Source organism: Schistocerca piceifrons, chromosome 1 (genome assembly GCF_021461385.2).
Source record: "Schistocerca piceifrons isolate TAMUIC-IGC-003096 chromosome 1, iqSchPice1.1, whole genome shotgun sequence".
Taxonomy (NCBI): domain Eukaryota; kingdom Metazoa; phylum Arthropoda; class Insecta; order Orthoptera; family Acrididae; genus Schistocerca; species Schistocerca piceifrons.
The window spans coordinates 1,232,700,262-1,233,209,437 of record NC_060138.1 but is presented as its reverse complement, the minus strand read 5'-3'; the positions used below and the strand labels follow the sequence as shown (position 1 = coordinate 1,233,209,437).

The window sequence follows — 509,176 nt, the reverse complement described above, 5'->3', positions numbered from 1 at the left end:
TATCTAATAGCTTATACAATTAAGAGTATTTTAAAACAAATTTGAACTTTCTATCAGGTCTGAGACTCTAGATATTGCAGTTTTTGTAAAACTAAACATCCTTTAGCTATATATATATATATATATATATATATATATATATATATATATATATAAAAAAAACAAAAAAACAAAAAAAAAAAAACACCCTTGTAAATTTTTTTCATTTGGAAGATTTTAATATATCTTTATGGTAATTTTTTTAACTTTTAGATATAATACACAAATTTATTCCAAAATTTCATACTGATATCTTGAGTATTCTTTAATATACAAATTTTTTTAGTTGTGAGGACACGTTTAAGTTACGATTTCCGACTGCTGAAACAACGCCAAATCTAAAAACTTTAAAAATTTATTTAAAAAAAAACTATAAGAGATAGAGCAAAAAAATTTACAAGTGCTTTCAGTATGATAACAGAAGTAATTGTACCAAGTTTCATCAAAATCTGACATGGTTGGTGTCAAGGCCTGGGTGACTTGACATGGAATGACCCTGAGTTAATTCGACTACATTCCATTATCCTCGTTTTGCTTTTGTTGGTGTTCATCTTATATCCTCCATTCAACACACTGCCCATTTCATTCAATTGCTCTTGCAAGTCCTCTGCTGTCTCTGACAGAATTACAATGTCGTTAGCAAACAGTAAAGTTCTTATTTCTTTTCCCTGAACTTAAGTTCCTACTCCAAATTTTTCTTTGGTTTCCTTTACTGCTTGCCCAATGTACAGTTTGAATAAGTTTAGGGATACACCACTACCCTGTCTCAATCTCTTGTGATACCATTCGACTCTTGTAACTGCCACCTGGTTTCTGTACAAGTTTTAAATAGCATTTCGGTCTCTGTATTTTACCCCTGCTACTTTCAGAATTTCAAAGAGAATATTTCAGTCAGCATTGTCCAAGTCTTCCTGTAAGACTGCAAATGCTATAAATGTAAGTTTGCCGTTCCTAAACCTATCTTCTAAGATATGTCATAGTGTCATTGTCGCCTCATGAGTTCCTGTAGTGCTCTGGAATGCAAACTGATCTTCCCTGAGGTTAGACCATGCGACCGAACCGCCGAATCTTTCCATCAGTAAATGGGGTATGTTCTCAACTGACTCGGTTGTTTTAACCCCTCCACTGACAGAATGACCCGCTTCCTACTTCCGTATGTATAAAGCCAATACGGACTTGTAGCTGTCACGCCTTTGCCCTTACTGCTACGTATTTTAACCGTAAATAGCTCAGCCCTAATGGTAAGAGGTAGTAGTGAATTCACGTTATTAATCTTTGAAGACAGCACAGCTGCCACAAGCTCAGCTCACTTTTACTCCACTCCTACCCTCGCCATTGCACCACATTAATTAGGTGCTACATGGACCTTGCTAAATTCACTTGCATATACATTTTTGACCGTTACTCGCCAGTATTTACCTAATGATTAGTACACTCCTAACCGGACTATTTCCCAAAGAGCTGTGATGATTGAACGGGTTCGATCCACGGCCTACAGTGCCCTACAGTTCACACGGTAACACTGCCTACCTGACCCACTTAACTTGGTAGTGAGCTTATGTATCCAATCACCACTGCTAGCAGCAGTGGGTAATCCTATCAGCACGACAAGAGCAGCAGACTTACCGTCGAATCCTCCTGAAAATACTTATAACTACGGTCGCCAGCTCTGAAGGAGCAAAAGAATAAATCAGTTTTTTGGCTTGTTTCAAAGTGAAACGGCTTAAGTTGAATTTAAACTTAATTCTGAATATTACTATTTCTGATCATTCTAGGTGATTCTACAAAGCAAATACTCTCTCAATTTCTGTGAGTTGGCTTGGTAATTACCACCAAGACAACTTACGCAACTTAGGTTAACAAAATTCTATCCTTCAACTTATTTAATGATTTTGGATATTACTCTTTGGACAATTGATATAGAATTAGTTAAGTGACTTTACTTGAAAGGTTACTCAGAAAATTTAAGTAACTATAAATAGGCGACTCATTCTGGTGTGACCATTGCTCTTTTCAACATTCTTATACGCTAAAGTATTCTACACCCAAAAGAATTGTAAATGAAAGAGGCGATGGTGGCCTCAGTCTGATTTCACTACACTATGTTTCAGGTTACTACACTTTACAATGAACAACATGCATCGTAATTTTACTCATTACTATATTCTGTCTTCTGCACTTGCACAAAAGAAAACTGGTATTCTCCTTTTACATGTATACAAAGTTTGACTTAACAATTGCAAGCAGTCTTGCCTTGGGTAGACGTGTTGGTGCTGGTGGTGACATGCATGTGGCTAACGCAGCTCTTCACGCCTCATGCCCTCAATGGCGGCTGGAACTACGAGCTGTAGCACTCGTATAAGCTACTGCACGTCCGCCATAAAATCTGGGCGCAGGAACTCTTACAATCAGCCCCAGTGGCATAGAGACGGCTTCGACTACCATTCGTCGCGTTCTACTCCACAAACGGCGACGATATTCGCCTCTTCGCTGTTGCACAATCACTTTTGCATGAGCACAGTTACGCACGTCCGGTCACGTCAACCCTCCCCAGGCCATTCCATTGTTCAGTCCCTGTGTCTCCAGCTACCTCTAGCTACGCTCGTATCACCAAGAGTGGGGGCGTTCCCCTACCACCTTTTCACCGAAATCATTTAGTATTTAAGAATATTTATATTTATTACCCTGGAGTTCATACCAGTCATAATAATTTACTACTAGCACTTTATAACATTAAATCATACAGTAATAGCTTATAATTACCAAGAAAAAGAATACATTTGACTCCGAGAGCTTAGTGCATTGTCTGACAGGCAGCGCTAATTCCCAGTTTCGCCAATAGATGGCATCAGGGTGCACTCCCTGGCAGTCTCACACCAGCGCGCCCGTTTCCGACGCGCGGGCTCCAAATTACTGTCAGCCCACCATCATTTCAGTTCCGTTACAACCAGTTTTTCCATTCTTCTGTAAAGAATTTGTGTTAACATTTTGCAACCATGACTTATTAAACTAATTGTTCTGTAATATCCATACCTGTTGGTACCTGCTTTCTTTGGAAGTGGAATTATTAAATTCTTCTTGAAGTCTGAGGGTATTTCTCCTGCCTCATATCTTGTGCACCAGATGGAAGGGTTTGTCATGGCTGGCTCTCCGAAGGCTATCAGTAGATCTGATGGAAAGTGATCTACGCCTGCAGCCTTGTTTTGACTAAGTTATTTTAGTACTCTGTCAAATTCTTCTCACTGCATCATATCCCCCATCTCGTCTTCATCCACATCCTCTGCTGTTTCCATAATAATACCTTTAAGTATATCTCCCTTGCATAGATCCTCTATATATTCCTTCCACCTTTCAGCTTTTGCTTAGGGCTCATTTTCCATGTGAGCTCTTGATATTCATACAGCTGCTTCTGTTTTGTCCAAAGGCCTCTTTAATTGACCTGTAGGTGATATCTTTCTTCCAGAATGAGATTTTCACTCTGCAGCGGAGTGTACACTGATATGAAACTTCCTGGCAGATTAAAATTGTGTGCCGGACCGAGACTCGAACTCGGGACTTTTGCCTTTCGCGGGCAAATGCTCTACCAACTGAGCTACCCAAGCATGACTCACACCCCGTCCTCACAGCTTTACTTCTGCCAGTACCTCGTCTCCTACCTTCCAAACTTTACAGAAGCTCTCCTGCTAACCTTTCTTTCAGGAGTGTTAGTTCTGCAAGGTCCGCAGGAGAGCTTCTGTAAAGTTTGGAAGGTAGGAGACAAGAAGTAAAGCTGTGAGGACGGGGCATGAGTCGTGCTTGGGTAGCTCAGTTGGTAGAGCATTTGCCCACGAAAGGCAAAGGTCCCAAGTTTGAGTCTCGATCCGGCACACAGTTTTAATCTGCCAGGAAGTTTGATATCTTTCTTTCTCATAGTGTTAGGAGAATGTTTTCTAGAAGTCTCTGTGTGTACTGTAATTAGTAGGTATATGCCCAAACTTATCTTTGTGTCAAGATGCTGTGTAATGTTCCTAGATTTATCGCTTTATCATTTAATACTAGTTCTTGAAACTTGGTAAGGAGGCATTTGTGGGATTGTTAGTATCTGCCTTCAAGCATCTGCCATTCCAGTTTTTTCAAATGAATTGCAATTGTGTGGCTCCTCCACCTACAGACTCTATCAGAGTGATCCCATCCCAGAAGTCCAACATAATCTCTAATCTGTGCTTAAGCCTTAGGCCCCTCCTCCTCCCTGAATCCATTTCCCTCCTCATCCCTATGACGCCCTATACACCCACCTTCTACGTGCTCCTCAAAATCCACAAACCCAATAATCCTGGACTCCCCATTGTAACTGGTTATTGTGCCCCCATTGAAAGAATTTTGGCCCTCATTGAACAACACCTCCACACAATTGACCAAAATTTAGCCTCCCACATCAGAGATACTAACTATATCTCCATTATCCCCACCCCTTTACCTGTTGGATCCTCACTCATCACTGTTGATGTCACTTCCCTATACTCACACTGACTGCTATTGAACACTAACTCTCCCAACATCCTTCAGATTCCAAACCTGATACCTTATTCCTCATACATGTTACTAAATTTACCCTAATACACAACTACTTCTCCTTTGACAGGAAGGTATAAAAGTAAACCTGCAGCACAGCTGTAGGCCGACCAGTATATGAGCCATCTAGAGGAAACCTTCTTAGCCTCCCAAAACACCAAAGCCCTGGTCTAGTTCAAGTTCGTTGATGATATCTTCATGATTTGGACTTGACGCAAAGACAACCTATGTTCATTCCTTCACAATCTCAACATCTCTCCCATCTGCTCCACCTGTTCCTCCTCAGTTCAGCATGCTATCTTCCTGGATGTTGACCTCTTCCTCTCTGATGGCTGCATCCACAACTCTGCCCACATTAAACCCACCAACAGCACTTGCATTTCAACAACTACCATTCTTCCCACACTAAAAAAATTCTTCCCCTACAGACTGGCCTCCTGGAGACAGAGTATCTTCAGTGATAAGTAATCCCTTGCCTAGTATACTGAGGGTCTCACAAAAGCCTTTACAGGCAGGCACTATCCCACAGACTGAGTCCGCAAGCAGATTAGCCATGCCTTATCACCACACACCCAAGTTCCTCCCTCCTCTCCCAAGAACCAGCTACAAAGGAGTGCCCCTTTCATCACTCTATATTGCCTCGGATGGGGACAACTGAACTACACCCTGTGTCAGGGCTTTGATTATCTATTATCATTTCCTGAAATGAGAGACGTCCTACTCAAGACTCTTCTCATGTCTCTTAAAGTTGTGTTCCATCACCCACCCAACCTCCACTACATCCTAGCCACCCCTGTGCCACTCCCAATCTCAGCCCTTTGCCACAGGGATAACATTCCTGTGAAAGATCCAAGTGCAAAACCTGCCCAGTCCATCCACCGAGCACTTCCTTTTCCAGTCCTGTCACAGGCTTGACTGAGGCCAGGCCACCTGTGAAAGCAGCCATGTTATGTAGCATTTTCCATAGGTATGACTACCAACCGGCAGTCCCCCCCCCCCCCCCCCCCCCACACCCTCCCCAGCTCCCCGGGAGCTCTCCATTCTTTCGTGGGTACATGTGTGTGGACAGGGCCCTGAGCTATTGCTCTATTGCTGCCTTACTTCTCTCCTGGGCTGTGTTCCCTTCCCAGTATCCACTCCTTCCCATCCTAGCTCCTCCCCCTCTTGCTCCCCCTTTCTCCCTTGTTGTTTCCATTTGTGAAGACCCCACTATTCCCTTGGTTCTGCTATTCCTTTTCAGTCTCATCTTTCCCCTTCCCCCTTCTCTCTCCCTCTCTCCCCCTCTCCCCCCTCTCCCCCCTCCTCCCCCTCTCGATCCCTCTGTCCCTCCCTCTCCCTGTCTCTCTCTCTCTCCCTCCTCCTCCTCCTCCCCCCCCCCTCTCTCTCTCTCTCTCTCTCTCTCTCTCTCTCTCTCTCTCCCTGTCTCTCTCTCTCCCTGTCTCTCTCTCTCCTCCCCTCCCCCTTGACATTTGATCTCCCTTTCTAAATTCTATTTCTGTAGTGTGAGGCATTTGGGAAATCTCCCTCCGTATCTATAGTGTGCATTCCTCTCGCTTTCCTCTGTCCTCACTTCCTTCCTTCCTTCCCCCTTGCTTCCTTCCTTTCCTGATGTAGACATTCCTCCTCCCCCCCCCCCCCCTCCCTGCCTCCAGACTATGTCACCAATACCAGATTCAGAAATTCAAAACTCTCGACCCTCAGTCCTACTTTGAGGCCCGTCTCTTTAACTTCTAACTTTGCTTCTGTTGCGCCATTTCCTCATCTTCCTTCCTCCTGACCTCATCCTATCCCCTTTCCTTTCTTCCTCCCTGCCAGTTCCCATTCCCTCCCCTCGCAGAACCAGTCCGTCTGGTCGGCAGGAGAATAAACCTTCCTCTCTGGTACCTACTGGGGAAGGAGATCCCTCTAGGACTCCCACCCCTTCCCCCTCCCATGTGTCTCTAGGACAAGAATCCTGTTACTTAGAGTTGGACACTCTATAGGCCTGAAGGCCACTCGTTCTCTTTCAGATCGTGATATTGCTGCAACTTGCTTTCTTCCCGAGATCACCCACTCTCGCCCTCTGGAGGAGAAGAAGATGCTTAAGTCTCGGGATGCCCATCCCAACATCCCAGGTGGTGTCGCCCCCTCCCTCTCAATCAGGGGGCTCACAGTTCTTTTGTGAGTTCGTGTGTAGCACACAAGGGGCCTTGAGCTATTGCAACCTATTCTTCCTTCCCAGGCTGCATATGCTTCCCTGTGCTTCTCCCTCTGTGGCCTCACTCCTCCCCCTCTGACCCCTTCTTCCCCTCTCTCGGTCGCTATCCACCTGGTTTCCTGTATTCCTTGTGGTTTTGGTCCCATAGCCTTTTCTCTGTTATCCTTCCATTTTGGTGTTTTAGGTGCCCCTTTGGGCTTTGACCTCCACTTCTAAATTTTCTGACTGTAGTGTGAGCCATTTGGGAAAGCCCTGCTTAGCATCTATTTTGTGGTTTCCTCTCCCCCCTTCCTTCCCCTCTTCCTTCCCTGCTGTACCCCATCCTCCCCACTTGGTCACCAGCATGTGTAGCCAGACTGTGTGGTGAGGCTGTTATGTACTCATGGCAGAGTCCCATTACAACACAGGGATTGCACTTTTGATAGCTGAGCTGTTGCTTCCCTGTGCTTGTCATTCCAGAGCATCGGAACTCCCAGAAATGACCTCTGTGCTAGAAGAAGACCCTTGCTGTGGCTGGATGGCGCCCATGGGGAAAGCCCCCTGATTGGATTGGGTGGGATGAGGATGGATGCTTTGTGTGTAAAGCATATCAATCTCCAAAAATCTGGCTATTCTTCTACAGCTGTATCTTCGAGTGGTAACAGATCATTGAATGTGCTTCTTATGACCCAGCGGCCTTCCCTTCCCTCCCCTGCGTACGCCCTGGGAGGAGGCCAGGCTTGCCGGCTTGGGGTGAAACGCTTTTCCCACTACATGGTCTGTACTAGGACATACAGAGACATATTCACAGCCACAAAGCCATTATTTTTTGTGGAAAACATTGAAGATAAGTTTGGCAAAGTGGAGTCTCTCAGTAAGATGCAGTCAATTTCTCTGTTGATCAAACCTCCTTCTGCCACCCAGTCTCCAGTTCTTCGCACTTGTGATCATCTTGGCAACATTTTGGCGTCCATTACACCTCACCAGTCCTTGAATATGGTCCAAGGAGTCATTTTTCATAGGGACATTGTGGCTGAGCAGTGCATTGCAAAGTTCAACTCACCTGGTGATGAATCTCTTCTCACACACACGCCTCCTTGAAGTTACTGAAATGCAGTCTCGGCCAGAAATAGCTATAGAAAAAACAGCCGTACACCTCGTAACTATAAGTTGCACCAAAAATTGTTTTGTCAGTGGATGGAATAGTTAAATGAAAGTATTTATGTGCATAAACTTTCACTGTATTACAGTAAGCTTACATATACTACTCATTACCAAGCCTTACTCTAAACTGTACAAATTCTGAAAATTCCACATGCACACATCATTCATAACAGTAGCCAGTTTATGGTAATTATTAACTATCTTTCATCGAAAGTCTGCAAATGGATAGTTTCTTGCAGAGTAGCTCACTCAAACATTGTTATAATCCATCTTACATGGCAAAATGCTCACGCGTTCACGAGTAAGCAACACACCACACAGATTTTAGTTATTTAAATGTCTCCAGAAGTTCTGAACTTTACTACATGCATTGAATCAAACCCTCTTCCACAGTTTATGGAACTTCTCAAACATTTTGGTACTGAAATATCACAATATTAATAATTTTCATCGGAGTACATAACAGTAGAACTGATTACTATGAGATCCGAGCCCTCACTCTCCTCACTTCCCTACACATAAGAAGCTTCCAGTTCCCAAAATACATGTGAATATGCTGATTTCTGATTGGCAGAAAAACATCACAGCCAGTTGGAAAGCAGCATCAAACCCCCTTAATCCCATATATATATCCCAAGATTGCTTCATCAGGTTGTGTGTTTTTTATTGTCTCTATCAACATACCAACACTTTCTCATTTGGTAAGTTACAGCATCTTTGTTTTTATATACATTTTTTCCCATGTGGAATGTTTCCCTCTATTTTATATATATAAACATTCCATGTGGGAAAAATATATATAAAAAACAAAGATGCTGTAACTTACCAAACGAAAAAGTGCTGGTATGTTGATAGACATAATAAAAAAACATGCAAACACACACACACAAATATTCAAGCTTTCGCAACCCAAGGTTGCTTCATCAGGAAAGAGGGAAACAAAGGGAAAGACTAAAGGATGTGGGTTTTAAGGGAGAGGGTAAGGAGTCATTCCAATCCCGGGAGCGGAAAGGCTTACCTTAGGGGGGAAAAGGACAGTTATACACTCGCGCGCGCACACACACACATATCCACCCGCCCACATACAGACACAGGCAGACGACCAGCACGCCCAGTATAACGCCCGGCTCCCTTCGACGACTTCCAGGTTCGGTGGCCGAACCTTCCTTCATGACATCTACCCACACAGCTCCCTGGCGACACTGTCGAGCTGACCATGGTCCGGCTCCCACGGACCACTCCTGCCAACGCCATAGTCCCCCCCCCCCCCCCCCCCCCAGCCTCTCAAGAGTACTGCGGGGGAGGGGAGGGGGAGGCTATGTGGCACTGATGAAGTCGACACCAACATCGATGCATCCATCTTTGAACTAAGCTAAGATTATCTTTGACCTTCCACCATGTGAGTTCTTTGTGAGCCTTTGATGTGTTTAGGTGAATAAACGAACTACTGTTAAATTGGTGTTGTTTGGTGTAACCAACCCGAACCTCCACCTCACAGGTTTGATTTCAATACTAACATGAATCTTTTTCGTCGGGTTACCTTCCATTCAGAAGGCTGTTGCACGCAGCAATTGTTGTATTGACTTGTAAGTAATAGATTTCAGCTATCAGTAATCCTTTTTTAAATTTTATTGACAGATCTAGATTTCAGCTAGAAACTAGCCATTCTCAATGCACTATCATTTTTGATCAATGCATGTAATACCTGTTGGTTGGGCTTCATCCACAGTCCATCCACATTCAATGGACTGTGGATGAAGCCCAACCAACAGGCATTACATGCATTGATCAAAAATTATAGTGTATTGAGAATGGCTAGTTTCTAGCTGAAATCTAGATCTGCCAATAAAATTTAAAAAGGACGACTGATAAGCTGAAATCTATTATTTACAATTAAAAATTAATCTTTTTAATATTTGTTACAAACATTTTCAGATAGAAACTACATTTCATCATAATATTATGATATTACATTATTATATAGCTCCAGCCATCTCAGTTTCATTAGTTCAGTCAACTAATATTGTTACAATGTGTTCTGATTGAGTTACATAAGTTCACATATACATTGGGAGTATCAGATACTACAATATGGTGTGTACCATACTCTTTTGATATGTGTTACCTCATTCTGTTACTTTACAAGGGACAAATAGAATGTCTGTCTTATTCGCTCAGGTTTGTAAACTGTTGAAAATTAAGAAATAGAGGAAACACCTACTCACCCAAAAGCAAATGAAAGGCAAAATCACACACACAAAACCATAGCTAAGAAAATTTCTTAATACGTCAATAAAGCCAAAATGACTGGTACAAGTATTGCAGTGGTGAGACCCTTGTGGTATTGGATAGTAATGTAATGACAGTGCACTATTGTGCGTTATATTGGTATTGTCGTATTACGATCAGAATTACTACTGCTTTTAGGATTGCACTTCACTGACTTTCGACAAGTACAGGGTTATTACAAATGATTGAAGCGATTTCACAGCTCTACAATAACTTTATTATTTGAGATATTTTCACAATGCTTTGCACACACATGCAAAAACTCAAAAAGTTTTTTTAGGCATTCACAAATGTTCGATATGTGCCCCTTTAGTGATTTGGCAGACATCAAGCCGATAATCAAGTTCCTCCCACACTCAGCGCAGCATGTCCCCATCAATGAGTTCGAAAGCATCGTTGATGTGAGCTCGCAGTTCTGGCACGTTTATTGGTAGAGGAAGTTTAAACACTGAATCTTTCACATAACCCCACAGAAAGAAATCGCATGGGGTTAAGTCGGGAGAGCGTGGAGGCCATGACATGAATTGCTGATCATGATCTCCACCACGACCGATCCATCAGTTTTCCAATCTCCTGTTTAAGAAATGCCGAACATCATGATGGAAGTGCGGTGGAGCACCATCCTGTTGAAAGATGAAGTCGGCGCTGTCGGTCTCCAGTTGTGGCATGAGCCAATTTTCCAGCATGTCCAGATACACGTGTCCTGTAACGTTTTTTTCGCAGAGGAAAAAGGGGCCGTAAACTTCAAACCGTGAGATTGCACAAAACACGTTAACTTTTGGTGAATTGCGAATTTTCTGCACGAATACGTGAGGATTCTCTACCGCCCAGATTCGCACATTGTGTCTGTTCACTTCACATTTAAGAAAAAATGTTGCTTCTTCACTGAAAACAACGCATCCTCTTCCATGAGCTGTTGCAACCGCGTCGAAAATTCAAAGCGTTTGACTTTGTCATTGGGTGTCAGGGCTTGTAGCAATTGTAAACGGTAAGGCTTCTGCTTTAGCCTTTTCCGTAAGATTTTCCAAACCGTCGGCTGTGGTACGTTTAGCTCCCTGCTTGCTTTATTCATCGACTTCTGTGGGCTACGCGTGAAACTGGCCCGCACGCGTTCAACCGTTTCTTCGCTCACTGCAGGCCGACCCATTGATTTCCCCTTACAGAGGCATCCAGAAGCTTTAAACTGCGCATACCGTCGCCGAATGGAGTTAGCAGTTAGTGGATCTTTGTTGAACTTCGTCCTGAAGTGTCGTTGCACTGTTATGACTGACTGATGTGAGTGCTTTTCAAGCACGACATACGCTTTCTCGGTTCCTGTCGCCATTTTGTCTCACTGCACTCTCGAGCGCTCTGGCGGCAGAATCCTGAAGTGCGGCTTCAGCCGAACAAAACTTTATGAGTTTTTCTACGTATCTGTAGTGTGTCGTGACCATATGTCAATGAATGGAGCTACAGTGAATTTATGAAATCGCTTCAATCATTTGTAATAGCCCTGTATAAACATATCCATGCAGATTCTTTATCACATCTTTTTTTTAACTGTGGGCACAAAATCTTTTTCATTTTACAATAATAAGCTTCATAGAATCAGTTAGAAAGCTGTGTATTATTAGTGCAGTTGACAATGTTTACTGTAGCAACCAGAGATTCTACAACAAAACTTTGCTGTAATGTAGTGCTAATTCTGTAGTCAGACTGTCTGATTACAAATATGTTAATTCTGATATTTGAAAGTCTTGTTTCCACTTTAGTCATTGTCATTAATTAATAGAGCCTGCATCTTCTTAATCCTTAGTGTTTTTGCCCCTTTCAATAAATTTCAACTAATCTCTCATAATGTTCAAACTGTGGATATTATTAGCTTTGTACTATCCATGATGTCCATTGTTTCAGTACCTTTTGTCTTTAAAATAAGCAATCTTCATTTAAATAATCATGATAACACAACTGAAAATAATGATTCTGTACGCTGACTACTTTCAAAAGGTCAAAAGATCAGAAATATATTTCTTCACACTGAATTCACATTGGCTTATTAATAGCAGATTACAATATCTGCCACAAATTGCAAATGAAATTAACATGAGCGTGGTACATACAACATATCAGTACCAACTCTCTGTACATGATCTATCAACTGAACTTGTTTCATCATATATAATATATTTTTTAAAATTTTTATATTGTTGAAACATTTATCATAGCAGTTTCAGGCATCTTCTTCCACTACATACTCCATGAAGATAACATCTGGTGATGCGAACTCTTTGTGCTCCCATTTATTTGTTGTTAATATAAGTGGGTAGATACAAAAACCTACTCATCAAGTGGGTGCAGGGTAAAGGACTGGAGAGGTTTAGGGAAAGGGATACAGTTCAGAGAAGTCACCCCGAACACTGGGTCAGGGGAGACTTACCAGACGGGATGAGAAGGAAAAATTATATTATCAATAATTGATTATTTTTATAACAAGGAAATCAAAAACATAGTAATGTCATTAAAAAATACAAAATCAGCAGGCTATGATGGATTGTCTATCAGTACACTGAAAATATGCATAGACAACATATCTGATGCCATGGCCACAGCAGTAAATGATGTAATTGCATCAGGTTGTTTCCCAGATAGTCTAAAGATAGCACAAGTAACCCCGATTTACAAGAAAGGTGATAAATCTAAAATTGAAAACTACCAATCTTATCTGCATATTCTAAGGTAGTTGAGAAAGTTGTTTATACTAGACTAATGACATTCCTGAATCAACACAATTTAATATTTGAAAATTAGAATGTCTTTATGAAAAACAAGTCGAGATCAGTAGCAGCAGCACAATTAATAGACAAAATAATAACGGCCATAGAGAACAAGGAGTATGTAACTAGAGTGTTACTTGATCTAGAACAAGCTTTTGATTGTGTCAACATCACCATATTACTTGACAAGCTGTGGAACCTGGGTATCAGAGGAACTGGCTATGAGCTAATAAAATCGTATATGAGCAATAGAAAACAATTTGTCTTGCTTAAAACAAACAGTGGGTCTTACAAATCTAAAATTACTGATATCAAATATGGAATGCCTCAAGGTTCTGTCTTGGGACCCCTTCTTTTCTTGATTTATGTTAATGATATACTGTATTGTTCTCCTAACTGTACAAAAATACTGTATGCAGATGACACATCAATAGTGTGTAAACACAAAGACTATGAGAGTCTGGAGGTACTGTGCAACAGTGTAACTAATGAAATAGTCAAGTATTTTAATGAAAGCCATCTAAATGTAAGTGCTTTAAAGACTGAAATGATGGAATTTAACACAAGGAAACAAATAGAATTTGACATGAAATTATCCATAGGAAATGACATTGTAAAAAAGGAAAAACGGACAAAGTTCTTGGGAATTACAATCCAGGACAGCCTCAAATGGGACATGCATATTGATACCTTAGCATGTAAGCTGTCAAAGAATGTGTTTGCTATAAATATGATTAGCAAATATTGTAAGGACATGTGTGTACTAAAAACTGCTTATCATGCCCTATTCTCATCAAACTTAAACTATGCTGTAGAAATATGGGGTGCAACAACTCAAGCCATCCTAAATACATTATTAATGCTACAGAAAAAAGTTATCAGAATTATTTGTGGTGCCAAACCTCGAGAATCATGTCGGAATCTGTTCCCAAAATTAGGTGTGATTACCATTATAGGTGTATACATATTGAAAGTTATATTGCTTGTGAAAACAATAAATCCAAATTTCAATTGTGACATGCACCAGTACGATACAAGGCAGAAGTTCTGATACCATGTAAATAGCCACAGAACAGCTTTATATGAAAAAAATGCACTTCATGCTGGGCTGAAGCTAGCCAATGCTCTACCAAAAAGTCTCACAATCCTTCCTACTAACAAATTAAAAGATCAGCTAAAAATAATTCTAATTTAAAACCCTTTTTATTCCCTAGACGAGTATTATATCTGTATGAAAAGTGCTTCATAAGTATGTCAAGCTCATAGTTTTAAGTAACCTACAACTAATATAATGTTGATAAAAACAATATTTGTAATATTGTGATTGTATACTAGCAAATGTAAAATCCATCAAAATGTAAAATTTATTAATACAAACAAATCTTTAGTTTGTAATTTATAAACTGACGTATTCAGAAGAATAATCTGTATGATGTCCTGAAACTGTATTATTTCTAGGGATTGTATTTGATTATTCAATGTTGAATAAATATTATTATTATTCTTATTATTATTATTATTGTTACATTTATTTGTTGTGGGACTCGTGTAACAAAAGAAGCAAACACATACAAACATTTTGTAGTCTTTTTTCCATTTACATTACTAACAGTATATGTAATCATTACCCAACACTAAAATAAAAAGATGTGACACACAATGTATTGTTGAGGTCTCAACTACAGAATGATACACTGAGGTGTAATTGAAAACTCCTTCTGATCCATATTTAAAACTGTTTTTGTCTGTTTTCCAAACAGTGAGTTATTCAGTAATCTTGTCTCATTATGATAATATATGAGGGTTGTCCAGGAAAGTAAGTTCTGATTGATCGCAAAATGGAAACCACTGGGAAAATCTGGTAAAGCTTTGCACAGGTGTGTGGGCAGTGTCTCTAGTATGCCCATGGAACGTGTCGCATCACTCTTGTCAGTTTTGAGTGAACAGTGAGCACATAAAGATGCATAGGGAATAGCGTCTCCCACCAAGTATGAGGGCCTGGTTAGAGATTTCACCTGTGTCGTGCATCCCACATAACACAACTGTCAAGCAATTCCTTCTTCATGCCCATTCTCAGCCGCACACTTCAGGGGCAATGAAGACCGTACTACAGCGTTTCCAATGAGAAACGTTTGATCACCCACAATATAGTTCATAATTGGATCCCGCTGAGTCTCATCTCTGCTCACAAGAATTGCTGGCTATGAAGACCAAATTTTTCCACAAACAATGGACTGCAGACAAGTGCAGATAACTGGTCGAAAGCACAGGCAGCTGCTTTCAATGATGAGGATATTGGAAAGTTGATACAACACCATGACGAAACTCGAAGTTAGAGTGGTGACTATGTAGAGAAGTAGGTGGAAGGTGTACCTAACTGTTGCAAATAAAATGTTTATGGTTTTGGCTATGGTTTCCATTTCACAACCAATTGGAGCTTACTTCCTGGACAACCCTTGTATTAACAAGAAATGCAAGTATTTATTATTTTACAGTACAAATGCTCTGGCAGGTAGAGATTTTCCTTTTTATGTTTCCCTTAAAGTGGTCACTAGTCAACTTCTTTTGATAAAATGTGTGAAGATCAACTTTTCCTTCATAATCTCAAGAAATTTGTCTTGTTAAATTTGAGTATTTAATACTACATACATAACGAGACAAACACTGTAGCTCTTTTATGCTCACATAAAATTTATATAACCATTTCATTTATATATATGTATAAGGGTATATGCTTTCTCTTCATCAACTTACATTGGACATCCAGTTGACGTATTTTTGTTGTACAATTGCAAAAGAACAATCCTTTACATTTATTTCATATGTAACTCACCAGTTATGTTTATTTTACATGTAGAACACTTATCCTTATTGCCTTTTTCATAAAGTTTTACTGGTTATTATAACAAGGCTACAAAAATTCTAAGTATAAAGCCTTATTAATGGTCTTGGGTATTGATTCATACTGTACTTGTAAGCTCCATCAGTTTGGTACATTGGCTCATAGGTATTTACTGTCTTTCGGTGTGACATATGTCTGCAAGAATTTCACTTAATTACTTTGATTAGTTATTCATTTACTTAAATGGTACATGCCTAACCCATGTCAATCAAGAGTTCATGAATATTTTTACAAATAAACTTAGTATCCCACTCAACAATTAATGGGTTTAGAATTCCATAAACAATGCCTTCTATTATTCTTCACTGTATTCCAATAACATATCAGAATACTGTGAAGAATTTGCTCTACTTGCCTCTATGTCGTGAAGAAGTTTCTTAAGATATGTCTGCCAGGCAAGTTATGAAACTACCGTAAACTGTATCTACTTCATCAGTTCCTCAGCATACATACACCTCACTATCTTACATTACAGATTAAGTACCCATCATGTCATTACACCCTCAGCCTTTAAGATGAATGTAACAACTGCAATTCTGAAGAAGATAAGGGTTGCTAGGTGTGCATATTGTTGAACTATGTTTAATAAGTCATGCTTTTGAAATACTTACACAAATTATTTAAAAAAGAATACTAACACTTCTGGAAGCCAACCTTGAGGGAGATCAGTATGGTTTCTGGAGAAGTGTAAGAACATGTGAGGCAATACTGACCCTATGCTTTATCTTAGAATTTACGTTAAAGAAGAGCAAATCTACATTTGTAGAATTGGTTGATTTAGATAGAGTTTTTGACAGTGTTGACTAGTATACACTCTATGAAACTCTCAAGGTATCAGACTAGTGTCTTGAAAAAATGTTCTATGATGAACATAAACAAATGTAAAGCAAGGGTAATGGAATGTAGTCAAATTAAAACAGACAATGTGGAGTATATTAGAATAGGAAATGAGATACTATAAGTAATAGGTGAATTTTCTGTTTGGACAGGAAAATAACTGTTGATGGGAAAAGTACAAAGGATATAAAACTCAGATTAGCAGTAGCAAGGGAACCATTTCTAAAAAAGAAGAATTTGCTAACATCTATAGAAATTTAAGTGTTAATAAGTCCTTTCTGAAAGTATTTGTCTGGAGTATAGGCTTGTAAGGAAGTGAAATGTGTATGATAAGCATTTCAGACAAGAGAAGAGAAGTTTTAAAAATGTGGTGCTGTAGTAGAATGTGGAACATTAAATGCAGAGATCAAATAACTAGTGAGGTCCTGGGTCAAATTGAGGAAAGAGTTTTTTTTTTGTATGTAATTTGATTAAAAGATGGGATTGGTTGATAGGACACGGGCTTCAAAGAATTGTCTATTTGGTAATGGGAGAAAATGTGGAGGAAGATCGAGGCATGAATACAGAGAGAGAGAGAGAGAGAGAGAGAGAGAGAGAGAGAGTGTGTGTGTGTGTGTGTGTGTGTGTGTGTGTGCAAGGGGGGAGTACACTAGCAGGAGAGCTGCAAAAAACTAGTTCTCAGACTGAAGACTGCAGAAGCAGCAACAACAATAACAACAACATGTGATCATAATCAAACCACAAGGACTTACTTGTGTAGTATCACAGCTGTGGCCATCCATAAAACAAAAACATTCACAAACTACTACTCTGTTGCTATGCTCCACCACTCTAACAACCTACCCTGCACATAGCTCACAGTACAATGGACTATTGCTTTTAAGAAGCTGAACACTTCCTTCTATCACCACTGTAACATTTCCCCAAAAAGTAACATAAATAGCCAGTTTCCCTCTGTCAAATACCAAAAGTAAATGCTCCAAATATTTGCCAGTTAACTCTTCTTTCCTTTTCATTTCTGCATCAGTTACATCACTTTCTTTTCCCATATCTTCATTACTTGTGCTTTATCATGTCTCCCCGCCCCCCTCCCCACCTCTCATGTCCAGTGCTGCTAGTTATCATAGTTTAAAGTTACCTGTGTAAGCTGACACATGCTAGCAAGCTGTCAGCAGGGCAGAGTATGCAAAATTGCAAGAGCCAGCATGGTTGGACTGGCCCACAGCCAGTGGAATGCAGCTGCTGGTAATGTGGGCTAGGGGATCTGTAACTAGATTTCCATTGCCACAGGGAGGGGGGGAGTGTCAGTTAGGTTTGGCGGCTAGAGTTGGGGTGCATGGGATGGAGGTGACCATAAATGTAATGACTTTCACGATATGGAAAATAATGATGACTAAAGAATACTTTGAAATTGTGTAGTAATTTATTGAATTGTTGTACTGAAAATCTAGGCATATCAGTGTAATCATGGCAATAAGCTGCTTGTCTTGCTGTTTTAGTAACGGTTTTATTGTAAAAACTGTAGAAGTTAATGTCAGTATTGTAAATGAAAAATATTACACAAACGTTAAAAATTAACAATTTGGAGACCAAGCCTGAGAATAGCTTGGGTCACAACTTTGTGTTGAAAAGACTATGTCCGAGTATAAGCCAGATTGCGATTTTCTCAATGTACGGGTCACCTCTTGCTCGAAAACTGGACTCATTTTGTAGAAGAACAATGTGTGGGTGTCTTGCAGCCTGCCCCTTGATGTGCTGCCTTCTGTTGTCAGTTTCTAGAATTATTTTGAATGAAACAGTAGCAAAATTAACAGCTGCTGTCATGAATCGCTGAGTCTATATAACCAAACTGACATAATTTTGTATGTGTACATCTTAGATTTTACAGTTTGTTGTAGTTCTGCAACAAAAATGTCATATTTGTGGGTGAGCAAGAAATTCTGGAAGCTCAAGAGGAAGAATTTGCTCAATAACTCATCTCAAACTTTTTTCGTGGGATTGATACGTATATTTTCTGTCATCACCATTTTAAAATTTTGTAATCCAAAAAACTGAAGTCGATATGAAAAATAAATCATGAAGCTTGGCCCTTTTTTTAGTATTTATTACCCTTGAAGATACTTTGATTACATATATGCCAGTAATGCTTTAAATAATGGCAAAAATAGCTGGTATCCGAGGCCCAATATTCTTCCAATTGGCTGATTTCCGAAGTGTTTATAACTCTTGAACACATAACAAGATCTTTACAATCAAGGTGTTGGGCACTAACAGAGATCATTAAGTACTATCACTGAAGGTCACACTTCAATATCTATTTTATATAATGAATTATACCATGCTTTATGTAGTTTTAAAGAAGCAAATGAGTCAAAATATCAGTTCCTCCACATTACACACAAGATGAATGCAGTATGACATTCCTAGTACCTTTCCCTTTTTATCCATGTGTTACATGTTTAATTTATAAACCAGTTTCTTGTCCAATTAATTAAATATCAATGTGTTCTCTGATAAGGACACAAATCACTTTAAAGTGGTACTTTATATGTAAAGTCTGATATCACAACTGAACAGGGTGCAAAGAGATGCTTATATTGATCAAGCCATCTTTATTGTTGCTCATGTATTAATGGTGTTTATGTATTATTAATGTTGAGCACATGTATGAAAAAGTCATATTTAAATTATTTGTGGCTAATTTGTTAGATTTAACATAGTGTGTAGGCTGAGGAGGCTCAACAGAGTAAGATGTTTCATTATGTCTGCGAATTGTTTATATTTTAAATGGTGGCCCATTTTGTTTATAGCTGTCAATTTTGGCTGGCTCAGAGAAGGCATAAAGGGCAAGTGAAGGGTCACTTCCGTTTATTCTGTTCAGATCTGTCACTGCAGTAACTTGCATGTTGGAGGTCTGTTCATATGGTTGCGAACTTGTTAAGTGATGGGTTCCAGGCAGCAAGTGCCTGAGCAATACTTTAACTTTTGGTTGAACTCAGTAAAATTCCAGGTTGAGTTGGACTTATTATCTGGGAGCCAGCAGGTACTCTTAACATTCCATGAGTGTCTGTCATTGCTGCATTAAAGTGTAATTATGAGTTAGCCTGTCAGAAAATTATCCATTATTACAGGAGTTTAGATATTATTTATTTATTTTATTTATCCATTCGTTGACAATAAATATTGTATGGATGTTGTCAAGCCATTTCAAAGAAATGGACACAAACAATATATACGTAAAAAAGTACAAAACAAAATAATACAATGAGGTTAATAATAATACAATGAAAGTAATATAGCCTATATACATCCCTGCTTGTTATTTTAAATGCATAGTCTGTTTTTCATAAGGCTTTAGTTTTGTCCTCCCTAAACGGCAAGTCCTTATATACATCACACTGCTTAAGTATATATTTACAACACACAACAGCTGTCCTTTAAGTATGTAAATGTAATGAATGATTAGGTAATGAATGATTAGGTACATATTGAGTATTTTCCATTTTGCCTTTATAAATATCATCAGAAAAAATTTATTGACCTACATAGTCATTTACACAATAAAAACATTGTTCTACTAGAAATTTTTTTAATTCTGTTTTAAATTTGTTATCATCTTCTAACTGCCTGATGTTGACTGGCAGTGTGTTGTACAGTTTTTCACCAATATGGCTCACATGCCTTTGTGTATTCGTTCTTTTTGTTCACTGAGTATGGAGTGCTGCGCAATTACGGGTATTGTAGTTATGGAAGTCGGCATTTGTCTGAAAATCTGCAATGTCGGTCCTGACATACAATACACATTTGTATATGTATAATGATGGTATAGTAAGTATTCTAAGCTTTTTGAATATGGGTTTGCAGTGTGGATGACTGTGAGTTATTATTCGGATGGCCCTCTTCTGCAACAAAAAAATTTGTTTTAGGCGCCCTGTTGTGGAAGGCCAAAATATTATTCCGTATGTGGCAAGAGACTGAAAATAGCCAAAATATGCCGTTCTGGCACCCTCTGAGGTACAAACATTTGCAATAATTCTGACAGCAAAACAGGCTGAATTAAGTTTCTGTGCAAGTTTTATTACGTGGTCATTAAAATTTAAGTTTTCATCCACATGAATCCCCAGCAATTTTGTGGGTGTCACTCTGTCTAAGGCTTTGTCACCCCACACCAGATCGAGATTTACATTTTGACATCTTTTCCCAAACTGCATACAATTTGTTTTATTTACATTCAATGTCAACCTGTTTGCATTGGGCCATATGTTAGTTGCTATTGCAAACTTTCAATATTTGTGAACTGGTAATTAATTTGTGAACAGTTTAGCAAAATGGGATTTTGTATTCCCACACCACACCAGTGACTCAGTTAATTTTGGGGTATCTGCTACCACATTGTTTCACACATAAGCAGTATTTACTGCATTTGTTTATTATTATTATTATTGTTATTATTATTTTACTTTTTGCTTGTGTGCATATCTTGTAGAACTACCATTTCAAATATTTGTGTATTTAACTAGATGAATAAACTATCAGTTCAAAAAATCTAAATCCTTTGGTGTAGCCTATCATCATCATTTATCCAAAAGAGTACAACCTTTTATCACATTTATTTATTTTATTAATTATTAAACTTGCCAAACTTGACAATTTAAACTGCATGATCACTTATTATAGCAATATTTGCAGCAAGTTTAGCTGTTGGGCATAAAGCAGATGATGTACAATTTGATCTTATGATGATAGCAAGCATCTAAAAAAAGTTCATGCATTTTCCCCACAGTGTGTGGCATTATTGAGACATACAGTCACACCTACCTTTGCGATTTATAATTGTACTTCTCATGAATGAATGTATTTTTTTCTGGACTGTAGTAATTTCTAAATGTTGTATTCTATATCAGATGTAACTTATAACATGCTTATTGTAATGTGTGTAATGCAAAGGAGGGCATGATGGTCATAATCATGCCATCTTAAATAAATAATAAATAAACAAAGAAGTATGAAAAGTAGGCTGAGTCCCATCAAAAAGAATGATGAGTACAGAAGGCATCAAACCATGAACTCTAAAAACATGTGGAGAATATAAGTGACACAGACTGGAAAGGAGGGATTGCCTTTTGTGGTCACATGAAATGTACGAGACCAGGAAGGACATCTATACGCATGTTAGCCTACTTTCAAGACAAGAAAACCCAAAGGGGCATGGTTTGCAGAAGACAAAAAAGGTCTAAAAGAACTGGAAATTTCTCCTAAAGATATACAGAAGAGTGATAATCTTAAGCAAAAATTACATACACACAAACCTTTCCTGGAAAAGCCAAACCTGAACACAGGGAACGTATGGACCCAAGAGAGAACAGAACAATAGTGGAAATGGATGCAAGAGCATTGGGTGGCAGTTAAAGCTCAGAAAAAGAGATAGCTCGGTTGACATGATCCCTAGGTGGCCAAAACAAAGAAAGAACAAGAAATAAACAAGGAAAATCAAGTAGTGTACACTATGCTGACTAAAAATACAGAAACTTTTAAAATATCATTTATTAAATTTTTATTCATTTAAAAATACATAAAATTGAACATGTAAATTTTTAAATCTGTACATAATTTCAGTCTCCAAAAGTATATGACATGATCCCATAAAATACGGATTTTTGTCAGTAGTTTCTCATAAAATATTTCCTAGCACAGTGGCTTTAAAATTTGTAATGTTGTCATGCTGATCAACACGTTTCCCCCAAAATAATTTTCTGAATAGTTACACTGTAAATGTCATTAGGAAATTTTTTTATGCACATGAGTGACTTCTCTTGCTTCACAGAATGATACACTTTATTTATTTATTTTCCTTTCTGGGAATACGCATCACTGTAAATGATCGATTTCAGTTTTCATGCCTGAGGGTAAAAGAAGAAAAGTGTTGTTTGTGAATGACACAGCTGTGTATCACTCCATGCAGATGTTAGCATTCTGAAACATGGAGTCTCCTTGATAGTTGGCAAACTCAGACATGAATTATGTGTTGCAGCCTCTCTTGTCTTTTCTGTTGATGAAATCTGAAAATGTGAAAGAAACAAATTGACAGTTTATTAAAATATATGCAAATACAGAACTGATGTCAAAAGTGTGAATTAAAACAAACTAGTGTAAATTAAACCACTTTGTTTTTGAACAAAAATCATTATCAGAGTAACATATACAAAAATTATCTCAAACTGGTAGCACAATTTTGTTCTTTCTGCATTGAATGTCTTGATTAGTTTGTCTATGTGCTGAATTTAGCTTGTTATCAAGCTGTATACACCCAAGGACATTATTCAATGTTTCATTTAATGACTGATCAGAAAAAGCATTTCTAAATGTTTTTTACACTGTAAATATAAGACTAAATGAGCATAAGATTTAAACTGTTTGATGTGAGCATTATGCTGCAGTGCAAATATTAGCCGTGAATGACAGAGACCTGGGAAACATTATCAGTGGTTTAAAAAATTACAAAGTAGTGTGGAAAGTACAAGTAATATGGTGAAGTCTGATACAGTTACTAGTAAATCACAGAATGTATAGTCTCAAGATGAGATTGCAATCCTTGCTTAAGGTGTCAAATATGCTATAAACACATGAAAATACTAACTTAGGGGCCCAGGCATATCGCAAATTTAGAAGCAGATACAAGGATGATCCACAAACAAACTGCAAATGAAATTTGAACTGAAACACCGTAGTGTTGTCCCACAGGAAATCTTTGACAAAAGGTGAGAGGAAGGCTCTTAAAGATTTATGTGTAGTAGCTGACATAGGAAACACCAATATTTCATGAGTACAGAGTGTTACTGAAGCAAAATTTTGAATATTTTTAATGGCAGGACAGAACAAAAAGTTTAAGAAAGACCCAACTGCCAGTGCACCAAAGAAAACAAATACTCAAAGTTCTGTATGTCACTTCGAAAAGAAGGTAACGAAACCTAAATTAAGATTAAGGCTGTGTGTCCCAGGCTTTATGGTCTACCCAAAATTCAAAAAATTAATATTCCTCTGGGGCCAATTGTTAGTACAATCAAGGCCAATTGTTAGTGCCCTCAAGTGACAACTTGTTTGTGTTACGCAGTAGCGAAGATGAAAAAGTGCTCGCAGCTTTTAAGGTATGTGTAGGTAGTGGGGAGCGGGTGTGGTAATGACAGTGATAAATTATCACTCACACTCCTGTCATTTACTATGAATACTTTTATTCCAGTAGCATATATACAATGCAGGTAGCTTAGGACGGGTACTGCAGGGAACTGATCTGGCAAAGATGCAGTTTTTCATGCTGTGTTCAGGCAGCGATATTATTGGGGGGTTGAGCCATTGGGTCCAGTTCCCCACAGAGTGCCCCCTCCGCCCCCCCCCCCCCCCCCCCTACGTCTTGATGCATTGTCCTGCTGGCAATGGCAAAGGCCGACATATTGTAGTCCACCAGGTGCCTCGGTGGTCGTAAAAGGGCGGCCGGCCTGTGACGTCAGGGGTGTTACTGATGCTGTGGTGTCAGTGTTTGTTGAGGTGTTGGTGGCTGGTAGTGTGTTTTCCGGTGTGTCAGTTGTCATTATGAAGTGCTCCGGGATCAACTTGAGCAGTTAGCCACCTGAAGAATGAGTGGATTTCAAACCAGCTGTGTCGATTGAAGGCGGAAGGCATATGGAGTGCTCTAATGACCTTGATATCATGCTGTAGGCTGACTGTATAGTGTCAAATTTGGCTATAACCACGAATGATGAGTCCTGCAGTGTTACGGAAATGTCTCCTGAGAGGTAGTGTTGCAGGTCTAGGCTGACTATAAAGTGGCTTGAGGGGCCTGGAGCTGGGGCCAGTGGAGGGGAAACACCAGGTGTGTCCACTAAAGTCCACGATGGTTTTAGGCGGTTCAGTGACTCTGTTGGCGTTTTTCCAGCTGGCAAAACGTTAAAAGTGTTTGGCCCTCTTTTCAACACCTTGTACGGGCCACTGTATGAAGGTTGGAGGGCGGGTTTTATGGCGTCAGTCCCGAGCATGACATGTGTACACGATTGGAGGTCCTTGTGCACAAAGATGGTCAATCTGATGTGGAGGGATGGTGGTGGGATGAGGACGTGGTGGATGTGGTCCCTGTCACATTTTACTAGGTCTGGCAGGTTGACGCTAATGGGGTCAGTGGTTTGTGATATGAACTCTGCTGGGAGGGTGGTTGGTTCCCCATAGAGCACCTCTGCCAGCAAGGTGTCCAGATCTTCTTTGTAGGCAGCTTGTGTGCCTAGCAGCACACAGAGGAGGGCCTCCATTCACTCCTGGTTGTGGCATATGAGTGCTGTCTGAGGGTGCGGTGCCACCGTTCCACAAGTCCATTGGATTGAGGATAGTAGGCCATTGCATGGAACCGCTGCCGACTCAAACTGCCGGCTCTAGTCAGTTGCCAGGGAGTCTGGACAACCAACGGGTGTAATCCGTAGTGTGATAAAAGCTCGTGACAGTGTTGGCCGAGATATCAGAGTAGCACCAAATAGATGCACAAAGAAATTGTTTGTAGTGATTCCAGGCGATGAAGCACCATCGTGGGGCATATTCTGCGTGGCGTGACATTTGTATGCCATGGTGATCGGTAGTGTGCTGACACAAGTATAACTCAGTATTTCACGGTGCAGTTGAAAGGAAAATAATGGGGTCACCACAATTACAATAATAAATAATCATTCACACTCCAGTCACTTGCTATGAATACTTTTATTCTTGCAGTGTATAAACAATGCGTGTAGCATAGAGCGCGTACTACAGAGGACTGATCTGGCAAAGATATAGTTGTTCTTGCTGCGATAAGCCAGTGATATTATTGAGGGTTAGAGCCAATGGTTCTATTTTTAGAGCTCACATTTAGTTTTCTACAAATGATCACTCTGGACATATCTCTGAATATTTGGTCCTTCCTCCTGAGACACGCCATATGTAAGACCCATGTCATTTTATAGAAAAAGTTGAAGGGTTGACTTTGGCTCCTGAAGATGTTTTTGTAAATTTTGACATAATGTCTCTATTTATTATGATTACAGTTAATGAAGTGGTAGTCTATAAAGCAGATGTTTTTGCATAGGATTTGGCTGCTCTTTTTAGATATTGCCTCATTTTGAGCCAGTTCCAATAGGATGATGAATTCTATGAGCAAGTCAGTGGTGTTGCAATGGGCAATACATTAGGTCCTGCAGTTGTCAATTTTTATATGGAAAAATTTGAACAGTCAACTCTAGAAAAATCGAATACATTCTCAATGGTACTTTTTGGGAATGGTACATGGCACATGGCAAAAAGCTTTAGAGGAATTCTTTCATTATCTAAATAATATAAATCCAAACATGCAGTTTACTATGAACATGGAAAATTACAACAAAATATCTTTTTTGGATGGTTTGCTTGTGAGATAGGCTAATGTAACATAACATTTTTACAAAGCCACACATACAAACAGATATTTGCATAAGGAGTCCAACCATCATCCTTGGCAAAAGAGACCTGTTAGCAAACATCTTATTGACAAAGCCAAGGTATTTGAACACCAAAATATTTACAAGCCAAATTAAAACATCTGAATTAGGCTTTCCAGGAACATATCAACATATCTACTCAGGGAAAGAGGTAAATAGGGTTCTACATCACAAAAATAGTACTCTGAAAGAAAAGAGTGAAAAACAAGAAAGAAGGGTTTCCCTCTCTTTTATTTTAAAAGAAAAACTGATCAGACTGGTAAGTTTTTATAGAAACATAACATGAGATCAGTTTCTGACTAACAAAGAAATTGTGGCAACACTTTGACATTCTTTACCATGTGAGTTTAGTGCGATCGTATCACTGAAATATTAGAGCATAATCTTTCAAGTGTGAAAGTAATAAAAGTTATTCTGAACAACTGTGTATTATCCTATAGTTTGGGCATACTAGAAAGTCACTACAGTGGAGACCGCGCAATGAAGACGTAACAGCACAGACACCAAGTAAGGAATAATGACTGCACTGACAACAGTAGCAGAAAACAGTTTCGAGCAGGAACAAAGTACATCGCCTGCTGCAAGCTCCTCCTCAGGAGAACATAGAAGTATGCCTATAGGCCAAGGAAATGTCAAATTCCCTGCTTTCTGGACAACAGGGCCGCAGCTGTGGTTCATACAGGTGGAATGTATATTTCAACAACGCAAGGTAGCCTGTGATACTGATAAGTTCAACATTCAGGTTTCAAGTCTAGCCTTGGAAGTGATAGAAGAAGATAGCTTGTCACAATGAAGTTAAGCAGTGTTAAAAAAGGCCCTAATACAATGCTACACTTTACCGACAGAACTATACGTCTTCAAAAAATCTTCACTGAAAAATGTGTGTAACACAAGCTTTTGTCGCAAATCCTTAGGTCATTACGCGCATTGGTGGGCCCAGATTTGCTGCCAGAACAATCTTTACAGGTACTGTGGCTACATAAACTGCCAGCCAACATCCACGCTATCATTGCCGTACAAACAGATGTACCGTTAATGACATCAACGAAGAAGGCAGACACCATTGCAAATAATTTAAGAGAATCCTCTGCTTGGGCAACAGTCAATACAAACCACAATAGAAGCATGTGAGTATACAGCAATAAAGAGTCAGACACTGTGGATTTTGGTTCAGGCATTACTTCCTCTCATCACCAGCACACATTACAAGAATCCACCATGGAACAGTTGGTAGCACAAGTGGAAAAACTTAATGTCTAAGTCGCCAAGCACCAACAACATTTACAAAGCCAACACCGGAAAATACGCAGGAATAACATTCCTCAAAGCAAATCAGAACCTTGGTGCTGGTATCACAAATGCTTCCACGATTCTGCTCATCAATGTACCCAACCCTGCAGCTTCCCAAACTTTGGAGACGGACATTAATGGGTGCGAATGTTTATCATCAATTTCTTAAGTGCCCGGAGACAGGAGAAAAACAAAATGGTGCTAAGAAAATGATATCTATGGTTAGAAAATGGGACAGACTATTCATCCAATGCCTTACATCTGGAGAGAAGTTTCTGATTGATAAAGGTTCAGAGGCTAGCGTGTATCCTAGAAGAAATAGTGACATCCAAAGAACTATGTCACATCACGTGCTCACTGCAGTGAGAAACGATTGGCATTACATCTCGAACCTGATTTCAAACTGGTATGGACTTTCATAATAGCAGATGTACCAGACCCTATTATTGGTGCAGACTTCTTGTGCAAATATTGCCTTATGCCATACCTTGTCAATCGACGATTGGTTCAAATACGCAAGGAAAAAACATTGCCTCCCCTCACTTCTGCATCAGGGCAAATTCAGTGCAAAGTGCTCGGTCATTCTAACACTTCCTCCGTGCCAGAACGCATCGATACAAATTCGTGCTTACAACAATGCGGGATGCACATGTGTGGGCCATGCAAGAAGAAGTTTCTCAAATGAAACGATTCATTTGTTGTAGGCAAAATGACAACATCAAAGGAGGACGCATATTTTCACAGCATACTTCAACACTTTTCAGCAATCACTCCCCCGGCGAACACCACCAGGAAGTACTTTCACGAGACACAGCATCACATCCACATGAAGCCCGGCCAACCAGTTGCATTCCATCCAAGACGTCTGTCTCCAGAGAAACTACTTGTGGCACAAGCAGAGTTTGATCGACTTTGGTGACAGGTATAGTAACTACGTCAGACAGTGCGTGGGCTTCAACCTCCCACATGGTTCGCAAAAAAGACAATTCTTGGAGTATATTTGGTGATTATAGGGCATTCAATTCTCGAACAATTCCGGATCGGTATCCTGTTCCCAATGTGATGGATTTCAATTATAATATCGGCAATGCTACCATCTTCAGTGTGATAGACTGTGAAAAAGCATACTTACAAATTCCAATGGCACGCAGATGTTCAAAAAACTGCAGTAATCACACCGTTTTAACTGTTTGAATACAACTTTGTGCCATTTGGTCTTAGGAACCTTGGCCCAAACTTGGTAGCGGTTTATGCATGAAGTGCTACGAGAGCTGCCATTTGTTTTTTGCTACATGGATGATGTTTTAGTTTTCTCCTGATCAATGGAAGAACACAAAGAACACCTGCAACTGCTTTTACAGTGTTTTGAATGCTATGGCATCTTAGTCAACAAGGCAAAGTGTGCATTGCGCAAACAGGCAGTCAAATTTCTCGGGTATGTGGTCTCGGCAGCAGGTCTGTCACTGCTGCCTGAATGTGTGGAGGCAGTTTAACGGATGCCCCTCCCAATAACATATAAAGGACTTTGTCGATTCCTCGGCATGCTCAACTACTACCACTGCCATTTATCTCACCTAGCGACAGTACGAGACCACTCACGGCTCCACTCATAGGAAAAAATACTACAGGAAACCATGTAATATCATGGACATCAGAGGCTGAACCAGCGTTCCATAGATTAAAGGAACATTTGTCACAAGCGACTTTGCTGGCTCACCTAAGAGTACATTCATCCTTGGCGATTATTGTCGATGCAAGCCAGACGGCTGTAGGAAGAGTACTGCAACAGGAACTTAGTGGTAAATGGCAGCCACTCGCCGTTTTTTCAAGACCCTTGGACCAAAGGCAGCAAAAGTGGAGTGCTCTCGACTGCGAACTGTTAGCCATGTACCTTGCAGTCAAGCACTTCCGTTCATTGATAGAGGGACAAAATTTCACCATTATCACAGACCATAAACTGCTAGTGGCCATCTTCCAGCGTGACACAGACCCAGCTTCACCATGGCAATGTAGACAGATAGAATACATCGTGTAGTTCACATTGGATATACGTCACATAGCAGGGAAGAAGAACCTGGTCTCAGACTGCTTATCATGCAACTGTGCTAGTTTCAATGCCTTACAATGGTCAGAGATAGCAACAACACAAAACAATATGATCCTTTCCTGTGCAGTCTCCTACAGTGCCAGTCAATGGCATTACAGCTTAAATGCATTTTGACTCTGAATGCGCCAGAAGGAATTTGGTGTGATGTGAAGAAAGGAAGAATACCACAAAGAGATCTTCAAGGCCTTACATGATCTTTCTCACCCTGGAATCCGAGTAACAGCAAGACTAGTATCTGCCATAGTAGTGAGGCCAGGGATACAGAAAGACTGCCACGACTGGACACACGATTGCTTAATGTATCAGCACAATAAAATCAGTGGGCATGTTATTGCATCAATTTCCAGCACCGTCAGCAAGGTTTATGCACATTCATGTCGACGTTGTGGGACCATTTCCACATGCTGGAGGCCACCAGTACTTACTTACGGTCATCGATCGCTTCACTAGATGGCCAGAGGCCGCCATCTTAACAGACATCTCAGCCGAGTCAGTAGCAAAAGCATTGATATGTTCCTGGTTCTCTCGGTTCGGTGTACCACATGACATTACCACTGATCAGGACAGACAGTTTGAGAGACAGCTTTTTAAGGAACTATTGCAGTAATGTGGCTGCAACAATTTTTGTACAACTAGTTATCATCCAGCTAGTGACGGGATGGTGGATCATTTTCACCGCACTCTCAAAACTGCTCTATTGTGTAGTATGTCTGACTGGCTCAAAGCACTGCCTCTGGTCCTCCTTGGATTACGAACAATCGTGAAAGAAGATTTACAGTGCTTGCCCATGCAATTAGTTTATGGCGAAGAGTTGAGAGTCACAGGGGAATTAACCATGCCGCAATCCTCTTTATTGGCCACTTCAGAGCTTTACACACAGTTTGCACAACAACTTAGCAGCAGAATGCGAAAACTCCAGCCTACCAACCGTGTCACGCATGGGGAACAAAAGGTGTTTGTGCATAAAGACTTGACACAAACGTCTCATGTGTGGCTCAGAGACGATGCAGTATGCCCACCGCTTGTTTCGCCATACTGTGCTCCCTCCCAAGTGATAGAGAGAGGTGAACACTGGTTCATAATCGAGAAGAATGGCAATCAAGAAACAGTGTCCATTGAGTGCCTCAAACCCACGTACATCGATGTGGACACTCCCAGCACTCAACCCATGGTGTCAAGTTCACCCAACGAGGAACCCACCATGGTGATGCCAGAGAACATGGAAAAAAAAAAAAAAAAAAAAAAAAAAAACAGAAACACACACAGAGGAACAGGAAGAACAGGATCGGGTTCCAACAGTGGTTACAAGAGCAGGTAGGCAAGTGAAGTGCAAATTCCCTGACATACCAGGAGCACCCGGTTTAAAAAAAAAGGGCGGGGCTGATGTGGCAACACTTTGACATTCTTTGCCACGTGAGTTTAGCATGATTGTATTGCTGACATATTAGAGCATAATCTTTGCCGCTCTGCTGTTGGCATAGTGACTTAGAGTTGTTTATGTTTATCATTGTGTTTTCGAGTGTGAAAGTAATAAATGTTATTCCGAACAACTGTGTATTATTCTATAGTTCGGGCATACTAGAAAGTCACCACAAAATTATGTCTAGCCCTCAGATATGTGAAAGAAGATTGCCCTCCTCTGTTGGCATGTAAGGTATATGAAATTCCATTTACACAGGGTAAGGTCTACATTGTAACCACAAAGGAATGAGTGAATACACATTTGAAGGAACACAAAATTCTTTACTGACTAAGGAAAGTAAGAAAATGAGTTGTAGCAGGGCATTTTCTTCAGTCAGGAAAGAATGAAATGAAGTTTTTGAAAACCAAGTATAAACTATTACCCACAAGTGTACAGAGAAGTCATTAAAATATATAAACATGGGGACAATTTTAACAGAAAAGAAGAAGCCATCAATCTCAGTGATATATGAACAGTAACTCTACAGAACATATAGTTCTTTCCTTGAAAGATGACAATTTGATATTTAAGTTTTTTCTTTGATAAGGATTATCTTTGATAATTATGTGACACCTTAGGTCATATGTAACCAAATGATTCCAAAAAGTTGTACTTCATAATTCAACCAATGTAATCTGGGGATGTAATTCAGACTGGGGAGAAATCATATATGGGGCTCCCCAAGACTCCCTATTGTTCCTCATATATGTAAATGATCTTCTGTCTAATATACAACCAGCAGAATATTTATTATTATTTATTTATAATAGAGGGAAACATTCCACGTAGGAAAAATATATCTAAAAACAAAGATGATGTGACTTACCAAATGAAAGTGCTGGCAGGTCGACAGACAAACAAACAAACACAAACATACACACAAAATTCAAGCTTTTGCAACAAACTGTTGCCTCATCAGGAAAGAGGGAAGGAGAGGGAAAGACGAAAGGATGTGGGTTTTAAGGGAGAGGGTAAGGAGTCATTCCAATCCCGGGAGTGGAAAGACTTACCTTAGGTGGAAAAAAGGACAGGTATACACTCGCACACACACACACACACACACACACACACACGCACACACACACACACACACACACACACACACACACACACACACACACACACACACACATCCATCCGCACATACACAGACACAAGCAGACATTTGTAAAGGCCTGCTTGTGTCTGTGTATGTGCAGATGGATATGTGTGTGTGTGCGAGTGTATACCTGTCCTTTTTTCCCCCTAAGGTAAGTCTTTCTGTTCCCGGGATTGGAATGACTCCTTACCCTCTCTCTTAAAACCCACATCCTTTCGTCTTTCCCTCTCCTTCCCTCTTTCCTGATGAAGCAACCGTTTGTTGCGAAAGCTTGAATTTTGTGTGTATGTTTGTGTTTGTTTGTTTTTCTGTCGACCTGCCAGCACTTTCATTTGGTAAGTCACATCATCTTTGTTTTTAGATTTATTATTTATTTACTTATTGCAGGTAACACTAGTATTGTTATCAGTCCAAGCATGCATACAGAAACAGAAGAATGGTGAGCAATCTTCTTAAAAGTATCGTTGGTTTTCTGCAAATGGTATTAACTTGTGCACATCTAGGGGTACTACCAATGATCAGCATAACACATGGTGATAAAATAATAAATAGCATGCAGATTTCAAAATTCTTAGGTGTCCATATTGATGAGAATTTAAACTGGAAAAAGCACATTTTACAACTCCTAAAACAACTTATTTCAGATACATTTGCACTTAGGATCATTCCAAATTTTGAGGAGAGACAAATCAGTAAGTTGACATTTTTGCATATTTTCATTCAATAATGTCATATGGAATAATATTCTGGGGTAAGTCGTCTTTAAGAAAGAAAGTCTTTGTTGCTCGAAAACAGGCTGTAAGAATAATATGTGGTGCTACCCATGATCATTTTGTAAACATCTGTTTAAGGAGTTGGGCATTCTGATTACTGCTTTGTAGTATATTATTCCCTCCTGAAGTTTGTTGTAAATAATCCACTACAGTTCAAAGTGAACAATGACATACATAACTACAATACCAGAAGGAAAAGTGACATTCATTGCTGCACATTATAGTTTTCTTTAGCACAGAAAGAGATACACAATGCTGCGATAAAAATATTGATCACTTACCCTATGATACAAAATGTCTGACAGACAGCAAAATAAAATTTCTGTTATTGTAGTGCTTAAAAGGTAGGAATTATTAACTTACAAATGTCTTCTTTCCTTCTTTGTTTAAAAGATTAATAAATAAAATGAAAGCTTAGAAATGTTTAGCATATGACCATATTTGCTAATTAATTTGCAATGTGAATGTAAAGTGACTCATTCCATAATTAACTATCAAGCTCCATTTTTATGATATTTGTACTGTTCTTGACATTTGACCTGTTAATTGGAGAGACACAGCAGGGTCTGCAACCCTGGACAAAATTTCAGGAACAAAAAGTTCCTTAGGCCACAACTACACAACCTGGAAGATCCAGTATCAATTAAGACAACTGGATGTGAAAGCCCTCAGTGTGTCATAAATTCACAGTGTGATCGTTTGGGGAATCACTGTATACAACGTGAAATTTATCCTCCTGCACATTAAGAGCTATCTGATCATTTATTTTATTTTATTTATTTCATTCATCTCCTTTAGACCCATTAGTGATAAATCGCTTGGGTGTAGAACGTGTCATTTACATAGATTTGAGACATTTGTTTATAATAATAGGTTGTACAATGAATAATATATTACACAGAAAAAATGTTTACAAGAATTGTTTTTTGTAAAAAGTTACAAATTACATTGAACAGACTTACAATAGATCAAAATTAATTCACTTATTCTTATACATAAATTCGTCCAGTGAGTAAATGGTTTTACTTAGAAGATACCGTTTAAGTTGATCTTTAAAAGTAGGTGCATCAGTAATTGACATTTTTATTGCCTGAGGGAGAGCATTAAATATTTTTATGCAAGAGTGGTGTACTCCTTTTTGCGCCATACTTAGATTCTTTTGCTCAAGATGAAGATCATTTTTTACCCTAGTGTCATAGTTATGATACATGCTGTTCATTTAAAAAAAGGGAATGGTTTTTACACAAGAAACACACGAGAGAGAAAAATGTACTGAGATACTGTTGTGAGTATTCTCAGCTCTTGGAAGAGTTTCCTGCAGGAATGTCTGTAATTGACACCACACAGAATCCTAATGACTGTTTACTGGGCTATGAGGATTTTGTTTGCCTTTGGCTGGTTTCCCCAGAATATAATTCCCTAGGCCATCAGGGCATGAAAATAACCAAAATAGGCGGCTTTCAAAGTATTTAAGTCACTGAAGGAAGCACTCGCACAAATAGCGTAATTGCTGAGCTTAGTTTTTTTTATATAGGTAAGGGATGTGTAAGGACCAGTTTAGATTGTTATTAACAAGTAGACCCAGGAACTTTGTTGACTCCACTCTTGCTAAATTCCCATCATTGTATTTAACATTAATCTCACCTTCGATATTTTTGCTTGTATGGAATTGAATCAATTGAGTTTTTCAAAATTTAGTGATAATCCGTTAGAGGTAAACCAATTAAAGGTTTCCTGAAAAATTTCATTTACAGTGATTTCAAGATTAGTATTTGTTGAATTGTCTACCAGAATCATCGTGTCATCGGCAAACAAAGTAAATTTTATCTTAGCCCTTGTACACACTGGAAGGTCATTTATGAAAATAAGGAAAAGTAGAGGACCCAGAATAGAGCCCTGTGGGACTCCACAGTTTATTGTGCCCCAAGAAGAGGACATTGGTTCTCCATTAGTGTCATTTACCATGACTTTCTGTTTCCGGTTCTTTAAATAGGAGGCAAACCACATCCCTGCTTCTCCAGTTAACCCATAAAATTCTGCCTTTCTCAGAAAAATCTCATGGTTCATGCAATCGAACGCCTTAGAAAGGTTACAATAAATTCCAGTTGAAGACATTTTATTATTAATTGATTCAAAAATTGCATTGGTGAAAGAATATATTGCATCTGCTGTTGAGATATTTTTCTGGAAACCGAATTGACTTTTATCGAAAATATTGTATTTACTAAGATGTTCAAGAAACCTTCTGTGTACAAGTTTCTCGAGAATCTTGGAGAAACAAGTTAAGACTGAAATAGGACAATAATTGGTTACTTCATTTCTGTCACCCTTCTTGTACAATGGTTTCACCACTGCATAATTAAGTCTATCAGGGACAATTCCTAGTCTCAGTGATACATTAAAGTTGTGGCACAGGACTTCACAAATGAAAATGTTTGTGTGTTTCAACACTTTGCTGGAAATACCATCAATACCAGTTGAGTTTTTGTTTTTCATGGTCCTTATTATCTTCTTAATTTCCTCAACAGTGACAGGAGGCATGCTAATCTGGGGTGTTGCACTAAGTGCACTTCTTTGTAAAAGATTCAGAGCCTCATTTATATAGAAACATTACACCCTATTTTATCCGCTCCAGTCAAAAAATGCTTGTTGAAAATTTTTGCAACATTTTCACCTTTATCAATGATATTCCCATTATCTCTGACTTCAATATTTTCTGCATCATTTGAGTAACTACCAGTTTCTCTTTTAATAATACCCCAGATGGTTTTTATTTTGTTCCCAGAATTATCTATTTCTGATTTGATGAACATACTTTTTGCCTTTATCAGAACTTTATTTAAGATCTTGCAGTACCTTTTATAATGAGCTGTTATTTCAGGATCATTAGTATTTCTGAGAGAAACATAAAGCTGTCTTTTAGTCCTATATGATGTTTTTATTCCTTTTGTGAGCCACTTTTTGCTGGTATGGCTCTGGTACCTGTTCTTTGCAGTTCTTAGAGGGAAGACAGCTTCAAAGTGGCACATAAATTCATTTGTAAACAGGTTAAATTTGTCATTGACTTTCAGTGCTCTATAAATTGGACTCCAATGAGTTGAAGATAACTGTTGAAGATCATGAGATTTTCATTATTAATTACCCTAAATGACCTTTTACAGACTTTGTCCTTCTTGTGTGGGCATATATCATTGATAGTTAGCAATTGGCCATCATGGTCTGAAAGACCATTTAGCACTTGTTTTACTGTTACATTGGTGTTTCTATTCTCACCAATGAAAATATTATCTATAAGACTTGAACAGTAGTTCGTAACCCTTGTGGGGAAGTCTACCATGGGTGTGAGGTTGTATGTGTTCATTATATGTAGCAGCTCAGCTCTACTACTATCATAATCTAGCAAGTTAATGTTAAAGTCTCCTAAGACTACAGTATTTTTATTTTTTGAATATATATGGAATAGAAGAGATTTGAGTTGCTTAAAGAACATACATTGCTTCCCTGATGGGGCACTATACACTGTTACTACAATGAGTGACAGGATCTTGGTGCTAATTCCTATGCCACAAGCTTCAAAATGCTGATCAAAACAGTATTTTGTAAGCTCTAGAGATCAATACATTATATTCTTTTTTACATATATAATTACACCACCCTCCTGCACACTGTTTCTACAAAAGTGATAGGCAATATGATAGCCATCTAGATTCAGCGTATTGATACCCTACTTTACACGGTGTTCGGTAAAACAAAGGATATTGGCATTATCAATAGTATTACTGTCACTAATATACATTGTCAACAGTTCTAGTTTACTTCTTAGCCTCCTTATATTTTGATAGAAAATACACAGTTTGTCACATTTAGTATTGACTTTTTGCGGAAGTGGGTTGCTAGGTTTCAAGATTGGTGAGTTTTTGCACACACTCGTTAGATAATTGATCTTTTGCTGAGTGTCATTTCTGACTGACTTACCTAAGTCATGGTTTTCCCCTTTTTGTTGCGAAACCAGCTGCTACATCAGGGAGATTTTAAAGCCCAAGTTACTCCAGCTCCCAGAAAACTCCACATGTCATGTTTCTGCAGGACGATGCCTGGCAATATGAAGTGAGGAGTATACAACTCTTCTCTGGAGAATGTGGGCACCACTACTTTCCTAGCTTATATATTCCTCTCACATGATACCCATTAAATAATTTGTCATGGTTGTCTAGCAACTCCTGCTGGTGATTGGTGACTTGCATACAAACTGAACTCAGGGAACTCCTTCGGAACATATCTAGGCATTTTTTTGTTCCATGCCATGCCATTTAGATTGTGGTTGCTGCATACTGAATTCTCAGGAGTGATGTACAGTTCTATAATCCTAGACATCTTACTTGTCGCCATAAACCTGATGCATGGCATGTGTCTTTTGTACTGCAGTGTGCAGTCTTCACTGTAGTTGTTTTGTGTGCTTCAATGGTGTAATCTTATCTCCCCCCCCCCCCCCTTTCCTTCATAGTGCATAGTGTTGTATTGATGTTTCCTTTTGGAGGGGGCTAATTGCATAAAAGCAAACATAAAACTCAAAAGATTAATGTACTCATTCCTGAATGCGTTTCAGTTATTCAGCCAGGTCCAATCACGGAGTTTTCACATTACATTGACGGCATAAATAGACTATATATCTGTGTGTGAATAATATGTTATTGTGACTAACATACTAAAACCAATGATACAAATTTTTATGGCTGTTACTGTTGCAACATTCACCAGTCATTTATTTAGATATCATACCACAAAAATATTAGATGCTTACTTGTTAATTCCGATGTCATATCACCTGAGCTTTTTGCAGATAACTACTTCGACATACCTGGCAAGAAGTTTATCTAGTTCACTGGCATCTCTATCACATTCAGCTTCACTTAATTCACGACTGTCTGAAAATCCGCAGGGGGGCTGCAGTTGATAGCTCGAGAAGCTGCTCTCGTCCTCGGCAGAACTGGAGCCTCTCCTAGAAAGAATATTATTTTTTTATAATCTTCTGGACAAATTAAGAAAATAGGAAATTAGGTGAAAGGATGTCTGGTAAATTACAAAGCTTGAATTTTCCTTGTGGAGCAGAAATTGCAGTAAAACTATTTTATATTTATTGTCTCTTAGCATGTATACTGTAGTGTTTAACAGAGGGAAAGCTATTAGGAATAATTAAATAATGAAGAATACAGCTTTTAGTTTTGCATGCTAGAAATCAAACATAGTTCCAGTTATTTTGTTATTACTTCCGTCTCTTTTTGATACAGAAAAAGCAATCTTCAGTAGTATTGTGACTGAGATATGACAGAATATTGAGAGTGACTGAAGGACGTGATGAGAGTAGATCAACCAGTCTGATCCACTAAGCAGCAAATCACTGGAAGTGAACAATCAAGACACAACATATTTAAATATGTCTGCTTGTGTCTGTATGTGTGGATGGATATGTGCATGTGCGCGAGTGTATACCTGTCCTTTTTTCCCCCTAAGGTAAGTCTTTCCGCTCCCGGGATTGGAATGACTCCTTACCCTCTCCCTTAAAACCCACTTCCTTTCGTCTTCCCCTCTCCTTCCCTCTTTCCTGATGAGGCAACAGTCTGTTGCGAAAGCTTGAATTTTGTGTGTATGTTTGTGTTTGTTTGTGTGTCTATCGACCTGCCAGCACTTTCGTTCGGTAAGTCACCTCATCTTTGTTTTTATATATAATTTTTCCCACGTGGAATGTTTCCTTCTATTATATTGATATCATTATGTTATATTACTTTTGTAGTGTCCAGGGAAGTTGTTCTTTATGTACTGTTTGTTTTATTAGTTGAAATATGGAGTGGTTGCTAATATTTGCTTGGTAATTTATTATGTGTTTCTTCTCTATTATTGCCATTTGGATTTAGAAGTTCTTTTGTAGGGTTATAGAATCTTACTATTTTCTTGTTTGTTCCTATTAGGGTGGTGGTTTTCGGTCAGGAGTGTGGTTTATTACACTAGTTTTATTTGTTGTAGGTTAAGGATGTTCCAAATTCTATGTGCAGTTCATTTCCATATTTGATTGTGTACCAGTTTGTCTGTCAAGTTTTGGTATTGCGTCCTTGGTGTGTAGTGTTAGTGTCGTTGTTGTTTGTTTGTGTGTGTGTGTGTGTGTGTGTGTGTGTGTGTGTGTGTGTGTGTGTTTGGGGGGGGTTCCTGGATTTGTGTGATATTTTCATTTCTTAGTTATATGTTTTTCTGGACTTTCTCAACTCAGTTTTGTACTTAGGGATTCTTGGTATGCATTATGTTTTGCTATTTGAATAATTATGTCTAGCTTCTTATTGTAATTGTGTTTCTCAACTAGTACTGTGTTTAATCCAAGTTTAGAGAAAGAAAAAGCAAGGAAAATAAAGTTCCTTGATATTTTTGGTGTAATCTGTTGTTTTTATTGTTTCCTTTTGCATTATTATTATTTTCAGTATAATCACCAAGAGCCTAAATACTCTGTATGATAAACACACTCTGCTAAAAACAATAAGAGTAGAAAGAAAACCTGCATCATGGCTTACAGACCACCTCAAGCATCTTATGACGGTCAGAGATGCAGCACACAGAACATACAAATGGCACCTGATTTCTGATAACCATCTCAGCTACAAGCAACTATGCAAGTGAGTTATTCAATTTGTGGGAAAGGCAAAACTCAGGTATGCCCACTCGTGAACTGAGGACTTTCACAGATCTACTGTCCTGTGGAAAAATCTACAATGTCTAGGAAGAGGCAAACCTAAATTTGCAGCTGAACCACTAGTCCATATTGAAGATCTAAGTGACTATTTCGCCATGCAGACATCTTTACTCGATGAACACATAAGGCCACAAACCAATGACTCCCTTAAAATATCAGTGGATGATACAAACAAATAATATTGCCTGTAGCTGGTAAGCCATAATACAGTCAGGGAGACCATTGCATGTATTTGTTTGGCAGCTGTAGGACAGGATAATATAGCAGTGCAAATGATCAGTTTCCTCTTCGATCCTCTGCTACTCAAAATAACAGACATTTTCAACCATTCTCTGACTCTCAGCATCTTCCCAACTTCCTGGAAACAGGAAGAATCCAAGAAAGAATATGCTGAACAACCTTCCAACTATAGAGTCATTTGCATTCTGCAGGCATTATTCAAGGCCAGAATGAGATTTTCACTCTGCAGTGGAGTGTGTGCTGATATGAAACTTCCTGGCAGATTAAAACTGTGTGCCAAACTGAGACTTGAACTCAGGACCTTTGCCTTTCACGGGCAAGTGCCCTATCAACTGAGCTACCCAAGCACGAGTCACGACTCATCCCCACAGCTTCAATTCTGCCAGTACCTAGTCTCCTACCTTCCAAGCTTCTGTGAACCTTGCAGAACTAGCATTCCTGGATGAAAGGATATTGCCGAGACATGGCACATCAGCACACACTACACTGCAGAGTGAAAATCTCATTCTGGAAACATCCCATAGGCTGTGGCTAAGCCTAGTATATGGAACTTGGATAATTTAGAGTCGAGCTGGATTATGGTGACGTGAATGTTGTTTGCTGTGGCTCCAAAGTCTGTCTGGATATCTCCATTTCCATGTCTGTGCCTATTAGTACTCCCACTAGTTGTATTGGATGTGGATGTATCTTTGCAGTTACACAGTTCTGACGTTGGAGAGTGTTCTGGTTGCGGGTGTGCTTCTGGTAGTGATGATGGTGTGGTTGGCAGGAATGAACAGAGATGGTTTGTATGGCAGCAGTCCAAACCCTTCGATGAACTGACAAAGGCGATATGCTGTCCTTGGGTGTCTAACTTTGCTGCTGGTGTCCACAGTTCTTCTGCTACATAGGAGTGTGTCAAGACTGCTGTTCTTAGTAGTAGCACACAGTGTGCTTTGGTTTCCAGGGGCTCTGTGACCAGAAGAATAAGGAACATTCATGGTTTTCTGCTATGGAGGAGCTGCAGGGCTGGATGGCTGTGGTCCTGTACATGCCCTGGAAACGTGTGAGCACTGTTGTTGTGGTGGAGGTTCCCAGTGCTTTAAACATTTGCCACTTAAATGTCCACATCTTGTACTCCATTTTGTCACTGGAGCATGGTTGAAATGGAGGGTTAAAAAGATACTTTATGTTGTTTGATGTGTAGTACCCACTGAAAACAGTTGCTATGAATTGGACCCATTGTCAGATGCTGTAGTTGTAGAATCTGCACTAGAATAGGAGCTCTGTGGCTTCTGTTGTGATGAATGCCACGCGTACCACATATCTCAACAAGTGAAGTGTCCAGACATCTCCGAGTGAACCAAAGTGATGTTGTTTGGACATGGAGAAGATACAGAGAGACAGGAACTGTCGATGACATGCCTTGCTCAGGCCACCCAAGGTCTACTACTGCAGTGGATGACTGCTACCTACGGATTATGGCTCGGAGGAATGCTGACAGCAATGCCACCATGTTGAGTGCAGGCACAGGACATGGTGTTACAACCAAAACTGTGTGCAAAAGGCTTCATGATGCGCAACTTCACTCCCAATGTCCATGGCGAGGTCCATCTTTGCAACCATGACACCATGCAGCACGATACAGATGGGCCCAGCAACATGCCGAATGGACCACTCAGGATTGGCATCACATTCTCTTCATCGATGAGTGTCGCATATGCCTTCAACCAGACAATCGTCGGAGACGTGTTTGGAGGCAACCCCGTCGGGCTGAACACCTTAGACACACTGTCCAGCGAGTGCAGCAAGGTGGAGGTTCCCTGCTGTTTTGGGGTGGCATTATGTGGGGCCGACGTATGCTGCTGGTTGTCATGGAAGGTGCCGTAATGGCTGTACGATATGTGAATGCCATCCTCCGACCGATAGTGCAACCATGTCGGCAGCATATTGGTGAGGTATTCGTTTTCATGGATGACAATTTGCACCCCCATCATGCACATTTGGTGAATGACTTCCTTCAGAATAACGATATCCCTTGACTAGAGTGGCCAGCATGTTCTCCAGACATGAATGCTATTGCACATGCCTGGGATAGACTGAAAAGGGCTGTTTATGGACGATGTGACCCACCAACGACTCTGAGAAATCTACGCCGAATCGCCATTAAGGAGTAGGACAATCTGGACCAACAGTGCCTTGATGAACTTGTGGATAGTATGTCATGATGAATACAGGCATGCATCAATGCAAGAGAATGTGCTACTGGGTATCAGAGGTAACGGTGTATACAGCAGTCTGGACCACCAACTCTGAAGGTCTCACTGTATGGTGGTACAACATGCAATGTGTGGTTTGCATGAGCAATAAAAGGGGCAGAAATGATGTTTACGTTGATCTCTATTCAAATTTTCTGTACAGATCCGGAACTCTTGGAACCCAGGTGATGCAAAACTTTTTTTGATGTGTGTAGCTTACAAAGGTTCTCCAGGTATTCCTGGCACTTAGTTCTCATGACAGTTATGTGTACATTATCTAAAAAATGATGACTTCATGATTATCCTCACAGCAGACAAGGGATCTACCACTGTGGAACTTGAGCGACAAGAGTATGTAAACGAGGGTCTACGTCAGCTGTCTGACACTTCTACATTCAGCATCTTCATCAAGAGCCTGTCCCTGTGATACAAACTGACCTACAGTCTCTCCTTAAAACATTAGGCCCCTCACAAGGACTAACACCTCAATCCATAGAACTTCTTACCCCACACTTCTTCTTAAGACCCACAAACCAAATCGTCCTGGGCATCCCACAACTGCTGACTAAAAGCACCCAAAGAATGTACACTATGTGATCAAAAGTATCCGGACATCTGGCTGAAAATGACTTACAAGTTCATGGTGCCCTCCATCAGTAATGCTGGAATTCACCCTTAGCCTTGATGACAGCTTCCAGGCATACGTTCAGTCAGGTGCTGGAAGGTATCTTGGGGAATGACAACCCATTCTTCATGGAGTGGTGCATTGAGGAGAGGTATCAATGTTGGTCGATGAGGCCTGGCATGAAGTCGGTGTTCCAAAACATCCCAAAAGTGTTGCACAGGATTCAGGTCAGGACCCTGTGCAGGCCAGTCCATTACAGAGATGTTATTGTCATGTAACCACTCTGTCATAGGCCGTGCATTATGAACAGGTGCTCGATCATGTTGAAAGAAGCAATCGCTATCCCCGAATTGCTCTTCAACAGTGGGAAGCAAGAAGGTGCTTAAAACATCAATGTAGGCCTGTGCTGTGATAATGCCATGCAAAACAACAAGGGGTGCAAGCCCCCTCCATGAAAAACATGACCACACCATAACAGCACTGCCCCCAAAATTTACTGTTGGCACTACACAAGCTGGCAGATGACGTTCACTGGGCATTCACCAAACTCGAACCCTGTCATCAGATTGCCACAGTGTGTACTGTGATTCGCCACTACATGCAGCGTTTTTCCACAGTTCAATCTTCCAATGTTTACACTCTTTACACAAAGTGAGGTGCCATTTGGCATTTACTGGCATGACATGTGCCTTATGAGCAGGTGCTTGACCATGAAATCCCAGTTTTCTCACCTCCTGCCTAACTGTCATAGTACTTGTATTGGATCTGAATGCAATTTGGGATTCCTGTGTTATGTTCTGGATAGATATCTGCCTATTACGCATTATGACCCTCTTTAACTGTCGGTGATCTCTACCAGTCAACAGTCTAAATCTTTCCTGCCTCTGATTATTGAAAATTGTGACTGTAAATCTAATATATGATCAACAAGAAACTGACAACAATACTCACCAACTCTACATTATTTTCATTCCTTTAGACACCAATAAACATTCTACACGCAGAGCACTGAAATAAAGACATCAATATATGAATTAATTAAAATGATAATGATTTGTCATTAATTCAGTCGCACAGCTAACAACCTCATAAAGGTACTGAAAAACAATAGCAATCATGTCTTAGCTGTTTTCTTACCCCCCCCGCCCCCCCCCCCCCCCACACACACACACACTGAATACGATGTCCTTTATGTAGACTGAATTATAACGTTTCCATGAACCCATCTGTAGGGTATGCTAAAAAACTGAAATTCAAATTATATTGAAAATTTTCAATATTTACACTGGGCAGTTTATCATTTGTGATTTATAAATTGAAATTGTACTGTCTGTGTTCTTTCTCTTTCTCAAAATTGAATTCTCTTACCTAATGGATCAAAATGGACTACGAAATGAGAATGATAACCTAATCATTAGCACAAACAACCTTAATAGTAATTACAAAACAAAGACTGTAAGACTGTGAGGCCACTGCTGGGTGTGCCTTACTAAGGACACCAGCATGTGTGGAGCTTTAGTCATAGGATGTGCCCTACTAAGAAAATCAGCAATAGCCAATTCTACACTTCACACTGAGAAGTGAATTCTCAACCTACGAGGATACAAAATTCAGCTGAATTAAATACAAGATTTTTTTTGTAAATATTAGAGATTTTAAATTTTCTGTAGGCTTGTCATTTACAAATGAGCAAGTGCATGTACAACTAATTTTACTATAGTTTTAGTAATAAGTAAATGGCAGAAAAATAGCCCAAAGAAAAAAAAAACTGCTATTTATACATAGACAATATCCTATATATGTTCAAATATTTATTTTATATTATTATTATTTGCTTCGGGTACTCCCAGGGTGGCATGCGGTGGATGGTGTTTTGTAGCAGAAATATCTACATCACAGCAGGTACTGCATGAAGCTACCAATGCCATGCAGAGTGCCAAGGAGGACTTCATCATACTACATCCCTAAGTACTTCAACAGACATTCTAGATAACAACGTAAATGGAAAGAAAGGAAAGTTATGTAAAACTTTTAGTTAGTACAAGCTCAGCCGCCACTCAAAATAAATGCTTGTAATAAAAGTTCACTGGCATACAGGAATGAAAGAAATATTTTAATCAATGAACAACGGAAGGATAAGGAATCGCTGAATCACTATTCATGTGGATTTTAATGTCGAAAATACAGAACATTAAAGCTGCAGCAAGCAGACAAAATTAAATAAAAGAAGAAGACATTCATCTTTAATATATATTACACAGCTGTTAGTTTTGAAAAGCCAGAAAGGAGAAGAGACTTATTGAAAAGCAAGTGCTCATCATTCTAATTTTGACTATGAAGCTCAGAATTTTGTCTTTCAGACCGCATTATCCATATCCCTACCTTGAAAGGGAGAGTAGTCAGGATGTAATCACAAAAGAGTTCACAAAGACTTACAGCCATTTCCAGAGGAGTGCCATCCAGCATCAAAACTGAGACCCTGCTGGGGGAGTTCAGTTTTGGTTGGTTGGTTGGTTACAGCTATTGTGGGGTATCAGTTGTAGTTGCAAATATGCCTACTCTCTATATATTGGATCTTTTTTTGCTTACAAGGGAACCTCCCCATCGCACCCCCCTCAGATTTAGTTATAAGTTGGCACAGTGGATAGGCCTTGAAAAACTGAACACAGGTCAATCGAGAAAACAGGAAGAAGTTGTGTGGAACTATGAAAACAATAAGTAAAATATACAAACTGAGTAGTCCATGCGCATGATACGCAACATCAAGGATAGTCTGAGCTCAGGAGCGCCGTAGTCCAGTGGTTAGTGTGAGCAGCTGCGGAACGAGAGGTCCTTGCTTCAAGTCTTTCCTCGAGTGAAAAGTTTAATTTTTTATTTTCAGACAATTATTATCTGTCTGTCCGTCCGATGCGAGGTACACGACGTCAGTTGACTACAGCGCACGGAAGAGAGAGTATTCCTGCTAACGAGGCTCCCTGGCTGGTAGTTGACTGTTCGCTACTTTGGACGAGTGTGCTTTAAATATGTGAGGTGTATTCCGTGGGCAATATGAATCCAGCAAATATAGCTCGCGACTTCAATAACAAGATCAATGAATATTTCCCTGTGGAGGAATCGGTTGACCTATGACCTTGCGATCAAATGGTTTCGGTTCCCATTGGAGAGCCGGCCGCGGTAGCCGTGCGGTTCTAGGCGCTGCAGTCCGGAACCGCGGGACTGCTATGGTCGCAGGCTCGAATCCTGCCTCGGGCATGGATGTGTGTGCTGTCCTTAGGTTAGTTAGGTTTAAGTAGTTCTAAGTTCTAGGGGACTGATGACCTAAGATGTTAAGTCCCATAGTGCTCAGAGCCATTTGAACCATCCCATTGGAGAGGCACGTCCTTTCGTCTACTAATCGCACAGTTTTGCCGTGCGGTTGCAAAACACAGACACTAAACTTATTACAGTGAACAGAGACATCAATGAATGAATGAACGAACGGACAGATCATAACATTGCCAAAATAAAGAAAATTATCTTTTGACTCGAGGGAAGACTTGAACCAAGGACCTCTCCTTCCTCAGCTGCTCGGGCTAACCACGGGACCACGGCGCTCCTGACTTTACACTGTCCATGATGTTGCCTATCTTACACATGGACTACTCAATTTGTATATTTTGCTTATTTTTTCGTAGTTCCACACAACTTCTTCCTGTTTTCTCGATTGATCTGCGTTCAGTTTTTCAAGGTCTATCCACTGTGCCAACTGATAACTAAATCTGAGGGGGGTGCGATGGGGAGGTTCCCTTGTTAGTAAATAGTATATCCAAAATTACTCAGTGATGATCTGAAATGAATCACTACAGAGCTCTCTTGATGAATATTAACCCGCTTCCCAGTTGCAATAGCTGAGATACCATGATCTTCCACCCAACATCAAGAGTGTCGCATCCCCTCACACCATGATACACCTTTGAGATTTTTGCAACACTCAAGGCACTAATGCAGATTGTGGTGATAAGGAACGGTGCGGTGTCATCTCTTCTCCACATATTAGCCAAATATTGGTGATGAAAATTTCTTGTACCAGCAGAATTTGAACCAGTAATCTCTGAGTCAAGCATGCTTAACAACATGGTTTATTTACATGATGATAAAACTTACAAAAATTTCTTCTATATTTCAAATCAAACAATGTTTATAACCTTACAATACTTTTTTAAAAGGAAAATATGATAACTCCAACTTTTCAACAGTATAAAGCCTGATAACATACACATGGCAGAAAAACCTGATGACCTTGTATTTCATTTTTCTATTGACATGTTGTGTGAATGTAACTAGTCTGTAGGAACAAACCTTGACTACCTGGTGTGCATCTGCAGTGCTGTCTTGCTAGAGCACATAGGCTGGAGGGGCATCTGCCTTCTTTGGGGAAGAGGTGAAGTCTCATTTGACTCAGTACTAGAGTCAAGTTGATAAATTTCTATAACACATGTTTAAAGCAAATGAGAGTTTGTTAATACTGTTTATTACACAGTTTTATATCTAATAATCCAAGCATATTTTATTGTGACATCAGAATAATTATTAGAATCTACAAATAAAATGTGTACATCTAAACCATGACAATAATAACATTTTAATTTAATTCATTTTATAATTAAGTGTAGTAACCATATTACTCTACATAGATATTTGGAAATGGTCTAGCAGCCCATAATTATATGCCATAATTTTTCATTAAAATTTTTCATTAAAATTCTTCTCATTTCACCTCAAATTACATGTAATACACATACTGTGCAGCATTACACAGAGATAATAACACCAGAGAAGGAGAGTTGCTACTCGCCACATAGCAAAGATACTGAGTCGTGATATGCACAACAAAAAGTTTCACACAATTATAGCTTTAGGCCATTGCCTTTGTCAGCAATGAGTGGAAACACCTTAGGGGGAAAAAAGGACAGGTATACACTCGCACACACACACATATCCATCCACACATACGGACACAAGCAGACATATTTAAAGACAAAGAGTTTGAGCAGAGATGTCAGTTGAGGCAGAAGTGTAGAGGCAAAGAAGTTGTTGAAAGACAGGTGAGGTATGAGTGGCAGCAACTTGAAATTAGCGGAGATTGAGGCCTGCCACCACTCATACCTCACCTGTCTTTCAACAACGTCTTTGCCTCTACACTTCTGCCTCGACTGACATCTCTGCCCAAACTCTTTGTCTTTAAATATGTCTGCTTGTGTCTGTATGTGTGGATGGATATGTGTGTGTGTGCGAGTGTATACCTGTCCTTTTTTCCCCCTAAGGTAAGTCTTTCCACTCCCGGGATTGGAATGACTCCTTACCCTCACCCTTAAAACCCACTTCCTTTCGTCTTTCCCTCTCCTTCCCTCTTTCCTGATGAGGCAACAGTTTGTTGCATATATATATATATATATATATATATATATATATATATATATATATATATATATATATATATATATATATAAAAAAAATAGAGGGAAACATTCCACGTGGGAAAAATATATCTAAAAAGAAAGATGATGAAACTTACCAAACAAAAGCGCTGGCAGGTCGATAGACACACAAACAAACACAAACATACACACAAAATTCTAGCTTTCGCAACCAATGGTTGCCTCATCAGGAAAGAGGGAAGGAGAAGGAAAGACAAAAGGATATGGGTTTTAAGGGAGAGGGTAAGGAGTCATTCCAATCCCGGGAGCGGAAAGACTTACCTTAGGGGGAAAAAGGACAGGTATACACTCGCACACACACACATATCCATCCACAGGTGCCCTATAACAAACATTTAAGATTTGACAAGTGCATTAGCTGATGCACAACTATTCAGCATCACAGACTATCACAAAGCCTACAAGCAAATACCTGACACCTTATGATGTCTACATCTACATCTACATCTATACTCCGCAAGCCACCCAACAGTGTGTGGTGGAGGGCACTTTACGTGCCACTGTCATTACCTCCCTTTTCTGTTCCAGTTGCATATGGTTCGCAGGAAGAACGACTGCCGGAAAGCCTCCGTGTGTGCTTGAATCTCTCTAATTTTACATTCATGATCTCCTCGGGAGGTATAAGTAGGGGGAAGCAATATCTTCGATACCTCATCCAGAAACGCACCCTCTCGAAACCTGGACAGCAAGCTACACCACGATGCAGAGCGCCTCTCTTGCAGAGTCTGCCACTTGAGTTTGCTTAACATCTCCGTAACGCTATCACGCTTATCAAATAACCCTGTGACGAAACGCGACGCTCTTCTCTGATCTCCTCTATCTCCTCTGTCAACCCGACCTGATTCGGATCCCACACTTATGAGCAATACTCAAGTACACGTCGAACGAGTGTTTTGTAAGCCACCTCCTTTGTTGATGGACTACATTTTCTAAGGACTCTCCCAATGGATCTCAACCTGGCATCCGCCTTACCAAAAATTAATTTTATATGATTGTTCCACTTCAAATTGTTCCATACGCATACTCCCAGATATTTTACAGACGTAATTGCAACCAGTGTTTGTCCCAAAGATTGCACTAATTACACCCTTCAACCTATCTGAATTTTCATTTACGTCATTTGGTCTCAAGGAAACCATACGGACATGACAACATTTTGTGGATGGAGTATTGAAGGGGCTTCCATTTTGCTTTGCGTGCCTTGATGACATTCTTATGTTGTCACCAACACCCTGCTACATGAACAACACACGATAAATGAGTCAGCAGCTGTACAGCCTCGACAAAATACTGGATGAAGGAAAGTGCTTCATTGGCAAAGCAGTATGTTTATCACAGAACATTTGACTTCAGCAGATGGCAGCTGTTAGCTGTTCGTTACCAGAGAAGATAGCAGCTCTACAAGCTCTTTCAAAGCTGACACAATACCAACAGGTATGACATTTTCTAGGTATAGTTTATGTTTATCACCACCACCTCCTGGCAGTGGCAGATAGACAAAGTCCACTTACACACTTGCAGGACATGGCACCATGGGCTCGCGAGCTCTCAAGTGGTCCCTGGAGATAAGAAAAAGCTTTCTGCGATCTTCAGGTGAGCTTACTAGTGCTGTTCTCCTCGCTCACCCGGTGCCATCTGCACCCCCTTCCATAGTCTAGACACTACCCAAACATCAATAAGTGTAGCCCTGTACAAACATATTGACCACCATTGGCAACCATTAATTAATTTTTTTTACTGTTGCAACCAGCGCAGCAGTACTAGAGGATATATGATAGATTTATGAAGTTGTTAGACATTTTCACCCGCAAATTGATGCTCACCCTTTGACAATTTTCACTGACCACAAACTGATTGCCTTCTCTTTACAGATTCCAGAAGTTCAGACATACAGAGCTTGTCAGATAGTTTATGGTGGATGAGAACCACATAAAAGGATCAGAAAACATCATTGACAATTAATTTTTGTGTACCAGTGTCTGGCAAATACTATGGACCAGAATAAACTCATCACTGCCCTAACTGCAGATTCACAACTCAAAAATTATTGGTTGACCGTTCTGACCGTTCTACATAACTGTGACTCACCCAAATCCCACTGCCAGTTACCATGTTGACACCATGATGAAACATCTCCCAGCAGAAGCCAAGACCCTACATCTTGCCAAAACTCCATCAAGCTGCTTTCAACAATGTTCACAATCTGTCACATGCAGGAATAAATATGACCACCTAATTACTGATTGATTATTCTGTGAGGCAATTGATTAAAAAGATGTACAGGCATATGATCACGTCTATTCAATGCCAACAGTGTAAACTGGGACAAAATGTACATGTCGATGTCGGGCACTTTCAATGCTCTCCAGTGACATTTGCCCATGTCCAAATTGGTCTTGTAGATCCCCTTCCATCTTTGGACAGCTGCAGATACCTGTTCACTGTAGCGGACACACAGTCAATGAGCAGAAGCAACAACCATTGAGCACATTTCTGCCGAGACAAAAGCAAAGCCTTCCCTTCATCGCTACTTGGGTAGCACAATTCCGTTGCCCCCTCCACATCACTACAAATCACGACTGAATCTATTCTGTTCCAAGAGTTGCCCAATTTATGTGGTTCTTAGAATCATTATATAGAAGCTACTATCCTGCCAGCATTGGGATGGTAGGAAGGTGGCTTCAGATGCTAAAGACAGCTCTCATTTGCCATTGTGAGAAATAGGTGGAGGCCTTTCCCTTGGTCCTTTCAGGCCTCTGCACAGTGCACAAGCCAGACATTGGAGCATCACTGGCATCACAGCCATCCCCAGTGGAACTGCCACATTTGGTGCAAGAGCTCTGAGATTAAGTGGCAAGGTCCAACAATGAAATGCTTCACTTCATGGTGAACATCCCATTTTCACTGACAGACATTTGGATTATTGCACTCACATTGCACTCTGCACAGATCTCATAAGATCACCACTCCAACTACCATACACTTGCTTCTTTCTGGTGTTCTGATGAGGAGACCACACCATGGAGACCTTGCAAAATGGTAAAACCACAACAGTCTCAACCAAGTGAGTCAAATCAGAGTAAGTCCTACCTTCATCCTTGCCAGACACCACACGTATGCTGCAGTCCTTACTGTGTCTGGAGACACCTGTGCCGAGCTCACTTGTGGTTATCACCCCTCTCCATCACCCAGCAGCCACATGTCACCACAGCCAGCAGCTGCACCAAACACCACAGCCAGCAGTTCACACAGGAGCCAGCCATCAAATAAACTTTAAACTTCCTTACATTCCATGTGCTCCGAATTATAAGGGGGCTGGGCTGTATGGGAATATTTGACCCAGCAATCAACCATAGTATGTGTTACTGCTGGTACAAAGTTGCTCTCAGTGCCTTGTTATTTTATGTTGTTTACAAAGAGCCTATTTTGCACAGTGAGTAATAAAAAGTAAGTCCATGTGTTTAAATGCTTGTACATAATTTTATGTGGTGTACAAATCTTACCCCAACTGATACTATGACAGTGCACATGTTGTTTCCTACTTTTCTGATATAACACATTTTTTTTAATTTTGGTATGAAATTGCAAACGTCCACTTAAGATAGCAATCATTTTCATGTTCAAAATAGGATACATCCTATGTTCTAAATACCATAATTACTCCAAAAATGGTAACTGGATTTTGAAGAGCAAAGCATCATTCAATTCACCTCTTTTAGGACTACAATGCAAGCAACAGAAATTACTATACCTATGTTTGAAAAAGTGAAGTTGTAATCTCCATAACTAATATAGCTGAAAACATGCTGTAGGTCATTCATGAGGACTTTCTCACAACTCATCAGGGTGAAAATTATAATATCATCCTTAATGGTTCTGAAAATATTAGTGTTGAACAGCTGTATGTAGTCTGATGTCACAAAGAATATATTTAGAGTAGTGACTGAAAATGTTTGTGTAGGTACTGCACATTATTCCCTCTTTACAGCAGCTCCTAAACCTAATTTCAACTGACAAATAGTGTTTCCTCACATTCCAGCATGAACCATTTAATTATATTTTAGATCTCAGTATACTATCTTTAGGTACAAGGTAATTGTTTTTACTGTGCTGGAGGGTAATACTGGCTAGCATTTAACACAGAAGCTCTGGGGTAACCACTGTAACAACTATCTTATAAACTTGTTGATCACACCATAAAAGTTACATTTCCTTGCTGTAACTGGTGGTACAGTCTGAGAATGTAGTGGGTTAATATGGCATGCTCATATTTTAATTATATGATGTAAAGATGGTTACTTCAGGATACATAACTTTCATTGCAAGTGAATCTACTACAAAAAAAAAAAAAAAAGACCCGTTACAGAAGGAAGAATACATAAATCTTATGGAGTGAATGTTTAACATACATACCGAGACTCCTAGAAGCAGCCGGTTTCGTAGGTACCCTATAGCTGCTTACTGCTGATGGGCTACCACTTGTGTCAGATTCTGAGTTATGACATGTGCTGGGCTTTCTGTGATGCTGCTTCATGTTGATATGCCTGCGCAGACTGGATGACAGTACTGATTCATGGCCGCTCCCTGCTGCAGAGAAATTTATTCTATCAGTGGAAGTCCGCCTCCATTAACTCTAACACAGTCTAACAATACGAGACAGTTATTACAATGCAGTGGCAACTTACATGATATGAACTGCTACAAAACGAAGTTTTAACAATAAATAACAATAAAAAAACTGTGGAAAGAATCTACAAAAAAATAGCAATAATAAAGAGAAGCCTACAAGACATGATAGATGACAGATCAAAAGAAAGGTTAGGATCTAACATCCTGTCAATGATGAGGACCTTAGGGACAGAGAAAAAGCTTGGATGGGAAAGGATATTGGCCATGTCCTCCAGAGAGGCACTAAATGAGTGCAGACGTTTTGAGATTTACATTACTGAAATATGCATATATGTATCATGCTAAAATTACTGCTCCCCTCGTGATGTATGTTAATGAGTAAACATGTAGAGTCACAGCATTATTCATGGTACTGATTCATGTTATATGGTGTTATTATGCAAACTCATGTTTCATTTACATATTGTAGGTATTTGTCTCTATTTGATTTTGTGCACTATGTTGAAGTTATTCGTTGGTATATGGGTGGCATTGGGAGCAGTAGCTGATGTTGTGACATCAGAGCAAGTGCAGAATACCTCATTGCCAACCACAGCTCCAAGGAGTACAGCAGACAGAAGATTCCTTGAAAATATTGTACATCATTTCTTTTTGAAGGGAGGTGCTATCACTTCAAAGTACTACCTTCTGGTTTATATGCATCTGTGTTTGCTTTTATACAAGTACTAAAAAAAGGTATAAGACAAGGTCAAAATCTCAGTTTGGCTAGGAGGAACTAAAATTCCTAGGATATATTATAAGACACAAAGTATAAGCCTGATCCAAGTTGGTTGGATACCAAATGAAAAAAAGAACACAAAAAAATTAAACAGAAAATATAATCATACTTAGGAATGATAGGATTTTTACCGTAAGTTCATGGCAAATTCAGTTTTGAACAGGTCAAATTTATTAGCATTAGTGAAAGAAAACACACACTGGAAATGGATGCAACAATGTGAAACAGAATTCAAAATAACTAAAGACAGATTCTTGCATGTGCAATTACTTACACAAACCACATTTTACGTAACCATTTCACTTAGCAGCAGATGCATCAAATTATGGTTTGGATTGTCAGATTTTCCAGCAAATTAATAATGAACATAGGTCAACAGCTTATGTGAGTAAAATGTTACTATAGCAAGAAAAGAATCATTCTATAAGGAGAAGGAAACATTAGCAATAGTATGGTGTTTTAAGAAATTTAAATATTTATTAGCTGGGAATGAGACAACAATACTTAGTAACCACAGTGCAATATCCTTTTTATTAGGAAGCAGATTATTACATAGCAGACTAAGATTATGGGTTTTATTTTTACAGCAATTTAAGTTTACTATAGAGTATATTGTAAAAGGTCACAACAACATTCAGTACCAGTACTAAATATGTTTTCATGATTACCAATGTATGGAACAGCCAGAAATATAAAAGTGTCTGCTTCCTATAAAATAATACAGTGAAACTTCAATTTTATAGTCTCTGATTTTACAGTTTTTGTGATTCCACACCATAAATTCATAGCCCCTGTGGAAAACCCATAAGATCAACGCTAAAAATTCCCTGATTTTATGTTTCTTCTTAGTATGGTTTACCTCAGTTCTACACTCTTGTTCAATGTCTTGCTTGACTTCCTCTGCTTTTTTCCTACTGACATTTGACTGTGACTGAAGGAGTTATAAAGCTGCACAGAAGACAGATGGTTCACACTGCAGGTGGTGGCAGAGTTAAGGGAATATTTTAGGCCATTGCAGAGACATGAGAGAGGAAATACTTACACAATCCATGAATGGCATTGCCAGCACAACTTGCAACATATAGTGTCACTGCACAGTTACAACACAACTACTGCTTGGTTGCAGCAACAATGGAAAAACAAGCCAGTTGATGCGAAGTGTTCCAAACCAAGCCAATACATGATGAAGGGGACCAGCTGCCACATTTTCTTGTGCCACTTATAACTTGGTCTCATCTTTTTGAGTGTACTGATGTCTGATGTACTGTAGTCAGCAATGAGATTGACCATCAACTATTAAATTCAAACACCGAGTCTCGAAGAATAAGCTTGGCCAGAATGTAGGAAACAATCATTACCAGTTAGTGAACTCTTATTTGTTGGCAACTTGTTACATCACCCAACAGCCGGCACAGCCACCATACCACACTACATAAGTTTACAGGCCTTAGCCTATAAAACATTTGAAATTCCTTAACACTGGATTGTTAACAGGCACAAAAGCTATAAATCAAAGTCAGTGTGAGGATCTCATTCTTCTCCTTCTACGTAAAAGTTTCAACAACAAGAAAGAAATTTCAAAATTTAACGTTATATAGTAGGCCTTCCAGGAAAAAAGTGAGTTTTTCCACTAATAATACTGCAGGGTATGTAAATGAAAAGACTATTGCTTTTCCTAATGATGTACAAGGTTAATGAGCCATTTCCCTCCACACCACTGCCATAAATTATACCTCAAAACAAGCAGTTTGAAGGTTTTTTCATTTTATGTTCTCCTCAAAAACAGCACAAATTTGCAGCCTAAACTGAAAACTGTGCAGTATGGTGAAAACTGCTGGATTACAACATCTTGGATGTTTATAATATCTCGGGTGTTTGTTTTCCATCTGCAGCCAGTAGCGGGTGATGTCACACTAATGCAGTGGGTTCTAACATACTGAGTGAAAAACAGCAAGGTTACTAGGCAGCTACTTCCAAAATATGGCTGATGTGATTGGTGTATAGTAAATGGAGTGACCTCAGCTTCCACTGAGGTTCCGTTTATATAGTAATACCCTGTACACCCTTCACTACCACGTATTAATTTTACTTACAGTAGTTGTGCTTGAAGCCTATCGACAGAATGCAGAATGTATTGTTCCTCTACCAACTACAGCCAACATTGGCTACTTCATCTGCTATGTGTGGCTCCACGATTAACAGGAGGTGTTCAGTGAACAGTTGTGCAACGGCTTGTTCGTCTTTGCTGGAGTCCTCAATTGTGTTTAATGTATTGTGATGGCAGATGTAATACCACAACATCTTGCGACCCTATATCCTATTTCAATCTCATCTCCACTCTCCTGAAGAGGGCGTATATATAATATTAGTAATTTACAATAATTTAAACTTTTGTTTTTGACAATTTTTACATTGGGCCTCAGCAGAAAATGGAATGAAGGAAACATGTTGAATTGAAAACTAATGTACCAGCATAATTTACACACAATACAAATTTTAGGAACATGGGAGGAACGATTTTGCTATTGTAATTATGGAGTAATTAATGATTAAAGTTACAATATTTCCAAGACATAGAGAGACAGCTATTTTTATGTTTTGAAACCAGAAAATGTTTGTATCCCTAAAAAAAATAAGACACAATGATTTTTCTGTCAGAATCAAGCATATCCTGTTTTAATTGGTGTTAATAAGTAGAACTGTAATTATCACCATATAGAAATGTAAAATTTTACTTGTACAAGAATTAATTAGCTGCATCTAGGTCTTTCATTCAGTAAAACTAATCACTCTGTTCACCTGAAAATGATAGCACGATTTTCAAAGAAGTCAGAAAAACACTATATGCAAATTAACAAAATATATTGTTGCAATGATAAAACATGTAATTTATAGTCTTAATAGAAACAGATTCTTTCTTGTATTTGTATGAAATTATTCACTTTTATGCTATGCAAATTTCTATGTAATTTGGGAAGATGTATGTAAAACCTTTATTTGTATACATGCAAAATTCAATATGTAACATCTACATCTACATCCATACTCCGCAAGCCACCTGACGGTGTGTGGCGGAGGGTACCCTGAGTACCTCTATCGGTTCTCCCTTCTATTCCAGTCTCGTATTGTTCGTGGAAAGAAGGATTGTCGGTATGCTTCTGTGTGGGCTCTAATCTCTCTGATTTTATCCTCATGGTCTCTTCGCGAGATATACGTAGGAGGGAGAAATATACTGCTTGACTCTTCGGTGAAGGTATGTTCTCGAAACTTTAACAAAAGCCCGTACCGAGCTACTGAGTGTCTCTCCTGCAGAGTCTTCCACTGGAGTTTATCTATCATCTCCGTAACGCTTTTGCGATTACCAAATGATCCTGTAACGAAGCGCGCTGCTCTCCGTTGGATCTTCTATATCTCTTCTATCAACCTATCTGGTACGGATCCCACACTGCTGAGCAGTATTCAAGCAGTGGGCGAACAAGTGTACTGTAACCTACTTCCTTTGTTTTTGGATTGCATTTCCTTAGGATTCTTCCAATGAATCTCAGTCTGGCATCTGCTTTACCAACGATCAACTTTATATGATCATTCCATTTTAAATCACTCCTAATGCGTACTCCCAGATAATTTATGGAATTAACTGCTTCCAGTTGCTGACCTTCTATTTTGTAGCTAAATGATAAGGGATCTATCTTTCTATGTATTCGCAGCACATTACACTTGTCTACATTGAGATTGAATTGCCAATCCCTGCACCATGCGTCAATTCGCTGCAGATCCTCCTGCATTTCAGTACAATTTTCGATTGTTACAACCTCTCAATACACCACTGCATCATCTGCAAAAAGCCTCAGTGAACTTCCGATGTCATCCACAAGGTCATTTATGTATATTGTGAATAGCAACGGTCCTATGACACTCCCCTGCGGCACACCTGAAATCACTCTTACTTCGGATGACTTCTCTCCGTTGAGAATGACATGCTGTGTTGTGTTATCTAGGAACTCTTCAATCCAATCACACAATTAGTCTGATAGTCCATATGCTCTTACTTTGTTCATTAAACGACTGTGGGGAACTGTATCGAACGCCTTGCGGAAGTCAAGAAACATGGCATCTACCTGTGAACCCGTATCTATGGCCCTCTGTGTCTCGTGGACGAATGACAATAATGGTATAAAACCATATAAATAGAGGTGATTTGTACGCTGCCATATTTCAATCTTAGACCAAATTTTGTATCAACAGTATGTAATCAGACTTTGTGAGTTTTACAATGTACGTTCGCCAATGAACACCTAGTGTGTGAAATAAAATCTATTGTAAACAGATAGCACTGAAACTTATTTCAACTATTACATGATTTCCATGTGACAATGCAGTAATATCAAAATGAAACTACAGCAGCATCAAGAAACAGTACCTCAGATTACACGAGTTATGTATAAAAATGGAGGAGAATATTTTTTATGCTGTATTGTGGTAAAACATGGTATACTGAACATTGTTTTTCTTGTGTTAAACGATACACATTGCAAACTTCACAAAAACATTTTCGTCTTGTTTTATTACACAGTCGGAGAGTTATAAATGTAATGGATTGCTGGGACAGAGAAACACTGGAATCACAGCAGGCTTAACTTTATTTCATATTCATTCGGATATGAAGGAAAACTTTTCCGTATACAGGTGCTTTCACAAAATTTGCTGTGTTTACACCAGAATAAGCAATGTGTTCAAAGCACAAACAGCGCACATTGGTAATACTGCAGAATGCTCCAGTTCAGCTACCCAACGCAACAAACACAGAAAAGTTTACAAGCAGTACACTAGAGGTTACAGCTCATGTATCACCAGAATATGCTGCGCCGCCATTGACTAGAGAAGAAAAACACCCTCCCCCATATTTTAAGCCACATCCACATTGCCAGTGGAAACACTTTTCAGTTGGAAACGTTGTTTCCTGCAGTGTTTTGCATCTGTTCCCAACTTTTTTCTTGTCTCTGTTTCTGTACACACTAGTAGGAAGCATTTCTCAGTGTATTTGCATCACCTGCAAAGCTATTTGTTGTATTGATTTTGTATTGTCTGCCACATCATGTCCAGAGGTGAGGAAGCAGAAATGCATGCTGCTGCATTATTAATACTTGAAGATTAACAAAAACAAAATGAAAGGCATCATCATCATTCTTTGTTCATTTATTTGTTTATCATTACTTTTGACCTGAAGACCATACAGCCTTTTCTCAGTATTTCAGAATTTCACAGAAGAAGGTTGCAGTTATCAAAAAATTCCATAATTGGTTTTAAAACTATGATATTATTTTGATGAGGGATAGTTTGTGTAGTACTTGGTAATGGTTGATAACATCAGATTAGTTACTGTACGAAATCAATTTGCTGCTTTGCACACAGTCATCATTGTCTGTGAGTGAAAACACACTATAGATGGACTGGTGGGAAAAACTTGCCACATATGGGAACTGAATAAGGAAGACAGCTCTAGATTCCATAATTTCATTTTGGTATCAACTAATCATTTTGAATTTCTGGCAAATATGGTATCAATATTTTTTTAAACAAAGACAAAAATTTCAGGAAAGGAATTGGTACCAGACATGCTGTTAGTCCCAGTTTTTTGGTAACGTGAGATTCATTCCAGAGCCTCAAGTATTCAGTTTGCATTTCGAAGCAAGCTAAGATAAATGACCTTATTTTCTTTTCTATGCAGTCTTTGTCAGTATTCTATCAGATGTAGCAGCAGTGTTGTGCAGTGGGTCTTGTGTTTCATTGCTATTCCTGAACTGCTTGCTTCATACATTCCACAAGCAACCCTCAGCCTTGTAGACAGATAACAACTCAACTGTCTGCTACCTCTTTCACTACACTTTTTTCAGAAAATCTTAATATAGCAAGGAAAGACAAAAAAATCTAACAACTCTACACAACAAATGATGCAATGCGACATATAAACATACACTAGTGCTGTATGGTGGTGACAGATTAGCTGCCCTGAATCATTGTTTCCTTTGGTCTGTACCAACATGGATACAGACAGATGTTTCTGTGCATTAAGAAAACGTGCTTCCAAACAGTGTCCCAGTCAAATATCTGGAAACATGTTTTGAAAGTATGTTTCAAGCTCAGTGTGTATGTGTCTTTAGATTCTGATGCCTTTCACCGTAATCCATAGTTTTCAGTTTAATTCGTCATGTTCATCAATTGTTGCTTTTTTCTGGGTGAGGAGAAGGAAAGAGTTCCCAAAAACTCATGTTTAAATCTGTGGTTGTAGCATGTTGGAAAATATCTTGATTACCTTGTACCCAGATATCAATTTCAATATTTTAATGAGTTTTTACTTGCTGTTACTTATCTGTGATTTTTTCAGAACCAATGAAATTCATTACCACAAATTATTGTACAAATACTGCACTGTACATTTAATTTTTCATTTATACAGATTGTAATTTACTGATGAGGATTACAATTTTTAACCACATATGCCAATTACATATTTTTTTTGCTCATATTTTGGGAGTTTTAAAGTTTTCCTCGATTCCGCATTTTCTTCAGTTTTGCATTTTTTAAAGTATCGGCCACATGAAAATGTAAAATAGGGGTATCACTGTAAAAACCACTGGGAGATAGGACAATTAGCAAACAATATAGCAACTAAGGTGAGAGAAGGATATTCTTGGGGGCTCATACTGAGAAAATTGAAAATACAAGATCACAAGAAGATGATAAGTGGAAAATACAAAAGTGTGTGTTATTCTATAAGAATAATAGAATGAACAACTGGGTGCTGTGCATGCCACAATCTTCAGTACATCTATTAGAATGGTACACACAACTGTGATGTGCACATTTCAGAACAAAGAAGTGTACATTGCACACACAAAATATTATTACTTTAAGAATATGTAGAGACAAGAAAAAAAATTACTTACAAGGGAAGCTCCCCATCGCACCCCCCTCAGATTTAGTTATAAGTTGGCACAGTGGGTGGGCCCTGAAAAACTGAACACAGATCAATTGAGAAAACAGGAAGAAGTTGTGTGGAACTATGAAAAAATAAGCAAAATATACAAACTGAGTAGTCCATGCGCAAGATAGGCAACATCAAGGAGAGTGTGAGCTCAGGAGCGCCGTGGTCCCGTGGTTGGCGTGAGCAGCTGCGGAATGAGAGGTCCTTCATTCAAGTCTTCCCTCGGGTGAAAAGTTTACTTTCTTTATTTTCGCAAAGTTATGATGTGTCCGTTCGTTGATTGACATCTCTGTTCACTGTAATAAGTTTAGTGTCTGTGTTTTGCGACCACACCGCAAAACAGTGCGATTAGTAGACGAAAGGATGTGCCTCTCCAATGGGAACCAAAAACATTTGATCGTAAGGTCATAGGTCAACTGATTCCTCCACAGGAAAACACGTCTCATATATTCTATACGACACTGGTGACGGCATGTGCGTCACATGACAGGAATATGTTGTCGACCCACCTAACTTGTACACTTGGCGAATGGGTAAAAAGATTCTTCTACCTTGCCCGATTTAGGTTTTCTTGTGGATGTGATAATCACTCCCAAAAAATTGATGAAAATATAAGCGTTTGTTACATAAACTGAAAATAAAAAGTTAAACTTTTCACTCGAGGGAAGGCTTGAACCAACGACCTTTCGTCCTGCAGCTGCTCACGCTAACCACGGGACCACGGCGCTCCTGGGCTCACACTCTCTTTGATGTTGCCTATCTGGTGCATGGACTACTCAGTTTGTATATTTTGCTTATTTTTTTCATAGTTCCACACAACTTCTTCCTGTTTTCTCGATTGATCTGTGTTCAGTTTTTCAAGGCCTATCCACTGTGCCAACTTATAACTAAATCTGAGGGGGGTGCGATGGGGAGGTTCCCTTGTTAGACACTATATTGTATGTCAGATGGTAGAATCAGCAACAAGTGGAACACATTCACTGTTATGCCCAATAATACCTAATGCCCCTGGGAGTTAGTGGCTGTGGACCACTAGCTAGAGGGTGGAGAGGGATGGCAGGCATTCTTGTGGTTGAATGATGGTCTAAGCTAGTAACATTATATCTGATGATGGAAGTTACAACCTGTGTGGTGATTCTAAATTAAGGGACCACTATTTTAAAAATATAGGGAAGCCCAGTAAACTTCTGTCTGATAATGGAGCACAACTGAGTGCCGGAAAATTCAGAGAACTGCTAGCATGCGAAAATGATACTCATATTTTAATATCCTGTTACCATACACAAGCTCATCCCACAAAAAGAATTAAGAGGGAACTAGGTAGATAATGCAGAATGTTATGGTATAATAGATATCCAATGTGGGTTGAGATGAACAAGGATCTTGAAGCAGTTTTAAACGAGTACCACATTCAGTTACAAAAATGTCACCTATCAAGGTAACAGGCAGTAAATTAGAAGGAGAACCATTACTGACATGGATTGATTGGCCAAAGGAGAACATATTAAAACAGGAAGTAGAAACTACTATTAAGGAATTGTTAACCAAAGAATGAGATAAAAAGGAGGTGGAGAATAGGAACACCAGTACAATTCAACAAACAGGCATTTTTGCAGCTGTAAGAGAAAGGAAAAATGCATATCTGATATTTTTGGAGACTATGGGACAGGCACTAATATACACTTATGCATAGTGGGTGAATACTGTACCCAATTTCTACCAGCTTTTCATTTTGTTGGTACAATAACGCTGTGTATCTGCCTTGGCTAAGAGACGGCAATAATATTGATATTGCATGATGTATGTGGGTGTTGACTTTAGGGTTAACCTTAACACACTATTTTAGGATGACCAGAGAACTAATCCATTTTGGTACCCTTAAAAGGGTTTACATCTGATGGAAGTGTTTTATGGTTTGTCTATAAGAGATGTGTAGAGTGACAGCCCTGGGAGGAAAACTGTTCAGATCTGGGGACCAATGTGTCCTTTAGTGCTTCCATAAGGGACCAGTTGTCAGTAATAAGATGCAAAGAAGCATAACTCCTTACCAAGTCTCTCTCCTACATTAAGCCATGTTCTAAGGCATCACTGTCCTTCCCTAAAATGATGTCCAGAATTCATATGGCCTTTCTGAATTAAAAATTTGTGTACTCTTGTATGATAAGATTTCTAGGGGAACATTTGCTTGATTATTGACATCTGTGAGAGTTTGTATTTGTCTACAGGGTGCATATAGTGAGTCTAGTTTATGTAAGTTTTATAGTGTCACATGTCCCCAGATGATTCCTATTCTGTTTAGTGAATATCAGATGTACTGACATATGTTACTATTCTTTGTGTCTAAGAGGAAAAGGACACAAGTACCAGCCAGTTTACTCATGCTCATTAACCAAGGTGACATATATCTAAGGATTATTAGTGCATAACATCCTCACAAACTCTTGAAGTTTCTTGCAGACAAATTGCCAGTCTACGATAATAAGTCTCTATCAGATTCTTGCAAGTCTCTGGATATCTAAATCAGTAACTACTCCTTCCACTACCCTCCTTAGTGGCTAACTGTAATAGCTGACCTGGACATTTTGATGAAGATATCATTATCATTTTATGCAATAAACTCGGTTAACTCAATCAGTAAAAGTTACGGGGATTCACTTATGACAAACATAAAGTTACACATTAGTTATAATTATGAAAAAAAGGAGAACTTTTTTGCTAAGATCACAATGAAAGAGGATTCTATGATTTACTTCTTTTTAAGGTTGTAGATCTAGGAATTAAGATGTTACATATATAAAAAAGAAACCTATAATGAATGTGGTAGTTTATGTAGTTTTACAAACACAAAAATTAGTTATGTTCACTTATTAATAAGGGCGGCAGATGAAAGGGTGCAGAAATTTTGAGTCTTAAAATCCTGAAATATGCACAAATGTACGAGTATCACACTAAAATTACTGCTCCCTTGATGACATATATGACTGAGTAAATGTGTACAGTTAAAGCATTATTTCTGGTACTGATTCATGTCATATGACATTATTCTGCAAATACATATTGCAAGTAATTGTCTCTGTTTGGTATTGTGCACATTCTGTTTGAGGTATTATTGGAAGGTGACACTGGAGCACAGCACCTGATGATGTGACATCAGAGCAAGTGCAGAGAGACCTCATCACCAACCGCAGCCGCAAGGTATACACCAGACAGAAGATTGCTTGAAGCTTAATGGAATATACTGAAGTAAAGACAATCAAGCTTGGATGTACAGTTTTAAGCAGTCTCTTGTCTGAAGTCTCTAGATGGACCTGTTTTATGGTAACATCACAAGAGACATTGTATGTTCTGTAACTGACACTAAAAAGAAGGTAATTTGTTAACAAGAACTCCAGTCTACTGATTTAAGTAGAATGAGTAAATAACTGTTTTCTGTGGTGTACTATGGTTCAAGAGCTTGTAATGGTTACCTAGTGGTAGATATTGTTAATTGCCATAATCGCACTATTTCACTCCCATTTACGGAGCTTGTTAGCACTTGATGTTAGGTTGGCGCCATTAAAATGCATTGTAGTAATCCCTACTGCTTGTTGGATCGCTGCTGTGTCTCGATGCTGATGCTGGCTCTAAATCTGGTTGTCTAGGGTTAAAAACATGAGGTCCCGTGTTTTTTATGTGCTTTTGATGATAAAGAATGAGCGAAACCAACAAATATGAAAACTTCAAATATTTATTACTCTGGTGGCCATCTTAATTCCACTGTCCACCAAAGACCATGACACAACACAAAGTAGTACTTCCTTTACATGTTCTTTGCATTGTTTATCCACCTCAAACAATAACACACAAACACACTTTACCAAAGTGACATTCCGACTGCGCCCCCGACCCTTCTTGCTGCTTGTATTTATAACATTGTCAAAGAACTACTAAAAAGAGATATAGTTTATAAGTCACATGTACATCTGTTATCATAATTTGTGCAGAAAAGTTATTAATTTGCATCGAGTGGCATAATTTAACATGTTATTAAAATGACAGACAGATTTGTTGACTTGACAGAATAATTCTTTGTTACAAAAAGGCCATTTTTTAGAAGTTTGTCAATTGACTTCTCTAATTTGCATAAATAAGTAAATAACATGAATTATTAAGAATTACATTGGTTTTCGTCTAAAATAGGAGTGATTGCGTGAATACTGAGTGAAAACGCTCCTAGTGAACAAATAGGTTTCACTGGGTGATTTTTATTCAAGGAGATCCAAAATACCTAAGTTGGCCACTATTTTTCGTACTTCATATTAATTATTTAAGATGAACTTAGCGTTTTTACATGACGACATTTGCTGTATCAGTGATCAAGTGATATTAACTTTTGTGTGGGTCAGTTATTCAGTATAATTTAATGGGTTGACTGTGTATGGAGACATGTTATGCAATCATTGTTAACATACACAATAACTTTTCTGTAATCATAAATACTCGTTAAACTGGTTGAATTTGGAGGGTATCACATACTTCGGTAAAGTAAAGTCTTTAATATGCTCCGTTACAAGCTCTAGGGGAGTACTGCATGATCATCACAGTCACAGTTGAATGCAGTATCATTAACACAAATTGATGAGGCATCTCCTAGCATTTACTTTAAATCATTTAGGAAAATCTGGGAACATGTAGGTCTTTACGAGGATTTACACTGCCATGCCAAATGCAAGTACAATGTCTTATCATGGTGCTCCCTAGCTTGGTGTCGGCAGAACAATACATGCGGCAAGAAGAGGGAAACACTGTATTTCTAAAGATTCAAAGTATTCTACCATTAAGAACAAATGAAATGAGTTTCCCAATATCAAACTTTCACTTGAATACCCTAGTTTTGAAGTTATACCTTGCCTTTTCCTTATTCTGAGCTGAAGTGGTTTTTACTCATTTTATATCTACCTATTACATTTTTCTTCCAATTTCTATCATCTCCCACCTTTTAATAAAAGAACAATGAGAAAAAGTTCTTAAAATCTGAGGTTCAGCCACTTTATTCTTTTAAAATGCATCTGTCATCATCAGGTCTTCATATTCTGACAATGGTAATTTACACTCCTCATATGTCTCAAATATTCCTGACATTAACTGGTCTTCAAAGTAGGAATTAGATAACATGGTGAAAGAAACACATGGCTGCAACATGATATACAATGAATTATTGATTTTGCATATTATGACTTGGTCAATGATCCGGTGTGATCATACGTCTGATTGCTACACATACATAAGCACAAATCATAAGTTCATAGGATGGGTGCCCAAGAGGGAGACAGCTAACAATCGAATGCCACATCACATCACTTAGTGTCTGGTTTTGGTATAATGATGCCAACGGCTTTGCCACAGTGGTAATACCACTTCCCATCAGATGACCTAAGTGCTGCTGGGACTGGCTAACAATTGGACGGATGCTCATCCAGATGTGCCAAGTGCTGTTGGCAAGCAGGGTGCTTTTAGTCCTTGTGACGCCTATCATGGTGTTCAGTTACTTTTTTTTTAATATGGGGTCTCTGTTTAGACCCTCTTATGATCTATACGTTATCTATAGAGGAGCCCTTCTCTCCACTATCACCAATAATTTATGCTGTTAATGCCCATGCTGCCATTTGTGAGTTGTCATATTTGATGATATGTCCACTGGTACCAACCATAAGTTAATTCACATCAAATGAATTAGAATATATAGCCAGATACCAAATACTCTAGGCAATTACATGCAATTTACAAGTTATTGGTACCAGAGATAAGTACAAAATCGTGCAGATGAGGCAAATAGCATTTTTTGCCTATTGAGAGGATCTCCACCTACACCACATCTGGAAGTAAAGTCATCTAAGATATCATACAGAACTTTGAAAATAAAATGATCTTTTATACATATGAGGGGAAGTCAAACAGTAATGTGACTTTTGAGAAAAGGAATATTTATTCTAATAATAGAAAACTGAAACATACATTATTTTTCTACATAACCTCCCTGCACTTCAAAGCGCTTTGTACAATGTTTCGTAAGTATTTTAATTCTGTCGGAAAAAGGTATTTGGTTGCACCTGTAACCAAAATTCACTATGGAGGCATACAGTGTGCTAACCAAATATTATGGTGAACTTTTATACTTTTCTAACCAGCTACCCTTAACTTAAAGCAAATCATTGATGGGACCTATGTATCATCTACACTATTAACTCTGCATCCAGCAGTTTTATAATCAAATATGTAATTTTCAAAATCACAAAATGTCAGCATGCTATTCTATAAATACTACTTTCCACCCAAAACTCCAGTGTCTGTTGACAGCATTCATATGATCTAACATCACTGTGTTAAAAAGCCTGTGTACAGCAGTCACTTCACAAATGTCTTCATGTCTCTCATTTATTAGTCACTGATCTTTGTGAGTATCTTCCATTTCTGTTGTTTTTTATGTTGACAACACTGACATCTCCTTATTTCTATAAGTGATCAGAAAGTTTATATATGTTTGAGTACTGAAACTGCAATAGAAAATTGTCTGTTACATGTGTACTGCACAGCAAACTGCGTCTTGTTGCCCATTAATCCGGAAACTACTAATCATAACTGTTTCCTCCATATACATTTATGAAATTATAATCTTCCTACACACGCAGAGAAAACTTATTTGAGGATAATCAGTTTAACTATACATATAACACAAGAGGTAAAAATGATTTTATGCTACCCATGCACCAGTTGAAATTATATGCACTGAGTCCACAGTAATGGGTATGACAATATACAAGAAGTTAATGGGCAAAAACATATTTAATATGAAGCCAGAAATTTTAAAAATGAGGCTACAGCAGGTTCTGTGGGAGAAATGCTACTATTCAATGGAAGAGTTTATAGGGGATGAAATGATAATTTGAGCAAGAAGTAATTAAGTGTTAGATTTTATTATATGTATGTATAACAAAATTGTACTATTATTATGATTCTGTTAGTTAACACTAGCTGTTCCTTGTTAACGGTGAAATTTTACTGCAGTCTGACATGTCTCCTGTAGCTGAATCAAATGATTTAGATTATGTATATTATGAGACAAATAAACCACAATTCACATTTCAAAGACTGTAGGCTCAAAACCCAGACTTGCGATATTTGACCGTTAGAATTCATATGCAATAGTGCACTGCATTTTGTCACTATCAGACTGATTTATATGTTACAGAAAGTGACTGCCAGTGATTATCACTCTCTGTGAGATCTGAGACTGGTCATCATGATGATATAAGTGATAATGAATGCAGAAACAAGACAAAGTACCACATACTGTGTTGAGTACACTAACCAAAAAAGTAGTATTGTAATCAAAGTATATCAGTATGATGGACCTCGTCAGATAACACTAAGAAAACTTAATACATTGTGCAATAAATTACACCCTGTATGCAACAGAAGTAGTCTGAGTTACCGTCTGGTCCTTTTCGCTGCCGTTTCTTGTTGATTTGATGAACACATTCATGTTGTATGCCACTGTCATTTTCAGAATGACCAAATGTTTTGAACTGCATGGTGTAGTCTAGTATCATTGCATTCATTGTTTTAGGTGAATCTGATGATACTGCAAATGTGGCATATGGACTCATCTCATAGTGCTCTGAAAGAGACATCCTATGTTAATCATAAAGATTTTAAACATGATAATAACAATGAAGATTCAAGACAGTATATACACACAGAAAAATGGAACATAATCTCATTGTCAGTAGTGAAATGGCAAGTAATAAATACACAACACTCTGTTTTTATCTGTTTTCATTTGTTTGTGAAACTTCAGTATCATCTTACATAAAGTATGTCATTAAAACCACCACAACTGATAAATGAATAGAATGAAGGCTTTCACGGCAGGTGTTGTCATCACTTAACACTTCCGGGCTGAGATGCCATGGTCCATACACTGATCGTTATCTGCAGAAAGATTCTAACCACCACCCAAGACATAAAAGAGGGGTGATTAAAACATTAATAGACAGGGCGCACAAAATATGTGAACCAGCTCACTTAGATGATGAGATTGAACACCTTAGAGCGACCTTCAAGAAGAATGGGTATTCCAACAGAGAGCTAGATCGTGCACTGCACCCTAGACTGACACCCAGGATGGACGAGGATCAACACAAACCCAAGGGGGAAGTGTTCTTACCATTTATCAGTAAGGTCGCTGATCACATTGGAAAAATTTTAAGCAAGTACGATGTGGAAACTGTTTTCGGACCCATTACGAAAATAAAAGAATGTTTAAGATCCACTAAAGATAAATGACATCCTCTAGCTGCACCAGGTGTCTGTAAAATTCCATGCAGTTGTGGAGAGGTCTACATAGGCACAACAAAAAGAAGCGTCAACACCCGTCTTGGTGAACATAAAAGGAACTGCCACCTCGGACATATTGATAAATCAGCTGTAACGGAACGTGTGTTTCAGGAAGGTGATCATGAAATAAAGTTTAGTGAGATGACCATTACAGCAAAGATGTCGCATTGTTATGAGCAAATGTACAGAGAGGCCATTGAGATTGCCAAACACTGCAATAATTTTAACAGAAAAGATGAAGGCATTAACCTGGATAAGATATGGATCTCAACATTGCAGCAACAGCATGACAATCGATTAATTCCAACTGAGAAAGTTGGCTATATCAGAGATCATAGCACAGCCGACATCACATGATTGACAGCAGCGCCCTCTGGATGGCTTATATATATGGCGCTCACTCACGCTCTCGTTGCAGTTCACTGATTGTCCTTGGAGGATGCCTTCCGCAGTCAAAGGTGAAACATCAGGGGAGAGTCTTATGTATGGACCACAGCATCTCAGCCCGGAAGTGTTAAGTGATGATGAATGATTGTCATTTCTATTAGATCCCAAACATGAATAACTATTGAAATGCAGAAAACCCGATCCATCACCATATTCATTATACTCTTTTGGAAAGACAAATGGTATTCATACTGTACACAGGAACTTGTTTTTCCTTGATATTATAAATTGAAAATTTTTAATAATTTGAAATTCTCTAAGTTCAGCTTGACACACAAGTTGCCGAAGTGGCATCAACTAAAAAGACTTATACCAGACAAAAGATCTAACTGACAGGAGGCCTAGCCACATGCTCATTTACATTTCTAATTTCAGTTATGTTTTCTGGTTATCATAAAATAACTGGTCACAGAAGATGTGAAATTTCTACATTATTAATATACATAATGTGAGAGAATTAAAGCTGAGGTCTTAGTAAAATCATTGCTCAGGAAATTGATTTACCTTTGTTCTGTGGCTGCACTTAGCCTCATTTTCAACAATAATTTCATAAAACATCTCCAGCTGAAAAACTAAGCCTCATTTCCAATACTTGTCATACCATAGTAAGTGAATAACAAACCATTTTAATGTTTTTAAACAAATATTGATCCCTCCCACAAAAAGAGCTATTTCAAAACAAGCATATGCACTGGAAGAGAGCTGCTCATTTATGAAATCAATTAGTGGCATGATCTATGTAAAATATAAGGACATGAATGTGTGTATTAAGAAAAAATTCAAACTATACATACTCATTACTAAAAGTATCACACTATGATGGATGTACATGACTTACAGAGAATTTAAATAATTCTGATAAACTACATAACTTCTACCAGATAAATGAATGTATTAAATGAAATAATTTTTACTGCACAGCTGCATTTTATTGAACAAAAAAAATATTCATCATCATTGGCCAATTTTAACATCAGTATCATTTATAATAAAACAACCATTCACATAAAAGTATGATCAAGTTGACGTAGTTTTTACAATGAGACAAGATGACTGGACATTCACTGGCTCACTCATACATCATGTTCTGTACATCCCATCATGAATGAGAGCCTTTGGAGGGGGGGGGGGGGGGAGGGGGGGGAGTGAGTCAAACTACACAACAGGAACATGAAACCATTGTAGGGTGATTCTGTAAAGTATACTGATAACAAATTATGTCTAGTACTAACCCACACTGATAATTAAGAGAATTACTCCTAGATTATTTTATATGTGTTTATGTATACTAGCAGAAAAAGTACTTTGCGAAAAGCTGCTGCTTCTCCCATTATACCACTCATCTGTTGCTGTTATCTACAAATTAACAAAAAAGTTTTTTTCACAGATAGATAAATTTAAAGGATGCAAATATGGATATTGCTAAGGTGGTGAAAATTACATTTGATAATACTATGAAAAGCATAGATCACTACTCACCATGTAGTGGAGATGTTGAGTTACAAACAGGCACCACATAAATACTGCTAAACAAGTATTTGGCCACAAGGCTTTCTTCTGTATTAGACAACATACACACATTCATGCAAATGCAACTCATACGCACATGACCAGTGTCTCTGGCTGCTGTGGCCATCTGGGTGGTGAGGGTAATGAGAATTCTGGGATGGATGGATAGTAGGGTAGGGGTGATGGGTGGTAAAGTGCTACTTGTGGGAGCATACAGAGATGATGTGGGAAGAGGGTAAGGCAGGTAGGTGCATTCTGGAGCTTAGATGGAGGGCCGAGGGGGGAGGGATCAGGGGGTGGGGAGAGGTCTGGAAAAGGAGAGAAGTAAAAAGACTGTAGATGCACTGGTGGAATAGAAAGCTGTGTAGTGCTGGAGTGGGAACAGAGAAGGGTATATGTAGGTAAGGACAGTGACTAATGAAGGTTGAGGACAGGAGGGCTACAGGAAAGTAGGCTATATGGTTGGTAGCATACCCGCCTGCACTATTCAGAAGAGCTGTTGTTGATAGGAAGGATCCAGATGGCACAGGCTGTGAAGCAGTCACTGAAACGAAGAATTCTGTATAGGGTGCATGCTTAGTAACTGGGTGGTCCAGCTGCTTCTTGGCACAGTTTGTCGGTGGCCACTCATGCGGACAGACAGCTTGTTGGTTGTCATGCCCATGTAGAGTACAGCACAGTGGTTGCAGTTTAGCTATAGATCACATGACTGGGTTCACAGGTAGCCCTGCCTTTGATGGGATAGGTGATGCTCGTGTCCGGACTCGAGTAGGTGGTGGTGCGAGGATGTATGGGACAGGTCTTGCGTCTACATCTGTTACCGGCATATGAGTCATGAGAAAAGGGGTTGGGAGGCAGGGCTGAGTAGGAATGGATGAGGATATTGTATAGCTTCAGCGGGCAGCGGAATACAACTGTGGAAGGGATGGGAAAGAATAGTGAGTAGGACATTCCTCAGTTTAGGGGGTGATGAGAGGTAGTTAAAGCCCTGGCAGACAATTTAATTCAGTTGTTCCAGTCCTGGGTGGTACTGTGTCAAAAGAGGAAGGAGGTGGAAGGAGGTACTAATGTAACCATATTTGAGCTGGAGGTCAACATCATGGAAGGTGGTTTGAGGAGGAACAGGTGAAGCAAATGTGGGAGAAGGTGTTGAGGTTCTGAAGGAATGTGGACAGGGTGTCCTCACCCTCAATCCCGATCATGAACATGTCCCCCAATGAATCTGAACTAGGCAAGGTGTTTGGGATTGTGGGTGGTCAGGAGGGATTCCTCTAGATGGCCAATGACCTCCAGCCTCAAAGCACAGTGAAGGTCAGCAGCAGCAACTTATTGATTGTACACAGTTTGTTTACATTGTTTAGCAATAATTTGCAATTTCTTGATCTTTTGCCTTGAGTGAGTTTACTTTCTAATGTAGATTTCTGCCGCAGAAGTTGCTAGTGTTGCTTTATTTACTTTATTCAACAACCTTTGCAAATAGTAAATATTCAGTAGACCTTCAGCCTCAGATTCTCAGAGTTTAATCTCGTGTTTTGTAAGTGTATATTCAATTAGTGCATAGCACAGTAGTTACTCAGCTGTTTGCTTAAAGACTAGTGACCATGATAGTAAGCATAGTTAGGCACTCAGTTTGGTGCCAGCTATCACCTGTGACACATCTCCAGGGCATCAAGTTACGTATTATTTATTCCTGTGTTGCCTTAACAGTATATCTATGTTTAATTGCTTGCATGATTTGCTATTTAAGAAGTTTAGTTTCATGCTTTTTTTTGTTAATGTGAGTGTATTTTCAGGCAGTCTGTAGCTCAGCTGTCATTTTTCTGAACAGCCAGTTACATAGTTCATTGAGGTATCAGTGTTACAGGTCAGGAGGGTAACACATTGCTTATCTAGTTTCTGCCAGCTTTTACCGTTGACTCTTCAGTTAGTCCTGCTAGGATGTGTGCAGGTGCAGGAGGAGCTGGGAGCAGTTTACGAACAGCTGAATATGGTATTGACTGCAATAACTGGCCTTCAGGCTACCTCCTTGCAGCATAGTGGTGGCAGAAATTCTGGAGCATCGCATGGGACACTGCAGGTATTGCTTGTTTCACCCTGGGCTCTATTGCTGAGGCACCTTCTAGTGTACCCAACACAGTGGGCCCACAGGATGAGTGGCGGGAGGTAAGGCATTCGCATCACTCCAGATGGAGACCTAATGTGGACACTGGTTATATGGCCTCGCCTATTCAACCTACCCTCAGCAGGGTTCGAGCAGGAACATGTGGGCAGGGGTTTGCTAGTTATTGGGAGCTCCAATGTTAGGCACATTATGGAGCTGCTGTGGAAGATAGCATTCAGCACTGAAATAAAGACAATGTGCACTTGGTATTTGTGCGAAGTTGCCTCATTTGAGGTGTGGAGGTGGTCTCACCCGTAGCTGTCGAGCGTACAGGGTGAAGTCATCTGTGAGTTATGACTCATGTTGGCCACAATAATACCTGTCACATTGGTTCTGTGACCATCCTCAATTCTTACAGGTGGCTGATGAGGTGGTGAAGACTGCTGGCCTCACTTGCAGAGTGTAAGCAGAGCTCACAATTTGCGGCATTGTACCCGGAGTTGTGATCGGGGCCCTTTGGTTTGGAGCTGAGGGGAGGGACCCAATCAAAGGCTTCATTGTCTCTGTGATGGTCTTGGCTGCAGATTTCTGGACCTGCATTATTGGGTAGGGATTTGTAGGACTCCCCTCAATAGGTCAGGGGTGCACTACACAAAGGAAGCAGCTACTCGGGTAGCAGAGTACTTTTGGAGTGTAAATGTCTTTTTTTTTTATTTTTTTTTAAATTTTTTTTTTTTTAGGCTAGGCAGCAGGTTTGAGGTACTCTCATGAACACTCACCAATCAATACGCATATACAGAAATTAGACTGTCTTCAGAGTAAAGACACTTTGACTGTAAAAATTTATCAGTAAACTGTCACGGTATTTTGTAATGAAGTCCCCGAATTTACTGCCTTCCAGGAAAATTCTCAACCTCAGTTTATTCTTGGGACTGAGATACAGCTAAAACTCGAAGTAAAATACTCTGAGATATTTAGTAAGACTTGGACTGTTTATCGGGAAGACAGATTAGACACCTTAGGAGGTGGAGTGTTCATTGCAGTTGACAAAAATATTGTCTACACTTAGGTTGAAATTGAGTGTGGTGGTGAAGGATCTGGTAGCACATAACAGGTCTAGGTGAAAGCACGATAACTGTCAGATGTTTTTATTGAGTGCCTGACTTTGCTGTTATGGCTCTAGAGTCATTCGAAGAAAGTCTTCGGTTATTTGTGCATAAATACCCAGATCTTGCAATACTAATTGGCGGCAACTTTAACCTAGACTGGGACATGTTTGGCTTCATTGCACAGAATACAGACATACAGTCTTGAGAAGTAGTTTTGAACAAGTCTTCTGAAAACTGTCTTGAGCAGCTAGTTCGGCAGCCCACATGCAATGGAAGTATCCTGCACCTTGTAGCTTCAAACAGACTGGATCTTATTGATGGTGTCAGATAGCGACGGGGATTAGTGATCATGATGTCGAAAGTTAATAAATCAGTCAAGAGGCCTAAGACAGTCCTTCTGCTAGAAAGAGCAGATCAGCAGTTGTTAGCATCTCGCTTGGACAATGAACTGCAATCATTTAGTTCCAGAGTGGTGGATATGGAGGAATTATGGGGAATCTTTAAACATATTGTAAATCATTTTCTGGACAATAATGTGCCTAGTAAGTGGATTAAGGATGGAAAAATCCATTGTGGCTTAATAATGAAATGAGTAAAATGCTGAGGAAGCAACGACCATTGCACTCTCAGTTCTAAAGAGGACACACAAATGAAAACAGGCAAAGATTAGTAGAGATTTGAGAAAAGAGCCATGCACGTATCATAACTCATACCTTGGCTAAAGATCTGATAGAGAATCCAGAAAAATTCTAGTCCTATGTAAAATTGCTAAGCGAATCTAAGGCTTCCCTCCAGTCACTCATTAACGAGTCTAGTTTGGCACTGGAAGATAATGAAGGAAGTTCGCAGTTCTAAGTTCCACATTTCAAAAATCATTCACATAGGAGAATCATACAAACGTAATGTCATTTGGCCATCACACAGAGTCCCATATGGATGACATAGTAATAAGCATCTCTGACATAGAGAAACAACTGAAAGAGTTGAAAACAAATAAGTTGCCAGTCTGGATGGAATCCTAATTCACTTTTACAAGGAGTACTCTACATCACTGGCCCCTTACTTAGTTTGCATTTATCATGACTCTCTCAACCAGCATAAAACGCCAAGCATCTGGAAAAAAGCTGAGGTGACTCCTGTATATAAGAAGTATGAAAGAAAGGACCTGCAAAATTACAGACAAATATTCTTAATATCAGTTTGCTGTGTAATTCTAGAGGATATTCTGAGTTTGAATACAATAAATTTCTTAGAGACAAAAAAGCTCATGTCCACGAATCAGTATGTCTATACAAAGCATCACTCATGCAGAATTCAGCTTGCTCTTTTCTCACACGATATTTTGCAAACTATGGATAAAGAACAACAGTGAGATTCCATACTTCTAGACTTCTGAAAAGCATTTGTACTGCAGACTGTTAACAAAGGTACATACATACAGAATAGGCTTCCAGATATGTGACTGGCTCAGAGACTTCTTAAGTTATAGAACCCAGTATTTTGTGGAGGAGGAGATTAGTGTTTAATGTTCCGTCGACAATGAGGTCATTAGGGATGGAGCACAAGCTCAGATTAGGGAAGGACAGGGAAGGAAATTGACTGTGCCCTTTCACAGTGACCATACCAGCATTTGCCTGAAGCGATTTAGGGAAATCACGGAAAACCTAAATCAGGATGGCTGCACATGGGTTTGAACAGTCATCCTCCTGAATGCGATTCCAGTGTGATAACCACTCCACCACCTCACTCGGTACAGTGTTTTGTCCTCAATGGCGAGTGTTCATTGGAGACAGGGATAACATCAGGAGTGCCCAGGGAAATGCGATAGGATCATTGCTACTTTCTATGTACATAAATGATCTGGCAGAGAGGGTGAGCAGCAATTTGTGGTTGTTCAGTGATGATGCTGTAGTGTACAGGAAGGTGTTGAAGATAGCGACTTTAGCTTGATACAAGATGACCTAGACAAAATTTCTAGTTGGTGTGATGAATGGCAGCTGGCTCTTAATGTAGAAAAATGTAAGTTAAGGGGATACGGAATCGGATTTTGGGTTAAAAAATCGAATTTTTTTTTATTGGCGTATTATATTCTGCCATGTTTCCTCTTTAAAATGACGTATCATACATAGCTCTACTACAATTATAACTATTTTATTTTTATATCTTTGTGAGATCGGGTATTGCGCTTTAGTTATACACGTCTCTCGTGGCTGACCATGAACTTTTTGGCAGTACCTTTAAAGTGACATGAATTCAAATATCCCGGTTTCCAGCAACTATTTATACACTAGTTGCCCGAAAATGTTTCTCTCTGGTTTCCTCAAGTTACTCTTTGACTTCGTGGCGGGACTGTTTTGTAAACAGTGTGATATAAGAAAGTAGTTGTTGTTGAGTTATTTCGTATTTAGTGCTTCATTTTTCGCAGTGAAAATGCCTAGAGCTAAAGCAAAAGTATTTAAAAAGCGTGTGAACTGGCAAAAGAAAAGAAATAATGATTCATTAGCAAAGCAAAGCAGTTCATCATCATCACTGTTGGAAAATGTGAATCCACTTATTACTGATTTGCCGAACGAACTTACACCAAATGAAAACAGTGCTTCTCATAAAAAACTAAGAGATTTGGAAGAGAAATATAATTTACTTGATAGAGGGAATGAAGTTTTTGAACTCATTGATATGAATATATTGTGTGAAGCTCTTGAAAACAGTTTGTGCTGCAAAAAATGTCATGGAAACGTTTCTCTGAAAGTAGAATCCCATGTTGGCCTGGCTGCCCAGTTTAATTTAATATGCAGTGTTTGTAAATACAGCTGTAAGTTTCCAAGTTCGGTTTCAGTAACTGTAAATAATGGATACAAGAAAACTGAACTTTATAGTGTAAATATTAGGTTAGTTTATGGATTGCGAGCAATTGGTAAGGGCAAAGCAGCTGGTGATATGCTATGTGGTGTTCTAAATCTTCCAAGTGCACCTTCAAAGTTTGAAGCTTACAATTATGTACTAGGATCTGCAGTTGAAGATGTAGCACAGAAGTCAATGCAGGTTGCTGTGGAAGAAGCAGTGGAAGAAAATGACGGCAGTCGTGACCTCACAGTGGCGTTTGATGGCACGTGGCAGAAAAGGGGCCACACCTCCAACAACGGTGTTGTAACAGCAACTAGTGTTGATACTGGCAAGGTTATTGATGTTGCAATAATGTCTAAATACTGTAGGTGCACAGGCAGGCTGAAAAATGAACACAGTGATGACTGTATTGCTAATTATTATGGTAGTAGTGGTGGCATGGAGGTTGCTGGGGTGAAGAAAATTTTTCATCGCTCTTCACAGTGGTATAATGTTCGCTATGTCAAATATCTGGGAGATGGTGACTCTAAAGCATTCAAAGAAGTTTTGGAAAGCAAACCATATGGGAACAGTGTAAATATAAGCAAACTTGAATGTATAGGACATGTGCAGAAGAGAATGGCTGCCAGGCTGAGAAGGTTAAAATCAGTTATGAAAGGGAAAAAACTAGATGATGGGAAAACCTTGGATGGCAGAGGAAGATTGACTGATTCCATAATAGACCACATTCAGAACTGCTATGGCCTTGCAATCAGGCAAAATACAGGCAATCTTGAAGAAATGAGGAGAGCTATATGGGCTTTATATTTCCACACCGCATCCACGGATGAGCATCCACAACATGGTTTGTGCCCCAAAGGTGAAAACAGCTGGTGTAAATACAATAGGGGACTAACAACAGGAGAGAAATACATTCACCACCACAGTCTACCATCAGCCATCATGGCAGAAATAAAGCCCATTTTCAGAGATCTGGCTGACAGAAGTCTTCTGATGAAATGTCTTCACGGAAAAACGCAGAACCCCAACGAGTGCTTGAATAGTGTGATATGGCATCGTCTCCCAAAAACAGTGTTTGTCGGAATTAATACACTACATTTTGGTGTGTATGATGCTGTGGCAACCTTCAATCTTGGAAATATAACTAAATGCCAGGTCCTTCAAAAGTTGGGTATGTGTCTTGGTTCCCGTACGGTACGTGCTATGTTCTTTTTAGATCAGCACAGACTAAGGCATGCTGATAATATAATCAAGACATTAGTGAAAAAAGCAAGACAGGTGCAGAGGGGTGCCAAAAGAAGACTTGAAGATGATTATGAAGACTGTGAAGGGGGTATTAGCTACGGATCAGGAATGTTTTAATCTTCTTTCTCCGTTTCCCGTAAGTTTACTTTTTACTTCATCTAGGAACATTATCTCAGGTACTGGTCAACCTAGAAGTCTGAAATTTTTATGACGTAGTGACATAGGTCCCTATTACATACGGAAACAACGATTTTTTAATTACTTGATTTACAAAAGACTTAGGGGTGATAGTCTAGTAAAAAGCGATGGAAAAAATTTACTTAAAAATAAATGTACAATATCTCTGTAAGAAAATACTTTGACAATAAACTGTTGTTTCAGTATTGTTGTAACATATGAATGCACATACAGTAAAATTTTTACCTCTCTGTCTCCAGTAGTTTGTGAGAAAATGTTCCCTATAGTAGGCATATATTAACATTGCGGGGATAGGTGATTCCGTATCCCCTTAATGCAGATGAGTAGTAAAAATAAACCCATAATGTTCAGATATAGCATTAGTAGGTTTGACACAGTCACATTGTTTAAATATCTGGGCATAACATTGTGAAGTGATATGAAATCGAAAGAGCATGTGAGGATTCTGGTAGGGCACGTGAATGGTTAACTTCAGTTTATTAGGAGAATTTTTGGAAAGTGAAGTTCACCTGTAAAACAGACCACATATAGGAAGCTAATGCGACCTATTCCTGAGTACTGGTCAAGTGTTTGGAATCTACACCAGGTCAAATTGAAAAAACACATTGAAGTAATTTAGAGGCAAGCTGCTAGATTTGTTAGCAGTAGGTTAAATCAGCATGCAAGTGTTATGGATATGCTTCAGGACCTCAAGTGCAAATTCCTTGAGGGAAGAAGACATTCATTTCAAAGAACACTACTGAGAAAGTTCAGAGAATCAGCATTTGAGTCTGACTGCAGAACGATCCTACTGCTGCCAACATACATTTCACTTAGGGACCATGAAGATAAGATCTGGGAAATTAGAGCTCATATAGAGGCATACAGACGGTCGTTTTTCCCTCGCTCTATTAGTGATGTAGATGTAGAGGTAATTGTAGAACATGTTGGAATTGGATGGTGCCATACAGATGCCCATGCCATACTCCAGACCTGTTTGTAGGTGATGCCTTCAAAGGAGAAGTACAGTAATAATCGGTGGCGTCATGGTGACCAGGAAGGAGGTTGTAGATTTTTAAAATGTGAGGCATTATGAAAGGTAGTGTTCAATAGCAGCAAGGGAGTGGGCATTAGGGATGTTAATGTAAAGGGAGGAAGCATCAATAGCGACGAGCAGGGCATCGTATGGTAAAGGAACAGAAACTGTGGAGAGTCAGTGGAAGAAATGGTTGGTATCTTTTATATATGTGAGTAGATTGTGGAGAGTAGCCTCATGGTGCTGGTCTATGAGAGTACAGATTCTCTCAATGGAGGCACAGTAAGTGGTCCCAACAGGGCATCCTGGGGGTTGACTTTATGAACTTTAGGAAGCATGTAGAAGTTAGGAGTGGGTGAGGAAAGACATAGACTCTCGGGAGGGATTCTGGGATGGCCCTTAGGATTTGAAAAGAGACTGGAGATCCTGCTGAATTTCTGAAATGGGGTCACTGTGGCATGGCTTGTAGGTAGATGTATCTGACAACTGGAGGAGCCCTTCAGCCAGGTAATCCTTGTTGTTTGAAGGTTACGTTCACTGAGGTTTGCACAGGTGAAATGAGAAACATTTATCATTGAGTGGGTATAACTAGTCTCTTAGACAATGACCAATTTATACAATTCTTTATTGCTACACTAAGACACAGTTTAAGACAGGAATCATGAGAATCAGTTATGACTACCATTGGCGTTAACAATAAATGGAGCATGTTCACATAAATTATGACTGAGCACTTAAATAGAGCCATGCCATTAAAAAAAGTGAGTATCCAGAAAAATCAGCCTTCAAAATCAAAACCTGTGCCATCAGATTTTAAAACAAAAGATCTGAAAAAAATGGAAAACATGTATGCATTACACAGACTGTCTAACTCAGAGTTACATAAAGAACTCTACAAGCAGTACAAATATAACTACCGCAAAGAAGTCACGAGATTAGAATCAGAAAAAATCAGCCAACAGTTATGAGGTTCAGATAATGTTACAAAGACTTGCTGCTCAATTGTAAATAAAATCAGAAACAATGAAACAGATTGTAAATTCTTGGGTTTATTCATAGATGATCGACTTTCATGGAAGCAGCAAGCTGATTATGTCTGTGAAAAAATAGCACCCAGTCTATATGCATTAAGAAGATTGTCACCATATCTTAATTCTGAAACCCTAAAGACTGTACTATTTCTTGTCTTGTGGAATAGTTCTGAGGGGTGGGACATGCCAAACTAATATGAAAAGAGTTTTCATACTGCAGGAGCGAGTCTTGAGGATCATAGCAAAAGTAAAATCAGGAACTTCTTGCAAACCCCTATTCATTAGACAAAATATTCTCGCAGTTTTTGCCATATGTATACTAGAAACTATAACGCTAGTGAAAGAAGACACTAAAATCACAAAAAGAAATGTGGATATTCACAACTATGTAACAAGGCATAGAAAAGATTTTCATATGGTTAACAGAAGGTTAACTTTAACAGCGAAAAGCCCCTATGTCAAAGGAGCTGTTTTTAGTAACTTGTTGCCAAATGAAGTTAAGATATTGACAGGGGATACTTTTAAAGAGTGGGCCAAGCAGTGGCTTATCCAAAAATGCCCTTATAATTCGAATTTATCATGAATTAAAATGTAATAAGAAATAATGTAACCTAAAAAAATTGTAATTGTAAAAACTTCATACTTGGTTCACACATGATGTAAAATTACATGTTATGAGCAATAAATTGACTTGAATTGAACTGTATTATAATAAGCAGTATTCACTACTGTGAACAGATGGAAAAAATAGTGTAAATAATATTTCTTCTTACCAGAAGAAGTGTCTGGATGACTCACAGCTTGACAGTCATCCATTTTTGTGGGTGATGATGAATATATCTGCTGAAAATTTCTTTTGTTGTCCATTTCAGCAGCTGCTTTGCAAGAATTTGGACTTTCTGGTGCACCTTGGCCCATTTTAAATTCTGGATTTTCTTGACAGTGCCTTCAAAGTAAAATCACATTTTAATAATGAGTTGAAAGTTATATGAATTTTATATAAGTGCTATATTCTGCCTACCTTTTATGGGCTGTGATGTATGCAAGAGAGGCAGCACAGAGCAACAAGATTGCTGAGCACACTGATGGCACTATTATATACACATCTTCATAGAAGTGAACTGTGTGTGTTTGACTTTCTTGAATTGGAGATACAGTCGCTGGTAAAGAGAGAATAAGTCACTGCCTTTTTGTATTCATCCTTTTTAAAAGAAAATTGCTGATTTAATATATGGAAGATCTAAAGTGCTCAGTGAAAAGATAGCAACTGCAACTGTAATTTTCTGAATTTAGGTCATATAGAGGATCTTATGTTTGCCTCAATCTTGTGTTTTCCTTACCTCCTGTTATAGTTGTTGTGGCAATCTTGAAATTCACTCTCACTGATCCAGCATTATTGTGAGCTGTGATTCTCAGTTGGTACCAGGTTCCAGGCTGTAGATCCCCAATTAGGATATTTTTACTAGCTGCATTGTTATCTACCAAAATCCACTCACTGGCGCTACCCAAAACACGATACTCAATAACAAAATACAGCATAGGACAACCTCCATCTGGCCAGGAAGGCAGATGCAGGTATAAAGAAGTAGCATTTCTTGACAAAATTTCATTTGAATTTGGGATCTGTGGCTCTGAAAAAAAGAAATAATTTCTGATACTTACAAAACATAAACATATTAACTCCACAGATGTTGATGAGCCAAAACATTATGACCACTTGCTTAATAGCATGTTGGTTCACCTTTGAAACATAATACAGCAGCAGTTCTGTGTGGCTTGGATTCAATAAGTCCTCAATAGTTTTCTGGTGGTATGTTACACCAGATGCCCATGCACAGGTCACACAGTTCCCATACATTATAGGCCAGTGTTATGTGGTGGCAGGTTGCTACCCAAAAGTATCCCAGATGTGTACAGTTGCATTCAGATCAGATGAATTACGTGGCCAGACAAGACATCAATGTAAGTTCTGTATCGTGCTCCTCAAACCAGTGCAGCACATTTCCAGCCTGGTGACATGGAAAGTTTTCCTTGCTGGAAGATGCCATTGCTGTTGTGAAAGACGTTAAGTGTGAAGGGAGTAGATTTCCCCACCATGTTATAGTTCTGGGTGGAGATTTTAATTTGCCGGATATAGACTGGGAGACTCAAACATTCATAATGGGTGACAGGGACAAAGAATCCAGTGAAATTTTTTAAAGTGCTTTATCTGAAAACTACCTTGAGCAGTTAAACAGAGAACCGACTCGTGACGATAACATATTAGACCTTCTGGTGACAAACAGACCCGAACTATTTGAAACAATTAACACAGAACAGAGAATCAACGATCATAAAGTGGTTACTGCATAGATGATTTCAGCCGTAAATAGAAATATTAAAAAAGGTAAGAAGATTTTTCTGTTTAGCAAAAGTGACAAAAAGCAGATTTCAGAGTACTTGATGGCTCAACACAAAAGTTTTGTATCAAATACAGATAATGTTGAGGATCAGTGAACAAAGTTCAATACCATTGTACAATATGCATTAGATGAGTATGTGCCAAGCAAGATCGTAAGAGATGGAAAAGAGCCACAGTGGTACAACAACCGAGTTAGAAAACTGCTGCAGAAGCAAAGGGAACTTCACAGCAAACATAAACATAGCCAAAGCCTTGCAGACAAACAAAAATTACGCGAAGCAAAATGTAGAGTGAGGAGGGCTATGTGAGAGGCGTTCAATGAATTCGAAAGTAAAGTTCTATGTACTGACTTGGCAGAAAATCCTAAGAAATTTTGGTCTTATGTCAAAGCGGTAGGTTGATCAAAACAAAATGTTCAGACACTCTGTGACCAAAACGGCACTGAAACATAGGATTATAGACTAAAGGCCGAAATACTAAATGTCTTTTTCCAAAGCTGTTTCACAGAGGAAGACTGCACTGTAGTTCCTTCTCTAGATTGTCGCACAGATGACAAAATGGTAGATATCGAAATAGACGACAGAGGGATAGAGAAACAATTAAAATCACTCGAAAGAGGTAAGGCCGCTGGACCTGATAGGATACCAGTTCGATTTTACACAGAGTACGCAAAGGATCTTGCCCCCCTTCTTGCAGCGGTGTACCATAGGTCTCTAGAAGAGCATAGCGTTCCAAAGGATTAGAAAGGGCACAGATCATCCCCATTTTCAAGAAGGTATGTCGAACAGATGTGCAGAACTATAGACTTATATCTCTAACGTCGATCAGTTGTAGAATTTTGGAACACGTATTATATTTGAGTATAATGACTTTTCTGGAGATTGGAAATCTACTCTGTAGGAATCAGCATGGGTTTCGAAAAAGATGATTGTGTGAAACCCAGTTCTCGCTATTCGTCCACGAGACTCAGAGGGCCATAGACACGGGTTCTCAGGTAGATGCCGTGTTTCTTGACTTCCACAAGGCGTTCGATACAGTTCCCCACAGTTGTTTAATGAACAAAGTAAGAGCATATGGACTATCAGACTAATTGTGTGATTGGATTGAAGAGTTCCTAGATAACAGAACGCAGAATGTCATTCTCAATGGAGAGAAGTCTTCCGAAGTAAGAGTGATTTCAGGTGTGCCGCAGGGGAGTGTCGTAGGACCGTTGCTATTCACAATATACATAAATGACCTTGTGGATGACATTGGAAGTTCACTGAGGCTTTTTGCGGATGATACTGTGGTATATCGAGAGGTTGTAACAATGGAGAATTGTACTGAAATGCAGGAGGATCTGCAGCGAATTGACGCATGGTGCAGGGAATGGCAATTGAATCTCAATATAGACAAGTGTAATGTGCTGCGAAAACACAGAAAGAAAGATCCCTTACATTTAGCTACAATGTAGCAGGTCAGCAACTGGAAGCACTTAATTCCATAAATTATCTAGGAGTACGCATTAGGAGTGATTTAAAATGGAATGATCATATAAAGTTGATCGTCGGTAAAGCAAATGCCAGACTTCATTGGAAGAATCCTAAGGAAATGCAATCCGAAAACAAAGGAAGTAGGTTACAGTATGCTTGTTCGCCCACTGCATGATTACTGCTCAGCAGTGTGGGATCCGTACCAGATAGGGTTGATAGAAGAGATATAGAAGATCCAACGGAGAGCAGCGCGCTACGTTACAAGATCATTTAGTAATCGCGAAAGTGTTACAGAGATGATAGATAAACTCCAGTGGAAAACTCTGCAGGAGAGATGCTCAGTAGCTCGGTACGGGCTTTTGTTGAAGTTTCGAGAACATACCTTCACCGAGGAGTCAAGCAGTATATTGCTCCCTCCTATGTATATCTCACGAAGAGACCATGAGGATAAAAACAGAGAGATTAGAGCCCACACAGAGGCATACCGACAATCCTTCTTTCCACGAACAATACGAGACTGGAATAGAAGGGAGAACCGATAGAGGTACTCAAGGTACCCTCCACCACACACCGTCAGGTGGCTTGCGGAGTATGGATGTAGATGTAGATGTAGATGTAGATGTAGATGCAGGTAATCAGCAATAATGTTCACACAGTCCACAGATATTATGACACCAGAAATTACAACCGCATGTCCCATGGAAGCCCAGGTGAATGTCCCCCTCCAGCCTGTGTCTATGGCATGTCGCATGTTCAAGTAACTGTTCATCTGAATGAAAGTGTATCCAGATAAGACCATTTACCTGGTGTAACAAGAAAAGTGATTCATCTGATCAGACAAGAAGTTTCTTTTAATCCATGGTCACTCTTGATGATCTCACACCCTCTGCAATCATACCTGATCGTGTCGATAAGTCAACATGGAAACATGTAAGTGTTATCTGCTGTGGAGCCCCATGTTTAACTATGAATGGTGAAGGGTGTTCCCTACAACACTTGTGCCTGTATCAGAACTGTTCTCTGTTGTCAGCTCTGCCTCAAAATACTGCCTACCATGTTTTAAAAAGTATGAAAGCCTCTATCCACACTGGTCAACAAAGATGTAGTGCAAAGATCCATAGTAGACATTGGATCAAGTGCACCTATCTCAAGAGAGGCCAGAAAATCACCGACAAGCAACATGTCACCAATGCCCTCTCGACAGCACATATTTAGGCTGCCGCCACTGACCAAAGGGTCTCACTGACTCACTCATTGCAGTTGGCATCTGTCAGCATATTGCTGTGTGGGCTCAGTTCAAGTCACGGGCTCCAACAGTACATAGCGACCAGATTAGTGACTATAACAGGATTACCGATATTGTCTGCAAGAGGACTATTACCGATGAGCTTGTACCACAGAACATGGACTCTATTCCAGTTAAGTAAATGTTCATGTAAATAAAGAATCATATTAATACACGTGTGAATTTGTGTTGTAGAAAGAGGATACCAGTCACCCATAACAACAGCCTCGTGGTACAAGATTCTACAAAACCCTTAAGAAGATGCATTTTTAGATGTCCTATCATTTTGATCATTCCTCTTTGCTTCACAGTAGATCAGTGACTCACTCAGTGACATCTATTACATGCTATCCGACACACCATCTGATAAAGATGACAACTCAGTCCTCAAAATATTGTGCAGAAAATGGGATCTTCAATGCAGCTGGACACTATAAATCCATATTGTATAAATAATGCGATGTTAAGTGCAGCCATGAAGGAAACAGAAACAGGTCACAACAATATCTTTCTGTGACTCTGTGAGAGGATATGGAACAAAGAAGTTCTAATGAATTTATGTCTCAAAATGCATTTTTTTCCATGCTAGAGACCATTTATTCAATCATACATTGTTACAGAGTTTGTGGTCTAATACACATTGTACCATGCAGCCACAGTTACAGTATGTGTTGAAAATGGGTTCCATGTGCCACAACACATGTGTGTACGTGCAGCAGCATGTTCTGTCTCACAGGTTCACACTTGTCAGGCTGCATCTGAACAGTGTCAAAGACAGTATGAATATCCTGCCCCAGTGTCTACACATCTGGAATGGGCTCTGCATACATGATACTTTTGAGATGGCCCCATAACCAGAAATCACACGGGTGAGATTCAGTGAATGAGCAGGCCATGCAACTGGACCAACTCATCTGACCCATTGACTCGAATCATCAATGGCACTTCCAGAAGGAGGGGGCCAAAATCACCTTGTAACGCCGGAAATGCATATCCTCCTATTTCCTTCTATTGTACTATAATTTTTTTTCTTATTTTGTTACCTGAAGATATGACATTTCTGTGTCTTTATATATTGTAATTGTTTTACAAATTGTATATACATTTATGCATTTATGTCAAAGTATAATTGGTTTGTTTTCTAAATATTATTTGTATTTTTATGCTGGGTCTTGCCTAGGGAAAACTACGCTATCGAATGATTACATCGATAGGTTGTGTGGAGAACCAAAGTGTTTAGGATCTTGGGTAGTGCTAACTCGGCCGTGTGGAGTGTGGGCAGGCCAGAGTCTGGCTGGGGTAAGGCGGTGGAGCAGGTGCGTTGTGTGACGCTCCCGCGAGTTGCCGCGCTTTCGGGGTTTGGCAGCATGTAATTACGCTTGACTGGCTATGATAGTTTCAGACATGGTGTCGCGGACGGGAAGCATTAGCTGGCACACATCAAGAGCCCGTTTCACCTGGTGACCATGTCGAGAAGAAGACACACCAACATCCAGCTTCTGCAACAGCAACGGCTGACAATAAGTGATTGTCGCCACCTCCTCGATCGACGACTTCAAAACTTCAATCAACCAACAAGGAAGACTGAAAGCACACAAGGGTTTAGAACCGTATGGCAGACCTCAGCGTTTCAAACTGTTCCATTTGCATCACTAAAATACAGCAACTTAGCATGAACATTTGTTGCTCGTTGTCCCAATTGCATTACCAAGCAGGGTCCCTTCTTTTTCCGAAATGAACCTGAGTGTCGTTGCAATTCAAACGCCAGCATTAAAGTAATATCATTCCATTTCACTGCTTTAATTTCAAAGTTCAGTTTAAGTATTCATAGCTGGCTACAATATTTAGATTACACAAGCTCAGCTTGGTACGTACTAAATTTTATTATTGTTAATTGGTCAAAATCAATTTAATTCAAGTTCAAAGTTAAATCTCTTATTTCTAAATTGCGTAGATTCAAGTAGCTTTTGAGATGATTGTTGAGGTAGCCCAAGACTAACCTTATTTTATTTTATTTCGTAGTGCTTCAGGAACAAATTTCACTATTAATTTCAGTCACTAAATTAACTTTCAATTTTCTGGTTTTATTAATTATTTTGCTAAATTAAGTCACAGTGTAGCGAATTTTATTACTTCTGACAAACATTCAGTTGTCACACAACATGTGTCATCCTTCAGTTGCCATGCTTCTAGTGCTAATTATATGTGCATTAACCTTCCTTTTTCAGTTATTATAGTACGTGTCCATAGGACTGGCGACTGTAATTTTCCCCAAACCTCAAATATCTAATTAACACCAGTTAATTGTTAATGTAACAACCGCACATTTACTTTCTTTATTAACGTTACCCTTTTTCAAAATTAATTTCCACCAATTTTGTTTGCCACAGGGGAGTGTTATGGGACCATTGCTTTTCACAATATATATAAATGACCTAGTAGATAGTGTCAGAAGTTCCATGCGGCTTTTCGTGGATGATGTTGTAGTATGCAGAGAAATTGCAGCATTAGAAAATTGTAGCAAAATGCAGGAAGATCTGCAGCAGATAGGCACTTGGTGCAGGGAGTGGCAACTGACCCTTAACATAGACAAATGTAATGTATTGCGAATACATAGAAAGAAAGATCCTTTATTGTATGATCATATGATAGCGGAACAAACACTGGTAGCAGTTACTTCTGTAAAATATCTGGGAGTATGCGTGCGGAATGACTTGAAGTGGAATGATCATATAAAATTAACTGTTGGTAAGGCGGGTACCAGGTTCAGATTCATTGGGAGAGTCCTTAGAAAATGTAGTCCATCAACAAAGGAGGTGGCTTACAAAACACTCGTTCGACCTATACTTGAGTATTGCTCATCAGTGTGGGATCCGTACCAGATCGGGTTGACAGAGGAGATAGAGAAGATCCAAAGAAGAGTGGCGCGTTTTGTCACAGGGTTATTTGGTAACCGTGATAGCGTTATGGAGATGTTTAGGAAACTCAAGTGGCAAACTCTGCAAGAGAAGCACTCTGCATCACGGTGTAGTTTGCTCGCCAGGTTTCGAGAGGGTGCGTTTCTGGATGAGGTATCGAATATATTGATTCCCCCTATTCATACCTCCCGAGGAGATCATGAATGTAAAATTAGAGAGATTCGAGTGCGCACGGAGGCTTTCAGACAGTCGTTCTTCCCGCAAACCATACACGACTGGAACAGAAAAGGGAGGTAATGACAGTGGCACGTAAAGTGCCCTCCGCCACACAATGTTGGGTGGATTGCAGAGTATAAATGTAGATGTAGATGTAGATGTAAAACAATTCCCATATTTGTTTAGGCCCTCCAGTATCTCTCTTTCCCCATTTGGCTTGTAGTTCACCAAAAAATGTAGTATCGTATGACTGTAATATCAATGAGTCACTGTTGGAATGGACCAACTCGTACAAATATCTGGGTGTAACACTTTGTAGGGATATGAAATGGAATGATCTCATAGGTTCAGTTGTAGGTAAAGTAGGTGGTAGATTGGTTTTGTTGGTAGAATACTGGAGAAGTGCAATCAGTCTACTAAAGAGATTGCTTATGGGATCTATCCTAGAATACTGCTCAAGTGTGTGGGACCCGTACCGGATAGGATTAACAGGGTACATTGAACATATACAGAGAAGGGAAGCAAGAATGGACACAGGTTTGTTTAATCCAGGGGAGAGTGCCACATAGATATTGAAGGAACTGAAATGGCAGACTCTTGAACAGAGACTTAAACTAGCCTGAGAAAGTCTATTAACACAGTTTCAAGAAACGGATTTAAATGATTACTCTAGGGACATACTACAACCCCATACGTATTGCTTACACAGGGATCATGAAGATAAGATAAGAATAATTACTGCATGCACAGAGGCTTTCAAATAATCATTCTTCCCATGCTCCATATGTAAATGGAACAGGAAGAAACCCTAATAACCGGTATAACGGAACGTACCCTCTACCATGCACTTCACGGTGGTTTGCGTAGTATATATAGATGTAGATCTTATGGGACGCTCAGTGACCTGGAATTCTCATTAGGTGTTGTTTCCAGTCTTGGCAAAAGATGGGTGGGTGCAATTGCAGAGGGTGGCACATAAAGAAGGTGAGTGGATGAGAATAGGGAGGAAGTGACAAGACAGATGGGGTGGAGACTGTCGGGTCGAGGGTGTTGCGACAGTAGGTTACCACAGGTTGAGACCGGGATCATTTCTGGAGTGGAGAATATATTTTAATGATAACTCCCATCTACGCAGTTTAGGAAAAGCTGGTGGTGCTGGGTAGGATCCAGATGGCTTCCATAGTGTAGCAGCCATTGAAATCAAGCATGTTACGTTCAGATGCATCTTTCACCACAGAGTGGTCTGCTATGCTCTTGGCCACAGTTTTGTGGTGGCTGTTCATCCTTGTGGACAGCTGAATGGTAATCATACCAATATAAGAATCTGCGCAATGATTGCAGCAGAGCTGATATACGACATTGATACTTTCACAGGTGGTCTGGCTGCTGATGGGGTAGGTTAAGCCTGTGACAGGACTGGAACAGGAAGTTCTGGGTGGGTGGATATGAGAGGTTGGGATTTTGAGTGACATAGGGATGGACTAGGCTTTTGTGGAGGTTGAGTGGGTGACAAATTAAAAGCTCTATATGTTATGAATTTTTGTTTACATACAAGTATGCAGTGTTGCGATTTTTGTTTTGTGTGGGATTGCATTTGTCAGATCTGAAATTCCCATGATCTTTTGTTCACTGTGTCAAGGCTAGTCAGAATACTCTCCTCTTCCTACAAAAGTAAAGTGGAGTTGGTGGAATCCACAATCTGGCTACCTCAAGTATAATTTCAGTCTCAATAATGTTATTACATAATTTTGTTTCACCAACACATGTCATACTTTGGCTTTGTCTGATTAATTGTCAGCCCCATCTCCACTCCATATCTTTCTAATTTTTCAACCTTTTCTTCCGGGCCCTGTTTCCTCCTGAATAACAAATCAATAACATCTGCATATGCAAGATCTTGCGTCACTATATTAAACAGTGTTCCCCCCCAGGGTTGCTGCTTTGTGTCTTTCACATTTCATATTTGAAGCAAGAAGCCTTAGTAGGAATCTGAAGCTGACAATGTACTGTACAGTAGCGAGACCTGTGGTGATGTACAGTTCAGAGACTTGGTCAATGATGCAATATGACGAGGAGTTGTTGCAAAGATGTGAAAGGAAGAAACTTAAGAAAATCTTCGGGCCAGTCAATGATAGGAGGTTTTGGCAAATCAGAAATAATAAGCAGATCAGAGAGTTATACAACAAGCCAGATATAATGACAGAAATAAAGAATAACAGACTACATTGGTTGGGACATGTAGAAAGAATGGTGGAGAGCAGCACAATCAAGAAAGTTTTTGACGGAAAACCAGGTGGGTGCCATATAAGGGGCAGACCAAGGAGCAGATGGCTTGACAATGTGGAGGAGGACTTGAGAATAATGGGAGTTAGAAGATGGAGAGCTAAGGCAGCCAGCAGAGAAGAGTGGGCGGAGATTGTCCAGAAGGCCAAGGCCTTACACTTGGTGTAGTGCCAAGGAATAAATAAGTATGTAACATGTGCCATAGCAATGTAATACTGCTTCTTAATCCTTTTGGTGGGCCAGTTTTCCACACCTTAGTCATTATTTACTTGTAATGGGGAGTTATTGGCCAACTGGAAAAAATACTTGAAATCATCAGTACTTATCGGCCCATTCTGCTACATAACTGAGAAGTTAATTGCTTAGTTTTTTGCAGTTTTACTTTAGTGTTAATGAACATGTTCATATTACACAGCTACTGTTTAGTGCTTATTTCTTAGCTCTGAATACAGATTTAACATTAAAACTAAGCAATTTTGTTTCATTTGTATGTGGCTGTCCATTGCTTAGCATTATTTGGTGATTTGTGATCTGCTTTAAAATGCATATTAATTTACTTTTTTTTTAATGTAATTAAAATTGTAGTATTGTCATTGATCTGACTTCTAGTAATTTAGATATGTATTTTTAATGTTTAATGACATCTGTCTGAAAGATTTTTTGCAAAGTTACTGACAGCCATGATGTTGATTGTACTAAGATCATCTTCATATACTTCATGAAATACAATAAGCTTACTTACCAGTCCCCTTAGTTCTGGCAGTGACTGTAGCACTAGGATGACTATTACCAATTCTGTTCCATGCTGTGATATATGCATGGTATGTCGCACCACAGTCTATGTCGTTTAATTTATGGGAATTCTTTTCGACATCCATCTGGACCTCCTGCCATGTTCCATGGTCCTTCTTATAATTCAGTGTGTAACCTGCACATTTTTGCAATAAGTTCACCTTATACTTTTGTTGCAAATAAAAACAGTAAAATGATTTTTTTTTTATTATCTCCTGATCAACACTGACTGAAAAAGTATGTTTGCTAAATTTACGCAAACTAAGACAAGCAACATGGAATTCAGATTCACCATGACTTTGAACAATCTCAGTAAAGTGGGCATCATTTCATAGCACTAAACAATCTCAGTAAAGTGGGCATCATTTCATAGCACTACTATAAAAACCTGTCAGCAGGTTCTTTAGGCAATACCCACAGCATATAGGTCATCATTTTCACAACATGCTGATAATTTTTATCTTTTGACAACCGTAAATTATCAATATCAGCACTATTAGCATCAAGTGTTCCACTATAACTGCTGGTTATTGCTTTAAAAGACTTTTTAATTAATGGTGCACTCAAAAAATTTTAAGCAAGGAAGAGCAGGTAAACAGCAACTAATTTATACCAATCTGAACAAAAAGTTTTTCTGCTCCTTATATCCTATTGTGTACATACACTATGTGATCAAAAGTATCCAGAAACCTCCAAAAACATACATTTTTCACATTAGGTGCATTGTGGGCCACCTACTGCCAGGTACTCAATATCAGCGACCTCAGTAGTCATTAGACATCGTGAGAGAGCAGAATGAGGCCCTCCGTAGAACTCTGGGACTTTGAACATGGTCAGGTGATTGGGTGTCACTTGTGTCACAAGTCTGTATGTGAGATTTCCACACTCCTAAACACTGCTAGGTCCACTGTTTCCAATGTGATATTGAAGTAGAAACGTCAAGGGGCACGTGCAGCACAAAAGTGTACAGGCCGATCTCATCTGTTGACTGACAGAGACTGCCGACAGTTGAAGAGGGTCATAATGTGTAATAGGCCGACATCTATCCAGACCATCACACTAGAATTCCAAACTACATCAGGATCCAGTGCAAGTACTATGACTGTTAGGTGGGAGGTGAGAAAACTTGGATTTCATGGTCAAACAGCTGCTCATAACCCACACATCACACCAGTAAATGCCAAACCAAGCCTCGCTTGGTGTAAAGAGCATAAACATTGGATGACTGAACTTGGAAAAATGTTGTGTGGAGTGACAAATCACGGTACACAATATTGTGATCTGATCGTATGGTGTAGGTATGGCGAATGCCCAGTGAACGTCATCTGCCAGCACATGTAGTGCCAACAGTAAAATTCAGAGGCAGTGGTGTTGTGGTGTAGTCATGTTTTTCATAGAGGGGGCTTGCACCCCTTGTTGTTTTGCATGGCACTATCACAGCACAGGCCTATGTTGATGTTTTAAGCACTTTCTTGCTTACCACTGTTGAAGAGCAATTCTGGGATGAAGACTGCATCTTTCAACATGATCGAGCACCTGTTCATAATGCACGGCCTGTGAGGGAGTGGTTAAATGACAATAAAATCCCTGTAATGGACTGGCCTGCACAGAGCCCTGACCTGAATCCTACAGAACACCTTTGGGATGTCTTGGAATGCTGACTTCGTGCCAGGCCTCACCAACCAACATCGATACCTCTCCTCAGTGCAGAACTTCATGAAGAATGGGCTGCCATTCCCCAATTCCCCAAGAAACCTTCCAGCACCTGATTGAATGTATGCCTGTGAGAGTGGAAGCAGTCATCAGGACTAAGGGTGGACCAACACCATATTGAATTCCAGCATTACTGAGGGAGGGCACAACAAAATTGTAAGTCATTTTTAGCTAGGTGTCCGGATACTTTTGATCACATAGTGTAGCTTTTTGGAGTATAATATAACATATTAATTAGAGTATATTGTTCATGTGTAGTAGAGGTATACAGTTTTCTGGCAGTTTTGGCAGCTAATGCACTCTCTGTTAATCTATACTTTAGCTTACTCCATATAGCTGAAAGTTGTTCTTCATTATGAGATCTACAGAATGTGATGTATTCATTTATTTAACCTCATCTGATTGGGCCATCACGCCCTCTCTTACAGCAGACCAAGTTTCACACATGCAATACCTTTTCCACATCATAATTGCCTAAGAAATAACAATTTTAATATGAAAAATAGTATTAAAATGATCTGAATGTTTATAGAGACAATGTGAATAAATAATACTATGAACGGAGTATCCCAGATGCAAAAGCCGCCAACTGCATGATAAGCGAAACTGAGATAAGCATGAAAAACTCGTTCCATCCAAATTATTAAAGTTGAAGACCTCACTTCTTTTTTAAAAATTAGTAAAAAAATAATTAATTGTTTGGTGTTGATAGCTGAAATATGTGGTTAAGTTTTATATGTTAAAATCTTAAGTGAAATACTTACTTAGTGGTTTTTGCACCTGATTTAGGTAGTTATCAGGTTTTGCAAATGTATTGATCCAATTGTGAAACAAACATTCAGATATAAAACCCACTATCTGCTGGTATGTCATGAATGACAGACGGATGGAATTTAATTATTGTAAATATAAACAGAATACATTTTATTTCAAAGAGAAGTCTGAAAATTCATGAAAGTGACATTATTTTACCAGGAAAAACTGATTTATTTAACATCAAAAAGAGAACATAAATGAATGTTCAACATTATGTTTTTTAAAAAATACACCACCATGCTTTCGACATCACAAAATGTTATAGAAAATAAAATAAGTTCCAAATTGCATCTTAGTAAAACATCAACAAAATATTAGAAAATGGTAAAATTGCTGGAAAGTTTCATCTTAGTTAAAACGGTGACAAAATATTATAGAAAATGAAATTGGTTGAATGTTGCTTTTAAGTGATGTTGACCTCAACACTGTCCATCAACTCAAAATCACTTCCGGGTTGTTCCTCATTCTGAGAGTTGGCAGCAGCAGGAGCGACTCTAGGAGTGCCTTCCTGCTTGTCTAACATCTCGGTGTAGAATTTGAATTTGTTGTTAGTCACCCAATCTTCACCAAAGTGGAGCTCTAAAAGCTTTTTGACATCTCCGAGTTTGGTTTCTGAAAAATCTACACCTGCTGTGATTGGTGTTGCACCGTTTCCTTTGCTGAAATTTTTTCCGCTCTTCAGGATGCTCTTCCCCTCTCCAGCTTCAAAATTGTAGAAGGGCTCTCCATGAACTAGACAAATCTTCTTGTTTCTGCTTTTCGTGAAAACGATTTTTTGGGGTTCTTGAATCTGGAAATGCCAGTTACCAGTCACTTTTACTAAGCCTTTTGTGTATGTCATAATAATTAGTGTCAATGCAGTTTCCATTGCATAACATTGCTTTAATAATACTTTTCATGTTTGTACCTTTCTGTTTTGGAAACATTTATTTTCCAATGATCAGGATGCCTCTTCCTTTTCCAGGATGGATCGTTACCTTTGGTCTTGTTCTTGTATTTTCAACTTCTAATACAGGTTCGATTTCTTGCAGACTTTCTACTATTTAAATTACTCCCACTTCATTTGTACCATCTTCTGCATTTAAACTGTTCATGAAATCAAACACTTTCTTCAAAAAACTCATGCACATACATCAATAAACACTCTGCTGATCAGCTGAACTGTGATTACTGGCATACATTTTGACAATGCATTGCCAACAAGAGCTTCAATTTTGCGTATGCGTTTGCTACAACACAGCCAACCTAACTATGAAGAAGAAAAATATCCCTTCTAATTCTAACAAACTGAAATTTAGGTTTGAATGTCTAGATTGGTAAGTCAGATGTCAGTTGGTGTGCTTTGCATCTGGACATGGCATGGTGACCACCATGCCTGATGAACTTGGTGGGTTTTGTTGTGACTCGCCGATCATTCAAAGCGCTGCTGCGCAATTACGCGCATCCTCTATGTGCGGTGCTGTCTGCCAGCCATGCAGCAGCTGCGCCACCTAAGCGGCCAGCCGAGCAGCAGCCCCTAGACTGGGACTCAGTGCTCATTCGAATGCTAATGTGTACACATGTCTTGCTTGTCAACTTACTCTGTGACTTCTATGTGTTGTGTCATTCTGAAATATATTTGTTAAACTTGACATTATAACAATTGGCGACAAGGTAGTGGATTTTTCCTTTTCACCGATGACCCACAGGGTTCCATGGCTACTGTCGAGCAACTATTGCAAAATCTCCTTGAACAGCAAACGCTTCTAACAGCGGCGATTCGCGATTTCGTTCGCGGCGTCAAATGCGGGGCGTTTCTCGTCATTGTACCTCCCTTTCCTCCTTACGACGAGACGGCGGAAGACTAGTCTGATTATGAAAAATGTCTTCGACAGCACTTCCTGGCATTTCATGTCATGGACGAACAACCATGTAAGTCTCTGTTCCTTTCCTGGATTTCACCTCAAATGTATCGGTTGTTGTCGCAATTGGCACCTTTGAAGGATCCTGCATCTTTGTCCTTTGCTGAAATGTGCTCACTTCTGTCTGTCTATTTTCAAAAGCAAACGCATGTGGTAGCCTCTCGTGTTGCCTTTTATTGTTGTCAAAAACAGCCACATCAATCCTATCGCGCTTGGGCTGCTGAACTTCACGGCCTCAGTCGAAAGTGTCAATTTGTTACTGACGTTCACAAGGAATCCTATGCTGATTCCATGGTACAGGATGCTATTATCCGGTCAGCACCCGACAAAGAAGTTTGGCAACGTGCCCTTCAGTTGGCGAATCCGACTCTAGATGAAGTTTTCTCCATTGCGCAGTCTTTTGAAATTTCTCGTGCCACTGGGGTGCAAATAGAGGCGTGGGGTGATGTCAGTGAAATACAACCTCTGTGCGCTGTTGACGACGCATGCGGTGCGTCCCTGCCGGCCGACGTGGCCGCAGTACGCTCCCACACGCAGCCCTGGCCTAGCCATAAACAACCCGCTAAGAAACTGCAGCAAAACCCCCGGCAGCTTCCTTCATGTCCGCAGTGTTTTACGAAACATTCACACGAGGATTGTCCCCAACGTTGGGCTGTGTGTCACAATTGCAAAAAGAAAGGTCATGTGTCTTCCGTTTGCAAATCCGACCGCATACATGATGTTCATGAACATGACGCTGATTCTGAATCTGTGTTGTCTGTCAATTGTAGTTCTTCCCTTTCAGGGAAGTTATTCCTCACTGTCCAAATCCTTGGTCGAGATGTTCGCATGCAAGTGGATACCGGTTCTGCTGCCACTATAATTAACTCTCAGTCGTATCTTCAGTTGGGTTCTCCACTCCTGTCACCTGTCACTCGGCAATTACGGACGTACAATAAACAGAAGATTTCTCTCTTGGGACAGTTTAATGCTGAGGTATCTTACAAATCCGTCGTTCGCACTGTTCCCATATTTGTGGTCAACCGGAGCAACGCAGAAAATCTTTTTGGTTTCGATGCCTTTCGCGTTTTTGGGTTCTCCATAGATGTCTCTGTCAATATTGTCTCTGACGCTATTCCTTATGCTCAACTGGATTCCTTGTCGACGACATTTTCGTCCCTTTTTTCTCCTGGGTTAGGTCGTGCAAACGACTTTGAAGCTCATATCACGCTCAAACCCACTGCTCAGCCTAAGTTTTTTCGGGCTTGGCCCATTCCTGTGGCCCTTCGTGATCGGGTAAAACGGGAGTTGGATCGTCTCACTACTTCAGGGGTCTTGCTTCCTGTCACTTCCAGTGAGTGGTCCTCTCCTGTCGTTGTCGTTGCTAAGCCAAATGGTGATATCCGTCTCCGTGATGATTTCAAAGCCACTGTAAATGCTCAATGCCTCATCGACACTTACCCTATGCCCCGTCCTGAATAACTGTTCACTAAACCTGCTGGAGGCCAGTATTTTTCTAAAATTGACCTGTCAGAAGCTTATCATCGACTTCCTCTCGACGCTGCTTCCCGGCAGTTTCTGGTCCTTAAAACGCCTTTCGGCCTCTATCAATACCAATGATTGCCATTCGGGGCTGCCAGTGCCCCTGCTCTCTTTCAGCGATTCTTGGAACAATTATTGCTCCCTGTCCCTGGGTGTATAAATTACATGGACGACATTGTTGTCACTGGCTCCACCACTGAAGAACATCTTCAGAATCGCCGCATACTTTTTCATATCTTACAGACTGCTGGTCTTAAGTGTAATCTTCAGAAATCAAAATTTTTTCAGGTATCTATCACGTACTTGGGATTTCAACTCTCTCGGGATGGTATTCGTCCGCTTCAGCAAACTGTCACTGCGATCGATGCCCTTCCTCGCCCTACCTCTGTTAAGGAACTGCAGGCCTTCTTGGGGAAAATAGCATACTATCACAACTTTTTACCATCTGCGGCTTCGGTGGCTCAGCCGTTGCATCACCTGTTGCATAAAAATGTGCCTTTTCACTGGTCCGCGTCATGCAAAGCGGCTTTCCAGAAATTGAAGACTATGCTGAAACAGGCCCCGTGCCTGGCTACTTATCAACCTGGCCAACATCTTGTTTTTGCCACAGACGCCTCTCAATACGGGGTCAGTGCAGTCCTTGCGCACCGTTTTTCTGACGGTTCGGAACAACCCATTACTTATGCCTCCAAAACGCTCACAGATGCCCAACAAAAGTATTCTCAAATTGAAAAAGAAGCTTTGGCCATTATTTATGCTCTTCATAAGTTTGGTGTTTTTCTCTATGGCTCAAAATTTCATCTTGTTACGGATCACAAACCACTTGTTTCCTTGTTTCATCCTTCAACGTCACTTCCTGACAAGGCTGCACACTGCCTCCAGTGTTGGGCTCTTTACTTGTCTCGTTTCAATTATGAGATTCATTTCTGGCCAACGACTCAACATGCAAATGCTGATGCTCTGTCTCGCCTTCCCATGGGTCCTGATCAGGCATTCGATAGGGACGAACTTTTGTGTTTCCACCTGGATGTTGCCGAGCAGCGGGTTGTGGACGGGTTCCCCATCACTGGGGACAGGCTGGCGGCTGCTACGGGTTCTGACCCTACCCTCTCCCGGGTTTTACGCTGTATTCAGAAGGGTTGGCCAGATCGCCTGTCCGCTAAGACTTGTGATCCGTTGTGGAACTACTACGCTTTGCGCTACTGCCTCACGGCTAGGGATGGTGTTATCCTCCTCTCCACTGACAATGCTTCGCCGCGTGTTGTGGTACCTGCGTCTTTGCATGCTTCGGTCTTGCGCCTCCTTCACCAAGGGCACTGGGGTGTGTCTCGCACAAAATCTCTGGCACGCCGTCATGTGTACTGGCCTGGCATCGACTCTGAAATAGCACACATGGTCGCTACCTGCGGGCCTCATGCGTCACGGGCCGCTGCCCCGAAGTCATCTTTGTCACCGTGGCCTTCGCCTGAGAAGCCCTGGGAGCGCATTCATGCTGACTTTGCGGGGCATTTTTTAGGTACTTATTGGCTCCTCGTAATTGACGCCTACTCTAACTTTCCTTTCATTGTCCGTTGCACGTCGCCTACCACCGCGGCAACCACCAGTGCTCTCGCCCGCAATTTTTCTTTGGAAGGCCTCCCCTCTACTCTAGTTACTGATAATGGATATCACGGCCCCACCGTTCCATCCACAATCCAACGGTGAGGCTGAACAACTGGTCCGTACATTTAAGGCTCAGATGCGGAAACTTCTGACTTCTTCTGCTGCTGATGATGCGCTTCTCCAGTTTCTGGCATCTTACCGTTTCAGCCCCATGGGCGACCACAGCCCGGCTGAGCTCTTACATGGCTGACAGCCCCGCACGCTACTTCATCTTCTGCAGCCTTCCGCCTCATGGCCGCGGGTGCCTTCACTTGGCCGGTTCACCGCCGACGACCTTGTCTGGGTACAGGGATATGGCAGGTTGCCAAAATGGAGCCCGGGCCACATCTTAAGACACCATGGCAGACGCCTGTATGAAATCCAGATGGACACGGGTGTTGCAGTGCGTCATTCGGACCAGCTTCGGCCTCGTGTGCCAGCAACACCTGTTCCGAATGCCGCTACACCACTTTTGGCCCTACCTGACGCTCGGGATCTTGGCATCTCTCAATACTCACAACGCAGCTCTCTCACCGTCATCGCGATGCCAGCGCAAGAACGGACGCCACCAGAAGACGTGCCCATGCAGGAACCAGATGACCATCCTCTGTCAGAGCAAATCTACTCACCTCCTCCTCCAACGGATGCCGACACATCGCCCATGTCTCCTGTTATATCAACTGGACTTGCCGCAACGGGCAGATTGGTGCAGGGGGCCCCAGCAGATTCGACCCCAACGTCTCCTGTCATCTCGACCCATTATCATCGGGGACACTTCCGTCCGTACGGGAAGCCTCCTCCTCGAGACTTTATGGTGAGTCAAACAACGCCTATGGACGTTAGCCATCTCCAGGACACCTCCATCATGACCAGTGCAACAATTTCAGAGGGGGGAAAAGTGTTGTGACTCACCAATCATTCAAAGCGCCGCCGCGCAATTACGCGCGTCCTCTATGAGCGGCGCTGTCTGCCAGCCGTGCAGCAGCTGCGCCACCTAAGCGGCCAGCCGAGCAGCGGCCGCTAGACTGGGACTCAGTGCTCATTCGATTGCTAACGTGTACACATGTCTTGCTTGTCAACTTACTCTGTGACTTATATGTGTTGTGCCATTCTGAAATATATTTGTTAAACTTGACATTATAACAGGTTTTGCAAACATTGGACATTTAGCGGGCTTTGCTCCTGAAGACAATGTGCAGTTAGTACTTTTGGAACTGCAAATGTTCTACAGCCATTTTCAATGCTTTATAGTGGGTTTAGCATCCTGAAACTGAATCCATCGTGTAGGCACTGAAAAAATCTATAAGGCAGTGTGCTCAAGTCAAAATCGTCAAAAGATGCGTTTAGCAGCTTTTGTACCTGGGCTACTCAAATAATAAAGTTAATACTGGCAGTACTTCTACTACTGCTGCTGCTGCCAGAAGTAATGATGATAGTAATACTAACAATAATAATAATAATAATAATAATAATAATAATGACAATACTAATTATATCAATAGCAATAATGACAGTGGCAGATAGAAAAAGAAATTATATGTGTACAAAATTGATGTCTTCTGATATAGCAAGTTCTGGGGAAAGGTAATTTAAGGAGACTGCACTAGCTAAGAATACTGGGAAATGAGGAAGATCTGGATGGAAAGAAGGATGTACAGGAGTAATGAGTGCATACAGGGACAAAAAGCATTTTGCTCTAATGGAAACAAGTTTGAGAGATATGAGGGACAGTGTACATTGACAAGACAGGAGAGGACACAGAGGGAACAGAAATCTTTGCACTTGCTGAACACAGCCAGGATATCTATGCATATGATGGTGAAATATGATCAGAGAGTCAAACATAACAGATATAGTGAACACAGGCATACATAATCAGTTTCAGATGCCATGAGTTTTCCTGAGAAAGACCTTACAGGTCAATATTGCTGCATTCAACAGCTGGAAGGTTTGTACAAGTTTCCTTTTCAGATCAAAAGGGAAGAACTCTTTATGTTTTTGTAGGACATAGAGAGATTCTAAGTCAAATTTAGATTTTCATTTGTTACTACTCTTTGCTGAGAGAGAGAAGTTCACATTTGCCCCTTTTAGGATTAAATATGGTGGGGATTCCTGATATTTTGGGATAATGAGCCTAGAATGACCAACCAGTTCTGCTTGCATTTTGGAAGGGTTGAGCTTTGACCCTATATTCTCTGTCCATTTTGATGGTGCACACAGGTTTGTATTGTGATTCTCGATAGCTGTCTTCAGGTTTATTAGTTTTGCACTTAGATACAATTGGAGATCATGGGTGTACATGTGATATTTGCAGTAGGGCAAAACTGATGAAATATCATTGACATACAGTGAAAAGAGTATAGGACCTAATACAAAATTCTTGAGCACCTCATACTGTTTGCCTACATTGTGACTTTATGATGCTGGACATAATGCACTGCTGGAAAGCTGGAGAGATCTGAGGTATCAGCAAAACCATTGCACTTCACTTGACAAGAAATTTAGGCTGTGAGATGGTACACTGCCTATTTGACTTGAGGCATTGTGAGATATGTCCATTAGTATTTCAAGGATGAGTTATGGTAGTTGTTGAGCGCTTTCACTGTGGTAACCTAAATGTTGCATCAGCCTAAAGGGAAAATGGGATATGTTTTTTAACAGAGTTGTTTTACCTTGCATCCAGTGATTATGGTCTATGACTGAAACCGGTAGAAGATATACAGCTTAAATAAAACAGCTGATGGCTAAAATGTATTTTCAAATGCACTTAACAGTAGCTGGTTCTCACCTGATGAAAATATTAAATGATTGGTATTTGGCTAGTAGGTTGTTTGTAGATAGGTGGTTTGTTAGCTTGTCATGCGCTACATATTCTAAGACTTTGGACAGTGCAGGAGGAATGCAAATAGGTCAGTAATCAGATGAAGCTGTGGCAACGTACTTTGAAAGTATTGGCTTAACTAGTCTCTGTCTTCATTCTAAATGAATGAAAAAAATTAAATCAAATGAAATGATCACTCTGAGCACACTGTTCTGTGTGTTTCTACTTCACATTCTTTCAACAAGTTAATTTATGTGATATACCTACATGTACATCTATACTTCACAAGCCACTTGCAGATGCAGTCGATGGTGGAATTAGTTTGTGTACCACTGTGACTTCCACCTCATTTCTGTTCCAGATACAAATAGTTTCTGGGAGAATGACTGCAAGCAAGACTCTGTGTGGAGTTGAATCTCTCTCATTTTATCTTCATTGTCCTTTTAAGAGATGTGCATTGGAGGAAGAAATACATTTTTGACTCTTCCAGGAACATACCGTACACTCTCAGAACTTAAACAGTAAACCCCACTGTGATGTTGGTCAATCATCTCCATCCCTACTAAATGGACCTGTAACAAAACATGCTGCTCTTCTTTGGATCATTTATATTTACTTTACCAAACCTATCTGGTATGGATCTCATACTGACAAGCAATATTCAAGTATTGGTCAAATGAGGATTTGGTAAGCTACCTCCTTTGTTGATGGATTACTTTTCCTGAAGATTCTTCCAACGAATCACAGTTTGACAGCTGCCTTTCCTGTGATTAGTTTTATGTGGTCAGTCTACTTTAAACTACCCCATACACATAATCCTAGATATTTTATGGAAGTAACAGTTTCCAATGATAGTTCTGTGGCTGTGTAATCATAAGTATGTTACATTTTTTATTTTGAGGGCCAATTGACACTCTTTGCATCAAGTGTCAATTCTCTGCAGGTCTTCCCACATTTTGCTACAATTTTCTAACATTATGACTCCTCTGTATACAACAGCATCATCCATGAAAGCCGCGTGGAACTTTTGATGTTGCCTATTATATCATCTATATACATCGTGAAAAGTAATGGACCTATAACACTCCCTTGGAGTATCACTGAAGTCACTTTACGTCTGACGACTTCTCTCCACTGAGAGTGACATGTCGTGTCCACTGAGAACGAAGTGCTCTGTTCAGTTTGCTAGAAACTCTTCAGTCCAATTACACAGTTGATTTGATATTCCATACACTGACATTTTATTCATTAGGCAGCAATGTATAATTGTATCAAAAGTCTTACAGAAGCCAAGGAATATGGCATCTATCTGGGTGCCTGTATCTACCACCTTCTGGGTCTCATGGATGAACTAAGTGAGCTGGGTTTCAGATGATCATTGTTTTCAGAGCCCATGCTGATTCCTACAATGAACATTTTCATTCTCCAAAAATGTCATAGTACATGACATATTCCTAAATTCTACATCCTACCAATGTCAGAGATATAGGTCCGCAGTTTTGGACATCTGTTCAATGACGGTTCCTAAAAAACTGGAATAACCTGTGCTTTTCTCCACAGACTGATCGTACACTGCTGTTAGAAGAGCAGCAAGTTCTTTCATATACTCTGTAAAATCATACTGGTATCCTGTCAGATCCAGTTGTCTTCCCTAATCCATAATCAATGGAAAATGCAGGATTGAATATAAACAATTATAGCTGTATAATGATAGATTACAACACAGTGAACAGAAGAGCGTGTGTGTGTGTGTGTGTGTGTGTGTGTGTGTGTGTGTGTGTGTGTGTGTTCTTGTATTTTTCACATTTAGATTGATTTTCAGCAGTGATGAGTGACTTTTATAAACATATAGTTTTACAAACCTAACACTGGAGTGCCTCCATCTCTGGGGGACGTCCACCGCAGTTCCAAGCTATCATAATCTGAATGTAGAACTTCGAGATATGGAGGCTCAGGGGCTGTGAGCACAATAATGTGATAAGTAATTCTATCTTCACCAAATAAGTTCTTTGCTGTGCATGAGTAATTTCCTCCATTTCTCTTTTCCAGCTCTGAAAAACAAATAGAAGCTTATAGTGCTTTCATAAAACAACAAATTAAAGAAGAAGAAAGAAGAAGAAGAAACTATGCAAAAACCACATGAAGTAAATTGCACACCACAATTACTACATCAAAAGAATGTGATGAATGATTAAGTACCGTAGGAGTTCATATTAAAGGAAGTGTACATAAGATTTGCAATTAAACAAGTTTGTCAACTTGTAGAAGCACTGAAGGATACTTTCTGGAAAAAAGAAAAAAATATAAGTGCAACATAAGATGTAGTTCATCCAACTGAAAGTGAGGAAAACTAAAAATAAATGTTAAATGGAGCGAGTACAGTGTATCTACTACTGCTGAGTGAATTGGTGCAAAGGTAAGTCACTGAGCTTGTATTCATGAGACTCAGGATTCAAGTCTCTGTCCAGCCATTTAGGTTCAAGTTTACTGTATTTCCCTAAATCATGTAAGACTAGTGTTGGGATGGCTCCTTTGAAAAAAATGTAAGTGATGTCCAACCCTGTCATTCCCAGTCCGAACTTGTTCTCCACTTCCAGTCACCTCGTTGTCAATGGGCCCTTAACAGTAATATTCCTTCCAGCCTTCTACTTAGTTCTGAACTGGGTAAAGGAAAAGAGAAACTATGTCAAAGCTGATGATGAGGGTCAGAAAGGGGATTAGCAATTTGCTTACTACAGATTCTGGGGAAGACATATCACAAAAAGTGAAATAATACTACCATTTAGAATGCTGGATTATGTAAGATGGCTGAAACAAAGTGACAACAACAAAAGAAGATTGGCATTAACAAAAATTTCTTCAACAAATAAGTTCCAATGGCATCAAATATTGACACAGAACTTAGGAAAAATCTTTCTGAAACTGTACACTAGTATAACAATATTGTAAGGTAAAGAAACAAGAATCAAGGAAAAAGTAGGAAAGAAGAAACTGGATAGATTCAACGTGTAATGCAAAAAAAGAAATTAAAACTCAGAATGAAATGAGGAACATTGTCCATCGGACAGACTCACCAGAAGAAGGAAGAATTTAGTAGGATATGTGCAAGTCAATCAGGACTTGTTAAAATTACACTGGAAGTAGTAGCAGAGAGGGAAAAGTTGTGATAACAGACAAAGATAATATGTGAAACAGAATATCAAGAGTGTTGGGTATAATAGATGTGCGATTTTAAGAGCTTAGGAAAGAATCAGAAGTAGCAGAGGATGACATTAAACCAGTGGCAGACTCATGAATAAAAGAGAAAATAAGAGAAAATAAAATTATTAACAATAAAAATATCTAAAATAATTTGTCTGGAGGTTATTACTAGCACAAACATACACTGATAGGCATGAAAAGATAGTACACCTACAAACACATCTGTCATCAATCAGATCAAATACTCAAGAACACATTCTAGTAGAAATGTAAAGCATGAAAAAAATTTAGCAAACTTCACCATCATTCTAGATACAGACTAGACCCATTGTTCATCCTCATTATTGTACAATAAACTGAGGGTAGAGAGCTATGTGTGATTTTGGACTTGCCACTTAGCAATATCTCAGTTACCATATTTGGACACATTATCAGCATGATAAGTTTTCATACAGTGACATTGTCAGCACATATGAAGCACAGTGATTTGATAGTCACATGACACCTCACCCACAGGTCTCCCACAACTCTTTTCTACCAGTTATTAAGGCCTTTTTCCTGCTCCACTCATGTATAGAGCGCAGGAAGAATTATTGCTTAAATGCCTCTACGTAATTAGTCTAACTTTGTCTTCACAATCCCTGTTGTTGTTGTGGTCTTCAGTCCTGAGACTGGTTTGATGCAGCTCTCCATGCTACTCTATCCTGTGCAAGCTTCTTCATCTCCCAGTACCTACTGCAACCTACATCCTTCTGAATCTGCTTAGTGTATTGATCTCTTGGTCTCCCTCTACGATTTTTACCCTCCACGCTGCCCTCCAATGCTAAATTTGTGATCCCTTGATGCCTCAAAACATGTCCTACCAACCGATCCCTTCTTCTGGTCAAGTTGTGCCACAAACTTCTCTTCTCCCCAATCCTATTCAATACCTCCTCATTAGTTACGTGATCTACCCACCTTATCTTCAGCATTCTTCTGTAGCACCACATTTCGAAAGCTTCTATTCTCTTCTTGTCCAAACTGGTTATCGTCCATGTTTCACTTCCATACATGGCTACACTCCATACAAATACTTTCAGAAACGACTTCCTGACACTTAAATCTATACTAGATGTTAACAAATTTCTCTTCTTCAGAAACGATTTCCTTGCCATTGCCAGTCTACATTTTATATCCTCTCTACTTCGACCATCATCAGTTATTTTACTCCCTAAATAGCAAAACTCCTTTACTACTTTAAGTGTCTCATTTCCTAATCTAATCCCCTCAGCATCACCCGATTTAATTTGACTACATTCCATTATCCTCGTTTTGCTTTTGTTGATGTTCATCTTATATCCTCCTTTCAAGACATTGTCCATTCCGTTCAACTGCTCTTCCAAGTCCTTTGCTGTCTCTGACAGAATTACAATGTCATCGGCGAACCTCAAAGTTTTTACTTCTTCTCCATGAATTTTAATACCTATGGGAGTGATATTTGGAGGATTGTTATATATTTCAATATTTATCACTTTAAGTTGGTTCTAGAAACTTTCTAAGTAGTTGATCATAGGATAGTTCATGTCTATCTTCAAGTGGCTGTCAGTTTAGTTCTTTCAGCAGCTTGTGCCAATCTCCCATGGCTCGAACAAAACTGTGACCGTTTGTGCTGTATTTCTTCATATCCATTCAATATCCCCTGTGAGTCCCATTTGGTATGGGTCCCATACACTTCACCATTACTCTAGGGTGGGTCACACAAGTCTTTTATATGCAGTTTCATTTGCAGATTGTTTGCATTTCTCCAATAAGCCACAGTCTTCCACCAGCTTTACCTATTGCTAAGACTGTGTGATTATTATATTATGAAAAAGATAGATTGCTACCCACCACATAGAGCAGATGTTGAGTTGCAGACAGGCACAACACAAAGATTGCTACACGTTTAGCATTTGATCAGATGGCCTTCTTCTAAAGAAGAAAACACACACACACACACACACACACACACACACACACACACAGACACAGACACACACACACACACTCACAGACACATGACCACTGTCTCAGGCAACTGCAGCCAATCTTCCCAGTCTGCCCAAAGCAATCTTCCCTCTGCCTACATAGTTGCAGGCTTGTGTCTTCAGAGTTGGCAAATTTCTCCATTTTGCTGCCTTGATTGTCAATGCTGTGGTGCCAGTATTCACCAGCAACCATGGGTTGGGAAACATAGAAACGGTGTGAACTTGACAGCTGAACAGTTGTAGCGTACTTCTGCCCTTATGTTTGCAAATTTGCATCTTCAGAGTCAGCACATTTCTCATTTCAGCTGCCTTGGTTGCGGTTGCTGTGCTATTAGTATTTACTTACAGCCAAAGAGAGGCGCACCATGGAAATGGTGAGCACCTTTTGTTATGTGTAGCTAAAGAGCTGGTTTCCATTCACGAAATTCCTTGTTTGCTGCATGAAATTGAATTTGGATTCTCCTGCATAACTTTGACTAGCTCTGATCAGTGACAGTTACATTTGCCTTAGAGCACTATGTGGATCAGCATTCCATGTAACAGTACAAGATCATGTTATTTTAAGCTGTTTGTTAAAGAAAAACAGAGTTTAGATTATAGAATGCACTGTCTTATGAAAGTTTTATTTTCCTTTTTTTAAATTTTTTGAATTATGGACTCTCTTTTTAAAGGATCTAATCTTAAAATTGAAAGAAGTTAACTCCCTGATGAATTTATCTTTTATTTGTGTCTCAAATTACTATCATTGTTATTGACACATAGTTAAACTTGAAAGGGCCTTATGAGATTTCCTGTTGTGTGAATCAAAATTTATTTTTCTGGTTATCTTGTGTCTGTGTGGTTTTAAATTTTGCCCTGTGTGTGTGTGTGTGTGTGTGTGTGTGTGTGTGTGTGTGTGTGTGTGTGTGTTCTAATATTCCGATTCCAAACTTAATGAAGAGACAGAACAATGTCTGGGCTAAGTTCAAGCTAATCACAGAGTATTAACCTCTGCTTAATGACCAGAAGTGTTTGTTTCAGGTTTTTCTATTGTAATTCATGTTGTCAGTTATTTTTCTGTTACAAAATTTGTTCTCTTATTTAAAAAATGTTTATGTATGGTTAAAGTTAAAAATTTGTTGAGGTATTGGACACTTGAATGATCATTTTCATCCTGGCATATTTTATATTTCACTTTGTTTATGTTAAAAATCCACTGAAACAAATAAATATTTTTAAAATTTTTGTTTTCCATATCCTCAGCACCTTACTGCTCCCAACTCCATGCTCCCTGCCTTTTCAGAACTGTTACAACTAAGTCCAATAATGGTGATGTGTTGGGTTTTCTGACAACTTGCACTTCAGTCAGATGATTGCTGTGACAAGATTTAGAGCTATGACAGACATACATGAAATGTAATCACAGTTGCAAATGGCAACAACCATCAGCTGTATAAGACAGTGACAATGTGACAATTTGTGCCAGACTGTGACATCTACATCTACATCATACTCTGCAAGCCACCTAATTGTGTGCGGTGGAGAGTATTTTCTGTACTACTAACTGAGCCTTTTAATTCTGTTCCACTCGCAAACAGGGTGTAGGGAGAACAATTGTTGGTAAGTCCCTGTATTGGCTCTGATTTCTAGAATTTTCTCTTTATGATCATTAAATGAGACATATGTGTGTGTGTGTGGGGGGGGGGGGGGGGGGGTGGAGTGGAATAATTTGTTGTCCAACACTTCCCAGAAAGTGCTCTCTCAAAAATTTTAATAATAAATCTGTCTGTGATGCACACCTCTCTTGTAATGTCTACCAGTGGATTTGTTGGGCAACTCAGTAATGCTATTGTGCCAACTAAATGATCCTGTGAGGAAACATGCCACTTTTTGTTGGATCTTCTATCTCTTTTATAAGTCCTATCTGGTAGGGATTCCAGATAGATGAACAGTACTCAAGAATTGGCTGAACAAGCACCTTACAAGCCATTCTCTTCATGGATGAGTTATATTTCATTAAGATTCTTCCTGTGAATCTGAGTCCAGCATCTGCGTTTCCCACTGTTTGTTTTATGTGGTCATTCCACATAAGGTCATCTGGATAGTTACTCCTAGATATTTTATGGCAGATGCTGTTTCCAGCAGTTTCTCATCAATAGTGTAGCTATGCAGTAGTGGATTTCTTTTCCTACATATGCACAATATGTTACATTTATTTATGTTCATTGTCAACTGCCAGAGCCTACACCATTCATCAATTCTTTGGTGGTCATTCTGCAATTTGTTACTATCTTCTGGCATTGTTACTTTGTTATAGACAACTGCACCATCTGCGAACAGCCTTAGAGAGGAATCAACACTTTCTACTATATGATTTATATATATATTGTAAACAGTAATGGTCCTAACACACTTCCTTGGGGTACTCTGGAAATTACTTTTAAGTCTGTCAATTTTGTTCCATGAAGAGTGACTTGTTGAGTTCTTTCTGGAAAGAAGTCTTGAATGCAATTTCAAATCTGCTCTGATACTTGATAAGCTCATATTTTTTCACTAAGCAGCAGTATGGGACAGTGTCAAAAGCCTTTCTGAAGTCAAGGAACGTGGCATCAACCTGACTGCCATTGTCTACAATGTTGTGGATCTGATGGAGGAACAGACTGAGCTGAGTTCTGCAGGATCTCTGTTTGTGAAATCCATGCTGATTTTAATAGAGGAGCTTTTCCTTCTCCAAGAACATCATAATTCTTGAACCTAAAATATGTTGTATAAATCTGCAACAGATTGATGTCAACAGTATTGGTATGTAATTGTGTGCATCTGTACTACACAGCCATTCTTAAAAATCGCTATGACCTGCTCTTTCTTCCAGTTGATAGGTAGCCTTCGTTGCTTAAGCGATGTACAATAAATTACTGCTAGAAGGGGGGGCAGGTTCTTTCACATAATCTTTGTAGAATCTTATAGGTATCTCATCTGGTCCTTATGTCTTTCCACCACAAAGAAATTGTAGCTGTCTTTCTATTCTGCCATCAATTATCTCAATACCTACCATTTCAACATTTGTACGATGACTGAAATGAGGGACCACATTGCAATCATCCATGGTGAAACAATTTCAGAAGAGCAAATTCAGTATTTTGGCCTTCTCTCTATTATCTTCCATATCAGTGCCAGTATGGTCACCAAGTGAATAAATAGATGATTTTGACACACTCACTGAATTCACATGTGACCAAAACCTCTTAGTGTTTTTACGCAGATTGATTGACAAAATTTTACTTTCAAAGTCATTGGAAGCTTCTTTCGTTGCTCTCCTTATGCTCATTTTCATTTCTTCCAACTTTTGTTTGTCAGCTAGGTTTTTACATCTGAATCTGTGATGAAGTTCTCTTTCTTTATGTAGCAGTTTTCTAACACGGCTATTAAATCATGGTGGGTCTTCTCTATGCCTTAAGACTTTACTCGGAACATACTTGTCTAGGGCACATTATATGATTCCTTTGATTTTTTTCCACGTGCTTTCCACATCTTTGTCCTCATCACCTAATATTTGACACTGACTGCTCAGGTACTGTGAAATTTGTATCCTGTCACTCTTGTTAACCCTTTTAGTGCCAAATACGATCTGATCGTGATCCAGATTTTCGGCGAAAAATGCCAGTAACGATCTGATCGTGATGCCTTTCTCATTCGCTAGGAAATACTAACAACTTTGCCTTCAAGCGCGGAAAAAATGAATGAGAAAGGCATCACGATCAGATCGTTACTGGCATTTTTCACCTAAAATCTGGATCACGATCAGATCGTATTTGGCACTAAAAGGGTTAAGCAAAAACACCTGCCTACATTTCTTACCATTGTATGTCAGACATGTTGTCATAAATGCTATCACAGCCTTAAAACCACCGATACCTTCCTATACATTAACTGAGTCGATAATTTCAGGTCTGTTTGGTGCCAGGAGTTCTAAGATGTCACCTTCACGAGTTAGTTCTCTAACTATCAGTTCTAGGTAATTTTTGGGCAAGCCATCCAGATCAATGTCCAACAAAACTCTGTCTCTGGCACCAGTTTTGACAGCACGACACTCTCAATCTATAATTGGCAAGTTGAAGTCACTCCCTATTACAACAGCATGATCAGGAAAATTATTAACAATATTCTGCAAGTTCTGTCTGAAGCACTCTACCAATAGGGCTCCTGACCCAGGCAGTCTACAAAAGCATCCAATTACCATTTTTGACCAATCTTTGATAGTTAACTTCACCCTGATTAACTGACAGTTGGAATCTGTGATAACCTTGCTAGATTTTTATCTATTTCTTTACTGCAATAAGCATGCCACCATCATTGGTGACTAGCCTAACCTTATGATAAATATTCCAATCTGAACTTAGGATTTCATTGTCATTAACATCTAGTTTCAACCAACACACAGTCTGTGCATTATAACCTTCAGTAAGCTATACTAATTCTGGGGTCTTTCCTTGAATGCTCCTGCAGTTTACTGAAATCATATTAACCTTTTCTGTCCCTGATCTGCCACAACGAACATTCTCTGAGAATATTGTGGCAAATTTAACAGGCAAATCATCGTTAATCTCAAGGGAGCATTTCTCTAACCTAAAAAAGCCCCTTGTGCACACCACACACACTCTGCTACCCTAGTAGCTGGTTCCTGCATGTAGAGCACGTCTGACCTATTAAGGGGATCCCACAATTCTGTACTTGATAGCGGAGGTCAAGAAATTTGAATCCAATACCATCACAGAATCATCTGAGCCTCTGTTTTAGACCTCCCACTCTGCTCCAAACCAAATGATCACAATCAACCATGGGTAAGACGCTACAAATAGACAGCTTAGCCTGCATCCTGCATACGATGCTAGTTTCCTTCACCAAATCAGCCATCTGCTGAGGGTGTCCTCGGAACCCAAGCAGCAGGTGTCATTTGTGCTGACATGTGCCACTATGTGCAGCTGGTTTCACCTAGTGTATTCAATAGCCACTGGCAGAATCTCTTCCACATTATGGACAAGACCCCCTAGGAAACATACCAAGTGCACAGTGGCATTCTTTCCCACCTTCCCTGCAGTTTCCCTGAGGGGCTCCATCAACCGTCTAACATTGGAGCTCCCAATGACAAGCATACTCACCCTCTGCACTTGTCCACATTCAGTAGGAAAATCAGGCACTGGCTCAACAGGAGAGGCATCTCCTGCTGTCTCAGAGTTATCATCAACATTGGGTAGCACGTCATACCTGTTGTTACGGTGTAGGGAGCCAGCCATGAGACCTGCTCCCTCTTTCACATTCCACTCAGTACATGTGAACCCACCACTGTCTGCCACCACTCTTGAGTGAGGATGGACCGGCTACATGAATATCAGAAGATGCAGGGGATTCCAATGGCATCAGAAGTGTCACAGGTCTCGGTCCCAGCACCCCGCTGCCACCGCAACTTTGGGCATTATCCAGAAGCATGTTGATGGTAGCCAACACTGCTTCCAGTGGTCTATGGACTGCAGCCATTAACTCCTTGTGTCCGCTCACAACAAGCACAGACCCTAGCCATATCATAGTGTGTAAAATCAGATATAAGATCTTATATGGCACTACTGAGTTTGGAATGTATGCAAAATATAATGAAGAGAATAACGAAACACTAAAAACTGCTCTACAGATTTCTCACTCTACCAGAAATAAATTTTTCTACTAAAGTGGATCTATCTATAGTTACCTGTTACTAGAAACTCTGCTTACCCTACAGCTACTGCATGAGATAAGTCTGCAAACTAGAATGCACTGATCTAAACTATATGCCGTGTACCAGCATGAGATTAAAATATAGTAGTGTGACATGGCAATCTGACAGCAGGAAAATTATACTAGGAAGCTGCATTACACAATGATGGGCGATAAGATCTGCTGCTGCTGCTGCTGCTGCTGCTGCTGCTGGTGTGTCTGCTCAGCTCGGCATCTGCCGGCACACTGACTTTAACCCAGATTTCCCTCTTACACAAGCAATCACCTTGACCACTCTGGCTATCCATCCCAGGCACAAACTTCTGTATGTGGTCATTCCTGCATCACAACCTGCATTAATACACACATTATGTAATTCACGTACAGGAGAGGACATTTTAACTGAAAGTCACTGCCTGGTATCAATGGATAAATGTGGTATTGCGGTGCCTGTATTGTTAGAAGAACAATTCAGTGTTCCTTCAAACAGGCATGCATGTCCAAAGGAAGATTCCATCATTCTTCCTAACACAGGCATCGAAATCTAGTATCCTATAGCAGGCAGTTCACCAAATGGGCACTAGACATCCTTGAGCACAGAGTCATTTTTATCTTTCTCCTGTTCATCCTCCAACCAACACTACCCCCATCTCTGTTCTAAACCCAAGCCTGACCCCTCCCCCTTGCCTCCTTCGTTGTTTGTCTCCTCCACATTTTTGCTCCATACACCATTATGCATCTCCCCTCTCCACCTTCTCTTGCGCTCTCTTACCACTTTACATAAGCAGTACATGATGGGCCTTCCTGTATTTTTTGTTTTTACACCATTCCCATTTTCTTTCCTTATTTTATTTTACAGTAGCAGATCTGCAGTGCTAAAAAACGCAACAAAAAACAATATTTTGGTATAAGTATTGTTTTCAATTAATTTTTTGCTGCATTTTTAGCACTACAGATCTGCTACTGGTCCAGTGCTTGCTAACCTGTCCTTTATTGTAACCCATCCCATCCTCTGGGTATCTCATTAGCCCCTCTTCCCTTAGATTCTAGATGACTTGCCCTTCCTCCTTTTCTTTCCTATCTACTTCAATTCCACTCTCTGCTCATGCCCTATGAAAGGAACCAGCAGATCTGAATGTTACACCTTTCACATATTTTTTTTTTCAACTGTATTCTGAAGTTAGGTACTGGGTATCCAACCTTCTTTATTTAAGCTTTTTACAGCTTATTTTACTTAATTCATAGGTTTAACATTCACATATTTGTGTAATGTGTGTATTGCTTACATATGTTACATTTTTCAAAGAATGTTTTCTGAAAGGTATGATCTACTTGCAATGCAGGAAACCTTTGAAATATTACAAAACTATTAAAAAATGTACTGCAGTAGCTATTAATAACATTCAAACTGCACATACTTGCAATATGTAATAAATCTTGTGATATACTGTATACTGAATTAGATCTGACAGGATTATTTCCATAAAACCAGTGGACACTAGGTGTAGGGTTCCCAACAGCCATGCATGGTAAAGTTACTCTTGATTTTAGTGCTTGATGTAAAACTTGAGAAAATGATGCAATACGGGCTGGAGCTGAAACAGAATAAATTGATTATTAGACCATTGGTATTATAATATGTAATTCATGTAAGTGACATGACAAACATTTAAGTGTTGAAAACAGTTGTAGAGGAAGGAAGCTATGATGACTTTAGAACTGACTTTTTTTCTCATCCAAACATTTCTGGACAAATAAGATGGAGAAAAGTTTACAATCTGTTTCTATTGTACTATTTCTACTCTTTATCAGTCAAAGATCAATTGCAAGCTCTTGACGTACATTTAGTTGACTACTTCAGAAAAAAACCTCCATTGCATAATGTAACATTTAGTACGAGGGTCACTCCAAAACAAATGCAAACCATTTTTTAAAAAAATCCTTTTTTTATTCTACATGTTTGAAAGTTTTACGGTGTGTAGACACATCCTTTTCGAACAATATTTTCATTTCTCCACATAATTCCCATCCCTCTCAACTGCCTTACGCCATCTTGGATCCAGCGCCTGTATACCTGCACGGTAAAATTCTGGACCATTTTGTAGGAGCCACTGTTTGGCAGTGTGCACAAGGGAGTCATCATCTTCAAACATTGTTCCATGAAAAGAGTCTTTCAGTTTCCCAAAGAGTTGATAGTCACATGGAGCCAGGTCAGGACTGTAAGGCAGATGTTTCAGTGTTGTCCATCTGAGTTTTGTGATCGCTTCCATGGTTTTTTGACTGACATGTGGCCGTGCATTGTCATGCAACAGCAAAACATCCTGCTTTTGACGATATGATCAAACACGACTCAATCGAACTTGAAGTTTCTTTACTGTCGTCACATATGTATCAGAATTTATGGTGGTACCACTTGGAATGATGTCCACAAGCAAGAGTCCTTCAGACTCGAAAAACACCATAGCCATAACTTTTACAGCAGAAGGTGTGGTTTTGAATTTTTTTTTCTTGGGTGAATTTGCCTCTCCATTGATTACCTCTTCGTCTCTGGTGAAAAATGATGGAGCTATGTTTCATCACCTGTCACAATTCTTCCAAGAAATTCATTTCCACCATTCTTGTACTGTTCCAAAAGTTCGCTGCATACCATTTTTCTTGTTTCTTTGTGAGCCATTGCCAACATCCTGGGAACCCACCTGGCACAAACTTTTTTTAACGCCAACACTTTCAGTATTCTGCAAACACTTCCTTCCCCTATCCCAATGTAGCGTGACAATTCATTTAGTGTGATGCGTCTGTCAGCAGTCACCAATTCATTAACTCTCTGCACACTGACTGGAGTGTGTGCAGTATGAGGTCTGCCGCTGCGAGGACAATCCTCAATATTGCCATGCCCACTTTTATCACGTAACCTGCTTGCCCCCTGACTAACTGTACTGCGATCGACAGCAGTATCTCCATACACCTTTTTCAACCTCTTGTGTATGTTTCCCACTGTCTCGTTTTCACAGCACAGAAATTCTATGACAGCACGTTGCTTCTGATGAACATCAAGTGTAGCATCCATCTTGAAGATATGCTGTGACGGCACCACTCACGGGAACAGGTTGAACAAAGTTTGATAACAATTGGGAAGGATGTATCTACACACTGTAACACTTTCACACATTCAAAATGAAAACTGAATTTTTACAAAAATAGTGTGCATTTCTTTTGGAGTGACCCTCGTAAAAGCTAATTCTCATGTAGCAGATACGGTTGGCTGCTTCAAATTCTATATCTCTGCTCATACTACTAATTTTATTTAAATATCAGCACTTATTGTGTAACTAACATTTTCACTGTTGGTTTCCTTTTTAGAAATTATGCCTACACTGCAAATATTAATTGAGGCCAGAACCACCAGAATAACATTGACACAACAGCTTCTGTGGGGGATATCTTCCATGAAAGAAACCCACCAAGCCTGATACGAGAGAAATGCTCAAATTAATTTTGACGCTTTTTTTTAGAAAAGCCTTTTTAAGTGATCAAGGTATCTTAATTGAGGCACGACATGAAAATACTTCAATTCTGGTAAATTGTTTTACTTAAAAGATGATGTTTTAGTTGTTATAATTAAGTCAAACTTCAATAAAGATACATTGGCAACTATTATGATACAGAAACTCCCTTAATACTCCGAACAGTGGAAACTCAAGGTTGGAATATCAACATTATTATGAAAAGGATAGATTGCTACTCACTGTAGAGATTGCAGAGAGGTGCAATGAAAAGACTGTTACACATTATAGCTTTCAGACAAAGCCCTCTTCAGGAAAGGAAACACACATTCATTCACACAAGCAAACATTCCTCATGCTGCAGGTTAGAACTGCCGGTGGTAGTGGTCATGTGTATATGAGGTGTGCTTGCTTGTGTGAAAGTGTATGTGGTTTCTTTGCTGAAAAAGGATTTTGCTGAAAGCTATAATGTGGAACAGCCTTTGCATTGTGCCTGTCTGCAACTCAATGGGTCATCTTTATGGTGAGCAGCAGTTTATCCTTTTCCGTGGATACTCTGCCTAGCAGTATCTAATTTCAGTTTCATAGTCCTCTGATCAAACAGAATTGTGTGATAAACATCACAATAACATTCTGTTTGATTTTAACATTTCTCCATAGATTTTAGATTTTGCATGATTTTAGCTCTTCTGTCCCCCTTTTTAATCCAGTGTAATCAATATACTATAAACACAATTTGCATACAAACAGAAACAGAAATTTGTGAGGGACTCTGAATGTCATTTTGGGGCACTGAATTATCCATATAATTGGCCTTCAGCATAACTTATAATTATATGAGACTTAAACTGAGTCAGAAGACACACTGTAATTCTGATGTATGACTCAGACGATAGCATAACAGTGAAGTCACAAGCCACCAAGTTAAAAGGAGATCCTTCAGCTGACGGTGACAGTCTTGGCACAATAACAATGGGTGCTGCAAGCAGATGCTTTGAGTGTTACAGACATACAAGCTTACAAGATGGTGCTGTTTTGTTTTTGCTTAGTGTGAAGTTAGCGACACTGATGGAGTGATGAATTTCATTGTAACACACTTGTGTTCTTGTTTAAGCATGGACACCAAATAAAAAAACATTCTACAAAATTGCTGTTTATTACACCCAACCCCAACCATCATTTCAAACATTGAATGAAGATGTGAATCTGTAACCAAGGAGGAAAACATAACTAGTCAAGATAAGTTTATTCACAGGAGTTATGGATCCAACTGGAATCCTCCCATGTCTCCAGACCTTTACCAAGTATAGTTCCCCCTCTTGTGAGTATTGAGTAATATTTTGCTGTTTATTGTGGGGGCTTGTATTAATGCAGTCTCAATTGAACATAGTCCTACCTGTTATGGAATAAGCCTTGGTAGCTGCACAGTTTTGCTGAAAGTACTGTTGTAGGACTTATCCTTAAAATGAATTGCAAGAAGTTTCTTTTTTAGTTCAAAATTAAGAATTTACCAATCTTTAATAACATATTTAAGACCTTACCAGTGATGACCAGGTCTCTTACAGTCTCTATAATGTTTACAAATGGGCAGTTGGTATGGACATATGTGGAGCTTAATTGTACTTATCTAACCAGACAGTAAAATTTCACATAGTACAGATGAAGTGATCATACATTACTTCACACACAATTAAGCAGAAAAAGTCTCAGAACAGTTACTATAGTCACAAATACTTACAAAATTTTAATGTCTATTGTTCATAACTATATTACATGTTTTCTCAGCCTGAATTAAATAAACATAGGAGCAAAACAAATGGTTCCCAAGGCTGGGCTAAAAAGCAGACTAGCTATACCAGCTGAAGACTAAGAGCAAAATGAACAGAATGACAGAATCCTAAGAACAGACTGCCTGAAAATGGTGTGTGTGTTAGCCTTATAAAGACTCACTCTAGGATTTTATTGAACTTTGTTAACTTGCAGTAGTTTACAAATCCTATACACCACAAAGTTCATCTTTTATTAGCTATTGATTTTGTTATCATAGTTTGCTTGTATATTATTTATCATGTATATTATTTACCTTACTTGCACAGTTGGGAATCCTGGGTTTATTACCATATGATCCAACTTGGTCAGTAAAACTTAGTTATTCAAAGGTTATTAATTTTTAATTAAGGATTCTTGCTTATAATACGAAAGTCAATTCAGAAAAATCAGGTGATATCAAAAGATCCCAGAATTTACATTAGGTTGGCTATAACTGGCACTGGAAATTTGGACTGGGTGAAATGTTTGTTTAACAATATGTTTTTAACTAATTACTTTTGAGTTAAAGTAAATACTTTACTGAAAAGAGGGCAAATAGCTCTTTAATGTGGAAGTGGTCTTTCCTTCTGAATTTACCTATTAGTTCATAAGGTTTCCCCTATAGCTAGATGTCCAAAATTTTATAATTGCAATAACTTTTGGTTGCCATCATTTCTGGTTCATCTAATTAGTTTACAACCACCAGGAGAACAAACTGAATAATCTGAATAATAAATTTTGGTTGGGAGAAATTTGTCTATACCATTTTGATAATGTGCATACTATGTGCTTAATGTAGGAACTTTAACATCAGAATTTCGAAAAGAAAGTTAGCAAAAATTTTATATAGACCTTATTACTTGAAATAAGGCTGTTTACAAAGTAGGATGGTGGGTGTCACCCTCCTGTGTCACAATAAGTATTTCTCAATAAGTCATCATGGCCTCTGGGTAGTAATCAAAATATCGCAGATTCAAATCCAGTAGCTGCTTAAATTTTGAATACAAATCATCAGGAGTCGTGGCTGAAGGATTCCAGCACAATGAGTCACCATTGTTCTGCTTACGGCTTTGTCAAAGAGGGTGGAAGAGCAGACAGAGGTTCAGGGCAACCTCTTGCCCCTCAGATGAAAAACTGCCCCTAGAAGCTGGAAGAATCAATAACGATCTATGACACGAGGGTACAAAAGGCAATTAGTTTTCCATTCAGATCTTCAGGAAGGAACTATCTAGGGAGATTCAACCATGAGAAAAATATTGAATAACCAATAAAAGTGCAATGTTCTAAGAGTTGGAGCATGGAATGCCAGAAGTTTGAATGTGGTGAGGGAGCTAGAAAAATCTGAAAAGGGAAATGCATATGAATTGATTACTTTTGTTCTAGACACTGCGCCACGCAAACAGTTACGAACTGCAACATGTAAGAGAAAAAGTCATTAGAACTGCAGTGCAGTGTTACCAATACAGATACAGTGAAAGTCAGTGTAATGAAAGGTAAAGAAGGTAAGGAGTTTTGGTTACATGAATATGGGGTAATATCAATAGCAGCATAAAATGGAGAGTTACTTTGAACAGTTTAGTGACTGGATTATTCTCATTAGAATTGACAGCAAGCCAGCACCAACAACAATAATTCAGTTACACATGTTGATATCACATGCTGAATATAAAAAGATAAAATATGTGATGATACTAAATGGATAATTTAGTACATGAAGATGGTTCGAGCACTGTAGTGGAGGAAGGAATAGAAGGCAGTTTTACAGTAGAATATGGGCTCAATGGTAGGAATGAGAGAGGAGAAAGACTAACTTAGTTTTGCAATAAACAGCAAAAATATTACTCAATACTCACAAGAGGGGGAACTATACTTGGTAAAGGCCTGGAGACATGGGAGGATTCCAGCTGGATTATATCACAGTCAGACAGAGATTCCAAAATGGGACATGGGATTGTATGGTGTACCTGGGAGTAGATATGGACTCATATCACAATTAAGTAGTGATGATGGGTAGACTGATGTTTAACAGAATCATCTTTGAGAACCAATGTGGGAAGAAGTGGGGTACAGAAGAGCTGAGGAATGATGTGAAGCATATTTGAAGTTCACTGTTACTGTAAGTACAGCAATAGTGAATACCACAACAGACAGTTCAGTTTAAGAGGAATGGACATCTCTGAGAAAGACAATCACAGAAGTTGGACAGGCAAATGCCAGGATGTTAACTGCAAAGACATCTCAGGTACCATTAGGAATAATTCAACTGATCGAAGAGAGAAGGAAGCACAAAAATGTTTAGGAAAAGACAGAAATACAAGTCACGTAGGAATTAAATAAATAGGAAATGCAGGATAGCCATGACAAAATGGCTGCAGGAAAAGTACAAAGAAATCAGAAGGAAATGGTCATTTGAAGGTATAGCTCAGCATACAGTAAAATCAAAACATCTTCTGGCAAAATCAAAAGCAAAAAAGTCAGAATTAAAAGTGAAATAGGAATTCTACAGCAAAACACAAAGGATAGAGTGGATAGATGGGAAGAGTGCACTTATTGATGCTACAAGGGAGAGAAATGGTATAATGGAATGACAAAAGAAAAATGGGAAATAAAATAAAAAACATAGGGCGGAGTTTAATTGAGGAAGTATTTAATAGAGATTTATAAGACTTGCATTTAGATAAGACAGAAGACAGAGATTAAAGTCTTTCAGTATTTCTAACACCATTAGGGAAATTAGCAAATTAAGGACAATTCAAGTTAGTTTGTAGAATCTACAAGACAGGAGACATACTAACTTTCAGAACAATGTCATCCACACAATCTCCAAAACATAAAGGAGAGATAACTGCAACAACTATCACACAATCACCTTAACAGCTCACGCATCCATGTTGGTGACAGAAATAATATACAGAAGAAAACTGACAGTCTGCTAGGAGACAATATGTTTGGGTTTAGCAAAGGTAAAGGCACCAGAGAGGCAGTTCCAACATTACATTTGATTATGGAGGCAAGACTTAAGAAAAATCAAGACAAGTTCATATGATTTATCAACTTAGAAAATGTGTTTGACAATGTAAAATTGTGTAAGGTGTTTGAAATTCATAAGAAAATAGGTGTAAGCTGCAGAGATAGATGGATAACATACAAGACTATTATAAATGATTCCTTCATTTTCAAAGCTCTATTTTCTGAAGTATTATGTGTACAAATACGATTGATGCATGAATAGAACTGCAAACTGAGCATGTTTGCACTTTGTGCACTACAAATGTTCTATGGGTACTGCTCTCATCATACAGAATATGTCCAACCAGTGGTCAAGTTCGTTTCATATCCTATGTAGCAAAATTCTGTCAATGGTCATCACAGCAGTACTGAAGTGTCCTCCAAGCTGTTCCAGTGTTCTTGGCAGTGGGTGTATGTAAACATGATTCTTAATCAATACCCACAGGAAAAATATCACAAGGTGTTATGTCAGGCAACTTGGGTGGCAAAGGGAACATACACACATCACCTTCATCACTACACCCAATCCAGCAATGCAGAGGTAGCAATGAACATCAGTGCACCAATGAGGAGGGTAATCCATCTCATTGAGTGCCAAAATTCTGAGAATCAGAAATTAGTTGTGGAAACAATCACAACTGTGTCATACTACAAGCTAAGAGATACCCATCATAGTCTTCTCACAGAAGAAAAAAAAATGGTGCTTGCAGCTTTGTCTGTGACATTGCACTTACAACGTTAACCTATGGTGACTCTCATTCACACACCACAATTTCATGAGGATATTCAGTGTCCCTCACTGTCACATTGTGGTGATTAACTTCTTCAGATCCCAGGGGTATGCACTGGATACACACCACAGTGGTTAGACCTAGGATTTCCTACAGGGCCGTAGTGTGGTGGAAGAAGATAGAACAGCGGGTTGGAGCTAAGGAGAGTGCTAAGGTGCAGAGATTGGCCTGCTTAGCCATAACAGATGGAATTAGCAGCACACCAACCACTGGAATGGAAGTCATGTTGGACATGCCTCCTATACCTTTGGGTCAAGATGGAGGCAGCAGCGGGTCTCATTCGGATATCCAGAATCACACACTAATATAGTGAGTGAGGTAGATATAGGAATGGCTGGGGAAATGCCTGCTGACTATATAATAACTCCCAACTGCTTTAACAAGTCTTGCAATATAATAATTGGAAGCAGGGAGCAATGGGAAAAAACAGCTCGACACCGTACGGGGGGTCATCGTTTGGTTCACCAATGGATCGAAATCAGACCAAGGAGTTGAGCAGGAGTGTACGGGGTTCAGCCAAGATTGGAGGGCATCATCTCTCTAGGAAAACTGGACTCTGTATTTTAAGCTGAAATTACTCCAATCAGGGCATGTGTGGAGGAGAATATGCGTAGGTGCTAAAATGACCGTAGCATCGACATCTATTCAGCCAGGTAGCCCTGAAATCATTGGCAGCTCCTGCAACAAGATCTAAGATTGTTGCAGAATACCACAGAGCTCTGGTGGAGCTAGAGGGAAGAAATAGGATAAACCTAGTGTGAGTCCCTGGCCACTCAGGGGTCTGTGGCAATGAACAAACTGAAAGATTGGCCAGGATGGGGGCAATGACGCCATTTATTGGACTGGTACCTGTCCTCACAGTCACCAAGGCTATGATCAAACTAGAACTACGGAACAGGCTTAGGAAACAGCAAATAGAATACTGGACCAAGGTCCATTAACAAAAACATGATAAGGTAATGATGCCCAAGCCATGTTTTAAAAGAAGCTATGTAATCCTGAGATTGAACAGGAAAGAGATCAAACTCATGACTGGACTGATGACAGGTCATGGGAATTTAAGAAAAACACCTATGTGCAATGGGTATAGTGGAAGAAGACCCTTAATGTAGGATCTGTGATGAGGGTGAAGAAACTGCATCACATCTAATCTTTGAATGCGCTGCACTGGAGAGCAAAAGATACAGAATCTTCGGGACAACAAGACCTGAAGAAATTGTGTCTAACAAAAAACTGGTAAAGGGACTCCTTGCCTTATTTAAAGACACTGGTTGACTTTACTAGATATACAGGGAGCGATACCACACAATAAACTCAGTTTCGGTGCGGGCAGTGGTGGGTCAGACCTAAGCTGTTTTAGCTTCCCTGTTAAAATCAAATCAAATCAAATCAACCTCTTCAGATAAATGGATGGTTGCTTCATCACTGAATATCAGCTTGGAGGCAAAATGTTCTTTAGATTAGATTAGATTAGATTAATACTAGTTCCATGGATCATAAATACGATATTTCGTAATGATGTGGAACGAGTCTCTTTTTTCTGTCACCATTTTGTCAAGGCTCTGCACTTGTAACACCAATTGGTGGGCACAATGCAAACTTGGTAAATTTATGGTCCAATTGATAAATAAATCATATTTTTACATGCAATAATTTGGAAAATATAGAACAATGATAATGAATGAATCATTTAAAGTAGCCTGTACAATATATAGAAGAACTGAAAGGGGGCAGTAATAATGGAGATCTAGAATGAAGTGCTCATATTAAAACTGATGTAAGACAGGGATGCAGTCTACTGTTCAGTCTGAACATTGAAGAAGAAATGACAGAAATAAAAGAAACATCCAGAAGTGGTACTAAAATTTGGGGTGAAAGGATATGAATGATGAGATCTGCTGATGACATTGCTGTCCTCAGGGAAAATGAGGAAGAATTGCAGGGCCCGTTGAATGGAATAAATAGTCTAATGAGCATACACTATCAATTCACAATAAACTGAGGAACGACAAAGGTAATGAGTGGCACCAGAAATGAGATTGGTGGTAAACTTGACATCAGATTGGGGGACCATGAACTACACAAAGCAAAGGAATTCTGCTGTCTTGGGAGTGGTTGACAGATTAAGCAAGGAAGATATAAGAAGCAGACTATCATAGGCAAAGAGCATTTTCCTCACAAAAAGCCTTCTACTATCAAGTATTGGACTTAATTCAAGGAAGAAATTTCTGAGAATGTACGTTTGGGGCACAGCATTGTATGAAAGCCAGTCATGGTCTGTGGGAGAACTGGAAAACAAGAGAACTGAAGCATTTGAGATGTGGTGATAAAGAAGAATGTTGAAAATTGAATGGAAAGATAAGATAAGATGTGAGGTTCTTCACAAAATCAGTGAGTCGAGGAACATGTGGAAAACACTGACAAGAAGAAGGGACGGGATGATAGTAAACTTGTTGATGCTTTGGGGAATAAGTGTCATGGTACCTGAGGGGGCTGTAGAGGGTAAAAAATATACAGGAAGACAGAGATTGGACTACATCCAACAAATAACTGAGGACATTGGGTGCAATTGCTACTCTAAGATGAAGAAGAGAGGAATTCATGGTGGGCCACATCAAACCAGTCAGAAGTCTGATTAAAAAAAGTAAAGTACCGGGTGATAAAAAAGTCAGCATAAATTTGAAAACTTAATAAACAACGGAATAATGTAGATAGAGAGGTAAAAATTGACACACATGCTTGGAATGACAAGGGGTTTTATTAGAACCACCCCATATAGCTAGACGCGTGAAAGATCTCTTGCACGCGTCGTTTGGTGATGATCGTGTGCTCAGCTGCCACTTTCATCATGCTTGGCCTCCCAGGTCCCCAGACCTCAGTCCGTGCGATTATTGGCTTTCATGTTACCTGAAGTCACAAGTGTATCGTGATTGACCGACATCTCTAGGGATGCTGAAAGACAACATCCAATGCCAATGCCTCACCTTAACTCCGGACATGCTTTGCAGTGGCCTTCACAACATTATTCCTTGACTACAGCTATTGTTGAGGAATGATGGTGGACATATTGAGCATGTCCTGTAAAGAACATCACCTTTGCTTTGTCTTACTTTGTTATGCTAATTATTGCTATTCTGATCAGATGAAGCGCCATCTGTCGGATATTTTTTGAACTTTTGTATTTTTTTGTTTCTAATAAAACCCCATGTCATTCCAAGCATGTGTGTCAATATGTACCTCTCTATCTACATTATTAGTTTTCAAATTTATATTGACTTTTTGATCACCCGGTATATCTCAACGTATGAGAGAGTTGAGACTCAGAACAGATGAATTTTTACTTTAGACTTCATTTTTGACATACTGTTGAAAATCATTAGCATTCTAAAATTTAAGTCTCCACCATTGGGCCATTTTGGCAACAATTTATTTTCCTGTTGCATTTGTCCCGTTCATCAGTTTTGCACAGTTCTTCCTTGCATATCCCATGTCTGTTTTATTGGTGCAAGGTGATGCAAGCAATCTTAGATTGACAAAAAAGAGTGGAGAATTCAGTAGAATTATACAATAGTCTTCTCAGATATTAAACGGTGGAAAATCCAGGATGGAATGTAACAGTATTGTGAAAAGGAAAGTTGCTGCTCACCATATAGTAGAGATGCTTGTCATAGATAGGCACAACAAACAGTCTTTTTGTTGCACTTGTATTGTTGGAGCACGTCACATAATGACACAAACCAAGTGTCAGTTCAGTCTGCAGAACACTTTGTTTAAAGTACTTTGTATATTGTATGAGCTAGCTAGTGCAGTATCATCACTTACTATTTTACACTTTGGAACGTAATCAGTAAAACGAATACCCCTTTGTCCATAATGTCTCCAGCAGATGAAATACATTTTGTTTTTTTTTTTTTGTTTCTGGGCCAATGGCTGCCTACCACTGCTTTGATTTCTGTTTAAATTCTGGAATGAAGTTTTGAACTAAGGTTTTGAACTAACATTTCATTCATGGTTACAAATCAGAAAAAAAAACTCTTGAATTATTTTAGGATTGTATAAAAAATTGCAAAGAACATCTTTTCCATGTTTACGTTTTGCCAGTATCAAGTGCAACTCCTTGTAAAACATTTCCTTGCACTTAATTCATCATACAAAATATACTATATACTTTGAATATAATAGAAAGAAACATTCCACATGGGAAAAATATATTAAAAAAAGATGCTGTGACTTACCAAACGAGAAAGCGCTGATAGATAGATACAATAAAAAACACACAAACTCACACGCAAATTTCAAGCTTTTGCAACCCATGGTTGCTTCATCAGGAAAGAGGGAAGGAGATGGAAAGACGAAAGGATGTGGGTTTTAAGGGAGAGGGTAAGGAGTCATTCCAATCCCGGGAGTGGAAAGACTTACCTTAGGGGGAAAAAGGGACAGGTATACACTCGCACGCACACACATATCTATCCGCACATATACAGACACAAGATGTCCGTCGAGGCGGAAGTACAGAGGCAAAGATGTTCTTGAGTTGTTGAGACGCCCCCGTACATCACTTGTCACTCAACAACATCTTTGCCTCTGTACTTCCGCCTCGACTGACATCTCTGCCCAAACTCTTTGCCTTTACATATGTCTGCTTGTGACTGTATATGTGCAGATGGATATGTGTGAGTGTGCGAGCGTATACCTGTCCCTTTTTCCCCCTAAGGTAAGTCTTTCCGCTCCCGGGATTGGAATGACTCCTTACCCTCTCCCTTAAAACCCACATCCTTTCGTCTTTCCCTCTCCTTCCCTCTTTCCTGATGAAGCAACCATGGGTTGCGAAAGCTTGAAATTTGTGTGTGTGTTTGTGTGTTTTTTATTGTGTCTATCTACCAGCGCTTTCTCATTTGGTAAGTCCCAGCATCTTTTTTTAATATACTATATACTTTCTTTGCCTGTAGTGTAAGCTACATCATAGCCCATTTTATTAATTCAGCTATCCATTTTCTAAAGATGACTTTCCAAAACAAAGAACCAAGGATCAAAAGTGAAATGGAGACCCAGGTGCTTGAACATCAGCATTTCACAATTTGGGTGATAGTGGAAAAAGTGAAAATCAGTTATGGATCTGTTTTCAACACCTCACATGGTATTTTGAACGTGATAAGAGTTGCTGGCCATTGGATTCCATGACTGTTCACATTCAAGCACCGGAAGAAACGTTGCACCTGTGCCAGACCACACCAGATAACTTCTTAAACCACCTAATCACCAAGGATGAGTCTGGGTGTTTCACTATGACCTCAAGAGAAAGTAGCAAAGGAAGTAGTGGAAATGTGTATTCACCACTGCCAAAAATGATGAAGTCTCTACCATCTGAACACGACACTCTGAGTGTTTTTTGGGACTGCCATGATGTGGTGCTAACAGATTAGGCTCATAAGGGACAAAACATCACAGAAACATACTATCGAATCTTCTGAAAATGTTGTGGGAGGTTTCCACAGTGTAGCACCAAGGAAGCTGTTCAAGGGGGTGATTTTGCTCCAAGACAACATCCCAAATCTTTCTGCACAGGATATAATCAATCATGTTTCTTCTTTGGACTAGCACATTTTGCCTCATCCCCAATATTCTCCTGATGCAGTAACCTAAGGCTTCCTCCCCTTTCATCAGATGAAGATTCAATTGCTTGGCAGGTATTTCCAAAATAGTGAGGGCGTGATTTTTGTGGTGGAACATTTTCTGAACAGCCAAAATGGTGATGTCTTCAACCGAGGTCTCCTGCACATCATCTATCACTGAGAAAAATGTTTAACAATGAGAGTTGAATATATAAAGAAAAACTAACATTGCCATCAAAAGTCATTGTCACAGCCCGATTTTTTTTTTTTAAAAATTAGTCGATAGTCAAAACTTTTTGACTACCTCTTGTATAACAGCTCAGTATATTAGTTTATCCATTTTAACAAAACATACACAACAAGAGTGCTTTAAACAAAGTGTTCTGCAGACTGAACTGACACTTGGTTTGTGTCGTTATGTGACGTGCTCCAACAAAACAAAAACAAAAATTCATTGATGTAAAAGCCAGCGCTGTGCTAGGCTAAAACGTTTCATGTTGCCCTCAAGAACATGGAACTGAAAGGAGGAATCAAATAAAGGAAACTCCATGTTGGTGTATCAACAATTTTAGGGAAAGGATGGACTGCTGCTACTGACCATAAAGATGACTTGTTGAGTTGCATGCAATCACAATGAAAAGACTGTTACACATTACAGCTTTCAGTCAAAGCCTATTCAGTAAAGAAAAAACACACATTTATGCAAGCAAGCACATGAGGAGACTGTTACACATTATAGGTTTCAGGCAAAGCCTTCTTCAATAAACACACAAACACAAACACAAACACAAACACACACACACACACACACACACACACACACACACACACACAAGCACACCTCACATGCTTGCTTGTGTGAGTGTGTGTGTGTGTGTGTGTGTGTGTGTGTGTGTTTGTGTTTTCTTTATTGAAGAAGGCTTTGCCTGAAACCTGTAATGTGTAACAGTCACATGCTTGTTTGTGGGAATGTGTGTGTGTTTTCTTTACTGAATAAGGCTTTGTGCTAAAGCAGTAATGTGTAACAGTCTTTTTATTGTGTCTGTCTTCAACTAAAAGGGGTATCTTTATGATGAGTAACAGTCTATCCTTTTTCTAATACTACTGAAAGGATAATTTTTTAAAAGTTAAATAAAAGCATAAAATTAATGCAGTCACTGCACAACATTTGAATGAACTGTTTTTAACTGAAGTAATACGATAGACAATCTGTTACCCTCTACGATCATTAAGAACTCAATTTAAGTTAGCTTTTTCCGTTTTATTTTATTTTCTTATCACACACACACTGAAACACGAATTACAATAAACATGGAGCAACAACATTGTTTTTTCTTAAATTCCAAAGAACAATAATCCTGTTCTGCCAACATGATCACACAAAACACTTTACAAACACATACAAATACAAATAGTAATATGTTATGTTCCCACATCAGCCCCTTCCCAGTAGCATAGTCAGTTTGTTGGAAATCAAATTTAATGACTGAATCTTGTTGTTCTTCTCAGTTTTTTACCCTCTGCAGAGTCTGAATGTTGGTCCTGAGCTGACAGTTCAACTGGAGTGTGTTCAGGGTGTTTATTATTCTCATTCATCAGGTATGCAGGTTTTAATCAGTCAGTGGAGATGTTCTCAATTTGGTCTTTCACTTTAAATCCAAAAAATTTTGGGATCATTTCAATTACTTCATACAGGCCTTCATACAGAGGCTGTAATGCCTTCTTCACTTGGTCAACCCTTACAAACATATGTGTTGAGCTGCTGAGGCCCTTATGTATGAATGGTGTTCATTTTCCTTTGTAGGGATATTGTACAGATTTCTGATTATTCATACACTGTTTCAGCTGTTACACAAATTGAGGTAAGTCTGCATTTTTTTGCCATACTCATGAAAACAATCACCTCGTAACCTGATGGGTGATCCATAAACCGTATTTGAAATAGTAGCATTAGTGTTTTCTCTAATGGTGCATTGAGGACCAAGAAGGATTGCTGGTATTTGAGTCCATTTAGCAGTTACATGGGCATGGATGGCTGCTTTAAGTGTCTGATGAAATTTTCCAAATTTTCATTTGACTGAGGATGCAATATGCTCCAACAAAACAAAAACAAAAATTCACTGATGTAAAAGCCATCTCTGTATGCCACAGTTTGTGTTTGGTGACAATCACATATTTTTGATAGTGATTGGAATAGCTGAGAGTTAAACTTTAACTCTATGAATGCCTGTTGATCAAGGTGAATAACTGTGAAACATTCATCATTACACCTACATCTACATCAGTACTGTACTACTACTAGTCATTTCCTAAAATTCTCCTAATAAACAGAAGTTGACTTACTTTCCCTTCCACTATCCTCACATGCTCGTACCATTTCATATTGCTTTACAATGTTATGCCCAGATATTTAAATGATGTGTCTGTGTTAAGTAGGACACTACTAATGTTATATCTGAGCATTATGAGTTTGTTTTTTTCTACTCATCCACATTAGCTTACATTTTTCTACATTTAGAGTTAGCTGCCATTCATCACATCAAATAGAAATTTTGTCCAGTCATCTTGTATCCTCCTACAGTCACTCAACTTCGACACCTTACTGTACATCACACATCATCAGCAAATAACTGCAGATTACTGCCCACCCTGTCTGCTAAATCATTTATGTACATAGAGAATAATAACAGTCCTATCACACTTTCCTGGGGCACTTCTGATGGTACCCTTGTCTCTGATGAACACTTGCGATCAAGGACTGCATATTGGATTCTACAACTTAAGAAGTCTACAAGCCACTCACATATCTATGAACCTATTCCATATTCTTTGATCTTCTTTAACAGCCTGCAATGGGGCACCATGTCAAATGCGTTCCGGAAATCTAGAAATATGGAATATGCTTATTGCCCTTCATCCACAGTTTGCAGTATATCACGTGAGAGAAGGCCACACTGAGTTTTGCATGAGTGATGTTTTCTAAAATCATGCTCACTTGTGGACACAAGCTTCTCAGTCTCAAGAAAATTTATTACATTCATACTCTGAATGTGTTCAAGGATTCCGCAGCAAACTGATGTAAGGGATGTTGGTCTGCAACTTTGCAGGTCCGTCCTTTTGCCCTTCTTATACACAGAAGACACCTGTGCTTTTTTCCAGTCATTCACGACTTTGCACTTGGGGATACATTCATGATAAAGGCACGATAAGTAAGGGGCCAGTGCTGTAGAGTACTCTTTGAAAAACTGAACACGGTTTCCATCTGGACCTGGTGACTTATTTGTTTTCATCTCCTTCAGTTGTTCTTCTACACCAGGGATGCTTAATACTGTTTCATGCATACGGGAGTCTGTTTGATGGTCAAATGATGGTATGTTTGTACAGTTTTCCAGTGTGAACAACATCTTGAACATTAAATTTAAAACTTCTGTTTACATTTTGCTATCTTCAACTGCCACCCCACACTGGTCACCAAGTGACACGATGGAAGCCTTAGACTCATTCAGTGATTTTATATAGGACTAGAATTTCCTCATGTTCTCTATCAGATCTTTTGCTAAGGTATGACAGTGGTAGTAGTTGTATGCTTCGCACATGGATCTTTTCACATATGCATGAATTTCTACTAACCTTTGCTTGTTGTCACTTTCTTTTGAACTGAGGGTGCAACAACCTCTTTTTCCTCAGCATTTTCCAAATCTCATTATTAAACCATGGTGGGTCTTTTCCATCCTTAATCCACTTACTAGGCACATAATTCTCCAGCCCATGATTTACAATCTGCTTAAACTTTGCCCATAATTCCTCTATGTATATCTTACTGCAACAAAGTGATGTCAATTCACTATCTAAGTGAGATGCTAACAGCTGCTTATCTGCTCTTTCTAGCAGAAACATCCTCCTAGCCTTCTTAACTGATTTGTTGACTTATGTGATCATAGTTGCTATAATGATATCACAATTGCTAATCCCCATGTCTATAACAATGTTGTCAATAAGGTCAGACCTAATTGTAGCTACAAGGTCTAAGATATTTTCATTATGTTTGGGCTGCCAAACTAGCTTCTGAAGAAAGTTTTCAGAAAACATGTTCCAAAGTACTTCGCATGACTGTCTACCGGTGCCCACTGCATTGAATCCATAGATATCCCAGTCTATACCTGGTAGGTTAAATTCACCATGATACGGATATTTATGCGCTACTGACCATAGACTTTCTTTGAATGACTCAAGAACTGTCACAGCAGAATCGGGTGGCCAGTGAGAAGATCCAACAATTAGCTTCGTTTCACCTAGACCTGTGATACGTGACCAGATAACTTCACTGTCACACTCAACTTTAACCTCAATAGAGAGAAGTTTTTTGTCAACTGCAATGAGCACTCACCCTCGTTTGGTCTCTAATCTGTCTTTCCAATACATGTTCCATGCCTCGCTAAATGTCTCACAGCTTTTTACTTCGTGTTTCAACCAGCTCTTGGTCCCGAGAATAATTTGAGCACATGAACTTTTCTGGAGAGCAGTAAATTCAGGAACTTTCGTTATGAATATTGGAACAGTTTACTGATAAAATTTTGACAGTTGAAGTGTCTTTACTCTGAGTGTAACCTGACTTCCCTTGCTGCATATCAACTGGTGAGTGTTCATCAGAGTACCTCAAACAACTGCCTAGCACTACACAAGTACTCTGCCACCCGAGTAGCTGCTTCCTTGGTATAGTGCACTGCTGACCATCAAGGGGAGTCCTACAAATCTCCAACCAATAATGAAGGTCTAGGAAATCTGCAGTCTAGACTGTCAAAGAGTTGACGAATTCTTTCGTTGAGACCCTCCACTTGGCCCCAAATCAGTAGACCCTGATTAACCCTGGGAACAATGCTGCAAACTGTAGGTTCTGCTTGCACCCAATGTGTGAGGCAAGCAGCCACCTGTATGAACTGAGGGTGGCCTCAGAACCCATGTGACAGGTGTCACTGGGGCTGACATGAGCTACAACTTGCAGAGAACTGCACCCTGCAGGCTTGATAGCAGCAAGCTAGGCTGCCTCCACATCTCAGATGAGGCCTCTTGATAGACATACCAAGTGCATGGTGGCTTTCTTTTTAGCCCTGAATGCTATCTGCCTAAGGGGCTCCATAATGTGCCTAACATTGGAGCTGCCAATAACTAGTAAATCCTTCCCCCATGTACCTGCTCAGACCCTGCTGAAGGAGCAGCCACTTGTCCATTCCCAGCATAAATGAGCGAGGCCAGATGACCAATTTCCAGATCAGTCCTCCACTTCAAGTGACATGAATGTGTTACTACCTGCCTCTCACTCTGCTGTGAGGGCAGATCCACTGCATCAGATACACTAGAAGGTGTCTCAACAGCAGAGCCCATGGGTGAAACAAGTGACACCTGAGATGTCTCTTGCCAATTTCTCCACCACTCTCACACCACAAAGCAGCAGCCTGAAGGTGACTGACCATAGCCAAGAGTGCATTCAGCTGTTTGTGAACTGTGGCCAGCTCCTCCTGCATCCGCATACAGCATCCTGCTCGTCCTAGCAAGACTAACTGAAGAAGTAAACTATAAAAGCAGATAAAATCCTAGATATGCTACTTCCTATCCTCTTGTTGTGCCGCCAATTGATGCTGATGCCTCAATGAGTTATGTAGCTGGCTGTTCAGAAAAAATGGAAACTGTGCTACAGACTGCCTGATTTTACACTTAGAAAATGCAAGCTTACACCTCTTAAATGTAAGTACACACAAAATTTCATAAATATACTGTGAGGAAAGACAGGAAAAAATAAACACTTAACTTGCCACTCTGTAGATATGTATCAGGTGAGAGCTGGAGCCTCACTGACTGGATTACTAAATGAATGTATACATGTCTTAAAACAAAACAAATGAGCAACTACTGTACTACAGACTGAATGAATTTACACTTACAAAAATTTGAGATGAAATCTCTTAAACAGGAAAAAGCACATGAAATTGAATAAACATACTACGAGGAAAAGATACACACTTAATTTCCCACTCCGTAGATCTGTATCAGCTGAAAGCTGGAGCCTCACTGACTAAGGAAAATGTCCTAATGGCAACTGAACATGTCATGACATTTTATTTTTCTGACAAGCAATACATGTTTTTGCCCAGTTTTGTACATCCTTTCTTATATTTATCCAGGCAAACCTTAATGTGGTCATGTTTACAATTGTCTTAATGCCTGGATGAGCCAAATTACAGTAGTTTTGGAAAATAGGATATTTAAATGTTTCAGGAATATAAGGGCAAATAATATAGGTTAACATATCACACCACAATTGTTTTCCTTCATGTGTCAAGCAGTATTTTAATTTAAGTGATGTATGATGGCTGTAATATAGTGGATGAAGCTATTTGTCATCTTCTTGTGCTTGTGCTATATCTTCATAGTTAAGTGGAATACATTTTTCAAGCCTTCATAAGCTATCAGCAACATGTTCTTTCCAGATATATGTCACAGATCAGTAGTAAATTATGAAATATACTAAAAATAACGTAATTGGATTGGCACTGATTTCTCATTCTTTTGTTTGAATGCAAACATTAGAGGGCACAGTCAGTATAAATAATGAAACCTCTTCCGTCTAACACATTGTGAACTTTTCTAAAAAAAAAAAATCACTCGTCTCCACTGTCTTTCTTTCCAATATTGCAATACAGCACCTGCCACAAAATCTGGTGTATCAACAAATAGTGCAAGCTGATCATGCAAACCAGGAAATGACAGAAGTGTAGCCTTAGTGAGATCTTTGCATTTTTGGAATTGTGCAATCGCTTCTTCTGTCCAGTCAATACAGCTTTAGTCAGTTTTAGTTGTACATTTAAGTAATCATTCAGCAAAGCTTGGTTTTCAGCAGCATGTTCCAAATGCCAACGATAGAAATTGATGATCCCTAAGTATGCTCTTAGTGCATGAACTGTTTTGGGTGATTTATAGTTTGATATGTCACACCCCTTTCTGGGTCTTGCTTTTTTCTCTAGATTTTAATTAAATGTCCTAAGAATGTTAACTGTTGTACACCAGATACTGATTTGCCAACATTTATTATGAGATCATACTCATTCAGCTGCTTAAAGAGTGAATTTAGAAGCTGAACACGTTGCTATGGAGATTCAGATGTTATTAAACTATCATCCAAATATGAAACACATAAATCCAATTCTCTTAAAACTTCATGTATAAACCTCTGAAATGTGCTAGGTGCTTTACAAAGTCCAAAGGTCATACAATTAAATTCATAAAGAACAAAAGGTTAACAATAACTGATTTTTTAATGGTAATTTCTCATGTTCCCACAAATCTTTAGACTATTAACATATTATATTATATTATATTAGACGTATTCCATGTTAGTGGAAAAAACTGCTCAAAAAGTTTTGCACCACCAGCAAATGTGTAAATATGAGAGGATAAGGAAATGAAAGAATTAGCCTTATGGGGAAAATGAGCTTTACTGCGAAATAAAAACCAACCAATAACTGAAATAAAGAAAGTAAATTCAAAAGTGCACATCTCTGAATTGTGTGAAATCAAATTCTGTTGGTGGGTAACATACAATACCATCTTCCTCCGTCCCAAGAACTGTAATGTGCTGGGATCCTCCTAGACAGCCTGTCTACAAGATGCTGCTACTTCATCCGTCCCACTCTTTGACAGTGGCTCTCCTGAGTTCATTCATTATGTGAGAACAGTTCCTACAATGATGCACAGAAAGTTTCAATTGGCCACATGCGTACTCAATTGGGTTCATGTCAGTAATTTCAGCAACATATTCCATTAGGTTGACGCCTGCCTTCTGAAGGAAATTTTCGTGAGGAGAGCACGGTATGCTTGCATATTACCATCTTCAAAGACAATTCATAATCAAAATACTGACTGAAGGGAAGGACAAAAGGTTGTAGCATCCCTTTCCAACAGTGCACAGACCTCAAATTATCCTCAAGAGTGGTGAGATGTCCAAAATGAGATCATCATACCGGTACAAACATGACTAGCCCACCTCCCTGTTGAACCAGCAGGAATGCATGTCTTATATGTGCTTTGGTATCTGAATGCCTCAACACTTTTATGTGGTTACCATCAGGTGTTGGACAAATAATGCACTTGTTAGTTAAGAGAAGCCGATTAGAACCCATTGCCAATGATACAAGCTCCATTCAAGGTGCTCCCTTGCTCCTGTACTTCGTGAATGGTACTGGGAGGCTTGTGCTGTTGCTAATGTGGTGTCACCGCCAGACACCACACTTGCTAGGTGGTAGCTTAAATCGGCCGCGGTCCATTTAGTACATGTCGGACACGCGTGTCGCCACTGTGTGATCGCAGACCGAGCGCCACCACAAGGCAGGTCTCGAGATACGATATAGCACTCGCCCCAGTTGTACGACGACTTTGCTAGCGACTACACTGACGAAGCCTTCTCTCATTTGCCGAGAGACAGTTAGAATAGCCTTCAGCTAAGTCCATTGCTACGACCTAGCAAGGCGCCATTAACCGTATCTGATGATAGTCTAATTTGTATTATCAAGAGCAATGTACCACAAGGATAGAATAAAGTTAAGTATTCGAGGAGCTGCATACTTTTCTTATTAGAATTCACTACTTATCCTGTTCCAGAATTCAGGCCCGTCTGCATTAGATAGCGTGCATTTAGGCCGCCTCTATCTACAAGGTGTTGGCACATTTACCAACACATCATTGGCGACGATTTAATGGAAAGGGTCTTGTTCTTTCTAATTGCTTACATTTACTTGTGTCATGGCTTCGCCAGACGTACTGTCCGAATTTTATCGCTTGCAGAATCAGCAGACGCAGGCGTTGTTGGATGCCCTTGGACAGCTCGTCCAGGGTCAGCATGCCATTCAAACCGATGCGGCAGCCGCCGCTTCACCGCTACCGCAGCCACAACATGCAGTTGCACCGCCTTTTAGGCCCTACGACCCAGACGTGGAATCGTGGACCGAGTGGTCCTGCCAGTTTGGATTTCATCTCGCCGCCTACAGCATTCAAGGTAACGAGCGGCAGCCTCATTTATTGTCGTGTGTAGGGGTGCAAACGTACCGTGTGATAGTGAAATTGTTTCCCCGACGCGACGTAGCAACTCTGTCCTACGACGAAATTTTGTTGGCATTGGACGCCTATTTCAAAGAAACAGTTAATGTAGTTGCAAAGAGGTATACTTTCTTTCGTACAAAACGTACGGCCGGTCAAACTAATAGGGAGTGGGTTGCGACATTGCAAGGCCTTACACGGGATTGTGCATTTGAATGTGACTGTGGCCTTCCTTATTCAGATACTATGGTGCGTGATGCAATTGCACAGAACGTTTCTGATGTTCGCATACGGGAGCAAATTTTGAAACTAGTTAATCCCTCCCTTCAACAAGTGATAGACATATTGGATAGACAAGACACACTTGACTTTGCTCAGGAATCATTTGAAACTTCGCCAGCCGTGTGTAACATTAACCGGCCCGCCGGGCACGCTAAGCGGCCCGGTAAACTGCCCTCGCACACGTCCGCACAGCTGCCGCCACGCTTTAAACCAGGTGTGCCGCACCAGCATACAAATGCAGTGAAATCATGCCCGCGGTGTGCAACTAGACATTCGCCTGACAATTGCCCGTCATGCCAACCTATTTGCTTTTTCTGTAATAAGAAAGGACATGTTCAAAGTGTTTGCCAGAAAAAGCTCAGATCAGACACTCTTAATCATTCCAGGCCCTTTGCTTTGCGCCGGAATCGAACCAAGGACACTCAGGCTCGTGGACCTTCCCCCATGGACATTCATGTCGTTAATTCCACTTCCTCGAGTGCCACTTTCTCTAACAGTGACTGTGTTCGTCCCACAAAACGTGTGCGTCGACATCGCCGGAAATCACGTCAATTAACAAGTGCTTCTGTACCAGTGTCTGTTCAAATTGCACAAAACAGTCGCTCTTGTCGTCAGCAGGACAATAAACTTTTTGTACATTTGGACTTCAATGGCACGGTCATACCATTCCAGCTCGATACTGGAGCTGCAGTTTCATTGCTCAATCACGACACGTACAAACAACTGGGCCAACCTCCGTTGCGTGCCACAAATGTTCAGTTAAAAAGTTATTCAGGACAGCTTATCCCTGTGTTAGGACAGTGCACCCTTCTTGCAACATACAAGGGACAAACAAAACTTGTGTCATTTTATGTTCTTCGTTCTTCTACTGCAGTGAACTTGTTTGGTTTCGATTTATTTCAGTTGTTTAACATGTCTATAGTAAATGAGGTCCTATCAGTGAATCAGACTCTGCCTTCAGACAGTGTTTCTCGTTTGCGTGAAGAATTTGCAGACATTTTTGCACCGGGCCTGGGTTGCGCTAAGAACTATGAAGCACATTTGGAACTGAAAGTAAACGCGCAACCGAAATTTTTCAGAGCGCGCAATGTTCCTCACGCATTGCGTGATGGGGTCGCAAGAACATTAAACGATTTCGAATCACAAGGTGTGAGTGAATGTGCGCAATGCCTTTTCGATTTCAGCTCCGCTTCATCGCTTACGCTGTACAGGTGTTCCGTTCGTCTGGACGACGGAATGCGAACGCGCCTTTTGCCAGTTGAAATCAGCGTTGCTTTCAAATACTTGTCTTACGCCATTCGACCCCCAGAAACCCCTTTTTTTGATGGTAGATGCATCGGATTTCGGGATCGGTGCTGTGCTTGCACACAGTGTTGGCTCGCATGATCGCCCTATTGCCTTTGCGTCCAAATTGCTCTCGTCTGCGCAAAGAAATTACTCACAGATAGAGAAAGAAGCTTTGGCTCTCGTCTTTGGTGTTACAAAGTTCCATGATTTCTTGTATGGTCGTCACTTTACCATCATCACAGACTACAAACCTTTGACATCGCTTTTTCATCCGAACAAGCCTGTACCTCCGCATACAGCGCAGAAATTCATTCGCTGGTCGATTTTCCTCTCGCAGTACTGCTACGATATCTTGTATCGGTCCACTGCTAAGCACGGAAACGCTGATGCGTTGTCCCGTTTGCCTGTTGCTGAGGATAAAGCATTCGATTCTTCCGAACTTGCTTGCATGTTCATTGATTCGGAAACCGATGAAGTGGTCGAATCGTTTCCGATTGATTTTCGTCGTGTAGCTACAGCCACAGCTGCTGACCCGGTCCTTGCTACCGTTTTGCGTTTTGTTGCTACGCAATGGCCTTTGTCAAAGTCTCGGATAGCGGATACGTTGGTTCGCCGATTTTTTGCTCATAAGGAGAGACTTTTTTGTACGACGTGGTGTTTTGTTGTTGCGTTCTGATAATGATCAGTCCAGAGTCGTGGTCCCACGTTCGTTACAGTCCTCTGTTTTACGGCTTCTTCACCAAGGACATTGGGGTATAGTGCGAACGAAACAACTTGCTCGTCAGCACTGTACTTGGTTCGGAATCGATGCTGCGATTACGAATATGTGTTCTTCTTGCAAGGCGTGTGCCGAACAACAATCCGCACCGCCGCGGAAAGTCTTTGCATGGCCAAAAGCCACTTCCCCTTGGCAACGCTTGCACATAGATTTTGCTGGTCCATTCTGGAATGCTTGATGGTTGGTTCTGGTAGATGCCTTCAGTAATTTTCCTTTTGTTGTCCGGATGTCTTCCACGATGTCCTCTGCCACCATCCAAGCGTTGTCTGCTATCTTTTGCATTGAAGGTCTTCCGCAGACTATTGTTTTCGACAATGGCCCACAATTCATGTCTGCAGAATTTCAGTCTTTCTGCAAGGCCAATGGTATTCAACATCTGACATCCGCGCCATTTTCGCCTCAGTCAAACGGTGCCGCTGAACGATTGGTCCGGACTTTCAAGTCACAGATGTTGAAGTTCAAAGAGTCGCATTCTCGGGAGGACGCGTTGTTGCTCTTTTTGTCTTCATATCGCTCTCAGCCCCGAGATGGTCGCTCACCAGCTGAGTTGCTCCACGGTCGTCCTCATCGAACCTTGATGTCTTTGCTGCATCCGCCGCATCAGGTTCCTGTGCAGTGGCAGACTTCTGCTTTTGCTACAGGCGACGTTGTATTTTATCGCAACTATCGAGGTTCACGGCGTTGGCTCAAAGGGCGCATTCTTCGCTGCCTCGGCCGTGCGATGTATTTGGTTTTGGGGGCCTCTGGTGAGGTGCGTCGGCATCTCAATCAGCTGCGCCTCTGTCGTCGCACGGGTTCTGCCGCTCCCCGTCTGCTTTCAGCGACGGTGCCGTCCGGTCAGCGCCCTGGGGACCCATCTACTGGCTCGCCTCATCCCCAGGTGTTACCAACGATGCCTTCCATTTTGCCCCATGGCGACGCGCCGCCGCCGCCTCCGCTGCCTGTTCTCCCGCCAGCGCCGCCCGCATTCGACGCTTCGCTGCAGCCGCCAAGCGCCTCCCGGGGTCACGCGCCGCCGATCGCTTCCTGTGACCAGCTGTCCTCCGCCATGGAACTCTTGCCCGCTCCGGACCACATGGCGTCTTCGCGCGTCAGCTACCCCGACGCAATGGAGGTCGACCCTTCGGCCCCTCCTGTCTCTTTACGGGCGCCTACACCGCATGTTGACGTGCACCCTGGACTAGGTTTTCAGGCGTTTCCTAGCTCCCCTCGGACCGAATGGCCGGGTGCGGGTGGCACAGCCTCGCCTGTTGTTAGGCTCCCTACCTCATCGCATACGTCAACATGGGGTCCTCCCCACGGCGGGCGGAAGCCTTATCACACGACCGTTCGCCGATTTGCGGGGGAGGAATGTGGTGTCACCGCCAGACACCACACTTGCTAGGTGGTAGCTTAAATCGGCCGCGGTCCATTTAGTACATGTCGGACCCGCGTGTCACCACTGTGTGATCGCAGACCGAGCGCCACCACAAGGCAGGTCTCGAGATACGATATAGCACTCGCCCCAGTTGTACGACGACTTTGCTAGCGACTACACTGACGAAGCCTTCTCTCATTTGCCGAGAGACAGTTAGAATAGCCTTCAGCTAAGTCCATTGCTACGACCTAGCAAGGCGCCATTAACCGTATCTGAAGATAGTCTTATTTGTATTATCAAGAGCGATGTACCACAAGGATAGAATAAAGTTAAGTATTCGAGGAGCTGCATACTTTTCTCATTAGAATTCACTACTTATCCTGTTCCAGAATTCACGCCCGTCTGCGTTAGATAGTGTGCATTTAGGCCGCCTCTATCTACAAGGTGTTGGCACATTTACCAACACATCAGCTAATATGGATGCCTACAATCCAAACTGGTGAGTGAAGATAGCTGTGTATTGTCTGAAACAACTCAGTCCTCGCACTTGTCTCTAGAAAGGCAATGCATGGTTCTTTTCCTTTCTCCTCAGGTTACCTACAAGTTATAATCTAAAGATAACAGAGTCTCACTTGATATTGTTGATGATAGCAAATCTTGAATGTCTTGCCTCTCACAATAGTGGCTGAATGTTCAAACAACATTCCACTTGTATACACCAGTTTAGCAGGCAACTTCCCATGCTGACAGTCCTTCTTGTAGCATCAATGTGACGATGCATTCAAAGTCTAAGCTTGAAATGACTCCTTTTGAGACATGTTGATACACTGAGCCATGTACACAAGCCATATTATGTCATTCATAACTTGGGTCTCTGCATGCTCTTTTGTACTACATTGAGAATTCAAGTTTATTCTTGTCTCCATCACATAGGTGGCTGTACGTAATGATTCATGTGGCCAAAAGAGTATGTATCAAGAGAAACAAAAATACCATGCAAAACCTGAGCGTGGTGCAAAACGTTTTTGAACTGTTTATATTGTAATACTCTGTCAGTTTCACCTCTTGAATTTGGTGCCTGAAGAACTGGCCTTGTACTGTCTCCTTCTCCAGCAGTTGTAGAGGCAGTTACCCAGAACTCATACTGCTGAAGTTCTTTCAACCCTCGCACTTCATGTGTGTTTGAGGTAGCTCCTATCTGATGTCGTACTGGCTGCAAAAGAGTATAAAAGTTTCCTGTCTCTAAAGATTCTCTGTTGGTGGACATATCTATGGGAAGCTGTAAGCCTTGAGGAAAAATTGTAATTTATATTTAATGAACAGATAACACACAAAATTAATAGATACTACAAAGAGGAAGCAAGGAAGTAAGCTTGTGGAATACCCTTACCAGAATAAGTAACAGGTCAGTGAGACACCTGTCCATGCATCTGGTAGTGGTTGACATAACACTTGAAGAGGTGAGTAGACAGAAAATATTGTAGGTATGCACAAATATTAAAATATGCTAAACCAAATGTGGATTATTGTATGTTATCTATTATAAGATTAGAACAAGATAACAATTCACTTAACAGTTAATTTACTGTGAGCATTATAAAGCTAGAATGTGAGCAGATTAAGAGTCAAATACATTGTCAATCATTAATTCATTTGCATATGATGCACTGTAGATTTCAATACGAAACAAAGCAAAATGGATCAATGACTGAATAAAAGACAGATTGGATTAAATTAACTTTTTGTTTCATTAAATTTACAATGAGGAGATCCTCCAGCAAGTAGAACATGTTAGAAAAACAAGAATAGACAGTAAAAATTTACAAAAAAAGGCAGGTATGCTAATTCATCTCCCACAGATCGCAAGTGAAATGGTCCTCATAGATGTAGAATAAGTCTATAAATTCTTAAAATTATTTTCATATAAAATGTAATATATAACTGTAATAAAATGGAATGCCTGCAGCCACCCTTATGATGTTATTTATTATATGGCTACCAGTTTCAGTGCTTCAGTGCACCCTTTTCAGGCCTTAACTGACACTGAGTGGGGTTAATTTCAATCATATAGATGATTCATCAGTGGCCTACAGCTAAGATCTCTTAATGAACACATTTCTGGACCAGAGTACTTGGCTTTAAATCTTTGTGGAGGTTATTCTTACTTCTAGTATTGATTTCAAGAACTGAGCTGTTTGTTTGAAAAAGAGACAGATATTTAATGATAAATTTGACTAAGGGATAAATTTACTGGGGAGCAATAAATAGTATAACAGGGGATGCCAGCAGTATAAACTGTTTCTGCTGTTAACACCAGTCTCTTTATGTATTTGGTTTTATTATTGGTGCGCATCATAAAACTCCGCATCAATGCACAGGAAGTTACTAATTAATGAATTAATTATCTGGAAGTAACTAAGTGCACACAATCAGATGAAAAATTGAATTCCACAGGTAATCCACATCTAATAAGAAATACCTTCTACAGGCTTTGTTCCGTATCTCTCAAATGGTTCACGATTGGCTTCTTCAAACCACCAGTAGCTTCTGTAGCAATAATTGTTTATTTACAACTAGTTTCAATCATGAGTATGATAATGGAAAGACTGGTTGGAATATAGATCGTGGAAAGGGTAAAGGTCACAATTGATATACAGTTGAGGCACTGAGTAGTCACCGAGCGAGGTGGCGCAGTGGTTAGCACACTGGACTCGCATTCGGGAGGACGACGGTTCAATCCCGTCTCTGGCCGTCCTGATTTAGGTTTTCCGTGATTTCCCTAAATCGTTTCAGGCAAATGCCGGGATGGTTCCTTTGAAAGGGCAAGGCAGATTTCCTTCCCCATCCTTCCCTAACCCGAGCTTGCGCTCCGTCTCTAATGACCTCTTTGTCGACGGGACGTTAAACACCACTAACCTAACCTAACCACTGAGTAGTCAATAGTCTCATAAATAAGACTGAAAGCATTAAGAAGCATTGCGTGGTTGATAGACTCGTAAACATGACAAAGTATTGCTAAGGTTTTGAATGACTTACTTCTTCAGAGGTAACTATACTCTGTTCATCATAAGGATAAACCTGATGTTAACATTATGCCATGTATTCTTCCACATTTGCTTGAATCTCACTGGATTTCATTTCACGTGGAGCAGAAACCAAGCTGTGACCAGTACAGTCAAGTACAATCATAAGGATACGTATTATGCTTTGTTACATGCACATACACTGAGCAATAATGCGGGACAACAGTTTTACCAGAGGATTAAACTTGGACAGCACTGGCCAGCCAGTGGTCCAACTAACCTGCAATGATGCGAGCAGTTGCATTTCATACATAGAAAGAGATGAGCAAAGAAACACTATAGTGTTGGATGTCATTTAATTTTTAAAGAGAATGAAATAATATTCAGAGAAACTCCATCACTACCGTACGCTCCTTAGGTGACCAGACGGAAAGCATAAAATGCACTCGTTCTCACCTGACATAGTATTCTAATTACGAACAAGAGTGATGAAAATTTCTAACTTAAATGAGGGCAATTTTTCTGAGTGAGCTGTGTGTAATGCAAAAGCATGCTGCAGGGAAGTCACTGTACTGCTGAATACTAAAGCCACTGAAGGTATTAATTACAGTCAGTTGTCTGGTAATCTCTTAGCTTCTTCCTTATCCAAATCCAAGAAATACGTTTCAGTTCTGGAAGTATCACCTACTACATTGATAACAAGTCTATCAACAACAAAATCCACAAAGCCAACTAGGAGCAGCATTTTCTCTTCTTCTTTCATGACAAGGTGTTCTATATCCTGCCAGCATCTGGCATTGACTTTTGAAAAAGCTGTGTGTGTTAGTTCCAGTACGTCTGGCAGCTGAAAAGTCTTGTTAATTCATAGGCCAAATCCTGCAACTTTGCTTCAGATCAGTTCTGTTGAGTTCATATTCTAATGGGACAGTACCAAATGAAAAAAATGCAGCATTTGAATGATGTGCTCAATGCTGCAAAAACGATTGTTTTTCATGTTTCTACGATACTTATCGACCTCTGTGTCTAAAATGTTGGACATAGTCCAAATAAAGAGGATTTGGTTTTTCATTTTTGCCTTAAAACATTAAATTGTTATGTTTTCTTAATTTAAGCAACTTTTATGGGCAGTCTTTCATAAAACGTAGATAATTACGAATTTGTATTTGAAATGAAAACAGGAATTTTGTGTGCAATATGAAATTAGAAACAAGAAGAGGTGCATTATTCATAAAAAAGGATGATGAGTTTTATAATTATGAGATGTAATTATTTCAAATTGAATGAGAAAAAAATGATACTGGGGAGATTTGAACCAAAGAACAATTACCTGTATTTGAGTAACATTCTATTATGTTACTGACTGCCCTACACGTACATTGTGGCTTTGTGTACCAACTGTATTGCATACAATTGGTGGGAAAACTTCAAGGCCGATTATCTCAGTAAATTTATGAAAAACTTTAAGAACAGCCTATTTCTTGGCACTTTTTAACAGTATTCCACATGTATTTCACTGCGGAACAAAAAGCAGCCTCAGTTATTTTCATACTGTGCATTAACAGCACGAGAATCAGAGCACAACAGTGCAGAGGATGTAACTGTACACGATTTTTGAAATAAAAACTACATAGCTAAAGTGTGATTACGAAAAACATTGAAGGCTGTTATTACATTGGAATATCTTAAAGTTTCATTTAATGTAACTTAGTAATAATATATCTAATACATAAGTAGGACCTACTTCCAAGAGTGTAGCAACACCAGTGTACATGTGCTATGGCTTCTGACCAATCATCCCTATTGTGTTTGTTTACAACAGGTATATTCTTATTATAGTACAGAAAACACACCCACCCCTCATATATAGAAAAATTCCACATGGGAAAAATATATATAAAAAAGAAAATATAAAAAAGAAAGATGCTGTGACTTAGCAAACGGGAAAGCACTGGTAGATAGACACAATAAAAAAACACACAAACACACACACAAATTCCTAGCTTTCACAACCCAAGGTTGCTTCATTGGGAAAGAGGGAAGGAGAGGAAAAGACAAAAGGATGTGGGTTTTAAGGGAGAGGGTAAGGAGTCATTCCAATCCTGGGAGCGGAAAGACTTACCTTAGGGGGAAAAAAGGACGGGTATACACTCGCACACACACACATATCCATCCACACATATATGTGTGGATGGATATGTGTGTGTGTGCGCGAGTGTATACCCGTCCTTTTTTCCCCCTAAGGTAAGTCTTTCCGCTCAAGGGATTGGAATGACTCCTTACCCTCTCCCTTGGTCTTTAAATATGTCTGCTTGTGTCTGTATATGTGTGGATGGATATGTGTGTGTGTGCGCGAGTGTATACCCGTCCTTTTTCCCCCCTAAGGTAAGTCTTTCCACTCCTGGGATTGGAATGACTCCTTACCCTCTCCCTTAAAATCCACATCCTTTCGTCTTTCCCTCTCCTTCCCTCTTTCCTGATGAGGCAACAGTTTGTTGCGAAAGCTTGAATTTTGTGTGTATGTTTGTGTGTCTTTCGACCTGCCAGCGCTTTCATTTGGTAAGTCACATCATCTTTGTTTTTTGATTATATATATATAGAGGGAAACATTCCACGTGGGAAAAATATATCTAAAAACAAAGATGATGAGACTTACCAAACAAAAGCGCTGGCAGGTCGATAGACACACAAACAAACACAAATATACACACAAAATTCAAGCTTTCGCAACAAATGGTTGCTTCATCAGGAAAGAGGGAAGGAGAGGGAAAGACGAAAGGATGTGGGTTTTAAGGGAGAGGGTAAGGAGTCATTCCAATCCTGGGAGTGGAAAGACTTACCTTAGGTGGAAAAAAGGACAGGTATACACTCGCACACACACACACACACACACACACACACACACACACACACATATATCCATCCGCACATACACAGACACAAGCAGACATTTGTAAAGGCCTGCTTGTGTCTGTGTATGTGCAGATGGATATGTGTGTGTGTGCGAGTGTATACCTGTCCTTTTTTCCCCCTAAGGTAAGTCTTTCCGTTCCCGGGATTGGAATGACTCCTTACCCTCTCTCTTAAAACCCACAGCCTTTCATCTTTCCCTCTCCTTCCCTCTTTCCTGATGAAGCAACCGTTTGTTGCAAAAGCGTGAATTTTGTGTGTATGTTTGTGTTTGTTTGTGTGTCTATCGACCTGCCAGTGCTTTTGTTTGGTAAGTCTCATCATGTTTTTTTTACACTACTGGCCATTAAAATTGCTACACCATGAAGATGACGTGCTACAGACATGAAATTTAACCAACAGGAAGAAGATGCTGTGATATGCAAATGATTAGCTTTTCAGAGCATTCACACAAGTTGGGCGCCAGTGGCGACATCTAAAACGTGCTGACATGAGGAAAGTTTCCAACCTATTTCTCATACACAAGCAGCAGTTAATCAGCGTTGCCTGGTGAAAAGTTTTTGTGATGCCTCGTGTAAGGAGGAGAAATGCATACTGTCACATTTCCGACTTTGATAAAGGTCGGATTGTAGCCTATCGCGATTGCGGTTTTGTCGTATCATGACATTGCTGCTCGTGTTGGTCAAGATCCAATGACTGTCAGCAGAATATGGAATCTGTGGGTTCAGGAGGGTAATATGGAATGCCATGCTAGATCCCAATGGCCTTGTATCACTAGCAGTCGAGATGACAGGCATTTTATCTGGATAGCTGTAACGGATCGTGCAGCCACGTCTCGATCCCTGAGTCAACAGATGGGGACGTTTGCAAGACAATAAGCATCTGCACGAACAGTTCAACGACATTTGCAGCAGCATGGACAATCAACTCGGAGACAATGGCTGCGGTTACCGTTGATGCTGCATCACAGACAGGAGTGCCTGCGATGGTGTACTCAACGACGAACCTGGGTGCACGAATGGCAAAACGTCATTTTTTCGGATGAATCCAGGTTCTGTTTACAACACCATGATGGTCGCATCCGTGTTTGGCGACATCGTGGTGAACGCACATTGGAAGCGTGTATTCGTCATCGCCATACTGGCGTGTCACCCGGCGTTATGGTATGGGGTGCCATTGGTTACATGTTTCGGTCACCTCTTGTTTGCATTGAGGGCACTTTGAACAGTGGAAGTTACATTTCAGATGTGTTATGACCCGTGGCTCTACCCTTCATTCCATCCCTGTGAAACCCTACATTTCAGCAGGATAACACATGACTGCATGTTGCAGGTCCTGTAGGGGACCTTCTGGATACAGAAAATGTTGGACTGCTGTCCTGACCAGCACATTCTCCAGATCTCTCACCAATTGAAAACGTCTGGTCAATGGTGGCCGAGCAGCTGGCTCGTCACAATACGCCAGTCACTACTCTTGATGGACTGTGGTATCATGTCGAAGCTGCATGGGCAGTTGTACCTGTACACGCCATCCAAGCTCTGTTTGACTCAATGCCCAGGCGTATCAAGGCCGTTATTACGGCCAGAGGTGGTTGCTCTGGGTACTGATTTCTCAGGATCTATGCACCCAAACTGTGTGAAAATGCAATCACATGTCAGTTCTAGTATAATATATTTGTCCAATGAATACCCGTTTATCATCTGCATTTCTTCTTGGTGTAGCAATTTTAATGGCCAGTAGGCTTGTGTCTGTATATGTGTGGATGGATATGTGTGTGTGTGCGAGTGTATACCCGTCCTTTTTTCCCCCTAAGGTAAGTCTTTCCACTCCCGGGATTGGAATGACTCCTTACCCTCTCCCTTAAAACCCACATCCTTTCGTCTTTCCTGATGAGGCAACAGTTTGTTGCGAAAGCTTGAATTTTGTGTGTATGTTTGTGTTTGTCTGTCGGCCTGCCAGCACTTTCATTTGGTAAGTCACATCATCTTTGTTTTTTTAATATATATATATATATATATATATATATATATATATATATATATGGGGAGTTTCATGTGACATACAGTGACGTGGAGATGTGTATTGTTGGAAGAGGAAGATATAAAAGAGGAAGGTGGAGACTGTGGAAAAAGAGAGTGCGAGTGTAGAATGAGAAAAAATGGGGATACAGGGATAGGGAGTGGAGATGAATGTGAGGCAGGGGCTAGAGGAAGCTAGAAAGATTGCAGGATCGAAGGGTAATGTACTGAAAGAACAATTCCCAATCCAAACTATTGTAATGTAGAACATTATAGTGGCGTGATTGATGCCAGGACTAATTCATGTCTCAATACATGTCTCAAGCATATAAAACATATATTTCATAAACTACTTAATTTTACTTGGATACGACTCCATAACTGTTATTGAACTTAAGTAGTCTGGTAGCAACTCAGTTTTCAAATTATCATTATTTTATGTAACTCCTATTTTATAAAAAGTGCCAGAAAATCAGTTTGACATAATTTCCTGAAATAGCACTTCCAAATTAGTAATTTCAGAAACAACAGTTGCATAATGTCAGTTAGTAGAATGAAATTCTACAAAAATATAAGCATTGAAAACTGTGATGCTACCAAAAAAGAAATTAACACTTCTATAATTTGATTGTATGAAAGAATCACTTTATTTAATGAAACAACAGAAATTCCTGGCTGGAATGACAACAATGTAAGGAAAAGTTAGATCATGTTAGGTTGCAGGCAGGCACAGTTAAAAGACACTTACACGTAAGCTTTCAGCCACAGTCTCCATCAGAAAAAGAAACACACAGCATTTATTTACACAAGCAAGCACACCTCACACACACATTACTGCCAACTCCAGCAACTTGGGCAGATTCTGGCCTGAGCTGGCAGAGTCAGTAGTCATGTGAGCGTTAGGTGTGCTTGCTTGTGTGAATGAATTGTGTGTGTTTCTCTTTCTTTTTCTGATGAAAGATGTGGCTAAAAGATTATGTAGAAGTGTCTGTTAATTGTGCCTGTTTGTTAGTTAACATGTCATCTTTATGATAAATAGCAATCTATATTTGTCACTTTACTAAATTTTATATTAAAATGTGCATTTACAATATCATAATTTCCAAATAAACATGTCTATACTTTCTTTAGAACCAAACTGCAAGTCCAAATTCTTATAAAATTGAAAAGGTTAAATGCAAACATATTTGTTCAGTCATGTCAATAATGGGCAGTAGTAATTTTTTTGGCTCAGTGTCCCACTATCAGTTTGGTTCACTATGTCACAGTGTGCCAAGGTTGTCAAAACTGACGCATTTTATGAGATTTTCCATTGTTTAGTATCTAGTGAAGGTGGATAAAGAATCTCCTTATGTCATTTAATGGGATTTCAAGTTCAATTTTCCTACATGTGTGATGAATCAAAACAGTATTAACAGCTGTGAAGCACCCCTACCATGAGAACAAGACTAAGACAAGTAGCATTCTGCTATATGTAACTCTAATATTTTGTAGTTCACTTTGCAAACCAATTAGAAACCAATTACAAAATCAGCTTTTTCTCATCGGTAAATTGATATATTTTTGTAGCATAATGTTACACTATGTAGTTGGGAGAAGCTGGTTGAGGAAAATGGGGGGGGGGGGGGGGGGGGTTTGGACATATATGTCATGGGTTGTGAAAAGGCCATTGTAGACAAACGTGTTGCAATCATCAGCATATTCTATTAGTTGGCAGTGGTAAACTCTGCTCTTGGTCTCAGTTTGCCAGGGTAGACAGCTGGTTGTTTGCTATGCCCGCATATAACACTACGCAAAAGTTGCAAAGAGCTAGTGAATCATATGATTGCTCTGCCACTGATAGGACAGAATATGCCTAAGCACAGTTCATTGTGATGTCAACATAATATGAAAAGACATTTCACTGACATCGTATGTACAAGCGAGACATAAGAGCCAACTGTATTGAACAGCAGGACTTTACAGGTACTTCAGTTCATTCATAATAGATGTAAAGACAAATTATAAGTGCTCAATGTACCGTCTGTAATAACATACACTAAAGAGTAGGCACTCATAACTAGATCTTATATCTGACATCAGCAAAACGAAGTAATTGGAGAACCATAATGCATATTACAGGGGGCTCTTAATTTTTCTTGTACGTCTGATGTCTACTGTCTACAATTATAATACTATGTTGACTTGATGATTTATGACTGAAACTAGTTATAAATAAAAAATTATAGATATAGCATCTTTTGGGATGTTGAATATGTCATTTATAAATAAGTAGAAAGAGCCTAATGCTCAGATTGCCATTATGATTCTATAAAATTTATGACTAATTACATAAAACCTACACTTATGCAATATTCAGTAATGTGGGAACAATGTCTTTCATATTCATTATGTGACAAATAATGAAAACAGAATCTGAAAGTTTACCATCATTTCAGCAAAGTTGTAATCATCTATTACATCAAAATGAGACATACGAACAGCTGACCTTTTGCGCTCCATGTTTCTCACTGTAGTAAACAGTGTATTGTGTGAGTACTCCATTTGGGTGTTCAGGTGGCAGCCATGAAACCAGAATGGAATCAGAAGTTAGGGAATGAGCTTTTATGGCTGCTGGCGGTCCAGGAACTGGAAAAAAAGAAAGTAGATTTTCAGGTGGAACTTAAAATAACTGTGGCATGTTACAGTTCCTTACCTAGGTTTTATAACAGTAAGCATTATCTTTCATACAAGAAGTCTCATTCCACAAATTACAAATCCTTCTACATCAAGACAACATTATTAACAAAAGTGCTTGTCAAGACATAAGTTTTTACCACAATTCTTGTTGTATTTTTGTGCGTTGTTGCATTTTAATACCTTCCGCAGTATATTTAGTGGTTACTATGTTGAAGGTTTAACTGTACACTGAATTTTCAGAGTTGCTATCTAGGTCTGGCTCTTGTTTACACATTGATCTCTTACTCATAATGAACTGTGCATATCTTTGTGTATTTTCAAGTACACCTTCTGCTATGAACAGGCGCACTAGTGTCTTTTTTTCTTATCGTACAATTTAAGTTTTGGCACCCCTGCATTGCAAATATTTCGAATTGTTTTGAATTTCTGTTGAATTATTTTGAATTTTTGTTGGTGTGATTTCAATCCAGTGCTTTGTTAGATACATACATATGCTTGACATTTCTGGACTCATGCTCATGATGAACTCAGCACATTACCAGAGTTTACATTATTGTAGAGTGCAATAAATGTAATGTGTCTCAGAAAATTCTTCAAGTTCCACGTATTTAGGTTTTTTCCCCCTTTGCTATAAACAATTTACTTGTTCATATGTGTAAACTGTGGGAGTTGCCATAGGAAGGTAATCAATGGGTTTCATTGTGGGAGCTGCAGCAAATGGTTTCACTAGGGTGAGGCAGGAGGGGATAGTGGAGAGAACTCTGGGGAGGTCACTGAGGCCCTTGGGAGGACAAAATATGCACTAGGAATAGGTTAATAGAGCTGCAGCAAAGGAAGATCTGTGCCCTTCAGGCACATCTATATCTACATTCATACTCTGCCAATGACAGTGAAGTGTATTGGAGAGGGAACATCCCTTTGTCCTAGTTATTGGGGCTTTTTCTCATTCCATTCACATATAGAGAGCTGGAGGAATGGGTGTTTAAATGCTTCTTCATGTGCTATAACTCACTCCATCTTGTCCTTCTTATCCCTATGGTAATGATATGTAGGGGGTTCTAGAATCATCATTTAAAGCTGGTTCTTGAAGATTTGTAAGTAGGCTTTCTTGGGATATTTTATGTCTATCTTCAAGATTCTGCCAGTTCAGTTCCTTCACCATTTCTGTGACTTCTCTCCCAGGGGACAAACAAACCTGTGACCATTCATGCTGCCATTCTGTGTATATGTTCAATACTCCCTGTCAAACACACTTGGGCAATATTCTAGGATGGGTTGCACAAGTCATTTGTAAACAGTCTCCTTTGTAGACTGACTGCATTTCCCTAGGGTTCTACCAATAAACGGAAGGCTACTACCTGCTTTACCTATGAATGAGCCTACATGATAGTTCCATGATATCCCTAAAGAGTGTTAAACCCACGTATTTGTATGAATTGGCCACTTCCAGCTGTGACTCACTGACATTACTGTCGTAGCAGACTATGTGTTTTTAATTTATGAATGCACAATTTCATGTTTCTGAACATTTAAAGCAAGCTACCAATCTTTGCACCGTTGTGAAATCTTAACAAGATCTGACAATGTTTGTGCAGCTTCTTTCAGACTCTATTTTATTATAGATAACTGTATCATCTACAAAAGTCTGAAGTTACTTTTAATATTGTCTCCAAGGTCATTAATATACATTGTACAGCAAATGGATCCAACACACTTCCCTGGGACACACCTGAAGTTACTTCTGCATTTGTCAATGGCTCTCCATCCAAGATAGTTTGCTGTGCCCTCTCTACCAAAAATTCCTCAATCCAGTCACAAATTTCTTTTGGTACCCCAGGCAATCATACTTCTGATAATTTAGACTGAGCTAGGCGAGAGCTAGTGAGTGTAATGAAAGGCAGTGGTCAAGGGGCTAGTTGGGAACTAGCAGTTGGTAGAAGGCCAGCAGGAGGAGGATGTGGACTGAAAGCTTTTGTTTTTCTTCATGTCCTAGCTACACCATGTCAAGCTACACCATGCATTGACTGCACCTGAACATGACTAGGACCAAGTTCATAGTAAAGTTAACTAGAGAGAGCATAGCAGGTGGATATGGAGTCACACATGGTAAAATAACTGTTGTCATGAGTAGGGGCACTTGACACTTCTTAGGATAAATCATGACAACAGGCTCTCCTCCCTTAAAAGTATTTCATACAGTTTAGAACACACACATAAAAGAAGGTTAAACTTAAGCAAGCTTTTGGAGCCAGTGGCTTTTCTTCTGGCAGAAGGGGAAGAAAGAGGGTTGAAGGAAAAGAATTGGGGAGGTACATTTTGGAAAAGTCATCTGAAACCGCGGGTCAGGGGAGACTTACTAGATGGGATGACTGATTGTTGGGGACATCACTGGACGAGATCTGAAAACCAAAGAGCTTCAAGGTAGAAGACAGGGCAATATGCAAGACAGAGATTACTGCAAAAACACTGTGCAGGAGTTAGTAAGAGTGAAAAGCTAAGTGCAATGTATGTAACAGAGGTGGGAGGGGGTTGACAAAAAATAGACAGATCAGAAAATGAAAGATGTAGAAAATTAAAATGGCGTGAAGAAAAGAGTAATTACTGTGAAGAAAAGCTGAGACATCAAAATTAAGGCCAGGTGAGTGGCAAGAATTAAGGACATGTTGTAGCACTAATTCACACCTATAGAGTTCTGAGAAACTGGTGTCTGGGGAAAGAATCCAGACATCATGTGAGGTCAAAAAGTCACTGAGGACACAACTGTCATTTTGTAGTGCATGCTCTGCCTATGCCCACTCATCCTAACTGATAACTTGGTGGTAGTCATGTTGATGTAAAAGGCCAAACAGTGTTTACATAACAGCCGGTATATGATGTGTCATTCCACAGGCGGCTCTGCCTTTGATAGTATATGTTTTGTCAGTTACAGGGCTGGGGTAGTGGTGATAAAGGGTGCAAAGGACAACAAATCCTGCAGCAGGGACAGTCACAGGGGTAGGAGCCATAGGGTAGCAAGAAGGCTGCACAGGGAGTACAGGGTCTGACAAGAATATTGCAGAGATTGGAATGGTGATGAAAAGCTATGCTAGTTGTTGTGGGCAAAATCTCAGACAGAATGGAGTGCACATGTGCACATTATTTTTTTTTTTTTTTTTTTTTTTTTTTTTTTTTTTTTTTTTTTTTTTTTTTTTTTTTTTTTTTGAGGAATCAGCAGCACTGGGATTGGGTGTGATGGCCGGGAAATCTGCTTTTGAATTAGGCTGGTGGGATAATTACATCCAGTGAAGACTGAGGTGAGAATGGCAGTGTATTGCTCTAAAGAGACTGCATCCAACCAAAAACATTAGTCCTGAATGACAAGGCTGTATGGGAGTGAATGTTTGAGATGGGAAACATGGCAACTGTCAAAATGTAAGTACTGTTGTTTGTTAGTAAGTTTAATGTGGACAGAAGTGTGTAGTTGGCCTTTGGTGAGGATGAGATCAACATCATGGAAAGTGGCCTGGTATTCAGAATATGACCACACTTACTTACTGTGTTGGACACACAAACCACAGTCAGTCTTTGGCCTCACCAATCAGCCTCCTCCAGTGTCCTTGGTCAGGGAGTATATGGGGACAAGGGAAAAAAAATTCCCAGATTTTTCCTGGATATCCCATTTAAAAAATATGCTTTTTCCTGGGTAAAAATACACTTTTTCTGTGTTATGTGACAATAGGTTTTCCATAGATATTCCCTCGGAACTGTAAAACTTATCAATCCTTTGAATGGTTAACGTTTTATACACTCACATAGAACTTCCCGGAAAAAAAGTAAAGACGTGGAAGAGAAGTTTTGGAATGACCTTTGATTTGCAGCAACATATACACTGCATATTTTCATATTACGAAAGTATAGATTCGAATTGCACCAAACACAGCGTGTTAGTTTCTGGAGCGTTGAAACCGAGGTTGCAATGTCCTTTTGTAAGCCAATTATATCTCATGCCTCGTGATCACGCCAGCTGATGACAGCAGATATTCAAAGCATAGGACACGTGTTATAGTCAGCCAATAGCAAGATCACTGGTTATATAGCGCGAACACACAAAGAGGAAGAGTTAACGGTTTACATTAATATACATAGTATAGCTACAAGACAATCTAAGATTTCACATATAATATTGGTCTCTAAGATTAACAAGCTACAACAGAAGCTAAGCTTCCACATGTAATATTGTTCTTTTTTGCGTGTGTTATACTTTAAGATACATCACACAAGTGTGCCACTAAAATTTAAAATTATGACATAAATGTCTGGGCTCGAAATTCTTGTAAGTGGCCGGTCCTCGAAGCGTTCAGTTTTAAACGCTCTGTGTTTTGGAAATTCATCTCACTTTCTCACACGTAACATAATTCATCTTGCGTAAAAAGAAATTTACTTTGAAAGTAACGCTTTTCGAACCACTGTTCGCATACTATCCGGAGACTGTTAGAAATAGGTGCGTATGTATAAAGCACTAAGAGAGCTTACATTACACCATAAAAGAAACGGCATCAGAGGATACTCCCAAGAGCATCAGAATTTCATAAACCATACTAAAATGCATAATTCAGCTTGAAGTGCACATTGGTTTTTTCCAGATTCACAATGAAGTAGGTCCCATCTGATGTTAAGCTTCTCAGTGTGGTTTTTGGGATATAAATTTTCTTGGAGTACCAGTACTCTACAATCGCGTTTTTGGTTCTTTATTATGGCATAATGCCATACAAGGGAGATAATGATAACGTGCACTTGAAATTCAGCAAACAGTTGGAACTAGCCAATACTATGGAATGAAACACTTCGTCTGTGGAAAGATTAATAAAGCCAAATTTCTTTAGCAAACTTGCAAAAATAACTTCATTGTTCTGCAAGGTGATTAATGTTTGACTGCTAATAACTTGGAAACAAAATAAAATCAGAAAACTGAAACTAATAATATATTTTTGTCCTCCGTAATTGTTGTTGTTGTTGTGGTCTTCAGTCCTGAGACTAGTTTGATGTAGCTCTCCATGCTACTCTATCCTGTGCAAGCTTCTTCATCTCCCAGTACCTAATGCAACCTACATCCTTCTGAATCTGTTTAGCGTATTCATCTCTTGGTCTCCCTCTACGATTTTTACCCTCCACACTGCCCTACGTAATTATGTGAATGTATTTTAATTCACTTGATAGCTCCCACCACAGAAATCCATTTTGTTTTCATTTGACGTGGTATCTGTAAACGAAGAGAAGCAGCAAAATCACTCAACGCAAACATGGGTCACGTGGAGGCTAACGCCCTCCCCACTACAACTCAGACAATTCTGTGCATGCATGAATCTGGCAGCTAGGGTGCGCGAGAAACATTTTTCTCGTTTGCATCTGGCTGCTTGCTGCTACTGCCGATGCAGCTAACAGCCACACTTCAAGTAGCGGAAAGCGGCAGAAGGTACTGCTCATACGCAAGTCAACTGTGAATGTGCATCAGCCCGCTGGCAACTGGTCAAATGAACCTAATGTGAACAGTTGCTCATAGCAAGCAGTTTATTGTTACGAGGAATTACATAGTCTTCGCCCTATGGCCTTTGACATATTTTTGCTACTTTCAGATGTTTGTGCATGCTCGGTGTTTTGTTGTTGTAAATTGCACATTTCCTTTGCCACTAAAGTTTTATTTTTTTCCTCTTGCTTGTATTTTATTTCGCAGTATCATTCTCCAGTAGCAGGATACAGTAACATTCTTTGCTAGAGAATCAATTCTTACCAGTCAAAATTACAAAAATTTAACTGAAAGCTAAAACAATGAAAAATTCCAAAAATTCTGAGAAATTCCCTGGTTTTTCCTGGTTTTCTCCTGGATGAAAAAATTCCCAGGTTTTTCCCGGATTTCCTGGTTGTCTCAGGTCGTATACACCCTTTTGGTCCATGTATTCTTCTTCAGACAGCCCCAGCGTACTCATATCCTCACTGACCTGATAAATCCACTGGAGTCGTGATCTTCCCCATGGTCTTTTGCCTCTAATATCTTCCTTCACTACCTGCCTGATGATCTGGCATTCTCGACACATTATGTGTCCATACCACTTCAGCCTTCTTTCTTTGATCACTGCCACAATGTCCATCGACTTGTATAGCTTCTGCAATTCACAGTTCTTTCTTTTCCTCTATTCATCTGCATCCTTCACTGGCCCAAAAATCTGTCTGAGGATGGTATTCTCAAACAACAGGAGTGGCATTTGAAATGTGAAATTTAGTTGGAAGAAGGTATTTAGAGATTCCCGGAATTTTAACAGGTCAGCCTCACCACGAGCAAAGATGTCATCAATATATCTAAACCAAACCAGGGACTGAAGACTTATGGATACCAGGAAAACCCCCTTGAAACGATCCATGAAAAGATTAGCATAGGAAAGAGCCATTCTGTTTCCCATGGTCATACCCCTGTTTGTATGTCCATGACATAATAAATAAATTTTAAAACTAATTTAAGAGGAATATAAAAAGAAAGTTTAAGAACAAAAAAACATGATCACAGATTTGCTTTATATAATTCCAAAGAAATGCACAGTCTTCTTTAGCACTAAAAACTCATTTGACACCTTGTTTTTTACCATGGTGACTATGAATCCACTTTACTTTGGGAACCTGGCACCTTGTTGATTCTTATTTTTCCATTTAAAAGTTTTGTGGGGCACAGTTCTGAAACATGAAGACTATATTTTTTCAATTCGCCTGATTTACTTTTGTACACATGCAGCATTTTCACACTCGTATGATCTCAATACTATCACGCAACAAACACAACTCTGACCTATGTCATAAATTCATTATCTTGCAACAATGACTCCCTCATTCCAACATTAGACTGTTACAGACAGCTCTAGCTGCATCCACTGGATCACACTGTTGCTGTGTTCCAAAGGTGACATTCTTTAAAGAAGTGTTCGAAAAGAATCAGACAACCTCACTCCAGTTCCACCAAGAATTTGCACAATTTTATTTACATGTCTATAAAAAGGTTAGTATAGGAGACTTATTTCAGTTATTGCTATAGTTGTCATTGTCAATGGCCAGTATGTGACATATTTAAGATCAAGACAAAAGAGTGGTTTCATGCCAGTCAAACAAGTAGAAGTTACAGTTCACTAAAAAAGTTAAAAGAATCAGTCCTTCTAGAACTGATTAGTGTTCAGACATATGTTCAGAGTACTGTACATTTATCCAGAAGTAAGAGCTTTCAAACAGTAAATATAATAACTAAAATAAAAGAATTTTTGTCACCAATGTGTTATTATTTAACATAAAATCTTTCTGAATCTTTTGGTCAATTTCACCTTAGGAACCAACTTCACTCCATTTGACATTATTCCAAAAGAAGTTCCACGAGTGTGTAGTAATTTTTTAACGCAATAATATCCTAAAAATTCCCATGTAGTTCACATTTTTCTTGCAAGGCATCACATCTGTGACAGTTCAAAGAACAAAACATCAAAATAGCTCCAAAGTGGTTCATATATTATTTTAAAATGGTGCTATCATAGCTCTTGTTTCTTTTTGTCTACTTTCCTTCCATTCAGACTTGATACCTCAAGCTAATACTTTGACAATGCAACAATGAACAACACTACACACAATTATTGTTAGATTGGTAGTGTTAGGAGATAAAACACTAGTGGTGTGAATTGTTCCAACTAATGACTGCTAGCACTTCAGAACTAGGGAAAGTTTACTGCATAAGGTTCATAAACCTTGCTTGAAAGACAACACCTTAGCAGCATCATTATATCTCAATTACCAGTATGCTGTTACACTAAATGTAAATGATGGGAAATTTATAATAATTCACAAGTGTCTGGAAATTATCATTCTGAACATAGAGAATTTCAAGGGCCCAATCGAAAAGGTCTTAAACAGTGAGAAAACAATCTTGGGAACATAGAAGTGGGGTTATACTTTATAGACATTGTAAACAAAACTTGCATAATAAATTGTATTGCTGGGCAGTTGATGGTAAATGGAGAAAAGAGTGCAATGTGAATAATTTTTTTTTTTACTCAAAAATTACATTTTAGGGTTATGAAAACCAAACAGAAAGGATCACAAGTGAATTGATGAGAATAATCATTCTTGTCAGCACACAAAGTACTTAAATAAGGGCGAAGTGGAAAATAGTAATACCAGAAAAAGAATAATAGTTTCTTCATGCATGTAATAGCAAATCACACACATAGAATAACAGAAAATCTTGGGTGGAATACAAGTAAAAGTAGTAAAGATAATAACTTGCTTAGAGTTGAGCCTTTGAACAATCAAAATGTCTTGTTTAAGTTATGTGGCAAGTTACAACCTCTACTTCTTCCATAATTATAAAACTACATTAGACAGATTTGTCACTTATCAGAATACTAATAATATTATAATAAATATGTTACATGGGTTTCTATTACCATCTTGTTCAGTAATACAGAAGACTGCTGTACTCAGAACACCATCACCAACGTTTGTGTATGCCAACAGTCTCACAGAGTAATTTGTAAACTTTAGAAGGCCATGTAGATATGTTTCCAGACTGGCTGTTCTCTTCACTTCACTGCCAGCTATCTGCAGAGCTGAAAGTATGAAAAAAAAAATATAGATACCTACAACTTTCTTCAGATGATTACAGTTTCACAATTTACTACAAAGGTGAACATTATGTCTCTTGTAGGTATACAGTGATAACTTTCTATAAATGTATTAACAGTATTGATAACATCAATCAATGTTTATAATGATTTTTGTCTAATCATTGTACTATAACTAAATCTTTGGACAGCAAGCTCACTAGCTTAAGATCACTGTGCTACAGGCTTCATCAACTATCGCAAGACAGAGTGCAAAGGATATCATATGTACAAGACTGTTGACAGCATATGGCTGACATAACTTGATATCTAGAGGAGCACAAATTCTTTGGTCCATGCAGTGCTTTTGCTTATGGCTCTCACTAACACTGTGCTCTATTCTACCTGGCTGTGAGTGAGAACATTCTTGTGGTTATTTTTTCAGACTTATACTTTGCAACTATTTGGTCACTGATGCAGCGACAGACTTCTTTGATGGATCTTTAGGCTGGTTATCTATCACTTTTATGGTGTCAAGCACAGACTAGTTTTATGTCCTATCAGTGTATTTTGGTGTTGTGTAAAGAGTAGTGAAATAAATCACTTTTGTTAACTATACACCCAACAAACTACACTCTTACTCATAATAAATTCAACAGATATTACACTGTCGATAAGTACACAAATTCAGTACATGTGTTGGAATGGCAGACCGGGTTTTAGTTAATATGGATCAAGAATTCTTGAAACTGTGACTGCAACTTCAAATGCATCACACGAACAAAAGCATGTTGAGAAGCATGCTCAGCAGCACACTCAGCTGCTGGCCTTATTGGAATGACAAGCCGGGGAGGCTGTACAATACCGACTCGTGCTACAGCAACTCATCATGCCAGCATAGCTCACAGTGGGAGTCCTACTGCAAACACAAGCAGCCTTATTTCCAGGTTAGTGATATCAATGACATTCATCAGCAGTGTTTTTTTTTTTTTTTTTTTTTTAAATAATCACCCACCAACAATGTCTCTTCCAAAAAAATTTTGCCCTGCCCTCTATTAATACTGAAGACTGATGTTCTCTCTTTCCATTTTGAACTGAAAACTCATATAGCAGCCAACATCACAATAACAAGGTTCTCCAGACTGTTTTTCAAAGCATCCTAGATCTCAATCAATGTCCATGGGGGACATGTTTCATGTGCAGTGCTATAAACACAGGCAAGTCGTAGAATTCTGCCACATCCACACTAAGTTGCCTAGCCAGCTAATTCGCAACAACAATGACACAGCATAAACATGCTTCAGCCTAAGTTGAATTCTTATGTGGCGTGATCACAAAAGCTTTCTCTTCTGTTAATAATTCACAACCAGTCACTAAATTTTCTTGTCCATACCAGTGTGTCTGTCTACTGTAAACGGAAAAACCTGTGTCCAGATTTCTTCCCAGCTACTTCAGCCTAGATCAGGAAGATTAAAATCCCATAACAAACAGCCACGCTGTGCATGAGTATATCATTTATATAAATAAGGAACACAGCCGTTATCAACATTGTGAATAATGACCTTTTGCTGCCTGATGCTAAAGTGAGACGTGAACCAATTGTGAGCTACTCCTCTTATCCCGTAATGGTCCAACTTCTGGAGCAATATTGTGAGATCAACACAGTCAAATGCCTTTGTTAAATCAAAAAATACGCCAAGCGTTCGAAACTTTTTGTTTAGCCCATCCAGTACCTCACAGAGAAAAGAGAATATAACATTTTCAGTTGTCAAACGACTTCTAAAGCCGAACTGTACATTTGATAGCAAATCGTGTGATATAAAATGATCAATTAACCTTACATACACAACCTATTTGATAACTTTTGCAAACAGTGATGGCATATAAATAGGTTTAAAATTATCTACATTATCCCTTTCTCCCTTTTTATAACGAAGAAGAGAATAAAAGTGTGTGCTGCCTAGCCTCGGCCGCACTAGAAGAGAGGACTAGAAGAGTCGCACTCGTAGACCCGGACTAGAAGAGAGCACTAGAAGAGCTACAGTGATATTAACGATAGCAGTGACATATGAACTTGTGTGATTAACTTGCATGGACATTGTATATAGTGAAGGACACTGATTATTTGCACGCCATTTGCTTGTGACCCAGAGTTAAGTATTGTGAATGCAATTACTGTAATAAACTCCATTAATATGATTTGCTTCTGTGTTGTTTAGCTATCTGAGAAAGCAGCATCTTAGGCACCCTGTAAGACATGAGTGAGCAGGATTCCACATTGGCAACGTGTTATCACAAGAACCTAGTGCCTGGTAGCGATGGATATTTTTTTTTTTTTTTTCTGTTGCTTTAATTCTGTCTTGCCTTTACTTTGCAGGGGTGTTACTTGCTTCAACAGGCTATTTTGATAAACAGTGTTTTCAGGTGGGCGTTGCAGAAATTTTCTTCACTTTTATACTTCTTTTTCTGGCTTGCCTTGTCTGTTTCTTGCATTTGTCTGTTCCAACATTCCCTCCCTACCTATCCCGCCCTCTGCTCAGGAGCCACAGCTGCAAGTGTTAGATACAACATAGCAAACACAGATTTTTCTGTTCCAGATGCAGCAATTATCTATGTTGGTACAGCAGCTACTGGCCAATGCTGCGCATCTGACGTAACAAGCACCTCTCACAGCAACACCTGCAGCTATAACACCTTTTTGACAGTTTTGTGAATAAGAAGAGGAATGGCTTGAGTGGTTGCAACAATTTGAAGCACACATACTTGCTCACAACATACCAGGTACTGTGGAACTTCCATATCTATTATCCACGGTAGGAAATGCAGTGTTCTGATTAACTCAGAAGCTGTTTCCTAAAGCCACTCCGAGTGAACTTGCTTGTAAACAGGTGGTAGAGTTGCTAACAAACTATCATGACCAACAAGTGAATGTGGTAACAGCTAGGTATCAGTTCTTTAATTACAAAAAATGGTCAGAACAAACTTTTCGTGATTGGGTAACAGGATATGATAAGGAAATGCATATTTAAATGTGTTTGTAGTGCTTTATATTCAGATGTTATGTTGCGTGATGTGATCGTGTACAATGTACCTGATGTCAAACTCAGGGAACAGCTTCTGAAACAGTCCGATCCTTCATTTCAGCAGGTAGTGCAACAACTAGATCAGTACTATTCAGGTGCCCTGACAGCCGATAAATTTTAGCAGCCAGTCACTTGTTGGGTTCAGTCCCTTGTTTGCAATTGTCCGATACAGTGGCAGCTTGCAAGAGCCACGCCAAGTAAACAATGCTCCACGCTGCGTAAGCAATTCGCTAAACAGGTGGCTACACAAGCGATCAGAATTAAGTCTTGCCCTCAGAGTTATTCACAGCATAAACGCCAAGACTGCCCCTCCCAACAAGCTCATTGTTACACTTGTGTTAGGAAAGGACATGTACAATCTGTATGTTTGCAGAGGAACAAACATAAGAATTTGGCCCACTCACAAAAATCTACTCACAAGACCCCTGTCATTAATGCAGTACATTCAAAGTCTGCAACAAGCATTAGCAAACCTAGCAAGCATGCAGTTTCTTCAGTGATACACCAGTCCAACAAACTTTTTGTTCATTTGCTTCTTTGTGGGAAATTTCAGTTGGACCTGGGTGCCTTTGTCACATTGCTAAATTGTCACACATATGAACTGTTAGGCTCACCATACCTGTCTAAAAGTAGCACATAAGTGACGGCTTATAATGGATAAGACATTCCCATTCTCGGACAATGTACATTGCCTGCCATGTATCGCTCACATACGTGAACGGTGACTTTTATGGTGCTACAATCACACAGTTGTGAGAACAGTTGGTCTTGATTCATTTGATTTATTTGGCTTTAACTTTCAGGACACTCTGTTGTCAGTGTCTGCATTCCATGCAAACACCAGTGTCGCTAGCTTGCTAAAAGAGTTCCTGGAACTCTTTTCCAAAGGTTTAGGCAAGGCTAACAATTTTATTGCACATATTACTCTGAAAGACAATGCTCAGCCAAACCTTTTCTGGGCCAGAACTGTTCCCCTTGCATTAAGGGACAAAGTCTCTGATGAACTTGCACGACAGTGGAGCTATTGCACCCATACAAGCTAGTCAAAGGGCAAGTCCATTGGTTTTCCTCCCCAAACCTTCAGGTCACATTTGCCTCCGTGTTGACTCTAAGTCTGCGGTCAACCCACAAACTGTGATTGATACTTGACCACTGCCATGCCCAGAGGATCTCATGGACAAATTACGCTCTAGACGCTACTTTTCAAAATTTGATTTGCGGGATGCATATCTTCAAATACTGCTTGATGAAGAATCTCAAAAAGTGTGTGTAATGAATACTCATTTTGGCTTGTTCAAATATTCACAATTGACTTTTGGCAGTGCTTCTGCACCTGACATTTTCCAATGGTATTTGGAGCAGCTGACTGTGAAAGTACCAAACTTTTCAAGCTATTTGGATGATATTGTCATAGCAGGTCATACACCTAAAGAACATATTGCAAATTTACATGTTTTGTTTCGTGTGCTGCCTGATGCAGGACTAAAGTGTAGATTGGACAAGTGCGATTTTTTAAAACCTGAGTTGCAGTATCTTGGTCATGTCATAAACAGTCAAGGTGTACATTCTCTTCAGTCGCATTTGTTAGCCAAATGAGATTTGCCAGTTCCTCGCAATGTCACAGAATTGCAGTCCGTCTTAGGGAAAATGAACTATTATATTTGGTTCATACCGAATGCTGCGCAAAAAGTGGCTCCAATGCATCGCTTGCATTGCAAGAATGTCCCCTTTGTTTGGACAGATGTGTGCCAAGCAGCTTTTCGAAAACTTAAAGATGTATTGCTCAGTGATCAATGCTTAGTTCACTCTGATCCTGACAAACCAGTTATATTGAAAGTTGACACTTCCTCTTACAGAACTGGTGCAGTGCTTTTGCACAGAATTGGTAATAAAGAAAGGCCCATTGCTTTGGCATTGAAAGTGTTGTCCAAAGCACAGTGTAACTGAGAAAGAGGCTTTGGTTATTTTGTATGGTATCACCAAGTTCCACCACTATTTGTATGGCAGAAAATTCTACTTAGTAATGGATCACAAGCCTTTGCAGTCCTTGTTTCATCTGATGAATTGGTTCAGGTACAAACTGCCCAAAAATTGCAAAGATGGGCTTTGTTGTTGTCTCAATACCGGTACGGGGTTGTGTATCATATGACAGTTCAATGTGGTAATGCAGATGCAATTTCCCATTTTCTGATTGGTCCTGATACAGACTTTGATGCTTCTGCTGCATCTTTTTGTCACATCAATGCTCAGGATTCTGAATCGCTTCAATCTTTTCCAGTGAACTATAGAAAAATTGCACAGGCCACAGAAGCTGATTTGGATTTGAACATTTTGCTCACATTCATTCGCACATCTTGGCCTCATTCCTTGCATAGCATACACAACTCTGTAGTGCACCAATACTTTGCACATCAGCATAGCCTTGCTGTATAGAAAGGTAAGATTCTTGCTCAAAATGACAATGGACAGTCATAGGTTGATCCCTAAAGCATGGTGTAATGATTGGCAGTTATCTCTCAATATTAGTTAGTGTAACCTACTGCAAATAACAAAGCAAAAATCCCCATTAATATATGAGTACAAAATAAATGCCCAGTGTTTGGAAGCGGGAACATCCGTCAAGTATCTGGGTGTGACTATTCGAAATTATCTCAAATGGAACGATCAGCTTACACAAGTAATGGGTAAGGTGAACTCTAGATTTCAGTTTATTGGTAGAATCCTGAAGCGATGCAGTCCTTCAACAAAGGAAATTGCTTACAATACTTTAGTTCACCCAGTCGTAGAGTATTGTTCATCTGTATGGGACTCTTACCAGTTGGGTCTGATTCAAGAGATTGAGAAGATCCAAAGAAGAGCAACAAGGTTCGTGACTGGTTCATTTAGCCATTGTGAGAGCATTACAAATCTCATAGAAAGTTTGAAGTGGGACATAGTTGCAGGTAGACAACATGCTAAACGGAAGGGGCTCCTCACTAAATTCCAAAATCCGATCTTCACCGAGGATGTAGAGCATATACTATTACTACCAACTTTCATATCATGCTATGATCACCATTCAAAGATAAGGGAAATTAGAGCTCGTACTGAGGCATTCAGACAGTTGTTTTTCCCTTGTGCAATCCGCGAATGGAACAGGGGAGGGGGGGGGGGGGGGGGAGAATATGACTTTGGCACGAATAGTGCCCTCCACCCCACACTGCTTGGTGGCTAGCAAAGTATATATGTAGGTGTAGATGTAGAAAGCTTTGCAAAAAGAAGTGTTGCAGTTACTTCACCAAGGACACTGGGGGATTGTTCATACGAAAAAGTTAGCACATCGACACTGTACCTGGCAGTATATGGACACCCAAGTAGAACAGATGATGTCACAGTGTCACGAATATGTGGAAAATGAGTCTGATCCGCCACAGAAATTCTCTGCTTGGCCCAAGTCGCAATTACCATGTTGGTTGATTGTGGTTGACTCATACAGCAAGTATGAACTCAACAATGTCACATAGCACAATTCAGCTGTTGTCCTCTATTTTTTGCCTCATAGGTTTACCTGAAGTAATAGTGTCAGACAACACCCTCATTTCATGTCAAATGAATGGTGAAGCAGAATGTTTTGTCAGAACCTTTAAGCCGCAGATGGCCAAACTTTGCTCTGCACACACCAGGGATCAAGCATTGCAACTCTTTCTCGCCTCCTATCATTTGCACCCATGAGATGGACTGTCGCCGGCGGAGTTGCTTCACGGCCACCACCACCAGACACTGCCTCACCTGCTCCACCCTCTTGAGCATCCGGTGCCTACTTTGTGCTGCATGATATTGTCTTTTACATGGTTTTTAGTGGTGGGTGCGTTGTGAGATTGCCCGTCGACTTGGCACTTGCATGTATCTTATTTCAGGTCCAGATGACTTGCAGCACCAACATCAAAATCAACTTCGCCTCTGTCATGTGCACGACAATCTTCAGTGTCTCTTGCCCCAGATTCACAGATCCTGAGGACAGCACAGCCACAGCAGCTGTCAGAGGGTGTCATCAAGACACTGCGGGATGACCCCATAGAGGTGGGGCCTTTGCCTCTTCTCATCCTACCGATGGAGCTGGACCCACCCACACCACAGCAGACGTCACCTTCTTCATTTGGTTAATGGCCTCAGGAGGTGGACATGTACCCTTCTGGTCATTTTCCGGGGGATGTTTCTGCAAGAGCGAAGGCCAGATGGCAGGGTATGACTGGAAACTTGACATCCCCTGCAGCAACAGCTTCTGTTTCAGCACTGCACCCACACTCCTGCCTCCTCCACCATTGTCGCACTGCTTCGCTTTGGGGGGGGGGGGGGGGGGGAGGACTGCTCTGGCAAACAACACGTGCGAGCATGGAGAACAAGAATAATACAGGAAAGAGGGCTGTGAGACGACATCAGCCTATAGCACGCAGACTAGGACATCACCATGACAGGAGCTGCATCTATACAAAGAGAATAAAACCGATGCACTGCCTAGCCTTGCCTGCACTAGAAGAGAGGACTAGAAGAGACGCACTAGTAGACTTGGACTAGAAGAGAGCACTAGAAAAGCCACAATAATATTAACGATAGCAGTGATATATGAACTTGCGTAATTAACTTGCATGGACATTGTATATAGCATAAAGACATTGATTATTCTACATGTCACCATTTGCTTGTGACCCAAAGTTAAGCATTGTCAATTCAGCTACTGTAATAAACTCAATTAATAGGATTTGCTTGTGTGTTGTTTAGCTATCTGTGAAAGCAGCATCCTAGGCACCCTGTAAGACGCAAGTGGGCAGGATTCCACACATTCACCTGATGTCTCTCCCTCCGAGCTGTTAGCCACCCTTCCATAGAACTTCCCTCCCATTCCCTAACTCCTTACTTATGAGATAATAACAACTGGAACAAACAATTGATTACAGAATTAATAATTTATTATAAATATGGTTGTGTGACTTACACAGTTAATGCTTTTTGGGAAATCCTTCAAAGCTTCTATGGACAATGTGACACTTGATTGAAATATAAGACAGTAAAGAATAGAAAGAACTCTAAAGCTTTAAAAATATTAACTGTATGTTCACACCAGTCATGTAATTCTGTCATTTTAAAATGTTTTGTTTTTGGTGTGTAATAAGTTACTCCCAAGAGATGTGCTATTCAAATATGTATTGACACCTACAAGCATATTCTGCAAACAATTAAGTGTATGGAAAGCAGGAACAGGACTAAAAATATTTAAAACACTTCTGTGTGTACTATAACCTACATCTACATCAGCACTCAGAAAACCATTGTGAAATGCATGAGAGAAGGCACTTCCCACTGTAGCAGTTCTTATGGCTCCTTCCCACTTTATTCACATGTGAGGTTTGGGGAGAATGATTGCACCTCTGTGCATGCTATAATTAGTATAATCTTGTCCTGGTGATCCCTTTTGAGGTGATGCATAGTAGGTTATGGTCTATTCTTAGGTTCATCATTTAAAGCTAGTTCTTATAACTTTGTAAGTAGACCTTCTCAGGATACTTCACATTTATCTTGAAGCATTTGCTAGTTCAGTTTCTTTAGTATCTCCATGAAACTCTCTCATGTGTCAGTAATTTGTCTAATCTTATCTTTGTGGTCGCTATAGGAGTGATGCATATTGTATATTCCAAGATTTCTTGCTTAGTACTAGTTCTTGAAACTCTGGAAGTTTTTGATTGTAAAAAAAAAAAAATTAATATGACACTTACTTGAGTCAGTAATAACTGGTCTGTAAATGACTTTATAACCTTGAATAACTCCTCCATGGTACTGTGTAGGTGGTGGTAACCACTTAACTTTCACACTCTTTGAAGACAATGGAGAGCATGTTACATTCTGAGGTGCAGCCTCTGGAACTGTAGAATGAGGCATATTATACTAGTTTTTATTGTTCCTAGAATGGGAAGAAAGTCTGACATTTTTACCATACAGCTTTCAAAACATTTAAAAACACGGTAATAGCATAATCAAAGGGATAGAGTCTACACAGAGAGGCTGTGCCATGCTATTTAGCATTCCCCACAGTGCCATGACATACCACAATGCACCATATTTTCAGAAGTCACTGTGTACAACAAGCAACTAAAATGAGGGAGCACCACAGCATGCAACTGGTGTTCAGATGAAATTGGTCATGTGACATCCATCACTTGCTGTGTGGTGTGATCTTGACCACCAAATTTGTGAAAGCATTGTTAAAGGATTTGATTACAGCTAACTATTTGTGACAAACAAGACTATAAAAATGATTGCTGTGCTCTTAGGTTCTTGCCTATGCACACCATCAGAAATCTTGACATATTCAGAAAAAAGGTCATATATTTGAGAGAAGAAAGAATATAAGTGTCATTGCTGGTTGTTTCACTCATAGCAATTTCATCTTTTGTTTTTTAGTCAGACTTAAGTCGCATAATTGAGGAAACTAACTCATAAGAGAGTATGCTCTTCTATGTAAATAACATCAAATACTGCAGAACATACTTCTGTTACGTGTGTAAGATAGTCCTAGAGCATGTTACAAACACATATACAATATATATTGTCTCAGTAACAAAACCGCAGTGGCCTCATACAATTTGGAATATTAGCATTCATCTTAGAGTCTCCTGAAGCTGATATGTTATTAATTAACATTTAATTATTACAGAACATATCTAAAGTGACATGTTTGTTATAATTCTTCAATGTGCTGTTGCTCTGAAATGCCATTCTGTCATAACACACAAGTTATAAAATGGAAACAACAAATTACAATGAATTAGGGCGTGAGGGGCGTCATGTGATGGATTTGTTGTTTCAGTTGAAAGCCAGCCAAAAGCTTTTGTGGCTTCCTCAGTATAGTCACTCATCATTCTGCAGTTGTTTTCAAAGCGAAATAGTATGGGTGCAAACTTTTAAGATAAGCAATTGACAATTATTTTCTTATTTTTCTTTTTTGAAATCATACCTAACATTTGCACAGCACGTAACTGCATGCCAAAAAGCAATAAGACTGTGAATATATCTTATTTCAAGTGGGTACAGTTTAAAATTATTATGTGTTTGTAGTTTCTTACATTTGTGTTATACAACAACAAGGAAAGAACTTTCATGTGTTTAACTTTATGAAAATTTATTATTTTACCCTATGTTTCGTAATATCCGTATGCACTATCATGTATCATGTGCCTTTGTTTTGACTTCCAAAACCATGGCAGATGGTTGTTCAATTTGCTTTACTTTGAGATCACGATGTTGCCTCTCTGTGGAATTCTGTCTCTTTGAGAATAATGCATGCATGCACAAATAATTCTTAAACTGTCCAAATGATATTCAGTTACGCTAAACTGCAACATTATGTTGTCTACGTTTCACTCATTAACTATAAAAATTTATTTGTAAGAGCTAATACACATACAAACCAAATCTGACTTTGCACATTGCATCTAATATCACTAAAAACTGCATGTCATATTTGGTTTTTGCAAAAATAAAAATAAAAAAAACAAGAATGACAGCAAAGACATTAAAAAGTATAGTTGTAACAAATGTTTGAGGTATTTAATCCACAAAACAGTTATGTGTTTCCTTTTATAATCATACTGAAACTGTATTGGGCCAAATAATTATGACAAGATATAGTTTGTGTAATTGTAGAACATCTGGAAACTAATATTAAAAAATAAAATTGTTTTACTATTGTTCAAGTTCTAATTCACAAATTTGCAGAAATGTCATCAGTTCTCAATGAAATCAGTCTACAAATCAGAATGTGATTAACACATAATAAACAATCCAGCATATGAATAGTTGCAACATCGTATGAGGATTAAGGAAGCACTGATGGAATATAATTCTCATGTCTATGCAATGAATTCTTAGGTTGATGATAATGAAAAAGGAGATTATATTGAAGTATGAAGCAACTAAAGTTGTATTGAGTGCTTTTTGCAAGTGGTATATCACATGGCTAAATTCAGACAGAAGGACTGAAGGGGACGGAAGAAGAGTGAAGGAAAAGGACTGCAGACATCTAGGAAAAGGGGTAGATTTCAGAAAAGTCACCCAGAACTGCGGGTCAGGGCAGACTTATCATACAGGATGAGAAGGAGTGAAAGTTCTTATGTAAAAATGGTGTTCCATGTCATATTAACCTAAAACTTTCTACAGTATGTGATTTTATAAATGAAAAGTACAATGTTGTAACCTCCTTCTTGCGTTGTGACAGTGAAAGGAGATGATTTTGGTCCATGTCCCACACTGTTGAAGGCTTGAACATAAATGTCATATTTTGTAAATTTCTTCAGTTGTTTCAGTCTTATCTCTGTATTTTGGAGCCCTCTAACCTGCAAATGAAATGGTTAATAAGTATGAAACACTGACTTGAATATTTGGGGTTTTCTTGCTTTTTAACTAAAAAATGTACTAACCGAACTTGTATTTGTGTTGTTGCTATCAGAAAACGAAGCTCCATGAAGACTCCAGTGAACTGTGTATCCCACAATTTCACCATTCCATGTATCTGGTAGTGGTGGCTGTTAAAAATATCAAGGCACTTATTTGGCTTCTAAGAAGAATATTTTATTACAAAGAATGCCTTAAGGTTTTAATTAAAAGAAATAACCAAAGTGATAAAAATACTTGTAAGAACATGAAAGGAGCAGACAGTTTACCAAAAGTACTGGAAACACATTCTTGAACTAATCATTCTCTTATGAATGAAAACACACACAACACTGGTGTAATATTCTACAACATTATTGTAGAATATTACACTGGTGCTGTGTGCGCTTTTATTCATAATGAATGAAATATTCTACCAAGAATTGATGGAAAAGTCAATCAATGTAATAATTCTCAGAAGAAAGTCATTGACTGAGTGATTTTTCTTTGCCTTTCAGTTGTTTGTAACTGGTACTTTGTACAGTTTTTGTGCTATTATAAACATACAGGCATGGCTCATTATGGTCAGAGAATTTCATGTGTACAGTGGGGTAACATATAGAAGTGAATGTCACAATAAGATATGAATAAATTACACTTGTCCTTACCATATGTTTCTACAACAATTCATGGGCTGTATTTAGCCTTTGGAAGTAAAACTTCATTACTGAAAAACAAGGGTTCCCATAACATCCCCCCTGTACCCACAAGCTTTTTTTCATTGTAGATTTCAGATATCCTTTTGTACACATTGCATGCAAGACTGGAGCAAGTTGAAGAATTTTTTTTAAAAATACATAACAATGGTTAACAGTTACCATGAATCAGAAAGACAGTATAAGTTAGTGAACAATAAAGAATACTCATTATCTTAATGAGGCCTATTGTATCACCAACATTGTCTTCCAATAATGATTTTGCTTCAGCTGCACTAAAACTGAATGTTTCGTGTAAGGAACACCCACGGGTAGTCACAAATCTCCATCAGACATCTCCACTCACACACAGAGCATACAGAAAGTTACTTAGAAGTCTTGAAATTATGAGACAAATATTAAGCTTGACACAGATGCTGTCTGGTCAACATATGTGTGTTTTGTGACAGAGGTGCTTGGAAACCGCATCAAAAATCTTGTGCAGTCTGCATTACAGTGGAGAGCAGCTTGGTATTGAGGCTTATGGGGATGGTGTGCCCAGCTACACTAAAAATGGCAATTTCTGCCCAATGAGCTTATTTCAGTGTGTATAGCTACGTCACATGCTGAAATGTTATTTTTATTATGATGTAGGGTTTGGGCTACAGGATTGTCTGAAAACAGTAACAGAAAAATTAAAATTATACATACCTTCCATGTTATAAGCAGTTCATCTGGACCAATGGTTTCTGCTCTCACATCCTGTGGAGGCCCAACTGGAGCTGAAGTTACACAAGTACTTATTGTTTTAGAACTAAGAACAAATTTGAGCACAAATATTTATTGTTCACTTAATATGCAATCTTTTAGGAAATACAAAAGAAGACACAATTAAGAACTGAAAGATTTACCTTCTTCTTGTGTCTTAACAATCAGGGGTTCAGTGAAGATGCTGGCCTCAATAGTATTCATTGCAAGCATTCTTATGTGGTATGTGGTGGCAGGATGCAAATCACTTATTACTGCTGTTTTTATGGAATCTGATCTGAAAATTTAAAACATTTTTCAAAATGATGGACACAAGTTCAGTGTAAGTCTTACCTTAAATGATTAAAGCCATGAATAGCATCTACAGAAAATTACTATATTGTTCTTGAAGTCTGGAGGTATTTCACCTGTCTCATACATCTTGCTCACCAGATGGTACAGTTTTATCATGGCTGGCTCTCCCAGTGGCATCAGTAGTTCTAATGGAATGTTGTCTATTCCCGGGGCCTATTTCAGTGCTCCACCAAATTCTTCGTGCAGTATCATTTCTCCCATTTCATCTTCATCTACATCCTCTTCCATTTCCATAATATTGCCCTCAAGTAAATCGCCCTTGTAGAGATCCTCTATATACTCTTTCCACCTTTCTGCTTTCCCTTCTTTGCTTAGGACTGGTTTTCCATCTGAGCTCTTTATATTCATACTTCTTTAATTTTCCTGTAGGCAGTATCTATCTTACCCCTAGTGATATATGCCTTTACATCGTTACATTTGTCCTCTAGCCATCCTTGCTTAGCCATTTTGCAGTTCCTATCAGCCTTATTTTTGGACATTCGTATTCCTTCTTGCCTGCTTCATTTACTGCATTTTTATATTTTCCCCTTTCATCAATTAAATTCAATTTCTCTTCTGTTACCCAAGGATTTCTACTAGCCCTCATCTTTTTTCCTACTTGATCCTCTGCTGCCTTCACTATTTCATCTCTCAAAGCTACCCAGTCTTCTTCTACTGTATTTCTTTCCCCAGTAACACCTTAGTGAGATGTTTTTTATATTCCTTTCTGGAACAATTTACAGGTCCCTTTGGGTCATTCTCTCTTACACCATACATTTTTAAAGAAGCTTATTTTCTATGGTGTATAACCTTATTGGGAAGGTTCTATAAGTGCAATCATGGTTAAACAAGAACTTTCACTTACAGTGTGATTCAGTGATAAATTTAATATTCTGTGTTTGTTAACAGAACTTACTGAGTTGGCAGGAAAACGGCGTTCCGTGTCGCTGGCTTCTTGCCGCGTGGGCCTGGCTTGCTTGTTGCTGTGTATGGCTCACAAGCATTTCCTAACACAGCTTGCTATGTGTTTGCAGTTGTATGTGCTTTCTGTCTGTGCTCAAGTTGAGAAGTTTATATTATCTGACTTGCACTGTAAATGAATTTTGCTGTTCGCCAAGAGGCCTTTGATTAACTGACTTCACACAGGGAATTTTCCTTGTAATGTTATTACCCTGTTTAATACATATTGTAATGGTGTTCTAAATTTAATAGGCTATTTTCCTAAGTTAAAAATATGTTTTAGATTGTTGTTATTCAGAGTGATCATAACACTCAAATCAGATTTATAGTCAGTGCCTATTTTCTTTCCAAGTTCTTTTTCTCTGTCCTTCTGCTATCATCAATCTTTTGTTTCTGATTTTCTTAATTTTTTTATTGACCAAATGGGATCAAATTCCAATCTCAACTGATCTTTTTTTTCTCTTTAGATTCTGATGCTTCAATTATTCTCTGGTTTCCTTGCCTTGGAATCGTCCATATTTTAATATCTCCTTTATTACGACATTTCTTTCTTTTATGCCTTTATAAATCCTTCTTGTTGTTTTGATTCAGGTGATTGTTGAGTTTCTTATCCGCTGATATTTTAATAGTTGTTTGATTAATCTGGTCCTACTTACTCAGTCCCCAAAAGAACAACACTATGTTACTACTGAGTTGTATTCTGTAGTCCGAGGCCGTCGTGGCCATTAGTGTGAATGTTTGGGCATCTTCGTGGTTGTGTATGTAAATGTGTGTAATTCCACTAGAGAAAAAATAAGAGCTTGAAAGCTAGAGTAAATACTTTTTTCTGTTGCATGTTTTTGTGTGCCATGCATCAGTGAGCTATATGTGAGAAGTTGCTAGTTGCCTTTCCTTTACGTATGTTATAACTGAAGTAGAATTATTGAATTTATTGTAAGGCTACGATTTACTGATAGTGAAGAGAATACTTAAATATCACACGGAAGAAACAGTGGGCTGTAGTGTAATTATCATAATTACAAACACTACGTACATACAAAGAATACGAATTCCAACAGATGAACTTTACCAGTAGCTGTGAATTATTCTTCATGAGCTTCAGTGATGTATGAATGCCATCAATACTCACTTCTTACTTGTAAAATCAGTTCCTGAGGCTGGGACAGAAATGTTGACAGTTCCAGAGTGTTGCCAGTCACTGATAAGACTAGTTCCTCTCTTGTATTGTATTAAATAACTTGTCAAGGCACTATGGCCATCAAATGGAGGTTGCCATGACAAGCGAATAGATCTGCTGTTAACCTCTGTCACTTCCACATCAAGTGGAGGATCAGGTGGTTCTGGAAACATTTATAATGACAAAATAATTTATTTGTGGACATCAGAAATCTGAAAACAGAGCTATTGCAGCAAGCAATCAAAAAATGTTTGATAACCAGAAATAAAGAAGTAAGGGAGAAGTTCATAAATGTAATAGGAACAAAATGTTAATGGTAACAATAACAATGATAATAATAATAATAATAATAATAATACTTTACTAGCTGTTCAGTATTTTCTTATATAATGGGCTTTGTCAATAAGTTCAATTACAGTATAAAGATGGTTATATTCTCATAACAATGTATATATAAATCATATGAATGTAAGTGTAGTACAACAGCACACATTTTGAATTTTATATATTGTTAATTTTACAATAAAAAAGAAAACATTATACAGATTTATATTAAGCGGGCAGTATTCATGTTGATGACACTATGTCATTATCATATACATGTTGATAACACTATGCCATTATCCTAAGCTATTGATACAAATATAGAGCACTCGAAATAGGTCTATTATGCCTATATGTTAGATATTGTTTTTCCAAATTTAGGTCCTACTACAGGCAGAGGTGCCTTTCTCTGTGTTCAAACAGCAAATCTGCCATATTACAATCTTTATATTCATCAACTGAGTAAAATGCTTTACCTTTGAGCCATTGACCCAATGTTAGATACTACTTGTACAATTTTAGGGAGCATATTAAACAGTTCGAGGCCTACATATTTATAACTATTATGTATCTTGGACAATATAGAGTATGGCAGATCAATTGTGTGGTTTCGTCTTGTATTGTGGGTGTGGACAGATGACCTAAGGGGATATTGAGCTATGTTTTCTTTTACGTGTAATAAGCAATAATAGATGTACAAACAAGGAACTGTCATGATGTTAAGTTTTTTGAAATGTTCCCTGCATGTATCCCTAGGAGATAAACCCACTATACATCGAAGAGCTTTTTTTTTTGCCATCTGAAAATTGATATTGAATTGGGAGAATTTCCCCAGAGCAGAAGACCATATGAAAGATGGGGATGGATATAAGCAAAATATGAATGCAGCAGCAACTTTTGGCTGAAGTTATTCCTAAGCTTATAAAGTAGGAACATAGCACATGCAAGTTTAGAACAGACGTATGTGATATGTTTATCCCAGCAAAGTTTCTGGTCAATCATCATTCCTACCAGTTTAATGGACTTATTTTCTTTGTTTGATACCTTCAAATTAAATAAAATTTCCTCAGTTTTTGTTTCATTTATGAATAGGGAGTTTGCACTAAACCAATGAACCGATTTTTCAAATATTATATTATTTTTTTCTCGTACAGATTCAAGAGTCTGTCCTGAATTGATAAAAGTTGTATCGTCCGCATAGAGGACTGTTTTACAGGGTAAATACTGTGGCATATCATTAACATACACTACAAACAGGAAGGGCCCAAGTATGGAGCCCTGTGGCACACCTCTTTTTATTGTTTGTGGGTTTGACAGCTGCCCATTTACACTAAAAAATTGTACTCTGTTGCTTACGTAGGATTCTAATAATTTCAGGGTATCCTCTTCCATACCATAGTGTCTTAATTTCATGATCAAGGTGCTATGAGATACAGTGTCAAATGCTTTACTCAGGTCTAGGAGAGTAATAATAGTAATAATAACCACTGGAGCAACATGAACAAATGAGAAAAAAGCTGGAAGAGTAATGAAAAGAAAGGAAACAATAAGGAAATCAAAATGGAGCTTTTACATATCACAGTTGGTGAAAATGAGGATTAAAAATAAAGTACTTTTAGGGTTTTACAATAAAAATAAGAACTTTCATTGAAGAACAATGAAAATGTTCTTGACCATCATGCAAGTTGCAACTCATTATTAAGTAATTAGCTAAAAACGTTAAACATATATCATTCAGGTTTTCACAGACTTGAAAAATCTGCCTGATCTGATCTATAAGCAGGATAGTCAGACTTATGGACAGTCCTTTCTTCTCATTCTACTATCAGTTATCCACTGAGAAGGACTGATCTAATCCAAATACAACAACCCCACTTCAAACAGCTCTTGGTGTAATTCAGGCACATTGAGGGGAAATTGAAATAATAAAATATCTTTAAGGAAGGGATGTAGTGGAGGTCTAAAAATCCCTTAATAGTAATAAATAAAACAAACAAGCAGTGGTGGCTCACTTACAGGCACGGTGGAGCTGCAGCACTCCGAATTTTCATTTTATATTATGGATAACATTTAATACAATGGCAAAAAGTAAAAGTTAAATCCTTTTGTATGTGTATGTTCTCCTGCCGCTGCTTGGTGAGTAGTTTTTTTATCTATCCATTTACATCATTTAATATAACTAGTTCATCTTTCTTTAATTCTTTTTTTATATTTGTACAATATATAATCCTTAATGCCAGTAGTCATCTCTCAGTTTATGAAAGAGAGAGAAAAATCTTTGTATGGAACTGTTTGCTTCACAGTTCCGGTGGCATGGAGTTTGGCTGTCGTGTATGTGTGCACACAGGAAGTTGCAGACAAGGCTGAGAAGGAGAGAGAGCACTGTCACCACCACAGTGCCGAGCCTGGCATGCAGATCCCCCCCCCCCCCCCTATATATGTGTTGTGCTTAAAATCCTTGCATCATATTCTTGAATGTGATGAAGCATAGAACTGGATTATTGTCCTACTCCCAGTTATTTTGTTTCACTGATTTTTTCCAGTTCTGTTACTTTACAGCTGTTACTCAACAGCTTAAGTTTTCATAGCTGTCTCTTCGTGGGAAAGTCACAGTTAAGGAAAGCTGTCATTCAGCACATGATATTAGAATAATTCAGCCAGAACAAACAACAAGAAAAATATTCATGGCTTTAATTCTGACTGATAGCAATGGAAAAACTGGCTTTGCGGCTGTGAAGTAAAAAAAAAATGCATTATTTTACTTTCTGTATTTGTTGTTTGGATGTGATGTATGGTGCCTAAAAGATGGTTTTCTGAATATAAACAAAATGAAATAAAAACTGAAAAATGTGAGAACTCAAAGAAGCACACTGCTAATGTAGTTTCACTGTCACTTTTAGAAACCACAAGTATAATGAAAAACATTGTGAGACATACACTTTCAATCAATGAGCACGATTTAAAAGCTGAAAAGAACTGTGAAATAATGTCAAAAATAATGGACTGCATTTTCTTTCATGGAAACTTTGACACTCCCTTAGATGGACATAACGGGAAAAAGAATTTAGTAAATCTAGTAGTATCTAGAGGGTTACTAAATTCTGCATCTAAATTCAGAGTTGAAGAAGCACTGAGTAACCATTTGAGTCTTCAATGGTGTTTTCAAGACCATTCAGAATGAGACACTTCACTGCCTGCTACCATTACACCATGAAGGGATAAGAATGGAAATTAGCTTCTTAGTTCGGCTCATGACACAACACATTTCAGAACACATTCAGATGATCCCTGTTTTATGGTACATAATCAATGTAGAAATATTTGAACAGTTTTAGGCATTCTTTATTCCAGAAAATCAAACTGCAGGTGGTATATCAGACTGTATTTCAGGCCATAATGTAAATGGTTAGATAAAAAAATCTACTCACCACATGGTGGCAGGGGAATGTACACACAAAAGGAGTTTAACTTTTACAAGCTTTCGGAGCCAGTACCTCCTTCTTCTGGCAGAAGAGTTGAAGGGGAAGGAATAGGGGCAAAGGAAAGTGACTGGAGAGGTTTAGGGAAAGAGGTACAATTCAGAAAAGTCATCCAGAAACCCGGATAAGGGGAGACTTTTTGGATGGGATGAGAAGGAAAGACTGACTGATCAGCAGCACAGCGTACGGTTAGGCACAGATTCATTTCAGATATGGTAAGCCTGCACTGCAATGCAATCGATCAACAACAGGAATTTCAGCTGTTTGAGGAGAGAGGATTTCATGCCTAGGATTTAGCTTCCCTGCTAGTCTCTTACTATAATAAATGCTTCACACAACTATTTGCATAATTCTTTCTTTTCCTATCATGTTGAATTCAAGGGAAAACTTTTATTGAGCTCCATTCATGTACTGCCTGGAATGGTGAATAATTTCTTTGTGACTGTGCTGATATGATTCTCTCTTTCTTCTTATTCAATATATTGATAGCATGCTTATTTTGTCTTATTTATCTCTTTAACAGGGGAATATTATTAGCAGATCAAACTCTATGATTGAAGTATTTATTCCACTGTTATAATTAAACTGTCAATGCTCTCCAACCATGAACATTAAAAAGAGACTGCCTGATGAAATCAGGATTTAAATTAACATTCCTGCAAGCACCACAGTTATATAGATAACCACTCTTAGTGTTTCATGGGTATATGCTATCACTTTCTGATCTGTGATGGAAGTACTGGCAACCGAATTTATTTGCCTATTCACGGAGGTTCGTAACAAGTTGCCGGTTGTAGTTTCGAATATGTCAGACTCCTAGCATTGTTTGGTTTTTATTTGGTACCTTTTATTACACTTTCATAAGATAGCATCTTAGCATAAAATTAATAAATATCTTTCATAAACGGAAAGCACTGAAATCACATATAATCTGAAAAGTGTACGCGATTAGCTTAGATTAATTTAAAGTGTGCGTTAAATATAATGATTTCAGTAAACCGAAACAAGTGAAGTGCCAAAATTTTACCTACCCTGAATGGCCAGATTGATCAGCAGTTCACCATGCCCAAACATATTGCCAGCTTGGCATGTATATAGCCCTGAGTCCTGCCGATCAGATTGACTGATAACAAGCTGAGACTGTAGCCCTGTGTCAGTCTTCACATCAGCTACACTTGTCCTGTGAATAAGTTAAATAATAATATTCAATTAAATGCTTTTAGTGTGCCATTTTCTGTAACATGACAGACCATTTACAGTATCTGTAAAAGACTGTTTGTTTGTTCAAACTGGTTATATACTTCTGGGTCAAGCAATGCTATTTCACATTTACAGGAATCAGTTACAAAGTTCTTGCCAAGCCTGTGAAAGTCTTTCTTTGTCTAAAAATTGACTCATTTCTTAATGTAACCCTCCTTTATGTCAATGTGCTTGTGTGACATTTTTCCAGATTCCATTCATGAAGGAAGGAAGCTCTGCAAAGTACACATCTAAAGTGGTCCCAACCTCTTCAGTAGACTGAAGCCAGTTTGTAACAACAAATTTCATACTTCCATTCTTTCAGTTTTTCTACTGTGAAGGCATTTTGGTGACCTATTGCGCAGCCATAACTAAAGAAGTATTTTTTTCTTTAACAATTCAGGCCTTTTCATAGGCATTATTTTATCCTGTTGGTGTAGAAGACAAGGATAGTACTCACCAATTATGCATTTATACTTTATATGGTAATCAATACGAAGATTTCCTTGTATATCCTAGGAGAGAAGCCCACTGACTTCCTCCTACTGCTTTGTTTGATGTCTGTTTTCTGGTACACCAAAACAAGAAGAAAGATTTACATTACTCAGTAATTACATAAAGAGACAGTAGTGTAATATCTCAAGGAGGAATTCAGAACATTTAGCTCTGGGGAGCAGCAAGTAGAGGGACTATGGCTCAAGTTTAGAAGTATAATTGACTGACAACTCGATAAATATATATCTAGTAGAACAAGTGACGGTGAATGAATACATTAGGCTGTCACAAGAACAAAGTGTTTAGCAACAGAATCTAAAGATCTCTCTCAAAATCCAAAGAAATTATGCATACATAAAGGTTGTTAGCGGTACCAGAGTTACTGTCATGGATGAGAAAGGAACTGAAACTGAGGGTAGCAAAGAAAAAGCAGAAATGCTGAACACCATTTTCAAATGATCATTTACAAAGGATAATCCAGGAGCATTGCCACAATTTAATTACTGCACCACTGCAAATATGAGTGATGTAGACATTATTGTCAGCTGGAATCACTAAAATTAAATAAGGCTCCAGTGACCAATGCAACCCTAGTCAGATTCTACACAGAATTTGCAACTGAGTTAGTTCCCATTTTAATCATAATAAACTGTAGTTCCTCAAACAAAAACTGTGCCCAGTGGTTGGCCACAAGCAGAGGTATCGCCAATCTATATGAAGGGCAACAAAGTGATCCATAAAACTACCATCCAGTTTCACTGATGTCCATCTGCTGTAGAATCTTTGAATATACAGGTTTCCAAAAAGAATGACCCGATTTTAACTTGTAATAATACTGAGACAAATGTCACTAGGTAACTGAAAAAGCACTAGATGTAATCGGCATGGTCTAGAGTTTCAGAAAAAATCCATTAGATGTCTCTACGAGTGCGTCCTCAATGCCAATGTGCCTCAATGTTGTATAGGGCGTACAGGGCCGTGAGACCAGGCTTTACACGCTTGGCCTCCTGGGTCCCCTGGCTTAACACCTTGTGATTTCTTCCTGTGGGTATATGTTAAACAATGTGTTTAGATTCCTCCCTTATCTTGTGACACTGATGAACTAAAAACCAGAATATCAGCTGCTGTAGCTTCAGTGACAGAAGACACCTTACGCTCAGTTTGGGATGAATTTGGCTATTGGCTAGATGTCATCCGTGCAGCCAATGGCAGACATATTGAACATTTATGATGGGTTTTTATAAACTTCTGTCTTTTCTGAGTAATTCAATATGCAATTTGTTGGTGTTAAGCCCTTCTTCCTAATAAATAATTCTATTTAAAATCACATCATTCTTTTTGGGACACTCTGTATAATGAGTTCTAACATAATGAAGTATCTCTAACAGAATAACCTCCCCCATGTCAACCAGCATGGATTTCACAACATCCATCATGCAAAATCCAGCTTACACTTGTCTCACAGAAGATCCCAAAAGCCACTCATCTGGTGTAGTCAAGTCAATGTAGTTCTTCTTCACTTTTGAAAAGCACTTAATTCAGTACCGCATCAACAATTTCAGTACTACTGAAAAAGGGATATCAAACAAAATTTATCCCTGAAGTGAGGATTTCTCGACAGGAAGAAAACAGAATGTTATCTTGAATGAATTTTTCAGGCATGCCCCTCAGAAGGTTGTTGGGACCCTTGTTGTTCATGTAGTTTATTGATGACCCAGCAGACAATTTTAAAACTAACCACAAACTTTTAAGCAGATGATAAAGTTATCTGTGATGAAGCACTATTTGGAGAAAAACTGGACAAATAGCACAGATATAAAGTCAGGCTGTCAGAAGATTTCAAAGTGGTGTAGAAGTAAGGCCACTAGCTTTAAATGTATATAAATTTAAAGTTTTCCACTTTACCAAATGCAGAAAAGTAGTACCCCAAAACTGAGCTGCAATAGGTCCAGATGAAACTTAGCCTGTAGTACTGTCTGTTATAAATAGTTCTATAGTATGTGTCAATGTTCCGTGTCAACATTTTGTGTACTTGATACGGGAATCATACAAACACACACGCAAACCATACCTGAGTTACAAGTTTGCTTATACTTGGTACAGCAGAGCAGATGTTTGTGGGACACCGTCACCTGATGATGCAACAGTGGTTTATGGCAATGTTATATTGTTACTATTTGATTAAGTACCACACATGTTATGTTATTTCAGCACCTTCAAAGGTATTTTCCAATGCCACAGAAAGAAGTACATAGTTCACTTAAAAAGAACTAAGCCTATATCACAGCTTGACAACTATAAATGTTAAAAGTTAATCAATGAAAAATCCAGGATGGAATGTAACATTATTATGAAAAGGAAAGACTGTCCAATAACCCCTCACCTGGTTGCCTCTCCCATCATGTGCTCCTGCTTGCAGTCTGGCTTCAGCTGCCAGAGAGTTTGGTCATGTGTGTGAGAGTTTCATTTGCATGAGTGTATGTTGTCTATTTTCAACAAAAGGCCTCTTGGTCAAAAGCTCACCTTTTAACAGTCTTTTTGTTGTGTCTATCTTCGACTCAGCATCTTTACTGTATGATAAATAGCAACTATCCTTTTCATAATAATGTTAAAAATTAGTTGCACATATCAGAAAATTTGCCACATTGTCCACAATAATTTAGAGAAAACTGTATCTCAATTCTGAGTATATCTAAGGGGGCCTGTCTGAGCTAGCCAACCTTGTTTATCAGACTGTCTTACTTTTGTCTGTCTACATGCAGGAGTGGAAAGCCAAACATAACAACATCAATGGATTGTAAAATTTATTACCTACTGCCTTGTGCCTAATGTTGCACATTTGAGAATGTGAAAGGTATTGAATTATTACATATTAGCTTAAAGTTATCGAAGCTGGATGTTAGAAGAAAAATAGTCAATGGAACTAACACTTGGTGAGCTTAGTATGCCACCCATTTCCATTCAACATAATGACATATGCAGCAAACATAATTCCTGTGATTTTGAAGGACTTTTCCTGTTTCCACCCCACCCCTCCCCTCAATTTCCTGAGTGGTTGAGCTTCAGAGGTTCAACTGCGTAATTTGCAGATGTCACAGCCTTATTGCCTAAGGGAAAAGATTTGTGCAGCACAATGAGATGATGACCAATTTCATGAGGGAAAGATGTAAGGTGCATAAATAAAATGAAAATGAATGTGAACAAAATGCAGATGGTAGTATGAAGCACTAATGCATGTTACAACCTCACCCTGCCATTTTCCTGCTGGATTTACTGAAGAGTATCACAAAGCACAAGGTTGAATCATAAAGCTTTGCCCCTTTTTTTGTTTTATATAAATTTCAGCTGTAAATGTAAAATCAACATATCCGTTCCCAGCAATGGACCTTTATTAGACCAGCCTGGCCTTATCTACCAGCAGCTCCATGGGACAGTGGTGCTGTCAGTTGCTGCAGATGGTGGTTGTGTATCCATGAAATATGAGCAATGAAATGTTGTTCATTTTCTATGGAGCAAGGGATGAACGCCTATCAAAATCCACAGGGAAATCCATCCCACACACAGGGGAAAATGAGGTGGTGGTGATGAGAGCTTGCAAAAGGCCACAAAGATCTGCTTGACAATGAGCATTCAAGGAGGCCCCATTTGTTGCTGACTGGCAACAACATTTCCTGCATGGACACAATGGTGGAAGTGGATCAGTGTATACATCGCAAGGATATCTTCCAGGAGCTTGGCATTTGTATAGGAGTGTTTACAACATTGTCCAGAGAACCTCAGGGTATGAGAAGGTTTTGCATTGGTGGGTGCTTAAGCAGATGGGTGACATGCTGAAAGGCAAGCAAATGATTGCTTTGCCAAATCATTTGCAATGGTATGCCAATGAGGGTGACAATTTCCTGGACTACACTGTTACTGGCGATGAAACATGGATACTGTATTTCATGCCAGAATCGAAGCAGCGTAGCATGTTGTGGAAACACCCAGGTTTGTCTGTGACAAAAATTTCTGATCAGAGCCATCTGTTAGGAAAGGGATGTCAATGGTCTTCTGGGATCACACTGGAGCACTCCTGATGGATTTCAGGCTGCTAGATGCAATCACCAATGCTGACACTTATTGTTTGATACTGTCATGTCTGTGGGCTGCCATCAGGAAGAAGCACCGACAATTTCATGATGTGGACAACATGTTTATCCTCCATGACACTGTGAGACCACGGGACTGCTGACAATCTGTGGTCTTTTCAGTGAGAGAGTCCCACCATACTGTCCAGACCTCATTCCTTGTGATTACTACGTTTTCAGTTGGCAGAAGAAGTTCCTGGCAGGACAGCGATTCACATGCAGTGATGAAGCCAGGACAGCAGTCCCATGGTGGTTCCACAGTCAGGTGGATGAATTCAACCACAGGGATGTCTCAGATTCAGTGCAGCAATGAGATAAATATCTGAAATGGTGTTGGGTCAATGTGGAAAAATAGAGTAAGGTACATAGAACAGTACATACATTTGCAGTTACCTGTATGCACCTTATTTTGGGTAACAAAAAACAGTGGCAAAGAGTTTGCAAGCCATCCTCATATGATAACAGAAAATGCCAGGTAGCAATTTGTTGTGCCCCTTTGCACTGACATATCAACTACAGGCTGAGTCTGTGAGGATAATCAGCAGTCTAAAGAAATGTGTTTCTACTGTAGCAAAAAGTAAATCACTGAGAATAAGCTATCAGCTTACCACAAACTTGCTAAACTGACAGTAATAACAGTTTTCATTCAGTATATTGCCTGTTGATCTGAAGTTATATGAAGAAACTTGCCATACGAAACACAACATTCATGATTAAACAAAGGAAACTCCAGGTAGGAATATAAACAACGTAGAAATATAATGTTAATCAACTGGTAAAAAAAATCTACTAACCAAGTGGCGGAAGGGGAACACACACACAAAAGGATTTGACTTTCACAAGCTTCTTGATCCAGTGGCTCCTTCTTCTGGCGGAAGAGTTGAAGGGTAAGGAAGAGGGATGAAGGAAAAGGATTTGAGAGGTTTAGGGTAAGAGGTACAGTTTAGAAAAGTCACCCAGAGGCCCAGGTCAGGGGAGACTTACCAAATGGGATGAGAAGGAAAGACTTGGTGAGTAGATTTTTTTATCTGTCCATTTACATTATATTAACAATGTAAAAAAGATAGATTGCTGCTTTCTGTAATGATGACATGATAGGCTGCAGTCAGGCAGAATTAAAAGAAACTTACAAAGGCTTTCGGCCCAAGCCTTTTTTTAGAGAAAGAGAAACACACACCATTAATTCACACACATTCACACACATACGACCACCAACTCCAGCAGCTTGGGCCCAGACGTTCTTATGTGAATGAATGGTGTGTGTTGCTCTTTTTCTGATGAAGGCTGTGGTTGAAATCTTTGTGTAAGTATCTTTTAATTGCACCCGTCTGCAACTTAACATGTCATCTTTATGGTAAGTAGCAGCCTTCAACATTCATAATTGTAATACTTAGAGCAAGGAGAACATAGATAGGTTAGATGTCAAGTATCTAAGGTGCAAGGTAGTTTCCAAAGAAATTTCTGGAATAGTTTAATACACTTGGCAATTATTAGCAGAACTACTTTGCGCAAGTACATTTTGCAAGTTAAGAGAGTGAAGAATGTACTCAATTCATGTATTATCCGTTTGCGGAAAAACAGACTGGACTACATGAAATGCAAGTTAGTGTCATGTACATGCAGCACCTACTGCTGATGAAATCTGAAATATTTATTATAGTACTCACTGTCACAATTTTTATATTTCTTATATTTTTATCTACATGGAATTTAGAAAGCAATATTGCCAAGGTCTGCACAAGTATATTTATTGATTGATTCAGCTTCAATAATAATTTATTCCATCTGTTTCCAATACTGCATAGAATAATATCAGATAACATATAGGATAAAATGTCAGATACACACACCTATAGTTGGGATGTATTCTCTGTCCATTGTAGAGCCAATCCACTTTGATGGGATGATCACCTCTGATGTCACACTTGAGGGCCACTTCTTCCCCACGCCTGGCTGCTACGTTTTTCTCCATAACATCAAATCTTACTGGCTCTGAAAATTCAGATCATATTATGAATTAGATTAACATTAAGTGAAGAAAAACTTTGACTATCCAAATTTTAATATCATAACAGAATTGGAGCAGGATATAAGCTTAGGTTTGATGATTAGTTTCAGTTAACCATGTTTGCAAAAATCTAGTACTGTCAATTATAAACCCAGCATGAAACTCTTAGTGAGCAAATTACATGTAGGAGGGGAGAAACTGAATGAATACACTGCAGCAGAGAAACTGTTATGCTAAACTAACTACGATTCCTGTGATGCAGGTTCACAAGAAAGGTTTAATATTAATTAAAAAATGCAAGAAAAAGAACAATGAAAATCTATTGTTATTGTTAAATTTATTTGTGTGGCAGCTCAGTTCCATCTGTTCCTTTCTTTGTGGCTGGTAAGTGGATGCTTCTCTTTGTTTAAAAACATTTGCAATAAAAAAATCCACAAAAGTATAGCAGCATGTTTTTGGAGATTTAGCAAATTAGACAACCATAAAGGAAAAGCTTGTAATGTATGATTCGAAAAAATGAAATAAAAATATTATAGAAAAAATTGATACCATACAACATCAGTCTGAAAAAAGTTAAACTATGCAGCGAGAACACATAAGTCTAGTGTTATATCCTAGCCAGTAATGCCACCCGAGCCCGCTGCCAAAAGGTTGGCAGCATCAAAGTCCGGACGCCGTCCGCATAAGCAGCGCCAGCGAGACAGGAAATCGCCGCAAGTCTGCGCGCGCCACCGCTGGCTTCTGGCTTCTTAAGCGCTGGAGTCGCGAGCGCTAGTACAATTCTGTATTCGCCGCTCAGTTGTATACTCGCCACCAAATTGTGTACTTGCTAGTCAGTTGTGTGTTCATCACAGCAGAGTTGTTGTTTGTCCTCAGCCGACGCTGACCTAGCCGCTCCGACTCGAACTAGACAGATTTCTGTAGACACGGAGTTCACTACTGTGTTTCTGTATCTTCGTTAATAAACATAAGTACCGACTTTTATTTAATCAGAGTGTTTGGGTTTTCATCTTTCTGTTCACTGTTCCAGCGGACCAGTCGGCCCGCTATTAAAAGTGTGGCGGTGACTTCGTAAGCCGTTTCTACAGCGAATTGTTTGTCGCTACGAACGCCGCCACAAAATCTAGTCCCCACGAATATGTGATTACAATTTAATGTTTCCTCAACAGTGAAATCACCAGATAGAGTGCACAACATTTTCATTACAAATATTTGTACAATCAGTAAGTAACTTATTATGAATTTCTGAGTAATGATGTTTATGTACACATGAAAGAATCATATTAACTATTCTCAGTCAACAATTCATGAGAAATCCAAATTTAATATCAACATATTGACTAGAATTTCTCTCTTCTTCATCAGGAACAACACCGCTTAACACAAAACAGAAAAACCTGGAAACATCTGGTTCAAAGATATGCTTCATATGAAAAGTACACTGAGAATCTTTTAGAAATGAATGCTCTCACAAAATACTTTATGGCCACGAAAGAAGCGTATTTACATTGTGTTAGGACATGCTGAACCTTAGTAGTGGTAGTAGTAATCACTGCAGTACGTGAAAGACAGTAAAGCATCAGCTACTGAAGTCAACAACTGAAAGCTCTTCAAAGTACCATACAGCAAACCAAGAAAGAATCAATACTGGAAAGCTGTACTCCAATGACAGAGTAATGGGCTATGCAATGAGAGTGCAGACTGAAGGCAAAACAGATCTTGGTTGGCCAATGAAGCGCTTAAGAAGGGAACAGGACTGATTTTTTCTGCACTGGAACAAGCAATCAGAACTAATACTATCAAAGCCAGGAGCAAGAAATACGCAAAAGACCCAAAGTTCGGACTCTGGAAGGAAGAAGAAGAAGAAGACCATATCTTGAGCTGTTGCAATAAAAGTCCTCTGACTGATTACAGAGGCACAATGCATAATGAAATAGCATGAATGAGCTATTGGAACTTATGCTAAAATTACCACATGCTGGTGGCAGTAAACTGGTGGGACCACAAGCCAGAAATAATTGTCAAAAATGAATATGTCAAATTACTGTGGGGCTTCTGGCTTCAGACAGGTCACATGCTGGAACACAGACACCAGACATCACAACTGTGGAGAAAAAGAAAGTGTAGATCATTGACATTACCAGTCTGGATCACTGGCATTGCCATCAGAGATGACTGCAAAACTGATATGAAACACTTTTAAAAAAAACTTGTCAGGTACAAAAATTGAACTAGTGACTCTATTATAAAACAGTGAAAGTGGTGTTTGGCAGACTGGGAGCAGTGCCACAGTATCTTAGGGGCACTTGAAAACCATTGGCATACTGCTAAAATGTCCCTCTGCCAATTACAAAAAAGCCACTTTACTGGGATCTGCATGAAGTATCTGTCAAAACATAATACAGTCTTAGACACTTGGGAATTTTCCAGCTAGTGATAAAATACAAAATACAATATAATGAATTCATAAGCTGTGTTTACTGTTATAATAATTATAATAATAATTTAAAGTACCTGTAAGGAATGAACAGCTGGATTGCTTACCATTTACTGATATCTGCACAGCTTTGCTGAGTCCAGCACCTATTCCATTGTCTGCCTGACACAGGTAAAATCCCTCATCATCTGACGATGCAGATGGAATAGACAGTGTCCCATTTGCCATGACAACTGCACCAGACATTAGGTTGTCCAAAGGTTGGAAGTCAAATGCTTTGCCATCTGGCAAACAAAAAATTGGAAAGGAAACATAATAATAATATCAATAACAACAATAATTTAATAATACTGAATATAAAACAGTTTGAATTATGCCCAAAAGTGCCCAATGTTACTGTTTTTAAGCACATAACAAATTCTTCTTCTCTATATATGAAAAACTTACTTTGTAGATTTTTCATTTTGCACAAATATACACTTACTGTTAATTATTTTAAATGTTAGGATTTAGAGAAATAATTAGGCCTATCTTTTAATATTTATTACCACATTATAGAGAGAGAGAGAGAGAGAGAACTCTATTTAAGATTTTCCGATTTTCTTGAATGTGAATTTGAGATGGAAATTTATATTTACGTTCTAACATGAGCATCATCATCAACAAGCAGCACAGAAAAAGTATCGACAGGTAGTGTAGACACATAAGACTGAGCAAGTAGTATTGCAAGTAGGACTTCGTGTAAAAAAAAAAAAAAAGTGTCTCATCGACCTAAGTGCTGATAATTTTTAACACGAAACATTATTTTCTGCTTTGTGGCTGTCTTGTGCGAATTGTTTTTAGTGCAGCACTGTTTCAGAATTATTAAAATACTGTAAATGTAAATAATATTTGTATACTGGCGGGAAAGCCAAAGCAGTTATTGTTAGATATTATTGTTAAGCTAAGAAAGTATCTAGCTGTGGAAGACAGTAGACACTACTGTCTTAGTCTAACATAACAGTCGCGACAATTTGCCTCGATTTTGTTGCCTACCGCGCGAGCAGCGCCCCAAGCGGCCAGTAACTTAAAATTGTGAGTTCAGCGCGATCGTGAAAGCGAAAGTGGTTCTTTATTTTGATTTCTACAATGGTTTTTATAAGCGGGAGCGTTTGTAGCGCAATAAATTGCAGCAGCAACAGGAAGAAGACACCACAGCTGTCTTTTTCTTAGGTTTCCTAAGGATCCTGAGAGGTATATACCATCATGTTATTAAACTGTATCATCAGGATTCACTTGCAAACTACATGTGTATTAACGATTAATGTTTCGTTTTAGGAGCAGAAAGTGGCTAGTTAATAGCAGACGAGAAGACCCTATGAAAAAAGGACCAGTTTACCGGTATAATAATATTAGGCTTTGTTCGCTACATTTCGATCAAAACCAGTTCATGAACGCAGACAATAATAAACTCATGTGGAATGCAGCACCCACCCTGTTTGACATCCCAAATAAGCCACCTCAACTGACGATGAAGAGGAAACTGCCACAAAGATTCGACAATCCATCTAAAGCTGTAAAACAGTCCTATGACACAGAAGCAGCCAGTTCAACTCTCCATGTATCAGTGCCAGATTCGTGTGAATCGTCAACACAGACCTGCTTTGACGATGAAGTGGTTAGATTAAGTGCAGTTATTCGTGTCTTACACAAGTGTAATGTTGGTAAGTATTTCATTCTCTTCTGCTATTAGTCACTTAATTTTCCTTGCTTCCTTCGTGTGATGACATTATTTTGTTAGCACCTTGTTCGAAAATTATTCAAATATTTGGTTTTACGTGAAATGTAATGTAATCAAATCATTATAATGTTTTCAGCACATTTCTCCCACTATTTGACAGTTGCTTGTACCAATCAGAATAGTATAAAGATGAAGGTCGTACTTGTGGCAACAAGCGACAATGACAAACAAAGTAAGCCTACAGAACGATAAATGAGCTGTCGATCCCTTTTGCAGCACTAACTTAGTTTAGTTAGGTTTAAGTAATTCTAAGTTCTAGGTGACTGATGACCTCAGATGTTAAGTCCCATACTGCTCAGAGCCATTTGGACCATTTCTCTGGTTGCTCTTCATGCCTGTATGTACTTGTAAGTATATATAATTTTCATTTTTAGCATTTGCACATACCATTTTTTTTAATCCATACTTTCCTGGTTTCAGTGTCATGTACATGTCTGTGCTTCTTAGGTGTGAATCTGTGAGTTTATGTTCTTTTGATATCAACGCGGTAAGCTACAATTCTATCCAACGTCGCAAGTGTTTCGTCACGAATGTGTTGTAGCTTGCCACTTGATTCATGGTTTTTGTCCATAATTGCGCTTATTTTAGAATCATTTTTAGAAACATATATGCCTTCTGATACTACACAAACCCTCGGAGGCGAGAAAATAACTCAAACATTTCGTAAATTACGTATGAAATTGATGCAAAACAAACATTTTGCTTAAGACTCGTCTGAATCACTTTACTCGCCACTTGGAGCGCTAGTGTCGCTCTAGCTGTCAAACGGTAGCACCTTTTACAGCAGTGTCGCGACTGTTAGACTTTGGTACTGGCCTTACAGACCTGATTCATGCTGTGCGGGCTGGCTGATGGGACTGACAGTAAATGGGAAATTGTTTTACGGTTGCACCCGTCAGCCGCCGCACCAAATATCAACCATACATTCCAAACAGCTTTCACATACTGTATTACACAGCATTTAAATGCGTAGAAAGTAAAACATTTACAAATGCTGTGCAAAACGCAACCTCATTTCTAACAACAAAAACTGTAGAAAATGGTGGAAACTGCATTGTGGTGGTCTACAGACCATGTAATTCTTAAGTTAGTATTTTGACTGAAATACAGAAAAAAATATCTGGTGTTCTTAGATACATTATTCTCCAGGTATCACACTCTCCCCTACCATTTGGGGTCGTGTATACACGACTGCACAGCACTGGAAGATCATTGACAAAATTGTGTCATCTTCAAAACATTTCTCTGGTGGCCGGCCGGTGTGCCCGAGCGGTTCTAGGCGCTTCAGTCCGGGACCGCTACGGTCACAGGTTCTAATCCTGCCTCGGGCATGGATGTGTGTGATGTCCTTAGTTTAGTTAGGTTTAAGTAATTCTAAGTTCTAGGTGACTGATGACCTCAGATGTTAAGTCCCATACTGCTCAGAGCCATTTGGACCATTTCTCTGGTTGCTCTTCATGCCTGTATGTACTTGTAAGTATATATAATTTTCATTTTTAGCATTTGCACATACCATCTTTTTTAATCCATACTTTCCTGGTTTCAGTGTCATGTACACTCGAAATGAGCAGTTGCCACAGATAGTTGCAAGACTTTCATCAACAGTTTGGTGCTCATTAGGTTTGTAATTATTTATGCCTGGAGTCACAGAGATATTAGAAACCTCTCTCATTGCCTGAAGCTTATCCTTTGCATCTGTGATTCTCATATTGCGATTCTTACTTGACATTAAACCTCAAAACAGTTAACAATTGTTGAAATTACCTTCAAGCCATGAAAAACGGATTTCTAGAAGCTGAGTGGTTTGCCCATAAATCGGAAGCACTACGGTGCGATTTCCACGAATCTTCCCTGCAGCCAATAGTACGGAAATAAATGAAAAACCTCCTTATTTGTCATGTCGTGCTATTCTTTAGATCATTCTGGGTGGGATTCATTGCATCTTAACATTTTTCATTACTATGCCTACATACAATATCAAGCATGTTTTCAGGAAGAGAGAGAGCAAACATATTTACATTCGAACCTACAGTTTTACTACCATTTAAAATACCAGGTTTTTGTCGGAGAATATTTTGAACTGGTCTTCTTCACTGACGGACAGTTGTAGTAGAATGCCATATTAAACCACTTCTAGATTTGAACATACCTGAAAGAGTTGGATCTTCTGATAAACTTTCTGACCGTGGTCTTTTGACGCATTTTGTTCATTTCTTTGACATCAACAACTTCTTCAATAACCTCAGCATTATTGTTTTCATCTTCATCATAACACAAATCGTACATATCACGATCTTTGTCAAACGGATCTGGATTATCAATATTTATAATCCTTTAAAACTCCTGCATACTTGTCCACGTTTACACTCAGAAATACAAGCCAAACATCTCTCAGAAGAAAATAGTGAAGACCCGTTATAAATTCAATATTGTCATTTTTTTCCGATCTCAACAATGAAAATCGAAGTACAGTACATAATTTTTATTGATTCTGTGTGAAATAACAAGGCTATAGAGGAAATCCTACTGGCTACAAATTTTGTAGCAAACACGACCCGGGGATGGTGGGAGGACACAGAAACACCCTACATGAACCGTGGAAAATAGTTGTACGCAAAAAATGCTAACAAGGGAACCTCCCCATCGCACCCCCCTCAGATTTAGTTATAAGTTGGCACACTGGATAGGCCTTGAAAAACTGAACACACATCAATCGAGAAAACAGGAAGAAATAGTGTGGAACTATGAAAAAAATTAGTAAAATATACAAACTGAGTAGTCCATGCGAAGATACGCAACATCAAGGACAATGGGACTGCAGCAGCCCCGTGCTCCCGTGGTTAGCGAGAGCAACTACAGAACGAGAGGTCCTAGGTTCAAGTCTTCCATCGAGTGAAAAGTTTAATTTTTTATTTTCAGTTTATGTGACAAACTCTTATGTTTTCATCACTTTTTTGGGAGTAATTATCACATCCACAAGAAAACCTAAATCGGGCAAGGTAGAAGAATCTTTTTACCCATTCGCCATTTGTACAAGTTAGGTGGGTCGACAACATATTCCTGTTATGTGACGCACATGCCGTCACCAGTGTCGTATAGAATATATCAGATCTGTTTTCCTGTGGAAGAATCGGTTAATCTATGACCTTGCGATCAAATGTTTTCGGTTCCCATTGGAGAGGCACGTCCTTTCGTTTACTAATGGCACGGTTTTGCGGTGCGGTCGCAAAACACAGACACTAAACTTGTTACAGTGAACAGAGACGTCAATGAACGAACGGACAGATCATAACTTTGCGAAAATAAAGGAAGTAAAATTTTGAGTCGAGGGAAGACTTGAACCAAGAACCTCTCGTTCCGCAGTTACTCACGCTAACCACGGGACCAGGGCGATCCTGAGCCCACATTCTCCTTGATGTTGCCTATCTTGCGCATGAACTACTCAGTTTGTATATTTTACTAATTTTTTTGATAGTTCCACACAACTTCTTCCTGTTTTCTCGATTGATCTGTGTTCAGTTTTTGAAGTCCTATCCACTGTGCCAACTTATAACTAAATCTGAGGGGGGTGCGATGGGGAGGTTGCCTTGTAAGTAGGCTAACTCCATTACCCCCGTTGGTAGCAGAAGGGTTAATGGTTTTGTTTCATTTTCAAAGTACAGGTCTGCTATGAAGCTTCTTCAATTTCCTCAGCAGTAGCACTGAAATTGCTGAAATCTCTGCTGCTTTCTGTAAGTTGTTTATCATCACCAATGACTTGAGGAGTTTCAGTTTTCGTTTGCCGAATAACGACGAAGTCGTATTGCAGCCACCGAAGGCATGTAGGAACAGAATATTATCTCCTGATACTTGACACAAATTGAAAGTTGAAGGGCACTGTCTGCCTTTGCCTGGCATCAGTGGAAAATGTTGGGGAGCAATGGGGCTGAAGCGATCAGGATCGCAAGAATGTCGGTGTCCTCCCTAGCGACAACACAGTCTGTGCAACGTCACCAACAGTAGCTAAAATTACAGTATCTGCGTCCTCAGCAGCTTGCTTGATTATGAGATGCTCGCCCTCAAGTTTTGCTATCCGTAAAGCAATGGCGCTGTTTATTTTGTTCATTCCAGACAAACAAATCTTTGCCATTGTTACTGACGTTACATCAATTGTGACAGCTGGTTGATTTCTTTTGATGACTCTGCGCAGCTGCTCCGCTGATTTCGTGCTCCACTCACTTTTCACATTAGGGTGCTACCAAACCAATCGTGTCCTTTGTGTCATACAACAATCTATGTATTCTGTGATTATGAAAGAAAATAGTTCTTTTACTTTGCATGCCACTCTGTATATTGCGAACTCTGTCTTTTCGAAATCCACTGGGTCTTTAACAGCATCAAACAACCTGTAAAACACGGCTTTCTGTGTTTCTGCATACCTATGTAGGCAGAATATGAATGTACTCAAAAGTAAACGATCAAGAGTGAACACTGAAAAAAATCATTTAAGTGAAAATAGCAAGCTAGTGTTGGTTGCTAACCATATGATTTACTTGTAATTGCATAATAAGGGCATTTATTTACCAGCTAGGTTTTTTCATCACTTTCATTAGTTTACTGAAAACACAATTTGATGCCCTGCAAACTTTTGTGTCAAACTGACTAGTTCTCAGATGCTGTGCGTTTTACAGCGACGAAACGAGTGTTTTTCGAAAATTGTGAAAATTGCCATCTTCTGTCATAACTTTTCTATAGGAAAGGTTAATCAAGTAACAAAGTTTTGGTATTCAGTCAATGCAAAATTTAATGCTCTGTATTTTTTGGTAACCTTGGCTTTTTCAATCAAACGCATAGTTTCGGGGGAATTTGAAAAAACAGTTCCGAAATTTTGGTGGTTTTCTATCCACCACAGCTGAAGCTCCACTCAGAAATCGGGGCAAACTCAGATTATTCTTATCAGCAGTCTACTTGAGTGATTAAAACAGTTTCGAGCATTCCATTAATTTTTGGAAGGCAGCTCCCTATTTGGAGTTAATTTTACTGGCCTATAAAGGGAGCATGCGAATGCACAATTTGTGACGGTGACAGCCTCCAGCAACAGGAGTGGAAAACTTTTAACAATAACAGACCTAGTGGTCAGCTGTATTCTAGCGCATGTCTTGGCGTCCAGCACTAAAAGCGTAATTTATGTTGGCTTCTAGAATGTAAAATGGGGCTCACTGTATTTCAGGTCTTCCACTATGAGGAAAGGCATCCACCGTGAAAACAGTTACCATGTTTTTGAAGTTAAGAAAGTATTGGGAGAAGAAGCGTGTGGCAAGTGTTAAAGCGAAACTAGTGCTAATCAGAAATCGTACACAGTTAAAATCAAAGTAAGCTGTATAAACATGTTTATAGTAATTGTGCAATATTAGAATGTTATTTATATAACGTTAATAACTGGCATGTACATATCCTTTTTTTTCAGAAAGGTGAATATGAGTGTAATGCAGGCCTCTCGTGAAGCTGTAAAAAAAGAATGACAGAGATTTTTGTAAAACAATCCTTCTGCAACACGCAAAAATCCAGGTTGTTCTCTTCGCGGCTTGTACTCCAAAGGCGAAACGGTTGAAGAAATGTTTCACAGTAAAAAAATCACACATAATCTGTTAAATTTGCAACAATGGATCAATAAACAAGAGGTACTACACGAGGTCAAAGACATAAACTGTTAATTGATAGTATTACTGGGACGTGTGCAATTCCTGTGAGAAAATGTAAGAGGGAAATGGCTTGAAATGTGGTGAGGCAATTCATGGCTCTAGGATCATGATAATGTGCCCTCAGATTCGTCCCTGTTGGTGCATGACTGTTGCACAAACAACGATATCACTGTGCTGCCTCATTCTCCACACGCTCCAGACCTGGTCTCTGCAGACTTTTTTTAATTTCCAAAATTAAAAACCCTGTTTAAAGAACGAAGGTTTGTAACGATAGAAGAGATAAAAGAAAATGTGCAGATGGCATTTCACGCGATCCAGCAAGAGGTATACCAAGAGTATTTCTGGAAGTGGAAACGGTGTTGGGAGTGATGTACCAGTTGTGGAGGAGAGTACTTCGAAGGAGACCATGCACAATAAGTAAAAGGTAAGTATTGAAACATTTTGTGGACAAAGTTCCGGAATTTTTTGAATAGACCTTGTATTTAATCAGTGTAGTGCTAACGAGGCTTCTCCTCTCCCATCCTCCAGTTTTCATGACGTAATAACTGTAAGCACTGAGGAATGGAATGAAGTGTGACATATTAGCTGCTGTTTTGGTTTGCCTGGTTGTGTGTCTGTCATCCATGTCAGCCAGCCAAATGCTGCCAGACACTGGGCACCGAGTGCATGGATCCGTATGTCATAGAGATCAGGCCATGTCTGCTAACCAGATGCTGCCAACACCTGGCAGAATGATAAGTGCTGACAGCTTCATTTCCTGTAAGCGGACAAGCATGGTCTATTATAACCTCCACTCATCTGGAGACACCCAGGTTCATCATACTTGCATTTCAGACCAATAGTAGAGGAAATATTGCAAATGATTCCACCAGATTTGATAATTGCAGGTTATCTAATGCCAGAGTCTTGCTGAACTCTGAATCGAACCCGTGTGATAATTTACACCTGCAGTAGAATGAAAATGTGTACAGTCTAGCATATGACGAGTATGCAAGGTTCTGTGCTTTGTACTATCAAGAGGAAGGATGTCCACTCAGCCCACAGAAATTCAATGAGCTGCCGTCTGTCATCATAATAGACTGAATAAAAGAGAATGAGAAAATTAAATCTGGACCTATAGTTGTACAAATTGAATGTGAATCTTTGGAAAATTTCCCAGAACACACTGCAACATATGCTCTATTTCCATACAACCATGTGATTAACAACTGCCCCATCACTGGTGTTGTGCAATGAACTGTATAAGTAAACAGATGCTGAGCCACACCCAGAGCATTTCACAACTCAAGGTCTGAACATCATTTCACACACTCAGGATTTCTATGATGATGAATATAGAAAAATCGTATTTAAAGATGTTGCATTCATAGCATACACAGAAGATACAGAATAATAGAGACATTCTAAGCAAATATTGCATCACTGAGGTCTTTCAAGGATATGAAGTGTGCTAAAACATGGAGGAGCGCAAACTGGTTAACACATTTCTACAGTGTAATTCACTGGGACGATACTGGAATACACTATAAAGATATCATGACATCACTTTGCTCATTCGATGACAAAGATATCTTCATCTATTTCAGAGGTGAGGAGAAGATCACATGGAAGTGTCGAATCTTCAAGTCTGCTATTATTTAAGACCTGGAATTCTACGGGTGTCCTGCTCTCCATTATCTCAAGAGAAAGAAAAAGATATGTATAAACACTGTTTGCACATATCTTGAGACGATGGAGAGCTTATGAAAATGTGAAATTACTTTTAAGTTTTAATGAAAGACAAATGAGTTCTTTTTACCTCACAATCTGTGTATGATTTATCTTCACCATATTCCCACTTTGATAGCCTACAGTTTTACTTAGCTACTAGGTCTATGGTATTTTTCAAGTACTGGTGATATAATTTTAGACATTGTTTGCTATATGTCTCTGGAAGTGGACGTGGTAACATGCTTCCTGTACCCATGATCCAATTCATGCTGCATGATAGGTGTAATACCATCCAACCATTCTATATATTTTGTCCTCTTCCAAATTGAACTTCAAAACTGACGTCATTTGTGTCCTGCACCCTTTATACTGGTATATACAATTAGTATTTTTTTGTAAATAACAACAAGAAGGATGTACAGTAATGAAGTTTTTCATTTATTCATTTCTCAAAGATACAATTTGGTTCTTTAGATTACAATGCAGTTCCCGAGACTGCAATTTGAATCTTTTTCACATAATACTTTTTCTTGGCAATAACAAACAAAGAAGTCACTGTTTGAAATATTAATAGTTTTCAGATATAAATGAATCTGTGCTAAAGACTGATGCAGAGATACTTTTATTCTTACACTACAATAGTCTCAATAGCAGCAGTTCCATGGATGAACAACAATAATTCTGATGGACTACGAACTCTGTACACTTAAAAACTTATGTGACATGCAAAGTACAAATTTTTCTACAACTGTATACTTTTTTCATCAGTACATATGTTGTGCATGTCCATATTTACATACTTTTTTGTTAGGAAGCGTGGTGTGCAAAAACACAAACATCAAAAAAAGTTTTGCATCAGGCCAGTTCTCAGAACTCCTGAAGATAGACGTTGACTGTGGATATTGTATCACAGACACAGTCCCTTTGAGTGTTCATAGATGTCACTAAACCTGCCCAAAGATGTAAACAACCATGTATTAGCAGCGCCTATTAGACGGAGGGGGTCCGACAGCCAACCAGTTCCAGTCATTCTACCAGGAAGGAGGTACATGACTCGTGTTGTCTGTAGTTCAACCATTCCTAAATGGTCAATACCGCGGCTCGATCACATATGCATTGTGAATTTGTGCCAGGAAGGGCTCTCAACAAGGGAGGTGTTCAGGCATGTTGGAGTGAACCAAAGCGATGTGTTTGCACATGGAGGAGATACAGAGAGACAGGAACTGCCGATGACATGCCTCACTCTGTCCGCCAAAGGGCTACTACTGCAGTAGATGACCGCTACCTGCGGATTATGGCTTGGAAAAACCGTGACAGCAACGCCACCATGTTGAATAATGCTTTTTGTGCAGCCACAGCACATCGTGTTATGATGCAAACTGTGTGGAATACGCTGCATGATGTGCAACTTCACTTCTGACGTCCATGGCAAAGTTCATCTTTGCAACCATGACACCAACTAGCACAGTACAGATGGGCCCATTAACAGGCATAATGGACGCTCAGGATTGGCATCACGTCCTCTTCACCGAGGAGCGTCGCATATGCCTTCAACCAGACAATCGTCTGAGACGTGTTTGGAGGCAACCCAGTCAGGCTGAACACCTTAGACACACTGTCCAGCGAGTGTAGCAAAGTGGAGGTTCCCTGCTGTTTTGGGGTGGCATTATGTGGGGCTGATGTACGCCGCTGGTGATCATGGAAGGCACGGTAATGGCTGTACGATACGTGAATGGCTTCCTCCGATAGTACAACCATATTGGCAGCATATTGGCGAGGAATTCGTCTTCTTGGACGACAATTCGAGCCCCCATCGTGCACATCTTGTGAATGACTTCCTTCAGGATAAAGACATCGCTCGACTAGAGTGGCCAGCATATTCTACAGACATAAACCCTATCGAGCACGCCTGGGGTAGATTGGAAAGGGCTGTTCATGGACGACATGACCCACCAACCACTCTGAGGGATCTACGCCGAATCGCCGTTGAGGAGTGGGACAATCTGCACCAACAGTGCCTTGATGAATTTGTGGACAGTATTCCACGACGAATGCAAGCGTGCATCAATGCAAGAGGGCATGGTACTGGGTATTAGAGCTACCAGTGTGTACAGCAATCTGGACCACCACTTCTGAATGTCTCGCTGTATGGTGGTAAAACATGCAATGTGCGGTTTTCATGAGAAAAAAAAGGACGGGAATGATGTTTTTTTGTTGATCCCTATTCCAATTTTCTGTACAGGTTCCAGAACTCTCAGAACCGAGGTGATGCAAAACTTTTTTGATGTGTGTATTTACATGGGTGTACACAGTACACACATGGTGTGCATAAATAAAATATTTACAATTCACACACACACACACAGTTATTTACACTATGATAAAAGGGTCATACTATTCTGCAATCTTTACATCCAGTCTCATCCTCTTCCTCTCGCTCAGAGTCACCCACTGCATCTCTCTCAAAACGTGAATTTCAATCCCAACATCACAAATGACCCTTTTATTGTCATGAAGCTACAGGTCAAGTTTAGATTGCAGCACAGTACACCTCAAGTCCTCTCCACTGAATACTAGTATGCTGCACCATATGCTGTGCCAGTTGTGGAGCACCATGAACACCACTGTACAGACACTGCAAATATCCTCAGATAGAGAGGGCTCTCGATAACACACAAAGCACACCCTTAGCCTGCTTCTGGGTGGCACCTTCCAATGTGTGATACACATACATTTTTGCTCACAGACCTACAAAGTACACAATTGGCAATCCATTTGGTTTGTCTTTCATTATAATAACCATCTTGTTCTGTGGAACAATACCATAAGGATTATTCGTCGTGTTTGAGGATGTACCAAATTCATTGCCATGGTACCTCATTATTTCATATGGATCGCAGTTCTTCACCCAACAGATGAATCAATCTGTATCCATACAAAGTAATTTAGGATCAGTGACATGGTGGAGAATGCCGCACTGGACTGCATCTTGGTGGTTTCTTCACATCCCCAATACCCACACCACTGCATACTGAATGGATGGTGATGCTGTAGAGAAATAATAACGAGAAATAAGTACATCGTTCCAGACTTTGCCTACTACTGTAAAAAAAGAATACTGGTTATTTATAAGCAGAGTATTTATTTCCTACATCGCTCTGGCTCTGCGGCATACCCATGAGGTCATCTGGCATCTCTTCATGGCGATGCAGCTCGCTCTCCGTCTCCTCCACCCACTCAGGCTTCACCTCACTCAAACCACCATGGATCAATCGATCGAGGTCTCTGAAATCATCTAGAATAGCATCACACTGAATTAATAAAAAATAATGTGTACACACAAAACCAGAAAAAATTTGATTAACAAATATGTATTTGCACAATATCTGTAATGCGGATAGCATCACAATCTCTTTCCATTCCTGCCCCTGCTCCTCGAAATAGTCAACAACAATAACAGAAAATATGCAACATATTTTTCGTTTTATGTATGTGATAAAATTTTTGTCTAACATCAGCATATTACAGCATGTTACATATAGTCACAATACTATGAAGAGGAAAGTATATACTACTTACAATGCTGCTGCTACTGTTGCTGGGTTTCAGCAAGCAGGTCATCAGTTGTCCGCTGGATATATACTGAAATAATAAGGCGACATGAATTCAATGCCACGAAATTCTTAGTGAAAAAGCTACAGTTAACGTTTCCGATCCTCTAAATCATGTTTAAAAGCAAAGTTTCACTGACCACTAAATAACAGCAGCTTGTTACATGTACAAAGAAGAATATATAGTACATGCCATGCTGCTACTGTCGCTGCAACCTCTCTGCCTCCAACTCATCCATGATTTGGTGCATGTGTGCTGAAAAAATAGCCTAAATCTGAACACTTGCTATGCCACTTTTTTTTTAACTTCGAAATCTGAATACAATAGGATTTGATATAAAAAACTTTTTTACCAACATATGCTTCGAAATCTGAACACACAGCGATTTGGTACAACGAAACATTTTTTACAAAAATATACCCTACGATATCTGATCTTATACTAGAAATTAAATATATGCTTACCTGGTAATTCTCATTACTGCGACAGTCTTGAGCGTTTGCTGACACTGGTGCTGCCTGACGCCGCTGAACGCTTCAAGTTAGATCAGGGACGAAACAAACTAACGATTAATGCAAACACGATCGAGAGCAAGACAGTCGAGTTGACCCAACCGCAAACGCTAGCAGGAGGAGGACGGGGTGGAGGGGATAGGGTTTATATTTTATTTTATTTTATTTACACGTCAATTTCCGTGAGATCCAAATTAAGGAGCAAATCTCCAAGGTCATGGAATGTGTCAGTCCATGAAATTACAACATAAAAGTAATAACAGAAAAAATAAATGTTTATCAACCCGAAAAAAGTCAGTCCATAAGTTTAAAGTAAACGCAATCAACAATGCAATAAGAATCAGCTTAATTTTTCAAGGAACTTCTCGACAGAATAGAAGAAGTGACCCATGAGGAAACTTCAGTTTCGATTTGAAAGTACGTGGATTACTGCTAAGATTTTTGAATTCGAGTGGTAGCTTATTGAAAATGGATGCAGCAGTGTACTGCACACCTTTCTGCACAAGAGTTAACGAAGTCCAATCCAAATGCAGGTTTGATTTATGCCGAGTATTAACTGAGTGAAAGTTGCTTGTTCTTGGTAATAATATTGTTAACAAGAAATGACGGTAAGGAGTGTGTCAACAGTATGTTGAGAGGCCAATGTCAAAATACCCATACTCGTGATCAGGGGTCGACAAGAGATTCGTGAACTTACACCACTTATTGACCGAACTACCCGTTTCTGAGCCAAAAATGTCCTTTTAGAATGGGAAGAGTTACCCCAAAATATAATAACATACGACATAAGCAAATGAAAACGATCACTCACTTCAGATACCGTTCGAATGGTAAAAATGGCAGTATTAAGTCTTTGAACAAGATCCTGAATGTGGGCTTTCCACAACAGCTTAGTATCTATCTGAACACCTAGAAATTTGAACAGTTTCACTAATCATATGCCCATTCTGTGAAATTAAAAGGTCATGTTTAGCGGCATTGTGTGCTAGAAACTGTAAAAACTGAGTCTTACTGTGATTTAGCGTTACTTTATTTTCTACAAACCATGAACTTAGGTCATGTACTGCACTATTTGAAACTGAGCCAATGTTGCACACGACATCCTTTACTACCAAGCCACCGTCATCAGCAAACAGAAATATTTTAGAGGTATCTGCAATACTAGAGGGCATATCATTTATATAAATAAGGAACAGGACTTACCCCAAAACTGATCCCTGGGGACCCCCCCTCCCTTGATAGTACCTGATATAAGTCTTATGTTGGAGATAATCATGAGCTTTGACTTTTCACAGAGCTTGAAAAACTATCGTAGGAGGAGGTTAACGCGCTTGACTGCCATATTTGTGGGCTGCCGTTAGAAAAGCGGAAGGACCTCAGAGGGACCACTGTCATCTTACAGGGAAGTTGTGTGTTGCAGCTCACAATACATGCACTTGACGTATCAATTACTGTGACATATATCAGTCTTTTTTCATAATTTAAGCGGATATGACCCTCACTTTCTTGTTCAAGATTTGACTAATTTCGATATGGAGAAGGATCAGGTCAGTGTCCTACCTGAGAGCGTTGAGAAATATATATCATTTTCTAAAAGAATGATACCAAGAATTACGCTCCACTTCCTTGACTCGCTACGTTTTATGCGGGCTCCACGCCATAGACTTATTGAAACTCTGGCTCATAAGGATAGGCACATCACCTGAGCTGCAGTCCCTGACAGGGATAAGTTTCAACTTGTGACTAGGGAGGAGTTTTCCCATATGATTATCTGGACTGTATGGCAAAACTCAACGAAACTGACGATTACCTCACTCTCTCTCTCTCTCTCTAAGTTTGGAGATTATTGAAACAACCTCATTGAAATGAGCAGTATAACCAGCAGCAGCTGCTGCCACGAGCAGTCACAGCCAATTTATTAGCACATTGGGATCGTCGCAGTATATACACAGCAGGGATCGATTGCTGACTCTTACGTTGGATGTAAATACCATCATGAATGCTATATCGAACATCTAGCATTGTTTTATAATCGTTTGGTACTTCACACTATGCCGATTTCCCACTTTCCTATGTGCACCAGTCAGCTGCAGTATTTCTATCCCTACACCTAGATAGATCCTCCGCAAGCCACCGTACAGTGCGTGGCGGAGATTATGCTGGACCACTACTCGTCATTTCTTTCCTGTTCCACTCGCAAATAGAGCGAGGGTAAAACGACTGCCTATATCCCTCCGTATGAGCTCTACTTTCTCGTATCTTACCTTCATGATCCTTATGCACAATGTATGTAGGCGGCAAAAGAATCGTTCTGCAGTCAGCTTCAAACGTCGGTTCTCTAAATTTTCTCAATCGTGTTTCTTAGTAGTGTTTTCACCTTCCTTCGAGGAATTTTCATTTGAGTTCCCAAAGCATCTCTGTAACACATACGGTTGCTCTAAGCTACCGGTAACACTGGAGCAGTACTCAAGAATAGGTCGCACCAGCGTCCTATATGCAGTCTCCTTTTCAGGTGAACCACTCTTTCCTAAAATTCTCCCAATAAACCCTGGCCGAACGGTTCTAGGCGCTTCAGTCTGGAACCGCGCTGCTGCTACGGTCGCAGGTTCGAATCCTGCCTTGGGCATGGATGTGTGTGATGTCCTTAGGTTAGTTAGGTTTAAGTAGTTCTAAGTCTAGGGCTTAGAGCAATTTGTACCAATAAACCAAAGTCGACCATTCGCCTTCCATACCACAGTTCTCACATGCTCATTTCCACCCCATATTGCTTTGCAACATTGCGCCCAGATATTTAAATGACTTGACACTGTCAAGCAGGACGCTAGTAATACTGTATCCGAACATTACAGGTTAGACCTTCCTACTCATCCGCATTAACTCACATTTTTCCACATGTAGGGCTAGCTGCCACGCATCACACCAGCTGGAAACTTCGTCTAAGTCGTGTTGTATCTTCCTACAGTCACCCAACTTCGACACCTTACCATACACCATGGGATCATCAGCAAACAACCGTAGACTGCTGCCCACTCTGTCTGCCAAATCATTTATGTATATAGAGAACAACAGCGGTCCTATCACACTTCCCTGGGGACTCCTGACGAAACCCTTGCCATTGGGGACAACTTACTGGGCTCTGTTACTTAATACGTTTTCGATCTACTCACATATCTGTGAACCTATTCCATATGCTCGTATCTTCGTTATCAGCCTGAAATGTTGCACTGTGTCAGATCTTCTCTGGAAACCTAGATATATGTAATCTGCCTATCTGGTGATTTATTTGCTTTCAAATCTTTCAGTTGTTTCTCTATGCCAGGTATGCTTATTACTATGCCATCCATACTGGAGTCTGTCCGTGGACCAATGATGATATCTTTGTGTGATTTTCCAGTGTGAACGATTTCTTGAATGTGAAATTTAAGGGGAGACGGTGGCAGAAATAATGAAAAACGTACAAATTATTTTTATTTGCTTTATTTGATAGTCAATATAATTGAGATTATTATCCCAAATTTTTTCCTTGAAATTCGAACTACAAATGGCATAAAAAAATTAAAATCCTAAGCTGTGTAATGCACCAGGCCTGCTTTTCAATGTACCAAATGGAGGAAAAATTTTATTGCAGAATTTGGCCTGTGAACCTAGAAAATATAGCTTTAGAAGGCTGTGATTTTTGTATGCATAACAGTAGTGTTGTAAAGAAGGCTGTTGAGCCATTTTCTGGTTCAATCAGTGTGGTATAGAAGGCTGTGGAGTGTTGTAAACAAGTTTTGTGCTGTTCAGTGGAATTCGAGTGATGCTTGATTTATTGTGCCATTCTTTGTGCAAGATTGAATCTGTTGATCCCTTTTTACAATGCCTAGGCCTGGTAAAGTATTTAAAAATATAGTAAGTCCCGTATTTCCAATATAAAGCGAAAAAGTGACATTGAGGTTAGGGTTGGGCCTGCAGATGCAAACATTAGCTTGTCTCCAAGTGCATCTGAAATAAAACTTGGGACGGGTATTGTGTCAGAAGAAACAAATCATTACAGAAATTCAGGTTTCAGAATTGTGATTCTGGAAATGGTGGCAGAAGCACTGAGAAAATCCTGCAATTGCTCTGTTTGTGGAGGAAATGTGGATTTGATTGATGATGGAAAGAGAGAATGTTTGGTTTGCACATTGCACATTTTGTGTCAAAACTGTGATGCTGACAGATCATTCAAGACATCAAAGGTCAGTAATAGAATCTTTGAAGCTAATATGAGATTTGCTTATGGACTAAGACATATAGCGATTGGAAGAGATGGTGGAAACCTTTTATGTGGTATTATGAGCATGCCTGGTCCTCCCCTGAAATTTCTGCAATGAATACTGCTCTCCTGAATGCAGTTGCAGAAGTAAGTGAAGAGAGCCTGAAAATAGTCCTGGGGGCAATTAAAGAAAATTGTGAAGCAACTAATAGCAACAATATAGCAGTTTCCTGTGACAGTTCCTGCATGAAGAGGGGGCATACTTCACTGCATGGAGTTTCAACAATCATAAGTGTTGTGTCCATTATAATTATCCGGGCTGTTATGCCGTGGTCGGTTGATGAATTCTGTGTCGACACAGAATTCATCAACCGACCACGGCATAACAACCGGGATAATTATAATGGACATGATATTTCCGGCCGTGAAAGTCTACATTTTGGAATCATTAGTGTTGACACTGGAAAAGTATTAGACTTAGAGGTGACGTCTAAATATTGTTCTGCATGGTCCTTGAACAAGAAATATATTGATGCAGGTAAAGAAACAGAATGGCAAGAAGCCCATAAAGCTGTTTCTAGAAGAAATTATGCAGGCTCCAGTGGTGGGATGGAAGTTGCAGGTATGAAATTCATTTTCCATAGATCTTTGCAAAAGTATGGAGTAAGATATGTACAGCATTTAGGAGATGGAGACTCTAGTGCTTTCAAGAATGTAGTTGAAAGTCAGCCCTATGGAAAAGATTGCACTATTGAGAAACTGGTGTGCTTAGGCCATATTCAGAAGAGGATGGGTGGACGACTCCGAAGACTTGTTGCAGACAATAAAGGCAATCTACTAGAGGATGGGAAGCCACTGGGAGGTAATAACAGACTAACAAAGAAGAGAATTGACAGCCTACAAGTCTATTATGGTGCTGCAATTAGAAGTAACTTCACAGTATGAGGAAAGCAGTATGGGCCATTTGGTTTCATTACTTGTCAACAGACACTACACCTCAACATGGCCTCTGTTCTAACGAATGGTGCAAATTTTTGAAAAGTAAGGAATGTGGGGAAGCTTATACTCATAAAAATAACCTTCCTTATGAGGTTTAAATGGCCATTAAACCAACTTTTTGAGCACTGGCTTCACCAGAACTGCTAGAAAAACATTTGCGTGGGAAAACACAGAACCAAAATGAATGTTTCAATGCTTGGAAAATATGTCCAAAAACTGTATTTCCAATTTGGTGGTGAAGATTTCTATTGGAAGCTGCAGCAGTGTTTAATGATGGGAATGTGGCAAGACTTCACATCCTCAGCAAGTTGGGCTTTACACCTGGAGTCTTCACTGAGCAGATACTGCAGATCATCGATAAGTAAAGAATTGCGAAGGCGGAGACTTCAGTCCAGAACATACAAAAAATTGCTAGGCAAAGGAGCAGAGAAGCTAAATGAGCTGTAGAGGATGATGAGGAAGAAATGGAATATGGATATGGGCAGTTTTAGCTAAGGCATGATAGATTATTATTTTTTTTTTTTTTTACATCCAAAATTTAAATTGATTTTTCTGCAACTTAGGATTTTCTGCTTTCAGGAACACATATATCAGAAACTACTGGAAGGATTGCAATGAAATTTGGCACACCTATTCTTTTACTTTGAAGTAATATTTAAGTGGAACAAAATTTTAATCGAGATATTATACATAGTTTTGTGGTTGATAATATAGTGAAAAGTTTGCTTGTAAAAAAATGTTCGAATCCAGAATATCACAGAAAATAATAGCAATAATTTACCAAAAAGTTACTGCACTTAACTGTACAACTGTTGGTTTAGATTATTTTACCATTAAAAAAATTTACCAAATTTACCCCAAAATTATGAAAAACTGTACCTTTAAAATAATAATGCAATAAAAAATTCAAAATTATCTCACTGCATTAGATTGTTATTAAAAATTCTGAATTTAAAAAAAAATCATATTAGATCTCTATACATAAGTGTGCAAAATTTCAATGAGATTGAACAAAAAATGGCAAAGATATGGATTTACAAAAATATCAGTGCAAAACTGCCACTGTCTCCCCTTAAAGCTTTATTGCACATACATCTCCAGATCTTTGGATGAATGATTTGCAGTTTTTGTGGGATTTAGGAGAATTAAGTTCATTAGACCAGTTACTCTTTGAAATTCCCTACTATATTTCTGCATTGTTTCTTTTCCTTAAATTTATTGGCCGTGTGTTCAACATGTTTGGTTTTTCACCACTGGCACCAAATGTTCTGTCCATCCTAGCATCGCTGTGATGGTTAATGAATTCAGCAACGCCGTCGTCGTGTAAAATCGCTGAGAGTTCATCAAGAGAATCAGTAACTAGTTTAAAGCTTTCTCTCACTGTCTGCTCTCGATTCAAATGTCCTAACCTTAGCAGTCATAACTTATCTCGAACAGTCTTCCATGTCGCAATGACCTTATGCTTATTCAACTTTTTTTTATGTACTCAGAATGATCCATGTGTATGTCTCTCGTTTCTTAACCCTAGCATCTAACTCGTTGTTCATTTTCAGATGGATCTAGGCATACGTCTCTAGGTCCTTAACTTTACATCTGAGAGGCTGAAAACTTCCATCTATGCATACACGCATTCTCTGTTAATGCACACCTGTTCTCTCAGGCCGAGTGCATGACGTACAAGCGAACTTGTCCGTGGTATGATGTAAACTAACGCACTTATAACTGTTTTCACATCTACACAGGGTGAAAGAAGTTCGCGCACTCGGGTTTTGCAGCACAACTCCTCACATACCAGCGAAAAAAAAAATGTCTGTCACAAAATTTTGTCCGGCAGAAAAAGGACGTTAAAGAGTGGCAATCTGGCAGCACTGTAACCACTTGAATGGTAACTATCTCTGTGAGCACACATTAGCAGTGCACCGGATAGAGTTTTGGGTTAGCATGCAGGATGTCGAAGGTTCGATCCTGGGTCGGGTAGCATTTTTTCTATTTGCTGATTTCCTTCTGACATTTCATACTGTAACATACGCCGTTTCTTACTTAATAAATCTGTGGTTAGACAACTAAGAAATAGACAGTTGAAACAAGTGACCTGTCGTAGCACAGAATAACTACAAAAACAATATCAATTTCGAGATTCCAAATATGATAGCACAATATAATAACACAACATCTACTTGTGATTTATACTACATGTAATACGAGCGCTCATACATCGCACATTAGCAAGCAGGTCAATAATAATGTCCATAGTAATGACCGTATGACCCACAACCCGCCAGATCATACAACTCTGGACCTTTTGCAACAAAGCTGCATCCACGGTAGCACACGCTACCACTTCTTCCACATTTGTCGATGGAGTAGAGTACACGTGCCATTTCAGGTGTCCCCACAGGTCTGGCGAACACAGTGGCCATACAACTGGACCTCCATGCCCGAGCCATTTACCTGGAAATCTTCTGTCCAAATACTGTCACACATTAATTCGAGAGTGTGGAGGTGCACCATCACGTTGGAACCATATCCTCAGCCGAACATGTAGTGGAACATCTTCCAGCACATCACATAGTCAGTTTGAGAGAAGTGCGTGATACCTTCAATCAGTCAACTGGTCAGGCAACATGTAGGGGCCCGAACACCTGTTGCCCAATCTTCCAGCTCATACATTGATGCCAAACCATACTTGATATCATGGTCACGGGTGATATGCGGGTTGACCTTACAACAATCAAGGGCATTTTGCACACTGAAGACATTGTCCCAAGTGGATGCTGCTTCATCCAACCATATCATGGTGTTCACAAAGTCATAGTTGCCTTCCTGTTGTTGTTGGAACCATTCACAGAATTGCATCTGCTGATGACTATCTGCAGGATGCAGGTGTGACATGAAAGCATAATGATAGGGGTGCAGCTCATGGTCATGCAGCACATTTAATGATCGTGCGTTATGAGACACGCAGCTGCCTTGCTACTCTATGTGTGCTTCACTGAGTTTCCTGATGTATGACCTCCATAATAGCTTCCTCGGTAGCTGGAGCATGGCGAGTCCACGGACAGCCTCTGTCATGTAGCGGTGTAAGGAGAGAACTTGACTCCCAAAGGTGCAGCTCGAGATGACAAAAATTTTTTTTATCTGGATACCATTGAGGAGGATATCTAGCAGAATATTCATGAGTGGCAACACCACCCCAGTTATCAGATGCACCAAGGACCAGAAGCATATCCACATATTCATCGTTTGCATTTGCCATATGTTTGCCACACTGGTTTAGAGGTTTTCAATGAGAAAATGCGATACATGTACGCTTGTGCATTGGAGTCTGTCAGGGTTGCATTTTCCCACTCGCAACTAGTCCCACACATACAGTATAAACACACCTTCAGTCCTGCATGCTGTTCCACCTAATGTGCATTACCCCTCTGACAGATATTGTTCTGCATGATTCATCCCGACTAATGGTAATAGACATGATGTTTCCACAATCCAATCAATAACACAATAATAATAATAATAATAATAATAATGCATTCAGATATGTACTAAACATCATGCTGTCACCAGACTCAATGTTGAAAGGCATAATTAGTGGGACCATGGGGATAACACACATAAATAGTAACCGAGTTTGGACATTATTGCTAGTCCTGCTGGTAATGTAAAGTCCTAAGAAAATATAATGGACCTGAACAAGGCAAGAATAATAGACAGTACTAATCTATGGGGCCATTGGAGAAGGGTACAAAGAAAACAGGTTTCACATCTAGTAGATGAAGTGGTCTGAATAAATTCATATCCACCTTGTGGAAAGGGTTTCTTTCAAAGCTGACCAATCTTCCATTTCTACGATTGTAGTATGTAACTGCAAATGTTTTCTAGAGGACTGGCTGCAATCGCTGTTGACGATTAACATGTCAGATACCGTACCACCTGGACTACATTTACCAAATAAAAAAACAATGCCTCAAGCCAGGATCGAACCAATGATATCCTGCATGCTAACCCCATCTACATCTACGTGATTACTCTGCAATTCACATTTAAGAGCTTGGCAGAGGGTTCATGGAACCACAATCATACTATCTCTCTACCATTCCACTCCCGAACAGCGCGCGGGAAAAACGAACACCTAAACCTTTCTGTTCGAGCTCTGATTTCTCTTATTTTATTTTGATGATCATTCCTTCCTATGTAGGTTGGGCTCAACAAAATATTTTCGCATTCGGAAGAGAAAGTTGGTGACTGAAATTTCGTTAATAGATCTCGCCGCGACGAAAAACGACGTTGCTTTAATGACTTCCATCCCAACTCGCTTATCATATCTGACACACTCTCTCCCCTATTACGTGATAATACAAAACGAGCTGCCCTTTTTTGCACCCTTTCGATGTCCTCCATGAATCCCACCTGGTAAGGATCCCACACCGTGCAGCAATATTCTAACAGAGGACGAACGAGTGTAGTGTAAGCTGTCTCTTTAGTGGACTTGTTGCATCTTCTAAGTGTCCTGCCAATGAAACGCAACCTTTGGCTCGCCTTCCCTATAATAGTATCTATGTGGTCTTTCCAAATGAAGTTGTTTGTAATTTTAATACCCAGGTACTTAGTAGAATTGACAGCCTTGAGAATTGTACTATTTATCGAGTAATCGAATTCTAACGGATTTCTTTTGGAACTCATGTGGATCACCTCCACTTTTCGTTATTTAGCGTCAACTGCCACCTGCCACACCATACAGCAATCTTTTCTAATTCGCTTTGCAACTGATACTGGTCTTTGGATGACCTTACTAGACGATAAATTACAGCATCATCTGCGAACAACCTAAGAGAACTGCTCAGGTTGTCACCCAGGCCATTTATATAGATCAGGAACAGCAGAGGTCCCAGGATGCTTCCCTGGGGAACACCTGGTATCACTTCAGTTTTACTCGACGATTTGCCGTCTATTACTACGAACTGCGACCTTCCTGACAGGAAATCACGAATCCAGTCGCACAACTGAGATGATACACCATAGGCCTGTAGCTTGATTAGAAGTCGCTTGTGAGGAATGGTGTCAAAAGCTTTCCGGAAATCTAGAAATACAGAATCAACTTGAGATCCCCTGTCGATAGCGGCCATTACTTCGTGAGAATAAAGAGCTAGCTGCATTGCACAAGAACGATGTTTTCTGAAAGTCTATTCTCTACACTAGTTGTACAGCAGTACTAATACGTACTGACAGAGGTAGTTACCATACATGTGGTTGCAATGTTGCCAGATTGCCACTCTTTAACGTCCTTTTTTGCCAGTTGTACTCACTGGACGAAATTTTGTGAGAGACCTTTCGTTTATCGCTGGCATATGATGAGTTGCACTGAGAATTTCGCTTCACCCTGTAGATAAACAAACTCCTGGAAGATCCATCTACACCAGCCATCACTCAGTTTTATTGATTTATCAGCAACGAGAAACTTGGTACTATGTGTGATTCTAGCAATCTGTGCTTTTCTGTACAAAATCGTTTAATGACGTGTTGACTCCTATGTGGATCTGGTAAAGGTGTTTTTAAATTCAAATTGTGATGTTTGAAAGCTAAAATGAGATCTGAATTATCCTTCTCCAACCATTTTGGGATTTGAGAAAATGTCAACCATATGATGACCAAAACTTAAATATTATAGAATTTGATCCTGGTTTTCCACAGCAACATTGTCAAATATGAACAATATGTTTGGCTTTACTTTTTCTGGTGGAAGGTTTTGACTGCTTTTATTGAATGTTGTGTATGTTACATCATCGACATCTTGCATTATCTTTTGCAGTAACTGGTACTTGTGTGGAAACAGAGTTTTTGAAAATCTACATCTGGATGAGTTAGTAGCGACATGATAATATTTCTCTTACTGCTGCTGGATGGACCTGCAATTATCGCTCATATATTATCAGGTAGAAGTACCCCATTCTTCTTCTTCTTCTTCTGGTTTTCTTCCACGCCATCACAAGGATCAGTCACTTACAACAAAGTCCCGATGTTTCACTCAGACCTCCATGATGCAGGCTACATCAGGTTTTGGTGTGCAATGGGTTTTTATAGAAATATATATGTCAACAACTGAGCTGCAATATTCATGGGGTATATATACAAATAAAAGTACGGTCTATCATTCAATTTAACAATGACTGGAGACATTGTCTGGTGATGTAATTCAGAGAGTTGTGGCTGCTGCGGTATTCTAGACATTACAGTGAAAATACTGGTAGCTGTAACATTGTTATGAGGTATGAACAAAATAAAAACATGGTTTGCGGTAATAAATGTATTTTTATTCAACAGCCATACATTTGGTACACTACATCAAAAAAGCGAACTGGTTCTTTCTTTATCTGCACTCTTGTCCAGAGTTTAGCAAATAAAGCTTTCTTTTATGTGTAGAATTCAGTGTGTATTTCTGTCAGACTGATGGGTGTTCCTTTAATTTCTTTTATTGGCACCATATTGATACACTGTTCTGAATCTTCTGCATGCACACTACACACACAGAGAGAGCTCAGAGAATCTTTATACACAATTTGAACACACAGCAGCCCATGGTTCAGTCTTCCAGCACAGCCATAGGCTGAACAAGTTTGTAACAGTGGAGTCTTCCAGATAAATGGATCAGCTTGCAGATCTCACTATGAGTGCCGCATTGTAGTACAGTGATGTTATAGATAGCATCAGCAAAGCACAGCAAATGTCCAGGTTAATACTCGGAGGTCATCTGTTGATTGATGCAGGATTCTGCATAACACAATTCATTCCATTCCAACTCCATAAACTGCACTTTAACACTTCTCGATGCATTTTCAATGTCTGACACCACAACACCTTGGTCACTTTTCAGTGAGGCTTCCGCTCTTTTCTTAAAATGTATCCATACGCGGTCTCTCCGGCCATTTTTAAAATTATATCAATTTGCGGTCTCTCTTGTCAACAATACTTTGGTGCAGACATTCCCTGCTACCACAAATATTTCCAACATGACAAATATTAATTATTCCTACTTAATCCTGTTAATAAAATATAAACATCTTTCATAAATTGTGATTTGACAATAGACAATAGAAATATACACATCTTACAAACTGAACTAGGGAGAGGTGACAAAAAAGAGTATCCCTTTATCCAGCATGATGGGGCAGGATTGGGGGAGGAGAGAGATAGGGGTTTCTCAGAAGGACAGATTATCACCAAGGTGTCATAAATCGATTAGCATAACAATAGGTTAAGGGGAGAGGAGATGGATAATTTACCCCTGAATGTATGGTTGACCCTGAATGTATGCAACCCACACAATATTTGCGCAGAACCCCCTTTGCCTCACTACTGTCACAACAGTGTGACCGGACAATGCATATACTCAGAGTCGAATCCTGGTGGAAACTATGGGTCTGCAGCCCCCTACCTCCCTCATAGTTACACCTGTTTCTTCCTAATATAAAAAAAAGCTATTGCCGTAAGATAGTAGGTTAAGAAAACACCTTCGTTTACTGTACAGACATCTGAGATACAAATTTCTATGAACTCGGCCCCTTCCTGTCCCCTGCAGACCAAAAATCTGGACTCGACTCCGTATATACTACTAACGTGATGTATATTTTGACATTGCGTATAACAACTCGCCCTGAGCATTGGGCGATTGTATTGTTCCAAAGGGAGGCTGCATCAGTTATTTGTAGTCTAAATGGCTGTGCACTTCGAGAGTTCTTGTTTCTGTGCTTTTATTACATAGCATGGTCCCCCCGTCTTCGTGCACCGTAGGTGCAGGGAAGTTCTTCAGAATCCGGCACGTGTCGTTACATGCGATGCCGTTAAATTTATGTCGTAAGAGGCAAAGAAGAAGGCAAATCTCTCATTAGAAAATATGCTTGAGATGGTTTCAGGAACTATAGCGGTTCCAGGAGCACAATAAGGAGAATAAAGTTGAAGAGGGAGAAAAGAAAGAAGTACTTCTCATGGCTTAACTATTTCAGGAAAAGAAGGGGAAGAAAATTTCACATTTAGGTAACATCGTTAAACAGGTCATCAAGGGACTGACGTATTATTTCCACATGATACATATTATTTACTTTAAGTGTCACTGTTGTAGTGAGTGATGTTGTCACTATGCTACATTTTTATCTCTTTTTTGTTTTGAGAGGTTTCCTTTAAGCAGCACACAGTTGGACTTATTTTGCTTTGGTTCACCCTCTGTTTACCAGACTGTTTCCCTTTCGGTACTTTAGTGAAGAACTATCGACTCTGAACTTATGTACTCGTAAACTTATTGGTCGTGCTGGCATAACCTGTTACTATAAGGGTGGTTTGAAAGGTTCTCGGAATCACGACGAGAAGTCAGCGCTAGCGCAACATGTTGTTCACGTGATATTCATTGGACTGTTGCCTGTAAACACGTGCCACGTCAGTGCTCTTGGAGCCGGCCGGTGTGACCGAGCGGTTCTAGGCGCTTCAGTCCGGAACCACGCTACTGGTACGGTCGCATATTCGAATCCTGCCTCGGGCATGGATGTGTGTGATGTCCTTAGGTTAGTTAGGTTTAAGTAGTTCTAAGTCTAGCCGACTGATGACCTGAGATGTTAAGTCCCATAGTGCTTAGAGCTATTTGAACCAAGTGCTCTTGGAAGAGAGCTGTGGCGGTGACGTGACTCTGTTGTTGTTCCCGGATAATGGTTTGCGACGGTGGAAAAAAAAAAAAATCGAGATTCGAGCAGTGGTTAAGTACTTCGTAAAGAAAGGTATGAAAGGAAAGGACATTCACGCCGATTGCGAGAATACACTGGGGGACTGTGCTCCTTCATATTCAACTGTTGCCAAGTGGACGAATGAATTTAAATTTGGTCGGGAGGGCTCAGATGAAGATCCGCGCAACGGTCGGCCAAGATGTGTCACTACTCCAGAAATCATTGCAAAAGTGCACAAAATGGTCATGGATGATCGCCGATTGAAAGTGAATGAAATGACTCACGCTTGCCAGATGTTATCTGAAAGGGTATATCACATTTCAACTGAAGAATTAGAAATGAAAAAATTATCTGCAAGATGGCTGCCGCGACTCTCGACGCTGGATCAAAAACATGTACCGTCGCCATGGCAAATTACACGAACTAAGGTATGAATTGTTGCCACACCCGCCTTATTCACCTGATATGGCTCCGTCAAACTTCCATCTCTTCCCAAAACTGAAAAGTTTTTCTTGGTGAACGAAGATTCAATTCAAACGAAGAATTGATAGCCGGAGTTGATAACTATTTTGCAGGCCAGGAGGAAACTCATTTTCAAGGTGGGATCAAGACATTGGAACAGCATTGGACCATGTGCATTAATCTACAAGGAGACTAGAATGAGATTTTCACTCTGCAGCGGAGTGTGCGCTGATATGAAACTTCCTGGCAGATTAAAACTGTGTGCCGGACCGAGACTCGAACTCGGGACCTTTGCCTTTCGCGGGCAAGTGCTCTAGAGTGGTAGAGCACTTGCCCGCGAAAGGCAAAGGTCCAGAGTTCGAGTCTCGGCCTGGCACACAGTTTTAATCTGCCAGAAAGTTTCATACAAGGAGACTACATTGAAAAATAGAAGAAAAAGTTTTAGTGATATAAGTACTGTTTTTCTATTCCGTTCCGAGAACTTTTCAAACCACCCTCGTACTATTGTTACGCGATTTCACCTACCGCGCGATGGCCGTTCACGACGGAGATTCCCGACCGCCACCGCCGTCCCTTCCCCTAGTGCGCAGTCTGCGCAGGTACGAGGAGTTAACTTGTTTTGTGTGCACTGTACGTCAGGTGCCAATACGATTAAATTAAAAAAAAAAACATCTTTTGGGCCCTGGTGCAGGGCAACGTAGCTGTCGCTGGGAATGAGTTGTTTAACTTACCATGTCCGCGTAGCCAGGTAACGGCAGGCTGAGGAAACCCATGCGCCTGGCAGTGGACGGAGAGCCGGTTGCCCGCCAGAACCGAGGTGTCCCTGGGCTCCATCAGCCACTGCGGCGCCACTGAAACAAAACACACACACACACACGGTTAGATTAGATTAGATTAGTACTTGTTCCATATATCATGAATACGACACTTCGTAATGATGTGGAAGGTGTCAGGTTAATAAAATGTGTCTATACAAGATATTACATTACAAAAAATATTACATGACACGCAATTTTTTTGTGGAGGTTGGGAAATTACCCACTTACTATATCCAAAAATTCATCTAATGAGTAGAAGGAGTTGCCATTAAGAAATTCTTTTAATTTCCTTTTAAATGCTATATGGCTATCTGTCAGACTTTTGATGCTATTAAGTAAGTGACCAAAGAGTTTTGTGGCAGCATAATTTACCCCCTTCTGAGCCAAAGTTAGATTTAACCTTGAGTAGTGAAGATCATCCTTTCTTCTAGTGTTGTGGCCATGTACACTGCTATTACTTTTGAATTCGTTCGGATTGTTAATAACAAATTTCATACGTGAATATATATATTGTGAGGCTACAGTGAAGTTTCTAGCTCTTTAAATAAGTGTCTGCAGGATGATCTTGGATGAGCTCCAGCAATTATTCTGATTATACGCTTTTGTGCAATGAACACTCTTTTACTCAATGATGAGTTACCCCAGAATATGATGCCATACGCAAGCAGAGAATGAAAATAGGCGTCGTAAGCTAATTTACTCAGATGTATATCGCCAAAATTTGCAATGACCCTAATAGCATAAGTAGCTGAACTCAAACGTTTCAGCAGATCCTCAGTGTGTTTTTTCCAGTTCAACCCATCAATGCATATACCTAGAAATTTTGAATATTCTACCTATTTCTGATGGAAGTCTATATTTATTAATGGGGTCATTCCATTTACTGTGTGGAACTGTATATAATGTGTTTTGTCAAAGTCACGCCTTTCCTTAGAGGGCTACCCTGCTTTGCTCGCTTACTTATTTATGCGAACATATGTTAGTTAGGAAAAGGAATAAAATCTATCTACACTGAAAAAAAAAACAAAGAAAAGGAATAAAATTTACCTACAGTGAAAAAAACAAAGTATATATGTTTCTTGAAGTGTAAATACGGCACGGTAAGGTGCCACATTTTCGTATAGCTAAGGAAATCTAAGGATATGGTTGTTTAAAAATCAGCCGAAAGATCCCAAACACATAAGAGTTTTTGGTTATGTATAACCTAATATAGCGGAATATTGCGCATTTTGGAGAGAGTGGGCAATTTCAGATAGCGTGCTTCCTAATTCTATACAGAGCTATTTCATAAAGAAAATTCGAGACGGCATATCTAGAAGAATACGGTTTTATTGTAAAAAAAGTACAAAAAATAATATTGAGATATTCCAATTTGATTACAGCAGTGATATGCTTATAATTACATTGAGGCTATCATTTGCAGTTTTCAACTTTGTACATCTTCTAGCCATGTTTTCAATGTTTTCAGTCACAGCACACAGTTCATGCACCCAACGCAAACATCTGCATGTCTGCAAAAGAAACTCAATGATGGTGCTCCGCTTGGAAAGCACTTCCGTTAGAAACGCCATTTTGAAGGCCGAGTATAGCCCGCCGCCTGTCGTAACTTCATGAAACGATAGAGGAGTAAGCGGGAAATTTCGCAATGTCTCACAACCACTTTCGTATTTTTTTTTTCAACCGAAATTGGCCAAGAAACAAAAGTGTTGCGTTACTTATCGAAACACCCCACGTATCAAGTATAATCGTTTACAAATTCACATCCGCCTGTTATGGATCACTTGTTCAAAAAAATGTTCAAATATGTGTGTAATCTTATGGGACTTAACTGCTAAGGTCATCAATCCCTAAGCTTACACACTACTTAACCTAAATTATCCTAAGGACAAACACACACAACCATGCCCGAGGGAGGACTCGAACCTCCGCCGGCATCAGCCGCACAGTACATGACTGCAGTGCCTTAGACCGCTCGACTAATGCCGCGCGGCGTGGACCAATTGTAAACAAGACAGTGGGCACTTTGCGGATTCGAAACAAGTACTTGTAGTTTTCGATTGCTTTTATGAGTCGCCCTTCGAATCCCACCCCCAACACACTAGCACGGATGAAATGTTGACGGAACTGTCAGTAATCAATCTAGCAAACACAAAACTTGTCCATTTGACACTAACATCATTTCGTTCCCATTGATCTACATCTACTGTATACCTGGCAAAGTACTGTGAATGAATGGAAGTGGGTACTTGCAACAGTACCACATGTTAGGGTCACGTATTGAGCGCAAGAAGAATGATTGCTAAAATGTCTCTGTGCGCACTCTAACGACTAGTATTTTAAAACTATTTTTTGTAAAATTATTATATCGTAAATTTTATGTATTCGTCACTGATGCAGTTATCTATATTATGAAGTCGGTTAAGTCACTTATTTTGTTAGCAAACAGTTGCCCCATTACACCACGGCCCCAGCACTGCCTAGCAGTTTATTCTGCTTCTATCATCCTTGAGCCTTGAAGGCAGTTTGCACTAGCGTATTGTAAAGGAATTTTGACTATAGTACGGTTAAATTTACTTGATAGTTCACACTTCACGCGTTGGTTTCCTCCAATCAGATCGTTCCGTGTCACGCACGAACCTTTCGCCGTTGACATACTGCCACAACAATTGGTCTTTTCACTGCGAGTTCCTTGTCCAGCTTTCTTTCTTGATGTGTTTGGATCCAGAATCTTGTGTCTGGCCCTTTAATTTCGTATTTAATCATACATGGTAACCACACCAAAGATAACACGTAAGCACGTGCACACACACACACACACACACACACACACACACACACACACACAAACACACACACACACAACAGCGGTGAAGAAATACACACGTTTCATACACAGCGGCCGGCCGTTGTGGCCGAGCGGTTCTAGGCGCTACAGTCTGGAACCACGCGACCGCTACCGTCGCAGGTTCGAATCCTGCCTCGGGCATGGGTGTGTGTGATGTCCTTAGGTTAGTTAGGTTTAAGTAGTTCTCAGTTCTAGGGGACTGATGACCTCAGAAGTTAAGTCCCATAGTGCTCAGAGCCATCTGAGCCATACACAGCTCTAACTAAACACTAATGTATCCATCCGCAGAAGATGCGATTCAGCATCACATATACAGTTATTGCAATCACAGAGATCGGCTTACGCTAGAAAGCTTCGCACGACGGTGCGTAAAGCCGAGTTTTAGACAGCTGCAATTCATCGTTGTGACAGAGTCAATAGAGTCATAAATATAAAAGCTCACACAGTGTCATGGTTAGTGCAGTTGTTAAGCTCCGCATGACATTGCGTGGAGCCGATTTTAGAAGGGTGCAATTCATTTATGCAACACGGTCAGCAGAGTCATAAATATAACAGCTCACACAGCGTCATGGTTAGTGCAGCTGTTTGCGAACAAACCTGATGTGTAGGAGGCTGTTGGTTCGAATATTGTCACAAGCACTAAAATATTTTTATTTCTAAATCTAATAAATTGACTGATTCTTACGCTTATTCAATTACTTAGTTCAAACGTATTTTTTTTTCCTAATACTTTGTGGCGTCATTTTTATCACTGTTTTGATTGTTTTACTTGGTCTTAATTTTCTTCCTACCATTCTGTTTTTTTTTTTTACTTTTTTATTTTTTTATGGAATGCTTCCACTGTGGCCTATAATCTGCAACCCAGTGCCAACCAGGAGTGCTCATCGGTTGGTTATGCAGCAGCTCGTGTAGCCATTGTAAGGATAGTCTCAGGTAACCGATGATGGCTACAAGTTACTGTTTAGCGTTGAAACTGAAATGTTTCTGTCTTCAGTTTGCTAATAGGGATTAGCTTTGATCGACGTGAAGAAAACGGTCGTAATATTAGTTCTGCCGCAGATTCTTGACCGCTGTTTCCTCAGATATACTGCACATCACGAGGTTGTGCTTAGCCTAGGACATGAGTTTAAATTCAGAGCTACAAAACGCGTCGTCTGCCGCAGTTCAGTCACTGATCACTTTAAATTAGCTGTCGCATTTCTCTCACATCCCGCCGCAGCAGCTTCTGGCTTTGTTCGCGTTACATATTAACACCATTTTTGAAGTGACCTGCCGGACCGTCAAGTAATTTTAATCGGCTTATAGACACCGTGTATCCATTTGGACTGTATTCATTGGGCTACATCTACGTCTACATACTTACTCCGCAATCCACCATACGGTGCGTAGCGGAGGGTACTTTGTACCACAACTAGCGTCTTCTCTCCCTGTTCCACTCCCAAACAGAACGAGGGAAAAATGACTGCCTATATGCCTCTGTACGAGTCATAATCTCTCTTATCTTTGTGGTCTTTCCGCGAAATGTAAGTTGGCGGCAGTAAAATTGTACTGCAGTGAGCCTCAAATGCTGGTTCTCTAAATTTCCTCAGTAGCGATTCACGAAAAGAGCGCCTCCTTTCCTCTAGAGACTCCCACCCGAGTTCCTGAAGCACTTACGTAACACTCGCGAGATGATCAAACCTACCAGTAACAAATCTAGCAGCCCGCTTCTGAATTGCTTCTGTGTCCTGCCTCAATCCGACCTGATCCCAAATGCTCAAGCAGTACTCAAGAATAAGTTGTATTAGTGTTTTATAAGCGGTCTCCTTTACAGATGAACCACATCTTCCCAAAATTCTACCAATGAACCGAAGACGACTATTCGCCTTCCCCACAACTGCCATTACATGCTTGTCCCACTTCATATCGCTCTGCAATGTTACACCCAAATATTAAATAGACGTGACTGTGTCAAGCGCTATACTACTAATGGAGTGTTCAAACATTATGGGATTCTTTTTCCTATTCATCTGCATTAATTTACATTTAACTATGTTTAGAGTTAGCTGCCATTCTTTACACCAATCACAAATCCTGTCCAAGTCATCTTGTATCCTCCTAGAGTCACTCAACGACGACACCTTCCCGTACACCACAGCATCATCATAAACAGCGGCATATTGCTATCCACCCTATCCAAAAGATCATTTATGGAGATAGAAAACAACAGCGGACCTACCACACTTCCCTGGGGCACTCCAGATGATACCCTCGCCTCCGATGAACACTCACCATCGAGGACAACGTACTGAGTTCTATTACTTAAGAGGTTCTATTACTTAAGAGGTATTATTATGACTTTAAATATCTGATAAGCCTTAAATCATATTTTACTTTTCATATCTGGTTCCACTTAATCGTGAAAGTGTAACAAGTCTTGTATTTCTATTGATACCAGTTTTGTTTTTATATTTTTTATACGCTTTGATAAAGAAGTAAGACGAGATGCGTTAAGGCCCTTTACAATAAAAAAATTTTGGTCAAGACAGCTGAAAGTGTTTAAATCGCCCCTTGTCTCACGCCGCTTGGGGTAGCCGCGTGGTCTAGGCGCCTTGTCACGATTCGCGCGGCTGCTCCCGTCGGAGGTTCTAGTCCTCCCTCGGGCATGGGTGTGTGTGTAGACCTTAGCGTAAGTTAGTCTAAGTCTGATTAAATAGTGTGTAAGACTAGGGACCGATGACCTCAGCAGTTTGGTCCTATAGGAAGTTACCGCCATTTTTCTCCTTGTCTCACAGTGCTTTTATGCAAATTGTAATTTATAGATGAACTACGCTTTCCCAAAATTCTCCCAATAAATCGAAGTCTACCATTTGCCTGCCACTGATCTTCAACGCTTGCTCCATTTCATGGAGGTCTGCAATGTCATGTTTACATAATTAATAGTCGTGCCTGCGTCAAGAAGATTGTCACAAATGCTGTATTCGAATATTACAGGAATGTTTTTCCTACTCGTCTGAATTAATTGACGTTTTTCTACATTTAGAAGAAGTTGTCTCTTAGCATACCTAATAGAAATTCTGCCTAAGCCATCCTGTACGGTATTCTACGGTCAAACAACGATGACACGTGCCCAACTTTTAATAGTCTGCAGTGGGGCTCTGTGTCAAACACTTTTCGAAATTATGAGTATGGAATCTGTCTGTTGCCCTTCATCCATGGTTCGCGGGATATTGTATGAGAAAAAAGAGCAAGTTGAGTTTCGGCACGGATTTCCAAAGCACAGGCTATCTAAATCAGTGCCATTTTGTGGACAGAACGTTTTCTGTCTCAATGAACTTTATTATTTTCGAACTTAGGATTTGCTCATGAATTCTACAGCAGATCGATATTAAGAATATTGGTCTGCAATTTTGTGGGTCCGTTCTTTTACTCCTTTTGCGTACCCGAGTCACCTGCGTAGTCCTTTGGGTTGGCGCTGGGCGAGAGAGTCACGATTAACGCAAACTAATTAAGGGGCCACTGACCCTTAACAGCGAATTTGATTCCATCCAAAACTGGATATTTACTTGTTTTCAACTCTTTCAGTTGCTTATCAATGACCGCGATGTCTGTTCCTATGTGCTCTTTACGGAAGTTTATGCGACGGAACCATCCACAAGTTGATGGTCGAAGATACAACATCGTTGTTGGAGGTAGTCTGCGAAAACCACAGATGTTGGCCACTGATGAATCGTATATACGTCTGGAGTTAACCCCGTCAGCGTCAGTTAAGGCCTGAAGATGGCGTACTGAAGCACCGAAACTGATATCCATATAGTAAATCATATCGTGAAGACGGCTATAGATGTTCAATTTTATTATATAAGTGAACGGACGAAGTACCTAAAACTGCTTCCTCAGCACTTACTCCTCCGCTAAGCTTGTTAATGAAGCCTTAGTGTCACAGTATTATTTCCAAGTTCCGTTGACATTGCACCAATCGTTCACACACACACACACACACACACACACACACACACAAGAAACACATGTGGTATACAGAATATCAAATCAATCACCTTTCTAAATTTATAAATTGTTATTTTATTGGGGTGCCAGTTTCGCGCAATATATTACCCCATCTTCAGCCCCCTGGAGGATGTGTAGGAAGATTCCCAACTCTGGTCCAGTCAAAATAGGGGCCAGCGTTCAGTAAATGATATCCGTAGATTTATACCTGAGACAGAGATTGTAATCGTATTGTCATATCGCTGGTTTAGTTGTGGAGTATCTTTGCGGGCAGCCGCATCTGCAGTGTCGAGCACGGAAAACGGAACTGTTATGTTGTGTAGTGTGTAGCTCTGCATGTGACAGGCATTGTTAGTACGGAAATTGAAGTATTGATGCAAGTGCTATTACAGTAAAGTGATGAAATATGGAAATGATTGAGAGGAAAGTGCGTCAAGAAGTAATTAAAAAATTAGCAGTGCTGCTGATAACGCATTTGTGTATCCTCTCGTTACGTGTCGTACCGTATAGTATCGATCATCCGCGCCGTGTTCGGTCTCCAACAATGAACTAATGTGAATCAGTAATACTATTTACCACAAAAGAGAGCATTTAAGTGCCAGTGTCTTGTAGCGAGCGTGAGGACGTTGAGTTCGATCATCGCGTTTCCGCATTATCAACAATCAACCGCGCCGCGACGGTTACGCGCACGCTCGTACAACTGAGAACTGTGAACTGTAAATTTAACTTTGTGAACAGTGTTAAAATATCATTGTTAGTGTCAAGGAGGACTGGTACCAAATATCTGTGTATGCGTGACGAGCGTAAGAACTTTCGTGCGGTCATTCGACTTCCGCATCATCAACAATCACCCGCGTCCTGTCGGTTACGCGTACGCTCGTCCGAATGATGTTGTGGACTGTTAATCATCCATTAACTGGGATAACCATTCTGAATTAGAATGTAAACAGTGAAACCTGCGACTTTCTTTTATCGTCTTAGAATATAGTTGTTCATACCAGACATAGAACAGACCGAGCGAGGTGGCGCAGTGGTTAGCACACTGGACTCGCATTCGGGAGGACGACGGTTCAATCCCGTCTCCGGCCATCCTGATTTAGGTTTTCCGTGATTTCCCTAAATCGTTTCAGGCAAATGCCGGGATGGTTTCATTGAAAGGGCACGGCCGATTTCCTTCCCAATCCTTCCCTAACCCGAGCTTGCGCTCCGTCTCTAATGACCTCGTTGTCGACGGGACGTTAAACACTAACTACCACCACCACCACCACATAGAACAGTGTTGTGTTTGGTCGTTGAGTGGCTCCCCTAACTCGCTTGCTTATTTCGATAGAGAATTTCAGGCAAGCCAGCTGTGGACCAGAATAGTACGACCGCCACGGTATTATCACGTACGTGGTGTGGATAGGGCGCATGGTCGAAACGACAACCAGTTTAATAGTACCACACCCATTTGTACACCCGGGCGTGTTACAAGATCACTTCAAATGTCACCTATCGACCTGAAGTAGAAATCTATGGATACCAGTCACTGAATGCTGGCTCCTGTTTTGAACTCTAGGAAGTGCGAATCTTCGTACTCCTCGGTAGGTGGCCAGAAGATGACGTAATATGTCGCCGAAACTGGTCGGCCAATAAAAAAACAATTTGGAAATTTAGACGGCTGAAATGTGTTAGATCTGATATTCTGTACTGAACAGCCGTGGTCCAGCAACAATATGTGAAAAGATGGACTACAGAGAGATGTGGTATACGCCCAGCGCTTTGACCCTACCTTTGACCTGCAGCTGGGCCGAGTGGTTGGTGCTGGCTGCGTTGTTGGAAACGACGCACGTGTAGGTACCACTGTGCTGCGAGGAAACTTTGCTGAACACCAGAAGGCTGATGAACTCGCTCACTTCTTTCTCACTCACCTACCGAGAGAGGAGCAGGATAATTATTACATCGCAGTAGTCACACCTCGAGAAATAACAGTGATAGAATTAAGTACAGGAAATAGTATCCCTAGACAATCAATACAGTGCTCTTCAATGAAAGCAGATACAAAATGTATACAGCGTAACGTAGATAGGAATTTGAAAATGTGTGCTATTAGATTAGCTGGCTGATTTGTTTCTAGTCAGCCAGTAACATAACACACAAAGATGGAACTATTTGTGTGGACGTTCTCACAGTATCAAGATCAATAATTAGAAATCTACTGCACTTCCCAATCGCTTTCAAATACAGGCACTTAGGCATGACAGGAAATTATGTCCCACTTAGTAACCACAAACACTCCTGCTTCATTATGTCTTAATATAAATCAGTCAGTGATCAATTTAGCATTATTTTAAATTTTTGCGTTGGAAATTAGATAAGCATTTGGATAAGTTTGGTGGAATTTTTTACTGTGATCTAAGCCATTTCTCACATTCTTATGCATAAAACCAACGGAAGTAGGAAAGGACATTAAAAAATGAATCTGTTTTTTCCCTTGCGAAATATGGTGTGGTGGCATCGATGTTATGATGAGATATCGAAAAATACACTGATGTGTCCGAAACATCGATGTGTTTCGCAACACAATACTGATACGCCTGAAACAGAAAAAAAAACAGATAATTTCATAATGTCTAGAACATTTTGTTAGGAATGACAAGTGTGTAATAAAAAAATTTAGTTCTTCAAAAATCCCAATATTTCTTCTCTACGCATTGCGACAATAAATTTTACTCATTCTTTTGCACTTCAATCGATTTCGCTGTTGTCTCACAGTTTACCACCATCTGCGAAAATAGTCTGTCAGCAGGAACAGATGTGCTGGCTACTGTCAAATATTTAAACGTGATTTTACACAAATTTTCAAATTGGGATTTCATAATATTTTCCATATTTCCAACGGATTTTAGTTTAGTTTTTCTACAAGGTTTTTCAGAAAGTTCATCAGAAAAACTATCTTGAGGTTTATTACTCTTCAGATTCGATGTACTAATTTATGATGTTCAATTCATAATAAAAAAAGTCGAATTCAGTATCTACAATTCATGAAAATTTCGGGATTCCTTAAGTTTTACTACAGCATTTGCACAAACAATAGAATCTTACAAGTCCGTTATTCTGGGCGAGAGTCCGTCTGTCGCGGTTGCGCCCTCACAGGTGACGAAAATGATTTAAGACAACAAAACGAATGAGGAGGTACTCTACTTGGACCAGAATAACAGAGTGGCTGACTGCCAGTAGTGTGCAGGACAGCTACCACAGTAAGAAGCAGTCAAAGCACGAGTCTGGTAGCCGCTCTGTCCTGTGGACAGGGAACGCCAGCCACCGTCCAGACATAAATGCGGGACACGGTCACCCTGTCGTTCAGTCACAGGAAGCACCTGATGAAGACGTCGAGATACGACGTCCGTCGAAACATTGTGTTAGAGAAACGGAGACCACCGGCAGTACACCCGATTCAACGAGATGTCACAAAATCGCCGGGAAAGTCTAAGAAATTACAGCTGTCATATAGTTCTGTCATCTCAGCTGCGGACGACAATTGCGGCTTATACCACAACTGTTGTTTGCTTTGTTTCCCTCTGCGGTATTTGTCTTTTATGGAATGTGAGGTGCTAACTATGAAACGGCTTAGCAAAGTGATAAGACTTAAAAAAATGAACACAAACAGTCTTCATTTTTTGGTAACCGGTTTCGGTAAACTTTTGACGAACTTCAGACCCACATAGAATGATGGTAGGCGGTGGCGTTTAATGGAGCGGATGTTATACTCCTATAACACCTTGAACGCCAACTGCTTATGAAATGTTCACAAAATTAAAGTGATAAGATTATTATGATCCTGCAAAGCGAATTCAATACTGCACATTAACGGGAAACTTTGCGAAATGCAGGAAGATCTGCAGCGGATAGGCAGTTGGTGCTGGGAGTGGCAACTGACCCTTAACATAGACAAATGTAATGTATTGCGAATACATAGAAAGAAGGATCCTTTATTGTATGATTATATGATAGCGGAACAAACACTGGTAGCAGTTACTTCTGTAAAATATCTGGGAGTATGCGCACGGAACGACTTGAAGTGGAATGATCATATAAAATTAATTGTTGAGATTCATTGGGAGAGTCCTTAGAAAATGTAGTCCATCAATAAAGGAGGTGGCTTACAAAACACTCGTTCGACCTATACTTGAGTATTGCTCATCAGTGTGGGATCCATACCAGGTCGGGTTGACAGAAGAGATAGAGAAGATCCAAAGAAGAGCGGCGCGTTTCGTCACAGGGTTATTTGGTAAGCGTGATAGCGTTACGGATATGTTTGGCAAACTCAAGTGGCAGACTCTGCAAGAGAGGCGCTCTGCATCGCAGTGTAGCTTGCTGTCCAGGTTTCGAGAGGGTGCGTTTCTGGATGAGGTATCGAATATGTTGCTTCCCCCTACTTATACCTCCCGAGGAGATCACGAATGTAAAATTATAGAGATTAGAGCGCGCACGGAGGCTTTCAGACAGTCGTTCTTCCCGCAAACCATACGCGACTGGAACAGGAAATGGAGGTAATGACAGTGGCACGTAAGGTGCCCTCCTTCACATACCGTTGGGTGGCTTGCGGAGTATAAATGTAGATGTAGAACTTGCTCAGTTCGGTACGACTCAGCTGCTGCTAGGGAGCCATGTGCGCTTGCGCGTAGAAACGATCCGACCCCTCCCCCTCCCCCCTTTTCCATGGTCAGCTGGCGATCGCTTTGTTATTATCATCGAGGTTTAGATTCGCCAAGTGCATCGAAAAAAAATCATCGATGCTTCGCATATATCGAAGTGTTAACGATCACAGATTCATTTTGATGCATCGACATTAAACATCGCCCGTCCCCAACTGTAGATGACATCGCTGTTGCTAATGCGCATGCGTGAGGGCAGTCTTACCTCTACTATTTGTATTCATGTTGTTGTCCTCTCTTTAAAAAGGTTCGATCGTTGCTTTTGAAACACATCTGGTTCTGAAGAGTGATGCCGTCAGCTTTGTCGCTGATGACTTTTAGAAAGTTTACTTGAACCATTCACTTCATTTCTATGGCTAAGTGTACCGTGAGGTATTGAAATTACCTGCAAAGACTTGGGAATGGGCGCGTTGTCCTTGAGCCATGAGAAGCGTATGGGCAGATCTCCTGACGAGACGGTGCAGCTGAGCTGTGCCCTCGCGCCCTCCTGGATGTTAGCCGGGAAGAAGATGGGCTCCAGCACTGGAGGACCTGCGGACAGCACGTCAGTTATCACTCTCGAAGGCCGCAGATAGTCAAAATACTTTCAAATACCTTCCGGGAATTCAGCCAGGCAACACTTTCAGCGACCGCCGATACTTCGGCGGGGGAACACCCCGCCATTTTCAAGGCAAACTGCAACGGACAGGCGGCGTACATGCAAATTTAAAACCTCGGTTCTCGGACTGAAGCAGGAAAGATAACACACACACTGAACACTAGTGCCACCAAAGATGACCAAAGTCAGAGCTATCGATAGTGAGACTATGAATTCGCAGGTGAGGTAGCATTGACTCTGTCCCTCTGTTTTTTGACAAGGGAGAGAGTCGGATTCCAAACAGAGTTTAAACAGAAACCTCCATCCCTGTTTACGAGGTTGCTCGCTAATTTAATCTCAACTGACTCCCTAATAACACTGTTCCAATAGCTGGACGTGCATGCCAATATCTCGGTGTCATTATATAACATGGGGTGACCAGTATCCAAGCAACGTTCGGCTATAGCAGATCTATTTGGCTGCTGTAAATGTCACACACGATTACAGAAGTCAAATAGATCTGCTATTGCCGAACATTATTTGGATACTGGTCACCCCATGTTATTATATAACACCGAGATATTGGCATGCACGTCCAGCTATTGGGGCACTGTTATTAGGGAGTCAGTTGAGATTAAATTAGCGAGCAACCTCGTAAACAGGGATGGAGGTTTCTGTTTAAACTCTGTTTGGAATCCGACTCTCTCCCTTGTCAAAAAACAGAGGGACAGAGTCAATGCTACCTCACCTGCGAATTCATAGTCTCACTATCGATAGCTCTGACTTTGGTCATCTTTGGTGGCACTAGTGTTCAGTGTGTGTGTTATCTTTCTTGCTTCAGTCCGAGAACCGAGGTTTTAAATTTGCATTTACGCCGCCTGTCCGTTGCAGTTTGCCTTGAAAATGGCTGGGTGTTCTCCCACCGAAATATCGGCGGTCGCTGAAAGTGTAACCTGGCTGAATTCCCAGAAGTTATTTGAAACTTGTATACGCCAGGAGAAACTCAGGTCTCACAGTCAAAATACTGTTGCATTAAACATTTTTTTAGAGACGTGCTGCTGGAGAAAAGGCGTGTTATAGTACTTATTCCTTTATTCGTCATTGAAATGTAGATGTGGAGCTGCAATGAAAAAACAAAGCGTAATGTAAAAGTATACACACTTGACAAGGACAATATGCTACTTCAATTTCGGATTATCCGTACTTCATTAGTCGCTTATCGAAAGCTATGGTGATCACGTTATACCGACATTTGCCATTAGCTGTTTCAGTTCGCTGTGGTCTAATCGCATCTTTGAAACTCCACGTTCACACTTCGATGATGAATAAGAGAAGAAGAACACGGGAACTTCAACGTTGGCATGTATGAGTCTGTAAATATTGCATGAGTTAACATGTAGGGTGTATCGTAATTAATAGCGTAAAGTGACACAGTTGAAAGTATACAACAATAGAACGAAAAACCGAATGGAAATATATTAGCCTTGATCACCAGTATAATTATATTCGTGACCAAGACTAGTGCATTTCCATTCATTGCTGAAAATGTCGCAGACAAGTTTTGTCAGTGAAAACAAGACGGATCGAAAGAAGTAAGTAAAGTGTTTATTAATTCAAAAGTACTGTAATCATCATAAACTGTTAACACATTTATCCCACTCTCAGACGAGGCGGTCAGTGCCTTCATGGAAAAAATGTTTGCTGTTGCCTACGTAACCATAACTGTACCCAGGCGTACACCTCTTCGTCCGAAGCAAATCGCCGGCAACGAACATCTTTCTTCTGGGCTCCAAAAATATAGAAACAGCATTGGGAGGGATCGGGACTGTACGGAGAACGTGTAAGGGATTCTCAGCGAAACTTCTGCAACGTAGTCGAAACAACCTTGGCAACATGTGGGCGGGTTTTATCCTGGCTCAGAATGATGCCGCCGTCAACATTTCTGGGCGTTTGGACTCGATAGAGCGCTTCAGTTTTTGAAAAGTGGCCACGTACCACTGTACGTTAACTGTGGAATCATGTTCCATAAAGTGAATGAGCAGACACAGTCCCAATCTCCCCACATGCCATTTCCATATTTTTGGAGTCCTGAACAAAGCCATTCGTGGCCGTCAGTATGTTTCGGACGCAGAGGCAAACGCCTGGGCATAATCGTGGTTCTGTAGGCAACTGCAAACATTCTTCCATGAAGGCGTTGGATGGTTGGTTGATTCGAGCGAGTGGACCAAACAGCAAGGTCATCCGTTCCATCGGACTAGGGAAGAAGGAAGTCGTCTGTGCCCTTCCAAAGGAACCATCCCGGCATTTGTCTAAAGCGACTTAGGGAAATCACGGAAAACCTACATCAGGATGACCGGACGCGTGTTTGAACTGTCGTCCTGCCATATGCAAGTCCAGTGTGCTAACCACTGCGCCTCCCCGCTCGGTCATGAAGACATAGCCCATCTTCTCACAGTGGGCTAACTGTGTTATCATTTATACGGATTACTTTTGAAACAGTAAACTATACTCCGAAGAGACCTCGGAAGACCCAACGGTACTGATCGAATGCTGTGTCATTCACAGCTGACAAGGGAACCTCCCCATCGCACCCCCCTCAGATTTAGTTAGAAGTCGGCACAGTGGATAGGCCTTGATAAACTGAACACAGATCAATCGAGAAAACAGGAAGAAGTTGTGTGGAACTGTGAAAAAATAAGCAAAATATACAAACTGAGTAGTTCATGGGAAGATAGGCAACATCAAGGACACTGGGAACGCGGGAGCGCCGTGGTCTCGTGGTAACGTGAGCAGCTGCGGACGGAAGGTCCTTGGTTCAAATTTTCCATCGAGTGAAAAGTTTAATTTTTTATTTTCAGTTTATGTGACAAATTCTTATGTTTTCATCACTTTTTTGGGAGTGATTATCACATGTACAAGAAAACCTAAATCGGGCAAGCTAGAAGAATCTTTTTACCCATTCGCCAAGTGTACAAGTTAGGTGGGTCGACAACATATTCCTGTCATGTGACGCACATGCCGTCACCAATGTCGTATAGAATATATCAGATGTGTTTTCCTGTGGAGGAGTCGGTTGACCTATGACCTTGCGATCAAATGTTTTCGGTTCCCTCTGGAGAGGCACGTCCTTTCGTCTACTAATCGCACGGTTTTGCGATGCGGTCGCAAAACACAGACACTAAACTTATTACAGTGAACGAAGACGTCAATGAACGAACGGAAAGATAATAACTATGCAAAAATAAAGAAAATAAAATTTTCACTCGAGGGAAGACTTGAACTAAGGACCTCTCGCTCAGCAGCTGCTCACGCTACCACGGGACCACGCGCTCCTGAATTCAATTTGTCCATGATGTTGCCTATGCGACCCGTGGACTACTCAGTTTGTATATTTTGCTTATTTTTTCACAGTTCCACACAACTTCTTCCTGTTTTCTCGATTGATCTGTGTTCAGTTTGTCGAGGCCTATCCACTGTGCCAACTTATAACTAAATCTGAGGGGGGTGCGATGGGGACGTTCCCTTGTGAGAGGCCTCACTGGATGCAGATATGGAGGGGCATGTGGTCAGCACGCTGCTCTCCCAGCCGTCGTAAGTTTTCGTGCTCGGAGAATCTACTTCTCAATCCTATAGTTGGCCTTACAAGGGCTGAGTCCACCCAGTTTGCCAACAGCGCTTGGCAGACTCTGACGTCACCCATCCAAGTGCTGGCCAGGCCCGCCCGATAGCGCTTACCGTCGGAGTTCGGACAGGAACCAGTGTTACCACTGTGGCAAGACTGTTGGCCCTGTTTAAATAATAAACAGATTTCTTACTTGGAAATTGGAAATTTGTGGTAAGGTCTTATGGGACCAAACTGCTGAGGTCATCGGTCCCTAAAAACTTACACACTACTTACAAGGGAACCGCCCCATCGCACCCCCCCCCCCCCCCCCCAGATCCCAGATTTAGTTATAAGTTGGCACAGTAGATAGGCCTTGAAAAACTGAACACAGATCAATCGAGAAAACAGGAAGCAGTTGTGTGGAACTATGAAAAAAAAAGCAAAATATACAAACTGAGTAGTCCATGTGCAAGATATGCAACATCAAGGATGACTTCAGCTCAGGAGCTCCGTGGCCCCGTGGTTAGCGTGAGCACCTGCAGAACGAGAGGACCTTGATTCAACTATTCCATCGAGTGAAAATTTTAATTTCTCTATTTTCGCAAAGTTATGATCAATCCGTTCGTTCACTGACGTCTCTGTTCACTGTAATAAGTTTAGTGTCTGTGTTTTGCGACCGCACCGCAAAACCGTGCGATTAGTAGACGAAAGGACGTGCCTCTCCAACGGGAACCGAAAACATTTGGTCGTAAGGTCATAGGTCAACCGATTTCTCCACAGGAAAACACGTCTGATATATTCTATATGACACTGGTGACGGCATGTGCTTCACACGACAAAAAAATGTTGTCGACCCACCTAACTTGTACACTTGGCGAATGGGTAAAAAGATTCTTCTACCTTGCCCGATTTAGGTTTTCTTGTGGATGTGATAATCACTCCCAAAAAAGTGATGAAAACATAAAGGTTTGTCACATAAACTGCAACAAATGAATGCAACAGTTTCACAGTCGCACAGTTTTCCCTGTGCTCTGTCAAAACATACGTTTTTAACGTTTTCAAATTTTTCCTTGTGCAGACCGTCAAATCCTGCATATGTCCAAGCAAATCTGAACATGTCCTGGAATTTTGGAGAGCGAAGTTGATTATGTGTGAGTACCTGAACTTTGATAATTGTCTGAAAACAAAAAATTAAACTTTTCACTCGAGGGTAGACTCGAACCAAGGACCTCTCGTTCCGCAGGTGCTCACGCTAACCACGGGACCACGGCGCTCCTGAGCCCACTTTATCCTTGATGTTGCCTATCTTGCACATGGACTACTCAGTTGGTATATTTTGCTTATTTTCTTCGTAGTTCCACACAACTTCTTCCTGCTTTCTCGATTGATCTGTGTTCAGTTTTTCAAGGCCTATGCACTGTGCCAACTTATAACTAAATCTGGGGGGGGCGGCTGCGATGGGGAGGTTCCCCTGTTAGTCTAGCTTAAACTAACTTCCGCCAAGAACGACACAGACACCCATGCCTGAGGGAGGACTCGAACCACCGACGGTGTGGAGGGGGGGCGGTGGGGAGGGGGGGGGGGGTGGGGAGCGCCGCGCGAACCGTGACAAGACGCCCAAGACCGCGCGGCTACCACGCTCGGCAGTTCTTACTTTTCTTTCCATCTGTCTCTGTTTCATCTGACTGCCGCTTATAGGATCGCGTGCGGCTGGCAAGCAGCGCCACACTCACTGGTGACGGCCAGCAGCAGCTCGCCGCTGGCGACCTCGCCGGCGGCGCCGCGCACTTTGCAGACGTAGGCTCCCGCGTCGGCCGCCGGGTCGACGCGCAGGATGTGCAGCGCGGCGCCGCCGTCGCGCAGCTCGTGGCGCAGGTCTGCGGTGAGAGGGGCGCCGCGGCGCTCCCAGGAGACGCCGCTGACGGGGTGGCCGGCGTACGGGCAGCGCAGCGTCACGTCGGCGGCCGCCACGGCGCGCACCGGCTCCCCCAACTGGCGCACGTACGGCGGGCCTGCGGACGTCCAGGGGCAGCGCTGCACTTAGAGACTGCGGCTCAACGAAAAGACGCGGCTGGCCATTAACTTCAGAACTCGTGCCGAACGAAGAACAATGTCGCCTCGAGACGTACATTTTTCACAACTATACAAAAATGCAGTAAGTGAAGCAGGCAAAAAGGAATACAAACGTCTCAAAAATGAGATCGACAGGAAGTGCAAAATGGCTAAGCAGGGATGGCTAGAGGACAAATGTAAGGATGTAGAGGCTTATCTCACGAGGGGTAAGATAGATACTGCCTACAGGAAAATTAAAGAGACCTTTGGAGAAAAGAGAGCCACTTGTATGAATATCAAGAGCTCAGATGGAAACCCAGTTGTAAGCAAAGAAGGGAAAGCAGAAATGTGGAAGGAGTATATAGAGGATGTGTACAAGGCCGATGTACTTGAGGACAATATTATGGAAATTGAAGAGGATGTAGATGAAGATGAAATGGGAGATACGATACTGCGTGAAGAGTTTGACAAAGCAGTGAAAGACCTGAGTCGAAACAAGGCCCCGGGAGTAGACAACATTCCATTAGAACTACTGACAGCCTTGGGAGAGCCAGGCCTAACAAAACTCTACCATCTGGTGAGCAAGATGTATGATACTGGCGAAATACCCTCAGACTTCAAGAAGAATATAGTAATTCCAATCCCAAAGAAAGCAGGTGTTGACAGATGTGAAAATTACCGAACTATCAGTTTAATAAGTCACAGCTGCATAATACTAACGAGAATTCTTTACAGACGAATGCAAAAACTGGTAGAAGCCGACCTCGGGGAAGATCAGTTTGGATTCCGTAGAAATGTTGGTTCACGTGAGGCAATACTGACCCTACCACTTATCTTAGAAAATAGATTAAGGAAAGGCAAACCTACATTTCTAGCATTTGTAGACTTAGAGAAAGCTTTTGACAATGTTGACCCGAATACTCTCTTTCAAATACTAAAGGTGGCAGGGGTAAAATACAGGGAGCGAAAGGCCATTTACAATTTGTACAGAAACAAGATGGCAGTTGTAAGAGTCGAGGGGCATGAAAGGGAAGCAGCGGTTGGGAAGGGAGTGAGACAGGGTTGTAGCCTCTCCTCGATGTTATTCAATCTGTATATTGAGCAAGCAGTAAAGGAAAGAAAAGAAAAATTCGGGGTAGGTATTAAAGTTCATGGAGAAGAAATAAAAACGTTGAGGTTCGCCGATGACATTGTAATTCTGTCAGAGACAGCAAAGGACTTGCAAGAGCAGTTGAACGAAATGAACAATGTCTTGAAAGGAGGGTATAAGATGAACATCAACAAAAGCAAAACGAGGATCATCGAATGTAGTCGAATTAAGTCGGGTGATGCCGAGGGAATTAGATTAGGAAATGAGACACTTAAAGTAGTGGTCGAAGTAGAGAGGATATGAATTGTAGACTGGCAATGGCAAGGAAAGCGTTTCTGAATAAGAGGAATTTGTTAACATCGAGTATAGATATAAGTGTCAGGAAGTCGTTTCTGAAAGTATTTGTATGGAGTGTAGCCATGTATGGAAGTGAAACGTGGACGATAAATAGTTTGGACAAGAAGAGAATAGAAGCTTTCGAAATGTGGTGCTACAGAAGAATTCTGAAGATTAGATGGGTAGATCACGTAACTAATGAGGAGGTATTGAATAGAATAGGGGAGAAGAGGAGTTTGTGGCACAACTTGACAAGAAGAAGGGACCGGTTGTTAGGGCATGTTTTGAGGCATCAAGCGATCACAAATTAAGCATTGGAGGGCAGCGTGTAGGGTAAAAATCGTAGAGGGAGACCAAGAGGTGAATACACTAAGCAGATTCAGAAGGATGTAGGTTGCAGTAAGTACTGGGAGATGAAGAAGCGTGCACAGGATAGAGTAGCATGGAGAGCTGCATCAAACCAATCTCAGGACTGAAGGCCACAACAACAACAAGCCTTTACTGCATATAGGGGACCAAAAGTACTGTTGTTTTTCTGGGCGAAACAGGATTTTACAAAATCATATGAAGAAATATATACTTTTTCTTGTGCCTTTGTGCTGCAGGGTCGGCATGGTTATGAACTAATTTGCCGTGATACTTTTAAGGTGTGTGCTCATGCCCTTCCTGTCACCACCCCGTTACTTCCCTCCCACTCTCAACACGCCCTCACCACCACCCTCGGACAGAAGGAATGTGTGCACCCCTAACTGTGTGCGTTATTCATCATAAAATGAGCGAAAGTTTCTTTAAATGTTTGCGGATCGTGTAGCTGAGGTGGGAATTGGGTACCAGCACTGTAATTACCTAGTGAGATGTGGAAAACCGCCTAAAAATCGCAACCAGGCTGGCGAGCGCACCGACCTTCGTCGTTAGTCCATCATGCAGATTCGATCAGGGGCCGGCGCACCTCGTCCTCTCGGAAGCGGCTATTTTACATGCACGTCTATCCGGGCGGGTACGAACAAATATACGTGGCCTGCCAGAAAAAGTGAAGCACCCAGTAGGCACGTTTGTACGCCAATGCAAGTTCTTACTCGTTGATATTATTGGCAGGAATGTAAATTATAACAGTGGCAATTGTCTGTGAGAAGTGGAATGCTGATCAGAGTGCGTTAGTGATGTTCGTGTTTAGTGTTGTTACCAGGCCTGCGCCATTGGTCGGAGACTAGCATCGAGCGGACTTGAGGGTTGCCGACCTATGCGTTAGGATGCCGTTAAAACCACGACACCAGCGGTTGAGTTTGGAGTAGGGCAATGACAAAGCTTGCACTGCTGATGAATAACGTTACATTGCTTTCAGCGATGTACCGCGAGTGTGCACTACCCCAGAGGACTATCGTCAGACACTATGGCGACGATCTGGAGAGAAGTCCCATTCGCCCAGTGATTTGAGAGTGACAGCAGTGTTACTACTGTCTCCCTGGTGTGACAAACCATCTGATCTGACTTCAGGTGACAGTTGGTAGTGACTGAAGGAAGTGTGACGGCACAACGGTACGTCACGGATATCCTGCGGCCTCATGCAACATTCTCTTGGTGCAGTTTTCCAACACGGCAATGCTTGTCTACACGTGGTACGTAATGCTGAGCACTCGCCCACGAACTGCAGAAGTCCCGAGTTCGAGTCTCTGTCCGGCACACAGTTTTAATTTTCCAGGAAGTTTCAGCAAAAAGCATGCACCTAGAAGAGATTTGATTCACAGTATCGAAGACAAACAAGTGCCCGCAATTCTGAAGGTTTACATTTTAAAGACTATGTTTACCGGACATCTTGTTCTTGTTTTGGTCCACACTATCATCTCTGAAAGTTTCCCGGTTCAGCTGTTGTTCGACCCGTATAATTTGACCACTGGGTAAAAATCTGAATATGAGCTTGCATATCATTTGTTACTACCACAGTCATGACACTAGTGGTTGATTGAGCGTCACGTTTTATTAGGCGCTGTACTAAACGAGTTGTTTCTTGTGACCGCAGAGGACAGCTACTAATATGGTTAGTGGTTCAAATGGCTCTGAGCACTATGGGACTTACCTTCTGAGGTCATCAGTCCCTTAGAACTTAGAACTACTTATACCTAACTAACCTAAGGACATCACACACATCCATGCCCGAGGCAGGATTCGAACCTGCGACCGCAGCGGTCGCGTGGTTCCAGACTGTAGCGCCTAGAACCGCTCGGCCACCCCGGCCGGCTATGGTTAGTGCCCCTGTCCAGAAACACTCGTATGGGATGATCCAGTCCAGTGTAATGGATGAAGATGCTGCTTAAATCTTCTGTGATTATTCAATAGAATTCTTCTAGGTGTGTGGCCGCATGCATAAAATTCTTCGGCTTTTTAAACACTATTGCAAATGGCCTTCCTCAGGGCGTTTTTGCTAATTGTTGATTCAGAGAACTTTTGGATCTTGTATACCAGCGGAAGAGGCTGTTACCGTAATCTTATTGGGTATACAGAATGAAGGGAAGAGTAGTTACGCGTCCTTATTGGTTGTTGTTGTTGTTGTGGTCTTCAGTCCTGAGACTGGTTTGATGCAGCTCTCCACGCTACTCTATCCTGTGCAAGCTTCTTCATCTCCCAGTACCTACTGCAACCTACATCCTTCTGAATCTGCTTAGTGTATTCACCTCTTGGTCTCCCTCTACGATTTTTACCCCCCACGCTGCCCTCCAATACTAAATTTGTGATCCCTTGATGCCTCAGAACATGTCCTACCAACCGATCCCTTCTTCTAGTCAAGTTGTGCCACAAACTCCTCTTCTCCCGAATCCTATTCAGTACCTCCTCATTCGTTATGTGATCTACCCATCTAATCTTCAGCATTCTTCTGTAGCACCACATTTCGAAAGCTTCTATTCTCTTCTTGTCCAAACTATTTATCGTCCATGTTTCACTTCCATACATGGCTACACTCCATACATATACTTTCAGAAACGACTTCCTGACACTTAAATCTATACTCGATGTTAACAAATTCCTGTTCTTCAGAAACGCTTTCCTTGCCATTGCCAGTCTACATTTTATATCCTCTCTACTTCGACCATCATCAGTTATTTTGCTCTCCAAATAGCAAAACTCCTTTACTGCTTTAAGTGTCTCATATCCTAATCTAATTCCCTCAGCATCACCCGACTTAATTCGACTACATTCCATTACTCTCGCTTTGCTTTTGTTGATGTTCATCTTATATCTTCCTTTCAAGACAATGTCCATTCCGTTCAACTGCTCTTCCAAGTCCTTCGCTGTCTCTGACAGAATTACAATATCATCGGCGAACCTCAAAGTTTTTATTTCTTCTCCATGGATTTTAATACCTACTCCGAATTTTTCTTTTGTTTCCTTTACTGCTTGCTCAATATACAGATTGAATAACATCTGGGAGGGGCTAGAACCCTGTCTCACTCCCTTCCCAACCCCTGCTTCCCTTTCATGCCCCTCGACTCTTATAACTGCCATCTGATTTCTGTACAAATTGTAAATAGCCTTTCGCTCCCTGTATTTTACTTCTGCCACCTTCAGAATTTGAAAGAGAGTATTCCAGTCAACATTGTCAAAAGCTTTCTCTAAGTCTACAAATGCTAGAAACGTAGGTTTGTCTTTTCTTAATCTAGCTTCTAAAATAAGTCGTAGGGTCAGTATTGCCTCACGTGTCCCCATATTTCTACGGAATCCAAACTGATCTTCCCTAAGGTCGGCTTCTCCCATTTATTCCATTCGTCTGTAAAGAATTCGCGTTAGTATTTTGCAACCGTGACTTATTAAACTGATAGTTCGGTAATTTTCACATCTGTCAACGCCTGCTTTCTTTGGGACTGGAATTATTATATTCTTGTTGAAGTCTGAGGGTATTTCGCCTGTCTCATACATTTTGCTCACCAGATGGTAGAGTTTTGATATTGGTATCTGTATTAATCCTTTTCATTTGTGAAATTAGACATTCACGATGGTGTTTGCTTAATTGCTTGCCAGTGGTGAAAATAGGCGAATGAGAAACGGCGTGCAGCTGTGACGTAGCGCTGTTTAGTTGCTACCTAGTGCCGGCTGAGGCATGTACCGCTTGCATACTGCAACTTTCGCTGAACCAAGAACATTTTTTATTCTGTGATTCTTGAGTTTCTCCCGGCTGTTCCAACGCGCGACCGTGGCGCGGGGCGCGGGGCGCGGACGGCGGTGGGAGTGCGCCTCGGGCGGAGGGTATTTAAATCGGCCGCTGCCGCGACCGAACCCAGTTCCCCCTGAGCAGCCATAGCGTACGGATCTCCGTACCGGCACGTTCACAGGAGCTCAGTCCGTCAGTTCACCTGATGATGGCGACATGTATGATCGCCGAAATATTGTGCCCGTTGGACACTGTAGACCGGCAGTACACCCGTGGATATTTTGATTATTTTTTATTCTGTTGCTGCTTCTAAAAATGAGCTTAATACCTGTTCGCGTTCCGTGACCCCTTCAACGTATGGTAGCAGGGCGACAAGTTGCGGTTCCGTTTTCACTTCCCTCTTGCCTTCACCCTTTGTCGCCATACTTTTTATCTATCATATCATGCCATAACCACTGACTTAGGTTTTGCAGTTCGTCCTTCATATGTTCTTCATCGCTAATCCTGTGGGTCCACTTGGTTAAAATATGGAGGACGAATTTCTTCTGCGTAGAGTGAAGAAGGGAGGAGGCATGTAGGTACTTGTCTGAGCTGATGGGCTTTCTATATACTCTGTAGCCAAGTTTGCCATCAGCTTTCGGTAAACGTCAACATCGATGGAAGTCATAACCCCCATTCTTTCCTATCTCCATAGTGAACTGGATTTTGCTGTGATGCTGATTGAGGTGTTGGTGGATATTCTTTAGCTCTTCTTCTCGCGTGGCCAGGTAACAAAGGTGTTATGAACATAGCGAAGCCAGCAATCTGGGCGTCATGGTGCGGACTGGATTGCTGTTTCTTCAAATGCTTCCGTAAAGATATCTGCTGGAACAGGCGAGAGAGGGTAACCCATAGCTACATCGTCTGTCTGTTCAAAGAATTTCTCTTTCCGCCTGAAATAGGTGATCGTTAAACAGTGGCGCACTAGCTCGCAGACATCGGGTGCCGTATGTTCCTCTATGATTTTCACGGTATCTGACACTGGTACATTTGTGAATAAAGACTTCACGTCGAAGCTGACCATCAGGACAGCAGCCAAGATACACTATTCTTTCAAAAGTGCTACAAAATAGGAAGAAGCCTCAACATATGCTTCTGCGTGGCTCACCAAATGGCGAAGCTTCGAAGCCAGTTCTTTCCCTGGACTGTAGGTCGGTGAATTAATGCTATTCGCAATGGCCGTACAAAAAAGCCTCTTTGTGGATCTTTGGTACACTGCATATCCTTGATGCCTGTCGAATATTATACATTGACATTAACAATGCGGTCATATATCAAGAGGAATTTTATTGACTGTAACAACGGCTGTGGAAGCTGTGACGAAGCAAGCTGGGATAATTTTAATTCACCTCTTGTTTTGCCATCTGTTTTGTTACTTTTGACAGATTACTCTTAAAATACGTGAGATTAATCTGCAGTTTCATAAAAGAGAAAGATTGGCCTTCAGTTTTAAAGTAAATAAAACCAGGTCTCAAAAATGGTTCAAATGGCTGTGAGCACTATGCGACTTAACTTCTGAGGTGATCGGTCGCCTAGAACTTAGAACTACTTAAACCTAACTAACCTAAGGACATCACACACATCCATGCCCGAGGCAGGATTCGAACCTGCGACCGTAGCGGTCACTCGGTTCCAGACTGTAGCGCCTAGAACCGCACGGCCACTCCGGCCGGCAAAATCAGATCTAATTTTGTGCTTAGTTTTATGTATGTAATTGATTTTCTAATTTATTATGACTATTCCTAGTTAGTACCGTGATTATTTCGTAACTTAAATTCGATTGTTGACATTTAAACAAGTATAAATACTGTAATAAGTGGAAAAATTGGGAAGACGAAGTACTAGTAATTTTAAAGTATCTCTTTAGCTCTATTCAAAAACATGTTAGCAAAACCGGCCCTTCATTAATTCCAAAGCAATTAACAGTTTTGTCAATAGTATTGTTCACGTAACTATATTTGTTAAAGTCACGCTTTAAACAAATAATTCGGCTTAACTCTTGCAGTAGAAGAAACTGTTAAAAAGAACCCATGTTTCGATGTATTCAGTTAAATTAATGAGTTAAATTTTAATTGTAGTTTCTGTAAATTTAATTTTAAAAGATGTGCAGTTTCAGCATCAATTATTGTGATGATTATAAGGGTCCGCTTTTTGGTCGCGACACAGTCAGCCCACGGCCGAGTTCCAGACGAGTAACCTTTGCTGGTTAGAACAACAAAAATGCTTCAAACTAACTGCGGAACAAGTGTTAAACAATTATGCCGTTCGTAAAAACAGTGACTGTGTCTGCTACATACGTACCTGAATATTCTTCAAGAACTGCGAACTTTGCGGTTAGGTTTTACTGCACATACATTTTCAACAATAAACTATTGTAGCAGTATGTGGAGTTTCGCCTGCAAACTATTGATGAGACTTCTCGAAAGTTAAACAATAGTGCACTGGCCATATAATTGTGTATTTCTGGGGGGGGGGGGGGGGGGGGGGTTGTGAACAGTGAAATTAAAGTACTGTAAAACGTAACTGTGCATCTATCGGCTACATCATTTAAAGTAGTCAGTGCGGAAATCCACAACCCATTTTTCAGCCAGTGTAGCAACGCAGTACGAAGACACCGAGTACAGTCAACAAGCATCAATCGACGAAGAGATAAATAAAGCAGGTGGAATCGCCAAAAAGCCTCCGCTTACGTGCAACCAACCTGTATGGGTAGGAAGTCTACGAAACTTTCAGGCAGCCTGAAACTCTGCGGCTAAAATAAGGTAAACTGATGAATGATCTTGTCTTCTTGAAGCTATGCAGGGACACCAGTGTACTGCCAAAAGTCTTATGGCTGGCATCCCATTAAAAATCAAACAAGACGAAGAATATATGTGTGCAAACAAGCCAGCAAACCTTTGTTGCGGGAAAGGATACGCCACATTCATTTAGTCTCGACACAAACGACAGAAAATTGTGGGAACTGAACCTCTTTCTGACTGGAAAATGGATATGGATGATTGGGAGAAGGTCGACAGGTTAACTTTTCAACAAGCCACAATAACGAGCGATGGTACCACCATCCGTTAGATGAGGTAGTACGACAAACTGCAGCAGAAGACGATGGAGGAAAGACTGCTACTGGACATTAGACAGTTAAATTGGAAGGAACACATAGAAAATGTTGTGGGGGAAGGCTAACCAAATACTGCGTTTTATTGGCAGGACACTTAGAAAATGTAACAGATCTACTAAGGAGACTGCTTACACTACGTTTGTCCGTCCTCTTTTAGAATACTGCTGCACAGTGTGGGATCCTTACCAGATAGGACTGACAGAGTGCATCGAAAAAGTTCAAAGAAGGGCAGCGTGTTTAGTATTATCGCGAAATATGGGAGAGAGTGTCACTGAAATGATACAGTATTTGGGCTGGACATCATTAAAAGAAAGGCGTTATTCGCTGCGGCGGAGTCTTCTCACGAACTTGTTTTGTTGACACTGACCTACATAGGGAGGAACGATCACCACGATAAAATAAGGGCAATCAGAGCTCGTACGGAGAGATATAGGTGTTCGTTCTTTCCGCGCGCGCTATACGAGGTTGGAGTAGTAGAGAATTGTGAAGGTGGTTCGATGAATCCTCTGCCAGGCACTTAAATGCAGAGTATGCATGTAGATGTAGATGTAGACAGTGGTTAACCTCTCCAGTGACATCTTAAGCGGTGCAGCCACAGAAATTCTGGCCAAATGAATAAATTTCACAATCGCACCGAAACTAGTTGCGAAAGAAGACATCATCGAATCTGTTGATGCTACGGTTCGTCACCTACCACAAACTGGGGCGGAGAACATCCGGCAAGAAACGGTGCAAGTCGTGACTCACGCAAAGCCTCTGAACAGCTTTCACGTAGTAGTAATACGAGCAGACAAGGGAAATCCCATCGCTGTATTGGATACGTGGATACGACAGATAACAAACGAATGGAGGATCTCCTGAGTGAACCCATTTATAAGAAATTTAATGCAGATTCGACGGCCAAGATAAATAGACTGCAGAACTGCTAAAGAGAACTAGAATGGATTCAATGAAGCCGAAAGACTCATCCCACAATTTCCACAGGCACCGCCGGCCAGATTGGCCGTGCGGTTCTAGGCGCTACAGTCTGGAGCGCCTAGAAATTTTGCCCATTTTGCCTATTTCATGTGGAATGAGAAATTCTATGAACAGACAACTATTGGTTCCCCTCTCTCGCCTATTGCAGCAGATATCTTCATAGAAGAATCTGAAGGAACAGCACTCCAGTCCGCTTCATTACGTTCAGAATGCTAACTTCGATATGGCGATGACACCTCTGTTATCTGGTCACATGGAGAAGAAGGGGCCGGCCTGGGTGGCAGAGCGGTTCGAGGCGCTACAGTCTGGAACCGCACGACTGCTACGGTCGCAGGTTCGAATACTGCCTCGGGAATGGATGTTTGTGATGTCCTTAGGTTAGTTAGGTTTAAGTAGTTCTAAGTTCTAGGGGACTGATGACCTAAGAAGTTAAGTCCCATAGTGCTCAGAACCATTTGAACCATTTTGAGAAGAAGGGCTAAAGAACTTCTACCAACACCTTAATCGTCAGCACAGGAGAATCCAATTTACTATTGAGATAGAAAAGTACGGAGTGCTGACTACCATCGACGCGGAAGTTTACCGGAAGCCCGCTAGCACAGATAGGTACCTATATGTCTCCTCTCTCTTTTACCCTATGCAGAAGAAATCCACCCTGTACACTTTAACCAAGAGGGCCCACAGGATTAGCGATGAAGAACATGTGAAGGCTGAACTGCAAAACAGATCCATTTATGAAGACAATGTTTATGGAATGAAATGATAGATAAAAGTTATAGGGACAAAGGATGAAGACAATAGGGAAGCGCAGAAGGAAGCGCAAAATATCGTCCTACTAACATATGTTCAAGCGGTCACTGAACTTGTGGGCGAAATTCCCCGACCAGCAGGTACCAAACTGGTTTTCTAAGCAACAACAGAATAAACATGTTCTTGGTTCAACGAAAGACGCAATTGACAAGCCACTTGCTGCTGGAGTTTACGAAACTGGCTGTGAGTGAGGAGTAGTGTATGTAGGCGAGACGGGATGGCCGATGAGCACAGGGATATCTGTACATGAAAGATATATCTGACTAGGACAATGCATCAAGTCAGCGGTGGCAGAATACCAGCATGAGTGTGGTGCACAGGATTTAGAGATATCCGCATACTGGCGAAACAACTACCCGAAGGAAATTAGAGAGGCGATAGACATAGCCAAGCGACCCGGCAAAATAAATAGAGAGGCTGTAAGGTGTCAGGCAAATCCAACACCTTCCGTGAAAACCCTGACATGATAGCAAATCCGGCAGTATGTCACATAGCTCCGAATAAATCCTGACATTAAATTAACCAAAGTAATACGATCAACGAGTGAGCAAATGGAATACCACAGACTAACACAAGAACGCCTAAATGCATGTCATACCTTCCCACCGTGAAACAGACGCAGTTCCGAGGGGAGAAACGAGAACAGAAGCCGAGAGCAGAGTCGTGTAGGCTAGGAGACCCTACGATAAGGGACGGACACCCACGTCGACAGCTGACCGCCAAAACCACCCCCCAGCCCATGTTAAAAGATAGAGCCCTCCAGAAGAACAGTGTAGATCTTACGATAATACTAAAAGGGCCACACCAGGTGCAAGTTTTAGCGTGAGACTTTTCGCGTCTCTGTTACGTTGCAAACGTTAAAAACATTGCCCCACCACGAAAAGTATGACGTTTCTCATTGGATAGACAGAATTTTGTAGGCAGAGCTTAAGGTTAACATTGAGACCCTGATTGGTCAGTTGAAAACACAGCCAGATAGTTTTTTTTAAACCAAATTGTAGTAAGGAGAAGGTAGGGAGAGTTGCTTCCGAGACGGCGAGATGTGAGGAGCTGCGCTGCCCGCCGCCCCCTGACGCTGCCTAACCAACGACAAGGTAATGAACGTACGCGATGCCGCATTTTTGAGCGCACAAGGCTTCACTCAGAACTGCAGAAGTCTCATCTGTTGCATCCCCTTATTGCGTAATACTAGTGACGATCGTCAATTAAAGCTCATGGTATTCAAATTTGCTACGTAAGTTAAAATCTGAAACGCGATGATTTTTTTGTTATATAATTATTGAGAAGCCACATCAGCCACTGTAATTTATGACAAGTTAGATAAGTAATTAAAGATAATTGAGGGTCACTGTAGACCATTTTGATAGTTTTATCTTTTGTGAAACTTAATTTAAACCTAGATGTGATATGGCACAGGTCATCCTTCGATCCATTGTAGAACTTGGAAACCCATTCAGGGAATATTCGTTCACATTTTTGTTGAACGCAGTTGGTTTTTATTATCCTGTATTAAAACATTTCATTTTATCAATAGTGCAATTTATAAACAATGTTTTGTGAGTAGAATAAAATTTCCAATGGTAAACTTAACTGCTTTTTCGACGTTATTTTACCAGCTAACTAAAAATAGGAAAGCCTTGAACCCCTTCCACTAAATTTAGTTAGTATTAAGATTCTTTTACAGGGAGTGCAGTGGAGCTGTCGCTGAAATCATTAAGTATTTGATTATTTCATCGCTAGTCTCACTGAACTCTTCTGAACTCTACATGTCATGTGTGGTCTGGCGTCTCCTTACCAGCAACAGGTCCCAGGTTCAAACTAGTCAATTCCCTAAAAAATACGCTTAGAGCGTCGTTGCGCGAAAGTGGTAGGGAGACACGACTTAGAACAAACAGACACCACGAAGAATGTTAGAAGGCGCGGTACATTCCGTCGTCTTGGCTGTCAGCAGTAACAGCACTACGGAACGGCTGCTCATGCGAAGCAACACACACAGGCGCGCGGAAGCCCACAGCGGCCGTAGGTACACAGAGCACTGACATGCCTCGGCCGGTGCTAGGCAGCATGTAAACAGCGTTACGTCACAGCTGCAGGCCGTTTCCACCAGTGGCAAGCAATAATGCACACACCAAACAAGATCGTCTGTTTTTAAGAATGAAAAGAAATAATGCAAACAGCTATAAATGATGTCAGACACGATTTCCCTTCATCCTCAATACCTCATAAGATTATGGTAACAGCCTCTTCCGCAAGTATATAAGATACAAAAGTTTTCTCATCCAACAGTTAGCGAAAATGCTCTGAGGAATTGCTTTTGCAATAGTGAGCGAAACGTCGGAGAATTTTATACGTTGGCAGTGCAGCCACATACCAGAAGAATTTTATTAACTGTGAAAATGGCCGCAGTAGCCTACGCTTACATTCTGTGATTAAGCTGGGGGCGGAACATCGACACGAGAAACTTCTTTCGATACACGTCACTACCGTACGACGGTCGTGATGCACTATTCAGTAGTGTTTCTGCATACTCTTATCCCTTATACTGGTATATTGGTACACCATTATACCACTATTGGTGTTCCAATTGCATCTGACTTAAGTCTGCAAACGCTGGCGTAGGGCCGGCCGGGGTCGCCGAGCGAACCGCTCAGCGCTACAGTCTGGAACCGCGCTACCGCTACGGTCGCAGTGTAAGTAGGCTGTTTAGGTTTTCTTATTAGCAACGTTACGTAGCGCTCTGTATGAAAATCACTGGCTGTGCTGTGTGCAGTCTGTGGCTAGTTGGCGTTGTTGTCTGCCATTGTGGTGTTGGGCAGCTGCATGTGAAGAGCGCGTAGCGTTGCGCAGTTGGAGGTGAGCCGCCAGCAGTGGTGGATGTGGGGAGAGAGATGGCGGAGTTTTGAAATTTGTAAGACTGGATGTCATGAACTGCTATGTATATTATGAGTTTTCAACACTATTAAGGTAAATACATTGTTTGCTCTCTATTAAAATCTTTCATTTGCTAACTATGCCTATCAGTAGTTAGTGCCTTCCGTAGTTTGAATCTTTTATTTAGCTGGCAGTAGTGGCGCTCGCTGTATTGCAGTAGTTCGAGTAACGAAGATTTTTGTGAGGTAAGTGATTTGTGAAAGGTATAGGTTAATGTTAGTCAGGGATTTTTGAAAGTCAGATTGCGCTGCGCTAAAAAATATTGTGTGTCAGTTTAAGGACAGTCATCTATAATTTTTCTAAGGGGACGTTTCAGTAGGCTCGAATCCTGCCTCGGGCATGGATGTGTGTGATGTCCTTAGGTTAGTTAGGTTTAAGTAGTTCTAAGTTCTAGGGGACTGATGACCTCAGAAGTTGAGTCCCACAGTGCTCAGAGCCATTTGAACCATTTTTGCTGGCGTAGGTCTGGCTGGAATCTGGTCATATTTCTCTTTCCCACTGCACACTGCCTCCTTCAAGAATTCGATTCCCTCCTGTCACATCTTTATCCACATCTCAACAGTCCTTTTATCACAGTGGTATAGTTCTTCCATCAGTTCCGCTAATTTAAGTGACAAATAATCGCTGGTGTTGTTGGCTACATGGTTCTTTGTTTTCATCAATTCACGTTGCGGATCTGTTTTTTTTCTTTTATCTTCGTTTGTTTGTCTTCTATCTTTCAACGGGTAATGTAATAATTGCAGTAATTTAGAACTTATTCTTCAGAGTAAAAGAAGTAGTCAGGAGCCCACGTTGTAACTGTTTCCAGTGCATTTACTGTATGAACATATGGGGCACAGTTGCTTAGCAGTAAAAATATATTTTTGCAAAGGGAGATGGCACTTTTAAACCCCTGAAGTGTCTGACACAGGATCTACCAATCACGCCAGAAAAATATCAGAAATCATGTTAAATATTTAGTAGTTTGTCTTTCTGTACATAACTATGCTTGAGCTGAGTTCTAATCTTTGCTTTTTAATGAGATCCAGAGCAAAGTTTTCGTTTCTTTCTGCTCAATGAGTACATTACTTTGGTTAGATTTCCATGTACAAAGACGTCTTTAGAATTTATCTGGACGGTAGCAAAAGGGTGGCTATAAAAATGTCCCGAAGTCTCAGGTGCCGCTTCTGGTGGAAACAATAGTTTGAGGATGGTTCATGAATCGTGGTTTGTTAGCTCATCCAGTACAGCACTAACACGCGAAAGGCAACGGTCCCAGTTTCGATTCTTGGCCCCGTACATGGTTTTAATCTTCCATGAAGTTTCAAATCGGCGTACTCGCCGCTGTAGAGTGGAACCTTATTCGAAAACTCTAATGGCCCACAGAGCGAAGCATAAACATGTCATTTTTCTGCAGTGCCAAGAGATTTGTTTGTGAGAAATCTAAACATACTCACCGTAAATATTGAGCCTGGCCTCGTAGGACACGGCACCCATTGAGTTGCTGGCCTTGCACGTGTACAAGCCGCCATCCTGTATGCGCACCGATGAGATGTTCACGTGACTGATGACGTCACCAGCTTGGTCCACGTACTGGCCAATCGTATACCTGTGACACAAGAGAAAGCAAGTGAATGGGCAAAGTGGAAAAGTAGCGTACCTGGTGCCAAGAAACTTTAGAAATAAATAATCATCTTTCGACCTACTGATCCATCTACGGTCTGGCTCTGTGTCAGTCAGTAGCTGGAAGAAACGTAATGTTAACTGTACAGCACATGGACGCTGCTCTGCAGCTCACTCTTCCCGCCTTACCAGACACCGGTGGAAGATAGTACAAGTGGTCGAGCCTCCTAATACTTAAAACTAGTCAAAGGACATATACCATCTGGTCAAAACTGTCAGAAAATTCTTTAGCGGATATTAATATCGGGTGTGCCCCTATGTCTTTATGATGGCTTTAACTCTACTGGGGACGCTTTCACTGAGGTGTCTGAATGGGTGTTGAGGAATGACAGTCCATTGTTGTTCAAAAACCTGCGACCGAACCGCCGAATCTTTCCATCAGTAAATGGGGTATGTTCTCAACTGACTCGGTTGTTTTAACCCCTCCACTGACGGAATGACCCACTTCCTACTTCCGTATGTAAAAAGCCAATACGGACTTGTAGCTGTCACGCCTTTGCGCTTACTGCTACGTATTGTAACCGTAAATAGCTCAGCCCTAATGGTAAGAGGTAGTAGTGAATTCACGTTATTAATCTTTGAAGACAGCACAGCTGCCACAAGCTCAGCTCACTTTTACTCCACTCCTACCCTCGCCATTGCACCACATTAACTAGGTGCTACATGGACCTTGCTAAATTCACTTGCGTATACATTTTTGACCGTTACTCGCCAGTATTTACCTAATGATTAGTACACTCCTAACCGGACTATTTCCCAAAGAGCTGTGATGATTGAACGGGTTCGATCCACGGCCTACAGTGCCCTACAATTCACAAGGTAACACTGCCTGCCTGACCCACTTAACTTGGTAGTGAGCTTATGTATCCAATCACCACTGCTAGCAGCAGTGGGTAATCCTATCAGCACGACGAGAGCAGCAGACTTACCGTCGAATCCTCCTGAAAATACTTATAACTACGGTCGCCAGCTCTGAAGGAGCAAAAGAATAAATCAGTTTTTTGGCTCGTTTCAAAGTGAAACGGCTTGAGTTGAATTTAAACTTAATTCTGAATATTACTATTTCTGATCATTCTAGGTGATTCTACAAAGCAAATACTCTCTCAATTTCTGTGAGTTGGCTTGGTAATTACCACCAAGACAACTTATGCAACTTAGGTTAACAAAATTCTATCCTTCAACTTATTTAATGATTTTGGATATTACTCTTTGGACAATTGATATAGAATTAGTTAAGTGACTTTACTTGAAAGGTTACTCAGAAAAATTTAAGTAACTATAAATAGGCGACTCATTCTGGTGTGACCATTGCTCTTTTCAACATTCTTATACGCTAAAGTATTCTACACCCAAAAGAATTGTAAATGAAAGAGGCGATGGTGGCCTCAGTCTGATTTCACTACACTATGTTTCAGGTTACTACACTTTACAATGAACAACATACGTCGTAATTTTACTCATTACTATATTCTGTCTTCTGCACTTGCACAAAAGAAAACTGGTATTCTCCTTTTACATGTATACGAAGTTCGACTTAACAATTGCAAGCAGTCTTGCCTTGGGTAGACGTGTCGGTGCTGGTGGTGAGATGCATGTGGCTAACGCAGCTCTTCACGCCTCATGCCCTTAATGGCGGCTGGAACAACGAGCTGTAGCACTCGTATAAGCTACTGCACGTCCGCCATAAAATCTGGGCGCAGGAACTCTTACAATCAGCCCCAGTGGCATAGAGACGGCTTCGACAACCATTCGTCGCGTTCTAGTCCACAAACGGCGACGATATTCTCCTCTTCGCTGTTGCACAATCACTTTTGCGTGAGCACAGTTACGCACGTCCGGTCACATCAACACTCCCCAGGCCATTTCATTGTTCAGTCCCTGTGTCTCCAGCTACCTCTAGCTACGCTCGTATCACCAAGAGTGGGGGCGTTCCCCTACCACCTTTTCACCGAAATCATTTAGTATTTAAGAATATTTATATTTATTACCCTGGAGTTCATACCAGTCATAATAATTTACTACTAGCGCTTTATAACATTAAATCATACAGTAATAACTTATAATTACCAAGAAAAAGAATACATTTGACTCCGAGAGCTTAGTGCATTGTCTGACAGGCAGCGCTAATTCCCAGTTTCGCCAATAGATGGCATCAGGGTGCACTCCCTGGCAGTCTCACACCAGCGCGCCCGTTTCCGACGCGCGGGCTCCAAATTACTGTCAGCCCACCATCATTTCAGTTCCGTTACACATGCCCCACTTCTTATTGAAGTATCTAACAGTGATAATTCAATAAGAAGTCTCTCCTATAGTGAATCTGAAATTTTCGTTAAGCTTTTTACCAATGGTTTTCCCTTTCTTACTGATACACCTCGGTACTTATATTGCTTATTTAAAATTAAACACCAATTCTTTCTATCTTTCCTGCTAAACATTACATAAATGATTTACATATATTCTTTCCAATTTTCTTACTTCTAAACACAGTACACTTTAAACATCTTTTTTACAAAAATTTTAAATACACTTCTTTTATCTCAGGCAAGTAAAACACACGTTATGCGCCTATTACTTTATAGCCCGTCCTTTTCACTTTACCTCCTCACTTTTCTACCTCTTCCACAACACTTATTTACACATCTATTAAGGCTTTCTTAGAAGCTCAGTCTTTCCCAGTCTGTTTAGTCTCTACTTAAACTAGAAGTTTCTTTAGAATACTGCAACATATTTTAGTGAACATTTACCTTTCACATAGAACAAAAGAAACAAAACTATTTACATATTGGTTTACTTTAATATTTATTTATATATTTATTTTCAATCTGGTAGAATTCGTGGTTCATACCTTTTGAGATCCACTATGTTTCTTACTCCCAGGCGTTTGCCTGTTAATGGGTACTCTAAATAATAAGCATTCACATTGGGTATGGACACTATTTTAAAAGGTCCATTATATATATATTTAAATTTGCTGATCTCGTTATTAATTTCACTTGACTTTTCTTGTGTTTTTACAAGAACGAGATCACCTATTTTGAATTTAGGATTCCTTACTTTTTCGTCATGACGACGAATTCTCGCATCTGCTTGTTTTCTCATCTTGTCTTTTACTAAGTTCTTTTTACTATCATAATCTAATTCAACTCTATCTGGAAATTCTAGTATGTCTTCTACTAGACTTTTACTTTTCGTCTTTTTCAGGATTTCTTCTGGAGTAAATCCAGTGCTCTCGTTTGTTAATGAATTCATGATTTCTTCGAATTCACTCACATACATGCCCCACTTCTTGTGGTTGCTATGGCAGTACGTCCTCAATAACTGACCTATCTCACGCATATATCTTTCTGCCGGATTGCTTGATGGGTGATAAGCTGAGATATGTACCACTTCTACCTGTTTCTCAGTTATCCCATCCTTCCACATTTTTTGCAAAACTGAACACCATTATCTGATAGTATTCTCTTTGGCTTCCCTACTTTCACAAAATAATCACACACCATTTTATCATACACAGCTCTGGCAGTAGCTTTTCTCAAGGGATATAGCTTTATATACTTTGAGAAAAGTTCAACTGCTACAAATATGTACACAAAACCCCCCATGGTTTTCGGTAATGGTCCAAAGATATCTACTGCTACTATTTCTAATACTTCATCAGGTTTTATTGACTGCATGGGCCCTTGATTAGTTGCATTTGTTACTTTCGCCTTTTGGCATAGATCACAAGATCTTATCCTCTGTGCTACCCTTCGTGCCATGTTGTTAAAGGTAATGCATTCATCTAACTTATCGGTACACTTCCTTGCACCACAATGGCCATATGCCAAGTGAACATAATCTATCAGCACTTCAGTGTGTTGTTCCGGCCAACATACTCTCCACTTCCCTGGATTATTTAATCTTTGAAGATACAGTACACCTTTATGTATTTTATATGAAGCTCTTATGTTAGTTGCGTCCGGATTGTCAAACTTGACCTTTACCGACTTGAGTGCATCATCATCACTTTGATATCTTCGCATATTCCGACATATGTCCCTAATTTTTTCTCTTCCTTCCGCTTTTTTTGAAGTAATTCACCTCAAAACATCTTCCCTATTCTTTACACTTTCTAGTGTCTCACATCCTTCCGGTAATCTCGACAAAGCATCCGGTACTGCATGTTCTTTCCCTTTAACATACTTGATTTCTATATCAAATTGTTGTAAAAACAGCGCCCATCTGGTCAACCTGTTATGTAACAATCTGCAGTCCTTCAAAAATATTAAAGCTTTGTGGTCTGTATGGACCACAGTCTTATGTCCCCATAAGAAAAGTTGAAATTTCCTAAAACCCCATACTATAGCTAAAGCCTCCTTCTCTGAAACCGTATAGTTTCTTTCATACTTAGACATGGTTCTACTCGCAAATGCTATTTGTCTATGAGTTTTTTCCCCATCTATCATTACCTCCTGAAATATGGATACTCCCAATCCATAATCTGAACTATCTGTTGCCATGTGGAATGGTTCACACAGGTCAGGGTGCCATAACTTTATGTTTTTAGCCAAATTGTCTTTTAGCTGGTTGAATGCTGTTTCACATTCCTCAGTCCACATATACACACTGTTCTTCTTAAGTAGGTTGTTCAGATGTGGGCTATTGAACACCTGATCATCCACATACTTACGATAAAAGGAACAAAGTCCTATAAACGACTTTAGTTGTTTTTTATTCTTGGGAGCCGGACAATTTCTTATTGCTTTGACTTTATCGGGATCCTTTTCAATTCCCTCTGGTGTTACTATGTGACCTAAAAACTTTATTTCTTTCTTCACAAACTCGCATTTTTTCAGGTTCAGGGTCATTCCTCCTTTAATTAAAGCTTTGAACACCCTGTCACATAACTCCATGTGCTCTTCCCATGTCCTTGTAGCAATTAACAGGTCATCTACATAAACTGTGATTAGCGAACTAAGTTCACTCCCTAAAATTTTGTCTAAAGCCCGAATGAACACTGAAATGGAAGTATTTAGGCCAAATGGTACCACTGTGAAATGGTAGCATTTGCCATTGAATAAAAATGCCGTGTACTTCCTAGACTCCTCACTTAATGGAATTTGCCAGTATCCTGCAGTTAGGTCTAAACTAGTCATGTACTTTACACCATTAAACTTCTGCAATAAATTATCTATGTTCTCTGGACGATCCAACTCCCTCTTCACTACTTTATTCAGAGTACGAGCATCTATCACTATTCGTACACTTCCATCCTTCTTACCTACTATCACCAGTGGGTTATTATATGGGCTAGAACTCTGTTCAATGACCCCACATGAAACCATTTTATCTATTTCTTTTTGAACTGCTTCTTTCTTAGACACGGGTACATTATATGGTGGTTTAAAGAAAGGTTCATGCTCCTCTACCTCCATGCAGTACTCATAATTTATCACTCGTCCCGGTCTGTCCAAAAATACCTCCTCATTTTCTTTCAGAATTTGCCATAGATCCTCCCTTTGGGCATCAGATAATCCTTCCGTTTTTTCCACTACATTTCGAAGGAGTGTCTCCTTATTTCCATCTTCAACTATCTGCCTCACCAGAAACCAATCGAATTTTTGACCTATTCCTGAATCATGATCATCTCTAAATTCTACCCATCCCAGCTGGTTCTCTTCCATTACTCTAGATGATTCAAATGGTATTTCTAATACCGCACTATCAACTTTACAAACTATTATCCCTTTGTCACAATCTATAATTACTTTCTGTTTTATTAACCAGTCAATGCCTAAAATGATCTCGGCACTGAGCTCTGGAACTACTAAAAATGCATTCGAAAATAGCTTGTTTTTTATCTTAAATTCCATCATCACTTGATGTTTAACAGGTTTACTACATTTCCCTGTCGCCCCTATCACTTTAACACCTGTTACTGGCATCATGACTACTCCTCGTTGCTCTTTGATCATCTCAAAAAATGCGTGCGAAATAGCACTTATTTGAGCACCCGTATCCAACAATACATATAAATCGTACTCACATACATTAATGGGCAGGATTGTTTGCATCCTATTGTCCTCTTTCATACTTTCTTTATCTTCCCATAATAAATCCTTTTCCACCACCAAGTCTTGCCATATTATTTTTCCGGTTTTTATACTGACCATTCCATCTGGAGGTTTCTTTCTCCTTTTCATTCTAAATTCTTTCACCACTTTTTCCAATAGTCCTTCGTCTAGGCTCTTTAATGCCATCTCGTTCTCATTCGAATCTGTCATGCCTGAACTCTCGGTTGCGGGATCGGAAACTTCCTCTACTTCTTTTTCTCCCTGGATGCTTTCTGATGATTCCTACGATAATTCCTCCTCCTTAGAAATATGACCTTCTTCGGATTCAAATAATTCTCGCAAATTATAATCCATTTCTCTACTTTCCCTTTGTTGGATAGTGCATTCGCCACCCTTACTTTCATTATTTTCCTCTACTAATGGAATTCCAGTCTCACTCAACTCATTTGCTTCAGTACTACAGGGATCACAACACTCTTTCTCTTGGTTAGATAAACTTTCTCTAATTTCTTTAATCACAGTCATGTACTCTTGCTGTCACTAGGTACACATCATAATCGGTATGGCTCTCTAACACTGTCATATTCGGGTCCAAATTAATCACTTGAGTGGAAGATCTTTCTAATTGTGCTGGCTGGCTTTTGAGCTGATGTACATATTCTGCATACGAGGTAATTTCTGAATCGGCATGCGTCTCTGCACTATGCCCCTTTTTCTTATCCACCCTTCCCTCTTTAATTACTTCTCGATGCGATTCGTCGACTATTCGTACGAACCTTTTACCATAAGTCACATCACTCCTACCTTGCCCCTGCCTCTCTGCACAGTTGCCATCCCTACCGACAAACAACGCCTTCTCTGGCTCTTCCTTCATCAATTCGTCACTCTGACCTCGAATTGTACTTATTTCATCCACGTGAGCCTTCACCTCCGACCGATATTCTTTTCCTACTTCATTTCCCTTAATAATTCCTCCCTGCTCTCTCTCCTCTGTTTGTATCCCTGCATTATACTTCGCAAAGTATCGTTTATGTAACTGCTCTTCAGGCGAACGACGCACTATCCTACTATAGTACTGACTACTCCGATCTTCCCTATATTTGGGCCATTTCTTTCTTTCCGCGCGCGTTAGGCCCTTGACCTGCGCGGTATTTTGTTTTCCTAATATTGATAATGCATCCCGTTTCCCTGATAGTGTCCTCTCCCTCGCTGAGAGTTACCTCCTCGACCTCTTCCTCTCATCATGTTAATTTGCGGTTCATTCCTACCACCTTTTACTATTCCATTCTGATTTCTGAAACCTCGAAACTCTCTAGTTTCACGCCACCTATCTTCATTCTCGATTTTTTCTAAAAATTCATCGAATGTTCGATGAGTGCCTCCTACATACCGCTTTGAATCGTCAGGTAGCTTTTTCCACAACTCCCACACTATCTCCGATTCTGATCTACGATCTTTAAGATACTCCAAACGCTTGAACCATCCTTCACAGTATTCTTTCATGAGCCCACACCCATGTTCTGGCATTCTGGCGACAACGAATTCTCTCCACAACCTATCTCTCTGTTGTGTGCTCCAGAATTCCTCAAGGAACTTTTCTTTGAAGTCTGTAAACTTCAAATTGTCGATATCCAAATTCAATCCCCAACGTTTAGCATGACCTGCTAAAGCGTCTACTACTAAATTAATTTTTTTTTTCCGACATGTCTGTTGGTAAGACATGTTCACAATTTTTTATAAAATCCATTGGATGTCATCCACCTTGTTTCTTTTGAGGATCGTATTTTTCCTCCCTACTCAGTATTTCCGATTTTTGCATTACCAATGGGATACCACTACAGTTAAGAAACGTCTGATTCTGAACTTGCTGACTTAACAATTTTATCTCATTACGCAGTGTATTTTCCTGCTCCTGCACACATGCATCAAAACTCAACATGGTATTGCGCAGTGTTTCAATATCAGCTGCCGTTTCTTTAACAATCTCTTTCTTCACAACTGGTACTATCACCTGTAATTTACTTTCAATTATCGGTTCTAATTTTTCACTAACCAAAGGTTCCACTGATTTCTCTATTCTCTGAATTTCGGTATCAAATCTTTTCTCTATTTCTGTGACTTTTCTCTGAACATTTGTTATTTCAGCCCTAATGCTATTTACTGATTTGTTTACCTCTGTGATACGTTGGCTTTGCGTATTCAAAATATCTAAATTGGCTTTTATTTTACCAGATAGGTTTTCCTCCAATTGGGATATATGACTAGCCATTTCTGCTTTCAAACTAGCATTCCCTTCTCGAATTTGCGCCATCATCCTATTTAACAAACTTGTTAATTCCATATCCTCTCCCTTGTGACTTGCATCCACAGATACATTGGGTTCACTTTTCACTACCTTTGGTTTCACTTCCCGTTCCTCCTGTCTTGTGGGTGTGGATTCATCTATAAGACTTTCCAACCCTACAACAGTATCTATGGTCCCTAATTGTGGGTCTGACCTTGTAATGTTTTCGTCTTGCTTGTTACTATTCGACTCCATCTTATGCTGCTGTATTTCGTGCCTAATAGAAATGTTTATTAAACCAAGTATTACTTGTTTAACTCCTACTATTGGACTTTCTTTTGCTGCTTTGCAGGTTGTCGTCTTGAACTTACCAATTGTGGTATATTTGTCTACAACAGAATTTTAAATTTAAAATTTTCTTGAAACTACAAGTTTATATAAAACACTTTTATTGCAGCCATTATTCTACAAACTTGGTAAGTCCTGTCACGGTCGCCACATGCGACCAAACCGCCGAATCTTTCCATCAGTAAATGGGGTATGTTCTCAACTGACTCGGTTGTTTTAACCCCTCCACTGATGGAATGACCCGCTTCCTACTTCCGTATGTATAAAGCCAATACGGACTTGTAGCTGTCACGCCTTTGCGCTTACTGCTACGTATTTTAACCGTAAATAGCTCAGCCCTAATGGTAAGAGGTAGTAGTGAATTCACATTAATAATCTTTGAAGACAGCACAGCTGCCACAAGCTCAGCTCACTTTTACTCCACTCCTACCCTCGCCATTGCACCACATTAACTAGGTGCTACATGGACCTTGCTAAATTCACTTGCGTATACATTTTTGACCGTTACTCGCCAGTATTTACCTAATGATTAGTACACTCCTAACCGGACTATTTCCCAAAGAGCTGTGATGATTGAACGGGTTCGATCCACGGCCTACAGTGCCCTACAATTCACAAGGTAACACTGCCTGCCTGACCCACTTAACTTGGTAGTGAGCTTATGTATCCAATCACCACTGCTAGCAGCAGTGGGTAATCCTATCAGCACGACGAGAGCAGCAGACTTACCGTCGAATCCTCCTGAAAATACTTATAACTACGGTCGCCAGCTCTGAAGGAGCAAAAGAATAAATCAGTTTTTTGGCTCGTTTCAAAGTGAAACGGCTTGAGTTGAATTTAAACTTAATTCTGAATATTACTATTTCTGATCATTCTAGGTGATTCTACAAAGCAAATACTCCCTCAATTTCTGTGAGTTGGCTTGGTAATTACCACCAAGACAACTTATGCAACTTAGGTTAACAAAATTCTATCCTTCAACTTATTTAATGATTTTGGATATTACTCTTTGGACAATTGATATAGAATTAGTTAAGTGACTTTACCTGAAAGGTTACTCAGAAAAATTTAAGTAACTATAAATAGGCGACTCATTCTGGTGTGACCATTGCTCTTTTCAACATTCTTATACGCTAAAGTATTCTACACCCAAAAGAATTGTAAATGAAAGAGGCGATGGTGGCCTCAGTCTGATTTCACTACACTATGTTTCAGGTTACTACACTTTACAATGAACAACATACGTCGTAATTTTACTCATTACTATATTCTGTCTTCTGCACTTGCACAAAAGAAAACTGGTATTCTCCTTTTACATGTATACGAAGTTCGACTTAACAATTGCAAGCAGTCTTGCCTTGGGTAGACGTGTCGGTGCTGGTGGTGAGATGCATGTGGCTAACGCAGCTCTTCACGCCTCATGCCCTTAATGGCGGCTGGAACAACGAGCTGTAGCACTCGTATAAGCTACTGCACGTCCGCCATAAAATCTGGGCGCAGGAACTCTTACAATCAGCCCCAGTGGCATAGAGACGGCTTCGACAACCATTCGTCGCGTTCTAGTCCACAAACGGCGACGATATTCTCCTCTTCACTGTTGCGCAATCACTTTTGCGTGAGCACAGTTACGCACGTCCGATCACGTCAACACTCCCCAGGCCATTGCATTGTTCAGTCCCTGTGTCTCCAGCTACCTCTAGCTATGCTCATATCACCAAGAGTGGGGGCGTTCCCCTACCACCTTTTCACCGAAATCATTTAGTATTTAAGAATATTTATATTTATTACCCTGGAGTTCATACCAGTCATAATAATTTACTACTAGCGCTTTATAACATTAAATCATACAGTAATAACTTATAATTACCAAGAAAAAGAATACATTTGACTCCGAGAGCTTAGTGCATTGTCTGACAGACAGCGCTAATTCCCAGTTTCGCCAATAGATGGCATCAGGGTGCACTCCCTGGCAGTCTCACACCAGCGCGCCCGTTTCCGACGCGCGGGCTCCAAATTACTGTCAGCCCACCATCATTTCAGTTCCGTTACAAACCGAAGCAAGTGATGCTGGGGTCTGGAGCGAAATCGTCGTCTTATCTCATCCAAGAGGTGTTCCTTTAGGCTCAGGTCGGGAGTCTAGACAGGTCAGTCCATTTCAGAGATGAAACTGTCTACAAACCACTGCCTCATAGATGCTGCTTTATGACAGATGGCATGATCATGCTGATGCAGTCATCGTCTAAGAATTGTTCCTCTATTGTACATAATACAAAAGGCTGTAAAATGGGTTCATATCCTTCCACATTTAGCATTTTCTTAAGCGCAGAAAGGGGGTCACACCCTATCCGAGAAAACACTGCCTCCCCCACATCCCCAGTATTTCACTGTTGGCACTACACATGATGGCAAGTAACGTTTTCCAGGCATGTGCCGAATCCAAACCCTTCCACCGGATTGCCCCAGGTTACAGCGTGATTCATCACTCCAAATGACTCGTTTCCAGCCATCCACTGCCCAGTGGCATCGCTCTTTACTCTACCTCATGCGACGCTTAGCCTGGACTACGGAAATGGGTGACCTTTAACGGGCTGCTCGGCCTTTATACTCCGTAATTTTTAACTCCCTACCTACAATTACTGTGTTGGCTGGACTTTTGGTAGCAGTCTGAAACTCTTGAGGGATTCCTTCTGCTGACTTCATGCGAGTCTTTGCAACCACTCTCCGGAATGCTCGACGGTCCCCGTCCGTCAATGCATGGCGTTTGCCTAGTCTCGGTTTAGTTGTGGTTGTTCTTCCGCGTTTCCGCTTCATTGTCACATCACCAAAAGTCCACTTGGCCAGCTCTGGAAGGTCTGAAATGACTATAAATGATCTGTTACTCAGGTGACATCCAGTGACTAGTCCACGTTCGAAGTTACTGATCTCTTCTCATTTACCAGTTCGCTTTTATTACCTGTCTACTGACAACACCATACTGTCAGCCTCCTTTAATACTGGCCCATTCGCCTCTCATGATATCTAGTTATCAGTTTCGTATTAAAAAGGGGTTTCCCGATAATGTCGCTCAAAAAAGAGAGAAATGTTATAATAATTCCTGTCCTGGGCGAATAAAAATTCGATATGATCAAACAGATTTTCCCGAGATGAGGATTTATAATGTCCTTAGATGCTGAAGTAGAGACCGTAGCAGATGCACTATGTGATCAAAAGTATCCGGACACCTGGCTGAAAATGACTTACAAATTCGTGGCGCCCTACATCGGTAATGCTGGAATTCAATATGGTGTTGGCCCACCCTTCGCCTTGATGACAGCATCCACTCTCGCAGGTATACGTTCAATCAGGTGCTGAGAGGTTTCTTCGGGAATGCCAGCCCATTCTTCACGGAGTGCTGCACTGAGGAGAGGTATCGATGTCGGTCGGTGAGGCCTGGCACGGAGTTCCAAAACATCCCAAAGGTATTCTGTAGGATTAAGGTCAGGACCCTCTGCAGGCCAGTCCATTACAGGGATGTTATTGTCATGTAACCACTCCGCCACAGGCCGTGCATTATGAACAGGTGCTCGATCGTGGTGGAAGATGCATTGCTCTTCAACAGTGGGAAGCAAGATGGTGCTTAAAACATCAATGTAGGCATGTGCTGTGACAGTGTCACCGCCTCCGAATTCTACTGTTGGCATTACACACGCTGGCAGATGACGTTTACCAGGCATTCGCCATACCCACACCCTGCCATCGGATCGCCACATTGTGTACCGTGATTCGTCACTCCACACAACGTTTTTCCACTGTTCAGTCGTCCAATGTTTAAGCTCCTTACACCAAGCGAGGCGTTTGGCATTTACTGGTGTGATGTGTGCTTCTGAGCAGCCGCTCGACCATGAAATCCAAGTTTTCTCACCTCCCGCCTAACTTTCATAGTACATACAGTGGATGCTGATGCAGTTAGGGATTCCTGTGTGATGGCATGGATAGATGTCTGCCTATTACACATTACGACCCTCTTCAACTGTCGGCGGTCTCTGTCAGTCAACAGACGAGGTCGGCCTGTACGCTTTTGTGCTGTACGTGTCCCTTCACGTTTCCACTTCACTAGCACTTCGGAAACAATGCACCTAGGGGTATTTACGAGTGCGAAAATCCCGCGTACAGATGTATGACACAAGTGACACCCAATCACCTGACCACGTTCGAAGTCCATGAGTTCCGCGGAGCCCCCCATTCTGCTCTCTCGCGATGTCTAATGACTACTGATGTCGCTGATGTGGCAGCACGATGCACCTAATATTAGAAACGTATGTTTTTGGGGTGTCCGGATACTTTTGATCACATAGTGTACCATTACAATGTGTCGTGGGTACTCAAGCACTGGTACAAAGGTTACCGAAATGAGAACGCAAGCCAGTGTGGGTAGAAAGGAGAGAATTTTGTTGTGGATTGGCAAGACAGCCAACCCACTATGAGAGGAAGCCGAAATGCACGAGTTTTAGCTCACGCAGACTGGCGTGAGGTCTGGAAAAGGTCAAGGAAATTAGACTAACAAAAAACGTACGTAGCTGCTGGAATCCTTAACTTTAAGCCATAATTGGTGAACATCGCTCTTGACGGTACATGTTTTACAGCATCAATAGTAACTGGCAATGGCGCCTTGCTAGGTCGTAGCAAATGACGTAGCTGAAGGCTACGCTAACTATCGTCTCGGCAAATGAGAGCGTATTTTGTCAGTGAACCATCGCTAGCAAAGTCGGTTGTACAACTGGGGCGAGCGCTAGGAAGTCTCTCTAGACCTGCCGTGTGGCGGCGCTCGGTCTGCAATCACTGATAGTGGCGACACGCGGGTCCGACGTATACTAACGGACCGCGGCCGATTTAAAGGCTACCACCTAGCAAGTGTGGTGTCTGGCGGTGACACCACAAATTCCTTTTACTGAGCTGCTGCCGCGTGTATTTAATTAATTTCATCAGAAAAAGAGATAAAACAGCAAATGCAGTCTTGGCTAGGGTGCACATACCTCTGCACGAAATTCTGAGCTATTCTCGGCTGACAAGAAATTACGGAGAGCGTGACCGGTACGGGAAACGAGGGCAAAAGCACTTTGTCACCAGCTAGCATGCTTAAAAAGCAAGTGATTAAGTGAATGAAAAATTAAAAAAATCGCATCCTATATGGTTTCTGTTCATGTTACCTCAGCGTATACCAAAATAGAATTCCAGTCTGGGTGCGAACCAGCGGAAAGGAAAAGAGTGAGCTTGAATAAATTTAAATTAAAAAGTCGTTCTTTATTGGTTTAAACAAATTTGTAACGCAACACTTGTTATTAACCTTTTACATCCAACCAGAGACCCATATTTAATGCGAAAGTACGAAAAATTCATATTTAAGGAAATAAATAGATCCATTTTGAAAATACTTAAGTTTTAGAAACATTTTATTACCAGAATGAGATTTTCACTCTGCAGCGGAGTGTGCGCTGATATGAAACTTCCTGGCAGATTAAAACTGTGTGCCCGACCGAGACTCGAACTCGGGACCTTTGCCTTTCGCGGGCAAGTGCTCTACCATCTGAGCTACCGAAGCACGACTCACGCCCGCTCCTCACAGCTTTACTTCTGCCAGTATCTCGTCTCCTACCTTCCAAACTTTACAGAAGCTCTCCTGCGAACCTTGCAGAACTAGCACTCCTGAAAGAAAGGATACTGCGGAGACATGGCCTAGCCATAGCCTGGGGGATGTTTCCAGAATGAGATTTTCACTCTGCAGCAGAGTGTGCGCTGATATGAAACTTCCTGGCAGATTAAAACTGTGTGCCCGACCGAGACTCGAACTCGGGACCTTTGCCTTTCGCGGGCAAGTGATTTACCATCTGAGCTACCGAAGCACGACTCACGCCCGGTCCTCATACTGGCAGAAGTAAAGCTGTGAGGACCAGGCGTGAGTCGTGCTTCGGTAGCTCAGATGGTAGAGCACTTGCCCGCGAAAGGCAAAGGTCCCGAGTTCGAGTCTCGGTCGGGCACACAGTTTTAATCTGCCAGGAAGTTTCAACATTTTATTAATCTCTCCCTTAAATAGTATACATTTTTTGTCTCTAAAAAAGTTGGCAATCCCGAATGTAGTTCTTGTATAGCCGAAAAAGGCTGGAAAATATGCTATCGAAATCACTCAAGCTCTGAGCGCCGTAACTGTCAAGAGACTTGTGTCTAGATGTTGCCTTACATTGTGTGATGCCACTCAAATAATGAAAGTGAATGAAAATATTCACACAGCTGACATGGCTGCAGTAACTACATCTACATCTATACTCTGAAAATGGCCATGAAGTGCTTGGCAGAGGGTACTACCCATTGTACCACTTATTAGGGACTCTTGCCGCTCCATGCACGTATAGAGCGCGGGAAGAATGATTGTTTGAATACCTCTGTGCACGCAGTATTTATTCTAACCTTTCTCACGATCTTTATGTGAGCGTTACGGAGGGGGTTCTAGTATACTCGTAGAGTCATTGTCTAGAGCCGTTTCTTGAAACTTTGTTACTAGCCTTTCTCGGGATAGTTTACGTCTATCAAGAATCTTCCAGCTCAGCTTCTTCAGTATCTCTGTGTCACTTAGCCCTATCTGGTACGGGTTCCACACATTCGGACACTATTCTGGAACCGGTCGCCCGAGTGATTTGTAAGCAATATCCTTCGTAGACTGACTGCACTTCCCCAGTATTCTGGCAATAAATCGAAGTCTACCACCTGCTTTACCCACGACTGAGCATATGTGAAAATTCCATTTCATATTCCTTACAAAGTGTTACAGCCAGGTATTTTTACGAGTTGGCCGATTCCAGAAGTGACTCATTGATGTTATAGTCATAGGATACTACGTTTTGTCTGTCTGTGAAGCGCACAATTTTGCATTTCAGAACATTAAGACAAGTTGCTGATCCAGAATGAGATTTTCACTCTGCAGCGGAGTGTGCGCTGATATGAAACTTCCTGGCAGATTAAAACTGTGTGCCCGACCGAGACTCGAACTCGGGACCTTTGCCTTTCGCGGGCAAGTGCTCTACCAACTGAGCTACCGAAGCACGACTCACGCCCGGTACTCACAGCTTTACTTCTGCCAGTACCTCGTCTCCTACTTTCCAAACTTTACAGAAGCTCTCCTGCGAACCTAGCCGAACTAGCACTCCTGAAAGAAAGGATATAGCGGAGACATGGCTTAGCCACAGCCTGGGGGATGTTTCCAGAATGAGATTTTCACTCTGCAGCGGAGTGTGCGCTGATATGAAACTTCCTGGCAGATTAAAACTGTGTGCCCGACCGAGACTCGAACTCGGGACCTTTGCCTTTTGCGGGCAAGTGCTCTACCATCTGAGCTACCGAAGCACGACTCACTCCCGGTACTCACAGCTGTACTTCTGCCAGTACCTCGTCCCCTACCTTCCAAACTTTACAGAAGCTCTCCTGCGAACCTAGCAGAACTAGCACTCCTGAAAGAAAGGATATAGCGGAGACATGGCTTAGCCACTGCCTGGGGGATGTTTCCAGAATGAGATTTTCACTCTGCAGCGGAGTGTGCGCTGATATGAAACTTCCTGGCAGATTAAAACTGTGTGCCCGACCGAGACTCGAACTCGGGACCTTTGCCTTTCGCTGGCAAGTGCTCTACCAACTGAGCTACCGAAGCACGACTCACGCCCGGTACTCACAGCTTTACTTCTGCCAGTACCTCGTCTCCTACTTTCCAAACTTTACAGAAGCTCTCCTGCAGTCTTTTCTGTAAGTATTTGGCCAGATTGTAGCCTATTATGAAGTGGAACATGGACAATAAGTAGTAAAGACGAGAATACCATAAAAGCTTTTGAAACCGACTGTTTCAGAATACTGAACATTAAATGGGTAGATAGAAAATTAATGAGGGAAGGATTGAATCCGACTGGGGAGAAAATAAATTTATGGCGCAGCTTCACTAAAAGAGGGGATCGATTGATGAGACACATCCCGAAGCATCATGGAAACGTCAATTTCGTAAAGGAGGGTAGTGCAGTGGGGTAAAAACTGAATGGGGGGACCAAGTCTTGACTATAGAAAGGAAGTTTACTGGATGTAGGGTGCAGAGGTCTGGTGGGGTGATACTGCGTCTGTAGCAGAACAGCCAAATCTGTCCCCCCCCCCCCCCCCCCCCCCACTCCCCTGTAAATGGTCTTTCTGCAATTTTTCTAGGCGTATTGAGCAAATTTTTGTATTTTCTAAGTAGGTTTAATAAAAATGAAGCACAGGGGAATCGAATGTCCGGTGAAGTTTAATAAAGATTTTACGTGGGTTAAACGTTTAGCACGGTGTTCAGCAAAAAAAACGTTAATTTTCGGTGTTTTCAGGAGTGTGAGAGTTTCATTCGCGCTAGGATAAAAACAAAATACCTAATGATTGTACGTAATACATCAGTGACGCCTAGTTTCAGTGGTCTTACGACACCAGGTGTATGAGCAATGCAGCCGATAACCGCTGAAGGAACGTACGTTTGTTTATGCCTGAGATCAGCTTTTAAATATTGTCTATAGGCTCAATGACTAAGAAATCCGGTAATGTTATTAATCGGCCACAAGTGGCTTACTCTCGATATTTTTAAAATCTATACAGCGTATCCTACCAACCGAAACTTGGGAGCTGCAACCTACTGGTTAGTGGGGCAAGTGAATTCCAACTTAGCTGCTTGCTTCCTCCACTGTCGCGTCTCGCAACAGTCCTCTGTTTGCAGAAATCGAAAGCCTTTGATTCGGCACTCGCTCACCGACTTCTGGCGTCCGGCAAACAATATGGTAGGCTATACTGCGTTCATCATAAGAATAAACTTGGTGTAAATACAGGGCTATTACAAATGATTGAAGCGATTTCATAAATTCACTGTAGCTCCATTCATTGACATATGGTCACGACGCACTACAGATACGTAGAAAAACTCATAAAGTTTTGTTCGGCTGAAGCCGCACTTCAGGTTTCCGCCGCCAGAGCGCTCGAGAGCGCAGTGAGACAAAATTGCGACAGTAGCCGAGAAAGCGTATGTCTTGCTTGAAATGCACTCACATCGGTCAGTCATAACAGTGCAACGACACTTCAGGACGAAGTTAAACAAAGATCCACCAACTGCTAACTCCATTCGGCGATGGTATGCGCAGTTTAAAGCTTCTGGATGCCTCTGTAAGGGGAAATCAACGGGTCGGCCTGCAGTGAGCGAAAAACGGTTGAACGCGTGCGGGCAAGTTTCACGCGTAGCCCGCGGAAGTCGACGAATAAAGCTAGCAGGGAGCTAAACGTATCACAGCCGACGGTTTGGAAAATCTTACGGAAAAGGCTAAAGCAGAAGCATTACCGTTTACAATTGCTACAAGCCCTGACACCCGATGACAAAGTCAAACGCTTTGAATTTTCGGCGCGGTTGCAACAGCTCATGGAAGAGGATGCGTTCAGTGCGAAACTTGTTTTCAGTGATGAAGCAACATTTTTTCTTAATGGTAAAGTGAACAGACACAATGTGCGAATCTGGGCGGTAGAGAATCCTCATGCATTCGTGCAGCAAATTCGCAATTCACCAAAAGTTAACGTGTTTTGTGCAATCTCACGGTTTAAAGTTTACGGTCCCTTTTTCTTCTGCGAAAAAAACGTTACAGGACACGTGTATCTGGACATGCCGGAAAATTGGCTCATGCCACAACTTGAGACCGACAGCGCCGACTTCATCTTTCAACAGGATGGTGCTCCACCGCACTTCCATCATGATGTTCGGCATTTCTTAAACAGGAGATTGGAAAACCGATGGATCGGTCGTGGTGGAGATCATGATCAGCAATTCATGTCATGGCCTCCACGCTCTCCTGACTTAATCCCATGCGATTTCTTTCTGTGGGGTTATGTGAAAGATTCAGTGTTTAAACCTCCTCTACCAAGAAACGTGCCAGAACTGCGAGCTCGCATCAACGATGCTTTCGAACTCATCGATGGGGACATGCTGCGCCGAGTGTGGGAGGAACTTGATTATCGGCTTGATGTCTGCCGAATCACTAAAGGGGCACATATCGAACATTTGTGAATGCCTAAAAAAAACTTTTTGAGTTTTTGTATGTGTGTGCAAAGCATTGTGAAAATATCTCAAATAATAAAGTTATTGTAGAGCTGTGAAATCGCTTCAATCATTTGTAATAACCCTGTATTACACCATGTATTCTTCCGCGTTTGCTGGAATCGCATTGGATTTTGTTTCTCGTGGCGCGGCCAGCGAAGCCGCCTTGAGTTCAGTCGAATACGATAAGAAGGATTACGTTTTATGCTTTGCGTTTCGAGCGCACCGACTGAGCGAGATCACTGGATAAAAGCCTTACTGGCGCATTTAACTTGGACAGCACTGACCAGCCAGGTAGTTCAACTAATCTGCGAAGTTGTGAACAGCTGCAGTTAAGATGTAAAAAGATACGACCAGACAAGCATTATAATTTCATTTCATTTTTAAACAGAATTAAACAATACGTGGCAAAACTTCGGCAATGTGCTTCTTTAGGAGACCAAACTGAAAACACGACATGCTCACGTTCTTGGTGAACATATTATTGTAATGGAAAACAAGTGTGAAGAAAGTACCTAACTTTAAAACGGAACAGGATTTCACCGTATAGTTGAATAATTAAGCCACCGACGGTATCACTGTCAGTCGTCTGTTAACCTCTGAACTCCTTTTATATCCGACGAATACATCTACATCCATACTCCGCAAGCCACCTGACGGCGTGTGGCGGAGGGTACCTTGAGTACCTCTATCGGTTCTCCCTTCTATTCCAGTCTCATATTGTTCGTGGATACATTTCAATATTGGAACTATCATCTGCCATATTGATAACGAAGCATCAACAACAGAATCCAAGAAGCCATCCAAGCGCCACATTTTCTCCTCTTCTTTTATGACGTGCCATTCTGTGTCCTGCCAGCGTTCGACAATGACGTGTGACAACCCTTCGTGCATTAGCTTCAGTACGTTTGGCAGCATAAATGAATTGTCATTTCTCGCGACAAGTTCCTTCTCTTGACACCTTACCAGGTAGGATTGACGGAGGACATCGAACAAGTGCAAAGACGGGCAGCTCGTTTCGTGTTATCGCGCAACAGGGGTGAGAGTGGCACTGATATGATACGCGGACTGGGGTGGCAGCCACTGGAACAAAGGCGGTTTTCTTTGCGGCGAGATCTGTTTACGAAATTTCAATCACCAACTTTCTCTTCCGATTGCGGAAATATTTTGTTGACACCCACCTACGTAGAGAGAAACGATCACCATAATAAAATAAGAAAAATCAAAGCTCGAACGGAAAGATTTAGTTGTTCCTTGTCCCACGCGCCAATCGAGTGTGGAATGGTAGAGAAGTAGTTTGAAAATGGTTCGATGAATCCTCTGACAGGCACTTAAGTGTCAATTGCAGAGTAACCATGTAGACGTATATGTAGATCGATTTTGTAGTGTTCAGATTGCAGTTTTACAGGAGAACAGTGGAAATGCAGCTTTTGTACGGTCTGTTCGATGCCGTTAAATTATTTTCCATGTCAAACGACGCTTATCATTCCGGCCCGTGTGAAACAACATCTGTGGCGTAAAACAATGGTCACAGTCCAAGTAAAAGGTTTTTGATTTGTATTTTTGTCCCAAAAATCTGTAACGGTTTTTTAAATTCTAAACAAGCTTTATTAACAATATTTAATAAAATATCAATAATTGAGAATTTATATTTGCAACGAAAACTGGACTTTAGCATGCGATATCTAATTAGAAACAGATGTGCATTTTCCGTAAAATGATAATGAAATCTTTATTAATTAACGTACATTTGATGTATTTTATATCTAAAAGCTATATGTTTTTAAAAAAATAAACCCCAGTCAGGGAGATTCGGGCCAGCGATCATCCACAGTACAACCAAATAAAAGTCCCCATCGCTACCGATTACACCACGCGAGTCTCTTTGCAACTTCGAACTCGATTTTCTCTGTAAACATGTGAAAAATGTTAGGAACAAACTGTTTCTTGCCATTTGTTAACAATATTCCACGAACACATTTCACTACGGAGCATGGGGCAGCGTCACCCATATTCGCAGCACGTTTTACCTCACAAAAGCACAACAAGCAGTTACAAAGACTGTACACGATTTCTTAAATTAAAACTTCGTAGCTAAAGTGTGATTAAGAAAAACGTTGATGGTTGTTCATACATATATTAAAACTTCATTTACAGCAACAATGTAATAAAATATCTAATAGATAAGTAGGAACTACCTCCAAGAGCGGAACAACACCAGTGAACTGCTTGTGCTAAGCCTGCTGACCAATCATAGCGTTTGTGTTTGTTTACGTCAGATTCTTTTTGTGTTTTTTTTTTTTTTCATTTTGACTTTTGGTCTGAAGACCATACAGCTATCTTTCAGTGTTTTCGGGTTTTACAAAGTGAGGTCACATTTATCTAAAAATTTCGTAATTAATTTTAGGATTAGTATATTATTCGATTGCAGGAGATCTGGTACGGTAGTTGGCAATGGTTGATTGCATCTCATTAATTGTTGAATAAATTCGATTTTTTTGCTTTCCATGTAGTTTACATTCGAAAAAGATGTGACTGATATTCCCCACTATTATTCCATTACATTCGCAATAAGGATTGTCTAGGACGCTTAATCGGTGAAGACGGTTAGGGAAAGATCCGTGATTAAATCTTATTCGGATTATTGAGTTTATAAATTTTTCGTTCGCCTTAATTGAGTAGTACCAGGGTTTTGAAGGAATGTTCGGCTATATTTGACCATAATATTTCCCTCTAAAGCACAATGAAGCTTGATATTCGTCGTTCCATTGTCGCCTTGTTCTTCTATATAAAGTAGTCTTCGTGTCTGATGACGGTAATAAGATATTTACAAAAGTAAAGTGTTGAGCAGCACTTTTCGCTAATTCATCGACCATTTGATTATATTTAAGGTTGGCATGTTGTTTGATGCACGTATGTTTTATCTTCTTTCCAGTTTATTCGTTTTTTTTGGTAGCTTTCATGATGTCCACTACCAGTGGATTTAATTTCTTGAGAATGGCAAGTGTCTGCAAGTATTGGAGCAACGTTCTTCAGTGCGCTATAATCAGAATGCTTCTTGGTGTGAGGGTCCGCGAATAACATAAAGCTGCGAGTATAGCTTTAGCTTCTGCCGTAAAGCTAGAGGTTTAACTGGGAAGCGATATCAGTTCCCTGTAATTTGTGCTTGGACGTAGGAAAGCCCAACCTACTCTACCATTATCTAGAGTTTTGGAGACGCCAGTATGTTCTGCACCATTATTTGTTGTTATTGGGAATTAGAAGACATCAGCTACTGAAGTTATTTCGTTGTACTGGTATTCTGAATTACGATATGTTAACGTTCTCCGGATATTAGGTATGATGTACTTTGGGCTTACGAAGCTTGTACAGTCCTGGTTTTAGGGCAGTGTTTCCTCTCTGTCTATTCATGTCTTTTTGAAACCATCTGTCGAGTTTCTGTATCAGTGGGTGGTCAATTACACCAAGTCTTCTTACAAGGAATATATCGGTCATTAATTTGCATCGTAGGGCACAGGGCATTTGTGCAGTTTCAGCTAACAATGCATTTGTTGGCGTGGAGCGCATACATCAGGTTTATTCTAATGACGATGGAAGTGTAGTGAAACAGCAGTAAGAATTCCATTGTTGAACGTGGGAGAGCTGTGTAGGCGGCATCTGTATCAATAGAGCGCATTGTTGTCACCCAAAAACAATGAAATCACGTTAGCGGTGGACGTCTGCCCGGCAGTAATCGTTTCTTTATGAAGCTACACGGGACGAAATGAATCTGTAGAAATGACGCTGTGAGAACAGCGTGCTCTTACAACGGAAAGGCAGAAGACAGGAATTGAAGGAGTAGAAGACGTTTCTTTCCGGTTAATTCTTAAATCTTGTATTTGTAGCGTTTTTCCCTGTCGGCGTTTGGGCCTCCTCTGTGGCTGCGCCCTTTGTGGGGTCTCTGTTGTCGCCCTCTCGGTACGGGCGTGGTACGGTGCACATGAGGAGGCTTGCACTGAATAGACAAACATGAAGAGCTGCATCAATCTAGTCTTCCGACTGAAGACAACGTTAACATCATCACCATTAGCATCATCATTACCTTCAACAATAACAACAACAGCTACCTTTGGTGATTGATGTACTCTACTAAGGAAGCCCATTGTAATAACACAGAGAGCTAGACTTTTAGAGCTGTTCCAGATCGGTATATACGTATTGAAGGGTACTGGCTACTGACCTGTGGCCGAGACGTGAGGCGGTAAGAGGCCGTCCATCGAGGTACCAGGTGAACTGCGGGGGCGGACTTCCAGCGGCGGAGCACCGCAGCGACACCGGCGGTCCTGGACTCAGCGCCTGCTCCACGAACGTCCACTGCAGCTCCGGCACCGTGTCTGCAACGTCACGACATTTGTCACCAAACGTTACCTTCTGTGGAGACGGAAAGGCAGTAAGCAGGCATCCCTGTGGCATACTTGCCCAGCATTGCAAGTTTCCAACAATAACAATCAGCCGTAGCTATTCTTAATAGTTACTGAAAAGTTTTGGGTGTTATAGTATGATTTAAGTTAGATAGTACACTACTGGCCATTAAAATTGCTACACCACGAAGATGACGTGCTACAGACGCGAAATTTAACCGACAGGAAGAAGATGCTGTGATATGCAAATGATTAGCTTTTCAGAGCATTCACACAAGGTTGGCACTGGTGACGACACCTACAACATGCTGACATGAGTAAAGTTTCCAACCAATTTCTCATACACAAACAGCAATTGACCGGCGTTGCCTGGTGAAACGTTGTTGCCATGCCTCCTGTAAGGAGAAGAAATGCGTATCATCACGTTTCCGATTTTGATAAAGGTCGGATTGTAGCCTATCGCAGATTGCGGTGTATCGTATCGTATCGTGACATTGCTGCTCGCGTTGGTCGAGATCCAATGACTGTCACCAGAATATGGAATCGGTGGGTTCAGGAAGGTAATATGGAACGCCGTGCTGGATCCCAACGGCCTCGTATCACTAGCAGTCGAGATGACAGGCATCTTATCCGCATGGGTGTAACGGATCGTCCAGCCACGCCTCGATCCCTGAGTCAACAGATGGGGACGTTTGCAAGACAACAACCATCTGCACGAACAGTTCGACGACGTTTGCAGCAGCGTGGACTATCAGCTCGGAGACCATGGATGCGGTTACCCTTGACGCTGCATCACAGACAGGAGCGCCTGTGATGGTGTACTCAACGACGAACCTGGGTGCACGAATGGTAAAACGTCATTTTTTCCGATGAATCCAGGTTCTTTTTACAGCATCATGATGGTCGCATCCGTGTTTGGCGACATCGCCGTGAACGCACATTCAAAGCGTGTATTCGTCATCGCCATACTGGCGTATCACCCGGCGTGATGGTATGTGGTGCCATTGGTTACACGTCTCGGTCACCTCTTGTTCGCATTGACGGCACTTTGAACAGTGGACGATACATTTCAGATGTGTTACGTCCCGTTGCTCTACCCTTCATTCGATCCCTGCGAAACCCTACATTTCAGCAGGATAATGCACGACCGCATGTTGCAGGTCCTGTACGGGCCTTGATGGATACAGAAAATGTTCGACATCTGCCCTGGCCAGCACATTCTCCAGATCTTTCACCAACTGAAAACATCAGGTGAATGGTGGCCGAGCAACTGGCTCGTCGCAATACGCCAATCACTACTCTTGATGAACTGTGGTATCGTCTTGCAGCTGCATGGGCAGCTGTACCTGTAGACGCCATCCAAGCTCAGTTTGACTCAATGCCCAGGGAGTATCAAGGCCGTTATTACGGCCAGAGGTGGTTGTTCTGGGTACTGATTTCTCAGGATCCATGCACCCAAATTGCGTGAAAATGTAATCACATGTCAGTTCTAGTACAATATATTTGTCCAATGAATACCCGTTTATCATCTGCATTTCTTCTTGGTGTAGCAATTTTAATGGCCAGTAGTGTATACGAAGTTTAAGGTCCATAGTTGCGAGTTGTCGCCACAATTATTTTCTCCAGGTAGCCGCCACAGCCCTGCCTTCTCCTCCGAGGAATTTGCATATGGTATGTATCTCTATAATGTATCTAAGCATATCGAAAATGTTCTTAATTTTAATTAGGTTTGGAATTATGTTAATTTTCTTGATACTGAAGAAATTTTGTTTAAGAAATAGTTTCAAAGCCGGCCGAAGTGGCCGTGCAGTTAAAGGCGCTGCAGTCTGGAACCGCAAGACCGCTACGGTCGCAGGTCCGAATCCTGCCTCGGGCATGGATGTTTGCGATGTCCTTAGGTTAGTTAGGTTTAACTAGTTCTAAGTTCTACGGGACTAATGCCCTCAGCAGTTGAGTCCCATAGTGCTCAGAGCCATTTCAATAGTTTCAAACCTTTAACGTCATATCCGGAAACTACATACAGGATATTTCACGATGTTTTGATGATTTCAAATTGAATAGCACACAAATTAATCGCGAAATGAAGTTCAACATTTTACACTAGATACAACATTTATTCAAGTTTATTCTAAAATACGAAATCGGGCAAATGGCCATTCGCACCTACACAATACCCTAGACCTTTTACTCACTTTTTGAACACATCTTTCGCAACTGCTAGAATAATTCTGGAAATTTCTTCGTAAACTAGAATTTTTAACTGTTGCAAATTTCTCAGCCGGTCGGAGTACTCTCTCGTTTCAAATAACCACATAGGTAAAAGACCGGTACGGTTAAACCGGGCGAGCGAGGCGGTTAATCGACAAAAACGCGTTTGGAAGTTATGCGATTACCAAACGCTTCACGGAGAACTTGCAAGGTCTTGTTGGATGTGTGGCATGATCAGCGTTTGGGTGCGTGTTCGTTACGAATGAGAAGGGCTTGACTGTAAACTGCTGCCCACACGTTCGATGTTCTCGGGAGTACGGATGGTGTTCCAAACGCCGATTGACTTTCGGCCCGATGCACTGGCATTTGCACGGAAGTTTCTTACCCAGTTCTGTATTGTTCCGTGAGCAAGAGTTGGATATGGCGGCTGAATGTTTAAATGCTTACGAATGGCACGATTCACGAGCACGGAAGATTCGCCGTAGCGAAAACAACACTCCATCGATAGAACACTACGTTGCTTCGACTAGTGTGACATGATTAGTGACCTGTACATGGGATGAAACTTGACACTCAGCACTACTAATAGACGGCGCCACCGTCCCTGTATCTTGTTTTCAGCGAGCGTTATTCAAGTTTGAAATCGTCAAAACGTAGTGAAACACTCTATCTCGATGAAATACGATTGTTATCGTTGGTTACCAGAACGAGTTAGCTCTTTGCAGTGGAGTGCGCGCTGATCTGAAACTTCCTGCCCGATTGAAACAGTATGCCGGGCCGGGGCTCGAACCCGGCTTTTCGCAGACCAGGTACGGCCTATGACCTGCTCTCACAACTTCAAGGACGATACTAAATCTCTCTCATTAGAGTAACTTCACGGTTCTCCTGCATATGTAATTTCAGTTATCGAGATTTTAATGTTCTCCTCGATTTTCAAATTTTTTTTTTTTCAAACATAGCCAAGTTTGACTGCGGAAACATGAAGTAAGCTCCACTGATGGACTACTGAGAAAATCTGAAATTATTGTAGGTGGCCTGTCTTCGGCGTCAAAAATTTTTAATGGAATCCAGAAATGGTACAAATGGCTCTAAGCACTATGGGACTTAACATCTGAGGTCATCAGTCCCCTAGACGTAGATCTACTTAAACCTAACTAACTTAAGGGCATCACACACATCCATGCAAGAGGCAGGATTCGAACCTGCGACCGTAGCAGTAGCGCGGTTGCGGACTGAAGCGCCTAGAACCGCTCGGCCACAGAGACCGGCAATGGAATCCAAACGTTAATAATTCTCTCAACTCGCGGCATTAACAACAACTATCATGTTTTGAGGTGAGACAGAAGAGTCTGATGATTGCTATTAACATATAAGCAGAACTCTTTCAGTTTCTCTGTTCTGTCCGTATATATTGAATCATATTCGAATATTTTCATGACGATTATTTCAATTTTGGCAGTTAAAACTCCAGCAGCGCCTGATATAGTCTTGTGGAGAATGTAGGCGGGCATCTAATTCCTTCTACATTTTTCTTATTTCTTCTTTAATTTGGTGAAACAGATTCCGCTGGCAGCGTCGGTGAAGTCCTCCGATGTTGGTACTTGTATTGTCTTCACAAAAGGCGATTAATTTATCTAATGGCATTAACAGTTGTCTTAAAGTGTCTAGACAAAACTTTGCAACTGTCACCGATATTCCGTTATTCAGCGAATCAAAGTTCAACAGCCTCTGTTGGATTCCGCCAGTTTCACTAAAATATTGAACAACTAAAGGAACCATCTATACAGCTTTGTGTTTCGATGCGTCGGTGCTTATGCCGTAAAATGAAACTTCTTGGCCGACATTGGTGGCCGAGCAGTTCTAGGCGCTAAGTACGGAACCGCGCGACTGCTACGGCCGCAGGTTCGAATCCTGCCTCGGGCATGGATGTGTGTGATGTCCTTAAGTTAGTTAGGTTTAAGTAGTTCTAAGTTCTAGGGGACTGATGACCTCAGATGTTAAGTCACATAGTGCTCAGAGCCATTTGAACCATTTTTTGAAACTTCTTGCAATTGTTTTACGCATTCGGGCTGAGTGTGGTGTGAGAATATTTTTAACAGTCGCTGCAGGTTTGGTCCTCGCTATAGACTGCTTTGGAGTCAGGATACACTGTGGCATTCAGTTTTACTGTATAGTCGTAGGAGCCAAAGGACTGACGATGCTTGACAACTTTATAAGATGTTGTTAGATCTGCGGCAGCAACGATCAGGTCTTCCTGAGTATCTTCTTTAGCCATGAATGTAGAAATAGGCTTTGGTGTCGTTGCTACTGCGAATCTGTTTGTATGATTCTTCGTAGATTTTTGATGCCTCACATCAACCTTACCTCAGTGAGCTACTGAGATTGCTGCAAATCTCACACAACGCTTCCTGATCCATACGTCCTTTCATGGAAAAAGACCACTCTTTTGCGTAATATCCATCCTTGGTCATTTCCGTAAGCTATGACAATACAAGTTTATTAATCGGTAAACAGTCGACAATAAACCTTGTCATCGAAGTACACGTAACTATACACTTCACGCCCTATACACCCGCAGCAAACATTACAAACATTTGTAACCTGCAGTCGCTGTTCGTATTACGTTTAGAAAGAATCGTCTTATCAGATCACTATTCAAATGGGAACTGGTCGATTGTTCCACGTGGCGCTGCTTAAATAGTTCCAGCCCTGTATCACTGGAGAAGTCTGGTATTTTCTCGAACCGTCGTCGTGTGGCTAGGGACTTCGGGTAGACCGGTCGCCTGGTGCATGTCTTTTTTAGTTGACACCACATCGGCGACTTGCATGTCGATAGGGATGAGATGATGATGATGATGATGATAACAACACAATACCCAGTCCCTGAGCGGAGAAAATGTCCGACCCAGCCGGGAATCGAACCCGGGCCCCTTTGCATGCCATTCCGTCCCGCTGATCACTCAGCTGTTGTGGCGGACATTTTTTTCTCGAATGTTGGAGCTAGATCTAGAAGGTGCTGACGTCATCGGTACAGCATACGTATATACAACGCCATCTGTGAGACGACCTTGTCAACATGAACTTATTGACATAAATAAAAATTGTTCAAATGGCTCTGAGCACTATGGGACTTAACTTCTGAGGTCATCAGTCCCTTAGAACTACTTAAACCTAACTAATCTAAAGATATCACACACATCCATGCCCGAGGCAGGATTCGAACCTGCGACCGTAGCGGTCGCGTGGTTCCAGACTGTAGCGCCTAGAACCTCTCGGCCACCCCGACCGGCAAGACATAAATAAAACTGAGGCTGCACCTACATTTTGCTCTAACAGAAGGCGTTACTTCAGTACTTGAGCCAAGATCGTAACAGTATTTTGCAAAATCAGGAAAATAATTGGGTCTTGTCGGGATGTTGGGACAAGAACGTCCATAACTATGACGGTCCCGATATATGGGGACGGATGGCAACCCTAAGCTCTACTGGAGCCTGACACGAAACCAAATGCGAAAACCATGCGAATCGCTTTTGCTTCCGCACTAAAAATTGAACAACCTGCTGATGTGTCGATATTGAGAGGCATCAATATACAAATGAACGAAGTGCTACGAATAAAGATTACCGCAAGCACTGAAAGCTGAACTGATTATGGCAAAGCAATGATTCATATAACTGAAATAGTAATATTTCCAGCTGATATAGAAACTGAATTCCAAATGAGACTATGTCGTTATCCATTTGAATTCAGCTGTCGGTAGTACGCATTGAGTCCAATGCAGCCACTAGAACAGGGTACAGGTTCCTAATTTCCGACGTAGACCTATGAGGGGAAGATTGTCTTTCATTTCTCTTTGGAGTGTGGTTAATTTGCTGTTGGGTTGCTGACTCTTTTGGTAACGAAATTTCTTCGTCAAGTACTGACATCGAACATACAGCGCAGGTTCAGCAGCTTCTACGAGTAAATCGATTGCATTGCTCCAAGGCACATGAGCAAGCATCGAACTGTACCGTATCTTAGTTCATGAAGTACACCTTGAACAGCACCGTGATGTGAGAAGCATCCATAATCGATGACTGGGTGGAAGAGGCCCTTCTACATGATCAAGAATATGTTTGGGTGTGTGTTGTGTCTAGGAATCCTGCGTACTCGATTCGCTAGACAAACAACCAACTCGTATCAATGAGTTTTATTACAATAAGACAATTACAGTACTTAACTCTGATATGTGTCGTAAGCAAAGAAACACAAGTTTGCGCTACGTGGATATAACTAACGAAGTGGCTAACATTGAAGCTAGGCAAAGAGTTTCAAGATCTTGGATGTATAGGAAAAAGGCATAAATCATCTGTTTATTGCTGTGTTTCTAACGTCTGGTGAAGCATTCGTTATTTCGTCCCCTAAAACTGAGAAGTGTTCCTGCAAGGTCCTTGACAGTGCGGGGCCCGTGGCGTTTGCCACATGTGCTGTATGGGGAAACCGACTATGGCTGGTGGCGCGGCGTTACTTACCAAGCGTTGAAACGTTGCCTTGTTCTCGAGCTGACAGCGTTGCCAAGAATTAGGATGGCAAGACGGCGCACCGCTTTCGCTTCCATTAAGCATTTCATCCCTAGAATTCATTTCCAAAGCTGCGAACGAGCAAGTAATACAATAGTTGACAGAGTTTCTGACTGGCAGCGATAATTTAAAAAAACCTTTACATTAAAAAAACCCTTACAAAGTTCGTCCTCGTTCGCCAAGTTAAAATGGAAATGTCGTGTGGCTAGGGCCTCCCGTCGGGTAGACCGTTCGCCTGGTGCAGGTCTTTCGATTTGACGCCACTTCGACGACCTGCGCGTCGATAGGGATGAAATGATGATGATTAGGACAACACAACATAACACAACACCCAGCCGGGAATCGAACCCGGGCCCTTAGGATTGACAGTCTGTCACGCTGACCAATCAGCTACCGGGGCGGACGTTCGCCAATTTACCGCCTGAGTAAGAAATGTAGGGCATGGTCTCGTTGTTTCTCTCGGCAGCATCCCCATACCAGTTGCTCTCCGTTTTCAAAACTACATCTCTGCCTTAAGATTTTCGAAAATTTTCGTCAGAAACTGATCGGTGAACCCACTGGACGTTTCTTATATAGTAATGATGATAGAATGGGGACACGTGGAGTGTAATATGGATGTGCAGCTCGAGATGATGGCATTTCCCATCAGCCACCGCGCCGTCTACCTGTATTGTGGTGATTCGTGTAGGCCCTTGACAACTGAGCGATGCAGGAAATTTATAAAAAGGTGTAACTTTTGGAAAAAAAAACGCTCTGTGCTTCGGCCACTCACACTGCGCAGTGACAAACCGAAGGCATTACTGTTGTGGAAGAACTTGTGAAGGAAAGCAGATGTATAACTGTGAACGGAAGAACTAAGTTTTGGATATTGGTGTTGGATCAGCTCACAATATTTTCCATGATGTGCTGCATTCAATAAATTTTCCGCAAGATGGGTGCCACGCCAGTTCACTGCTGAACAGGGACATCCTCGCGTGGTTGCCTGTGAGAAACTTTTGCATCGTTTCTGGACACAACTGTCACAGATGATGAAATCTGGGTGCACTATACCCAACCGAAGCGGAAAGATCGAGCAAGGGATGCCGCGTAATTCTTCTTCAACAGCAAAAAATTTACGCACTCAGCTGTTCGGCAGGAAAATTCATGCTCACTGTCTTATCGGATACAAGAAGATTAATTTTGGAGCATTACGTGGAAAGGGGTGACCAGTAATTCGTACTCAAGTCTACTACAAAATACCATTCGCCCTGAAATCAGGAATAAACGACGAGGATTGTGTTTCGTTGTGTCACGACAATGCTCGTCCCCATGCTGCTCGTACCAACAGTGCAGCATATGAAATTTAAATGTCCCGAATACTATTCTTACTCCCAAAACCTCGCCCGGAGCGACTCGCGTGTTCAGAAGGCTCACAGAACCGTTGAGAGGCAAATGTTTCAGAAGAATCGGCGGTGCACGAGTTGTTGCATTCTCAATGAAGATAAATCTTCAAATCTTCTCACGAGGTATTCACGCACTTCTGAAGCGGCAGAATACGTGAACTATACGCCGTGGGGACTTCATCGAAAAATTATGTATATATTTAATCTTTCTGTTTTCCCCCGTTTTCATAATAATAAATAATAAATTAAAATTTTCGTTTGAAGCGCCCTCGTATATGTTTGATTCATTGTGTTTCCTATTAGGCATTTTGCTGCCATCGATTCTTGGCAGAACGTCTTTACTGAATGTGTTTCAGTTCATCTGATTTTCAGCAGTTCCCTGCGAAGCCACATTTCAAAGGATTCTACTCTGTTCATTGCTGGCTTCCACACTGTCTACGTTTCGCTGGTATACAGAGATGTACCCGAAACATTACTTTTCATAAACAATTCGCTGATCTAAAGGATTATACACTACATGGCAAGGAAAGTGAAGTGCACGGAAGACATGGGTGGATGTTAGCGTAACTTCGTACAGGTACACACTTGTGGAAAGTATGTGTATTTAAAACAGTTTAACATTGAAACAGCCTAGTAAGAATATAGTGAAATACATACACAGTACCTAGTGGATGCTTTTCAACAAACGAGATTTCTGAGGAACTAGATCCGTGGCCAGAATCATAGGGGGAGCATGGACAGGTTGTGCTTCCGAAAGAGCTCCCTTGCAGTCCCCACAAACTGAAGATAAAACATATAAAATGCAAGAACTAAAAGAAGTTGCTGTGCCTTATACGACCAATCCACCTCTACGTTTTACATACAGGGTGATTATAATCAAAGTTAAACTTTCAAACCGCCCTGGAAATAACACCACCGGTCGGAATGACGTCAAATTGAAACGTAATATTATCGGAGAAGGGTGAAAACGTATGGAAGAAGAAAAATAAATAGTTACAAAATGTAGCAATAGATGGCGCTGTAAGCATCATAATTTAATAGTGGTCGACTAAAATGACAATGCCTAAGGTGCACGTTTGACATTAAACAAACTGTACTACTCAGCGTGTATGGGTGTACAAGTGTGATACTGTTAGTTACGTAAGCCCATCCACCACGTCAAGGTTCTATCACATCGGATGGGAAAATCGGTTTCTAATTGTCCTTGCTCAAAAACCTGATAAAAAGCATCACTCACATGGGGTTTTAATTGTCCTGAGGCCTAAAACCGCATAAGAAGCATCAATCACATCGGTTTTTTAGTGTGCTGAGGCCAAAAACCTCATAAAAAGCATCAATCAGAAACAAATCGGATTGTTAATTTCCGTGTGACTGACGGAAAACACGTTCAATAAATATGCTGTCCACCGATTTCTGCAAGTTGAAATCGAGAAACAGCATGTTCCACAACGGATCGAAGCGTTTCCGGGGTCACGTTCAGATTGTGTTGCGCAGTGCGTGCCTTCAATGCAGCTAAATTTGCAACCGGAACACTGAACATAACGTCTTTCAGGTAGCCCCACAACCAGAAGTCACACGAATTAAGATCAAGTAATCGGGACGGGCAGGCTGTAGGGAAATGGCGGCTGATAATTTTAGCATTTCCGAAATGGCGCTTCAGCAGCTGCTTAGCTGCATTTACAATATGCGCAGGTGCGTCATTTTGCATAACAGTGATCCCATTCACACATCCACGCTGTTGGAGAGCTGGTTCAAAATGGTTCAAATGGCTCTGAGCACTATGGGACTCAACTGCTGTGGTCATAAGTCCCCTAGAACTTAGAACTACTTAAACCTAACTAACCTGAGGACAGCACACACATCCATGCCCGAGGCAGGATTCGAACCTGCGACCGTAGCGGTCGTGCGGTTCCAGACTGTAGCGCCTTTAACCGCTCGGCCACTCCGGCCGGCTTGGAGAGCTGGAATGACGTGGTTGCGCAAAAGACACTCATAGCGCTTACCAGTGACGGTACAGGTAACAGGACCGGAAGCACCTGTCTCTTCGAAAAGATATCGTCCTAGTATAAATGATGCCGTAAACCCACGCCACACAGTGACCTTTTCAGGATGAAGTGGTACTGGATGATTTGCGTGTGTGTTTTTCGTTGCACATATTGGACAATTCCGTGTACTGACATATCCTGTCAGATGGAAGTTGGCTTCGTCTGTGCACAAAATCTTTCACGGCCAATCATTGTTCACTTCCACGCGAGCAAGAAATTCTGAAGCAAAGGCCTCTCTTGCTGGCAGGTCAACAGGAAGCAACTCGCGCACGTGGTTAATTTTGAATGGATGTTTCGTAGGATTTTACGCACCGTACTCACGGGTAAGCCCAGTGCTCGGCCAATTCTCCGTGGACACCAACACTCGTCTCCTCCTGCATTGCTGTGGCCACTGCTTACACTGACGTCGAATCAGTTCGTTTCCTCCCTCTACCAATTTATACACCAAAAGAACCCATTATTTTCGAATTTGCGAATCATTTTCTCCAGGCCCACGGCAGTCATCGGGTCAACGCTTTTTTTCGAATCCTTCAGTGTCCGGGACTTCTGCAGAGCGACGTGTGCACAGTCATTATTCTTGTAATACAGCCTTACAAGCAGAGCGCGATCCTGCATTGAGACAGTCATAGCGAACGTCGCAGACACGAAAGGAGGAAAAACCGTGTTTATACCAACTTAATGGGTCATGCGCATGACAGTTGTTTTTATTCACGTATTCCAACACATACAGCGCTATCTATTGATCAATTTTCACACTTTTTTTTCTTCTGCCACATGTTTTCCCCCTTCTCCGACAATATTTCATTGCAATTTGACGCCATTCTGACCAGAGGTGTTATTTCTACAGCATTTTGAATGTTAAACTTTAATTATGATCACCCTGTACATCATCGTCCCAGAGAGAATTGCCAACATGGTCGTCAAGGTCAACAGCAGTACCAACAAGCAGAATGTAATGGTGCACGATGTCAGGAGGGCAGATGCTTTGCGGATGTAAAGCATTGAATTTGTTTTCTAATTTTTGCTAGAATATAAAAGAATTCTGAACTTTCTCACTTTTATTGTCCTTTTGTGATTTAGAATACAAAAAGTTTAGGACATAAGAAGTTCCTTTAATGGATCAAGTGGCATTTATTCTGAAGATTTCAGTCTTTGACATAAATAGTGAGACAGGGTTGTAGCCTATCCCCGATGTTATTCATTCTATACACTGAAGAAGCACTAAAGGAAACCAAGGAGATATTTGGAGAGGCAGTTAAAATTCAGGGAGAAGAAAACAAAAGTTTGAGGGTGACCGGTGACATCGCAGATCGATCAGTAATGCTAAGGTCTTGGAAGTGCAGTTGAACGGAAAGGGCTTGTAATATGAACAGCAAGTTGAATTAAATCAGGCGACGCTAAGGGAATTAAATTAGGTAATGAGATCCTAAAAGTAGTAGACGAGCTTTGCTAATTGGGCAGCAAAATAACAATGGCCGAAATAGCGAAGATATGTAATACAGATTGGCAACGGCGAGAAGACCATTCCTGTATAAGAGAAATGTGCTAATATGGAATATAAATTTAACTATTACTTAGTCTTTTCTGAAGGAATGTGTGGAAGTGAATGATAGACGATAAATGTTCAGGCCAAAGGAGAATAGAAGTTTTTGAAATGTGTTGTAACAGAAGAACGTTGACGATTTGGCGGGTTGATCGAATAGGCAATAATGAGGCAATGAATTAAACTAGTGAAAAAATTATTTATGGCGTAACTTGACAAAACATCAGGTAGTAGAGGAAGGTTTTTTGTTCTGGGGGGAGGGGGAGTGGGTACTAAAATTGAGAGAGGGAGACCAACATATAAATACAGTAAGTCGGCTGAAATGGAAACAGGTTGCAGTAATTGTATAAAGATGATGAGGCTTGCACAGGAGTCATATCAAACCACTCTTCGGACTGAAGACCACAACCTCAGAATGTAAGTGGAAACCCCATTACATACCCTATTAAATGCAGCCAAACACAATGCCGCTTGCTAAACTTTGAAATCGATTTTCTAACAACGCGGTAAACTGCACTTGCTTCCCTTGGGATCTAGGCGCTTTACTTTGGCTACAATTCATCATGTACAGAACATTAATTTTTGATGAGGAACGGATCACTGTCTGGTGTAAACACTCATCCTCAGCGTTTATGCGGAGTAAACGGCAGTTAATACTGCACGCAATCATTATTGACGTAAACAGGTAATTAGAGCATTAGCTGCTGTACCGAAACACGCAGTCACTTAACAAATTCGCAAACACCGCGAGGACCCCGTAACGGCACTGCAGATCAAATTTGCAAACCTCTAATCAAAGTCCACGCTTTACTTGCTGGAGTACGCTATACGCAGCATAGTGTTTACGCGAACAAACTCTGTGTGAAGTCAGTAACCAGCATCCTTCGCTCACACGCGGGTCTACCAATGGAAAAGCCCACATCCATTTCTAATTGAAATATTCATCTATTGTCGTTACAGGTTCTTCGTCGGTCTCCTGTATCTCCTTTTTTCTGTTTCATTGCTGTTTTATTTTTTAAAATCACTCGTCTTTTGACTGGTCTTATAACACTATTTGTTTATACTTCATCTAATTTTTTATACTTTTTTGCTTTAAATTTTTCGCCGCGCGGGATTAGCCGAGCAGTCTTGGGCGCTACAGTCATGTACTTTGCGGCTGGTCCCGGCGGAGGTTCGAGTCCTCCCTCGGGCATTGGTGTGTGTGTTTGTCCTTAGGATAATTTAGGTTAAGTAGTGTGTAAGCTGAGGGACTGATGATCTTAGCAATTACGTCCCATAAGATTTCACACACATTTGAACATTTTTTTAAATTTTTCGAATATTAGTACTGTATTTTCTGTATATGTAAGGCAAAGTGTGCTATACTTCAGGTTGGAGTTCTTTGCACTATATGTGAGTAATGTATGTAAATTGTTTACTACGTTAAATAATTTTCTGATGACATTTGTATTTACAAATATTTGTGTGTATAAACTGTTCATGTTGATATCAATTTGGCAATTGCAAGAAATAGTCACGCTTAGGAACAATGTAAGAAATAGGTGTTATGTAAAAGCCAGTGTGCTTTTGTTAGAAACGAAACCGGCTCTGGGGAGTGGAAAAGGTGGCAAGGGCGAATTGGCACGCTACCTAGAGCAAGGGTGGGAAGTAAGTCACACAGTCTGTAGGCAGCAGTGATTGAGGCAACACCCTTGAGGAGCAGAGAAGCGTTGCCTGCTAACTTGCGCAAAAATGCCTCGGATGAAGACTGCAAACGGCTTACGGCATAGCTGCGAGTTGTTGGGCTACTGTGTGTAAAATTGAACGACGCCAAGAAGAGAAATTGAGCCCATACAGCAAGATACTTGCAGGTCGCACTGTGGGTAGTGTAGCCGCTGTAAATTATTGTTCGCCACACCCAAGCCTACAGCCAACGATAAGAGTTTTTTGGTATTCTACTTGTGTACAATGTGAACCATTAATTTAAACTGTGTTTTATTAGTGAGTAATCATTCTTGAACTTTAAAGAAACTGGTTTACCCTGTTATTTCATCCTAATCATACATCTATATACGGTTCTTTCCTGGTGTTTGATTAATTCGAGTATACTGTTTTACAGATTTATGAAGTGCTAAGTTAATATAAAGGGGCACCATTTAAATTGTTTTTGTGTATATAATGAGATATATGTGTGAGGGACTAAATCCTGTAGCAATGAAATTACGTCTCAGAGATGGAAGAGTGTAAATTGAATATAGTGAATTTAAATGTAATTTTGCATCACAAAGTTAAAGTGTTCATAAATATTTTCATCTTGAGCAATAGTTAAAGAAAAGATGTCTTAGTTGTTTCACTGAAAGGCGTAATGAAAATTTTGGTTAGAGTAGTAATACATTTAGTTAGAGTAATAAAACATTACAGAGAAATAAAGTCAAACTATTCTTGTTGTAAAAGATTTCTTAACTATTGCAAGTGTTGTAGTATAAGTTTACTTACGTAAAATTCAGTCAGAGTAAAGCAAAGTTACTAGAATCTATTAATGACTGTACAGAGTTAGTACAAAGAGTAATAACTTTTGAAAGTAAATTCCAGTAAGAGAGAGGTTTCTTGAAGTGAAATGTTCAGTATAAAAAGTGTGTGCTGTAGTATCTAAGCATTTAAGTATTTAAGTTGACTGGTTACGGGAACTGCTTTTTTAAAGGTCCCCCCTGGGCAAAAATTTTTGTAGTTTCCTTGAAGTTATCAACTGGGCTTTTCCTCTTTTTAAAAACATAATAATTACAGTGTCTGCACCAACTTTGTTTACCTGGAGTAATATTTAGTTGAAGAAGCAACTTAAACAGTTGGAAGAAAGTAGGCAAAATTCATACTTCTGATTTTCCAGTAGTTCACTGCTTCATTGCGTGGACAGGCTGGCGACCGTTAGTACATGCTTCAAACCACTAACTGAACTTAGAACTGAGTTGTCCTACCTGTAATATAATACTATTCATACTGCGTTTCTTTCTAACCGCTGGGTAAGATCTTAGAAAAAGAATTGAATGGTCTTATCCATTAGACACAACACACGGTACGATCCTATAAGAAGGGTAACTCTATTGATTAGCTTTTCCTATTAACAGGGCTATCCTCCCATAGTGTACTTTATTTGAAAACTAAATTAAATTTAGTAAAGGGTTATACGTGGCAACATACAGACAGGGATTTCTATTATTTAGGTAAAAGCATACTAAATCACCATAGTAGTGGTAGGGTTATAGTCTGATGTTGCCCTCTATTTTTTTATTATCTCAGGTTAAACTTTTCACATCTGCGTAACTATACTTCCGATCACTGAAACTCAACCATTACTAAGACTGCATGCAGCAAACGTGCTGTCGATGACCTCCTGAATGGCTGTTTTCAACTCAGCAAAGGTTTTGGGGTTATTGCTGTAAATATTTTCATAGTATGGCCCCACAAAAAGGAGTCGCATATGTTCGGATCCGGAGAATATGAGGGCCAATCGAGGCCCATGCTAGTAACTTCTGGGTACCCCAGAGCCAGAATGCGTTCCCCCAAAGTGCTCTTCCAGGACATAAAACACTCTCCTGATTCGATGGGGTCGGGCTCCGTCTTGCATGGACCACATCTTGTCGAAGTCAGGATCACTTTGGATATTGGGGATGAAATCATCTTCCAAAACCTTCACGCACCGTTCGATAGTCATCGTGCCATCAAGGAATATAGCACCGATTATTCCTTGACTGGGCACTGCATACCACACATCCACCAGTTGAGGGTGGAGAGACCTCTCGATCGCAAAACGCGGGTTGGTTCAAATGGTTCAAATGGCTCTGACCACTATGCGACTTAACTTCTGAGGTCATTAGTCGCCTACAACTTAGAACTAATTAAACCTAACTAACCCAAGGACATCACACACATCCTTGCTCGAGGCAGGATTCGAACCTGCGACCGTAGCGGTCGCTCGGTTCCAGACTGTAGTGCCTAGAACCGCACGGCCACTCCGGCCGGCGCAAAATGCGGATTCTCAGTCCCTCAAATGCGCCAGTTTTGCTCATTGTTAAACCCATCCAAATGAAAGTAGGCTTCGCTAAGCGAACCAACAACAAGGCGCATACTAACTCCCATCATGCACCGCGGCCAACCGTGCAGTTTGAGGGTCCTAACGCAAACCGGTCAGAAGTTATGACGATTTTATTTCATATCGTCCAATAATTGTCACCCTGTACTTAGATACGCAGTAACTGTTTTGTTTGTTTTGTCCTGTACACTGGTCTCCTATTCTTAACCTTTGTGTGTGTATGTATTTTAATGCAAACGTTCTTTCAGCTGAACAATGCAAGTGCTATGCTTACGTAAATGCTATCTGATGAAATGAGTCGCTAAATCCGTCTGAAATTGTTTAACTCTATTCCGTTTAACTTTTTGTAAAAGAATTAGAAAACCTAGACTGTATACTAATTAAGCTATCCTGTGAAACTCTGTATTGTGCAGTGTGGCGAATAATGCTACAGTGCGTGATGTCACAGTACGTGTCTTGCAATTGCAATACACATAATCTAACCGAGTAAAAATCCTGCATAAAACTACAAAAACTTTGAAGGAATAAATATCCAAAAATGTTTGTTTTAAAATGCCCTGAAAATTTACGTACCAAAACTAGGTAATATTCCGAAGACTAAATGACACAGACCCAAATATATAATACTGCACTGTAAGGGTAAGAATGTCTGATAAAAGAAATGAGATGTGAAGTAAAGATGAAGGGAATTGTCCCTGTCGATAATTTGAAATGCAATGCTTAATTGTAAATAATCTTACCGTGTTCTAAGAGTGAAGTTAAACTGGCCCGAACAAACTACCTTTTGGCAACGGAAACTCGGTACTGCTCGAAAGTGGTGAATGTTAAGATGCAGCGTAGCAGCAAACCAGATAAAGAAAACTTCGCCCAAGTGTAATTTGACTGACGTTACGTAATTTTGCAAAGTTTTACCATTACAAAATGTATCAATGCGCGGTCTTTCCCGCTCTTTTCGTAAAATGTATCCATACGCGGTCTCTCCCACCCTTTTTAAAATTATATCAATGTGCGGTCTCTCCTGGCAACAATACTTTGGTGTAGACATTCCCTGCTACCACAATTATTTCCAACATAACAAATATTAATTATTCCTACTTAATCCTATTAATAAAATATAAACTTCTTCCATAAATTGTGTTTTGACAATAGACAATAGAAATATACACGCCTTACACAACTGCCCAACACTACTGGCGTTTAACTTCCAACCAGCCACAGAGTCTCTTACAAAGAAAGCGCAGTCAGAGATCCAATGCAAAGCGCTACACGGTGCTGACAACACAGAAGCAGCCCGCTTACAGCGTTTACTGCGAACCTCTCGCTGAGCGCAAACTACGAGGAGGAGGAGGAGGATATTAGCGTTTAACGTCCCGTCGACAACGAAGTAATTAGAGACGGAACACAAGCTAAGATTAGGGAAGGATGCAGAAGGAAAGCGGCCGTGCCCTTTCCAAGGAACCATGCCCGCATTTGCCTTACGCGATTTTAGGACATCACGGAAAACCTAAATCAGGATGAACGGAAGCGGATTTGAATCGTCGTCTTCCCGAATGCGTATCCAGTGTGTCAGCCGCTGCACTACCCCTCTCGGTGCTAAGTCCGAAGCGACTGGAAAAGAAACGGAGGTGACTCCTGTACATAAGAATGGTAAAAGAATGGATCCGCAAAACTACAGACCAATATCCTTAACATCGAATTGCTGCAGAATTCTAGAACATATTTTGAGTTCGAATGTAATAAATTTCCTAGAGACTGAAAGGTTAAGTCCACGAATCAGCACGCTTTTAGAAATCATGGTTCGTGCGGAGCTCAGCATGCCTTTTTCTCGCATGACATACTCCGAACTATAGATGAAGGGCAAGAAGCAAATACCATATTTCCAGATTCTAGTCGGTGTGATGAATGGCAGCTCGCTCTAAATGTTTAAAAAGGTAAGTTAATTTGGATTATGTATTTAATCGTACGGCTAGGGACCCCCGTCGGGCAGACCGTTCGCCCGGTGCCGGTCTTCCAATTTGACGCCACTTCGGCGACGTGCAGTCGATGTGGTTGGTAGGATGATGATGACGACAACACAACACCCAGTCCTTGGGCGTAGAAGATTCCCCGACCCAGCTGGGAATCGAACCCGGCCCTAGAGGATTGACAATCCGTCACGCTGACCATTCAGCTACCGGGGGCGCACAAGTTAATTTGGATGAGTAGGAAAACCAGACTCATAATATTCGAATACAGCACTAGTAATGCCCTGCTTGACACAGTCAAGTCGTTTACATATCTGGGCGTAACGTTGCAAAGCGATATGAAATGGAACGAGCGTATGAGGATTGCGGTAGGCAAGGCAAATAGGGAGAGTCTTAGAGAAGTGTGGTTCATTCGTAATGAAGACCGCACATAGGACGTTAGTACGACCTATTCTTGAGCACTGCTGGAGTGTTTGGCATCCCCACCAGTTCGGATTAAAGGAAGACATCGAAGCAACTCAGAGGCGGGCTACTAGATTTGTTACACCTAGGTTCGAACAACACGCAAGTGTTACGGAGATGCTTCGAAAAGTCGAATGGGAATCCCTTCAGGGAAGCCGACGTTCTTTTTAAGAAACATTATCGAGAAAATTTAGTGAACCGGCATTTGGAGCTGACTGCAGAACGACCCTGCTGCCGCCAACATACACTATGTGATCAAAAGTATCTGGACGCCAGGCTGAAAATGACTTACAAGTTCGTGGCGCCCTCTGTCGTTAACGCTGGAATTCAATATGGTGTTGGCTCATCCTCTCAGTCAGGTGCTGGAAGGTTTCTTGGGGAATGGCAACCCATCCTTCACGGAGTGCTGCACTGAGGTGAGGTATCGATGTTGGTCGGTGAGGCCTAGCACGAAGTCGGCGTTCCAAAACATCCCAAAGGTGTTCTATAGGATTCAGGTCAGGACTCTGTGCACGCCAGTCCATTACAGGGATGTTGCTGTCGTGTGGCCACTCCGCCACAGATCCTGTATTACATGAATGTAGGCCTGTTCCGTGATAGTTCCACGCAAAACAAAAAGGGGTGCAAGCCCCATTCATGAAAAATACGACCATACCATAACACCACCGCCTCCGGGTTTTATTGTTGGCACTACACACGCTGGCAGATGACGTTCACCCGGAATTCGCCATACTCACCCTGCCATCGGATCACCACATTGTGTACCGTGATTCGCCACTCCTCACACCGTTTTTCCACTGTTCAATCGTCCAATGTCTACGCTCATTACATCAAGTGAGGCATCGTTTGGCATTTACCAGCGTGATGTGTGGCTTATGAGCAGCTGCTCGACCATGAAATCCAAGTTTTCTCACCTCACCAAGGATTTCAAGAGGCAAGACTTCCTAAACGGAACGCAACTTCAAAAACGTTAAAAACATTTGTTTTTACAGAGCGCAGAGGAACTGTGTGATTGTGAAACTGTTGCATTTATTTGTTGCAGCTTATGTGACAAACTATTATGTTTTCATCATTTGCTTGGGAGTGATCACATCCACGTTCATACGGACAAGGAGGCATATGCTATTCATTTACCGGTCGTACAAATTAGGTGCGTCGGTAAGAGATTCCTATCATATGACACACTTACTGTCACTAATGTCTTGTATGACACTCCAGACTTGCTTTCCGGTGGACGGTTTGGTTGACTTGTCGCCTTGTCATCATACGTTTGTTGTTCCATTCGAAAGCCAGTTTCTTTCAAAAAATGGTTCAAATGGATCTGAGCACTATGGGACGTTACATCTGAGGTCATCGGTCCCCTAGACTTAGAACTACTGAAACCTAACTAAGGACATCACACACATCCATGCCTGAGGCAGGATTCGAACCTGCGACCGTAGCAGCAGCACGGTTCCGGACTGAAGCGCCTAGAACCACTAGGCCACAGCGACCGGCCACTTTCTTTCGGCTGCTAATAGAGATAGCTGTGCAGAATCAACTGTCGTTATATGTCCCTCCTTCCACCTCGCTGTTGCAAACGAACGGCCGCCCTAGGTGGCCGACCGGTTCTAGGCGCTACAGACTGGAACCGCGCGACCGCTACGGTCGCAGGTTCGAATCCTGCCTCGGGCATGGATGTGTGTGATGTCCTTAGGTTAGTTGGGTTTAAGTAGTTCTAAGGTTCAATTTTGTGGTCCTGTCCTCCTCAGTTGCGCGTAATACTACGGTATGTTGATGATTTTCACTTATGGACCGTCTGACAGCAACTGAATAAAACAATTTTAGTGCCATACGCGTTTCGCCTTTATTTTCTGCAAGGCATCATCAGTGGCCTGTAATATGTACATATGTTAGCTATTTTATTTACGTTTTTTGTCACTGTGCCTATAGGTTATAAACAGTTCTGGTGGTTGGTACTTCCTATTAAGTAGTAATGTTTTGAACTGTACTTACAGGTTGCGTAGACAGTTTCTTACATATTACGCTCCTGTTGCATTTTTGGTCTTGTTCTTCTTCCTATGAGCGCCAATTTGCTGTTTTTTCTGCATTCCACAGCACTATGCACTGAACGCTTTCAGTGCATAGTGCTGTGGAATGCAGAAAAAACAGCAAATTGGCGCTCATAGGAAGAAGAACAAGACCAAAAATGCAACAGGAGCGTAATATGTAAGAAACTGTCTACGCAACCTGTAAGTACAGTTCAAAACATTACTACTTAATAGGAAGTACCAACCACCAGAACTGTTTATAACCTATAGGCACAGTGACAAAAAACGTAAATAAAATAGCTAACATATGTACATATTACAGGCCACTGATGATGCCTTGCAGAAAATAAAGGCGAAACGCGTATGGCACTAAAATTGTTTTATTCAGTTGCTGTCAGACGGTCCATAAGTGAAAATCATCAACATACCGTAGTTCTAAGGTTGGTTGGTTGTTTGGGGGAAGAGACCAAACAGCGAGGTTATCGGTCTCATAGGGTTAGGGAAGGATGGGGAAGGAAGTCGGCCGTGCCCTTTCAAAGGAACCATCCCGGCATTTGCCTGGAGCGATTTAGGGAAATCACGGAAAACCTAAATCAGGATGGCCGGACGCGGGATTGAACCGTCGTCCTTCCGAATGCGAGTCCAATGTGCTAACCACTGCGCCACCTCGCTCGGTAAGTAGTTCTAAGTTCTAGGGGCCTGATGACCTCAGAAGTCAAGTCCCATAGTGCTCAGAGACATTTGAACCAAACAACGCTACACCACGACACAAATACAAGTTTCAATAGAGCGAAGAGTGAGAAAAAAAAAATTGGCACGAGGCAGGCTTGAACACGGCTTGCCGCTTGGTAGTCCAACACCGTAACCACTTTCCTTTTATCTCATTTTGTTCTATTGTTTGTCGAATTTGCTGGGGTCGGACGTCCGATGACACCCCTTCAGGTTTTTCGTTGATCCGTTCACTCAGTTGTTATATTACGAAGAGTAGCTAACCCTCTGACCGGACACGCTGAGCTACCGTGGCGGCTAAACCACGTTGCCATTTGTCGTCCTGGCTGCTCTATATCGCACTTCTTGTTCTTGGACCTTCACTGTTCTATTTTTCTTTTTTCTTTTCATAGTCCAGTACACCTTCTTCCTGTTTTCATGCTTGGCACGTGTTCAGTTTTTGATGGGCTGTTCACTGCGCCCTCTTACAACTAAATCTGAGGATGGTGCGACGGGTAGTTTCCCTCGTTAGCGCCCTGTAGCATTTCAGAAAAAGACTGTGACCGCGTCCAGCGTGACTTGCGCATTGTGTAGGTGTGGGGCAACATCCGCCACGTCACTGTGTGTGTGTGTGTGTGTGTGTGTGTGTGTGCGTGTGTGTGTGTGTGTGTGCCGGGTACGAGAAGAACTGGCGCATGAAGAACAGTCGAGCGTGAGGAACAACTCCGAGGTTTCAAGAACAAAGCGGCGAAATTCAATTCATGGGGGGGGGGAAAGGTTTCCTGGGAGGGCAGGGAATGAAATGAAAACAGCGGGCCGGAACGTCCGCGGTGTTTTCGGGACGGACGAGCAACTGCAGCGTCGCGCGTGTTGTATTGCAACACTGCCTCCACCCCTCCAAACCCCCTCCTCCACCCCCCCCCCCCCCCCCCTCCGGACCACGGCCACTAGACCTACCGGCGGGCGGTCATTCAATTTCGCTAAAACGGCGACTGCTGGCGGAAAAGGCCGCGCGGGTTTTTAATCCGCCGGCGTAATTCGGTCTCCCGCTGCGCGCTCGCTCCTCTAATTTCCGATACAGCGGCGGGCCGGCAGCGCACAGAGGGGAGCCCGGATCAGATACACAGAAATCGCGGATCTGAAAGCGGAAATCGGGCGCCGCTGCTCGCAAAAGGTGCGGCGACCGCGGCAGATGTAATCCGCCAGGGGCGCTGGCGGCGGCGCGCTGCGTCATGCATTTTGTATGTCGCGAGAACAAAACGCGGCGCCCGCGAATATGTACGGACATCGCCGCGCGCGCTTGTGTGTCAGTGTGTGTGTGTGTGTGTGTGTGTGTGTGTGTGTGTGTGTGTGGAGTGGCCAGACGGCAGAGTGTGGGCGGCGTTGAAAGTGGCATTCGCGCTGAGATAGTGGCGGCGCGCATTGCTATTCAAGTGTCCTGGCAGAGCAGGCGCGTCTGATATTTTTGTGGAATTATCCGACGTATCTGTAGCTCTGCTTTCAGTTTACCGTGTCGGCGCCAGACTGATACGATCCTTCAACATTTTTTTCCGGCTTACAGAGTCAATCTCGCCAATCTCACTGTCTATACCTCCCACATACATATTCGGTATTCTCTTCTCTCATTGCCATCCCACAACTTTTCATTTGATAGTGACCATCCACCTCGTACGCAACCAAATTAAAAATGCCTGTACATTTCACAATGCCTCTAACAACTGTCACTCCTATTTTTCCATTACCATCTTATTGCATTTTATTGTTACTCTATTTGCAGCAACGTTATTTGCATAGTACGTCGAGATTTCATTTCTTGCAGTGGTCAAATGACAGTCAAATGCGACTTCGAGGGACAGTTGGCTCTGAGCACTATGGAACTTAACAGCTGAGGTTATCAGTCCCCTAGAACGTAGAACTACTTAAACCTAACTAACCAAAGGACAGCACACACATCCATGCCTGAGGCAGGATTCGAACCTGCGACTGTAGCGGTCGCGCAGTTCCACACTGAAGCGCTTAGAACCGCTCGGCCACAGCGGCCGGCCGGCCATGTTCGTGTTATGTGTATTTGGACCTGTTATATTAACGCGCCTACGAGTGATTGTATGCATGATCATTAGTCAGTGTAACTTATAGCAATTTGTGTTCCAGGCCATATTCCGTGCAAGTGTATGAGTATTTTCTGTTATAAATTCAATGGATGGAATTAAATTTGTAACATAATCTGTGTCGGAGGCAAAGCAACCTCTGTAGATGAGTATGCCTGAATTAAAATGCTTGAACCAAGATGGAATAAGAGAAATATTGAGGTTATGTAGTAAAATATATGACAGTGGTGAATGGCCTGAGGACTTTCTGACAACAGTAATGATTCCATTACCGAAAAATCAAGGAACCAAGGAATGCAGTGAGCACACGACAATCAGCCTCATATCATATGCAGCAATGTTAAGAATAATTAATAAGAAAAAATTAGAAGAAAGGTCAGCATTTGCCTTAATTTTGATGATTTATTAACAGCAAAATCGATTTTCCATCACATAATGATCATCTTCAGTGCTTCAGCGTACAAATTAAAGCTCGTATGCACTGGTGTCTAGTTATCAGCAGTAACAGAAGCTATGAAACGATCACAATAACTGAAGCCGCTGTTATTGCTAATAACTAGACACCAGTGCCTACGAACTTTAATTTGTACGCTGAAACGCTGAAGATGATTATTATGTGACCGAAAATCGAGTTTGCTCTTTAAAAAATCATCAAAATTATGGCCAATGCTGAGATTCCCTTTAATTTTATTTATCATATGGTTGTTGTGCACACAGCACTCTGTCGAGTCGCCAATCAATTAATAAGAGACGTGAAAAATGGAGGAGAATCTTGGCGAGGAGCAATTTGGCTTCAGACGGAATACGGGCACCGGAGATGCAATAGGGCTCCTACGAATCTTGGGAGAAAGGTTTATTGAAAAAGGAAGAGACCTATGTATGTTCTTCATCGATCTAGAAAAGGCATTTGACAATGTGGCTTGGGACAAGCTGGCGACTATAATGAGGGAAAAGAGAGTGGACTGGGAAACCAGAAGACTTGTAAACATTATATCTGAATTCAAAAGCCTCAGCTAAAGTGAGAGGAGAAAGTACAAACTGGATCGGACTAGGAAAGGGAGTAAGACAAGGATGCTCTCTGTCATCTACCCTTTTCAACCTCTACTTGGAAATTATGATTGACCTATGCTCATTAGATGACAAAGGAGAAATTGGAGGAAGAAGGGTAGGGTGTTTGAGGTATGCTGATGACATGGTCCTTCTAGCCACAGGGTAAAAAGAATTACAGGATTTAGTGGACACCATTGAAGCTAACGCAAAAAAATTATGGACTGAAAATTGACACAAAGGAAACAAAAGTATTGGAACTAGGAGGAAATAAAGAAATAAAAACTATGCTGAATGGAGAAAGAATAGGTGCCAAATTTTAAGTATCTTGGAAGCAGGATAGACCCCGACTGGAAGTGCAGCACAGAAATTCAAACAAGGTTAGCAATGGCAAAAGAGGCATTTCATAAGAAAAGGAAAATTTTCTGTAGCAGTCTGGAGAGAGAACTGAGAAAAAGACTCATAAAATGTTTTGTATGGAGTGTTCTTCTGCATGGCGCTGAAACATGGACTTTGAGAAAGAAAGACAGAGAAAGGTTGGAGGCGTGGATATGGCTGAGGATGGAAAGAATAAGTTGATGGCCAGAGTAAAAACTGAAGAAGTACTGAGAAGAGTGGGAGAGAAAAGACAGTTACTAGATGTGATAAAAGGAAGAAAAAGAAACTGGTTTGGCCATATTTTAAGAAATAATGACGGACTGATAAAAGCAACTTTAGAAGGCTATGTAGAAGGGAAAAGCAAGCGAGGAAGGAAGAGATTTCAGATACTGGATGACGGTACAACATACAGCAGCCTTAAGAAGGAAGCAATGAATGGATCGCAGAAAATGGAGAGGCAAATATAGCAAAAAACTGATGATGATGATGCCTGAATTATTGCATCAGCAGACACTGATATTCCCGCTTCAAAAAAATGACTCTGAGGACTATGGGACTTAACATCTATGGTCATCAGTCCCCTAGAACTTAGAACTACTTAAACCTAACTAACCTAAGGACATCACACAACACCCAGTCATCACGAGACAGAGAAAATCTCTGACCCCGCCGGGAATCGAACCCGGGAACCCGGGCGCGGGAAGCGAGAACGCTACCACACGACCACGAGCTGTGGACTCCCGCTTCAAAACAACGAGTAATTTTGAGGAGTGTTAAGCTTGTAATTTGTATCTGTAGTCACTTGCGCGATTAGCTCAGATTTCCTACTTCTTAGGCATTATCGTTTGTAGCCTTATTTGCGCAGATTACTTTTCCATTTTGATGTGTGTTGCCAGGGTAGCTTTGGCAGCAGACGACGCCTTCCTGTTCCCTGGGCCTGGAGCACAGGCGTGTTTGCTCTCTGCCTCGACGGCATTTCCGTCGCCGCACGGCGTCTGGGTTGGCTGGCAGTCTGTTGCCTCTGCCAGTCGCGTCGTGGTGACTCAAGTTATGTAAAGCTGATCGCTTGATACGTGACACGGAGGGTGTCGTCGATTAATTGGGAACCAGTAGTCTCCTCTATTTGGTGAATTCAGTAAGCTCTTGAGGTTTATAGCATATGAGCCGTGGTTAAAATTGCTGTTTTGAAGAGCGCGTGCAGCGAGTAGCGTGAGGCAGTCGCCCTCCGTTTCTGGCGGTGGCGCCGCTGTGGCAATCGCAGCTTTGGTGTCTCCCTCTGGTGGGACAGGGGAAAGGTTGCCTGTTCACGTGCATTTACGGGATGCTATGAGCTCGCCAGTCGGTCAGTCCGGTGTCAGTCGGTCAGTCTGGGTGGGTCTGGAGTCAGTCTAGGGTCAGTCTCTCGTCCCCAGCTTGCTAGTCTGCCTCTCGTCCGAATTTGCGGCGCAGTCAAAGAACTCAACGAGTGGTTCATTTTTCCCTTGTGGAGTAGGGGCGGGTTAGAGCAATCTGCGGTTCGGGTTGTTCGGTAATCGCCCTATCAATCTGCCGTACGTTAATAGCTGCCTCTGTCATGTTTGTCGGATTCGGTGTGTTAACAAATTTATTGCTTGAAGTGTAACGGCCTAATTCCTGAAATATGTTTTTATCTTGCCTAGCATCTTGAGAGGCTGTATATGTGTACTGTAGAGCATGTTAGGCCAACCTTGTATAATTTTACGTAAGATTGCATTTCATGGGCTTTTATTTAAATGCTCATTTTAGCATATAAAGTTGCCACCCTTCCATCGTAAGACTTTTCTTGGAAGTTAAAATCAAGTTGCACCGTCGGTGGCAAGTTAATCTTTTAATTGTTAGAGTTTAGTACCATTTCCATCACTCCTACCGGGTGCATAGTTTGTGTGCTTGTGTCATTTGTTAAAACTTTTACTTAAGGTAATCTGGTGTGATGCAGATTTGCACCAGTGTAGTCTTTCAGAGGTTGTTGTGAGCGGTCGTGACTACGGACGTGTCAAAAGGGAGCGGCAAGATTCTCAGCCCGAAAGCTCATACACTCAAAAATTTGTTTCTTTCTGCCTCTGAATAAACTGTAACTTGATATTTAGAGTGTGCTTCATGCTTACAATTTTCAATCTGTTTGTAAAAAAAAAAAAAAAAGCTTTTAGGAATAAAATTCCCATTTGTTAAGAGCAATTTCATTTTGATTTCATCAGTTACTCCCTGGCATCTACTTCCACGCTCACACAGTGTGATTAAATGTGTTAATGTTCTTGATGAATCGCTAGTAAATAAAGTAAAGTCTTACGAAAAAGTTTTGAAAGTAAATTCACGGCTCCGCATAGACGTTGACTGTGGATATTGTATCACAGACACAGTCCCTTTGACTGTTCAGAGATGTCACTAAACCCGCCCGAACATACAGGAGATCGCAAGTTCGAGTCCCGGTCGGGGCACACATTTTCAGCTGTCCCCATCGAGGTATATCAACAACACTTGTCGGCAGCTGAGGGCTAGAGAACTGCACGGTCATCAATGGTATCCGTTCTTTCGAGAACAGTTACTATCGTCTTCACAAATATATTACTGTACGACACACAGTTCAAGAGATATGGCGACATAAACAGTGAGATGCATGAAAGAAAGGCGCATCGTGCATGAAGTTTTAATACATTAATTCTTTATTACGAACACAATCCTACAATCGAGTCAGCTTAACGAAATCCATCTCACCTGACACCTAGCAGTGCTTTTGGCAGCTTTCAACTGCTAAACGAAAGCGGTCGTAGGTGGAAAGAGTAGACGTTTGTAGATATATGAAGAGGTGTTGCTATAGAGAAGCTTACAGAATAGCTTTCTAGACACGCGAAGTATCTGCACCCACCGTACAGAAACTGCTCAGGTTCACGTTTCTCAAATTGGATATTGTAGTTCGACGTTTGTCGATTGTGCATATTTCCTTGTACGACTGTTTCATAATTTCAAAGGTGTTTTCAAGAATACGTGGAAACGAAATTTTTTCGGACACTTCACTACGAGTGTAGTTGACTTTTTGTTTTCTTTTCGAATAGAAAAATGGCAAAATGAATTCCCGGACAAAGCTGCATTATCAGTTAGTACTCAATGGGGACGTTTGCAAGACAACAACCATCTGCACGAACAGTTCGACGACATTTGCAGCAGCATGGACTATCAACTCAGAGACCATGGTTGCGGTTACCCTTGACGCTGCATCACAGACAGGAGCGCCTGCGATGGTGTACTCAACGACGAACCTGGCTGCACGAATGGCAAAACGTCATTTTTTCGGATGAATCCAGGTTCTGTTTACAGCATCATGACGGTCGCATCCGTGTTTGGCGACATCGCGGTGAACGCACATTGGAAGCGTCTATTCGTCATCGTCATACTGGCGTATCACCCGGCGTGATGGTATGGGGTGCCATTGGTTACACGTCTCGGTCACCTCTTGTTCGCATTGACGTCTCTTTGAACAGTGGACTTTATATTTCAGAAGTGTTACGACCCGTGGCTCTACCCTTCATTCGATCCTTGCGAAATCCTACATTTCAGCAGGATAATGCACGACCGCATGTTGCAGGACCTGTACGGGCCTTTCTGGACACAGAAAATGTTCGACTGCTGCTCTGGCTAGCACATTCTCCAGATCTCTCACGAATTGAAAATATCTGGTCAATGGTGGCCGAGCAACTGGCTCATCACAATACGCCAGTCACTACTCTTGATGAACTGTGGTATCGTGTTGAAGCTGCATGGTCAACTGTACTTGTACACGCCATCCAAGCTGTGTTTGACTCAATGACCAGGCGTATCAAGGCCGTTATTGCGGCTAGAGGTGGCTGTTATGGGTACTGATTTCTCAGGATTATGCACCCAAATTGCGTGAAAATGTAATCACATGTCAGTTCTAGTGTAATATATTAGTCCAATGAATACTCGTTTAGCATCTGTATTTCTTCTTGATGTAGCAATTTTAATGGTCAGTAGTGTATAAAAAAGTTTATACTTTTTATACCACGGATTACAGAATGAAATTCTATTGCAGCATACTATAGGGCCGGGTTAGTTTTCAGCTTTCCAGTACGGTACGAGATGCAAGGATTTTCCCTGTAGGAAAAAACTCCGAGTCAGCAGCTCGCCGGAGGTCTGAGTTGCTGGCATTGTGTCGGACGCCACGTGCAGGCACCAGGCGAGCAAGAAAGTTGTGACGCAGCGCCCTGGGTACAGTGCTGTGGGGGCGGGGGGGGGGGGGGGGAGCGGAAGCCGTCGGCGTGACGCAGCCCCCTGGCGGCGACGGCGACGGCGACACAGTGGCTGACAGCGGGCCGCGGCCGGCTGCGGCGGTCGCTGGTCATTTGTCACGGCCGGTACGGACCGCATGCATAATGCAGCCGAGCCCGCAGAGCGGCGCCAGATTGATTATGTGGAGCCGGGCGAGGTGGGCGGCGGTGGGCGGCTCGGGGTGCGCGTCCTGCGCCTCCAGCTCCAGAGCGGCTTTTAAAAGCCGGCCGCGTGTTTTGACTAACAAATGGCTGTCCCGCCGCGCAACTACCACCTAGACAGTCGCCAGGACCAGATTACCAGTACAAAGGAGCAACCAAAGGTTTCTTGCAAGCTGTACCTCTCCAAATCCTAGGGCGGCCAGCATTTGATCGTAGTTTTAAGGGAGATTACCAACATCTTGCCACGAATTTAAGGGCAGTTTAAACGAGATTTTGTGACAATAAATTTAAACTGCACAAGTACATCGAATTTTCTTGAAATGAGTGACAATAGAGGTATAAAAAAATAAACAGGCATAATTTGCTCTATTATGTCACACAGAATCATATTTTGGGGTAATTATAGAAACCGAGAGAAAGTTTAATCTAGAGTACAAAAGCGTGTAATAAGACTCCCTTGTGGTGTAAGTTCAGAAATGAGTATTGCGCTCAGTCTTCTAAATATGTATTTTATATTACATTTTCTGACATGTTTCACGCTTACAGGTATCTACTCAGTTTTTGTGTGGTGTCAACGCCAGACACCACACTTACTAGGTGGTAGCCTTTAAATCGGCCGCGGTCCGTTAGTATACGTCGGACCCGCGTGTCGCCACTGTCAGTGATTGCAGATCGAGCGCCACCACACGGCAGGTCTAGAGAGACTTGCTAGCACTCGTCCCAGTTGTACAGCCGACTTTGCTAGGAAAGGTTCACTGACAAATACGCTCTCATTTGCCGAGACGATAGTTAGCATAGCCTTCAGCTACGTCATTTGCTACGACCTAGCAAGGCGCCATTACCAGTTTATATTGAGATTGTTATTAATGTATCAACAAGAGCGATGTTCTCCAATTACGGATTAAAGTTAAGTATTACATCAACTACATACTTTATTTGCTACTATAAATTCCCTTAACTGTTCCAGACCTCACGCCAGTCTGCGTGAGCTTGACGCGTGCCTTTCGGCATCCTCGCATAGTGACTTGGCTGTCTTGCCAAGTCACAACATTTTGTGTCTATGGAATGAAAAGTGAATACCCACCAGATTAGCCGAGGGCGCTAATACGCTGCTTCCTGGACACTGGTAGGCCTGCTGGCCCCGGATCGAATCCGCCCATCGATTACCGACGAGGGTCGGTGTGCTGGCCGGCCTGGATGTGGTTTTTAGGCAGTTTTCCACATCCCACTAGGTGAATACTGGGCTGGTCCCCATGTCCCGCCTCAGTTACGCGACTCGCAGACATTTGAAAACGTTCGCATTACTTCATGGCTGACACTAGATGCAGGCGGCAGGGGTAGACTCATTCCATGCCGGGGGTTGCAGCGTGGCGAAAGGAAGGGCATACGGCCACCCTTTGACACTAACATTGCCAACTCCATAGTAACAGGGCCAACCCCACTTTGAAGAGGGACAAATGCCCAAGGAAATGATGGTGATGGAATGAAAAGTGAATCTAATCTTATTTAAACAAAACTATTTGTTTGTTCATCGCATATAATCGACAAATACAATCACAATAAAATTTAACAAATTTGCACATTTATATGCACCATTTAAAAGAATTAGGGGAACACGCACATCTACGTCCAGTACGTTAACTCTGTTTTGATACCTGCAGTCTTGTTGCATGTCTTGGGATCTTCGCTTTCAGTGTAGGCAACAATTAAAATCATTCGCTATCTATTGACTGTGTGAAGCACAAACAGTGTCAGCTGTCCTCTTAGAAAGAAGTGAGTGCCGGTGCCCCTGTGTTTTCTAGTGAGGTACACAGATGGCATTTGTTATTTGTGGACGTTACATTCAACCAAGCATATGCAATGCGACATCTTAACGCGGTGCAATTTTCTGGGGCGGTCTGTTTGATCCAAAAAGGATGGGGTTCGACTGTGCTACTGCAGATGACAATGCCTCTTCACATGTCATCCATAGGCTGTGGACATGCAACGGGGAGACAGGTCAGTACACAACGCCAGTCCGGAAAGGCCGCCGATGCATTACAACCCCACATCAAGACCGATATCTGGCCATCTCTGCGTTGCGGCGTCGTACGGATACCGCCAGAGCACTACAAGACGATGTCAGAAGAGCCGCTGGAACCGCTGTATCGGATAAGGCTGTAATGAACAGAATACGAGAAAGCACCTTACGAGTCGGAGGTCCTGTTCGAGTACCTCGCTTGACACGAGAACATTTTGGAGGTCGCCTTCAGTTCTTCCGTTCCCATGCCAACTTGGTAGTTCGTTGCTGGCGAAGCGTGTTATTCACAGACGAGTCTAGACATGCTCTTGACTCAAGGTGATGGCCGTGTTCGTGTGTGGAATCTGCCAAATGTTGTCCAAGATATAGACAGATTTGCAAGATTCTGTGATGTTGTGGGCAGGCTCCAGTGTTGGCATCCTTATGGATCTTGTTGTCCGTGGTAGCATTACCGCCAGGCAGTACATCGAACATATCCTGTTGGGCCACGTGGTGACTGGCGCATATGGTGATGGCTCTGGATTGCTTCTAATACCAGGACCTTTAGGGCGGACGTCAGCAGTGACGTCTTGCGAAGACTGGACAATGAAGTAATGGAATGGCCGGCGGTGTGTCTCGACCTAAACCACATCGTGGACAGACAAGTGCGTCGTCGACCTGTTCCACCATAAACACTCCAAGAACTCTCATGGGCTCTCATTGAATAATGGAAATGGACACGGAACGGTGACCTCAATAGACTTAAGGGGAGCCGGAGGTGCCTATGCTGCCCAAGTTAAAAATCACTAAGTTTGAGGAACATTTATGAATAAACTACCGAATAGAAAAATTTGAATTTTTTTTTACATATAGAGTGGTTTAGTATTGCAGTTATGACAGGGGGATTTTGGAGTATCTTTTCTAGTTTCCTTCCAATTATTTTTTTTTATTAATGACCCAAATTTTTTTACAAATAATTGCATTATAATTAAACTGAAATGAAACTACTGAACATATTGCCAAATGGCTGTGTTACAATGTAAGTTTGACCGCTAGGAGTGCTGTATAAAAATTTCATCTCTCTAGCTTGAGTGGATTTTGAGAAAATGTTCCTTATATTCGAAAAATTCTAATTTACGGGAAATGGCTATCAAAGTTTCTCAATACATTCCTGCACTATAGGATGGATTATAAGGGTCTTTTTCTTCATCCTCCAAAAGCTTCCTCTTCTGTCTTCTTTTCTGGCCTGTTGTTCCATCATACTTCATATGCCTTTCTCTTCTTTCTGCTCCTCTTATCCTTTCTCTGTCAATATTTCTTAGTGCTCGTACAGGGTTCACCCCAGCTGTAAATCCTAATGCCTTCAGAACTTCACACTGTTCCCTTGGTTGTAGGTTGCTATTGCATCATAAATGCAATGCTTACAAACACCCTTTTAGGAATCACTTTACAAATCAAATTGTTTACGCTCTCATTAGGATTCTGCGTCTTTCCATGTAGACATTTGTGTAATAATTCTGGCTGTGCTAAGACATGAAAAATTGGTTTTATTGTTCCCTCCTGATTCTTGTACATACTGCACATTACCCGCTTTACACAAGAAGTATAATACTACCAACAACAGGCGCAACACTGAACTAATTCGAAACGGTAAACAGCAAAGAGACGATGTTCCGCGCTCTTATTCATTGTAGTATCGCAACTTGGTATTAGTGTTAATTTTCTTTTCCCTACGTTCTTCCTCTTATATACACGGTTACTAAAACGTGGGATCGTAACCAGAACAAAAGTGTATGACAATATTAAATCGAGCAAGATGTTCGAAATTCTGAGGAAAATAGAAGTAAGCTGTAAGGAAATACGGCTAATATTTGTCATAGAAAACAATGTAGCCAACCCTTGCACAACCGCTGTATGCGTAACATAAGGCGCTGTATGCGTAACAGGCCGAGAAAATCCCAAGCAGTTCGCCAGGAAGTCACGAGAGGGTGTTAGATGCATTCAGCGGCCGCCCATTTCCTCTGCAGGCGTGGGGGAAAATGGTAATAACTCCACTTCTAGGGCGAGTAGAACAATAATTCAAAGTTTACATTAAAGAGGAACGTTCCAATTAATTTTCGGTAGCAAAAAAAAAAAATATCGTAATTTTTTGGATTTGACCACCTCCGGCTCCCCTTAAGTGGAGCATGCCTCTTATCTTGAGAGGTGGCATGAGGCCCACTCTCATATTTCTATCTTACGATTTTCCTCTCCAACTGCATGCTGTGTAAAGTTGCTATTCCTTCACATGCGGACTTCCCACGCAGCGTCTCTCGTCACCCGGGTGGTCCGGTGACAGGCGGGCTCTGCTGATCTTGAAAGGGTAAGCCGACGGGTGAAAGGGAGTCGAGTGAATTCTTTCCAGACGACGACATTGTAGAATAGTGGCGGAGACACGCTCACAGGGGCCTGAAGTAGCGGCTGGGCTAGAGGTTTCGTTACTTCGCAGAAACTTAGCGAAAACACTTTCTGGCGGCCTACCAGCGAGGCGTGGGAATGACTTGTGTACCCAGGCAGTTGTGGCGGGCAAATTCCCGCGCTTTCTGCAAAATCGTAACTGTGATTGGCTTGCTCAGGGCATAGCTCCGTGACGTAGCAAAATCAGCGCAGAAATTGGCGCCAAGAATCTCCATTGGTGGAATGGTAGTGCTCTGGCAATAGAGTGGAATTTTCCGCCGGTTTTCGAGTTGCTGATTGGAGCGGTTAACCACGGCCACTGTCGTGGGGGCGGGAATGTTCTGTGTTCAGTTTACGGGTGGTCTTGTGGGAAGTCGGCTCTTTCCTTTTGGTTGGAGTAGGTTACAAGACTGAGTTCTCGCTGCTCTGGACAGCCTGCCTTCCGTTGGCTGTCTAACATACTTTTATTTGATTGTAACTGTTTAACGAAGTTGCTGAAGTTTCGACTTCAACGTAACTTTCCGAGTACAGTTGGCAATTGAGCGTTCTGCGTACAAGCGGCCTATGTTGTCTGTCTTGAGCAGCTTTGGCTAAAGTTGACTGTATCGGAGTTACTGTGTGACTTCGCTTGTTAAAATCAATCACTGCACCGTCAGTGATTGTGTGGCGAGCCTTCTTTGTCTCCCTCAGAGGCGCATTTGTATTCCTAGGAAGTCTTTAGTCTGGAACAACCAGACCAGGATAATTTGTTTCGGACTATACTCGCGACATTATCATCACCACGACGGGACGTCGAAGCAACCAGCCTCCAGTACGCCAGATCGTGTCCGTGCAGCTAAGAAGACAGCACTGGCAAAGCAGGCAATTTTGCTAGGTGAGAGCTCAGCAGGGCGCTCCTGTTTGTCTTTTCTAACTTTGTTCTGTCTTGGGTGTTCATTGTCTGAGTTATCACTAATGTAGCAGCAATTAATGTTGGGTTAGCTGTGTGTCTCTCTTAAGATTTGAGTTGCAAGGAATTGGCTCCACAGACCACTTCGTCATAAACGTCACAATCTAGTTTAGGGACAACTTCACCTTCACAGCATTTATTTGAGTATCCAATTTGAGCCAATTTGATGTATTGTAAATGTTTCATGTGTTTTTGTTTATTATTTTGTGTTTTGTCTTAATAAATCATATTGTTATTTTGGACAGAACTTTCATTCTGTTAATCGGTAGAGCAACCCTATCATTTCTCACTACGTTAATGAAACCTTCCTTTATTTAACTTATTTATCAAATTAAATTATTGCAGGTGCCAAACTCTTTTCTACTCCTATTGCAGGGTTGATTACAGTCAGTTCAAGTATCTTTTTAATCCATGTGCAACAGCAAAAGTCGGAGTTAGAATAGGGGGGGCTTAGAGCATCATTTACACATGTAGATTCTAGAAGAATTTAGTGTTAAATACACTGCTAGCCCCGGCACCTCGCAATCTGTCAGGCACTAATAAACACTCACGGGGGGTATTAATGTTATGGAAGCTCTCAAAGTCTTAAAGAAAACCACCCAACATGATGGGATGAATTGTTGTTTCCACTTTGTTTTCCACAGGTGTTGAACATTTTAGTTCTTTGTATGTAAACGATCGAAGATGCAATGATGTTTGTTGCGTACCTAATTCTGTGAGATAAAGGTATAATTTGGTAAAGGAGTAAGGGAGACGCCCCAAGTCATGTTCCCCTAATTATTTTGAGCAGTGTATTATCTGTACACTACAAGTACTTACTTACAGACGCTGCAGAACTCTGCGATCTTTTTTCTTCCTGTGCAAATTTAAAATACTCTTCGCAGCTATATCAAAATTTATTTCAATCGTAAACTCTGACGTAGCAGTCTTCTGCTGTTTCTCCGAGCAGACCACTTACTGTTCGTAAGAGAATTAACTCTTTCTAAGCGTTACGAAATATTCCTGTGTTGTGTGAGTCAGTTCACATATAAATAAGGAGCGTATTTAAACATCAACGACCATAGAATACTCTTTCACGACTCTTTCTTACTTCCGTGCGTAATTTGTACCAAGCTGCTGATCGGTACGAGACGAACGGACGCGTTGGCTGCCAGTAAAACAGAGACCCAGGAAAGTAAACATTCCCAATGTCACGACCCCTTTAGACGCGGAGCCTTTGCCATTCTTTCTCCACTTCTCGCAATCCCTTGAGGCAAACCGTCTTCTTTTCGTAGAAGCACGAACTGATAGTAGACTACGTCGACGACAGCATCGATTATTATACGAAATCTTTTCTAGATCTGTTGGTCAGTGAACGTGAGCTATCGATAGTACTTCACTGGATTAATATTTTATAATAGTGATCACTGGTGAAATGTACGAAAGAAACCGGCGGTCAATAAGGGAGCAGGGAGGTTTAAGAAAATGCTGCTACGAGGGCTATTCGGAAAGTAAGGAACAATAGGTCGCGAAATGGGAACCACAGTGAAAATGAAAACTGTTTTATTCGAAACGGTTAGATACAATTTCCAGCTACTTCTCTACACAGTTGCCGCTCAGACTTAGACATTTGTCTTAGCGTTGTACCAACTTTTCAATTGCCTTGTTATGGAAGACAGCCGCCAGTGCGTTTCACAATTTTCTACTCTGGACTGCAGCTCGTTGTCTGTGTCAAAATATTGTCTTCATAGCCAGCGGTTCATTTGAGTAGAGGTGAACTTCAGAGGTACCCAATTACGGGCTGTATTGTGGGTGATCAAACACTTCCCATCGAAAACGCGGCGGGAGAATCTTCATTGCCCCTGCAGAGTGCCGCCGAGAAGTCTAGTGTAGAACGAACCGCATGACAGTTATGTTATGTGGATTGTGTAGCTTCAGGCGAAATTTTTCGCCAGACCCTCATACTTGGCGGGAGACGCTAATTTCTAGCCATCTTTACGTTCTCACTGTGAGCTCTGAACTGAAAAGATCGACGGGCATACTAGACACAGTGCCCCACGCATCTGTGCAAAGCTTCATCAGATTTTCACTGTGTTTTCCATTTCGTGTTCGATTATTCCTTACTCTCTGATTAACCCTCATATAATACGGGAGATCCCAGGAAATACGAGAGAGTTGATCACCCTACAAAACCCACAGTATTTATACGGCTCTGCTAAACTTAAGGACGAGATGTATTAATACACTCCTGGAAATGGAAAAAAGAACACATTGACACCGGTGTGTCAGACCCACCATACTTGCACCGGACACTGCAAAAGGGCTGTACAAGCAATGATCACACGCACGGCACAGCGGACACACCAGGAACTGCGGTGTTGGCCGTCGAATGGCGCTAGCTGCGCAGCATTTGTGCACCGCCGCCGTCAGTGTCAGCCAGTTTGCCGTGGCATACGGAGCTCCATCGCAGTCTTTAACACTGGTAGCATGCCACGACAGCGTGGACGTGAACCGTATGTGCAGTTGACGGACTTTGAGCGAGGGCGTATAGTGGGCATGCGGGAGGCCGGGTGGACATACCGCCGAATTGCTCAACACGTGGGGCGTGAGGTCTCCACAGTACATCGATGTTGTCGCCAGTGGTCGGCGGAAGGTGCACGTGCCCGTCGACCTGGGACCGGACCGCAGTGACGCACGGATGCACGCCAAGACCGTAGGATCCTACGCAGTGCCGTAGGGGACCGCACCGCCACTTTCCAGCAAATTAGGGACACTGTTGCTCCTGGGGTATCGGCGAGGACCATTCGCAACCGTCTCCATGAAGCTGGGCTACGGTCCCGCACACCGTTAGGCCGTCTTCCGCTCACGCCCCAACATCGTGCAGCCCGCCTCCAGTGGTGTCGCGACAGGCGTGAATGGAGGGACGAATGGAGACGTGTCGTCTTCAGCGATGAGAGTCGCTTCTGCCTTGGTGCCAATGATGGTCGTATGCGTGTTTGGCGCCGTGCAGGTGAGCGCCACAATCAGGACTGCATACGACCGAGGCACACAGGGCCAACACCCGGCATCATGGTGTGGGGAGCGATCTCCTACACTGGCCGTACACCACTGGTGATCGTCGAGGGGACACTGAATAGTGCACGGTACATCCAAACCGTCATCGAACCCATCGTTCTACCATTCCTAGACCGGCAAGGGAACTTGCTGTTCCAACAGGACAATGCACGTCCGCATGTATCCCGTGCCACCCAACGTGCTCTAGAAGGTGTACGTCAACTACCCTGGCCAGCAAGATCTCCGGATCTGTCCCCCACTGAGCATGTTTGGGACTGGATGAAGCGTCGTCTCACGCGGTCTGCACGTCCAGCACGAACGCTGGTCCAACTGAGGCGCCAGGTGGAAATGGCATGGCAAGCCGTTCCACAAGACTACATCCAGCATCTCTACGATCGTCTCCATGGGAGAATAGCAGCCTGCATTGCTCCGAAAGGTGGATATACACTGTACTAGTGCCGACATTGTGCATGCTCTGTTGCCTGTGTCTATGTGCCTGTGGTTCTGTCAGTGTGATCATGTGATGTATCTGACCCCAGGAATGTGTCAATAAAGTTTCCCCTTCCTGGGACAATGAATTCACGGTGTTCTTATTTCAATTTCCAGGAGTGTATAAAGTAATACGAGGTGTGACAATAAAGTAATGAGACTGATGTTGCTTACCGTTTTAGTCAAGTTTTGTGTTGTCTCCTTCAAAGTAGTACCCTTCTGATTGCACACAGTTTTTCCAGTGCTTCTGCCATTGATGGTAACATTTCTGGAACTCATCTTCTGTAATATCCTCCAAGACCCTCGTCACAGCTTTTTGGACATCTTGTGTTGTTTGAAAATGGTGTCCCTTGACCGCCGTTTTGACTCTTGGAAATAGAAAAAAGTCGCATGGAGCGATATCTGGTGAATAAGAAGGTGGCTGTGGTAGTACTGAAATTTGTTTTGAGGTTAAAAATTGCTGTACTGACAGAGCAGTATGGGATGGCGCATTAATCATGATGCAGAATCCAATTATCAACAATGTTGGCAAGGACACAAAAAACTCTTTCACGAAGTCTTTCTAAAATTTCTTTGCAGTAATATTGGTAAACTGTTTGTCCAGGGGGCACCCACTCTTTATGAACAATTCCCTTGGAATCAAAGAAGCACACAAGTATGCATTTCACTTTTGACTTTCGCATGCGAGCTTTTTTTGGTCTGGGTGATCCCTCTGAACACCATTGCGAACTTTGGTGTTTTATCTCTGGATCGTACTGAAAAAGCCAACTTTCATCACCAGTGATAACACGGCTAAATAATTCTGCATTGATTTCCGTTTGCTCTAACAGATCGGCTGCCGCATTTTTCCGTGTTTCTCGCTGTTGTGGTGCGAGATTTTTGGGGACCATTTTATCACAAATCTTTCTCATACCAAGATCTTCAGTTATTATTAGATGAACCGTTTCTCGACTGATGTTCAGTTCTTCTGCAATCATTTTCACGGATAATCTTCGATCAGATCGTATGAGGTCACGCACCCTGGCCAAGTTGACATCCGTCCGTGAGGTTGATGGTCGTCTACTGCGGTCTTCATCTTCAACATTCGTTCTGCCTTCACTAAACATTTTATGCCAACGAGAAAAATGAGCTCTTGACATAAACTCCTCCCCAAAAGCCTTCTGAAGCTTACCGTAAGTTGTCGTCGCGTTTTCACCCAGTTTAACATCAAAATAAATGGCATACCTTTGCGCAATATTATGCAGTTCCATTTCCGTGACGAAAGACACAAACACGTATTAACTTATTACAGCACAGCTCATGACGGTGCAGTTGCATCGATGTGCCGCTTGGACTAGAAGCAGCTTATAGACCAAGGTCAAAGATATTGTGCCTACGCAAGCCTGCAGGGTTGCCACATCTTGCAAAGAAAATCAGTCTCATTACTTTATTGTAGCACCTCGTATAACGTATTAAATACTCCCGTGTAAATGAATGAAAGTGCGAGAACATTTTGCTAGAAGTCTTCCAGTCATGCACAGAAAACTGGATGTCACATGGTTTGAGGCCAATTGGGACTGGCCTTGTATGTATCTAACAGCGTGCAGTTGCTGTGCGCAGTGATAATGTTCTTCATTACAACATGGCCTGAATACAACATTTGGATAACAACACATGGGAAGAAGGAGGAAGTGTGACAGGTGTAACGCAAGAGTTCGGTAGTGCTCACACCATTGTGACAAGTGGACGGGGAGCGTTCTGAACCACAGGCATTGCTGACCCAAGGATAGGAGGCGATCGACCGCAGTCAACTACAGCAGTAGATGACCAGTAGACTGAGCAGCAGACAAGAAGGACCACAGATGAAACACGAGTGCAATTGCAACCACATTTAGCATTCGTGCAAGGCAGGCAGTCTCACGCTCCACAGTGATACGGCGACTGCATGGGAGGGATCTCTTTGCCTGACCACCAGTACATTGTGTTCCGTTGATACCCACTCATCGGTGACAGCTTTACTGACGGTGTCAAGAGCATAGGGATTGGACCAACGTGGAGTGGAGTCGCGTGCTCTTCTCGGATGAGAACAGACTCAGTCTGAGTAGTGATTCTGCATGTACCCTCATATGAAGAGCTGTGGGAACACGTAAATACTCAGGAACAATGTCGACCATTATCGTTTTGGTGTCCAGAAGTTACGGTGTGGTGAGGTATAAGTGCTGCATGGGCGTACTTATTTCCAAATAATTGAAAACGGTACACTTACCGGTCAAATTCTTGTGACGGGTTGTCACAACTGAATTAGGTTCTGACCGAGTGATAAATGACATGATCATTGCACGCGTAAAATGTAAGAACTGAAACACTCTTACACAGTCAAAATGAACACTTGTCTTGTGTGACTGTGGATCAGGGCGTAGGCACATTTATATACATAGAGGCAACCAGTGTAACACTTGTGCTGAATTTAAGAGTCTAACTGGTTGCCTCCAATTCTGTTGTCGCCGGACACAGTACTGTTCTCGTTGCTTGCTGTGGACTAGGCGTTGACTGGTCAGTGTGGTCGTAACTGCCGTCTGCTTCACATCTGCTGTGCAGCAAGCTACGTTAATTTATGTATTAACTGTGTTTTTCTTACTTGTCGCTTCTTTTTCTGTGTGTTTTTGCTTTTAGGAAGCTTTAATTTTCGAGTACTAGAAATAGTGTTCCATAGATTTCGCGTATGTTTTGAATACAGTCAAGAGACAGTTAGAGCTTATTTTCATTGTTTCCAACAAGAAGTGTCTAGTAACCACAGTTTAGTCAGCTATCAGCCGCCTTTAGTGAATTAGCAGTCTAGTTACATGTTGATTAACTCTCTACAGTAAATTGTTGATTTCTTATGATCGGTAGTGTTATATCCTAGCCAGTAATGCCACCCGAGCCCGCTGCCAAAAGGTTGGCAGCATCAAAGTCCGGACGCCGTCCGCATAAGCAGCGCCAGCGAGACAGGAAATCGCCGCAAGTCTGCGCGCGCCACCGCTGGCTTCTGGTTTCTTAAGCGCTGGAGTCGCGAGCGCTAGGACAGTTCTGTATTCGCCGCTCAGTTGTATACTCGCCACCGAATTGTGTACTTGCTAGTCTGTTGTGTGTTCATCGCAGCACAGTTGTTGTTTGTCGTCCGCCGACGCTGACCTAGCCGCTCCGACTCGAACTAGACAGATTTCTGTAGACACGGAGTTCACTACTGTGTTTCTGTATCTTCGTTAATAAAGATAAGTACCGACTTTTATTTAATCAGAGTGTTCGGGTTTTCATCTTCTGTTCACTGTTCCAGCGGACCGGTCGGCCCGCTATTATAAGTGTGGCGGTGACTTCGTAAGCCGTTTCTACAGCGAATTGTTTGTCGCTACGAACGCCGCCACAAAACTGGCGACGAGGGCTTCCGAACTCGTGTGCAGGGCTGGTTCAACTTGTTTCTGGTTATACTAATTATAGCGATAAAATTTTGGGGGCTGGTTTAATTTGTGTTCACTATGTCTGCCGAATTACAACAGTTGATCTTGTTACAGAGTCAGCAAATACAAAGTCTGGTGGAAGCAATCGCCAAACAAGCGGCTAATCCTCCAACACAAAAGGAACAAGCACAGGCAGCACCGCCTTTCCGTGCTTTTGATGCATCAAGAGAAGAATGGCGAGAATATTTCGCGCAGTTGCAGGCGCACATGACAGTCTACAAAATCACGGGTACTGAGTGGCAGCTTTATTTAATTTCCACTGCAGGCGTGGAAGTCTATCGACTACTTTGTAAGTTGTTCCCGGAATCCAAGCCAGAAGCTTTAGACTATGAAGTTGTTGTTAACAAGCTTGCTGAGTATTTCGAGTCGCGAGTTCATGTGGCAGCAGCCAGATTCAAGTTCTTCAGATTAAAGACACTGCCACATCAATCTAATAAACAGTGGTTAACAGATTTACGGGGCCTCACCCGTCAGTGCCGATTTAATTGTGTGTGTGGAGCTTCCTACAGTGATGTCATGTTACGAGACGCTATTACTCAAAACATTGCAGATTCTCGTATTCGTGCTGCTATCTTAAAGTTGCCTGACCCGTCATTAGAGACTGTGATGAACATCATTGAAGCCCAAGATACTTTTGACTATGCTGAGTGTGAGTTAGATCAGCCATGTATTTCTCAAATTGCCTGTGCTAAGCAAGTTATGTCACGCCCGCGGCCCCACCGGCAGAGTCAGACTGTAAACACTAGCCGGCCGCGTCATGTTAAACACATTCGTCAGCCGCGTGTGCAAAATGATAGAGTTGTCTTACCCTAAGTGTGTTCTTGCTCATCCTCGTGAACGTTGCCCGTTAAGAAACGCGGTTTGTCACTTTTGTCAAAGGAAAGGACTCATCCAGACTGTTTGCGTAAACGCAAGAACAATTCTAGTGCTGCCCAGCCCATGGATATTCATGTTCTTCAAAGCCAGCCCGCCCAGAAGGTCGCGTTTAAAGACTCTTCCACGGTTCGTGTGGGTAATACACTTGTTCGCAATAAGCCACCCACCCAGCCCTCTGCTATGCGACCCAAGCGTAATTCAAACGCTGTAAAAAGTAATGTACAGACTGCAAGTGAAGCGGGAGTTGTTGTTCCACCCGCCCAACCCACGAGTTGTCGTAAGCAGCGAACACGCGCTACACGCGCTGATTTTGTGTCTTCCGCCTCCACTGCACCGATCCAGAGACAGTGTAATAAACTATTTGTGAAGCTACGCATCCAGGATAAGACCTTCAATTTTCAATTAGACACTGGTGCGTCTGTGACTCTCATAAATAGTGCTACGTATGCGGCTATCGGCCGCCCTCAACTTTCAGCGGCAAAACATTCTTTGGCTACTTATAGTGGAGAACAAATTCCTGTGTTAGGTGTATGTAGCGTGCCAGCCACATTCCGTGGCAATACAAAAACAGTTTCATTCACAGTGCTCCGCGCTACAGACAGTGTAAACATTTTCGGATTGGACTGTTTTGACTTGTTTGGCCTGTCTATCCAAGACAATGTGTTGCAATTTAATTCTGTTGTTGTTCCTCAAGACAGCATAACCGATTTGTGTAAACAATACAGTGACATATTTAAAGACGAACTAGGTTGTGCTGCGAACTTTGCCGCTCATATTACGTTAAAAGATAATGCTCAGCCTCGATTTTTTCGTGCTCGTCCAGTGCCTCACGCCCTCCGGGCACCTGTAGCAGATGAACTTCGTCGTTGGCAAAACAACGGTGTTATTCAAGCCGTTTCAGCGAGCCAGTGGGCTTCTCCCTTAGTTATTATAAAGAAACCATCTGGCAAGTTACGTTTGTGTGCTGATTTTAAGTCGACAGTTAATCCTCAGACTGTCGTTGATTCTTTTCCTTTGCCTAGACCAGACGAGCTGATGGATAAGTTAGGGGAAGCTCGCTTCTTTTCCAAAATTGATCTCCGTGAAGCATATTTGCAATTGCCCCTCGACGAGCAATCACAACAGTATTTTGTCATAAACACGTCGTTGGGGTTGTTCCGTTTTCTGCGTTTGCCTTTTGGTTGTGCGTCAGCTCCAGCTGTTTTTCAGCGTTTTTTGCCACAACTTCTGGCTAATGTGCCATCGTGTTGCAACTATTTAGACGATATTGTTGTGTCCGGTCGGACGCCTGCTGAACATTTCCGTAATTTGGAGTGTTTGTTTACAGTGTTGTCTCAGGCAGGCCTACGTTGCAACATCGATAAATGTTCATTTTTCCTTACGGAGATGGAATATCTGGGACATGTTATTAATGCTCAAGGCATTCATCCCTCCCAGTCACATTTAGCAGCTATTCGTGATTTGCCCGCCCCTCGTAATCTGCATGAATTGCAAGCAGTTCTTGGCAAATTGACATATTATATTAGGTTTATCCCTAATGCATCACAGATTGCTGCACCGTTGCATCGTCTCCGCCGTAAGAATGTTCCGTTTGTGTGGTCAGCTGATTGCCAATCAGCCTTTCAGCAGCTTAAAGAGGCTTTATTGAATGATCGTTGTCTGGTCCATTACGACCCTAACAAGCCTCTGGTGTTAGCTTGTGATGCCTCTTCTTTCGGCCTCGGTGCTGTGTTGTCTCACCGAGTCGGTAACACCGAACGTCCTATTGCGTTCGCATCTAAATTGCTAAACAAAGCTCAGTGTAATTATCGCCAATTGGACAAGGAAGCGTTGGCTATTGTGTTCGGTGTCACAAAATTCCATCACTACCTCTATGGTAGCCCATTCTATTTAGTAACAGATCACAAGCCCCTGACGTCACTGTTTCATCCGTCTAAACCAGTTCCTCAGCGGACAGCTCAGAGACTACAACGTTGGGCTCTTTTGTTATCACAATACCAGTATGAGATACTGTATCGCCCTACAGCTCAGCATGCAAACGCTGACGCGCTTTCTAGATTGCCGATTGCTGCGGATGATGTCTTCGATTCCTCTGACGACTCTTGCCATCAGATTGACGCCGATGAGCATCAATCCCTCCGGGATTTTCCGATTGATTATCGTCAGGTGGCACGTGAGACAGCTACGGATCCTCATCTGAGTTTACTATTACGTTTTGTTCAACGTGGTTGGCCGTCCAAGGCAAAGGACATATCGGATCCTGTGGTTCGTCGCTATTATCCGCAACGTCATCTGTTGTCTGTTTCGCACGGAGTTTTGCTGTTACGCACCGAGAATGACCAGCTTCGTGTAGTGGTTCCCCAAGTGCTCCAATCCAAGGTCCTCGACTTGTTGCATCAAGGTCATTGGGGAGTGGTCCGCACCAAGCAGCTTGCCCGCCGTCATTGTACATGGATCGGCATTGATAAGCAGATTACGCAGATGTCTACAGATTGTTCGACGTGTGCCGAACATCAAGCTGCTCCGCCTCAACGCTATTTTGAGTGGGCACGCCCTGCCGGTCCCTGGCAGCGAGTACATATTGATTTCGCTGGTCCATATTGGCATTCTCGTTGGCTCATCGTGATAGATGCATTTAGTAATTTTCCGTTTGTTGTGCCCATGCAGTCTACAACGTCTGCACAAACTATACAGGCGTTGACTTCAATTTTTTGTATTGAGGGTCTTCTAGAAGTTTTAGTGTCTGACAATGGTCCACAATTTACCTCTGCTGAATTTGAAAGTTTTTGTTCTGCCAACGGCATTCGTCATGTTCTTACTCCGCCGTTCCACCCTCAATCGAATGGTGCAGCGGAACGTTTTGTACGCACATTCAAGGATCATATGGACCGCCTTCGTGCTACGCACTCTCGTCAGCAGGCCCTCATCACGTTCCTGTCGTCGTACCGGACCACGCCACGCGACGGCCCTTCCCCTGCGGAGCTTCTCCACGGCCGTCGTCATCGCACCCTACTGCTGTTGTTGCATCCCCCGGATCGACCCGCCGCTTCTGAGCATCGCACGCGTTTTCAGCGCAACGACGCCGTTTTTTTCAGAGTTTATCACGGTCGCCGTCGTTGGGAACGTGGTACCGTGATAAGTGTCCAGGGTCGCGGTTTTTATACTGTTCAAGGTGCTACTGGGGTGCACAGGAGGCATCAGAACCAGTTGCGCCGCGCTGGCCGCCCGGATTCTGCCGCTCGTTCTTTGTCCACAGATTTGGTCCGCGGCGGGTTCCAGCCGCGCCTTCCGACTTCGCTGCCGCCCCCAGGGCAGCAGCAGCAGCCGTCGCCGCTACCACGCCGACAGCCCGTCCCGTTGATGCCTCCCGCGCAGCTTCATCCGGGAGCGCCCCAGGTGGTCGCTCCGGCGCCTGCGGTCCCTCTTCAGTCGCCACCGCCTTCGGAGCTGATGGACGTCGACCCCTCAGCCGGGCCGCCTTCCCAAGCGGTGGCTGTGCAGCCTGTCCTGCAGCCGCTTTCCTTGGGCACCCCCAAGGAGTCTGACACCGCAGCGCCTTGTCCGGCGCCCACTCAGCAGCCGTCGACGCAGCGTCAGGAGACGCTGCCTCTCTTCGTGGGTCCCGACGCCCCGTCGCGTCCAGTACCAGAAGCTGCGCCCGTGGTCACAGGCGTGCACCCTGACCTCGGTTTTCAGTCAGTGTTTCCCGAGGCCCCGCGCAGCCAAAGCTGGGGTGCGGACCGGGGACTGCCACCGACAACAGTCTCCGCCCCGGTCTCTTCTGCTACGCCTGCGGCCAGACCCCTCCCCCGCCGTCGACGCTCGCCACGTCATTATTCAATGCCACCCGAGCCCGCTGCCAAAAGGTTGGCAGCATCAAAGTCCGGACGCCGTCCGCATAAGCAGCGCCAGCGAGACAGGAAATCGCCGCAAGTCTGCGCGCGCCACCGCTGGCTTCTGGTTTCTTAAGCTCTGGAGTCGCGAGCGCTAGGACAGTTCTGTATTCGCCGCTCAGTTGTATACTCGCCACCGAATTGTGTACTTGCTAGTCTGTTGTGTGTTCATCGCAGCAGAGTTGTTGTTTGTCGTCCGCCGACGCTGACCTAGCCGCTCCGACTCGAACTAGACAGATTTCTGTAGACACGGAGTTCACTACTGTGTTTCTGTATCTTCGTTAATAAAGATAAGTACCGACTTTTATTTAATCAGAGTGTTCGGGTTTTCATCTTCTGTTCACTGTTCCAGCGGACCGGTCGGCCCGCTATTAAAAGTGTGGCGGTGACTTCGTAAGCCGTTTCTACAGCGAATTGTTTGTCGCTACGTCAGTGGGGAGTCTAGTGCGTCTCATGGTACACCCCAGGTGTTAAATGCTTCACGCACGGTCCCTGCTGTCGAGACATCTTCGCAGGTACCGGGCGCGGTTGGGCCACCCTCTCCTCAAGGGGAGTGGCGGGTTCAGCGGCGTTTGCGTCGCACGATGTGGAGGGTCAATGTGAAGGCTGGCCGTGTGGCATCGCCCGCTCTGCCTGTGAGTGGACATGTGGCTGCTCCTTCAGCAAGGTCCGAGCAGGCTCACGGGGGGGAGGGGTTTATTAGTTATTGGGAGCTCCAGTGTTAGGCAGGTGATGGAGCCCCTTAGGGAAATAGCGGAAAGGTCGGGGAAGAAGGCCAGTGTTCACTCTGTCTGCTTGCCGGGGGGTCTCATCTGAGATGTGGAGGAGACTCTGCCGGCGGCGATAGAGAGCACTGGGTGCACCCGACTGCAAATTGTTGTTGCTCATGTCGGCACCAATGACTCCTGCCGTCTGTGTTCAGAGGCGGTTGGCGGAGTTGTTGAAGGCGGAAAGCCTCGCTCGCGGGGTCGAATCTGAGCTAACTATTTGTAGTATCGTTCCCAGAACCGATCGCAGTCCTCTGGTTTGGAGCCGAGTGGAAGGCTTAAACCAGAGGCTCAGACGATTCTGCGGAGATCTGGGGTGCAAAATTTCTCGACCTCCGCTATCGGGTGGAGAAATGTAGGGTCCCACTGAATAGGTCAGGCGTGCACTACACGCAGGAAGCGGCTACAAGAGTAGCGGAGTACGTGTGCACTGCACATGTGGGTTTTTTAAGTTAGAGAATTCCCTCCCTAGGCCCGACATGACGCTTCCTGAGACGCGACAAGGTAGTAGTAGGTAAAACGCAACAGGGAATAACAATATTAATATGGTAATAGTAAACTGCAGGAGCGTCTATAGAAAGGTCCCAGAACTGCTCTCATTAATAAACGGTCACAATGGCCACATAGTTCTAGGGACATAAAGTTGGCTGAAACCATATGCAAACAGTAATGAAATTTTAAACTCAGATTGGAAAGTATACCCCAGAGACAGGCTGGACTGTGAAGGGGGAGGCGTGTTATTAGCGATACAAAGTGTAATAATATCGAAGGAAACTGACGGAAATCGTAAATGTGAAATAATTTGGGCAAAGGTCACGGTTAAAGCAGGCTCAAACATAGTAATTGGATGTCTCCATAGGCCCCCTGGCTCAGCAGCTGTTGTGGCAGAGCACCTGAAGGAAAATTTGGAAAATATTTCGAGTAGATTTCCCGACCATGTTACAGTTCTGGGTGGAGATTTTAATTTGCCAGATATAGACTGGGAGACTGAAACTTTTATATCGGGTGGCAGGAACAAAGAATCTAGTGAACTTTTTTTTGTTTTTTTGTTTTTTTGCTTTATCTGAAAACTACCTTGAGCAGTTAAACAAAGAACTGACTCGTGGCGATAACATATTAGACCTTCTGGTGACAAACAGACCCGAACTATTTGAAACAGTTAACGCAGAACAGGGAATCAGCGATCATAAAGCGATTACTGCGTCGACGATTTCAGCCATAAATAGAAATATTAAAAAAGGGTAGGAAGATTTTTCTGTTTAGCAAAAGTGACAAAAATCAGATTTCAGAGTACTTGTTGGCTCAACACAAAAGTTTTATCTCAAGTACAGATAGTGTTGAGGATCAGTGGACAAAGTTCAAAACCATCGTACAATATGCATTACGCGAGTATGTGCCAAGCAAGATCGTAAGAGATGGAACAACAACCGAGTTAGAAAACTGCTACGGAAGCAAAGGGAACTTCACAGCAAACATAAACATAGCCAAAGTCTTGCAGACAAACAAAAATTACACGAAGCGAAATGTATTGTGCGGAGGGCTATGCGAGAGGCATTCAATGAATTCGAAAGTAAAGTTATATGTACTGACTTGGCAGAAAATCCTAAGAAATTTTGGTCTTATGTGAAAGCGGTAGGTGGATCAAAACGAAGTGTTCAGACACTCTGTTACCAAAATGGTACTGAAACAGAGGATGACAGACTAAAGGCCAAAATACTAAATGTCTTTTTCCAAAGCTGTTTCACGGAGGAAGACTGCACTGTAGTTCCTTCTCTAGATTGTCGCAGAGATGACAAAATGGTAGATATCGAAATAGATGACAGAGGGATAGAAAAACAATTAAAATCGCTCAAAAGAGGAAAGGCCGCTGGACCTGATGGGATACCAGTTCGATTTTACACTGAGTACGCGTAGGAACTTGCCCCCCTTCCTTCAGCGGTGTACCGTAGGTCTTTAGAAGAGCGTAGCGTTCCAAAAGATTGGAAAAGGGCACTGGTCATCCCCGTTTTCAAGAACGGACGTCGAACAGATGTGCAGAACTATAGACCTATATCTCTTACGTCGATCAGTTGTAGAATTTTGGAACACGTATTATGTTCGAGTATAATGACTTTTCTGGAGACTAGAAATCTACTCTGCAGGAATCAGCATGGGTTTCGAAGAAGACTATCGTGTGAAACCTAGCTCGCGCTATTCGCCCACGAGACTCAGAGGGCCATGGACACGGGTTCCCAGGTAGCTGCCGTGTTTCTTGACTTCCGCAAGGCGTTCGATACAGTTATCCACAGTCGTTTAATGAACAAAGTAAGAGCATATGGACTATCAGACCAATTGTGTGATTGGATTGAGGAGTTACTAGATAACAGAACGCAGCATGTCATTCTCAATGGAGAGAAGTCTTCCGACGTAAGAGTGATTTCAGGTGTGCCGCAGGGGAGTGTCGTAGGACCGTTACTATTCAAAATATACATAAATGACCTTGTGGATAACATCGGAAGTTTACTGAGGCTTTTTTGCGGATGATGCTGTAGTATATCGAGAGGTTGTAACAATTGAAAATATTACTGAAATGCAGGAAGATCTGCAACGAATTGACGCATGGCGCAGGGAATGGCAGATGAATCTCAATGTAGACAAGTGTAATGTGCTGCGAATACATAGAAAGAAAGATCCTTTATCATTTAGCTACAACATAGCAGGTCAACAACTGGAAGCAATTTCATAAATTATCTGGGAGTAGGCATTAGAAGTGATTTAAAATGGAATGATCATATAAAGTTGATCGTCGGTAAAGCAGATGCCAGACTGAGATTCATTGGAAGAATCCTAAGGAAATGCAATCCGAAAACAAAGGAAGTAGGTTACAGTACACTTGTTCGCCCACTGCTTGAATACTGCTCACCGGTGTGGGATCCATACCAGATGGGGTCGATAGAAGAGATAGAGAAGATCCAACGGAGAGCAGCGCGCTTCGTTACAGGATCATTTAGTAATCGCGAAATCGTTACGGAGAAGATAGATAAACTCCAGTGGAAGAATCTGCAAGAGAGACGCTCAGTAGCTCGGTACGGGCTTTTGTTGAAGTTTCGAGAACATACCTTCACCGAGGAGTCAAGCAGTATATTGCTCCGCCCTACGTATATCCCGCGAAGAGATCATGAGGATAAAATCAGAGAGATTAGAGCCCACACAGAGGCATACCAACAATCTTTCTTTCCACTAACAATACGAGACTGGAATAGAAAGGAGAACCAATAGAGGTACTCAAAGTACCCTCCGCCACACACTGTAATGTCGCTTGCGGAGTATGGATGTAGATGTAGATGTAGATGTAGACTTAGAACTGACCTCTTGTCTATGTGTTGGTCTATTTCAAGACAGGACGCCGACGGTCGCCTGAAGAGCTTCTGTGGGAGTGTCTTGCCACTTCCGTCTCATTGGTGTGGCCCGCTACACATCGACAGCAAGGAGTATCTGTGTTTGTCGATAACAGGCGCCAGCGCTACGACTATCGACTACACCACAAACAGTGTGGGACGTCACTGGAGACAGGAATGGCATCAGATAGTGTTTTTGGACGAATCCAGGTTCTGTTTGATCGAAAATGATGGCCGCATTTTGGTTCGTCACAAACAGGGGGAGTAGCATCATAATGATGCATTCGCGCAAGACATACAGGCCAACTCTAGGTTTTACGGTGTGGGGTGATATGCTATCGGGTACAACCACAGATCACATTTGGTAAGTGTCCAGGGCACTGTGAGCAGTGTTACTTACATGAATGACTTCTTGCGACACAGCCATACACTTTATGCACATTTTTCAGGAAGACAATGCGCGAGCAAATGTTGCAGCACGAACACGTGCATTCTTGATGTCCTCGGATGTCAGCATGCCGGATCACCAGACTTGTCGCCAATCGAAAATGTGTGGGTAATGGTGAAAGAATGGGTGCAGCTTTGTGAACCAATGGCAATCGCCACAGATGATCTTCGTTACCAGTTTAAAGCAGTATGGATTGGTGTACCACAGGATGGCATTCGCGCCTTACACTGGTCGATGACATCACGCATGGAACAAATTATCAGGACCCTTGGCGGACCTGTGCTTACTAGGCCACAGGACACATGCTGAACCGAGATGACGGAAGTGCTAATTATCTCGGCAGGACATACAGGTGTACATGTCTTTTGAATATGAACGTGGTATTTCCAATCGTTCAAGATGTTCTTTTTTTTTCTAAACATGAGTGACTTTTACATCCCACAATCTTATTGTTGTTGTTGTGGTCTTAAGTCCTGAGACTGGTTTGATGCAGCTCTCCATGCTACTCTATCCTGTGCAAGCTTCTTCATCTCTCAGTACCAACTGCAACCTACATCCTTCTGAATCTGCTTAGTGTATTAATCTCTTGGTCTCCCTCTACGATTTTTACCCTCCACGCTGCCCTCCAATACTAAACTGCTGATCCCTCGATGTCTCAGAACATGTCCTACCAACCGATCCCTTCTTCTAGTCAAATTCTGCCACAAACTCCTCTTCTCCCCAATCCTATTCAATACTTCATTAGTTATGTGATCTACCCATCTAATCTTCAGCATTCTTCTGTAGCACCACATTTCAAAAGCTTCTATTCTCTTCTTGTCCAAACTTTTTATCGTCCATGTTTCACTTCCATACATGGCTACACTCCATACAAATATTTTCAGAAATGACTTCCTGACACTTAAATCTATACTCCATGTTAACAAAATTCTCTTCTTCAGAAACGCTTTCCTTGCCATTGCCAGTCTACATTTTATATCCTCTCTACTTCGACCATCATCAGTTATTTTGCTCCCCAAATAGCAAAATTCCTTTACTACTTTAAGTGTCTCATTTCCTAATCTAATTGCCTCAGCATCACCCAACTTAATTCGACTACATTCCATTATCCTCGTTTTGCTTTTGTTGATGTTCATCTTATACCCTCCTTTCAAGACACTATCCATTCCATTCAACTGCTCTTCCAAGTCCTTTGCTGTCTCTGACAGAATTACAATGTCATCAGCGAACCTCAAAGTTTTTATTTCTTCTCCACGGATTTTAATACCTACTCCGAATTTTTCTTTTGTTTCCTTTACTGTTTGCTCAATATACAGATTGAATAACATCGGGGAGAGGCTACAACTCTGTCTCACTCCCTTCCCAACCACTGCTTCCCTTTCACGCCCCTCGACTCTTATAACTGCCATCTGGTTTCTGTACAAATTGTAAATAGCCTTTCGCTCCCTGTATTTTACCCCTGCCACCTTTAGAATTTGAAAGAGAGTATTCCAGTCAATATTGTCAAAAGCTTTCTCTAAGTCTACAAATGCTAGAAACGTAGGTTTGCCTTTCCTTAATCTAGCTTCTAAGATAAGTCGTAGGGTCAGTATTGCCTCACGTGTCCCAACATTTCTAAGGAATCCAAACTGATCTTCCCCAAGGTCGGCTTCTACTAGTTTTTCAATTCGTCTGTAAAGAATCCGCGTTTGTATTTTGCAGCCGTGACTTATTAAACTGATAGTTCGGTAATTTTCACATCTATCAACACCTGTTTTCTTTGGGATTGGAATTACTATATTCTTCTTGAAGTCTGAGGGTCTTTCGCCTGTCTCATACGTCTTGCTGACCAGATGGTAGAGTTGTGTTAGGGCTGGCTCTCCCAAGGCTGTTAGTAGTTCTACAATCTTATTAAGAAACAAAATTCAAATACGATTTTTGAGTTAGAAAGCTGCTGTGTACTCTTTCCTTATACACATGAGGTGGCGTCAGTCTTATCTACTTTGTGCTGCAGTGCTGAAATTCTATCTTTCGCGTACCCAAGCAAGGAGAACTTTTCAGGCCAGTTTCATAACTGTCGGCTGCATGCAATCAAGGTTTTGCAATTTTAATTGCCAGTGGTTTGGAGGATGCCACTGTGTGGAAATAAGTAACGACCCGACCGTAAACCGGAAAATAAAGTCGAAGTCTTGTGGGCGTGGTGTTACTGATGTGCTGTATCATACTGGGCTCGCATGTTCCACGCGCTACAGACGTATAACTTGGGTTGCCTACTCAGCAGGCGTCAAGCTGCGAGATTCTGTACGGCTAAAGCGGTCTTGCCTACGACGGAGACACCTTTGCCTGCTTTTTATCGCCTATCAAGTGGGCGGAAATCGAGCGTTGTCCCGCATCACTCCGCCCGTCGGGTATTTATGTTAGTTGTCCGGCATAAGGACAGTCGAAGGAGTCAATTGGCAAGACTGCTTCTGGATCCGGCGCCAGCCTTATAGTTGTACAGCGAGCGCTAGTAGAAAACAGCGAAGTCTTGGACTACAACCGCTCGTCCACCTGATCATCGTTTTCGGATTAGTATTAGAATTTCTTGGAGGTTTCTACCAACTGTATTCAGAGTGATACTTGTGAAGTACTGTCCTGACGTCGGACGTATGATACGCAATTGATGCCGTAAAGAAAAGTGTGAGCATTCATGCTGAACAATGCCTCAGCAGTTGCGTTGGTCACAGTCACCTTGATGGAACCGATTTAATCAGTTTTACGCGTGTCAAGTATTGTAGTACGCTGAGGCTCAGCAAACCTCATTGCAACCCTGCAACAGAGCAATAAGTATGGTAAAGGCTAAATGAACTGGAATGGTCAGTTTCTCTTAGAATCGCTGGGAAAGGAATATGTAGCTAACAAAAATTTGGACGAAAGGTCAGGACGTCAGAGAATAACTTCCACGGTGTTACAGTGAGCTACAGGAGTCTAAAACTGCAGACGAAGACAGATATTACGATTACGCAGTGAGTGAGGACATAGAAAATTGGTATTTATCTGAGATGAGTTTCGCACAGCCGAGGTGAGCGACGTGTTTTCAGAACGTTGATGAGGAAAGTCTTGAAAATCTGGGTGAAGGCCAGAGTAAGATGGTTTGACTACTGACCTCCGAGCCGCAGCTCTGCCCCGGCCTGCGCGCTGTCGTCGTCCCCCCTGGCGACGCACTGGTAGACGCCGCGGTGGGGGCGCGTCGCAGCGGCCACGTGCAGAACCAGCGGCGACAAAAGGCGAGCGCGGCCGGCGGCCAGCGGCTCCGCGTTGTGCAGCCACTCCACGCCGGCCAGGGGGGAGCCCGACACCGAGCAGTTGAACGTCGCCGGCTCGCCGGAGTTCACCACCTGCCGGAACAGACGGAACTCCTTCAGCAGCTGCGCTAAGCACACCGTACAAGTAGAGCTTGTTCAAATGGTTCTAAGCACAATGCGACTTACAGCTCTCCCCAATACTCTGTTCTGTACAAGACTTTTAATATCTGCCTAAGTACTGCAGCGTACAACCATTTGAACCGGATTACTGTATTTATAGATAGGTTTTTTCCTCGCCACAGTTCAATCCATTACCAAACTGACTACACTTTCATGCCTCAGGATATTTCCTACCAGCTGATCGCTTCTTTTAGTCAAGTTCTGCCTTAAATTTCTTTTCTCGCCCCAATTCGATTCAGAATCTCCTCATTAGCTATTCGATCTGTCCATCTAATCTTCATTTCAAAAGCTTCTTTCTTGTCTGAACTGCTTAGCGTCTACGTTTGACCTCTGTACAAGACTATGCTCCAGACAGATACCTTGGAAAGTGCATCATAACTAGACTTGTTAAACTACGGTAGGCTACCGTAGTAGACTATCGGTCGTTACCTCATAATGATCGCTTTCCTTACGTATGCGATCAGTGTCTTACTAGAGTCCCCTAAAAACCGGAAGCGGTAAATGGTCTAGAAACTGAGTGAGGGTATATTAAGGGCAGCGCTGCTGAACAACCACCCACAAACAAGAAAACCACATTTGTTAGCCTGCCTTTCCTAGGGAAGATTTCTCACCAAATTGCCAACCTCTTCCAGACATGCAACATAAAAATGTGTTTCTTCACCACCAACAAAATACAAAATAAAATCATACACAGCACCAAAACCACTATACAACAGTATCAAAAGTCAGGTGCGTACAAGCTCATTTGCAACTCATGTCCAAGCTTCTACATTGGACAAAATGGTAAAAGCTTCACAAGAAGGTTTAAAGAACACATAGATGCACTCCGTCTAAACAACCTGAAAAAGTCCAGCTTTGCCTCACATCTTGCCCAACACAATCATTCTGCAAACAACATAGAACAGAATCTCCGAATACTACATTTTGCCAACAAAGGCACAATTCTTGACCTTCTTGAAGAAATTGAAATATTTATCTACACAAGTACAGCACCTGACTACCTACTCAATGATCAAACTGAACTGAGAAACAAATTTTTCCTTCAGAACTTTGAAGATCTACTAGTACACTTTAACTTTGAAGATACACTAGTACACTTTACTGTCAGCTGCTGGGCGATGTGGAGTGAGTGCTGGTTAAGTGTAAGGATACCGCAGTCTATATCCCTGCCAGTGAACTACCTAGCAGCAAGCGCTAGCTAGCGAGGATTCGCTTCTAGAGCTTTCTGCGGTGTTCCGCTTTCTCCGGCGGGAAGGGCATTGTCTTGTCGCGACGACAATGCAAGTTAGCAGCTAGCGCGCGAGGGCTGTACTGGGATAGACTCGGTCGAGTGGACATGAACTGAAAGAGCCGTGAGTCAGCAGTACGCGAAGTTGGACTGTAAAGTGTTTAATACCACACTGAGGGAAATATTCCGTGGGAATAGGGATGCTGAATCGTCCGTTACTTTTCTTTTTTTGTTTTGAGAGAATGAACTTTAAAATTTGTTAGAACCTTAAAAGTGAATGCGTGCGCTATAGTTAGGCGGGTTTTCCATGTTTTAAAGATGAATAAATTAAGTCAAAGGACGTTATCTTTTATTCCAGAGGAACCTAACCACCTCTTATGACTGATTTCGTTACTGGTATCAGCGATTTGAGAAATTTCGATGTTACCTGTCTACTTCCGTTCTGGTATCGCGATACACGCTAAATGACCTCAATTACTTCTCAGTACGGTTGCTGTTAATACCGTGGCCCAACTTACAACTAGTTTTTCGTTGTTGTGGTTATTTATAACTGGAGGTGAACAAGGTTCCTAAGTTACGATCACTGATACCAGTAACGAACTTTGGCGTTTATTCATATGTTAGCAGCAACACAGAGCATAATGCATGCACAAATTCCAGTACCCATTCATTCAATATGTCACTGATCATCATTTTTCCATTTCACACTCATGAGGATATTAATTGCCATTTACGACTTCTTCTAAGAGACTACGCTACATTCGACACTGGATCTACAATCCGGACGCAAACAGCGTCTAACACCGTTATCTCACAATTCGTCATTGTTATTTAAAGGTTACTTTTATTCACAGCTTCATTCACCAGAGTGGCGGATGCTCATAATCGATTGTCTCGAATATCACTCTCACTAGACACGAAAATAAAAAACACGATGTGCGAGTTTATTGAAGCCTTACAAAATAAATCCATTGCTCTGAAATGAAATGCATGGATTCTCTAGAGTTCAGCTCGTGATGTGTCTGGGCAAGGAGGTGTACGGGCGTGGGGGGAGGTGGGGGGGAGGGCGGGGGAAGGGTGGCCGTGCGGTTCTAGGCGCTTCAGTCTGGAACCGTGAGACCGCTACGGTCGCAGGTTAGAATCCTGCCTCGGGCATGGATGTGTGTGATGTCCTGAGGTTAGTTAGGTTTAAGTAGTTCTAAGTTCTAGGGGACTTATGACCTCAGATGTTAAGTCCCATAGTGCTCAGAGCCATTTGAACCTTTTCTTTTTTTTTTTTTTTTTTTTTTTTTTTTTTTTTTTTTTTTTTTTTTTTTTTTTTTTGGAGGGGGGAAGTGGAGGGACAGGTTGTGTGTTGAAAGGCCTGGTCCTATGGCATAGACAGAGAAAGCAACACATTGGGGCAGAACGCGATGGGTGAGCCTTATGCGAGGAGCTTTGTGTACAGACTGGGCGTCAGCCTTCACATACTGCTGCAGTAATACATCATATAAGGTCGCCAGGAATGAATAATATTTTACGGAAGACTAGCCTGGCCATCGTCAAAGAAAGGATACGACATACAAGGTACGAACTGGATACCAATGCACGCAGTTGATGTAACTGGCATCTCTTTTTATCTGCAGTCCTCTCATCTCTCGGCTGGCAGTGGGTCGATATGTCGACGGCATATCATCAAAGAGCTCGTAATAGCAATATAACGGCGAAACAGACAAAGAAATTTGACAGACTTGCAAACACGCAAACATCGGTGTCATCTCACGGAATGGTATGCACTGTCATAAACATGTACAACAACCTGGACGCAGGAGCTATCTAGGCTCTTAATAAAGAATTGAATTTTGCTCTCACGGAGAGCACTGTACCTCTTGCGGTTTATATTAATGGAGCGGAACAGGCGGTGCTGCATCTCTCACAAGAGACGCCGACGATGTAAGGGTTACCAGCAGTAGCATTTTAGCCTCAGCCAAGCCGCCAAAATCTAACGTCAGCAGAGCAGAGCTAGAGGGGCTTCGTGCATTGCGGAAAGACGAAGATATTCTGGTACTGCCTGCTGACAAGAGAAACGCCACGGTTGTTCGTAATACCACTGAATATCACAGCAAAATGGTATCGTCGTTGGAAGGTAGCCCGTACATTCCTAAAACGGGACCCATCTCTGACATACAATAGAAAAACTGTGGAGCTCCTGAAGATTTATGGTCTACAGGTGTAAGGTGTCAGGCAAATCCAACACCTTCCATGAAAACCCTGACATGATAAGCAAATCCAGTAGTATTTCACATTGCTCCGAATAAATCGTGACATTAAATTAACGAAAGTAATACGAGTAACGAGTGAGCAAATGGAATACCACAGACTAACACAAGAATGCCTGAATGCATGTCATACCTTCCCACCGTGAGACAGACGCAGTTTCGAGGGGAGAAACGAGAACAGAAGCTGAGAGCAGAACCGTGTTAAGCTAGAAGGCCCTATGATAAGGGACGGACACCCACGTCGCCAGCTAACCGCCAGGACCACCCCCCAGCCCATGTTAAAAGCTAGAGCCCTCCAGAAGAACAGTATAGATCTTACGATAACACTAAAACGGCCACACCAGCTGCAAGTTTTAGCGTGAGACTTTTCCGCGTCTCGGTTACGTTGCAAACGTTAAAAACATTGCCCCACCACGAAAAGTATAACGTTTCTCATTGGATAGACAGAATTTTTGTAGGCGGAGCTTAAGGTTAACATTGAGACCCTGATGGTCAGATGAAAACACAGCCAGATAGTTTTTTTTTTTAAACCAACTTCGGTAAATTGTAGTAAGGAGAAGTTAGGGGAGAGTTGCTTCCGAGTCGGCGAGGTGCGTGGAGCTGTGCCGACCGACGCCCCCTGACACTGCCTAACCAACGACAAGGTAATTAACACACGCGATAACGCATAACAGCGCATAAAGTTTCACTCAGAACTGCAGAAGTCTCATCTGTTACACTCCCGTTTTGCGTAATACTAGTGTCGATCGTCAATTAAAGCTCATGGTATTCACATTTTCTACGTAAGTTAAAATCTGAAACGCGATGATTTTTCTGTTATATAATTATTAAGAAGCCACATCAGCCACTGTAATTTACGACAAGTTAGATAAGTAATTAAAGATAATTGAGGGTCACTGTAGACCATTTTGATAGTTTTCTCTTTTGTGAAACTTAATTTAAACCTAGATTATAGATGTGATATGGCATAGGTCATCCTTCGATCCACTGTACAACTTGGAAACCCATTCAGGGAATATTCGTTCACATTTTTGTTGAACGCAGTTGGTTTTTATCATCCTGTATTAAAACATTTCCTTTTATCAATAGTGCAATTTATAAACAATGTTTTGTGAGTAGAATAAAATTTCCAGTGGTAAACTTAACTGCTTTTTCGACGTTATTTTACCAGCTAACTAAAAATAGGATAGCCTTGAACCCCTTCCACTAAATTTAGTTAATATTAAGATTCTTTTACAGGGAGTGCAGTGGAGCTGACGCTGTAATCATTAAGTCTTTGGTTATATCATCGCTAGTCTCACTGAACTCTTCTGAACTCTACATGTCATCTGTAGTCTGGCGTCTCCTTACCAGCAACAGGTCCCAGGTTCAAACTACTCAATTCTCTAAAAAAGACGCTCAGAGCGTCGTTGCGCGAAAGTGATAGGGAGCCACGACATAGAACAACAGACACCACGCAGAATGTTAGAGAATGGCGACCATGCCAGGATGGGAAAATACCATTATTGAAGGTCGACCACATGCCTAACTAGGCCAGAAAAATGTCTTGTTGAAAAGTTTTTGTAACAAAAATTTTTTTCCTAAAGTTATAAATAGTCGAAAACAGTAGCTGCAGCGATATATAGTAAGAAAGTATTCAATAGAAAGTGAGACATTCTAGCAGAGACAATAGCATAATTAAGTTATGAATTTTAATATTGTTAGAATTAAGTTTTCTCTCCAATGCAAGCGCACAGGTGGCGAATACATCGTTGACAAGTTGGTTCTGACCCAACAAGTAAGTGAATGGATTGTCAAGTCGTGTGTGCAAAAAGTTTATGAAACGCGTGAGATCGTATGAGCGTATGTTGACGCGAAGTAGGGCGCGTGAATTGGGATTCGGAAAGATTAGCAATAGCAGATCAAGACATTGACCGAATTGAGGTAGAGACCCAGCATGAAAATGGACAGAGAATAGAGGACAGTACAACAGACGATGCAGTATCGCGAGAAATAGGACAGATAACGCACCATAACGAGGATAATGTACGTCAAGGAACAGAAAACGTAAGTCAGCATACGACAGAGGAGCAGGAAAGTAGAGAGACAGTCGATGAGGATTCTAACTTGCGTCTTGAATACGTAGAACCCATAGTACAAGTAATCAGAGCTCCCTCACCACAGAGTACAAGGAATGCGAGCAGAAACGTATCACCGCACAGTTCAATGCAATCGGTTGCGAACCAACACTTGGGCGAAAACACAGAGCGTAGGACGTCGGAGGAAAACGAAATAGGACCCACCAATCTGGCAGAATTATTACAATTAATGATGGAAACCATGACAAGACAAAATAAAGAAATTGCGAACCAAATTAAAATTCAGAATGCAGAAACGACGAAACAAATTGCTGAAACCACGAGACAAATGCGTGAGATTAAAGAACAAAACAAACAAAATCAGTTACACCTAAGTCATACTGACGACGAGGCAAAAGATTCTCGAGAAGTGATAGGAAACTTAGTAACAGGTCGCAATCAATTGAGAACAGACATTGACAAGGTACAAGCGGACGTACAAACATTGCGTAATGACACTCAGGACGAGATCAGAACATTACGTAACAACACCCAGGGAGAAGTCAAGAAACTAGAGAAACAGATAAACGTAATTACTAGACAAGCAGCAGGTACAGCGCGCGAAATTGTTGAAAACAGTGTGCTACACAAACGTATCACAAAAGCAGCGCTGAAAAGATATGATAACCGCATAGTCAAAATAGAAGCGCAAACGAAGCAACAATTTCAGAAATTCCGAACAGAGTTGTTGCAAACCATTGAAGAGCGTAGTGAACAAGATCGAACAAGCACTCAGTCTGCAACCACATCCGTATCTGTAACAGCACCGGAAAAACAAGCAATTAACGAAGATATTACGCATTTGCGATTCCAGTCACAGGCGGAAAGTAACATACGTGAAATCAGACAGCCTGCACAGCAACAAACACGTTTCGAAATTCTTGATGAAAAAACGGCACCACAAACACATGCAGAACCACAAATGTATGTTTCAAGACAGTTTGGATCGTGCAATGAAGCGGCAAGGTTAGCCAGACAAGATACCGAACCAATACCTGACAATGGAAAGCCAGGTCGTGAAGAGTACAGTGCAATCACCACCACCTAAAGAGAAGGCCGCGGCGCGCTCTTGTGACGTCACGCAAAGCGGGCCAGGGTTGGCTTGGCGCTGCGCTTAAAGAATCGAGACGCACGGCCTGCAAATCTTTGTCAAACGGTTTTACAGAACCTATTCCGTAAAAAATAATTAATTTCTGAAATACTTTTAGCTTTATATGGCAGCTTCATGATGAAGTGCCAATCATTTCGATAATGGTCATAACTATTGTGGTATTTCACAGATGAGTATGAAATTTGAGAACGTTGCCATCAAAAATAGGGGTCGCTATGAATTTGTGTTTGATGCATATTACACATTCTATTGCTGAGTATGAAATACAGATGAGGTTTTGAAATTTTCGTAAAACTTTGGATCAATATCTGCTTCCAATCTCGAAAAAATTGAGCGTCTGCAGCAACTTCACTTCCGATCGCAACGCGCGGGAATGAAATATTCATAACGCCTGTCATATCTCGTAAGCCGCTGGAGATAACGAAACGAGATCTTGGCAAATGATACCACGCAAAGAGGAGAGTACTTTGCCGAATGGTTAAAATAAGTAACTTTATCAATCGCGATATAGCAGAAACTATAGTTCATAATTCTTTTTTACCGGTAATGTAAATGCATAAGACTTATCAATAGCCAGTGAAAACGTACGAGTGCGGGATGTAAATAATATTGCGATATACATGATAAAACAAGGTACATTTGTGAAAAATGCATTGTGATAAAGTACATTCTTTCAGGACCAGACAACTATTATTTACACTCACTTGAAAAATTCTGCACTAATACAGTGTATAATATTAAATTCCTCTGCCTTCAGTATCCTAAATAAATATTGTGTAACTGTTTATAGAGCTCCCTCAGGAAAGCTGAGTACTTTCCCCAAGCAAACAATCACTTTTAACTCACCTCACAAAAACAATTATGCGTTGTTATTGTAATGTAAATTTTCTTTCCTGTAAAAATATGGCAGATTTTGAGCATAAGTCAACAGTGAAAATCCACAAACCTTCAGCAGACATTTGCAGCAGTTGGAATGAGACAATGTGTCAATCTGAAAACGTCAATAATAAATTTAACCTATTTCTAGATTAATTTGTTCCATTGTTTGACACATCGAAAAATATCACAGATATGCTTCATACAGAGAGGTCGCTTTTTAAACATGAAAACAGCAGTTTCAACATTCGTTGGCACTCACGCTAGCTAATGCGAGAGTGAAAAACAACACCCCCTCACAAATAGAGAATAAAACGTATCGGTAATGCGTAACAAAATACGAACTGCAGAGAAATTTAAACACGAATAAAAAGTAACACGAACCACAAATTTATATTTCGTTTTCAAAATCAAAATAAAGCCACTTGATAACGAATACTAGGCCTATTTACTGCGAACTTTTGCTCACAATTTTAGTCAAATGTATCCAAAATGCAAGATATTCCACCAGAAAAAAATAATAATTGTACTAGGTATATAGTTTTTACATACCTTCGTGTGCTCAGTGGGTTGGAAATTGTCCCTATGAATCGCTGAAAGACATTTCCAACGCAAATTCGTATCTTTCGGAAAGGAAAACAACATTACTTTCGGTCGAGTTCCGTAATTCCGACGACACCTTGGGACACACCACTTGTAAACCATGTTCACAGTAGCTTCACTACACGTAAACACTGTTATCGCTAGTTTTAAGCACGAATATAGCACTCGATCCAACAAACGTGTAGATAAACAAACGCTTCGAAACACAACATGGTGGCCCGCTTGGAGTGACGTCACGACCTGCTATGAATTTCGCGCCGCGGCCTTGTCTCTAGGTGGTGGTGGTGCAATGCATTCAGCTACACGTTCACAACCGATGGAAGAAAATTATTGCGTACCACTCCAACGATACTACACAAGGGTAGGCGAAAGTTACAGTGGACAATATCCAATGGATCTACCACAACCGGAAAGAACGACGGGAGAAATGATCAGAAACAAAAGTGGCCAAGAATCGCGAATTTCATATAGAACTATGACGAAGTACGACAACGATCATTTCCTCACAGTCAGAAAATTTCAACACTTTCGAGAAGGAAACTCATTACATCCACGAATTTTTATTGATCAATTCCGAGTAGGATTACCAGAACACTGGACGCTAGCACACAAATTAGACTTTATATGTGCTCACATGTCAGGAACAGTCGCAGAAACCATGCAAAATGTTGCAGTGACATGCCCATCGTAGGAAGATTTCAGAGAGAAGTTCCTCTCACGATATTGGTCCAGCGAAGCACAGAACAGAGTGAAGTACGAATTATTACAGAACCCATATTTTGAAAATTCAGGAGAGAAGAATTAATGGCACATAAAAACCAATGCTTAGATGAACCATACAGTGACGGAGGGTTGATTAAATTATGCGCGATGAAGTTACCATTGAAATACCAGCAATCATTAGTAGGTCGCGGAGGCAATGACGTCGAAGCATTTAAAGGTATTCTAAGGGAACTAGAGTTCATATTTTCGTAAGATGACGCAAGAAAAAGACGAAGCGCACGTGAAAACGAAAGCAAAAAGCAGTGGAATCCACAAGACACAGTACGAAGAAACAATAATTACGAACCACGTGATAACTTCGCACCAAGAAACGACAATAGATTTCAACACAGAACCGGTTATGGATTTAGAAGAGAATATGGCAATAACTATAATTCACCCAGGAACGGCAACAACTATTACAGAGGGAATAACGACAACCGGAACGGGTATTGGAGCGCCAATAGACCGACAAATTATCAACAAAGAAACCAATATCAACAAGCGGAGCAAGAAAAGAGAATACAGATAGAAGAGGTGGAGGTAAGACCACCAAACCCCGAAAAACGTTCGAATTGACAGCTAAGTGCCCATGCCAAAGGGAATGACGCACCGACCCAGGACAATTGCAGCACCTTGAACAGAAAAGTAAATACCTTATCACGAGAAGAGAAGAAGGAAGAAACAAATCCGCAGGGACCAGATGAAAACGAAGACAGGAAAATAACAATATCGTGTTGGGACGAAATTAATTGGGAGAATACTGACGAGGAAGATGAATTACCAGAGGCATGCACAACGAATGTAGGAGGAAAGGACGAAGTAATGAGTGTTGCAGAACTATTTGAGATGGAAACCAGGGAAAGCGAATTCAATGAGGATAATGCGCAGTCGACAGAAGTTGAAAATAAGTTACTAGTGGGCACACAACCCAACGTATATAATGAAGGAAGTTATGAAGCGATAATTAGAGCATTTACATGCGATTATGTGGAAGTAGCGACGAAGAAGGAGAAGATAGACGAGGATGAGGAAGAAGTAGAGGATGTTGAAGAAAGCGTAAATGAAGGAAGAAATAGAGAAGAGGAAATAAAAGAGAGAGAAGTAGCAGTCGAAGCTTATACTACAGAAAGTTCGAATTCACAAGGGAAATTCCTAAAAAGACTCATGTATGATTCAGTGGAGGATTCGTTGATGCAAGAAGAAGAAGAACAGAACCAACCCTTTCAAATTCAACCAATTGTGAAGCCATGGCAAAGCATATCCCAGTCAATATTGTAACTGATAGCGGAAGTGAACTGACTGCGATCTCAGAAAATTTATTCATGCAGTGTAATGCCAATGAGGAAATGCCAGTTCTGAAAACACGTAAGATTAAAGTAAGAGGTCCTATTAGAAACAATGCTGCGGAAGTTACGAGACAAACAAGGTTAACTCTTTCGTGTCAAGGTCAAAAGATCTAAGCCAACTTCCTGATTATACCTAAACTAACTGTAGATTTGATTATAGGTCCAGATTTTTTAAATGAGAGACGAGCGATAATAGATATGGGGAAAGGTAGCGTAACATTCGGGAATGTCACACTTCTCTTTGAGCAAAAGCTAAAATTAGAAGAAATACCAGTTATAAACAAGCAATTAAGAATGACGCGAGATAAAGAGGATGAAGAATTAGAATGGTATGCACAAAAGGGGGAATCGCCTCAACTCATGTTAGAAGTCCATAAAGAAATCGACGAAACATTGCGAGAAGTTCGTGGTATTTTGGAACACACTAAAAGAGAATTAGAGGGTATTTTACGAGATAAAGCAGAGGTATTTTTACCTAAGACTGGCAGTATTAAACACTTTCAGTATAAGTTTGAAGTAAAACAGCACAAACCATTTAGAGTGCCACCCTATACAATCCCATTAAGCTACAGGAATAAAGTATTCCAGGAGATATCTAAAATGTTAGGTGATGATATATTGAACCAGCTACCTCCACATATAACAGCCCGCTCCATATTGTACAAAAACGAGATGGGAGCCTCAGGTTAGTGCTTGATTCCAGACAGATCAACAAAATCATAATCACTGAGACAGATCGCCCAGAAAAATTAGAGGAATTGATACAAAACTTCCACGGTGCTAAGATATTTTCATCAGTTGATTTACGGAGTAGTTTCTGGCAAATAGAATTGGCTCCAGAATGTAGAAAATTTACAGCATTTATCGTATTCGGTAGATGTTACCAGTTTAAACGATTGTCATTTGGTTTAAACATATCATCAGCAGCGTTTATTAGGGGATTTAATACTATACTCAGTCCTGAAATTTTACAAAAAATTACTTGTTATGTTGATGATGTGATTATAGCAGAACCCTCTTGGGAACATCACAACGACACATTAAATCAGTTTTTACAGATCATGAAAGAGCATGGGGTCACAGTAAATATAACAAAATCCAAATTTGGAAGGCGAGAGGTCAAATTTCTAGGACACATAATTTCCGAGAAAGGGGTAATGCCCGACCCAGAAAAACTAACGGCAATCAAAGAATTCTGTACTCTATATGATAAGAAAACTCTCAGAGAATTTCTAGGTCTCACCGGATTCTATAAAAAATTTATTTGGATCGACCCTCTCGCAACACCACGTCATGGGTATGGGATCAACAAGCCAATGAAGAATTTTTAAAAGTGAAAAACGCACTAACAAAAGCACCGATTTTAGCACATCCTGATCTAACACAAAATTTTTGTATGGCCACTGATAGCGCGAAAAAAGGTTTAGGAGTTGTTTTATTCCAAGAATACGAACACGCAGGGCCAAGATCATATAGAACAATTGCATTTGCCAGTCGTGTACTCACAAAAAGCGAGAAAAACTATTCAGTCACGGAGCTGGAAGCATTGGCCATTGTATGGGGTTTCCATCGTTTTCGATACTTCCTATTCGCAAGAAAAACAAAAGTATACACTGACCACAAAGCGTTAGAATTTCTGTTATCCGCCAAACTAACTCATTGGAGGTTAGCCAGACGCATGTTAATACTACAAGAATTTGACTTCACTATTACATGCATACCAGGACCAGCGAATGTATTAGCAGATGCTTTATCACGATGTCCACAGGGTGCATCCAATAACATAAGTTTGGAAGCAGCAGAAGACCAGTTTACAATGTACTATATGAAACAAGTACCTTTCGAAAACTACATTACGACAGCATTGAAAAACATAGGCAAAGAACAGGACAACGATCCCGAAATACTAGGAATCACACACAAGTGGAGAAGTAAGGATTTTCCAGACATTCGACAGCACTATCTCGTATAAAACAATGTTTTATTTTTTAGACGAAATGTTGCAACGAATGAATGGTTAATTTATATCCCAGATGAACTAATTAATAAGTACATATGGTATACACATTTAAGTAATGACCACTTTGGACCAAAGAAATGCTTTTTAAAAATAAAACAAACAAGCCATTTTCCTAATATGGAAAGACGAATTAGAACAGTATCAGTCAAATGCAAAAAATATATGAGGGCTAAACACGTCACTTTCCAAACCAAACCACCTATGTTTCCAATAATCCCTAAAAGATTAAAACAAATAGCTGCAACAGATTTGATGGGGCCCATCCCATGCACAAAAAATGGATATATTTTCATATTTGTCGTTTTGGAACTTACTTCTAAATATGTTACCTTGAGACCATTAAAATGGGCAACAGGTCTTACTATAAGTAAAGCATTTAGGCAAGATTTTCTCAGACAAGTAGGTCGAGTGGAACGAATAATTTCGGATAATGGCCCACAATACAAATCAGTGCAATGGCAGAACATGTTAAAACAATACAAAATAAAACCCATCTACATATCTAAGTACAAACCTAGCGTAAATCCAGCAGAACGATCTATGAAGGACATAGGCACTTTAGCCAATTATATGCAGGCAAAAGACACAACACTTGGGATATATACCTTAAAGATTTTCAAGAAGTAATAAGTGAAATGCCACATAGCACTACACTACTACCTCCAGTTACTGTACTTAAAAATATTGAACCCCCAAACATAACCAGAGAAAATGTTAGATTTCCTATTGTACCACATAGACAGCACAAACAAGTCATAGCAACAGCACTCTCCAACATCAGAAAGGCAGCCATTAAAAGAAAAGAAAGATGAGATAGAACAGCAATTAAAAGAACATTCTCAGTAGGCCAGAAAGTATTTGTAAAAACACACCATCTCTTCAGCAAACAGAAACACAAAATACATAAGTTTTACGCTGCATACAAAGAACCTGTCATAATTAGCCGAATTTATCATGATAATGCTGTGGAACTAATGAACCCAAAAACAGGGAAAACCTTAGGACTTCATCATGTGAGCCATATCAAAAGATTAATTTTATTACTGGTAAATAATCAGCACAAGATTATGTTGCAGATAAGATCGTCAGGAGAAAGAAGAATGAAGAGAGAGGAAGGTGGGAAAAAGAAAGTAGTTTCAATAAAAACAAAAACAAAAATAACACCAATAGTACCATAGATTAAGGTGAAGGGATAAAGCATCGATAGCCTAACAGCATGAAATACTAAAATGCTATACACCACGACACTACACAAAAATAAAAAACGAATTTGAGGATTCTTGTAGAAGTTAAGACTCAAAATATCTTAGAATTGTAACATGGAAAGGGCGCCGAAATTTGTAAAGCTTTTTAAGAAGGCGTAAAACAATGTAGGTACTAGACATATGTTAGATGATTATAAGTAAAACTTTTTGTAAGAACCATTGTAAAAACTCCAGCAAAGACCAGATGCAATGACCCACAAGTTGCAATGTGAGAAGTATCAAGAAAGAAAAGGACATAATTAGCAAGACACGATTCCTACAAGGCAGAAACGTCGAGAGACGGGAAAGGACAGCGAGACCAACAGAGGGCCCTTGTAGCTGAAGTGGGCAGTAAATCTGCTGAACCACAGAGTGGCGGAACCCTGCTGGGACAGAACACGGAACCACAGAGTGGCAGAACACGGAAGGCCAAGAGGGTCTTGGAACGCCCCGACTCAGCGGAGTGAGCAAAAAACGACCCGACGAGAAGACCCGCTTGGGCAAGCCACCACTGGCAAAAAAAAAAAAAATGTGTAAAAGTCACACTACTGCTATTAAACAGCACACTGATGCACGAAACTGAAGAAAACTTCCACAAAGTAAAAATGACACGCCCAGACAATTTATCAAACTGTTCCTAAGAGGAGAACTTCAAAGCGACTAGTTATCAATAAATATTTCCATATCCTGCCCAGAGAAGAACCAAGAAGCAAGTAAGAAGCAGAGAAAAAGCAGGAAGAACAGAAGTTGAAGATTCGCAAGATTGAGACCAAGAAAGAAGATGGGTGAAGAATAGACGACATACCTTCCCAAATCCCTATCCTATTGTAAACTAGTCGTCTGCAAAGTATTACAACGAAAAACGACCGCTTTCAGCGACACATAACGATGACTTTCACGCATACAAAGCCAGTAAACCACGAGATTCTGCATTCACAGCTCCATTCCATTATGGGACCTCGACAACAGCAACACACACTTGCAAAGCCAACAAGGAACGACGAACGAAGCTGTACATCAAATACTTTCCCACATCCATCTCGCTCAAGTCCATCACCTTCATGCAAAAACATTCGCCAACCTCATGCTTAAACATTCATAGGATTGTGTGAATGTGTGAAATCAAATTATGTGATGTAGGAATTGTGCAAAAGAAACATGTGAAATACTAAATACGTTAAGCACACCAGATAGCTAATAAACTACAAAATAACAGTCATTGACTATGGACTTAAGTAAAAAATAGACTATCGATAAAAATAAGTCATTAGTTCTGAAATGGACAGTGTATAAAGAACAAAACTAAGGCATAATAAACACTAAAACTATATGCCACTTATTTTCTCCTCATAAAAATAAAAGAATAACTATATTTTACTTATTTTCTTCTTATAAAAACAAAGAATAAAAAATTATCTTGTTGGATGTTTTCCCTTTTTTTTAACATTTGTACCATTTGTTAGGATAATATCTCAATACTTGTGTATGTATATTTCTTTGTCAAAGCAATTCTTGGAAATAATTCTTATTTGTTAGTGTAACAATGTTGAAATGAGTGTCTAGAAACAAAAACATTTTAATTGTACAGTCGTGGACAAAACGAGCGAGACCCCACGCCTCTTCGTTATGCTGATCCGCACAGCTTTAAAGCCTGCTACACAGCATAACAGGCAAGGAGACGAAGTGCTACCAACATATCATGCAAATTCGCTCAGCTGTTGGGCTGGAGCTGGAGAAACTCACGCTTCGAAGACGCCACAGCATCGTCTGCCACCACTTCGTGAAAAACAAAATACCTCAAGTATAAGCCAATGTATTATATTCGCATATTTGTGACTATGACTTGGATGTAAAGTGTGGTTATGGATAGTACCTATGCTCAATTGCGAATCTAACATCATGAATAAAGACAAGGGGAAATGAATTAGGCATCCTTCCTCTTCCGTAACATCAAATATATTTTAATTATTCTTTCTTAAATGAACTGTGCAGAAAATCATTCACCATAAGTGAATAACTTTTGTAGTAACACCAGTTGATATTAACAGCTTGCCAGCGCGGGTTAGCCGTGCGCTCAACGGCTTCATATGGCGAACCGCGCGGTTCCTTGAGCCATCAGTTCAAATCCTTCCCCGGGCATGATTCTGTGTTAGGTTGGGTAGGTTTAAGTAGTTCTAGGTCTAGGAGACTGATGACCTAAGCAGTTTGATGGCATAGTTCTTAGAGCCATTTTTTGACCTTTCGCGTAAATTTTCTTTACGTAAACGGCCGTATCTTTAGATTGCGTTGAAATAGCTCACTTTTTTACACCACCAAGGAACCGTATACCGCAGGAAGTGCGATACATTTCCGCTTATTATGCCCACCTGTACTCGAGATAAACGGGTTTTAAGGTTTGGGTAGACAGATAGGCGGCCAAGAAAGTGAGACTAGTAGGGTTCCATTTTTACCGATTTACGTCACGAAATCTTACCAACGAAAATAGCTTCCACAGTTATTGAAGATCAAGGCCGCATAATAATTTCCACTACTGTTCATTCGAAATGTTCCAGTTGCAGTCGATACATCAGCATATTAATCGTAGCTACACTTTCGATCCAAATAACGTTTACAGGAATGCAAATAAAATCCATTTGCCTATACACGTGGTAATTCAGATCCCACTATTAATGCCACCGCGTTTTAGATGTGCGAGCATTTCCATTGCTAGCTACCTTAAGGAACACTTCGGCTACTGAACGTTTTCTGGCTGTGGCACATCTAATGGAGAATTCGAAACATTGTAGAATACGTTTGGCAGCTACGTCGCCGTTTATTTCCTGGGTGGTGCAGAATTATCCTACTAAATGTACTCGCTAATAACACTTTTTTGTTATTTCGATAAACATCCCGAATGATTGGCACATAAGCGGCGACATAAAGGTAGACAATTCATGTTTTTGAGTCCAGAAACCTCTTTGCAACAGAAACTGCAGATAATTTTGCCATTTTCATTGCGAAATTGCCGGTTTATTCATGTCTGGGGTAATAATAGAGGGCTGTTTGCCTGGGTTGTCTGCTAGCGTAGTGAAAGGTTTTTGCTACTGCAAGGGAGGACTGGTTTGTTTTCGGTTCTAATCTAGATGGAGGCAGATAGACTATCAGTAAAGCAATTTTAAGAAGTTCTCGCACCCCCAATACGTTTTATTGCTACCTTTATTCTGTACCGGCCCCCCGTGGATGTCGATATGAAACTCTTGTAGAATTTCATACTTGTTACTGCCTACTTTTTCCGCTTCTGTCAATAACTGAATTGACTTAACTGTGGCACTGAATGATTTTTAACCGAATTTCGTTATAAATCTTCAAGCATTGCTAAATTTGCACACTTTCATGGTAGGTCAGCAACGGTAATCCAGTATGACTGGGTCTGAAAGTTGATACAGACCATTTCGCGACCGAATGAGCATAATATTTTGCTAATTCGCAACGATCTGGGATACTTTGTCTTACTAAAACAGTTATGTTACCTCGATAAGCTGAAATTCATTTTTATTAGTACAGTTCATACTAATTAGCGTTTATTCTTTTATTTATATCTTATATTTAGGTGTTGTGGTTAAGAGACTAATCAGCATTGATATAGTGTTACACATGATTGAAAACAGTCTGCCCAGTTTCGGAAAGTTTTTCAATTTCACGCCTGTGCATAGTATATTGGTAGCATTTCGTCGCCTTGCCTGTTATGCTGTGTAGCAGACTTTAAAGCTGTGCGGATCAGCATAACGAAAAGGCGACGGGTCTCGCTCGTTTTGTCCATAACTGTACATGATATTTAGAAAATGTGTTAGGAATAGATTTTACTTAATTACTACATTTATAAAAAAAAAATATTTCTAAGAAAATCGATGTGAAAGACTCCTCACTTTCGATAACAAACTTCTTAAAAAACAAATTTCACGCTTAAATAAAGAAAGAAAATAATTAAAAATTAATAATAATAATAATAGCATAAAATATTCTTCTCTTGTCAATATAAACATATTTTTGAGAATAATGTGCAAGAATATAAAAATATAAATTAGTAATACAAACTAGCATAGAACCAGAATAATGTGGCTGAACAGTAGGCAACAAAATTTAGATAAAGGAATAATTTTTCACTGACTTAGACAACGATTCAATCATTGTCTAACTTCAGTGCAAAAATTAAGTTCAAAGGGTGGTGATATTTAAGGCGTCAGGCAAATCCAACACCTTCCATGAAAACCCTGACATGATAAGCAAATCCAGTAGTATGTAACATAGCTCCGAATAAATCGTGACATTAAATTAACGAAAGTAATATGAGTAACGAGTGAGCAAATGGAATACCACAGAGTAACACAAGAATGCCTAAATGCATGTCATACCTTCCCACCGTGAGACAGACACAGTTCTGAGGGGAGAAACAAGAACAGAAGCCAAGAGCAGAACCGTGTTAAGCTAGAAGGCCCTACGATAAGGGACGGACACCCACGTCGCCAGCTAACCGCCAGGACCACCCCCCAGCCCATGTTAAAAGCTAGAGCCTTCCAGAAGAACAGTATAGATCATACGATAACACTAAAAGGGCCACACCAGCCGCAGGTTTTAGCGTGAGACCTTTTCGCATTTCGGTTACGTTGCAAACGTTAAAAACATTGCCCCACCACGAAAAGTAACCGTCAGAACCACCCCCAGCCCATATTAAAAGATAGAACCCTCCAGAAAACAGTATAGATATTATGATAACATTAAAAGGGCCACACCAGCTGCAAGTTTTAGCGTGAGACTTTTTCGCGTCTCTGTTACGTTGCAAACTTTGAAAACATTGCCCCACCACGAAAAGTATAACGTTTCTCATTGGATAGACAGAATTTTTGTAGGCGGAGCTTAAGGTTAACATTGAGACCCTGATTGGTCAGATGAAAACACAGCCAGATAGTTTTTAATTTAAACCAACTTCGGTAAATTCTAGTAAGGAGAAGTTAGGGGAGAGTTGCTTCCGAGTCGGCGAGGTGCGTGGAGGTGTGCCGACCGACGCCCCCTGACACTGCCTAACCAACGACAAGGTAATGGACGCACGTGATGCCGCATAACAGCGCATAAAGCTTCACTCGGAACTGCAGAAGTCTCATCTGTTACACTCCCGTTTTGCGTAATACTAGTGTCGATCGTCAATTAAAGCTCATGGTATTCACATTTTCTACGTAAGTTAAAATCTGAAACGCGATGATTTTTCTGTTATATAATTATTGAGGAGCCACATCAGCCACTGTAATTTACGACAAGTTAGATAAGTAATTAAAGATAATTGAGGGTCACTGTAGACCATTTTGATAGTTTTCTCTTTTGTGAAACTTAATTTAAACCTAGATTATAGATGTGATATGGCATAAGTCATCCTTCGATCCATTGTACAACTTGGAAGCCCATTCAGGGAATATTCGTTCACATTTTTGTTGAACGCAGTTGGTTTTTATTATCCTGTATTAAAACATTTCCTTTCATCAATAGTGCAATTTATAAACAATGTTTTGTGAGTCGAACAAAATTTCCAATGGTAAACTTAACTGCTTTTTCGACGTTATTTTACCAGCTAACTAAAAATAGGATAGCCTTGAACCCCTTCCACTAAATTTAGTTAGTATTTGGATTCTTTTACAGGGAGTGCAGTGGAGCTGACGCTGAAATCATTAAGTATTTGGTTATATCATCGCTAGTCTCACTGAACTCTTCTGAACTCAACAAGTCATGTGTGGTCTGGAGTCTCCATACCAGCAACACGTCCCAGATTCAAACTAGTCAATTCCCTAAAAAACACGCTCAGAGCGTCGTTGCGCGAAAGTGGTAGGGAGACACGACATAGAACAACAGACACCACGCAGAATGTTAGACAGGGATTACCGGAAGTCCACAAGGAAGGTATTCCATTGAGGCCATCGGTTCTCCTACCTACAGGATGGCGAAATATGTAACTACGCTCGTAACACCGATAGTTGGACGGCGTGAACATCACGTCAAAAACTTTCAGATGTTCACTGAGAAAATTAAACAGATTACAGTTGACAAAACGATATTTTAGTCAGCCTCGATGTGGTCTCACTATTTACAAAAGACTCCCGTGGAGGACACATTAAAGCTGTTGGCAGAGCATTATCCTCTTGAACGATAAAGTTTTTCCGACATGCTATGGCGACCACCTACTTCTTGTACGGCTGTAATCTTTATGAAATGATGGACGGAATGGCTACGGGTTCTCCGTTGTCTCCAGCAATGTCCTAGTTTTTTCTACGGAGCATTTCGAGGAACGTGCATTAAATTCAGCTCCCCATCGTCCATTTTCATTTTATCGTTATGCTGACGACACGTTTATGGTCTGCCCACACGGCGTATTAGCTCTTGAGCACTTCCAGGAACATATAAACAGTATGTACCCAAACATCTAGTTCACCGTCGAGACAGAGGAAGAGGGAAGGCTGCCGTTTCTGGATGTTGTGGTACAACGAATCTCAGATGGACATCTCGGCCAGTCAGTGCACGGCAAGCCGATGCTCACTGATCTATATCTGAGCGCTCAGAGGTTTCATCGTCCAGCTTTAAATACAGTGGTGCACAGAGCAAAAACTGTTCCTGACAAAGACCACTTGGATTCAGAAGTCATCTGAAGTATATGTTCCGGAAGACCGGCTATGTGTCACGTGATATCAAGTCAGCATTCTCCAAGAAAAGGAAACGTGAAAAATGTTGAACATTTATTTAATGAGCCACAGATTGCATTCTGTCCCTTCTGCGGCGCTACATCCAGCCAAATAGGCAGAGTCCTGGGAAGAAGAGATATCAGATATGTTTTCCGACCTCCTTAGAAGATAAAGGAGATGCAACATCTTCATATGGATAGTCTTAGCCTCAGGATTCCCAGAATTTACAACATCCAATGTGAATGCGGAAGCAGCTACATCGGCCAGGCCATCCGCTCCGTTTCCGACCACTGTGCAGAACATCAACGGCGTAGTAAGAATCGTGAACTGGAGAAATCCGCTGTTGCTGAGCTTAGTCTCACAAGCAACCGTAAAATACTATTTGACGAAACAGAAGTTTTGCCCCAGGCTGCCACATACTGGGACACTATAATTAAAGAGACTATAGAAATAAGAATGAGTGAGAAAACCTTCGCAATGTTTACGCTACGGCCGGAGCGGTGGAGCCACTAGCGCAGACGTTGACACCATCTGCAACAGCATGATTTAACTACCGATCGATCAGAAGCCGTCTTTGGGCAATTTAAGGCCACCACAAGAGCGATTTTGACAGTCAGTTGCTCCTGACGATGGTGGAAATCGTCGAAAACTCGAGATTTTACCCTGAATTGATGCCGCAAGAAGACCTAGAATATTTTATAGTATTAGGTGAGTTGTGTGTGTAGATGTGGTGCCAACTCCCTCCAGCTACTTACCGAGGCCTCATTGCTTCCATATCACGACGCACCACCGCTGTTATCCGTGCCAAAGGTGGCCGTACCGGCTGTTAGGTAGGTGTCCATAACGCTCTGGTTGATCAGTGTATATTGAGTATTGTATTGCACTAATATATAAGGCATGACTATGGCTCAAAATTATATAGTTTGTTAGCCAATCAGTCTATCTCAAGACGTTGTTTAACGTTCTTATTTCTTTTCTTTTTAGAAGCGATTCTGTACGCTTTTTTTTTTTTTTTTTTTTTTTTTTTTTTTGCGAGGAATTCGCATGTTTCCTCCGAGGATCGGTAAGTAGCTATGATGTAATGATTTTTATTGTTGTTATTTGATTTCTTGCGGTAAATGTACGCTATAAACTATATATAAGGTAGTATCTATTCCCGAAACAACAGATACCTTTGATAACCGTGCAGTTTCTCTAGAATGAAATGATAATTAAATCGACTCCATGGCTACAAACAGGCGTTGATATACATCATTGGAGACCCTGGGATCTCCTGCTTACATGGCAGACGATCTATCCATCTGAGCCACCGAGGGCGCACTATCCTCTGTGCCCTCGGTGGCTCAGATGGGTAGAGCGTCTGCTATGTAAGCAGGAGATGCCGGGTTCGAGTCCCCATCGGGGCACACATTTCCAACATGTCCCCAACGATGTATATCAATGCCTGTTGGAAGCCAGGGAGTCGATTTAATTATCAGTACGCTATAAAGTGCGTGAACACCTTGTAGTACATGCTCTATAACAACGCAGGCACACTGTACATTTTGAGGTCCGTTTATGGATTAATGAAGAATTTAACTTTGATGGAAAGTGATGTTTAAGGTTTTGAATTAGATGTAAACCAACAAAACGGCCCCATTTTTTAAGCTACCCGGAGTGGAAGGAAGCTCCTGGTACTGGCGCCAGTAAACGTCTACAGGGCTGCCTAATTGCTGTTACACGGAGTTAGCACAGAGGAACTACACTTCACAACTATTCCGTCGACGTATGGGTCCTACTAGACGAACAAAACTCAAACTCGTATCGATGATGATCGAGTCGAAGTTGTTCAGACACTTGCATAGTGAAAAAGTTTAGTATTCACAACCTCGTTCGTTTCTTTCGTCAGTAGAGTCGACTGCATCGAGTTATCGAGTAGTTGTGCTTTTCTATGTAGCACGCGTGTCCGCGTCATCGTATTTTGTGCGTTTCTGCCTGGCACATAGATAGCCAACAAATACCAACGAGAAAAGTCGCGGCCATTTTAGTGATCTCGATACGTTATGTCAGCCATTTATGCGAGAAAAGTCGCGAATATTCTACTGTTTTCTTGTACAGCGAACCTTCGATAAGTAGCCCGCATCTCGTGGTCGTGCGGTAGCGTTCTCGCTTCCCACGCCCGGGTTCCCGGGTTCGATTCCCGGCGGAGTCAGGGATTTTCTCTGCCTCGTGACGGCTGGGTGTTGTGTGACGTCCTTAGGTTAGTTAGGTTTAAGTAGTTCTAAGTTCTAGGGGACTGATGACCATAGATGTTAAGTCCCATAGTGCTCAGAGCCATTTGAACCTTCGATAAGTAGTGCTATAAATACGGACTATTCGTCGAATAGGAAGCTAGTTTACTTTCAGAAGCAGAAATATTAAGACTGAACAATGAATAAGAAAGACGTTCTACTTTTAGCGAGCGTTGAGTGTGAAGATTAGTCAAGAGTGAGAGTGATTAACTGATTGTGAAGTATTAATAATAGTAATTCATAGTAATTTCTCAGTAAAAATATTATTACGCGGACTCGTAACAATATTTTTACTAATAACGTAACAATAGTTTCCCGTACCTAACTCATAATGTTTGGGAAACTATTGATTCTTGTATCTCCGGCAATAGTGACTTTCGAGAAAATACCTAAAAACGCATTGTTACTATATGGGCCCTCTATCGAATGCACAAGAAAGGAACGGCTTACCTCTGTTGAACTCTCACCCTGACATTGATTGTCCTATTGACGATGTAATTAACCAATTTGCCAGGAAGAATAGGCTCATAGAATTCATCATTTAAGGAACAGAACCACAATTGTAACTTTTTTATACCGTAAGATGGCGTCGTCTTGTATATGTGTATAATCCGTTTAAACAAAAGTTTCTTAAACTTTTCATGTGACTTGATTATTTTTTATTGCGGTAAAAGTAAAGGTAGCTAAAGATATCCTTAGCGCCCCCTCCTTGAGGTTTTTCTGTATCCGGCACTGATTCACAAAGCAGAAATTAGTGACCATGAACAGTGATATCTGGCGTTCCGCGAAGTAGTGTCACAGGCCCTCTGCTGTTCCTGATTCACATAAATGATCTAGGTGATAATCTGAGCAGCCTCCACGGATTGTTTGCAGATGACGGTGTAATTTACCGTCTAGTAAAATCATCAGATGATCAATTCCGATTACAAAATGATCTAGAGAGAATTTCTGTGTGGTGACAAAAGTGGAAATTGGCACTAAACAAAGAAAAGTGCGAGGTCATCCACATGGGTACTAAAAGAAATCCGGTAAATTTTGGTTATACGATAAATCGCACAAATCTAAGGGCTGTCAATTCGACTAAATACCTAGGAATTACAATTACGAGCAACTTAAATTGGAAACATCACATAGATAATATAGTGGGGAAGGCGAAACAAAGACTGCGCTTTGTTGGCAGAACACTAAGAAGATGTGAGAAACCCACTAAAGAGACAGCCTAAATTACACTTGTCCGTCCACTGCTGGAATATTGCTGCGCGGTGTGGGATCCCTACCAGGTAGGACTGAAAGAAGGGCAGCTCGTTCCGTGTTATCGCGCAATAGGGGAGAGTGTGTCAGTTATATGATACGCCAGTTGGGGTGGCAGTCACTGAAACAAAGGCGGTTTTCTTTGCGGCGAGATCTATTTACGAAATTTCAATCACCAACTTTCTCTTCCGAATGCGAATATATTTTTTGACACCCACCTATGTAGTGAGACATGATCATCATAATAAACTAACAAAAATCAGAGCTCGAACGGAAAGATTTAGGTGTTTCTTTTTCGCACGCGCCATTCGAGAGTGGAATGGTAGAGAAGTAGTATGAAAACGGTTCGATGAACCCTCTGCCAGGCACTTAAGTGTGAATTGCGGAGTAACCGTGTAGATGTAGGTGTAGAACACATTTTTCTGAGTTAAGCTTGTGAGAAGACCTAATGCGTAAAGTTTTTCTTAAGATTTTGTTAAGGAATTTCTTCTAACAATCTGCAGTTCGATTGAGATTAGAGCTGAGAATTCACGCCGCCCTCGCATCACAAGAAATTTGTGGACTCACTTTTTTATGACCTCATTTTGTTTGTTATTGTTCGTTAAATTTGTTCGGGGCGGACGTCCCATGACACCTGTTAAAGTTCATCGTTCATCCGTTCACTCAGTTTCTATTTATCACAGAGGGCAGCTAACCCTCTGACCGAGTACGCTGAACTACCGTGCCGGCTTTCACTGAGCTAATGAGACACTGCTGGGAGCAGGCCTCTCTCATCGCATTATGGCAACTGAGCCACACAGCACAACGTTAACGATAAGAACAGTTTTACTTAAGTGAAGTATGGAATTTATGGAGCCCAAAAATTAAATTTTCCGTCTCAAGTGTCCTATCTTACACGGTGATTATGTAGCATAAGTCATCGAAGTGTAAAGGGGACGCCAAGTGAATTTAGTGGAACAGGTCTGGACTGCATGCGGAAGTGAATGCACTGTCACAGGGTTGTCAGATGTTTACAACCATGTTGTCAAGTCTTAACTATGTCGCGAAATGCTTGCTCTCGTCTTATACCGGCTCGCAAAGTGGATATTTGTGACATGAAATAAAAACAAATTGGCTTCAATGCATATTGATTCAACGCATGCAACAACTCTACTCAGCTCTGCGGGTGACGGTTGTTTGATACAGACAATGCACAAAAATGGTGGCTCGTTGTCCACAGGAAATGAGATATGGATATGAAAAAAAAAAAACAGTCTTGTAGAAAGGGACACCACCTCAGGTTGCTGGAAAGAGGCTTTCGATGCCTGGATCGAGTAACGAGCACTATTTGGTCGGTGGCTGTTCAGGCACATTTTATAAGATTCTAGAATAAGGGGCCCATGGTCTCCGGTGGATCTTCACAGAGTAGTAATGCAACTATGATTTATCTGGATTGTTACCCCAGCTACCTTTGTTTTGTGCAAATAAAATGGTTCAAATGGCTCTGAGCACTATGGGACTTAACATCTGTGGTCATCAGTCCCCTAGAACTTAGAACTACTTAAACCTAACTAACCTAAGGACATCACACACATCCATGCCCGAGGCAGGATTCGAACCTGCGACCGTAGCAGTCGCGCGGTTCCGGACTGCGCGCCTAGAACCGCGAGACCACCGCGTCCGGCTTTGTGCAAATACCTTCGCAACAGAGAAAAAGCATGCTATATGCGAATGTACACCGTAAAAATGCAGGAGTAGTGAAACAATCCTCAGGCAGATGAAAATTTACTGTGAAGTGGTTGCCGTCTCTTCACAGTTCAGCTTAGAGTCTTTAAGTCGTTCTACCACTGCATTCAGGGAACCCACACACGAGCAGTCAGTAAGCTGATACACATATCTGTGTTATCACTGTTAATGTACCACTAAAATTGCTGCGGAAACAAACTGTGGGCAAAACGGAGCACAACTTAATGAAAAGTTGAGGGTGAAGAGTAAAATACGAGTACCTATTGTTAATATGAACAGCAAGAACTGTGAGCGAATGGAAAAAGTTTGTTTCCAAACAAGATACACAACGCATACCGTCGACATCTGCGTTGTTGCGCAAATATCTTCAGTTCAATACAGGTACAAAAATAGATGGGGTAAGAAATCAAAATTCAATTACTCTGTAACGATCCACTGAAGACCAAGCGTCCATTGTATCAAAATATTCAGAAAAATTGTGAAACAACCTACGAAATAATGGCGGTGCAGCACAAATTTCTTCAGGATATGTGACCCAATATCAGTATGTAAAATTCCTCCTGTTTGGGCCACTGTTTCAAATGACCTTCTTCAGCTGGTTTTGCTTCCTGCAAGGAAAGCACCCTGAGGAAGTCCATTTGCAACAGTGACCGAAACGTCGGAGGAATGTTACATATGACAATGCGGTTGCATACCCTGAAGAATTTTAAGGGCAATGGCAAAGGCCGCAGAAGCCAACGTTTACATACGTCGGTGGAGCTACTACACTGATTGAAGATCTTGTACAGTGTTCTGTCTTGAATGCCCTGTGTCAACGGAGATGAATATTAAGTTTTACTTTACAAGAGGACGATGGAGCAGCGTGGTGTTTTTCTTCTAGACGAAAAAAGTGGTATGAGTTGGAGAAGAGAATATTTGTCACGATTTCCAAGCAACAAAATAAAAACATCTTAAAATAGTTGATCTTGTGCTTTATAGTACTGTACTAGAAATGTTTTATTTGGTTATACGGGTGTAGCAGTACCGTAAGACATGCTGTCTGGAAACAATGAAGTTTTGTGATGATGAGTGAACTCATTTGTGATACAGTAATGTTTCAGTATGATCTTAATTACGGTACATACATTGGCAGTATTTCTTGCCTAGTGGGATAATAATTTTGCTAAATTATGCCTAAATAGACAATCAATACTAAACACTAACACCTCTGAAGGACTAAGCCTTAGGTACTTCCGGCGACTACCTGCAAGGCAATACGCGATGCAGTATATGATGGCGAGATATGTGATCGGCAACACGCCAATCCTTCCAGCCATTCTTGCAAGCACATGAATCCTGTCTGTGTCGCTGTTTCTTTATTCGAACAGTTCCTCAGTTGGCCTGACAAGCTGAGTGAACACCATTTCAGACCTCCTTACCTCAGAAAAAATCTGAGGAGCTCTTAGACATCGAACTCAGGCCTCTCTGCACCGAAGGCAGCGACGCTAACCACTTTTTAAGAGGTACCAGGAATCGATTCGGAGTCTTTCCGCATCGCAGGCAGCGGTAATAACTGTTTCTCCCATCACAAAAAATGGTTCAAATGGCTCTAAGCACTATGGGGCTTAACATATGAGGTCATCAGTCCCCTAGAACTTAGAACTACTTAAATCTAACTAACCTAAGGACATCACAAACATCCATGCCCAAGGCAGGATTCGAACCTGGGACCGTAGCAGTCGCGCGGTTTCGGACTGAAGCGCCTAGAATCGCTCGGCCACCGCGGCCGGCCCCATCAGAAATACCACATAAAATAGTTACAATAATGACAAGGAGGAAAATTTACTGTACAATTTGAACAAGTAAAGTATCACTGCGATTTTTCCGCCTGCGACAGTAATGTATTTCTTTTTTTTTTTATAAGTTAGTGGACTCATATTGTTCTAGCAAGAGTGAACATAATAAAATTACAGCACAGAATGAAACTTGCGTCACAGATTTGTATTATATTAGTAAACAATATAAAACAGATTTCAATCAAACTGAGGCTATTCTTTCAATAGTACAACTTAGTAACGACGACCACTCGAAAACATCAGAGTATAAACGCTGTCTGGTCTCAGCTCTCCATAGCGGAGAGGCGGCTACGTCTTCTCGGAAGTCAGTCTCGTTCAGTGGTCCATTGTGAGGGTCAAACAGCGTCCACCAGAATCAACTTCTCTTACCCAGCGCTGTCCAGTTGGGGGGGCTGCGCGCATCGAATACACTGCTTAAGTAATTAGCAAAAGTCGGACGATATCTGGAACAGTACTGCAACTGTTCGTGTTGTTCGTACAAGAAAGTCCGAAAGTCAAGCACGTCTTTGAGACCGTCTTGAAAAGGAAAGTACACAGGAAGTCCTTTGATCAATTTCATCACATGTTTCTTTGGCTGGGAAAAGTAGGTCTGAACCGGCCGATGGAGCTTTCCGCGCTCGATCGTATGAGGCGGCACTCGGAGGCAGATGGCAAGCTTCTTCTGAATTAGAAGCCACATACCTGCGAAAGGTCTATATCCCAGGCGACGTTCATCCGTGTCTGTCGCACGACACTGCGCACTGTATGCACACTGGGGAATCAGCTAGAGCAATGTTGTGCAGTCTACACTACTGGCCATTAAAATTGCTACACCACAAAGATGACGTGCTATAGACGCGAAATTTAACCGACAGGAAGAAGACGCTGTGATATGCAAATGATTAGATTTTCAGAGCATTCACACAAGGTTGGCGCCGGTGGCGACACCTACAACGTGCTGACTTGAGGAAAGTTTCCAACCGATTTCTCATACACAAACAGCAGTTGACCGGCGTTGCCTGGTGAAACGTTGTTGTCATGCCTCGTGTAAGGAGAAGAAATGCGTACCATCACGTTTCCGACTATGGTAAAGGTCGGATTGTAGCCTATAGCGATTGCGGTTTATCGTATCGCGACATTGCTGCTCGCGTTGGTCGAGATCCAATGACTGTTAGCAGAATATGGAGGGTAATACGGAACGCCGTGCTGGATCCCAACGGCCTCGTTCACTAGCAGTCGAGATGACTGGCATCTTATCCGTATGGCTGTAACGGATCGTGCAGCCACGTCTCGATCCCTGAGTCAACAGATGGGGACGTTTGCAAGACAACAACCATCTGCACGAACAGTTCGACGACGTTCGCAGCAGCATGGACTATCAGCTCGGAGACCATGGCTGCGGTTACCCTTGACGCTGCATCACAGACAGGAGCGCCTGCGATGGTGTACTCAACGACGAACCTGGGTGCACGAATGGCAAAACGTCATTTGTTTCGGGTGAATCCAGGTTCTGTTTACAGCATCATGATGGTCGCATCCGTGTTTGGCGACATCGCAGTGAACGCACATTGGAAGCGTGTATTCGTCATCACCATACTGGCGTATCATCCGGCGTGATGGTATGGGGTGCCATTGGTTACACGTCTCGGTCACCTCTTGTTCGCATTGACGGCACTTTGAACAGTGCACGTTACGTTTCAGATGTGTTACGACCTGTGGCTCTACCCTTCATTCGATCCCTGCGAAACCCTACATTTCAGCAGGATAATGCACGACCGCATGTTGGAGGTCCCGTACGGGCCATTCTGGATACAGTAAATGTTCGACTGCTGCCCTGGATAGCACATTCTCCAGATCTCTCACCAATTGAAAACGTCTGGTGAATTGTGGCCGAGCAACTGGCTCGTCACAATACGCCAGTCACTACTCTTGATGAACTGTGGTATCGTGTTGAAGCTGCATGGGCAGCTGTACCTGTACACGCCATCCAAGCTCTGTTTGACTCAATGCCCAGGCATATCAAGGCCGTTATTACGGCCAGAGGTGGTTGTTCTGGATACTGATTTCTCAGGATCTATGCACCCAAATTGCGTGAAAATGTAATCACAGGTCAGTTGTAGTATAATATATTTGTTCAATGAATACCGGACTATCATCTGCATTTCTTCTTTGTGTAGTAATTTTAATGGCCAGTCTTGTCGGAAACTTTTCGCTGATTACGAAGTACCAGTTGGCTGGGGTCTCGTTCGTGAAATAAGTTTAGTGAATCTCTCGCCACACCGCAGGTCACACCATACCTGGGTAGCGTCCCACAAACACATTACAAGGGTGATTCGTCATCAACAGGCCATACACATCACGAGCCGTATACCCCCGCCGGCGAAACGTTGCACTTGACAGTTCGCTTTTTGTCTATTTAGGTTGGCTACACTGTAATAGCGATGTTGCAACAGCAGCCTCTATACACACAGCAGACGATACAGTTTTCCAACCCGTCTCGTAAATGCAAGCGACTGAGCAATTACAGTGTATATAAAAACTCGTTTTTAGTTGTACTACAATGACAGGAAGTAAACAACCGTATAACAATACATGTAAAACCATAACAATGCGCACCCTTTCGATAACGGAGCAAAGAAATACAAAAAACAAGCATCTGACGACTGGTACTTTCAAATCAATAACGTACGTAGTTTACAAAATAAATAATAACCGAGATTGCAATAAATAACCAATATTAGTAATTTTTCACTCACCAATTTACAGCGATAATGGCGCAATTCCATCCAGCTCGCCATCGTCACTGTTGTCCGACTCATCGCCAAAACTGTCTTCATCGTCGTCATCAGCAAGACAAATCATTAATTGTTCATGGCCACTGATAATTCCTTCTATTGTCTGTGCTGCTCGTATAAGCTTCTCGACGTGCTCTACTTTTTTTCTCCATGAGGCTGCATCCACAGTCACAAGAGCTTCACGCAACAGCTTTTCCACCTCTGTTATTGTAAAGGACTTGTTGTTGTTCCTTACATACATTTTTACATCACTCCATATTAACTCAATAGTGTTGAAATGGCAGTGATATGGTGGCAGCCTTATTACAGTATGACCCTGCTCCTTGGCAATTTCGTCTACTACATATGTAGGTGTCGTAGGCTTATTTTCTTTAACAAGAGAATACAACAGAACCTTTGTCATACTCATATCCGCTGCAATATTTCGAGCCTGTAACCACTGCACCATAACTTCTTTCCGATCATTTGTGGTTGGGGCTTTGTTCTGTATCACCGAATGATATGGAGCATTGTCCATTACAATTGTTGTAGGGACAGGAAATTGTTTTAAAAGGTTCCTGAACCACTCAACAAATCGTGTGTGATCCATATCTTCATGGTAATCACCAGTCTTTTTCGATCTAAAAACTAATAGTGCGTCAGGGACAAAACCACTGGAGGAGCCTGCATGAACCACAATTAATCTAGCTCCTCTTCCTGTCGGCTGATGGCCGCTACTGCTGGGTGTGTTATCCGTCCAACATTTACTGACAGCTTCCCCGGCATTAACCCACGTTTCGTCTAGCCAAATTATGGAATGAATGTCTCTGCCCACAAGTTTGTGCAAGAAAATACTACGAGCGGTAACAATATGGGCCCTCTCTAACAGTACTTTGCGTCCGTGTAGCGTTTTGTAACGGAAACCCATATTTTTTAGCACAATTTTTAGTGATGTTTTACACCCCTGAAGAGTTCACTTTCTTTTAAAGAGATTAATAACTTAGCTACAGTCGGATACTCTTTTCTGCTGTAGTAAGCATAAACATGCCTACGAATTGCATCAGTCTGGAAAGAATCTGAATCTGTGATAGGACTAGGCCGCTTTTTCTTCTTTCCCGGTGTTGATAAAAATGTATTATTTGATCCAGACGGCTCGGAATCATTACGGCTCACTTCAGTATCTTCCAAGTTTTGTAGTAATACTCCCTTGCTTACTACGGTTCTTGCACTAATACCAAGAGTTTTCGACGTACGTTCCACCACTTTGTCGGCAGGAATTGATGGCTGTCCATGAATGCTTACGTAGTTTTTCTCCTGCTCGTAAAACTCACGAGTTCTGCGTATTAACTCCAGTGCCTGGCTGTTTAGCGGCACCCCTCGACGCAAAGGATTGTCACTAAGTGAACGAAGTCTTTTCGGTGGCATTTTCCAAGTATGTACACTCACAACGTAACAAAAGTCACAACGATATAGCACACAGTACAACGAAAACACGCGGTAAACAACATACAATTCACGTTGTATACACATTCACTAAACAAAGCCGGCAACGCGGGAACTTTGACGTCACAGCACGTGAGTAACAGCTGTGCTCACTGCGCTGTGATTGGCTGGCGCCCCACGCTGAACGCCTAGCGCCTATCGTTCTTCACTTGTTACTCTGTTACGCTGCCAACTTCATGCGCAACCGTCAAGTGCAATGTTTCAGCGGCCCGGGTATAGGTGCTTTGCTAAGGGGGAAATTCGTGTGCAGATATTGTAGCTATAAACGAGAAAGAATCCTTTGATGTGGGGAAGAGGGCACGCGCAATGTGAGCGAGTTCAACAGGGGGCACGGCGGTTGAGGGGGAGGGGGGAGGGGGTGGCAGGCAGGCAGGACGTATTCCCCAGTTCTTCATCAATGAGGAGACCAGTGAAACTGTGTCGATGATGGCTGCACATCTTGATGTGTTGATGTAATGGTCCGTCACAAGCGCTCGCTGTTGATGTATCCCAGCCCTCCACGTGGGGGGAGCGAGAGTTCAGCGTATCATATCTCGAAGAGAAGTCCACTACTAACAACGTAAACAAAGATAGGTAGAATCTGCGCCAAATGAAGTACGCGGGATGCCACTTGGGGATTAATAAAGGCGACCATTTGGACAATATCTAAAAGTATTCGGCTATGGAGCCGGTCTGCAACCAAAGAAAGGCGGGCAACTGTAGGAATTCAAATTCATAGGTCAATCCTCAGTTGGTCTTACAATTTTTTCAGGTATGTATTGGCTGTTTTAAGTCGCATTGAAAGGACGGGGGAAGGAATGGGGATATCACCACTGGTAGTTTAATGCCCAGTAAAACACTGCGTCGTGCAAACCAATTGTCGGCTTGAAGATAGATTTACTTTACTTAGAAAAGGGAGGTAGATGTGTAGACGTTATTAGAAAAGATGGAGCACCATGAACGATTATAGACGAAGATTGTAAAAGCGTAGATAAGGCCTGATGACTGTGGCACTTATTTACGTATAGTTCTACTCTGCAAACAACTGTGAAGTGAATAGCAGGCGGTTTCTGACACTGTATACATGAAACTTCCTGGCAGATTAAAACTGTGTGCCGGACCGAGACTCGAACTCGGGACCTTTGCATGTGCTCTACCAACTGAGCTACCCAAGCACGACTCACGCCCCGTCCTCACAGCTCTAAGATCCCGAGTTCGAGTCTCGGTCCAGCACACAGTTTTAATCTGCCAGAAAGTTTCATATCAGCGCACACTCCGCTGCAGAGTGAAAATCTCATTAGGAGGACTGTATTATATGTTAGAGATTATTCACGTTCCAAGCATGTTAGGAGCGCAGGAAGAAAGATTACTTGCTTCCCTCTGTGCGCTCTTTAATTACTCTAATCTTCCCTTAGTACTGTTTCTAAAAACTTTGTAAGTTGCGAGTTAGATGGCGTCTAACTTGAAACGTCTACCAGTTCAGGTGTTTCAGCACCTCAGTAAAGCTCTCAAATGAATAAACCCGTGACCAGTCGCCGTGCCCTTCGTTATATATATATTCAAAATCTGCTGTTAATCCTATTTGATATGAATCCTACACAATTAATATTCTGGTTTGGGTCTCAGGATTGTTTTGTTAGCCATCTTGTTTCGGACTCACTCCATATTCTCCGTATCCTACCAATGAACCTAAGTCTACCAACTGGTTTATCTGCAACTGACCATAAACGGTTACATCAACATATTTGTAGGAGTTGACTGATTCCACTTCTGACTCAGTGTTTGTGACATCACAGAACACTATATTTTTTTGCGGTTTTGATAGGCAAAATTTACGTCGCTTCTTGTTGTAGTCTTTAGTCTGAAGACTAGTTTGATGCAGCTCTTCATGCTAGCCCATCCTGTGCAAACCACTTCATGGCTACAGAACTATTGCATCCCACATCCATTTGAACCTTCTTAATGAAGACAAGCTTTGGTCTCCACTACAAATTTTGCCTCACCCCGCCTCCCCCGCTCCCACACCATCCTCAATCACTAAATTAACCCGAGTGTAGGTCGGGTCACAAAATGTTATCAAAAGACCGCTCCCGAGTATATCTCCGGCCACGATTCTCGCGCATCGCTCAAAAACTGGACTTACTTTGGATGAGAACAACGTGCCGACGTCTCGCTACGTGTCCCTTCACTGTGCTGCCTTCTGTTGTCAATTGCTAGAATTACTTCAAAAGAAACAGTAGCGAACGTAAGAGCAGGTTGTCGCGACTGAGCCAATGTGCGCTCGCTTCGTCGTGTGTTTCATGTTTAAACTCTTTAGATTTTGCAGTTTGTTGTAATCGTGCTGCAAATATGTCACGCTTGTTGAGTGAAGAAGAAATTTTGGAAGCTCAAGAGGAAGACTTCAATGATTCTGTATCGGAAGATGAAGTATCTGATTGGGAAGATACTGAAGAAATTTCATACTTAGGTAAGCTGCAGCCTGATACAACATTTGTTCGCTAACATTGTTGCTACAGATAGGGTTTCCAAGAATTATTTCTAGAAGACGAAATAATTCATCGGCAACACAAGCGGGAGAGAAATAAACTGTTATTACCCTCAGTCCAACATACAAACACCAGTTACGTGTAAAATTACTCAAGAACCGATCTCGCATTTTTTTTTTTTTTTGAAGAATGATTGTACTTTTGTCATAATTATTGTAGAATTTTTAATGTATCAAATAACTAAAATAAATATGAAAAATAAACCTGGAAGTTTGGTCTTTTTTAGTGTGTATTACCAGACGAAATATAAGTATCACAAATGTGCCATAACATTTTAAATGATGGCTAGTTATCTATGCCTAACATTGTTCGAAGCGGATGGACCTCAAAGTGTTTCTATTAGTTGATGTCTGAATACCAGAGTAGATTCTCTGACTAACGTTGGTTTGCTTTATTTCCAGTGTGTTCGAAGTAAGCCATTGTTAAGAGGAGGTGTGGAGAAGTAATATGTTTTTAAGTTCTGTATGCTTTACAACTCCACAAAGGTTTGACACATATGGTTCGCATACGTACCGCTCGTCGCTTGGATTTCGTTTCCGCGTCGCGGTATGTCCCCCCATGTGGATTGCTGTGGAAACCCCACAGAGCGTTCCGTGCAGCGAGCGCAGACTTCGCCGTGCAAACGCTGGCCACCGAGATATGAATTTTTAAAGAATGCGATGAATATGGATGCGTGCGGGTTGAGCCGTCCGCGGAATATTCGTCAATCTGATGCACGGGCTCTCCCCCCTCCGCAGTCTGCCAACAATAATTTAAATATGTAAACTCTCCTCGCACGGGCTGGAGTGCGACGCCGGAGGTGGGCGAGACGCGTGTAAAAACCAAACAAACAAAAACCGTGCCAGAGCGCCGAGTCTGCAGAATCTGCCGCCAGGCTCACGTGTAGCCGGGTATCAGGCGGCGCCACGCAGCGTTCTCGGCCTCGCGAGGTATCAGCCCCGCGCTGTGTAACAACTCCGAGTCGCTCTGGCTGTATTAGGTCGCCACGCTACACTGTGTACAAACATTGCCCTGGCTTCCCTTTTGTGGGACAGTCATTTGTTTTAAACTAATTTGTCCGAACACGTTTCGCGGCCGCCGAGGCGGCGCTGTGTTGCCAGATTCAAATGGCTCAAATGGCTCTGAGCACTATGGGACTTAACATCTAAGATCATCAGTCCCCTAGAACTTAGAACTACTTAAACCTAACCAACCTAAGAACATCACACACATCCATACCCGAGGCAGGATTCGGACCTGCGACCGTAGCGGTTGCGCGGGTCCAGACTGTAGGGCCTAGAACCGCTCGGCCACAACGGCCGGCTGTCTTGCCAGACTTTTAAATACACTACTAGCCATTACAATTGCTACACAAAGAAGAAATGCAGATGATAAACGGGTATTCATTGGGCAAATATATTATACTAGAACTGATTTGTGATTACATTTTCTCGCAATTTGGGCGCATAGATCCTGAGAAATCAGTACCCAGAACAACCACCTCTGGCCGTAATAACGGTCTTGATACGCCTGGGCATTGAGTCAAACAGACCTTGGACGGCGTGTACAGGTACAGCTGGCCATGCAGCTTCAACACGATACCGCAGTTCAGCAAGAGTAGTGACTGGCGTATTGTGACGAGCCAGTTGCTCGGCCACCGTTGACCTGACGTTTTCAGTTGGTGCGAGATCTGGAGAATGTGCTGGTAAGAGCAGCAGTCGAACATTTTATGTATCCAGATAGGCCCGCACAGGACCTACAACATGCGGTCGTGCATTTTCCTGCTGAAATGTAGGGTTTCGCAGGGATCGAATGAAGGGTGGAGCCACGGGTCGTAACACATCTGAAATGTAACGTCCACTGTTCAAAGTGCCGTCAATGCGAACAAGAGGTGACCGAGACGTCTAACCAATGGCACCCCATACCATCACGCCGGGTGATATACCAGTATGGCGATGACGAATACACACGCTTCCAATGTGCGTTCAACGCGATGTCGCACAAACACAGATGCGACCATCATGTTCTGTAAACAGAACGTGGATTCATCCGAAAAAATGACGTTTTGTCATTTGTGCACCCAGGTTCGTCGTTGAGTATACCATCGCAGGCACTCCTGTCTGTGATGCAGCGTCAAGGGTAACCGCAGCCATGGTCTCCGAGCAGATAGTCCATGCTGCAGGAAACGTCGTCGAACCGTTCTTGCAGATGGTTGTTGTCTTGCAAACGTTGCCATCTGTTGATTCAGGGATTCAGACGTGGCTGCACGATCCGTTACAGTCATGTGGATAAGGTGCCTGTCATCTCGACTGCTAGTGATAAGTGGCCGTTGGGATCCAGCACGGCGTTCCGTATTACCCTCCTGAACCCACCGATTCCATATGCTGGTAACAGTTATTGGATCTCGACCAACGCAAGCAGCAATGTCGCAATACGGTAAACCGCAATCGCGATAGACTACAATCCGACCTTTATCAAAGTCTGAAACGTGATGGTACGCATTTCTCCTCCATACACGAGGCATCACAACAACGTTTCACCAGAGAACGCCGGTCAACTGCTGTTTGTGTATGAGAAATCGGTTGGAAAGTTTCCTCAGGCCATCACGTTGTAGGTGTCGCCACCGGCGATAACGTTGTGTGAATGCTCTGGAAAGCTAATAATCTGCATATCACAGCATGTTCTTCCTGTCGGTTACATTTCGCGTCTGTAGCATCTTCGTAATGTAGCAATTTTAATGGGCAGTAGTGTAGTAACATCTGCGTCTAAATTCTGCAGTGCCGTAAATGAAGACGTGGTATCTCAGGGAACTGACCTCTTGTAATTGTAATGAATGAAGGCCCTGTTAGGGTCACTTGGTACATTTTACTGGACTATTCGCTTTCGACCTAGCTCACCAGTCCAAAAAGTTCCGAGACTGGAATACAGGCATGTGAAATTGTCAGAGCAAGTCCTTATTTGGCATGCTGTTCAACTGGCGCGTCACATTGGCTTGAATGAAGGTTGTGTCGTCAAAGCGTTGACCCTTCACGTGAATTTCTGCGCTTTGTCGTTGATTCGTATTGATACCACCAGATATCGTCGCCCATGACGATTTTTTTTTCCCCAGGAAGAGCTCGCATTTGGCCCGCCAGGTTAGCCGAGAGCGCTAATGCGCTGCTTCCTGGACTCGGGTAGGCGCGCCGGCCCCGGATCGAATCCGCCTGGTGGCTTAATGACGGAGGCCGGTGTGCCGGCCAGCCTGGATGTGGTTTTTAGGCGGTTTTCCAGATCCCCCTAAGTTAAGTGAATACCGGGCTGGTCCCCACGTCCCGCCTCTGTTACACGGCTCGCAGACATTTGAATACATTCGCACTATTCCATGGATTACACTAGACCCTTCCCTCACAGTGTTTACAGCTACAGTAGGTACTTTATTATTAGTATTCGGCTGCAAGTCTCCTCAGTTGTCTAATAGCAGTTCCGATTGTCTCGTGTCTCCTTGCCTTTTGAACACTTTGAATTGTCTTTCAGTACTGGGAGTGCTAATTTCAATATATCTTACTTGTATGTGTGTGTGTGTGTGTGTGTTTAAAAGCAGAATTAAATATTTCAGCTTTATCAATTGTTTCGAAATTTCAGCATCAGATTTATCGACAAGTTCATTGAATTTACTTACGAAGAGTACATGTTACGATTTTCTGATAGATAATTCACATGAAAGTGAGTGTGGAAACTGTTGTAAGATTCACGAATAAGCCTTTTTACGGATGCACGAGTTGCCACTAAATTTTCCTTAGCGGTTACTACACTTGATTTTTGTTTAGTTTATATACATCTACCTTGTGACGGGCATTGGGACCGCAGCTGGTATGTTTATATGCAATAATGATAATACCTTCAGGTTTATGTATTAGTTTTTATTTGTTTACAACTGTTTTCGGTGGTATAATTCACTATCTTCAGGTTTCTAGATAAAGCAAACATGTCATTCGTCATACGATACAAGAAACATCTATATTTACTTTTTTAAATAATGAAACGTTAACTGTATTAGACTGAACCAATTTTTATTACATATGTGTGTGACCAATAAAGTATTAAACTGTGCGACGTCAGTTGCAGATTTGTGATATCTGTTGGAAAACCGAAGGGTGTGTACTACAGGTAGATAGAGTTGTTGAGGACTATATTCCTCTAGTGTCGGTCACGTAAAACTATCATATGCTGTGGTGTAGTATATGTCATTTCCTTGGAGTGGAATAGAAACATATAATAGAACATTTATAATTAATTCGGTTAGAACTGAAATATATGTTAAAAATTATCTTTATAAGATGGAAATACTTTAAACGTCCTCTGAATGGTGTCATTAATATGAAGGCGTGCATAAAAAAAATAATGCCTCCGAATTTCTTCTATGATAACTCTTAAAACTTTTTAAATAAAACGAATGTTATTAACATTCTACATCTTTATTTTCCATGTCTACATGATTGCAGCCCTCTGCAACAAGAGGGCTCTGAATTGTAACGTGTAGCATGGCGTTGTGTAACGTAAACATATCGGTGCGTGAGAAACAGCATGTTATAATCGAGTTCTCTGCTTCAGCATGACAATGACAGACCACACCCGAGGACCTCCACATCTCCAACAATTCGACGCTTTGAGTCCACTATCATCGATCATCCTCCTTACGGTTCCGGCATGGCCCCATCCGATTTTCTGTTTCCAGAATACTTCCTATTGTATGCGTAAGGTCGCAGCCTGATTCATTCTAGCATTCGTTAGAACTGATATTGCTGCTTGTTGTTGTGAACACTCCAACGGCTGGAGAATCTAACCTACCCTTCCGATGTACATTCCACGTGTCATCGAAAAAAACCTATAATTTCAACTTTTTTGTCTGAACTGTTTCCTGGTAGAATACGTGGGGCAGCTATTTTCCTTGGAGAGCAATTGGTGTTTTGGTGCCTACTGTAACTGCAGCATTCGCCTACAAATTGATTTTCGCAAATAGAATGCCTGATTGTGCTGCGTTACCTATGGCAGAAATACGAGAAAGCTCATGGTTTGTTTCCTGTAGGCGTTCCTCTCTGGATCTTCTACCGACGGTCTTATAGTTATTTTTCCGACGTTGAAATGAAATGTCGTGCGGCGAGGGCCTCCCGAAAGGTAGACTTGCAAAATGATTTAGATAAGATATCTGTATGGTGCGATAAGTGGCAGTTGACCCTGAATAAGGGAAAGTGTGAAGTTATTCACATGAGTACTAAAAGAAATCAGCTTAATTTCGATTACGCGGTAAGTCACACAAATCCGAAGGCTGCAAATTCAACTAAATATTTAGGGATTGCAATTACAAATAACGTAAATTGAAACGATCACATAGATAATATTGTGGGTAAAGCAAACCAAAGACTGCGATTCGTTGGCAGAACACTTACAAGGTGCAACAGGCCCACTAAAGAGACTGTTTACACCACACTTGTCCGCCCTATTCTGGAGTACTGCTGTGCGGTGTGGGATCCGCATCAGGTGGGACTGACGGATGACTTCGAAAAAGTACTAAGAAGGGCATCTCGTTTTGTATTATCGCGAAATAGGGGATAGTGTCACAGACATGATACGTGAATTGGAGTGCCAATCATTAAAACAAAGGCGTTTTTCGTTGCGACGGGATCTTCTCATGAAATTTCAATCACCAGTTTTCTCCTCCGATTGCGAAAACTTTCTGTTGGCACTCACCTACATAGGGAGAAATGATCATCACGATAAAATAAGAGAAATCTGGGCTCGCACACAAAAATTTAAGTACTCGTTTTTGCCGCGCGTCGTTCGAGAGTGGAACGGTAGAGAGACAGATTGAAGGTGTTTCACTGAACCCTCTGCCAGGCACTTTATTGTGAATAGCAGAGTAATAACGTAGATTTAGATGTAGACTGGATCGCCTGATGCAAGTCTGTTGAGGTGATGCCACTTGGGCGACTTGCGTGTCGATGAGGATGAAATGATGATGATGAAGACGACTCAAACACTCAGTCCCTGTGCGGAGAAAATCTCTAACCCAGCCGGGAATCGAACCCGGCCCCCCCGCCATGACAAGCCGGATCGCTGTCCACTGATATTTTTTCTTTTTAATGTCATTTTGTTCGTTTTCGTTGGTTGCATTTGTTCGGTGCGGACGTTCCATGACAACCGTCCAAGTTCGCCGTTGATCCAGTCACTCAGTTTTTTTTATTACAGAGGGCAGCTAACCCTCTGGCCGAACACGCTGGGCCACCGCGCCGGCATCCACTCAGCTACGGTGGCGGACTTTCTGACGTTAGCTATGACGACTGATTGTCATTGGCCATGCTTCATCCTGCATTCTCATTTCCGCCAGCAATGGAGGACGAATATCCGACAGTGCTACCCAATCGTTTTGGCGCAACATCAGAAAAATTAAGCCCGCCAGATGAAGAAAAATATAATAGTCGCCTAAAGGAAAAATCACGTCAGTACTGCGTAATAACGCTTCTGGCCTTCATAATATTGGGCGATGGAGAGAGACAACCAGTTCTTCGGCTATGTTTTGTCAATAATGCAGTCTAAGTCGCTTAACTTACACTGATAAGCCAAAACATAATGACATGTGGCCACCGCGACATTGGATGCCACCTGCTGGCGTTATTGTCAGGTGATACGGTAGCATAAGTATGCAAGCGGAGCAAACTCGGACAGGGATCACCCTAGCAAAAATATGGAATGAAAATGGCGAAATCCCTTAAGATAAGCTACTTTGACAAAGGGCAGATTTTTATTAGGCAGAGCCTGTGAAAGGATATCTCGAAAACGGCGAAGCTGGTCGAATGTTCACGCGCTACTGTCTTGAGCGTCTGTGGAAAAGCAGGACAGTGAAACAATTGCTAGGCGCTAAGTGGTTGGACGCCCACGAATCTTCACAGGAAGTGGGATTCGGAGGCTTTCCTGTTTTGTAAAGCAAATTAGTGATCTGTGGAGCTTCTGCCGAAAGAGCACAATGCTGGTGCACGCACGAGTGTTTCGGAACACACATGTTCATCGTACATAGTGAACATGGAACTTCGCAACAGACCACTTCTACGCGTTCACAGGTTGACCGAACGACAACGTCAATTACGACTGCAGTGGGCAAGGTCCAGCGGGATTCGACCGTCGATCAATGGAAACGTGTCGGCTCTTCCGGTGAAACACATTTTTGCTACACTAGGTCGATGGTCGTCTCCACAAACGCCGTCATCGATGTCAATGGCGGTTCGAAATGTGCAACGCTCCACGGACGCAGGCTGGTGGGGTCAGTATTACGAAGTGGCAGATATTCTCCTGCGCATGCATGGGACCTGTGGTAGAAATCGATGACACGTTGAGAGCTGCGAACCCCTACATCCCTTCATGCTTTATGTTTCCCCGACAGTGATGTCACCGGACAAAAAAGCTATTTGAACTTCGCCACTAGTAAAGACATGCATCCCTATAAATAAAGATTGCTTGGATTTCTATAACCTATTGGGTGAAGTTTCCAGGCACGTTTCAGGACCCGTCCTCACAAAAAAAATGGTTCAAATGGCTCTGAGCACTATGGGACTTAACATCTGAGGTCATCAGTCCCCTAAACTTAGAACTACTTAAACCTAACTAACCTAAGGGCAGCACACACATCCATTCCATGCCCCGAGGCAGTATTCGAACCTGCGTCCGTAGCAGCAGCGCGGTTCCGGACTGACGCGCCTAGAACCGCTCGGCCACAACGGTCGGCAGTGATGTCATCCTTCAGCAGTATAATTGTCCGTGTCTCGGAGCCAGAACCGTGCTGCAGTGGTTTGAGGATCTTTATAATTAATGTCGGCGACCAGATTCACCTGATGTGAATTCTATGGACCCCATCTGGGTCACTATTGGATGCCATCCCCCGTACGCAAATGCATGGCTCGTTATTTAAGCGAATTTCATGGCCTGTGCATAGACATCTAATGCCACCTACCTCGCCGGCCGGAGTGGCCGAGCAGTTCCAGGCGCTACAGTCTGGAACCGCGCGACCGCTGCGGTCGCAGGTTCGAATCCTGCCTCGGGCATGGATGTGTGTGATGTCCTTAGGTTACTTAGCTTTAAGTAGCTCTAAGTTCTATGGGACTGATGACCTCAGAAGATAAGTCCGATAGTGCTGAGAACCATTTGAAACAATCTACTTCCACAAACGTACTAACAAACTGTCGGATACCTGATACGCAGAATCAGTGACGTATTTCGTTCCAAAGGCGGACAAACAATTTATTAAGCATCTGGTCATTGTGTTTTTGGTCATTAGTCTATATCTTTATTTATCCCATTCTTCCGGTTACTGCCCTTGTCATACGAAATCTTATAAAACAACGTCCAGTGCGAGTATCAATAAAATTATGTCTAAGCTGGACGTCAACTCTCAATTTCTTCAGGCATGTCAAATAAAGCCGAAGGCAATCATCAATGATTAGCTTCTGGACAGCTACCAAATTGCGGGAATGTTCATTTCTACGCAGCACCATATGTTCCATACAGTCGGAAGCATTTTCTAAGTCCTTTGGACAGGGTGAATTCCGTCAAATCAGAACACACGTGTGCAGCTCTGTGAACACGGCTGTTTTCGTCCTTAGTACACCCATCATGAACATATAGAAGAAACGGTAACACTTGCTCACCGAGAATGTCGAAATAAACATCCTAGTTGGTGTTCACAGTGACCTGAATAGATTTGCCAAAATCTTTGTACGAAAACCACCCCCACACATCACACAACCAACTCAGACTGAAATAAACCTGCCACACTTTGCACCTCACTGCCTGTCGATGCACTCGACCCTATGTGTCATTTAAGAAGGGACGAAGTCGTGACTCATTGAATCATGCTACATATCTCGTCACCTGCTATCCAGAACCCGTGTTCTTTGTGAAGTCTTATGTGGCTCTGTGAGTGATGGTCTTTTGCGAGGTACCCGTCTCCAAAGGTACCTTCCAGATGTTAGCTCGGAAAATGGTTGAGTTAGACCGGTATTCATGGACAAGAATTTCTGTCTAGTCCCAACCACTTCGTGCTTCTCTGTGCTTCATGGCTGTGAGTATACAATCATTGATTTTAGGCAGTTTGGACAGCCCTCGCTGATACAAATCGGGAAATTTCGTACACTGTGTTCATTTTTTTGAGTCATCAGTTTTGTGACTGCTTTGATGCGGCCCGCCACGAATTCCTCTCCTGCGATAAAGTCTTCATCTCAGAGCAGTACTTGCAACTTACATGCTCAGTTATTTTCTGGATATGATCTTCCTCTACAGTTTTCTCCTCTGCAGCTCCCTCTAGTACCATGGAAGTTATTCCAGTATGTCTTAACAGCTGTCCTACCACCCTGCCCCTTCTTCTTTAACAGTGTTTCCATATATTTCTTTCCTCGTTGATTCTCAGGAGAACCTCATTCCCTACCTGATAGTCTTGCTTCCACCTAATTCTCAACATTCTTTTTTAGCATCCCATCTCAAATTCTTCGATTCTCTTCTGCTCCGGTTTCCTCACAGTCCATGTTTTGCTATCATACAATGGAGTGCTTCAAACGTACATTCTCAGAAACTTCTTCCTCAAATTAAGGCCTATGCTTGATAGTAGTAGACTTTTCTTGACAAGGAATACCCTTCCTGCCAGTGCTAGTCTGCTTTTTATGTCCTTCTTGCTCCGTTCTTCAAGGGTTATTTTGTTGCCTAGGTAGCAGAATTCCATTACTTCATCAATTTCGTGATCATCAATCCTCGCTATTCTCATTCCTGCTATTTCTCATTACTTCGACTTTTTCTCAATCCGTAGCCTGAACTCATTATTCATTCCATTCAGCTCATCCTGTAATTCTTCATCACTTTCACTGATGATCGCAGTTTCATCAGCGAATCTTGTCACTGATATCCTTTCAACTTCAACTTTTAATTCCAGTCTTGAACCTTACTGTCCGCCATTGTATTTTCTTTGTAGAGACTGAACAAGCGCACAGTAGGGATGAAAGACTACGTCCCGTCTTAAATTCTTTCTTGGTCTTATCATTCTTATTGTTCCCTCTTGGCTCTTGTACATATTGTATATTACCCGTCTTTCGCTATAGCTTACTAATACCCGTCTTTCGCTGTAGCCGCCGGCCGCTGTGGCCGAGCGCTTCTAGGAGCTTCAGCCCGGAACCGCGCTGCTGCTACGGTCGCAAGTGAATCCTGCCTCGGGCATGGATGTGTGTGATGTCCTTAGGTTAGTCAGGTTTAAGTAGTTCTAAGTCTAGGGGACTGATGACCCCATATGTTAAGTCCCACAATGTTTAGAGCCATTTGAACCATTTTTTTTTCGCTGTACCATACCTCTATTCTCGTCAGCATCTCGAACATCTTGCACCACTCGACATTGTCGACGCTTTCTTCAGTTCGACAGATCCTATGGATGTATTCTGATTTTTCATTAGTCTTGCTTCCATTATCAACCACAACGTCAGAACCGCCTCTGTGTAACCTTTATCTTTCCTAAAGCCAACTGATCGTCATTTAAGACACCCTCAATTTTCTTTTCCAATATTCTGTATATTGCTCCTGTAACAACTCGGATGCATAAGCTTTTATGCTGATTGTGCGACAATTCTCGAACTTGTCGGCTCTAGCATTTTTCGGAGCTATGTGGATGATGTTTTATCGAAAGTCAGATGTTACAACGCCAGACTCATACGTTCTACACATTAAAGTGAATAGTCAGTTTGCTCATGGGCAAGTCCAAACACAATTCTATCACGTATCCACGTCGACACATGTTACTGTGAAGATTCCTTAAAACAGACCGGCACGTACCACTTCACGTCATAAGTTAAGACTTCTTGGATGGCCACGCAGCCGCCAGGTACGAGCTCTGCGCCTAACAGAGTGCGCTTTTAAGAGGGTGGTTAATGTTTTGTCCGGTGAGATTACAATAGAACGATCGGTTGAGCATAGGAAGATAAGCAATAACAAGCAACATGTTAGGAAGTTACCGCGGGAGTTTCAAGAGAGATGGTCTGTGATTGCCTGAACTATGAGCAAGTCGTTGTAGGAAGATCGCTGCTACACTACTGGCCATTAAAATTGCTACACCAAGAAGAAATGCAGATGATAAGCGGGTATTCATTGGACAAATATATTATATTATAACTGACATGTGATTACATTTTCACGCAAATTGGGTGCATAGATCCTGAGAAATCAGTACCCAGAACAACCACCCCTGGCCGTAGTAAAGGGCTTGATACGCCTGGGCATTGAGTCGACAGAGCTTGGATAGCGTGTACAGGTACAGCTGCCCATGAAGCTTCAACACGATACCACACTTCATCAAGAGTAGTGACTGGCGTATTGTGACGAGCCAGTTGCTCAGCCACCATTGACCAGACGTTTTCAATTGGGGAGAGATCTGGAGAATGTGCTGGCCAGGGCAGCAGTCGAACATTTTCTGTATCCACAAAGGCCCATACAGGACCTGAAACATGCGGTCGTGCATTATCCTGCTGAAATGTAGGGTTTCGCAGGGATCGAATGAAGGGTAGAGCCACGGGTCGTAACACATCTGAAATGTAACGTCCACTGTTCAAAGTGCTGCCAATGCGAACAAGAGGTCACCGAGACGTGTAACGAATGGCACCCCATACCACCACGCCGGGTGATACGCCAGGATGGCGATGACGAATACACGCTTCCAATGTGCGTTCACCGCGATGTCGCCAAACACGGATGCGACCATCATGATGCTGTAAACAGAACATTAATTCATCGGAAAAAATGACGTTTTGCGATTCGTGCACCCAGGTTCGTCGTTGAGTACACCATCGCAGGCGCTCCTGTCTGTGATGTAGCGTCAAGAGTAACCGCAGCCATGGTCACCGAGCTGATAGTCCATGCTGCTGCAAACGTCGTCGAACTGTTGGTGCAGATGGTTGTTGTCTTGCAAACGTCCCCATCTGTTGATTCGGGGATCGAGACGTGGCTGCACGATCCGTTGTAGCCATGTGGATAAGATGCCTGTCATCTCGACTGCTAGTGATACGAGGCCGTTGGGATCCATCACGGCTTTCCATGTTGTCCTCCTGAACGCACCGATTCCACCGCAATCGCGATAGTCTAGAATCCGACATTTATCAACGTCGGAAACATGACGGTACGCATTTCTCCTCCTTAAATGAGGCATGACAACAACGTTTCACCAGGCAACGCAGGTCAACTGCTGTCTGTGTATGAGAAATCGGTTGGCAACTTTCCTTACGTCAGCACGTTGTAGGTGTCACCACCGGCGCCAACCATGTATGCTCAGAAAAGCTATTAATTTGCATGTCACAGCATCTTCTTCCTGTCGGTTAAATTTCGCGTCTGTAGCACGTCATCTTGGTGGTGTAGCAATTTTAATGGCCAGTAGTGTAGAATTGGACGACAGCCAATGCGTAACCTATTAGGGTTCATTAGCCATCTAGAGCTGAAAAATGATGTGTTCAAGGGAGACACACATATTAAGGGGCTGGTAGAATTCACTGCAAACGGCATCATCGAGACCACTCCAACAATTTCTTGTTTGACGGTACCACTAAGAGATGAATGTCGGGCGACGTACCAGCAGGTGCGGCGTGACGTGTACTGCTAGCGGCGCGGTGACTTGCAGCGAGGCGTGCACCCGCTGCTCCCCGAAGGCGTTGTTTACTCGACACTCCCACCTGCCCGCGTCCTCCGGCCGCGCCCCGCGGATGTGCAGCGCCTCCTGAGACGCCCACACGCGGCCGGAAGAAGCCACCGGCGTGCCGGACTCGTGCCACCACCTGCAACAAGTGGACGGGGGATTAGGGCTGTGCGTTCTGCATCCAGTCTCCGTGCGTCGCAAGAAGGAGCTTGCGTCTATGCGCTAGCCTCAGTTTCATGATGTACGCACGCGTCATTCCACAAGCACTGAGACAGGAGGACGCACCGTTTATTGCAAAGTTGGAGATGCCTGCTTTGCGTGCAGGTGGATTCACATCTCAGATTTTGTTCAGGTTTTGGTTCAAATTTCTCGTGTGCTGATTTGGTACACTATCAAAGGAACATTCACTATGTGATCAAAAGTATCCGGACTGCTCCAAAAACATAGATTTTTCATATTAGGTGCATGGTACTGCCACCTGCTGCCAGGTACTCCACTCCATATCAGGGTCCTCAAGGGTCATTAGACATCGTGACAGAGCAGAATGGGGCCCTCAGCGGAACTCACGGACTTCGAAAGCGGTCGGGTGGTTGGGTGTCACACGTCTGTGCGCGAGGTTTCCACTCTCTTAAACATTCATAGGTCCACTACTTCCAATGTGATAGTGAAGTGGAAACGTGAAGGGACACGTTGATTGGTGGCTACACTGAGTCACAGCGCCAGAGATTGCGCCAAAGAGTTTTATTCCGCCGCCTCCACTGGCAGTGCTTGTTCAGAAGTTGTGGTGGTTAGTGCTTTGCTGAGAGGATGTTGATAGCTGTACTATTTGAGGCCATGTCGTGTGCAGTTGTTTTGATGGGCTAGACAGCAGATGTTGTTCGAATGGAGATGTTGTAATGATCAGAGTGTATTTTTAGTCAATATATATGAAGGCAAAAAACATTTTTTTTTTTTTTTTTTTTTTAAATTTCCTAACTAACAATGCCTCTTGGTCACAGGTTCAGTCAACAAAGCATCTGGCTTGTGTTCATGTATTAGACTGTAAATCGGGTTTCTATGGGCAATTATAGTATTTCAGTTTTATTTCGTTAATTCAGTGTAAATGGTATTTAAAATATATTGTCTTATTGAGGAAGAACCGTGCCAGATGTGTACGTTGAATCACACTTCCACACACAGAACAGTTACACTTGTGCTTTGTTGTTCGTAGTTTTTGTTTCATAGCTTTTATAGTTGCTGGGGACTTAATTAATTAATTGTGGTAACGGAAATTTTCCTTTCATTCTTTTTTGTTGTTCTATGCAGTCAGATTGCGTACTAATACTAGTCAGGGCCAACCGGTTACGAGACAGCGTAACCGAACAGACAGCTACTAATTACTAGAAATTAAAAATGTTTGCATTCTATTTAATTAAGCCCCCATGCAACGTACACCACAAAAGCGTACAGGCCGACCTCATCTGTTGACTGACAGAGACCGCCGACAGTTGAAGAGGGTCGTAGTGTGTAATAGGCAACATCTATCCAGACCATCACACAGGAATTCCAAACTGCGTAAGGAGCCAATGAAAGTACTATGACAGTTAGGAGGCAGGTAAGAAAACTTGGCTTTCATGGTAGAGCAGCTGCTCATAAGGCAAGCACCACGCCGGTAAATGCCAAACGAGGTCTCGCTTGGTGTAAGGAGCATAAACATTGGGCGATTGAACAGTGTAAAAACGTTGTGTGGAGTGACGAATTACGGTATACAATGTGGCGACCCGATGGCAGTTTGTGATACGGCGAATGCCCGGGGAAAGTCATCTGCCAGCCCAGGCCTACACTGGTGCTTTAAGCACCTTCTTGCTTCCCACTGTTGAACAGCAATTCGTGGATGGCGATTGCATCTTTCAACACGATCGAACACCTGTTCCTAATGCACGGCCTGTGGCGGGGTGGTTACACGGCAACAGCATCCCTGTTAGGGACTGGCCTGCACAGAGCCCTGACCTGAATCCTATAGATGTTTTGGAACGCCGAGCTCGTGCCAGGCCTCACCGACCGATATCGATACCTCTCCTCAGCGCAGCACTTCCCCAAGAAACCTTCCAGTACCTGATTCAATGTATGCCTGCGAGAGTGGATGCTGTCAAGGCTACGGGTGGGCGAACACCATATTGAATTTCAGCATTACCAATGGAGGGCGCCACGAACTTATAAGTCATTTTCAGCCAGCAGCCCGGATACTTTTGATCACATAGTGTACACAAATCTGCAAAGTTTTAATACTGTGGGAGTAAGAGCCTTTTACGTGAAAGGCAACAAAATGGCGCGACAACATTTAAAAAATTTTTGTCGAGTCCCAAGAGCTGTATTTCAGTGAATAATTGTGGTAGTGTTGCAAAACGTGGTACTATGGTTCAGCAGTGTGCATTATGCACATTCTAAAAGTTCTGTGGGCATTTGATTCGTTATTTTCGATCTAAGTTGCCAAAAAAGTTGGCTGTGTGAAAATGTCTGCCAAGTTTAAATAGCTTGACCTTTTCCATAGTTGCTTTAAGGAGGAATTCTTTCTTAACCTTATCTCATAGCTTGTTTATAAAATGTGCAAGTTTTATTTCTATTCGGTATGTAAGTTGTGAGATAGATAGGAGTGAGTTTCGTAGGAAATAAATCTGTTGCAAAAATAAGTGACCTCCAAACCCTTGTATCTTGAAAGGGATGCTTGATTAATGTTTTCGTTGACCACCATATGAAAGAGCACTCTTTTTCCTGCGTAAAATATCAGATTCAAGGGATTGATTTTCTTCTCGAGCATCTACAACCATCCACAGAAGTTTCTATTGAAAGTTTAGCAAACCAGCACACAATATTTGAACAAAATTGCCGACAGGGAGTCACCTCTAAAACTAGGCCAATTAAAAGGTATGATCCAGTAGCTATGGGCGTGGCAGCGAGTATACATTACCACCAATCGCGCCATAGTAGCAGCAAAATTTTTATATACGTTTGTTAAAACAGTTTCGAGAAATTCTTTATTCCATAAATGGCTAATTCCATGTTAACTGGCTACACAGCAGCGCCGGACTGCAAGCGTGCTAAGATTTTGTATATGTTCAACATGTGTGTTCAAATAGTGTAGAGGTGTTTCCATTTTTGATAACAACGACAAATTATTTTTGGCTTATTGCATTCTAACTGTGCTATATTTACATATGTTGGGACGATGTGTTTGTACTCAGGTATGTGAATGTCATTTACGCATAAATCCATTTCTGATTGCTTTACTTTGTAATTTTAGTGTATTTTGTGTGACAAGATGCTTCTCTCTTATTGTTTGTGGCTCATGAAGATGGACATAATCAGACTGGCGTTAATTATTCTGGAGTACGGTATTGTGGTCGGCAATGCTTTAAATACATAATAAGGGATTAGTATAATCGATAGTAATTTGTTGTTGTTGCAACAGATGTGGAAATCGAAGAAAGAAGTAAAAGTACTGGATAACTCAATACCCTTCGCGCCGAGTGAGTGTGGCTGAAGAGATAAAGATGGAAGACTCCTGGAAAATTTTATTCGTAAGTAGCGAGTGTTACCAAAATAATAATTCATTGTGAAGTACGGAATAAATGAGCTGCGCACGTGATATTTAGTTGAGGCACTTAGATTTCTTGCTAAAGGCATTAATTCCTCAAGATTCATTTTTCGGTTCAAGGTATCTACGCATCGATATGTGCTATCATCCCAGAATTTTCGGAGTATATTATGACATCCGTGTATAATTATTTAACCTGAGTTGACGACCAGGTAACGTTTTTATGTAGGTAACAATTTTATCAGGCTTATTCCAAAAAGTTAACATTCGTTGGTGCTTTCGGTTTACAACCGATAGAGGAAAACGGGAATACTTTTGTTTTATAATACGCGACAGCTATTTGTGTGTGTGTGTGTGTGTGTGTGTGTGTGTGTGTGTGTTGAGATGAAACTGGCTCTCGTGACAGTAAATTGGTGTAAGAAAGATATCAAAGAATTCGATCAAGGAAATGTAAAATACATTACAATACAGCATCGTAACAGGAGGCGAAACTTGTATACATCGTTCACGATGTTGGTTCGTGGGGCGCTCAACATCCTGGTCATCAGCGCCCGTACAAGTTCCAATCTTTCCATTTCCAGTCTCGCTGCTACCCGACTGGTGATGGAATGATGATGAGGACAACGAAAACACCCTGTCTCCGGGCGGCGATAATCCGACTCTGTTGGGAATCGAACCGGGGACCCCGTGATGAAGAGGCAGCAACGCTAGCCACTAGAAAATGGTTCGTTAGCTAAGCGCTTCCACTTGCTTGTTTCTTTAGTTTCTGCGAACTCGAGGTGATCCATGTTTTAGAGGCTTGAAAAACAGTTACTGCTGAATGACACAACAATTTTTTTCACACAAGTTATCGGTGAAATCAAGGAAAATTACCGAAAATGCGCAATCATTATTCATCATGAAGATCTCAGCTGCAGTCCAGCACGTCAAATAATTAAGTGGTCGACGGAGATAAACATCGATTTAATGTCTGATTGCCCATATTCGGCCGGCCGGAGTGGCCGTGCGGTTCTAGGCGCTGCAGTCTGGAGCCGAGCGACCGCTACGGTCACAGGTTCGAATCCTGCCTCGGGCATGGATGTGTGTGTTGTCCTTACGTTAGTTAGGTTTAATTAGTTCTAAGTTCTAGGCGACTGATGACCTCAGAAGTTAAGTCGCATAGTGCTCAGAGCCATTTGAACCCATATTCGCCTGATTTACAGGTTAGCGCATTCTTCTTGTTCACTTGTATCAAACAAATAATGTGTGAACAGCGTTTTCTTTTTTTTTTAAAGAAGCAGTTGAACCTTTCCAAAACCATATTATTGAGGTACCAATATCAAAGAGAAAACGTTTTCTCATGAAATAGTTCGAAAGCACGCAGAACAGTAAAGACTTTATGAGTGAATAATTTGAGAAAAATATTTTTCTGTCATTGATTTTGCAAAAATTTAAAATATATTAGCATAAGATCCATTGTGCTAAACAAACCATCAACTATTAGACTAACGAATACTCGATTTTTACAGGAGGAACCTATATGTTACCGCATGAAACTGTCATTCATGAAAATCTATGAGGGCAGACCTATAAGCAGCCACACACGAGTGATTCATCAGGCACGTCTCGTTGTAGACTGTATCCTTTCAGTCTAGGTCCAAATTAGGTGGAAAAAACACTCATAACATGTCTCACACCAAGCAACGATCACCACCAGCTTGCAGCGGTCTGTGACGCAGAAGCGTGAAGCGTTTCAGTAAGTGACAGTTGCTACCAGCATGGAGGAATTAGTTAATTTAGCTGCCGCTGCTCTTTGCGTTGGTGCAGGATGTTTGGAAAAAAGTGCCACATTCCCTACCGGAGGTAGTATTGGTCAAAACTAGAAGAAAGGTTCCTATAATTATATGCCGAGAAACCAATATCTGTTGAGGTATGTGCCGTTAATTATCATCTATTCACAGCCTGCATTTTATTTGCAGATGTGGCGGGATTCACAAGAGATGGTACACGAAATTACCACAATACGCAGTTGCAAATCCTCGAGTACCCATAGAGGTGAGGCATCAGAAACTGTTCACTATCAATGTGTGGACAGACGTTGTCTGTGACAGATTCATAGGGCCATACACTTGACTGGCCGCGGCTCGTGGTTTCATTGCTGGGGAAGGCTGCGACATTTAGAAATCGGAACTAAACCTAGACCTCGGACGACGCTACAGATCAGTCTGTCAACATGGCCAAGATTCAGGATTTTCATTTCTAAACTTCAGACGTTTCTCGTTTTGTGCACGCAATCCGCGGTGTTCATCAGATCCCGTGACGAAACAGTGATGTTTCCATGACGTCACGATCTTGTGCTGTGATTGGCTGACATGACCAACCTGAGCAATCGCCATGGAAAATAATAGACCGCGTTTGTCGTATTAACTCTTGTGCGTTACAAAAATATGCATTTTGAGTAGTATAGCGCACACAACCACTCAACCGCATTGTACAGCCCTCTGTTAAAATTTTGTGTGTATTCGTGCCTCTTTTTTTTTTTCTTTATTGTAATTTTAAGCACCTCATACAGGCGGGCTGTCAGCAGCATATGACGCCGCTCTTCAGCCAGGTGTACACGATCCGTATGCTTTCAAGGAAAAGGAGGAGGTGGGGGAAGGGGATGGGATCGTACAGGATCCGCGTGGGGGAGGGGAGACGGATGCGATAGGCGAGGCGGAGAGCATGGCGTTCAAGGATTTGGAGGGATTTATAAAAGGTAGGGGGGGCGGAGATTCAAGCCGGATGGGCGTAACAAAGGATAGGGCGGATGAAGGATTTATAGGTGTGGAGGATGGTGGAGGGATCCAGACCCCACGTACGGACAGAGAGGACCTTGAGGAGACTGAGTCGGGAGCGTGCCTTGGCTTGGATTGTCCGGAGGTGGGGAGTCCAGGAGAGGCGACGGTCGAGGGTGACGCCAAGGTACTTAATTTATTTATTTTTTATTTATTTATGCATTTATTTTACATGGCAAGATTAGGGCCTTCATGCCCTCTCTTACACCTAACCAGGCATACTCAGATTCAACAAATTTCAGTTTCTACAGAACATTAAGGACATATAACATGTTATACAGTATTAATGTTAAAGAAAAAAATAGAGATTATAAAAGTAGTACAATGATAATTATAACAATCAAAAAATAATTATAACAATAAAGAATAATAATAATAATAATAATAATAATAATAATAATAATGACTATGTATATGAAAGTAAACATATTTTTCTTTTATGATTGTCAGTCCTATTGCTAGTTGGGAATTTTCTCGTTATATTCTTGCAGCTTGTGAGTTATTCTCATCAAGCAGAGACATAAGACGATAGAATGGGGTAAAAGAGATATAGAAGAGGTAGATCGGTTAGAGGAAGAGAAACAGAATGGTAAAATTCGAAGCTATGATGGAGAGGAGAAAGAAAAAGATGAGAGGAGCACAACAATGGTGGCTATACCGTCCCTAATATGTAAGTCTTGAGTTCCCTCTTGAATGTTGAGTGGTTCTGGATAAGACGCAGATCACAGGGGAGCGCGTTCCATAGTCGTATGGCTGAGATGGAGAATGACACGGAGAAAGATTTTGTGTTATGTAAAGGTACAGCCAATATGCTAGACGTATCCGATCTGGTATTGCGGTTGTGGAATGATGATAGGTGTTTAATGTGAGAAGATAAGTATTGGGGGCACCAGTGGCTAAGAAATCGATGAAGTAAGCACATCGTGTGGAGATCGCGTGCCGTATGTGGGCGTATCCAACCTAGCTGGGAGTATGAAGGACTGATATGATCATACAACCGTATATTGCATACGTATCTAACGCAAGCATTCATCACTAGCTCGAGGCATCTCGAATTTTCACTATTTGTGCCGTGTTGAACTACATCACAGTAGCAAAGATTAGGCAAGACTAGTGTTTGGACTAATTTTTGTTTAACATGGGAAATATTTTTCTAAATTTTTGAATTGCATGTAGGGAGGAGAGCGATTTCCGGCAAGCTGTGACTGTTTGTTCTTCCCAGTTTAGGTGTTCATCCAAGATTATTCCAAGGTCTTTTACTGTTTTTTGGTATGGTAGTTGGGTACCATTGAGGAGTATTTGAGGGACTGTTTCGCGAAAGTACCGACTGATTAACTTTGGATGAGATATAAGTATGACCTGGGATTTCTTGGGGTTTAGTTTCAGACCTAGGTTCTGTGCCCATCGAGAAACAGAGCAAAGATCTGCGTTCATACTCGCTACTGCGTCAGCAATGTTCTTGGGGCTTGCACTTATGTACAGCTGGATGTCGTCGGCATATAGATGGTAGTTGCAGGAGTGAATCACTGAAGAAATATCATTAATGTACAGTGAGAAGAGTAATGGACCAAGGATGGAGCCTTGGGGAACTCCAGAGCGCACGTTTTTCCATGATGACTTTTCCGACCCACAAATGACTTGTTGACTTCTGTTTTTGAGGTAGCTGTCGAACCAGTGTATTGTGCTGTTTGAGAAATTCAGCTGCTTCATTTTAATTAGTTATATATCAAAGTCAACTGTATCAAAAGCCTTGCTAAAGTCAAGCAGTGTTAGGATGGTAGCTTCACGTCTGTCCATAGCATGTTTAATGTCATCAGTTACTTTGATTAATGCAGTTGCTGTACTATGGGGCTTTCGAAAGCCTGACTTAAGGGTGGGAGTGAGGGCGATAGGACGGCCATAGATGGTGAGATAGAAATCAAGGAGGCGGAAGGAAGCGATATATATTCGTGCCTGGATTTACACTTTGTTCTTGATTCATGTTTACATGGAATATGGGAACACCAAGTTCCTTCACTTTTATCCTAACCGCATCTTCCAAAATTTTACCTGATAAATTGCAGACTGAATTCATATTGTGTTGTTTTCGAACTCGGGGCATGCTGCTGTTATTCGCAAGAAAGCAAAACTCACTAAACTGTCGCATAATGCATTCACAGAAAGAAACTTACTAATAGCGCACGTTGCCATCTGTCAGCAAGCAAGGAAACTAAAGTAACGGGACGTATTTCGCTCTAGGGGTATATTTCGCACGCTCTTTTCCTGTAATCATTCGTGAAACTCTCGCTAGGTGGTGATACTGACGTTACCGTACTCTAGTGAACTCTGGCAGGAGATTCCGCGGTGGATAGAATAATCAATGGCAGATCCAAGAAACCTGTGTGAAACACTATCAAAACAATAATACTAAACGTTGATTAAAGACGCATCAAAGCGTAATAAAGATATACAGAGGCAGGTATTCGATAGCGAAGTTTCAGCAATTCTGTTAATTCCCTTATGATGTAAGCAATGGAACGTGAAAATTGTGTGCAGATTGGTAGTGTAACACCGAAAATGCAGGACGCATGGCACCTGCTACCGATATTAACTTTTTTTTTAATTGTATGTAAATATTTTGTAATTTAAATGCTTTCTTTTAATAAGTTAGGACATTGCTTCACTGTATGTGTATATTTAGGTAGAAGTCTGTTGACGTTTCATTGCATTTATCTGTGTTTTATTGTGAAACTTATAAGCTCTGGGAAAAAGCCAAAGGAATTGTTATTTGTATCGATTGGCAACGATAATAGCAGTGCTTGTGCGTTGTAAAATCTTTGGGTAGGGAGTTGTTGCGCGGAGCGCTTGTAGTGTGCGGAAGTGTTGTATTAACGGTCTCGCTGTAGAGAGTAGTATTTTCGCTGTCATAATGTACGCGCGCCGGCCAGATGTCTAGAGAAGGAGTAAGCATAGTGGACGGGCGGATGAGGCTGCATTAATTACGATAGCCCGTTCCTATAATTAGCAGTGGCTCCACAATATGCTACCGTCTTCAACAACAGCAGCAATTCCAGCAACACAGTTTAGTCGTCGGCTCCGAATTTCGTCGTATGCATAGCACTGAAGTAAGACTGTTCATTGGTAGACAGTATTAACGGCTAACCCCGCAGCACAACTGAATGTGATTTGATTGATAAGATTTATTTAAATAATAATCCGTTAAACTCAAGGAGATTGTGTCCTCATTGCCCCCAGACATTGTTACCAAGATGGATCCTTGTTTCTTTTTTTTCCTGATATGTTAACCGAGTGTCGTAAGAAAGAAATTGAATAGTTACAGCCAGTCTAGTAATGAATAAATTCTCTTTTAAGAATTTTAGCCTCAGTCTACTTTCAATTAATTGTTGTACAACAGAGGCTTCAGTATATGACTAAAGTAAGGCTATTTCATTTTTCAAGTTTGAGAATCAGTCATTGGAAAAAAATCCAAATCCTAAGAAATACACAGATTAAGAGTGCAGAAGTTTTATTTATTTTACATACAGCCTGGAGCACATGGCTGTTTGGTTTGGTACGTATTCTTTTTTTACTGACTTAAACAGAATTAAATTTTTTTTAAAGTTTTTTAAATTCTGTTCAAGTCAGTAAGAAAGGCTCAGTTGTTCAGACAATAATATTAAATCCAATTTGCAAAATAAGTACAGCAAAGTAAAAAGTGCTTGCTTTTTTTCTAAATTTCTTTGATGACGTTATGCTGAGGTCACTGAAAGTCATTGTTCACGTAACGAAGTTCAGTACTAACATACAGTTTAATTCCATATTTTCAAATCATTACTCGATTGCCTTTTTCAAAATTTAATGCCAAACATAATGTAAAAGTGACTTCTCAGTTTTCTTTATCATTACATACTCACTTAAAATTTGTGTCAAAAAACGTGACAACCTTCAAGTTGCCACGTCAGTGTTTAATAATGCATGTTTTTCTTTCCCATCATCTTTCATAGAATTTTGGATGTAAATTGCCCTAGTGGGCTGGCGACCGTTAATTATTTCCTTTTCGCTCATTAGTGTAACTTTTTGATTCATCATCAGTGGTATCCCTTTTCTGTCCAGTGTTGTCCGTGAATGAATGCACAAAATAACTTTCATTTTCCAAATTATAGCCCTGTTCGGTTTAATTACTTTTTATTTTTAGTAGACTTTCCATCAGAAGGGTCGGTTATTCACTTTCCCCCTTACCTACCGCTATCACTTCTTCGGGAAAGGTAGCCTTATCCAATTAGAAAAATTCATTAGCCATACACGCGATCGACGGTCATATTTTATATCTCAAGCAGGATAGGCCGATTAGTAAGAGGGAGGTTACAGTAGGACACCCTTAGGCTGAAACACCAGAGCCTTCAGGACGATCATAAGAAAGTACTCCCAGGAAATAAAGCTCTCATACCTTTGCTACATAGAGCTAAGCGGCATTTCAAGGCTTAGCTTTAAGACTAGGTACTACCTCTTCGAAAAACATCACGTGACATCACATATCAACAGTTCCATAAACGTTGACCAGCATTATTTAAATCCTTGTGGGACATATGCGAAATGCCTTATGATAATTTTAATTCTGAAATAAGTTATTGAGAATTTTATCGTAATATATAGCTCCCTTAAGTACAATGGAAGTGATTCCTTCAAGCCCTCACACGTACCGCTTCTTTATGTCAGTGTTTTCCACATGTTCTCCGCTCCGATTCTGGTGACATCCAGCATACCTGAATTGTGCTCGACGAGAAAATAATAGTGCTGTCGACATTAGTTGCTGAATAAGCTAAACTCATCCTGCAGCTTTCCTGTTTAGTACCCATACTACCGCAGCCAAGCGGACATCCATTCTAGCACTTTTGTATTCCGGGTTGCATAAGTTGCATGAGCCGCAGGCGAGGCCGTTAGCAGTCAGATCCATACTGGGACGCGGAAGACGAAGGACCGGGCAGGACAGCCTAGCGAAGGAAATACTTGGCGACACAGAGAGTGGGCACATTGGGAGGCAATTTCCTCTGTCGTGCCCACTCCGCGAGAGCACGTGATCTTTACGCCTTCCGTAATCTTCGTGCCGCTCGCGCAGTAAACTGTGTTTCGGAAACCGCTCGGCGTGGGCGGAAGCAAGCATCGCTCTTCCCTTCCCTGTTCTCCGCCTCAATTTGAGGTGTTGTATGTACACCCACGAGTCACAAAAACCTTCGCTACGCTGTACTGCCTTACTCTTCGCCGGCTGGTTCCTGATGTGCGCCTGGCCTTACAGAGCCTCAATGAGATGGCCTACAGCGGATGGTCTACATTGCTACACCTACTACGGTTGCCAGTCAGAGACTACGATGATGTCACGTGGCCAGGAGAGCAAATGATAAAGGATTTCCGACAGAAGCAGCCACTCATGTGGACCTGATGTCGCAATCCGCGGACCCTTATAACTTGCGGTCCGAGGGCTGCGGCGACTGTTGCAATTGTATCCGAACGGAGTTGCAGTAGTAGTTACTAAGTCCCCAGCAAGTGCTGTGGACTGTTGAGAGATGTCATACTGGAATACGCCGTATTAGTAAGTACATTTGTTATTGGAACCACCAGACGAACAGTGCAGCATCAAAGATACGGACTAGGTACCTGGAGGCTATTAACTACTGCAAGTGACAACTTGTCACAGACTAAGTTTTCGTCTATATTGAGTACTTGTTTACTAGAGTTCATGTCAAGGTATTTTTTGGGTTATAATAATAAGGCTTCTGGCACTTTATTAATTTTATTTTTGTACTAGTCCAGAACGCAACTCCGGTAGTGATGCAGCTCATCAGTAATGCTCTGAGACCATGTTTTCAGTTTTCCTAATACTCATTATTTAGATCAGTGTTTGTCAAGCTTTTCTGTTCAAGCGCCAATACTGATATTGCGGGGCGCCACATAGGGCCACATATGCACCAACCTTACTATTAATTGGTAAAGCACGTAACTTATGTTACGATCCTCCAAAAGATTATCTATAGTAACGGAGCAGTTAAGTTGGGCGGAGCTCCCAAAGTACTGATCGTTAAACGGTGGCACAATTCGAAGTACATCGTCTCCACTGGTCTGTTTCATACTGCTGACCTCAGCTATCTAACTGTTATCACACTATAGTTGCGTGATGAAGTGTTCTTGGTGTCACTATGTGTACGAATGAGTCTGACTAAGCACCAGGTCTGGCGACTGATTATTAGCGTTGTTATTAGCGTTGTCAGCAAGATAATATTTATAATGTATATATATGCTGAGTCGCAGCAGGTCTGGGGACTAAGTGTTACTGTTGTCAGTAACATCTGCTACTCGTTGCTTCAGCGATTATCTTATTGTAGTCCTTTATCTATTTTTGTTAATATATCTGTGCATTTAATAGTCTGACCCGCAGCGGTTTACCTCGTAGCTTACGACCATCAGCTGTAGTATTCTGGGCATGTTGCTTGGTTGATTCCATTTTTCTAGTTTTATGTACATATGTACTGTTTAATATATATATATATATATATATATATATATATATATATATATATATATATATATATATATACTCCTGGAAATGGAAAAAAGAACACATTGACACCGGTGTGTCAGACCCACCATACTTGCTCCGGACACTGCGAGAGGGCTGTACAAGCAATGATCACACGCACGGCACAGCGGACACACCAGGAACCGCGGTGTTGGCCGTCGAATGGCGCTAGCTGCGCAGCATTTGTGCACCGCCGCCGTCAGTGTCAGCCAGTTTGCCGTGGCATACGGAGCTCCATCGCAGTCTTTAACACTGGTAGCATGCCGCGACAGCGTGGACGTGAACCGTATGTGCAGTTGACGGACTTTGAGCGAGGGCGTATAGTGGGCATGCGGGAGGCCGGGTGGACGTACCGCCGAATTGCTCAACACGTGGGGCGTGAGGTCTCCACAGTACATCGATGTTGTCGCCAGTGGTCGGCGGAAGGTGCACGTGCCCGTCGACCTGGGACCGGACCGCAGCGACGCACGGATGCACGCCAAGACCGTAGGATCCTACGCAGTGCCGTAGGGGACCGCACCGCCACTTCCCAGCAAATTAGGGACACTGTTGCTCCTGGGGTATCGGCGAGGACCATTAGCAACCGTCTCCATGAAGCTGGGCTACGGTCCCGCACACCGTTAGGCCGTCTTCCGCTCACGCCCCAACATCGTGCAGCCCGCCTCCAGTGGTGTCGCGACAGGCGTGAATGGAGGGACGAATGGAGACGTGTCGTCTTCAGCGATGAGAGTCGCTTCTGCCTTGGTGCCAATGATGGTCGTATGCGTGTTTGGCGCCGTGCAGGTGAGCGCCACAATCAGGACTGCATACGACCGAGGCACACAGGGCCAACACCCGGCATCATGGTGTGGGGAGCGATCTCCTACACTGGCCGTACACCACTGGTGATCGTCGAGGGGACACTGAATAGTGCACGGTACATCCAAACCGTCATCGAACCCATCGTTCTACCATTCCTAGACCGGCAAGGGAACTTGCTGTTCCAACAGGACAATGCACGTCCGCATGTATCCCGTGCCACCCAACGTGCTCTAGAAAGTGTAAGTCAACTACCCTGGCCAGCAAGATCTCCGGATCTGTCCCCCATTGAGCATGTCTGGGACTGGATGAAGCGTCGTCTCACGCGGTCTGCACGTCCAGCACGAACGCTGGTCCAACTGAGGCGCCAGGTGGAAATGGCATGGCAAGCCGTTCCACAGGACTACATCCAGCATCTCTACGATCGTCTCCATGGGAGAATAGCAGCCTGCATTGCTGCGAAAGGTGGATACACACTGTACTAGTGCCGACATTGTGCATGCTCTGTTGCCTGTGTCTATGTGCCTGTGGTTCTGTCAGTGTGATCATGTGATGTATCTGACCCCAGGAATGTGTCAATAAAGTTTCCCCTTCCTGGGACAATGAATTCACGGTGTTCTTATTTCAATTTCCAGGAGTGTGTATATGAGAATTGTGCCCCGGTTGTTGGTTTGATTGCGTAGTGACCATAATTTTGCTATACCCTTTATACACATTCTTCCGACTTAAGGTTTGGGAAGACAAAAGACGACTGTATTTATGATTATTGCAGGGCCGACATTGGTTTCCGATGTTCCGCACCGAACCGTGATCTTGTATCCAGTACCTTGGGCGCGTATTTGGGTTGGGTTGAGAGAGTTGGCTACTCTGAGGCGCGCTACTCGCTATCTCTGTCGGAGCCTGTATTGCTCGATCCCCCGGAATTTGGCCTAACCCTCTCGCTCCCATTCCTACTTAACGTTAAATCAAGACTTGAGTAGGACCATATCAATCATGACAAAAGCTTGATAAATGATTTAGATGCCAATTTTCTTCAACTCTATGTGTTGTGTTACAAAAGGCTTAGCTAATTTAATGTTCCTTGCTACAAATAAGTACCGCGTTTGAAGACGACCGTCTGCATATTGCGCATTCATGAACCCGTGTCACTTGCGTGTCAAAATATATACCAAAGCAACCGATCGGTAGGAGTCGCCCCAGCCCGTTAGTTATCAGTATTGCAAGACAAAGCATTCCGCCTGCCTCACCGTCTAAACCTACAGTGGCCGCGCTACATAGCCCCCCTCCCTCTCCCCCTCCCAACCCCTTGCCCTTGAAGTATGCAAAGAATTTAGCTCACAGCCAGATTTATCGATATCAATTAAAACTTAGCGCATCTTAGATCATTACTGTCTCTGTAAGTATTTTTGTTTGCTACTGCCGAGGAAAACTACGCTGTTGAAAAGCTGGTAACGTTATTTGCCTTTTGTGGGTTTGGCTGTTAGTTGATAGATGCGTATTATTATACAGGATGAAAAGTATTTAAACCGACAAACTCTGGGAGGTTGTAGGGGACATCAAAACAAATATTTTTCCCTAATGTCATTTTTCCCTATGAGGAGTATTTAAACCGGTAGAGGAAGATTTCTTTGCCGGCAAATTAATTAAACGGCAAATTAATTAAACCAACAAACACTTTTCCATTTTTTTATGACCAACAGACAACACATTAACACAACCCAATTTCAATTACAGTAGATTTTCAAAAATGCCTCCACTGACACGTAAACAAAGGTTACACCTTCGAATCATGTTCTGTCTGACAGGGACAAAAAACCCCAGGAGTACCCTGAATTGTTCCTGCTGCTGCTGCTGCTGCTGCTACTGTCCAGGCAACCAGGTCCTCTTCTGATGCAACAGGAGTTGCGTAAACAAGGTTGCGCATCTCTCCCGCACAAAAAGTCCAGAGGGGACATGTCTGGGGATCGAACAGGCCATGGTACAAGACCACCTCTGCCAATCCACGTTTTTGGAAATCGTCGGTTCAGGAATCGACGCACACGACGACTGAAATGTGCCGGCGCCGTGTCATATTGAAATCACATGCGTTGTCTTGTAGGGAGCGGGACTTCTTCCAGCAACTCTGGCAATGCTCTGGGGAGAAAATTGTAATAGTGCCTGCCATTTAATGGCCTAGGTAGCAGATACGGCCCAATTAAACAGTCCCCAACAACACCGACCCACACATTAACGAAGAACCGCACTTGATGAGCGCCAGTAACTGTGGCATGTTGGTTATCCTCACTGCAAACATGCGAATTGTGCATGTTGAAGACTCCGTCACGCCCGAACGTCGCTTCATCGGTAAACAACACACAGGATGGAAATGTAGGATGCATTTCACACTGTTCCAGGTACCACTGCGAAAACTGTGCTCTGGGTGGATAATCAACTGGTTCCAGGTTGTAGACACGCTGTACGTGAAATGAAAATAACAATTGCTCTCGAAGGACTGTTCTTGCATTCGTCTGATTCTTCCCTATGTTATGTGCAATTGCACGAATGCTGATTGAAGGATCCCGCTCCACATGCTGCAAGACAGGTTCCTCGAATTGCAGCGTTCTTACCGTGCGACGGCGTCCCTGTCCAGTTAATCTGCAAAATGACCCGGTCTGACGCAGACGTTGGTACACAGCAGCAAAGGTCGTATGATGCGGGATACGGCGATTACGATATGGCCGGTGAGCCTTAACTGTATATATACTAAGATGGTATCTGTTCTTCCGGACATGTCCGAAAGAATAGATACCATCGGTGACCATGCAGCTCGTTCGAATGAAATTACAATGAAATGAGCACCTTTAGCTGGTTACAGACGTTGACATACGTCAACGGGGACAGATGAAAATGTGTGCCCCGACCGGGACTCGTACCCGGGATCTCCTGCTTACATGGCAGACGCTCTGTCCATCGGAGCCACCGAGGACACAGAGGATAACGCGACTGCAAGGATTTATCTCTGGCACGCCTCCCGCGAAACCCACATTCTGAACGTCTTGTCCCGCACTACATTCGTAGTGCCCCCGACCATTATACTCACTACTCGCTGCGCGTTGCCGATTCCCGTAAGAGTTTGGGCACTGTTTGTGCATTCGCACAGAAGAAGAAGATGGTCAAATGGCCGGTGAGCCTTAACTATATATATACTAAGATGGTATCTGTTCTTTCGGACATGTCCGAAAGAACAGATACCCCCTTAGTATATATAGATTACGATAATGTTGTTGATAAACCAGCTGTGTAGCTCGTCCGTTGTGGTGTACTACATAGTACGCACCAACCATATCAGTGTACACACTCCAGGTGTATCGCTCCATTAGTAAACAGAGACAATGCACTACTACACTGGTGGACAGCAGTTGCCTACAACTGAAGAGCGTAATACGGCCTCTAACAACTGGAGATCGTAATACGGCCTCTAACAACTGAAGAGCGTAATACGGCCTCTACCGGTTTAAATAATCCTCATACGAAAAAATGACATTAGTGAAAAATATTTGTTTTGATGTCCCCTATGAAGTCCCAGAGTTTGTCGGTTTAAATACTTTTCACCCTGTAGAATATGGCTGAGAAACGCGGGCGGTACGATTACTTGATTTGGGCTGCCTGTGGGCCGTGGGCCGCAGTTTGATGTCCACTGATTTAGATTGTTGTCATCTGCAGTCAATCTTGTTACGTTCAAATTTTTGTTGAATTTTTTAAACGTAAGAGTATTTTGTGTGCAATTGCGTTCTTGTACATTTGTAATTTATAGCGTGATGACTGCCGATGAGCTAAAGAGGCTGGATGCGGGTTGTGCTAGAGCAGGGGTCTCCAAACGCTTTAGTCTGCGGGCCACATTGATTCCTCCACGAAGTCATAGGGGCCAAGATCTACCTAGTGGGACTAAAGAACCCTAGCACTCCATGATCACCGTAATGTAAGGCTAAAAGAAAGATGAAATCGCAAAAATCTAAGGTTGTGGGAATAGCTAGCACTGAAACGAAATACGAATTTTATTTAATTACATAATTTTGATTGGTGGACGTACCTGACCGAATTTCTGGCATATTTTATTCTTGCGAATTTCACCGACAAAAAAGTATGTCACTGCACATTCTTCACGAAAGCGTCCTGCAAAGTTAACGAAATCTCAAAATCATTGTTGGCAACACTATTACTACAAGACGTAACAGAGGTGGAGTATGTCAACGCTTTGTTATTTCAAGCAGCGCAACAATAAGGTTAGTTATGTAGTCTTGCAGCGAGTAGCAAAGCCAGAGCATATATTTATATGGTTCTGTTGCGTGATTGCGTCTATGTTGCGAGTGTCTCACGAGTTTTTTAGTGTTTTATGCTCTGTACTAGTAGGTATTCTAAAGGTGGCAGGGGTAAAATACAGGGAGCAAAAGGCTATTTACAATTTGTACAGAAAACAGATGGCAGTTATAAGAGTCGAGGGGCATGAAAAAGAAGCAGTGGTTGGGAAGGGAGTGAGACAGGGTTCTTGCCTCTCCCCGATGTTATTCAATCTGTATATTGAGCAAGCAGTAAAGAAAACAGAAGAAAAATTCGGAGTAGATATTAAAATCCATGGGGAAGAAATAAAAACTTTGAGGTTCGCCGATGACACTGTAATTCTGTCAGAGACAGCAAAGAACTTGGAGGAGCAGTTGAACGGAATGGATAGCGTCTTGAAACGAGGATAGAAGATGAACATCAAGTAAAGCAAAACGAGGATAATGGAATGTACTCGAATTAAATCGGGTGATAGTAAGGAAATTAGATTAGGAAGTGAGACACTTAAAGTAGTAAAGGAGTTTTGCTATTTTGGGAGCAAAATATCTGATGATGGTCGAAGTAGAGAAGATATAAAATGTAGACTAGCAATGGCAAGGAAAGCGTTTCTGAAGAAGAGAAATTTGTTAATATCGAGTATAGATTTAAGTGCCAGGAAGTCGTTTCTGAAAGTATGTGTATGGAGTGTAGCCATGTTTGGACAAGAAGAGAATAGAAGCTTTCGAAATGTGGTGCTACAGAAGAATGCTGAAGATTAGATGGATAGAGGAGTTGGTGGCACAACTTGACAAAAAAGAAGGGACCTGTTAGTAGGACATGTTCTGAGGCATCAAGGGATCACAAATTTAGCATTGGAGGCCAGCATGGAGGGTAAAAATCGCAGAGGGCGACCAAGAGATGAATACACTAAGCAAATTCAGAAGGATGTAGGTTGCAGTAGGTACTGGGAGATGAAGAAACTTGCACAGGATAGGGTAGCATGGAGAGCTGCATCAAACCAGTCTCAGGACTGAAGACCACAACAACAACTAGTAGGTGTGTGACAATTCAAAGTTTGAATTCGAAGAGACAAGGAAAATCTGAAAATCGAAATACGTAAAGAAAGTGAATCCTTGCTTAAGAAGCATCTTCCGTAATGACTGATTACTAAGGCTAGTCGCCGAAGTCGCGTCCATTTGAAAGGCTTGCACGAGACTCGTGAGTAGAATAAAATGTAAAGAATTTTTTTACTTAAAATGTTTTCGCCAAACTAGTCTGTTAACCTTATCTTTTCGTTTTCACTATCGCAGGGAGAATGGTCTGTCTGTTTATTGTGGATAGCCACAAGTTTAACCGTGACCTTCCGCTTTGTAAAGATAGAGCTCCGACAATGTCGCGGTGTATTGGTGACGATAGGACTCGAAACTCAATTGTTGGCAGTATAGCCACTACCTCAAATATTTGGTGGGCCGGATACCAGGGATGTCGGGCCAGCTAACGCGGGCCGGTTTGCCGACTCTCGGGGGCCGGTTTCGGCCCGCGGGCCGTGGTTTGGAGACCCCTGTGCTAGAGAAGCAGCAAAATTGGCTCCCTCGTGAGCGACGGCGCTCTCGAGACAGACAGACGGGAGGGAAGCCGGCCTGGCAGGTGTAGCGTGGAATGGCCGCGGCCCTAATTGCGTTACAGCGTTGCGGCGCCAGCCAGTCTTCAGTATCGACCGCGAGGGGGAAGTGGGCCGGCAGGCGTTCCGTCCCATTATACGGAGCACCGGCGCTCTCGCAGGTGTGGGGCGCAATGGCCCGGAGGAAGAGCGCGGCCGGCGCGGCGGCCATGGCAGCCGCATCGCGCGGCCTGCGGGAGCCGCCGCGGCGCAGCCGAGTAATGAGCGAGCCGCCGGCGCCGTTCCGACCCATTTGTTCTCCTCTCGGCCTCGACGTCGAGATGCCGTTGCTAAAAGCAAACACTAGTTCGCCAGACATCCATCGTGGTTTCGTCAACGACCGTGCTAACATCGTAAGACGTAAACATTCACTACCAGAGATGTTACGCTACTGGCCATTAAAATCGCTACACCAATAAGAAATGCAGATGATAAACCGGTATTCCTTGAACAATTATACTATACTACAACTGACATGTGAGTACATTTTCACGCAGTTTTGTGCACAGATCCTGAGAAATCTTTACCCAGAATAACCACCTCTGGCCTTGATACGCCTCGGCATTGAGTCAAACAGAGCTTAGATGGCGTGTACAGGTACAGCTGCCCATGCAGCTTCAACACGGTTCATCAAGAGTAGTGACTGGTGTATTGTGACGAGACAGTTGCTCGGCAACCATTGACCACCGTTTTCTGTCGGTGAGAGATCTGGGGAATGTGCTGGCCAGGGGAGCAGTCGATCATTTTCTCTATCCAGAACGGCCTGTACAGGACCTGCAACATGCGGTCGTGCATTATCCTTCTGAAATGTAGGGTTTCGCAGGGATCCAATGAAGGGTAGAACCACGGGTCGTATCACATCTGAAATGTAACGTCCACTGTTCAAACTGCCGTCAGTGCGAATAAGAGGTGACCTACATGTGTGACCAATGACACCCCATACCATCACGCCGGGTGATACGCCAGGATGGCGATGACGAATACACGCTTCCAATGTGCGTTCACCGCGATGTCGCCAATCATGGATGCGAACATCATGATGCTGTAAACAGAACCTGGATTCATCCGAAAAAATGGCGTTTTGCCATTCGTCCACCCGGGTTCGTCGTTGACTACACCATCGCAGGCGCTCCTGTCTGTGATGCAGCGTCAAGGGTAACCTCAGCCATGGTCTCCGATCTGATAGTCTATGCTGTTCGTGCAGATGGTTGTTGTCTTGCAAACGTCCCCATCTGTTGACTCAGGGATCGAGACGAGACTGCACGATGCGTTACAGCCATGCGGATAAGATGCCTGTCATCTCGACTGCAAGTGATACGAGGCCGTTGGGATCCAGCACGGCGTTCCGTATTACCCTCCTGAACCCACCGATTCCATATTCTGCTAACAGTCATTGGATCTCGACCAACGCGAGCAGCATTGTGGCGATACGATAAACCGCAATCGCGATAGGCTACAATCCGACCTTTATCAAAGTCGGAAACGTGATGGTACGCATTTCTCCTCCTTACCCGAGGCATCACAACAGCGTTTCACCAGGCAACGCCGGTCAACTGCTGTTTGTCTATCGGTTGTAAACTTTCCTCATGTCAGCACGTTGTAGGTGTCGCCACCGGCACCATCCATGTGTGAATGCTCTGAGAAGTTAATCATTTGCGTATCAGAGCATCTTCTTCCTGTCGGTTAAATTTCGCGTCTTTAGCATGTCTGGAGCATCTTCTTCCTGTCGGTTAAATTTCGCGACTGTAGCACGTCATCTTCGTGGTATAGCAACTTTAATGGCCAGTAGAGTAAGTTGTGCCTCCCATCTCAGAAAATGACTCAAGTGTGTGGGACCCGTACCGAGTGCGATTAACACGGGTATACTTGTAACACAATGCCGAATACCTTCTTCCACGCACTTCACAGTGGTGTGCAGTGTATGTAAGTAGGTGTGGTCCATATTAAGTTTGAATTTTTCACCCCCGCGACAGGAATGTGTGTTTGATGTTCGGAACACAAGACTGAAGTGATTAGATATGCAGGTGCATATATGCATTGATTCCAATCAGTGATGTAGTCAAAAACATTGTGTCATGAACACAATGTCAAAGAGTCACATTTGGAATCAGTCAACTTACGCATATTGGAAGCATATGAAAAGAATGGTCGCATTGGCTCAATGGTAAGTAAAGCCGATAGCAGACTCATTCACCTTTAGAATATTGGGAAAATGCTACGAGTCTGCGTTTGAGTTTGTTTAAAAAACAATGCGAGTCTTTGTAGAATGTTGCTCAAGGGTGTGAGACTAATATCAAGTAGGATATTAAACTTATTGTTAGACAACTAAGGGCAGTATGATTGATCGTTGGTTTGTTTCAGTTCTGAGAGAGCGATACTTATATGCCGAAAAGTCTGACATGACAGACACTTCAAAATATACGTGAACTGCCGAACAAAATCATAATTACAAAATTTCAAGAATCTGTATGACGCGAGGAGTCTGGGAATACACTGCTGTCTGCAGCTGAGTAGATTAGGCGCGACAGGCATTTTTTTTTTCCTTTTTTTGCGCAGCACAACGGCCGGCACCGGACTCTCGACGGAACAGTATGCACTGTTTTAAAAACAATTTCATGAATGCAACTACGCCAACGTTGTCGCTGTGACTGACTTAATGACGCGCGACCGACGTCAACATATTAAATCAACTCACCTCTTCAATGCACCGATACGTTCAAAATAATATCAGTGATATTGTCTATTCAGTACAATGGAAAACGAGCCAAAGCTGCAGATTTCACTATTTTTATTTACTTGATGACTAGTTTCGTGCCGGGGCCCATTCTTTTCCTTCTGGCTGATTTGAAAATGGGTGCCGGCAAACACTAGTCAGAAAATAAATAAAAGAAGTGAAATCTGCAACTTTCACTGGTTTTCCGGCGTACTCATCAACAGAAGTTGCTGGCCTGTAATTATGCCAGCATGCTGAAAGTAGTTAAATTCTCTGTTTGTGTGTACATGGTGTCAGCAGCTGCTGTATCAATAATTTATTCATACTAGTACTGCGTATGTAACTACTGAAATAAGACATTTCGTCATGAGTCACGGTAAACGTTTCATTTTATTTAGTTAAAACGTCGGGAGCGGTGGGGACTTCATGTCTGTATTTTCCTTGACATATAGGTGCAATGTCTGCATGAACATCTCACTAGAATTTTCCTGTTTCTCACTTGTGCCACACCTAAATAAAAGAAACAGGGAGGCCATATACCGCTAGCGATGAAGAGTAGTAAGGTTAGCAATGAAGTCTGCTTGTAAGGCAATATTTTCCGGACGGCTACTAAAACAGACGATGGAAGGAGGCGAGGGGAAGGAATGTCACCCTTGTTTTCCGCCCCACATTCGCAGGCGCTCTTCTCATATGCCTACCGTACAGCACCCTATTGTCGCTTCCATAGGGACCGCGAAGGAAAGGTCAGACTAATTACGGCGCACATAGAGTTATTTGAACATTCTTGCCACGCTCAGGACATGAATGGAATGTGAAGAAAACGCAGCATCGTACATCGGGAAGTACCTCTTCCATACACTTATGTGGGGACTTTGTACAGTCCAGTCCACAACGGCAGTTCGTGAGAAAGGAAGGCATGTCGTTACTACAAGAAGAGATCTTCCTGGAAACACCCTGTTAGCTACCTGTTGGCAGATTATTTGGCAATTTTCTGTTAAGTCTAGGCTATTCGTTTGAACACACTTCTGGTGAACCATTGAGGCAGAGCTTTACAAATACACTAAAGACACTGCTAGAAAATGTCGTGCATGTTCACCAGGTCAGCACATTATTACCTTAATTTTCTTTTCGTTTATGTACATTACAGATAGAAGAGATAGCATATGTTCCATTTAAGCACCCGACTAAATTAATGTTCACTCCTTGTGACAACAGCTATGTTATCAGCCAACCGTATAATATTGCTTGTCTTTCTATTACAAGTCACTTACAAGTCAAGGTAATCCATAATTACCACCAATGCGTCTTCAAAATTTTAGTAGTCTGCCGATTCAATTTGCTTTTCCTGTAGTTAGGCTCGTGTGATGGTAAAAGTTCATTAACTCTGCGCGTTGTTCTTGTGTAACACAAGAGACCCTCACCGGACTCGCACAGGTAGCACTAACGACTTGTCTGGCACAAATCTTCCTTGTGAATCAATCTGTTTATTAGTGAAAATACCACAGTTGTTCCTGAGATTAGAGTTCTCATACAGACAGAAGGATTCGGTGGGGGACTTAATTTCAGTAGTATGTATTGATGCCTAACTCGCGATTTCTGCTAACCGAGCTACTAAACCAAAGTTGCGTCGAAATATTTGATAGGAACATCATTAACGAATGTCTGATGAGTCATTTATAGATCTTGCGTAAATTTGGATGAGTACCATAGTTCAGTAGAAGATATTGTCGCCATATTCGGGATAAATTCCTCTTGCCTCTATACCTTTAAAAAGTTACAGAACTTATTTTCGCAAGTTGTGAAACCTAAAGTGCAGTTACTTGTCGTACCCAACATCCACTTTTACGATGCAATCCAACACAGCAAGTGTAATGCAAACTCCAAACGGTTAGAACTGACTGTGGATGTTTATGTGGGCTACATCGGCAACATCCGTCTATTTCATCTTCATACGACAACTTAGGACAGTAGCGGGCAGACAAGTTAGGTGTTTACCATATGCTGTGTCTACATACACTACTACTTCGTGCGCACGCACGCCAGTCTCTCGCAACAGAGATCAAGTGACGGTCATCTCATCATAATCGCAACGCGAGGTCTCACTTGCCCACTATGTTAGCTGTGCCCAGTCATAAAACTAAAATATTCGCAGTCTCCTGCTCTGTTGTTACTGTTTGCCTCTGGAACAAGACGCCCTGCGATGCCTTCACAGCTCAACGCCCTGTTCCATTTAAGAAGTTGAAACACTTGCTTTTCTTCAACTTCGTAACTTTTTCCGAAAACGTCCCATATATGACCGGTTTTCTCTTTTAGACAGTAAAGCAAATACCTCTAAATTTGGCCACATGCGCTTCTTTCTCTCTTCGTTTTTCAGTCAATCACGCCTCTCCACATCACATGTGTCCTTCACGTTCCTCTATCTCTCCCTCTCCTACCCCTTCTCCCACGTCCATTCCTACCACTGGCTTCAGTTTATATCTATCTGCAGTTTGATCTTCTTGTCCTTTACATGAATGTTTCTCTGCAATAGTTGCTGTTGTTTCCACTACTCATGCCATAGTTATTTATAAGTGATGTAGGGTAAACTTACCTAACTTCGTGATATTAAGGATTGTAAATGAAAACGCGAAACAAATATTCAATCTAGAAATTGTACATTGTATGTGCAATAGACCAATACAATGCTCTACTAACCCATGGCAAAGAAAATTTAAGAAATAAAAACTGTTCAAGTTATAAAATGTAGTAAAAAAAGCGGACGTGCTACCTAATTTCGTTATAGCATACCTATGTAATTCTGTGACACTGTGCACTTAACTTCATGATAATGTGCTTAATTTCTTGATAATTTTCCTATGGATTGTTAAGGTTCACTTAACGCAATTTTCATTCTTTTTCAGCATCGGAGTCAGTAACTAACATTTGCGCAAATATTGCACATAAATATCGTAGTATCAAGTGAATCAATAGACTGACAACTTTCATGGAACCATCTCAGACAAAAAAAAAACTTAATTTCAAACTCTTTTATTCTTTTCACAGCTGCAGCTCATGTTACATAGTGCACAGATGTCATCATTTCTTTTGTTCTTTGACTTGTTTTCTCTTAGACGCTGATTTCACTGTGCTGAACGTTATACAGTAACATATTTCCTGGATTTGGATTATGAAATTAACTTCCAGTTCACTCGTAAGAACAAACGGTGTACAATTTTGTCAGCGTTCCCATTAACTTTGTCACTATCACTGCGTTTTACATAACCTTTTAAAGTGCTTTATGGAATGGAGAAATGTTTAGCAATTTTGTATATCGACTACTTTTTTTCAAAAATATTCTGAAGAGGTCCATGATCGTCGGTAAAGCAGATGCCAGACTGAGATTCATTGGAAGAATCCTAAGGAAATGCAATCCGAAAACAAAGGAAGTAGGTTACAGTACGCTTGTTCGCCCACTGCTTGAATACTGCTCAGCAGTGTGGGATCCGTACCAGATAGGGTTGATAGAAGAGATAGAGAAGATCCAACGGAGAGCGGCGCGCTTCGTTACAGGATCATTCAGTAATCGCGAAAGCGTTACGTAGATGATAGATGAACTCCAGTGGAAGACTCTGCAGGGAGACGCTCAGTAGCTCGGTACGGGCTTTAGTTGAAGTTTCGAGAACATACATTCACCGAAGAGTCAAGCAGTATATTGCTTCCTCCTGCGTATATCTCGCGAAGAGACCATGAGGATAAAATCAGAGAGATTAGAGCCCACACAGAAGCATACCGACAATCCTTCTTTCCACGAACAATACGAGACTGGAATAGAAGGGAGAACAGATAGAGGTACTGAAGGTACCCTCCGCCACACACCGTCAGGTGGCTTGCGGAGTATGGATGTCAATGTAGAAAGTCTTCAGTTGAATAAGATTTTCTTCTCTTGCCAACATAACTCCCATTTTTGGCTTGTTATTCTTTGCACATTTGCGCTGAGAGATGGAGCCATTGTTTCTGAAATGGAAACAAAATTTAAGAATTGCTGTCGTCTTCCTAAGCTATGATTCACTACTAAGCCATTCAAATTCAACTATGATGACTAAGATTATAAATATGTTTCATTGGTAATACAACTGCATGTAAGTGTCTCACTAAATGCTTGAACAACTTATGTTGATGAACTTGTATTACAGTATCATCTCAAGCAAACTACGTATTTCCCTCCACACAACAAAAAAACAAACTACATGTTCCGTACACAGTGTTCATTCCCGCCCAGAATATCTTTCCCGTGTGAAGACATTCTTGACATATGTTGAGGACGGTTGGAACTGTGTGTAGAAGGCCTACATTACTTAAGAACAATGAATGTGTCTGCTATCATGAAATAAAGTATTTCACGGAGTTAGGTAGGTTTACCATATTCCATGTTAGATGTAAATCCTCCTATAACATTTGTGCCGTAATGAAGGTAATGAAAAATATGTAGAATGTGTGATTAGATGTAAGGCAGGCCATGACGACCCTAATCTTGCCAGGGTAAGTAATTAAATAAAAATATCAGTATTTTAGCTTTTCATCATAGTGGAAGGCGGTAACGCAGTCGTGTAATGAGATAAAATCAAAAATAAATTAACCTCTGGTCCCCATCACAAACTTCGGATGCACCTGTTCACATTAAAAAATTCCGGAATTACATTACAGCTGTGAGTCTAAAAAAAACATCAGTAGCTGTATACTGTATATTACGAGTTGGTAGATCTCTGCTGGCCATGAGACAATATTTGAATTCCGATGCTCAGATCAAACTATTCGTGAAATTACAGTTACTCGTATGCATGGACAGAGATATTAAGTTATTAATATTTTTTAACTTATACATGTTAAATGTAGTTATAGAATGTGAGCAGCTAGTTTACATTTACAGTGGGAGTATATACAGGGTGAGCCACATAACGTTACCGTTGGATATATTTCGTAAACCACATCAAATACTGACGAACCGATTCCACAGACCGAACGTGAGGAGAGGGGCTAGTGTAATTGTTTAATACAAACCATACAAAAATGCACGGAAGTATGTTTTTTAACACAAACCTACGTTTTTTTAAACGGAACCCCGTTAGTTTTGTTAGCACATCTGAACATATAAACAAATACGTAATCAGTGCCGTTTGTTGCATTGTAAAATGTTAATTACATCCGGAGATATTGTAACCTAAAGTTGACGCTTGAGTACCACTCCTCCGCTGTTCGATCGTGTGTATCGGAGAGCACCGAATTACGTAGGGATCCAAAGGGAACGGTGATGGACCTTAGGTACAGAAGAGACTGGAACAGCACACTACGTCCACATGCTAACAACTTTTTAGTGGTCTTTTTCACTGACGCACATGTACATTACCATGAGGGGTGAGGTACACGTACACACGTTGTTTCCGTTTTCAGTTACGGAGTGGAATAGAGTGTGTCCCGACATGTCAGGCCAATAGATGTTCAATGTGGTGGCCATCATTTGCTGCACACAATTGCAATCTCTGGCGTAATGAATGTCGTACACGCCGCAGTACATCTAGTGTAATGTCGCCGCAGGCTGCCACAATACGTTGTTTCATATCCTCTGGGGTTGTAGGCACATCACGGTACACATTCTCCTTTAACGTACCCCACAGAAAGAAGTCCAGAGACGTAGATCAGGAGAACGGGCTGGCCAATTTATGCGTCCTCCACGTCCTATGAAACGCCCGTCGAACATCCTGTCAAGGGTTAGCCTAGTGTTAATTGCGGAATGTGCAGGTGCACCATCATGCTGATACCACATACGTCGACGCGTTTCCAGTGGGACATTTTCGAGCAACGTTGGCAGATCATTCTGTAGAAACGCGATGTATGTTGCAGTGCTCTCCGATACACACGATCGAACAGCGGAGGAGTGGTACTCAAGCGTCAACTTTAGGTTACAATATCTCCGGATGTAATTAACATTTTACAATGCAACAAACGGCACTGATTACGTATTTGTTTACATGTTCAGATGTGCTAACAAAACTAACGTGGTTCCATTTAAAAAAACGTAGGTTTGTGTTAAAAAACATACTTCCGTGCATTTTTGTATGGTTTGTATTAAACAATTACACTAGCTCCTCTCCTCTCGTTCGTTCTGTGGAATCGGTTCGTCAGTATTTGATGTGGTTTACGAAATATATCCAGCGGTAACGTTAGGTAACTCGCCCTGTATATCACGCTCTAGTATGACCAACGACTTATGACGTTAAGAAAAAAAATCAAATTTTTCGATAAAACATGGTGACATTTATTCTAACAAGGCACCGAAACATAAGAAAATACCTTCATGATGACACCTCATTGGTTCCATATAATAACGTTTTTGTCTGTCATTATAAGTAATCGTCATATCACGAATAGTTTAATTTGAATATATGTATACAAAGCTAATCGCATGACCAGCAGATCCCTAATAACTTGTAACCCATAGTTTAATAGTAATGCTATTTGTATATGCACCGCAGCAATGTAATTCTAACTGATGTTTTTAATGTGAACAGGCACATATGAAGATGCGGATTACAGTCCCAAAATGCAAGAATGAAACTGAAGATTGACCTTAGCCAGAGGCTAATTTACATATAATTTAATCTAAAAATGTTAGTTAGCCTGTCACGCTTTCTTGAGATACACCAGACCATTAGACAAAATTCTGATTTTATTTGTGTTTCAATAGTTCGCAGTTTTGTGACGCTTTTTTGATCACACACCGAGACTATCGCAACTGATGCGATCATTATCATAAACGTTTCCGGATGTCAGTATCAGACCAAAAGCAAATGAGTTTTCTATCAAATGTACCTGCAACACCACAGTGGGGAACATGTTCGTGGAAATCGAGGCCTGTGTGATCTGATTTTGCGTAATCCTTGATACATCAGAGGGGCGAGTGGGACGGTGTGCTCATATTTAACCGGGAAACGGTGGGCGATTATACGCGCGCAGGTGAATAAATAAGAGTAAACGATTATCGTTAGAGTGACAAGCACGGTTCATTAAATTATCTGCGAATATGAGCCGCGGATTAGCGTGATTAATAGCATAAATAAATCTGCGCTGTCAATACACAAATTGAATTGTTATGCAGCGATTATACGGGTCGCCGATCCCTACTGTTTGTTGGGTTTTGTTTGCATTCAGCAAACTGTGCTCTGGTGTTTCCCACTGCGCATGCGCAGGCTCTAGCAGTATTCGCCCTCAGACCATCCACAGTGGCATTCAGTTGTATATGCATGGACGCAGTTACTAAAGACAACTAATATTTATCTGTTCCGGATCGCAAGAAGATTTTTTTTTATCTGCTATGAGAGGATATCTCTAAAAGGGGCACTCACAGATGTGGACGGTCAGACATAGGAGCGAGGAAGGTAACTGCAAAGAAACCTTGGATAACAGAAGAAATATATGTGATGCATTCTTTCTCGGCTTATTTAGGTCATGAAATCTTATCGGAAAATCCGAAAATAACAGAAGAAATACTTCATCTGATCGACGAAAGAAGGATGTGCAAAAATTTTCAGGGAATGCAGCAGTATAAATCCAATTGGAATCAAAGAAATAGGAACTGCAGGGAAGATGAGAAGAAATCTCAAAATAAATGATTGTCTGGAGGACTGACTCAGCACATAGAAAAGTCAAAACATCCTCAGATGAAATTAAAACCGAGGGTCGTAACATTAAGAGTGAAGTGGAAATTCCACTGTTAAATGCAGAGGAGAGAACGGATAAATGGAAAGAGTACATCAAAGTTCTCTATGAGGGTGACGAATAGACTGATCACGTGATACAAGAAGAGAGAATTTTTGAAGTTAGTACGGAAGACGTAGGGGATCCAGTATTCGAGTCAGAATTTAAAAAGAGACTTAACGTCAAACAAAGTAGAAGGAATAGATAACATCCCATCCGAATTTCTAATATCATTGAAGGAAATAGCAACAAAACGACTGTTCAAATTGGTGTGCAGATTTTCGATCCAAGCTGCTGGCAAGAATAATGTACATAAGAATGGAAAAGAAAATTGAGGATCAGTTAGATGAGAGCAGTTTGGCTTCAGGAAAATTAAGGCACTAGAGAGGCAGTTATCACGTTGTGCTTGATAATGGAAGCAAGACTGAAGAAAAATCAGTACACGTCTATAGGATCTGGTTTCCTGGAAAAAACATTCGACCACGTATAACAGTGTAAGGTGGTCAAAATTCTGAGAAAAATGGGAGTGCACTACACGGAAAGACAGGTAATATACAATATGTACGAGGACCAAGAGGGAACAACAACACTGTGCTCGAATTAAAATGGGTGTTAGACAGGGATACTGTCGTTCCCCTCTAATATTCAGATTATACATCGAAGAAGCAGTGACAGAAATAAAAGAAGGGTTAAAGAGTGGGATTAAAATTCAGGGTGAAAGGATATAATTCATTCGTTTCGTTGATCACATTGCTGTCCCAACAGAAAGTAAAGAAGAACTACGTGATCTACTGAATGGCACGAACAATCAAACAAGTACAGAATATGGATTAGAGTAAACCGGAGAAAGACAGATTTAATGGGTTGTAGTAGAAATGGTAATAGTGAAAATGCTAACATCAAAATTGGTTATCACAAGGTAAATAAACTTACGGGACCCTGCTACCTTGGGAGCAAAATAGCCATGACTGACGAAGCAAGGACAGAAAAATCAGACTAACATAGGCAAAGAGGGCTTTCCTAATCAAGAGAAGTCTACTGGTATCAAACGTAGGCCTTAAGTCGAGGACGAAAATTTCCTAGAAGAGCACAGCATTGTATGGTAGTGAGTCCCGGACAGAGGGGAAAACGGGAGCAGAAGAAGGTGCAAGCGTTTGAAACGTAGTGCTACAAATGAATGTTGAAAACTAGGTGGGCTGATAAAATAAACAACGAGAAGGTTCTCTACAGACACGGAGAACAAAGGAACATTTGGGAAACACTGACGACAAGAAGGGGCAGGATGATAGGACACGCCGGCCGCGGTGGTCTAGTGGTTCTAGGCGCGCAGTCCGGAACCGCGGGACTGCTACGGCCGCAGGTTCGAATCCTACCTCGGGCATGGATGTGTGTGATGTCCTTAGGTTAGTTAGGTTTAAGTAGTTCTAAGTTCTAGGGGACTGATGACCACAGAAGTTAAGTCCCACAGTGCTCAGAGCCATTTGAACCATTTGATGATAGGACATGTGTTTCGACATCAGGGAATAGTAGAGAGAGCAGTGGAGGGTAAAACCTGTCGAGGAAAACAGGAAGACAGAGACTGGAATACACCCAGAAAATATGAGGATATAGGCTGCAAGTACTACTCTGAGGTGAAAACGTTGGCCCGGGAGAGGAAGACGTGGTGGGCCGCAGCAAACCAGTAAAAAACAAAAGCAGAGGGAATGGTACGTTTCCCGACAGTTTGGAACGTGGGCCGTTGGATGCCCCACGATGCCCAATGTCTGTCTTACGTCTCCCAGTGACTGTTTTAGAGCTTTCTTGGTAGCTCAGTAGTAAATTACCAGACAAAAAATCCACAGTTCATATTCGATCTACAGTCACTCTTAGGGTTTTATTCTCTCAGTTATCACTTCTTTCGCACCTGGTAATGTTTGTTAATATGAGAAAGGTACCGTAGACCGGAGTCCATGTCAAACAGCAGCTCCTTCTGTAACTTGCTGGGTGTGTCAGGTCGGAAGAAGGCAGCAGAATGCTATCTCCGAAAGAACCATGCAAAGTAAGCCACTGTGTCCAGACCAACCTTCAAGTTGACTACAGCTTTACTACCAGTGACAATCTCACTCTGAATAAACAGATTTGTGCTGAATCATGCAGCTTTTCTCTGAATATTTTCCGTCTCTTCCATTAATCCTATTTGGTAAGAATGCCACATCGGCAAAAAGTGACCAAAAATTAGTCCAACAAAGTCTTGTAAGGGAATTACATTTCCACAGGATCCAACCAGTACACCTGAGTGTGACATCTGTCTTGTTTACAGTTAATTTTATGATGTCATTCCACTTTAATACGCTCCAGAAGGGTTCTACCCGTGGTCTAGGGGTAGCGTCTTTGATTCATAATCAAAACGTCTTCCATCCCGGGTTCGATCCCCGCCACTGCCTAAATTTTGATAAATAATCAGCATTGGCGACCGAAGACTTCCGGCATAAGAAGTCAGTCTCATTCTGCCAACGGCCTTGTCAAAGAGGGCGGAGGAGCGGATAGAGGTTCAGGGCACTTTCTTGTCCTAGGGGTGGGAAATTGCCCCTAAAGGCGGAAGAATCAGGCGGAAATGATCAACGACATGAGGATGCAGAAGGCAATGGAAACCACTGCATTAAAGACACGTAACGTGTATCCACAGGACATGTGGCCTGTATTTGAAGAAGTGTCGTGATGATCTCTCCATTGGCAAAAGATTCCGGAATAGTCCCCCATTCGGATCTCCGGGAGGGGACTGCCAAGGGGGAGGTTACCATGAGAAAAAGATTGAATAATCAACGAAAGGATAGCGTTCTACGAGTCGGGGCGTGGAATGTCAGAAGCTTGAATGTGGTAGGGAAACTAGAAAATCTGAAAAGGGAAATGCAAAGGCTCAATCTAGATATAGTAGGGGTCAGTGAAGTGAAGTGGAAGGAAGACGAGGATTTCTGGTCAGATGAGTATCGGGTAATATCAACAGCAGCAGAAAATGGTATAACAGGTGTAGGATTCGTTATGAATAGGAAGGTAGGGCAGAGGGTGTGTTACTGTGAACAGTTTAGTGACCGACAGCAGACCAACATCGACAACGATAGTTCAGGTTTACATGCCGACGTCGCAAGCTGAAGATGAACGGATAGAGAAAGTGTATGAGGATATTGAAAGGGTAGTGCAGTATGTAAAGGGGGACGAAAATCTAATAGTCATGGGCGACTGGAATGCAGTTGTAGGGGAAGGAGTAGAAGAAAAGGTTACAGGAGAATATGGGCTTGGGACAAGGAATGAAAGAAGAGAGAGACTAATTGAGTTCTGTAACAAGTTTAAGCTAGTAATAGCGAATACCCTGTTCAAGAATCACAAGAGGAGGAGGTATACCTGGAAAAGGCCGGGTGATACGGGAAGATTTCAATTAGATTACATCATGGTCAGACAGAGATTCCGAAATCAGATACTGGATTGTAAGGCGTACCCAGGAGCAGATATAGACTCAGATCACAATATAGTAGTGATGAAGAGTAGGCTGAAGTTCAAGACATTAGTCAGGAAGAATCAATACACAAAGAAGTGGGATACGGAAGTACTAAGGAATGACGAGATACGTTTGAAGTTCTCTAACGCTATAGATACAGCAATAAGAAATAACGCAGTAGGCAGTACAGTTGAAGAGGAATGGAGATCTCTAAAAAGGGCCATCACAGAAGTTGGTAAGGAAAACATAGGTACAAAGAAGGTAGCTGCGAAGAAACCATGGGTAACAGAAAAAATGCTTCAGTTGATTGATGAAAGGAGGAAGTACAAACATGTTCCGGGAAAATCAGGAATACAGAAATACAAGTCGCTGAGGAATGAAATATATAGGAAGTGCAGGGAACCTAAGACGAAATGGCTGCAGGAAAAATGTGAAGACATCGAAAAAGATATGATTGTCGGAAGGACAGACTCAGCATACAGGAAAGCCAAAACAACCTTTGGTGACATTAAAAACAACGGTGGTAACATTAAGAGTGCAACGGGGATTCCACTGTTAAATGCAGAGGAGAGAGCAGATAGGTGGAAAGAATACATTGAAAGCCTCTATGAGGGTGAAGATTTGTCTGATGTGACAGAAGAAGAAACAGGAGTCGAATTAGAAGAGATAGGAGATCCAGTATTAGAATCGGAACTTAAAAGAGCTTTGGAGGATTTACGGTCAAATAAAGCAGAAGGGATAGATAACATTCCATCAGAACTTCTAAAATCATTGGGGGAAGTGGCAACAAAACGACTATTCACGTTGGTGTGTAGAATATATGAGTCTGGCGATATACCATCTGAGTTTCGGAAAAGCATCATCCACACAATTCCGAAGACTGCAAGAGCTGATAAGTGCGAGAATTATCGCACAATCAGCTTAACAGCTCATGCATCGAAGCTGCTTACAAGAATAATATACAGAAGAATGGAAAAGAAAATTGAGAATGCGCTAGGTGACGGTCAGTTTGGCTTTAGGAAAAGTAAAGGGACGAGAGAGGCAATTCTGACGTTACGGCTAATAATGGAAGCAAGGCTAAAGAAAAATCAAGACATTTTCATAGGATTTGTCGACCTGGAAAAAGCGTTCGACAATATAAAATGGTGCAAGCTGTTCGAGATTCTGAAAAAAGTAGGGGTAAGCTACAGGGAGAGACGGGTCATATACAATATGTACAACAACCAAGAGGGAATAATAAGAGTGGACGATCAAGAACGAAGTGCTCGTATTAAGAAGGGTGTAAGACAAGGATGTAGCCTTTCGCCCCTACTCTTCAATCTGTACATCGAGGAAGCAATGATGGAAATAAAAGAAAGGTTCAGGAGTGGAATTAAAATACAAGGTGAAAGGATATCAATGATACGATTCGCTGATGACATTGCTATCTGAGTGAAAGTGTAGAAGAATTAATGATCTGCTGAACGGAATGAACAGTCTAATGAGTACACAGTATGGTTTGAGAGTAAATCGGAGAAAGACGAAGGTAATGAGAAGTAGTAGAAATGAGAACAGCGAGAAACTTAACATCAGGATTGATGGTCACGAAGTCAATGAAGTTAAGGAATTCTGCTACCTAGGCAGTAAAAAAACCATTGTCGGACGAAGCAAAGAGGACATCAAAAGCAGACTCGCTATGGCAAAAAAGGCATTTCTGGCCAAGAGAAGTATACTAATATCAAATACCGGCCTTAATTTGAGGAAGAAACTTCTGAGGATGTACGTCTGGAGTACAGCATTGTATGGTAGTGGAACATGGACTGTGGGAAAACCGGAACAGAAGAGAATCGAAGTATTTGAGATGTGGTGCTATAGACGAATGTTGAAAATTAGGTGGACTGATAAGGTAAGGAATGAGGAGGTTGTACGCAGAATCGGAGAGGAAAGGAATATGTGGAAAACACTGATAAGGAGAAGGGACAGGATGATAGGGCATCTGCTAAGACATGAGGGAATGACTTCCATGGTACTAGACGGAGCTGTAGAGGGCAAAAACTGTAGAGGAAGACAGAGATTGGAATACGTCAAGCAAATAATTGAGGACGTTGGTTGCAAGTTCAAATGGTTCAAATGGTTCAAATGGTTCTGAGCGCGATGGGATTTAACTTCTGAGGTCGTCAGTCCCCTGGAACTTAGAACTACTTAAACCTAACTAACCTAAGGACATCACACACACATCCATGCCCGAGGCAGGATTCGAACCTGCGACCGTAGCAGTCGCGCGGTTCCGGACTGCGCGCCTAGAATCGCTAGACCACCGCGGCCGGCTAGGTTGCAAGTGCTACTCTGAGATGAAGAGGTTAGCACAGGAAAGGTATTCATGGCGGGCCGCATCAAACCAGTCGGTAGACTGATGACAAAAAAAAAAAAAAAAACGCTCCGGAAAAATTACTAGATAGTCGTTCCTAGCGCAGGACCAGTTTAAGGTCGCGCGGCGTCCCGTAGAGAGATCACTGTTGAAAAATACGTATCCACATTTTGTAAACGTATTATTTTTCCTCCACGCAGAATGTGAAGGTAAAGTGTAGTAAAATTCTATCTCACTAAATGAAGCGCTAACAGATGCTTGGTTTTTTGCGTATTGAGTCCTGTGACTGCTGCATGCATCTAGCTAAGAATTCCTCACTTGTGCAAAACTCTTCATCTCAGAGTAGCGCTTGCACCAATTATTTGTTGAATATATACCAATCTGTCTTCCCCTACAATTTTTACCCTCTGCAGCTCCCTCTAGCACATGGAAGTAGTTCCATGATGTGTTGACACATGTATTATCCTGTCTCTTCTTCTTGTCAACTTCTTCCAAAAGTTTCTCTCCTCGCCGGTTCTGCAGAGAACCTCCTCATTTCTCATCTTATCCGTCCACCTAATTTTCAGCATCCCTCTACAATAACACATCTAAAGCGCTACTGTTCTCTTCCGGTTTTCCCACGGTCCATGATTCAGTTCCATACAATGCCCTGCTCCAAATGTATATCCTAAGAAATTTCCTTCTCAAACTGCGATGGCTGATAGTACACGTAGACTTATGAGGGTAATCCCAAAAGTAAGGTGTCCTATTTTTTTTATAAGTATAGAACTCTTTCTGTGGCAGTTGGTCACACTGTTATGAAGAGTGCTTCACCCGCTGTGTGTAAACATGTGCACGCCGCGCTGAGGTGCTCAGTCTTGGCTTGGCAGCCGTTGAGAATGGAGCTCCCTTTGGATGTTACCGCCAAGTGCGAATTGCGCGCAGTTATTAGGTTTTTGAACGCAAAGGGCACTGCGCCGATTGAAATCCATCGCCAATTGACGGAAGTGTATGGTGAGCCGTGCATGGATGTCAGAAATGTTCGCAATTGGTGTAGAGAGTTTGCAGCTGGTCGGACCGAAATTCGAAGGAGCAGGAGACCGTCAATTTCTGAGGAGACATTGTTGAAGGTTGAACAAAGCATGCGTGAAGATCGGCGGATCACCCTGGATGATCTCTGCACGTTGGTTCCTGAGGTTTCCCGAAGCACTGCTCACAGAATTTTAACGGAAACTGAACTACCGGAAGGTGTGCGCAAGATGGGTGCCACGCATGCTGACTGAAGAACACATGGGGCAACGAGTTGATGCTTCCCGCGCATTTCTTCACCGCCTTGCAGCCGAACTGGACAACTTTCTGGACTCAATCGTCACGGGTGACGAAACCTGGGCATACCACTTTACACTTGAGACCAAGCAACAACCACGCCAGTGGCGGCGTCCTTCATCGCTAAAGCCGCGGAAATTTAAACAAACAGAGTCTGCCAGTAAAGTCATGACAACAGTTTTTTTGGGATCGGAAAGGGGTATTGTTGGTCGACTTTATGCCCACTTGGACCACAATTAACGCTGACAGGTACTGTGAGACTATGAAAAAACTCAAACGGGCAATTCAGAACAGGAGAAGAGGAATGCTGAGCAACGGCGTACACATTCTCTATGACAACGCTCGCCCACACATCGCTCGGCAAACCGTTGCTCTCCTGCAACAGTATCCGTGGAACATAATCACCCACCCGCCCTATAGTTCTGACTTGGCGCCCAGTGACTATCACCTGTTCCCTAAGTTAAAAGAACATTTGTTGGGAAAGCGATTCAGCTCCGACGACGGGGGTGAAAGACGAGGTTCCTAACTTTCTGAACAGCATGGCGGCGAGCTGGTGTGACAAGGGTATACAGAAACTGCCACAGCGTCTACAAAAATGCATCGATATAAATGGTGATTATTTCGAAAAATAGCTAAATGTTCAAGCTGTAAACTGATGTAAACCATTGTAGAAATAAACAGGTCTATGTACTTATAAAAATAGGAGACCTTACCTTTGGCATTACCCTCGTATTCTGGCGAAGAATGCCTTCTTTGCTGTGCCAGTCTGCTTTTTACGTCCTCTTTGCTTTGACCGCCGTCTGTTATTTTGCTTGCAACGTAACAGAAATGCTTAACTTCACCCACTTCGCGGTCTGCAGTGTTGATGTGAAGTTTATCACTAATCTCTTTTCTGCTACTCCTGAGGGTACAGTGTCCTCACATGGCAATGAATTTGCAGTATGTGAATAATTATTTTTCATAAATAGTTATCGCTGAAGTTCTCCACTGAGCGTGTTGTAGTCGTGGCTACCAGTACAAGTTAATCTTTGTTTCTTGACAATACACTGGGGGCGAGTTAGTTGCAGTTGGGCTCTCGCCCAGGACGAAGTAAGCCGAGCTTGGATAGTGCATTCGTCGGCACTGGATGTAGATTGAAGTGCTGAATGTTATCAAAAGTGTTAATGTTTACTGAGTGATTGAATAAATCATAAATAGTGACTCCTTAACAATCTATATTCTCACTTGAAACACTCATCATAATATCCCTGGAGGAATTATTTAATGAGATTAGCTATTAGGCATTTGACACCTTCTCTCATTGCCGTTTAATGAAAAAAATAAGAGATTACGGAGTATCGGAGTAGACCTGCGATTGGATTCAAGACTTTCTTGCAGATAGAACTCGACACGTCGCTCTTAACGGAACTAAATCGACAGTTGTAAAGGTAATATGCAGAGTACCACAGGGATGTGTGATAGGACCGTTGCTGTTTGCAATATATATAAATGATCCAGTAGAAAGCGTTGGATGCTATTTAACGCTATTCGCAGATGATGCAGTTGTCTATAGCAAAGTAGCATGCTAGAAGATAGTAAGAATTTGCGGAAAGACCTGCAGAGAATTGATGAATGGTGCAGACTCTGGCAGTTGACCCTGAACATAAATAAATGTGACATATTGCGCATACACAGGAAAATAAATCCACTACTGTACAGCTACACTACTGATGACAAACAGCTGGAGACATCGTCTGCCGTAAAATATCTAGGCGTAACTATTCAGAGCGACCTTAAGTGGAATGACCATATAAAACAGATAGTGGGAAAAGCTGACACCAGACTCAGATTCATCGGAAGAACTCATCCACGAAAGAAATGGCTTGTAAGGCGCTTGTTCACCAGATTATTGAGTATTGTTCATCTGTCTGGGATCCCTATCAGGTAGGGCTGATAGAGAACATCCAACGAAGAGCGACGCGTTTCGTCACGGGATCGTTTAGCTAGCGAGAGAGCGTTGCGGAGATGCTAAACAAACTCCACTGCAGACGTTCCAAGAAAGGCGTTTTGGATCACGGGGAGATCTACTACTGAAATTTCGGGAGTACCCCCCACATACACCTCGCGTATTGACCACGAGGAGAAAATTCAAGAAATTAGAGCCAATACAGACGCTTATCGACAATCATTCTTCCCACGCACTATTCTTCCCACGCACTATTTGCGAGTGAAACAGAGTTGGGATCAGATAGTAGTACCGAACGTACCCTCCGCCACACACCATTAGGTGGCCGAGCAGTTCTAGGCACTTCAGTCTGGAACCGCGCTGCTGCTACGGTCGCAGGTTCGAATCCTGCCTCGGGCATGGATGTGTGTGATGTCCTTAGGTTAGTTAGCTTTAAGCAGTTCTAAGTCTAGGGGACTGATGACCACAGATGTTAAGTCCCATAGTGCTCAGAGCCATTCTGAACACCATTAGGTGGCTTGCGGATTGTGATGTAGATGTAGTTGTAGATGTAAGGAAAGTTTGTTGGACAGGTAAGGAGAGACTGCGATCTAACATAACAGGCGTGGAGGAACACGGACAGGGTCATTATATCCTAAGTATTTTCTTTGTTTCTTTGTGTTACTTTCAAATGTATTTTGTATTCAATTGACAGTTCATGTTTTTCAATATATCCTGTAATTATTTCGCGCTTTCGTTGATAATAGCGATGTCAACAATTTTGTCATTCATATCCTCTCGCCCTTAATTTTAAATCTAAACCTGAAAATGTCTCATTTCATCACTGTTTTCTGGATGTGCACAACAGACAGTAGGGGCAACAAAATGGTTCAAATGGCTCTGAGCACTATGGAACTTAACATCTATGGTCATCAGTCCCCTAGAACTCAGAACTACTTAAACCTAACTAACCTAAGGACGCCACACAACACCCAGTCATCACGAGGCAGAGAAAATCCCTGACCCCGCCGGGAATCGAACCCGGGAACCCGAGTAGGGGCAACAGACTGCATCCCTGCCTTACTCCATTTCTAGTGCAAGCGCTTCGTTCTTGTTTTCATTCTTATTGATCACTCTTGGTTCTTGAACATATTGTATATTATTCGTGTTTCCTTATAGCTTACACCAATTTTCCAAAGAATTTTGAACATCTTATAACTTTTTACATTGTAGAACGCTTTTTCAAGTAAGCGAACCCTATAACAGTCACTTGATTTTCTTAAAATCTTGCTGCTATTGTCAAGCACAACGTCAGAACTGCCTCTCTGGTTCATTTACCTTTCCTAAAACCAAACTGATCATCATCTAACAGATCAGCGGTTTTCTTCTCCATACTCGTGTGCATTGTTTTTGTCAGCAACTTGGATGGATGAGCCATGAAGCCGATCGTATGATAATTCTTTCAATTATCCGCCCTTGCTAGTGTCAAGACTGTGTGGGTGATATTTTTCCGAATGTCTCATAGTACGTCTCCCATTCCACAGCCTAACTTGAATTGTCCTTTGATTCCCAATCAATCCAATGAGTTTAGATATTTTGTAGGAATCTACGTCTTCTTCCAAACCGCTACTAAACTCTAACACTGGATCCTTGCCTTCCACATGAACTGCCATTTCTTCAATCGCGTCAACAGCGATGTCCCCCCCCCCCTTCCCCCTCTGGCAGAATTCTTCCATGTACTGCTTCCGTCTATTTGCTCTCTCCTCTGCCCTTAACAGACGAATGGAAACGATCACCTACCCGTTGGCAGTCCCGGTTTCCGAATGTTAAACTAATCTGTTGCCAATGGAGAAATAATCATGACGCTATTCCAATAACATGCCAAATGTCCTGTGGATACAAACTGTGTGTCTTACCCATTCAGATGTCATGTGTCTTGATTTATGAACAGTCTGCTGACCACCAAATAAACATACTGTGGAAAGACCAGAACCACCCGTCATAACTACAGTTGTGCTGAGTCTGGCGAACCGCCACTTACCATCCGGCGGCAGCTCTTGCTGGTGCGCCAGGCTTGTAAGTTTCTTGCAGCTCCCAGATCGCCTGCTCACCATCTTGTTGCCCATCCACCTCTGGACCGCCATTTTTCCCGCCGTCCCCGGGCTACGTTGCCGTTTGGGATCCGTGTGCAACGTGTACCAGAGTCCCTCGGTGTGGAGTCTGTACAACCCCAAATCCAAGGTTTTAACCGCCTGCCACCCTGGTTACTGAAGAGGCCCGGAGTGATTTTAGATTTATTGCAGTACAAGAGAGATTGCACTCCTGCCACCGTTTTTAATGCAGCATTTTCTGCCATTTTATCTGAGCACAACGACTATGTAGCTGTTTTTACGGATGGGTCGAAACAAGGGGATTCTGTTGGTTTCTCAGTTGTTTTTCCATATCGTGTCCTCAAGGTCCGACTGCCTCAGACTTTTACCGTCTTTGATGCAGAATTGTTTGCGATCTTGCGGGCACTGGAGCACATGAGACATTCTTCCTCTCCTAAATTTCTTGTCTGTTCCGATTCACTCAGTGCCCTTCACTCATTGCAACGTTTGTATCCGGCAGACAAAATTGTCCAGACCATCCAGGATGCCCTCCTCCGACTACAGCGACTGGGGAAGGTTGTACCTTTCTGCTGGATTCCGGGGCATGTTGGCATTGCTGGGAATGAAAGGGCAGATCTCGCAGCCAAGGAGGCGTGTCTCGCCCCACAAGTATCTCAGTGTGCTATCCCCTTGCACGCACTCACCTCGCCGTTGAGCTCACGGGTCATGCGTCGGTGGGAGGATGAGTGGCTGGAAGTGACTGACAATAAGCTCCGTATAGCCAAGCCCACAACGCGTGTGTGGTGTACTAACTTTCAGCCCCATCGACGGGACGAGATTCTCCTCACTCGGCTTCGAATAGGACACAGCCCTATGACGCACGGCTTCCTGCTCCGGCGAGAGGACCCTCCAATTTGTGGTGCTTGCGGCGTCGAGGTCACTGTGCGCCACATTTCATTGGATTGCGTTTTATTTTCTGACCAGCGGGTCGCGGCTGACTTGCCAGCGGACCTGCCAGCTCTTTTAGGCAACACTCGGACGAATGTGGTTAAAGTTTTAAAGTTCTGTGCCATGTCAAATGTTTTTACAAAGATTTTAGGGAGAGGATTTTAATTTGCTCACTGTGTGACAAGCTCGCCCATATTTTATGTAAGTGGCCAGCCAATAACAATTTCCTGTGACATTCTTGTTGCTATGTTTCCCCTTTCCTTAGGTTTTACTTTCTTATGTAGCATTTTCCTTCTTTTCCTGCTTTCTTTGAGTGTGTGCTTTAGTTTTCTTAGGTCTGTCCACATTCGTTCCTTTTAATGTGTGTCAGGGCGCTGATGACCTCGATGTTGAGCGCCCATAAGCCCCAACACACCACCACCACCACAAGATATCGGCCCCAGAAATCGATCCCGCGTGAACATTTGAGCCATAATTCTGCTAGTACGTAGTTATGAACTTCTGAAAGTACAGCTAAATAGCTTTCGGTGCAACGTTTGTCACAAGCTGTGTCCCACTTCAGCGGCCTAACACACCAGCAGGATGTGAGAGCGGAGTGACAACCAGGGCTCTCGTATTCGCGGAACGTTGAAAGATACGGACGAGGAGGGGGAAGATGAACACATCTGCCCAATGTCTTTTGAAATCCTGTTCAGGAACAGATTATTGTTCGCGATAAACGGTAACCAGCATAAGTATGCAATGTATAAATATCACCAACACACGCATTCCATATGATTTCAACTATATTCTCTAATTGATATTCTGCACCTTTATACAGAATCAAAATGGCTTAAAATTACCCAACTGAAGAACTGTTACGAAGTGAAGTTAATGATTTTCGATTTACAATTTAATCATGCATATCTCGTTGATGGACAGTGCATCTCCTGCAAATGTACTCGCTTTAACAGCGTCAACTTTGAAATCGAACCGACAGCGACATTAATGACTGAATAGCACTACGCTACTTGCTTGGTGACACGATTCGTTTCATTCTGCTACACTGCAATAACTGTGAATCGCAACATAAAAATGTTCAAAGAAAAGAGATCTCTGGCTCTAGCTGTATATTACAAGCTGAGCGCCTTGGAACAATGGACAAAGCATGGTACCACTGTCAAAATACATTAATCAAAACAGTTTTGTGTCATCTCAGTTTCCACAACTCCGGATGATAGACGTTGACTGTGGATATTGTATCACAGACGCAGCCCCTTTGACTGTTCAGAGATGCCAACAAGCCCACCCAAATATCTAAACAGCCATGCATGAGCAGCGCCTATTAGACAGAGGGGGTCCGACAGACATTCAGTTCCAGTAATTACACGAGGAAAGAGGTACACGGCTCGTATTGTCTGTAGTTCAACAATGCCTAGACGGTCAATACCGCGGTTCGATCGCGTCCGCATTGTTACTTTGTGCCAGAAAGGGATGTCAACAAGAGACGTGCCCAGGCGTCTCGGAGTGAACCAAAGCGATGTTGCTTGGACGTGCAGGAGATACAGAGAGACAGGACCTGTCGATGACATACTTCTCTCAGGCCCCCCGAAGGGCTACTACAACAGTGGATGAACGCTACCTACGGATTATGGCTCGGAGGAACCCTAACAGCAATGCCACCATGTTGAATAATGCATTTCGTGCAGCCACAGGACGTCGTGTTACGACTCAAACTGTGCGCAATATGCTGTATGATGCGCTACTTCACTCTCGACGTCCATGGCGTGGTCCATCTTTGTAACCACGACACCATACAGCGCGATACGGATGTTTGAGTTGCATTATGTGGGGCCGAGGTACGCCGCTGGTGGTCATGGAAGGCGCCGTAACGGCTGTAAGATATGTGAATGCCATGCTCCGACCGATAGTGCAAACATATTGACAGCGTATTAGCAAGCATTCGTCTTCATGGACGACTATTCGCGCCCCCATCGTGCACATCTTGTGACTGAATTCCTTCAGGAGAACGACATCGCTCGACTAGAGTGGCCAGCATGTTCTCCAGACATTAACCCTATCGACACGCCTGGGACATATTGAAAAGGGCTGTTTGTGGACAACGTGACCAACTAACCACTCTGAGGGATCTACGCCGAATCGCCTTTGTAGAGTGGGACGATTTGGACCAACAGTGCCTTTATGAATACAAGCAGGCATCAATGCAAGAGGACGTGCTACTGGGTATTAGAGGTATCGGTGTGTACAGCAATCTGGACTACCACCGCTGAAGATCTCGCTGTATGGTGGTACCACATACAATGTGTGGTTTTCATGAACAACCAAAAGGGCGTAAATGATGTTTATGTTCATCTCAATTCCAATTTTCTGTACAGGTTCCGGAACTCTCGGAACCGAGGTGATGCAAAGCTTTTTTTTTTATGTGTGTAGTATTTCACAAATCTCTTACTCAATCCACAGTACTTAACGCTCGGGCATTAGGCAGCTGCTGTAAGGCGGAGCGAGTGACAAACAGAAGCGGTGCGCAAAAGATTAAAAGCTGTGCTTACAGACTGTCATAACTGCGCACTGTCAGAATTACGACCCAAATTTTTGCGTAGGATAGATTCCTGGTGTTGATGTGTTCAATGTCTGTTTTTTCCCCTTATAATATGAAGTCGAGTTGGTGATATTTCCTTTTTAGCAAGGAAACGCCACTGATTAGTTAAATTCCACCCGATGTTTTCTGTCTCTTACAGATATGAAGACCGTTGACCTCCTGAGGTGCATATGCGGTAAGGCGTCAAGAGTGTCACATTATGATATCATTAGTGGACATCAGGTTGTTCCGAATCGGTTCTACTGGTGGTTTTTTGGTGTTTACCCCCACTCATCTACGATGTACTGGGGTGGATTTGTGTTCCAAACTTAGTTGTGCTTTATACAAACAAGAAGAATACGAAGTAACATGTTTATTTCAGAACATTACTACGCAGATAGATTTCTACACTCACACATCCACATACAGATTTAACCATTATTCATCCGGGTCAGACGAAACACAAAAGGGCATTTATAAAAATGTTTGTAAAATTTAAATCTATTGCAAATATTCAGCGCTGTATTTAGAAGTACAGCATGTGATCGCAAATGCTGAGGGGAACCACGTTCCCTCAATCATAGAATTGAAATACAGCTTTAGACTACTTCCGACTTAGGGCATGCATGCATTGAAACTGAACAAGTAACTATTGTGTTTTGACGCTTTCTATTCACTAAGTGGGAAGAGTGATCCAATCACTGTTCCATGTTTTTACCGTCGCATGTATTACCAGCAAACATTTATTTCGTTATGGGGGTACCGTAATCGATATCCTTGCCAGCGGACTGCCTAGCATCATGCGCTAGCTAACAGGTATGTGCTTCTAGAACCCGCTGTCGTTTCCCGCCTTTTCTGGGGGGCAGCGCTGTGTCGTGTCGCTAATCAGTAGCGAGCGTCAGATGTCAGTAGTTGGGTGAAGTCGGCCGGGTACACATCTGGTGAACGAGTCAGGAAGGCAGTTGTTGTTGTTGTGGTCTTCAGTCCTGAGACTGGTTTGATGCAGCTCTCCACGCTACTCTATCCTGTGCAAGCTTCTTCATCTCACAGTACCTACTCCAACCTTCATCCTTCTGAATCTGCTTAGTGTATTCATCTCTTGGTCGCCCTCTACGATTTTTACCCTGCACGCTGCCCTACAATGCTAAATTTGTGATCCCTTGATGCCTCAGAACATGTCCTACCAACCGGTCTCTTCTTTTTGTCAAGTTGTGCCACAAACTCCTTTTCTCCCCAATTCTATTCAATACCTCCTCATTAGTTATGTGATCTACCCATCTAATCTTCAGTATTCTTCTGTAGCACCACATTTCAAAAGCTTCTATTCTCTTCTCGTCCAAACTATTTATCGTCCATGTTCCACTTCCATACATGGCTACACTCCATACAAATACTTTCAGAAACGACTTCTTTACACTTAAATCTATATTCGATGTTAACAAATTTCTCTTCTTCAGAAACGCTTTCCTTGCCATTGCCAGTCTACATTTTATATCCTCTCTACTTCAACCATCATCAGTTATTTTGCTCCCCAAATAGCAAAACTCCTTTACTACTTTACGTGTCTCATTTTCTAATCTAATTTCCTCACTATCACCCGATTTAATGCGACTACATTCCATTATCCTCGTTTTGCTTTTCTTGATGTTCATCTTCTATCCTCGTTTCAAGACGCTATCCATTCCGTTCAACTGCTCCTCCAAGCCCTTTGCTGTCTCTGACAGAATTACAGTGTCATCGGCGAACCTCAAAGTTTTTATTTCTTCCCCATGGATTTTAATACCTACTCCGAATTTTTCTTCTGTTTTCTTTACTGCTTGCTCAATATACAGATTGAATAACATCGGGGAGAGGCAACAACCCTATCTCACTCCCTTTCCAACCACGAAATTGAAGCGGAAAGTGTTTGATAGTGTACTGAGGGGCGTGTTTAATTGGAACAGGAATGTTGAACACTACATGGCTTTTCGGAGTGAACGGATTTGGATTTGTTGTTTTCATCAGTGGTAATAATGAGATATGATTAGGTGTACTTCCGCTGCTAGAAATTAAATAAACTACGAGAGGACATCATCGTTTACTGAAGAAGATTCTTACCATCATGTATGATTAATTTTTGGGGCAAATACTTCCAGACAAGTCAGACACCTTTATTTTTCCATTTGCGATCGTGGTTTGCTGTAAGTCTCTCCCATAAAGGACCGATAGCCAAAGCCTTAGGAACACTGATAGTTCAGTCAGGAATTGCTGAGAGAGCGCTTGTAGTTAGAGGATGCAGTTATATATTAAAATAAATAAACGGCGCTTCACGATTTCATGTGTATCCTCGAGGCTGGAATGGGAAGGAAATTATTGGTGGTAGCGAAGCTCCTTGGATTGATGAAGGGCACCAGGAGCTCAGGGATATCTTCCTTGATGACAGATGGAGGTTTGAACCAGACACACAGATTTCTATAGGAACACCTGCTTGAAGTGTTTATCGTACAGTCTCCTGTTGTCAGACTGTATCACAGAGAACCTTGTCGTAGGCGCCACGTTGGCGAAAGTCTGTCGCCACGCACACTTAACAGGGATAGTGACAGCCTTAGAAAATAGAGTATGATGTTTACTTCATGGGGTCGGAAAACAACCACATCTACCGTATGCTTAACGTTGAAAGACTACCTCTCTGTTGTTTATTATGCTGAACTGGATTCGACACATGAAAGAATTCAGTTTTTCGAATTTATTGATCGTTGCCTGACGGTGCGCGCTGGAGCTTCTATATTTCTTCACGATCTCATTACCTTCTTTGATTCAGTGCTTGCTGGTAATTGATAGGGAGATAGCTCGAGTATTTAATCAATCAAGTACTTACTTTAATCTTCAATTAAACAACATAGCACAATGGATAATGCGAAAGGGAGAAATCAGGCAACTAAAGGAGATAAGTGAGTGAGACCGCTTTCAGCAGTCCGACACGATAAATATCAACATGGGATTCTAATTCAATTACTGACTCAATCAATGTTATTTCAAGCTGCTAATCTGCTCGCGATTGCATTATTAGGTAGAATCAGGTGACTGAAATTACTAGCGTGAACAATCTGAGGGTAATTCCAGCTTAATGGTTTTGTTACAGCACTCTGCCCGAATCTCTAAGGTGAACAAAACATATGCAACAAACTCCACGCGCTGATGGTGGTCAACATCTACGCATAGTTTACAATCCATGAGGTTGGGACGAAAATATGTTGCTACTGGGATTAAGATGCTTCTGATATTTAACTTCCATACTCATGGTACTCATAGACTGCTTAAAGACTACTGTTGCTCATAATGAGGCACACAACATGTCTTCGGGGTGCTCAATAGATTTGGCGGGAACGGTGAGCATGTAACCTCAAGGTATCATCTGAAGACAAGTGGAGTTGGAGCCGACAGAAGTATACAACATAAAACACATATAAATCAATAGTACACCCTACCATATTTTTCACAAACACACACACGCTTAGCCTGACACGAAATACTTCAGGATTCATTGACTGTGCAGCCAACAGCATGTGGGTAATTAGAAGTCAATAGAACAACTGTGTATTCACCGTGTTGGATCGTTCTTGGTTTATTAGCAAGATTCCAACACAAGTAAAGCCTGTTATGAAATTCCAACTATCAGCGTTCGTTAGCTGTGCAGCCGACATCATGTAGATGACCGTAAGTCAATGGCACACTTATTTACTCACTCAGTTGGATCTTTCTTGGATTAATAGCAAAACTGCAGACGCATCATAGGCATATTTTATCATTTACTAACTTACGGAGCACAAGGTCGTTTCTTATGTAGTCGTGCTCTCGTGGGAGCATGGAGACAAAGACAAACCAAGCAAAAATAAGTAAACTTGTCAGAATACTTAAATGATGCACACTATTCACTCGATTATAAACTAATGTATGAAATGGTTGCGACCACATGGTTGGCTGAGCGGTGAGGCCCTTATCAACAAGAAAGAAGCGGTGAGACCTATATCAACAAGAAAGAATGTTAAATTCTCTTCAGAAAGTTACTGAAAATGAATAAACGTAAATTAAGTGTAATAGTAAGTCAACAAATGTTAAATATGCTGAGAGCATCACAGGATAACTTCATACCGCTGGACTGAAATGAGCGCCATGTTCTCGTTAGATTTCTAAGTTCTAACCACTGAGTTTACTTGAAAAATAATTACAAAAGGTGGTCGCAACATATCCCAGACAATGACGGGCTGAAACAAAACGGATTACTTATTTTAATTACAATGTATCTCATCCTCTGAGTCCGCAGTTCGTGGTCGTGCGGTAGCGTTCTCGCTTCCCACGCCCGGGTTCCCGGGTTCGATTCCCGGCGGGGTCAGGGATTTTCTCTGCCTCGTGATGATTGGGTGTTGTGTGATGTCCTTAGGTTAGTTAGGTTTAAGTAGCTCTAAGTTCTAGGGGACTGATGACCACAGATGTTAAGTCCCATAGTGCTCAGAGCCATTTGAACCATTTCATCCTCTGAACTGACCATTCAACCTGATGGAAACATGCACACAGTCCGTCCATCGTCTCAGCCAGCTGCAAACTGACTAATGAAAATGGTAGACCGCCAGCTAACCATGGAGGTACAAAAAGAAGGGAGGTGGCACCGCAGACTTACGATGTACGTTGTTTTGAAGCTAGAGTGAGTGGGGCCTGCCGCCATTTTAAGAGGCCCAAAACATTAGCAGACTACTGTTTACGAGTTCTTGTTTTTTATTTCTGTCGAGTGCACGCAACAGCTGTTTTAAATAATAAAAAGTATAGAGCTTACATGAATAACATAGCGTCAGGAAGACAATTTTGACCGTTTCTCTGTTCTTGAACGAGTATTTGCTCTAGTAACACGACACAGTCAGAGTGACGTCACCGGAAAGAGTCACCGAGTCGAACTATGGTGGTATGAGTGCGGTGAACCAAATATTTTGGACTAATTAAGATGGCGGACATCGGCTTCAAGTTTGTGACTTAATACTACCTCCCCTCTTTTTTTTACATCCATGCAGCTAACGGTCACTCTTCTCATCGCTGAAGGAGGGGGTAGAGGTCCCTACCTAGCCCGAAAATTCTACCAATACCGGTTGCACCGGTTGGTGCGTCTTTGCTATCGCTTGATTTGTGGTGGTCGATGGGCTGCGTGTCGTGCATCGCATGGAGTAGGGTGGCAACGGCGACCATCGTGATTGCTACGTAGGTTGTAATGTGGCTATAATTTCGCACCTTACAAGCACCCATCCACATACTTTGCTGTGGAAGACTGCACTGTAGTTCCTTCTCTAGATTGTCGCACAGATGACAAAATGCTAGATATCGAAATAGACGACAGAGGGTTAGAGAAAAAATTAAAATCGCTCAAAAGAGGAAAGGCCACTGACCTGATGGGATACCAGTTCGATTTTACACAGAGTACGTGAAGGAACTTGCCCCCCTTCTTGCAGCGGTGTACCGTAGGTCTCTAGAAGAGCGTAGCGTTCCAAAGGATTGGGAAAGGGCACAGGTCATCCACGTTTTCAAGAAGGAACTCGAACAGATGTGCAGAACTATAGACCTATATCTCTAACGTCGATCAAATGTAGAATTTTGGAAAACGTATTACGTTCGAGTATAATGACTTTTCTGGAGACTAGAAATCTACTCCGTAGGAATCAGCATGGGTTTCGAAAAAGACGATCGTGTGAAACCCAGCTCGCGCTATTCGTCCACGAGACTCAGAGGACCATAGACACGGGTTACCAGGTAGATGCCGTGTTCCTTGACTTCCGCAAGGCGTTCGATACAGTTCCCCACAGTCTTTTAATGAACAAAGTAAGAGCATACGGACTATCAGACCAATTGTGTGATTGAATTGAAGAATTCCTAGATAGCAGAACGCAGCATGTCATTCTCGATGGAGAGAAGTCTTCCGAAGTAAGAGTGATTTCAGGTGTGCCGCAGGGGAGTGTCGTAGGATCGTTTATATTCACAATATACATAAATGACCTTGTGGATGACATCGAAAGTTCACTGACGCTTTTTGCGGATGATGCTGTGGTATATCGAGAGGTTGTAACAATGGAAAATTGTACTGAAATACAGGAGGATCTGCAGCGAATTGACGCATGGTGCAGGGAATGGCAATTGAATCTCAATGTAGACAAGTGTAATGTGGTGCAAATACACAGAAAGAAAGATCCCTTATCATTTAGCTACAATATAGCAGGTCAGCAATTGGAAGCAGTTAATTCCATAAATTATCTGGGAGTACGCATTAGGAATGATTTAAAATGGAATGATCATACGACCGGAGTGGCCGAGCGGTTAAAGGCGCTACAGTCTGGAACCGCACGACCGCTGCGGTCGCAGGTTCGAATCCTGCCTCGGGCATGGATGTGTGTGATGTCCTTAGGTTAGTTAGGTTTAAGTAGTTCTAAGTTCTAAGGGACTTATGACCACAGCAGTTGAGTCCCATAGTGCTCAGAGCCATTTTTGGAATGATCATATTAAGTTGATCGTTGGTAAAGCAGATGCCAGACTGAGATTCATTGGAAGAATCCTAAAGTAATGCAATCCGAAAACAGAGGAAGTAGGTTACAGTACGCTTGTTCGCCCACTGCTTGAATACTGCTCGGCAGTGTGGGATCCGTACCAGATAGGGTTGATAGAAGAGATAGGGAAGATCCAACGGAGAGTAGCGCACTTCGTTACAGGATCATTTAGTAATCGGGAAAGCGTTACGGAGATGATAGATAAACTCCAGTGGAAAACTCTGCAGGACAGACGCTCAGTAGCTCGTTACGGGCTTTTGTTGAAGTTTCGAGAACATACCTTCACCGAGGAGTCATGCAGTATATTCCTCCCTCCTACGTACATCTCGCGAAGAGACCATGAGGATAAAATCAGAGAGATTAGAGCCAACACAGAGGCACACCGACAATCCTTCTTTCCACGAACAATACGAGACTGGAATAGAAGGGAGAACCGATAGTGATACTCAAGGTACCCTCCGCCACACACCGTCAGGTGGCTTGTGGAGTATGGATGTAGATGTAGATGTAGACCGACAGACATTCACTACAAACACTATCAGGTATCATATGAATGATTGTACATCGTATATATTAATATATAAAGGAGACTGACATTGTCACATATGCCTTGTAAATAATTGTTAACGCTTACTGCATGAAAGGTGACGGTGTGTCTTTATTATCATACTAGTAGAGGTTGGAACGACACTGGAAATGAAACGGCATGCTGAACTCAGGCCCTGGGTGGAAGGCCCACACAGGTGTGTTGGTCCTGCTTAAATACAGGAAGTAGCAAGATCGACGTTGGGACATCTGAGCGCTGGGGCGCAATAGAATCGCGACCGGCCCGTATTGTAGCCGGACAGGAAGGATTAGACTTCGGAAACCATGAAAATCTTGGACGCAACTGAGAGGAACTTGTAAGTGTCGCCTCGGGAACCTCGCAGCCTGGTTTTTTTCCAACGATTTTTACTCAGACGCATACCATTATACGAGTATAGGTTTTTCCTCTCAACCTTTCCTCGATGGACGACAAAAGACTAAAATATGATTGGTCGGCGATCGGAAGAATCTGTAGAGAGGTAGAATATTCCGTGGTTTCGGGAATATGATTCGTTTTCGGAATTACGAAGGTGGGGAGCCGAGCCTTGCTGGGAGGCCAGCAGTGGAGAGACGGGGTCTTCCACTACGAGCGCCCGTGTGTGACAGTAGCTCGATATCAGCTTTGTTGGTACTGACGGACATGCTGTCTTTGTTCTCAGGAGAGTTTATAGTTAGAACCTATACGATTCTGGACTTTACCTCCGGTCTACTCGTTGAGTACGCAGCGTTCACTAATTGAGAGCACTTCTTCTGCCTACACTTACGTTGAGACATTATCTGAACTCCGTCGTTGTGGCTGGGAGTTCGTGTTTCTCGTCTGTAGAACACAGAGAGTAGAAGACAGTATTAGAGTATATTAGTCACAGGACCGCCTTCTGCCGTCCTAGTGTTTGAAAGAGTTTATTTGTGGCTGGAATTCATCCATCGTCGCAGACGAGTACGAGAACCATCATTTCAACGCACCGGACGCAGTACATATGGTGATATCGCAAACTGCTTCGGCTTATTAGGACTGTAAAAGCTAAACAGCTGTGATCACTTTAGTTTATTTCCACTGAGGTTCCACACCACCGTAGATCATCTTCGAAAGTAGTGTCTTCTAGTGTTTGGTACGTACATGATGTCAGTCATTTCGCGTTATTGATATTAGACCACGCAGGCATAATAACGGGCAGAGTTGGGCAATTGATTAGTAATTTCACTTAGGAAATATAAACTTTGTAATATAAAGTTTTTTTTTCAATCTACAATAAATATATAAGCAGGAACAACGTTTATCATTTAGTAGGATTAGTTGCCTTCATCAATCATTTATGTTTAGATTTTAATTTATAGAATTAAGAGATTCTAAGATCTGCTTCAGGGGGTAGTCAGACAGGGCCAAATCTTCGTTTTAGCCTTTATTATTTTCCGTTGCGCACATTCCTTTTAAACTCGCCTGGAGTAGCATCTTGGAAGGGGACCTAGGAGCCATAACAAGCTCAAGTGTGGCCTGTATGTGGGGCAGGACATAACGGCACGTGTGTGTAACAAGTGGGTCTACGGCAGTGTGTGCGATGTAAGTGACGCAGAATATTCCAGTGAATACTGTGATTAATTCTGTGGAGATTTTGAGTCACTATCTTCCGAGAGGAACGAGGCCCGTATAGCTTGGACATGACGCTGTGTTGGTTTTGGTGTAACGCAGTAGATGGGTGCAACTTCCCGTTCTGTAGTACGGGTGGGTCAAGTCAAGGGACTGTTTATGTGGCAGGCCTTCTGAGTAATTCCGTACTGAAGGGAATTTGCTGCTCTGAATTGACATTTGTCACTGCTTGTTGTCACTATGTTTTGCCGCAAACTCGTGGGTGGTATAGCTGGTATTTGCCTTGCGACCTTCTAAGCATTATAGAACATTATTGGTGATTATTTGCCTATTGATGTAGTGCATATACTGTGGTGCGACTATAAAGCCCACAGTATAGTGATATTGGCACTGGGTTATAGTCCATTTTTGGTATCAAATCATTTTCACCTAGCTGTGGAGTGCGAACTATGTTACCGGACCTCAAGTGCATTTTGCGGTATCTTTCCTGGCAGCAAGAGCTGTATCGTACAGTATGTCTGTTTCAGATGAACCTTAGATACGCTAACTACCAGTTATCTGAGTGGACAGCAAACAGAAAGGCCCAAACAAGTAACGGCGGTTAAATGAGAAGAAATGTACCACGCTTGTGACAAAAGATATGACTACATGAGCCACTTCGCCGATGTTCGCAAGTTACTTGAATATTTGTTTTGTATCTGTATGTCCTAAATTAATGTACTTTTAAATTTATTAATGAGTGAAATGGGTTGTAGTTTTATATTTTATTAATGCTATAGTTGGTTTAAGATTTCAGTAATGCTGTTACTAGTATTAAGTGAAAATTTTCAAATAAGCGAGCAGGGGGCCCTTTATAGAAAATTATGATATAGAGATGTGTGGATATAGAATGGCTGGGAGTACATGAAAGGTTCACCCTAAAATTTTGTAGGATTAATTCTGAGCTGAGCTCGCTTTTTAAAAGTATATGTGCTGTTAGTATTATGGGATTATTATTATCGCTATGAAATGTGGGATAACTTACATGTTTGGAAGTATAGTAAGTGAGTAAGTGTCGCTTTGGAATTTAAGTGGAGTTGAAACACCATGAACTTTATAATATCTTCCCGTGTAGGCTCGTTGCCCATAAACTGTTCCTGCTGTGGAACCTAATCGTCTTATGTTTTGTACTTCGGTAATACGGCATCATGGTCTGCTGTTGCTCTCCAATAGTACTTGCGGTGGATCCTGATGCAGTTTGGAATTATTATGTGATGATCTGGACAGACGTCTGCCTATTGCACATTACGACACTCTTCAACTATTGGCGGTGTTTGTCAGTCAACAGACGAGGTCGGCTGTGTACGCCTTTGTGCTGTAGGTGTCCCTTTAGGTCTCCACTTCACTATCACATAGGAAACAGTGGACCTAGGGTTGTTTAGGAGTATGGAAATCTCGCGTACAGACGTATGACACCAGTGACACCCAATCACCTGCCCACGTTCTGCGGAGCGCCCCATTCTGTTCTCTTACGATGTCTAATGACTAATGAGGTCGCGGATATGGAGTACTTGGCAGTAGATGGCAGCACAATGCATCTAATATGAAAAACGTATGTTTTTGGGGGTGCCTGGATACTTTTGATCACATAGTGTATGTCGACGATATTCTACGCTCAGTTTTGTTGCCGTTCATGGGAAGCTGTCCTGGGTTTATGTTACGGCAAGACAATGCCCGTCCTCACACGCCGAGAGTTTCTACTGCTTTTCTTCCCGCATTCAAAATCCTACCTTGGCCAGTGGACCTCTCCCCAACTATGAATGTTTGGGCAGGGCTCCCCAAGCAGCACGAAATTCCTACGATCTTACGCTCCAGTTTGACACAATTTCGTACGACAACCCTCAGGAGACATCCAGTAACTCTGTCAATCAACGCCAAACGAAATAACTTTTTGAATAAGAATCAGAGGTGGACAGACGCCTTACTGACCTGATCAATTTGTGAAGCTCTTTCTTTTGAATAAATCATCGACTTCTTTTTTTGAATTTTAATCATTTGTCAGTCTGTACATTCGGATAATTCCGTTGTGGTGCGTTGTTTCTCTTTTCTTAAGGATGCTTTAAATCTTTCCTCTTTAAAGTCCACCACAATGGCAGTACGTCTATTTTCAACCGAGCTACTGTAGGCAGAAATTTCTTTGATAGGAACTGTCGATCGTTTGGGCGTGATTGTTTCCCAACACTCAGTTTCAATTTTAAGGACCTTTCCACGTAAGAAAAAGGAGCTGAAACAAGCGACAGCAGATAACTATACAGGGTGAAAAGTATTTAAACCGACGAACTCTGGGAGGTTGTAGGGGACATCAAAACAAATATTTTTCCTTAATGTCATATTTTCCGGTGAGGATTATTTAAACCGGTAGAGTCCGTATAACGCTCTTCAGTTGTTAGAGGTCGTATTACGATCTTCAGTTGTTAGAGGGTGTATTACGCTCTTCAGTTGTAGGCAACTGCTGTCCACCAGTGTAGTAGTGCATTGCCTCTGTTTACTAATGGAGCGATACACCTGGAGTGAGTACACTGATATGGTTGGTGCGTACTGCGTAGCGCACTACGACCTACGAGCTGCACAGCGGGTTTATCAACAACAATATCCTAATCGCCGTATCCCGCACCATACGGCGTTTGCTCCTGTGTAGAAACGTCTGCGTGAGACTGGGTCATTTTGCAGATTACCTGGATAGGGACGCCGTCGCACGGTAAGAACGCTGCAATTTGAGGAAGCTGTCTTGCAGCATGCGGAGCGGGATCCTTCAATCAGCACTCGTGCAATTGCACGTAACATGGGGACGAATCAGACGAATGTAAGAACAGTCCTTCCAGAGCAATTCTTACGTCCATTTCACATACATCGTGTCCACAACCTGGAACGAGTTGATTATCCACCCAGAGCACAGTTTTCGCAGTGGTACCTGGAACAGTGTGAAATGCATCCTACATTTCCATCGTCTGTGTTGTTTACCGATGAAGCAACGTTCGGGCGTGATGGAGTCTTCAACACGCATAATTCGCATGTTTGGAGTGAGGATAACCCACATGCCACAGTTACTATAGTTCAATTCTTTTATCTTGGCGGCTCGCGCATGCCCGCCCAGACGCGGAAGATTGCTGCGTTGCCAGTTGCACACGACGCACGCGCCAATAGAAGCAGCGGCATAGTATAGCATAGTTCGCAAGTTTACGTGTAGGGGGGAGCGCGCAGTTCATGAAGTAAAGCCACCACGGCCGCGTTAACCCTTTCGCTGCTACAAAGACGTGCTCTCTGCATTCCTCGCTGTGCGCGATTTTGTCACTGCACTGCTCACCTGTGCAGACACATGGTGTTCCGACTGCTTTGACACTCTTATCAATCGATTCCACAAAAACTATTTGGCCCAAAAATTAGGTTTTTACACATCTTCTTGACTGATACCTTCCCCCCATAAATGACTTAATTTTGTTTCGATGTTCAACGCAGTTATTATGCAGCATTAAATATAGTAAACCATTGCACGAAATTTTGAAGAGTTTGCAGAGGTAAAAGTCCATAGAGTATACTTTCCGTATGGTCGATTTTAGTAGCCACAATGTTGAGAATGAAATGTGGACAAGATACCTAAATTTCATATAAAATTTACTGTATAACAATTTCATGCAGTGGTTTACTATATTTAATGCTGCATAATAACTGAGTTGAACATCGAAACAAAATTAAGTCATTTATGGGGGGAAGGTATCAGTCAAGAAGACGTGTAAAAACCAAATTTTTGGGCCAAATAGTTTTTGTGAAATCGAATGATAAGTGTGTCAAAGCAGTGGGAACACCATGTGTCTGCACAGGCGACCAGTGCACTGATGACAAAATCGCGCACAGCGCGGAATGCGGGGAGCACGTGTCTGCAGCAGCGAAAGGGTTAATGAAGAGACATCCTCTAGAAATTTCAAAAAATTGCATTCAAACGAATATAATTCGTGAAGCAAGGCGCTTCGATATTGTTTTTAAATAATGAAAATATTAAGTACCACACAAGGTTTGAACTCATAAACTCTCGCATTGCGGCCCAACACCTTAACCGTTACACTAACGCAGCTCGCCTACTTATAGGACGCCATGAGCAGTATAACACGTCACGCAAAATACCGACAAACACTGTTGGTATGACTATGAATTACTCACGCTTCGTCGAAGTACAATAGGAAATAAACAAATACCGCTGTTCTTTATTGCGAAAAAGCGGTTCGTGAGAGAGATACAAACACCTTTCCTTGCTATCGCCTGAATTAGGAGTCTTATTGCTTGTGTGGTTTAATTAATTAATAGAATATGAAGAATTGGTATAAAGAATGCTTTTTCCAAACTTTCTATAAAAGAATGTCTGCTATCAAGACATTGCTTATGTCTATTACTTTATTTATGACTGAACGTTTCTAAAAATGAAGACACTCGTCCATGCTCTGCACTGCAGTCGAGATGTGGCAACGTCGTTCTCTGTTCATTGGCTGACTGTGTTTTGTGACGTCAGATGCGCAGAACGAACCTAAACTCGGCCGCCAACATAAATGGCGCGCACTTTAGCGCCCATCGAGTGCGGTTCTTCGTTAATGTGTGCGTCGGTGTTGTTGGGGAGTGTTTAATTGGGCAGTATCTGCTACCTAGGCCATTAAATGGCAGGCACTATTACAATTTCTCCCCAGAGCATTGCCAGGGTTGCTGGAAGACGTCCCGCTCCCTACAAGACAACGCATGTGGTTCCAATATGACGGGGCGCCGGCACATTTCAGTCTTCGTGTGCATCGATTCCTGGACCAACGGTTTCCGGAAACGTGGATTGGCAGAGGTGGTCCTGTACCATGGCCTGTTCGATCCCCAGACATGTCCCGTCTGGACTTTTTGTGTGGGGAGAGATGCGCAACCTTGTTTACGCAACTCCTGTTGCATCAGAAGAGGATCTGGTTGCCTGGATAGTAGCAGCAGCAGCAGCAGGAACAATTCAGGGTACTCCTGGGGTTTTCTGCCCATGTCAGACAGAACATGATCCGACGTTGTAACCTTTGTTTACGTGTCAATGGAGGCATTTTTGAAAATCTACTGTAATTGAAATTGGGTTGTGTTAATGTGTTGTCTCCTGCTACCGATTTAAATACTCCTCATAGGGAAAAATGACATTAGGGAAAAATATTTGTTTTGATTGCCCCCTACAACCTCCCAGAGTTTGTCGGTCTAAATACTTTTCACCCTCTAGACAGTTAAAATAATTGTTGAGTAATTTACATGCGGTAGCCACATTTATAATCACTTCAACGGAGACCTCTGTTCATTCGCTGTTTCACGCTGCTGCCCAACAGCCGACATCGATTTTAAGGACGCTTCCAAGTAAAAAAAAGGACTGAAAAAAGTCTGTTGGAGTTAATTGTAGCTCGTTAAGAAAATTACTGTGTAGTTCCCCTGGCGTGGCCTCTCTCATTATCGCCTCAGATCTCCGTCTCCAGTTGCGATGTCACGTCGCTCGGCAGCCAACCTGCGCCAAGTTGGATCTGCGTATACGCGGAACGTTACTGCACGATACGGCTATAACCGGTTCGTGATTTACCGGCGCCGCAGAAAAAGGAAATTAGCCGCTAGTGCGGCCGGTCGCGGCTGGCCATCCGTCTCACTCAGCTGTCGACAGCGAGAAATATTCCCGGGGGTCGATGGAGTCTCTTGCAAATTGAGAGCCGTTTCCGGCCGCTGGCGTTTATTTTACGACCCGCGCCGGCGCCAGGAATAAAGCGGTCGGGGTGGGGTCGGGCAGAATGAAATCGTGTTGTGATATTGGGCGGCATTTAGCGTTTATCACGCGCGCTGCGATGAACGGCCGGCCGTGTCGATGACAAAGGGCCGCGCTTTATGCGCGCGGCGTGGGAATAACTGCGCGGCCCGGCGTGCGGGCGGCTCTCAGTCACCGGCACGGTCTCCCGCGGCCGTGGCGCCTGCTGCCGCTCGTGGGCGGACACTGCCGCCTTGCGTAATAGCTCTGCCGTGTGAGGCATGCGGAGCGTACATTAGTGGCACGTCACGTTCCGAATTCAGAGTTCGAATTTTTACAACTGGGAAGATTCCCGACACGCGCGATGCACAGTGTGATTTTGGCGCCATCTCTGATGCATGTTGTGTAGTGGTTAGCATCTCTACATCTAGATCTACATACATGCTCCTCAAGCCACCATACGGTGCATGGCGGAGTGTATCTCGTACCACAACTAGCATCTTCTCTCCCTGTTCCACTCCGAAACAGAACGAGGGAAAAATGACTGCCTATATGCCTCTGTATGAGCCGTAATCTCTCTTATCTTATCTTTATGGTCTTTCCGCGAAATGTTAAGTTGGTGGCAGTAAAACTGTACTGCAGTCAGCCTCAAACGCTGGTTCTCTAAATTTCCTCAGTGGCGATTCACGAAAAGAACGCCTCCTTTCCTCTAGAGACTCCCACCCGAGTTCCTGAAGCATTTCCGTAACACTCGCGTGATGATCAAAACTGCCAGTAACAAATCTAGCAGCCCGCCTCTGAATTGCTTCTATGTCCTCCCTCAATCCGACCTGATAGTGATCCCAAACGCTCGAGCAGTACTCAAGCATAGGCCGTATTAGTGTTTCATAAGCGGTCTCCTTTACAGATGAACCACATCTTCCCAAAATTCTACCAATGAACCGAAGACGACTATCCACCTTCCCCACAACTGTCATTACATGCTTGTCCCACTGCATTTCGCTCTGCAATGTTACGCCCAAATATTTAATCGACGTGACTGTGTCAAGCGCTACACTACTAATGGAGTATTCAACCATTAAGGGATTCTTTTTCCTATTCATCTGCATTAATTTACATTTATCTATATTTAGAGTTAGCTGCCATACTTTACACCAATCACAATTCCTGTCCAAGTCATCTTGTATCCTCCTACAGTCACTCAACGACGACACCTTCCCGTACACCATAGCATCATCAGCAAACAGCCGCACATTGCTATCCACCCTATCCAAAAGATCATTTATGTAGATAGAAAACAACAGCGGACCTACCACACTTCCCTGTGGCACTCCAGATGGTACCCTCACCTCCGATGAACACTCACCATCGGGGACAACGTACTGGGTTCTGTTACTTAAGAAGCCTTCGAGCCACTCACATATTTGGGAACCAATCCCATATGCTCGTACTTTAGTTAGGAGTCTGAAGTGCGGCACTGAGTAAAACGCTTTCCGGAAGTCGAGGAATATGGCATCCGTCTGATACCCTTCATCCATGGTTCGCAAGATATCATGTGAAAAAAGGGCGAGTTGCGTTTCGCAGGAGCGATGCCTTCTAAAGCCGTGCTGATGCATGGACAGCAGCGTCTCTGTCTCAAGGAAATTCATTATATTCGAACTGAGAATATGTTCGAGAATCCTGCAACAAACCGTTCGTAAGGATATTGGTCTGTAATTTTGAGGATCCGTCCTTCTAACCTTCTTATATACAGGCGTCACCTGCGCAATTTTCCAGTCGCTCGGGACTTAACGTTGGGCAAGAGATTCGCGATAAATGCAAACTAAGTAAGGAGCCAATGCAATAGAGTACTCTCTGTAAAACCGAATTGGAATCCCATCAGGACCTGGCGATTTATTTATTTTCAACCCATTCAGCTGTTTCACGACCCCAGGGATGTCTATTGCTATGTCCTCCATACGGGAATCTCTACGAGACTCAAACGGCGGTATGTTTGTACAATCCTCCTGCGTGAAGGATTTCTCAAATGCTAAATTTAAAATTTCAGCTTTCGTTTTGCTGTCTTCCGTTGCCAGGCCAGATTGATCAGTGAGTGACTGGAGGGAAGCCTTCGATCCGCTTACCGATTTTACGTAAGACCAGAATTTCCTTGGGTTTTCAGCAAGATCTTTTGCTAAGGTATGACGGTGGTAGTGGTTGAATGCTTCGCGCATCGCTCTTTTTACAGCAGCACGATTCTCTATGTTGTGTCTAGACAAGACAGCCTAGACACAATGAGAGGAAGCCGAAAGGCACGCGTTTAGTTCACGCAGATGGGCGTGAGGTCTGAAACAGGATACGTAATGAATGCTATAAAGAAAAGTACGTAGCTTCTGGAATACTTAACTTTATTCCATACTTGTGGCACATCGCTCTTGACGATACAAGTGAGACTCTGTAGATACATGCAATGTTACTAATGGCGCCTTGCTAGGTCGTAGCCATTGACTTAGCTGAAGGCTATTCTAACTATCTGCCCTGCAAATGAGCGAGGCTTCGCCAGTGTGCATCGCTAACTACGTCGTCCGTACAACTGGGGCGAGTGCTCTTCCGTATCTGGAGACCTGCCTTGTGGTCGCGCTCGGTCTGCGATCACACAGTGGCGACACGCGGGTCCGACATGTACTAATGGACCGCGGCCGATTTAAAACTACCACCTAGCAAGTGTGGTGTCTGGCGGTGACACCACACTCTACAAACTTTTGCCTGTCCTCATTCTCCCGATCTTTCTTGTACCGCGAGTGCGGCTGCCTTTGCTTCCTGAGCATTCTCCGGATTGCGCTGTTAAACCACGGTGGGTCTTTTCCGTGCGTAACCCACTTTTTCGGCACATACTTGTCCAATGCGTGATTTACAATGTGTTTAAAATTTGCCCATAATTCTTCCACGTCCATCGTACCGGAAGTAAATGAAGTCGATTCATTTACTAAGTGGGACGCTAACAACTGCTTATCTGCTCTTTCTAGTAGGAATATTCTCCTAGCCGTCTTGACTGACTTTTTAACTTTCGTAACCATAGTTGTAATCTCCAGCTGCTGTACTACAGATCTTCATTGCAAAACCCTACCAGGTGCAATTATTTGTTACTAGCTGACGAACCTGCCATTCTCCCAGTTCTCTATTATAAACGAAAACAAAAAATGAAAAAAGTGTTTGTAGTGAAACATGGAAAAAATTTCATTTCCACGTATTCGCGAAAATACCTTTGAATATATGAAACAGTCGTACAAGCACAGTATCCAAATCAGAAACACGATCCCAGACAGTTTCTGGACGCCGGGCGTAGCTACTTTGCGTGTCTACAACGCGATTTTGTAAACGTTTCTAAGGCAACACTTCTTTTTAGCTTGATTGATGCATTAAAACTTTATGCTTGGTGCGGTATTTTTTTTCACATATCGCAGTGTTTATAGTATCGTATCTGTTGAAGTACGTGTCGTACATTTTATAGCTACATTCAGTGTCATATATGGATACTGTCTGACAAATGTGCTGCGGATAGAGTTATTTGGTAAGAAGTAATAAACACAAATGTCATGCATAATGGGGTAGTTTTCCACGCATCTAATTGTTTATGACGTCATATCTCCTGAACTGCGACATTTAGATGGTTGTTACCCCTACAGTGACCGTTGCCTGATACTAACGGATATGTGTACGAAGTTTGGTTGAACTCGATCCAGTGGTTTAGGGAGGGGATGTGGAAAGTATATACATATACACACTTAAATAAATCCATTTTTATGGATTTAACATTCATAATTTGTGGAAGATTCTTGAAAAACCTTACGCTTGTAATGTTTGTATATCTGGAATATTCGATGTTTGTATAAATATTAGCATTCTGGAATATTCGAGGTTTCGAGGTTTTTACAAGTAACTCCATTGTCAGTGCAGGAGATCAGTTCTGTTCTGGTTGTGTGTTGCTGTCAGTAATAAACCTGCTTTCAGTGCTAAATATTGCACTTCACTGACGACTCTGCCTTCGGCTATGGACTTAACTGTGGCACAGACATTATCTGGTGAAGACGCCGCGTACTTCAAAACATCTGTATTACCGTGTCTTCAATTAGGCAGCGTAAAAGCTGTCGAATCAGAATGCTGTTGTTGTTGTTGTGGTCTTCAGTCCTGAGACTGGTTTGATGCAGCACTCCATGCTACTCTATCCTGTGCAAGCTTCTTCATCTCCCAGTACCTACTGCAACCTACATCCTTCTGAATCTGCTTTGTGTATTCATCTCTTGGTCTCCCTCTACGATTTTTACCCTCCACGCTGCCCTCCAGTACTAAATTGGTGATCCCTTGATGCCTCAGATTATGTTCTACCAACCGATCCCTTCTTCTAGTCAAGTTGTGCCACAAACCCCTCTTCTCCTCAATTCTGTTCAATACCTCCTCATTAGTTATGTGATCTACCCATCTAATCTTCAGCATTCTTCTGTAGCACCACATTTTGAAAGCTTCTATTCTGTTCTTGTCTAAACTATTTATCGTTCATGTTTCACTTCTATACATGGCTATACTACATACAAATACTTTCAGAAACGATTTCCTGACACTTAAATCAATACTCGATGTTAACAAATTTTTCTTTTTCAGAAACGCTTTCCTTGCCATTGTCAGTCTACATTTTATATCCTCTCTACTTCGACCATCATCAGTTATTTTTCTCCCCAAATAGCAAAACTCCTTTACTACTTTAAGTGTCTCATTTACTAATCTAATTCCCTCAGCATCACTAGACTTAATTCGACTATATTCCATTATGCTCGTTTTGCTTTTGTTGATGTTCATCTTATATCCTCCTTTCAAGACACTGTCCATTCCGTTCAGCTGCTCTTCCAAGTCGTTTGCTGTCTCTGACAGAATTACAAAGTCATCAGCGAACCTCAAAGTTTTTATTTCTTCTCCCTGGATTTTAATACCTACTCCGAATTTTTCTTTTGTTTCCTTTACTCCTTGCTCAATATTCAGATCGAATACCATTGGGTAGAGGCTACAACCCTGTCTCACTCCCTTACCAACCACTGCCTCCCTTTCATGCCCCTCGACAAGCAGAATACAAGCAGTAAATCGTTCTTAAGGTTCTTATGTTCAGGAAACATATGGATTTCAAAACAGCAATAAATCAGATGCACAAGAAGCATCCATCAGTGTTTTCCAGAGATGCTTGTCAGTATCCGAAAAACTGTCTAAAATGTTTGGACCAAGTCGCCAAATACAACTGATATGGCCATGTGATGGGTTCGGCAAATGTGTAGCTTGGTTGGCAAAGCCCAGCAGCAGTTCGAGAACCACGAAGAGAAGGTCAACAGATGGGAAAAATTGCAGGTTCAACTGAAAAAAAAAAGTTTGGCGAGAATCAGCAACAAATCCGCGTAGCGAAAGAACAGTTGAACAACAGGGCCGAACGTCGTGGTGAAACGACACAACTCGTACATACTGAATGAACGCATCCTAATATGCCAGAAGCCGACTAAATGTGTCAATTGATGAATGGAGTCGCAGAAGACATGTACCAATTCTTCTGGTAAAGGTTGCCACAACGACATAGAAAATCATCAAATGGCGCCAGCGAATCGAAGAAGCGCAATAAAAGCGAGAGAGAGACAGAGAGAGAGAGAGAGAGAGAGAGAGAGAGAGAGAGAGAGGGAGAACATAGACAGAGACAGAATACAGATGCAGAGAAAAAGAAAGAAAGAAAGAGATACGACCAAGTGGCTAATGTGATCTAATGGCAGCTGCGAAAGACCATCTTGAGCCCGCCTTTCTCTCATACGCCAGATAGTAAGAGAAGAAATGCAACAGCGTATGGCAGCCAGAAATGTCGGACCGAGTACGCAAGGGATAGCAGTCACGAATGTTGAGGACATACGTCAGGAGATAATGAAGAATGTCGAAGAAGAGGTATGTTAGTCCTTGGCACCAATTTCCTCCACCAGTCGAACACACCATGAAGAATACACCCAACCAACACGGACATACGCCACTGCTGCCAAACGACAACCCAGCATCCGACCAACGTAGGTACAACCAAGTCCTGCACCAAGTAAAGCGGCCCACAGAAGGATGGAGGTCAACACGCCAGTCTGTTTTCACTTAAGACGGAGTGTACATGCTGGGTGTTACTGCAGAGAAAGAATAGTGCTCGCCGACTACTACGCGGCAATACGTCAACCATCAGTCCTACTCACTCGCCAACTGCAGACGAGTATAGCTGATCGCTGTACCCTGGCTAGGTCACACCCGAAAACGACTTACCCATTCCCCAACTTATCGCCTACCATCCCAATTCAGGAAAACCAAGCAAAGCAACCATCTATGAAGGTGAGGTCGCTGCGGATGAAAATAGTCAGTGGATAACAGTTATTAAGATGACGCGAATTCTCATCGATGTCTTCACCGATGTGAAGCAAACCAAGCGCTGTATCATGTGTGAGATACAGAGGAAAGCGAGTGCGCCAGGACTTACCCCAGTTCACTGCTAGTAGCGCCACGTCACCTTAACGCAGGGCTTCACAACATACGTGCTCGCTGAACAAGCTGTGAGCAGCAAGGCGCGAGCATGGAGCAGCGCGAGCACGCTACCCCCACTACCGGACCAGAGCGGAGAGTGGGGAGAGTCACGTGGGACACACAACAGCTGCCGCCAGTCAATGTAAATCCGCGGCTACCTGCAGGGATATCACTCACGAATTATTACTGCGACAAATGAAACAAATAAAGGAGAATGTACACGTGCCACATAATTTTATTAGCTTAGTGTATGCCTCTACCATCTGTAGACACTGAAACTGAAGAATTCCACGACAATCCTATATTTTCAACACTTTCTTCAACACTACTTAAAATATCACCTCCGGTTGTAGTGTTCTTCATGGCTACTACATCGAGGAGCTCCTCCCTCACCTGAAGATCTCTATTAACACCTCTAATAAATATGGCAAGCTGCGCTGTTCCAGTGATATCAACACTTTCGTCCAGAGCTAGAGAATACGCCATAAAATCTTTACAGATATTTGCAAGCTGGCTCTGGACGTCGTCTGCCATGTCCTGTATGCGACGAACAATGGTCATGTTAGATAATGGCACAATCAGAAACTGTTCAACTTGAGATGGACACAAATGTTCCGCTGCAACTACCAAACATTCTTTTATTAAATCGCCATCAGTGAAGGGGCGCAGGGATTTTGCTAAAAGCAAAGCAGTTTTGTAACTCACTCTGAGAGCTGCCTCAGTTGATTTTTCTTCGTCGTCCAGATCTTCTTCGGATAGCTTCCCTTTAAGTTTAATAACTTCCTGTGCACGATCTGGTCCATCACATTTTCCACGTCCGTAGTCTTTCGCGTGGTACGACATATTATGTCATTGCAAATTAAATTTCGTAAAAGAATTCAGCGTTTTATGACATACTAAACTTTTGCAACACCATCTTTTTCTGTAAACAGATAAAATTCCTCCCAACGGGGGTTGAACTGCGAAAGCATGGTTGGGGTTACACAACGGCGACTTGATATGATTCTTAACCAGCGAAGTGACTGTTAAAGCTGATCGTAGTACTTCAAACGTTACACAGTCGACGCGAATTCAATAGGCATGCAGCGGCCCTATTCAAACGTGCGCGCGCATTTCCCCTCCCTCCCCTCTCTCCCTACTCCGCGACCTTGCACCTGCTCGCGAGCACGGGCCTGAGCAGTCGCGAGTACTCGCGCTCAAAACCGGCCAGTTGTTAAGCCCTGCCTTAACGCGTCTGCATGTAGCGCACAGGTATTGCACCACAATTAATATGGAATTAAAAATCAAAATTTATGTTTAAAGCTTGGTTAAATTATAGTTTAGTGTAATAATGTTCCAAATACCAAGTCTTGATGTTCTAAACTTAATAGTTTACGGGAAAAGGCCGTTTTAAGAGGAAAATCAGAGGCGCTAAATAATGACGCTAGGAAGCCAGAATTTGGTCAGAACGTGCAGTTAGAAGTTATAAATAAAACCACAAAACAAAAAGTAACGCCAGAATCCAAGTTGTTCGTCCTCAGCTCGTGGTCGTGCGGTAGCGTTCTCGCTTCCCGCGCCCGGGTTCCCGGGTTCGATTCCCGGCGGGATCAAAGATTTTCTCTGCCTTGTGATGATTGGGTGTTGTGTGATGTCCTTAGGTTAGTCAGGTTTAAGTAGTTCTAAGTTCTAGGGGACTGATGACCATAGATGTTAAGTCCCATAGTGCTCAGAGCCATTTGAACCAAGTTTTTCGGAAAAATCAGAGGCGCTAAATAATAGACTTAGAAACATGAAAATTTATTTTGTGCTGCATTACACCCCAAAAATAATAACAGAGAGTCCACGTTAATTTACCTCTTATAGTTTTTGAGTAATTAAATAAAAACTAATTTTGTAACTAAAATGTACCTAAGTGTTGTAGATTAAGTACTTGAAATTTTAATGACAGAGGATTTTGGTTAAACCAGATGATCAAATATGTCAAATATTAGAGCTGCACAAAGTTTAAGACTTGTAACATAAATAGCAACTGATATAAGTCTTAGCAAAGGTATGGTTCAGAGGTAACAATCTACAGTTAGTTCCACTAAATAAATTCTATTAAGCAAAGTTTTCATTCTAGCAAGCTGAAACTTTCTACGTGCTTTCAAACTGCTTATCTGCATACCAGCAAAAATTAAGAAGTTTCTGAAGTAATTGGTAACTATATTATTGAAGATTATGTGCCCGAGGTAGCGGTCGTTTGTAGACTGCCGCCGTATGCAAATACACAGACAACAGATGTTTTCTCGGCAGTCCGCAGCGGCACCTTATAAATACAGCCCCTGAAGCAGTAGGAAGGTTCACTTCGCTCTCAGACACTGTGAGGTCCACGCCAGTTAAACGTCTGGTCGCGCTCTGCCTCGGATGACGTCAGGGCCGAGCTGTGACAAGCGCGTATTTGGCAGTGAAAACGGATAGTGAACTCTCGAGGACTGTACACCGTCCTGGATCGTTTAGAATTCGGAAAAAGAACTGTTAGTGTGTCGTCCGTGTGAAATTCAATTCCGCGTGGCAAGTGGTGAATTTATTTCCACTTTTATGGCGAGCATTAATTTTTGAACATTTATTGCGAACTTTCAATTGAGTGATGTTAGTCAGGGCGAAAAACAATCTGGTAAGAAGTTACCGTAGAGGTCGCCTCTGAACTGCTAAAGGTGCTATTAGATTAGAAAGACTTGTTTTCAGTTGAACATAACGCAATCTTAAGTGTTGTTTGTGAGGAACTTTAATTTAATTAAATCTTGATTGGAACTTTATGATCTTTTACTGAAGTCATAGTCCTGATCCCGCAAAGAAATGGGAAATAGACACTTTTCTTTCAGTGGGCTGGACCGGAATGTGGCCGCGCAGACTGGAAACTAAGGTCAGTATGTTTCCCTTCGCTTTCTGGCTGACCACCAAATTAGTTGCCAGGCTCACGTGATTAAAGACGGCATCAAAACTTTAAACCAGTGAAGTAGCTTACTCGCCGCCCCACAGATGGTCAACCAGTCCGGGAGCTAGTCGTCATGAAATGTTTTGTACCATTTCGGCTGGTTACCAGTGATTATAAGGGGCAATTTCACTTCCTTTTTTTCTGTTCAACGATTAAGCTAGTGCAAGCTGTTAAAATGATTTATTTGTGTGACCTTTCAAGATGTGGTGCGGTGCAGTACGTACGCTAGAACATTCCAAATGAGACGCAAGCGGAAAGTCTTCTGAGAATTGGCCAGCGGGAAGCAAAGGAAGAAGCGGCTGGTTTGTGTGCGTGACAGCAGAAGACAGGCGCAGGCCCAGGTATGGCTGAATGGCAGAGCCGGTCACACTGGCACAGTGTCAGTCATGATTGCAGATACGTTAGAAACGCGAGGTCCGTGTAGAGAGCGGCGTTTTTTATGGCTTCGCCCTGTTAGAGAAAGGTACACTGAAAGCTACAGTTCTACAGTGAGGTATTCATTGAAGCAGGGGGCGGCAGGAAGGCCTGTGTCACAGAAACATTCTGAGGGATAGACGTCTCCTAGCCATCCTAAAATACACGGAAACGGGACACTAAAAAAAGAATTTTAGCTGGTGGGTGGCTGGCAGGATGTCGCCATCGAAAAGAGTTACTTTTTTCTCTTAATTCTTTTCTCTTGAAACGTCCCCTTACAAAATCTATGAATTACTGTGGTGGTAAACCTCTTCGTTATTTGATTTTCAAACAGCTGAACAGAAGTGAACGTACTCAGACGTTTCTCTCTTTACTTGTTCTGATCAACACATCAGAAGATTCCGGGTTGAATCCTGGCAGGGTCGCCATATGAAACGTCCCCTTAGAAAAATCTATGAATTACTGTGCTTGTAATCCTCTTCGTTATTTGATTTTCAAACAGCTGAGCGGAACTGAACGTACTCAGACATTTCTCTCTTTATTTATTCTGATCAACACTAAACTGACACACAGTATTTTTAACGCAACGCTATCTGACTTTCAATAATCCCTACAAAAGAATGGCCCTGACTAACATTAACCTATACCTTTCACGAATCACTTACCTCACAAAAATCTTCTTTACTCGACCTGCTGCAATACAGCGAGTGCCACTACTGCCAGCTAAATAAAAGATTCTAACTACTAAAGGCAGTAACTGCTGATAGGAATAGTCAGCAAATGAAAGATTTTGATAGAGAACAAACAATGTATTTACCTTAATAGTATTCAAAAGTCATAATATACAGGGTGTTACAAAAAGGCACGGCCAAGCTTTCAGGAAACATTCCTCACACACAAAGAAAGAAAGTATGTTATGTGGACATGTGTCTGGAAACGCTTACTTTCCATGTTAGAGCTCATTTTATTACTTCTCTTCAAATCACGTTAATCATGGAATGGAAACACACAGCAACAGAACGTACCAGCGTGACTTCAAACACTTTGTTACAGGAAATGTTCAAAATGTCCTCCGTGGGCGAGGATACATGCATCCACCCTCCATCGTATGGAATCCCTGATGCGCTGATGCAGCCCTGGAGAATGGCGTATTGTATCACAGCCGTCCACAATACGAGCACGAAGAGTCTCTACATTTGGTACTGGGGTTGCGTAGACAAGAGCTTTCAAATGCCCCCATAAATGAAAGTCAAGAGGGTTGAGGTCAGGTGGACGTGGAGGCCATGGAATTGGTCCGCCTCTACCAATCCATCGGTCACCAAATCTGTTGTTGAGAAGCGTACGAACACTTCGACTGAAATGTGCAGGAGCTCCATCGTGCGTGAACCACATGTTGTGTCGTACTTGTAAAGGCACATGTTCTAGCAGCACAGGTAGAGTATCCAGTATGAAATCACGATAACGTGCTCCAATGAGCTTAGGTGGAAGAACATGGGGCTCAATCAAGTCATCACCAACAATGCCTGCCCAGACGTTCATAGAAAATCTGTGTTGATGACGTCATTGCACAATTGCGTGCGGATTCTCGTCAGCCCACACATGTTGATTGTGTAGATTTACAATTTGATCACGTTGGAATAAAGCCTCATCCGTAAAGAGAACATTTGCACTGAAATAAGGATTGACACATTGTTGGATGAACCATTCGCAGAAGTGTACCCGTGGAGGCCAATAAGCTGCTGATAGTGCCTGCACACGGTGTACATGGTACGGAAACAACTGGTTCTCCCGTAGCACTCTCCATACAGTGGCGTGGTCAACGTTACCTTGTACAGCAGCAACTTCTCTGACGCTGACATTAGGGTTATCGTCAACTGCACGAAGAATTGCCTCGTCCATTGCAGGTGTCCTCGTCGTTCTAGGTCTTCCCCAGTCGCGAGTCATAGGCTGGAATGTTCCGTGCTCCCTAAGACGCCGATCAATTGCTTTGAACGTCTTGCTGTCGGGACACCTTCGTTCTGGAAATCTGTCTCGATGCAAACGTACCACGCCACGGCTATTGCCCCGTGCTAATCCATACATCAAATGGGCATCTGCCAACTCCGTATTTGTAAACATTGCACTGAGTGCAAAACCACGTTCGTGATGAACACTAACCTTTTGATGCTACGTACTGATGTGCTTGATGCTAGTACTGTAGAGTAATGAGTCGCATGTGAACACAAGCACTGAAGTCAACATTGACTTCAGCTCCAATTAGGCCAACTGGTGGTGAATCGAGGAAGTACAGTACATACTGACGAAACTAAAATGAGCTCTAACATGGAAATTAAGCGTTTGCGGAGACATGTCCACATAACATCTTTTCTTTATTTGTGTGTGAGGAGTGTTTCCTGACGTTTTGGCCGTACCTTTTTGTAACACCCTGTATATATCAGTTCATGACATCCAGTCTTACAAATTTACTGTCTCTGATGGACACACGTCCAGATCATCCGCTCTCAAAACTCCGCCATCTCTCTCCCCACAGCCACCGCTGCTGGCTGCTCACCTCCAACTGCGCAACGCTACTCGCTGTTCACATCCAACTGCCCAACACTATAATAGCGAATGTTCCAACAATGCCAACCAGCCACAGACTGCACACAGCACAGCCAGCGATTTTCATATAGCGCGCTAGGTGACGTTACCAACATAAAAACTTAAGCAGCCTACTTACACTCTGAGCTAGAGGAAACAGTGCGAGCAACTTAAAACGACCACTGATTGGTGGCTGTAGTTTGACATCAGTACGGCATACCGGTAGCGTTTTTTTATCGCTAAGTTTGTATCGCCGGTAGACGTTTCAAAATCGTTAGTAATAAAAAACTAAATACCAACATTCGGGCCGGCCGAAGTGGCCGTGCGGTTAAAGGCGCTGCAGTCTGGAACCGCAAGACCGCTACGGTCGCAGGTTCGAATCCTGCCTCGGGCATGGATGTTTGTGATGTCCTTAGGTTAGTTAGGTTTAACTAGTTCTAAGTTCTAGGGGACTAATGACCTCAGCAGTTGAGTCCCATAGTGCTGAGAGCCATTTTTTGAACCAACATTCGGCAGTTATTTCTTTATCTCAAAGAACTTAGATGAGCATTGTCTTTGATGTATATTATTGTGACCCTAAAAGTTCAAGACTACCTGTGCACCGTTGTTATTTTGTTTCCGACAGACGATTTTTGATCGACGATTAATCGAGGAGATATTTTTCAGTCGCATCCTCGATAAAAGAGCTTCCGTTTGCCCTGATTACTTGTCGGATGAGGCGTAGTAGCTCAAAGGGATCTCCCTGAAAGGAATTTCCCTATCTCTCTCGCCCGTCCCTCCCCCCCCCCCCCCCCCCTCGCCGGCAGGTGATATTTTCTGTGCCCGAGCAGCGCCGTGGAGAATGGCTGCGCCGCGGCGCCAGTCAATTTTTAATCTTTGTCGCGCCACGGTGGCTTTTCTGGCGCCCGTCTGAGATTTCGTCGCGTGTTCGCCCGACCCAGACAATGCCTCAAAGGAGGCCGAGGAATGCATTCAATTTCCCTCCCCTTTGGACTCTGAATGCGCATTTCGCGTCATATTGTTATTTGACGGCTGGTTACACAACACGATATTATTCCTCCGGAAGCCGTGGCGAATGAAGAAAGTATACTCGCATATTTCGTGCCAGATTATTTGTTCCGTTCACCCGTTATTGAAGGTAAACTATCAGAGGCAGGATATTTCGTTCTAACAAGAGCAAAGAGATGTTTGCAACCCGACGATAGAGCGAAGTTATTGGTTGTCGATTCGTGTACCGGCTGATCAAAAAGTCAGTATAAATTTGAAAACTTAATAAACCATGGAATAATGTAGACAGAGAGGTAAAAATTGACACACATGCCTGGAATGACATGGGGTTTTATTAGAACAAAAAAAAGAAACAAAGTATTGCTAGACGCGTGAAAGATTTCTTGCGCGCGTCGTTTGTTGATGATCGTGTGCTCAGCCGCCACATTCGTCATGCTTGCCCTCCCAGGTCCCCAGACCTCAGTCCGTGCGATTATTGGCTTTGGGGTTACCTGAAGTCGCAAGTGTATGGTGATCAATCGACATCTCTACGGATGCTGAAAGACAACATCCGACGCCAATGCCTCACCATAACTCCGGACATGCTTTACAGTGCTGTTCACAACATTATTCCTCGACTAGAGCTATCGTTGAGGAGTAATGGTGGACATATTGAGCATTTCCTGTAAAGAACATCATCTTTGCTTTGTCTTACTTTGTTATGCTAATTACTGCCATTCTGCTCAGATGAAGCGCCGTCTGTCGGAAATGTTTTGAACTTTTGTATTTTTTGGTTCTAATAAAACCCCATGTCATTCCAAGCACGTGTGTCAATTTGTACCTCTCTATCTACATTATTCCGTGATTTATTCAGTTTTCAAATTTATACTGACTTTTTGATCACCCGGTATACGCAAAATGACCTTGCCACTGGCGCCATACGCGTCAGCCAGAATGTCATTAGTACGCAGATTCTACACGTGTACACACATTCTGGAAATTGGCTGCTAACTTATCTAAAAACATCCTGTCTGCCATTTTGATTCTGGAATTACCATTAATTTTTGGGAGAAGGTAATTTAAGTGTACCAAACGTAGATAAGATCAGATACTCTGCAAGCCACTGAACAGTACGTGGCGCGGGGAATACTGTACCATTGTTATCAAAACTATAATCTGCTCATCATAAGAATAAACCCGATGTCTTGTTGTTGTGGTCTTCAGTCCTGAGACTGGTTTGATGCAGCTCTCCATGCTACTCTATCCTGTGCAAGCTTCTTCATCTCCCAGTACCTACTGCAACCTACATCCTTCTGAATCTGCTTAGTGTATTGATCTCTTGGTCTCCCTCTACGATTTTTACCCTCCACGCTGCCCTCCAATACTAAATTGGTGATCCCTTGACGCCACAGAACATGTCCTACCAATCGATCCCTTCTTCTAGTCAAGTTGTGCCGCACACTCCTCTTCTCCCCAATCCTATTCAATACCTCCTCGTTCGTTATGTGATATACCCATCTAATCTTCAGCATTCTTCTGTAGCACCACATTTCGAAAGCTTCTATTCTCTTCTTGTCCAAACTATTTATTGTCCATGTTTCACTTCCATACATGGCTACACTCCACACAATTACTTTCAGAAACGACTTCCTGGCACTTAAATCTATACTCGATGTTAACAAATTCTTCTTCTTCAGAAACGCTTTTCTTGCCATTGCGTCTACATTTTATATCTTCTCTACTTCGACCATCAGTCCGCAGCTCGTGGGCGTGCGGTAGCGTTCTCGCTTCCCGCTCCCGGTTTCCCGGGTTCAATTCCCGACGGGGTCAGGGATTTTCTCTGCCTCGTGATGACTGGGTGTTGTGTTATGTCCTTAGGTTAGTTAGGTTTAAGTAGTTCTAAGTTCTAGGGGACTGATGACCATAGCATAGATGTTAAGTTCCATAGTGCTCAGAGCCACTTCGACCATCATCAGTTATTTTGCTCCCCAAATAGCAAAATTCCTTTACTTCTTTAAGTGTCTCATTTACTAATCTAATTCCCTCAGCATTACCCGACTTAATTCGACTACATTCCATTATCCTCGTTTTGCTTTTGGAGATGTTCATCTTATATCCTCGTTTCAAGTCACTGTCCATTCCGTTCAACTGCTCTTCCAAGTCCTTTGCTGTCTCTGACAGAATTACAGTGTCATCGGCGAACCTCAAAGTTTTTGTATCTTCTCCATGGATTTTAATACCTACTCCGAAATTTTCTTTTGTTTCCTTTAGTGCTTGCTCAATATACAGATTGAATAACATCGGGGAGAGGCTACAACCCTGTCTCACTCCCTTCCCGACCACTGCTCCCCTTTCGTGCCCCTCGACTCTTATAACTGCCATCTGGTTTCTGTACAAATTGTAAATAGCCTTTCGTTGCCTGTATTTTACCCCTGCCACCTTCAGAATTTGAAAGAGAGTATTCCAGTCAACATTGTCAAAAGCTTTCTCTAAGTCTACAAATGCTAGAAACGTAGGTTTGCCTTTCCTTAATCTATTTTCTAAGATAAGTCGTAGGGTCAGTATTGCCTCACGTGTTCCAACATTTCTACGGAATCCAAACTGATCTTCCCTGAGGTCGACATCTACTAATTTTTCCATTCGTCTGTAAAGAATTCGCGTTAATGTTTTGCAGCCGTGACTTATTAAACTGTCCTCAAGTACACTGCCCTTGTATAGACCCTCTATAAACTCCTTCCACCTTTCTGCTTTCCAAGCAAACACAGACGCGATGACTGGTCAGACGCCGCAGCACACGTACACCGCTGTTGTTGCGCTGTGGGAAGTAGGTTCAAAAATGTTCAAATGTGTGTGAAATCTTATGGGACTTAACTGCTAAGGTCATCACTACCTAAGCTTACACACTACTTAACCTAAATTATCCTAAGGACAAACACACACACCTATGCCCGAGGGAGGACTCGAACCTCCGCCGGGACCAGCCGCACAGTCCGCGACTGCAGCGCCTTGGACCGCTCGGCTAATCCTACACGGCGGGAAGTAGGTCCTACTTATGTATTAGATATATTACTAAGTTACGTTAAATCCAACTTTAAGATATTCAATTGTATTAATAGTTTTTATCTCAATAATCGTGTACAGTCACAGCCTCTGCAGCGTTGTGATAATTGTCGCACTGTGAATGCGCAGTATGAAAATGGCTGAGGCTGCTTTCTGTTCCGCGGTGAAATACACACGTGGAACGCGGTTAAAAAGTGCCGAGAAATAGGCTGTTCTTAATGTTTTTCATAAATTTACATAGTTAATCGGCTTTGAAATTTTACCAGCGTTGTACACAATGTAGTTAATAAAACAATCCAGACTGAACGTGTAGCGCAGTCGGTAGCATAATTGAATAAGTTTTGATGATTCGTACACTGATCTCATTCTCTCGTCTTACATGTTGTTCTAGAAAAAATAAGTCTAGATAAATAGTTAGCGTCAGGTGGTGAAATATAACCAGTCTCCATGTATCTGTGTATCTTTGTTATATGTCTACCTATAAACTAGTGTATATAAATTCATATTAGGAAAAAAAGGAGGAAAGTTAGAGAGAGAGAGACTAACTGAGTAATAGGATGCGGTTCCACTTGAAGAGTATGTTAACAATAAGAGAAATAGCCAATACAAAAATAAAAAAAAAGATCAAAATAAAAAACAAAGAAGAAGAAGAAATTTAAAAAAATTAAAAAACAAAAAATAAAAAGAAAAAATGAAAAAAGAAAAAACAAAAAAAATTCACCGGTTCTCGTAAGAAAAAGAACACCGGTTCTCGTCCGATCACCGATGTTAAGCAACATTGGGCCCGGTTAGTACTTGGATGGGTGACCGTCTGGGAACACCGGGTGCTGTTGGCTCCCGCTTTTTTTCTTTTTATGTCGCTAAAAAAGAAAAAAAAGAAGGAATAAAAAAATTCTAATCTACCCAGTATTAATTTTTTCTTATTCAATTTTAAATACCTACATCTCGTGGTTATAAAACTCATCATCATTTTTTATGAATAACGCACGTCTTCTTGTTTCTAATTACATAATGGACGCGAAATTACTGTTTCCATTTCAAACACAGATTCTTAATTATCGATTTTTATGACAGACTGTTCATAAAAGTTGAAATGGCTCTAAGCAATATGGAGCTTACCATCTGAGGTCAGCCGGCCGGTGTGACCGAGCGGTTCTAGGCGCTGCAGTCTGGAACCGCGCGACCGCTTCGGTTGCAGGTTCGAATCCTGCCTCGGGCATGGATGTGTGTTATGTCTTTAGGTTAAATAGGTTTAAGTAGATCTAAGTTCTACTGACTCGTTTGATGCGGCCGGATACGAATTCCTTTCCTGTGCACTTGCAACCTACGTCCTCTATTATTTGCTTGACGTATTCCAATCTCTGTCTTCCTCTACGGTTTTTGCCCTCTACAGCTCCCTCTAGTACCATGGAAGTCATTCCCTCATGTCTTAGCAGATGTCCTATCACCCTGTCCCTTCTCCTTATCAGTGTTTTCCACATACTCCTTTCCTCTCCGATTGTGCGTGGAACCTCCTCATTCCTTACCTTATCAGTCCACCTAATTTTCAACATTCGTCTATAGCACCACATCTCAAATGCTTCGATTCTCTTCTCTTCCGGTTTTCACACAGTCCATGTTTCACTACTCCAGACGTACATCCTCAGAAATTTCTTCCTCAAATTAAGGCCGGTATTTCATATTAGTAGACTTCTCTTGGCCAGAAATGCCTTTTTTGCCATAGCGAGTCTGCTTTTGATATCCTCCTTGCTCCGTCCGTCATTGGTTATTTTACTGCCTAGGTAGCAGAATTCCTTAACTTCATTGACTTCGTGACCATCAATCCTGATGTTAAGTTTCTCACTGTTCTTATTTCTACTACTTCTCATTACCTTTGTCTTTCTCCGATTTACTCTCAAACCATACTGTGTACTCATTAGACTGTTCATTCCGTTCAACAGATCATTTAATTCTTCTTCACTTTCACTCAGGATAGCAATGTCATCAGCGAATCGTATCATTGATATCCTTTCACCTTGTATTTTAATTCCACTCCTGAACCTTTCTTTTATTTCCATCATTGCTTCCTCGATGTACAGATTGAAGAGTATGGGCGGAAGGCTACAGCCTTGTCTTACACCCTTCTTAATACGAGCACTTCGTTCTTGATCGTCCAGTCTTATTATTCCCTCTTGGTTGTTGTACATATTGTATATGACCCGTCTCTCCCTATAGCTTACTCCTACTTTTTTAAGAATCTCGAACAGCTTGCACCATTTTATATTGTCGAACGCTTTTTCCAGGTCGACAAATCCTATGAAAGTGTCTTGGTTTTTCTTTAGCCTTGCTTCCATTATTAGCCGTAACGTCAGAATTGCCTCTCTCGCCCCTTTACTTTTCCTAAAGCCAAACTGATCGTCACCTAGCGCATTCTCAATTTTCTTTTCCATTCTTCTGTATATTATTCTTGTAAGCAGCTTCGATGCATGAGCTGTTAAGCTGATTGTGCGATAATTCTCGCACTTGTCAGCTCTTGCAGTCTTCGGAATTATGTGGATGATGCTTTTCCGAAAGTCGGATGGTATGTCGCCAGACTCATATATTCTACACACCAACGTGAATAGTCGTTTTGTTGCCACTTCCCCCAATGATTTTAGAAATTCTGATGGAATGTTATCTATCCCTTCTGCCTTATTTGACCGTATGTCCTCCAAAGCTCTTTTAAATTCCGATTCTAATATTGGATTCCCTATCTCTTCTAAATCGACTCCTGTTTCTTCTTCTATCACATCAGACAAATCTTCACCCTCATAGAGGCTTTCAGTGTATTCTTTCCACCTATCTGCTCTCTCCTCTGCATTTAACAGTGGAATTCCCGTTGCATTCTTAATGTTACCACCGTTGCATTTAATGTCACCAAAGGTTGTTTCGACTTTCCTGTATGCTGAGTCTGTCCTTCCGACAGTCATATTCGATGTCTTCACATTTTTCCTGCAGCCATTTCGTCTTAGCTTCCCTGCACTTCCTATCTATTTCATTCCTCAGCGACTTGTATTTCTGTATTCCTGATTTTCCCGGAACATGTTTGTACTTCCTCCTTTCATCAATCAACTGAAGTATTTATTCTGTTACCCATGGTTTCTTCGCAGCTACCTTCTTTGTACCTATGTTTTCCTTCCCAACGTCTGTGATGGCCCTTTTTAGAGATGTCCATTCCTCTTCAATTGTACTGCCTACTGCGCTATTCCTTATTGCTGTATCTATAGCGTTAGAGAACTTTAAACGTATCTCGTCATTCCTTAGTACTTCCGTATTCCATTTTTTTGCGTATTGATTCTTCCTGACTAATGTCTTGAACTTCAGCCTACTCTTCATCACTACTATATTGTGATCTGAGTCTATATCTGCTCCTGGGTACGCCATACAATCCAGTATCTGATTTCGGAATCTCTGTCTGACCATGATGTAATCTAATTGAAATCTTCCCGTATCTCCCGGCCTTTTCCAAGTATACCTCCTCCTCTTGTGATTCTTGAACAGGGTATTCGCTATTACTAGCTGAAACGTGTTACAGAACTCAATTAATCTTTCTCCTCTTTCATTTCTTGTCCCAAGCCCATATTCTCCTGTAAACTTTTCTTCTACTCCTTCCCCTACAACTGCATTCCAGTCGCCCACGACTATTAAATTTTCTTCCCCCTTTACATACTGCATTACCCTTTCAATATCCTCATACACTTTCTCTATCTGTTCATCTTCAGCTTGCGACGTCGGCATGTATACCTGAACTATCGTTGTCGGTGTTGGTCTGCTGTCGATTCTGATTAGAACAACCCGGTCACTGAACTGTTCACAGTAACACACCCTCTGCCCTACCTTCCTATTCATAACGAATCCTACACCTGTTATACCATTTTCTGCTGCTGTTGATACTACCCGATACTCATCTGACCAGAAATCCTTGTCTTCCTTCCACTTCACTTCACTGACCCCTATTATATCTAAATTGAGCCTTTGCATTCCCCTTTTCAGATTTTCTAGTTTCCCTACCACGTTCAAGCTTCTGACATTCCACGCCCAGACTCGTAGAACGATATCCTTTCGTTGATTATTCAATCTTTTTCTCATGCTAACCTCCCCCTTGGCAGTCCCCTCCAGGAGATCCGAATGGGGGACTATTCCGGAATCTTTTGCCAATGGAGAGATCATCATGACACTTCTTCAAATACAGGCCACATGTCCTGTGGATACACGTTACGTGTCTTTAATGCAGTGGTTTCCATTGCCTTCTGCAACCTCATGTCGTTGATCATTGCTGATTCTTCCGCCTTTAGGGGCAATTTCCCACCCCTAGGACAAGGGAGTGCCCTGAACCTCTATCCGCTCCTCCGCCCTCTTTGACAAGGCCGTTGGCAGAATGAGGCTGACTTCTTAGGCCGGAAGTCTTCGGCCGCCAATGCTGATTATTTATCAAAATTTAGGCAGTGGCGGGGATCGAACCCGGGACCGAAGACGTTTTTGATTATGAATCAAAGACGCTACCTTTTTTTTTTTTTTTTTTTTTTTTTTGGCGCTACCCCCTTTTTTTCCGGAAGTGTTCGGTCGCCTATGCTGATTATTAATCAAAATTTAAGTGATGAGGGTTTTCGAAAACAGGACTGAAGACATTTTGAATAGTAATCAAAGACGGTACCCCTTTTTTTATTTTATTTTATGTTTTAGACGCTACCCCCTTTATTTTTATTTTTTTATTTTGTTCTTTTTTACCCCTTTTTTATTTTTTTTACTTTTTTATGTTTTATTTTTATTTTTTTAAAGAAAAAGAATTTTTTAGACGCTACCCCCTTTTTGGACCACTTTTTTCCGTTAAAAAGCCCCGTAGGAAAATGGAACTAAAATAAATAAATAAATAAAAAACTAAAAAACCTAAGTGCCACCGCCACTTGTCATATGATTACATTTAGGGAGCGTGTACAAATGAGAATTCTAGTAACTAAATGTTACAAGTAAGTGTTACAACAACAAAGGCGGCATAAAAGAGTAATAAAAATAAAAATAAAAATATAAACCACTGATGTAATTCTAAGTAAAAGGTTCTTCAATAATGTAACTGGTTCCACTTGGAGCCTCGCCATCGTTATCTGAAATCTCCAACAGCGCCTTTGAAGGGCATCTGCAACGGAGGCATTCTGCTTCACTAGTGCCTCAAGGAAAACAGTATCCTTGCAGCAGCTTGTCTCTTCCTTTGGTCATGGCTGACAAGGCAGAACGTTGAGCCGTTAGTGTGATGCGGCACAGTACGTTAACCACAGCCTGGCACTCCCCAGCTGAGTGGGGGGTTAACGAAAACGCTGCGTAAATAATTTGCGAAGAGCGTACGGTATTTCGGTGTGCTTTCGAGGGCATTGTGAGCATTTTGTAGGAACCACCAGTAATCAAGCTGCTCTTTCTCTCCATCGCTAAAGATGTGGGCGACGGTAAGTCCTTTGAGCCATGTAAGCGCATGATATTTTGCAGCCGGAAAGTAAGTTTCATCGGGACAGAGTAGGGTCTGCGGGTCAATCATATCAGGTGTGAACCGGAGGTAACAAGCCAATATCTTCTGTGTTAGTCGCCAAACTCCGGACGATGATGTGCAAGTAAAACGATGTTCATCGGTGCCCAAAAGGTGACAATCTGGGCAATAAAGGGAGTCTGCCAGTCCAATAGTGTGAAGTCGCTGGCGTGTGGCATATTTTTTGTTGGCGATCTGATACCACTTCGAACGCACCGTGGATGACAGAAAGTGGTGGTGTATCGTTTTCCACACTCTTGGCCAGTGAACCGTAGGGTACTTGTTTTCCACCACGTTATGGTGAACAGCTCGCAGAAGGTTGGTATAAAAATCTTTCGCCTTTGGTGGGCGTGTGGCGGAGAGGTTCGAGCTGACATAGCTGTAATCAAGAATGAAGGTCGACACATGGGAGAGCTGTGGTGCGACGTGCGCAACCGACACCGGCGGGACGTTAGAGGCTGGCATCAGAACCTGTAGTAAACGACCCGTGAGAGAGGTATATTGACTTTTCCATCGTTTCCTCATGTTGCTCATGTAAAGGGCAGCTGCTCTCGCCCTGACGTTGACCAATCCCAGCCCTCCTTTGTGCACTGGGAGGGTAAGAGTGTCGTATCGTACTTTAAAGATATGACCTGCGGAAACGTAGTAACTGAAGGCCGCCTGAAGCCGGCGACCTATCTTCAGCGGTAGTGGGAGGACCTGTGCCACGTGGTTGAGTTTGGATGCTACGTGGAGGTTCAAGTATTCAACACGTTGTAGCTGATTCAAGTCCCGGAGCAGGTTCTGCCGCACCATTGCGCGTATGATCTGTAATAACCGTCGGTAGTTTGCTGCAGCTGTTTTACGTACATCTTTCTTGAACGTGATTCCCAAATATCGCAGATCAGAAACTGGTGGGAGGGGAGCGAGGGCTTCCGGTCCGAGACCACGCCCAATGTCCAACGCCGCCGACTTGTTGATGTTCAGAAGACTGCCTGCGGTCTGTCCGTATCGCTCAATCCAGGTTAGTACGCTTTGAACTTCGTCATTGGAACGAATCAGCAGTAGCAGGTCGTCAGCGTATGTCCTATAGCGAAAGGTGACGTCCCGCAGCGTGATACCAGATAGGCGGTGGTTAAGGCCCCCTAGGAGTGGCTCGAGTGCGATGGCATAAAGGTAGGTAGAAAGGGGACAACCCTGTCGTAGAGACCTCTTAATGGGTACTGGTCCTACCGTCCTTCCATTGACCTGGACGTGTGAGCTGGCTGCGGTCCAAAGACGTCGTAGGGTGTCGATGAGGCCCGGGGGGACCCCTAGACCACGGGTACTTTCCCCGTAGACTTAGAACTACTTAAACCTTACTAACCTAAGGACATCACACACATCCATGCCAGATGCAGGATTCGAACCTGAGGGAGTAGCAGCAGCGCGGTTCCGGACTGAAGCACCTAGAACCACTCGGTCACAGCGGCCGGCTCATAAAAGTTTTTTCTAATTTAAGTAATCATAACAATTTAATTTTTAAGGCAAAAATGAAAATCCAAATCCTCTTTATTTGGACTATCGTAGAAACATGACAATGATTTTCACAGGACCGAGCACATCATACAAAAGCTGCATTTTGTACATTTGCTACTGTACCATTACAATATGAACCACAGAACTGACCTGGAGCCAAGATGCGGGATTTGCCCCAAGAAGTAACAAGACTGTTAAGCTTCCTCGAGTACTGCAACTAACGCACACACCTTTTTCATATGTCACTGACGAATGCTGGTGGGATATAGAGCGACTCGTCATAAACGAAGACGAGAAAATGCTGCGCCTGGTTGGCTTCGTGGATTCTGTTGTTGATTGGCTCGTTATCAGTGTAGCAGGTGACACTACCAGAACTGGAATGTATTTCTCGGATTCGGATAAGGAAGGAGCTAAGAGGCTCCCGGACGAGTGGCTGTAAGTACACTACTGGCCATTAAAATTCCTACACCACGAAGATGACGTGCTACAGACGCGAAATTTAACCGACAGTAAGAAGATGCCGTGATATGCAAATGATTAGCTTTTCAGAGCATTCACACAAGGTTGGCGCCACGTACAACGTGCTGACATGAGGAAAGTTTGCAACCGATTTCTCATACACAAACAGCAGTTGACCGGCGTTCCCTGGTGAAACGTTGTTGTGATGCCTAGTGTAAGGAGGAGAAACGCGAACCATCACCTTTCCGATTTTGATAAAGCGGGGATTGTAGCCTATCGCGATTGCGGTTTATCGTATCGCGACATTGCTGTTCGCGTTGGTCGAGATCCAATGACTGTTAGCAGATATGGAATCGGTGGGTTCAGGAGGGTAATACGGAACGCCGTGCTGGAACCCAACGGCCTCGTATCACTAGCAGTCGAGTTGACAGGCATCTTATCCGCATGGCTGTAACGGATCGTGCAGCCACGTCTCGATCCCTGAATTAACAGATGGCGACGTTTGCAAGACAACAACCATCTGCACGAACGGTTCGACGGAGTTTCCAGCAGCATGGACTATCTGCTCGGAGACCATGGCTGCGGTTACCCTTGACGCTGCATAACAGACAGGAGCGCCTGCGATGGAGTACTCAGCGACGAACCTTGGTGCACGAATGGCAAAGTCATTTTTTCGGATGAATCCAGGTTCTGTTTACAGCATCATGATGGTCGCATCCGTGTTTGGCGACATCGCGGCGAACGCGCATTGGAAGCGTGTATTCGTCATCGCCATACTGGCGTATCACCCAGCGTGATGGTATAGGGTCCCATTGCTTACACGTCTCGGTCACCTCTTGTTCGCATTGACGGCACTTTGAACAGTGCACGCTACATTTCAGATGTGTTACGAGCTGTGGCTCTACCCTTCATTCGATCCCTGCGAAACCCTACATTTCAGCAGGATAATGCACGACCGCATGTTGCATGTCCTGTACGGGCCTTTCTGATACAAGAAATGTTCGACTGCTGCCCTGGCCAGCACAGTCTCCAGATCTCTCACCAATTGAAAACGTCTGGTCAATGGTGGCCGAACAACTGGCTCGCCAGAATACGCCAGTCACTACTCTTGATGAACTGTGGTATCGTGTTGAAGCTGTATGGGCAGCTGTACCTGTACATGCCATCCAAGCTCTGTTTAACTCAATGCCCAGGCGTATCAAGTTGTTGTTACGGCTAGAAGTGGTTGGTTCAAAATGGTTCAAATGGCTCTCAGCACTATGGGACTTAACTTCTATGGTCATCAGTCCCCTAGAACTTAGAACTACTTAAACCTAACTAACCTAAGGACATCACACACATCCATGCCCGAGGCAGGATTCGAACCTGCGATCGTAGCGGTCGAGCGGTTCCAGACTGTAGCGCCTTTAACCGCTTGGCCACCCAGCCGGCTAAAAGTGGTTGTTCTGGGTACTGATTTCTCAGGATCTGTGCAACCAAATTAAGTGAAAATGTAATCAGATGTGAGTTCTAGTATAATATATTTGTCCAAATACCCGTTTATCATCTGCATTTCTTCTTGGTGTAGCAATTTTAATGGCGAGTAGTGTAATACCTTCAGTGGCTTCAGTATTTAACTATACGGTGAAATCCTTCAATACTCTCTTACGTTGCACATAGCTTATGCGGAAAAATTACCCTGTGGTTAAGTAAGGAATTTTCATCATTCTTGTTTTTAATTACAATAGTACGTGTTGCGGTTTTCGTCAAAGGAGCGTAGTGTGGGAGATTTGCAGCGTGCTATTTCATTGCTGTATTGCTACTTTGCTCATTTCTTTTTACGTGTGAACTGCAGCGGGCCACGTCAATGCAGGGTAGACGTAGAAGCTGCCCAGACAGTGCTGTTCAAGTTAAATGTACCAGTGAACCAGTTGTCTCGTATTATCGCTAAGTCGATGTGCGCTTAACGCACAGCACAAAAAAGCACCAAAAAGATCCTCCACCAGCTTGAACAGTTCCCTGCTGACATGCAGGTTCCATGGATTCATTGCGTCGTCTCCATACCCGTTCACAGACTTCCCCCCTGTCGTACTAACTCTCTGTAAAAGCGCTGATGATCATGCTGCTGACTGACCCACATCCACCGTCGTCATCGTCATCGTCATCATGACATTCATTAGTTTCACCTGCGCTCTACAAATACACACACATGACACAGCTCTCACATATCAAAAAGGAAAGGAGTCCGACAACTACTCAAGAAGAACATAGTTTCCAACAGATTGATGAACGTACCCCAGTGTATATGCCAGCCACCAATTCCACACTACAAACACATTTACATTACAAATCTTTCGATAGACTTTCTAATCAGAGGAATTCTGTCTTTGTCTCAAACACTTCGATACAGTTTATAAGCTTGCTATTGTATTGCTGACCTATCGATAGTCGACCGTTTGGTGAGTGCAAAGTGCATGAGGAATCGTTGCTTAGTTACCGTGGCTCTGGATCATCGTGCGGTGTTGGCCGTGTCTGCATCACGCATTTCTCCAGTTATTGTGACGTAATGAAAAATGTTGTCACGTAAGTTGCACGTTTCTATACTCTATTAGTACCCTTTTGTCCCCCTCCCCACTATAATAGCTTCTCCTTCATTTCATTAGTCATTTCATAAACCCCCCTTCCATCCTTCTACACCTCCCCCACTCCTTACACTTACACTCCATGTGCCTGCAGTCTTCAATGAATGAGGCATAGTATTCTTGACCTTGCGTTTCTTCTCAATTGTTTATTACCTCTCTAAGAAATAACTATGATCAACAATATTCCATTTATCTTTGTTGCTAAGAAACAGGAATTAACCCACTTGGGGCTTTCATATGTGGTAGCTGATTAAGTTGTTAACATTACTATGTCATCTGTAAATCATATAAGTAAGATGCCACTACTATAACATGTAACTAAAATTTATAACACGAAGATTGCGTCCATATGTATCAGTACCAAGGTGCACTTACGTTTGTAATTGTATCTTATCAACCACTAAGCCGGCCGAGGTGGCCGTGCGGTTCTAGGCGCTGCAGTCCGGAACCGTGGGACTGCTACGGTCGCAGGTTCGAATCCTGCCTCGGGCATGGATGTGTGTGATGTCCTTAGGTTAGTTAGGTTTAAGTTCTAGGGGACTGATGACCTAAGATGTTAAGTCCCATAGTGCTCAGAGCCATCAACCATTAACAAATACTAGGATATCCCTACTCTTTATGTTATCTTAAATTTAAATGTGCTGTTTAACATGAAATCGTTTGATTCTTTTATTTGCTTAAATGCTTTTATGTACAAGACATGGTTCACATACCTGTGTTATTTGCATTTATTCCTAAGTAATGTTCTACCACATATAACAGGATTTACATGCCTGATGATAAGTACAACATAAATATCACCTCAAACCTCACTGGTTAGTTAATTAATGAGTAGAATAAGTAATTGCACTGTATTATATTAATTCTGAATTGAGGCAAAATTACACGACTTAGAGTTGGCTATGTGTTAATTTCACGTAAAAGCTGTATATTTACCTAGTACACAACGTCAATGATTAGACGGACTGTTATATTTACGGATGCAGCGAATATTATCGAGAGGTTTGTTACTGTTTATATTTATGAGCCGGCAACTTTATTGTATACTAAGATAAACAGGTATTGCAAAGATGTAACAACTACCAAAGAAAATAAATTGCTCGTAACCTTTCTTATCCTATCGGACACTGAGTCCAAAGATTAAAAGAAAAAGTCACCTGCTTGTAACAGGAATTTATTTTACCAAGACAATTTGATACTTAGCCAACTGTCATTCAGTCAAGATGGTACACTCAGTGATGAAACAAAGCAGTAGGCTTTAGCAGAAATATCGACCCTTAGACACTGTGTCTAATAGTGTATTTTAAATACGAGGGTATGCCATCTTAGGCACTGTATAACACTTGTAAATAAGCATTATAAATATGGATTCCTATATGGTTATATCACTTGTTATGTATTTCACTGTTATTGTCTAATATGGTTTTAGAAAACACTTGATAATGGTACTTTGAAACTGAAATCATGATCGTGTATGTGTAAATGTAACAGTGCAAATAAACAACAGTCTAATGCCGGTACTGACTTTAAAGAAATATATTATGACTGTGAACCCCAATTATGAAAAAAAAATTATTATTTCATATCAGTGTTCACGGCTCAATGTTAATTTTTACGTATAAGTTAACCATCTTGATTCTACTGCTTCCTGTCGGGAGATCAATAATCAACCTTGTAGGGGCGGTTACGGGAAGATAACTGGAACTGGATTGACTCTAATTACAGCTTACAAGTGAGAGGAACATGTATGGTCGGACTGTTTGAATATCACGAGCGAAGTCACCTCCTCGTTTCGGATATCACACACGATCTTTTGAAACATCCGCGTCTCGATTCGGTCACGCGCACGCTCGTGTGATGAGCGGAGTTTATTTCATACTCTCTGGAAAATCTTTGGTTTTCGTCGAGTGATAAAGCACCTTTTGCCCAGTGAATTTCATATATGTTCTTTACTACAAGTACTTGACTTGAATAATATTGCTTCAACAATATCTAAGTACGTCACAACGTATTACGAGGCTGGAGTGCAATATAGATTACGTCGATTGTGGAATAATGTTAACTGTGAATAGTGCAGCCTAACCCTGTGCGTGCGAGCGTGTGTGTGTGTGTGTGTGTGTGTGTGTGTGTGTGTGTGTGTGTGTTTAACAGGATATACTGAATTCTACCAGACTAAAATGGCATCTTTTGTATGAGTGGCTCTGCAGCCTGTTACATTATTATTATTACAGGACACATGGAAACAAGCAGCGCAAAGAGAGGAGAACGGCCGCCGCGATAAAAACAGGTACGTGGCGTTTAGGCAAGCGGTCGTTAAATGTCTAGCCTCGTTCTTTTGTTTATGGAGTACAGAACATATGTATCTCATTTTTACCCGGGCGCGTTACAAGTTGATTCCCTTTTTCCTGTGAAAGTCGTCTGCTGTACACAACTTTTACTTCATATATTCACGCGTGCATCGATAAGCATTAGTCTGTCTCAGAGAACTTGCAAGTGTCTATCCGTCGGCTACAGTGACTTTTCTTTGGTTGAGAAATGCTCAGTTCGCCTAATGTCTGAGGCGAGTCGGTCAATACAATTGCTTAGTAGGCAGAATAAATTAGCGAAGGACGGTGGCCCGTGGACAAAGTGCAGACTCTGCTCTTCTTCTTTAGTGCTGTGTGGACGTGGCGACCTGTTTAATACAGACCCTTTGTCCTGAGATAATGAAATGGGCACACTAGAGGCGACATTGTTGTCGATTACGGTGAAAAGCTTGTTTGTTTGCGTTGCCTTTGCGTATTTGTACTTTATGTCACATCAGATTTATTGACTCCGGACAATGTGCAGTCAAATTCAGCGCGGCCAGTATTCGTTTTCTGCTCGAATTCTCAGCTTTGTTCGAGTACCTAGGAATCAGTACCCTATTTGGTTCCGCCATCTGTGCTTGAAAGCTGATTTTCTCATTTCATTCACTCACTTAATAATATTATGTGTGTTAATGTAAGTACAGGCTGGTTTTCTTGTCTTTTGCGTATTTATGATCATGCAAAGTCAAGCGTTGCGTTGAAGCGCAGTTGTATGTGAAATATGAGATTTTGTATTACTTTTCTGCGCAATGTTACAGTATGTATTCAGTATTCATATAATCTGGCATTCTCACAAAATTATTTTTCACTGTTCTCATTTTTATTCAAATCTTTACGTGTGCTCAATTAAGAATTGCCTTCTCGAACGAACTGCGTTTTGTTTCGACTACGCTTCAAGCAGGGAGAGAATAAACTGCTTGGCAGCACTTTCACTTTCTTATTTTTAAGTGAATTTTCAGCTATCGACACAAGTTTGTGTTGTAGTAGAATTTCAAGACACGTGGTTGCACTGACGAAAAGTTCGATACTTTGCTATCACAGTACATCAAATCGTTTCAGTTTAATACGTGTTTAGGCTACGGAGTGGAAACGCATTTGTACTACAAGAATTGCACCTTTAAAGTGTAGTTCACATAAGCATATAATGAGTGGTTGTGTGGGATCTGTTGTAAGGATTATACCTTCAGTTTTGCCTTGGTTTAACTTGACATTAAACGTCCATTTAACATTTCATAGCCGTGTGAGATAGTTCCTAGTCACTAATAAATGTAAAATAAAGTTAGTAATATTACAGGTGCCCGGTTGGCCGTGCGGTCTAACGCACAGCTTTCCGGGTGGGAAGGAGCGCCTGGTGAACCGGCCAGTCTGTGGATGGTTTTTAGGCGGTTTTCCATCTGCCTCGGCGAATGCGGGCTGGTTCCCCTTATTCCGCCTCAGTTACACTATGTCGGCGATTGCTGCGCAAACAAGTTCTCCACGTACGCGTACACCACCATTACTCTACCACATAAATATAGGGGTTACACTCGTCTGGTGTGAGACGTTCCCTGGGGGGTCCACCGGGGGCCGAACCCCACAATAACCCTGGGTTCGGTGTGGGACGGCGGAGGGGTGGACTGCGGTAGTCATCGTGAGATTGTGGACCACTGCGGCTGCGGCGGGTACGGATCCTCCCGTCGTTTCTAGGTCCCCGGTTAACATACAATACAATATTACAGGTAATGTTTCAAATAAAAGGGCAAAGCGTCATGTGATTGAAAAGCAGTGTCATAGTTTTTATGTACTTACAAGTTAAAGTTAAAAGTAGGGGGAAACTTACAGTAAGTCTCCGTACGTCCATCTTTTTAGAGATTGTTGCGAGATTCGGCTGTTCGATAGAGGACGTCAAATAAAACATCTTCAGATGATGGTTGAAATGATCACTATAGCATAAATCTTCTAATACCAGGATTGCTGTCCCTGTTTTGATCACAACCGTGGCAGATTCTTCCTACTTGTCGGTCAGAGCTCTGAAGACGGCGTAGTAAAGCGCTGAGACTGGTTGCCAAATAAAATAAGGCTGGAAACTGGACGGCTGGAAGCTGTTTAATTTGACATCCACTTTCACTAAGGTCCACTTTTCACACCCATGAAATGTTACACTCCAGATGTAACTTTTAACCGCTTTTTCCTCTCCTCATTATTTCTTTTTGAAGCTGACTGTGTGCCGCTGTAAAACTTCCTGGCAGATTAAAACTGCGTGCGAGACAAATTCCAGGAACTTCGCCTTTCGTGGGCAGTGCTCTTACCAGTTGAGCCACCCGGGCACGACTCACGACCCGCTCTTATAGCCCTGCTTCTGCCAGTTCCTCTCTTCTGCTTTCGTAACTTCACAGAAACGCTCACTCGAATAGTGTTAGTGCCGCAAAGTACGGACAGATTTCCGTAACGGGGCCGTGGCTACTGAACCTCCAGCCTGGAGCTGGAACGTGGGCGTATCGACGCGCGACCGTCAGCCCAAGCAGCGCGGACCCCCGTGGGAACCGGCAAATTTCCCGCCGGTGAGGTGTTCCCCCCCGAGTTGCGCGTCGCGGCGTCGGCCACCAAGTTAGTTATGCCTCGCGTGGATCACGAGCACCGTAATACCATTATGAATGCCGGAGTCTCTCCGCTTTGCAGTAGTTACGTATCACAAGATTACGTGTACGGGCGCTACTCACGAAGATCGTACTCGTTTCGAGTGTGTATTCTCAGTTTCAGAGAAAGGCGAGAGACCAGATGACTTCACAGAAAAAGTGATGGCAGCGGTACCGAAGAAAATTGTGCTATGTCAGTCCACGTCGCTAAGTAAGCCACATGGCTTGGCCTGACAGTGCTGGAACAATTCCGCTACTGCTGAAAACAAACTGCTGAACGATACTCCACATTATGAACGGGCTCCGAAAATCTGTTTTGGCTCCTCTAACCGTGAGCTAAGGTAATATGGGGTGGGAATTTCACTGCGTACCAATGCTACAGACATGTACCTGCAAACTAAAAAAAAATAATTAATTAATTACTTTTTTTTCGAAGTAATAGTCTAAACATTGCGAATCCCTGGATTCTCAGAAGATCGCGGAAGTTCAGTCGTAGCGTCAATTCTTGTTCTGTGTTATCTGTAATTCTACATAACGATGCGACCGGCAGCCCAAATAGGGTTTCATAAAAAAAAAAAATTGGGTCACGTGAAACCGAAACCATGTACCTGACGATTATTCAACGTGAATGATACTTCAGATGCTAACAACAGACTCATTTCGACTACGCACAGAAAGACATTATTATTTGCAGCACGAGTAGGGCTAGGTTGCAATTACTACAGCAAACTTATAACTGTGGTGTGATCAGATGCATAAAATTGTAAGATGGCAAGAACTATGCCCCTTACATGGGGTCATTAAAGATCACCTAACTTGCGTTGAGAGAACAGTAGGGCTGAACAAAAATGACTGACAAGGCACAATGCATCTTGTAGAGGGTATAGTATGGACGTATTGGAATAATTAATGTTGGGTGATGGTTTTAAAGTAATTAACACGACATGGAAACTTTGTGGAAATGCGTTGATTTACTGGAGGCTAGTTTACCCCAGGGAAGTATTCGAGTTGACCACCATGGCCAGCGGGGGAGCGGCGAAGTGAAGCGACAATAGGCAGCTTAGGGTGGCTCAAACCCTTGAGAAAGCGGCAACAGGGCGTGGCCTCCAGCTGCCTTAAGATGAGTGACAGTGAGGGGGGGGTGGTTGACCCCATGCTGATGTACCAGGAAGCAGACGGAGAACTTGTACGCCTGTTGATAAATGTCCATCGCCCGTTTTCAGTGAAACATGCGAGAAAGCCACACAAAGCTACGGTGGAGCGGTCAACAGAGGTCAAAATATGTGTGTTCGTGACTATAGCAAATTCACGCTGAATTCACGGGCAACAGAGTCTGAAGTAAATAAGGTGAAGAGCGACAACATGAAATACGCCAACCTCCGATGGGAACGTAGGACCAAGGAATTTGAAGTACTCTTCTGGGAGTCAGAATTCCGGAAAACTTGGTGTTTGTGCAGATGCTAACCTTGATGGGTGGCCTGGGAGGAGCTAAATAGCAGAAGTTGAGAGGAAGGGAAATTTTGTGGGAATATGTTCACTTCCCAGAGCAGGCATTGGTCGGCGCTGGGAAGCGACACATAATTAACGCAACTTGCGCTGCAATTGGCGTAAGTGATTTTGCTGGAGGGGAAACCGAGGCGAAGAGCAGACTGGCAGAAGTCTCAGTAGAGGTCTTCCGTTCCCAGCTCGCCTAGAGTGCGGACGTGGCGTTCTTGACTCAGCTTGCCTGAGGAAGAGTGAGCATCTCTGCAGTTTAGGACTTAGCAAATGGAACGATTGAGCTTGGAGATAGGAAGTTTTGGTTCAGCTATGTACTGAGCAAGACAGCTAGGAGTGAATAGATGAGCACAGCCTTGCAACACCATGAGGTGGGCCGACGTCCACACGACGACGCCACTCTGCCACGCTGTATTCGGTGATATTACGCCCACTCCGGCCATTGATTAATTTGTTGGACCACGTTGGCAAAGTTTCCATGAGGGTTTCATGGACCGTGTATTGTAGAATTCTTCTCACACTTCGCATTACGCCTCGGTCAGTCGATAGGAATTACTTCTGATTTTGATTTATTGCACTTTACTCTACGCAAACGCAATTTATTACCACTGCCTGTTAGGAGAGTCATGTAATGTGATTATTGAAGGTAGTGAGTTAAAATAAATCTGTGCAAATCGTCTGCATCTGTTTTCAATCAAGTAGTTGAAATCCCAAGTCACTTTCTTAATTAATTTTATGTTCAACATTTGCATCTGGTGTTCAATAGCTGAATATAACATCAATGTGCATTCCTTTTTAATTAAAAGGGATCAATAATGAATCAATTAATGTCAACACTGCCACCGCAGTTCAATCAGGAGTTACAGGGACTTATTACTTTCTTTGCATTATCCGACATTGCGGCAGTTTTGCAGTCTCTGTTGATCTGTTAGTCAGTTACCTGGGGTGAACACACTCCAAAACCAGGTAAGTGACGGGTGGGGTGTTACAAAATACATGACAAAAACATTAAACAAACCATTATGACCATGTGCTTAATACACTGAAGAGCCAAAGAAACTGGTACACATGCCTAATGTCGAGTAGGGCCCCCACGAGCATGCAAAAGTGCCGCAACACGACGTTGCATGGACTCGACTAATGTCTGATGTAGTGCTGCAGGGAAGTGACACCATGAATCCTGCAGTGCTGTCCATAAATCCGTATGGGTACCAGGGGGTAGAGACCTCTTCTGATCACAGCGGTGCAAGGCATCCCAGATATGCTCAATAATGTTGATTTCCGGGGGGTTCAGTAACCATCAGAAGTGTTTAAATTCAGAATAATGATCCTGGAGCAACTCTGTAGCTATTATGGACGTGTAGGGTGCGAGTCACCTGTCACAGTCGGTTCCAGACGTAAAGGGGCCCGATATCACTCCACCTGTTTACGCCCCGCAACACTTCAGAGGCTCCACCAGCTTGAACGGTCCCTTGCTGACATGGGGTCCATGCATTCATGAGGTTGTGTCCATACCCAACATGTCCATCCGCTCGATACAATTTGAGATAGGCTCGTCCGAGGAGGCAACACGTTTCCCGTCATCAACAATCCAATGTCGGTGGTAAGGGACCCCCATGAGGGGTAAAGTCTTGTGTCGTGCAGTCATCAAGAGTACACGAGTGGGCATTTGGCTCCGAAAGCCCACATTGATAATGTTTAGATGAATGGTTCGCACGCTGATACTTGTCCCAGCATTGAAATCTGCAGCAGTTTGCGGGAGGGTTGCACTTCAGTCACGATGAACCATGCTCTTCAATGGTCGTTGGTCCCGCTCTTGCAGGAACTTTCTCCGGCCGCAGCGGTGTCGGAGATGTGACGTTTTACGGGTTCCTGATATTCGCTGTACACTCTCGAAATGGTCGCACGGGAAAATTCCCACTTCATGCTGTTTCCCATCTCTCGTGCACCGACTATAACATCATGTTCAAACTCACTTAAATCTTGATAACCTGGCATTGTAGCGGAAGTAACCGATTTAAAACTAGACTCTCGGAGCCGAATGCCAACTCGTGTACTCTTGATGACTGCAAGACACAAAACTTTAAGCCGGCTGACGTGGCCGTGCGGTTCTAGGCGCTTTAGTCTGGAACCGCGTGACCGCTACGGTCGCAGGTTCGAATCCTGGCTCGGGCATGGATGTGTGTGATGTCCTTAGGTTAGTTAGATTTAAGTAGTTCTAAGTTCTAGGGGACTGAAGACCACAGATGTTAAGTCCCATAGTGCTCAGAGCCATTTGAACCATTTACGCCTCGCATGGGTCCCTCACCACCGACATAGGCGTTGCCGATCGCGGTGCTTTATTCTGCCTGTTTATCTATATCTGTACCTGCCTATACCAGTCGCCTTGGCGCTTCAGTGTGTGAGTTGTTGCCAACGTCCCCCCCCCCCCCTTTCCTCACCGATTTAGTCGTAAGATGCCCCAATGGATAGCCTGTCAAAACTGAACACAGATCAAGTCTTAAAACAAGAAGTAGGTGTACTGAACCGTGAAAAAAGAAGCAAAATAGAAAGAGTGAACAGTACAAGCTAAAAAATGTGCAGCATCGAGCATAGTTGTGTAACTGCGGCGTGGTGGTTGTGTGGCCACGGTTCTGGACTGCAACGGGGAACACACCTGTTCAAATCATGTTTTTCACAAATACGGGTTTTGACATGACTTTTCTCCTTCTGCAGTCTAGGAAATTGTCATACTATACACTAATTATAGAATACGTCATGTGATAAGAAGTTTTACTACTATTGCAAGTAAATGTTATGAACATTAACAGCAGGCGATATGAGGCATCGACCTTTCACAGAAATCAAAACAGCAAATAAGCGGATGTGAACTATGTTGCAACAAAGGAATTAGAAAGTCAAAACTTCCAAAATGAAACCGTCATGCCTGACATAAATAAAGAAGATAAGCAGTTAGAACTGTAAAACATAGTTGTTTGCAGTTGCGTAAAACGTAACACTCTGCGAACAATCTGAAATATCCGACACACAAAGCTACATGCCTGCCTATACGCCAGTACATTTTTAACTCCAATCTCTTTCGAATCTCTGTAAACGTCTTCCCATTGATATCGATAATTCCACGCCGTTTCCATGGGAGCCACTGGCGTTACTGAAGCTCTATCTTTGCTGGCATACGATCCACGAGTTTTCTTCAATTCTCCACAGGTGGCAATCTGCATTCTATAACCAATTATCATTGGTTGTCCCTCTTGTGTACATTTTTGTGGTGTGCGCACTGTAAGACCTTCGGTAGATACACCATCAGATTATTTGACTTGTCGCTCTAACGAAGTAGGCGAGTGTCAGCAATATGCCTCGTGGTCTTATCGTGGCGTGTTTATCTTCTGCCGTTAGGTGAGACGATGGGAATGCCACTTGCACGCTTAGAGTAGCAGATTGACGGTGACCAACTTTAAACAGAACTTGATTAATTTTCATAGACATTTATTAAAATAATAATAAGCATAGACATCTACATCTACATCTATACTCCGCGAGCCACCTTACGGTGTGTGGCGGAGGGTACTTATTGTACCACTATCTGATCCCCCCTTCCCTGTTCCATTCACGAATTGTGCGTGGGAAGAACGACTGCTTGTAAGTCTCCGTATTTGCTCTAATTTCTCGGATCTTTTCGTTGTGATCATTACGCGAGATATATGTGGGCGGTAGTAATATGTTGCCCATCTCTTCCCGGAATGTGCTCTCTCGTAATTTCGATAATAAACCTCTCCGTATTGCGTAACGCCTTTCTTGAAGTGTCCGCCACTGGAGCTTGTTCAGCATCTCCGTAACGCTCTCGCGCTGACTAAATGTCCCCATGACGAATCGCGCTGCTTTTCGCTGGATCATGTCTATCTCTTCTATTAATCCAACCTGGTAAGGGTCCCATACTGATGAGCAATACTCAAGAATCGGACGAACAAGCGTTTTGTAAGCTACTTCTTTCGTCGATGAGTCACATTTTCTTAGAATTCTTCCTATGAATCTCAACCTGGCGCCTGCTTTTCCCACTATTTGTTTTATGTGATCATTCCACTTCAGATCACTCCGGATAGTAACTCCTAAGTATTTTACGGTCGTTACCGCTTCCAATGATTTACCACCTATGGCATAATCGTACTGGAATGGATTTCTGCCCCTATGTATGCGCATTATACTACATTTATCTACGTTTAGGGAAAGCTGCCAGCTGTCGCACCATGCATTAATCCTCTGCAGGTCTTCCTGGAGTACGTACGAGTCTTCTGATGTTGCTACTTTCTTGTAGACAACCGTGTCGTCTGCAAATAGCCTCACGGAGCTACCGATGTTGTCAACTAAGTCATTTATGTATATTGTAAACAATAAAGGTCCTATCACGCTTCCTTGCGGTACTCCCGAAATTACCTCTACATCTGCAGATTTTGAACCGTTAAGAATGACATGTTGTGTTTTTTCTTCTAGGAAATCCTGAATCCAATCACAAACCTGGTCCGATATTCCGTAAGCTCGTATTTTTTTCACTAAACGTAAGTGCGGAACCGTATCAAATGCCTTCCTGAAGTCCAGGAATACGGCATCAATCTGCTCGCCATTGTCTATGGCACTGTGAATTTCTTGGGCAAATAGGGCGAGCTGAGTTTCACATGATCTCTGTTTGCGGAATCCATGTTGGTTATGATGAAGGAGATTTGTATTATCTAAGAACGTCATAATACGAGAACACAAAACATGTTCCATTATTCTACAACAGATTGACGTAAGCGAAATAGGCCTATAATTATTCGCATCTGATTTATGACCCTTCTTGAAAATGGGAACGACCTGCGCTTTCTTCCAGTCGCTAGGTACTTTACGTTCTTCCAGCGATCTACGATAAATTGCTGATAGAAAGGGGGCAAGTTCTTTAGCATAATCACTGTAGAATCTTAAGGGTATCTCGTCTGGTCCGGATGCTTTTCCGCTACTAAGTGATAGCAGTTGTTTTTCAATTCCGATATCGTTTATTTCAATATTTTCCATTTTGGCGTCCGTGCGACGGCTGAAGTCAGGGACCGTGTTACGATTTTCCGATTCTGGATGCTGTTTACAACTGACAATCTGAAGTTCCTTTGGTCTTGGTACGTTAATATTATTCTCACATATCTCTGATACTTGACAAAGTGTCTATACATTTATCTTCATGGCTATGTACAGGAATATGATAATCTTATTAGGCACAGACTGAAACTTGACTACAGACAAATGCAGACTAATGCAGACTAATGCAGACTAATGCAGACTGACTGATCAGAGGTCTGTACACTCGTTATCACAGGTATCACTGCGCGAGTGTGATCCGCGAGGAGAAAAGGTCCTGTGTTAGCAGCAATCTCACTGGCTGCATTACATATTAATACGCGGATAGGTGGAAGCAGAATTTGGTCCATCTGTAAGGCAGCGCCATCTCATAGTGCGGAGAAGGACGAGCGCTGCGCCTGCGCTGATGTGGGAAAGTTGTGTACGTGCTGACTATGCGGAACTATGTACACAACAATTTTTATCACACTTTGAGGAAACGCTTGTTATAGCAGCTGTTTTATATGATGTAATGTATCCATTTCTACACTTGCCACTTACTGATTCGGCTGGCTCCAGTACCTCTTTCTTGTAGTGTCATCTTTGTCATCGATTTCGCTTTGCCGACTGCGTGTCAGTTGTTCATCTCAGGTTCAGCTATTTAAGCCTGCAGCGTCGAGGCAGCAGCCTCATGTGTGGTCTGTCAGCTGCGGTTACAACACGGTCGGGAGGTTGGTCCTTACTTGGTGTGCATGCTCAATGCACCGAGCGAGGTGGCGCAGTGGTTAGCACACTGGACTCGCATTCGGGAGGACGACGGTTCAATCCCGTCTCCGGCCATCCTGATTTAGGTTTTCCGTGATTTCCCTAAATCGTTTCGGGCAAATGCCGGGATGGTTCCTTTGAACGGGCACGGCCGATTTCCTTCCCAATCCTTCCCTAACCCGAGCTTGCGCTCCGTCTCTAATGACCTCGTTGTCGACGGGACGTTAAACACTAACCACCACCACCACCATGCTCAATGCGCGTGGTATTACTGGAGTGCTGTGGCCGGAGACCGCGGAAAGGTTTGGTTTCCGGCACGAGGCGTGGTGTTTGGCCTTCTTCGCCACGCAGTATACCGGGTGATCAAAAAGTCAGTATAAATTTGAAAACTGAATAACTCACGCAATAATGTAGATAGAGAGGTACGAATTGACACACATGCTTGGAATGACATGGGGTTTTATTAGAACCGAAAAAATACAAACGTTCAAACAATGTTCGAGAGATGGCGGTTCATCTGATCAGAAATAGCAATGATTAGCATAACAAAGTAAGACAAAGCAAAGATAATGTTGTTTACAGGAAATGCTCAATACGTCCACCATCATTCCTCAACAATAGCTGTAGTCGAGGAATAATGTTGTGAACAGCACTGTAAAGCATGTCCGGAGTTATGGTCAGGCATTGGCGTCGGATGTTGTCTTTCAGCATCCCTAGAGACGCGCGCAAGAGATCTTTCACGCGTCTAGCAATATGGGGTGGAGCGCCATCCTGCATAAACATCGTACGTTCCAGCCAGGCTGGGGATGATGCGATTCTGTAACATATCGGCGTACCTCTCACCCGTCACGGTAGCAGTTGCCGACGTTTTGCTGTCCAGCGCCATCTGTCGGACATTTTGTGAACTTTGTTTTTCTTTTCGGTTCTAATAAAACCTCATGTCATTCCAAGCATGTGTGTCAATTTTTACCTCTCTATCTACATTATTCCGTGGTTTATTAAGTTTTCAAATTTATACTGACTTTTTGATCACCCTGAGAAGAGCCTGCCGGAGCGTCGCCTGGCATTAACCGTTCGCCTGGACATATGGTGTGTGCTTGATTTAAACAGGTGCAATTGTGTGCTTATCTATATTTTTAATGGTCAACTAATGTTGTCTTCAGTGTGAATTTGCTGACGAGACTGATATGTCAAAGTTATATCACACTTGGCATGATTACGGGGCTTGTGCTTTTCATCTAAGTTTCCTGCCACTTTAAGGATCTGCAGCTATATGTAAGGAAGACCGGTGAGCTGGTCATTATTGAGTAACAGTATATCTAAAGTACCAAAATTTGCACCTTAGTTTACGAGTAACGAAATACTATGTTATCTCGTAAAACTACATCCTCCCATGAGGCACCGCCTTATCATAGCACTGTCCGTGTGGGCGGGAGAGTTTGTGTGCTCCAAGGAAGCTGAGAGCTATATCGGCGGTGGCGTAGCTACTGGCAGGTCCAACCTAGCCGGGCATGTCTCAGCAGAGGAGCCAGACAAAGTGTGCCTCACAATGAACCGTCTTATATCCTGTATCCTATATGCCTTATTCCCTACCCTCTCTTCAGTTACCATTCCTTTTCTTTCTCTAATTACCTTAACACACCACTGCCTTGTGGTTGGTCTCGGGAGGGATGAAGGCTAAGGGAGAAAACCCTGAACGAAAATCTGGAGTGGGGCCCCAAAGGCGGTTGGAAGGCGTACTACGTCTCCTTTCGGCAGCTCCTGCAACCGAAGTGATACCAGACGTATTGGCTTGCCTTTCCTCTGGATATTATCATTTAGGTCGAGAGGGAGACCGTGATGATTGGGCAACTCACGTGTCTTCATATTTATCGCTCAGGCTTGTAGCATCCTGGATAGGTTACTTCAACGACGTCCAAGGACTTCGGCACAACACGGGAAGTGGCAGTTACCGGTTATAAGCTCTGTCTGATTGGCGTAAGACTCGAGTGCCAGGGGCCACTTCCGACGGTGGGAGAGATCATTGCATCTCATTGGACAGCTACCGCCCGCCTCAAGCTGGGCAGCCCCCAGCCAATAAGGTGCTGTCCCGCCACTATCCGCCTGCTTCACGGGGTGTGTGGAGCTTGGAAGTAATCTTCGACAAGCGGGTTGATATAGTGCACCTACTTAAAACTAAAATGAAATAATAAAGAAATCACTATTTCGTATTGCCACCTGGAATGTTAGGACCATGTGTCCACGGTACATTGACGATGCCCAAGAGGTTGATTTCATCCGTAAGACTGCCCTAATTGACAGAGGGCTCCATCGTTTGAATGTAGACATCGCGGGACTGCAGGAGACGCGGCTTCCAGACGCGGGCTGTATCAGGGAGGATAATTACACATTCTTCTGGCAGGGGAAGTCTCAAGACGAGCCGAGACTCCATGGCGTAGGATTTGCTGTTAAAAACGGCCTCCTGGGCTCTACTGTGCCACCATCCGGTGGAACAGAGCGAATTATTGCTTTAAAAATATGCTCCTCAAGCGGCACTGTCAACATCCTAAACGTGTACGCTCCCACCTTATCATCCAGCATGGAAGAGAAGGATCTGTTTTATGATCTACTCAGCGACAGAATAGGCTGGGTACCTAGCACCGAGGCACTGTATATTCTAGGGGACTTTAATGCTAGAGTTGGATCAGATAATGACATATGGCCGAATTGCCTGGGACATCATGGGGCGGGAAAAAATGAATGAAAATGGCCAGAGACTGCTTGAAGTTTGCTGCTTTTATGGACTCTGCATTACAAACACATATTTCCAGCTTAAGGATCAGCACAAGGTGTCCTGGAGACACCCGAGCTCTCATCACTGGCATCAACTTGACTTAGTCAGCCGGCCGGTGTGGCCGTGCGGTTCTAAGCGCTTCAGTTTGGAACCGCGTGACCGCTACGGTCGCAGGTTCGAATCCTGCCTCGGGCATGGATGTGTGTGATGTCCTTAGGTTAGTTAGGTTTAAGTAGTTCTAAGTTCTAGGGGACTGATGACCTCAGTAGTTAAGTCCCATAGTGCTCCGAGCCATTTGAACCATTTTTTTGACTTAGTCATAGCTAGGCGTACTGGTCTCAAAAATGTGCTACTGACACGAAATTATCATAGTGCTGATTGCAACACAGACCACGCCTGGTGGCGTGTTCATTGAGGCTCACTCCTAAGAAATATCACCACGCTGAACCGAGAGGTGATCCCCGTATCATTACAATTCATGTTCATGACACACAAAGAAAGCAGGATTTTGCTAGTAATTTTGAAAGTGCTTTCCCAGGAAACGTGCAAGCAGAAAGGAATGTTGATAAGAAATGGGCAAAACTCTCGGGTGCAATCTACAACTCAGCAGTATTGGCCTCTGGAATAAAATGAAAAAGAAATAAGGACTGGTACGAGTAAAACTTGGAAGAAATGGAACCAGTCACTGAGGCTAAACGGAAAGCCCTGCTTGCTTACAAAAGAAACCCAAATGAAAGAACTCGAGATGACGTACGAAAAGCAAAGACCAGGGCACAGAAAGCGGCCGATTCTGGGGATGCTAAGGCAATGTACGATGGTGTTATGAAAGCAATTGGACCAACTGTCAGAAAAACAGCTCCTCTGAAGTCCAAGACGGGTGAAGTCATTACTGATGAAACCAAACAAATGGAACGCTGGGTTGAACACTACCTCGAGTTGTATGCAGCCGAGAATGAAGTTAGCAAGGATGCATGTGACGCCATCAAACAAATGCCACTTATGGAAGAACTAGATACAATGCCTACTATGGAAGAACTCAGTAGAGGAATAGATTCTCTTGCTAACGGAAAGGCCCCAGGTGAAGATGGGATCCCTGCAGAGGTTATTAAGTATAGCAAGTCTGTTCTTCTCAAACATTTATATTCACTTATCACAACTAGCTGGGTAGAAGGTTATGTCCCGATGAGTATGCGGAATTCGAGGATAGTTACTCTATATAAACAGAAAGGGAACAGAAGTGACTGTAACAATTACCGAGGCATTTCATTACTATGTGTAGCCGGGAAAGCTTATGCAAGAGTCATCCTAATGCGATTCCAAATCTTAGCTTCCAGAATCTATCCAGAATCTCAGTGTGGCTTCAGACACGGCCGATCAACCGTAGATATGATCTGCTCCTTAAGACAGCTACAAGAGAAATGTCGTGAGCAGCAGAGGCCACTTTATATTGCTTTCATTGACCTTGTTAAAGCGTTCGATTTAGTGAGCAGAAATGGGCTTTTCAAAAAGTTGCAGAAGATTGGATGCCCACCTAAACTACTACAAACAATTGTCTCTTTCCATGAGAAAACACAGGCAACAATCTGCTTCAAAGATAAAACATCAGAAGCATTCCCTGTTAATAGCGGTGTGAAACAGGGGTGTGTGTTAGCTCCTACATTATTTGGGATTTTCTTTTCCCTTCTGCTCAGATTTGCCTTTGAAGACTGTGAGGAGGGAGTGTATCTACATACGAGGTCTGATGGAAATCTTTTAAACATTGCTCGCCTCAAGGCCAAGACCAAAGTAAATACAGTTGTTATCCATGAGTTGTTATATGCGGACGATGCAGATCTAGTAGCGAACACAGAAGATGAGCTGCAGTATATAATCAACAAATTATCAAATGCCTGTGAAAAGTTTGGTCTACTCGTCAGCCTTCAAAAGACTAAGATCATGGCGCAGAGCACTGCCAACCTTCCATCCATCAGCGTTGATGGCGATCCTTTCCAGGTAGTTGATGAGTTTACCTACTTGGGATCCACAATATGTAGCAACTTGTCCATGGACACTGAAATTACTAACAGAATCGCAAAGGCATCATCTGTCATGGCTAGATTGAAAAACAGAGTATGGAACAACGGACTGCTTACCACAAAAACTAAATTAAAAGTCTACAACGCTTGTGTTATAAGCACGCTTCCCTATAGCTGTGAGACATGGACAACTCTTTCTAAGCATGAATCTCGACTCAACAGCTTCCATCTCCGTTGTCTCAGAAAGATCCTTCAGATCTCTTGGAGAGATAGAGTACCCAACACCGAAGTCTTTCATCGTGCAAGCACAACCAGCATCTTTGCACTCCTGAGTCATCGACGTCTAAGATGGTTGGGACATGTCAGGCGCATGGATCCTGAACGAATACCGAAACAACTGCTGTACGGAGAGCTTCAGGAGGGTGTGAGGCCACTGGGACGACCGCATCTTCGTTTCAAGGATGTCTGCAAGAGAGACCTGACCGAGACCAGAATCAATCCAAGTCTCTGGGAAAGCATTGCAGACGACCGTGTCAGATGGCGAGTAACTGTGCGCAACGGCGTCAAGCTCTCAGAGGACGAACGTACACAGGAACAAATCAGGAAGAGGACAAAGCGAAGAGACAGAGCGGCTTCTGTTCGAAGTCCCTCAAATTTCACGTGTCGAAACTGCAGTAGGGACTGCCACTCTCGAGTGGGACTTTTTAGCCACAGCAGACGCTGCAGTCTCTGAACCAAGCATGCTACACCATCATCCCCCAAGGATGGACGGATGCCATTATAAACATCAGATTCTATGAAAATGTAGTTCCGGTGGGCTCTTGCCCGTTTCAAATAATACTCAGCTGTGACTATCACGTTTCAAGGAACAATCTTACTTACGCATGTATTGTAGTGTAAGTGCTGGGTTTAAAAACTTTTTAGCAAGCTTTCCTGCTTCAATGTTATGTTTTATTATTTTGTGTAATATGAATGTGCAACTGCAAGTGTGCTGTTGTAGTTGATTTGTTACAGTTGGGCGGAGCGCAAAGTGTTTCTTCCGGTACGGTAGGGCGTGGCACCAGGGCTTCGCGACTTGGCCGTTGCCAGTGGAACTGTGATTCGTTAGAACGGGCTCCATGTTGCTGGCCTTCTGTCTCGATCTCGTCCTTAAGTTGAGTATTGCTGTGCTCTTTGTTCGTGGCTCTGTCAGGTTGTTAAGCTTTTAGCTCGTTCCTCTACCACTTTGGCGAATGCACCTTTCGCTCGAAAAATGAATTTAAACTTGTAAAACTGGGTTTAACTATGTCATTAGTGCCCGATCAGATTGCTGGAGGCTATCTGCCTTATTAATTCTGTATTCCCTTATAAGACATTTGTTTAACAAATTTGTACGAATGGAAAAACTGATAGAAGCCGACCTCGGGGAAGATCAGTTTGGATTCCGTAGAAATGATGGAACACGTGACGCAATATTGACTTTACGACTTACGTTTCTAGCATTTGTAGACTTAGAGAAAGCTTTTGACAATGTTGACTGGAATACTCTCTTTCAAATTCTAAAGGTGGCAGGGGTAAAATACAGGTAGCGAAAGGCTATTTACAATTTGTACAGAAACCAGATGGCAGTTATAAGAGTCAAGGGGCACGAAAGGGAAGCAGTGGTTGGGAAGGGAGTGAGACAGGGTTGTAGCCTCTCCCGATGTTATTCAATCTGTATATTGAGGAAGCAGTGAAGGAAACAAAAGAAAAATTCAGAGTGGGTGTCAAAATCCATGGAGAAGAAATAAAAACGTTGAGGTTCGCCGATGATATTGTAATTCTGTCAGAGACAGCAAAGTACTTGGAAGAGCAGTTGAACGGAATGGACAGTGTCTTTAATGGAGGATATAGGATGAACATCAACAAATGCAAAACGAGGATAATGGAATGTAGTCGAATTAAGTCGGGTGATGCTGAGAGAATTAGATTAGTAAATGAGAGATTTAAAGTAGTAAAGGAGTTTTGCTATTTGGGGAGCAAATAACTGATGATGGTCGAAGTAGAGAGGATATAAAATGTAGACTGGCAATGGCAAGGAAAGCGTTTCTGAAGAAGAGAAATTTGTTTACATCGGGTATGGATTTAAGTGTCAGGAAGTCGTTTCTGAAAATATTTGTATGGAGTGTAGCCGTGTATGGAAGTGAAACATGGACGATAAATAGTTTGGACAAAAAGAGAATAGAAGCTGTCGAAATGTGGTGCTACAGAAGAATGCTGAAGATTAGATGGGTAGATCACATAACTAATGAGGAGGTATTGAATAGAATTGGGGAGAAGAGGAGTTTGTGGCACATCTTGACAAGAAGAAGGGACCGGTTGTTAGGTCATGTTCTGAGGCATCAGGGGATCACAAATTTAACACTGGAGGGCAGCGTGGAGGGTAAAAATCGTAGAGGGAGACCAAGGGATGAATACACTAAGCAGATTCAGAAGGTTGTAGGTTGCAGCAATTACTGGGAGATGAAGAAGCTTGGACTGGGTATTGTAGCATGGAGAGCTGCATCAAACCAGTCTCAGGAATGAAGACCACAACAACAACAACAACAACCTTGTGTGCTGGTTGTGAAGTTTAGTTTTTGTAAAGGAGAGTTTCATGTGCATATGTTCTCAGGGACTATGTAGATGCTGACGAGCTCTTTCTTATTAATTGCTTGTTATTTGAGTTAGTGCCTCCCTGTACTGCCATCAACTGGATTATTCCTTAGTCAGAAGTTAGTGTGCCCGGTGTCTTCAGTTCCGAGCCTTGAAGTCTTAGAAGTTGCTTTTATTATTACTTCTGTGCCTTATGTTATGCCTTGGTATCAATTTGTATTGAAAAATAGAAGTCGTTGTCAGAATAGTCTTACAAGTTCATAATTTTGCAATTTTGATTTTATTGGGTATGTACATCAACTGAAGTTTTGTTAATGTTTTATGCATTTGTTATGCAAATTTTAACAGTGGTTTAAACAAAAGTTTTGTTGTAGTACTGTGAGATTGTTAAATTCATCTGTTTTATTGTATTTAAATTGTGCAAGGTAATAAACAAGGTTTAACACAAGCTGTGTATCTTTGACAATTATGGCTCTGCTGCTTCCTGTATTATTAATTGACAAAAATAGCAGGTTCCAGTAGCTTTTGTATAACTATACTGTGTACATTTTATTGTAATAACAGCTCTACTTCTCGCATTATTGACTGGCTATTACTGAAGTAATGCGGTATGCGGTGGGCAGAGCAGCACCTACTTAAGTAGTAACTCCGTTACTCTCCTCAGTAGTCCCAAGTTCACCGCCACCGCCAGCCATCTTGGTTATAATTTCTATCTTTTAACTTCGGTTATATTCTATGTGATTTACTTTTTACTGTTATCATCAGATGCCACAAAAATCCGTTATATAGTTATATTTCAGTGTAATATCGTCTGAAGATGGTCACATTTTGATGGAAACTGGTTACCATTTCGAATAAATATTGTATAGTGGTCAAGACCGTTTTCATTTCAATTTTAAAATATTTTATTGAGACCATTGATGGTCTAAACGAGAAAAGTTCTCATAAATTATTGGTAAAATTTCCCTGTGGCATGCAGTTAATTGCAACTTGCGCACCTTCTCGTCTAATCAAACACTGCACTGAGTATTTTTTGTACGTTGCAGAGCGTTGTGGAGTGGAAGCTAGTGGTACTCATCGGAATCTCCTGTTTTAATGCTGTTTTTAACTAACTGAACGGAAGTTATATAAAAGAATTGTGGAAGCAGAAATAGCCGAAGGTGAGAGTAAGGTTGTCCAAAGTACAGGGTGATCAAAAAGTCAGTATAAGTTTGAAAACTTACTAAACGACGAAATAATGTAGATAGAGAGGTAAAAATTGACACTCATGCTTGGAATGACATGGGGTTTTATTAGAACAAAAAAAAAAACAAATTTCACAAAATGTCCGACAGATGGCGCTGGACAGCAAAACTGCTACCGTGATGGGTGAGAGGTACGCCGATATGTTACAGAATCGCATAATCCCCAGCCTGGCTGATAAACACCTTCTGGAACGTACGATGTTTATGCAGGATGGCGCTCCACCCCATATTGCTAGACGCGTGAAAGATCTCTTGCGCGCGTCGTTTGGTGATGATCGTGTGCTGAGCCGCCACTTTCGTCATGCTTGGCCTCCGAGGTCTCCAGACCTCAGTCCATGCGATTATTGGCTTTGGGGCTTACCTGAAGTTGCAAGAGTATCGTGGCCGACATCTCTAGGGATGCTGAAAGACAACATCCGACGCCAATGCCTCACCATAGCTCCGGACATGCTTTACAGTGCTATTCTTCGACTACAGCTATTGTTGAGGAATGATGGTGGACATATTGAGCATTTCCTGTAAAGAACATCATCTTTGCTTTGTCTTACCTTGTTCTGCTAATTATAGCTATTCTGATCAGATGAATCGTCATCAGTCGGACATTTTTTGAACGTTTGTATTTTTTTGGTTCTAAGAAAACCCCATGTCATTCCAAGCATGTGTGTCAATTTGTACCTCTTTATCTACATTATTGCGTGGTTTATTCAGTTTTCAAATTTATACTGACTTTTTGATCACCCGTTATAATACTGAAATTTAGCGTGCTACGAAAACAGTTGTGCTTCGGGTTTGGTCCGGGACACATTCAGTGTCACTTATGATGAACGTGTGAATACATGCCGATTTATTATTGATTTTGCAGGCCACTAAAATTCAACATAGAGAAAAGTTAAAACAGCTTTCTTTGAAATTAAAAGGTGTCAACATTATGAGTGCAACGGAAATGCCATTGTTAAACGCAGAGGGGAGAGAGGATAAGTGGAAAGAGTACACTGAAGACCTATACGAGGATGAGGAATTGTGTGATTGCTTGATTGAGGAAGACATGGGAGACTGTATGGTTGACGTAGCGGATCCAGCACTTGAGTCAGAGTACAACAGAGCTTTGGAATACATGCCATCAGGTAACGCTGAAGAGATACGTAACATCCTTTCGGAATATTTAAAATCAGTGGGGTCAGTGACAATCGATCGGCTATTCAAGTTAATGTGTAGAAACTATGAGTCTACAGGCATACCATCACACTTTCGGAACAATTTCCTCTTAATTCCGTAGATAGCAGCGGCAGGTACATGCGGGAACTATCGCACAATGCATCCAAGTTGCTGACAAGAATAATACACAGGAGACTGGGAAAAAAGACTGAGGATTTATAGGACGACTATCAGTTTGGCTTTAGGAAAGGTAAAGGCACTACAGAGGCACTTCTCACGTTGCGACTGATAGTGGAAGCAAGGACATGTTCATACGGTTTATCGACATGGAAAAAGCGTTCGATTATGTAAAATGGAACAAGATGTTCAAGATTCTCATAGGTATGAGTAATCTACAGGGAAAGAAGGGTGTTGAGCAATGTCTAGGGACCAAGCAAGAACGAAGCTCTCGGATTAAAAATAGTGGAGACAGGAATATAGCGTTTTGCCAATACTGTTCAATCTATACATCAAGGCAGCAACGACGGAAATAAAAGAAATGTTCAAGAGTGGAATTAAAATTCAGGGTGAATGGACATTAAAATGAGACTGCTACGTCGTAAAGAAAAAAAATTAATTAATTTGCTTGCTCTTTGACTTTTTGTCTTTGACACGGATAAAACAGTTAATGGATTTAAACTCGCTTTTGATTCTTTTTCCTAGAAGCATACATTCTAAATTTTTTTTCCTGTCTAAGATAAAAAGCCAACCCCATGAACCATGGACCTTGCCGTTGGTGGGGAGGCTTGCGTGTCTCAGCGATACAGATGGCCGTACCGTAGGTGCAACCACAACGGAGGGGTATTGTTGAGAGGCCAGACAAACGTGTGGTTCCTGAAGAGGGGCAGCAGCCTTCTCAGTAGTTGCAGGGGCAACAGTCTGTATGATTGACTGATATGGCCTTGCAACACTAACCAAAACGGCCTTGCTGTGCTGGTACTGCGAACGGCTGAAAGCAAAGGGAAACTACAGCCGTAATTTTTCCCGAGGGCATGCATGGCTGCAGGGCTGTATGGTTAAATGATGATGGCGTCCTCTTGGGTAAAATATTCCGGAGGTAAAATAGTCCCCCATTCGGATCTCCGGGCGGGGACTACTCAAGAGGACGTCGTTATCAGGAGAAAGAAAACTGGCGTTCTACGGATCGGAGCGTGGAATGTCAGATCCCTTAATCGGGCAGGTAGGTTAGAAAATTTAAAAAGGGAAATCGATAGGTTGAAGTTAGATATAGTGGGAATTAGTGAAGTTCGGTGGCATGGGGAACAAGACTTTTGGTCAGGTGAATACACGGTTATAAATACAAAATCAAATAGGGGTAATGCAGGAGTAGGTTTAATAACGAATAAAAACGCAGTAAATGAAGCAGGCAAAAGGGAATACAAATGTCTCAAAAATGAGATCGACAGGAAGTGCAAAATGGCAAAACAGGGATGGCTAGAGGACAAATGTATGGACGTAGAGGCTTATCTCACTAGGGGTAAGATAGATACTGCCTACAGGAAAATTAAAGAGATCTTTGGAGAAAAGAGAACCACTTGAATGAATATCAAGAGCTCAGATGGAAACACAGTTCTAAACAAAGAAAGGAAAGCAGAAAGGTGGAAGGAGTATATAGAGGGTCTATACAAGGGCGATGTACTTGAGGACAGTATTATGGAAATGGAAGAGGATGTAGATGAAGATGAAATAGGAGATACGATACTGCGTGAAGAGTTTGACAGAGCACTGAAAGACCTGAGTCGAAACAAGGTCCCGGGAGTAGACAACATTCCATTAGAACTACTGATGGCCTTGGGAGAGCCAGTCCTGACAAAACTCTACCACCTGGTGAGCAAGATGTATGAGACAGGCGAAATACACTCAGACTTCAAGTAGAATATAATAATTCCAATCCCAAAGAAAGCAGATGTTGACAGATGTGAAAATTACCGAACAATCAGTTTAATAAGCCACAGCTGCAAAATACTAACACGAATTCTTTACAGACGAATGGAAAAACTGATAGAAGCCTACCTCGGGGAAGATCAGTTTGGATTCCATAGAAATGTTGGAACATGTGAGGCAATACTGACCCTACGACTTATCTTAGAAAATAGGTTAAGGTAAGGCAAACCTACATTTCTAGCATTTGTAGATTTAGAGAAAGCTTTTGACAATGTTGACTGGAATACTCTCTTTCAAATTCTAAAGGCGGCAGGGGTAAAATATAGGTAGCGAAAGGGTATTTACAATTTGTACAGAAACCAGATGGCAGTTATAAGAGTGGAGGGGCGCGAAAGGGAAGCAGCGGTTGGGAAGGGAGTGAGACAGGGTTGTAGCCTGTCCCCGATGTTATTCAATGTGTATATTGAGCATGCAGTAAAGGAAACAAAAGAAAAGTTCGGAGTAGGTATTAAAGTCCATTGAGAAGAAATAAAAACGTTGGGGTTCGCCGATGACATTGTAATTCTGTCAGAGATAGCGAAGAACTTGGAAGAGCAGTTGAACGGAATGGACAGTGTCTTGAATGGAGGATATAAGATGAACATCAACAAAAGCAAAACGAGGATAATGGAATGTAGTCGGGTGATGCTGAGGGAATTAGATTAGGAAATGAGACACTTAAAGTAGTAAAGGAGTTTTGCTATTTGGGGAGCAAAATAACTGATGATGGTCGAAGTAGAGAGGATATAAAATGTAGACTGGCAATGGCAAGGAAAGCGTTTCTGAAGAAGAGAAATTTGTTAACATCGGGTATGGATTTAGTGTCAGGAAGTCTTTTCTGAAAGTATTTGTATGGAATGTAGCCATGTATGGAAGTGAAACATGGACGATAAATAGTTTGGACAAGAAGAGAATAGAAGCTTTCGAAATGTGGTGCTACAGAAGAATGCTGAAGATTAGATGGGTTGATCACACAACTAATGAGGAGGTATTGAATAGAATTGGGGAGTAGAGGAGTTTGTGGCACGACTTGACAAGAAGAAGGGACCGGTTAGTAGGACATGTTCTGAGGCATCAAGGGATCACAAATTTAGCGTTGGAGGGCAGCGTGGAGGGTAAAAATCGTAGAGGGAGACCAAGAGATGAATACACTAAGCAGATTCAGAAGGATGTGGGTTGCAGTAGGTACTGGCAGATGAAGAAGCTTGCACAGGATAGAGTAGCATGGAGAGCTGCATCAAGCCAGTCTCACGACTGAAGACAACAACAACATAACAAGATAAAAAAATCTGTGATAAAAATTTGACTATGAATTTGTGTTTCCTTTGTGGCTGCTGTAAGGAGGGGATGGGATAGGTACGGGACGAGTTGACTGTCGGAGGTTTCCGCTCCTCCAGTTCTCAGAGAACGCCAGGCAAGGTTGGAGAAAACTACTACAACATGTGATGAAGACTCCGTCTCTCTCTTGCCACCAAAAGACCCACAGTCGCCGTAAGATTTTCTGGAAAACACTTTCAAAATGAGAAAGTTGAACAAACAGGGGCAGTGTAGTATCTTCTAACAAACTGGTCGCTTAGGGAACGTCTTGAACGGCGAAATATTGCACGTCGTTCGGTCCGTGATAGTAGCAGATTCGCCCAGTATTGTTAATTCGCGGAGAAATCACTATGCACTGTATTGCAAAACACACTAACAGTTTTTATGAACGTCCGGGGATCCAACATCGAATAAAAATTCGTAAACGATATTCAGCTTCTTCACAAATTAAATTTTTTATTCTTGATAATTGCTATGAAAAGTTGACCTCTGCACTTCATATTACTTCTGTATGCAAGCTTATCTGACTTCAAAAGGCACAATGTCCAATCGGCATTTCTTGTCTCCAACAATTACAAGAAAACATAGATGCTCCTCTTTTTATCAAAAAGTGTTGTCGTCAGAGTAAAGAGCGTTGTCGTATCAAATTCCGGTAGCGCATCATCGCCGATTCTCGCAGCAGGATATTACCATCATATTACATTAGATAGGGACGGAAGCGTAATAAACCGTAATGGACGATGAGAAGTGGACGTATAAGCACACTAAACGCAGTATCGGCTAGGAACACGTGGATAATAGTGGCAAGGAGAAGGGGTGGGATGATATGAAATGATTATAGGTAGTTCGCGATCGCTACGCGCAAATTTTTTAGTTTGAGAAGGCAATAAGTTCGGTTGTCCCTAAGAAATATTAATTATGGCATTATTGAACGCAGTTTTCCGAAATTCCTTCACCAGGGAAGACGAATGGAATATTTCAGAATTTGAAACACGAACAGCTGCTAGCTTGAGTTTCTTAGAAGTAGATACCTTAGGGGTTGCGAAGCAACTCAAATCGCTTGATACGGGCAAGTCTTCAGGTCCAGATTGTATACCGATTAGGTTCCTTTCAGATTACGCTGATACAATAGCTCCCTACTTAGCAGTCATATACAACCGCTCGCTCACCGATAGATCTGTAGACACAGACTGGAAAATTGCGCAGGTCGCACCAGTGTTTAAGAAGGGTATTAGGAGTAATCCATCGGACTACAGACCTATATCATTGATGTCGGTTTGCAGTAGGGTTTTGGAGCATATACTGCATTCAAACATTATGAATCACCTCGAAGGGAACGATCTATTGATACATAATCAGCATGGTTGCAGAAAACATCGTTCTTGTGCAACGCAGCTAGCTCTTTATTCGCACGAAGTAATGGCCGCTATAGACAGGGGATGTCAAGTTGATTCCGTGTTTCTAGATTTCCGGAAAGCTTTTGACACCGTTCCTCACAAGCGACTTCTAATCAAGCTGCGAGTCTACGGGGTATCGTCTCAGTTGTGCGACTGGATTCGTGATTTCCTGTCAGGAAGGTCGCAGTTCGTAGTAATAGACGGCAAATCATCGAGTAAAACTGAAGTGATATCAGGTGTTCCCCAGGGAAGCGTTCTGGGACCTCTCGTGTTCCTGAGCTATATAAATGACCTGGGTGACAATCTGAGCAGTTCTCTTAGGTTGTTCGCAGATGATGCTGTAATTTACCGTCTTGTAGGGTCATCCGAAGACCAGTATCATTTGCAAAGCGATTTAGAAAAGATTGCTGTATGGTGTGGCAGGTGGCAGTTGACGCTAAATAATGACAAGAGTGAGGTGATCCACATGAGTTCCAAGAGAAATCCGTTGGAATTCGATTACTCGATAAATAGTACAATTCTCAAGGCTGTCAATTCAACTAAGTACCTGGGTGTTAAAATTACGAACAACTTCAGTTGGAAAGACCACATAGATAATACTGTGGGGAAGGCGAGCCAAAGGTTGCGTTTCATTGGCAGGACACTTAGGAGATGCAACAAGTCGACTAAAGAGACACCTTACACTACAGTTGTTCGTCCTCTGTTAGAATATTGCTGCGCGGTGTGTGATCCTTACCAGGTGGGATTGACGGAGGACATCGAAAGGGTGCAAAAAAGGGCAGCTCGTTTTGTATTATCACGTAATAGGGGAGGGAGTGTGGCAGATATGATACGCGAGTTGGGATGGAAGTCATTAAAGCAAAGACGTTTTTCGTCGTGGCGAGATCTATTAACGAAATTTCAGTCATCAACTTTCTCTTCCGAATGCGAAAATATTTTGTTGAACCCAACCTACATGGGTAGGAATGATCATCAAAATAAAATAAGAGAAATAAGAGCTCGAACAGAAAGGTTTAGGTGTTCGTTTTTCCCGCGCGTTGTTCGGGAGTGGAATGGTAGAGAGATAGTATGATTGTGGTTCAAAAATGGCTCTGAGCACTATGGGACTTAACAGCTGTGGTCATCAGTCCCCTAGAACTTAGAACTACTTAAACCTAACTAACCTAAGGACATCACACACATCCAAGCCCGAGGCGGGATTCGAACCTGCGACCGTAGCAGTCACACGGTTCCTGACTGCGCGCCTAGAACCGCGAGACCACCGCGGCCGGCGATTGTGGTTCGATGAACCCTCTGGCAAGCACTTAAATGTGAATTGCAGAGTAATCATGTAGATGTAGATGTACTCATTCTAGATGGTTGCATCACAACCCACCTGACATATAGCCAACTACACACATATAGAATATTGGTTTTCAGTGTATAAGCGGTACACCTGCAAGCGACTAGGAGTGGTTAGCAGAATGGTAGACATTTCGCCGAGATCAAACTTACTCCAGTCGGAGTCTAGTGCAATTAATTACATTATCCAAACAGCAACTGCAGAGTGGCAGACACATGGCCCTAGTACCGTCTAGGGGTAAAGACGTAGGGCAAAGGGCCGCAGTCTAGGTGCTACACTAAGGGGCCCGCACCATAGTAATTTAAAATAAAAAATTCTCTATGGGAATGCAAGCTCTCTCGACGACTTTCCTTGATGACATCTTCTCAGGCTATCATCTGAGTCATGGTGTCGTGTTGTCACAGCGTTTCGACGGGTTTTCTGCTCGTAATTTTCAGGCGATGTGTCACGTTCATTTCGTCCCTGTAAAGCCGTCGGACCGCAGAAAGGCAGCCGAGGCCGTGATGGGTGAGCAGCCGCGTGTCTTCTGTCTCCTCCTGATGAGAAGACGCGGTTGGTGGCGACGGTGATGGCGCTGGTGATGGTGATGAGAAGACGCGGTTGGTGGCGACGGTGACGGCGCTGGTGATGGTGATGAGAAGACGCGGTTGGTGGCGACGGTGATGGCGCTGGTGATGGTGATGAGAAGACGCGGTTGGTGGCGACGGTGATGGCGCTGGTGATGGTGATGAGGTTGGGTGGTAAGGGGGGGGGGGGGGAAGGAGCAAGTCGTCGACAATTCGATGGGATGATCTCATCAGCAAGAAATCGCTTTGTTTTAGTGCTGCACTGCGGGCCCTCTTGTAGCCATAAAAGGCGAAGATGTCATTATTTTGTACGATGAGCTTATGCGGTTGAATTAAGTCCAACCCTGTGGCGCACGCTCAAACACGTGACGGTTTACAGTGGCAAAATCGCTAAGACCTTTAATTACTGGCATTTTGGCGGTTTGCAATGAGTTCGATTTGACGGAAAGTCAGTTCTTTCCTTATTTCACTTAATCCAAAACAAGCATCAGTGAAATGTATTTGCTTCATGTCGCCAGGCACGGATACTCGAGCCCCTGAAGCAGGGTTAAACGGCATTCACTTTGCTTGATTCATTAACGAGATATTGCGGGAAACGAAGTAGGTCTCTTCAGATCCATAATGGCTGAAAAACTCGCAGTGTCATAGCGGGGTCACGCTACCACTACGACCGTTTATCGGGTTATTCAAGTCAAATAAATAAATAAATGTGTTTAAAAAAATATGAAAGTAGTTTTAATAAAAATATTATTTGTGGTACTAATTAAACTAAAACCGAATGGGAGATACTCCAAAAAGTTTTCAACATTCCTATTACAGGATGGTTGTAAGTGTTATAAAACATGTGAGGATAAAAATCCTACGTCAAGATCGTATATTTCCTTTATCACCAATCGGTTTCGGCTCATTACGAAATCATCTTCAGATCACTATAAAATGTTGTTCAGTGTGTGTCACACATCGTCGTATTTTTAAGAGTTAAGCCGCCCTAGTTAAGTAAGGTTTTTAAATTTTTTGTTTAACGAGGACGACTTAGATCTAAAAATATGACGATGTGTGATGAGTGCCACACACTGAACAACATTTTACATTGACCTGAAGATTGCTCAGTAATGAGTCGAAACCGGTAGTCAATAAAGAAAATTGGCAATCTTGACTTAGGATTTTTGTCCACACATATTTTAAATAAACAGATCGCGTATCTCCCCACTGACAATGTCGAAGAGTAACACGTGCGTGTTATGTACAAATTTATAAGTAGCTTAATTAGTGTGAAGTATTTCCACAAACCAATTAGTCAATAAGACCATTTTTTGTCGTTTAAGGATGATTGTCTGCGAAAGATTTGTATTTGAATAAAATATAATGGAAATCTGCTTATTTGTTACAATCATTTTGTTGTCTTGCATTTACCTCACATGTTTGCTTATGGTTACTATACCTTACTTTTAAGATTGTAATTCTGATTTTTTCGTGGCATAATCTAAGCACCTTGTTATTTCTCACAGCAATGTTAATAAATCGTGTCAAATACACTACTGGCCATTAAAACTGCTGCACGACGAAGATGACGTGCTACAGACGCGAAATTTAACCGACAGGAAGAAGATGCTGTGATATGCAAATTATTACCTTTTCAGAGCATTCACACAAGGTTGGCGCCGGTGGCGACACCTACAACGTGCTGACATGAGGAAAGTTTCCAGCCGATTTCTCATACACAAACAGCAGGTGACCGGCGTTGCCCGGTGAAACGTTGTTGTGATGCTTCGTGTAAGGAGGAGAAATGCGTACCATCACGTTTCTGACTTTGATAAAGGTCGGATTGTAGCCTATCGCGATTGCCGTTTATCGTATCGCGACATTGCTGCTCGCGTTGGTCGAGATCCAATGACTGTTAGCAGATTATGGAATCTGTGGGTTCAGGAGGGTAATAGGGAACACCGTGCTCGATCCCAACAGCCTCGTATGACTAGCAGTCGAGATGACAAGCATCTTATCCCCATGGCTGTAACGGATCGTGCAGCCACGTCTCGATCCCTGAGTCAACAGATGGGGACGTTTGCAAGACAACAACCATCTGCACGAACAGTTCGACGACGTTTGCAGCAGCATGGACTATCAGCTCGGAGACCATGGCTGTGGTTACCCTTGACGCTTCATCACAGACAGGAGCGCCTGCGATGGTGTACTCAAGGACGAACCTGGGTGCACGAATGGCAAAACGTCATTTTTTCCGATGAATCCAGGATCTGTTACAGCATCACGATGGTCGCATCCGTGTTTGGCGATATCGCGGTGAACGCACATTGGAAGCGTGTATTCGTCATCGCAACACTAGCGTATCACCCAGCGTGATGGTATGGGGTGCCATTGGTTACACGTCTCAGTCACCTCTTGTTCGCTTTGACGGCACTTTGAACAGTGGACGTTACATTTCAGATGTGTTACGACCCGTGGCTCTACCCTTCATTTGATCCCTGCGAAACCCTACATTTCAGCAGGATAATGCACGACCGCATGTTTCAGGTCCTGTACGGGCCTCTCTGGATAGAGAAAATGTTCGACTGTTGCCCTGGCCAGCACATTCTCCAGATCTCTCACCAACTGAAAACGTCTGGTCAATGGTGGCCGAGCAACTGTATCGTCACAATACGCCAGTCACTACTCGTGATGAACTGTGGTATCGTGTTGAAGCTGCATGGGCAGCTGTACCCGTACACGCCATCCAAGCTCGTTTGACGCATTGCCCAGGCGTATCAAGGCCGTTATTACGGCCAGAAGTGGTTGTTCTGAGTACTGCTTTCTCAGGGTCTATGCACCGAAATTGCGTGAAAATGAAATCACATGCCAGTTCTAGTATAATATATTTGTCCAATGAATACCTGTTTCTCATCTGCGTTTCTTCTTGGTGTAGCAATTTTAATGGCCAGTAGTGTATTTTAATTATTTCAGTTATTCTCATTTTTGATCTCATCAGTTCATTAAGAATCATGTAATACAGTAGAAAATAAACTTTACGTACTGCATTATAAACTTCTAATTCGAAAATCTCTCTCGATTGCTCTTTTTTGTGGATGATAGTTATCAGAAAATTTTTCCTAATGAGGCCCATACCTCAAGTTCAACCGAGTGGTGTACAGGACCAAAGTTCGGCCTCGATGTGGAATATTTGCTGGCGACTGCGTGGACAAAGCAGCTCGCGGTACTCACGTGAATGTGGGCGGCGGGTTCCCCTGGGCGGCGCAGCTCAGCGTCACGTCGCGGCCCTGCTCCACCGTCAGTGACGTCACCGAACGCTGAGTCAGCCGCGGGGGCATACCTCCGGTCGCTTCTGCGTTGGACAAAGCAGGATAAACAGCCATCAGCACACGGTCAACTGTTACTAATTTGCGAGATAAATGTGAGACATCACACTGTCACCCCATCTGCCTGCCCCCCCCCCCCCCCCCCCCCCCTCCACCGAAATTATATGGCCACTGTTAGCCACAAGTGCATACAGCAAAATCCTAGACATTACAGAACTCCTTATACACTATGTTAGCAAAAGTATACGGACAGCCTCAAAAACGTACGTTTTTCATATTAGATGCATTGTACTGCCACCTACTGCCAGGTACTCCATATCAGCGACCTCAATAGTCATTAGACATCATGAGACAGCAGAAGGGACGTCGAACAGATGTGCAGAACTATAGACCTATATCTCTAATGTCGATCAGCTGTAGAATTTTGGAACACGTATTATGTTCGAGTATAATGACTTTTCTGGAGAATAGAAATTTACTCTGTAAGAATCAGCATGGGTTTCGAAAAAGACGATCGTGTGAAACCCGGCTCCCGCCATTCGTCCACGAGACTCAGAGGGCCATAGACACGGGTTCCCAGGTAGATGCCGTGTTTCTTGACTTCCGCAAACCATTTGATACAGTTCACCGCAGTCGGTTAATGAACAAAGTAAGAGCATATGGAGTATCGAACCAATTGAGTGATTGGATTGAAGAGTTCCTAGATAAGAGAACGCAGCATGTCATTCTCAATGGAGAGGAGTCTTCCCAAGTAAGAGTGATTTCAGGTGTGCCGCAGGGGAGTATCGTAGGACCGTTGCTACTCACAGTATATATAAATGACCTTGTGGATAACATCGGAAGTTCACTGAGGCATTTTGCGGATGATGCTGTAGTGAATGGAAAATTGTACTGAAATGCAGGAGGATCTGCAACGAATTGACGCATGCTGCAGGGAACGGCAATTGAATCTCAATGTAGACCAGTGTAATGTGCTGCGAATACATAGAAAGAAAGATCCTTTATCATTTAGCTACAATATAGCAGGTCATTAATTCCATGTATTATGTGGGAGTAGGCATTATGTGTGATTTAAAATGGAATGAGCACATAAAATTAATCGTCGGTAAAGCAGATGCCAGACTGAGACTCATTGGAGTAATCCTACGGAAATGCAGTCCGAAAACAAAGGAAGTAGGTTATAGTACACTTGATCGCCCACTGCTTGAATACTGCTCACCGGTGTGGGATCCGTTCCAGATAGGGTTGATAGAAGAGATAGAGAAGATCCAACGGAGAGCAGTGCGCTTCATTACAGGATCATTTAGTAATTGCGAAAGCCTTACGGAGATGATAGATAAACTCCAGTGGAAGACTCTGCTAGAGAGACACTCAGTAGCTCGGTACGGGCTTTTGTTGAAGTTTCGAGAACATACCTTCACCGAGGAGTCAAGCAGTGTATCCACGAGGATAAAATCAGAGAGATTAGAGCCCACACAGAGGCATACTGACAATCTTTCTTTCCACGAACAATATGAGACTGGAACAGAAGGGAGAACCGATAGAGGTACTCAAGGTACCCTCCGCCACACACCGTCAGGTGGCTTGCGGAGAATGGATGTAGATATAGATGTAAATGTAGAATGGGGCGCTCCGCGGAACTCACGGACTTTGAACGTTGGCATGTGATTGTGTGTTACCTGTGTCAAAAGTCTGTACGCGAAATTTCCACACTCCTAAAGGTCCCTAGGTCCACTGTTTCCGATGTGGTAGTGAAGTGGAAACGTGAAGGGACACGTACAGCACAAAAGCGTACAGGCCGACCACGTCTGTTGACCGACAGAGACCACCGACGGTTGAAGAGGGTCGTAATGTGTAATAGGCAGACATCTATCCAGACCATCACACAGGAATTCCAAACTGCCTCGGGATCCACTGCAAATACTGTGACAGATAGGGAGGAGATGAGAATACTTGGATTTCATGGTCGACCTGCTGCTCATAAGCCACACATCACGCCGGTAGATGCCAAACGACGCTTTGCTCGGTGTAAGCAGCGTAAACATTGGACGATTGAACAGTGAAGAACCGTTGTGTGGAGTGACGAATAACGGTACACAATATGGCGATCCGATGACAGGGTGCAGGTATGGCGAATTCCAGGTGAACGTCATCTGCCAGTGTGTGTAGTGCCAACAGTGAAGTTCGGAGGCGGTGGTGTTATGGTGTTGTCGTGTTTTTCACGAAGGGGCTTGCTCCCCTTGTAGTTTTGTGTGGCACTGTCACAGCACAGGCGTACATTGATGTTTCCCACCGTTGAAGAGCGATTCTGGGATGGCGATTGCATCTTTCAACACGATCGAGCACTTGTTCTTAATGCACGGCCTGTGGCGGAGTGGTTACACGACAATAACACTCCTGTAATGGATTGTCCTGCACATAGTCCTGGCCTGAATCCTATAGTACACCTTTGGGATGTTTTGGAACGCCGACTTCGTGCCAGGCCTCACCGAGCGACATCGATACCTCTCCTCAGTGCATCACTCCGTGAAGAATGGGCTGCCATTCCCAAAGAAACCTTCCAGCACCTGATTGAGCGTATGCCTGCGAGAGTGGAAGCTGTCATCAAGGCAAGGGCGGGCCACTACCATATTGAATTCCAGCATTACCGATGGACAGCGCTATGAACTTTTAAGTCATTTTCAGTCCTGTGTCCGCATACTTTTGTTCACTTGGTGTATACCAAGATATGGCACCTGCATAGAGACTTTAATCTAGGTCTCCTTTATGGAAAATAGACGAATAACTGCTAGGCTTCGACCTAAAAACGATTGGGAAGAAGAAAGGGCCTTAACCGGACATAAGCACAGAATTTTGGTGGGTCACCAACAAGACGATCCAAGGATTCAACCTCCTGAAGCAACTGTAGTAGACAGCTTTGTCAATGGAACATTTGCTTGGGTGTGGAGTGAATGACTACGAGGGGGAACTGAGGGACATATGTAGATTGTCTGACTCCACCACAGAGTGTCTAAAGAGTATTTGTAATATAGTCCACAAATATAAGACAATTTATAAAAAAAGGTTAAGCATTTTGACTGGCTGTGATCCGGTAACTGTACACTATTTAATTACGGTAAGTATATACAGCCACATCGGTTGCACAAAATTTTAGTCAATTGACCATGGTTTCGATTGCACTAGGGCAGTCTTCATCACAATAATAGATTGCAAGGAATACATGTAATCACACCATGGTTTCTCATACGTTTTTAACCATGGTGTGATTATGTGCATTCCATTTAATTTTTTATTCTGATGGAGATTGCCCTAGTGCAATTGAAACCATGGTCAGTTGACTAAAAGTTTGTGCAACCGATGTGGCAGTGTGTACTTCCTGTAATTACATTTATAAAAGATGTCTCAATTTAATCTTCATATCTGAGTAGGAGCTACAGCCGACAACCTTTATAATTTCGTCAGTCACGACCTTCCTCTAGTCGTTTCCTCTTGACATATACCTTTATTTAACCGTAGACACTCTTGCCTCAACAGATGAATAATAATCTGAGCACTTCTTTGTACAACACTGTTCGATATAATTCTCTGCTCTCCCAGTCTTTTCAGAAATTTGTAATTCGTGACCTTGTAAGTCTATTTGATTTCCATGATGTGCCTGTAACACTGAATTTCAAAAGAATACATTTTCTTTTATTTGGTCCGGAGAGTCCAAATGTCTCAGTTGTACAGTCCTACACTCAAAACAAATGCTTTCAGAAACCTTTTACTGCTTTACAAGCTCTTACTTTTTGAGTTTCACATTTTATTCTTTTTATTGCAGGTACTTTTTACTTGGACAATTCTGCTTGTTACTTCTTGGGGTTTTCCATCTGTAGTTATATTGTTTCCTAAATAAGTAAATGGGTCAGCCTGCTGCAGCAGCTTATTACATACGGGATTTTGTTTGCCTTCCTTTGTAACAAACCATCACCTTTCTTTTAGACTCGTTAATATTACGTTATATTCTTTTCCCGTAAGGTCATCTTCAATTTCAGTTACAACATTTATGCACATCCTTGTTGGATTCCTTGACGAATCTGTGTTTCCTGTCGCGTTTATAAGACACAAATAAAGCACATCACGTCCTTTGTAAAGGTTCACCGTCAGTTGTCGGTGTCTGTAGTCTATTCGTACTTTCTTCAGTATGTTCAATATTTTCCCCTTCTACATTATCAATCTCTTTCTGTATATACTTTGTTCAATTCCTTTCCATTAGTCTGTCTGTAAATAATTTTAACATAATATTCTTTCTCTGGTTAACTGGGAATACTTACCTTTGATATGTGAGTTCTGAATGTGTTCACGAAATACGGAAAAAATACTACGGAGTAGTCGACATAGCTCATTCATTTTGCAGCTTATCCACACAAATCATTCTGAATTTGAAAAAAAATAAAAAATACAAAATACGTGGCGTTCCACAAGCTGCTATCAGGTATTCTTTGTTGTTTCTAATAAACATAAACGACCACCAGGTTCTACTGTCACAAAATTAACAGTTGACTTTTTTCCTTGGAAGAACATATCATGTTTCAAACTAGGCACATGTTGTTCAAAGTGAATGGATAGTCATTAAATTTTGGCAGAACTCAAAATATAGTCAGTATAAACTTTTCTCTACTTATAGTGGAACCGCAGAAACGGTAACTGTATCCGAACAACGAAGTACTTGAAGAGATAGCATTTTGAGATTATAACTAGCTCACGTCGGCTGCTCGTGGCCTTGCGGTAGCGTTCTCGCTTCCCGCGCACGGGGTCCCGAATTCGATTCCCGGCAGCATCAGGATTTTTCCTGCCTCGAGATGACTGGGCGTTGTTGTGTCGTCTTCATCGTCATCATTTATCCCCATTACGGTCGGAAGAAGGTAATGGAAAACCACCTCCACTAGGACGTTGCCTAGTACAGCGGTGCGGGTCTCCCGCATCGTCCCCTATGCTCCTCGCCGTATGGGACCTCATTATCATCATCAAGTAGCTCACAACCTAAATTGAGAAACTCAAACCCGGGATTATGGAAGCACACTTCTAATTTAGTTTAGCGAAACACATAGATGTAGTTACAGGCGGCGTAAAACTGAAGGAACGATTAAATTTCTTCTACTTTCACATCCTGGTCGCTGCCGTGGTGGTCTAGCGGGTAGAGCGCTTGACTACGGCCCTGGTCCGGTGTGATAGAGGTGGGTCTGTACTTTCGGCATTTCAGTCACAGCGTGCATTCGTGCTCGAACGTCCTCTGCCGTTACAGGAGTAGCTTACATCACGGGAAAGAAGGGTAGCGTCTTCTGACCAAGGTGGCCATGCAGAAGGTCCCGCTCTAGCAGTTCTTCTATCTGAGTGCGTGGAGCGTTGATGGTGCCGCACATTTGCATCAAAACGGGGATGAGCTGTGTCGCTTCCAGCCCCAAAATTTGACGGTGAGTACATCTGTCTTTTTAGTTGAGTTGGCATTAAATGTAATAAATTTCAGAACTGCCACCATACTAACAGTACGATTGTAAATACGGGTCTTTATAAACGTCGTGTAGTGAAAACATTAACATATTCGAGTATCATAAATAAAAGTACATAAACATGTTTCAACGTGTGTGTGCCATCTCAATGGTACGAGCAGTATTTGAGTGAATCAGTCAAAAGAAAATGGTGATTTGGTCGGACATACAGATTCCATTCTAGTCATTATATACGAACTTTTTTGTCATGAGGCCGTGCGCGTAGAAACTGAAGGACAATCGGCACATGAGCTCATGAGCTATGAATGGCACTTCTTTATGAATAAGTGAGGTGCTGTCAATAACAAAACATTTAGAATTTTTAATCGCAATAAAAAAAGTGCTTATTAATCTCTTTAGTTATGATATCACTGATAGAACTCACTTCTTTTATTGGCCATTTACGTGACCTTTCTCTGTATACATTTGTCCGTTTCCAGAGACATTTTTACGGCAGTTACAGCGTTTTGCGTACAGATTATTATTTAAAATTAATTAGGAAATGACACACTAAAAGTAGTAGACGAGTTACTCTATTTCATCTGTGACTTAACTGATGATGGGCTAAGTGTAGAGGATATAAGATGCAGACTAGCAAAAGCAACAAAGACGTTTCTGAAAACAAAAAAAAAATATTTTAACTAAAATTAATTTTTGTGTTAGAATGTAAGAAAGTAAAGAAAGTAAAGAAAGCTGCGATAGGCCTAGCAAGCCAGTAGTGGATAAATCAACTGCTTTTAAAAAGGGAACATGCCTCGTATCACGGAACGGATTTAATAGAACCGACCAAGCAATGGAAAAGGATTACGAGATGGTTTACGACTGGGCACCTTAAACGTAAGGACTCTAACTGGGAAGTTAGAAGAAATTGTAGAAATGATGGAAAGGAGGAAATTGGACATCTTGGGACTTGCTGAGACTAGGTGGAGAGGAGTTGGTGAAAAACCACTAAGTAAAGGATGTAAACTGTACTGGATAGGGAATGAGAGGGGAAGAAATGGAGTGGCAATAGTGGTCAGAGAGGGTCTGCAGGAGGAGGTGGAAGGTATCAATGATCGAATGATAAAAGCCAGAGTACGGGTGAAAGGAAAAAACATTGAAATCATCCAAGCATATGCCCCACAGGTGGGGTGTACAAAAAAGGAGAAGGAGGAATTTGAAGATGACATGCAAGAGCAGCTAAATGGAGGAAATCAGATTATAATAGGGGACCTCAATGCACATGTTGGCACAGACAGGAAAGGATTCGAGGAGATAATGGGACCAGAGGGCTGGGGGAACCGAAATAGAGAAGGAAAATTGTTGCTGGAATTCTGCAAGAGGAATGGGCTGGCGATCGCAAATTCCAGGTACAAGAAGAGAAGTAGTCACAAAATAACTTGGTACAGTGGGGACTGGTCCCAAACTTCAGTAGTAGACTATGTACTAGTGGATAGGCAGATGATGAGCAGCCTCACAGATGTTAAGGTCATTCCATCTGAGCCCTTAGACAGTGACCATCGGCTGTTGGTAGCCACCCTGAGAGAGAAAAAAGATAGGAGGGCAACAGATATACAGGAGAAAAGGTTGAAGACATGGATGCTGAAAGAGGATGAACGGGAGGTCCCAGTACCAGACACTGATCAGGAAGAATCTGCCAAAGGAAGATCAGAGAACAGTGGAAGAAGAATGGGGAGATTTTAAGAGGGCTCTAGTTGAGGCAGCTGAGACTGTGTGCGGAAGAACTAGCACAAAGAGGAGAAGTAGGGAAACCCCACGGTGGAACAACAGATGTAAAGAGGCAGTACTTCGAAAGAACAAAGCCTTCAGAGAATGGTTCCAGACCCGAACAGAGGAACCTAGGGTAAAATATAAGGAAAGCAAAAGAGCGGCACAGACCATAGTAAGGGCGGAGAAGAAGAAGTGGATGGAAAAATGGACAAGAATGTTAGAAGAGGACAGTGAAGGGAACAAAAAAGTACTTTACACCATGGTAAGAAATAAGAGGAACGACAGAAGCGAGTGCCTGAGGATCATGGATAATAATGGAAGAGTTGTGGAGGAAATGCATGAGCTCAAAAAGATTTGGAAGGAGTACTTTGAAGATCTGTTGAATGCCGCCAAGCGGGTAACTAACAGCGATGGAGAGCCTAAGGCAGCAGACGATTATAATAGTGGGGAAATTGATGATCTAACTTGGAATGAAGTGGAAGAAGCCATAAAGAGGATGAAAGGGGGCAAGGCACCAGGTTGGGACGAAGTAACAGTGGATATGATACGAGCAGCAGGAGAAGTAGGAACCCAGTGGCTATACAGAGTGCTGAGGGTGGTGTGGAAGGAGAACAGAATTCCTGAGGATTGGAAGAAAGGAATTATAGTCCCGATCTTCAAGAAAGGGGATAAAAGGAGATGTGAGAACTACAGAGGAATCACCCTGCTATGCCACTGTGGAAAAATCTATGAAAAGATCCTGGAGAAGAGAATAAGAAGCAGTATTGAAAGTAGACTGCAAGAGGAGCAGTACGGTTTCAGACCGGGAAGATCAACAACGGACCTCATATTTGCGGTAAGGCAACTGCAGGAAAGGCACTATGAGTACGGGAAGGACTTAATCATGGCCTTTTTAGATATTGAGAAGGCATATGACAGCATCTGTAGGGACAAGCTCTGGGATGTGCTGAACGCAAAAGGGATAGATGAAGAGATAACAAGAAAAGTCAGAAAGATGTATGAGGGAAGTGAGAGTTGTGTGAAAGTGGGGAGGGAAAGTACTGCATGGTTCAAGCTGGAAAATGGGCTGCGACAGGGAAGTGCACTTTCGCCTTTATTGTTTATTATTGTTATGGATGAAATCCTACAGCAAGTATCAGATGCAATTGGAGATCATAAAATGAAAGCAGTGCTTTTTGCCGATGACCTGATGTTATGGGGAAATTGCGAGAAGGAGGTGCAAGAGCAGTTAGATGCATGGGAGGCAACGGCAGCACAATATGGAATGCATTTCTCTGCAAAGAAAAGTGAAATAATTGTCACAACAAGGAAGAAGAATAGGCCAAATGTGGATATAACTTGTGGAGGGGAAAAACTACAAGTGGTAGAGAACATCAAGTACCTGGGAAGCGTGATTGAAAGTAAGGGGGGAAACGCAATGGAAATAAATGAAAGGTGCAGAAAAGCAGGGCAGTTCTACAAATGCATTAGGGGGCTTATTTGGAGCAGGGAGGTGCCACAGAATTCCAAGGGAATTATATACCGAACCTACTTTGTCCCCATATTGGCATACGGAAGTGAGACATGGGTAATGCACAAAAGCGACAAAAGTAGAATACAGGATAGTGAAATGAAGTTCCAGAGGAGCAGGGTGGGTGCAACAAGACGAGACAGATTGCGAAATGTGTATGTGAGGGAAAGACTAAAGGAGGAACCAGTACAGGACAGGATAGAAAAATCAAGATTGCAGTGGTATGGACACATTAAGAGAATGGATGAGGGAAGAATTCCAAAGAGGATGTTTCATCTGCAACTGGAGGGGAAGAGGCCCAGAGGGAGACCAAGAGATAGATGGGTGAAGGGAGTGAAGGAATGTGTGATGAGAAGAGAAGAGAACTGGACGAAGGTGGAAGAGGGGGAATGGTGGAAAGACAGAACACGATGGAGGGGCTTGTGTTCCCGACAGACCCAGCCAGTGGCTGGAAACTGTCCAAGATGATGATGTTAGAAAGTATCCGAGTGTTGGCTTACAAGGAATTGAAATATGAGCTATAAGCTGTGTATATAAGGCAAGCTTAGAAGATTATGAAATGTGGTGTTACAGAAGATTGCTGAAGATTAGATAGGTCAATTGGGTAACTTAATAAAGAGGTACCGTACTGAATCGGAATCGATTGAGGAGAAACTTGAGCTAAGGTAAAGGATCGATTAATAGGACTTATTTTGAGCCATCAAGGAAGAGTCATTTTGGTTACGAAAGAGAAAAGGGGGGGGGGGGTAAAAATTACAGAGAGATAGATAGATAGATAGAGAGAGAAAGAGAGAGGGAGAGAGAGAGAGAGAGTTGACTTGACTGAGGTAAGCAGAAGGTAAGTTACAGCAATTACGCACAGGTGAGAAAGGCTTGCGCGTGGTAGACTAGCGTGGAGAGGTGCATCAAACCAGCCTTGAGAACACAACAAAATCGCTTATCGAAAGCAATGATGCACTAATCTGACATTGACATAAGGAAGTCTGCATCGATTATCATACACAACTCCCTTAAAGCATCTACATTCATGGGAGCGTCCGCAATAGAATCCTCCTGGCGAGTTTGTGAAATTAGGGATAAATGTCGGGTGTAAATGGCTTCAGTTATTTCAGCGTGAAAATGCACCTGCGCAAATACTGATTATTACGCTGAGGTGAAAAAAATTATGGGATACCTCCTAACATAGCTTCTTTCTCACTTTTGCCCGGAGTAGTGCATCAACTTTACGTGGCATGGACTCAATATCTCGTTGGAAGTCCCCTGCAGATATATCGAGCCATGATGCCTCTATAGCCGTCCATAATTTCGAAAATGTTGCCGGTGTCCAAGTTTGTGCACGAACTGACCTCTCGATCCCGTCCTATAAATTTTCGGAGCCACTATCAGCTTACACAGTACGAGTACCTTGTTGACAACTTGGGTCCATGGCTTCATAGGATCTGCGTCATACTCCAGCCCTACCATCGGTCTCCGCTCTACCCATGGGGTGCATCATATCGTTTTGTCACCTCTATGGATGTGTTACGCTACTGTGGCGCGGGCATTTCATTGTATACCAGGAAAGTAGACATGAACTTGAGAACAAAGGAAAAATTAAGCCCATGAATTACTTTTCCAGAGGCGGTAATCTTTATTACCACCCTTTGTAAGCTGGCTGAAATGCAGAGGGGGAAGCAATTTGTGTACCTGTGACGGTGAGCAGCTGGGCCGGGGTGCTCCTGCGGCGCTCCCCGGTGAGTGCGTGCAGCGTGAGGCAGCTGTAGCGGGAGGAGGCGTCCGCAGCCGTGGCCCGCCTCACCAGCAGGTCCCCGGTGCTCGTCACCACGAAGCGGCCGCCTCCTGAAACGTGAACGTCCCCATCTCATGGCTACAGGGCTCTCAGTGCTACAGTGGTAATCCACTCAACCATCGCTCATTTGGACTCTAATTAAAAATGGAGAAATTACAAATGGACAATATTGTTTTACGTAATTCGATGTAACTAGAGAAGTGAGATTTTATGATGGAGGAGAAATCGTTAATGTAGCTTTCCGAGACACAATACAACGTATAGTATTATTTCTGATACATCTAAACGGGCTATACTGACAGAAATGTAAAATCTTGCACCACAAACACCTTAAGGGGCTCCGGAAAGGCTCAAAATCATGAAAAGTTCAATTTTTACTAGTTTGCGTTTTCTGAATCTGCAGACTATTACCTTTTAATAGATATATAATTTATTCAATTCCGAAGACTACAACTATTTTTAAATTTTTTTTGAAATGTGTTCTACATGGGAGTGACCCACTGTGGCGCTGTTAAACTGCTGTCAAATGGTGTTATTATTAACGTCCGTGTTCATCAGGTACATTTTAGTGATGTGAGATAAAGTATGTGTTGTGGCTAACCTGTGATGGTTCAATATATATCGCTGGTGTGATTGTCGATTGTTTCATGTTTATTTACTCTGTCGTTATCTCGAAAATATTCGTAATTAATTCTGTTTCTTGAGTCTCTGTTTTGTTGAAGTATAATAATGAGTAAAAGTAAAGTTATTAGAAATCCTCTGAAGGCTTTTAAGAAAAGGAGAAATGTTGGAAAGCCAAAGGTATGTGTTATTACTGTAAACAATAAAGACGATAACCAAGTGAGTGAACCTAACCTCTCAAGTACACCTGCCCATAGCAGTCAAAGTGGGAAAGAAAATACTTCACAGAAGAAGCTTGGTTCAATGAGTGAAAACTATGAATGTTTTATGGGCGAATCGGATGTGAATGAAATATTTGATATGTCGGTTCTCAAAGGAATTTTTTCAAACTGTGTAAGATGTATTCATTGTAGTGAAGTTGGTCTGGAACTCTCCATAATAAAGCACGTAGGACTTGCTAGTGAAATACAACTGAAATGTGATAAGTGTTCATACATGACCACCTTTTGGAACAGTGTTGCAGTAACTGCAACTGAAGAAAATGGTAGCAAAATCTACGAACACAACAACGAGCGATGCTTGCTTTAGACAAGGAACGCCTTCGGGCTGCAGACAGGGCTGTAAAGAGTCTAGAAATACAAGCAAGAGTAAACAGGAGGAGGAACAACAGGAAGCTGGAGGCGGAGTTTTCAGAGGATGAAGATAATCCATCCTATGGACCTGGAATGCACTAAAAAGTTAATCCAATCTTTGTCGCTCGATTCCCAAAACTTTTATTTTCTCATACTAATTACATGTTTTCTAAGGATCTTCCAAACATATTTGTTTCAAACTTTCAGTAAATGTTACACAGTACCTTCTGCATAATTTAACACAGCCTTTTTCCAAAAAACTGTATATTTTTGAATATATAAATAAAAAATTGCGAAAAATGTTGTGAATTTTCATTACAATTGAAAAAAAAAATCATCTTTAATAACTGAACTAAAATTTTGTAAAATCCCTGTGTTAAGTTGTAGCCCATATTCCAATAAATAATCTCTAAAAAGTTCAACTTCCTACCTCAAATACTTTGTGAGGAAAGATGTAATTTATAAGCGTTATTTTAACATTGCAAGTATAGGGCGTTCCGGAGCCCCTTAACCCAACTCTACCAAACTGATTATCCGTGATTCGGTGCCTGTGGGGTATGCTGATTAAAATAACATCCTTATGCGACTTTATTTCCACTACAGAAAAAGAGCCATTACTACAGATGACGTATGGCGTATGTACGAGGGTTGGAACTTAAATAATGGCAACTATTTATTCACAACCGATACAAAAGAGCTCCATGTTTGCACCAGTTACTGTCCTTCAGAGTAGTCACCAGCGTTGTGTAGAACATGTTGCCAGGGATGTGGACGGCGTACTATACTGTTAGCGTTCTCGCTTCCCGCGCCCGGGTTCCCGAGTTCGATTGCCGGCGGGGTCAGGGATTTTCTCTGCCTCGTGATGACTGGGTGTTGTGTGCTGTCCTTAGGTTAGTTAGGTTTAAGTAGTTCTAAGTTCTAGGGGACTGATGACCGTAGATGTTAAGTCCCACAGTGCTCAGAGCCATTTGAACCATTTTTTATACCGTTAGCATAGCCTGTTTCTGTTGATGGTGTGAATGGAGGTTTCTACTGCCTGTCGAATCTCTGGAACTTTTCTGAAGCGAACGCCACGAAATGGTTCCTTTATGTTCGGAATCAAAAGTCCCGAGTTAGAGTCTCGGTCCGCCACAATTTTAATCTGCCAGGAAGTTTCATATCAGCGCACACTCCACTGTAGAGTGAAAATTTCATTCTAGAAACATCCCCCAGGCTGTGGCTAAGCCATGTCTCCGCAATATCCTTTCTTCCAGGAGTGCTAGTTCTGCAAAGCCGGCACGGTTGCTCAGCGTGTTCGGTCAGACGGCTAGCTGTCCTCTGTAGTAAAAAAACTGAGTTAATGGATCAACAACGAACTGAAACGGATGTCTTTCGACGTTCGCGCAGAGCAGATACAACGAACGAAAACGAACAAAGCCGGCACGGTAGCTCAACGTGTTCGGTCAGGGGGTTCGCGCCCTCTGTAATAAAAAAACTGAGTCAATCGATCAACAACGAACATAAATGGATGTCTTACGACGTCCGCCCCGAGCAGATGCAACGAACAATAGCGAACAAAATGAGATTTAAAAAACTAAAAAAATAAAAAAAAATAAAAAGAAAGCTGGTAGACCACTTGCCCACGAAAGGCAAAGGTCCCGAGTTCGAGTCTCGGTCTGTCACACAATTTCAATCTGCCAGGAAGTTTCAGGTTCTATATGGTTGTCAAGCCTGAGGGCTGATTCAAGGAAACACTCTTTGTACTGCCTAGTCCTAAGTCTTTAGGAGGGATAAGCTTAATCATTTATTTGTTCTCTCTGTTTGATTCAAGTAAGAACCTGGCCGTGCAGTTTTGGTGCAAAATTTACATGTATTGTTTGAGGGTATGTTAGCTATTGTATTTCTGTACTCCCTTACTAGTTTTTTGAGATCTATTACCTTTAGGCACTTTTTGGGAGTAATATTTGTTACTTTATTTAATGATGGATTTTTTGGGCTTACAGCCACGATCTCCTAAGAACGCGACGATTATTGTCCATGTAATTAGTATTTCTGTAGCCTGTATCTCACCTTTGTGGTGTCTGTTAACACTGCCTCTTAAACTTGGCAAGGGCGAGCCCGATATTTCGGCGGCTGGCGTCCTCGAGGGTCTGTTGCTGTTGTGCCGCTGCACGTGCTTTTCGGCTGTTTTTGAGGCGTGTCCGCTATTGCTATAATCAATAGTGGATCTGTTCACGTTGGTGGCTTACCTTCTGTAATTTAAGTTTCGTTTCGCCTATCCTTTCTTAAGGCAAGTAGATGGAGATCACACAAGCACGTCAGCTGGTACCGGTATTAACATCGACCTTTACGGTTCCGGCACCAATCATCGGTCGAGAGAGCGGCTAAGCTACTACAGACTAATCAAGCAGCATTACTAATTAGGCGAAGCAGCTTATCTACGGGTCCTGAAGTGGACCCTCCGAGGCAATGCCGCTCCGTGAAAGCCACTGTCTGACCCTCCGTCTAGTCTCTGAGGGTACTGGGTTCGACTCCAAGAGTCCGCGCGCTCTTGCGACCAGATCAGGGCGGCGTGCGGTGTTCGCTAGCCTAGCTGACAAGCCTCGCCGTGCCAGAAGCTGACACCTGATTTACGTCGGCGAAAGTGCCGTCGCCAACTCCTGCTGTAGTGCTGCCGCAGCATTACGTCGTCTCAGTATACGTCACCCGCTGCCTACTAGCCGCCTCTAGCTCCAGACCCGTTATCATCCAAGTGCTTTACGAAATGCAACCAATAATAAAGAACCTCTGTATGCACTGGAATGGCGTCATACCTCGGTACTACATTACCTGGGTCGTAACAATCACTTTCTCTCTGGTTGAAACCAGTGTAGGAAAAACATCGGGACTATTTGAGGCAGTGTGTTACACTTCGTGTGTCATGCACTTCCCTCCGACGCAAATCTCCTCGGCATCGACGGCAAGGTGGAACTGTATGCTGCGCTGACTTGGGGCTGAAATGATAGTGTGGGTTGGCAGCAAAAAAATGGTTCAAATGGCTCTGAGCACTATGGGACTGAACATCTGTGGTCATCAGTCCCCTAGAGCTTAGAACTATCCAAACATAACTAACCTAAGGACATCACACACATCCATGCCCGAGGCAGGATTCGAACCTGCGACCGTAGCAGTCGCACGGTTCCGGACTGAGCGCCTAGAACCGGGAGACCACCGCGGCCGGCGGTTGGCAGCAACCACCGCTCATACTGCAACGCTACGGTCGCTTTCCCATCTAGCACAACAATGGCGCCCGATCGACCAATGACGGCGGACCGCGCAGGTCAGATACGCATCGGGATTGCACTGCTACATGTTCCAAGCGAAATTTGGAAAATATTTCGATTAGATTTCCCGACCATGTTATAGTTCTGGGTGGGGATTTTAATTTGCCGGGTATAGACTGGGAGACTCAAACGTTTATAACGGGTGGCAGGGACAAAGACTCCAGTGAAATTTTTTAAGTGCATTATCTGAAAACTACCTTGAGCAGTTAAACAGAGAACCGACTCGTGGCGATAACATACTAGACCTCCTGATGACAAACAGACCCGAACTACTAAAACAGTTCACGCAGAACAGGGAATCAGCGATCATAAAACGGTTACTGCATCGATGATTTCAGCCTTAAATAGAAATATTAAAAAAGGTAGGAAGATTTTTCCGTTTAGCAAAAGTGAGAAAAAGCAGATTTCAGAGTACTTGACGGCTCAACACAAACGTTTTGTCTGAAGTACAGATAGTGTTGAGGATCAGTGGACAAAGTTCAAAACCATCGTACAGTATGCATTAGATGAGTATGTGCCAAGCAAGATCGTAAGAGATGCAAAAGAGCCACCGTGGTACAACAACCGAGTTAGAAAACTGCTGCGGAAGCAAAGGGAACTTCGGAGCAAACATAAACATAGCCAAAGCCTTGCAGACAAACAAAAATTACACGATGCGAAATGTAGTGTGAGGAGGGCTATGCGCAGGGCGTTCATTGAATTCGAAAGTAAAGTTCAATGTACCGACTTGGCAGAAAATCCTAAGAAATTTTGGTCTTATGTCAAAACGGTAGGTGGATCAAAACAAAATGTCCAGACACTCTGTGACCAAAATGGTACTGAAACAGAGGATGACAGACTAAAGGCCGAAATACTAAATGTCTTTTTCCAAAGCTGTTTCACAGGGGAAGACTGCACTGTAGTTCCCTCTCTAGATTGTCGCACAGATGACAAAATGGTAGGTATCGAAATAGACGACAGAGGGATAGAGGAGCAATTAAAATCGTTCAAAAGAGGAAAGGCCGCTGGATCTGATGGGTTTCCAGTTCGATTTTACACGCGAAGGAACTTGCCCCCCTTCTTGCAGTGGTGTACCGTAGGTCTCTAGAAGAGCGTAGCCTTCCAAAAGATTGGA

At 41.9% G+C, this 509,176-nt stretch overlaps 1 protein-coding gene across 1 annotated transcript; it reads right to left on the bottom strand.

The window, feature by feature from the left end:
- Nucleotides 1-22,390: 22,390 nt before the first annotated feature.
- On the bottom strand, nt 22,391-394,960 carry LOC124780123 (Down syndrome cell adhesion molecule-like protein Dscam2). The gene is made up of 32 exons (XM_047253757.1): nt 394,809-394,960; nt 374,951-375,152; nt 327,903-328,134; nt 273,895-274,048; nt 250,660-250,811; nt 235,465-235,743; nt 229,936-230,081; nt 226,625-226,763; nt 217,935-218,054; nt 189,610-189,786; nt 186,908-187,049; nt 180,228-180,376; nt 175,346-175,556; nt 173,067-173,200; nt 172,867-172,937; nt 171,508-171,612; nt 171,285-171,423; nt 168,808-168,954; nt 159,819-159,980; nt 151,178-151,317; nt 141,804-141,954; nt 114,645-114,821; nt 104,155-104,343; nt 91,830-92,015; nt 81,853-82,143; nt 81,534-81,672; nt 81,286-81,458; nt 68,109-68,294; nt 52,659-52,832; nt 47,116-47,233; nt 37,789-37,929; nt 22,391-22,770 (listed from the first exon to the last, which is right to left on the bottom strand). Exons 1-32 carry the CDS (start codon nt 394,958-394,960, stop codon nt 22,719-22,721), a joined length of 5,130 nt encoding a protein of 1,709 aa, XP_047109713.1. The 3' UTR covers nt 22,391-22,718.
- Between the last annotated feature and the right edge of the window lie 114,216 nt (nt 394,961-509,176).

Bases quoted from the DNA above. Each gene is read 5' to 3' on its own strand.
- LOC124780123 (XM_047253757.1), bottom strand. From the start codon at position 394,960: ATGGGTCGGAACGGCGCCGGCGGCTCGCTCATTACTCGGCTGCGCCGC. The intron at 180,377-186,907 runs GTGTGTGTATCT...ACTTATTCACAG, and splicing joins AGAATACATCCCAACTATAG to GACAAGTGTAGCTGATGTGA. The intron at 159,981-168,807 runs GTAAGTGTCATA...TCATACTTTCAG, and splicing joins ACCAGTTATTACTGACTCAA to CTCTGCAGATAGCTGGCAGT.